The 414,222-nt window shown below is 40.1% G+C and overlaps 2 protein-coding genes across 7 annotated transcripts; one reads left to right on the top strand and one right to left on the bottom strand.

The window, feature by feature from the left end:
* Positions 1-13,998: 13,998 nt before the first annotated feature.
* CD226 (CD226 molecule) lies at positions 13,999-59,731 on the top strand. Of its 4 annotated transcripts, XR_011361868.1 has the most exons (7): positions 13,999-14,055; positions 14,174-14,506; positions 26,603-26,959; positions 37,940-38,033; positions 44,675-44,735; positions 47,084-47,251; positions 59,693-59,731. XR_011361868.1 is itself a non-coding variant. In XM_069960120.1 (6 exons), exons 1-6 carry the CDS (start codon positions 14,013-14,015, stop codon positions 47,162-47,164), a joined length of 969 nt encoding a protein of 322 aa, XP_069816221.1. In that variant the 5' UTR covers positions 13,999-14,012; the 3' UTR covers positions 47,165-49,223. The 4 variants fall into 4 exon arrangements, 3 of the variants coding, with proteins under 3 accessions (XP_069816221.1, XP_069816222.1, XP_069816223.1); XM_069960120.1 differs by lacking the exon at positions 59,693-59,731 and having other exon boundaries at positions 47,084-49,223; XM_069960121.1 differs by lacking the exon at positions 59,693-59,731 and having other exon boundaries at positions 37,915-38,033; positions 47,084-47,169.
* A 6,041-nt stretch (positions 59,732-65,772) lies between these two features.
* On the bottom strand, positions 65,773-375,893 carry DOK6 (docking protein 6). Of its 3 annotated transcripts, XM_069960119.1 has the most exons (8): positions 375,828-375,893; positions 274,280-274,387; positions 251,495-251,609; positions 221,339-221,458; positions 210,933-211,122; positions 180,582-180,720; positions 134,175-134,292; positions 65,773-66,115 (listed from the first exon to the last, which is right to left on the bottom strand). In XM_069960119.1, the coding sequence occupies exons 1-8, from the start codon at positions 375,891-375,893 to the stop codon at positions 65,979-65,981; spliced, it is 993 nt and encodes a 330-aa protein (XP_069816220.1). In that variant the 3' UTR covers positions 65,773-65,978. The 3 variants fall into 3 exon arrangements, 1 of the variants encoding a protein (XP_069816220.1); XR_011361866.1 differs by lacking the exons at positions 134,175-134,292; positions 180,582-180,720; positions 210,933-211,122; ... (2 more) ...; positions 274,280-274,387; positions 375,828-375,893 and adding exons at positions 117,416-117,489; positions 126,851-126,960; positions 127,039-127,241 and having other exon boundaries at positions 66,030-66,115; XR_011361867.1 differs by lacking the exons at positions 134,175-134,292; positions 180,582-180,720; positions 210,933-211,122; ... (2 more) ...; positions 274,280-274,387; positions 375,828-375,893 and adding exons at positions 117,416-117,489; positions 127,039-127,241 and having other exon boundaries at positions 66,030-66,115.
* Positions 375,894-414,222: the final 38,329 nt, after the last annotated feature.

Below are 414,222 nucleotides of genomic sequence, written 5' to 3'. Positions count from 1 at the left end.
TGAGTCCTTATGACCCCTAAATTCTATGACATGACAATACTTTGAATTTTTAAACGAAAGACCAGACTGATAAAGAATAAATGATGCAATTATATTAGTATGCAACATTTCAGCATCACATGTATGTATGTATGTGTACTTTATTTTGTGCAGTATAACAAAAGAAAAAAGCAAAATGAGCTATATTTGCCCATTACTCTGGGCACAACATCACAGTCTACTTTGATCAGTGTTGCAGAAAACGGTGTGCAGTCTTCACCAGACTGATGTCTCAGTCTGAAGAATTAGTGATTTCACCCAGAACTCTTGTACAAAATGATGTATTTGTCTGGTGCAGCCCTGATCCAGAATCCTTGAAAAATGTAGTAAATAACGTACAGTGGTTTAAAAATAAATGTTATTCATTAAAGTAGACACCTTATTACCTGTTGAGTACAAATAATGCATTTTGAAGAAAGAATTTCTTAATCAGGTCATAACAGTACAGGTTCAAAAATTTTACTATTTCTGCATCACATGTTTACAAATTTTTATAGTGCTTGAAAAGCACTATACGGATATTCTTCTTTCGTTTCCGTTTCTTCTTCCAGCCATTTTTCTGCGCGTAATACAGCCCGAACCGCTTTGCGCACAGACTCTGTTCAAACTGTGTTTCGAAGCCCTCGGCGGTGTGAGGTGTGCTATTTTTCATTTCGATCAGATTTGTTGTTTTTAAGAAATTTACTTTTAAACACCCCGAATTTCCCATAGAAAATAATGGCCCATTGGAAATAATGGCCACACTCTAACCGCTAACAGCCAATCAGAGCACAAATGCAAATAGCTGAAATATAGCAGCCAATAGGAACTCTAAGGTCTTGTTAGGCAATGTATCACAATATCCACAGTCACATGTCCACTATTGGCCAATAGAAGATGTAATATATGGAAGGTACCCGTACGTCATATGTCCTCAATAGCACTTCAAAGCGGGGCCGCGCGGCGACCCCGCTTTGAAGCGCCGCGGTCCCGGGTGCCGCGTGTAGCCCGGGACCGCAGCTATTAGCGGGTACGGTCTGATCGCCGTGCCCGCTAATTAGCTAATCGGAGGCAACCGTTCCCTGGTGTCTAGTGGGGGAGATCGCTTCTCCGGGACGATACCGGCCGGGGACTCGTCCAAGATGGCGCCGTCCCCGGCTCGGCACTCGTTTGTATTCGGCTGCAGCAGCCGAAAGCAAACGAGTGCCGATTTCATTGATCTTTGCTGTATATCCCAAAAATCCCAAAGTGCAAAATTGTGCATTTTTGGTCGCATCAAATCCAGAAAAAATAATAAAAAGCGATCAAAAAGTCGCATATGCGCAATCAAGGTACCGATAGAAAGTAAACATTATGGCGCAAAAAATGACACCTGACAGCCCCATAGACCAAAGGATAAAAGTGCTATAAGCCTGGGAATGGAGTGATTTTAAGGAACGTATATTTGTTAACAATGGTTTGAATTTTTTTTACAGGCCATCAGATAAAATATACATGTTATATATCGTTTTAATCGTAACAACTTGGCGTAAATGGCGTAAAAACACAGTCCCCCCAAATAAAAGAAATGCTATTTTTTTTTTTATTTCACCACACTTTGAATTTTTTTCTGGTTTCGCAGTGTACTTAATGCAAAAATTCAGCCTGTCATTGCAAAGTACAATTAGTGACGCAAAAAATAAGGGCTCATGTGGGTTTCTAGGTGGAAAAATGCAAGTGCTATGGCCTTTTAAACACAAGGAGGAAAAACCGAAAACGCAAAAACGAAAATGGGCCCCGTCCTTAAGGGGTTAAAGGGTCCCATGGCGCTCTTAAAAGGGATCCAAGTCTCTCCAAAAGGTATGGGACCCATGTTTCTAGAGCGACCTGGGTCCCTTTAAGAGCTAAATGGGTCTCTTTAAGAGCGACCTGGGTCCCTTTAAGAGCAACCCAGGTCGCTCCTAAAGGCACCAATGTCGCTCTTAAAGTGATGGGAGCCAAGTTGCTCTTAAGGGGATGGGACCCAAGTCCTCTTAAAAGGACTGCACCCAGGATTAAAGTTTCACTTAAAAGGAAGTCACCGTTAAAGGGGCGCTCTTTTCAAGCACTATGTATTTCCCTGGAAATGCAAATCTAGTTTATATTTAGTGCACCATCCTGCTTCCCTATATAATTCTAGTCCTTGAAAAAGCACTATATTGTAATCTGTATTCTTTTTCTTCTTCCGTTTCTTCTTCCAGCTATTCTTCCGTGATTAATACGGTCCTAAACGCTTTGTGCACAGACTCAAACTGCGCTTCAAAGCACTTGGCGGTGACAGGTGTGCTATCTATTTTTTGTTTCGATCGGATTTGTAGTTTTTAAGAAATTTACGTTTTAAAGACCCCAAATTTCCCATAGAAAATAATGGCCCATTGGAAATAATGGCCACACTGTAAAATCTAACAGCCAATAACAGCACATATGCAAATAGCTGAAATATAGCAGCCAATAGAAATTCTAAGGTCTTGTCAGTTAATGCCTCACAACATCCACACAGTCACATGTCCACTATTGGCCAATAGAAGATGGAAGGTCCTTAAAGATTTTGTCTCACTGACATGAGTAAGATTGTCATGGTAACCAAGCAATGATCTTTACCATTATAAGTAGCAGAGTTCAGTCAGTAAATTAGCAGAGCTGAGGGGACGGCGCATTACATACGTTGCTCTTAAAGGGACGATAACCAAGCCGCTCTTAAAAGGGCATTACATAAATTGCTCTTAAAGGGACGGTACCCAAGTCGCTCTTAAAGGGTCAGTACTTAAGCCGGTCTTCAAAGGATGGTGCATTACTCTTTTTTAAAGGGACAGTACTTAAGCTGGTCTTAAAGGGACAGTATATAGGTCACTCAAAGTGTTTTCACCAAAGGCGCTCCTTAAGGGACTGTACCAAAGTTGCTCTTAAAGGGACTGTTCCAAAGTTGCTCTTAAAGGGAGGGTGTCAAGGGTTAAAGTTTTTCTTAAAGGGAAGTCACTCTTAAAGGGGCACTCTTTTCAAGCACTATGTTTTTCCCTGGAAATGCAAATCTAGTTTTACTACTTGCCCAAAATTAAAAGGGCTTTTCTGGCCAAAATACTCTTATTAACTTTCCACAGCCCTGCAGTTCCCGACACATTTTGGTGGCAGCAAAGGGGCTCTTTTCGCCCCTTACTGCGCAGAAGAGACTTGTAAAGAAAACAATATATACATTTATTTTTTATTTTTTTTGTTGTCGTTAACTTTGTTTAATGGTCCCAAATTTTTGGTAATAGGTTTTGATTAAGTTGAGTCCACTTAAAAAAAAAATGTCTGTTTTTAACACTAATAACTTAAACTGCCACAAAATGGTCCACAGCTATTGGTTTCCTTCTGAAGCTTTTACAATGCATTGTTGTTAGAGATAAGCGAATTTACCACAGTAGCAAAGTAAATTGCTTCCTTTTCTGTGCAAACTGCTCATCAGCCTGCTGCTATTTAACTCAGTGCTGCTCTTCCCCAGGTGCCTAGAAAAGCTGCATCCAGTCCTGGAAATCTGGGAAAAGTTCCCCAGGACTGCATCCAGCTTTTCCCAGCACCCGGATCTGATCACCACTAAGTTAAAGAGGAGCAGAGCTTTATTACTGTAAAATTGCTCATCTCTAACTGGAATCCTCAACCAGTCTTTAAATTGGTTTTTCAGTGTTTAAAAAGTTTTTATATATTGCTTAATTCTTGGTAAATATAGGGAACTTCTTATACCAGCTTTCCCCGCTCCCCGTCCGTATTCATCCTCCCTGGTGTCCCCTGCTGACTGCATTTCTGCTACTCCTGAGACGATCTTGTCTCAGGAGTGACATCCTGCTCAGCTAATCACTGGCCGCAGTGCTGTCCTGTCTCAGCCAGCCATTGGCTGAGTGGGCTGTCAAGTTCATCTCTGAAGTTGCAGAGCTGAAGTCAGCAGGGGTCAGCATCGGTGGAGCGCGAAGAGGAAAGCATAGCAAGTTTATTATGTTTACCAACAGGGCTGCAGTATATAAAGAATTTTTATTGCTGGAATTGAAACAGACAGTTCTAAGACCAGTCTTCCACTGCAGGTTATGAATAAGGTGGCATTGGATTTTTGGAATATTCATTTGGTTTTCTGGGCTTTCTTAGCAGGCTTCGTAACTTTAGTCCAATATAAATAACACACACGTAGATATATCCAATGCAATTTTTTTTGTATATGAAAAATTTCCATCTTACATTCAGTAGACATTTTCACCACCTGTGCAAAAAACGCTGTAAATGAGGAAGACAAATTCAAGTCTCTTGAAGAGCTCTTCTGGTCCATTCGGAAAAAACTCTTGATGGAACGTCCGAGTTAACAAGCTGTGCAGCGACGTTTTTAGAGTAACCCCTCTTTTTCAAGCATAGGACTAGCCAGATATCCCTCCGGGAAGGACCCAGCCAAGTGGCAGCTCCTGTTAGGAAACCACCAAATCCACCATATTAAGTGGCCCTATAAGTCAGTGTAATGACAAGGGATAAACCAAGGCTAGGTAACCATCCACAGACAGCTGTTTCGGGGTGTTGCCCCTCATCAGTGTGGAGCAGGATTCTGGCTAGGTGGGAGCAATGCCTAGTAGAGCCATAAGAGAAACAGATTGCTGAACTCAGGGAGAACAGCCAAATGACAACACTGCCGGCTGCTAATGAAAGCGCTCAATGCAGTGAAGTCCTAGGTGCATTGCCCCCTGGGAAACATGAGTATGCAAAAGAGGAGTCCGTGGAGCCTCATTGAAGAGTCTCAAAACACAGGACTAGCCAGATATCCCTCCGGGAAGGACCCAGCCAAGTGGCAGCTCCTGTTAGGAAACCACCAAATCCACCATATTAAGTGGCCCTATAAGTCAGTGTAATGACAAGGGATAAACCAAGGCTAGGTAACCATCCACAGACAGCTGTTTCGGGGTGTTGCCCCTCATCAGTGTGGAGCAGGATTCTGGCTAGGTGGGAGCAATGCCTAGTAGAGCCATAAGAGAAACAGATTGCTGAACTCAGGGAGAACAGCCAAATGACAACACTGCCGGCTGCTAATGAAAGCGCTCAATGCAGTGAAGTCCTAGGTGCATTGCCCCCTGGGAAACATGAGTATGCAAAAGAGGAGTCCGTGGAGCCTCATTGAAGAGTCTCAAAACACAGGACTAGCCAGATATCCCTCCGGGAAGGACCCAGCCAAGTGGCAGGGATATCTGGCTAGTCCTGTGTTTTGAGACTCTTCAATGAGGCTCCACGGACTCCTCTTTTGCATACTCATGTTTCCCAGGGGGCAATGCACCTAGGACTTCACTGCATTGAGCGCTTTCATTAGCAGCCGGCAGTGTTGTCATTTGGCTGTTCTCCCTGAGTTCAGCAATCTGTTTCTTTTTCAAGCATAAACTGTGAAGTACCACCACCACATTAAATACATTGGAAGTCTCGTGAGATCACTTCACCCACTAAAAACAAACATAGATACATAGGAGTTTAGAATCTCTTACAAAACCACACATGATTATTCATTATACTTTAGATTTGGTGATGATGATTATTACCTACAGCTGCAGGTCCCCTGGAGCACCCAATGTTGCTAACATCTTTATGTCTCAGTTTGAACGGTGGTTTGTCTGGGCTCCTAAATTCATTACCCGTGGGGGGTGGAGGAGCCATACCCTGAGCATGCTGGAATTTTTGGAAAAAGTTACCACTGAACTTAAGGCTGGAAACACACATGGCAGTTTTTTGAAACACAGCCACTGCAGTTTTTGTGCCAAAACCAGAAAAAGATTAAAATGGGATGGAAAATATGAAGGGAGGACTTTCTGTTGCATCCTCTTCTGGTTGTGGCACAAAAAAAATGCTGTGTGTTTCCAACTTAAAAAGGCCACTGAAGTGTGAAAAGATGCAAAAACCTGAAACACCATTTTGGTAAGGTATTTCTTATTTCCCTATATCCCTAACATTTTAAGCTAAAAAAAAATGAGTATGGCTCAGAAAAACATGTCTGCTTTCATCCAGACCTTTGTAAGGAAATGACCACTTGCTCCATCTAGTCTGCCCTTATATAATTTCCTTTCTTATTATCTTCAGATATATACCAACAAAACACAACAATCACTGAGCTCAGGGAGATCAGTGAAAAAAATCCAGTGGAGTATTCATTTAAGATTGCACTGATTGCACTGAGGCACCCCTTGGCAACAGGCTTCCTTCTCTGGAGAGAGGGATATCTGGCTATTCCCGTGTTTTAAAACTCGCAACTGAGGCTCCAAGGACCCCTTCTTTGCATATTCAAATTTTGTAGAGGGCAATCAGTGGAGACTCTTAAATAAGTTTGTTGTGTCTTGTTGGTCTATTTTTCATTGCCCCTGGTAGCCAGAATCCTCCTTCACATTGATGAGGGGCAAATACCCTGAAAAAACTGTCTGTAGGTGGATGCCTAGCCTTCGTAACCCTTGTCTTATGTTGTTATACTCGCAACAGAGTTAAACTTTGACTTATAGGGGCCACTCTGGTGTTTCCCTATTTAGGTTCCAATGCTGGCAGTAGAGTGAGGACCTGAGGGGCTACGTATTAGGGTGGTTTGGTGTTCTCCCCACTGGCAACAGGCTTACTTCTCTGGAGAGAGGGATATCTGGCTATTTCTGTGTATTGAGACATTATAGAAGTAAGAAATGAGGGCACTCACCCGTTACTTGACTTCTTTATTCTTTCACAATTCTTTACATGCAGCCATAGTAGTTAGCATGCACTCGCAGGTAAGGACACCAACCCCCTTCACAGACATGTGACAGCTGTTTCGCACATCACCGAAGCGCTTCTACTGAAGATCGCTCCTCACGCAAGTTCCAGGTTAAATACTACCTGGTTTACCTGTGTGACTGGGTGTTACACTGTAATTAAAAACAAGGTTACGAAAACTGTGACGTAAGTAGAGAAACATACTCAAGTCAATACAATCATTAAGGTCGCTCGCTCCCTGCGCTCTTGTGGATAACATCAGTCTTGCTTCTTTTTGTAAAAGGATTCTATTTGTGTTCTGTCCCTATCTGCTGACTACCCGTTCTAATCCAGTACGTTTTAAGCATTGTGTATTACCATTATGTTTCTCATTTACATGCTGGATAAGACGCATTGATCCCTTGCCTGTTCTACAGGAATGTTTATGTTCATAAAACCTGCGATTTATGGGTCGTATGGTCTTGCCTATACTGCCTGGACTCCACAGGAGCACATTATGGCATAGATAACTCCTTTTGCCTTGCAACATATGAAATCGTTAATTTTACATTCTACCCAGGGGCGTAGCTAATGTCTCCTGGGCCCTGGTGCGAGAGGCCAACTTGGCCCCCCCCTCCTTTCACGACCAAGTGATGCTATTGGTGTGTGTGTATATATATATATATATATATATACACAACGAAGTTCCGCAGCAAACCAGTGTCAGGTGAAAAAAGGTGATATTTATTGCATGTGGCAAAAAATAACAGAGAGGATGCAACGTTTCTGCCTTCTCACAAGGCCGTTATCAAGCATAATGAGGAGGGGCTAGTGACTTCATTAAATAGTGGAGTTAATTAGTGACATCATCAGATCATTAAAATGTGTAAACAAATGATTAAGATATAAAAATACATGATCAAAACAGACAATTCATAGTATATGCAAGTCTCCATACTTTGGAGCATGCAGTGTACATTGTGATCTATTGTGCTCCTTAGTGATCGTGGTTTATAATGTCCATGCTCAATAAACATATAGCACTTCATAGTTCATATGTATAGAGGTCACGGGATCCACTCACCACTGTCATAGGGGGCTGTAAGAGGAGACAAATGTAGAAGGTTCGGACCAATGTGCCGGTGGATAATCAGGAAAAAGTTCATGGTGCTGGATGGCGTGGGGAGGAACGGACAGCGCATGCGCGAGGTGCGCGCGTCACTGTGATGAGAGTTAATGTTTACCGTTCCTAAGCAACCGGCTGAGGGAGGAATGAGAAGTGTGCTGGGTCCTAAGAGCTGCCGAAAACACAGGTCTCGCGCTGGTATACGAATCAGAATCGCAAGTCAGATCGCTACAACCCGGCTGTAATTCACATCGCTGCTCCGTACTTCCACAGGACTGTAGAAGATTAGAGCTTACCCAATACGATTATCCTGGTCTGGCTGCTCTCATACAGGTCCCGGTCTGGTAAGTTTTTTATCCTCCATGTTGGCTCTAGTTACGATGTAATAGATAAACAAGGGGTTAATCCACCATCTTGGAACTTGGTCATCGGCTAATGAACCTCTATATAAAATTGCTGTACAATGTTGTTTGTGACGGGTGAGGGTTTCGGTGGCCTCTGGATCTAATTAATCAAACAAGAGAAAAAGAATTAATATATAATTGTCTGTTTTGATCATGTATTTTTATATCTTAATCATTTGTTTACACATTTTAACCCTTTGAGGACCAGGCCCAAAATGACCCAGTGGACCGCGCAAATTTTGATCTTAGTGTTTCCGTTTTTCCCTACTCCCCTTCTAAGAGCTCCAGCACTTTCAGTTTTTTTATCTACAGGCCATGTAAGGAATAGTTGTACTTTGTAATGGCGTCATTCATTTTACCATAACATGTATGATGGAATCCCAAATATATTATTTATGAAGATATAAATTGGTGAAATCGCAAAAAAGAATGCAATATGGTAACATTTGGGGGGTTCCTGTGTCTACGTAATGCACTATATGGTAAAAGCGACATGACACTATTACTCTATAGGTCAGTACGAACACAACCATATGCAGGTTTACACAGATTCTCTAATGTTATATATTTTTTTTAAATGAAATCCTTTTTTTTGGCAATTAATTATAAATAAAATGGGACTATTGTGACGCTTATAACGGTTTTATTTTTTCACCTACGGGGCTGTTTGGGGTGTCATTTTTTCCGCCATGATCTCTAGTTTTTATTAATACCATATTTGTGAAGATCGGACGTTTTGATCACTTTTTATTTTTTTTTTATATATATAATGTAACATAAAATCGGTAATCCGCGCACTTTTTTCCCTCTTTTCGTGTACGCCGTTTACCGTTCGCAATGACGCTTGTTATATTTTAATAGATCGGACAATTACGCACGCTACGGTATATTATATGTTTATCTATTTATTTATTTTTATATGTTTTATTTATATAATGGGAAAGGGGGGTGATTTCAACTTTTATTGGGGGAGGGGTTTTGGGGTAGTGTATTGGTGTTTTTAACTTTTTTTTTTTTACACATTTGAAGTCCCTTTGGGGGACTTTTACATTCACTACTTGGATTTTTACACTGATGAATGCTATGCCATAGGCATAGCATTGATCAGTGTTATCGGCGATCTGCTCATTGAGCCTGCCTGTGCAGGCTCAGTGTAGCAGATCGCCGATCGGACCGCACGGAGGCAGGTGAGAGAGCTCCGGCGGCCCGTTTTACCGATCGGGACCCCCGCAGTCACACTGCGGGGGTCCCGATCGGTAAGTGACAGGGGACTCCCCCTGTCACTTACACTTAAACGCCGCGGTCGCGCCGCGATCGCGGCGTTTAAGGAGTTAATGACACGCGGCAGCGCGATCGCTGCAGCGTGTCATTACCGGTGAGGTCCCGGCTGCTGATTGCAGCCGGCCCCCACCTGCTATGAAGCGCGCTCCGCTCCGGAGCACGCTTCATAGCGTGAGAAACACCCAGGGCGTACAGTTACGCCCTAGGTCGTCTGGGGACAGACTTCCATGGCGTAACTATACGCCCTGGGTCGTCTAAGGGTTAATGATCTGATGATGTCACTAATTAACTCCACTATTTAATGAAGTCACTAGCCCCTCCTCATTATGCTTGATAACGGCCTTGTGAGAAGGCAGAAACGTTGCATCCTCTCTGTTATTTTTTGCCACATGCAATAAATATCACCTTTTTTTCACCTGACACTGGTGTGCTGCGGAACTTCGTTGTGTATCTATTGGGATCCCTAGCCAAGGGACTTACTCTGTACAGCACCCGCTGCTTGGATTCGGAAGTGCGGCCTTTCTCCTGTCTCTCTCTCTCTCTCTCTCTCTCTCTCTCTCTGTCTCTCTCTCTCTCTCTCTCTCTATATATATATATATATATATATATATATATATATATATATATATATACATACATATACACACCAAGACAGATATTACCAATAACACCAGCATATTGGAAGAGAGAGTATTATCACCGTACATATTACCGCCATACTGTTACAGACCAAATCCTGTATACTGAGACCAATATTACCAGTATATAGGAAGGAAACATTACCGCCACACCACAACCACTACCATCACCACCATATTGTTACTGACCAAATCCAGTATACTAAATCACCTTATCCAGTCATATAGAGGTGGCCCCAGCTCTACACAGGTTCTATACACCATATACATTACAGTGCAGTTATATCAGGTGACTCACAGGAGACGTCTTTTCTGATCGGAGTTCTTTCCTTTTCATCTTCTCCATCCGTCCTGGTCCATTATGAGAACTTCTCCGAGCCACAAATCCACAGAATCTGACAGAGAAACATATTAGGCTCCTCACACTGACACCATCCTCATCTCTATACACACTGCACATCTGTATTGGCCCCTTTACACCCTCATTTAGTGGGTAGGTTGACTCTATGTGACACCCTAATAGTATATGCCCCCCTCTGTGTATTTCCTCTCCCCCTATGTTGCCCCCCCCAAATAGATGGCCCCTCTCCCCCATGTTGCCCTCCTTATAGATGGCCCCCTCTCCCCCCACCCTCCCTTATAGATGGCCCCCTCTCCCCCCACCCTCCCTTATAGATGCCTCCTCTCCCCCCACCCTCCCATATAGATGCCCCCCTCTCCCCCACACCCTCCCTTATAGATGGTCCCCTTTCCCCCCTCCCTTATAGATGGTCCCCTTTCCCCCCTCCCTTATAGATGGTCCCCTCCCCCCTCCCTTATAGATGGTCCTCTTTCCCCCCACCCTCATAGATGCCCCCCTCTTTCCCCCCACCCTCATAGATGCTCCCCTCTTTCCCCCCCACCCTCATAGATGCCCCCCTCCTTCCCCCCACCCTCATAGATGCCCCCCTCTTTCCCCCACCCTCATAGATGCCCCCCTCTTCCCCCCCACCCTCAGATGGTCCTCTTTCCCCCCACCCTCATAGATGCCCCCCTCTTTCCCCCACCCTCATAGATGCCCCCCTCTTTTCCCCCACCCTCATAGATGCCCCCCTCTTTTCCCCCACCCTCATAGATGCCCCCCTCTTTTCCCCCAGCCTCATAGATGCCCCCCTCTTTCCCTCCACCCTCATAGATGCCCCCCTTCTTCCCCCCACCCTCATAGGTCACAAGAGTGATTGATCAGGAGGGCCTTGCAGTAGCTACGCCACTAATTCTACCGCTTCCAATGTGACAGCTTTTCCCTGTTGCACATATTTACACCAGTGACAACTGCTGCATTTGTGCATTCCTTTAGGTGTAGCCATACTTAACCAGTTATTATTTTTTTCTCTTGTAAAGCTACCGTGAACTAGGAGGTCTTTATAGTTTGTGCCCCTTTTGAAAGTTACTAGTGGCCTTTCTGTATATATTTGAGAGAGAATTGAGCTCCCCTGCTTAATATCCCCACTGCAGCAATCTTTGGGTACGTTTATTTGCCTTTCTCTCACAGGAATCATTAGAACTATTAATTCTACGTAATCTTAAAAATTGCCCATAGGGTACTGCTGTATTTAGTATGTCTGGGGTGGTAGCTATTGAAATGGAGGAGTGTATTAGAGGCTGTTGGTTTGCCGTAATTGATGGTTGTTAGATTTTCTTGTTCTATTTTGACAAGTGCATCGAGGAACTCAGTTTCTGTTTGACTCAATTTTGGTGTAAATTTCATATTGAAGGTGTTAATATTTAAATATCTAACAAAACCTTACCGTCCCATATGACGAATATATTGTCTACGAAATGATAGTAATGTTTTATCATTTTTATGTAGGGATTTTTTTACATTATACACCATTTCTTTTTCAAAGTATGCTAGGAATACATTTGCAAAGGTGCATGCGACTGGCGTGCCCATGGCCGTTCCGTGTTTTTGCACATACCATACACCATCAAAAGGGAAGGCATTATTTTCTAATATAAACAGGAGGGCACTGCAGACAGAATTAACAAAGTCACTGCTTTTTCCTAGACCTTCTAATAGTGATCTGATCACATCTACAGCTAGTTTCTGTGGAATCTAGGTGTATAAACTTTCCATGTCGATAGTTCCGAACAGTGCCCCCTTCAGCCTATCACTGTCACTGATGGCTTGCAGGAACTCGTTTGTATCTTTTACCAGTGCTGGTACTCCATCTAGTAGTGGTTTTAACAACCATTCAATATATGTAGATAGGGGTTCGGTAAGGGACCCGACTCCCAAAACAAGTGGCATCCCTGGAGGGGAGACCAAAGTTTAGTAAATTTTGGGGATAAAGTACCAGCACATGTCTTTAGGGGACACAGGTAACAGTTTCTCTGCCTTATTTCATGTGATAACACATTTTTCCACATTAAGTCATAACAAGGTCTGCAAACAAACTTATCTTTTCTGTAGGATTACTACTTAATCTGGTATAAGTCTCGCAATCACTTGGCTGTCACATCGCCTCCTGAATATAGTAGGCTTTATACATGGTAACCACGTTCCCCCCTTCTCGTGTTATGACTAGAGATGAGCGAACCCGGTTCGGGTTCGCGTCAATCCGAACCCGAAACTTCGGTATTTGATTAGCTGGGGCTGCTGAACTTGGATAATGCTCTAAAGTTGTCTGGAAAACATGGATACAGCCAATGATTATACCCATGTTTTCCACATAGCCTTAGGGCTTTATCCAACTTCAGCAGCCACCACTAATCAAATGTCAAAAGTTCGGGTTCGGATCGACTCGAGCATGCTCAAGGTTTGCTCATCTCTAGTTATGACACTAAATAAGGCAGAGAAACTGTTACCTGTGTTCCCTAAAGACCCGTGCTGGTACTTGTCTGCTACTTGGTCAGCAGATCGGGACAGAACACAAATAGAATCCTTTTACGTCACAGTTGTCGTAACCTTGTTTTTAATTACAGTGTAACGCCTAGTCACACAGGTAAACCAGGTAGTATTTAACCTGGAACTTGCGTGAGGAGCGACCTTCAGTAGAAGCACGTTGGTGACGTGCGAAACAGCTGTTACCGGTCTGTGGAGGGGGTTGGCGTCCTCACCAGCGAGTGCACGCTAACTACTACTGCTGCATGTAACGAATTGTGAAAGAATAAAGAAGTCAAGTAACGGGTGAGTGCCCTTATTTCTTTCTTCTATGATGTGGATTTGAGTTTCCCTGACGACACTGTCAATATTTGAGTGAGCACCCCAGTACGAAGGACTTAAATCACCCTTATATCAATCCTTCAAAGGGGTCCAGTGAATACAGTCATTAGCAGTGCCGATTTCTGTGACTATTGTAGTTCTACAAAAGTATGAGATATACTGAATGTATGTATATCACCTTTGGTGGCCACTCAAGTAAGAGGAATTCTGCTGCTGTATGCATTACTACAATACACATTGTCAAAAAGGTAAGGGGCTTAGTTATGGGGTCCTATTAGACGTTTTTTTGTAGTAGGACATGCTATCACTTTTTGACTGAAGGGGGTCCATTTGCTAGAGGCTGGGATGTGTATAGTTGTTACAATAAGAAAACCAATAATAATATGGTAAAAATATGTAAATTCTTTACCCATAGGTTTGGTTTCTGCAGTATACAGTTTTCTCAGCAGTAGATCAGTTGTTGAGACCACTTAGCAGCTTCATACTGACACAAGACCTTCGATATCTTCACTTCAGTCTATTCTGGAAGCCACTAAAGGAAATGATGCTGCAGTGTACAAGTCATAAGCTGTCATTATTTTCCTTTTTCTTAGACGTGTAAAGATCCCCGACTTGAGAAGATGAACATTTTAACTGGTCTCTTCTTCCTGCATATGATTAAAAGTAAGATTTTGTTTCTGCAGATATGTTCTGTTAATTCTACATTTCTTTGTTATGATGAACTATGCAGTACAGAAACTTGTAGATGTGTTCACTAAGGTGTGTTTTTTTTTGTTCCTAGCCATTCATCTTAAAGAAATAGCAGATACCTCTTTAACTCTCAGGAGTACAATAACGTTGGACTGCAGCTATTCAGGCAAGGAAACTGCCATGCAGATTCACTGGTCTAAGGTCAATGGATCATCTGAAGAAAAAATATTCACTATGCACCAAAGTTATGGAAAATACATTTCACAAAAGTACATGAGTAGACTGTCATTTGTGGCAGAAAATTCAGCATCAAATGTATCCATAACATTAAAGGAAACATCGGAAGCAGATATTGGGATCTATGTCTGCTACCTGGTTCTGTTTCCCACTGGAACAATGAAAAAAGTTATAGCAGTGCAAGCAGGTAAGATTGTGTTTTTCAGTATTTTCAGAGTAAACCTCAGTATAAAATCAATGGTTTCCTCCTATTTATATATTTTAATATAGTGGTCCCTCTACATAAGAAATTTGTTGGTTCTGGGAGGACCACTGTAAGTTGAAACCTATTGTGTGTTGAGTCCACAACTATGGAAAACTGGTTATTAGTTATGAAGCCCCAAATATTATCCCAAAATTATATCCCAAAATTAAAAAAAAAATTTGTTTAAAGAAATATATAAGCAGGTAAGCAAATGAAAATACAAATAAAGCAAGTTCTTACATACAACATTTTTCACACTAAAAATTACGGACATAATTTTGAGCACCAGTGCATACATTTTAGAGAAAACTGAGTACAGGTGTGACTATGATAAACATGCTCATAATGTAGGACCTGTTTTTGCAAAAAAAAAAAAAAATGCATTTTTGTTTCTTTTGTTCAAACACTAATTTTGACTCAAAATCACAGCCACGTTTTGGTATTATTTTATTGTGTGTGATTAAGCTTTTTTTGTTTCAGGACTCAGTTATATGGCCTTATTAGGGCTCAGTTTTGTGCAGAATTGTAGTAGAGCTTTTATAGAAATACACTGGGTCTCCAATGCTTCTGCTTTTTCCATTTTATATTGACTAGTTTCTATATAATGCCATAGGGATAAGCCAGAAAACAAAAGCGTGCTGTGCATCAGCATGATCCTTATTTTTTCAGGATAAAAACAGACGAAAATGTTAGGAAAAATGTTTTAACTTTTTTTGAGACCTAACCAGGACGAAATTACACACACAAAATTTTACTTACTCTAAATTATTTTTTTTTCCATTGAGTTTACTAGAGCTCAATTATTAAAAAAAAAGATATTTTTGAAATTGTTTTGAGCCTTTAGGTGGTAGTTTTATAGCTTAAAAACTGCCAAAAACACTGTGTGAAAATAGCCATACATGTCCCACATTTAAATTGGAACAGCTACAAGAATAGGCTGTGGCAAAAGTGTGTTGCTGGTGGATTTCAATACTTTTTCTTATATCTGGAGGATGCAAAATAGACTGTCCAAACATACTGCCACAGAAAGTAAAAAATTTAAAATTTAAAAGTCAAACCGTGTTGCAGCAAATAAAATGTTAATTCTGATGCTTGAGACAATAGTGACACAGAGGTTATCTGGGCTTAGAAATTTTTCTATATAATGCTGTCCTGTTGGAAAACATAACTAACATCTTATGCTTACATTTCCGCTGTCCTATCTCAGTCAGTGATAGGTTGAGCGGACTGTCACTCCCAAGACAAGTTTGTCTTAGAATTGGCAGTGGCTGCAGTCAGCAGGGACACCGGAGAGGCCACAGCAGTGCACTGAGGGAGTGCAGGGAGGTAAGTATAAGATTTTTAATGTGTTTTCCAACAGGGCAACATTATATATATATATATATATATATATATATATTCCTACTACAGGAGAACCCCTTTAAAGGGGTTATCCAGCATGAAAAAGGAAAGGTTGCTGTCTTCCTACGATGTGTGTTACTATACAGACTGAGCGGAAATGAACATCTGATTACAGAGAAGTTAGACACAGACCCAGACTTTACAGATTTTAGGTAAGGGATCATTTTTTTTTTATAGCTCAAGTGAATTACAAATATGTTAGGAATCACATAGGCTACCACATAGCAAACGGCTTGGGCAATGAAATTCCACCACGCTCGAACTCTAACTCCACCGACATTGTTAGTGGAGTCTCAGGAGACCCCCATACACTTTGTACTGATGGCTGAATTAGTGGGTTCATTCGACATAAGTATAAAGTGTTTGGGGACCTTTAAGCATGCAGGACGGTACTTGGTGAGATGGAAGCCAGAAAAATTCTGCTCTCCCAACAGACGGAGCCAGATCTGCCAGCCTTACCTATTAGACATGGCTGCTGATATGCCATTAATTCCTCTGATGGTTATGCCCACTAAATTCTTGGTCAATGACATAATGTACAGTATCTACTATAAAGGCAGGGTATGTGGTTGCTATAGGGTTAAGCAGAAGGAGGACGCTGTAAGGAACCATGTATTTTTCATTTGAAATCAGAGCACAAATTATTTCTTTTGTACCTTTATGTTGCTTCATGCAGGATATGCAGCCTCCTATGGGCTATATAAGAGAATGCGGCCCTTTTAAGAGAAAGGAGGTTAAAAGGTTGACAGGTTTGGTTATTATTACCGCAAGTGATAAGAAAGGTTAGTCAGAGGTTCGCAGGTTGCGGCTATCACATTGAAAGAGAGACTATAGAAAGCAAGGTTCTGTTCAAACAAAATTGTCCTGTACATAGCCCATAGTGTGCCCCCTGTCCTGTACATAGCCCATAGTGTGCCCCCTGTCCTGTACATAGCCCATAGAGTGCCCCCTGTCCTGTACATAGCCCATAGCCCATAGTGTGCCTCCCTTGTCTTGCGCATCTTTCATATTGTGGTAAAGTTTCATTAGGGGGGCCCAGGTTGAACTTTTGCACCAGTGTCCATGAGCCTTTAGCTACACCCCTGGGAGGAGGGGGCCATGTGAGCGGCTTCTTCCTGACAGGGGGCAGTGAGGTGATTCTGTCTATGGTGCACACACCACATGGGAGAGGAGGGGGCCATGTGAGCAGCGTCAGTGTGTGGACGGTAGGGGACAATTGTGGACCCCATAGGGAATAGAGACTGTGATAGAGTGATGACACCTCTGTACAGGTCTGCTGAATATTTTGGTTCTTAATAAGAAATAAATGTTATTACTTTCTGTCATCTGGGCTCAATAATCTGGACTATAGCAGTATTGTATATAAAAGTGTAATGGTGCATTTACACAGAACGATTATCGTGCGAATTTGCACGATAACGATCGAATTTGAACGATAATCGTACGTGTAAACACAGTGAACGATCAAGCAACGAGCAAGAAATCGTTCATTTTGATCTTTGAACATGTTCTCAAATCGTCGTAGGTCGTTCGCTAAAAATTCGCAGATTGTTCTGTGTAAACAGTCTTTAATAGTGGCATATCAGCAGGTTCTGCCAAGAGAACCTGCTGATATGCCGCAAGAGCCCTTTACCTGAGAAGTTGATGGCTGTTAGAACCGCTCCTCTGCGCCTCCGCAATCTTCCGAAAATCGCTAATTGCCCTTATGCAAATTAGGGGCTGAAGACCATTTGGGGTGTCATTTGGGTCCAGGAGCATCACTCTGTCCCGCCTAGTCCGCCCCCTCCTGTGCCGCCCCCTCCAGTCCATTTGAGCCTGCATAGCCTCCTCTTGTCCGGCCCAGTCCGCCCCCATCTGTCCCGTGCCCCCGCCCCCTCCCCTCCAGTGTAGCTCACATAGGCAGCATCTCCCCATGCTGCTCAGCCCGCCCCCTCCTGTACCGTATGTCAGCCGTTCAGGAGCCCAGGACAGTAGGGTGCTATCTGCTACATTTTATCATGCATATAGCAGCAGTGTGATCAGTGCTGGGAGCCTGGGTTGAGCTGAATGGTAAAGCTCAGCCTGGCTCCCAGCGCTGATCGCGTTCTTGCTATATGCAAACTGTAGCAGTGAGCAGAATACTTTCCTGGACTCCTGAACGGCATTCAAGAATGTCCCCTGCACTGTCCCACCAGCTCGGCCCGCTCCCTCCCATGCCGCTGAGCTGACAGCCTGCTGGGGCTTGAATGCCGATCAGGAGCCCAGGAAAGTATGCTGCTCACTGCTACATTCTGCATATAGCAAGAACGCGATCGGAGCTGGGAGCCTGGGCTGAGCTTTACCATTCAGCTCAACCCAGGCTCCCAGCCCCGATCACACTGCTGCTGTATGCAAAATGTAGCAGATAGCACCCTACTGTCCCGGGCTCCTGACCGGCTGACATACGGTACAGGAGGGGGTGGGCTGAGCAGCATGGGGAGATGCTGCCTAATGTGAGCTACACTGGAGGGGAGGGGGCGGACTGGGCGGGACGGGAGGAGGCTATGCAGGCTCAAATGGACTGGAGGGGACGGACTGGGCGGGACACAGTGATGCTCCTGGACCCAGGCGACACCGCAAATAGTCTTCAGCCCCTAATTTGCATAGGGGCAATTATCGATTTTCGGAAGATTGCAGAGGAGCAGAGTTCTAACTGCTATCAACTTCTCTTGCGGCATATCAGCAGGTTCTCTCGGCAGAACCTGCTGGTATGCTGCTTTAAGCGATTGCAAAACGATTTTTCCATACGATATATCGTTCCGTCTAAACGCTGATCGTTATGGAAAACACATCGTTCTTGCGAAATCGTTAATCGTCTGATCGGGCCAATTATTGTTACGTGTAAACCCAGCATAAGGAGAAAAGTTCTGCATGTATCCAGACATAATAATATTTCATGTGGAATTTCACAATACCAAATGCACATGACTTAGCAGGGAGATAGATAGATAGAAAGATAAGATAAAATAGATTAGATAAAAATAGATTAGATTAGATAGATAGAATCCCAGCATCTCGGCGGCTCTGTAGGGGTGGGAAATTTCACTACATGCTTCCCCGTCAGCCCCTCTGTGACTCTCCATCTAGTGTGGCTCCTCAGATTGCACAGCTACAACTCCCAGTAAGCTATGGTGACTTTACATGATGGGAGTTGTAGTTATGAAACCAGGAGATCTAAAAGGTGGCTGAACTGCAACTCCCATCTTGTAATGTCACCACAAGATGAGGATGGGGATTTTAGTTATGCAACCAGGAGAGATCAAAGTTGGAAAACTACAATACCCATACATTATTGTCCCTACATCAGGATAATGGGAGTTGAAGTTTTGCAACTTGGATTTCTCCTGGTTGCATAACTAAAAGCCCCGTCCTCATATTGTGGTGACGGTACAAGATGGGAGTTGTAGTTCTTCAACTGTGAGCACTCCAAGTTGAATAACTACTAGACTCATCATCATGTTGTGGTGACAGCACAAGATGGGAGTTGTAGTTGAGCAACTTGGAGCTCTCCTGGTTGCATAACAACAATCTCCATCCTCATCTTGTGGTAATGGTACATGATGGTAGCTGTAGTTATGCAACCAGGAGAACTCCGAGTGGCAGAACTTCAACTGCCATCGTGTAGTGTCATCACAACATGAAGATAGGAGTTGTAGTTGAGGCAACTTGGAGCCCTCCTGGTTTCATACCTACAAGCCCCATCCTCATCTTGTGGTGATGGTATATGGTGGAAGTTGTAGTTCTGCCACCTGAAGCTCTTCTGGTCGCATAACTACTACTCCCATCATGTAATGTCACCAGGTCACACTGGGATTTGTAGCTATGCAACATACACAGGATCCACAACAAATGGAGAGTCACAGAAGGGGTGACAGCGAGGCCAGTAGTGAAATATCCCTCCCCATACTACAGAGTCGCCAAGACGCAACAGGGGAGGGGGGGGGGGGCTGAGGATTCGCAGGGGTGGGGAGGTTGTTGAGGGAGAACGGTAGTGGGGGTGAGCACAACAATTCCTGCATGGTATAACTACAGATATGTATTTACAACATGACCATGATAGCAGCGTTTTTTCTGCTTTTCTGTGAGGATAATCTTTAGGCTACAAACAAACTTGCCGGATCCCGGCCCTATGCTCTCAATGGAAGACAAACACGTTGCGAGTTTGTCAGCAGCCTGCCCAGTTAACCCCCCGGCCGCCGGAGACCCCACTGCAGCTGCCCCACCGCAGCGTACTGATTGGCTGAGGGGGCCGTGAAGATGTCGGGAGCCCCGAAGCAAGCAGGAGGAAGTCGGGGCCGGGATCAGGTGATAAATAGTCTCCGCCGGCCGGGGGGGTTAACGGGGCAGGCTGCGGACAAACTCGAGTTTGTCTGCCATTGAGATTATAGGGCCGGGATCGGCAGCAAGTCTTGCTGTGAATTTGCAGCAAGAAACTTGCTGCGGATCCGGCAAGTGTGTTTGTAGCCTTACACACAAAGTATGTTGCTTAGCAACAGGATTGGCAGTTGGTTATGAGGTAGGGCAGTGAGGAGAAACAGAGGGGACCATAGAGAGGCTAGGGGACTCCTAGAGCACCTTGAAAGCCAGAGGGGAATATAGAGAGTCAGACTGAGCGCATGCCTGGAGATGTTGATGAAACAGGAAGCAGGTAAGTTTTTGATTAAATCAATGTAGGTACATGGGGGCTACAAAGGGGAGTTTAAAAAAAAAAACAACAACAACAACAAGACAATGTAATGACACACCGTGCAGATGTATGAATAAATTAGTTTTTTTCCTTGATCACCGGAGTACTCCTTTAATGTCGCTGGCAGTTGAGTTATGTCACTTACCAGTTCTCATGATTCACATGTCCCCAAATTTTCACCCCTTCTGTATGTGTTTTCCCCGATATGCTTCAGGGAGATCAATAATTAAAAATGTACAGCTGGAGGTCCTTGAACAAAATGAGGCTTCCAAAACCCCGATCCTGGATGCCTAATGCTGACCATCCCACTCTCACTCAGTGACTGTCCCTTGCCAAACAGTATAAGTACCACCCTGAAAATGGTTCCTCCACTTTAAGGCTATGTTCACACTACGTAAAAGTACGGTCGTTGTTGCCGATGGCAACAACGGCCGTACTTTTACCGCGGTGGAACAATGCCTGTTGTTCTATGGGACACCGCAAACCACCGCCCCCGCAAACAACTGACATGTCAGTTTTCTGCGGCTGGAATTCAGTGAATTTCGGCCGCAGAAAGACCTGTCAGTTCACACAGTGAAGTGAGCGGCTCCTCCAATGTGTGCTACGGGAAGCTCTGATGCGGGCGCGCACTGATGCGCCCGCATCAGAGCTCTGCGGCCGGAAGGATCATCCGGCCGGTACTTAACCGGCCGAGATGATCCGGCCAGAGACCGGACGTTCCGTGACCTGGCTGGAGTCACGGAACGGCCGGTCTCATACGTAGTGTGAACATAGCCTAAAGGTAGACTGTCCCCTCTTACCCTCTAACCTCCAATGATGTAGAATGATAGATAATGCGTCAACATTTGCTAATACAAACTACGTCTCAATGCATTTGAAGGTTCCTCAAGAGACTTGTATTTATTAATACGTAGGGATGAAAAAGATTTCAGAGTAACTAAATGGGAAAAAAATAATTTATCGTGTTTTTTTTGTTTAAATTAGCAAATTTACAGGAAAATAAAATACTGAAATAGGTTCTCTAGTTTGTTCTGGACATTTTAATGAATAACATATTGTCTCAGATGAACAGGGCAGGATTGTAGTGTTGTTTTTTATTTGTATTTTAATATCACATTTTAATTTTCTTCTTGTTTTCCATTTTTCCTCTTTAACTGAGATTTCCATAGGAGCCCTAGTTACAGTTATAGGCCATGTTCACACTACGTAAAATAACGGCCGTTGTCTGCGCCGCAAAACTACGGCCATTGTTTTGAGGTTCCCTATAATGACTGCAATGCAATGTAACTATGGCCGTTGAATTCACACTACGTATCAGATAACGGCCGTTGTTTATACGGCCCCGTGAAAAATGAACATGTCAATTATTTCCAGCTGGTAATACTGCAACAACGGCTGTGGATTTCAATGCGGCCGCGAACGTAAAACTTATATCTGCCGAATTAAACTTGATTTTGATGTAAAAAAAAAGGTTCTGAGTGGTTTCTTGGGCTGGGCGCAGTATTTACAGTAAATGACCTGTTTCATCCCATTTATAAACATGCTAGGAATCAAAATTAAACAATGGCCGTAGTTTCACGACTAGCCCGTACGATCGTAATTCTACGGCCGTAGTTTTGGTCGCAAAAGTCCGGCCGGTGAAAACAATGGCCGTTATTTTACGTAATGTGAACATAGCCAGAAACAGTTCCAAGTAGTCATGTTAGTCAGTGAGCTGATCTAAGAGGAAGCATCTCTGCCATGCTGTGGGACACTCAGAATTTATGTGATCACTAGGCCAAATACAGACAACAAAATGGCCACTGCCTAAATTCTCTCATTAAAGTGACTTTGTACCCATAATTGGACCCCCCCAAGCTGCTTGTACCTTCAGATAGCTGCTTTTAATCTAAGATCTGTCCTGGGGTCTGTTGAGCAGGTGATGCAGTTATTGTCCTAAAAAACAACTTTTAAACTTGCAGGCCTGTGCCAAACGGCCGTGGCCTAGATTGTGTATGCATTAGGCTGGCATAACCTCTCTGTCCCTCCTCCCCACCCTCCTCATCATTAGGAATGCTCCAGGCAGATTTTCTACTATTCATCACCTGTGTGAGGACGGCACATGGGCTGGATCGTTAAGGCATCTGTGTAGTTTTCACTGCAGAGGAATAGGAAAAATGGTGAAGAGAGAAGGGAGGAGGGACAGAGAGGGGGTGCAAAGTTAGGGCAAAGATACTGCAAGCCACGATAGTTGGGCACAGGGCTGTAAGTTTAAAAGTTGTTTTTTAGGACAATAACTGCATCATCTGCCGACTGGACCCCAGGACAGGTGTTGGATTAAAAGAAGCTAACCGAAGGTACAAGTGGTTTGGGGGGTCAAATTGTGCGTACAGAGTCGCTTCAAGCACCATCTAGATGGGAAAGGAGAAAAAAAGCAGTAAGGCCCTTCACACATCCATGGCCACTTTTACAGTCAGAAAACACATATCAGGAAGCCTTTAAGGAGACTTGAGGAAACCATTAGTGTTTCCAGGCATTAAATACACTCCCCGGTGTTCTCTTCGTCTCACTGTGCTCCCTGCAGCTGCTGCTAAAGTTTTTACACCAGTTTTTGAAGTGACAAGCCACTCAGCCAATCACTAGCCGCAGCGGTCCTGTCCAGAGGCCGATGTAGAAGTTTCAGTGGCGGCTGCGGGGAAAAGCAAAGTGTACACCGGGGAGTGTAGACAGGTAATGTAATAACTTTTATTATTTTCTTCATACAGTCATCAGCAATCACCCACGCATCGCTATTACACATAGCAGCCGATGATTTTAGGTTAGGACCTAAAGAAATGATCAGCTAATGATCGTTGTCATCGGCTGATAGTTGTCTCTATTATTGGCCTGATTTGGCAGATTAGGGCTCTAAGGGGAAAGATCATAATAATCCTTTTTAGGCTGAGTTCACACATAATATTTTGGTCAGTATTTTACCAAAACCTGAAGCAGAGAAAAAGAAAAACTATAATGGAATTATTTGGTCTTTAGTCTAGTTGCCCACTTCTGGTTTCAGTGAAAATACATAAATTCTGAAGAGTGGTGTTTCACACTCCAGTCTCAAGTAAAATGGGAAGGGGACCCTCCTTTGTATAGCACTATGCTTAGACAGCCCTGCAGTAGCCAACACAAATGAGAAAAAAAACTATGCATTTATATTAATGAAGTTATATTATAAAAGTAATTAAAGCAACGCATTGAAAAAGTCTTTTTTTTTTTCTTTTTCCCACAAAGCCATGGTGATAGTTCTTATATTAGGCTGAGTTCACATTAAGTTTTTGCAGTCCATTTATTGTATTCGTTTTTGAAAAGTTTCTTTCAACATACACAGCAATGTAGTCAACCATGTTTTTGTATACACCTAAAGTGACTCTGTACCCATAATTTGCCCCCCCCCCCCAAACCACTTGTACCTTCAGATAGCTGCTTTTAATACAAGATCTGTCCTGGGGTCCGTTTGACAGGTGATGCAGTTATTGTTCTAAAAAATGTTTAAACTAGCAGCCCTGTGCCCTACGGGAGTGGCCTACACCATTGCTTCTCAATTCCAGTCCTCACCAACAGGTCATGTTTTCAGAATATCCCATACAAAGAACAGCTATGATAATACCTGATGCACTGACTATAATTATATTGCCTGTTAAATATCAGCTGTGTCAGCCCAGCACATGGGCTGGATCGTTAAGACATCTGTGCAAATATTCAGCATGGAGAAAATGTTCCAGTGGCATTTCTAATGATGAAGAGGAGGAAGGACAGAGGGGTGGTGCAAAGTTCACAGATATTTTAAGCCACGCGTGTAAGGCACGGGGCTGTAAGTTTTTTTTAAGACAATAACTGCATCACCTGCCGACCGGACCGCAGGACAGATCTTGGCTTAAAAGCAGCTATCTGAAGGTTTAAGTGGTTTGAGGGAGACAGATTGTGGGTAAACAGTCGCTTTAAAAAACACACATCCATTTTGATCCCTTTTTTTAATATTGCAAGTCAAGGAAAAACGGATCCAAACAGATTGCACCCGTTGTTTCATCTGCTTTTTATTCTTCATAAAACATATAATGACTGCAACAAACGCAGTGTGAACCCTGTCTTATAGGGACTTTTTTTTGTTCATTAATACACACACACACATACACTACACAACTACAAGTACAGTTGCCTTTATGTTTCCTGCATTTGCTCATATATTTTTAAGAAATAGTTTTAGTGTTTAAAAAAAACAACAATAATCTTGAGAACTGAAATATCTGGCATTAGCTCTAAATCATGTCAGGGTAAAAAGCAATACATTTACAGGAACATTTGTTCTTTTTTTTTTTCTTAATGCAAAATACAGTTTAAGATAAAGTAGTTTGAACAGAATAATTGGATCCAGGTCTACAAAGAAATTGAATTTATAAGGAAATTTATCAAGGATGATTTAGGAGGTGTGGTGTAAATTTCATGTGTTCTAGAATTTCAAAAGCAAAAGGGATTGTTTAATTAGAAAAATAAACACATTTCTATGTTAATTTTTCAGAGCTTCCAGTTTTCGCTAAGAAATTGTTTTCAGTGAAAACTTAATAATTCTTTTCATTTATTACTTATTCATCACATGTAATTGCCCAAAATTAATATTGCATTCAGCATTTTACTTGCATGGCATATTTCTACCTAAAGTTGTAAGAGATGAGAAAAAGATCTGATACTTATTGTTAGGTTGGGTTCACACTGCGTTTTTGCAGTCTGTTTAACATATAAGTTTTATGGGGGGGGGGGGGAGTATCAAAAATGGATGCAATTTTGAGCAATCAGTTTTGATCCATTTTCCATTGACTCCCATTTATAAAAAAAATCAAAATGGATTATTTTTTACGTACACAAAACTATAGTTAACCACGTTTTTGTGTACGATTAAAAGTAACAATTTAAAAACCATTATGTTAAAGGGACTGCAAAAACACAGTGTGAACCCAGCCTAACTCAGAAACAGTACCACCTATGTTCATGGGCAATGTGTGGTATTTAGGCGGAATTCACAAATCCGTAGATTTTGTGGACCTATGGATGGTGAATGCCTGCCATTGGCGAGCCGTGGCGATTTAAAGAGTTTCCCTGCTGCCGGCAAGATGTTAATACATGCTAATAACACAGGATCCACCATTATCAATAGGTGATGGTTACAGCTTCCTCATTTACTGCATACTGTCATATATACCTGTTAAAAGAATGCAAATTCCTACATGTTACAGCTCAGACCCAAAAGGTTGTAATACGAGCTTTACTGATACCATTATCCTAGCCACATACCATACACTTCACACCAAGCAATTCATACAACAAATGTCTCACAGGCCAGGGTTTCCTATTAGATTCCATCACACCCAGATGACCAGAGTACCTGATCTAAAGCTATTACAAATAGGAAGACACACAGTATTGTACACTGGTCCCAGGTTATCTATAGCTGTGGTCCACCCATGACTGTCCAGGAGGGCTCATCCTTATACAGAGTCCTCTGCCCTTTCCCACAGAAGACAGTTATCTCTATCGTGTACTTGTTTCCAGTTAGTCTCATTACCCGTTATAGTCAAAATATATAGCTAACAACACATACAATGCATGTAGCAACTTGTAGTTTTTTTATTATAGATTTGAAAATCATCTAAATTCTTAGTATACATATCTAAGCCAATGGCATTACTTCCCTCGCCTGTATAAGAAGCCTATTGCATCAGACTATTTAATTTTCCAGCGATACAGAAATGGCTTGGTGCAGCTATGTACTGGTGTCACCACATATTGTAACCCTGCCTCTGTTGATAATGTTGAAACTGCTGAAAAGTAGACAGAACAATTTTAAGAATGTTTTATAATGTAGATTGTAGATTTTTGTTTTACATTTTATGTATTTTAAATCTGTTAATTCTTCACAGATGATTTTGGTCCTATTGTGCCCTCATCACACCAGAACTTTAAAGAAAACTCTAACATCACATTAAACTTCCTATATACCTCATTAGGAGATGTGAAGAAAGTAATTATACAAAGATTTACAAATGGGAAAATTGATCTAGTTGCGTCTTGTGAACATTCCAGATATGGAAGAAACCATCTGTCTTACGGTTTTGATTTTATTAATCGCAGTTTTGTAAACTGTTCAGACATTCAAAATGTTACAGTAAAAATCCACCAAGCTTCCATTACTGATGAAGGACTCTATCAGTGCCATTTTTGGTCAGATGAAAAGAACCAAACTATTTCCATAAGTGTGCACTCTGGAACGACAAAAGGTAAGGTCATCAGAAATTTCTTCTTTTTCTTTTTTCTTTTAATCTGTTCAGTCCTTATAAGAATACTTAAAGGACAAGTGCCATGAAAAACTTTTTCCCAGTAATTCAAGCACATTACAAAGTTATATAACTCTGTAATATGCTTCAATCACCTATCTGCCTCCCTTCCCTGTCTTTTCCCCCCTCCACCCCCCACCAGGAAGTGTCCTAACTCACACAGACCTAATGACTGTCGTCACCGTCACCAGGCAGCTCCTTCTTGTGAGGATGAGTCATCAGCAGGAGGGCTGGTCTAGGTCTTGTTACAGCAGCCCCCCCTCCCCAGTCCAAGTGATGGCTTGCAGTTGTTCAGCCAATGAGAGCTGAGCAAGCTGAGTCACCTGACAAGGCAGGGGAGGGGGGGCTGCTATAACAGGAGAAGGAGCTGAGAGAAGAGCTTGGTGACGGTGACGACAGTAATTAGGTCTGTGTGAGTCAGGACACTTCCTGGTGGGGGGTGGAGGGGGGAAAAGACAGGGAAGGGAGGCAGATAGGTGATTGAAGTATATTACAGAGTTATATAACTTTGTAATGTGTTTCAATTACTGGGAAAAAGTTTTTCATGGCACTTGTCCTTTAAACGCTTTAGCACACAATTTAGCTTGATATGTACAGCACTTCCAGGGTAAGCACATGGAATTGCTTCCTCAATCAGTCAGAGGCTGAGCGATTTCAAATGGGCAGTCCTACATGGCTGACCCCCAACCCCAGAAGTGCTGCACAGCTGCACAAGAGATTCCTAATAACCGTAATAGTGGGGGAGCAAGGTGGCTAAAGGCCGTATTACACCTGTCAGATCCTTAGATCGTCCTGGTTGCCCATTGAGGTCAGCAGCGCTCTGCTGCCGCTGTTCCTATTGCATGGAGCGAAGGGCAGCAGACCGCTGCTGTTGTTATCATTATTTTTCAACCTGTTGAAAAACCTCTTTGAACAGGCACCATTACACAAAACAATTATCGGCCAAGTATGGCGGATAATAGTTTGGTGTAATAGGGCCTTAAGTATAGCTTATTGTTTTTTTAGCACCTGCCTGGACATATTTATAAAATAAATTAAGACATACCACCACTGCTGCTAATGTCTCTGTCCCACCCGGTGCCGCTCCGCTGCCACTGCTGATGTTTCACGTGTCACCCGGTGCCACCTCTGCTGCTGATGATTTCTTCTTCTCCCTCACTATGAGCCTCGCGTCATGCGGAGGCCGCATGAGGCGGCATACAACACAGTAAGGGAGAAGGAGACATCATCAGCGGCAGAGGTGCACCAGGGGACACGCGAGACATCAGCCATGGTGGAAGCGGCACCAGGTGACACGAGGCACACAGTGAGGGAGAAGGATAAATCTGCAGCAGTAAGCTCCTCTGTTAGGCAGCACCCCCCCAGGTCACTTATAGCGCCCCCTCCAGGTCTCTCATAGCGCCCCCCCCACACACACACACCGGTGTCTTATAGCTCTCCCCATTTTTACTTTAATAGCGCCACCCAGGTCTCTGCTGAAGGTTAGTCTCTGCTCTATGCTTAAAGAACCTCTCCCTGCCCCATCTCTTTTAAAGCACTCCACTGTCTCCCAAACTGTGTGTGACTCTGAGGATAATTGATCACTGTGTGGGCCCCCTTGATCACTGTTTCATGTGCAATGTAATGATGACCAGTAGTAGGCAGGAAAGAAAGCTAAGGGAGCAGATACAAACAGATGAATCAGGGGGAAGCACTGCATGATGGGAAATTGAGTTTCCTGGCTGGCGCCATCTTGGATATAGAGTGCCTTCAGAAAAACTTGTAACCCAAGAATGCCAGCAGCTAGAAAGACAGGAGATGGCTCAAAATACTCAGGGATGCCAAACCAGAGAGTATAGTGGGCACCACCCTATAACTTGAGTGCTAAACCAATGCATATAAGAAACACAGAAGGACTATGAAGAAAAAGCATTTGCACAAAAAGGTAGCACATCAAGAAAAAAAATCTTTATTTAAATAGCCTAACAGTACACAAAATATATACAAAACAGGAGCAGTAAACCTAGGGAGACAAGCCCTAAATGCCACTCAACATTAAAAATACTAAAATGTCATCCTTGGTCCAGCTGGCGTCCCAGCCTGGACTCAACACTAAAGATGAGCGAACTGGGTTTGAGTCGATCCGAACCCGAATGTTCGGTATTTGATTAGCGGGGGCTGCTGAACTTGGATAAAGCTCTAAGGTTGTCTGGAAAACATGGATACAGCCAATGACCATATCCATGATTTCCACATAGCCTTAGCACTTTATCCTAGTTCAGCAGCCGCCGCTAATCTAATGCCGAAAGTTCGCTCATCCGCCGCTAATCTAATGCTCGAGGTTTGCTCAACTCTACTCAGCACCCTACCTTACCCCGGACTCAGTACATGAGTACAATGCAAGAAAAAAAATACCCCAAACTATTACAAAAATAATGGGTAATGCAGTGACTAATAATGAAAATGAAAAGTGTACTGAAAACAATATCACCATGTGCGGTCCAGTAGTTAAAAGGATTGGTCAGGTGGGAGCAGCAAAAACACCCACGTGGTTATATACGAGAGCCCCAATTACAAAGACAACTCCCAGAAACAATCAAAATATAATTACATACCATGTGCAGGGGAACACTGTGTGTTGGACCAAACACCGGCGCTATCTTGTGTATAGGGCACATGCTCCAGAGTCTCAAACACTAGAGACCAAAGATAAGAGTCTACAAGAAGATGGCGCCCGCTATATAAAGGGAATAGATGGGGTGGACAATCGCTGACAACCTGAATTCTGACTCACAAGCCTGCTAGCTATAGGGCAAAGTTCACATTATAGAGTTATGGAGAAGTAGCTTCCGAATGTATCCAAGACATAAGGCACAGAAACATGGTCGCCGTGTATAATAATCATACAGAGCTTGCTATAGAGTTGTTATACAATGGCTGTGACACTGAACTGTACACTGAATTGCATTAGATACAGAATTGCATAGAATGGCATACTAAATAATATATTTTAGGTGGATAAGATCCCTTAGCTCCAAGAAAATGGCGCCCGTTAATTATACTGAAATAGCTATGTAATGTGGTCTTTCTGGACCACCAAAAGATGTTGTCCATACAATCGTATTCATAATACGGTATGAACAAGCTTCTATTCAGCGCATATACCCTCCCGTCTAATTAATACATGTATTAATGTATCATGTATAAATAAGACTCATGTGCTGAGTCCGGGGTCAGGTAGGGTGTTGAGTCCAGACTGGGACACCAGCTGGACCAAGGATGACATTTTAGTGTTTTTAATGTTGAGTGGCATTTAGGGCTTGTGTCCCTAGGTTAACTGCTCCTGTTTAGTATATAGTTTGTGTACTGTAAAGCTATTTAAATAAAGATTTTTTTCTTGATGTGCTACCTTTTTGTGCATATGCTTTTTCTTTATAGTCCTTCAAAATACTCAAGGAGACTTGGAGAATAAGACAAGCTAGGTTTGGGAGCATTTCATTTTTTTAGCTCTTGTGGGGAATACCCCTTTAAGTATTGCGGTTGACCATGACATGTAAGACAGCAAGCACCCATAGGTCCACTGTTGTAGTGTGGTGATTCATGGGAATAACCCACTCACAGAAATGTCCTATCGCAGCACAGTATGGGGGAGATTTATCAAACATGGAGTAAAGTGAAACTGGCTCAGTTGCCCCTAGCAACCAATCAGATTACACCTTTCATTTTCCAAGAGTATGTGAGGAATGAACGGTGGAGTCTGATTGGTTGCTACGTGCAACTGAGCCAGTTTCACTTTACACCATGTTTGATAAATCTCCCCCCTATGTGTTTAAAAACTATTTAGAACACAAATATAAGGCTATGTTTACACATAGTAAAATAATATCAAAATATAGACGTAAAATTGACTTAAAAAAATGTGGTCAAATATGCTCTATTGAAGTCTATAAGAAATTGGCCGTCAATGCAAATGGTTTTATTTTGACAGTCCTAAAATGTTAAACAAAGGGATGCACTCAATGAAAAGTAACAAACTTAAAAAAGGAAACATAAAATTTAAACCGACTATAAAAGTAGTTGAAAAAAATTGCACTTTTTTCTATTAATATGGTCCTAATTTTACAGTTATATAATACTATAAAAAATGGTAGCCCAGATTTATCCAACTGTGTAAAATGGAAACTGACTCTAGACTCTCTATAGCAATCAATCTTCGCTCAGCTTTAAACTAAATTAAACTAAACCAAACAACTAAGAGACATATAGGAAAAATTGAAATTTTATTGGATATTGCTAAAGAGACTATCTAAGGGTAGCATAAAATAGTGACAAAGAAGCGGAACAAAATGATGTATCACTTACATTATTCTGTGCAGCTGATTCTGAGATATCCTCTTTAATAACATGGACAATAAGTATTCCTCTCCATTATGTGCATGAGCCCAGTAGCCCTGGATATTAATGAGAATTAGAAAACTCCACCCACCAGATGCTAATTGGCAGTTACTTATCTATGCTGTGTGTAGATAGTCAATAGTCAATCAGCAGCTGGAGGGCAGGGGAGGTGTGTGGCAAGAATCCTATTCTCCTGCATATTAGGACCCTTAGATAGTCTGATGTAAGTAATACACTAATCTGTTCAGCATTTTTGTCACTCTTTTATACTGCTCTCATTTAAGGCTGCATAAGGGCCCTATTCCACAGGAGCGATAATCGTCCCCATTCGGCCCGATTCAGCCGATTTTCGCTCAGTGGAATAGAGAGAACGATCAGCCGATGAATAGGCCCAGTAAACGAGCGCCGATCTAGCAGCTCGGCGCTCGTTTACATCGTTGCTCGGCCCGTGGAATAGGACCCTAAAGCTAGTGTCAGATTCCCTTTAGGCTTAAAAAAAACAAACTTAAAAGATAATACAATGACAGACTATTGCAAACAACATGTGGAGCCTGTGACAACAGAAAAAAAAGGGTAAACTTGACCCGCAATTGGTTGCTGTGAGTAGTTTACACTAGTTTTAATTTTACACAGTTTATTGCAAACATAATTATGTAACTTATTTAGAAATTTTAATTCAGAGGTAGATGGGAAGTCTTTTTCATTCCATTTTGTACTGATAGATAATATAACACTACTTACCACTTCCCTTAATTACTTTTATTAACTCCTTTAAGTCTACCTGGTTACCCCTTAGACCATGTCCAAAAGATCTTTTTATTCAAAATCCATTATTATAATATACAAGTGGAAGCCTTTTGCTGCTTATTTAAAAAAAAAACAAAAAAACATAGGGATATTCAGTTGCACAGTTCTTAACCAGATCGCTTAATAGAAGTTTTAAGAGTGGGTTAAAAAAGGATAGAAACACGCTTCATCTTAGTCTTTTCCATTTTCCGAGGCACGTTTTGTGCCTGAGTCTTGAGAATATGAATCATCACATTTTATGAATGAACTTTAATAATCTCTGTTTTATAGTATCAGAATTCAAGCCATCTTTTTCCATCGGAACCTATTAAGTAACAAAGTCATCTCTGGCTTTACATAGCTGAATGAAAAATATATATGTTGAAATCTTTAGATCATCCAGAAGAATTATCCATTGTGCCACACTCATGTAACTAATAACACAATAAAATATTTCCCGTCTTGTGAAACCATTTACCGCTTTGTATATTGAATTTCTTTTGCAGTTCTACAGTGATAAATTGGTGGTGTTTTCAGTTTATTTTAGTTTAGCTTTGCGTCACTAGTCTACGTTTTGTCAAAGTCCTGCACATCATATTAATAAATCTACAAGTATACTGCATAAACGGTGCTTATCCTTGATCATGGATAAGCACTTACATATTTTTCCCTTGGTTGCAAATGACAAGCTGGTTGTAGTCCAAGATGGGTCCATGATTTGTGAAAAAAGCCTTGATGTAGATATAGATCTTTTTATGGATATTTTATACATGGGTATATCATTGGTTATAGTATTCAATGAATCTAAGTACGGAATTTTTATATACTGCTATATCCGCTTAGATATCCTTTCATGAGCACAAAATTGGTTTTAAGCGTTGACAAAAAACTACTCCCTGAGATTTCTGTCCAGTAAAGACTGTGCTGGACCGGAAATAGATTTTAGTTGTTTGCTGCCATTTTAGTGATAGAACACCATGTGGCCAAAAGTATGTGGGCTTAGCTCCTGGATAGCCTCATAATGTAAGCCTAGGGGGCCAACCAGGTGGGGAAATGATAGAGACGGGTGTGAACATGTGGTGCGGGGACTTCTATCTACTCGTTTTCCTGGTCGGTTGTGATTTGTATTTTACGTCTATTAAAAAATCTCAACTTTTACAGTATTTATCAGCTGCTATATATGGTAAATTCTTTCCAGTCTCACACAGTACTCTCTGCTGCCACCTCTGTCCATGTCAGGAACTGTCCAGAGCAGTAGCAAATCCCCATAGAAAACCTCTTCTGCTCTCCAGACTGGAAAGAATACCACTTCCTGCAGGACATACAGCAACTAAGTACTAGATGACTTGAGATTATTTTTAATAGAAGTAAATTACAAACCTCTGACACTTGCTGGGCTTAGTTGATTTCAAAGGGAAACTAGATTTGCATTTCCACGGAAATACATAGTACTTGAAAAGAGCGTCCCTTTAACAATGACTTCCCTTTAAGAGAAACTTTAACCCTTGATCCCCTCCCTTTATGAGCGACTTTGATACTGTCCCTTTAGGAGAGCTTTGGTACATTGTAAAGTGCTGCGGAATCTGTTGGCGCTATATAAATAAAAATTATTATTATTTTTATTCCCTTAAGGAGTGACTTTGGTGCAAACCATTTAAGAGTGACCTATATACAGCCAGATAGGCTGGGTAACTTCCGGCCTAATTCGCTCCTTAATACCGATTTAACAATTTATTCTTCCCTTTTAGCTAAAAGATTGGCCTTGATCCTACCACACTTGGTCCACCAAGACAAGGTTGGTTTTTACTAAAGGCAGACTCTCGTCAGATGGCACAAGGAGGTTTGTTAACATTCTGGACTGGATGGACCGCCGTCGAATGCCTTCTTTGTTCCTTTCTTTGGATGCGGAGAAGGCATTCAACCGCGTACATTGGCTATTCCTAGAAGCGGTAATGCAAAAATTTGGAATTGAAGGCCCTGCTCTACAGTCCTTGATGTTGCCATACTTTACTTCCTCGGTGCGAATCTTCACTTCAGGTCATATGTCACCAGCTTTTCATTTAACTTTAAATTGGACAAGACAGGTGGACCACCGTATAGGTCTCTTTGCTGACGATGTGATCATAGCAATAACAAATCCATTACAGTCTTTACCGGCAGTTGTAAACAAACTTCACTTTTCAGTTCGCTCTCTTATTACAAAGTAAACGCCACAAAATCACAAATACTAGATTTGGGTTTCCCACAGCAACTAGTGGAAACGCTAAAGTCACAATTTGCTTTTACCTTGGGCGACTGAAGGCCTCCCTTATATGGGGATTATTTTAACATACCCACCTTCTCACCTATTCGCGCATAATTACCTTCCTTTACTCGCCTCTTTGGAACTTAAGGACTATATGCAACACAAAATTTCCTGGCTAGACAGCATAGCTGCTATGAAATTGATGGTTCTGCCAAAATTTTTATATATGTTTCGAAATATACCTATTTCTGTTCCACTCTCTTATCTGAGATCCTTACAAAGAATATTGCTAAAATACATATGGAGACATAGACACCCTAGAGTAGCAGCTAAATTATTATTTTTACCAATTGCAAAAGGGGGACTAATATTTTCCATTACAATTTTGTCACAATTATGGACGAGATAAGACAGTGGAATACAATGGACTATGAAAAAAATTGGCTGCAGATTGAACAAAAACTCTGTGGAGGCCTCCATCTGTCTACACTATTATGGAAAACTGTTCTAGATTTTCCGATATCCCCTCAGTTTAGCCTAACCATTAAAGCCGCGCTAGGTGACTGGCGCAGACTTATCCATGTATACAAAATTTACCCGTTTTGACTATCAGAAATGACATTAACCCAATCGTCACACTTCCTTCCTGACTTGGACCTTTCTTTTTGGACCAAATGCGGGAAATAAGTCAATAGCAGATATGTGTAAAGATGGTCTACTACTCACGGCTGCTGAGATTGCTAACAAATACGGTATTATTAAAATGGATTTCTTTAATCCCTAGGCACACACTCTAGGCCACACCAATTTGACACAGGGCTGCAAGTTTAAAAGTTGTTTTTTAGGACAATAACTGCATGAACTTCCGAACAGACCCGGGGACAAATCTTAGATTAAAAGCAGCTATCTGACAGTACAAGCTGTTTAAGGGGGTCAGATTGTGGGTACATAGTCACTTTAAATAGCCAGGGATAGCACTTTTGCCTGTGGTGCAGCACAGGAAGGAGTTAATAAAGCAAACCATTGTAAAATCATTGTAAAAAGAGATGTAAATGGAAAACAAATTACAAAATGAACGAAAACCTTATTTCTAGCTGTCTGTATGTCACATGCATTGCTGTATATTCATCTTATTATGTTTTAGTGTATATTTTTTACATTTTCATTTTCTAAAGATTGTAGCTTAACAAATCGAAAAATCTCTTCTCATAGAATCACTTAGCTCGTGATTTATGCTCAGATTTCAACTTTTTCATTTTTTTTTTTCTGAATGTGCTTCATAGATAATACATAAAAAACAGTATAATAAAGTGCAACAAACAATAAAGGGAAGAATGGAGGATATAAAATGTCTTTCACAGTTTGCTAATTTCTTACTGTCACATAATGGTGTTTTTGATTACAGCTTTATTTTCCATTTCTCGTACGGAATTACGAGTTTCTCGTTTATGAGATTTAGTGGAAATAATGACAGATTATTTTCACATACCATATGTATAATATATGTTACTAGTGAGAATTGCTTAATCAGGCTTTGTAAAGAAAGTTAGACCTCTGAGAAAGGTTAGACATTTGAGAAATGCTAGAATTTTGATTAAAAGTAAAACCTACCGTGTCCTATTATTCTGTGAAAAAGTTTATCATTTTATACACATCACATTGTATTGCTTGGGTAGAGCTATAGAGGGTGCAAAGGTGATGGTTGCACCTGGGCCTTGGTGCTGTAAGTGCAGTAGTGGATTATAATAGGGGCGTTTCGGGTGGAAGCCCGGGGCCCTGAGCTCCTGGGGGGCCCATGACCACCCAAAAAGACTTATACTTTCAGTGGTGTACTGTCTCCTGGTTACACTTCCGCCATGATATGCAAAAAATCACAGTTTTTTTTATGGCAATTTTGCACAAATCAGGACATCATGACATTATCTATACTGTACTATGAATGCAAGGCTAGTGTTACCATAGTTACAGTGGGTTGGGGGGGCCCAGGCTTGGTGAACAGCCCGGGGCCTATGGTAAAGTTAATCCGCCCCTGTGTAAGTGTCACTGTGGTTATAACTTTCAAAATCTATATCAACACTAGATGTGAAATAAAGCAAGTTTGCCATATACATACATTCATTATTCTTTGTTGTTATCATGCTGTAAGACAAAGCTGAACTCACCAGAAATCTAGGTCCAGTCTCCACAGGAATTCTGGCCAGTACAGAGTCACAGCTCAATGTGTCCATCAATCACATGACTGCCTTCTCTCTGTGAGAGCTCAGATGGCCTGGGATACACAAGACTTCCTGTTTTCTGTTTCAGAAAACAGGAAGTGCAGGGTTTTCCATGATAACTAAAAAAAAAAATTAATGTAAATTGCAAACTTGCTTTATATCACATCTACTGTTGATTTAGATTTTAAAAGTTATAACGACAGCACTTTAAATAGGCCCTTTATTACAAAGATTATACTAGTATTTTAAATAAAATAATTATGGGCACAAAAGCTACATCTACACAAAGTAAAAAATTAATAAATGTAGATATTTTGTCTTGTCTTATCCATGGACCCATTCCATTGCACTTCAATAATTCAAAGACCCATTACATGAAATGTCTCTTATTTTCATTCTTTTCACATTTTCGATTTAACTTTACATATTGCTTTTCAACATACACTGGCAATTACACAAAATAACATAGGCTTGGTTTGTTTCACTATTAGTAAAGAAATGAATGAATCTTGGTTGCTGATCAGATTGAAATGTTCTTGTATTTACTGGACTGTAAATATTAATAAAAAAAAAAGTGTAGTGAGATTGTATATTTCCGAATAATGATCACTGGTATATAGTCTTTTTTTTTTCCATCAACACTTTAATAATTTTTGACCATAATTATTCTTAGCCCAATAGGCAACTATCAAACGTGAGTTTAAAATATAACTGCTTGTCCACAGAAATCCAACTCCAGGGCTACACTCCTCAGCAGTGTAAACCACATGTAATATGGTGGTGCTCAGCTATCAAAAAGCAGTCTGTGCAACAGTCCAAATATAGTAGAGAAAGTTTGAGCCCCATTCACCACAAAAATTGTCTTTAAAGTATAACTGCACTGATTTTTTGGCATAAGCTAGCTAGCTATTTGTATTGTACACTGCATCAATTCAAGAGGAAATTAAAGGGGTACTCCGGGCCGGGGGGTATTTTTGAGGACCGCCGGGGAGGGGGTGGAAATTGAAGCCGGAGGTCACTTACCCTCCCCCGTTCCAGCGCCTTTAAGTTGCCTGACACTGTGTATGACCATGTGGCTCAGCTACGTTTACTTCAATAGGGTTGGGCAAAACCAAAAGAAAAGAGTACCTTTGTTTCTGGAAAACAAGATAATTGCTTTGCTTCAAATATCAGACAACACCTTTAAAGTCGGAGAGATTACCAATTGCTAAAAAGTCCCCTTTATAAGTTTTGCTACTCATTTCTAGTCTTCACTTTCTTGTTCTACTGTTTTTCAGCATTCTATGTGATTTATTTCTTCAGGTGTCGCTTCATTAGGCACGTTGACTTTGTTATGCGGGGCGTCCTCACTTGTTATTGTTGTACTCTTCACCATAGCAGCTTTGTGTCTTGTAAGGTGAGTGCTACGACTGTTCACTGTCAGCGGAAACTCTTGGAGTATGATATGTAAAATACATTTTGTCTTAGAATAACAAAATAAAAAGAAAGAAGTAAATGATATCATGTTACATAAGTATAGCATTAGTTTATGAAACCTTACATCTTTTAATATTAATTTTAATATTTAGATTTTATTTTAATTAGTGTTTTCAACCTCTAAAGTCTTAACATTGGCCTTATATATGATTATCCTGTTCTTAACGTTTACATATTTCTTAACGGCAAACAATATTTAGATTAGATGCCGAAGTCATATACTATGTTGGTTTTGTGTCAATGTGAAAGATGGCCAAGTTTCTCTATTATGCTTGAAGGAGATTAATTATAGGAAAGAATGAATCTTGGCTAGCAAGCATCAACAAGGAGAGTATAATTACAGTAGTCCCTGAAGGGACCTGGATCGGCTAGTGCTAGCCCAAGACGGTATGCCCAGTCTGATGGCATAATATATGGGGAGACATATGGCCATCTGAAGTGAGTCGCCACCTTTGTTGGCAGCAATTGGCCAGCAAAGTACAATTTCAAGAATCTGGATGATAAGTCCAGGCAAGCAGTCAGCATCAAAGAGAATATGTGTAGCAAGAAGTAATACCAGATGAAGCTGGGTCACAATTGGTCACTGAGTGCAGGGATCCCATGAATTATGTAATACAAGCCCTGTGAGTAAAGCAGGGATGCTCTATGAGTAAGATTCTACTGGAATAGATTAGGGATAGCAAAAATGAATAAGGTATAGGAAAACACTGGACTAAAGCAGGAATGCTACAGAACATGATAAGCTGTATTATTATGTGACTTAGTAGACAGAGTCGTGAAAATGACAAAACAAGTAAGAGGAAAAAATAATCCCATCACAAGGTGTGTAGCATATACACAATATAGTTGTGAAGAAATAGTAAATAAAACTAGTGCGTATTATTCAAGGAGAGAGAGAGTGGGGTTATTCTCAACATGTATTAAATTAAATTTGTCATTTCTATACCCCATCCGATGTTCTGGTTGGTTCATTCTTGGCATTTCTTCTTTTTAAAGGAATATGAAAGGAATATGATACTTCTGCTTAAACATAGTCGCTCTCTTAACCATATACCACTTCATGTCTGCTTGTGTTGCTATAAACCATTTGCACTGTATTGTGTGTTAGGTTGTTATCATTTTAGACTGTTCAATATCCCTTGTGGCAGAATACTCTTCCTTACAAAAACACAAAAAACTGCAACAGCAACAGCTAATGGCAAGACACAGACTCAGTACAGATGTGAAAATTGCAAAAATCAGCCCTTTAGACTGCTAAAAAAAAAATCCATCAAAATAATGAGACTCTTGGTTACCTTGTTCAAACAGTGTGAACCATCCCACCACAATAAGGTGGCCTCATGCCCGGGATGGACCCTGCACTGTACTTTAGCCTCTCCATGGCATATAATAAGCCTATGCTCTGGGCATACAGGATCCAATTAATACTGGCAAAAATAATTACCACCTGGGTGGGATGGGTGGAGTGCACAACCAAGTAGAGACAGCCACTCCCCTATCTGAAACACAGTCCATCCCAGGCATGAGGCCACCTTATCGTGGTGGGATGGTTCACACTGAAAATAGTGTGCCATGAGCCTCATTATTTTTAATGTATTTATTTATAAGGGCCCATTAGGAGCCACAGGTGCAGACTACCTTCTGCTTAACCCCTTATGCACTGCAGTGTCTAAGGGTGCCTTTATAGAGAGAGATTTATCTGATGGATCTTCGAAGCCAAAGCCAGGAACAGACTTTAAACAGAGAATGGTTCATAAAGGAAAGACTGAGATTTCTCCTCTTTTCAAATGCATTACTGGCTTTGGCTTAAGAAATCTGTCAGATATATCTGTCTGTGTAAAGGCACCCGAAGTCACCCAATGTTCTCTTACATGCTACAATACAAAAATGTTTAAAAACAGAAGACAAGGAGGTCTCTGCTTCACTGCACTGATAACCCCTGACCTTGAAGCTTGCAGCCGAAGAAAAGAGGTCAGGGGTTATCAGAACAGTAAAGCAGGGATCTCCTTATCTTCTTTTTTTAACCCTTTTTTTGTGTTGCAGCATTTAAATGAACTTTGGGTCACTTACACACTGCAGTACATAAGGGGTTTCCCTGTGCCCCCCTGTAGCATGGGCCCCACAGCAGCTGCCTGCTCTGTCTCTACTGTAGCTATGCCACTGGCAGTTGGGGGGTCTGCTTTTAGCGATTTTCATATCTGTATTGAGTCCATGTTTTGCCAATAGTGGTGAGCTGTTGCACTTTTGATGTTTTCATTTGTTAACAATTTCAGCCATAGCAATGTGCTTCTGCTTAGTGTGAACAGTATTGTAGAAAAGCTGACCAAATTTGTCAGAATACTCTTCCTTGTCATAAACAGTACTGCAAGGAAGCCTAAAGTTGAGGCAAAATGTCTAGCTCAGCTTACTGGAGGGTCAGTGATTGCAAGCAGTTTTCTATGTTTAAATCAGTGCTTCCCAACCTTTTCCACCTCGGGGCACACCTTGGAAATAAAAATTTCCTCGGGGCACCCCTACTAAATAATGTTCTACAAAATAAGAAAACCGTCATACAGTGACTCACAGGTGACGTCTTCTTTGATCTGAGGAGTCACTATCCCTTTTCCTCTCCATCCGCCATGATGATTTCTTCCAGCTACTTTTCATCTATGTAAAATAGCATCTAAATCATACACAATTTAGGAATATCTTGATTGATAGGACAAAGTTCATCTTGTACCAGAACGATGAGAGGAAAAAATGTGGTGTAGAAAAGTTACTGGTTATGATTTCCACATACTGCCTCATCTGTCGATCACATTGAAATGATCATTATGGATATGTATGTCAGTGGAACTAGTTCCCTTGTTTTTATCGATGATGTGACTGCTGACAAAAACAGCAGGATGAATTGTGCGTTTTTTTTTTATGCTACATTATCTTTTCAACTTCAAGCAAGTGCTTCATAACATGTAGGACAACATTTAACAGTGCAGAGGAACAATAACCCAAAGCATACTGGGAAAGCAGCATAAGTGGAAGGATCTGCTAAAGCCAATTTATTTACCTGATCTTAGTCCAATCGAGGATGCATTTCACTTGCTGGAGCCAAAGCTGAGCTTAAAATGCCTCAAGAACGGGCAGGAACTGAAGATGACTGCAGTAAAAGCCTGACAGATATCACTAGGGAAACAAACTAAGCTTCTGGTAATTTCCCTAAAGTTCCAGACTTCAAGCAGTCATCGACTGCAAAGGATTTGTAATTACGTTCCACAAATGGCAATTAAAATGATTGTGTTAGTTTGTCCAATTACATTAGTGCCAGTCAACTGGAGGGGGGGGGGGGTCATTGTCTAAGAATAGTTGTAATTCCTATAACCTTATATTAAAGGTAACATTTTAACTCTAACTGTGCTGGGAAGCTAAAATGATACCTTAGTACACAGTATATTAAACTATTCTTAGACCTAACAAAGTGTATGCTAATTTGGATAGCTTATATTTACAGTGTGCCTGTCTTTTTATAAGATATTTATAAACCTCCATTTTTTTATTTACATTAACCTTTTGGAGTGGTGAGAGGTGTCTTTATTGCCTTTTGTAGATTTCCTGCTCCATAACCGCTGTTATGAAGACATTGAGCCATCTCCACGGTGCTCAATTAATTTACATTCTCTCTGTTTCAGGGGCAGAACCAGAGCTGGGCTGGTTGCCAGTAATGCTCACATACTTTCTCCCTTACTACTTTCTCCTTTACTACTTTACTCCTTTCTGGTATCGAATTACTTAGTTCTAGAAAAAATGTGCCAGACTTAAAGCGTAACTGTTATGTTTTTTTTTATTGCAGAAATCAGTAGTATAAGCGATTTTAAGAAACTCTGTAATAGGTTTCATCAGCCAAAAAAGCCTCCTCCTGTACTCAAGAAGCAATCTCCCAGCCTCCCCCCTGACTTCTTATCTGTGCATTATCAGGCAAACACGTCTTCATTACAGAGAAGCCAGTGAAGACGGGCTCTGCTCTCTCCATTGTAAGCCTATGAAGGGGGGAGGGGCTGAGGGAGATGAGGGAGGAGGAAGAGGTGACATGAAGGTCAGCTGTTTGTAGACTCTCTGGGCACCTAAAACGCTGGATTCTGGGGTCAGAAAGGTCAGTGCTTATCTATGAACTTACTGAGAAGATTGCAGGGTGTTGTGCTGTGCAGAAATCCTCCGTGCTCAGTCACTCCTAACAGCCCCTCGCCTCTCCATAGCCACATAATGGAGACAGAAATCCTGCTTCATTTGATGTGAGGGGGGAGGCTGGGAGATTGCTTTTTCAGTACAGAAGGAAACTCTTTTAGTACATAAAACCTATTACTGAGTTTCTTAAAATAGCTTGTACTGTTGATATTTATTGTTTTCAGAAAAATGACCCTGAAATGACAGTTACGCTTTAAAGCGACTCTGTACCCACAATCTGCCCCCCCCCCCCAAACTGCTTGTACCTTTGGATAGCTGCTTTTAATCCAAGATCTGTCCTGGGGTCTGTTCGGCAGGTGATGCAGTTATTGTCCTAAAAAACAACTTTTAAACTTGCAGCCCTGTGTCATATTAACGTGGCCTAGAGTGTCTATGCCCTAGGCTTTCATTGCCCCTCAGTCCCTCCTTCCCGCTTCTCCGGGAAGCCAGATTGTGGGTATAGAGCATAGCAGGGCTGCGGTCAGGCAGGGATTAACATTTTCTGGTGTATAAGGCGAACCTCTGACAATCTTCTTAAAAGTCAGGGGTCGTCTTATACGCCCAGTCGCCTTTTACGCCGGAAAATACAGTAATTAGATTTTAATCCATAATGGAGGTGAGACCTCCAGGAGTTCATATCTTGCAAGTGTAAGATAATTCCTATTGAGAAGTGTACACTAACTAGACGTTAGATGTGATTTTCTAATACAGAATAGCAGCTGTGCAAGGTCATAAATAGATATATTTTTTAACTAGTAGTCAAGGAGATAGATAAAGCTTTAATGTGTGGGGAACCACAAACATCTCACAATTTCTCAGCCTTCTAGACCCCTGTGCATGTTACATGGGTGGAAGAAGGTTACTTAACAGTAGTTTTGAATGGAGTTAAGTATGAAGATATATATATTTATATAATAAAAGGAGCTGTTGTCTCAGAATAATACATATTTTTTATTTATTTATAATACAGAGTTCAAGAGCTCAGTTCAGTTGTAACAGTTTCCTTTCGGTCAACTTGATCAGTAAACAGCCTGTCAGTCTCGGTGCCCTTGTCTAGCCCGCTATCAGAGTTTCTTTTCGTCTTTTTTCCAAAATAAACCTCTTGATGCATGTACAAATACTTGCCTGTTCCATAAAATATTTAACAAACCATTAGTCTGAAGAAACAATTATAGAGAATTAGCAGTGGTCATGAAGCATAAGAGACATTGCCTTCAGCAGATATGTGCTATGTGACCTTCAGCATTAAAAATGCAATATAGGAATATTCAGAAACCAAAGAACACTGTCATAGGAACAGAAAACTAGACACAAACAGAATACCTTTCCTAATCTAAGTACCTGCTCCAAGATTCATGTCAAATACATTTTATGGAGGAATTTATTTTGACCATTTAATTCAACTTTTACCTCTTCTATCTAGTTTGGATATGTCATATTACCTAAATATTTTATTACCTTGCTTCTCTCTGTCCTCACACTACCTCAAGTTAGCGGTTTATATATAAAGATGTGGCTTTTAAAAAAAAATAAAGTGGAGGCTCTTTTCTATTCCTATTTAAGTTGATGTGGCATTAAAGTCATGGCGTAAAGCAGGTGGGAAGTGAAGCCAGAAGTTACTTTAATGATGCCACACACCACTTCACGGTCCCTACTCTAAATGATGCAGTGCCGCACAGAGACCACCACCGCCACTGCAACAGTGCCCGAGGAGGGAGCAACCCTGTTATCCAGCAGCCCCAATGCTAGCCCCCTTTACTCCACTACACTACAGACACCATACTGCAGCAATTAGGACCACTGCATGGCACCACAGCAAACAGAAGCAGATTGAATGGCTCACCATGTTCTTTCAGCCAAAAGAGGTACAGTCCCTATATAGGGTGTATTTGGTGTGGTGTCATGTGGCGGCTATTATTGGTGCATTGCCATGTCTGTGGGGTGGTGGGGCCCATGGGGTCTAGGTTTGGCAGCACCTAGGCTACTTGACCACTTAGTCACTTCCTCCTGGGGCACTGTTTTTGTGGTGTTGGTTGCACAGCACTGCGCCACTTTGGTTAAGGGCTCACACGAATCAGGGACTGTAAAGTAATGTGTGGGCTTATACACTTTGATCAAATTGTAGCTAACACCTCATGTTAGAATTTATAGTACTCTTAAGTATTGATATAACACTGGTTGATAAAATGCCTATGCATGTTATGACCCCATTAAGATGCAGGTAAAACAGTAATATAGCAGTAATATTAATATTTTCTTACATTTCTCATACAGTTTTTGTAATCTGTATCTGTAATAGCGTTAGGCAGTATATTGGATGTTCAGTTATATATTTTTTTATATATATAATTTTTTTTAATTTAGGAAGCAGAAAAACAAGAGAATTCAGGAAAAGCAAGTAGACGTTAACGCAACATATTCTCAGGTAAAAGGACTAATGGTCAATAGGATAATCAGTAGGTTATTGTGTGCACAGAAGTAAGGCCTGTTACTACAATATTGTACTGGATTTTTATAACAAAAGGTGTGTGCTTGTTTCCATCCTGAATCCCCAAAACAGTGATTTATTTCTTATTTTAGGATAGTGGAAGAGGAGGACTAATTTATTTATCCTAAGCCTATATACTTATTCCTCAACAAACTCTCGTTATAGCAATTTGGTCAGGATATCTACTGTGTACACGATAAAAGCTTTTTGTTTCCCAACAAATGTTCACAAACTACAGTGATATAACTGTAATATAATTTCATGTATAATTTATTAAATCACAATTATAGTGGTTCAGATGGTAAAGTGATACTGCCCCCCCCCCTTGTTCTTTGTACGGTTCTCCTCACCATCCACAAGTTTAGATGCTCCACATTTGATATATACCTGTATACAACGTCTCTGTGTCTTTTTTCTGCTCTTAAGTCGCTTTATTTTATCAGTGGACAGTGTCATCCAGGCGGGGCTTCCTGACAGTTGGGACCTTTCCCCAGTAGGGAGACAGTAGACAGGGCCCAACTGCAGTGAAGCTCCACCCAGGAGAAACGTTAACCTATGAAATGAAGTGAGAGTAAGTGTGTTTGTGTGTGAAACTATTAGCAGGTTAACCAGCTGATAGCTCCTTATAGCGCACAGGGAGTTGAGAATGAAGGTAAATCTCTTACCTTAATCCTCAGCGTCGTTTCTGTGCAGTTTGCAGCAGCTGTTGTAACTTCACTGATTGTGCAGAAGTCTGCAGTGAAATTAGAGCTATGTTCACACACAGATTTTCATTGCAGTACTGCAGCATGTTCACAAAAATTATGCACTACTGCAATGAATTGATGCAGTAATAAAATCATGCTTAACAGCAGAGGGGACCAGAGCCATTAAGACATAGACTATGTTCCCACACAGTATTTTTGCTCAGTATTTTTCCACCAAAACCATGAGTGGATTAAAAACACAGAAAGGCTATGTTCACACACTGATAAAAATTGAGTGGATGGCCCCCATTTATTGGCAAATAATTATCGTTATTTTAAAACAACACAGCTTGTCTTGAAACAACGGCCATTTTTTGCTGTTAAATGGCGGCCATCCACTCAGTTTCATCAGTGTGTTAACATAGCCTTTCTGCGTTTTTACTCCACTCCTGGTTTTGGTTTAAAAATACTGAGCAAAAATACTGTGTGGGAACATAACCTTAAACAGTATATCCAGCGTAAGATAATATCACATTAGTAACATCAGGCTAGTAACTAAGTTGCCATGGCTACCTTGGAGCCAATGTGGAAGCAATGTGCGGCAGCCTCCTCCCTTTGCCTGATTGCCGTTAGGGACAGCGGGGTGAGGCAGGGAAAGCATGACGTCCAGTAACATCATAATGCAGGAATTCCCTGGGGTTATGCAGGCATACAAAAACATGGTCACTTTTTTCCAAAAACGGGTTGACTCTTATCTGAAGTTTGGGTATGGTTTTGCAACTCAGTTCTATTGAAGTGAATAGAGGTGAATTGCAATGCCACACACAACCTGGGGACAGGGGTGGTGCTGTTTTTGTAAGAAAGTAGCTGTGCTTTTATTATTTCTGCATACCCTTTAATCTAGCTCTGCCTAACTGACATCAAGTAATTAAAGGGACCTGTGGCAAGACTATAAGGCCTAATTGCTTTTGAGTAGACACCATGAGAATATCGAAATGTAGTGCTCTCTGTAGCCACGGACCTCCATCTAGCCTCTACTGACAGGACTACTGATGTGCATCTGTAACCATCCCCATTTGCATGGGCATATATTTATGGATTGCTAACACCTACAGGGTGTGTATGGGGGCACCAAGATTTATGAAGAGATGTGCCCACATATATCCAATGTGCCTGTGTACTGCTGGCATATGAGGCACCGGTCCTGATAAATATCCCCTTTGTCTCTAGGATTATTCTGATATTTCACATTCTTAAAGCATAGTCGTGATCCTACCTGAGCAACTAGAGGGAATGTGCACTATTATTTACATGTACTAGTATGGCAGGAATTGTGGAAAAAACCTGGCTTTTAATGAATGTGGCCAATGTAAGAGATTTCATTTGTACTTGATTTTGAAATAAAGCAAAAATTGAAGGAGTTTTCCAAGAATGCATTTTCATAGAACGATCATCCGACCACATTTTCATTTGGCAGCTTTCTAAGAATTGGTGTACAGACCATGTCTATGGCAGATAGACCAAATTGTTGCATTTAATCTGATTGAATACTATTTCATATACTGTATCTTCTGACATTATTCACTTTGTTTCTTTCAGCCTAATATAAACACAGAGGATATGGAGCACACATATGCCAATTTTGTACCTAATTTATCATTCTCAAGATCATGGACTTAGAAGAGGTGTCTATAAATACATTTATTGGTGTTCTAAGATGTGAGACAGAAAAAGTACCTAACAATAAAATCCCTACTTAATGCACAGGTGACATATATTTATATCTTGGGATTGGGATTGTGATAAAACAGAAAAAGAACCTATACTCACCCATTTAATCCTTTCTGTGTCCAGCGCTTTGTCCCTGGTTGTTTACATGGCTACATTGATGACATGCCTGTATACCCGTCACCACTGCAGTAAATGAGTGACCAAGGTGTTATTCAGCATAATAGCACTATGGCCAGTGATTGGCTGCTGCTGCATTATATAGGCAAGTATCGCCTATATAGCTTAGTCTGGGGGTGGATGGTACACTAGTTAGTAACTCTTATAGATGTTCTAAATCTGTATTTCTCTGCCTCTAGTTGGCTCCTGGATATCTATGAGGCTTACTGACAAGTTGATTAACCATCCCTGGACTTTCTTTCTCTTTTGGGGGTATTTTTGTAATCTGCATTCGAACATCATATATTTCTCTTTAAATATGCTCTATATTTGTCTGATATATCCCATTAGCTAAGAGCCCAACTCTCTGTTTTTTGTCTGTCCTCAGCAGGGTCACTTTTGATATTTTTTATATGTGTATTTGTTGAACCTACTTAAATGCATGTCCTTTAATTGGGATGTCATAATAAAGGTTGCAGTGTATTTGTCCTACATGCTTTTTTTTTCTGTTTTGGAGAGTGAATTTCAACCTTGAGCCTATGTACAGACGCTATGTAGAAAAGAATCCCGACACTCATCAAGTAGATAGTTACTTGTTTAGAGCGTGCATCTGACAACATAACAGTAACATCAGTGACAAAATTATATATACATACCATATACATTATATACAATATGCAATAAACCTAGAAGCATGATGTGGCAACAGAATGGCAGAGCACAGATGGCAAATAAAGGGTAAGGGTAGGACACAGTGGTGGGGGTCAAACCTTGTGGAAAAGACGACCATATCCCCCACAGGATTTTGGGAGTTAGCTCATGTTTTCTGATGTTTATATGATTTACTATTGTTTATTTAGATAAATACTTACTTACTTATGTCTACTTTGGCTTTTTTTGTGTGCATAAATAACAGTTAGTTCACATTCTATTAGCTAAGTTGATAAAGGCCACTGGACCAAAACATGTCCATGCTATCTGCTGGCAATTTGCTGCAGATAAGCAACTATTTACTTGGTGAGTCCTGGGATTCTTTTCTACATATTTCTGGATTCTCCTTCCAGGAGCACCACCGACATGTGGAGTGCCATTTTCCTTCTCTAAGTACAGACACTGACTAGGATGACACTAAAAAAACATAAAAAGATCCAAATGTGAGTGCAGCCGCTTGCACCATAAGGCTATGTTCCCACTACGTACTAACATTGGCTGGTGTTTAATGTCCTGGCCTTTGTTGTCAAACATGAACATTAATTCTGGCTGTGGTTGTACAACAGCCATTGTTTTCACTCATCTGTATGTAGTGGGAACATAGCCTAAGTAAGTAAGTGTGTATTATATTCCTTAGCAGAGTTGGAGCGTGTTGCTAATACTACCCTGGTGGAGTTCAGAGTGTTGAACTGCTCATATAATCGCAGGAGTGTTCGATTGTTTGGACTTTCTAAGCTCCCTAAAGCACAAGTATATAAAAAATATGGGGAAAAACAGACAATTCACTATTCAAAGTCATTATTCAGACAACTAGCATTGCCCCCAACATGATTTTCATGGTGCTGCTTCCTCAGGGGGTGATGGCATATTCTAGTCCAGTGGACTACAATAACATATAAAAAGTAAACTTTTGCATACTTCAATCTAACTTTGGAAACATGCAAAACAAGATTCCGTGGAGTCTCGGTTGCGAGTCTCAAAACAAGGGATAGCCAGATATCTCTAGCCTGTTGCCATGGGGTGCCTCCATGATGGGGAGAGCACCACACCACCCTGATAAATAGCCCCTTAAGTCCCACTCGCTTGCGAGTATTGGAACATAAATAGGGAAATACCAGGGTGGCCCCTTTTTGTCAATGTCTAACTCAAGGTACGAGTATTGCGATCATGACAAGGGCTTGCCAAGGCCAGAATCCTACTCCACACTGACGAGGGGCAAATACCCCGAAACGGCTGTCTGTAGATGGAAGCCTGCCTTGGCAAGCCCTTGTCATGATCGCAATACTCGTACCTTGAGTTAGACATTGACAAAAAGGGACCGAGACACCACGGACTCCTGTTTTGCATATTTACATTTTTGGGGCATCAGTGGAGACTCTTGATTGAGTACTTCATTGGAGTTTTTTTTTCACTGTTCTCCTTGAGTTCAGTGATTACTGTGTTTTGTTGGTTAACTTTGGAAACAGAAACCAAAATAACTGATTAAAAACTCAGTCCAGAGTTACAAAATATGTTGGCATACTATATCAATGTTATTATTTCTAGTTTGCTTCATAGGTTTCTTTTGTATGAGGAGGACATACAAATTGCTTGTCTAGTCCAGGCACCATTTCGGCCCCATTGAAGTTTATTGTTTGTTAATTTTCTGGGGTAAACTCTATAATGACATATTATTTGGAGACTGAATACCTCTAATCTGGTTCTTTAAAGAAATACAATTAACTTGAATTTTGGAGTTATTGTAAAACCCCAAATGTTCCAAGATCCAGACTTATCACCTCAGCTTCCCATGAAATGTGCCACTGAATTCCTGTGTTTAGTCTGTTTATTTGAACCAACAGAAGTCAGAAAATCTGCCTTCAGGAAACTGGACCTGGACCAAAGTTCAGCTTTGTTTTACGGTGTGATAAAATAAAAAAAAGAATGTATATATCAGATTTGCTTTATATCACATCTACTGTTGATTTAAATTGTGAACGTTATAATTACAGTGACACGTTAAGTAAGACTGATGTTACAGGTAATCCAGTCAGATAATTCTCCTCCAAGGTCCCTACTGCACATACTGAGCTCAGTGTTCCCTCTTTTTATAAGTCTATGTATGTATGTTATGTATCCATTTACATTATGTGCTGACATCACACTTTAATACAGTATTTGAACATTTCTCTTTTTACTGAATCTATTATTTAAAACCCCCCAAAGTGTGTGACAATGAATATGTAAGGTGATGATAGGAAACATGAGTCTGAGATCCATAATCATCATATATTTAATCTGTCTGCCGTTTTCAGACACATTAATGGCATTCAGCTCATGAACATTTCTGACTATAAAAGATAGGAATTATAGCTCATAGGTTTCTTTCTTCTATGATGAAGAAGATGGTTCTTAGATTACTGCTTAGCTTTAATGAGTTCTGTGTTGGCATCTGGCATTGAAATGAGACAGAATGTGGAAAATATAAAACTCTCTCATTGCATTATTTGGCAAGTACTGATTGCTCATGCTGTGTTAAAATCAGCTAATCCTTTTGTTCCAGATGTCTTCTTGATTTTGGAAAAATCAGAACAATAAGAAATTACTTTGCATTCGTATCTTGCATGCCTGTGCATACATCTGCATTGGTTAATAAAGTTGTTGACATTTTACTTGAAGTTATTCTGTTTTATTTATTTATTTTGTGTCTTTTTTGCATCCTATTTGTGAATGGCATGTGTTTTTTTTATTATTATATAAGACATATTTGCCACACTAAAACACCAGCATGTCTCTAGGCAGCTGAAGTTTAGTGTCCTTACATTGCCGCTATAAACCTCCATCTAGTCCCATTATCTTTGTAGCTGACATTCGACTAAGAATCCCAGACTCCACAGCCCTGGCTTGTAGCGTTTGCGCAGTGCGCCAATGATGCTGAGGACAGTACAACTTTATTACACATGCTCCACAGTCAGAGGGGGGGATATGTACTAGTTATAGAAAAAAATGACCGAATTGTGATATGAGGAGACCCTACCCCTTTAGATTACAGGCCTCCCAGAATCAGTTGTGGACATTTACCTGAGAGGGCAGAAAGTTATGCTGCTATTTGGGAAAAGAATAAAAGGTGGCTAAAGACTGCATAGCTTGGGGTACTGGGACAGGGGCGTAGCTACAGGCTGATGGGCCCTGGTGCAAAATTTTAGCTTGGGCCCCCCCACCTGCTTCCTTCTTTTATGGAAACAATTGGGGCGCTGCACTGTGCACAATAATCTTTTTCATAAATTACATATGTGATGCTATGGCTCTGGTTCTGACACTTGCTACAGAGACAGATGAGAAGGCAGTTTTGAGCGGCTGGCAACAAGGACAATAGCCTCTTCCTACATGTATCTATTGGTAGAGTAGTTTTTGGGGTTGAGGTTGAGGCACTCTGGCAGGGATATGTGACCTTTTGTTGTTTATAGTGCTCTTACACAATTTTAATATATTTAATACCAGCCACTAACAGAAGAACAGAGCTCTGCCTTGTAAATGTGAAAAACACTCCGATCCTTTAAACAGCTGATCAGCATTGGTGCTGCTATTCAGACCTCCAACTTTCTAATATTGATGGCTTATCCTAAGGGAGCACTATAGAACAGCCTAAACTGTAAATCAAGCCATTGGGTTGGATCTGTTACTTACAGTAGCTCCTGTGCAGAGTCTTTTCTGTCTTTCTGCAGATTCTGATCTCTTTATTTACTCCACTTATTTCCCTCCTCAACCCTCCCCTTTCCATAGACTTGTATTGGCAACTGGAAAAATGATCTCATGCCGAGCTGCAGGTAGGTCTTGAAAACACATTACGGAATTCAGCTGCTTTTCAAAGTGAATGACAGTTTAGGAGTAGGGATAAACATCGGAAAATCTTAGGTCCTATAGAACTCGAACCCTCTTAAATTTTCCGCATTTAATTCCGGATGCCTTCCCGGTCCGTGGGGAAGGTGGAGACAGCCGGGGTACTGGAATTCCAGGATTCAGCCTAGTTAATAAGCTGTATCCCGGAATTCCAGGCGGTACCCGGACTGTCTCCTCCTTCTCCACGGACCGGGAAGGCATCCGGAATCAAAAAGGTTCGAGTTCTATTGAACCTAAGATTTTCCGATGTTCGATCATCTCTATTTAGGAGGGGAAAGAAGATATATCAATGGTTTCCTTACATTTGCTTGTACAAATTTTCTATGCTAAGTTTGTTGAAACATAACTATTCATAGTTATGCAGCTTGTAAATGTCACGTAGCAATTGAAGTCTATTGGCTTACTTATCAGTACTGTTGGAATGTTTTTTTCCAAAATATTATTTTAAATTCTAGTCTTTATTCACATGCCAGTATTTCTTATACGTATGTATTACATTTCAGTGTACACCAGAAAAATAGATAGGATGACATAGCTTTCTCAACTTGCAGGCCATTTATTTGTCTTATTTGTAACTTTTAATTTATTCTACTCTCTGTGGGTTTCAGATGTGCAGGAGAGATTCCATCCCTTACAACCTGCGGATCCCTGCCAATAGCTGCTGATTAATAATGCTATTGTAATGAACTGTTACAGTGATTGCTCAATTGGTGCATTGTCAGATATTCCCATTTTTCCTCAATGCCCACAATGCTGTGCCCACAGGGCTCCTTGTAGGAAATTTAGATAAATGAACTGACACCTGCTCAAAGTGAAGCAACTGTTAACAGAGCCGCTTCCTCCCATCTGCTAATAGCTGACATCCTGACTGCTCGGTAATAGATGACGTCCTGTATATTGCTTGTTACTGTTGGAGTTCTTTTTTTTACTTCATTTTTCTAAGCCACAAAAGCACTCAAGTGAAAGAATAACAAGGTCAGGGTGACATGAAAAATATATAACATGCCAGCATTTCTTATCAGCTGTCAGATGGGACAGCATGTCATTCTGTAAATTGAAGAAAGATCTATGCAAAATGATCGGTAAATACATTTGTTGCAGTCACATAACCAAAAATCTATAAGAACTCATGAAAGCGGCTCAAAAACACAAAACTGTTGAAAACCTATAAAACCTGGCAGCAGAGTAAGTCACCTAATAATTCCGTCACCTAGATACTGTGCTCTGTGCGTTTCTATTTTTTATGGTTTCCTTTCTATGCAGGAACTTTATTGTGCTTAGCTATCTAATAGATCCAGCGCATCAATTCTTCATTTCCAGCCTGTAAACAAAACCTCATGTTACCACAGGCAGTTTCATTCTTAGTGTTTTATTCATACAGGAAATAACCCTTTGTGAATGTTTCTGCCCTATTCTTTGCATTCATCATAAGTTGTAGCAAGAGCTATATCTCCAGGGCGATTGGAAACAAAAGTCCTGCATTGCTCCGTAGTGCACATTATAACCCCATTGTTTGTAAAGCATGGCTCTCTGATGTGAATCTGGGTCTTCAAGACAGATGTCTCTTATAATTCTTATAGATGTTCAGAACTGGTGAGATCAGTGGACAGTGATTGCTCATTGCTTCACAGTAAAGAGTTAAGTGTGAGGCGTAAGGTTGCACAACATTGCACAAAGCCCTATCTTTATGATAAACAGGTCACATTGCATAGCCAAGATGACTTATAGAGACTTGAAGAAAAGTTTGCTTATTTTTTTACCCCACTATAAGATAGGAAAAAATAACTTTTATTGATAATCCATGCAAGGCATGGACACCCATTGAATTGTGTATGTAAAAAGTGCCTTCTACATTTCATAGTGTACCTGTCATGACAGATTTTCTCTCTTACTCCAACTGTTTGGTCCTCCATAGATAATAACATGCAATGAGATCGTAATGTGTGCGACTCACATTGGATCAGGTTGCTTTCATTATGGTCTAATTCCAGGGACTGTACATTTTAAACTTTGGCAACCATAAAAGTATTTTCCAAACAACATGAAAGGTGTCACAGCTGAAAAAAATTAGGACTTAATACACATTGACCAGGATCCAAATCTTACGAACTGATATTCATTCCGAACGTTGCAAAAAAATTTGTTTCAGTACTAAACTGAACTCTTTGCCAAGTTTGAAATTAGTTCATAAAGATAGCAGACACACAATTTATTACACAAAGTCTTCAGCTGCCTCCAGCCTGCTCAGCCAATCACTGACTGAGACTGGACAGCGCTGCGGCCAGTGATTGGCTGAGCGAGCTGTCTTTTTCAAAACAAGAGTGGCAGTCGGCTCGTTTAGCTGTTTTAGTGCTGGTTCAAGTGCTGGTTCAGACAAACTGTACTTAACTTTTGAAAAATTTGCTCATCTCTATTAGTAATGTCTGCGTTTCTATAATTTTCTAGTCAGTTATGAGGTTGTGAGCATGGTTTAGTATGTAGTTTGTTCAACTTTTTCAAATGCTAATGCCTACAAGAATTACCTTTTTCTTTTAAATCAACTGATGTCATAAGGTTATATAGATTTGTAATTTCCAAACAGATAAGCAAAAATAGAAAGAGAGGCACTCACCAGTTAGCGTAAATTATTTGTCTTTATTTAGTGAAGTATTTCACATAACCAACTGCTGGGAGAGGGAGCATGGTCTCAGCGTCCTCCGCGATGCATGTTTGGTGTTATAGTAACACTTTGTCAAGCTGAAGTAAGACACCCTCATGCCGCACTCTCCGTAACTATATACTGCCCCTTACATTTGTAATGTACTTCTATTTTAAAATCTTGGATCTTTCAGTACTTATGAGCTGCTGTATACCCTACAGGAAGTGGTGTATTCTTTCTAGTATGACAAAGGGCTTTCAGTTGCCACCTTTGTCCGTGTCAGGAACTGTCCAGAGCAGGAGAGGTTTTCTATGGGGATTTGTTGCTGCTCTGGACAGTTCCTGTCACGGACAGAGGTGTCAGCGGGGAGCACTGTGTCAGACTAGAAGGAATACACCACTTTCTGCAGGACATACAGCAGCTGATAAGTAAATTTCACAACCTATATAATTTTCTGAAACCAGTTGAATTGAAAAAAAACCTGATGGCTGCCAAAAAAAAAACTGCTATAAAAAGATGTTGTGTGAACATTTCAGTATTAAAAGTTGAACTCCTTTGAGGGAGTGCAAAATAAAAATACATAGTAATTAAATATTTTCAGTAGTTTCCCTACATATTACTTCACCACTTATTTGCCCAATTTTCATGTTTAAAAGGGTAGGCCACTCTATAGTAAAATTTCTTAGTGTACTGTATTAGTAATACACTCACTGCACTTACTGACAGCAGCTCCGTGTACCCCATAGAGCTAAAATCAGACTCCCCTCCTCCAGGCTGGGCTGTCCTGCTCTGTGGTGGGTCTGTCCATAAGATGGCTGACATGGAGGATCATGTGATCAGTGTCCTCCTTATGCATATACATGCTCAGTGGTGGACCCTTGAGGGCGGGGCATGGTCACATGCTCCTCCATGTCGGCCTACTTATGAACAGACTCATCACAGATCAGGGCAGCCCAGCCTGGAGGAGGAGTGCCTGCTTTTAGCTCTATGAGGTACACAGTATATGAGGTATGTCAGTATATACAGTGAGTACACTTACTAATACTGTACACTGAACTATTTTACTATAAAGTGGCCAACCCCTCTAAGTAGTGGTTTGTCACTAAGGATTACAACCTATTGTTCAGATTAAATTTGCTGGTCATACATGCTTAGTAAATGTTTAGGATGTAGGATTGGTGTTTTACTGGTGCATTCTGTATAATGTCCCTGCAGCCTTCCTTTAAGATTTTTGTCCAAATTCCAGAATACCCCTTTAAGTCAAGGAACAGAACATGAATATTGACTTTATATATATCCTTTATATATATCCCTATTACTCCAATCACTACAATGTAAAACTTTTACTGTATTCAAGCACTTTACTGAAGTATGTGACCAAACATATTAGACAATTAGTTTCTTATATGAGGAGATGAAATCAATATAAAATAAAAAGAGCAACAATTCAGACTTTGAGAAATCATTTCTATAACTTGATGTACTGTTCCAATAACCTGCTGACATATGGCAGACAATAAACCATGTAGTGTAGCTGGTGAAAAAAAGCAAATAGCTGTAACGATAACACAAAACTCTGGAGACTCAAAGACAGACAAACAATAAAAAGTGAAAGCAGAAAAGGCCGCAAGAACAGACGGCTGTGGGGCTGGATATAACCCCAGTGTTTGAAGTGTTTGCTATACACAAATAAATGATGTCTTCTGGATTGCATTTGTGTGGATGTGTATAACAAGCAAATAGCTCATTGTTTTCACAATCTATACGTGTGTGTGTGTATATATATATATATATATATATATATATATATATATATATATATATATATCTCAGTGTAATCCACTTTATAGATATTCTTGTGAACACTGTGGATATTCATGGCTCATTTTGTCCTATAGTGATACATTTTAATGGCAACTAAGGGCTCGTAGGCCACATATTTCTAGAGCGGTTGCTGGACTGGGACTTGAATTCAGCCCTGGCATTTATGGCATTTAACAGCACACAGGCCTACTTGCTATTGTGAAAGTGAAATATATTTTTGGATTTCAGGGCTATGCATGATTGGGGTGTAAATCACATTTACAGGATACAAACTGCTCCAGTCATTTCTATGGAAACTGGAGTGATACTGATTGTATTTTCACAGAGAAATTGTTATTAGTACTGACAAGGGAAAAGGACATAATTTTTAGTAGACTCCATGGTCTTTATTACATGCAAAATACACTAATGCCCATGCTCTTACCCCCTTTCACCCCAAACACCTGCTTTCTGTGGCCCAAAAGGGATTTAGAGTACAGTATGTTCTCACTGAGGAATAGATGAGGATCCTTTTCTTGAGTTGACGCAGAATTTGTGCAGAATTCGTGCAAAATTGGCGCGGAATTCAAGTGGAAAGCAGAAGTTCAAAGTCCTCATGTCTTTTCTGAGATTTCTCAAGTGGAATCTGCCCTAAGAACATTCCGCAAGTAAATTCTGCCATGTAAACAACAGAGCGGAAATAAAATTGAACACAATGGGACATTGCTCTGTACATATTTTACAGGCGGAATTTCAAGCGGAATACGTGTAAAATTAAGTGGGGATTCAGCTTAAAATTCCTTGCCTATTCCTCAGTGTGAACATATACTTGCAGGTTGATAAATTCAAAAATTTACTTATTTTTTTCCTGCACCTTGAATGTTTACTCAAGATATTTAATAAAATACATAAACAGTGCCAATGGTCATGTATTAGCAGTTTAGTTAGATGTCTACAACTAGTTTAGTGTCTTTCATTGTTGTGACTAGAGATGAGCGAACCGGGTTCGGGTTTGAGTCCATCCGAACCCGAACGTTCGGCATTTGATTAGCTGGGGCTGGTGAACTTGGATAAAGCTCTAAGGTTGTCTGGAAAACATGGATACAGCCAATGACTATATCCATGTTTTCCACATAGCCTTAGGGCTTTATCCAACTTCAGCAGCCACCGCTAATCAAATGCCGAAAGTTCGGGTTCGGATCGACTCGAGCATGCTCCAGGTTCGCTCATCTTTAGTTGTGAAGTAATTAGCAATCTTTTAATAGCAGTCAATGTAGAAGTCCATGTAATTCAAAGAGACAACTTATTTTTCTCTTGCACTTGTAAAATACTACATTTTCTTACACTTTGTTACATATCTGTATAGTTTATTTGAAAACTTTTCAAGAGAAAACAAATGTTTTCAAGAAAACAAATGAGACTGTTGAAATAAAGAAAATGAAGTAGAATTATTCAAAGCCTTTTATTCCAACATAGTAGGCATTATGGCATACAGACCAGGACATCAAATAAAATAAAGAATAAAGTTTTTCCTTAAAGAGGTGTTTAAATTTTACCTTCATTATAACAGGGTTCTAATATTGCTGGAATAACACCTACTGACGGTAAAGAGCTAACCAATTATAATTATAATGTGGCAAAGAGAATTTTGATAAAGCAAAAAATAAATAAATAAATAAAAAATGGGCGCAGTATTGAATTCATAAGAAGAAATAAGTCCCTTTAGGTCCTCGGCAATTTTTTATGTTTTGCTTATGTTTTCATGATTTTTTCCCCCCTAAGGGTATGTTCACACTGAGTAAAACAGGCAGAGCTTATGCCGTGGAATCTCTCCTGCCTCAGTGTGTCAATTGGAAGCCTTGTGCTCCTCCGCTCTTCGCTCATATAATTGAGATGTCAAGAAAATGTCTCCTTTTTCTAAAGATAGCCACTTTCCCAAGATAGCCACTTATTACCTGTCCACAGTAATTTTCAGCTAGGAAACACAAAAGCTTAAAGGGGTTGTCTGGGATAAATTCATACTTAACCATGCTGATGGGGCTGCGGAGGACATGACAGTGATGTATACTTACCTGTCCCTCTCCCCCTTCACTGCCAGATTCCAGGCTGCATGCTCTGTGCCGCTGTCAGTGTTTTCATAACTGCTGACGTCTCGTTCCCATATCAAATGACTCTATGCTAAGCGGTCATTTTCGGTGGTGGTTGGGGCATGTCCTCAGATGTTTAAAAAAGCTGGCTGGTGCAGAATGGGTGGCCCTGGATCTGTCAGCAGCGGGGGAGCAGGACAGGTAAGTCATTTATATGGCCTTAAATGCATGTAAAGGATTAAGCTAATGTGTTTAACTGCTGTAAACTACTGGTGGATAATTGGTGAGGTTTTATCGGGATAGTCTATGATAAGCAGCCCTCTGGTGACCTTTGTGCTCCTGCCTACATGTATCAGCATTAAGCAGACAGCACACCTACTGTACTGTAAAAGGTAGCAACAAATGTGATAGATCTCATGCACTCTGGATTTCAACCTCCTCCTCTTAAAGTTCCTCTTTTTCAATAAAGGGCACCATGGGAAACAGCAAAAACATATAGAAATACGCTGGGACATTCCAAACCATCCAACCATCGAAAAGCTGTTGCAATATCAGATATCAAGTTGTCGCATTAAGTTATTATTTTATCAACAGGGAATCACAGTTTTTCCTAGATTAAAGTATAGCTGAATGCGAGAAGAAAATGAGAAAATAAGTCATACTCTTGATTTGATCAAGAGACACCATCAGTGTGCATCCAGCTAATGATATCATTGAGGGATACAGAGAAATGAACACTGAAAGTAAAAGAAAATAAACCCAAATAACTTAAAAGATGGAAAGCCCAACAACCATAAGCACAAAACCTAACATGCAAATCTGCAGTACAGGAAACATGGTCCACCGTCTGCCTCTTGAAGTTGTTGTTACACCAATCTAAGTAATATTTAGAGGAAATCAAGAAATTAAACATTTCCTTTTGCCAATATTTTTACATTTTGCTCTTACTTGTGCCGGATACTTGGCGACTTGGATACAGTTATTTTTTTTGTGCACATTCTATTTGTGTCTCTGAAAAATAGGGTATTCATAGGTCACTGTGTTACTAACTTACCAAATCATCAATTTACCTGGACTGATTTAGAGCAGTACTCAGAGATGTAGGGTAGGGGTGATATCAATATTAATATTGTTTGGTTGTGACTTCTTAATACTTAAGTTTACAGTTCATAAAAGATCCATATATTCTTTTTTTTCTTTTAGCTGCACCCTATATCCTGAAAGTAGGCTTTCTAACCTTCAACTGGCATCTTCAATCAACTAGGACCTCATCAATCATATTAGTAAAATAATTATGATCTTTGAATGAAACTTGTTCTCCAGAAAAGGGCTGTTTGTGCTAGTCTCAAATCCGGTCCCTGTCTGTATATTTCTAGGTGGTTCAGTCTCTGGTACATTTTTACTGCGGCAGATCTTACAGGAAATTGAATAGGATTTTTAAAAAGTCCAAGTCAATGTAAGGGCATGCTACATATTAGACTTCAGCATACCGTGCCCCTACCAAAAGATTCAGCTGAACAACTAGTGTATTGGCTTGTGTTTTTTGTTGCATTTTTATTTTGAATTGTTCTAATCGTCAGGATTAATGTGAAACTGGATGGGTTTGTACATGTATTAAAGGGAAATGATGGGTAAAAAATGTATCCGATACTGTACGTCTGCTGAAGTGTATTTATTGTTCTCATCACTTAGCATTACACATTTATATATTGGGGTTATGATAATTTGAATATGAAAAAGTGCTAATGTTCTTAGGATTGTGCATATTTTATATGACAAACTTTTTTTTTAAATGAAGGGGTTGTATTGTATTGTATCGTTTTAGAAGCCAAATCCAGTTTGGATTTCATAGATCGGGATCCCAAGATGTTTGCTCTAGACCAGCGCTTCTCAAACTTTTTCAACTGAAGCCTCACTTAACAGACCAAAGTGATGCCGGGCCCTCACCAGATTCACCAGGGGGATGCTGGGGCCTCACCATCTGTGGTGGAAGTCTATACAAAAATACAAACTATTGCTCAGCCTACCCTTAATTTGTCTCCTAAACACTGTATAATATTAAAATAAGAACAAAATGAGTCAAAATATTCCTAAACCAGATATTGTTGCAGCCAGGGAAAGGACTGTGTAACTTATAGCGGCTTTTGTAAATACTGACTCTCAGCTGCACCTCACCAACAACTAGGAGGCGCTCTATAAACCTCACAATTTAAGAAGCACTGCTTTAGAGCACTCAGTGTACATAGTAAATGCATTGAAGACAGCTCATTGATTTTCTTGTGTTGTTGTGTGTGGTTTTACAATTTAGCTCCATGCAAGAGAACTAAGCTGCAAAACCAGAGCCAAACTAAGTACAGGCAAGGTGCTGTTTCTCCAAGAAAGCAGACAGGTTTTTAAGCCTTGATAACTACTTTGATTATCCCCCGTGAAGGCACTTAAGGGGGACTGAACACTTGTTGCCCTGCTCCCTAACAGGTCAGAGCTAATGCTGGGTTTTCTAGAACCTGTGATCAGCTTATTTCTGGCTAACCCATCTAACAAAAAGTGACTGTAGAAGACGGATAACTACTTAAATAATGACCTGAGCAATGTTTTGTAAACTGAAGACCCATATTACATAGTAAGTAAAGTAAATGATCAGGGCCACTACCTATTGTCAGATTTCAGTGAAATAAATTTAAATTCTCATACTGTTATAATACAGGAGAAACATTTTCAAATAAATCCATGTGTAGAATAAGATGTCATAATGACTACTGGCTTCCTCTCCTAGGTTAACCTTATTTAGGGATCTCTGTATCTTTTGTTCAACAAAGCCATTTGAATATCTTGCTCAGAACATCATTATAATATTTTCATATTATGATAACTGTGTTACTTTTATTGCCAATATTAGGAATTTTAAAGTGGCCTACAATCCAAGGGGATAGAACTGTAAACAAGACTGGGCAGAATTTAGTCACAATCTAATCACTACCTTACTGAGATAACTGTCTTCCATATGGACGCGGACTTGTGATTCGATCAACCGTGTAATTCAAGGAAATTGCATATATATTGCCTGTGCTTAAAGGCAAAATCCAAGCTAAAGTGACATCACAGATATATAGCCAAAAGTATGTAAACACTTTACCATTACACCTACATACTGTATATGTCCACCCATACCTCTCACAATCCAAACTGAATGCCTTATTATGAAATGGTAGCGAAACCCTCACCATACTATGGTGACCACAAATAGACACATGGTCCACGTTTTGTCAAACTGTGTAAAATAAAAGCTGGTGTAAGCTGCCAATAGCAGCCAATCACAGCTCAGCTTTCAGCTCTGGTAAAATGAAAGCTAAGCTGTAATTGGTTGCTATGAACACATTACACCAATTTCTATTTTACACAGTTTGATAAATCTGGGCCAAAAATATATATCTTCCAACAGGGTAATGCAAAAAGTTTTCCTTTTTTAAAGCTGGCCATCTCATGCCACACATCTCAGAATATGTTGAGCCAAGAAGAAAGGTAAGGAGGGACACATCGGTATATAAGATTGAGCATTTATATGATGTTAGGTCGCCTTTTGTTGTTACAACAGCTACCACTTTTCTTGGATGGCTTTCCAAGTGTTTCTGTAGGAATTTCTACTGACCGTGTAGATAAGGTTCGGCAGTGATGTTAGACAACAAAGTCTTGCTATTCCACAGTTGTTTTTTTAGAGTTCAAGTTAGTGCTCTGTGCAGGCAACTAAATTGAACAGACCATGTACTTATGGACCTTGCACGGACACAGCCATGGCGCCACAGAAAAGAGTGTTTCCCAATCTGTTGTCATAAGGTGAGAAGCATACAATTGCCTACAATGTACATTGAATGCTGTGACCTTACTATTACTCTTCACTGAAAAGAAGTAATCCAATCGAAACCCTGAAAAGGCTCATACCATTATACCTTCTCAAGTAGACACAATGTTTGGCATTGCATATGGTGATCTTAGGCTTGTGCGTTGTTGTTTCACCGCCACAGAAATAAATTTCATGGAGCTCCCAAAACTTAGTTATTATGATGATGTCACTTTTATTGACAATCTGGAAGTCTGTAGTGAGTGAAACAGCAGGGGATAACATTTTTTAATGGCCAAGTGCTTTAGCACTCTGTAACCACCCTTCTGTAAATTTGCATGACCTACAACCTTGTGTTTGAAATGATATAACTTCTATGCACTTTCGCTCTACAATGAGAGTACTGTGTACCAACTCTGTACCAACACTCTGAGCCCCCCAAACTGCTTGTACCTTCTGATAGCTTTTAATCCAAGATCTGTCCTTGCCCTAGGATTGCGACACCCCTCCGTCCCTCTTATCTACCCTCCTCATCATTAGAGATGAGCGGATCGTCGGATTTTTGGTCCGACGGAATCGGCGCTCTCATCATCATGCCTTTGATCCCGGCCGCATACTTGCGCTCCCGCGAATATGCGGCCAGGATATTCCAGGGAATTGAACAGAGATTCCCTGGAATATCATGGCCGCATATTCCCATGAGCGCAACTATGTGGCCGGGATCAAAGGCATGATGAGAGAGCGAACTGCTTTCGGACCAAAAGTCCGAGCAGTTCACTCATCTCTACTCATCATTATGAATGCCCCTAGAACAATTTCTCCTTTTCATCACTTGTGTGAACACTGCACATGTGCTGGATTGTTAAGGCACCTGTGCAGTATTCAGACAAGTGGTAAATTGGAAAAATCTTGCCTGGGGGCGTTCCTAGCGATAAGGATTGACGGACGGGCGGTGTAAGCCTAGGGCATAGACACTTTAGGCCATGCCAGTTTGGCACAGGGCTGCAAGTTTAAAAGTTGTTTTGTAGGACAATAACTGCATCACCGGCCAAACGGACCCCAGGACAGATATTGGATTAAAAGCATCTATCTGAAGGTACAAGCAGTTTGGGGAGGCAGATTGTAGGTAAAGAATCGGGATTGGGGTAGCTCTAGCAGGTTAGAAATGTCAGGGCACTTTTCGATGTGCCATGTTTATTATTACTGACTACTTAAGCATGACCTATACTTTTACCAGTGTTTGAGTGTTATGGAGATTAAATGGTTGGGTGCTTGATTTTGTGCACCTGATTGCAATATGTATGGCTGAAACACCTGAACTCCACATGTCTTAGCAATACAGCAAGCCTTAAAAACGTTTCACCTGTAAAGCAAATCGTATCTATTGTGCAACTACAAATCCAAAACTCAAGTAAAAAGAGAAAGTAAAGAGAAAGTGAAAACATATAGACATACAACTAAAGTCTATTTTTGTTCCAAATTGGGCATGATCTAGACATTTTGCCTTCCATTGTTTAAAATTACCATATATAAAAAATAAAACTGTATACATACTAATACCCTGGGTTTCAGTAATAATTAAAGTACTAACACAATTGGCTCTCCTGAAACCATCTTTGATACTGGACAAAAGGAAAAAAGCAGCCTGGATCTGTGATGTCACTGTATCATAACGTAAGTGCTGGATCACTAATTTCATAGTACTCAATTGCTCTGCTTGTCATGGGATCAAGGTAAGGTAAGTATAAATTGTATTATTTTTTAGCTATCATGGGGGGTAAGTGGATTTTTTTTTTCATGGTTGTTCTGGGGGCAGAAATGTAATATTTTTAACAATATCTTTTTTTTTGTCCCAAAACCCCACTAGCACCACTATTCATGCCACCACAAAATAAAAATGCCCACCTTCATCATTGTGTGGTAAGCACAAAGGGGCTCATTAGTACTGTGTTGGATCAGAAAAGAGAAATTATTAATGGCAAATACATATTACTGTCTATGTGGCACAAAAAGGACAATATAACTGAAACTCCATTGTAAGTATTATTTTTACTGGATGAGGAGTTTGTGCAGGTTGGGAATAGGTAGGAAGAGTGCTGAAAAAGTAAGGGACCATATATGTCTGAGCAGTAAAGTCTGAAAATACAAATAGTGGCTGTAAGGGTGGGTTCAGACTATGGAATTCTCGTTGAAAGAATTGAACTGACAATTCTTTCGTCGGAATGCGGAATCAGCCGGCCCATAGAATGGTGTCTATGGAGCTGGTGGAAAGGCACGGGGTCATGAGCGCGTACAGGTGACGGAATTCCACGGAATTTATCCGCGAGAATTTTGTAGTCTGAACCCGCCCTAAGATGTCTTCATGGTGGCCTGGGCCTGGAAGAAAATATGGGAAAAGTAAATTACTGCAGTCAGAGTATTCACCAATTGGGATTCACTGGGTTTAATGGTACCTAAAGAGTCACTGTCATAAAAAAATATCTTTTCACAAGTTATCAGGCATGCCTCACTGCTTAGACCCAATGTGATCAGGAGATTTAGCCAGGGAGAAAGCGTGGCAGCAGTGCAATACACTCCCTGGTTGGCCACTAATTACCTACAACATAGCCTCATAGACGTCAGGATTAGCTGTTTCAAAGAAATGGCCAGGGAGTGGATCGCACTACCGCCACACTCTCTCCCTTTGAAAAATTATTGATCACAGCGGGTCATAGCACTGAGATCAATAGCTTTTGACATGGAGATGACAGGTCAAAAGTATTTTTTCATGACAGTGACCCTTCCGATGTATTCACTTATTTGAACTGTCATTGCGTCACCATGTACCGCAGTGGTAGTGGTCATAGTTTAGTAGAATAATTTTTGAGTGGATAGTGGTATAATTGGCAATATTGGTCTTTGTACAATGTATTTTGCTCAACAACTGTATTGAGGTAATATACAGTATTGTCCTGGTGCAGTGGTATAATTTCATATTCTTAGGTATATTAGTAGTTTTTAGAGTGTAGGGGGAGATATGGCTCAGGTCTTGTGCTTTCTTTTCTGCAGTGTCAGCATTTGTTGGATAATAATAACAGAAATCATCTCATCATTATCAATCCGTGCTTCATGGTCTACAGAAAGTAAACTTTCCTCCTGACTGTTTAAAATAATACAGCCATAGGAAAGAAAAACCAAATACGGAGATAAATAATTTACCTTTTAAAATTCACTATTTAGGCTGGTGTTAGCTTGATCCATGACATGATATTAGATCACTTTTTGGCCATTCACAAGTACATCATAAACTGCACATTATTTTGAGAAGTGAAAATGTTCCGGAATTCTACTCTATGGATCCACCATAGCTAGTTATCTATGGATCCCAATGTTCACGGTCTTGGCCCAAAGTCTGTCTACAAACTGGTATTGACAGGAACAATAAGACCTTTAAGATAAAATAGGGGAATAAATAAATAACCAATAAATAGATAAATTACTGAAAATATACTTCATCTTCTACAGGGATTTTTTTAGTTTTCCAGCTGGAATCCCCGATCTCTGCCTTCATTATAATCCATCCTCCGAGAATGCCCCGGATGCAGATGACTTGATGAACCAACTTTTAAATTCCAGTTCACATTGTCTCTGTAGTCAATAGCCTTCTGAATGTCACTAGAGGATGCACGAGCAGTAGATGGAGTCATAGCCACTAAACACGGACAAGGGCTGCTGGTACTTCTTGCACGGCTCAGAGGAGTAGCTGGAAAACGTCTGTGCACGAGACATCTTTGTTGTACTGAAACGGTTACCTAGAAAGACCAGAGAACAAAACATAATTTATAAGAGTATCTATAGTAGCAATATATTCATATGTTTTCAATTGTCAATTAAAGCGACTCTGTACCCACAATCTGATCCCCCCAAACCACTTGTACCATCAGATAGCTGCTTTTAATCCAAGATCTGCCCTGGGGTCTGCTTGACAGGTGACGCAGTTATTGTCCTAAAACAACTTTTAAACTTGCAGCCCTGTGTTAAATTTGCCTAGAGTGTCTGTGCCCTAGGCCTGCAATACCTAACATGTGCCCTGCTTAGACAAGTGGTGATTAGGAAAAATCCTGCCCCTGGGCATTTCTAATGATGAAGACGGCGGGAAGGAGGAGAGGCGTTGCAGGCTAGGGCACAGACACTCTAGGCCACACTAATTTGACACAGGGCTGCAAGTTTAATTCTTTTTTTTATATGACAATAACTGCATCACTTGCCGAATGGACTCCAGGTCAGATCTTAAATTGATTGAAAGCAGCTATCCGACGGTAGAAGCAATTTTTTTTTTTTTTTGGGGGGGGGGGGGCTTTAATGTTGTTTTGTTGTAAGGACTATTGGAAATGCAATGTAAAAGCTGAGCAATCTCTATTACTTCTCCATTTATTTCCATGTAAACAGATTAACCTAGTGTATAGTATGTTCACAAGGGCAAACAATTCTCTAAACACCCCCTGCCCAACCTGCCTCAAAATAATTTCCTGTTATTTTTATGCATTTATTTTTAAGCTTCCATTGATTTTAATGTGGGCTTCCAAGGAGTACCTCTTGACAAAGTTACACATTTCTATTTTCTGTGTTCTTTTTTTGTAGTACAGTATTTTTGAAAATCGCATTTTGTTTCTGAACATTCCTTATTGAAGCCAATGGGAGATGTAAAATGCACATTCTTTACAAAGTTGTTTTTTTACAGGCTCTTTGGCACCTTGTCTGAAGCTATGCGGGTCATTACAAGAGTGAACATTAGTGGATATTGGCTTTATCTTTCCAGATCATTGCATCATAAAATGTGCATAACATGATCATTTCAATGCAACATATAAGGTACAATACTCATTCAATATCAGCCAAGAGAGATGATTTATTCTAATGCAACGTAATATGTACGCAATGTATTTTATAAGCCATCGGTTACTGACTGCCTCCATTCCTAACTTTAACATATGAAGTATAATACTATAACAGAAAATATTTAGATACAGTTTAAGGGTAGACAGTTCTGGCAGCGCTGTCAAGAAAAGAAATCACTGCCATGCTTTCATAATGTTAATAGTGGAGCCAATAAATTATTCGAGAATCCCACACTGTGCAGACCAGCATCCACAATATATCCAGCAAAACCTATAGGCCATATATTTACACATAGTAGACACTTTTACAGCTGTCTTCTTCATCTGAATAAGGCTTGTGGAGGTTCATGCACAGTACATTTAGATGTGTGGCAATAACTTCCTGTGGCAAAAATTTGTGCAACAACTGTACTGTGTGAATTCCCATAGAGACCATATAGCAACACCCTTTTAGCACAAAGCAATGCAATAAAATAGCCATTCCATTATTTTCCAGCCCAAGCCTTCATTGCTGTCAAAATCCATTTAAGCTTCTCGAATGTCATTTCCTTTTCCTGCGAATTATGTTCAACAGCAGTAAACCTCTACTAGCACCACACATCCGGCTCCTAGCAGTGCAAGAGGATTTATTGCTCCACTAGAAGTTAGTTTAATCAGTCGTCTCTTAAAGAGAACCTGTCAGTAATTTCTTGCTTCTCAGATCACTGGCAGAATCAAATTCCTACAAGCTCTCTAGCTATATTTTATTGTGAAACACTGCAGTTTCAGGGGAAAAAAAATAACATTTCAGACCAGACAGAAATAGTGAGAAAAATCACCAAGGACATGTCCCAGCTTCCTCTTGTCCAGCTTAGCTTGATTGACAGGTCTGTATACACAGGGATAGAGAGGTAAAATACAGCTTGCTATAAGCAGGAAATGCATGTAGCCTTCATGTGGTGCATGCTTCGGACAGTCCTCTGCGATGCTGTTCTCAGCAGATTTGTCGGTTGCCACTTTAAGACTACAGGAAGGGAGGAATCAAAAAGATTTTCAGATTTCCTGTTAGGCCTCAGTGAGCCAGTGAATGTGGCAAGACAGCATAGCTTCGGAGATCTTTGCACTTGTTACATCATCTGATAAAGCTGTGGTCCCAGTGCAATGCAGGCAGCCTATACACTGACAGGGTGGGTTAACACTATGGAAGCTGAGCGGAAAATTTCTGACGGATTCCATAGCTCGTACCCTTTCCTGGCCACGCACCTTTCCATCGGCTCCATAGACACCATTCTATGGGCGGCCCGATTCCGCTATCCGCCGAAAGAATTGAAGTAAATGTCAGCCAAACAATCGTTCAGCTGACAGTTATCTCTTCTGTCCTCCCAAAACCCATGAATGTTTGGCACAGTGGAACGTTCCTGTTTTTTCTATGAGGGAGGAGGGGAAAGCCGCAGCCAGACTGCTCTGGTGGTGGGTTATCTCTCCGAGAACAAGGAGGCCAGGGGATAATTTTGAGCAACAAGTAAACTAGTTCCCTGAGGATAGGTTCACACTTTGTAAGACATCGTCCGTTCTGTGACAGAACGGCCGCTGTCTGTAAAGTTCAACATGGTCAATACTGCAGTACTGGCCGGATGGAATTAATTTCTTTTTGAATTGGAATGTGGACACATTCGGGTGTGCCTGCATTCCAATTAACCATTGCATAGAATGTAAAATGCGCCCAAAGCCACACTTTACATTGTCTGCACTGTCAATTTTGTGCGGCTGCTATTCAATAAATACAGTATAGGTCATACAAAATTGCCATGTCAGTTTTGAGTGCGGCCGCAGAGTGAATACTGGAGTGCGGCTGGACAGAGTGAATACTGTGTGGATTCTATAGAAAACAATGTTCTTTGATTTGTTTACTAAATAGTGGTCATTGTTGCAATCCTGCAACAACGGCCGTTAGTAAAAACATACATTGTTTGAACGTGGCCCTAGGCTATGTTCACACAACGTAATAGACCGGCCGTTCTGTGACCCCTTAAGTACTGGCCGGATGATCTTTCCGGACGAAGGGTTCTGATGCGGGCGCATCAGCGCGTGCCCGCATCAGAACCTCCCATAGCACTCAGTGAAGCGAGCGGCCGGAGCGGCTTGCTTCACTGTGTGAACTGACAGAGTTTCTACGGCCGCAATTCATTGAATTGCGGAAGCAGAAAACTGACTTGTCAGTTATTTGCAGCGCCGCACGGGATCCCGGCCGGAGCGTATACGATGCGTATACGCTCTGGCCGGGATCTCATAGAAGCAGAGGCAGTGTTTCACAACATGAAAAGTACGGCCATTGTTGCTGATGGCAACAATGGCCATACTTTTACGTAGTGTGAAAATAGCCTTAAAGTGTAACTGTCATTTGGAAAAACTTTTGGCATGTCATAGAGACTTGTTAAACGTTTTGATTGGTCCGGATATGAGTGTTCAGACCCGTCCTGATCGTGAGAACAAGGAAAGAATCACGCTGTAGTCAGGTCCACTCCCTGCTCAGTGTCACTGAAAGAATCGGGCTACATGAGCCTACATGAGGGGCTCAACCCATCACGTCACACAAAGCCAGGAGAGGTTTGCGTATAGCTCCATGTTCACTCGGCTCGTTCTTCCAGTCAGTAAGGGTCTGAAAACTCAGACCCAGACCGATCAAAACTCTTGACATGTCTCTGTGACATGTCAAAAGTTTTTCTAAATGACAGCAACAATTTAATGTGAATCTTTTAGCTACTTTTTTTTTTTTTTTTTTTAAATGGAGCTTCAGACACCCTTAGAAAGCTGATAGGGCAGCACCTCTTGTATTGCAGCTCAGCTTTCATTTTACTAGGGGACATAAATATTTATATATTGATATCCCCAAATGTCTTTTTTTTTTTTTTAATAGAAACATGTGACCCAATATTTAAACCTGGCTTAAGTTTCCAGGATTCCAGGATCCGTGTCATGGTACTGTTAAGCATGCAGCATGGCACACCTTCTGGCTTCTCCAACCCCTCCCTGTGCTGATTGATGTACATGCCACATGCCTCGGCTTACAGCACCAAGCATTGCCTCCAATTGGTATGCATGAACTGTACTTATAAGCAGCGGCACACATGTAGTGATGTCCTGAGGCTTTTGCCCAGAGCAGGGATGGCCACTGCCAGTGCACTGCTGTTGATAAGCATGGTAAGCAGGGCTCATCAGGAGGGATGCCATACTGTGGAATTTCAGAGGCTTGGCAAAGCTTGCAGAACACTTGTTATAAAAATTGATGAAGCAATTTATTACATTTACGATGCTTTTTTGACTGCATTTATTGCAAATCCTAGCACCGTACCATGCACTTCAAAGTTTATCAAGATGACATAGGTTAATATTTAAAGCAAAATTAAGGGTTAAATATAAAAATGAATAACCTTGTACCACTCAGACATTGCTTCAGTAACTCTACACAAATCTAATACTTTCAAGATTTTGGAAGTTTGCAAATTGTTTTTATATGGATTTAATAAAAATGGAAATTTCCATTCAGTTAGACACTTTCTGCTTTGTTTCACTGATTTCAAGTACTCTTCAGGACCTTAGGAGCACCTATACAGTATTATTGATTTAGATTACAAGTTCAGTGCGCTCACTGGAGGATGTCATTTATACTGCATAGAATTATAATACCAAGTTAATCTGCACGTAGCACCGAATATTTCTTCATTTTTAAAGCCAGAAAAGGAATAGATTTGTTGCTATTGCCTATTGCTATAATATATTTAGACACATAATACTATGAAGGTATAGTTGTGCTCAAAAGGTTTGTGTTTTTTTCTTTGCATCCTGAATTTTTGTCAATTTGTGTCAACTTATGTGCATGTTATCACGCCAAAACCACCAGGGTATGTGAACATTTGATCAGGGTCATTTGGATGTTTTTGGTTGTCATGATTGACCTGTCATTGGCTACAGCAGAAGAAAGTGAAGGTTCTGGAGTGGCCCTCTCTGTCTCCTGACCTCAATACCATTGAGCCACTCTGCGGAAATCTCAAGCACAGTTCATGCAAGACAGCCCACGAATTTACAGGTACTGGAGGCTTTTTGCTAAAAAGAATGGGAAACTTTACCATCTGAGAAAACGAAGAGCCTCCTCCACAACTACCACAAAAGACTTTAAGGGGGCCAATACCCAGTGTTAAGAACTGGGGTATGTAAACTTTGGATCAGGGTCATTTAAATGTTTTTGGTTGTCATTATGATTTCAAAAGAGAAAACACAGTAGTTTGACAATAAATGGCTTCACCCAATTAGTAACCATGAGTGGAAAAAAGTTTTTGAGTTATCATTCATATTCTCTGAAAAAAAGGACATGAAAACTAAAATTCTGCCAGTTACGTAAACTTTTGAGCACAAATGTAATATTATAGATATATGTTTTCTTAATATATATAAGACTAATAGAAAAAGACGGATGGGGCGCCTTTGGGTGTAGTAAATCTTAGTCAATAAAACAATAGATGCTTGAGGAAGGTGCTCATGTAATTACACCGAAACACTTTGTGTTAATAAAAGTTTTTTATTTTTTTGTTCCCACTGAAGTTCAGTCTCCTTGCTGTGGTTGTAGCTGGCCTTTATATGGTCATATTACCTGTGCCAAGTCTATACAGAAGTGCCTCAATCCCAGATGGTTCTGGTTGGGATCATCTATCCATATCCTTCTTAATATATAAGAACAATGAAGCAAAAATGGTCAAAACCAAATAAAAACAGATCAAGTTTTTGTCAAAGGCTTTTTTGTGCCCTTTAATATGGGGTGATTATCGGTTAAACCGTGTAATTATTACCTCATGTAAAACAGCAGGCTCAGAAACCACTCAGGCTCAGAAAGTTTTCTCATATGATTGTATGTTTTATGTGGCACTAAAAAATCATTTTTGTCAGAATCAAATAGGGGATATATTGCTGACAATAATGAAAGGGAACAGCAATACTTGGGTTGCTCTGAAAATAGGGCTGTCTAAATGGTATTTATCAAGTGCCGATTGACTTGTACTGGGTCATATCAAGGCACTATCTGCTCTCTCTAAATCTAAACACCTAGAGGGAGATTTATAAAAGGGTGTAAAATTTAGACTGGTGTAAACAGCCATCAGCAACCAATCACAGCTCCTCTCTCATTTTAGCAGAGCTGGAAGCTGAGCTGTGATTGGTTGCTGTGGACTGTTTGCACCAGTCTAAATTTTACACCCTTTGATAATTCTCTCCCCAAATATTTGAGACTGGGTTCACACTGGACCAAAAAGGAACACAAAAATGTGGTAGACTGCTATAGTTGTTAGTTACGATCACAATTACGATCGTTTGTACACTCTCTAGTATATGAACAATCATAATAACGAATAAACGATGTCTACAATCACCAGAAGATTTGCGAACAATTAACAATGATTCTATGGTCAACTCAAAAGATGCGATCGAAGACATACAAATACATTTTTGTTAGTCGTTGATCGTTGCCTGCATACACACGGAAAGATTATTGCTAAAATTCAAACATTTTAACGATTTTATGCACAATGATCTTGTTTAATAGGGTCCTAACAGATTACAAGACCATGGTTCTTATTGTTTTATCATACAAGCAAAAGATGTACTGGAATGAATGGAAATGGAAAAAAAATAGATAAAAGTCCACCAGCACAGTTCAAACAGATACAGGCAATTTCCTTCAGCTTAGAACAGTCTGTTCTATGCAGAGCACACTAGCATTTATTTTCATCACAGCAGTACAAATAGACAGTAACCCTGTGATGTAAAAGAAATCATATTCTCTTAGACATAAGTAGTCAAACAGTAGTAATGTTTAGTGTACTTAAAATTAGTATTGCTCCTTCAAAACATGATAGCACTGTATATAGATAGTCTTAGGTAGAGATGCTAGGTTTTCTCTAGCGTTAGGCATTAGCAGAAAACCAATGCACAACTATATGCAAGCACTGGTGCACCACTGCCTTTATAGCCACCCCCCATTATAAAGCAGAGACTTCTTAGAGGTGAACGCGGGGTAACAAATCTTCAGAGATCACCAATCTGCAGCAACAGAACATATCATGGAGAGTAGCATAATTTTTTATAATGGTAAATTTTTCTGCCCCCACAGAGCACCTGTCTGTCACCTAGTGTTCCACCCAAAACAGGCACCCATACAGGCTGGATTATAATGTGGCAAGTTTGGCCCAAGGCACCTAGGGGGCCCTTGACCATCCAAACTGCCGCCATCATCATACACTGTGTCAAGTGGCATTGCAGTCAGCACATCACTCTGGGTCACATTGGAGAATCTGGGCCAGGTTGGGTACATTTAGTCCATCATTTGGTTTTAATTGGAATGTGGGCAAATTTGGGAGTCCCCGCACTCCAATTTACCATAGACCCCAGTGTAAAGTATGGCCAGGAGATATACTTTACACTATGAACACAGCCTATTTTGTACGGCTCCTGTTCACTGAACGGTGGCCGTACAAAATAGACCTGTGAATTATTTTGTGCAGCTGCAGAAAACAACGGCTGATGTGTATACAGGGTGAATACACTACGGCCAATGTTCCATACACTTCAATGTAAAGATCGCTATCAATAAGCAACCTGCAACAACGGCCGCTGTTTATTGCTACAATACAGCGTGTGAACATGGCCTTACATAACTAATCTCTATATTAAATATATGGTGGAAAGAATACAGTATTTTGTAAGAAGGCTTTGTTATGTTAAACTGATATATTTAGGGTAAATTCACACGGGCGGATCCACCGGGAGTCTCACGCACGAAATCCGCAGCTAATCCGCAATACATGCATTAGTAATAATAAGAATAATACGTGTATTGCGGATTAGCTGTGGATTTCGTGCGTGAGACTTCCGGCTGATCCGCCCGTGTGAATTCACCCTTAGGGTATAAACCCACACACCGTATATGCAGCAGATATGCAACAAATACGCAGCAGATTTGTTGGTACAGATTTGATGCTGCGTTCAGTTATTTAGATCTAATCTGCTGCGATTTTGCTGCGAGTTTGCTGCGAGTTTGCTGCGTATCGCAGCAGTAAATACGCTGCATATACGGTGTGTGGGTTTATACCCTAAAGGAGTTTTCTAGGGAGAGGTCATTGATGGTCTGTCTACAGGATATCCACATATATGCACATTAATAGCTGATCGGCAGGGTGGTAACACCTGGTACCCCCAGTGCTGTAAGAAAGCAATGCATGGAAGCTGGATTCCTATATGTACTGTATGTTAGTGGTGTAGCCCAATTTCTTCAGCACAGATTCCATTTACTTTATTGGGAGCTGCACTGCAATAACCCAGCACCATAACTATAATGTACGTAGCCTTAGGGTGCGTTCACACCTACAGGATCTGCAGCAGATCTGCAGCAGATTTGATGATGTGTTCAGTTATTTAAATGAAATCTGCTGCTGAAAATCAGCTGCAGATCCTGTAGGTGTGAACGCACCATTAATAAGAATTTTAAATATACATTACCTTCACTCTGGTTTCCTTTCTCCAATAATCGGTTTCATTTAAAGATCCGAAACAATAATGTGTGAGACATAAGCTACAATGGAAGACATCTACTGTTCTGTCATTGCAAAATAACAAAAAGCTTTACAGATAGTGTTCAAGTATGACCTTCCGACCATCTCAGTATAACACATAGACAGGAAGCAGTTAACAGAAAGCCTGGTACAAATCCCTAGGACTTGGCAGACTCTATTTTCACTTAACAGATTGCTTACTTGCTCTGGATGTTATTTCCCCCCTATCTCTCATCTGCTGTAGTAACATCTATGGGAAATGCAAACAGAACTCTCCAGGTCATCAATGAGATTTTTGTGCCAGCACAGTGGCTTACTGCAGGCAGCTAACAATTCCTCTACAATATACAGCAGATTTATTTCTCTTTTCATCATTTTAACAATTAACTCTGTAATCCTGTTAAACTACCCTTAGTGAGCAATTTCTATGTAGCACGTATAATCCAATTCATTCAGTGGATTTTAGAGAGCTTTAATACCTTACAAATAATATTTCTATCTATCTATCTATCTATCTATCTATCTATCTATCTATCTATCTATCTATCTATCTATCTATCTATCATCAGGCAGCCCAGACACCTCTTCTCTCCGGTATGTCTGATTGTTATGTCCCCCTGGTGCTGTGCTGTGGTATTTGAACACCTAGCACATAGAAAGAGGACAGGTCCCTCCCTCCTCCTCCGGTCCCCTCCCTCCTCCTCCTCCATTCAGGCTGACACCCTTTCAGTGCTGGTGCTCTCCTCAGTCCTGTAGTAATCGGGAGAGCAATGCTGTCTTCCCTCTATGTGCTCCAGTGCCTATTCAGGCTTCAGAGCACATAGAGGGAAGAGTGCTGTGGTACCTCAGCCCCCACTCCCCTTCACAGTGTCTCACACCTTACTGCTATACAGCCCTGTATCTAATACCACTGTGTGGGATACCACCTGCAGGGAATGCTGTATCTAATCCCACTGTGTGTGATACCATCTGCAGGGAGTGCTGTATCTAATCCCACTGTGTGCAATACCATCTGCAGGGGGTGCTGTATCTAATCTCACTGTGTGCAATACCATCTGCAGGGGGTGCTGTATCCAATCCCACTGTGTGCGATACAACTGCAGGGGGTGCTGTATCTAATCCCACTGTGTGTGATACCATGTGCTAAGGCGCTGTATCTAATCCCACAGTCCAGTGTGTGTGATACCATCTGCTAAGGCGCTGTATCTAATCCCACAGTCCAGTGTGTGTGATACCATCTGCTAAGGTGCTGGTCAGCAGCCAGTGGATGGAGGGAGAAGAGGGAGGAGACCACGCCCATTTTAAGGCAGGAGGAGGCCACACCCACTTTCTGTCAGCCAGGAGAAAAATTCATTTATTACTCTGAGCCAAACAACTGGGGATATCTCAGCAAGCGCACTAGATGGGAACACTCTTTTTATCTGAGCAATTTCATTTTTTGGCTGTTTAAGTTAGAGTTACGCTTTAAGATGGGTTGTGGCTGGGACTTCCAGCATGACAATGACCTGAAACACACAGCCAGGGAAACTAAGGAGCGGCTCCATAAAAAACATTTCAAGGTCCTGGAGTGGCCTGGCCAGTCTTGAGACCTAAACACAATACAAAATCTGGAGGGAACTGAAACTCAACGTTGCCCAGTGACAGCCCCGAAACATGAAAGATATGTATGGGGGAGGGGCACAAAATCCCTGCTGAAGTTTGTGTAAACTTATTAAGAACTACAGATTAAATAATGTTTTTCTATTATATCAGATACTTATTTCATGCAATAAAAGAAAATAAAATTTTGGAATTCTCTTTTTATAGATTCTGTTTCTCTTAGTTGAAGCGTACCTCTGATACCAATAACAGAACTCTCCACTCTTTGCAAGTGGGGAAACTTGCAAAATCGTCAGTGTATCAAATACCTATTTTTCCCACTGTATCTTATTTGTGTCTAGTTATACATCAGCACCATCTAACTCTACTAAAAGATAACAGGGAGCATTTCTATAGTTTCCATGCGTTTTTGCCTGAAGCTAACAGACTTGTTTACAATCTTGACTATGTCATCATTTACCAATGCTCTTAATGCTCCCTACTTGACTTTCCAGCCAAAGTCAGCTTATTAGGATTATGTTTGGTAAATGCAAATGGGAAATGAATACAGATGGTTACTATTGGACTATGTGCATCATGCTTACTTGGCTATATTATTAGACCCTGGGATGCTGGACAAGACACAGCTGCTTATTTCAGGCAAAATATCTAAATTCAGTCTAATGTTACTCATCTTAAGTGGTAGATTGTTTGTGAGTGGAAAGCATGGAAAAATACAATTATAAGAAACAACAGGAATTATGGAAAAAGCCTCAACAACTGCCATATATAATAACGGTAAACCAGACTAATGTTTTTTAAATGCTTTCATGACACAGAGTGAAACAAAGGACAGTTATTTGATATTTATGATTCTAGCCGTCCATTTCTAGAGCCTGGCACATATACAATGCAGTAAATATTGATTTGATGATTCACCGGACAGTGTTAAACTGTAATAAAAATTGATAAACACATAGCAGAGTTATTGTAACTTCACCAGTATTCACAGTATATTGGTAAACATGGTCATTACCCACACACAGTCCAAATCCCACGTAATTATAGTCATTGCACAAATGTTGCATCAAAGAGGTGATTACATTTAGTGTGCCTGGCGGGAGTGTGGGGCTGTCCAGAAGAATACCAATGCAACCTGCTGAGATTGGTTGAATGCATTAAAATGAAATCAATTGATAAGAGACTGCACATGCTTTTATCCCGTGTAGAGTCTATTTGGGATATGAAATGCTTCATACCATATTATAACCTTATAGGAGGTCATTTACAAATGTTCGTGGAGAAGATTAACCAAAGCCATTGGGTCTTATAACCCACTAGGTTGAGATGTGTTTGCCGGCTTTGTTTAATCATCATTCTGCTTCTATTTGGTTCCAGATGGCGTCTAAATAACCCACAATTTTGTTTCACCCTATGTGTTCTGTGTCTATCCTGTGTGCATTATCCCTGTGTCTGAACAGCAGGAAGCAGATTAACATGATGTTTTATTAGAAGGATGATCTATGAAGTAGGGTTAGAGTGCAGAGGGAATGTAATGTAGGTACCTGTTAAAGAAGAAGTTTGGCCAAAAGTATTTTTTAATGTGTTATTACTTATGGAAAGTTAGACATTCCTAATACATTAATTATGGGAAATGCAAATATACTGCTATTTACCTTAATTTAGTAGATCATGGAAGCTTCAAATTCTCTCAAAAACCGTCACGTCACAAATCAGGTGTAATTCCTATGGAGTGACCAGCAGGGGGCGCACTATATATAAAAGTCAATGAGAACCATTGACTTCTATATATAGTGCGCCCCCTGCTGGACACTCCATGGATTCAATGGATGTCTATGTAACACATGTCTATGTATGCATACATATACACTGTACTACTCCCCCATCATCTGCTCATAGTATGAGCAGATGATGGGGGAGTAGCACCAGGGCCATCCCAATCACCAAACAACCTCCTCTGCCACATTTACACTATATATACATATACCCATACACAGATGATGTGGGAGTAGTACCAGGGCTATCCCTATCACATGCACCTTCCTCGCCAATGCCCCGTCACGGACGCACTCACATGCCCTGCCGGGGATTGACTGCAAAGCTCACCGCCGCCCCAGCCTCCTGCTAACTTGTTTCCTGATGTCTCCCCCGGCAGCTCGGGTGACATCAGGGAATGAGTCGGCAGGAGGCTGGGGTGAGCTCTGCAGTCAGTCCCCGGCAGAGCATGTTAGTGCGTCAGCAGCGGCATCAGTGAGGAAGGTGCATGTGATGGGGATAGGCCTGGTACTACTCCCCCATCATCTCTTCATACTATAAGCAGATGATGGGAGGAGTAATACAGTGTATATGTGGCGGCGGGGGTTGTTTGGTAATTGGGATGGCCCTGGTACTACTCCCCCATCATTTGCTCATACTATGAGCAGATGATGGGAGTAGTAGTACAGTGTATATGTGTGCATAGATAGACATGTGTTACATAGACATCATAGAGTGTCCAGCACTCTATACATACTATATAGCACACTATTAGTGATGAGCGAATAGTGAAATATTCGAATATTCGTACGAATACTGTATCTCCCGAATATTCGATCCCATTAAAGTCAATGGGAACAAGTATTTGATTATTGTAAAACATCTATTCGACCACTTGGAGGTAAAAAACCGAAGCTGGGGGATTTGAACGCTTATCGAATAACAATAACATATTAAAAAATACTTTTGGCTGAACTTCTCCTTTAAAGTTATGTGGGCAAGTAGGTAGGGGAAGTGCTGAAGTGACTGCCAGTAGTTGCAGAAGAAACTACTGTGTGTATGTGATGAGAAGCGGACCTGAAACAGGCTCTGAGCCCTATAGAGAGATACAGTCATTTAGACCATCACTGTTAAAGTCTGGAAGCATACTGTACACACTGCAGTCAGCGTTCCCCACTGTATATCAGACAAGCATCTCTGACTGTACCATGCCTCAAAGCTTGGCTGTGGTCGTTTAAAACAGCAGAAAGCGACACATTCTTCTCTTCATCTCATGTAATAATAGGAAAGGCAGAGAACATTCTGCTTGAGAGATTGAAGGATACTGTGTAAAATCATTGCTTATTTTGCATAATGCAGATTGTAGGTTCAGAATTCAACACTTTGTTTTTGGTTTAATTCTACCTTGTGTTCCAGCAAAGGCCGCTGGTTATGTAATGCTGTGTAGATGGTTTCTTGCAACTCATTGTTAAAATGAGAGAGTCCACCTCCTTATAGTTCCTGCCCAGAACCTCTCGAGTCACTGGCTACCAACCTTTCGGGAGCCTAATACATCACATATCACATTGGCTGTATGAAGAGTTATTTTTAGTTTGCATTGACTACAATCACTTTATGATTGATTAGAATACTTAAGTAATGTTTTCTTCACCTTTGTGAATTCATGGTATAAAATATGAACCTCTACCTAATCATTAGAGATAAATAATAACAATAGCTAGCAACCCGCAATATCACTGTACCAATATCCAAGGGTTTATGGGGGTAGCCCCCCTTTCCCCATGTGGAAACAGATTAAGGCTATGTTCACACATAGTATTTTGGCCAGCGCTTCTGTCAGTATTTTTGTCAGTATTTGTAGCCAAAATCAGGAGTGGAACCGGCAGAGAAAAACTGGAAAGATATGCACAGTTTCTGTGTTTTCAACCCACTCCTGGTATTGGTTGAAAAAATATTGACCAAAATACTGACAGAAATACTATGTGTGAGTCATATGGTGAGGTACATTTAAAGGGACTGGCTCTTAGAAACAGAAATATCTGTATCCTCTCTATCTTCTATTTACTGTCTTACTGAAGATAGGTTACTTGATGGTGAGCGTATCTGAACACGGAGAAAAGAAGAATGTCATGCTGATGGGAAATGATGATTTAGGCCACTTTCTGCAAAAAGAATTTATCACGAAGTGTCATGTAATTATGCATCTTAATAATCTACTAATATAAGCAAAACCATACATATTCATGTTTTTTTTTGTAATGATTACAGCCAGGTACTGAAACCTGTTCTTTTTCCACTTTGTCTCTATTTTCTGATTGTATTTTTTTGTGTTTATTTTGGTACATTATTATGGGGGCTGCCATCTTGCTCGAGCTGCTTTTTTCAGTATTTAGAGATATTCTTTACAGCTATCCCTACAGGCACAGGAACAATAGATTGGCAGAGTCCTCTAGGCATGCTCTGTGACTTGTGCAGAGGTCAGTGTGCAGGGAGGGGGAGGCTGAGCTCTGTTGTAAATAGTCTGATCTATGTTTTCTATATTCTGATGTCGCCTTTTATTGTAATCGTCTCTGTGATGATAATGATGACAAAGCTGAAAACGACAAGATTATATTATTATTTAATACTATATAAAGTAAAATAGAAAATTAGAAAAAAACACCACAAAAATATGATAACCTCAAAAGTTTATTTAAACAATAGATATTTTTTTTAATGACACATTCTCTTTAAGCAGTGGAATCCTGGTAAGAAATGGTGCTGGCATGTACTCTAATGATGTAACAGTTCTTTATGAATATTTCCACTTCAGTCCCCTTTTGAAGTGATGCATATCAATAGCTTGTATTAATGCAATCTTCAGTTTTGGTTGCTTTGAGCCTCTGTAGTTCTGAAATCACTATAAGCTGTTCAGACTGTGACTACAAAGGATTATGATATTTTCTTTTCAATAACTAAGTAATGTTTTAAGCGTTGGCCCACAGTTCATGGAGATCCTTGCTTTGCCAAACCAATAGTTTACTAATATTTCAAATAATGGAGATTAAGAGTGTCTGATGTCAGCTCTTAAAGCTTTTAGCCTTATGTGCTACTTTAAGAAGGTTGCCTAGTGACACTTCTGGGCTTGCAGCCAAGTATGTGGCCACAATTTATCACCGAGCAGGCGGTTGACAAAGCATGACTGCTTACTTTGAGGTTTGGGGTATAGGATACATTGAATAATTTAAATTTTTTAAACCACATATGAGTCTTATAATGTTTTGTTCCAATATGTGTTGAAAAATAGTGAGTTTAAAATACAAACGTTGATATGTATGATAATCTTTGTAATAACACACAATGGTCCACATTTATTATGTCTCATGTCAGTCTAAGAGTAAAGGTACGCCCACATTCAATCATCAAGGTAATATGCTAAAAACTAGATGAATTCTGCTTTGCTATATATAGTTGAAGTGATTGTGGATCACTGATGCTGTGGTGCTCTTTTCCCTTTTCTTTTTATTACCTTACCTTGTGCCGCTGTACTGCCGAAGGGTCTGTTCATTATTTTATCCTCTGAATCTCAATTGATCCTCTTATATGATTTTAAGTATTACACATCAAACATACTCATTGCAAGACAAGTAAAAAATCTCGGAAAGTTTAAAGAGGTATTTGAAGACTTTTACTTTGTCCAAATAGGGTTTTTTACTTAATTTCCTTTGGGAAGTATGAAAGGAACGTTTATTGCCATGATACAGACGGGGTGAATAAATATAATTTTACTGCTGGATTGAACTAAGCTACTGTACTTTTATGATATTTTGGGCATAAAAAAACCCCAAAACAAACAAGTGAAAATGGCTTTGCACAAAATATATGAATACACTACAGCTTCATGTATGACCAACTATAATATATTGTATAGAGAGAGAGAGAGACCCTACATCCAGCATGAAACCTTAGGGTCCTTTTACACACACATATTATCTGACAGATAGCACCCGCTCCATCCTCCAATCCTGCCAACCATGCATATTCATATACTGTATGCACAGTAGCCTCTTTACCGGGAAGCATCTGATGGGACATTTTCCCTGCCCATGAGCGGTAAAAAGCCAACCATGCATATACAGTATAAATATGCGTTGTGGACGGGAGGCGGGACAAGTAGGTGCACCAGGCCACGCCCCAAATGCTCCTAAGCCCCTAATTAGCAAAGGGGCAATTAGGGAATTGCAAGAAAACATGTAGGAGAAGAAAATAATTATCGATTGAGTTGCAAGGTAAACAGCTTATGGGGCGTATCAGCAGGTTTATTGGGCAGAACCTTCTAATAGTGCCACTTTCAGGGTTGGCCTCTCAATCCAATCAATACCTGAGTGGGCAATTTCTCATGCTTGCCCCAAACTCAAGAAGTGCTTGTTAAGGCTGCTAGGCTAAAGACTAATCATACATGTCCACACTGAACCTGTTTAACTTCAAAGGTGAATATAAAGCAAGATTATCAGCCTGAGTGCTAGACTTTGCTTTAAGTTCCCAGTGCTTAGACTGCCAATAAAACGTGAGCGGATGGGAAGCATAAGTGGCTGGGAAGAGAGCCTTCATCATACTATAACACTGTGTTTCGCACAGCATTATCAGCATTAGTCAATGATAGTGATTAGTGATGAGCGAACATCTTTGTAAACGTTCGTATGTTTGTACGAACATGATGCAAATTGTTCGTGTTTGCTGATGTTCATGTTCGATGTTCGGAATGGTTATAATAATCATTTTGGAACACATTCAAACTTGCAAATGTACGCCACTGCTTATTTTACGCTTTGCGCTTGATAATCTGTACACATGTGCGTAACTCTAGACCAAAATGCACGCAATCTGTACGCAAACTGCGTAGACCAACACATACGCTTCTACTGTATGTTTGTCATTTGTTTGTGAATGTTAGCCAAACACAAACCGATCATGATCATTTTTTTAATGTTCATGTTCGGCATCCGAACAAAACATTGGGATTTTCGCTCATCACTAATGGTGAAACGTGCATTCATTCAGAACAAAGACTTGGGCCCTGTTCTCAATGTGGCATGAAACCCTGTGAGTCAGTTATCTTGCAGATAGTGAATATGTGTTCCAACTTGGAATACCCCTTTAAGCACAATAGATCATGAGCTAATACATATTTTTTGTCTATATTTTTATCTTTATTATATATTTCCCCTGTACAATGTTTTGGTATATTAGGCTTATCACTTATTAGTTTATAACATGTCTGATCTCTTTGGACAATCTTCTGTGGGACCAATTTTCCCTCCATAGCTAGAGATTAAAACATCTAAGCAAAATCATTCCTTGAGGCTACAAAACATCTGGAAACCTGGAGGTTGTGTTCAGTGATATGGCTGGTGTTGAAAAGTTGCTGAATATACACTAAAGGACAGTGACCCAGAGAGATTAGAACAAAAGGAATATAAGACATAACTAAATGAATGAATTTGGTGAATTAAGATTGCGTGCAGACAAGGAATCTGAAGCAAGTATATTATGTGGTGACTGTATAAGGAGTTATTGTTTCCTTTTGTTTATCTATATTTATATTTCTTCATGAATTATCTTTTCATTCCACGTTATGAATGTTCACTTCGTTTTCCTGTCAATTTAAATATATTTCGGAAGCCAAAAATACAATTAATATTCAGGTTTCATTTCACTGCTATCATTACTATGTAATTATGACTGTTCATTTAGTCCTGTAAAAGGGAACATCATTTTTGTTTTATTTGTCTTTGCCAGATTGGCTCATACATTATCTGAAGGTGTTTATTAGTAGCAAGGCAATTATCTTAGGTAATACAATTCTGGTCAAAATCAACACCATGAATATTTTATGACACACCGTATGTGCTAGTTAAGTAAAGAGTAACTATTGTAATGTAGGACACAAATATTCATTTTCTAGATTGTAAGCCCTTGCAGACAGGGTACTCTCTCCTACAGTATATACCAGTCTGCCATTTACTTTATTCATGTAATTTGTTTTCTGGTTTTGTAATTTCTATATGTTATCCCCCTATCACTTTTGTAGTGCTCTGAAATCAAGGGCACAACATAAGAAATAACAATAATAATAATAATAGTTATTATTTATTTTTCTTTAGAGTATATTATTAGTCAGTCTCTTAAAAGGGTTCTCTGCTGTTATACCATGTGTAATCACTATTTAAATGAAAAATTCTACAACGTTCTAATAAGCTTTTTTGGGGGGGGATGATATTTTAAAGATTTTTTCACCTTAAACCAACTTGTCCCTTTTCCACAGGTTGGGGACAAGTAAGAAATTGTGGGGGATCAGACATCCATAACAACCAGGGATCTCCAGATTGGCCCCTGTCTCCTTTGTTTTGAATAAAGCCATGGGCATAGCACATGACCTATGGCTCTATCAATTCTCTATGGAGCTACTGGAACTGTTGTACTCGTCTCTCTCCGGTGGCTCCATTCATTCTCTATGGAGCTGCAGGGGAGAGGCAAGTACAGTACTATTCAAAACAAGGGAGCCAGGCGCCAAGCTGGAGATCGCAGGGGGTTCCAAGGTCAGACCTCCCACAATCTCTTACTTGTCCCCTATCCTGTGGATAAGTTTTTTTAAAGTAGATAACCTTTTTAAGGCATTCTGCCAATTTTCTGGTGTAAAGGTTACATATTTATATTCAAGCCTTGTTGTGTGCAAAACTGTTTTTAATTTTTAAATTTTTATACCTCTCGTTACTTATCACAAAAAGGTGGTTGAGGATTTGCAGACGGGGGCATGATCTTCTATAGTATGGCAGATTTACCCCAATTGGTCCGACTGGAGTAGAGGGGCCAGATGTGAAAAGGTATTTGCAAAACAAGCGTGTGCAAATAGATTTATTTGCACCTGGCCCCTCTGCTCCAGAAAATACAAGGTTCACAGTGTCATAAATGTCCCCTTAAAGTGACACTGTCACCCCCATATATCATTTTTCAATCATCATAGACATTTACAAGCCTCAATTAGCCCTCTGCATACCTTATTTTTTTTTTTTTTTCCTCACGCTGGTTGATGAGAAATGGTTACTTTGATGAGGCGCTTCTAGCGCCACTGGGCGGGGCTTAGTCCCTGAAGCGCCACATAGCCCCGCCCATTACAGCGCCGTTGACCACGCCCCCTTAGGCTCTGGGTTTGAGGCCTCCCTGACGTGCGCGTCCACATCTCCCGCCGTCTTCCGCGTGCGGGATTGTCATGTGGCGCGCAGGCGCAGAAGGTGACCGCCGGGTCACCCACAGCCGGGCTGTGCGTGCGATCGCACAGCCCGCCGATTACACCGGCCGCACCGTCCCTTGTTGCGTGGGACTCTCCGGATGCCTCGCTGCGGCTGTGAAACCCTCCTCACAGCCAGCAGCGAGGCGCAGACATAGAGCGCAGGCGCACTGCGGCGGTCCTTTTCGGCGCATGCGCAGTGCGCGGCGGACGCCGCGGTGCGCCTGCGCTCTATGTCTGCGCCTCGCTGCTGGCTGTGAGGAGGGTTTCACAGCCGCAGCGAGGCATCCGGAGAGTCCCACGCAACAAGGGACGGTGCGGCCGGTGTAATCGGCGGGCTGTGCGATCGCACGCACAGCCCGGCTGTGGGTGACCCGGCGGTCACCTTCTGCGCCTGCGCGCCACATGACAATCCCGCACGCGGAAGACGGCGGGAGATGTGGACGCGCACGTCAGGGAGGCCTCAAACACAGAGCCCAAGGGGGCGTGGTCAACGGCGCTGTAATGGGCGGGGCTATGTGGCGCTTCAGGGACTAAGCCCCGCCCAGTGGCGCTAGAAGCGCCTCATCAAAGTAACCATTTCTCATCAACCAGCGTGAGGAAAAAAAAATAAAAATAAGGTATGCAGAGGGCTAATTGAGGCTTGTAAATGTCTATGATGATTGAAAAATGATATATGGGGGTGACAGTGTCACTTTAAGTATATAAGAAATTTGTAGAACTTTCAATTATAGGAACATAACCTAAAACCGTAATTGAGCGGCTTGTAGAGTACCTATGGGCTATGTTTACACTCTGTCACAATGATGTCCATTTTTACTGCATCACAGTCATTTAACATTAAATAATAGATGTTTATGGCGGCCGTTATTCATATAACTGGCATTGAATAAAAAATTACAGCTATTACTTGCCATTAAATGATGGCTGTCCAATAAAAACAGATGTTATTTTGAAGGTGTGAACATAGCCTTACACTGTATTTTATAGGTTACCTTTTAGAGTGATACAACCTATACTAAAATACTGAAATAAAAGGGGGGGGGGAAAATAAATAAATATATATATATATATATATATATATATATATAAAGAAGAACGTATCAAGTAGTGAAAATCATGATGGAGACTAAAACTTAGTAGAAAGATAATCCTCAGGTGTTATGATGTTTCTGTGGAAATGAAGTTTAGAATTCTCTAGGTTATGCCATTTTATGTTGTTCTCCATAAGACTGCTATGAATGCTGAAAATTCTGAACAATGATATACAGCAGGAGAGGAAAGGTTTACAAGGAGCCTTGAGGAAAACATTTGTGAGTATTTTGAAAAACTAAGAAAATAAATACTTGGTTTTTGATGCATTTAAGGTTTTGTAACACAAATGACAAAAATTTTTTTATGTCAATATGGATATATTACAAGAAGATGAACATGACAAAAATATCAGTTTTGCACAAAAAAAGTTTTTTTTCCCTCCTGTGAGATTGTTGTGCTTTCTGTCCCTACACCATACTACTGATACTACTACCTGTGTACTGACGTCTAGCTGACTGCTGACAACACTTGTCTCCACCATATTACTGATACCTGTGTACTGTCCTTTACTGGTTTCTGGTCATGCTGATTACAGAGAAAAGGAAACTACCAGCCACTTATAGTCCAGAACAGTTTTTGCAATTGTCTCAGCTCTGTAATTCACATCTGAAAATATCCTTGTAAAGAAAAGATAACAGAATGGCCCCTGGTGCATATATCAGCTCTTCAGCCTACACATATTTTGAAGCTGCACTTTATGGTGATTGGCTATAATACATGATTTAGCCTAGGATCAGTATATTGTGAGTGTAGCTCAGGAACAGTACAAGTAATGTAAGGTATTTACAAAGATACTTATTTTTATGTATGTTAAATTTCAGTGACATGAGAAGAAAAAAAAATATTGAATGGGTGAAAATTAAATAAATAGAATATATACGTTGCTGACCAATTAAAGTACATTCACTATGCTACTCTGTACTACCACTTGCCTTTTCAAGTAATAGCCATAATAGCACATAATTATTAGAAATATTCTATTAAGAGGAACAGGTTTATATCGTGTATGTATAAGTAAACTATGAGTCTTTATGAGTCTTTTACATCAACTCTCACTACTACTTCTGGTAATAACTGGTACTGACACTGGATACTAAGGCAAAAACAATTCCACACCTGTGGCCATTGCATTTCACAACAAAACATCAAAAACTGCCACCATATACAAAACCATATATAAAAGGGGAATCCTCCAGTAATTTTCATTTTATTTGTTAGAGTAGGCAATTTTGCAAATGCCTTTCATTAGTTTACTTTTACAGCAGTGCCCTATCCAGTGTCTAGGTTACCAAGCACCTCTTTCCACTCCACCCATGTGAGCAGCGGCTGGGCTGCTGGCATCCACAGAGGCTGGGACCTTGAGAACTTGTGAGTATACGTTTATAGCTTTTGTGTATCCCTCTGGTTGGGACCTTGGGAACTTGTGAGTATACGTTTATAGCTTCTGTGTCTCCCTCTCAGTTCACAGACAGGTGAGGTATCTGATTCAGCTCAGCATTGCAGTGTCCTCCCCCTCCCCACCAAACCAGGTAGTGAGAGCAGAACATGGTCATGCCGAGCTGAATCAGCTAGATGGTAATACTACTTTAACTATTAAATAGCCAAAGGAACAAAAAATTGTCAAAAAACCCAACCATAAATTATTAACCAAAGAGGAATCAAGTCTAGTGAATTCATTTCGAGGATGTGGAGGACAGAGGGGGGGGGGGGGGGAGTTGCATTTTGTCAGCCTTGCTCTGGGTAAATAATTCTAAAAATTTAATTTAATCAATGAACAAAATTAAAACTTACTGTATAAGACCATGTTCACACAGCGTATGTTTTGCATAAATCACGGCCATTGTTGCAATTTGCAACAACCTCCGTGATTTATGCAAAACATACTTTGCATTTAAATAAATGGAATTCAGGCCGGAGTGTATACACATAGGGGGAGATTTATCAAAGGGTGTAAAATTTAGACTGGTGCAAACTGCCCACAGCAACCAATCACAGCTCAGCTTCCAGCTCTGGTGAAAGGAAAGTGGAGCTGTGATTGGTTGCTGTGGGCAGTTTGCACCAGTCTAAATTTTACACCCTTTGATAAATCTCCCCCATAGTATACACCCGCAGCCCAATTCAGTGCCGGCCGGGATGATCTTCTCTGACACTGGCCATTCTGTGACCCGGCCAGGTCACAGAATGGCCAGTGTATTATGCCATGTGAACATGGCCTCAGACTGAAGTTTTATACAGTAAATTAACTTTCAGCCTGTAATTGTAATATTTTAGGATCTGATGTAATAGCTCTTGATGATTGTTATTGTTATTATGATGATTGTGATCATTGCTGATTGTTATTATTCTTGAGTTACCCAATCCTAAAAGACATTTCAGTATTACACTAGATTCACGTAGCACAACAGGGGAGGGGGGTGAGGAAAATGAATTACAATATAAAATTTCACAATCTAAAATCACAAGGTTAAAGTGCAAAAAATAAGCAGAGTAACAACATCATAAATCCAGAAAGGTTAAGAGAAAATGAAATATTAACCAAGAAGTAGAAATTGTAAATTGAATTCCTATAACTACAAATGAATTTTAAGTCCATCACAAAAAGTTACAGTAAATGCTTATGTTTAATGAAATGAGATCTAATAAACCTTTAGTTGCTGTGTAACAGAGATCGATAACATTTGTTAAAACACTTTTGAGACTCTGGCCAAATGTAATGCTCGTTGGGCCACGTTAATGGAAAAGTCGCCAGTTTGTTCATGTGTTACATTTTAATTAAACAAAACAATTACAGTTAATTAAAATCTAAACTTTAAAAAATTAAACAATTTATGAATCCAAATTACTTATGTTTTGGGGTTCAAGCCAAATCTCGATTCTAATTTTACATATTCTTTCCTACCATTGTACAATAAGTGTTAAAGGAACCTAAAAGAAGAGAGGCAGATATTGATCACTAAGCTGTGCAAGATAAAGGTGGGCTGAAAGGGCAAGAGGGGAAATGATAGAGAACAAAGTTGTCAGAAGGAAGAGGGGGTGGTGGTGCAGCCTATCAGGAACATTGGACCAATCACGAGCAGCCTGGTTCTCTAGAGTGGCATCTAAAAGGAGATTAACCCCTTAAAGGGGTTGACTACTTTATAGTAAAATAGTTCAGTATACAATATTAGTAAGTGTACTCACTGCACTTACTGACAGCAGCTCCCTGTGGTCCTCATAGAGCTAAAATAAGACTCCCCTAGACTGTCATCCTGGTCTGTGGTGATTCTGTCCATAAGATAACTGACATAGAGGAATATGTGACCCTGTCCCCCCCAGTGTCCTCCATAGACATATACAGGCTCAGTGGTGGGCACTAGGGGTTGGGGCATGGTCACATGGTGAACAATTTTACTATAAAGTAGCCAACTATTTAATGACAGCCATTTTTTTCCTTTTTGCACTTTCGCTTTTTCCTCCCATAGCACCTTCATTTTTTCATCTCAACACTCAATTGCTACAGGCTTCTTAAAGCAGAGCCCGCAAGGACAGCAGCGAGACACAGGAGTGGCCCTGGGCTGTAAGTATAATGAATGAACTTCCTACAATTGCATCGCGGGAAGCTGATCCCTCCACCACTTATAAACCTGTCAGCAGATAGTTTAGAACCCCACATTTTCTCCATAAACTAGACCTTTGAGTTCCACCCCTCTGTTGGTGATGCTCAGAAGAGGTCAACTCTTATAAGCTTAGTGTATATGATGGGAATGCAATATCATAAAACCTTTCTGGAAGAGTATTGGTTCTACTAATAAACCATATGCCCTGATCTTATACCCCTCACGGTCCTAAAAATTCACACAAGACCCTAATTTCCTTTTCTGGCATAAATCTGATGCTCTACCTTACTCCATGGGGATCCATAATGCCACCCCCATTTAGAGTCTAAAAGAACATAAAGATATATCCTTTACTACAAATCCTAATTTTTTTTTTGTGAAGGCTCCATAAAACATAAATTGGACGAGACGGTTAAACACATATAATTGATGGGTCAAGCTACACATCGGGTTATGTATACAAGAAGATACGAGATACATGAAAGACATATAAATGTAGACTTTTAGACAAGACTGTTTTGCTAAATATTTTTAGATGTATTTAATGAACTTGTATGAAGTTTGAATGAAATGTAAATGGAATATGGAAGGTATATTTCTCATGGTCTTTCTTCCCACAAATATCAGTAATGGTAAAGAAATGCTGTGGATATTGCAGGAAGGAGCTCATTAGCTGCACGTTTTCCTTGAGGTAGCAGGAAAAGAATGGGTTTCCAGAAGCCGACTTGAATCGGATTTACAGTGTCTGACAATGATGGTGTAGACCATGGCTATTAACATCTTGGAAGCAATGTTTGTGTACAGAATGCTGGGATATTTTGGGATGTGAATGAATAAGGCTAATACCATATTAGCTCTAAATAGACAATCTGCTGCCAACACAGTGACATGATGCTGCTGCAGAATAAGCAAATGGAATAGAGACAAACTGATTTAGAGGGAATAATGTGGAGAGTTCACAGCAGATAGAAAATAACTACTTAGAGACATCTATTGCCTGGCCTTTATAGTGACAACAATCATTATAATTTAGTTCATTCAGCAGAAATCTGTTGCCAAGCTGGCAGGATCATTTTATTTACTTAAAGTAAAAGATCTTTTATGAGTCCTGAAAATGGTCCCTGACTTTCCACTTAATTCAAAGAGATTCTAATCCCATCACGTGATGAGACTGCATGAACACGGAACCTCGGTCTACACCGACTGTCCTATACTTTAATTAGCTTCAATAGCTGACAAGTATGTAAATGCATAGATAACAAGATGTCTTCTACAATCTGTGGAACATTTTACTCTTTTCATTGTAAGAAACTTCTAGCTCTAATCCCTAGCAATAAAAAAGTATGGATTTACTGTACCGAGGTGCTAATCTTATTAAAGTGCACTGAGAGTAATATTATTCATATGTTACGGCCATGCCAACTAAATGGCTTTCCTGTTTATGTACTACCGTACATCAGTAAGGTAGGCAGTCAAATTTAATAAATGCTGTCGGCAATTTTTATGAAATTGTTAATATAATATCAGTTACACCAAACATAAAGGAAGGTTTGGGACTGAAGCAAAAGTTTCAAGAACTTATTAGAACTTATGTGAAATCATTAAATCTCCCAATAAAATGCCATTGTTAACTGAGCTAGAAATGTAGTGTGTAAAATATGATGGTAATGTCTTAAGTGCACCTAAGTCAACAGAAGGGGAGCTCACAAAAGCATCTTTGGTACCCTGCCATTGACTTACACTAAAACATAGTGGAGTAATAGAATACCTTCAGGGAAAAGACAGAGAAGGGGTTTACCTTTTTAGGCCACCTAAACAGACTTATACTTTCAGTGGTGTATTGTCTCCTGGCTACAGTTCCTCTATGATTTGCAAAAAACCCTGCTTTTTTACTGCAATTTTGTACAAATCAGGACAAAACTGCATCCAGGAGACAGTTGAGTAGCATTAAAGAACATACTGAAGGACCATAACATGTGACTATGGTGTCACCACAGGTCCTGTACAGTCTGCACTATGGAGGAGGAAGACTAAGGCTATGTTCACACAACATTTTTTTCTAGCTCTGTTTAAAATTACGTCCGTCACTTTGAGTCTAAAATAACGGACGTCATTTAGCTGGCTAGACTTCTCTTATTGCAATAACAGCTGTTGGTACTTTACTCTAGTTTGGGGTTGCTAATTGCCCTTTGGGTGTGGCTTAATAGAAAGGCCATTAAATTTAATAGTAAATGCGGAGAAAGAATGGTGAAGAAAGATCAACTGCGTGTGAACAACTATTAAAAAACGTTTGCTGTTTGCAAAAGACGTCCGAAAATAATGAGCATGAACATTATTTTGACGTTCATGGTAATAATGTCCGTTATTCAATACATTGTGTGCATTGGACGTCATTGCCATTGCAATCAGTTAAATCGCGGCAATAACAGACATTATTTTAAATTGCAAAAGCAGCTGCCTTTTCTCTATTTTTGACATTGTGAGAACATAGCCTAAAGCTACAGGTATGTGGAAAAGGGACAGGGAGAACAATCAGTGCAGAGAGGGGTACAGAGTGACCAGTCTGGTGTAAGGGCAGGGGGATACAGGGTGACCAGTCTGGGCTGGGGGCATGGGGTTACAGGGTGAGGGTAGGGATAGAAGAGGGCAGGGTCCTCGGAGCAGAGAGGGGGGGGGGGTATTTGAGGTAATTTGGGGTCCAGTGTCTGTATTTAGGGGTCTGATTGATGTCTGAAATAATGCTGTGCAATAAATTGGGAGGGAGGAGGTTAGTATATTATTTTATACTTTAACCCCTTAATGACACCTATCTCCAGCCTTGCACCAAAGAATAATATTACACAGGGGCCCAAGCTGGAGCAGGCAGTGGAGACAATGGAGTCTCTGTTAATGTATCATGGCACTACATTAATAAAGTAAATCCACCCGGAACACCGATATCTTTGTTTCCCGTCTAGAAGAAAGCCCAAAATACCATACAAAATATGGATGCAACAGTAAAACAATACTAATGGCATACTGTATACATCTGTATTTTAGATGTATACCCATATGGTTGTGATTTTAGGGTTTGGCCTGGATGGGATGGGGTAGTGCTAGTGACTGACATAACTACAGTCCACAAGATGGCATACAATGCCATGACCTCAAAAAATTTTGCCAATTGTGAATTTTACTGAATCACCTCCTTTAAAAGTATGTATACAGTAGGGAAGGTCTTCATGGTGAGCTAGAAATAGCATCATTAAGGAAAAGTGTATTTAATACCACTACATTGTTAGATGTTTTGTGATTTAAGTGCTGATCCTAGGTTTTCTTCTGATGATTCAAAGTACCACCTGGTATTAATAAATCTCTACTAGCCCTAAAAGGAACCATAACTGTCCTCGGAGTTTCTTTCTGTTAGTTAAACTTTACATTTTTCTTTGGTTTTATACTGAGCAGCTGGACCGGCAATTTCTAAGAGAACCTGACAAAATGATTTATCATTCTTTGATTGGAGACTATATAAAAATTACCATCATGTCTTACTTCTATTAATTATACACATGCTTAATTTTACTGGTTATGTCTATTTTTCTACCTGTATCATACACTGTTGGATTAATCTTTGCACTACTGCGCTGAAGGCTTGTTTCACACCTTGTTAGGCCATGTTCACATGGCGTATAACACTGGCCGTGAAGATCATCCCGGCTGGTACTGCAGTTAAGATCATCCCAGCCAGAACTGCAGTAACAGCCGGATGATCTTCATTCGGGTGCACCAGTGTGCGCCTGCATCCCAATTAACAGTTGCACACAATGGAGGGTGCATTGTGTTAACTGACATGTCTCTGCAACAGCTATTTAATGAATAACGGCCAAAAACTGACATGTCAGTTTTTTGTGCGGCAGGATGGAATCCTGGCTGGAGTGTATACACTCCGGCTGGAATTCCATTAATTCGAATACAACATAGGTTTTGTCACGGGCATTGTTGCAAATTGCAAAACATACGCTGTGTGAACATAAGCATAAGCCTTAAGCAGCATCCTTCTGACGTATATGTCTGTGTATGTCCAATATATACTTATGAAGGATGCCACATAAGCATACATATATTGGCCCATGTTAAAAATAAAAACATATACATAAACATTACTGGATCTAGCTCAATAAAATAGAGCAGTTTGGGCTATTCCACTTAGAAAACCCAGATGGATATTGTGTGAATGGAGGTAAAAATTGTTCTTAGTCATGGGCGTCTATTAGTGATGAACGAATAGTGAAATATTCGAATATTCGATATTCGTATGAATATCTCCCAGATATTCGAACGTTCGATCGAATATTAGATCCCATTAAAGTCTATGGGAACAAGTATTTGATTATTGAAAAACATCTATTCGACCACTTGGAGTTTACATCCAATTCGACCACCAAGTTTACAATGACACCTCAGGAAAAGGGAAGGGGGATTTGAACGCTTATCAAATATTTATCGAATATTCGGCGTACTATTCGATATATTATCGAATACTTTATTATTCGATCCAATATCTATTCAATCGAACAGTATTCGCTGATTACTAGCGTCTATGCATCTGTTTCATGTAGACACTGGGACCTACATTAAACTCCTGCTGAGGGCCAACAATGATTATCCATAGTAATGCATAGTAAATATATATATATATATAAAAAATATTTAGTCTGATTACTCTACAATTAAGGGGGACATGCTTAATATAAGGGTAACAAACATACTGTAGTCTTATTTAAAAAAAATGCATAGCGTACATGTAACAAAAATAGCCTTATAATAAATTGTCTATGCATCAAAACAATGCTATTAATGGCAATAAAGCCATCTGCCAAATGAATACCAGCTTTTTACCAGCTGATACCATTACACTGCTGGCAACATGCCTGTCTGTTAAATAAATGTACGTATGCTGTATACCAGTATTTCTTAGCTCCAGTCCTCAAGTACGCCTAACTGGTCATGTTTTGAGGATTTCCTTAGTATTTCAAATGTGATATAACTATAGTCAGTGCATGAGGTATCACCACAGGTGTCCTTTGTATTGGATAGCCTCAAATCATGGCCTGTTGGAGGTACTTGAGAACAGAAGTTGAGAAACACTGCTCTTTACCTTTGTTACCCCCATGAGCTTCTCCATTCACATGAATAAATCAAATATTTCTTGACATAGAGTAGGAGTTTAAAGCGTAACTATAATTTAAGTAGTCAAAAAATGAAATTCCTCAAATAAAAAGCCCACGTGTTACCCTTTAAAAAGAGCCCTAAACTGATAGTGTGTACGCTCGCTGAGATATCCCCAGTTGTTTGGCTCAGAAGAATAAATACATTTTTCTCCTGGCTGAGACAAAGTGGGCGTGGCCTATCCCTCATCTCCCTGGCTGCGCCCCTCCATTCACTGACCAGCACCTTAGCAGATGTATCACACACAGTGGGATTAGATACAGCCCCAGAAGATAGAATCACACACAGTGGGATTAGATAGAGCCCCAGAAGATGGTATCACACACAGTGGGATTAGATAGAGCCCCAACATACAGTATGACACAGTAAGATCAGATATAGAGCCCCAGCAGGTGGTATCACACACAGTGGGATTAGATACAGTCATCTGCTCTTATAACACTGTAGGATTATGTAAGCCATAGAGGTGGGGGCACCTGCTGCAGACATCTGATAGTGAATGTTATATGGACTATGGAAGGAGTACAGCTGTGTTGTGCTGGGACTTTTAGTCCTCCCCTCAGTGACTCCCTCTCCCTCATGCAGTACGTTGGAGTCATGGCTGGCATGTCCCCCCTGGGTGAAGCACTGAGTACTTGTCCCTCCATCCAGCTCCTTCCCTGCGCTGCTCCTCACACAACACCCGGATATCGGCTCTGGGGAGGGGGGGAGAACGTGCTGCTAAGTGAAGGAAGTGGGGGAGGAGGTTTTGTCTCTGTGTCAAGACTGTTATCTGATGCTGCTGTCAGAGTCCTACAAAGCTGCTACACAGGACGGATTTCAAGGGAGGGGCGTGTCTAGCAGGATTGCACAAATAACACAGTAGCAGACGCGGGGCTCAGAGCATATTCAGCTTCATTTATTTAAAAAAAAAACCTGTTCATTTAAGCTTATTAATGTATATTGCAAAAATCCTTATCATGACCTAAGCTAACTAAAACTAAATGGTCAAAATATTTTATAGTTATGCTTTAAGAAAAAGTATTGGTTGGAATGACATAATACAATACAGTATGATTACTCCTTAAAGAAACTTTGTACCCACAATCTGACCCCCGCCAACCGCTTGCACATTTGGATAGCTGGTTTTAATCCAAGATCTGTCCTGGGGTTCATTCGGCAGATGATGCAGTTACTGTCCTAAAACACAACTTTTAAACTTGCAGCCCTGTGTCCAGTTGGCGTAGCCTAGATTGTCTGTGCATTAGGCTTGCACCACACCTCCGTCCCTCCTCCCCACCCTCTCCATCATTAGAAATGCCCATAGAACAATTTCTCCTATTCATCACCTGTGTGAACACTCCACATGTGCTGGATCGTTTAGGCACCTGTGCAGTGTTCAGACAAGTGATAACTAGGAAAATCCGGCCTGGAGGTGTTCCTAGCGATGTAGAGGCATGGAGGGGTGTCGCAATCCTAGGGTATATACACTCTAGGCCATGCAAATTTAACACAAGACTGCAAGTTTAAAAGTTGTTTTTTAAGACAATAACTGCATCACCTGCCGAACGGACCCCAGGACAGATCTTGTATTAAAAGCAGCTATCTGAAGGTACAAGTGGTTTGGGGGAGTCAGATTGTGGGTACAGAGTTGCTTTAACCTTATGTTTCTTCTTTTTGCTGGTGACTTATTGTCCTTGTCCATTAAGCGATTAATATTTTAATCTGTGCAATAACAGTTGCATTTGAGCTATTATCTACTTGGGTGTGTTACTTGCTGATAATTTACAGATTGCTTTGTCTAAACAGTGTTTCGCAAATTCACCCTAGTGTGTGAGATGGCCTTAAGCAACTGTAAAGCGTTCATAAAAATTATCTTTTCGAACAATTTATCTCTTTGTCAAAATGTTGATAGGTATAAAAGACATTGGGGGCCATTTATTAAGTCCGGCGTTTTTTTCGCCGGACTTAAAAATGCCCCCGCAGCTCCGGCGTTACGGAGATTTATGTAGAGGCGGACTGCCTCTACATAAATACCGTGCGCGCCGGTGCGCACCGCCGAAAAGCTACGCCAGCTGAGGACTGGAGTAGGTTTTCGGCGTATATTTGGGCGGAACGGATGGTAAATCGTGCGGACTCTGAGTCCGCGCCCTCCGTTCCGCCCACTACACGCCCCCTTTCCGCCCCCCTGGCGTACTCGGCGGAAAGTGCCGATTTGCGAATATTTTATTCGCAAATCGGCCATTGGCGTATAAAATAATACGCAAATCGGCACTTTCCGCCGAAAATCATCCGTTCGCAGGATGATACATGTGGCCCATATTGTCCCTTCAAAATTGCTAAACGATCAACAGAGAATTATTGCTCGGTGTAAAAGGACCATAAGAGGAGTTTAGCTAGTTAAGGAATCTTACTTTAATGCATATTAACAAGGCCATGTTCACACAATGTAAAATAGCCACTATTTTAATTTAAATTAACGGCAGTAGTTTTAATTTTTCAATGATTTCCATTGAAGTTTATGGAAACAGAAGCCATTGGTTCACACAACATATAAAATAACAGATGCTGTTCGCAGTGGCCGTCAAATTAATGTCTGTGTCATTATTTTGAGTCCCTTATTGTGTGAACAGCGGCCATTATTGTTGTTCACACACAGTACTTTTTTTTCCACTGGCGATTGGACTTTTTTTAAAAAAAGGCAGGGGCAGGGGTGAACATAAAAAACAATCTTAACTTACCTCTCCCCATGACTTACCCGTTGGGCTTCGGGATCTTTTTTCAGCTTTGTCAAGACCTGGTTAAATGACTACCCGCTCAGCCAATCAGTGACTTGGGCAGGACGCTGCTGCAGAGACTGATTGGCTCAGTGTGCAATCCATTAGCTGGGATGGCATTTCCCCCCTCATTGTGAAATGATGAGAAATTCTTCAGGTACTGGAGCTGGTGTAGTGGCGCGGGCACATGGAGAGCTAAATTAGCATTCTGTATTAAGTTTCCCCCTGCCCTTGCCAGCTACCAAAGAAAAAAAAAAAATTGGCTGGACTTCTCCTTTATAGACACACCCAAAAGGGACATCTTTGACTTTGAGCTAGAATCATGTTCCAACAGCCTTTATTGCAATGAAGGCCGTTGGAACATGCTGAACCATGGCCATAGTTTGATACTGAAAACAACAGCCATTATTTTAAGTATCAAATAAAGCTTGTTAAAAATCGTTGTGTGAACATAGCCTAATGATTATAACTTAACCCCTTATGGAAGCCGAGCCAATTTTCATTTCTGCACTTTCACTTTGTCCTCCTTGTGTTTAACCCCTTAGCGACCCATGACGTAGGTACGTCATGGTGACGCGGGGGGTGTTCAGAGCGGGGTCCCCACCCCACTCTGAAAGGCGCCGCTCCCGGCTGTGATCTGCAGCCGGGGAGCGCCTCTATTAGCTGGCACGGGTCCTGTTGCCGTGTCGGCTAATTAGGCACTTCAATGCAGCTGTCAAACCTGACAGTTGCATTGAAGTGCTTCAGACCTCACATCCCTGGTGTCTAGTGGGACAGATCCGTTCTTCTGCCCATGCCGGGCCTCAGTGTCACGATGACGCTGATCCCGGCTCGGCAATAGATCGCTGTGGCCTGCATCAGGCCAAAGCAATCTATGACCGATCTAATCGATCTTTGCTGTGTATATACACAACATTGATCTCTATGAGAGACCCCCAGGGGGACTTCTGGTTCATGTGAAAAAAAAAGTAAAAAAGTGTTTTTATTAATAAAAAATCCCCTCCCCTAATAAAACTCCAAATCACCCCCCTTTTCCCATTTTACAAATATAAATAAATAAACAAATAAATAAACATGTTTGGTATCGCCGTGCACGTAATCGCCCAAACTATTAAATTATCACATTCCTGATCTCGCACGGTAAACGGCGTCAGCGCAAACAAATTCCAAAGTGCAAAATTGCAAATTTTTTGGTCGCATTAAATACAGAAAAAATGTAATAAAAAGTGATCAAAAAGTCGTATATGCGCAATCAAGGTACCGATAGAAAGAACAAATCATGGCGCAAGAAATGACACCTCACACAGCCCCATAGACCAAAGGATAAAAGCGCTATAAGCCTGGGAATAGGGCAATTTTAAGGAACATATATTTGTTAACAATGGTTTGAATTTTTTAAAAACCATCACATAATATAAAAGTTATACATGTTATATATTGTTGTAATTGTAACAACTTGAGGAACATGCATGAAAAGTCAGTTTTACCATAGGGTGAACGGCATAAATGCAAAACTCCCCAAAATCAAAACAAATTCCTTTTTTTTAAAAAAAGTTGACAGAGCGAATGATTTTTTTCCGGTTTCGCAGCATATTTTATGGAAAAATAATGCCTGTCATTGCAAAGTAAAATTGCTTTTGCAAAAAATAAGCGCTCATATAAGTCTCTAGGTGAAAAAATGCAAGCGCTATGGACTTTTAAACATAAAATGGAAAAAGCAAAAGTGCAAAAACGAAAATTGGCTTTGAACTTAAGGGGTTAAAAGGCTATAGCACTTCATTTTTTTTTCACCTACAGACCCACATGAGCCCTTATTTTTGTGACACCAATTGTACTTTACAATTACAGACTTCATTTTTTTTTTTTTTATAAAATATGCAGCAAAAATGAAAAAAAATTATTTGTGCAGTGAAATAAGGGCATTCTTTTTATTTTGAGGGCTTTGTGTTTATACCATTCACCCTATGGGAAAACTGACATGTTTTCTATGTAAATGGTCGGTATGATTACAGTGAAATGTAACTTGTATAGCGGTTGTAAGAGGTTAAAGAGGATGTACCACCAGGCACCGGAACCGGCCGGAGCTCAAACACTGGAGGTAGGCCGGCCCGCCTCCAGTGGGAGGGAATACCCTCCCTTCTATGACGCGGCTACATTCGTTCTAAGGGAGCCACGTCAAGGAGGAAAGGGAATTCCCTCCCTCAAAAACAGCACCACACCTGTTCCCAGTTTGTGTGTGGTATTAAAGCTCAATTCTAATAAAATAAATGAAGCTGAAGTATAATGCCACACAAAACATGGGGATAGATGTGGTGCTATATATATATATATTATTTTTTTTTTTTGGAGAAAGCAGCTATGTGTTTCTAAACCTGGATAACCCCTTTAAGCCCTTCACGTCAGCCATACGGCTATATTTATATACGGCTATATTCCCAATATACAAATAAAAAAATAAATAAATAAACATATCACATATCATAGCGTGCAGAATTGCCTGATCTATTAAAAGGTTACAAACTTATATTTAGAATTTTTTTATATAAAAACCAATCACCACCAATAACCACCAATATAATGCCAATAAAAACTAGAGATCATAATGCTAAAAATGACACCCCAACTAGCCCTGTAGGTGGAAAAATAAAAGCGCTATGGCTCTTAAAAGATGAGGAGGAACATTGCTTCAATTTGACCTGGACATCCGGGCACCAATGATCTGTGGTCACAAAGGGGTTAATGAAACTCCAAACAGGAAGCTTTTGACAAATTCCAATCTGTCAACAATCTGCGGTTATTTGGTCTGTTATTCATATCATTTGTTACAGTTAATAATAATAATAATAATAATAATAATAATGCACTGCCACCAATGGACTAAAGGTGTTAAAGGCAAGTAAAAAGTATAATATATTCATTGTTACAGTCACATAATGGAAAATTTCTAAATCCCATTTGCTTAAAACAGCCTAGACTAGTTCTAGGGAATCCCACATTCCTAGATTGTGGTTCACAGAATACTGATAGATTGGCATTGATGTGACTGTGGCATCAGAAATAGACCAAAGGGGGATCTCTAGAGATGAGCGAATGTACAGTAAGGATAAAGCGAAGAGCTTCGTCCCTATCTGTATTTCGCTCATTGGGCTGCAGCGCTTTGAAGTGTGCTCCGCTCCGTGCCGCTCCTTCCCAGGTGCTGGAAAAAAGATGGATTCCGTCCTGGAAAACTGAGAGAAGATTCCCAGGACGGGGTCCATCTTTTCCCAGCACCTGGGAAGGAGCGGAGCACGCTTCAAAGCACCACAGCCCGATGAGCGGAATACAGATAGGGACGAAGTGCTTTGCTTCGTCCTTACTGTATATTCGCTCATCTCTAGTGATCTCCATATAGACAAGGTTAGATAGCCAGAGGGTAACCAAGAGAATAGGATTTAGTTATAGGGTTAGATCCATGAGTAGCAAATTTTACACCAGGCAGACAGTATAGTCGATTAGTAATCAATAGAGATAAGGGATTGTCTAGCACACTCAGGTTCGCCCACGCCCGAGCATGAGGCATTAGAATACTGGTGACTGCAGAGGTTAGATGCAGCTCTAAGCCTGCCTGGAAAACCTGGATACAGCCATGGGCCATAGGCTGTATTCATGTTTTCCAGTACTCTCAAGGTCTGCATCCAAGTTCTGCAGTGACCGGTATTGAAATGCTGCATGCTCAGGTTAGGACGGACCTAAACATGATCGAGATATTCTAATCTCTAGTAGTCATGGATCAAAGTCTGTAGATAAACAGCAACATATTAAAAGGAGCTAATGAGGAATGTAATGTTCAAGAGGAAAGTGTTTTATACAAGAAACAGAACACAAGAGCAAGGCAGGGGAGGACACAGACCTCATAAAACCCTTGTGCAAAAAATGTCCCTGACCCCCATCCCCCCCACTTTTCTTTTTACTCTCTGTCCAGCCCAGACCTCCACGATGATTTCTTCCAGCTAAAATTCATCTCTTTGGAACGATAATCTGTCAAATCAGGCTTACACTCCATGTAATAAAGACAACGATCAGCCAATGACAACGAACATTGGTTGATCGTGTCTTTTGGTCCTGACTATAAATCATGTAATAGCGATGTGAGGCTGATGGCTGATGACTGAGCAAAAAAAAGGTAAAGTAAAAACATTCCGGCCCATAGGAGTGTTCAGAAGTGTGAAACAGGCTGTCATCCACACCCTGCCGGCATCTGCCCATGTGTGTCCGCATCTTGTCTCTATGTTTCCGTGCATAAAGAATGGCATTCCAGCTTATGGTTAGTGCAGCTACTTTTTTGTATTTCTGCTTTACATACTCTCCCCAGTGTCTTCCTTGCTTCTGTCCGCTCCCTGCAGCCACCGGAACAACTTCAGAACCAGTCTCTTAAGTGACAGGCTGCTCAGCCAATCACTGGCTGCGACAGGACCGACATATCCAGTGACTGGCTGAGCAGCCTTTCACTTCAGAGACCGACTCTGAAGAACCACCGGCAGTTGGGGACAGCTAGCAAAAGCGAGAAAGACACTGGGAGTGTGGAAAGGTATGAATATACTTTAATAATTTACACTTTTAAAGCAAGGGCCGCACAGACATTGTTACAGCTAATTGCTAATGTGTAAAAGACTCAGTAAACAAGCGCCGAGCTAGCAGATCCATGCTCATACATCACTGAGCTGTATAATATGGCTCTTAGGCTCCACACTTTTCCTTCAACTTCCCTCCCTTTTCGCCACCTATAGGGTCCCATACAGTAGTAATTCTGCTGTTTGGTGTCATGTGCAGCAAAGTGAGCAGGAATGTGGGTGGCCCCTGTATGTAGGATCCCCTATATAGTAACAGCACCCCCTTCTATGACCCCCATATAGTAATAATCCCCTGCTGTGCCCCTCTTATAATAATGGTGTTCCCTTCTGTGGCCCCATAGTAATAATGCTATGCACCCCCACCACCATAGTAATAATGATCCCCTGTTGGGTGCAGCCCCCCACCCCCACCCATAGTAATAATGCCCCCTATTGTTTACAGCCTTCCACTTATAATAATGCCCCCTGCTGTGTACAGCCCCTCCATCCATAGTAATCATGCCCCCTTGTTGTGCTCCAACATAAAAACAAACACATGATACTCACCAGGATATTCCAGGCTGAAGCAGCTGTTCTCCATCTTTTGTCTTCCAGTCTGTGTGCCATAGGGACAGATCCTTCAGCTGGTGTGATGATGTCATAGCATTGCGCTGGCTGGACCAATCACGTTCTGGCTGCTCATAGGCTATGGGCACAAAGTGCCCGCAGCCTGTGACACTTAGTAGAGGAGCAGGACGCTGACAGGTCCTGCAGCTCTATTTTGTTATGACAAATATGTAATATGTAAAAAAGAAAACTCTACTCCATGTCACATTACAATGAAAAATGGGAGAAAATTGCAAACCTGCCAAAAGATACATATTACCAAAATAACTATATAGCTAATGGTTTTCAAAGAAGGAGCTTCACTTCAAGCAAGTACATATTAGAACAGACAGTTCATGTCCACATCTCATGTAACAGCTACATTACAGGGGTAAAGCTAATTTTAATGAATGTTTAACTTTTCCAGCTTTCACTTGTATCTCTCCGGCTCCTCTGTACATATTAGCTTTTCCTGCTTTTCACTGATTGAATTTATTTGTAACACTTATTGAATTTGTTATGCTTTTTTTTAACAGAACATTGTGTTCTGAAACGTGTTTATCTTGTTTTTCTATCTAAGTTGCTAACGGCAACACATTTGCTTTCTGTGCAGGTTGAAGTGCAGTTGTATCTAACTTTTAGCTTTCACAAATTCAGTTTATTTTGCCCAATATGAAAATGTGTTTTCTACATTTCTTTATTTCTCTCTCTATATATGGAAATATCTATATCTATATAATAGATAAATAATATAATAAAAATGGATGTCTGTCTGTCCATACGTCTGTCTGTCCTCTATAGCAGTGCTTCTCAACTCCAGTCCTCAGGCCTCACCGACAGGTCATGTGTTTGAGGATTTCCTTAGTATTTCACAGGTGATATAATTATACTCAGTGCATCAGGTATTATCACAGGTGATCTTTGTATGGGAAATCCTCAAAACATGACCTGTTGGTGAGGCCTGAGGACTGGAATTGAGAAGCACTGCTCTATAGACTTCTGAACACCTGAACCGTTTGACCCCCAATTTGGCATACAGATACTGTACATTGGATTCCACGGAAGGTTACAGCAGAGGTCCCATCCTTGCCAGATGAACTGGAGGAGGATGGGGAAAACCACCCCATAGAATCGGAAATATGACAGTTAGGCCTGTTGGTAGCTCCCAAAAAGAACAGAACCATAGAAATAAATGATAGAATATTCTGGAGATCAGATTTTACCTCACAAAGATGATGTTAGTGTATTACCCCCCCATCCCCCCCATCCCCCCCCACATACTAATGGTAGTTAGGGAATGTATGCTAAAACCTTAGCAACCAATATAAATACTGCTTTCATTTTCAAAGCGAGCTGGAATCTGATTGGTTGCTAGGGGTGGCTGCTTCAAAACAGATCCTGTATACAGCCCCCCCCCCCCATTCACAACTATACACTATGGGCCCCATGTATCATCCTGCGAACGGATGATTTTCGGCGGAAAGTGCCGATTTGCGTATTTTTTTATACGCAAATGGCCGATTTGCGAATAAAACTTTCCGCCGAGTACGCCAGGGGGGCGGAAAGGGGGCGTGTAGTGGGCGGAACGGAGGGCGCGGACTCAGAGTCCGCGCAATTTACCATCCGTTCTGCCCAAATATACGCCGAAAACCTACTCCAGTCCTCAGCTGGCGTAGGTTTCCGGCGGTGCGCACCGGCGCGCACGGGATTTGTGTAGAGGCAGTCCGCCTCTACATAAATCTCCGTAGCGCCGGAGCTGCGGGGGCATTTTTAAGTCCGGCGTAAAAAACGCCGGACTTAATAAATGCCCCCCTATATGTATACAGGACCCCCCCCCCCCCACACACACACACACAACACAACTATAGGTAGAGATATTAAAAAAAAACTCCTAGCCAACTTTATACTACAGGTATACAGGACACCCCAACTATACAGTACAGGTATACAGGACCCCCCCCCCAAATTATACACTACAGATATACACAGAACCCCCCAATTATACACTACAGGACCACCCCCTCCCCAACTATAAACCAACAGCTATATAGTCCCCCAACTATACACTGCAGGTATACAGGACACCCCACAACTATACACTACAGGTATATAGGACCCCCAACTATACACTGCAGGTATACAGGACACTCCTCACACTATACACTACATGTATACAGGACCCCCCAACTATACACTACAAGTATACAGGACCCCCCAACTATACACTACAAGTATAGCTCAGATGAAACAATACCTTTTAAGCAATTACAGTTTCCTGTTAAGCTATCATTTGCAATGACAATAAACAAGGCTCAAGACCAATCACTGCAGGTGATTGCCATAAATCTAGATTCTGCATATTTTTCATATGGAAAATTTTATGCTGCCTGCTCCAGAGTTGGATCAGGTAAAAAGCTTTCTTACTATGCACCTGGGAATTAATAATGATCCACACCTACAGTATACCTGCTGTAGATTTGGTATGTCCAGTGCAGGCTTGGGCGCTTGGCAGGCCGGATTCAACAAGAGGCGTACACCTCTTAGTGAATTCAGCCAGGGGAAAGGATGCGGGGCCTAAGTTAAGACTGGCATACGAGTACACCCTCCCATGGTGTATACACACAAATTATACAGTTGACACATACTTTACACACATAAACAAGACCCTTAAATAGATACATAACCCCTTAAGGACATTTTGGTTTTAATGGACGTTTTTAACCTCCTCACCAAGATCTAAAGTGCTTTTATTTTTCCATCTATAGGGCCATGTGAAGGCTTGTGTTTTTCACAATTAAGTGTACTTTGTAATGATGCCTTTGAATCTACCATAAAATGTATGACTTAATCCAAAATATTATTTAATTTTTATTAGTTTTTTAATGCAATTTTTCTAATATTGAGGGGTTTCCATGTTTAAGTAATGCACTTGCAGTATGTAATTGTCAGGATGGGGAGGCAGTGACAAGACATGACAGTGAGCCCTAATACTGAACCCACCAACGGCCCTAGGCAGCCATGGACAACCACGAAGACATTCCCTGTATTGGGTACGTGCACACAGAACAAGACAAACAAACACAATATAGGATAGTCAAACAAGCAAGGTCAGAATCAAACAGGCAGCGCAGTACAAAATCAGGTAACGATCGGATAGTCAAAATGTTAAGCAAGATGTCAGGTTACAAAGTCTAGCAAGCAGAGGGATAAGGTACGGGGATCGCAGGAATAGACAGGGGGAAGCTGGGATCAGGGTATGAACCTAATTAGCCAGCGCTGGGAGAGTGCCTTAGCTTTCATTTATGCTGAACAAGAGCCTGGTCCGGATCCCCATTGGACCGGCGCTCAGATCTTCCAGGTTCCAGATAGGCAGAGAAACCAGTCAGTCTAAAAACCTACTCAGCTGCATTAATCAAGTCTCCCAGTAATCAGTTTAACCCCCGCATTGCCAGGTAGCAAGCGGGTGTGGCACATAGAGGTAAAAACAGGCCCAGTTCACACCAGGTTACTGCACAATCCTGACAGTAATGCACTATGGTGAAATTGACAAGATATCTTTATTCTATATGCCAGTCGGAATACAATTATAGCCATACTTACATAGCTTTTCTAGTATTTTACTAGTTTTTAAAAGTGAAACTGGTGTTTTTGTTCCTCTTTTCTTTTACACTGTTCACTACTCAGGATCAATATTGTTATATTTTAATAGATTGGACAATTGCACATGCTACAATATTAAATATGTTTATTTATTTTTACATGTAACCATTATATTGTATATACTCTTCCCTGCTATTCCATTGCATAGCATTGATTAGTATTATCAGCGCTTATCTCAAAGAGTCTGCCGGAGGCAGACTTTAGCAAAAGGCCATCAATTGGCCTACACAGAAGTAAGTATTCTCTCTGGCAGTCAGAGAAACTAATCAAGACCCCTGCAGTCACACTGTGGGTGTCCTGATTGGTAAGTGACTGGAGCTGCTATGCCCTTTCCCTCCTGGGCCTTCTATGCCAAGGATGCAGTTTTTACAATCTGACTGCCCCCTTGTGCATAGTTCTGTGTAAGAAATGTGACATGAACCAATTTTGTTTCACCATAAACATAATTAAAACAATATGCTATATCATTTAATGCCAATTGATTTGCTTAAAATGTCATCTAAAGTTTCACTGTCATTAAAATATTTTTTTGCAGAAATCAATAGTACAGGCGAATTTAAGAAACTTTGTAATTGGGTTTCTTAGCCGAAAAATTAATTTTTATTATGAAAAAGCAGTTTGAAGCGCTCACCCTGTCTTCATTGTCCTCCTATGGAGAGATGGAAATGAGTCACCAAAAAAGGACAACAAAGAGTTAATTTAAAGCTAAATCACTGGGCTCTCTCCTCTGATGTCACCACTGATCTATCTGACCTCTGAATAGCACTCTGAATAGCTCCTCCCCCACCGTTGTGTAATCCTTTGTTCTCTGCTCTCTGCTGCCTTCTCCTCTGTCTCTCCTCCCCCCTCCCCTCTCCATAGCACAGACAGGATCCGTCTGATTGAGATTTCCTGATTCTGAGCAGTGGATGACAGAAAGGAGAGGAGGGGGGGGGGACCTGGTAAAAGGCTTTTTAAATGCAGATAATGGCATATTTGCCTAATAAACTCAATTACAAAGTTTCTTAAAATCGCCCAGACTATTGATTTCTGCAAAAAAATGTTACAGGGATTATGTTAGACAGTGTAAAAGTTGTCCTAAAACAAAGCAAGCTAAATTTAACAAGCAAACTAGTAAACATATTTATTCTATATCAGAATGTTAACTTGAACACATTAACAGCATTAACTGTGAACTTTAGAATGATTTTAAAAAATCACAATAAATATTCATAAGCCCCTTGGCATGTAAAAAAAAATCATAAACGGCCACTGGCTGGCTTACTTTTATGAAAAGTCCCAGAATATAGAACAGTCATAAAGCCTAACTGACAGTTATCATCAAATCACTACAATGCAAAATGTGACCAATTTTATTCTGCTGATAAAGTAACAAGATGGGAATAACAGAATATTAAATGGTATTCGGCACATCTCAGTGAGAAGCAGTGATTCTCTCGGTAAGCATAGTCCACCTAGAAGTCCAGTTCTGATACATTTTATATCTTACCATAGGTTCTATTGCTTTTCCGATGTACAAGACACATCATTCACTACTGAAATAAGTAGAACTTGCTTTGTCATGCTTTTTATTACAGTTATAACAAGACCAAAATTCAATTTTGCTAAACTTTTTTTTGGAAAATGTTGGCATAACAGCAAGCAAAGCAAGCAACTAAGATGAGATCTATGTAATTCAATCACCGGGAAGCAAGCCATAATCTTAGTCAGCTTTCTTCGCACTTTCTACAGCCAAATAATTGGTGGGACATTTCATTTCTCCTTATTGAGAATAATTCCCTGTAAGAGACCACTATTTACTAAAGCTCTCTGTTAGCTACAACAGTCATATGGCCTTTGTTTTAAGTACTAAAATCAGTTGTATCATGATGTTCTTTGATCACGCCTTAAAGGGATATTCTCAAGAAATAAATGTTGCTGGACCTAATGTAAAAATAACAAAGTGATACTTACCTACCTACCTTGCTACCCCAAAGCTCCTATTTCACAGATATTCTGTCCCCTCTGCTTACTTCTGAGTCAGGACCTGCCTGCTCTAAGGGCTCTATTACATGGGACAATTATCGTGCGAAAAATCGTTATATTATTTGAATTTAAACTAAACGATAATCATTCTGTGTAATTGCAGGCAACAATTGAAAAATCGTTTGTGTGTCGTTTATCGTTGATTCAGATCTGAACCTAAAATCATCGTTAATTGTTCGCTGTAATTCCGCATTCATACGCTCAAGTTCCGCATTTGTTCACTACTCGTTCAGTGTGATTGCACATTGTTCATTGTTTAGATGGGATCAGATGGAGTAAATGATCATAGTAACAGTCGTAACTAACGACTTTCGTTCTGTGTAATACGGTGAACGATTTCAGGTTAACTATAAACAATCTAGTTTTCAATCGTTTAGCAATAGTATCATTTAAAAGGACCCTAAGTCTTTCACTCAAAGGCAGACAGGAGCAGAGAGCAGCAGGATTTGAAAGTCAATGGGAACTTTCAAACCCTGGAAGTTCCCATTGAACTGTAGGGAAGCAGAATAGGTAAGTATTATTTGTTATTTTTACATTCTTCCCAGCAAAATCTAGAGAAAATTTTACGGAAAGGAAATAACCCCTTAATAGTGGTAAATGCTTAGGCTGGGTTCACACTGCGTTTTTGCAATTTGTTTTTTTTTCATCCGTTTTTTTACAAAAAAATGGATGAAAAAACAGATGCATTTGTGTGCATCCGTTTTGATCCTTTATTCTATTGACTTCCATTGTAAAAAAAATGGATCAAAACAGATCAGTTTTTTTTTTTTTTACGGACACAAAAACGTAGCTGAAACTACTTTTGTGTCCGTAAAAAAAAAAAACGGATCAGTTTTGATCCGTTTTTTTTTTTACAATGGAAGTCAATGGAAAAACGGATCAAAACGGATGCACACAAATGCATCTGTTTTTTTCATCCGTTTTTCATCCGTTTTTTTTTTTTTTAAACAGATGAAAAAAATGGATTGCAAAATTGCTGTGTGAACCCAGCCTTAGACTGTAGCAGCCATGTTCTCTGTCAGCATCATATAATTTTCTGTACTGTATATATTGTGATTTTTTTTTTTTTATTATTTCTTTAAAGGGGTTGTCCAGCCAAAAATAGGCTGCTGAGCTGTCCACAGGATAGCTCATCAATTGCTGATTGACAGGGTGTCCACATCCAGCACCCATGCCACTCAGCTGTTCAGCTCCTACACTAGACAATGAACTGGTCCAGAATCAGCTGAGCTGCAGTTACACATCTCCACCACTAAACAATGAACAGAGATCGACTCTGGTCACTGTCTAACGTAGTGCTGAACTGCTGATCAGCGTAACCTTAGTTAGGTATTGATGACCTATCCTGTGGTAAACCCCTTTAAAGAATTGTGAAAATTGACCCTAAAGGAACACGTTAAGTTGCACTTTTGCAAATCAAGCATGAAGCATGTCTCTTTGCATTTTAGGATTGAAGTAAAAAAAAAAAAGAAAAACAAAAACAAAAGGACCTTTATGTAAGCATCATGAAAAGTTAATGTGGACAAGAACGTTGTAAATAAATAATTCATTGCGAAAAGTCCACTTTTATTAGCACTCGATAAAATGTGTTAACTAGTATCTAAACCATACTGTTATGAATACAGTATGTACATGTATTAGCTAGAAATGTAGGCTGTATACTAAATAGAGTGACTACTTAAATGGTATAAAGGCACTATAAGGACCTGAGAGTGTGGGTGACACCTGCAGACCTGGAGAATGGAGCCTAGACTCACAAGCTTGTTAATATGAATTAAGAGTTGTAAGAAAATATTGCCAATACATATTTTATACATATGCCATGCTTCCAGTGTTTATTATAAAGGTTGACTGGTTTGGACAATCGCTAGCAAAAAACAGGACACTTGTAATATCTATAGTTCATCTCGGCCAGTTTCTTGAGAAAAAAAATCAGCTTAATTACATCCTAAAACAGAAATTGATTGAGGATGTCAAGGTCAGACAACCCAGCTTATAAATATTTGCAGTAAAGTAGTCAAAGAAGAAAAAGTAATTCATGGAATTAGATTTTGATGGTGATAATTAGGCTAGGTTCAACAGCTGTAACCGCAGTCGACTGATTCGCTACATGCCAGACACATAGCTCCATGGACCCCATTGACTTAACTGGGGTCTGTTGGGGTTCTGGTTTGATGTGGATTGGCTTTGACCCAACAAAAATACTGCATACTGCAATTTTTGTCCAGTAATTTGGCCGTACATGTAACTTCAAATATGACAGGTATCATTCAATTTGATTGGATTATTTTTCTTATACAAATCATCATAGTGTATAACTTAAGGTCACAATGTTGTTTGTTATTCTGGTTAACTTTATTAGGAATCTCTATATGGGACATTTTAAAATAAACATCTAACATTATGCCTGAGATAGGACTGCACCTCTCATGTAGAGGTCCAAATAAAATTTTCTAGGAGTAAAAAAATTGGGGGAGATTTATCAAACATGGTGTAAAGGGAAACTGGCTCAGTTGCCCCTAGCAACCAATCAGATTCCACCTTCCATTCCTCACAGACTCTTTGGAAAATGAAAAGTGGAATCTGATTGGTTGCTAGGGGCAACTAAGCCAGTTTCACTTTACTCCATGTTTGATTAATCTCCCCCATTGTTGCTAAAGATAGGTCATCAATATGTCACCCATGGGGGTCTCTGTTATATCTATACAGAGCAGATTTGACTATGGCTGTGCCTGTTACTGTAGCTTAGTCCCATTTTCTTTAGGCTGCTGTTCTTCAGATGATGGGAGTCCCCTATACATCACACATCATTGGCTTAGATATTTACAGTGCAAACTGCATGTGACTTGGAAATAATTTTAGCATCAGTCTCCTAAGCATGTGAGACACATTGGTAAAAGTTCAGGGTTAACCTGATAAAATGTTGTATTTTGAATCATCAATTGTTGGTAGGTACATAAGGACAGCTGACTAAACTGAACGTTTACTTTCCACTTATAAAGAACAGATAAAAATAAATGCCCTTTGCCTTTCATTTAGCATATTTTGTATAGTTTGTATGCTCTGTTGTTATGGTTGCCTCTTCTTGCATTGTTATATTATGTTAATATAATTCTAATCCAGCATACGGTGCATAGAAAGTATCCTTTATTCTCTGTTTATTATGAAATATAACAATGAAAAAAAGAAAACAGATGCAGATCATAGTGTTAGGCTGCAGTTCTGTGACTATACAGATTACATAACAAAGATCCCACTGTCATCATTCATAGGATTATTCCTTATAACAGTAAATTAGGCAATCATTGGCAGCTCAATTATTCATGATGAATGTTGTATCCATTTTTAGGTATCTCGTTTTACTTCCAAGAAGTTGGCTCACCAAGCAAAATCTGCTGTTTTGACACTAATGTTAATGTTTTTCTAGTCAGATTGAGAAATGAGCCTGCACCAAGCCATCTATTGACATCCACATTACTGTGTTACTGCAATCTACTTTGTCGGTTACCTTAAAAACATAATGGCGCCTAGCATTGATACTGTGGATGTGTGAATAGACACTGCAGTGAATAACCAAGGGTATGCCCTTGACTCCAATAATACATACGGCTTTATGTGAGCAGGTAAGGTTCTCTTTGTATATTTAATTGTTCAGAATAAAAGCACATTGAGGCTTCTTTATCCAGTTTATGACCAACTTTATTGTATCTACCACGCTGTAGTCTACAGTTTACTGAGAGTTGATATTGGTGCTAATACTTTTTGCAAGCAGTGTACCATGTGAATTATACTGGGACTGCCTTTATCTTTCCTTTGAACACATTTTTACAATGTCGAGTGCTGTGAATTATTGCTACTCGTTTTGGGATAATGGACACCAGATGCTTTGTAGGTTTATGGGTGGTGAATGTTTAATTTATTTATTTGTTTAACTGCTGTAACCTATAAGCACAAGGTAAGGACAGACAGTTTGGTTCCTCGGATGCATTTACAGAACCTCAAAGTGCCTTCAAGTCCATATTTTGGTTAAATAGAGAGATCCACTATTGTACTCCTGCAGGTTCCTTCACCACACCTGGTGGTCTTTATACATAAAGAATCATACCTTTTAAGCCCTTTGACATATGAAGTACAGGTACGTCATAGAAGTCGGTGACCGCCCGCATTATGATTTACAGGTATGCCATAATGCTCAGGGGCTCTATGAAGTGAGTCCAGGAGCCTCAGACAGACTGTATGAGCACAGCACCATTAAAGGAGAAGTCCAGCGAAAATTTTTATTAAAATATTGTATTGCCCAACAAAAAGTATATAAATTACTAATATACACTTATTACAGGAAATAATTATAAAGTGCTTTTTTCCCTGCACTTACTACTGCATCAAGGCTTCACTACCTGAATAACATGGTGATGTCACGACTCAACTCCCAGAGCTGTGCGGGCTGTGGCTGCTGGAGAGGATTATGGCAGGGGGTTGCTCAGTTTCCCTCCGGTGCCCTGTGTCCCTCAGTGTCCCCCTGCCATCATCCTCTCCAGCAGCCACAGCCCACACAGCTCTGGGAGTCGGGTCGTGACATCACCATGTTATTCACGAAGTGAAGCCTTGCTGCAGTAGTAAGTGCAGGGAAAAAAATCATTTTATGTGCATTTTCCGTAACATGTGTATATTGGTAATTTATACAACTTTTGGGGGGGCAAAACAATACTGTAATAAAAATTTTCACCAGACTTCTCCTTTAACCCTTTGAGGACCAGGCCCAAAATGACCCAGTGGACCGCGCAAATTTTGATCTTAGTGCTTTCGTTTTTCCCTCCTCCCCTTCTAAGAGCTCTAGCACTCTCAGTTTTCTATCTACAGGCCATGTAAGTGCTTGTTTGTTACAGGAATAGTTGTACTGTGTAATGGCGTCATTCATTTTACCATAACATGTATGATGGAATTCCAAATATATTATTTATGAAGATATAAATAGGTGAAATCGTAAATAAGAATGCAATATGGTAACGTTTGGGGGGTTCCTGTGTCTACGTAATGCACTATATGGTAAAAGCGACATGACACTATTATTCTATAGGTCAGTCCGAACACAACCATATACAGGTTACGCAGATTCTCTAATGTTATATATGTATTTTTTTATGAAATCCTTTTTTTTGGCAATTAAATATTAATAAAATGGGCCTATTGTGACGCTTATAACGGTTTTATTTTTTCACCTACGGGGCTGTATGGGGTGTCATTTTTTCCGCCATGATCTCTAGTTTTTATTAATACCATATTTGTGAAGATCGGACGTTTTGATCACTTTTTATTAATTTTTTTAATATATAATGTAACATAAAATCGGTAATCTGCGCACTTTTTCCCCTCTTTTCGTGTACGCCGTTTACAGATCGCAATGACGCTTGTTATATTTTAATAGATCGGACAATTACGCACGCTACGGTATATTATATGTTTATCTATTTATTTATTTTTATATGTTTTATTTATATAATGGGAAAGGGGGGTGATTTAGACTTTTATTGGGGGAGGGGCTTTGGGGTAGTGTAATAGTGTTTTGAATTTTTTTTTTTTACACATTTGAAGTCCCTTTGGGGGACTTTTACATACAATACTTAGATTTCTACACTGATGATTGCTATGCCGTAGGCATAGCATTGATCAGTGTTATCGGCGCTCTGCTCATTGAGCCTGTCTGTGCAGGCTCAGTGTAGCAGATCGCCGATCGGACCGCATGGAGGCAGGTGAGAGACCTCCGGCAGTCCGTTTCAACGATCGGGACCCCCGCAGTCACACTGCGGGGGTCCCGATCGGTAAGTGACAGGGGACTCCCCCTGTCACTTACACTTAAACGCCGCGGTCGCGCCGCGATCGGGCGTTTAAGGGGTTAATGACACGCGGCAGCGCGATCGCTGCAGCGTGTCATTACCGGTGAGGTCCTGGCTGCTGTTTGCAGCCGGCCCCCACCTGCTATGAAGCGGGGCGGAGCGCGCTTCATAGCGGGAAAAACACCCAGGACGTAAGGTTACGTCATGGGTCGTCTGGGGACAGACTTCCATGACGTAACCCTACGTCCAGGGTCGTCTAAGGGTTAATATTGCTCAATGCTATGCAATGTAATAATAATAATAATAATAATAAATCTGGGTAAATTAACTCTAAGGCTATGTTCACACAACGTCAAAAAAAGAGAAAATGCGTCCGCTTTTTCTATTTAAAAAGAAGTCAGTTAATGCCTGCAATTTAACTTACTGCAATGTAATGTATTGAAAGCAATGTAATTACAAACATCCAATGCACAGTGTATAAAATGTCGGATGTTATCTGGATGCCAAAATAGTGATCATATGAATTATTTTCGGACGTTTTTTGCAAGCAGCAGACATTATTTTTTAGTTTTTCAAGCACAGTTTTTCTTTTGTCACTGTCCTCTTACCGTTTTTACTATTAAATTTAATGGACTTTTCAATTTCAAGACACACCTAAAGCCAATTAGTTCTCCTAAACTAAAATAATGTATCAACAGCAGTTATTGCACTGACGGGAAGCCAATCCTTTAAATAACGGACGTCATTTAAAAAATTATAAACGAACAAAAAAAAAAAAAAAAAAAAACTTAATGGTAACATAGCCTAATAAATTTTAACAAAACTACCTGTAAGATACCAATGGTTCCAATGGTTTTAATTGGAAACCTGAATTAAAAGCTAAGGAGAGGTTAGATATTTAAGAATCTAAAACATACTTTAAAATAAACCCACAACTGCTTAACCTCTTAAGGACATAGGACGTACCGGTACGTCCTATGTCCTCATTAGCACTTCAAAACGGGGCCGCGCGGCGGCCCCGCTTTGAAGTGCCGCGATCCCGGGTGCCGCGTGTAGCCCGGGACCGCCGCTATTAGCGGGCACGGTCCGATCGCCGTGCCCGCTAATTAGCTAATCGGAGGCAGCTGTCAAAGTTGACAGCTGCCTCCGATTACCGGAGGCAACGTTTCCCTGGTGTCTAGTGGGGGAGATCGCTCCTCCGGGACCTTGTCCCGGAGGAGCGATCTCCGTTACTGATGCCGGCCGGGGACGCGTCCAAGATGGCGCCGTCCTCGGCTCGGCACTCGTTTGTTTCCGGCTGCAGCAGCCGAAAGCAAACGAGTGCCGATCTCATGGATCTCTGCAGCATATCTATGCTGCAGAGATCTCTATGAGAGATCACAGTGTATATACTAGAAGTCCCCCAGGGGGGCTTCTAGTATATGTGTAAAAAAAAAAAAAAACGTGTTGTTAATAGTAAAAAGCCCCCTCCCCTAATAAAAGTCTGAATCACCCCCCTTTTCCCAGGTTTTAAATAAAAGTAAACAAATAAATAAATAAATAAACATGTTTGGTATCGCCGCGTGCGTAATCGCCCGAACTATTAATTAATCACATTCCTGATCTCGTACGGTAAACGGCGTCAGCGCAAAAAAATCCCAAATTGCAAAATTGCGCATTTTTGGTCGCATCAAATCCAGAAAAAATGTAATAAAAAGCGATCAAAAAGTCGTATATGCGCAATCAAGGTACCGATAGAAAGATCACATCATGGCGCAAAAAATGACACCTCGCACAGCCCCATAGACCAAAGGATAAAAGCGCTATAAGCCTGGGAATGGAGCGATTTTAAGGAATGTATATTGGTTAACAACGGTTTGAATTTTTTACAGGCCATCAGATACAATATAAGTTATACATGTTATATATCGTTTTAATCGTAACGACTTGAGGAACATGCATAACAAGTCAGTTTTACCCCAGGGCGAATGGCGTAAAAACACATTTCCCCCAAATAAAAGAAATGCGTTTTTTTTTTTCAATTTCACCACACTTTGAATTTTTTTCTGGTTTCGCAGTGTACTTTATGCAAAAATTCAGCCTGTAATTGCAAAGTACAATTAGTGACGCAAGAAATAAGGGGTCATGTGGGTTTCTAGGTGGAAAAATGCAAGTGCTATGACCTTTTAAACACAAGGAGGAAAAACCGAAAACGTAAAAACGAAAATGGGCCATGTCCTTAAAGGGTTAAAGAAACAAAAGTTTGGGGTTTTAGAATGACCTTCACAGACTACAGACTTGAGTATGATTGAAAATCTGTAGTTGAGACTCAAACATGCTGTGCATACAAGATGGCCAAAGAATAATTCAGTGTGGGGAAAACACTTGGATAAAATACAGACAGGTAAAATACAAAGACTGTCATCTTTAGATTCTTTTTTCCATTTTGCAGATAATCTTTAGAAATGCCATGCTTTAGATTTCTTTCTCCTTGCAGAACATGTAACTTTATAGGTAGACTAGACTGTACCTATAAAAACATATCAAACATTCATTTTCAAAGGACACCTAATCATGTATGCTTCCATTCAAACAACAATCCCATTGTTTAATGTACATTAAATCAGGACAATTAATTGAATAGTCATCAATTCAGTTCATCAGGTACCTGCATCCCTGGCTTGATGTCATCAGTCCTTGACCAAGAAACCAAGAAATCTGAAGAATCTCCCATCAGACATCCTAATGGCAGCAAATAAAATTGTTTGGTGAATCTCTCAGAAATTGCAGTTGTGCACATATTACTACTTTTACTCAATATGATAGCATAGTTGTACCATCTGGTTCTACACATGAACTTGAGAGAATTTGTGAAAAGTAAAAAAAAAAAAAAAATTCTTATCATATGTAATAGTTGCTTTTGAAGCTTCTTGCATTTTATGGCTGATTATTGCCAATATCAATTATTTATATTTTTGTTATTGTAATAATCAAAGTCTGATATTTTAACAAGTGCCTTTGATAAAGTGGTCAGCTGCAAAACGCGCATCGGAGTTGATGCCAGGACGAAAATGTAATGGGTAAGATACTCTAATGGGTTTACAACTCATGATGCACTTTACTCTGTTGGGCTTATGGCAATTTGTATATTTAAAATAACGATCCTTATCTGTGTTGGTGCAATAATTATTTATGCCAATCTGCAGAGGCAGAGGCAATCTGTGATGTTATACTCAATTTGGATTTTGTACAAAGTTATTGCCCTCGCTCTGAACACAATTTAGATATCATGAATATAATATTATTGTCATTTATCGGAAGTCCCCTATTCTGTTGTGCCCTGGTATACTGTATGGTTGACATCCTTTCCATTATTTGTTTTACTGTATGTATGGTGTAATCTAATATTTTTTATGAATAAAGATAGGTAATTTGTAAGAAAAGTATGCTCATTTTTGTTTTTAGTGTTTTTTTTAATAGTTAGGCTGGGTTCACACTGCGTTTTTGCAATCCGTTTAACGGATCTGTTTTTTTAACGGACAAAAAAAACAGTGTCAGCAACGTTTTTGTGTCCGTCAAAAAAAACGGATCCGTTTTGATCCATTTTTTTTTTTATAATGGAAAAACGGATCAAAACGGATGCACACAACTGCATCCGTTTTTGCAATCCATTTTTCATTAGTTTTTTTTTTTCAAAAAACGGATGATAAAAACGCATTGCAAAAACGCAGTGTGAAACCAGCCTTATAAAACAAAACAATGTAACTTTATTAAAGTAATGTATTTGAAAGTATAAAATAAACAAATCTCCGCAGTACCCCTTCATTTTTAGGATTTGCAGGACTTATGTTGTCCATTATTTTTAACAAGAAAAAAAATGAGGCATGACCTGATGCTGTTATGTTTTTTTTCCCCCATACTGCAACAGGAGAAATACATATCAAACCATCCGGGAGGTAAAGCTAGTATCGTGGAATGCATACACTTACAAAATAGAGAGAGTTGAACCAATTTTAACAAAATAACATATGTAGAATAATGTGTTTGCATCCTAGAAAAGTTAAACCCATTCTTCTACCTTATTTCACTTAGCTTACTAGGATACCATTACATCAATATTTTACTTCTAAGAATGGGTATGTCTTTAATCTCTTGGCATTATAGCCAATTTTTGCTTTTCTGGTATTTGTTTTTCATTCTCACCCTAGAAAATCTCTATTATTTTTTTGTTATCATTGTGTCAGCACAGCTGTATAAGGGTTGTCAGGAAGTATTCTTAATGGCGCAATACACACAAAGTCTGAGGTGTCCCTATTTCTGGTATTTAGAAAAGGATCCTAACTGTCATGAGATAGCTGAGCTCTCGAGACACCCAACAAAATATACGGCCCGATCACTTTAGTAGAAGTTCTAGATCGGTGCTCCTTTACTGAACCTGTTAAATGCCTTTATTATTGTGCAGCAAGGGACATCTGCACAGATATTGTTAGCGATGTCTGTGCAGCCCTTGCTGTATATAGTAAATAATAACTGCGTACAATACCTCTCCAAGCTCCCCAGTGTCTTCCTGGGTTCTCCTTGCTTCCCGCAGCCTTCGGTACAACTTCAGAGCTGCTCTCTGAAGTGACGGGCTGCTCAACTAATCACTGGCCACAACAATCCTGTTCTAGCCAGTGATTTGCTGAGAAGCCCGTCACTTCAGAGAACAGCTCTGAAGTTGTACTGGTGGCTGCAAGGAGCAAGAAGAACCCAGAAAGACACTGGGGGACATAGAGATATAAAGTGCACAGTTTATTATTTCCTTTACCGATTCATCAGCTGTTGGTGATGCATGCACAGTGGCCGATGATTTTAGGTCAGGACCCAAAGACACAAACAGCTGATGATCGTAGTCATTGACTGATTGTTGTGTTTATTACATGGAGAAATGATCTGCCAAATTGCCCTAATTTGCCAGATTATTGATCCACATAATTAAAAAACTTCTTTTACTATAATCTGACAACTAGATCAGGGTTGTATGAGGACATGTTTTCTGGGTAAACTGTAGTTTTTGTACAAAAAAACTGCGATAAACAACTGTATTTAATTTACATTGTTTACATTTGCTTTTAAGTGATAACATTGGGGAGTATTTTGAACTTTAAAATGTGAAAAATACAAACATAATAAATATTTAATTCTTTTTTTTTATTCCACTAGAAAACTTATGTAGTTGTTTGATCACTTATACAATACAGCAATAATATTCTAATTCAGTATATTGTGCTTTTTCCAGTTACAGGCTATGTTTACACAATGTGAACGACCGGCCGTTCCGTGACCCCGTCCGGGTCACGGAACAGCCGGTCTCTGCACAGATCATCCCGCCCGCTACTGCAGTACCGGCCGAATGATCTTTATGGCCGTAGTGTTCGGATGCGGGCACATTGGAGCGCGCCTGCATCAGAAATCCCCACAGAACACAATGAAGCAAGCGGCCGGAGCCGCAGAAAATTGACAAGTCAATTCTTTGTGGCGCCGCACGGGATCCTGGCCGGAGTGTATACGATATATGTGTATATGCTCCAGCCGGGATCCCATAGATGAACTGGCTGTGTTCCCCTCTGCAAAAGTATGCCGTACTTTTATGTAGTGTGAACATAGCCAAACCCTGTACCTAGCAGGTTGTAATAGTTCTTCTAATATGAAAGACCTGTCTGCCATGTCACCAAGGGGTTAATAAGTACAAATTTCTCTAAGTAATGCCCCTTTCTCTCTTTATTTTCAAAACTATTCTGTTACACATAGGGGGACATTAACTAAGAATTCTAATGGGATTGGGCTGTGTAATAAGGCCCTAAGCCTAACAGCGCTATGCAAAGCAGACCCCCCCCTGTACTGTTTATTTTTATATACAGTACCCGGGGGGATGCTTATAGACTTAGGGTAGCCTCACATCTACTGGATCCGCAGCAGATTTCACGCTGCAAGTTTGCAGCGAAATCCACTGCAGATCCTGTAGTGTGAAGCTGAATGGGCCTCATACACACAGCGGATCCGCTGCCTGTATGGGACCTGGCCCCTTTAAACCCGATACCCCCCCCTCGCCTGCCGCCCGCATTCCCGGCCCCTAGCATACATTACCTGCTCAGCGCTGGGGCTGTGTGTGACACCCCCCTTGCTCCTCATCAGCCAATCAGTGCTGCCGTGAGAGTCGGGAGCTTCACACGGCCGTGGCACCAAGCAGGTAATGTATGCTCAGGGCCGGGGCTGGGGCCGGTTGGCAGCGGGGGGCGGGGCATTGGATTGAAAGGGCTGGGTCCCATACAGGCAATTTCACAGCATAAAATCTGTTGTGGATCTGGTAGGTGTGAAGCTACCCTTAAAGTGAATCTGTCAGCTGCAACTCATGTTCCAAACTTGTTGATGCTGTCAGATAGCTTTAGGGTCAAGAAGAATTCCGATACTTTTGATACATCTGTCTGGTTTCCATAACATTGAATATAGGATATGAAAGTGGAATATGAATAAAGGATATAAGGGTGGGCAATGATAAATTCCAGCTTGCAGCAGATCAGGGGCTTGGGAAAACCTTTTTGACACTTTTCACAGGAGGATAAGAGCATTTTTCTATGTTCTGGAGGCTCAGACTGATATAAGAAAGGCACCACATGTCTCCCTGACCTAACAGCTATCTGACAGTGTCAGTAGTTTAGAAGGTGAATTGCAACTGAGAGATTTACCTTATAGAACAAACTCTGTGTGGTCTGAAAGAAAAAAAATGCATGATTGAATACATGATTGAATGGTGGCACATCTTCTAAGCCACTAGTATCAACCAAAAGTTCAGGTTTGACTCACCATAGGGCAAGTAATTGCTAGAAGTGATATTGATTTTTATATCTTAGCCAAACTTACAAGAGTCCTTCATCAGGTTGAGAAATGTGGTAGTCCAAGGCACATAACAGAACAGGACAGCTAGATCACTCCGTAGGTTTGGAGCAGTGGCCCCCGCATCAGGGGGCCCCATGGCCTGCTCCTGCAATACATTGGGCCCCCTGAGCCGTCATCATTTGCAGCACTGGGTGGCCCTGCTGGTCTCCTGGGTTTTGCAAATGTCCCTGCAAGCACTCCTGACCAGAGCTAGCAGTTATGTAGTTATGACTTCACTTGACCGTTTAGTGGTCAGTCGGGGAGGGGGGGGGGCCCAATCAAAAGTTTGCTATGGGGCCCAGCCATTTCTAGTTAAGCCCCTGTTTTGGAGGGTACTAGCATCTGCAGCTATATTGTTCAAGATCTGTCCTTGGGCTGTTTCTGCTATTACAATTCTATCCCATTTCCTTTTTTTTTTAGGATGAACTGCAATGCAAAATACAGTCATTGGATAGACACTTGGAAAAGCAAATTCAGCTCAGTTGTCAAGGGGTTAATTTTTTCCCCCAAAAATTATATAGAGTATTTGTGGAGCTCTGACTCCTTTATCATTATAGTTTTATTTTACTTTGACAATCTGTTTGAATAGACGTAATATCTTAATTTAAATGCATTACATCTTTTTGAGTAAATATTTTAATATTCTACATTTTTAAACATAATAATATAATTGTTCATATACTTCTGTGACAGATCCTTTTATTCTACAGTATCAAACACAAGGGGGGAGGGCATTATTAATAGTATTGTCATAAATTGTACATTAGAAAACATGTTGGGCCTTTTTTCAGCCTGTTTTCTCTCTTGATACTTGCTGCCAGTCTGTACTACTTTTGTTAATAAAGCTGCCAACCTAACTTTTCAGTCTACAAGGAACAGATTAAACTTGCCGGCAGCACTAAACGAATGGAAAGGATTGATTATTAGATTTCAGTTTGCATTATAATACTATTAAAAAGTAATTTCTGCTTTATATGATTTAAATAAAATGTGAAAATAACACATAAATAACCTATATTACTTATTAGGCTTTTCTGGCATGACTAAGTATTAGAAGCCTAATGGCAAGGATAAAGACATAGATATACATTAGAAGAAGACACACAATAGCAAAGGGCATACTAAGGCTATGTTCACACAACGTTTTTTTCTGCTCCGTTTAAAATGATGCCCGTCATTTTGAATCTAAAATAACAAACGCCATTTAGCTGTCTGGCCTCCCCTTAGGGCAATGACGGCTATTGGTACATTATTCTAGTTTGGGGTTACTAATTGGCCTTTGGTTGTGGCTTAATTAAAAAGTCCATTGAATTTAATAGTAAAAACGGAGAAAGAAGAGTGACAAAAGAAAAACTGTGTGTGAACTACTAATAAAAAACATCCACAGTTTGCAAAAAACATCCTAAAATAATGAACATGAACATTATTTTGACGTCCGCGGCAATAACGTCAGTTATTCAATACAATGTGTGTATTGGACGTCCGTCTTTCCATTGACTTTAATGCATTACATTGCAGTCAGTTAAATTGGGGTAAAAACGGACGTTATTTCAAACTGCAAAAGCGGCCACCTTTTCTATTTTCAACATGTGTGAACATACCCTAAGGGTATAAACCCACACACCGTATACGCAGCAGATATGCAACAAATTCGCAGCAGATTTGTTGGTACAGATTTGATGCTGTGTTTAGTTATTTAGATCTAATCTGCTGCGAGTTTGCTGCGTATCGCAGCAGTAAATACGCTGCATATACGGTGTGTGGGTTTATACCCTAACTCTTATTTTATTGGGATTGGCTCTGCCACTCAAAATGAGGGACCTCCTCATCGTTTCTATGACATTTGAATCGATTATCACACATAGTATTTTCATCGGTCATTTTTCAACCAAAACCAGGAGTGGGTTGAAAACACAGATATGTTCACACAACGCTTTTTCTGCTCCATTTAAAATGACGTCTGTAATTTTGAGTTTAAAATAACGGACATCATTTAGCTGTCTGCAATGACGGCTGTTGGTACATTATACTAGTTTGGGGTTACTAATTGGCCTTTGGGCGTGGCTTAACTGAAAAGTCCATTGAATTTAATAGTAAAAACAGAGAAAGAACAGTGACAAAAGAAAAACTGTGTGAACAACTAATAAAAAATGTCCACTGTTTGCAAAAGACGTTCGAAAATAATTGCCATGATCATTATTTTGACGTCCGCGGTGATAACATCTGTTATTTAATACATTGTGTGCATTGGACGTCCGTCTTTCCATTGACTGCAAAGCATTGCATTGCAGTCAGTTAAATCAAAGCAATAACGGACGTTATTTTCAATAGCAAAAATAGCCGCCTATTTTCTATTTGTGACATTGTGTGAACATAGCCAAACAGGGCAAAATCATAATGTCAACAGTCAGTTCCACTCCTGATTTTGGCTTAAATATTACTGATCAAAACACTGACGGAAATACTATGTGTGAACATAGCTTTACAGAGCGACCTTTATGATATGTACTCTATTGTACAAAACAAAATGGCAACACCCTCAAAAGACTAAACACATACAGTATATTTCTAGTAGATATACCCTCTAAATAGCTCTGCTCACTGTGCATTACTATATTACTATGTGTACGACACAAACCTTTTTAGGCTTTGAGTAAAATACAGCTTCTGTTTCCCACTGTTACAGGACTAAAAGGTTCCTCAGAATGTAGAGAGAAAATGAAGGATCTTTAAATTCTTACATTTTTATATGTTTGTACTTTCTGAATATGTTTTTGTGTATCTCTTTGATTATGTATGCATTTTTATAGCGTACTGTATATGCATTTTTTATACATTTGTATGCTACTTTTTATATGTTTGTACTTTCTGAATATGTCATTATGTATCCATTTTTCTTTTATAGTGTACTGTATATGCATTTTCTATACATTTGTATGCTACCTTTTATATGTTGCCACACAACACAATCATATGTCAGGCTGCTGGACCATGATCAATTTTAGGAAAACCCTATTGAAGTATAAATGATACATTTTCTTTCAATTTCATTTGGTCATACTTAAAGGGGTTGGCCACTTTATAGTAAAATAGGTCAGTACAAAGTATTAGTAAGTGTGCTCAATGTATATACTGACAGCAGCTCCCTGTGTACCTCATAGAGCTAATATCAGACTCCCCTTCACCAGGCTGGTATGCCCTGCTCTGTTTTGTTTCAGTCCACAAAATGGCTGACATGGAGGAGCATGTGACCAGGCCCTGTCCACTGTGTTCTCCATAGACATATACAGGCTCAGTGGTGGACACAGGGGGCGGGGCTTGGTCACATGCTCCTTCATGTCAGCAATCTTATGGACCAAAACACCACAGAGCAGGACAGCTTAGCCTGGAGGAGGGGAGCCTGATTTTAGCTCTATGAGGTACACAGGGAGCTGCTGTCAGTAAGAGCAGTGAGTACACCTACTAATACTGTACACTGAGCAATTTCACTATAAAGTGGCCAACCCCTTTAATGTGATGTCTGGAGAGACAATGCAAGTATTAAAAAAATTCTAAATTCAAATTGCAATTGGAAGGAACAAAAGTACATTTTACACTTCATGGTGTTTTCAAAGGGTTTTACTGGGAACTGCTTCTACCTGCTTATGGAGTAGCCTTAGAATACTTTGAACACTTCCAGACATAAAGGTCACTGCATAACAAGTTTTCAATAAATGCATACTTTCCAAGAAGGTGACATATTAAACTGGGTTTTTAGGTGCTCTATGATTATTCATGTCTTGGTGACCCATGGCCATTCTTATGAATTTCTATTATGTCATCCTTCTTATAACACAGATAGATAGTTCAAACAATAAACTATGACCCCGATATATAATGAAGGATGTCATGTAAAATAGAATATATGTGTGCGTGTTTCACAATTTCAACCAAAGGCACATAAAGCGCCTCCATAAGACATTTAGTGAGTTTTACCAGCTTAGTTTATTCTTCTTCTCTTCCTATTCTTGCCATTTTTGTTTGTTTTTAATTTCAAAATTTGTTATTTTTTTTCTATCTCAAGCACAGTATTTTTCTACTTTTCTAAGGAATTATTTTCTAAGAATTCTTCTCGCTTCCTTGTGGGACAAAGAATACTCACATTGTATAGGCAAGCCTGATTGTTACATTCTTACAAAATAGATCTCGATTGTTTTGGCAGGCAACTGTAAGCCTTATGGTGCTGTCTACAGTATACTTATAAACAGAGTGCCGCTATAATTCTCAAAAGTTGGTGTGTTCCAATGCAAATTGTCAGAGGTTTGAAAAGTTTGTAAGAGGAGGTGACTATGGAAATTCTCACTAGTCGAAGCCAATAATTAATTTATTAGTTCATTTAATTACAGTCATTTAAAAAAAAACAAAAAAACTTTTGACATGTCGCACAGTCAAACTTTTGATCAGTTGGGGTGTTAGCGCTGAGATCCCCACCACCCAGATATATCCAGGAGAAGTGCTTAACAGCGTGCTTCATTCCATGACTCAGCACTTTTTTTATTGGTGCCCAAGATAGTTCAAAATGTATGAATTTTATCCCATACATACCTAGACTAGAAATTGATGAACAATATGTCTTAAAGGTTGCTGCTTAACACTTGCAGTACAGTTCACATTATAATCTGCTCTTGCCTGCAGTGTCACACTGTGGTCATATGTCTATACATTCTAACAACACCCAGATACAGAGGTTTCCTGAAGTTGCCCTCCCATTGTGTCTCAAAAACATGGATGGGATCTAAAAGGATTTACCAAGAGTAGCATAAAGTTTAGGTTCAGCTACTGTTCTTTACTTAGAAAATAGGGCAACAAAGGTTAAAAACAGAAACATCAATAATCATAAGTGAGAGCTGTTGCTTCAAATAGCATGAAGGATTCCAGGAAAATAATGGGACAATGTGAGCTGCTTTTCTTTACTGGTAAAATGGATTTCCAAGAAACAAGTAGGAAACATTTATGATTCATCAGAATATGATGATGTTTGTTCCTTTGTTTTGACTATTATTATGTTTAGGATTACTTGCTGCCTTTATTTTTATACTATTGCATAAACTTTAAAATATTGGAGGCAGACGTAAAAGCTTTTCTGTATATAGGAGTTAACTAGAGGTGTTACCCATTAGATTTGGGGTATCCTACAGTAAGCTCTTACCATATGAAATAGGAGGAAGTGGACAGACATATAAGAAGTTGTAACCAATTGTTGACTGAAAGTATCCATCAGTTGCCATTTAGTGAATGAGCAGAATATACCAAGTAAATCTATGGGGAGAAAAAACAAACATGTCTGCACATCCATAAACGTATTATCGATCCTTTACTTCTCAGCACAGTACTTACCAACATCAGGAATAAGTTTACAATTTGATGAAAGTCTATAAGCCCACACACCACTTCATGGTTCCTAATTTTTGTATGGGACCCTAATCAAAAAATGGTCCAGCATCTCCTTTGTATGGTATGGTGCCATGTGATGGCCGTTATTATGGCAGCACATTTTTTGTGGGGTAGTGGGGCCAGGAGGGCTACATCTCTCAGCATTGTGGTTGCTAGGCAACTGGGTCATTCCCTCCACAGACGCTTTTGTTGTGGCAGTGGTGGTCGCCGCAGGACACTGACTAATTTTGGTTTCTTTGTTTTTGCCTTGTCTAGCACTCCTCTGCACCCATTAGGTTTTAACTAGTAAGTGTATAGGGTTAGTATCTCTCTTCCTTCAATCTTTTCGTTGAAAGCACAGGGTGAATTTTTTCATTGGATTTTCCTTTGTGTGGTATGATGGCCATTATTACAGCAGTGCAGTGTCTGTGGGGTGGAGGGGCCCAGACCCTATGTCTGATAGCATTGGGGTTGCTAGTTAACTGGGTCACTTCCTCCTCAGTGTTGTTGTGGCAGTGGTGGTCGCCCCATGGTGCTACGCCATTTTTTATTTGGGACCCAAACGAATCATACACCTATAGGTACGCCTGATGTACGTAAGTATTGTGCCAAGAAGCAGAAGATTAGTGATAAGTCTATAGATGTGCGGCCATCTGTGTTTTTTTATTACCATAGAATCACACAAGTACAATATGTTTATTATCATCTCTATTAATAACTAAACTGTCCACGTTAGAATGGAAAGAAACAACTATTAAAGACAATAGAGGTTGACGTTCCGTAACATCTGCTACTACATATGCAGTAATATAAAGTACCTATAAATATGTAAACATATGTATAACAGCCAGGTATTATCTCCTAGTACACTGGAAATATAATGGTCAAACAAGGTAGTAGAGGTTACTGCTAAGATGCAACAAGAAAATAAGCCATGGATAACAGACAAAGAAAATTCAACAAACACAAGCCAGAAATTACAAATCCCTGAGTGGTCAGAGCAGAGCGAGCTATGGCAGAAGTCCAGGACCCCACCTCAGACCCCTAAACTATTAATAAAGATGATATTGTACATGTAGGGTGTATTTATGGGTAGGGTTATATAGGTGTATTCTGCTTCAGCTGATGAAGGTGTCAGCAATCAGCCAAGGAGCAGGAAATCCCTTTTGTGTGGGTGATAAAATCTATAGCTATCAGCAGCACATGTGTAAATTCATGTGGCCTGGTACAATTAATTGTGCCTTGTAGAGGCACTGCAAACAAGTGTCAATCTCGCTGATCGGTGCTCGATTGCATCCTTGCATGGGCCATGTTAAAGGACCCATCGTTTTTATTAGGTCCTCGGACATAATTGAAGGACATCGCTTCCATTAAAGATCCCTCTCCTAGCCAGAAGAACTGGTATAAAAAAATAAATAAAAAATAGCTCCTACTTGAGGACCTTTTAGATCCACACATAACATCTCATCAAATAATTCAATCTAAGGCAATGTCCACACACAGTAATACAACGGCTGTTCAATTACAGCGCAGTACCGGATGCATTATTACATGTTCCTGCGGCTGATACTGCCATATTGGCTGCAAGAACATTACTGAAAGAATAATAAGAATTGCAGGCACTATTTACCTCCATACAATGTATGGCCGTGAGAATGGCTATATATTGTGTGAACAGACTGTGAACAATGGCATTGTACACAGTCTGCCGGCCGGAAATAATTGACATGTCAATTATTTCCACGGCTGTAAGGGAACAGCGGCTGTTGTTCAATACATTGTGTGCACAGCGGCTACTGTTCCCCATAGGATTCAACACAGTGTAGGTTTTTTTACAAGGATGGCCGTTGTTATAATCGGCAACTATGGCCGTTCTTTTAAAAAAAAAGAATACGCTGTGTGAACATAGTCTAAATCTTACATCAGAGAGAATGACTGCTGACTGTGTTGAATATGAGAGATAAGAAACACATTTTTTAGAAAGTGTACACCTAAAAAGTAGGATTATGGTTATAAGCACAAATAAGGAAGATCGCAGATTCTTGATGAAAAAGAAAAAAGCAAAACAGATAGATTTATGCAAATAATTTTTCCTCTTGTTCTTTTTCTTGGTTTTTGCTGTTTCCATTGTCCATTGTAATCAGTCAACTGTAATCAGAACCTAACATTTGAAAGTATTTTTCGCTAGTTTATTCATTAGATTTTCCATGCAACACAAGTTTTATGCAAAGCTCCTTTATTGTCAGTCAGACATTAGCAGATGTTCTTAAATATGCACATTTCAATGCTGGTTGTTCTGGACAAAACCTTTCTGCTGTGAACAGAAAACTAAAAATGACTGTGCCCGCCCATGTGAAAATTTAGATATGCGTTCAATTGTCCATGGTATTTGTCCTGTTCTTCCTTATAGGAAGTCGCAGAAGGAGAGAGAGAGCGTTATGTTTGTATTTATAACGTTTTGCGATATAAACTGGAATTTAACCAGAGCAATATCTGGATTGAGATTTCATGTTTTACTTGGAATTATTTTATTTTATTTGGTATTTGCTCCATTATTAAATAATGGTTGATAAATAAAGAAATAAAATATAAAACGTAGAGTGGTAATCTAGCCGTAGATGAACCATTTTCCTGATTCTACTAAAAGTATGCCCTATGGCCTCAACGTAACAGCAAAGCAAAATAGGAAGAGAAAACTAATTATAAAGTAGATACTTGTAATTATATTTGTAAAGCACCAGGCTTTTTAACTTCCAGCTAGCTTCTCCGAGGACTGGTTATCAGTGATTAAGAATTTCGAGCATTCCCAGATCATCTCCGTTGGTTTTACTGGCTAACCTTGCAGTCATTATTAATACATTTCGTGATATCACAGAAGCTGTGCTAATATATGGAGATACACAGTAAGCAACCCTGAGGAATGTTCAGCAATTGGAAAAAAGTACAAGGCCATGATCCTATACAGTATTTTTTGATCTGTAAAATAGTTGTTTTATGTTCCAGCGAAACATAGCCTTAGATTTATTTAGCCTACGTACACATTGGTGAGTAAGGCGCTATTTGAAGCCTTAGTCGCAGTCCATTGTTTCAAATGAGAATAATAGTAAGGTGCTTCAGTATATTACATTTCAAAACAATGGGTACCTTGTCTTTTGTGTTATGGAACTGGCAAAAAGTTTTGGCTTCTGTTATAAATAAAAATGAGAATGAAATAAAGAGTCTAAAGAATAACTACAAGAAAAAGCCTCCACATTAGAAAGGAAAACATAACATTTGGAAACATTATACACGTAACTACTTCCAAAGAGTAAAGGAATGGAGAGGGCACTCACCATAAAAATCTTCTTTATTCAGTCCAAAATATAAAATTCATGCAGAGTGTGTAGCAGTCGGCGGGGACGCCATACAATCACAGAAAGGGTGTGACAGCCGTTTCACGCGCGCATGCGCGCATCATCTGATGATGCGCGCATGCGCGCGTGAAACGGCTGTCACACCCTTTCTGTGATTGTATGGCGTCCCCGCCGACTGCTACACACTCTGCATGAATTTTATATTTTGGACTGAATAAAGAAGATTTTTATGGTGAGTGCCCTCTCCATTCCTTTACTCTTTGGAAGTTTGTTCTGTGTCTTGCAATTTCTGAGAGGTGCACCCCTGTTTTTAGGTGCTTATTAGGTGTTGTTCCGTAGCTACCAGCATTATGTGTTTTGCCGATTGCTTGGAGTGAGTAGGTGCCAGCCAGCTGTCTCTATTGCTCTGATTATACACGTAACTGATATTTACAATATATTCTTTTGTTATGGAGAATACTGGGGCATTTTTACATTATAATGCCTACACTGATATATTCAAACAAAAGTATTTCTTTGTAACATAAGATTGTATGGATAACTGTAGGTTTTACATTTATCAGAAATATACACAAAGCAAGAAGAGTCTTTACAATACAATTGTGAGTTAATGTGTGTGTGTACACACTCATATATTAAAATAAGTCAGAAAGGGATCAATTGTGTTGCAAAATCATAGAAGGGACTATGCACTATGCAGCATATGATGAACCTTGTAGAAAACTACCCCCCCCCCCAATCAGGTGCACCTTATGGAATGAAAGGTGGAATCTGATTGGATGCTAGGGGCACATGAGCCAGTTTCACTTTACACTAGTTTGATAAATTTCCCACTATGTTCCCACAACGTCTTTCTCTGGCCATTTTGTGGTCATCTTTTTGGACAGCCATCATTTTGATGCCAAAATACACCTGAGATTTGCACATTACAGCCAAAATGACTTCTGTCCAAAAAGGCAGATGTAAAACAGCCAAAAAAAAGACATTTTGGGAACACAGTCATACATTGGTATGAAAACCTTTTGAAAATATGCAACACATCTGTAACATGCCCTAAATTTCACATTATTTCTACATGAATGGGAATATTGATATTCATTGTACTATAAATAGCAGTGGATTTTCGGTGCAGAAAAAAAAAATCCAATTTTCTGTATAGAAATAAAACAAAATATTGCCACATGCAAAAAAAAAAAAAAAAAAAAAAACTTCAACAGACTGTAACACACATTACAACCACTAGGTGGCCACACAACTCATGACAGAGCATTGCAAATTTACATTTTAATAAGCTAGTAATCTCATGACGCATTTTGGGTTGTGATGAGCAATGTGGAAAGGTAAGAAAGCAAATATCTGTAGGTTAACCTCAACTACTAACTATTGTAAATGATACTGAAAAGCACACCTGTAAAGAGATGTAGGGGCAAGTGTGAAATATTATTGTCTTTCAATTTGTGAATGTTGCCTCAGAATGGTTTTCATAAAATAAGATGGAAATGTTTTCTACTAGGTAAATAAATCAGTCAAAGAAGGGATAATCAGTTATACGGTCATTGTGTAGTGTTGTTTTAATATTCTCAGTAATGACCTGGCCTTAAACAAATGGGGGTATTCCACTCCCAGAAAGAAGGGTATATTTTCACATATAGGGGTCAGAGACCAGAAGTAATCAATCAATTGAACAACTCCTAAATTGGGAAAGAAGCATGTATCAACTTGGTTAATAAAAATGGTTATTTAGACGAGAGAAACCATAAAAGTTTGTCTAACAAAATTTGATGGTACTTCTGAGTGATAGAGGAGTTCAAATAGTAACATGGTAGGGGGCTAGCTGTGCTGCCTGGGTTGCCTGATTATACTGTACATAGACACATTAGAGTCTTCAAGTCCTCCATACTTTTTATGTTGATACTTACTGGCACTATTAACTTTATGGATACCTTCTTGCCAGATACATTTACTAATACATTTTTAAAATCTCCAGGATTGTGCTTCCAATCTGGGATTGGAAGCACAAAACACAAGTATATAAGCTTAGGTAGGCACACTATTATGACTGCGTATGCCAGTACTAATCAAGAATATTTTACTTCCAAGCTGGTTGCAATTTCTCAAAGAGTTATTTTATTACAGCCGCATGCTTTCTTTCAACAGCATTGCAAATAAAGCATCTAAAACACATAATTTGTATATGCATGTAAAAAAAAAAAACTGTGTAAATATCTTTTATGGTAGCTTCACACGTACCGTATCGCTGCGTATTTAACGCTGCGTTTTTATCGCTGCGTGTTTGGTGTGATTTTTACATGCGAGTTTTGATTTTCACATGATTTTTCATGTGAAAATCAAAACTTGCATGTAAAAATTGCACCAAACACTCAGCGATAAAAATTCAGCGATAAATACGCAGCGGTACGGTACGTGTGAAGGCACCCTTAAAGAGAATCTGTCAGCTCAGTTTGACCTAATGAGATGCATGTTCTGTTCTATAGACAGCAGTAACATAGTAACAATGAAATGCTTTTGCCCCTTTGCCTTTTGTCTCCAACCTCTGCTCATAGTTTGTAAGCTCTTGTGAGCACAGCTCTCACTCCGCATGTAATAATAATAATAATAATAATAATGATAATTACATGTATATCTCTTTAATGTCTGATTTTTGTCTATATATGTACGCCCAGACTTGTAAAGTGCTGCGGAATCTGTTGATGTTGGCTATATAAAGAAAAATTATTATTATTATTATTATTATTATTACTACTACAGAATGAGAATAAGAAACACTACTGCCACACTTGCATGTAAAGTGATGACTTATAAAAAGCTCTTTGCCCACACATCAGTGTACTGAGTTCTTTGCCCACAGCAGGCATGTGATCTGAAGACAGGGCTCAGCAGTGTAAGCCAAGCCCTGTATGTCAATTATGCAGAGCATGATGGTAATTGGGAGTCGGGAGACCATTAATGCTGCTGAATATGTTTTGTTTTGCCCCACCTCTTTGACACTTAAGCCACTCAGACAATGGGCTTTGCTTTATCTGCAAGTGTGAGGTGGTACTGATTGTACACCCATCCTATGGTAGGGAATCTACCATTTGGTCAAAATGAGCTGACAGATATGGTTTAAAAAAGGGGTTGCATGTGTGGATTGTCCATAGAAAAAAAACTGCATGTGATGGGCATAAGTTACAGAAGATTGATTATATTATATATTATCTACTATGCTTTCTATAAAGCCAGTAAAAAGTAAGGACAATATATTAAGGACACAAAGGAAAAGGAATTCTATCAGCCAGTTGCTGCGTGGCTTGTAAGAAAGAAAACAGTTACACATTAGTCGCCTGCCATTAAGGGCAAAGGGCCAACAAATAACCGTTAAACGACATTTGTCCACTTTATGGAAATCAGAATATCCCATTTTGAAACATCTAAAGATCTCATCAAGGGGTGCAGAATAAAAGCATGATAGAAACAGATAGGGTTTGATGATAGCAATTTGCATTGTAAAGTTCAAAAAGTCACCTCTAAATTGCCTGAGCGGAATACACAGTGATTTACCATCATTTACTAAAATGATAACAAAAATGCCAATTTTAAGAATCAGAGTTCCCACAGAGGTTTATGACAGCTGATAAATGGAAAAGAAAGGCAGACATGCAACCCAAAGAAAAAGGCAATTTAAACGAGACTTTCTCAGCAGGAAATAAACTAAAAGGCACAAAGTTTGATTGTGAAACCACTTGCCTTGTAAGCTGTAGATTTCACCGACGCTATTTTGTCTGGTGATATGATGCCAGTACGCGCTCCGAGGAAGGGATATGGACTTGGACAATGACATTGGTTCTGTCAAACTAGTCTGTAGCTAAAAAACAACATGCAACAGAAATAATAGGTTATAAAATACATACAGGGCTTTATTGGTTAATAGTTAAAAAAAAAAAAAAAAAAAAACAACAGGCAAAATGATATCAGCACAAGATGTAAGCCACCACATGTCAGCCCAGAACATTTACTGAACAGGCAGGTTAAATAATGGTTCTACACTTCATATTTCCCTGTCTTAGCAGAGGCTGATTTCTCAAACTCCTGGGCACAATCATTACTATTCCATATTTTAAATGCAAATGAATATAATCCCTCATCTCTCTCGAGTCACAAGTCTTTAAGTGACAGAATCCGGAGACATTAAGTCAACTTTGTGTATATGTGAGGAATAGCGGTGTTCTATTTGGAAAAGTGGCTTAAAAGGCTTTAAAGGAGGAATGCATAATTATCTGCTGACACTTCTTATATAGTGCAATGCCAAGACGTTAACAAGATGCAGAGCGAAATAAATAGGAAATAAACAAATTATTTGGAGATATTTAGGGTGAAAGTGACTGCTCGGGTTATTGCAGGTTTATAATATTTTAATATAAAGATGTATTTTGAGATATTTTTGGGCAATGTTTAAAGGATTTTTGCAGCATTGACAGGTCACCTAATTGCAGCAGGGTCTAAGACCACTTTATCCTTTCATCCGCTTTCTAGAAGATTGTACATGTTCTCATCCTCACTAAGGATTTCTTTTCTTGCCTCCTAACCAGGTGCAGTCTAAGAGTTTGCATAATACACTAGTGGTTTAACACTATTCTTTTTAATAGATGGTAGTAAAGGGAGGAGCACTGGTTATACCTTGTAGATAACATTTTAGGAATCAATGGAAAGTTATTATGGCTTTAGAATTCCTTTAAGATTTATTTATGCTTTATTGAAATAGGTACCAGATCTACAGGCCACAAAATATAGAATATGGTCTTATGGTAAATGTACGATCTGTGAAAATTATTTTGTCCACTTGAGCTTTATGGTCTCAGAGGAAAATGTTGTATATTGAACATTTCTCTGTGACGCCTGTATGTCCTGATAGGGCATACAGTAAGGGGTTAAAACAGACCTGTTAGCAGAAAAACAGGGGTGCAATTAAGCATATGACTATTTATAACTTCACATCTGGATTTTGGACAAACATTTTTGTTTTCTTTAATCTACATAGTTCTTTACAGTGCTGAGCTATAAACCTTTATGTTAATATGTAAACGTGGCTCAAAAGTCCAGGGGCTGTTTCTAGCCTGGTAAAAACCCAGGTAAGTCCAGCCCATGTCCTCTCTTCACTGCCTCTGTACCCGCTTGTATCTGCTCGCCCCATTTTATTGACATGTATTGGATAACAAGGAAATAAATGACAGAATAGGGAGCTTTAATATGCTGGACATATCCAGGCTCTTGCCAAGCTGGAGAATCCCCCCCTGGGCTTTTATGCCTCATTTACGTATTAGTAGCAAGGTTTATATCTCACTATAGGAAGGAACTATGGAGATAATAAAGGTATGCAGGCACTCATGATGACTACCTCTATCTACCCATGTTCTAATTTATGTTGTTTTTTCTAACACATCTTCTTTAACCCTTTGAGGACCAGGCCCAAAATGACCCAGTGGACCGCGCAAATTTTGATCTTAGTGTTTCCGTTTTTCCCTCCTCCCCTTCTAAGAGCTCTAGCACTCTCAGTTTTCTATCTACAAGCCATGTAAGTGCTTGTTTTTTACAGGAATAGTTGTACTGTGTAATGGCGTCATTCATTTTACCATAACATGTATGATGGAATTCCAAATATATTATTTATGAAGATATAAATAGGTGAAATCGTAAAAAAGAATGCAATATGGTAATGTTTGGGGGGTTCCTGTGTCTACGTAATGCACTATATGGTAACAGCGACATGACACTATTATTCTATAGGTCAGCCCGAACACAACCATATGCAGGTTACACAGATTCTCTAATGTTATATATATTTTTTTTTATGAAATCCTTTTTTTTGCCAATTAAATATTAATAAAATGGGCTTATTGTGACGCTTATAACGGTTTTATTTTTTCACCTACGGGGCTGTATGGGGTGTCATTTTTTCCGCCATGATCTCTAGTTTTTATTAATACCATATTTGTGAAGATCGGACGTTTTGATCACTTTTTATTGATTTTTTTAAATATATAATGTAACATAAAATCGGTAATCTGCGCATTTTTTCCCCTCTTTTCGTGTACGCAGTTTACCGGTCACAATGACGCTTGTTATATTTTAATAGATCGGACAATTCCGCACGCTACGGTATATTATATGTTTATCTATTTATTCATTTTTATATGTTTTATTTATATAATGGGAAAGGGGGGTGATTTAGACTTTTATTGGGGGAGGGGCTTTGGGGTAGTGTGTTAGTGTTTTGAACTTTTTTTTTTTACACTTTTGAAGTCCCTTTGGGGGACTTGTACATACAATACTTAGATTTCTACACTGATGAATGTTATGCCATAGGCATAGCATTGATCAGTGTTTTCGGCGATCTGCTCATTGAGCCTGCCTGTGCAGGCTCAGTGTAGCAGATCGCCGATCGGACCGCACGGAGGCAGGTGAGAGACCTCCGGCTGTCCGTTTCAACGATCGGGACCCCCGCAGTCACACTGCGGGGGTCCCGATCGGTAAGTGACAGGGGACTCCCCCTGTCACTTACACTTAAACGCCGCAGTCGCGCCGTGATCGCGGCGTTTAAGGGGTTAATGACACGCGGCAGCGCGATCGCTGCAGCGTGTCATTACCGGTGAGGTCCCGGCTGCTGTTTGCAGCCGGCCCCCACCTCCTATGAAGCGCGCTCCGCTCCGGAGCGCGCTTCATAGCGGGAAAAACACCCAGGAGGTAAGGTTACATCATGGGTCGTCTGGGGACAGACTTCCATGACGTAACCCTACGTCCAGGGTCGTCTAAGGGTTAAATATAAACTCTCAAAATAAATGCACTCTGTATAAAATATGTTACTTGCATCTAGACAAGAATGCAACACGCTGCTTTGTGTACAGTAACTGTTTTCATAATTTAGGTGCTAAATACAAAGTAGATTTCCTATTTATTAAATGGATAGACTTCAAGCTGAGAATAAGAGATATGTGCCAGAAACACATTCTGGAAACCTTTTCAGGTGAAAAGAAACCGGAAAAAACGAACATCCTGCCAGCAGGAGTACCATATGTGTAAGAGTCTATTCACACCACAGGCGTACTGGATACTCAGATGTATGAAAAATGTATGCTGCTGTATGCATTCAATATTATTGCATAGTGTCCTATTGACATAGCACCTACTGTACATCCAGTATATTTAGGTAGACCAGTAGAAAAACAAATGCATACATGTTGGAGGCTGTAGAAGTAAACTTTAGGGAAATAAAGAGACAAAAGAGAAGTAAATTGTCTGATTTGCCCACAACAACCAATCAAAGTTCAGCTTTAATTTCTTGATGAACTCTGGGAAATGAAAGCTGGACTTTGGTTGCTATGGACCAATCAGACAATGTTTATTTGTCCCCTCCAAAAAGTACCGGACTTTGTTCCTCCATTGTACCTACAGTAAGCTCAAACCTCTGTGCACCTAACGGGGCAAGAATTACGTGCAGGTGCAAAGAGCTGGATTGTGTTTTATATTTAGCCTTAAACACATGTCCCTTAAAGTTGTCTGTGATTACGGATTGGCTCTCACAGCCAACTTTAGAGCCCACTGCACTCTATTGTTCTATTGAAATGTTCCGTCCACTGTCCCACAATCCGTGCCATGAAAAATTAGGACATGTCCTATTGCAGAGGTGGATTGGGGCATGGACTGCTCAGAAGAAGTGTATGATCTGTGTTTTTCAACTCATTCAATAGATGCCACATCCGTGGATTCCATGAAATAGAGGAATCTTATGTCACCTGCATGGATCCCCACAGCCACATTCCCCCCCCCCCACACACCGGGCAGTGCATCACCACAGAGAGGCCCCCCTTCAACCCGGACCTAGCAGCATGTCACTTGTCTGTGGTGATCTGCTGTCAGGTCTGGGGGGGGGGGGGAAGCATGGGGACTGGTGAAATACATTGGGGTCCTCAACGTGATTGAGAATGCGCTTTAAATTGCTGAACACAAAACTGGAAACAAAGACCCACAAATAAGCAACAACTAAAGGCAGCAGCACCAGAGAACTGTTAAAGCATCTTACAGTAGGAAACATACCATTGGGTGATGAATATGCATCCCATATTTCAGGTAGACATTGACAGAAGACTATTTGCATCCAGGTTTCAAAAATAATCAACAGTAGATCTGATATAAAGCAAGTTTGCAATTTACATTTTTTATAATTATAATAATAATAATAATTATTATTATTATTATTATTATTATTTTGCTATCATGCTGTAAAACAAGACTATACTTACCAGTAATCAAGGTCCAGTCTCCTGAAGGCAGATTTTTCGTCTTGTGCTGGTTGAAAAAAAAGAGACTAAACACAGGAACTCCGTCTAGTACAGAGAGTCACGGCTCAATGTGTCCATCAATCAATCACATGACTCCCTTCTCTCTTTGAGCGCTAAGATGGCCTGGGATACACTGGACTTTCCGTGTTTAGACTCTTTGTCAGAACACAGGAAGTGCTGTATTTTCCATGATAACTAAAAAAAAATAATGAATGTAAATTGCAAACTTGCTTTATATCACATCCACTGTTGATTTAGTTTTTAAAAGTGATAACGACAGTGACACTTTAACTTATTAAAACGTTAGAAAACCTAGTAAACATGCATATTGCTGTGTTCAGACCTATAGAATGAAGAAAAAAATGCCAGTTTTACCGTAAAGTGCATTACCTAAACATTGAACCCCCCAAAATTTGCTGAATCAAATTTTTTTGACCCAAATTCACCCCATAAATGATATTTTGGGGGTTTCGTCATTTAGTTTATGGCAGATAGAAAGATTCCATTACAAAGTACACCTGTTCCTGAAAAAAACAAGCCCTCACATGGCCCTGTAGGTGGATAAATAAAAGTGTAATGGGTCTTAGAAGGTGAGGAGGAAAAAACGAAAACACAAAAGTGACAATTGTCTACACCTATAAATTCTAGATTCTGTTATCAAGAAGATCAATATCCAAACCATAGGTTTCTGGATGATTATTGCTTATAGACTCCAGAATACATCCAGAATCAATAAAGAAATCACATGAGAATTTAGATATGTATGCCCAAAACTTTATTGAAAACATCGCAAGAAAAGGGGGGAAGGAAAGAGTAAATACTCCCTGAGGAAGCGGTATAGCGAAACAACGTTGGAGTGTGAGGTGTGAGGCCTGAGGCTTTAGGGATTCCATCCCTGGGTAACTTTGTTTGCGTGCATGTGCCTACATATGGAGAACATTTAGCTTATACAGCCTGTGGTTTATATACTTTAGCACTTGCACTTTATATACAAATTTTGGTTTACAACCTGGCTGGAATGATTTACTGTATTTATACCTAATATTTGCACTTGCATTTTATTGTTAACATATACCTGTCCTCTTGTATGGTCTCCCACCTCCCAGGTTTTGATTTTAAAAAGTGACAATTGGCGCGGTCCTTAAGGTAATTTCAGGCTCTGTCCTTAAGGGGTTAATAAACTTAATGCAATATGTTTTGTAAATTCCTGTGAATTAAAGCTAAAAGTATAAATTATGAAAACTGTATCAATATCCAAATACATCTGGATTACTTAATCACTATCATTCATAATACGAATTCTTGAGGGGATGCCTATGTTAGTTTGTACATTGCGCTTTCTCTTCGTAAATGTTGCTGCATTTGTATTAATGTTTGTGCTTATAGAAAGGTAAAAAAAAAAAATCTTCAGAGCTGTAAAGAACACATTTACATAAGCAAACACAAGTAATAAAATGGTGGCACTTGCTACACAATGTGTTTCCTGATTTTGGGATTTCATCTTTTATTTGCAGAAAGTTCGTTTTTATGGAAGAGTTTTTACAGTCTTTTATAGAAGGGAATAGAAGCATCTGGCATGCTGCATTAACAGTGCACAATGCGTTCTAAACCCTATATTTGGCCTGAATTCACTCCATTTCTTTTTAGTGAAAAATGTTCCTGTTCATTTAATGCTTTTAGATTTCTAAAACATTTGGGATAGATACTGCCTCACTAAACATATAGACCATCAAGAAGACAAAAGCCAGTGTAATTGGGTCATATTATTACTAAAAAGGCCATGGGTTTACTTTTTATGATGCATGACCCCCCGAAATCTCCTAAAATGAATGTAAGAGACCATTTTATATAATGTACTTTCTTTTACAGCTGCTTGAACAGTTTCAAGTGTTATCTAATTAAGCAACAAAAGCCCTTGAAGGTGTATTCCAGATTTATTTATTCCTTTATCGAATAGGAAATCATACAGATTCCTAATATACATGTATTTAAAATTCTGCTCACAGACCTTTCTTTTAGTAATGCAGTAGACACTGTAGAAATGCTTGTTGCTGTGTAATCTATGGGCTGACTGAATTGGACTAAATATGATGTTAATCATGTGTATGTCACACCCCACCACTGGACAGTTCAAGCCCTTGGCACTACAGCCAGTCTTGGCCTCTGTGACACTGCAGCTGTGTTTTTTTTTTTATTTATTTAGCATTTTTAATGGTGCCACTTAGGCTACATATAATGTATTGGTGGCTTATAGTGTGGTGAAATGGATTTTCTCACCTGCTGATAGATTCCCTTTACCGTTTAGTTGTGCAATATTTTGGGGGCCTATCAATTTTCATATTTCCATTGATGGAGCTATATAAGGGCATGTATTCTGCATGATCAGCTCTTGGTTCCATTGGTGTCGATACATTTTTATCACTTTTAGGCTGGGTTCACACTATGTATATTTCAGGCAGTATTTGGTCCTCATGTCAGGTCCTCATAGCAACCAAAACCAGGAGTGGATTGAAAACACAGAAAGGATCTGTTCACACAATGTTGAAATTGAGTGGATGGCCGCCATATAACAGTAAATAACGGCCATTATTTCAATACCACAGCCGTTGTTTTAAAATAACAGCAAATATTTGCCATTAAATGATGGCCATCCACTCAATTACAACATTATGTGAACAGAGCCTTTCTGTGTTTTCAATCCACTCCTGGTTTTGGTTGATATACAGCCTCACAAATACAGCCTCAAATATACATAGTGTGAACCCAGCCTTAGGGTACAAACCCACTTGACGTTTTTGCTGCGTGAATCAGTCTTAAAAATAAGCAGGCAAAACGCAGGTTGGCTTTATACAATTGTTCTGCGTTAAAATACGCAATCGCGTATTTTTGAAGCGTGAAGCTTGTTGTTAGCAAAGCATCAGTTGTTAACAACCTGTGCGAAAAACGCATGTAGCTTCACGCTTCAAAAATACGCAATTGCGCATTTTAACGCAGAACAATTGTATAAAGCCAACCTGCGTTTTGCCTGCTTATTTTTAAGACTGATTCACGCAGCAAATACGTCAAGTGGGTTTGTACCCTTATTAACATTTTAGTGTTTTTATGTTTTACACAATAATTGTTGCATTACCATATTTAACTACCCATCACTATTTATTTTTCTATCAATAGAGCTGTGTCTACCATTCAGTCCTGTTGCCACAGGTGTATAAAATGTAATCACGTACCAATGCAGTCAAAAGCGCTCACTGACTGGGAATAGGATGCCACCATTGCAACAAACAGGCCATAAAAAATACTTTAAGAATCACAGCAACACTACCATAAGATGGCAGACTACATTCATTTGCACTTGCTGAGACACATCATGTAAGAGTCCTATTAGACAAAGTGAATTTTATTGATTAACAATTAACAATAAACAATTGCAAACAAGATTGTTTATCATTAACCTGAAATTGTTCACCATATTACACAGAACGATAGTCGTTAGTTACGATCGTTATAACAATCCTTACTATGATGTTTTACTCCATCTGATCCCAGCAAAAGAATGAACGATGTGCAATTACATTGAATGATTAGTGAACCAATGCGAAACTACAGCGAACGAATTTGGAATTACAGCAAATGATTAGTGAGCGATTAACAATGATTTTAGGGTCAGATTTAAATCAACGATCAATGGAACATAAAAGATTTTTCGATCATTTCCTGCAATTACACAGGGCGATTATAGTTTAAATTCGGACAATATAAGTCACCAACTTTGTGTTACTGCAGAGTGCCAAATGTCACCTGGCATTAAAAGCAGCACAAAAGACTGTGAGCTGGGAGAGTGTAGTTGCCATTTAAAAAGGTGTTATTGGGGATCGATGCTAAGATTATTTGGGGAGTGGTAGGAATAGAACAGTACTGCTGTTAGTAGGGGATAGTTGTGAATCGGGACAGAACGTATGCCAGTGAAGGATGGATAAAAATGGGGACCAATGGGAACCAAACTAATCCACTCTATTGATACTTGGAGTGGCCACTGTTTGGTGCGGGATCATTGTGTCTGAAAAAACACCACAAATCAGCAAATTTGTAATACTTATCACTGTTTGGCTGTGTTCACACAACGTTTTTTCAGCTCCATTTAAAATGACGTCTGTTAGTTTGAGTCTAAAATAATGGATGTCATTTAGCTGTCTGGCCTCTCCTTAGTACAATGACGGCTGTTGGTACATTATTCTAGTTTGGGGTTACTAATTGGCCTTTGGGTGTGGCTTAATTGAAAAGTCCATTGAATTTAATAGTAAAAACAGAGAAAGAACGGTGACAAAAGAAAAACTGTGCGCTAACAACTAATAGAAAACGTCCGCTGTTTTAAAAGACATCCGAAAGTAAGGCTCATGTTCATTATTTTGTCGTTTGCGGTAAAAACATCCATTATTCAATAATGTGTGCATTGGACGTCCGCCTTCCCATTGATTTTAATGCATTATCATTGCAGTCAGTTAAATTGCGGCAAAAACGGACGTTGTTTTAAATATCAAAATCAGACGCCTTTTCTCTATTTTTGATGTTGTGTGAACATAGCCTATGTGTATTTTTTGTGGACCAACCTACTACTTATCCACAGAAAAAGGGGCAACATTACCAACATTTAAAAACTTGTTACCTTGCATTAGATGGTGAAGATATTTGCTGATGTTAATAGTTGAGTTCACTTCTGTACAGTAAAGGTTACTGTCATTAGTGCAGAATAAATCAATTTTGTGATTTATATGAAAAAAAACCCACAAGGAAATGATAATAAAAACACCAAATGTTTTCAAGCTCAGGAGTTTTATTATTTCTCTTCAGCTGCACTATTACTGTTTGTCTTTGAGAGTTTTTATTTTAATGATTGCTGTCTAGTGTTCCATTCCATAGATCAATAGAATGCAGTTTTCCCTTCAGAGCACAAAGTATCTGCCATGTTGAGAACAAATGTCAACATTCATTTGATATGTCATGTTGTGCTCCGGTAACATGTTCAGTTCCTGTTGGTTTGTGGAAGTCGGACTTGGACAGCAAGCTGTTATAACTATTCGGAATGCAGGCAGTAACACTGCACTAATTAGGTAAATATTTCAGCAATCAAGAAGTTCTCGGAAAACAAAAAACCCAGACTGAAACCAAGCATTAAATTGCTAATTATCTTATAAATTGCAGAGGACTGTTCTAATGTTCTAATTCCTTTTTTTTTTTTTTTAAACAGAATAACATATGGTATGTAAGATAAGTCATCCATAACAAAAACTAAGAATATCCACTAACTTGTCCTTTCATGGGTATTGATACAAAAGAATATCAACTGATATTCATTTAGAGATCTACAAGTTTACCATACTATATAATTTTATTTCAAAGGGCCAATATTGAAATGCGAGATATTGTTAAGTTGACAATAAATCTATGGTTAGTGGTTTGTTATGATAATAAATGGATAGATTTACTACCAGCATTTATTCTGTATGGAAATGTATGTGTCTAAAGGCCCTTTTACAGCTAGGGAGCACCAATCTCTATGATTGATAATTGTTTGTTGTGCCTTCATAAGGTGCGATTAATCATGCAGCTGGACCACATTGATTTCCAGTACCCCATTCCCCTGGGCCGCCAGACCTCTCCTCTGCCCTCACATGGCATCAAATTGAGATACATGTCACTGTGTACACTGCACCTGTATTCCTTTCTCAAACTCAATGTATTGTTATGGAGGTGACACGGTAATGTGAAAAACATGAAAAAAAAAAGTCAGTAACCCTCCTGTGGGCAGTTCCTGTGGGGTGTGATGTCATAAAGGAGGACAGCTGCAGACTAGAAACAGTGCAGGTGCGGGGGCACCGGGACAGGTAAGTATATTTTATTTATTATGTTCTCACCACCGCCTGCCCACTCTTTTTTTTTTTGCCTGCAGGGAGATGTAGCTTGTTGGCAGCAGAGGGCTGGCACAGCGAAAAAGTGTGTAGATGGCCATCGGAGTGGTAATAGCTGGTGATAATGGTGCAATTGCATTATGGGCAGTTGGAGAGTGGACTAAATATGCAATTTCTCCTTTTTTTTAATTGACTACCCCTTTAAGTAGATATTCCCTCAGTAATAAGAGATAATTATTGAAGGTATAAAGCTGCAATGCATCAGTTGGTTTGTTGCTAGGCCAGGTTACATTTATAAAAATGTTATCTTGATAAAACAAATCCTTTAATGAGACAATAACGTGGCACAAAGTGAGACATACTTTACGCTGTTGATAGGGTCATTTATAGTTCTCTTTAAAAAACAGTATCATGATGATATTGGAATGAATGTTTCCCCCATATCTGAAGGAATAACTGGTCCATCTGGGTTTCTATGCACAGTGTATAAATACATTCAGTGAGTGGCAGGTATGAAAACAGCTAGCTATTGTATGTTATGCTGCCCTTGCTGTTTCCAGCATCCTGTCCCTTGCGCCTGTATGTACTGTAGATCTGCTGGCAGCACATTACCTGAAAAGATACATCTCTGCAGCTGCTCCTCCCACTAATGATTGACAGGTTTCCTCCTATACACAGCGTTGGAGAGAACCTGTCAATTGTCAAGAAGCACACTGGACAGCAACAGCAACAACTCTTTTTTGGCCTTATCCTGTAAACTAGCGGGTACAAATTTCTCAGAATCTACACCACATACCGCCTTTAGGGACAGACAGCTATAAATGGTAGGGGTATCAATACATACGGTAGCTGACAGGTTCCCTTTAACCCTTTAAGGACATGGCCCATTTTCGTTTTTACGTTTTCGGTTTTTCCTCCTTGTGTTTAAAAGGTCATAGCACTTGCATTTTTCCACCTAGAAACCCCCATGACCCCTTATTTTTTGCGTCACTAATTGTACTTTGCAATTACAGGCTGAATTTTTGCATAAAGTACACTGCGAAACCAGAAAAAAATTCGAAGTGTGGTGAAATTGAAAAAAAAAAACGCATTTCTTTTATTTGGGGGAAATGTGTTTTTACGCCATTCACCCTGGGGTAAAACTGACTTGTTATGCATGTTCCTCAAGTCGTTACGATTAAAACGATATATAACATGTATAACTTATATTGTATCTGATGGCCTGTAAAAAATTCAAACCGTTGTTAACCAATATACGTTCCTTAAAATCGCTCCATTCCCAGGCTTATAGCGCTTTCATCCTTTGTTCTATGGGGCTGTGCGAGGTGTCATTTTTTGCGCCATGATTTGACCTTTCTATCGGTACCTTGATTGCCCATATACGTCTTTTTGATCGCTTTTTATTACATTTTTTCTGGATTTGATGCGACCAAAAATGCGCAATTTTGCACTTTGGGATTTTTTTGCGCTGACGCCGTTTACCGTACGAGATCAGGAATGTGATTAATTAATAGTTCGGGCGATTACGCACGCGGCGATAGCAAACATGTTTATTTATTTATTTATTTGTTTACTTTTATTTAAAACCTGGGAAAAGGGGGGTGATTCAGACTTTTATTAGGGGAGGGGGCTTTTTACTATAAACAACACTTTTTTTTTTTTTTTTATACATATACTAGAAGCCCCCCTGGGGGACTTCTAGTATATACACTTGGATCTCTCATAGAGATCTCTGCAGCATAGATATGCTGCAGAGATCCATGAGATCGGCACTCGTTTGCTTTCGGCTGCTGCAGCCGGAAGTAAACGAGTGCCGAGCCGAGGACGGCGCCATCTTGGACGCGTCCCCGGCCGGCATCAGTAACGGAGATCGCTCCTCCGGGACAAGGTCCTGGAGGAGCGATCTCCCCCACTAGACACCAGGGAAACGTTGCCTCCGGTAATCGGAGGCAGCTGTCAACTTTGACAGCTGCCTCCGATTAGCTAATTAGCGGGCACGGCGATCCGACCGTGCCCGCTAATAGCGGCGGTCCCGGGCTACACGCGGCACCCGGGATCGCGGCACTTCAAAGCGGGGCCGCCGCGCGGCCCCCGCTTTGAAGTGCAAGTGAGGACATAGGACGTACCGGTACGTCCTATGTCCTTAAGAGGTTAAAATCAAGTAATCCTGAAAACCTAGTATCATAACAGTGCTATATACAAGAAGAGACACTGCTTCTGTAATTCATTCCCAAAAGTCAGATTTTGTAATGCTAAGCGAGTAACATTTAAATGTGAATGTCTACAGTACCATTCTCAAATCTATATTAACTGCATGATGCTGTAGTGTCAATATGGATCCAAATTTTCTCGTACCTTGTTAAGTCTATACAACAAATAAATCAGGTTGTTGTAAGGGCAAAAGGAAGAATACTATGAGGAGCTGTATAAATGTGTCCTTCCATGGCTCCACCTAACATAAAATATGACTAGCTTATTAAACAATAATAAAGTCATATTTTGTGATATCAGGTAATATATATGCTATGTGTGGTGGCTCAGTGGTTGTTATGAAAATTACAGCATGTCTTTTCTAGTATGTCATGTTATTGTATTGAACATGTATCATGAAAAATTATACAGGAAAACAGTACAAGTGAATATAAGAAAGTATGTATTCTGATATAAGATATTATTAGGCAAAAGAGCTATCTTTTTTACTTGCAAAGGTATACATCCCCCCACACACACACACACACTAATTCGCCCGATCGCACGATTAACGATTTCAAAGTAATAATTTTTTTATAACGATCAGCGTTTAGACGGAACAATAGGTACAAAAAAATCGTTTTGCGATCGCTTAAGCCTATCTCGCACATAGGTTAAATCGGTGAACGACTGTTTACATAAAACGATCTGCAAATTTTTTGAGAACGACCAACGACGATTTGAGAACGTGTTCAAAGATCAAAATTAACGATTTCTTGCTCGTCGCTTGATCGTTCCCTGCGTTTACACGTAAGATTATAGTTCGAATTCCTGCAAATTCGCACGATAACCATTCTGTGTAAACACAGCATTATCTGTTTATATAAAAGCTAACTACAGCAGATTGAAGACAGGTTTGTATTGCCAATGAAAGCCTTTGTTGGGGGTATGGACTGAGGGAGGTGAATGAGCAGGGAAAGCTGAGGAACAGCTAATTTGCCTACTAGATTCCTGTGTTAGACTGCTCAGTGCTGGTCTTTGGACTTCTGAAAGTTTGCTACAGTGAGGTAGGATTGCAGAATTCTGTTTTTAGTGTGAATGTATTTTATAAGAGGCCGCACAAAGGCTAGTCTGCATGCACACTGCAGTTGAGCATACGGAAAGGAGATGGGGTTTGCAGGGGCTGTAACCATAGGGACAAAATGCATATACTACTGATAGAGGCCAGATATAGTCCTGGGCCTCAAATATACACACAGGGCAGCATATCCTAAAAAGTCACCTGAAATGACAGTTACATTTTAATTATATTCAAGGAAAGGAAAGGGTGAACACATCCATACCCAATAACGTGGCCAGTTTAGATCAAAATTCTATTCTGACTTTATTGTATTTGTCCTAATTTATGGGAATAAAATATCCATTAACATTTGCAGTCAATTCTATCACTATTTGCTTTTTAAACAGGATGACTAAAGCTACAATAATTGCATTTTTGAAAACCTGAGTCATGGTTATTATTTTAGCCCTCAAGACAAATTATGAAAAGACATGAAACAGTTCACCTGACAGCTGAAAATATCACTGAAGCAGTGCTATATAGTGAATTTGGGTAAAAGGATTTCCAATGCCTTAGAAATGATAAGGAAGCATGACTCATATGGTTAAAATAATAGTTGGTAGAATTTTGTATTTATATTCAAGTGAAAAAAATGCTTTAGGTTCAATGTCTTTAATGCATTGGAAAGCTTGGTTTAATAGCCTCGGAAGCATTAAATCTGATTAAACTGTAATATTTACATGTATATTAATTCAGCGGTTAACATCGGCTCTTACGATTTCATGTTTGTTGACACTTAAAGCTGAAACATTTACTGTATTATAAATTGGCCAATCAATTTTATTATCTGTAATTAATGTGGTGTGTGCTATGACAGCCGAGTCATTGACCCTGGACTTACTAGTTTTTGATGAGTGTCTACTTACTTTGGTGAATTATTACAAGTAATGTACTGAATTTGTAGCTGTAACTCTCATTTCAAACATAAGAACAACGTGGCACTTAGCTTAAACAATAGGTACCAAACTAGGCTCCTAATCTAGTTCATGGCATTTTGATCCAATGGGACCATAGCTAAATAATAATGGATGCATGTGCCTAACCGAAAAACTTTAAGTGGGTAAGAGGCACTAAGGAAACATAAGTCATTGAAGGCTAGAGTATACCATTGGTGACTTATTTTGTACAGGCTCGGCTTTAGGATAAAAGGCACCCTGTGCAGAATCTTCCGTGCCATCACATCAAAGTCTCTGAGTAAGTGCGATATGGGAGCAGAATGAATATTAGGGACTGCGCTCTGCTGCAGGGAGTGCCCTGCTAATAATTTCTGTTGTCTGCATGGCCCCTTTAATGACATAATATTTTGTCCTCTAAGTTTCCCTATCAAGTATCATGTCCTTTAAGTGCCAAACATAGTATATTGTCCAAGGCCATGTTCACATGGCGTAAGACACCAGCCATTCCGTGACCCGGCCAGGTCATGGAATGGCCGGTGTCAGAGTTATATTTGGATGCGTGCGCATCCGTTCGCGCCCACATCCCAATTCACCACTGCACTAAGTGTCTAACTTTCTAACTTGCCAGCTAAGCCTCTTCATACGGCTAACCTTGCTTCAAATCATCTCCCAAATTGTAATTTCTGTTTTATAAGTACTTTTAAATGTTGTGCTTTGCTGTTACCGATGATTTATTTGTGTATGGTGATGGAAGGACGGCAACAGAAAGTCCCCCACACAGCTTCATCTAACCTAAGGCTAGCCCTAGGCATGGTAAGCTTGTGGCTACTATTGAGGAATAACCCAGCTCGACAGAATAGACTCGTCATCAGCATTTCAGTAAGAATTTATAGCAACAGAATCTATGCTGGAAGATGATTACTTGGTAGTAAATATTACTGATGATCCCAGTGAGAAAAAAAAGCATGGCCTGTAGACATGTGAAACATTGCTTATTTATCAGAAGTCTAAATTTAGTATTACTGTATTTTTTTTTGCATCTTCAACATAAATCTGAATAGAGTGAAGTATTGCTTCATCTTATAGACATTGTACATGCCAGCGAGTTTATACACAGAAAATATGTAGTGCACGTATGAGAACTACAAGTGATTTATTGCTGGTTTACTGCCTCAAACAGTGATGGATTGCTACATACAAGTTATTGCATGAACATTCTCAATTTGCACGTATTAAAGTAATAGAACATCTTATTCGTACTAAAAGGATACATAGTTAGGTTAGTCGACATGTAAGGAAGCATGGTGTACAACTCTTATGTTAAAGACTGGCTTTTCGGAAGCAGGCTCAGAGCTAGCTAGGAGTGATTTTACTGCTAAGAGAAGGAGGTGTCTTTAGACTGTGGAAGAAAATCTTGTTGTTGGCTTAAATAGCTGTAAAGGTCCCTATACATTTTAGACAAACCCTTAGAGATTGTGTTGGGAGAGACAAGGGTCAGGCATGTGGGATTTTAACTGCTCAACCCTTTTCTAAACAGCTAATGTACTGCTTCCTCTGTTAGGCTATGTTCACACAACGTAAGTTCGGTGGGAATCACGGCCATTGATACAATGGCCGTGATTCCTACTGAACTTATGTAGTGCTGCCTTGTGAGGGAATCCCAGCCGGAGTGTATACACCTAGTATACACTCCGTCCGAGATCCCTAGAGACCCCGTAAAAAACTGACATGTCAGTTTTCTGCGGCTACTATTCATTAAATAGTGGCTGCAGAAAACCCTGTCAGTGCTCACATTGGGTGCTGTGGGGAGTTCCGATACGGGCACACAGGGATGCACCTGCATCAGAACTTAGCGCGCTAAAGATCATCCACCCGGTATTGCATTACCGGCCAGGATGATCTTTTCAGAGACCGGCTGTTCCATGACCCGGCCGGGTCACGGAACGGCCGGTCTTATACTTAGTGTAAACATAGCCTTATTTTGCGTCTTATCCCTTCTCTTTCCTAGCATACACATAATCACCACTGTGTGCTAGTACTACTGCATAGTGGGAGTGCTTTTTGTGCATCAAAAGGCAAGAGGTGTCATATCACCTAGTACATAACTTGTCAAACTGTTCAGGGTAGGCAACATTCTCTGAACCTGAACACTTGGCATTTGACTCGCAGCAGCAAAAGAAGTTGGATGCCACCCTAGGGCTAACTGTGGCTGTATACATGTTTTCCAGGACTGGAGAACATCACTGGAAGTAGACCTCTGTGACATTATAACTTATCCTAGCAGTTCTGAGATTGTTTTCTCATGACATATTGCACTTTAGGTTAGTGGTAAAATTTGGCTGATATCAATACAAATTTTTGTGTGAAAAATGCCCACATTTCATGAAAAAAATGACAAACTTAGTGATTTTCTGCGGCCACTGTGCGGGTTTAGTTATGTGATAATTTTATTGCCAGCGTCATTACGCACAAGGCAATACTGAATACCTATACTTTATTTATTTATTTTACATTTATTATTGCATTGGGGGCTATGGGGATTTTATGTGTTGTGTACTATTTTTTTTTTCATTTGTGTGTATGTTTTATATTTACTGTTATACCTTATTTTACTGTCCCACCATGGGGACATCACTATTTGATTGGCTAATTACAGGCACATTACATTGTATTGCAGATCTGTGTCTGTAAAATAGGCCAAGCTGACCAGGCTCAGACTTAGTGATGAGCCAGATCAGCCATTGTAGTTATGACACAGGAGGTTTCAGGGAAGCCTCCTGGTGTCATAGCAACCATCAGGGCTTTGTGATAGCTTCTGCACAGCCCCTGCTGGGAAAAGAGGGAAGATTTTCGCTCTATTTTACACTATAGGGTTAACTGCCGCAATCCGCGTTTGGTGTTGGTGCGGCAGAAGCAGCAGGTGCCTATCACTGACAGCCCGCACCCACCGCAGGATGGCACCAGAGCAGCTCCTGCGCCTATTTAATCCCAGGACGTAACTTTACGTCCTTAAGTGGTAACTCACCACAAAAAAGGACATACAGTTATGTCCTTCGTCCTGGAGGGGTTAAAAGATAATTTTATAACATAGATAGTACAATAGAAAATTAGAAAAAATTCTTTACAAATATGTTTTACATAAAAACTTAACTAAAACAATAGGTCAATTTCCAATGACACATAAGTTTTAGAAAAAAAAAATGTTAAAATAGGAGAGAGGCTCTTGTCTTTTGGAAGTTTGCCTTAGTATGAAGTCTTTCTCTATGATAAATAAAAACTATGCGGCACAGGCTCCTACTGAAACTAATGAGTAAGATGAGCCTCATGTTGAGATAATGATAATGAGCCATCCAACACTTATGTGGACTGTAGTACAGCAGTAGTAATTATTATGGAGGAAAACTTTAATGTATATATTGATTTCATAAACAAGAGACGGAATACAGAGTGCCTTTCTATATATTCTCCCGACTTTCCACAAACTTAGTGAAAGTACTGCAGATGCTTCAAACTAAGTAGCTAAACAGACTGGCAGACCCAATGTCTATGTGATTCAGTAATTTTATTTTGCTTTTACGTTACTAAGTAGAACATATTTTATATAATGAAACCAAAACCCACATCTTTTGAGACAGGTTTTGTTTTGTTCCTTGCTGCCAAAAGGCACGAGTTCACTGCTCTGGCTTAATACATGCACAGATGTTTAAAAAGCCTGGCAAAGAAGGAAATGCTGTAATCCTAATGCCAACAAATGCATGCAACTTTCAGCAACATATTGAACATGTTTATCAAGGTTTAAAAGAGAGAAACTAAATGACAAGAGCTGTGTCTGTCATAATTTGGTCAACATAGTTTTGGCCAATGGAAATGAAAATTGTCCTTAAAGGGGTAGTGCGGCGCTAAACATTTATTCACAAAATAACACACACTACAAAGTTATACAACTTTGTAATGTGTGTTATGTATGTGAATGATACTAAAGAGAGTTTAGAGGGATCATGTTTTGCTCTACCTAACCATTTTGTTGCATGCACTATTGGTGTAGAAGGAGGGGCCTGTGTGTATTAGTTGCCATTCTGCTACAGATCTAACAATGGTCAATACCTGTGAGTCCAGCATGAACTTTATTTCTGCCACAAGGTACAAAGAAACCCTCGCTCTTGACAGATATATACCTCATAGAGCATTAAGGGGTAAAATAGGACCTGTTTCAAGATTTTTTTTTAAACCTGTATTGTTTCCACAGAGCATGCCATATATCCCTAAACAGGGGCGGTCTTGGCATTTTGGGGGCCCCAAGCGAAGTTATGTCTGGGCCCCCCCCTCGACACGCGTTCCAAAACAATAGACCGCTGTGTGTTGCCCCCAGTAGTATATACCCCTTGTGCGCTACCGCCAGTAATATATACTCCTTATGTGCTGCCCCCAATAGTATATACCCCTTGTGTCCTGCCCATAGTAGTATGTACCCCTTGTTTGCTTCCCCCAGTAGTATATAGACCCCTGTGTGTTCCCCCAGTTATATATAGCCCCCCCGTGTGCTCCCCCAGAAGTATATAGACCTCCTGTGTGCTGCCCCAGTTGTATATAGACCCCCCTGTGTGCTGCCCCCAGTTGTATATACCCCCTGTGTGCTCCCCCACTAGTATATAGGCCCCCTGTGTGCTCCCTCAGGGGTATTTAGCCCCCCTGTGTGCTCACCCACTTGGATATAGACCTCCTGTGTGCTCCTCCAGTAGTATATAAACCCCCTGTGTGGTTCCCCCAGTAGTATATAGACCCCCTGTGTGCCCCACCAGTATTATATAGACCCCTTGTGTGCTGCCCCAGTAGTATACAGATCCCTGTGTGCTCCCCTAGTTATATATAGACCACCTGTGTGCCTCACAAGTAGTATATAGACCCCCTATATGTTCCCCCAGTAGTATATAGACCCCCTGTGCCCCACCAGTAGTATATAGACCCCTGTGTGTTCCCCCAGTAGTATATAGCCCCCCTGTTTTCTCTCCCACTTGGATATAGACCTCCTGTGTGCTCTCCAAGTTGTATATAGACCCCATTCTGCTGCCCCAAGTAGTGTATAGACCCCCTGTGTGCTGCCCCCAGTAGTATATAGACCCCTCTGTGAAGCCCGAGTAGTCTATAGCCCCCCTGTGTGCTCCCCCTGTTATATAGCCCCCCTGTGTGCGCCCCCCATTTATATAGACCCCCGATGTGCGCTCCCCCAGTTAAACAGACCCCTGTGTGCTCCTCCTCCCATATAGTATATAACACAATAAAACAAACACTTATACTCACCTGGGTCCCGGCGTCTCCTCTTCTCTTCACTCTTGTGGCCGCAGGAAGGGTTTTCCCTGCGATCCCTGCGATCGAAGAGGCCTCACTCCCCTTGTCCTGGCGCCGATGCTCCAGTGATGTCACTGGAGCGCCGGCACCACAAGGACAAAGCTGCCACTTGTGACCGCAGGGAAAACCCTTCCTGCAGCCACAAGAGTGACTGACAGGAAGGAAGCCAATGTCTCCCGCCCTGTCAGTGCTGCTGCATGTAATTATGAGCGCTCATTACGAGTGCTCATAGTTACAGTTCAGATGGCAGCAGCAAGCGGGGCAGTGGCCCTGTCCAGAGGTCTTGAGCACAAGAGCGGGGCATGGAGGGCCCCCTGGATGTTGGGGGCCCCAAGTGATCGCTTGGGGTGCTTGGTGCCAAAGACCACCACTACCCCTATATGCCCCAAATCCCAATTATTAGCATTTATATATTGTATTGTGATATGATATTTCCCATATCACTATGTGCAAAGGAATAGCTTTTCAGTTATTTCAATAGTAATAGACATGCTTAGTATTTAATTCCAGCAAGGATTATCCCTAATCCAATTGGATTGTGTTTAATAAATAATAGGGCACTCATGAATAATCAGCTGGAGAATCATGGATAAATCTTTCCAATTAATTAGCATCATGATTCATGATGAGAAATAATTTCTAACACATTTACAGGATTTTTTTACTTATTTGCATTTACAGAGGAGTTTTTTTTTTTAGAAATGTTTTCTGAAGGTTAAAGCGTACCTGTCATTACAAGTGACGTGTGTGTACATGAGGAGCAGCACTATATCTAGCCACCATGTATCTTGTATATGGATTTTTTTTTCCCCATCTGTAATTTTCAGTTCTCTCAGAGCAGGTGGGTATACCTTTATGTCTATAGTGTCTGCCATACACTGCACACACAGGAGATCCTGCACTTTTGTGTCTCTGTGTACAGTCTAAGCGGGCAATTGCATGTTCCATGCATAAAACATGTTATAATATTACATTATTATGCTGGAAGCTCTAAAAAAGTTGAAATCTTCATGCTACTGTACCAACACATCATAAAGTAGTCTGAAGATTAAACTGTTTCAGAGCTTCTGGCATCATAATGAGTCATCATGCCCAAAGTTCCACATTCTGGTCCATAGTGGATCTTCAGTGCATGGACCAAAATCATAGAACGTGTGAATGACCCCCAAACCGTAGCACCAGTATGGATGGCTTAATAAAGCTCTCTCTGCAGCAAGTGTGTGTTTGACGGCACCCCCCTCTCCCTCCTTAGACTTGCACTGTTTATAATGTGATTCCGGAGCTAGCTACAAGTAGTAACCAATTAACAAAAGTCAAGGTCAAGCTGATTTCTCAGAGTGGGTGACAGATTGTCGGGGAAGGGGTGTGTGTGTGTGCTTGATAATAGTAGAGGAAATAATTTTTGTATGATTTGTTGAAAGGACAGTGCCTGTTTTAGGGGTTTCATTGTATTATTTGTTTTATTACTTTACTTTTCTCGTTAATATAGACTGTTTTTTTAATCCTTTTTATTACAAATATTTGGCATTAGTTTATTTAAAAACAAGAACAGGATTTATTATTTATAGATTAAGTCAGACACATAAATGGTTTATGTCTTTGTAATTGAAAACACTTTAAACCATATTAGCCCTAACCTTATTGTAACATCTGTGCTCGTTCAGGCTTCAAGGCCACTCTCTGTCCGTAAAGAATGCCAGAGCTGTTGACCTTGATTATGTACATTTGTTGTATTTAGTCTTGCACCAGTTCAAACACTGCTCTATTTTACTCTTTGCTGTGTTAATTGGATTCCACCACATCAGTCTGTTTCCCCTGCTGGCTTTGTTCTGGGCTGCAGATGTTTAAGCTAGTGTGATTACGTTTCTTCACTAGTTATATTCCTTTCTTACCAATCTGTGATATGTGGTCTGGATGTCATAGGACCAATCCAATCATGCCCTGGACCGTGACTCTGACATCCCACAGGAATACCACTAGCCCTCTTGTTCAGTGCTTGCAATAAGTCTGTTGTGGATTTGGCTGGCGCTTGCCCAGGTTGTTGGATTGGTTGGTTGTTGGTTGTTTGGATTTTATGACCCTTGCTTATCCATCTCTCTTTACTGATTTTGTACTGTATTTGCCTGCTTGTTTTTTTGACCAGCAAAAATGCACGCGTCCGCCAGCGTCCGCAAGCAGGGCGAGCTGCGGGATCCGTGATGCGAGCTGCGGGACCCTTATTTAGCAACTTCACATTTTATGGATTTTTATGAGATTTAAAACATCCCAGAAATATTTCTTTTTAACCCTCTCTGATTTTATTTAATCTCATACTGCAATCTATAAAAATATATAAACTATTCTTCTCTATGCGTTGCAGGAGATCAGCTTTCTCCCTTCTTTTTAAAAATCTGTGTCTGGCCGTAAGGCAACTGGCTACGGAAGTATTCTTCCCTCACAGCTGTGTATGCGATAGGAGACCAGGATGCACTCATCTGTGATAAAAAAAGGAAGGTATTAGGAAATAAAATTTGTATGGGCATATTTACCCATGTAAAGACATAGCTAAGGGTGTCCATGTCCATTTAGAGGGAAGTTGCTGTTAATGATGACTAAGGATGATGGAAGGGTCCAAGAAGAATTGGAAAGAGTCCCATAGTTACTTGTTATGCTTCTTTTATGTGCATCTACTGCATGTTAGCATTATTTCTCTATTTTGACATCACTATATGCTTTATCCACTAAACTATGACATTTTATTGTGTGCACTGTACACTGTGGCATCACTGTATTATCCCTCTATTGTGACACCACTGTGCCCCCACAGTTTCAATGACATGCCATATATCCTGAAACCAATCTCGAAATCCTGAACCACCAAGTGACTGATTCATTGTAAAACCACATTTAGGTATGTTCACATGGGGCAGATCTGTTTCATGAAAAATCAATTTCATGCATTTCAGTCAAGTTGACTCTGGAGAATATACAGTACATGATGTTTTCAAATCTTCATTAAAACCACAACAATGATAACTCACTGTGTATATAAAGCAAAACAATTTATAAAAATTTAATATAAGTGAATTACAAATATTCATTGGTTGTCACTATCTGTCACCTAAGAAACAAGAGAAAGGCCCCATGCACATGGACATATTACTGCATAAAACCGTAAATACAGCACCCATAAATTTCTTTAGTACCTTTTTATGTCACTATGCAGGTCTTACCCAAATCCCTGCCCCCATGCCCTACACTGTATTTACTGAGAGGTGCTAGTTGAGGCTGCTGTGTGGCAGTCTTAGAAATCTTTACCAGCTCTGGGTGTAGATGTCGTAAATCATGATAAACCAAGCCATGCCCCATTTACTTGTTTTTTTAATTTAAAGAATTTTATTTTCCATAGCACATAAAACAGAGAATATTGCCTGACAAAACATTCAGTTACATAAGAACAAAAAAAAAAAAAAACTTATCACAAATATCCAAATCAGGGCAAAAATCCCAATATTCTCTTATAACTACCCTCCAAACCAAACGACCCCCCCGACCTCCTCTCCCCTCCCCCCCCCTTCTGGACCGAAGAGAAAGAAAAGAAAATTATATCATAAATAATACTTAAATAATTACAGTAATGGGTAAATTAGTGTAAGGTTCCAGGTCAGTCTTCCACAGACCACAAGCTCCACATCTTATCCACCTTTACTCCTTTGGGACAGTGTCTATAATGCACCATTTCATATCTTCTGATTTTATTAACTAAATTCCTTCAATTCCCCATGGTAGGACCCTCCTTAGCTATCCATTTTCTCATAATGAGAACCCGAGCTGCCATCAACAGTTTACTAATCAATACTTTATTCTTGATCTTATCAGCAATATTACCCAAAACAAAAACATCCGTTGAAAAACCCAACTCTACAGCAATCCTCTGCTTGACATCATCCGTGACCTCACGCCAAAACTGAGCAATTATCGGGCACTCCCATAACATATGTAAAAGGTCCGCATCTAGTTCACCACATTTCCCACAGCTTTTCCCTACCTCCCCAGAGGATCTATTCAGAAGTTTAGGAGAATAATACAGACTATATATGATTTTGAGCTGAATCAATCTATGATCTCTATGACTCGATGCAATTAGGACATTCCCATAGATTCGATCCCAGTCATCCTTAGCATGTAAATTAAGAGCCTCTTTCCAGAACCTACTAGCCTTAAATATAGTCTTTTCTGCCGTTAAATGCATTAGTTTTCTATAAATTATAGTAAGTGGTTTCCCTTTCAATTGAAGTGCACTTCCTACATAATCAATTAATATATTAGTTTCTACACAAAACCTATCCTTATCCTGTGTTTTCCACACTGCATCCTTGATCTGCTCATATCGAAATTTAAACCCCTCGTGAAGAGTGTACCTAGTTTCCAGTTCCTCAAAGGGGATCAATTTTCCATCTGTGAATAAGTGCGAAACATGTATTATTCCTATTTTCTCCCAACATCCATAGTCCTGAATTTTAAAGAGTTCCTCAAAAAAACTATTGTGCCATAGAAAAGTGTTACTCAGGCAACCTCTAAAACCCACTATTTTTTTTAATTGTGTCCAAACTTTCCCATACAACTTGTGAATCTCCTCACCCCCTCGTGCAAACATACCAGCATCCAACATAGGGACAATCTCTTGTCCGTTCCCTAAACATTGTTTAGCTTATTGATGGCCCATTTCCGTACCACCCAGGAGCTTAAGTTTAGCTAACTGGGCTGCAAGAAAATAAATCCTAAAATTAGGAAGCGCAACACCCCCTTGCCTACAGGGAGGCAGAAGAAGTGTTGCTTAAGTCGAACTCTCTTCCTCCCCCATATGAGCAGATTAAGGATCCTCTCAAGCTCCCTAAAATATTTATCCTCAATCCAAATAGGAGAAGCCCTTAAAAAGTAAAGAATTTGTGGGAGAACAACTATCTTGACCAGAGCAAATGTATCGGCCATAGACAAGGGAAGGGTTCTCCAGATCCCAACCTTATTCCTTATTTTGTCTATGACAGGCCCTATATTAAGTTTGGCATATTCTTTTATATTACCAGAGATACAGACTCCTAGGTATTCTATACAGTCTTCCCGGCCTTTAACCAGTAATCTGTCACCCAATGACAGTTGGCCCTTCTCCAGGAGCAATAAAGTGGACTTTTGCCAATTTATTCGTAAACCAGAAATAGAGCCAAACGCTTCAATGGACTGAATAATCCCAGGGATAGTATTTTGTGGATCTCTAACAAACATAAGTATGTCATCCGCGTAAGGGAGTAATTTCTCCGCCTCCCCATTTACCCCAAAGCCTCTAAATTCCCCGCTCCCACCAACGATCCGAGCCAGTGGCTCAATAAAAAGGGCAAATAACAGCGGTGAAAGGGGACACCCTTGCCTTGTTCCTCTTTGAAGCATAAAGGGGTCAGAAAGAGTGCCACTAACGTTAATTCTAGCAGATGGATGACTATATAACGTCCTAATCCAGCCAATAAAGTACTCCCCCAAACCAAACCTCTCCAAGGCGGCAAAGAGGAATGTCCACTCGACCCTGTCAAAGGCTTTAGAGGCGTCCAATGACAGGATAGAGCGGACACCCTCCCCACCCTCCGACTGAGCATTGAAAAACGTTCTATCGATATTACTAAATGAGGTTCTTCCCGGGATGAACCCATTTTCAGAAGGACCAACCAAAGAGGAGACACAAACCGTCAATCGCCTCGCCAAACATTTTGCCACCAGTTTAAAGTCGGTATTCAAGAGAGAGATTGGGCGATATGAGTCAATCTGACAGTCCTCTTTCCCCTTCAATACCAAGGTGATAATGGCCTCTGACATGGATTCGGGCAAGGCCCCCTTCTCTAAGGATTCATTAAGGACCGTTAGTAACAGCGGGAGAAGTAACTTCCTATGCCTCCTATACGTTTCATATGGCAGGCCATCAGGGCCAGGCGAGGAGTTCCCTCCAATAGAGTTCAAGGTATCATCTAGTTCTTCAATAGAAATTGGTCTATTCATAAGATTATACTGATCCTCCGATAGTTTGGGTAGATCTATTCCATCTAAACACTCATGTACCTTCTCTCCCTCAATATTAGCGGTGAAACTGTACATATCTCTAAAGAAATTAACAAACTCTGATCTTATCCTATGTTGGTCTGATGTTATTTCCCCGTCTCCCAAGCGAATCTTATCTATCCTCTGATTTACCTGCTGGTTCTTTATTATTTGAGAGAGCATTTTATTGTTCATGCCCGCCTCCATGTACTTCTGTTTCCCCGCAAAAAAGATTCTATGGTGAGCTTTTTCTCTAACCAACTCAGCCAGGTCATCCTGGGCCTTATTCAGTTTAGCGAGATTTTCCCCTGAATCATCCCTAGAGAAAGCAACTGTACATCTATCTATTTCTTCAGTCAGCTGCTTCTCTTGAGCCCGCAAGCTCTTTTTAAGCCAAGCAATCTCGCTCACCATTAGACCCCTATAGTATGCTTTAAATGTGTCCCATACAACCGCAGAGGATGCTGACCCCACATTAACCTGTAAGAAGGAGGAGAGCTGATCATCTATACATTGCGAATCCCCAAGGATCGTATACCAATGGGCATTAATCCTCGGTGATGGCAATCTTACTTGGACTACCCCTAGGTCAAGCTCTAAGAGAATAGGTGTATGATCTGATATTGTATGGGGAAGGTATTTCATTTTGGTTACCGCTTTCAGGCCCATGTCATCAGAGAATATAAGATCAATGCGGGATGCAGTATTATGGGTTGCGTTAAAGCAGGAGAATACCTCCATATTCGGATGTCTACACCTCCAAATATCCCGCCACCCCACTTCATTCACAAATTTGCTCAACTGGGACTCTCCCCCCGACCCCGACGCCCTGGGTCCCCTTCACTTGTTGCCGTGCCCCCTGCTGCCCATCCGGTGATCAGGGAATATGTTGAGAGAAAAGTCAAAGATTTTTGCGCAAATCCCCCTTTCTGCCCGATTAGTATGAAGGTTTATACTATACAGATAAACAACAAGAAGTATTAGGTAGGGCACTCACCATAAAACTTGACGTTATATTACATTTCATAGAATCCATTATGATGCAACGGACGGCAGTGATGCCAGCACCATGTGGTTAATATAACAGCTGTTTCGCGTACGTCAGCATGCTTCTCCAGACCTCAAGATCTGTAGAAGTGTGCTTATGCATGCCAAACAGCTGTCACGTTAACCACATGGTGCTGGCGTCTCTGCCCTCCTTTGTTTCATAATGTATTTTAATGAAATGTAATAAAACATACTTCTTATAGTATAAACTTTCATACTAATCAGGCAGAAGGGGGGATTTGCGCAAAAATCTTTGACTTTTCTCTCAACATATGCCCTGATCACCGGATGGGCAGCAGGGGGCACGGCAACAAGTGTTGTTGTTTACCTGTATACAATTGGAATCTACATAGTTCTCTGGAGTGAGCACTAGAGATGAGCGAACTGGCCGAGGTTCGGGTTCATATGAACCTGAACTCTCGGCTTCTAATTCCCGCTGTCTGTCCGCTCCGTGGAGAGGGTGGATACAACCTTGAGGACCGCCTGGAAAACTGGGATTCAGCCATAGCCATAGGCTGTATCCCAGTTTTCTAGGCGGTACTCAGGCTGCATCCACCCTCTCCACGGAGCGGGCAGACAGCGGGAATCAGAAGCCAAGAGTTCAGGTTCATACAAACCCGAACCTCGGCTGGTTCGCTCATCTCTAGTGAGCACCCTGTTATATGACTAATAGCAATATATCAGCATGATACTGAACAAGACTCTGTATTGATAACAATAGTGGCAATCTCTTGTTCTACTGTCTGGGAGAGTTTATACTATACCATACCATAATACATAGCATTAAAACAGTTCTTTAATAAAGCTAAACTATACATGGCATCTAAAGTTTAGCGCTATATAACTTTCAAATTTGTAATCAAATATAGTATCTTTTCTGAAACTGCAAAAAAGTTATTACACTACTTCTACTCATCATTAAACAATGGCTGGGGGATAGACATGCCAATAACCATAACATATGTTCATTAAACCTCACGATGTTCGCACGTTACCAGCACTGAATTTTGTAACCTTCTTGCTGACCGTTTGTGTGCTTTTATCAGCTATCATGCATGATTTATTACACATGCACACTGATCAGCCATAACATTAAAATCACTGGCAGAGAAAGGGACTAACATAGTTTACTACAATGACAAGTGGTGAAATAGTGGTGAGGCCAAGATTCTCCATAAAGGATGGTCTTGTAGGATGTACCCGGTATGCAGTGGGTAGGAACAACTAGTGTTATGAGAAAGAAAAAAAAAGTGAATCCTAGACAATGTGGTTAGCAACCAAGGCTAGCCGATGCATGTGAGGAGCAAAGGTTAGTCTGTCAGGTCTATCAGGTGATGTTGGATTAAAAGGTGTTGAAACACACCATGCATCACAGCTTACTACATAGATGGGGGCATGTTGGGCATGTGGATGTTACATTGGATGTTCCATCGACACATACCCCCTTTCTAAACGTGTGTGAAGACAAAGTACACCAAGGCGTTGACAAACTTTCCAATGTTCCCCAGATGTCAATCTGATCAAGCATCTGTGGGAGTAATTTATAGCAACCCCAGCTCAGATTACCTGAACTGATCCGCAGTTATTCAGCAGTAAAATTCAGGTACCCATGGATATGAACATGCTGTGACTCTGATGCCCATTCTGATTCAATGGGGGGGGGGGGGGGGGGGGAGGGGTGTGTGTGTGCATGCATTTCTATCATGACATGGTCATTTGAATGGATGGATGAATGACCAATGGTGTGGTCAAATCCATACCTGAACCTACATCTGCAGAATGGAATCGTGTCAGTTGACTTTGTGACAGGTATGCGTTATAGCGTCACTGTCATTAAATTTTTTTTTGCAGAAATCAAAAGGAGGAGAGGACCTGGGGAAAGCCTTTTTAAATGCAGATAATGGCATATTTGCCTAATAAACCCAATTACAAAGTTTCTTAAAATTGCCTGGACTATTGATTTCTGAAAAAAATAAATAAATGTAACGACAGGGACTCTTTAACGACACAGCGCGTATATTTCAGCCCTGTGGTCGCCTTAGGGGCTTCGGAGGGGGGCCGCGTGGCGACCCCGCTCTGACCCGCTGCGGTCCCGGGTGCGGCATGTAGCCCGGGACCACGGCTGTTAGTGGGCATGGTCGGATCACCGTGCCTGCTAATCAAGCAATCAGATGCAGCTGTCAAAGTTGACAGCTGCATCTGATTTCTTGCTGTCCCTCATACCTAGTGGTCTAGTAGGGTGGATCACCCGCCCCTGGGATCCACACATGCTTTGCCTGCTGGGGTCAGCGCCGTAATGGCACTGATTCCAGCTTGGCACTCGGTTGTTTTCGGCTGCAGCAGCCAGAAGCAATCCAGTACTTATCTCATTGACCTATGCTGTATAACTATACAGCATAGATCTCAATGAGAGATCAGTGTGCATATACTAGAAGTCCCCCAGGGGGGCTTCTAGTATATGCGTAAAATAAATAAATAAAGTGTTGTTATTAATAAAAAGCCCCCTCCCCTAATAGAAGTCCCATGGGGAAAAATAAATAAATAAACATGTTTGGTATCGTCACGTGCATATTAGCCCAAATTATTAATTTATTTCATTCCTGATCTCGCACGGTAAACGGCGTAAGCGCAAAAAAATCCCAAAGTGGAAAATTGTGCATTTTTGTTCGCATCAAATCCAGAAAAATTGTAATAAAAAGCGATCAAAAAGTCGCATATGCGCAATCAAGGTACCGATAGAAAGAACACATCATGACACCTAACACAGCCCCATAGACCAAAGGATAAAAGCGCTATAAGCCTGGGAATAGAGAAATTTTAAGGAACATATATTTGAAAGTTATACATGTTACATATTGTTGTAATCTTAACGACTTGAGGAACATATATAACAAGTCAGTTTTACCCCAGGGCGAACCGCGTAAAAACAAATACCCCCCAAATAAACAAAATGCGTTTTGGTTTTTTTTTCACCACACTTTTATTTTTTTCCTGGTTTTGCAGTGTTTTTTATGAAAAAACTTCAGCCTGTCATTGCAAAGTACAATTAGTGGCGCAAAAAATAAGGGCTCATGTGGGGTTCTAGAAGAAAAAATGCAAGTGCTATGGCCTTTTAAGCACAAGGAGGAAAGTGCAAAAATCTAATTGGCTCTGTCTTTAAGGGGTTAAGGATCTGCTTCCACGTACAACAGGACGCCTTGTAATGCTGCAGTTACACTGAACGATTATCATTTGAATTTTCGCAATAACGATCGCATTTGAGCGATAATTGTTTCATGTAAACACAGCAAACGATCAAGCGACGAGCAAGAAATCATTTATTTTGATCTTTTAACATGTTCTCAAATCGTTATTCGTCGGTCGCTAAAAATTTGCAGATCGCTTTGTGTAAACAGTCTTTCAAAGATTCACCCTATGTGTGAGATGGGCTTAAGCGATCTTAAAAATGATCGCAATAAGGATTTTTCTAACGATTTATTCGTCTAAACCAGTGATTTTCAACCAGTGTGCCGCAACACATGGTCAGGTGTGCCGCGGGGAAAGTTCCCCAAACTATGGTGCCCCTGTGAAACTGGAGAAAACAATGGGGGAGAGAAACCTGGGGATGGGGGAGAAACAGGGGAGAGAAGCAGGGGGGGAGAGAAACATGGGTATGGGGGAGAGAAACAGCGGAGAGAAGCAGGGGGGAGAGAGAAGTTTGGTGGAGAGAAGCACAGGAGAGAAGCATGGGGGAGAGAAGCACAGGAGAAGCAGGGGGGAGAAGTATGGTGGAGAGAAGCACAGGGGGTAGAAGCACAGGGGGGGAGAAGAAAACAGGCCCAGGTTTCACACTGAGTATAAATACGTTTAGAATATATATTATTAACTTTATGTATAATATGTACTGTTTTAGTGCCATTTTGGTTGGTGGTGTGCCCTGGGATTTTTTAAGTATAAAAAGTGTGCCGCGGTTAAAAAAAGGTTGAAAATCACTGGTCTAAACGATGATCGTTATAAAAACCAAATTGTTGCTTCAAAATCGGTAAACGATCGCTCCATGTTACCACAGCTTTAGGGCTATGTCTTGATGGGTCAGAGCTGTTTTAGTAGCAGAAGGTGAACTTACACAATAATAGGCAGGTGGTTTCAGGTTTAGGGCTGATCATTGTATATTGTCATGAGACCCAATGTTTCAGGCTATTTTCACACATGATGTTTAATTAGTGTTGATTGATTTTCTTCCCCAGAATTTTGACACTATTTTGCCGTGGTAAAATAGCACTATTATTGCCATGATTTTAGCTGAATTGCAGCATAACTAACTCTATTATACCACAATTGCACAGTTCTCAACAAAATAGCCTAAAAATTGCAGCAAAAATGCATATTTAACAAAAAATAAATGTCATGTGTGAACATTGCATAATGGTGTGTTTACACAGAGAGATTTATCTGACAGATGTTTGAAGCCAAAGCCAGGAGTGGATTTGAAAAGAGGAAAAATCTCAGTCTTTCCTTTATAATCTGTTCTCTGTTTATAGTCTGTCCCTGGCTTTGGCTTAGAAAATCTGTCAGATAAATGTCTCTCTCTAAACACACCATTAGAGTTGTCTCCCCAGTTTCTGGCTAAATGTGGATTTTCACCTGTCAGATCACAAAAAGAATGTGTCTCGGCTTTCACTGACTACATACTATTCTAGAGCTGTAAATAGTGGTTACTGTGATATGAAGCTTGTAATCAATCAAGAGTAAAACCGATGGAAAATACATAAACAGCTCAAACAGATACAAATGTGCATTATTAGTCATGCAAAATGCATCTCAACTCTACACAAATAATATGCATCCATTTACTTAGGCATATGAAGAAGATATGATATGATAAGCAATCTGTGCCATAGTCCATCAAATGCAGACTTATGTAGATATTCATTCCTAGAAGTATTGTTTCTAGAGTGGGATGCCTAAATAATTTAGCACATATTTTTTTTTATTGAATAGTAATCTATAATGCTGTTAGCTGCTAGTTCTGGCTCAGTTAGGGCTGTAATATAGATATAGATGTCTGTCTATACTTGGCCTTAGGCTATGTGCACATACAGTAGCTTTATCATGTGGCCTTCAGCAAGCCCATGTTCCGTTTCCCCTACTAGTCACCGAATGACAGCACTTAAAACATACCATAGGCTAAGTAGCATAGAGTGCCATTCATAAGTATCTCAAATCAGGCCTTTTTCACATTGCATTTGCAGTGTCCATCAGAGGTTTCTATTGGGACAGAAATCTTAACTGTATATCTCTGATAGGTGGCATTCTATAGGGATATAGTGGCATTTTAAACCCATAGACACCCATGCTAAAAGGTACAGTATGCCTTGTAGCATACACAGTTTTATTAAATGCCTCTGTCTCAGTCTCCTCCATACAACAAAATAAGGTATCCCCAACATATAACAGCCTGTGGTGTCCGAAAAGACACAGTTTTTGTATGTCTATTGGGTAAATGGAAACTTATGAGTACATTTGCAGTATATGGCTATGTTCACACTTGATTTAACAGCGTTCGTTACATAACAACAGACGTTGTTAAAATGCCAGCTACTGGGCTGCATTTAGGATGTTCCTGTAGCCGATACCTCTCTATCAACTGCAGGAACGTTCTTTTTTTTACAACTGATTTGCGGGCACCATCGGGTGTGCCCGCAAACCAAATAGCCATTCACTTCAAAGTAAAGTGCAGCCGCCGCCACTCATTACATTGTGTGAACAGCTGTTATTTCCGGACTTGTTCACTAAACAGCATCTGGAAATAATAGGCAGGTACATTATTTTAAGGAACAGGCTTTAAAATTGACTTCAATACAGTGCCACACCTTCAGTAAAGAACGGATGCTGATTCCATTGCAATCGGCATCTGTTCTTTACTGAAAAACAACATAAGCAAGTATAAGCCCCCCGATCTCCAACATGTTGTCTAAATCAGGGATTCTCAGACCTTTTCTACTGGGGCCTTACCAAGCAGACCAAAGTGATGGATGGCCCTCACCTTCTGTGGTGTGTCTCCATGCAAAATAGAATACTATTGCGTAATATAACTTTCATTTGTCTTCTAAACATTAACGTAAGTTCAAAATAAGTCAACAGTGTTGCTAAACCAGAGACTGTTACAGCCAGGAAGAGGACTGTGCAGCCTCTAATTGTTTTTGTTCGAGTGTCACCCCCTACTGTGCCTCCCCAGTAACTAGGGCTCGCCTCACAGATTGGGAGGCACTCGCCTAAATGTCATTGTTTTAAGAAGCTATATTTATCTTGTCAGCATTACTTTTGAAAGAATGAGATTTTGTCAGAGCATGCAGAACTAAATATTCCCTCAATAGAATGGAGGATTTTATGAAAAGGAAAAGTAGCAGATCAGGCAATATCATAAAGCAATGCATTATAAAATCAATCCCTAAATAATAAGAATCAGCCCGGTAATACACAATTAGCAGACATGACATTTCCGTCCACCCAACCTCCTCTCTTTCAGCAAACATAGCTATCAAAATACAATGCCACAAATACAATATAAACTAGAATAATATAATAGAGAACTGCTAACATTAGGGTACATTGAAAAGTACACTCAAATGCAGCCACAAAGCAGTGAAGATAACACATACTGTAGAAAATAATTGTGTTACTTATCTTCATTATTGGCTACATGAAGGATCAGAGAAAGCTATTTCCATCAATGCATTGAAGAGCACTGTAAAAGTGAATCATCATGGACAATAAAAAGCCCAATAAGGTCTTTCTTTTTGCCAACAACAAAATTCTAAAGAAATCTGACAGTGACATTAGCCTTTATATATTACAGCCTCGGGTTGTATGTAAGACTGTGACTTTACATATACTAGTCACTATAAATGAATACAGTCAACAATAATCAACAATGGTGTTCTGCATTCTATTGGTAGAGCATAAGAAAAATAAATGATATCATAACATCTACCAATGCAGAGCAGACGCAATTCCTACATTTTACTGTCCTGGTGAAGTAGTGTTCTTCTATTAGAACTAAATCTATCCTGAGAACATTACTATCCAAATGCTATACAAGTACTTCAAATGAAGGAAGAGTCAAGGTCTACTAATCGCTTCAATGGTAGTGTAAGCGATAACTTGAAGGGGTACTCCGGCAGGGGGGGGGGTGTTTATTTGGCCGGGGAGGAGGTGGCTGAGGGTAGCGATGTCTACTCACCTCCCCGGTTCCAGCGGTGGGTCCTTTATGACGGCACTCCGGTCCCTGCTGCCCGGCCGCTTCCTGGTCTCTGACGCGGGCTTGAGACATGACGTTTAAAGTCCGCTCAGCCAGTCAGTGACGGAGGTGGGATCCCGCCTCCGTCACTGACTGGCTGAGCGGACTTGAAACGTCACGTCTCAAGCCCGCGTCAGAGACCAGGAAGCGGCCGGGCAGCGGGGACCGGAGCACCCCGATACGGGACCCACCGCTGGAACCGGGGAGGTGAGTGGACGTTGCTGCCCTCAGCCACCTCTTCCCTGGCCAGATGGAAAAAAAACCCAAACAACGCCGGAGTACCCCTTTAAAGTGATATTGTCATCAACTTAGCGGAGTTCTTAGCACCAATCTTAACCTTATATTTTCTGGAAATTTCATATCTTACTATATAAAGAATTTTTTGGTGGTCTCTCCACTCGAAAATGCATGTTATAGTTGGTGGACAGTGCCATCTGGGTGGGGCTTTACTGCTGTCCTACATCATCTCCCCACCTACATCAGCGCTGTAGTTCCGCCCTCTCTGTGATGCCATCAGCACATAGGTCCCACCCACTTTTTGCTGTCATAAAAAATGGTGATCTGAAGGAGCATTTCATTAAGTTCACTGCATGTGGGAGGCGGCGGGGCCTTGACCTCCAGGTTGGGCCTTTAGATGAGGTCACAAAGTGGGTGTGGCCCAATGCAGCAATTATGTCATGGACGGACAGGGCGTGCGTAGTTGATGCAGGAGGGGAGATGGGGGCACAACTGCAGAAAAGCCTTGCCCAGATGGCACTATCCACAAGCAATAACAATTCATCGATAATTTATCCACTTCCAACGAGGAGTCGGTGAACATTTCTCCATATTGTCATGCCTATACAGTATAAAGTAGATAAACGGCTGAAATATTTTGCAGTTCTTGACAAAATGTTCTGAAAAGATACATGTTAGAGCCAGTGGTGTAGCTATATATATGGCGATAGGGCCCCTACGCTAGGGGGGCCCGCACGGCCCCCCCTTGCCACTTCCTCCTGTGCTCCCCCAGCCCATCCCTCCCAACTTTGTCTCGCTGCGCCGCTGGCACATACTGTCATCTGATTGGACCTCTTACCTAATCAGATGACAGCAAGTACCCTCCTCCAGACATTTGCGTTGGCGGCCCAAACTGTGTCCTATGGCCGTACCTTTACGGCGTTGAGCTCCAGCTTGTGCTGCAATCCACCTCTCCTCAGCGTTGGGGCCCCTCACCCAGGTCAGATGACATTACTGTACAGCTGGCAAGTAACATCAGAGAGTACAGCAATGTTGTGATCCGGTGGGGGAGGGGCCTCAACCCTGCGGAAACCACTTACACCACTGAGGAGAGGAGAAGTGGACTGCAGGTGACTACTACATTATCTGTACTCAGAGATATCACTGTGTTATCTGTGGTGTTACATAGGACTGCAGGTGTCAACTACTACATTATCTGTACTCAGAGATATCACTGTGTTATCTGTGCTGTTACATAGGACTGCAGGTGACTACTACATTATCTGTACTCTGAGATATCACTGTGTTATCTGTGCTGTTACATAGGACTGCAGGTGACTACTACATTATCTGTACTCAAAGATATCACTGTGTTATCTGTGGTGTTACATAGGACTGCAGGTGACTACTACATTATCTGTACTCAGAGGGATATCACTGTGTTATCTGTGGTGGTACATAGGACTGCAGGTGACTACTACATTATCTGTACTCAGAGGGATATCACTGTGTTATCTGTGCTGTTACATAGGACTGCAGGTGACATCCACTACATTATCTGTACTCAGAGAGATATCGCTGTGTTATCTGTGGTGTTACATAGGACTGCAGGTGACATCCACTACATTATCTGTACTCAGAGAGATATCGCTGTGTTATCTGTGGTGTTACATAGGACTGCAGGTGATTACTACATTATCTGTACTCAGAGAAATATCACTGTGTTATCTGTGGCGTTACATAGGACTGCAGGTGACATCCACTATATTATCTGTAGAGATGTCACTGTGTTATCTGTGGTGTTACATAGGACTGCAGGTGACATCTACATTATCTGTACTCAGAGATATCACTGTGTTATCTGTGGTGTTACATAGGACTGCAGGTGACATATACTACATTATCTGTATTCAGAGATATCACTGTGTTATCTGTGGTGTTACATAGGACTGCAGGTGACATATACTACATTATCTGTACTCAGAAATATCACTGTGTTAGCTGTGGTGTTACACAGGACTGCAGGTGACAGCTACGACATTATCTGTACTCAGAGATATCACTGTTATCCATGGTGTTACATAGGACTGCAGGTGACAGCTACTACATTACCTGTACTCAGAGATATCACTGTGTTATCTGCGGTGTTACATGGGACTGCAGCTGACTACTACATTATCTGTACTCAGAGGGATATCACTGTGTTATCTGTGGTGTTACATAGGACTGCAGGTGACTACTACATTATCTGTACTCAGAGATACCACTGTGTTATCTGTGGTCTTACATAGGACTGCATGTGACTACTACTTTATCTGTACTCAGAGATATCACTGTATTATCTGTGGTGTTACATGGGACTGCAGGTGACACCTACTACATTATCTGTACTCAGAGATATTACTGTGTTATCTGTGGTGTTACATAGGACTGCAGGTGACATCAGGTGACTTTTCCAGGTTGCAGAAGTTCAAACTTCATCGTGCCCAGGTTGCAGAAGTTCAAACTTCATTGTGCCCAGTTTATTATGGGAGTTGTAGTTTTGCAGCATGTGGCTCTTCAGGTTGCAGCACTACAACCCCCATCATATCCAACTGGTAGTTCATGATAAGAGTTGTAGTTTTTCAGCTGGAGAGTCAAAGATTGTAAAACAATGATTAGACAATGACAGTACAGTCCATTAATTAGAGGGGGCAGTAGTGCAGTACATGAGGTGGAGGCAGTGACAGTGCATTAGAACATGGTGGCACATTAGAGTAATTGGATATAACGTTAGATATGACTTTGCCTGATCGGGTGAGATGGGGGGGCTCCAAGCTAAAAGTTTGCACCAGGGCCCATCAGCCTTTAGCTACGCCCCTGGTTAGAGCTACCCGTCAATGTGGTCTGTTGACGTTCCAACCCCAACTTACTACAACCATGGGTACAAAATGATCCTGGATAGGTTTACTGTTGGCTCCAATAGCTGCAACCAACTTGTGTGCTGCAATGTGACCACATTTACTTTATTACTTATTATTTGAAATAAAGGTACTGTGATCTTTGGCTGAACAACCGTGTAGCCCCAGACTTGCTCATCACCCTAAAGAGAATGTGCCACCTAATGTTTCTTTTAATGATTAGAGTCATATACTAAGAATCATTTTTTCATGCAAATTTCCCCCCCACTTTTTGTACATTGTAAAGGGGGCTGTCATAAAAGCATTTAGTGACATGTTTTGCAGCAAGACTCATGGACATAGAAGACATTAGTCAGACTCTGTCCCCTTGATATGAATGTGAAACAGTACTGAGCATACTCATGATCTCAGGATGATTTTATAATATAGTTGGAAAAATGAAAAATTTGAAAAAAAAAAAAAAATAATAATAATAAAAAATAAAAATAAAATCCCCAAACATTGCTAAAGTATAAGTAAAAACATTATTGAAACAATTATTTTCTGATGACACATTCCCTTTAATTGTATTTGCGGAAATTTATTACTCTCGTACTTGTATTTTACCCTTATTTAGTAGTGCCCCTGGTGTACAAATGCACTTGAATGTCTGAACGCAAAAGTGATCCTTCATCTGAGCAGCATGTGGGAGAGATGTGAATTATTTAAGACATCGCAGTGTTCTAGTCACTATCACATAATATCAGCAGCCAAAGGAAGACAAGCTCTTTTTGTGCCCAAAGTGGTGCTTTAAGAATGGGCCTCATGCCCCCAGAAACTGAAACTGTAGTTGTTAGATAGACAGACAGTCATGTAAAGTGTACCTGTCATGATGCACAGCTGTAAGATCTGCAGTGAATCCCAAGCTGCCAGCAGAAGTTTGGGTCTCGATGGTGACAATGCATGAGACCATAATGCAAAGGATCCCCATTAGATCAAAATCGGGGGTCACACACATTATGGCCTCAGACAGTGGCCCCTCAACACAGGTTAGTTGCCTCATGTTCTACTTCTCCTCCCAAATCCAATTATTAGGGAATACGGGTTGGTAAAAAATGTACAAGCACACCTGTTTTTCTGCAGGCATCTATCCTGCTTGTGTCTAAGGGTGTTATTACACAGGCCAATGGGGGCCCGATAATACCTGTAAACGAGCGCCGATCTGCTAGATCGGCACTCGTTTACTGGGCCTATTACATGGCCCGATTATCGTTTAACAAGGGCTGCAGAGACATCGTTACTGATGTTCTTGCACCCCTTGTTTAAACTGTATACATTACCTGTCCAGGTTGCTGGGCTCCTCTTCCTCTGTGCTTCTCCCCGGTCCTCACACGCTTCAGAGCGGCCTGCTGACAGGCCACACAGCCAATCACTGGCCGCGGCGGTCCCGGCCTGTGATTGGCTGAGCGGCCTGCCAGCTGAGATAGGCCGCTCTGAAGCTGCAGGGCGTGGGACCAGGGGAGAAGCACAGAGGAAGAGGAGCCCAGCAACCTGGATAGGTAATGTATTCCTCTTTGCTTATCGTCAGCCACACACCGCTATTACACGTAGCGGTGCATGGTTGACGCCCGACGATTATAGGTCAGAACCTGTATCAATGATCAGCCGATGACAACAATCATCGGCTGATCGTTGTCTTTATTACACAGAACATCAATTGGCCGCATAGGGCCAATTCAGCCGATAATCGTTCCGTGTAATAGTACCCTAAGGGCAAACAAACTATTTTACTTGTATGTGATTGTCATCTTAGTAGTTGAAGTATTTATAGTGATTAAAAAATAGCAATGATGGCAACACAATTACAGTAAAATAAATTGTATGATTGTGGTCATATATCCTCATAGAGATTCTTTCAAATAAGTAAATTAACATCCATTAGGCATGAAATGGCACTGCATACAAAAATCATAAAAGACTTATGGGTAGTCTTGCAGCGTATTTTTCATTCCGTTGCCCTTTAACCCAGAGCTGCCAGAATTATACGTCACCTTGCTGTGCTCCTGCTTGCTTCTTGGTCTCCTGGCTCACTGACATCCCGCTCAGCCAATCAGTGCACTGCCCCACTGTATCCACTGATTGGCTGAGCGGGATGTCAGGAAGGCTGAGAAAGCAAGCAGGAGTGCGGCAAGGTAACATATTAGCCCGGCAACTCTCCGTAAAGTGGGAAGGGGCTTTAACCCTTAGAGGACCGGGCCAATAAAAATTTTTGCGTTTTCGTTTTTTCCCTCCTTGTGCTTAAAAGGCCATAGAACTTGCATTTTTTCACCTAGAAACCCACATGAGCCCTTATTTTTTGTGCCATATATTCCTCAAGTCGTTATTTTTACAACGATATGTAACATGTATAACTTTCATCGTATCTGATGGTCTGTAAAAAATTCAAGCCATTGGTAACAAATATATGTTCCTAAAAATCGCTCCATTCCCATGCCTATAACGCTTTTATCCTTTGGTCTATGGGGCTGTGTCAGGTGTCATTTTTTGCGCCATAATGTGTTCTTTCTATCGGTACCTTGATTGAGCATATGCGACTTCTTGATCGCTTTTTATTAAAATTTTTCTGGATTTGATGCGACCAAAAATGCGCAATTTTGCACTTTGGGATTTTTTTGTGCTTACGCCATTTACCGTGCGAAATCGGGAATGTGATTAATTAATAGTTTGGGCGATTACGCACGCGGCGATACCAAACATGTTTATTTATTTATTTTTATTTATAACATGGGAAAAGGGGGGTGATTCAAACTTTTATTAGGGGAGGGGGCTTACGGGTACGTCCAGGGTCGCCTAGGGGTTAAATATTGGTAGCGGAATGAAAAATCTGCTGCAAGTATGTGAACCCATAGGAAATAACAGTAACGGGAATCATAGCAGATTTTGCTGCAGAACTTGTAGCGTGAAATCCGTTGCGATCCAGTATATGTGAAGATACCCTAAGGCTGGGTTCACACTGGATTTTTATTTCTGTTTAACATACTGTATACTGTATACATAAAAAAATGTATGTAATAATGGAAAAAAATGTATGTAATAATGAATAGTAAAAACGGATGATACCATATGAAACACTACAGAATCTGTTTTCTATTGATATAATTGCATAAATGAACAAAAAAAGGGAATTGAAATTAATCTTTTTTTTTAACATAAAAAAACTGGTTGACCATGTTTTTCTGTACATTAAAATTAAATGCATGAAAACAGTGAATGAGAATGTATATGAATCCAGCCTAACAGACACGAACATATATATATATATATATATATATATATATATATATATACATATATGTCATTCAGTATGAGAGTTGAATGCTATAATTGTGAATGCAAATAATTTTATCTATCTATGGAATATACTGCGATTTTATGTCTACATCACTAAGTCAGAAATGTTGTCAAGAAAATAGCCTACATAAGTAATGGTATCAGCTTTCCTTCTTCTACAATATATCAATTATTTACTTAAAAATTTTGTATCTGTAAAACATTGTAAAAAAGATATATTCTCTCTGACATCTTTCAAGGAAAAAATAAAACTACCATCTCAGGGAAAGTGGGACACATGGGAAGATCTCCACTGTGCCACCTGCAGAGAGTGCTCCTACAAAGGAATAATATAGATTTTGACTTTATATTGACTTTCTTTATACGCAAGTGATAAATGTATTCGGTAATCATGTCTACATGTTTTTGCAGGCATTCAGGTGTAAATCTGAAGTCGTGCAGAAGCCTTTATTACAATTTTGACAGTATGATTTTTAACAATGCTGGAACACAATAATGTATTCTGCAATGTATCCACTACTGTACAAAGAATACTACATTATTTTACTATGGAAAAAAAAATTGTCAGAATATTTCATATACAGTATTTTCCGGTGTATAAGATGACTTTTAAACCCCCAAAAATCTTCTTAGAAGTTGGGGGTCGTCTTATACGCGGAGTATGGTGGGTGCATACGGTAGGGAAACTTAAAAAGGCCTGCATCCCCACCGTATGCAGCGACCACTACAAATAAAACAGTTAACTCACCTACGACCTGTTCTTCTCATGGCGTGTCCGGCGCAGGCAGTGTGATACTGTCTGCGCCAGAGGTCTCCGAAGCGCTCCCATACATCCGAGCGTCTCATTGGAGAGGCTCGAAGACGCTCGGCTGCCAGGAGAGCTTTGGGAGAATGACAGAGGCTCCTGAAGTCCCCGAAGTCTCTGTCATTCTCATGAAGCTCTCCTGGCAGCCAAGTGTGTCCGAGCTTCTCCAATGAGACACTCTGCTTCAAGGACCTCTGGCGCAGATAGCGTACGTCACACTGCCTGCGACGAAAACAGGATGGGAGACATGCAGCTGCCGGGAACGGGTCGCAGGTGAGTTAACTGTTGTTTTTTTTCCTCTTTAACGGCAGTTAACCCCTGTCTGACCACAGCAGGGCTCCAGTTAATAAACCCTGCTGCGGTCAGTCAGGGGTTAACATTTTCCAGCATATAAGGCAAACTTTGACAATCTTCTTGAAAGTCAGGGGTCGTCTTATACGCCTTATATGCCGGAAAATACAGTATTTATATATATTTGTATGCCTGTATTATCATTAGCCTATAGTTTTTGTATTGTAGTGCAGTGGTATACTATCCTATCCCCAATAAATCCTGGGATACCTATTCATCTTGCTTGCCTGTGTTTTGGAAGGTTACAGAGCAGCCCAGTTTTAGCAAAGTAGTCCTGAAAGTGTGAACTTAGACAAAGACATAAAAATGCAACTCTTGGGGGTTGGGGTGGAAAAATGAGAGGGGTCATATCTGTTACGAGGAAGTGAACATTCACTTTGGCAACACCATTAACATCAATTTAATATTACATCATTAATATTATAAAAGTCGGGAAGCATATAAACAGTCTGAACAGTAGGGAAGCAGTTCCTTATGCACTGAGCATCTGTTAAAACAGGCAGTTTGACCTAAAGATGCCTTTACCTTGTAAAACATAGTAACTTTGAATTCACCTTCACTTCTTTTTTCGATACTTGGATTTAGGAAAGTGAATCAGATTAAAACCAAACAACTGCAGCCACACATAGTAAGCAAGAGATCCAGATTACTATGAAAAAGTCCATATAGTTATAGTTCAATCCCATTACGAGGTCGACAGACGTGTCAAAGCAGTCAATAGCAGATGCAACTATGGTATGGACATTACTGCTTTAGCAATCATAGCAGCTGCTATGGGGGTGCAGGATTGTCCGTCATTTTTGTAGAAAATAAGTCATGTAAAGTGGTGGTGGATTTTAACTATCTTGCATATGTATGTCACATCTTTGATGCACAGTAGATCTGATATAAGGAACTACCATTGCTGATCAAGTAAAAGTAAGGATCTTTCGCATTACTTCAGATCAATTTTCCATCAGCACTGTGTATGGTGATAATTTAAATTCTAGTAATACCCTGGCACTAGACATATTCCAACATCCAAAAATCACATAGCAGATTGCATTTCTCTGACCTTCACTATCGTAACAGCATGAGGTAGGGGATGAACTATTACAATTTGTCTTCTGACTGCTAGTTATAGTATCTGAATATAGTTGTTTAGGTACAAGGAGCAGATTAAAGTATACTGTGGCTGTAAGGCTGGCATGGTTTGTAGTTTTTGGTCTAGTTTTTTTTTTTTTTTTTTTACTTTTTTGCACTTAAAACTGTAGTCAGATAGTAGTTAAATGTTTATAATACAATATGAAGGGTGTCCATATGCCATGGCCTAGGTTGCTGGTACTGGTATTGAACCTGCTGGTGGGCTCTAGTGTTACAGTGGATAGGAGTGGTAACACCCACCCCTGGACATGCAGCAATCGGACCTTAAGTAGGACTGATGTAAGGTGAAGAGTGTAGGTGCAGGTGGGGCAACAGAGATGACACTTTAAACAATATTCAGTATCCTGGAATTAATCTTCAATGCAAAACAAAATAACAGTGCTTAAAGTGACACTGACAGGGGCGTAACTACCATAGAGGCAGGGTAGGCGGCTGCTATGGGGCCCATGGGGAAGGGGGGCCCAAGGATGCACAGGGAAAATAAGAGCTGTCCTGTGTCTTTCAGCATAAAGCCTTATGTACTGCAGGGTACAGGTGACCCAGTGTTTACTTACATGCTGCAACTCAAAAAAGGACAAGGAGATCTCTTCTTCACTGCTCTTATACCCCCTGACCTCTTATGCCCAGCTGCTGCAATCAAGTAGGAAAATGTGCAGAGCTCCATCCAGAGGTCAGGGGTTATCAGTGCAGGAGCAGTGAAACAGAGCTCTTGTCTTCCTTTTTAATATATATTTTTTTTGTGTTGCATCATGTTGGAGAACATTGGGTCACTCACACACTGCAATACATGAGGGGTTACGCAGAAGGTAGTCTGCTCCTGCACCTACAGTATGTATTTAACCATAAGGGCTCCTAATGGGCCCTTGCAGTTTAAATACAGTAGACTGACAGAACAAGCAGCCATTGGCTCTCTGCTCTGCAAGTAACTTTTGTAGCTGCAGGCAGGATTCTGCCTCTGGTCACAAGAGATTACATTTTTTGTTGTGCAAAGGGGAGGGGGGCCCCTTACAGTTTTTTGCTAGGCCACGTCCCCTCAGCGGCCATTGGTGTGGGCCAATCTAGTAGGGGTGGGGCCTAGACCTTTAGGGCGGCCCTGCCAATGGCTGTTGAGGGGACAGGGCCTATGCAGTGATGACGTCCCAGAGGGGCGTGGCTAAGTTAGCCTGTGAAGCCCCGCCTAGGTATCCCAATCCTAGATGATAAAAGATCACTTTTTACTGGAAAAAGCATCATGATGTATGATATAAAATGAGGTATGAAAACTGCTAAATTCACATTTTACACTTGTGTAGAGCAGTCATAATGCAAAAAGGGGGTGAAACTGAAAAAAGAGGTGTCAGGGACCGGATAGTACTACACTACAGTACTCTGCCATGATGTTGTGAAGTGTATGTGGTAAGTTGAAGAACTCCTCGTACTCATGTATAGATAAGTCCTAGCTATCTTTTCTGACTGCCTTCTGCCTCTCAGTGTAGGGTTTCCATCCTGACCTTTGTCTCTGGGGGTGGCTAGCTAGTTTCCTTCCTACTCAGCTACTCAGTGAAGCTCAGTATGGAGCAGCTATCTTGCACTGTGCTGTACTAGGGACCAGTCTTTCTTTCCTTTCCTTCTTTAGGGGGTGACTGTCTAAGGAAAGGGATCCACTGTGCAGGCAAGGGGGGTTGCTCCCTTATCTCTGTCTGCCCTCGGGTAAGGTCTAGCAACACATATCTGTGGTAGTATCTAGCCCTGAAAACAGGTGTTCTCTCTTCTCTGTCTGGGCCTGACCTAAAGCCAGGCCCCAACTGACTAACTACAGGAGGAAGTGTAGAAGAGAAAGCGCGTGTAGCTAAACCTTCCTTTCCTGACTGCAGCTGTGCCCTGGGGGAGTGTGACACCTGGTGGTTGGAGTAGGGCACAGCAGTTAACTGCACCTGAACTGTGACACCTGAAAGAGACACTTTTGCCTAGGTGTATAGAAAACAAGAAAAACACATAGTGGGACACTGAACATACAGCATGCTCTGAGCATGGTATTATAGTGTTTTTTTCTCCATAGGTTTCTCAATAGGACTTTACAAATACCTGCAAAATGCCCTTTGCAAAATGACACAAAATACAACTGCCATAGAAAGACAAAGAACTTGTGTGCATGCATTTTAATATACAGAACTAAAATCTGGTGTTACAGGGACCCAAGGCAGTAAGTGTTTATTGATGTGATGTTCATTGAAGTGTTGTGGAAGCAAGTACATAATACCTCATGGCCAGACCAAGAAGTACATAATGTGAGCACATATCTACTAGCATTGTGGTGCACATATCCATTTGGAGTACTTGCTGGCCTTGTTTTAGTAAAAAATTGTACTCCCCATCAAAAAACAATGCTGGAACATCTTATAGCTCTGTATTGTGCCTATCCTCTGTTATTTTTTACTAGAACTGTATGACTAAATAGCCAAGAGGGTGTGGTCAGTAAGTGGGTGTCCATACTCTGTCTGAGATGATCAAATCAGTGTTCATAATCATAACATTACACTGTGCATAGATATACCCTCACCCGGTAACACCCACTTGACTATTGAGTCATAGATTTCTAGTAAGAATAACAGAGGAATTGAATGGCAAATTGTTATTTTATGTGGAATACAATTATTTACTTGAACAGGATTGTCAGGAGAGGCCACTTCAAAAGGGTTTGCCAGTAAAATTGTTTAGTGTGTACTATAAGTAAGTGTATTGACATTACTTACTGACAGCAGCTCCCTGTGTACCTTATAGAGCGCAAATCATGCTCTTCTCCTCCAGGCTGGGCTGCCCTGCTCTGTGGTGAGTCTGGTGGCCAGCATAGAGGAGCATATGACCATGCTCTGCCCTCGTTGTTCAATATTGGTATATACAAGCTCAGTAGTGGACACTGGGGGCAGGGCATGATCACACGCTCCACCATGTCGGCCATCTTATGGACAGGCTCACCACAGAGCAGTATAACACAGCCTGGAGGAGGGGAGTCTGATTTAGCTCTATGAGGTACACAGGGAGCTGCTGTCAGTAACTGCAGTAAGTACACTTACTAATACTGTACACTGAACAATTTTGCCATAAAGTGACCCTTTAACTGTGTATACTTTGAAATGGAGCTCTAATAAATATACTGAGTTGCAAAAAACAAGTTTACCATTAAAAAATGTCAATCGGTTTTTGAAATGCTTATATTAGTTGTAGTCTAATATTCCAATATACTTACTCTTGCTTTTTTCTCCAGTTCTAACATAAGCCTTTCATGTTGCTCTGCTATTGCCAGTGTTGCAGAATGGACTTTCTGATAGATCATCTCTCCTTCTCTTGTTTGAAATGTAAATAGCCCTTCACCCGTGTCACACATTCTATGAATGAAAAAATATCTATGTCAACCCATTGCAATTTAGCAGATCATAGCAAGACGTTTAACATATACAGTACACTAAAATAACCACATAAATCTCTTGTGGTGGATTTGTCACTAAATGTGTGTGCTTTTGTAAATATTCACACACCTCTACACAGCAGCAAACTGACCAGTTTATGTTTACAAAATTGTGCAACCTTAATGATAAATTCCTTAACCCATTCAGGACCTGCTAAAAATGGCCTTGAAAGTACATTTCATTAAAAAACAACTTCTAGCATGTCATCAGGCAAACGTTATTAATTGCAGTAGGTCTCTTGTACAGTATTTAGGGATAAAGCATGGCCACCATGCGATTCACTCCCCTGCTGTATCATCTGATAGGCTAATTCTGACAATGTAAGTATAGGAGGCTACATTGTCAAAATTATCGATCAGCCAGTTAGTAAATGGCTCAACCACAGCGATCTCTTCTTGGCTATATCTCCTGATCACAGTTGTAGTCTGCAGTTCGACCTGCTATAATCAATAACTTTTGACATGTCAGATGGAATTTAACCCTGCAGCATCTATAAGGGTCAACTTTTGGGATCGAAGCATGGTTACTTTCTTAACAATTGTGTCAGATGCCCTGCTATAACTTACAGCTGGGACCCACCGCAGATGGCACGGGCACTGTTTCTGTGCCTGTGTCATACTTAAGTCGTAACTGTACACCCATTTGCAGTAACTCACTGCACAAATTAATGCATAATTACGCTCATATTCGGAACAGGTTTGTCTAAAAAATTAATGATGGAAAAATCAGAAAGAAAACAAAAAGAAGCAGGATTTTCTTCATGTTTGGCTTTTGGGTCAAAAAGTATAGTGATAGCCTTGTCTCCATTGTAAAAAAAAATAGTGAAAGAAGGCTAAACTCCGATCTTTCCCATGCACCTGTTGCCCAATTAAGTGAAGCTTTGGAGATACAATGTAAAAGCCTTCAGGCAAATGTATAACTTTTTAGATTTCAAGGCTATAGCCCCAAAAATAGCCTAAAAACTGTCTATGAACATAGCCTGAAACAGAAAGAGATTAGGATAGAGGAGGATAAAAATTATATTGTTAATGTTTAAACTTTGGCACCCCTTTCTGTAAAATCATCTGATTCAATTCACCAGATAAAATTTTGTTTCTAAATAGCTACAAAACTTAAACTAACATTGAACAAACAACAATTACAAAACCATTGTATTTAGAACTGTGGCAAAGTTTACAGTTTTCTATCTCTCCTGGCATAAAAAAAATTGTAGGGGGAAAAAAGCCTTGAAATTGTTAACTCTAGATCATTTAAAACTAGGCATTTAAAGGATAACTATAATCTTTAGCGGGTGGCAGGATACACTGTAAAAAAACTGCAGCTGTGCTCCCGATGTTATGTATAGGTTCTCAATAAAAAGTACAACTTTTTCTGCAAAAAATAATCATTCATACAACTCTATGTGAAAAACAGTAGAGGGCTTAAAATGCGGCCTAGACTTAGTTCTTAGACCAAAATAACATAAATGCATCTGTCCCCTTCCTTGTATCCATCCCCTCCTTGTATACCCCCCTTCCCTACATCCATCCCCTCCTTGGTTGAACTTGATGGACATGTGTCTTTTTTCAACCTTATAAACTATGTAAGGCTATGTTCACACAACGGTTTTTCAGCTCTGTTTAAATTGACGTCCGTTATTTTGAGTCTAAAATAACGGACGTCATTTAGCAGTCTGGCCTCCCCTTAGTGCAATGACTGGTGTTTACACATTATTTTAGTTTGGAGTTACTAATTGGACTTTGGGTGTGGCTTAATTGAAAAGTCCATTGAATTTAATAGTAAAAACGGAGAAAGAAAAAGTGTGTGAACAACTAATAAAAAACGTCCGCTGTTTGCAAAAGATGTCCGAAAATAATGATCATGTTCATTATTTTGACATCCGCGGTAAAAACGTCCATTATTCAATGCATTGTGTGCATTGGACGTCTGTCTTCCCATTGACTTCAATGCATTGCCATTGCAGTCAGTTAAATCATGGCAAAAACTGACGTTATTTTAAATATCAAAATCGGCCGCCTTTTCTCAATTTTTGACGTTGTGTGAACATAGCCTAACTATGTAAACAAACAAACAAACAACAAACATTATAGGTCTTTGAAGTTTTAAAGGAGAAAAAAACTACAGTTTACAAAATTGTAATTTGACGGGTTGGGGGGGGGGGGGTTAATAACTGTACTGTTCTATGTTCCCTTGATAGAAATCAGGCCATTGCCACTGAAAGCAGCTAATTATTCTAAACAAGTAAGCATATCTGCCATTGACAAGATTGAGATATTTGTGAATTATATTATTTTGTCTGACTGCCTTCAATTTCACAGTATCATTTTGTTTTCCTTTAAAACAAAGTAAATGCCCCCAGGCTAAAACATACAGTGTATCTGCAGTACAGGGGTTTTAATCTATAAACCTACAATTCAGGCTGTGTTCTTACCAGCAATAACTATAGAAGAACATACATTATGTCACACAAATATCTATAGTATATCTTTTACCGTTCATACGTATGTATATTACCCACATATTTAGAGTACTGCTTATATTACGCAAAACTTTAACTATATTGTCCATATTATTACTGTAGTCCATTTTATTCAGAAATACATCTTAGATAAATAATGTACTATTAGCAGTTCATTTATTACCCATACTTCTAGATGTAACTATATGACCTATACATTACCACACATCAATTCTTTTAGCATGTCATTATGAGTTTATTTGTAGCAATTGGAAAAAATAATAGCATACACATTGTACAACATGAGCGACTATATATATATAGTATACACAGTGTATATATATATATATATATATATATATATATATATATATATATATATATACAAAGAAGGGGTTTGTGAAGCTTCAGTTGTGAGTCTCAAAACACAGGGATAGCCAGATATCCTTCTCTCCAGAAAAGGAAGCCTGTTGCTTAGGGGTGACTCCCAGTGGGGAAAACACCAAACCACCCTGATATGTAGCCCCACAGGTCCTCACTCTGTCGCGAGCTTTGGGACAAAAATAGGGAAACAAAATAGTGGCCCCTTTAAAACTAAGTCTAACTCTGTTGCGAGTGTAAAGACATAAGACCAAGGCTAGGCATATATATACATACCCCTTCCCGCATCAGTCAATACGTTTATGTCCTGATGCAGGAGGGGGCGCCCAGAGGGGGGCCGCATGGGAACCCCGCTCTGAACCACCGCAATCCAAGGTGCGCGGTCCCGCCGCACCCGCTAATTATACATTTAAATGCAGCTGTCAAAACTGCCAGCTGCATTTAAATGTATGCTGTGCCCAATTCCCTAGTGTCTAGTGGGGGAATCTCCCTCCTGCGATGCGATCACAGAGGGGAGATCCCTTCTACTGAGCCGGCCGGGGCTGCAGACCAGTGAAATACAGCAATGATCTGACCGATCATTACTGTATTAAGTATACTGCAGTGATCTCTATGGGAGATCACTGCAGTAATACTGAAAGTCCCCCAGGGGTACTAAAAGTTAAAGTATACTGTTGGGGAAAAAGTTTTTTTATTAATAAAAAAAATCCCCTCCCCTAATAAAAGTCTGAATCACTCCCTTTTTCCTATTTTATAATTAAAAATAAATAAGTATACAAAAATATTTAGTATCGCCGCGTGTGTAATCATTCAAACTAATAAGTTATCACAATCCTGATCTCACACCATAAACGGCATAAGCGCACAAACCCGCCAAAGTGCAAAATTGCGCATTTTTTGTCACATCAAATCCAGAAAAATTGTAATAACTTGAAGAACATATATATGTCAGTTTTACTATAGAACAAATGGCGTAAACACGAACCCCCCCCCCCCCCCCCCCCAAAATGAAACCAAATTCCTTTTTTTGTCAATTTCACTGCACAAATAATTATTTCTGGTTTTGCAGCATACTTTATGGAAAAATTAAGTCTTCCATTGTAAAGTAAATTTTGTGGCGCAAAAAATAAGGGCTCATGTGGGTCTGTAGGTAAAAAAAATGCAAGTGCTATGGCCTTTTAAACACGAGAAGAAAAAAGTTAAAAAAAATAAATAAATTAGCCCCGTCCTGAAGGGGTTAATATAGGTAATGATCTCTTATCAATCAATTCATAATGATTTTCCTGCCACTAAGTATTTGTGAATGAGGAAACCGAAATTCTTCACTGCAAGGAACTCAGGAACTTATCACAAAAGATTGTCAATTATTGGGCAAACCAGCACCATGTGCCAAAGGTTTTGGGAGTTTTGGAATTTACCCATTTAATGTTAACAGACTGAAATAAGATATGATTAGAAAATAATATATAGCTGTACAATCCTTTTATATATTTATGGTTAAACATATGCATTTCAATCACTTGTTCACTTCACATTTAATCCCTTAGAGATTAGATTAATACCTATCACATTTAACAGGATATTGGAAGATTTAGACCTAATAATGGGAGAGTATATTCTTAGAATTAAGCCATCCTCACCTTGGAAGCAAATACAGAATTTCTGATTTGTGAGTGAGAAGAAATTGGGTACCTAGAGTGGAAAAATTGGGAACTAAGAGCACACTTACACTGGGGATATGCACTTGCCATGCCTCACCTTCATCATTCCTAGTGTGAAGCTGGGTGGATTCTACCCTGGCCTAATTCATTGGATTCCTGTTAGAATGAATTCTACCAGCACCTTAATGGTTAACTCCTTGCCTTTAAGTACAGACAAAAAAAGTTCATAACATTGCAGGAAGGAGAGAGCAGAGTGTAGTACATCTGCTGCTAGATGTACTACGCTCTGCCTGCTCTCTCCTCCCTCCAATGTTATGAACTTCTGAAGCACAAAAATAAAGGTTTGCAATTGAACACCGGTGAGTGCTACTCTTTCTTTTCTTTATGGTTATTGGATTTTGCTGCTTGGACTTTTTCTCGAGTTGTACACCCCATGTCTATGCAACATAGTGTGAACCAGGCTCTATACACCCACAACCAGCATATGGAGTTAGGAAGCCAGGTGGTGCTAGGTGAACAGACTTTCGGTTGATTGCTATAACGTATACTTAGTGTGGCTATGCTCGCTTTCCTCTCTGTGATTTGCTATCCTGATCTATTGGTAACCTGACTGTGGCTTGTGTCGCTGACTACATGTTTGTCTCCTAATTTGGTCTGTATCTTTGTCCTATGGTTTTTTGCCTTATTGCCAAGAGACTTTGTACTAGTATTTGCCTCTTCTGGTTTGACCCTAGCTTGCTGACCACCAGCCATTGTGTATATTTGTCCTTGTCTTGTATTCTTCTCCAGTTTGTCTTGTATTTGTCTTGTGTCTTGTTCCACTAATTTTAGCTTAGCGGACGGCTCCAAGTTGTCCCGTATCGTCTAAAACACGTTGACGCAAGTAGGGAGGAACAGTAAGCATAGAAAAGCATCAGAGCTGCACCTGTCACCTGTATGTACCATGACCTATCCTAATAGGATATTTGTAGAATCCATTTGGGGGTACTTTAAATGGGCACTGTCATTAACCCCTTCATGACCAAGGTCATTGATGCCTGGATGTCCAGGTCAAATTAAAACAATGCTCCTCCTTGCCTTCTAAGAGTCATAGCGCTTTTATTTTTTCACCTACAGGGCTGGTTGGGGTGTCATTTCTTGTACCATGATCTCTAGTTTTAATGGATATCATATTGGTGTAAGAGAAAATTTTTGATAGTTTTTTATTAATTATTTTCTACTATATAAATTAAAAAAAAATCTGCAATCCTGGTGTGTGTTTGTGTGTGTGTGGGTGGTTTTTTTTCACTTTTATTTACACTGTTCACCATATGGGAACAATATTGTTAAATTTTAATAGATCGGACAATTCTGCACGCTTTGATATGTAATATGATTATTTTTAAAAAAATATTTTTATTTGTATAATGGGAAAGGGGGTAATAAATATTTATTGGGGCATTTTTATTAGTGGTTTTTTTATATGTTTCAAAACTTTTTTTTTTTTTACACATTTTTCATTGCATATATAATTTCCTTAGGGGACTAATATATCCAATGCTCTGATTGCATATACTGATCTATGCTATGCCATAGCATAGCATTCATAAGTTTTATTGGCGATCTGTACATAGATTATTCCTTAGAGCAGACTCCATAAACAGTTGTTATATATATATATATATATATATATATATATATATATATATACATATGTATAAAGCTAGTGGGCACCACTAATAATCATGAAGTGCTGAACCAATGCATATAAGTAGTACATCATCCTCTCAAAAGAAAAAAGCATATGCACAAAAAATGGTAGCACATCACGAAAATCTTTATTATAACACTGATATAGATACAAAAATACCACATAAATATATAAATGTACAGGAGTAGTAAAATGAGGGAGACAACACCGCAAATACTGCTCTACATTAAAAACACTAAAATGTCACCATAAGTCCTGCTGGCATTCCAGTCGGGACTAATCTACCACTCTGACTCTGGACTGTATGTACAATAACAGAAATCCAACATCTCTACCTAGGCAGAGACCCGGTAAAACAAAATATAACCACAAATAATGAAGAATAGAAAAAAATTGGAAAAGATCACCATATGCAGTCCAACAGAATGAGAGTCAGATTGGATAAGAAATCACCCCACGTGTTCCTCCGTCTAGCGGCTTCCTCAGGGAACGGTACAACTGATTGGGACCCCCGCAGCCATGCTGCTGGGGTCTCGATCACTCAGGGATAGGACGTGACTGATCACCAAAAAGGCACAAATATAATGCACTTGGATGGATCCTTTGTGAGTACACACAGTGAATAGAATAAAAGTACAAAACACTCTTATTTTCCTTATGTAAATTCTTTATAACAGTTTGAATCATGAGAGGTGACCCTTATGGTCAACAGGTGAAGTCTAAAGTTTATATATTGGTAATCAACAAGGGGAGGACAATGGAAAGCAGGTTTTTTTTAGTTTGTCATTCATACAATGCTGAGGCTTCTGTTTTGTATGCAAGAACAAAGTTTTGATAGCTGTATAAACTTCAGATCTTCCTTCATGACAGATGCTCTACTTAAATTCCATATTGTAACAATGTTTGCCCATTAAAATTGATACATAGATGTTGTTTTTTTATGACAATGAACTGTCACTTAAAAATCCTTAAACTGCATTTAGGGGTTATCCAGGATTAGAAAAATAAGAATGCTTTCATCCAAAACAGTGCCTAACCTCTCCTAGGGATGTATGTTATATTATAGTTCTGCTCCCTTCATTTCAATGGAACTGAGAAGCAATGCCAGAAGAGAAATAATATATATATATAATACTATAGATAATATAGTTATACCGTTTTAGCCACAGTATGATAATCTGGAGTAATGCAAACCACTATTTAACCCCTTCCCCCAATATGACGTCCAGGGACGTCATGAAAAGCAGCTCCCTAGGTGAGATCGGGCAGCAGGAGGAGGCTGTGTCACACAGCCTCCTCCTGCTGCCACTGCCCGGAGGGGAGCCGCGCTCCCCCCCGGGCAGTTAACCCCATAAACGCCGCGGTCAATGCAACCGCAGCGTCTATGGGGAGATTCAGTGTCCCCCGCCGATCGGGCGGCGGGGGGAGGCTGCAGAACGCTGCCTCCCCCCACCGCCACTCAATGTGTGTCCCCTGGCCCCCTCCCCTCGTCCCCCGATACCGGCGGATCGCCGCTACTACCGTTTTAGCGGCGATCCGCCGGTATCGGGCATTACCGGCGCCGCCGATAGCTTTCATCTCCCCCCACCGTGAATCCACGGTGGGGGGAGATGAAAAATGTCCCCTCAGACCCCAGATCAGCCCCCCGATCACCCTACCCGGGCGGCCATCAGATCCAAGATGGCCGCCCCCATCCCTGCGAACAAACGATGTTTGTTCGCAGGGATTGAAATGAATTAGTGATCAAAGCCCCATGCTCTCCGCCACCGGAGGTAGTGGAGAGCATGGGGCAGTGATCGGGGACCCCCCGTGTGGTCCCGGAGCAGGCGATCGGCGGTATATACTATATACCGCCGATCGCCTGTTCCCAGTGCTGATCAGCACTTTTTATCCCCTGCCACCATAAATCATTGGTGACAGGGGATAAAAAGTGTCACCGTGCCCCCCCCCCCAAGTCGCCCCCCACCCCCCCAGTCACCCCCCGTCCCCCAGTCACCCCCCCTTCCCCACATACGTTACCTGATCCACGGAGCTCCGTCCTCCTCGACGTCCAGGCTGATTCTGAAGTGCGCACGCATGCGCTCCAGAATCAGTTATCTCAGAAAATTTAAAGTGACAGAAACCAGTTTGGTCTCTGTCACTGAACTATGATTACTGTGATAGAAAATATCACAGTAATCATAGTAATACAGTGAAAATTAATGTATAAAGTATAAAAAGTGAAAAACATACAAAAAAATAAAACACACACTTTTTATTATAGTAATAATTGCAGTTTACTCCCAGATTACCCCTAGTGCCCCCAAATTACCCGTAACCACCGCAGGTTGCCCATATCCGCCCCAGATTGCCCATATCCGCCCCAGATTGCACGTTATCACCGCACGTTGCCCATAACCACCGCACGTTGCCCATAACCACCGCACATTGCCCATAACCACCGCACATTGCCACTAACCACCGCACGTTGCCACTAACCACCGCACGTTGCCCATAACCACCGCACGCTGCCCATAACCACCACACGTTGCCACTAACCACCGCACGTTGCCACTAACCACCGCACGTTGCCCATAACCACCGCACGCTGCCCATAACCACCGCACGTTGCCACTAACCACCGCACGTTGCCACTAACCACCGCACGCTGCCCATAACCACCGCACGTTGCCACTAACCACCGCACGTTGCCACTAACCACCGCACGTTGCCCATAACCACCGCACGTTGCCTATAACCACCACACATTGCCTATAACCACCACACATTGCCCATAACCACCGCACGTTGCCCATAACCACCGCACGTTGCCTATAACCACCACACATTGCCTATAACCACCACACATTGCCCATAACCACCGCACGTTGCCCATAACCACCGCACGTTGCCCATAACCACCGCACGTTGCCTGTAACCACCCCAAATTGCCAGTGAGCCCCTCCAGATGGTCCGTAATCAGCCCCGATTGCCCGTAACCCCCCATATTGCACGTAACCACTGCACGTTGCCTCTAACTCACACACGTTGCCAGTGACCCCCTCCAGATTGCCCGTAACCACACCAGATTGCCGTAACCACCCAAAATTACATGTACCCACCCCTGATTACCTATAAGCACTTCAGTTTATCCGTAACCACCCCAGATTGTCTGTAACCACCCCATGTTGCCCGTAACCACCGCAGATTGTCTGTAACCCCCCCATGTTGCCCATAACCACCGCAGATTGTCTGTAACCACCCCAGGTTGCCCCTAATCACATATAATTCCCACCAGATTGCCTCTGACCACTGCACGTTGCCTATAACCACCGCACGTTGCCTATAACCACCACACATTGCCTATAACCACCGCACGTTGCCCATAACCACCGCACGTTGCCCATAACCGCCGCACGTTGCCCATAACCGCCACACGTTGCCTGTAACTACCCCAAATTGCCAGTGACCCCCTCCAGATGGTCCGTAATCAGCCCCGATTGCCCGTAACCCCCCATATTGCACGTAACCACCGCATGTTGCCTCTAACCACTGCACGTTGCCTTTAACTCACACACGTTGCCAGTGACCCCCTCCAGATTGCCGTAACCACCCAAAATTACATGTACCCACCCCTGATTACCTATAAGCACTTCCGTTTATCCGTAACCACCCCAGATTGTCTGTAACCACCCCATGTTGCCCGTAACCACCGCAGATTGTCTGTAACCACCCCATGTTGCCCATAACCACCGCAGATTGTCTGTAACCCCCCCAGGTTGCCCCTAATCACATGTAATTCCCCCCAGATTGCCTCTAACCACCGCACGTTGCCTCTGACCACCGCACGTTGCCTCCGACCACCGCACGTTGCCCCCGACCACCGCACGTTGCCCCCGACCACCACACGTTGCCCCCGACCACCGCACGTTGCCTCCGACCACCGCACGTTGCCCCCGACCAACGTTACAGGTTCCCATCCCAGATTACCTATAAGCACTTCAGTTTATCCGTAACCACCCCACGTTGCCCGTTACCACCCCACGTTGCCCGTAACCACCGCAGGTTGCCCGTAACCACCGCAGGTTGCCCATAACCACCCCAGATTATCCGTATCCACCCCCACATTACCTGTAATCTCATTTTTTTATTGTATTTTAGTAACTGCGCTATTCTAATAACCATTACTAGCTGCGGTTTTGCTCCAGCAAATTGGCGCTCCCTTCCTTTTGAGCCCTGCTGTGTGCCCATACAGTGGTTTATGCCCACATATGGGGCACCCCAAGATGAATTCTTTGAACGGTGTACTTTCCTAAATGGGGTGACTTTTGGGGGGGTTCTCTTCTGCTGACACTACAGGGGCACTACAAACGCACCTGGCGCTCAGAAACTTCTTCGGAAAAATCTGCACTGAAAATGCTAATTGGCGCTCCTTCCCTTCTGAGCCCCGCTGTGTGCCCATACAGTGGTTTATGCCCCCATATGGGGTACCGTTGTACTCAGGAGAACCTGCGTTACAAATTTTGGGGTGCGGATTCTCTCATGTTCCTTGTGAAATTGAGAAATTTTAAACTAAATGAACATATTATTGGAAAAATTCGAGTTTTTCATTTTTACTGTCTAATTTTAAATACTTTGCTCTAATACCTGTGGGGTCAAAAGGGTCACCACACCCCAAGATGACTTCTTTGAGGGGTGTACTTTCCAAAATGGGGTGACTTTTGGGGGGGTTCTCTTCTACGGACACTACAGGGGCGCTGCAAACGCACCTGGCGCTCAGAAACTTCTTCAGCAAAATCTGCACTGAAAATGCTAATTGGCGCTCCTTCCCTTCTGAGCCCCGCTGTGTGCCCATACAGTAATTAATGCCCACATATGGGGTACCGTTGTATTCAGGAGAACCTGCGTTACAATTTTTGGGGTACTTTTTTTCTCTTTTTCCTTGTGAAATTGAGAAATTTCAAACTAAACGAACATATTATTGGAAAAATTCGTGTTTTTCATTTTTACTGTCTAATTTTGAATACTTTCCTCTAATGCACGTGGGGTCAAAATGGTCATCCTACCCCAAGATGAATTCTTTGAGGGGTGTACTTTCGAAAATAGGGTGACTTTTGGGGGGATTCTATTCTGCTGACACTACAGGGGCACTGCAAACGCACCTGGCGCTCAAACTTTTTCAGAAAAATCTGCATTAAAAAAGCTAATTAGCGCTCCTTCCCTTCTGAGCCCGGCTGTGTGCCCATACAGTGGTTTACGCCCACATATGTGGTACCGTTGTACTCAAGAGAACCTGTGTTACAAATTTTGGGGTGCAGATTCTCTCATGTTCCTTTTGGAAAGGAGAAACTTTAATCTAAACATATATATTATTGGAAAATAAAAATTTTCGATTTTTTTAAGGCCTAATTGTGAATACTTTCCTCCAGCCCCTGTAGGGTTAAAATGCTCATTATACCTCTATATTAATTCTTTAAGGTGTCTAGTTTCCAAAATGGGGTCACTTATGGGGGTTTCCAGTATACAAGCCTCCTAAATCAACTTAAAAAAAGAACTGGTCCCTAAAAAAAATCAGTTTTGGAAACTTTCACAAAATGTGATAATTTGCTAATAAATTTCTAAGCCCCATAACAGCCTAAAAAAGTAAAATATGTTTCCCAAATTATGCCAGAATAAAGAGGACATATTGGTAATGTGATTTAGTAACTAATTTATGTGCTATGACTTCCTTTTTTAGAAGCAGAGAATTTCAGAAGTTCATAAAATGCAAAATTTTCTAATTTTTCATAATATTTTGATGTTTTTCACAAAAAACACACAAAGTAATGACCAAATTTTGCCACTAATATAAAGTGCCATATGTGACGAAAAAACTATCTCAGAATCGCTAGCATACGTTTAAGCATCACTGAGCTATAAGCGCATAAAGTGAGACAGGTCAGATTTTGAAAAATGAGCCTGGTCATTAAGGCCAAAACAGGCTGCGGAGGCAAGGGGTTAAACAATGCTTTTGTAAGAAGGTTGCTCTCCAGTACAATGTACCTATTTGTTAATCACAGTTTGAACACTGCTGACAGGCATTACCAATTGCTTGGATATCAGAACAAAGTAAAGGTTCTGGAGTGGCCATCTCAGTCTCCTGATCTCAATATCATTGAGCCACGCTGGGGCAATCTCAAGCGCGCAATTCATGCAAGACAGCCCAGGAATTTACAGGAACTGGAGGCTTTTTGCCAAGAAGAACGGACAGCTTTACCATCTGAGAAAATAAAAAGCCTCATCCACAACTACCACAAAAAGACTTCAAACTATCATTGAAGTTTGAGGGTATTAAGAACTGATATTAAGAACTGGGGTGTGTAAACTTTTCATCAGGGTCATTTGGATGTTTTTGGTTGTCATTTTGATTTAAAATGAAAACAAAACACAGTAGTTTGACAATAAGTGGCTTCACACAACCAATAACCATGCGTGGAAAAAAAAATGTGTGTGATCATTCATATTCTCTGAAATAAAGGACAGGAAAGCAAAACTTCTGCCGGGGTATGTAAACTTTTGAGCACAACTGTGTATTCTGGGGTACTACATATAGGGAACTCATATTAGGGATTCTACATATAGATGGTACCTATATGCTAGGGATTCTACCTACAATAGGGAATTCTATATATTAGGTTTATATATTGTGTCCTTCTTTAAGCAGACAGCTGTGTACTGGGGCCCTGGCTACGGTAGCATCTTTATAACTGGGTCATACTTATAGAGGGAACCAGGATATGGGAATATTGGGAGTCCTAACTACTGAGGATACATATATAATGAGGTTCCTACCTACAGGGGGATACTTATATATTGGAGGTAATAACTACAGAGGATGTCTATATATTGATTATCCTAGCTACTATGAGTTTTTTCTTCTTTTACAATATATTTGAATACTGGATTATGTATGTAATTATGTAATACTAGATTGACAAAGTTGGCCACATGATCTAGAAACTGCCCGGTGACCACATAGTTGGAAATGGTAAAGCTACACATGCAATCTACATATATCCTAAGAATAACAGATGATGTTTTCTTTGTAGTTGTTCACCTTTTCCATCTCTTCCTACAGCATGAGGATAACCAGAGCACATGCTCCATTTATTATGTAGTGGCTATGCTCGGTTACTGGGGCTCAGATCCCATTCAGATCCCATTCACTGCAGTAGTCCGACACTGTCATTATTACACAATGAAAGAAGGCATATGCTTCCAGATTTGTTCGCTGCATACTGTACATTCAGGTTCAGTGACTCTGTTGGCAGCCTTCTGATCAGATATTGATGGCCTATCTTGAGGACAACGTTTAGATCATTTTCTTGCTATATCTGCATTTGTATTTTCACTATGCAAATAGTTACAGTATATATATATATATATATATATATATATATATATATATATATATATTAGGGCAGGCACATTATAGTAGGAATGGAGAGGATGGGAATCACAAGGATTGACAGAGACTGCAGGGAGAATGAAGGAATGAGCAGGGAATTTGCGGACACATAGAGGGGTTACAGCTATGAAGAGATTACCTTCACAGTCCTGTCCCCTGATGCAAGCCCCAGCTGGAAGTGGATCTGCTATGATTTGGAAGGTGAGGGAGACTTCCTGGGTCAAAGTACAGGGCTGTAGACCACCCTGTGCAGACCATGCCCCTCCCCTACTCCCCCTCCCACCCAGTACAGGGAGCTCTTAAACCAAAGCAATGCTCTCAAACCAAGTCACAATTTTGAAGAACTGTGATTTCCTATGAATAATTCTTATATAAAAATGATTAGATAAACTGTACAAAAGAAAAAAGAAACTAGTGGGGGAGAATGATGTTAATTGATCACAGTTCATTTTAAATTCAACAAACATACCAGCAAGTATGTTCCACTGGCTATGCCACAAAAGAAGTGTGCAGCTGTCAGAAGGAATCTTGGTGCTAGCTGTGGAAATTTTTATTCCTTAGTTCAATAACAGGCATTATGCTTCAACAAGGCCCATTAAGTAATTGGCCTCATGGAACACAAAACATATGGATTACCATATGACATACAGCGTCATAAGAAACATGTTTGTGTTGATACAAAAAAAGGAAAAAAAAAGGCATGTACGGAATTCTCTACTAGTGACATTCAAATGACTCATGCATTAGAAGGATGAACCAAAGGAAATAGTTTATTTTTCCACTATATAGGTTAATTGACTGCGACATCTCTCACCACCACCACCAAGCTGGCCTGCAGAAGAATGGCAGACAAATGAAAGATATTTGTCAGATGTACTGCCTGCAGCAAAGGTTGCACTTTCAGCTTCAAATAACCCTGGCATCTGTGTATCTTCTATTGAGAAAATTAATATATCAACCTTGGGTCACATAAAAGGAGAGAATTTTCAAAGAACTGTGCCTTAGTATTTATTCCAAAGTCAGCAATCTTCATGGTTCAATAAACAGCACGGGTAATGCGTTCTCATCCATACAAATGGATTCTAGGTAGAGAAAGCCGTTTACAATGACATGTTTAATTATAGTTTTCCAGAAGAAGAAAAGAAAAAGTAGGAAGGTTTTTTTTCTGATTATTTGTTTGTTATAATGGCCTCTATGCCTCTGCGGAATGTATATACTTTGATATAATGCGCGCATCCTTCAAAGAGCAACATCTGTCAGCGCTCAAAGTTGAAAAGTGTGTAAGGAAATTGACTCCATGACTAGATTGTAAAATAAAAGTCTCAATGGACATAAAATATACACTTTGAATTAATATTAAGGTAGTTGTATCTGTGTCCTGTATCATGGGCCCACTGGGGAATTTACCTACTAAGATCTTTGAATATAATATTGTTTTTGTTAGTATTGTCATTCACTGGAGATCAGCTCCAAACAGAGAGGAATCCTAAACTCAGATCAGATTAACTACAGAAAAGTTAACACCAATGGCAGTGTTGGTCCTGTAGGTAATAAATATAAACAACGTGCATAATTCTGCCACCAGCGGGGTGATATGCAAAAGCTATTGGTATCATTTCATATAGGTCTATTTATTGTTTGGTGAAGAATACTGCTCTCCAGGGTTGTCAGACATCTCTGAATAAGCAAAGTACCATACTGTAGGTTTATCAGAGATTCAATGGGCAGTTCAAATCAAGGACTGACAACTACAGTAGCTCTGTCTGCATACTCACAGATAAAACTGTCAATTACAGAGCATGACCACCCAACAGACTTCTGAAGTTTAAAATGGTACTGAATTGTTTTTGTAAAACTATATATAAATCTGCTCAGCTCCTTCTTTCCTTCTGTACTGCTATATGTTACTCACTGACCAACAGTAAATTTGGAGCCTCGGTTACACACAAAGCTTCTTCAAAGGGAACCTGTGACGCTTGGGACTGGGAAAAAAACGTCAATAACCTGTAATAGAGCTTTTTGTACTTACCATCTTGGTCCAGGTTACAATCTCACTGCCGGTCCTGTGGTAAAGAAATTGTTGATTCTTCTTTTTCTGATCAATATTCAAATAAGCAGAGATGAGTCCATTGTCCATAGACAATTAAAGATAAGTGTGTTGTATTCATAAGGTCCTCGCAACAATGTAGTCCATCTACACCTCTTAGATCTTCATTGACAGTCTTCAGGTCCTCTGCGAATCTTCTGCTCAGGTCTTCTTCTGTGCATACACAGTACACACATGAGCGCAACTCCAGAAGTAAACTGTACATGCACTAGTACCCAATCCAACACCAAAAGAGCATTAAGAAAAACACCAATCAAGCCAAAGGGGGAAGAGGAAAAAGCAGGACTATGGAGTAGTCTGCACTCATTTGGAGCACAGAAAAGAATCAGCAATTTCTCTGTGAGAAGACCACTGCTTGAGAAAGGCTGCTATTGTTGAGCCGAAACGTCGCACTCTGGTGATAATTAAACACTCCTTGATTTGAAGTGCTGTCTGTTGCTGCATTCTCAAGACCAACATCTAGAGCGTCACTGGGACCAGGATGGTAAGTATGTAATAATAATATTTATTTGTATATGTAAGTAAGTGTGTAAGATTTTATCACAGGGTATAGGACTTTTTGGCCTGGTCCCCAGTGTGACAACTTCCTTTCACAGTTTCAAAATATTTTGCAGACTTTACATTTCAGCAAAAATATCATGTTTCAACCATCATAAAGTTAGTGGGGCTCATAATCATTGCACTCAGTGGATCCGAGTTTTATCATAAAATTTTTTTATAATAATTTTTTTTATAGTGTAAAAAATTGTTAAATAATTGTTTCATTTCTATTACTTGTATGTGGTCCTTTTGGGCCCATAGTGCTGACTTTTCTCCACAGAACATTACTGACAAAATTAAAAAGGTGAGTATTAAAACTCCTCCCTAAAATATTTTACTGTATTTATTCTACTAACATTAAACTGCCAGTAAAACCCTGTTAGGCTATGCGCCATTTTGTGGCTCCTGAAAAAAAAAAAAAGAAGGGTTGCTTTTGAGCTATAAACTACAGTCCCATAAAGAGGGTTAACAAATGGTTAGGGGACTTTTTAAAAAAAATATATATATATATTTCTTTATTTTTATCAAAAAATATTATATAAAAGAAAGAAGAACGTATTTATCAATTGCAAACACCAAATAAGAAAAAGAGGAAAGGGTAGAGAAGATCAAACCCAAATCGCTGATACTACATTGTCATCCTCCAATTATTAATCTCTTCTCCATAGGTACTACCATCACATTATAGTATTCTGTCTTTACAATAATCACTGCATCATTCTTCCCAATGGCCATCGTCTGACCCACCCCTCTCCACCAATTAGTAGGATATAGAGTACCTTATATCTAACTTTCTACACTATATCTAGAAACTATCCCCTTTTCCCTATTTTTAGCTCTATCTACTAAAAAAAGAAGCATACTGTAGGCATTGAATCATACCGGCGTAGACCATACTCTAAATATTTCCCCTTAGGCCGACAAGGGGGGAGCTGCAGACTCCAAACCAACAGTCACCTTTATTCATTCACCAACATTCACTCTATTTTCATAATTTAACTATGGTCTATTTAACTTAGAAGTAGACTTAACCTGGTCCAGTTTTCAACCCGCGCCCTCCACCACCCATTAACAGGGTGTGGCAAAGTTGTTAGAGGTTCAGGGAGTCTTCCCCTTAAGGCCCTATTCCACCAACAGATCTGCTGAAAGATTATCTGCCAAAGATTTGAAGCCAAACCCAGGAACAGACTATAACAGAGATCAGGTCATAAAGGGAAGACTGGATTTCTCCTCTTTTAAATCCACTCCTTGGTTTGGCTTCAAATCTTTGGCAGATAATCTGTTGTCAGATCTGTTGGTGGAATAGGGCCTTTAGTTTTAACTTTAATTTACACTATCAGAGTTGAGCCCCATGTATGGATCACTATATTAGGGACCCATCATAGTAAGCATATATCTTACTTACTATGTTATTGTAATCACCATCTCTTCACTCGTGATATTTGTCGGTTCAATGCAGACCTCCACAGCCGCCCCCCCCCCCCCCCGGCCTATGCCACCTTCTATTCCAATTTCTATTTCACACCCATGTGTTCTCCCCCAATCTATACTCATTAAGCAGAGAGCATGGATGGTCAAACTTTGGCCATGGGTTAGGGGACTTAATGGGGCTCTCTCTCCTATTGAGGGGGTACAAAAATATGAGGGAGGAGGAAGATGGTCAAAGTAAATGGATAATGGTTATTTTGATCAATAATTCTATACCTATCTCCCATTATTTTATTCTAAATGATTGCATCTATGTAAGAATTGTAAAATGATGGACATTCCCTACATCATGATACTGTTACATGACCCTCAGGAAGTCAGTGTCATGTCCTTTTTAACTAGTTTTTATCTAGAGATTTTAGTATTTCGAAAATCCACTGAAATTCAAATGACATTTAACTAACGTGTTGTGTTGTATGAAAACAGATGTGTCATATAATACAATTATGGTAAAGTATGCTCATTTAATTGTATTATCGTCACATATCCAAGATGAACATCCAGTGAAGATGTAATGAAATATAGTGAATCATAGGATATAAGTTATGACAGGAAACAATTAGCCTGCCTACCAATCAATAAGAAAGCGAAACAAACCTGCCATGTGTCATTGAAAAGTAAAATATGATCAAAATAGGCGCTTTCATTTCGTGCACACATTTTAAAGCAAGAACACTTATCCTCTAATTCATGTCTCCAGTTTTGCCATGTAATCACATAGAGCTGCATACAGAGCTGGTGCAATAGCCGGGATTTTGAGTAATGACACGGAAGCATGTACTCATTGGCTCATTTACATTTCATTATCCATATCCCTGACTTCAGTGGAAGCAGTGGCCTAAATTACCCAAGGCTCAATGATTAGCCGAGCAGTTCTGTGATAGGCCATCACTTCTCAGAAATTATGGTCTGTATAGAACTCATCACTTGGTGCTAGACTTTAATACAAAGATAATGCTCTAATGTTTACAAATCCATGACTTAACCTGCATCTTCAATGACGATGAGGAAAGACTTTAACTTAGCATTGAAGTTTGAATTGTTAATGGTGCTTAATGCAATTAGGAAAACCTTAGAAAGGAATCGCATGATATTGTTCATAGAGACTAATACTCCAAATCACTATAATATTGTAGAGACAAGTAATTGCATAAACGTTGGCATTGAAAATGTAAAGAGGTCACCTTAGGAACAACTAAAATAAAGGGGGAGGGGAGATCAGAATTTTTATTAATGCAGACATACAAGGGAAGAGAACACTTTTTTTTTCCATTTAGTAGAGAAGGACAGCATTGCTGTTGGACTAGTATGCTAACATTGACATTTATACCCCTTTAATGGCCTTCAAAATCTTAAAGGAGTTTTCTCATCTCACTTAACATAGTTAAACTTGAAGGGCTTCTCAAGTTAAATATTTTTGCAAATAAGTTCATTTAGCAAACTTACCTCCTTCTCCTGAACCTATGGTATGAATTGGCTTCACCCACTACTCTCCCCATTTTTTGTTGCATTGTCTAAATCTATGGTATGAATTGGCTTCTTCTTATCAATTGATTTGTCTAAATCTGTGTTATTATATCTGTCTCCACTCTTCTCTCTATTGACTTTTATTGGCCACAGTAAACCCAATTTTCTTGTTTACAATCCATCTGTTCCATCTGTTACCCCTGCCCTCTCTCATCTCATTAAAACCCCTTAACGACATAGGGCGTATATTTACGCCCTGATGCCGTTAGGGACGTTTAGAGCGGGGCCGCGCGGCGACCCGCGGCGGTCCCGGGTGCAGCTTGTAGCCCGGGACCACAGGTATTAGCGGGCACGGTCCGATCGCTGTGCCCGCTAATACAGTAATCAGATGCAGCTGTCAAAGTTGACAGCTGCATCCGATTACCGGACGCAGCATCATCCCTGGTGTCTAGTGGGGAGATCGCTACTCCGGGATGTTATCCTGGAGGAGCGATCTTCGTAACTGAAGCTGGCCGGGGACTGCTCCAAGATGGCGCCGTCCCCTGCTCGGCACTCGTTTACTTCCGGCTGCAGCAGCCGCAAGTAAATGAGTGCCTATCTCATGGATCTCTGCAGCATATCTATGCTGCAGAGATCTCTATGAGAGATCAATGCACTTATACTAGAAGTCCCCCAGGGGGGCTTCTAGTATAAGTGTAAAAGTAAAAAAAAAGTATTGTTATTAGTAAAAAGACCCCTCCCCTAATAAAAGTCAGAATCACCCCCCTTTTCCAAGGTTATTAATAAAAGTAAATAAATAAATATGTTTGCTATCGCCGCGTGCGTAATCGCCTGAACTATTAATTAATCACATAATCACATTCCTGATCTCGCACGATAAACGGCGTCGGCGCAAAAAAATCCCAAAGTGCGAAATTGTGCATTTTTGGTCGCATCAAATCCAGAAAAATTGTAATAAAAATCGATCAAAAAGTCGTATATGCGCAATCAAGGTACCGATAGATAGAACACATCATGGAGCAAAAAATGACACCTCACACAGCCCCATAGACCAAAGGATTAAAGCGCTATAAGCCTGGGAATGGAGCGATTTTAAGTGACGTATATTTGTTGACAATGGTTTGAATTTTTTACAGGCCATCAGATACAATATAAGTTATACATGTTATATATCGTTTTAATTGTAACGACTTGAGGAGCATATATAACAAGTCAGTTTTACCCCAGGGCGAATGGCGTAAAAACACATTTCCCCCAAATAAACAAAATGCGTTTTTTTTTTTTCAATTTCACCACACATTGAATTTTTTTCTGGTTTTGCAGTGTACTTTATGCAAAAATTCAGCCTGTCATTGCAAAGTACAATTAGTGACGCAAAAAATAAGGGCTCATGCGGGTTTTTTATAGGTGTAAAAATGCAAGTGCTATGGCCTTTTAAGCACAAGGAGGAAAAAACGAAAATGCAAAAATCGAAATTGGCTCTGTCCTTAAGGGGTTAAAACCAGAATTAAAACTTAATGTTTATTTTAGCTATCTCTGTTCCTACCCCTCCAGCGTCCAAATCAAGCAATAATCTTTTTATTTACCCAACCCTTTTACCAACAGATCTGACTCCTTCTGCTATCCTCTTTCCATACGGTAAAACCCTCCTTCCAAAATGCCTCCAACATCCCACGTCCTCTTCTATCTCTGTCATAATATTCACATTACACAAGTAGCTAGCTCCTAAGGGGCCCAGTGACATATTAAAACATGGCTGATACCTACTGCGAAATTATTAATATCATTATTACTGACAGTTTCCCCTGCTGCACTGCCTATGGTGGGCTGAATTTTCTCACTCCCCTCGTTCTGACAACAACAGGAAGGCAACTTTGGTCTGTTGCTATCAGACAACTGCTCCCTTACCCCAACTTCTACTCTTCCTACCCTCATCCTCTCCTTCTTTGAACTGCACTCCATCTGCATTTACTCCCTCTTTAACCTCCACCTAACATCTACTGACCACCAGGCTCTGCAATCACCTTCTTAAATCAATTCACCACTGGGCTATTGCACTTTCCCTCTACTGACATTCCCATGATTCTCAAGGGTAACTTGACACATCTTCATTGACACATCCCAAACAGCCACCTCAAAAATCTTATTACTAACCTCCTCCTTTGGTCTCACACAGTGGTCCTTCATAGCCACTCACAAAAAGGGTCATATACTGGACCTTATTTTTTTCAGCCTCCTATATCTGACCTCGCTATCCCATCTCTCCATATCTCTGACCAAAACCTTCTAACATTCTCTTCTCTCTTTTCTTCATCTGCTCTCCCACTCTAGAACCTTAAATACCTTAACATTTAAATACTCCGACTCCCTCCTGTTCCATATCTTATATTAAAGGAGACCTGTAACCCCCCTGTGCCGGGGTGACAGGCACCCGACCCCCAGCTAGATCCCCTTATACGTACCTCATCCCGCCGAGTCCCGCTCCTGTTGCCGGTCCCGGGACGGAGATATCCCGGTCAGAAGCCGGCGCGCTGTGGGGAGAGGTCCGGCGCCCATAGAGAGTGAATGGAGCCATGCGCACGCTGCAGAGATGAGTCCGGCTCCATTCATTCTCTATGGACGCCGGACCTATCTCCAGAGCGCACGCCGGCTTCTGACTGGGATATCTCCGTCCCGGGACCAGCTCCGGCAGCGGGACTCGGCGGGATGAGGTACGTATATGGTGATCTAACTGGGGGTCGGAAGCTTGTTTAACCCGGCACGGGGGGGTGATAGGTCCTCTTTAATGACACAGACGCAGCCGCAACTTTATACAACTCCACAGTTATTTCAGATATTTCAGTTATATCATCCCTTGCACACCCCTTGCCCTTGGTGCTTGTCTGAGTAACGAGCACCATTGAGTACCCTAATACTTGAACTCGGACGAGCATGTTTGCTCATCTCTAATAACCTTACATTTATCCACATTAAACTTAATTTTCCATTTCACTGCCTAAGCCTCCAGCTTCTCCAAATCCCTCTGTAATATGATATTATCCTCCTCTGTGGTGATAACTTTACCCAGTTTCGTATCATCTGCAAAAATGTATATTCTACTCTGTACCCCTCTACAAGATCATTAATGAAAATATTAAAAAGAAGTGGACCGAACACTGACCCCTGTGGTACCCCACTAGTAACTTAAACCCAATCTGAGTATGTTCCATCAATAACCACCCTCTGTTTTCTATCACTCAACCAGTAACTTACCCATTTGCATATGTTTTCCCCTAGTCCCAGCATCCTCATTTTGTAGACCAACCTTTAATGCGGCACAGTATCAAATGCCTTTGAAAAGTCCAGATACACAACATCCACAGCCTTCCCCCGGTCCAGTCTATGACTTACCTCTTCAGAAGCTGATCAGATTAGTCTGACAGGACCGATCCCTAACTAAATCCATAACTACTGAAACTGTAATTACAGATTTTCATCTTTTGTAAGTAAACAAGAAGGTCCACATTCAGTAAGGAGAGATCTTGAAAAACATAAATTCATACATAAATGTAAGAAATTTTCATATCAATCGATTATTCCAAAAAGTTCTTTATTAACAGTATCACTATTGCTGTGATCACTATGCTTACAACTAGTGATGAGCAAACATGTTCGTAAATGTTTGTATGTTCGAAGGAACATGACGCTAATTGTTTGTGTTTGCCGATCGCAAACAATTTGTTCGATGTTCGGAATGGTTAAAACGATCATTTTTTTAACATATTCGAACTTGCGAATGTGTGCCACTTCCTGATTTACGCTTTATAATCTGATAATCTGTACGCATGTGTGTAACTCTTGACCGAAACATACGCAATCTGTACGATAACGAAAGCATTCATAAATGTTCGACAAACACAAACTGATCACGATCATTTTTTTTTCATGTTCGTGTTTGGGATCCATCAACATGTAATTTTTTTTTATTTTTTTTATTTTTCTAGAATTAACATTTGGTAAAACCATAGTTTCCCTATTATGAGTTGTGATCCTGGTGTTTGTCAGTACTGCTGCCTCACATTGGTTTCTGAATAATAAAATATCGAGAAGAACATGTCTGGGTTGTTAAATAGAAATGCTTAGAAATCTGTATATTCTGCTGCTGTTGATATTAAAGCTGCTCCGGGGTACACCCTGCTTCTTCTATTTGATGGAAAGCTAATACAGACAACACATCTCTGTCCCTCCCTGCAGTAATCTGGAGCTTGAACACTGCTGGGGATGTTCATGTTGCTGTGCAATCACAGCCTGCAGCCTCTCTTGTCTCTTCTCTAGGGCCCTAGACCTGCATCTGTGGCTTGCCAGCAATCTGCTAACAGTGTAGAATGGTGTACATATATATTTTAAATGGAATGTGACATCAAAAAATGGCATACTGTTTAAATCATTTTTTTTCATATTTTTCCACCTCTAGGTGTAAAACAAAGCTGAGACTTCCTGTACTGTCTTTGGTGATAAGAGGAGGCTGCTGTATAGTGGTCAGTAGAGAATTACAGTAACAGTTGACACCAATAGATACATACCACAAGTATAAGACAATAGCCGTTCAATGCAGTGAAATCCTAGGTGCATTGCTCCCTGGGAAACATGAATATGCATAAGAAGAGCCCGTGGAGCCTCATTTAAGATTCTCGAAAAAAACAGGACTAGCCAGATATCCCTCCGGGAAGGATATCTGGCTAGTCCTGTGTTTCGAGACTCTTAAATGAGGCTCCACGGGCTCTTCTTTTGCATGTCTATGTCCATGGGACTTGATGTAAAGCATATTACTAAATGCTGTTAAAAACAGATCAGGCAAGAAGGCAGCAAAAAGAACATGCTTTAGTATCTGGTTCTATTTAGTAAAAGAATCTCCAGGCAATACATTCCCTTTAAGCATGTACTAAAAGGAGCTCTCCATTTTTTGTAGGTGGTCAGTACCAGGGTCCTGTGCCCACACCGGTCTATTCTCCACAAGGGGACACCCAGTCTTTTACCAGAAGCATTTTTTGCTTCTTTGCTAAGACTAGAAGTTACTGCTGTGTCTCATTGAAAAACACACAGAGCAGTGACTTCTTTCTGAAAGTGTATCTGTAGGCTGCAGTTCAGGTTCTAAACTGCTGTTTGAAAACTGTTAAAGGGAAACTCCACATAAGGAAAAATTGTTTTCTATTAAAAGTACATAAAGAGTGCCTTCACACGTAACGACTCGCAGCGGAAATCTTGCTGCGAGTTTTGCAGCGAGACCCACTACGAGCCGTGGTCCTGACTGGTATGACTCAACTTCAAAGATAAAACATGCTTGTTCATAATACGTGCATGGAAATGGAATAAAAAAAAATTTAATTCAAAAATTTCTTTTTTATTCCAATATGTGTGATGTTACAGGTAGAGAATACAGCGTGCTGTGTGGTGCTACAGATAGAGAATGCAGCGTGCTGTGTGGTGTTACAGGTAGAGAATACAGTGTGCTGTGTGGTGTTACAGGTAGAGAATACAGCGTGCTGTGTGGTGTTACAGGTAGAGAATACAGCGTGCTGTGTGGTGTTACAGGTAGAGAATACAGCGTGCTTTGTGGTGTTACAGGTAGAGAATACAGCGTGCTATGTGGTGTTACAGGTAGAGAATACAGCGTGCTGTGTGGTGTTACAGGTAGAGAATACAGCGTGCTGTGTGGTGTTACAGGTAGAGAATACAGCGTGCTGTGTGGTGTTACAGGTAGAGAATACAGCGTGCTGTGTGGTGTTACAGGTAGAGAATACAGCGTGCTGTGTGGTGTTACAGGTAGAGAATACAGCGTGCTGTGTGGTGTTACAGGTAGAGAATACAGCGTGCTGTGTGGTGTTACAGGTAGAGAATACAACGTGCTGTGTGGTGTTACAGGTAGAGAATACAGCGTGCTGTGTGGTGTTACAGGTAGAGAATACAGCGTGCTGTGCGGGTGGGACACCAATGAAATCATAAATTACTGCAAATAATTCAGTAACACAATGAAACAACAATGTGTGAACACAGTCTAGATGTTTTCCAACAGATTTGGCCCCACCCAAATGGGCAGGGTGGAGGACTGTGATGAACAGCTGAGGAAAAGCAATGCATTCTGGAACCAGTACTGCATTCTGGAAATTGCTCAACCAGGAAGTACAGAAACAAAATACAGAACAACCCCCCCCAACAACAAATAGATTTTTGGTAGTATCAAAACTCGGATAGATAGGTAAGTAATGCTATATGCTTCTGCAGAAGTTTTATTTTTTTACATCTACCTAGAGTTCCCATTTAAGTCAAAGAGACACATTCTCCCATGCAAAGAGTCCCAAGTTCCTGAAGTACTGTGGACTGTAATAACTTCTTGCTCCCACTCCCATCTCTAGCCTTGTTTGTGGCTCGGCTTCTAGCTGACTGTAAATCAAGCAAAGTTAGGGATGGGGGGGGGGGGGGGGGAGCGCGAGGAGGTCATACAGTGCACAGAACTTTGGGAGCTTTGGAAAACCTCTTTGACACTGTTCACAGATGAGTAGAAGTATTTTTCTATGTTATGGAAGCACAGATGGATATGTGAAAGGTGCCATGTGTCTTCTTGACCTAACAGCTAACAGTAATATAACTGAGTGACTCTAATATAACTGAGTGGCTGTAGACAGTGACTTTTTCTATCAAGATGGTGAACAGAAGCTGAAAACTGTGGAGCAGAATAGAACACTGTCATTATGCTGGGGGGGGGTATGATTTCATATGTCTGCTGAAGTGTTACTGTCACAAAACCTTTTGACACATCACACAGTTATGCAGAGAAGTCAGATACCTAGTGGTCAAGAAATTAGAGCTATCTTTCTGGGGTAGGGAGTCATTTGGGTAAATGTAGTGATTTACAAATATGTTAGGGATCACATCAGCTAAAGGGAAGTTGTTTGAACAACAGTGACCACTACAGCTAATTGTATATGTTTTAATACGAATGATATATGCGATGTTCATTTAATAGGAGAACACCCATACAGTGGGAGGCCCTCAAATGTGTTCTCCGGGGCGTTTTTATTCAGCAGGGGGCACGGCTCAAGAGGGATAGAGGCGCTAAACTTAAATCCTTGTGCGAACAATTGAGCGTTGTGGTTAAGTCACATAGAGCATCTTCCACCCCCGATCTCTGGGCCCAGATTTCCTCTCTTAGGGAGCGGATTAAAGATCTAATCTCTCTGTCTGCAGACCGGAGGAGGGAGAGGTTTCGCAGCTACTTGTACGGACAGGCCAACAAATGCGGTAGAGCTCTAGCCAGATATCTCCATCCGCATTCTTCTTCCACATATATCCCGTCTCTGCGCCTCCCGGGGGGTGACTTGATTCACAATCCACGGGCCATTGCAAATGCTTTTGGGGCCTTTTATAAGGACCTGTACAACATACGGGGTGCTTACTCTGACATGCCAGGCCCCGCTCTGGAGGCCAGAATCCGGGACTATGTTTACGAGACGGCTCTGCCTATACTTGACTCCGAGGCTACGGAGCTGCTGAACTCCCCCTTCTCCGTTGCGGAAATTGAAGTGGCTATTTCCGCCCTTAGGAATGGCAAAAGTCCTGGGCCAGACGGGTTCACTGCCCCATTTTTTAAGACCTTCAAATCTGTGCTGGCGCCTTTGATACTCAAGGCCTTTAATAGTGTCTCGCCCTCATGTCCCTTCCCCCGTCAGTCCCTAGAGGCCCATGTGGTGGTTCTGCCAAAGCCGAATAAGGACCCCTTGGTGTGTGGTAGTTATCGCCCCATCTCGCTGCTCAATTGCGATATTAAGCTCTACTCTAAACTCTTGGCCAATCGTTTGGGGACTGTGATCCCTAATGTGATTCATTTAGATCAGGTGGGATTCGTCTCTGGCCGTGAAGCCCGAGATAACACCTTGCGTACAATCACTTTGATGGCTCACGCCCAGAGGACGAAAACCCCTTTCTGTCTTCTCTCTGTCGACGCTGAGAAGGCCTTCGACAGGGTGCATTGGCGGTTCCTTTGTTCTTCCTTGGCTCAGATAGGTGCTGGTCAGTCTTTTATAGACCGGGTAATGGCCCTGTATACGAACCCCAGTGCGAGAGTCCGAGCCAATGGCGTCCTGTCGGAGGCTTTCTGCATTCGGAACGGCACGCGGCAGGGTTGCCCCCTGTCTCCTCTTCTATATGTTCTCACCATGGAACATCTCGCGATCGCATTAAGGCGTAACCCTAATGTAACTGGGCTGATTGTCGGGCGGGACCACCACAAACTGGCCTTATATGCAGATGATTTGCTGCTCTATGTGACTTCGCCGCAGGTGTCCCTTCCTACCATTCTCTTTGAATTTGACCGGTTTGGTAGATTAAGTAACTTTCAGGCAAATCTCTCCAAGACTGAGGCGCTTAATGTATCTCTCTCTCCCAGTGCCTTGGAGGGCCTTCGCCATGGCTTTGCTTTTAAGTGGAGGGAGGAACACATTACGTACCTTGGTGTTCATATTCCCGCTCAGCTCCATCTACTTTTCCCTCTCAACTATGCCCCATTGCAATCTAAAATACTGTCCCTGCTGTCAGCTTACCACACAAAATATTTGTCGTGGTTTGGTCGGATGGCTGTGCTCAAAATGGATATACTCCCGAGGTTCTTGTACCTCTTTCAGACTGTGCCAATTCATGTGTCCGCTTCCTTTTTTAAAGTGCTTCAACGTGCTTTTACGCGCTTTGTGTGGTCGGCATCGCGTCCGAGGTTAGGGCGCGACACACTATCTAAACCAAAACATTTGGGAGGCGCGGGTGTCCCGGACCTTCAGTTGTATCATGAGGCAGCTATTCTCATGCGTTTACTGGACTGGGCGCATGCCGACCGGACAAAGCTGTTGGTGATATTAGAGAGGTCACTTGCTCCTCTCAATGTTCTTATGGCTCCATGGATTTCTCCTGGTGACAGGGGAGATCTGACATCCTGGCCATTCCTGGTCCCGCACGTTCTCTGTATCTGGGATAAGTGGGTGGTTAGACATGGCATTTCCTCTCAACCTGGCTTGATGTCTCCTCTGTTTGGGAACCCTGGGTTCCAGCCTGGAATGTCGAGGCGTACTTTTTTAGTGTGGGATAGCTCCATGGGAGTGCGTTTGGCTCAGGTGTTTCCTCGGGGGGCTTTGCCTACTGTGGAGTCACTTAGATCCGCACATCCTGACGTGCTGCTTTCCTGGCTGGAATACAGTCAACTCCAATCCTTCTTTCAGGCTCTCATGTCCAGAGCGGCTCTCTCCAGGTCTCTCACTGATTTCGATAATTGGTTTCTCTCTGTTGAGTCGGGGCCACGGACTTTATCCAGATTATATCAGCTCCTCCTAACACTCAGTAATGCGGGACGGGCCCGTTTCTTTAGTAAATGGGAAACCGACTGCTCTATGACCTTTTCGGAGGAACAGGTCCACAAGATCTGTACTCTTACTCATGGACTCTCCATGGCCTCGCACGCAAAGGAGAAGAATTATAAAATCCTGTCAAGGTGGTATAGGTGTCCTACTGATATCCAGCGTATGTACCCATCCGCTTCTGGCGCCTGTTGGAGGTGTGGGTCCTCGGATGGGGGGATTCTGCATATATGGTGGGCATGTCCCGTGATCAGATCCTTTTGGGATAGAGTGTTCCTGGTGTATGAGGCTTACTCGGGGAAGCGTATCGCCAATACACCTCAGAGTGCCTTGTTGAGTCTCCTCCCGGGCTCTATCTCCTCGATTAAGAGGGGCGTTTTGAGGCACTTCTTGACGGCTGCCCGCCTGGTCGTTCCCAGGCACTGGAAGACCCCGGAGTGTCCCTCCATGACGGAGTGGCTGACGGAGCTTAACGCGATTTGTAGATGCGAAGAACTTATTGCTGAGGATCAGGATCGCACCACGGCTTATTCTAAGGTGTGGAGGGCATGGATCTTGTTTAAAGATTCCCCCGATTTTCCACAACTGATTTGTTGAGCTCCCTGGGCCACTTTGTCATTTGCGACGGGGCTCGGAGGCGGTCTCCGGTCTCCTACGACCTATGTCTCCCTGACCTCAGATGGAGAAGTTCAGTTGATGTTTGTGCTTGTATTTGTTTTCTTTTTCTTGTCTTGTCTTTGTGGTGTCCCTTCATTGTGTGTCCACACTTGTGGGTGCGCGACTGCTGAGCTTGAATCGTTAGTGTCTTCCTTGTGATTCTTCCCCCTATGTCGTCGTGTCTGTTCCCACATTCCAACTCAGGTGGTAGTTTTTCCTACTGCACTGCTAGATAGAGGTTGGTGCATATAGCTAGAATCCTAGAGACATGGGGCTGGTTGTTGGTCTATGTTATGATACATTATTGGATTGCGGATTATGCTTTCACTTGTTATGAGTGCACAGTATTTTGTATTTGTTTCTTTATCCTGTTTCTTCAAATAACCTTCAATAAAATCAGATTCAACATTAATAGGAGAACACAAATAAAGATCCCAATAACGCTAGAGGTGCTATTATTTGAATGTCTATAATGCTTGGAATGACAGCCTGACAAGTCCAGATGTGACTTAGCCTAACTTAATTGATAAAGAAAACAAGTCCAGCAACCTAATCTGTATTGCTGTGAGGCAGAAGAATTAGAAAGCTGCTTCTAAACAAAGGATCTTTTTTTCATTTAACTTAATAGCTCGAGTATTCATCAATAATATGTCCAAGTTAAAAAAAAAACAAACAAAAAAACAAACAAACAAACCATTTGTCTAGCCAAAACTTTTAATAAAGTTTACTTTGCCTCTTTTCCCCATGTAGTAGAAAAACAGTCAAATTTAAAGTTTCATTACTTAGAACTGCCATTGGGTTAGAGAAGATAATATAAACTAATGAGAAGACGACACACAGTGACAAATTCCCACTGAAGTCAACAACAAATTTGCTTACCTCCCTGATTCAAAGGTAAACCATGTGGAGTCTCTTCCATATCTTCTTAAAGAGCTTAGAGGCCACATAACCAACTTCACTTTTGCATTGTGAATATCCCACAGGTAGATGTTTTCATGTGTGATCTGCATTGTGCATTCTCCATAGATGTCTAAATTTGGTGTTGGCATAAGATACACATTGAACCTCTCTAAATAAATGTAGAGAAAAGAAAGGAAAAAGTCAATAAAACTTTGATGAAAATTCCATTTCAATATATGATATAAGAGAATTGGAATAGGTTATCAATACAGATGTGAAGTCATGGACAATATGCTATAGTTCAAGTGTGCTGTCTCTGATGTCTTTTCTGTGACTATATTTATTTATTTATTAATATTATTATTTAAATCAACTAAAGTAATGGTAGTGAACAATGCCAAATGAGACCTGATATTGCTTAGTATTAGGGTTCCGGCCTATCCTATCTGGAAGCCATGTGCTTTCTTTGTGTAGTGGTAGTGACAGTTCACTGCAGCTCAGCTCCCCCTGATATGGAAGCCGAGCTGCAGTAACCTATGCCACAACTATACAATGAACATTGCACAACTTCAAGCCCTCTTCATTGTGTCAAAGCTGCAGTTCACCTGAACAGCTGATCGACAGGGTGCAATATTTCAGACATTGCACAATGGAAACCCCCTTTAGGAGGACTTATGGTGTTACTTTCTGGACTAGTGTACTGTTCAGCTAGTATCACAGTCTTTATACAGTATGTGTAGCTTTCAGTGGCTTCCTCTATACATTTTTATTTAGTAGAAGTTTAAAACAAACAGATAATAGAGAGATGATTTTGTAAACCTATGTTTGCATATTAGAATACATATTTACATATACATTAGTTCTTTACACATATGTACTAGCAAGCTTATCCCTTTATGAGCAATAATACTGAACTAAATTTAAAGAGAAACAGCACAGAAATTAAATCCCATTTGTGCTGCTATAATAGCTTGTGATGGTAAAGCATGCTGCATGATGGTGATGGCATCACTCACAGAGGTGGCTCAGGAAGAAATGCATATAAGTAGGAAATTTATCAAACATGGTGTAAAGTGAAACTGGCTCAGTTGCCCCTAGCAACTAATCAGATTCCACTTTTCATTCCTCACAGACTCTTATAAAAGGTGGAATCTGATTGGTTGCTAGGGGCAACTGAGCCAGTTTCACTTTACACCATATTTGATAAATTCCCCATAGAGTCTGTTATCAGTGCTCATTTTAGTAAGGCTTTAGTTTCAAGAAGCACTAATGCTTGTCAGTTACAGGGACATACACACTAAGTACTATATGGGCGGTGGTCCTCATTTGGAACTTAATTATACAGTAAGCTGCCAGTTCTAGTGGGCTCTGTCTCTGCTTTCTGATTTGCTCCAGTAGCTCATAATACAGTCTGTCACCTTTTGCCACCAGAGCTTCCTATACATAGACTCTTGATTCTTACAATTAGATCTTCTGATATAAACAAACAATGAACCTTCAGGGTGTTCTTTACTTTCCTTACCGCTTTAATCAGCCAATGGCTGCACTTCTTTCGCATTTTTTTTTCTATTACAAAGGGAGATGTGCAGCTGACTGCAGATTATTTTTGGACAGGTCAGAAGTCGAGGGGACATTTGCTCATTCATTTGCTAAACGCTGACCCTACTTTATAGGTAAATAACTGTCTGATTTAGCAGATAATCAGATCATGTAACAGAACCTTTACTGTAGAGTTTACCTCCGCTGCACTACCCATCACACTCTTCTGCTGTAGAGCCTTTTTGATCAGGCACTTACACAGTAGTGCCTCTAAAATCCAGGGCTCATACAATAAACTTCTAAAGCACAGAGCAGTCATCCAAGCAGTTTGTAGCTATTTTTCTTGGTCTCTCATGGCCCACTAATACTTCTGCTTGCTGTCATCTCAGCTTGGCATTCTCTCAGGCGATACTTCTCTTAGGCTTCCTAGCGCAGCACAGCTTCTACTGTCAAATACTAGTGTTACACACATTATTCAGGCAGCTTTGCCTATTTTATGCAAATATCAGGACTTGCCCGCAAACACTTGTGCACAAATAAGCATGATGAACAGCATTAGGGTACAGAAGGCCAGACCTACTTTGTGCAATGAAGCTTAAAGGTATTGTCACATCTGCTGAGAATTCAACTCAGCACTGCTCACTTCCTGGTTTTGCGTGGGGGTGTGGGGGGAGAACTTACAAATGTTTCTAGGGGGGAACCAAGTGTCAGGAACCAGGCTGCATGCTTTGCATCTGGCACTGCCGGAACGCGTGGCTGGCCCCCTGACAGTGCCGACGGTGTCCCGTGATTGGCCCGGCCGGTCCCTAGCTGAAGGCCGGGTTTCTAGAGGTGCGGCAGCATCTTGGGTTTCCGCTGTGGCCGGGGCTGACCAGCCCCCAGCTGAGCAGCACAGCCGTCCTGAGTTTGATAAGAGTAACTGCGGGCCGACACCACCAATAAGATTTTATGTGTGTCCTGGGGCTAGAGTCTCAGCCCCAATCACGCCAGGCGCTGGGACTTCAGGCCCAATAAGTATCCTCCCACACCTGTCTTTCCTGCATGTGATAGAGCCTAGTTTACTAGTGGGTCTCGACCAAGCGTTCCTTGCATTTGTCTATTTGGTCTTCTGATTTCTGGCTTTTTGGACTTTGACTATTCTCTTGGATCACATTTTGTACTGCACCGCTCTCTTGTTGCTGATTTGGACCTCTGACCCTGTTATATTGTGTTGTGTTTATCTTATCTTTTTTTTTCACTTATATAGAATTAGGGACCCTCAACCAGTTGTCCACTGCCGTTAGGGCTGTTGAGGCAATTAGGCATAGACAGTGGGGCTACACCTGAAGATGTGTGTAAGCAAAAAGCTGACAACACTACATGGACACCAAGAGGCCAAATTTCAAAAGAACAAAATCTTTTGTATTCCCTATCACTTAACCAAAGTTTAGCTGATGGTAATCCCCCTTTTAACTGCACAGAAATCACAGCAAAGTTTTGCAACTTATAAATGAAAGTAACTTCATATTTCATGTGCATATATTTAATATACAATGATAATCAGGTAACATCAAACAATTATACATATATTTTATTGTCTAATTTCTGTGAAATACAAAATGATTGTTTTAGTCTATATTCCATATGACTCATCTTTATGTAGAGTTATAATACTGTACACCCAATTGTAGCAGATGAATAATATTTCTTAACTTTAATGGTTAATTATGTCTCAAAAGCTATAATTTAATGATAATGAAACAGACACCAAAGGAAATGGCTTTTAGGAATTATAAGTGTGATCAATAGAGGCCCATGAAAAATGTGACTGTTAAATGGCTTTAGGCTTGTCAGTGGTTATATCATTCATTCAGCTGACAATTCTGTTCCAAGTGCAGCAAAACCTACAAACACTATTATATTAAATATTTAACAAGTTTCTATGTTATTGTGCAGTGCAGTGGGGTCTGAATCACAAATAATAAAAAAAATCCCAAAAAACGTATATGGAAAAACACCATGTCAAAAATAAAGAATTTACTTTAGTATAGTATACTGTAGAATAATGTTAAGGGTACAAACCCACTTGACGTATTTGCTGCGTGAATCAGTCTTAAAAATAAGCAGGCAAAACGCAGGTTGGCTTTATACAATTGTTCTGCGTTAAAATACTCAATTGCGTATTTTTGAAGTGTGAAGCTACATGCGTTTTTCGCACAGGTTGTTAACAACTGATGCTATGCTAACAACAAGCTTCACGCTTCAAAAATACGCAATTGCGTATTTTAACGCAGAACAATTGTATAAAGCCAACCTGCGTTTTGCCTGCTTATTTTTAAGACTGATTCACGCAGCAAATACGTCAAGTGGGTTTGTACCCTAAATGTGTATTTTGTTTAGTATTTTTTAATGGAATTGAAAACTTAATCTTTTTGTTCTATCCACGTGAGGGGAAGGGGTTTCCTCCCACTGGGGGCAGGCCGGCCCGCCACCAGTCAATAGAAAGCTGCCGTACACGGGAACCGGGCCGCGGTTCAAAAAAAGGACTGCAGCAGCGGCTTCCTCGCTCTGCCACCATTCTATACATGGGTAATACTTAAAGCAAATGTACCTAATGGTACATTCACTTTAATCATATCATATAATATATGTTTATGTTTTTCAATATTTAAAATATAAATCCATTTACTTGTTCAAAGTAACAAGCAAAAATCCTATGATTTCAAAACTGGTGAGACTAAATGAGAACCTAACTATCAACAAATTTAAAATGTATGCCGTTATGCTTGTTTGTTGTCCATAAGAGGATTATTTTACACTGCGTTTAGCTGTTTTCAGAGGAACCTTGTACTGTATAACAGATATATACCATAGAACACAGGGGCTGACTGGCAAATTTTCTCCTAAAGGGCAAGTACACAGCACTGGCTGAGTAGCGGCCAGTCATTAGGGTAGGTTTACATGTACCTAATCTGGTCTGGATATGATGCCGCAGATTTTAGGTATTAAGATTGATGAAACCAGCAGCATCCAATTTGCAGCATGAAATGAAAATGTACCAGGTATGGAGCGGCAGATGAAGTAAAACAGGTGAAGCCAAAAGTACCTGTCCACCTGCTTCTTATGGGCCCCCTGCCTCAATGGCATGCAGGTAAAGCTTCAAAGGATTCAATTGGGCTTAGCATTGCAGTGAACAATGTCTTCTTTATTTAGTCATGCATAAAGTCAGCCAACTCAAACAGATGCCAATAGCTTTTCAGGTATGAAACAACTAATGACTAAGGGTACCCTTCTGTACCTGAAACACGTTGGCGTCTGTTTGAGTTGGCCTTGATGTATCCTCTGCTGATTTTATGGATGACTAAATAAAGAAGACATTGTTCACAGCAACATTGTGCCCAATTGCAGCTCAGTTCAACTGAAGTGAATGAAGCGACTTCAACCACAAGCAATCTATGGACATGGAAAGTACTGTTTTTTTTTTGGAAGAAACAACTATTTTCTTTTGAATCCTGAATAATTCCTTTAACCTGTCTATTCCTGTCTACCATATAAAGTTTGAATAAGTAAAAAAGGTTTATGTAATAAAAAAAAATGGCCCCTGGTTTTAATTCTATGTTGGGATGAAACATGTATATGCAAACCCAGGTGCCTAACTGAGCTGGTAAATATCGATCTATCCATTTCAAAATCTATCTATCTATCTTTCTATCTACCCCCTTTTCTCCTATCTATCTATCTATCTATCTATCTATCTATACACAATAGCAGCACTTGGATATAGGAAAATGTTAATGAGGGCCAGCGGCCTCATGTGTGCTTTATCGTCCTCAATAATGCTGTGGCACTCCACAGTGTCAAACAAACTGTGCGTTAACTAACCCATAGAAAGCAGCGGCTTTTCAGTCTGTATGTAATGTTACACTGAATGTAAATTGGTCACTGTTAATTGATACATGGTGTAGACTGAAAAGTCAATGCTTTCTATGGGTTAATAAATGCACTGTTTGAAGTCGTGGAATGCTTCAGTATTTTTGAGGATTTCCTATTTATCTAATACGGTATATCATAGTCATAGTTATGAAATAACACCAGTATACAAGAAGCAAATATTATCAACAAACCACTATACTGTTACTGACCAAACTTAGTACACTATGCATAGTAGTAATGTTCATTTGTGCCCCCATAATGTATTTGGCCTCCTCTGTCACCCCTAATATAGTAGTTAGGTCCCCTCTGTGTCCCTATATGTTATAAGGCCTCCTCTGTGTACCCCATATAGAAGTTAGGTCCCATCTGTATCTCCATATGTTATTAGGCCTCCTTTGTGCACCCCAAAAAGTATAGACCATTAGGCCCTCCATTATGCCTTCATATAGTGTTAGGCCACCTCTATTCCCCCATATTTACAGTATAAATTTCCTCTGTGGCTTAATATATCATAGTAGTTAAAGGAGAAGTCCAGCGAAAATTTTTATTTAAGTATTGTATTGCCCTTCAAAAGTTATACAAATCACCAATATAGACTTATTACGGGAAATGCACATAAAATGCTTTTTTCCCTGCACTTACTACTGAATCAAAGCTTCACTTCCTGGATAAAATGGTGATGTCACGACCCGACTCCCAGAGCTGTGCGGGCTGTGGCTGCTGGAGAGGATGATGGCAGAGGGATGCTCAGTGTCCCTCCAGTGCCCTGTGTCCCTCAGTGTCCCCCTGCCACCATCCTCTCCAGCAGCCACAGCCTGCACAGCTCTAGGAGTCGGGTCCTTACATCACCATTTTATCCAGGAAGTGAAGCCTTGATGCAGTAGTAAGTGCAGGGAATAAAAGCACTTTATAATGAATTCCCATAATAAGTGTATATTGGTAATTTGTATAACTTTTTTTTTTTTTTTTGGAGGGGGGGGCAATACAATACTTTAATAAATTTTCGCCAAACTTATTCTTTAAAGTAGGTCTTCTCATTAACCCCAAATAGTGTTAGGTCTCCTCTGTGCGTCCCATATAGTGTAGACCTCTACTGTATAGCCCAATGTATACCCTTGCCAAACACCACAAAATGTGGTGTGTAAAAGACACTAACATATATGTCACCTTATTTTTCATGTTTAATTTGCTAATAGAATGGACAGTTAAAAACGTATCCATTTTCAGCTGGATCCTTCTAAATATGTATACACTATTGCGAACAGAATAACTGATTTTTTTCAGAATGTCCAAAAACCTGGTGGAAAAAGAGCCTTTTTTTCAAAGAGTAACAATGAAGTCTAATAGAACAGGCTCCTTTGACTTCTATGGGAAAATTAATGCAACTGTATTTTCACTAGAGGTTAGAGAACTTGCAAGCCTGGTTTATTTATGAGGGAAATAGTCATTAAATAGCTTATTCTTCTTGGCTGAAATACAATGAGAAAAAGAGGGGAAAGGCAAGATGAAAAACCTCATAATGCTTCAAATATATGCTATATGTCTGGAGCAGAATAAATATAATTTCTTATTAGTTGCCTTATGGGCATGAAGTGCAATAACAATCTAACCTGGCAAATTTACCTGTAATAAAACCTTTAAATTACCAATATTCAAATATTGTGTGATCCATTGTAATTTCAATTCTGATAACACTAATTTATTGTGGGATACTGTTTAGGCAAACGGCTGTATCCACCCTCTCCACGGAGCGGGCAGACAGCGGGAATCAGAAGGTGAGAGTTCAGGTTCATATGAACCTGAACCTTGGCCGGTTTGCTCATCTCTAGTGGGCACCATTTAAAAGGTACCTATCATTTAAACAAACTTCTGACGTGTCATAGCAACATGTCAGAGGTTTGTATTGGTTGGGATTTGGGTGCTGAGACCCCAGCCGATCGTTAGAATGAATGATGCAGACGCACGCATTAGCACTCTGCCTCTTGATCTCCACTAAAGTAGCAGTCACTGTAGCAATCACTGTTCCAGAAGTTTCTTAGGGCTCCATTACAATTCCATAGACTGCTAATTTAGCAGTGAGAAGGAGATGAAAAGGCGGAGTGTGCATTGCTGCGCGTGTCTGCTCCTTCATTCTATTGATCGGCGGGGGTCTTAGCCCCTGGATCCCGACCTATACAAACCTCTTACATGTCGCTATGAAGTTTATTCATGTCAGAAGTTTGTTTAAATGATAGGCACCCTTTAAAGGGGTATTCCATTGAAACTTTTAATATGCTGCTTCTCCTAGGGGCTATTCACACTGAGAAAAATTGGCAGAATTCCGCAGCTGAGCTCTTCGCCGCAGAATCCCGCCTGCCTCAGTGACAAACAGTGTGTTTATGGGAGGGTTCTTGTGCCTCCACTCTCCGCTCAAAGAATTGAAGTGTCAATTCTTTGAGCAGAGAGCGTCAGAAGCGGAGGCGCACAACCCCTCCCACAGATAGTCTGTTTTGCCTGGAAAGCCCCTTTAAATGACTTACTGTGCTGTATAGCAATCTGTCATAAAAAAAAGTTTGGACTGACACAGTTCAGCTCCCCATGCTAGCTCCAGCTAACTTTGTATAACTTATCAGTCCATTTTGCCTGAAAAACCTCTTTAAGTGGGCTACACTATTGTTTCAGTTACCAAGGATACAGTGGTTGGAACATAAATATACATATTGTGGTCATGAAAGGGTTACATTTACTATTTTATTAAAAGAATAGGAGTCTTGAAAGAAAATGACAACATATTTCATTGTACATTGAAAGGTATTACAGTGCCGCCATATTCACTCAAGTGCACAACACAATTAAAGGTAAATAAAACAGACTGCTGGGAAAAATACAGCATTTGCAAAATATAAGCCAGACCTAAGCCAAGGTAAACATTTAAGACACTGCCATGCTTACACAAGTACCACTGCACCTTCAATCATTGGTGATGATGCTGGTAGGCAGCCCCCACTACCTAATATTGATTGCTTATCTGGCGCATAGGCTTTCACTTGTTACATATACATGCAAACAATAGTAAAACTTCATCTAGTTATTAAATTCCAAAATAATTTTGGTATAAAGTTCTTAGTAATCGTTTTTATTAGACATATATTTTTAAGGCAAGTTGAATGTAATGGTATATGTAACCATTAGCCTGGTAGTAAGATCCTTATATTAGGAATAGCTAGTGTTGGACAAAGTAATAATTCCTCTTACAGTATATCCGTAGAACCAAGGCACTGCATAGCCATATTGTAGAGATTAATTGGTGTGACACTAGAAGGTAAAACAAAAGTACATGGCCTGTATTTTATAATCTAGGATGATTTATTGCTTTGGGTCACAAAAGTACAAGCGGAAATTATTGAACTACTTTTAGTTCCCAAAAGTCATTGTACAGCAATGATGGATTTAGCCCATGACCATTTATTCACTGGGCACCTTGAGTTCACACATGTCTAAAAGTAGAATCTGGAGGCAGGCTTTTAATATCATAGGAAAACAAATATTTTTCTGCTTTATTAAAAAGAATCAGTGTTACGATATTATCTGTGCAGAAGAAAAATGTTTATATAAACTTTAAACAAATAATAGTTGAATAGTGGAGAATTTTTTATTACTATCACCTGAGATGTGCATGCTAATCTCATTGGCATGTAAATGGTGGAGAAGGGGGTGGGTGGGATTCTCTATGGCAGTAGGTATTGTAAAAATAGTAAACAAGCTATACTCAACTATCTTGGTCCCTTGCAGGGTCACTGATAGAAGTGAGACACCACTGTATGACTGATTTGCTAAGTGGGCCACGTTGTTGACTAGAGGTGGACCAGCTTGCTTATTACTTTTAATCCATTTAGCTTCTACTATTTTTCTGGTGATAAGTAGATACAGTAGGTACTAGAATAACAATGTGCTCAATGATAACAGTGAACCAGATCAATGTCATAGGCAAGGTTTAGAGGTGGGCATATCACAACAGAAACCTGTGCCACCATATATAAATCTAGTAGGTATAGACCCTTTGCCTCCATAAACGCAGACTACAGCGTCCTACGAATAACAGTTTGCATGATTGCATGTTTGTGAGTTAGGTAATTCATTCTTTAGCTTAGCTCAGAATTGCTGGTGGGCGGACTGTTGAAGAAACTCAGGATATTTGAACATACAAGTGCTCTGTAGTTATCCAGCATCACCTCTACAAACTGCACATCGATCGGAGTCTTACAGCTAGCTACCTATGCTTTGGTGTAATCAATAGTTATTAGATCAGAAAACCCCTTTAATTTACTTATAATTAGTTTAATTAAAATATGGACATCATTTTGCTTATGGCAAATTGACCACACTTTGCAGAGTAGGGAATTAAACTTAAAGGGAAACTGTTAGCAGGAAAACCATCTACCTTGCGGATAGCTCCCTATTGTGCATGGGGCACTGAGGATGTTGATAGGTTTCTTACTTTCATCCTCAGCACAGTTTCTGTGAAATTAGGAGTTTAATTCATACACAAATAAGTCTATGTAACTATATGTAACAAATAAGTCGTTTTGGTGCAAAGGGGCAGAACAGTGCACTGATCTGCCCTGGCTGTTCCGTCCCTTTTAATGAGTATGAGCAGACTGGGCCAGCCAGGGCAGATGGGTGCACTGGAGGTGGTAGATTCCCTTTAAGTTTTTTGAGCATACTCTTTTCTGGTAGATGTGCAAAGTTGGCTGCTTGATCTCCACCTCCCATTTAAATGCTAATATGTGGGAATTTGGAGGAGACAGATCCTTCACGATCAATGTGAATTTTTAAATTTCTTGATAGTACTTAGACTTAAATGAACTTAAACTAAAATGAAGGTTCTTCCAAGGTTTTACAGAATTTCAAGCATGTCACATTGATATATTGTGTTGTAAAAATCCGCTACTCACCATTTTGTTCCCTTTGCACCCCAGCAGCCAGAAGATCTGGTTCACCGAGGCTTATATCATTAAGTCTTGTTCCTAAGCACTCCATACATAAAGATTTGCACCATTCCTCTGCTTCCAGCTCTGGAAAAAAATATATATCAAAATATGGGCAGAAATATAACACATAAATGTTTACAAATGGCATTGTTTTCAAGGCTCAGCATACTTCTTCTAGAATATTCCTGGCATGCACAGATTTTTACAGGAACCACGGGTGAATAAAATTTACTATTGTGCACATCACCACTGGCTGTATATGAACAGTTGTATTTGATTAAGCTGCAAAGGTTGATGTTAAAATTGTAATGCAAAAAGTAAGATAATAACAAGAAACAGTACAATAACATACAGAAAGCATTTCAATGTGATGACAAGATATTTTTGGGTTTCATAATTTCATGCTAGAATTTTTTTCTATCTCTGTTGATATACTTGACTGTTAATTGGATTGTAGCCACATTTTCTTGGCAGTTTTAATGAGAAAAAAAAAAGAGGCTATAACACGCAAAGTAAATAATTTGGAGATTATGGTATGATTATGATATGAAATATGAGAAATCTGAGTCAGTTATAAAAAGTAGGAGATCGCAGGGGTTCCAACCCCTAAACCCCCCAACGATCTCCTACTTGAACTTTTCCCCTATCCACAGGATAGGAGAAAAGTAGGAGATCGCAGGGGTTCCAACCCCTGAACCCCATGGCGATCTCCGTATTGGACCCCACCAGCTCTGTTATGAATAAAGCTCCTGTACTTTTATGAATAAAGCGCTGTACTCGTCTCTTTTCGTCACTCTATAGGAATGAATAGTGCCGCAGGTCGGACAGGGTCCGATACTGAGATCGCCATGTTAGGAGCTACGAGTACACATACTAGACCTACACTAAGTATAATTTCAATGCACAACATTTTAAAAAAAAATTATAAAACAATAAATGTAAATGTGTGAATGTGAAATAACAAACACATTGCCATGTGCAAGAAAGGACTAAGTTTGCATAAAGAAATATAACTAATCACTATAACCAAAGGACACAAAATAATAACGCAATTGTTCTACTTCAATATGTTAAATATTTAAATAAAAGAAATTGATACATTTGTAACTCTTCACGTTTTAAGCATTATTTATATATAAATATATATATATATATATATATATATATATATACTGCAATATATATATATATATATTTTTTTTTTTTTTTTAAATCATATACAGACCACATGTGTAATACTTTTGAAAGAGCCCTTTTATTTTGCTATAAGGGTAGCTTCACACGTATTGACTCGCAGCGTTAATAACGCTGCGAGTCGGCTAGGTCCTGGCAGTTTACTGTCACTACATACACACAGCGGTCTGAACAACCGCTGCATGTATGTAATTCTGCCGGCCGCTTAACCCCTTCAGCTGCCGCCTGGCTCCCGCTCCACTCCCGCTCTGTATACATTACCTGTCCTCGCTGCACGGGGTCCCGGCGTACTGCTCTCCCACCCGGCCAATCAGTGGCTGCGACGAGGCAACACACTGATTGGCCGGGCGGGAGAGCAGTATGCCGGGAACCCGTGCAGCGAGGACAGGTAATATATACAGAGCGGGAGCCAGGCGCCAGCTGAAGGGGTTATGCGGCCGGCAGAATTACATACACGCAGCGGTCGTTCAGACTGCTGTGTGTATGTAGTGAAAGTGATCTGCCATTACCTAGCCGACTCGCAGCGTTAATAACGTCGGTACGTGTGAAGCTACCCTAAAACGTATTGTAAAAAAGAAAAAAAAAGGGAGCTGAAAAACTGTAAAAACTGCAGTTCTGCAAATTTTAGGGATTTAATTTCACATCATTCACTCTGCAAAAAAACTGATGTGTTATCATTATTCTGAAGGTTAGTATGATTACATTGATACACAATAAATGTTTTCTTATGTTTGACATTAAACAATTCATCAGGTATTAACATTTTTCTCCTTTCACTTCAATATAACAGAGTGTAAAAAAAACAGAACACACACATAGAATATTTATAGATTGTAAGCCCTCGCAGGCAGGGTCCTCTTCCTCTATGTACCAGTCTGCCATTTGCCTTCATGTAATGTGTTTTTGATCTTGTATTGTTTTTGTTTGTTACCCCTTATCTCTTGTATAGCCCTCTGGTCTTAAGGGAGCTCTATAAATAAATAAATAAATAAATAAATAAATAATAATAATAATAATAATAATAATAATAATAATAATAAAATATTCAGAGAGAGAAAAGGGAGAGGAATGGGCCAGGGAAAAAAAGAAGGAGAGACAGGGAAAAAAGGGAGAGGAAGGAAAGAACAAATAGAATCAGGGAGAGGCATGGTTATAGAAGGTTTATTAGGCATAAGGGAAAAATAGAGGAAAGTGTGAGGAAAGGAGCAGTGGAATCTGTGTAGCTGGGAAATTGCTGAAGTCACTGTGTGTCTCATTACACGGTGTCCACCACTGTCCACCTATCAGGTTACATCCTCAGTCCTTCAAAAAAACGTGTCTGGCAGCATAATACTTGTACATAATACATAATACTGCTGGTTTAATTTAACCCTCTGAATCATCTCTCAGGTTTTGTATTCATTCCTTTACTAAAACTGTGTCTGGCAGCACAATACCAATAATAATAATAATAATAATAATAAAAATAATAATTTTTAATTATATAATGCCAACAGATTCCTCAGCACTTTACTGGAGGTACATACATAGACATTAATCAGACATTACAGCAATATACATATAGTTATCCATATATGAGGAGGGAGGGCCCTGCTCGCATGCACGAGCTTACGGACTTTTAGGAGGGGTTTGAGACAAAATGGCATAGGGGCAAAAGGCTTCATTGTTACTATGGTCAAGCCTTCTTTATAAATAAGACAGCCCAGCTAAGTGTGGTTGAACCAATCACCAACTAATGCCTGCGTGCTGCAGGTTCTAAGTGCCTAATTGCCTGGTGTTTATATAAGTGTCTGTGTGTGTGGGGGGGGGGGGGGGGAATCAAATGAGGGAACCTGAAAATCCTGCTTTAAAATATGTGTTTTATGGCATGTTTGAAGCTTTGGGTATTAGAGGTAAGTCTGATAGTTTTAAGTAATGCATTCCATAGAATTGGCGCAACTCAGGTAAAATCCTGTAGACGTAATCCTGGGAGGTGTGGATTAAAGTAGATGTTAGGCATAGGTCATTAGCGTACTTCCAGTTTAATTTAGTCCTTTGAATCATCTGTAGTGTTACATCTTTATTGGCAGCATAATAACTGTGATTGTACATTAGTGATCCATCATTGCTGGTTTAATGGTTTAATTTAATATTGCAAATCCACCAATGATCCACCAATGTCCTACTGCTTCCACCATCAACTGGCTGTTCTAGGCCCTACTGAGTCAATGAGATTGATGCCATTGCTACTGCTTTCACTTTCACCTTTCTGTCCTAGGTTCTGTGGGGTCACCATGTGGCTAATATGTTCAAACCTCTCATGGGGCAAGTAAGGGCTATATAAATCCTATGCCTTTCTGTCTTTGGACCAGTGAGGTTACTGAGACCGCTTTTACTACTTCTTACTGCCTCCCGCAGTAATTTTCTGAAAGGGGTTGTTCACATAAACCATTTTTTTTTTGTACAGTTTTTGATTTTCTTTTTAGCACATTTTTTAATGCCTAGAACAAGCAGAAATGCTCTGAACAAGTCACATGTCGGTTCATTTTAAGCGTAGCTTTAAAAGTTTTAGTGTTGGGGCTTTCTTCCAATGAAATAAATAGGACAGAAAAACAGACAAAAAACACACATTTTTCACTGCAATAGAGTTTCTTCAGGCGAAATACTTTTTATACAGTACATGAATTGATCTTAGTTTTCTGCATTTACTCCAAAACAGACTATAACATGCCAATCTATGAGTCTGGGCTTTTTTTTCTGTGTTTGGCCCCAATGCCTGGTGGGAGTTCATATTAACTTTAATTTAAATCTTACAGGCAAATGAGGCTTCAAGGTTTGGGAGCCTACCTAAAGCTCTGCTGCAACAATATATTATGTTTTATAGTCACTTTTACTTTTAATGTTATAATGTTGGCTACAGTTAAAAGTAAATTAGTGTTTAGTTTTTTTAATGACTGACAAATTAAAAGACAAATACAATGGAGTTCTATGTATAAAGCAGCACTAACAGTAAGGATTTTGATAGGAGTCTGGTTAGCGATACATTATTATACAGTCACACCTAACATTATATATAAATAATATACAGTAAATCTGCCAATTTTATGCTGTCACTAGTAACGTAATATTCTAGAGAATATTTAATGTGAAGGTGAAACAGAAAACTTCTCTTCTACAGGATAGACCTATATACATTTGTAATGGTTGGTAAAGTCTGGGCTTGAATTACAAGCTAATGGTCTTTTTATGGAAAGCGGTGTCTCATTTATCACCGATTTGACAGGCTAGGATGGGTAAGCCAATGAGTTGGTAAGTACACTATTCATTCATCTTAAATCATTAAAGGAATATGTTGAAAAATCTGACACCATGTCTTTGGTCAGTATACAGGGCAACAAGATTGTAGCATCTTCTTTCATATTACAGTAGGTTATAATCATTGTGTTTGCATTATTTATAGTAACATGACAAATATTCCTTGGCAGAATTGTCAGGAAATAATTAACTCACGTTAATTCACCTTTTGTGGACCCTCTCATGCAGGGTTTTGCAATGACAGAGACAATTGACTACTATTCTCCTCTTTGATATGAGCGCAAAGTGCAATGTATTCTTAATGCAATAAATTTCTTATGGGTCTTTCGGATCACAGATGGTGACAGTTTTCCAGTATATGGAAGTTTGAGGTGAAATAATAGTTTTGGGCAATTTCAAGGAGTCTCACTGCTGTGCCCTGTCTGACTTAGCCTCCATATTCTTTTATGAAGCAAGGGTCAGAATATATCATTGAAGTTAATAACAAAATGTTCATTTGTGGTATGTGTGAGAATTACCAATGAAAATAATAGTCTACTCATTAGGAAAGCTATACAATGTGACCTGTATTCCCATAAAAGAATATATATTTAATATATAACTGTTTTGTTTTTCATGATAAATAAAATTCTACTTTTACAACTGAAATTTAAAACATCAATTGTCACCACTTTTCAGTCATGGTTAAAGGGGTACTTTGGCATTTAAAAAAAAAATCCTTCCCCAGTCCCCGGCAAGGGCCAATGCAGATCCCATTTCATCTACTTCTAGTGCCCCTATCTTCTGTCTTTTGAGGTCAAAGGTCAAAGCAGGCAAAAGACAGGAGCATCGAATGACCAGAAGCAGACAAGACATGAGTTTCAGGGTAAACTGGTGTGGCCTAGTGCATGTGTTCCCTAGGCTTGCTGCACTTCTCTCCCCGCCTCCCTTCACTTTCAAAACGTCCCTGGTCTGGAAGGAAGCGGGGAGAAAGACACTGCGGGCCTCGGGCAGCATCGGGCCTATTTCTAGTATTACATATAAGACTTTTTTGTACAACCAAAATAAAATTTTAACAAATTAACCTCAATAAATGCCGTCCTTGAGAGACATCCAAACTATGATGTGTTTTGGAAAATCAAATTAAGGTTACAGAAAAATAGCATAAGGCTTTGTTCACACTTCAGTTGTGGTTTTCATTTACTACTAAAGCCACAATGCTCTGTTGGATCTGTCATGCAACAGACACCAGCAGTGCCCATTGGGCTATACTGATTTATAATGGAATTATTTGGGTTTTGTCCAGATGTTCACCATTTTGACACAAAAGTGTCATATACAGTTCATGTGAAAAGTGAATCATATACAGTTGCAGTTTTCCTGTCAACAATTATGAAAATGGAGTAGTGCCTTTGTGCCAATACCTTTTAAAAAATGTATACATTTGCTGATAGAACCCCCTCATTTAATTCTTTCACCCTCAAGACCTTAAAAAAAATTTTTTATATGAAAGTTCAAAACCCTGATAAGTCCAAAACCCTGATAAGCCTACAGCTTTCAAAATGTGATTGATCTGTTAATGATACTAAATTACTCTTCCCTAGCATTGATTGTAAGCCAGAAAAACTTCACACAACGAAGCATAAAATACACAAACCCAAATTAAACATTTCACTAAATTAATGGACTGGTTCTGATTTGGCTTTGAGAATACAAGGCCCTCAGGTACAGGTTTGTGACAGCTTCTTTAATTGAAAGACTTGTTTGTGACTAGGAAGCATAACATTCTGTTCAATATTTTAACAAAATAAAATTAATCTGTTCTTGTAAACAGATGTATTTCGAGACTGGAGCCATTTCCATTTTAATATAAAGCCAGAGCTGTCTAATGTGATTAATTACATCATTTACAGATGCAAATACCGTATGAACACCACTAAGTACCTACAGCACAAAAACTTTGTTTTCCTAGTCTAAACTGCAAGGAGTTTTCAGATTATAAACATGTACCAAACTTCTATCTCTGATTTTTTCTATTCCAGTGCATATAGGCATAGTATAATCTGATTTCATAAATGGAGAGCAGTTAGCATACTGGTAATGGGTGGGTTTTGGGCATATTTATAAATCATACATTCAGAGGATTTTACAATACCTGTCTGTACTGTGAACTTGAATACATGTTTATGCCAACCAGAATAAAAAATAAAGGGGAAATACTTTTCTTGAAGAGAATCTATTACTAAGTTCAACTTGAGGACAGCAGAATGACTATGATCTGGAATCTAGAGTTAGATTAGCTACATCTTTTATAAAGCAGATCTGTTTTCAGCAGTTATCCATTGCCCACTAAGGCTTCCTCCACACATTAGTCTTTCTTTTCTGATTTCAGAAACCATCCATAATGCATTCATTTTACATTCATTTCTCAGCTCACAAAATGGAAAAGAGCAGACATGTCAAACTCTGGCTTGTGGGCCAGATTTCTTTAGGCCCTTCCAGGAAAACAGTAAAAACATCACAGCAAGCCCACCAATGTTTTCTATTGGCCCGTTGCTGTGCAAATAATTAAGCTATTGCCCAGCTGCCCAGACCGTCACCTGTGTCCAGTGGCCTAGCTACAGTGGTCAGCCCGCACCTCCCCCACATTCCACACCTCCTCCCCCCTGCCGCTGACCTCCTTTTTAACTCACTCAGATTTCCCCAATATGGCCCAGCAGGGAGAGTGCTGCAGCATTTAACACAGAAGATACACCCCCAACCCAGCGCATCAGCCACTACCCCAGCCCTACTGATACTACTACTCCCAGCCCTACTGCTGCTGCTGCTACTACTACTACTACTACTACCCCAGCCCTGATGAGAAGGAAAAACCTCAATGAATTGTACATGATTTTTCAATAAATATCAAGGTTGGCCCATCATGACTTAATTTTTTACATTTGGCCCCGTGTATTTGAATATGACAATCCTGGATAAGAGTAGTAAATGGTCATTGGAAGGAGCCTGGCAATTGCATCACCTTTAAAGGGGTTATCCTGTATTAAATATAAATATATATACACTACCATTCAAAAGTTTGGGGTCACCCAAACAATTTTGTGTTTTCCATGAAAAGTCACACTTATTCACCACTATACGTTGTGAAATGAATAGAAAATAGAGTCAAGACATTGACAAGGTTAGAAATAATGATTTGTGTTTCAAATAACATTGTTTTTACATCAAACTTTGCTTTTGTCAAAGAATCCTCCTTTTGCAGCAATTACAGCATTGCACACCTTTGGCATTCTAGCTATTAATCTGTTGAGGTAAGCTGGAGAAATTGCACCCCACGCTTCTAGAAGCAGCTCCCACAAGTTGGATTGGTTGGATGGGCACTTCTGGCGTACCATACAGTCAAGCTGCTCCCACAACAGCTCAATGGGGTTCAGATCTGGTGACTGCGCTGGCCACTCCATTACCTATGATAGAATACCAGCTGCTTGCTTCTGCTGTAAATAGTTCTTGCACAATTTGAAGGTGTGTTTAGGGTCATTGTCCTGTTGTAGGATGAAATTGGCTCCAATCAAGCGCTGTCCACTGGGTATGGCATGGCGTTGGCCAGTCTCAGATATGGCTTTTTCTTTGCCACTCTGCCCTGAAGCCCAAAATCCCGCAGCCGCCTCTTCACTGTAGATGTTGACCCTGGTGTTTTGCGGGTACTATTTAATGAAGATGCCAGTTGGGGACCTGGGAGGCGTCTGTTTCTCAAATTAGAGACTCTAATGTGCTTATCTTCTTGCTTAGTTGTGCAACGCGGCATTTACCACATTAGCAATGTATAACAAGTATTTGTTTAAAGTTAGGACTAGTTTAAAGTTATCTTCATTGAAAAGTACAGTGCTTTTCCTTCAAAAATAAGCACATTTCAATGTGACCCCAAACTTTTGAACGGTAGTGTATATTTAGATAAAAATACGACCCCAAAACTTTCTAATAGTGTTATCACAAAATGTGTATTCTTTTCAGCTTCCAGGCTCCTCCCCCTCATCATAAACAATGTGTCATCAATGGATCTTGTCTTTGAGCTCTAGTTCCACAACCCCCCCCCATGATGTCACTATCTCTCTAACCAGCCCCTCTAACCAGGCCTACATTACCATCTCCATGTCATATACACAGATACATATATAAATTCGGAAATGTTCGTATGTTCCTACGAACATGGCGATATATGTTCGCGTTCACTGATCACAAACAATTTGTCCGATGATCGGAATGGTTAGAATGATCTTGCGAACGTACGCCACTGCGTAATCTCTGGTGTGTACCTGATAATCTGTACGCATGTGCGAAGAGAGAAACATACCCTTCTACTACACATTTGTCATTTATTCTTAAATGTTTGGCGAACATGAACCGATTACGATAATTTTTTATTGTTCGGGATCCGAACCGAACATTGGGATGTTCGCTCATCACTAGATATAAGCTGTTTTAAACTCCTGTCTTATCTGTACATAAAATATGAACCACCTTAGATGTCTTGTATGACTCTGCAGGAAAAGCACTTTATGCAAATAAAAATCAAAGAATAAAAAAACCCATGGTAATTTAGTACAATGTACAATGAAAAGAATTAAGTAATCTCATAGTATTGTCCCATAATGGGACAAAGAAGGATGTAAATTAGACAGCAGCTCCGCTCTGAGGCCGATTCGTAGATTTTTGCCATGATTTATGTCAGCAGGGATGATAAATCTGCCCCCCAATATTTTTTCAATCTATGTAGCCCAAAAATTATACAAAAAAAGAAAGCCCTTATGTATGTTGTCTCTCAGAACAGAACACAGGGGCCCAGTTTAAATCTCAATGAAACAAAAAAGGTATCTGAATTGCCCATAGAATTTATCAACCAATCACAGCTTGGCTTTCATTTCTCAAATTACTCTAAGCTGTAATTGTTTGCTATGTGTAAATCAGACACAATTTTTGATATATCTGGGCATGTACAGTGATGCAAAATAATGGCCAAGACCAATTTATACTACCAGCAGCTTTTCACCCATAACTACACATCATCATGTGAACTCCTAAAGATGCAGTGGAGATGAATTTTTCTAGCCTTGTGTTTCCAAAGATGGGTGAAAGGGGTGAAAGGTAGCTCGAGCATTCTGTTTCCTGTCGCTCACTTCCAGTAATTCTACAAATCAGGGAGCAGGTGTACAATATATCCCTCAAATAATGTTCAACACCTGAAACAATCATTGTCTGTGCACAAAAACACATGGTATATACTTCGTAAGGTCTTAAAATCATGTTGGTGTGAAAAGCTGCTAATTTCTCACAAAACATCTACAGATATGATGACTTTGGAGATATGTTAAAGGGGTACTTTCATCTCCTCACATTTAGATTGACACTGCCGCATACCGTTCTCACTTCCTGGTTTGGTGTGGGTGAGTGGAGGGGGGACATGAGGGGAGCAAGAACAGGACATAGCCGTTCTGTCTCCCTTTGGCATTACACATCCCTCCAGGGACAATACAAGCTCTGGAGACATGTGGGATGTCAGAAGAAGATATAGAATAAATAACAACATACTCACCAGGTCCCAGCCACCCAAATGGTTCCATGGTCCTGCCTCTGCTCCCAGAGCAGAGAGCAGAGGTCGGGAACATGTTACATATGGTATATGTTTAACTAATTTAGCACAAAACAAATGCTTTTTTTTTACAATTCTTTTTTTATGTTGTCCTATTTCAAGACTCCTAGAAAGTACCAGTGAAAATGATAACATTATACATTTTTACAACTTTTTTGGGGACATTTATCAAGACTTGCTTACAAACACACCAGTCTTATATAAAGCTCTGTCCGCTTTTCCTTGGCCTGATTTATTAAAGTAAAGAATTTACTCAGTAGTCGGCCAGCCCTCCGCCTGGCACAGGCATTGCAGACCAGATCTACATCTGTTTGGGAGCAGGTGTAGATTTGTATCATGATTTATGCCTTTGAACAGGCCTAAATTATGATAAATCTGGGTAGAGAGGAGGCCATGCCTACTCTCTGCCTTACCGCCCTCCGGCCTTTAGGCGGGTGGGGGTTGAGGCCAGCATACGCCAGGGAGAAGCCAACAACCTGTGCCTTCTCCCTAGCGTACACTAGGGGCGCATTCCTGATAAATATCCCCCAATAAGGATGCTTTTTAAGTATTTGGGTATCTGTACACATTTTTATAAAACACTGCATTTTTTTAAGGTTTTGGGGGCATTTTAAAATATTTTTGTAGTCATTTTGTGTGGCAGCTCTTCATTCAGTTTTTATAATCAAATCAAGATTTGAATTTAAAATTTAATCCAAAAGTATACTACTTTTACCAATTTAAAATGTCACAAATTTAACAAATGTCATTCAACATTACATACATTTACTGCAATACACACTCCCCAAAATGGCAATAAAGAAATTTAACCAGACACAAACTTGATATATGTGGGGCTGAGATCATAACATTTACCTCTAATGGCCAGGATAAATTCAATAGCATGAACTCTGTTTTGACTGACAGATTTCTAGCACTTTCAATAAATCCTTTTTAGTAGCCTTCTATAGAATTCTGGCAAGGAGAGTACAGCTGAAGGAAAGTCTGTGGTTAATAATTCATTACCTAACAATTAATTTGCATGAGCAATATTTAAAAGGAAATAAATAAGAATAAATGGTGTTTGACTGATTCAGTAGAACAAAGCTTATTTCCTGCTTGTCATATTACAATGACTGAGGATCATTTTAGATTTTTGTATTATTAATATTTAGTGGAAAATCAATCTAAACTCATACATCACTAAATGCATAATTGTATTTTTCCTGTGTGGACAACAACAGAGTATAAATTTAATTTCTGCAGTGCGATCTCTTCTTATAAATTCAGTTTTAAGTAATACTTCATAATACAAATTAAACACAACAGCACAGCAGTGACTCGCTATCATTTTACATAATTAAAAACATTTATCTTGCTATTCCTTTAATTATACATTTGTCTCTGCTGGAGTATAGCAACGGACTGTCTACTGTACACTAGAATATGTTTCCATAGTGGTGTCTGGAAACATATTAAGAAGGATTCATTAAAAGGACATATTATCAAGCAGCTAAAGTAATACCCAATTCAGCAATTTTTTAATGACCAGAGAAATTTATCATTCAGTTTTGATTTAATGAACTGAATTTTGCTTTTACTGCTCTGTAGATTTCCTTTTTCTATGCTGCTGCATCCATAAAAATACATCTTATTGCCTAAACTATTGGACACAATTTAAGCATGTGTAAATATATCTGTACACATTTCTTCCTTACAAGCTTCAGTTTACTCGTCCTGTACTCATAAAGTGAATGGGGCTACATTTTAATTATTTATGTTGGTTGGATAATGCTAACATAATTGCAATGATGAACAGAAATGGTCAGCATCGGGGCGGAGCCTAGCCGCGCATGGAGCAGGTCATGGATCCCTGAGCTCCCGGCCAGCTAACTCTCCACACGCTACCCACAAGCTATAAACAGACGAACATGGGCAAAACAGACGCAGATAACTACCGGCAAAACGCGGTGACTCCGAAGAAAAAAAAAAAAAAAACACCAGATATGGATAAATTCTTTGGTAAAAAGGCATTATCTGGAGCAGCGGCTCTAGCCAAGATGGCGCCCGCGGGGAAGCACTGCGCTGTAACCGCCACTGAGTCCGACAATGACAGTGTTGCAGATTCCTGTGAAGCAGGTGAGGACTCTAAGCCTATCTCCCGGTCCCTCCTAAAGCATCTGGTGGCCCCAATAATGAAGGAACTGGCCGACATTAAAACAGACTTGCAGCATGTGGGCCATAGAGTGGAGGCCTTAGAGACTACGCAGACAGTAATACTAAACCACAGCGCGGCGGTATCCCATGCCCTGCAGATGCACAGTGCACATATTAACAACGCAATGCTAGCTATAGAAGACCAAGAAAATCGAAGCAGACGGAAAAATGTGCGTATTAGAGGGATACCTGAAAGCTACGCAGCTGAATCCCTGCTAAAGGTCACACGTGCAATATTTGGAGAGCTAGTTGGGTCGGATAGAGCTGAGACTTTGCATATTGAAAGAGTACACAGAGCGCTCAGAGCAAAACCGACACCGGGAGAACCACTAAGAGATATCATATGTGGCTTGCTATATTATCCAGATGCTGCAGATATCCTACAAGCTGCCCGGCAGAAAGATATGCTGGAGTACGAGGGGGTGACGTACCAAATGTATCAGGATATAGCACCCAGTACATTGGCAAAGTGTCATAGTGTTCTGCCAAAAAAACTCATTTTCGCCAGCAGCACACACCGCAACTTGGTAGAGGTACTTATACTTCTTGGTTTCATAGTTCCCACCCCTCCAAGGCAGTGTGTGGTGAGCATTGGCCTCGCTAAACACATCACTTTTCAAAAACTGGCTGAGCTCAGCGATCCGAATGGCCGTTATATCTTCCTAAAAATACGAATAGCTGGTGAAGTGGTAACACTAGCGAATCTATACGCCCCTAATTCTCACCAAATAGATTGGTTGTGTGAGACGCTAGACGCTCTTTCTCCCTTTAAAGAGGGGATATGCATAGTTGGAGGGGATTGGAATGTGGCTCTGGATCCAATCCTGGACTCATCTAAGCCGACCCACTCAATTTCATATAAAGCACTGGCTAGGTTGAAGAGGAAACTGTCAGATCTCTTGTTAGTGGATGCATGGAGACTTCTGCACCCAACCACCAGAGATTACTCTTTCTTCTCCAATCCGTATGCCACCTACCATAGAATAGACTATCTGATGGTCTCTAAACAACATTTGGATTTAATTTATGATACAAGCATAGGCACTATCTCAGTGTCAGACCATGCCCCGACTTCCCTTGCGCTGCTGATAAAATCTCTGCCCAGGGGAGACTGGACGTGGGAATTGAATACCACTCTGCTAGGCAGGCCCTCATATGTCGCACAAATGGAGAACAGACTACAACAATACTTTGCTGCGAACTCCACACCTGATGTGCCTACCCCAATCGTTTGGGAAGCACATAAAGCGGTCGTCAGGGGAGAGTTCATAGCATTGGGTACAGCTCATAAAAAACAGACATGCAAAAAAGTAGATGAGCTTTATACTGCTATCTCCAAAATAGAGAAAGTGCACAAAATGACATCAGCTACGCAATTACAACAGCAACTATCTGATCTACGCTCCCAGCTAGCTACCCTGCTCAATGAGAGATCCGCCAGAGCTTATACTTACTCTAGGTTTAAAAATTACTTACATGGGGACAAAGGATCTAAGATTATGACCTCTTTGGTCAAGACACAGGCGGCAAAATCCCACATTAGCGCAATTAAGACAACATCAGGTGTGGTCCTCAAATCCACTGAGGACATTGCGCAAGAATTCAGCAAATTTTACCATAACTTGTATAACCTTAGAGGCACTGACAACACTTCCTTAAATACAGACACACACATGGCTGCGATTGACTCCTTTCTGGCGGGAGTGAACCTGCCACAGGTCAGCGACCGGCAGGCCCAGGATTTAGTTGCACCTATCACAGAAAAGGAAGCCAGTGACATTCTCTCCTCCATCCCCACGGTAAGGCCCCTGGGCCAGATGGCCTCCCGATACTTTATTATAAGAAATTTAAGGAGACCCTCTTGCCCCATTTCACAGCCCTATGTAATTCCATCTTTGCTGGCCAGCACCTTCCTCACCAATGACTGGAAGCATACATTACGGTGCTGCCAAAAGAGGGTAAACCCACTGATCTTTGCGGCAGCTACCGGCCGATATCTCTGCTTAATGCAGATATTAAGTGGTGGGCGAAGTTGCTGGCACACCGAATAGGTGTTCTGCTAACCTCCCTTATTGGGCCAGAACAAGTGGGATTTGTCCCCATGAGAGAAGGGAAACACAACACAGCGAGAGTCATCAATGCAATCTGCTATGCTAGAGCCACAGGCACACCACTAGTCCTTCTCGGCACAGATGCCGAGAAGGCATTTGATCGCGTAAACTGGGCCTTCATGTCAAAGACCCTGAGTAAATTTCAATTCCCCCCTGCCTTCATATCAGCCATTCTTTCTCTATATGCTAGTCCACACGCTCGAATAAGGGTCAATGGAACCTTATCGCCTACATTTCATATTAGCAACGGAACCAGGCAGGGTTGCCCCCTATCACCCTCCCTTTTCGTTCTCACCCTTGAAACCCTTATCCAGAGTATACGACAGGATAACCGGCTGACTGGCATTAAGATTGGAGGGTTTGCACACAAAACAGCAGCCTTCGCAGATGATCTGCTCCTTTTCATAACAAACCCCTCTAAGACTATGCCCCAGCTGATTACCCTGTTCGACTCTTTCAGCGAAGTGTCAGACTTTAAAATTAATTTCACAAAATCCGAGGTTCTCAACATTAATACCCCTACCCACATTGTTAATAAATTGCGCACTTCTCTCCCCTTCACCTGGGCCACCTCATCTATACGCTACTTAGGCATACAAGTGACCCCTGACCCCACTCTTCTATATACAACAAATTACGCAACCTTCTTAGCCAAAACCAAAACGGGCTTACAAAAACTTAATATCCCCTTCATGTCCTGGATGGGTAGAAAAAATTATCTTAAAACATATATCCTACCCCAGTTCCTATACTTGTTTCAAGCCCTCCCTATGCAGATACCAACCCTCTTCTTCTCACAGACGCGCAGACTTTTTTCCCAGTTTATATGGGCCAACAAACCCCCTAGACTAGCACACCGCCACCTCATACTTAAGAAATCTAACGGTGGTTTTGGGTTGCCAGACCTACGTCTATACCACACTGCTTCCTTATTAAGTAGATGGTGCTGGCTCGTTACCCCTGCTACTGAAAAGTGCCCACCATGGCTGCACATGGAACTGTCCCTAATCTCGAACCCTGACATGGTGTGCCTATGGTCCAACCACATTACTATGAGCCCGCATATCTCCAAATATCCGGTGATAAAAGCATCTATCCTAGCTGCCCACACTATATATAAATCTTCAGCTTCGTTTCGCCCTCCATCTCCACAAATGCCCCTGACACTAATACCAGCATACCTACTAGGGAAAAGAATAACCCCCCCACCACTATGGGAAAGGCTACCTAGACGGAATATTGCATCATACATGCCTCAGCAGGTCATAGACTTGAGGGACCTACTTCTGATATCTACCCGCAACCAACCACGATATATAGTAGCTCTGGCTGATCTCTCTACACTAAGTAAAAAGTTCGCAAAGTCTCATTTGCCCTCACGCCCAGCAAACTGGTTGGACAAACTACTCACCTCTCCAACACCCGCTAAAAAGTTGCTGTCCAAAATTTACTCGGCTTTGACCGAGCCTCCCCCTAACTATAAACTTGCTTATATATTGGCGTGGGAAAAAGAGTTAAACAAGGTCTTCACACCGCAGGATATTACCACTCTCACTAATAATTCATATGGGTTTTCCTGCTGTGTGAAGACCCAAGAGAGTTCATACAAGCTGCTTACCAGATGGTATAAAACCCCCTTGTTCCTGTTTACGGCGGGACTCACACCGTCAGACACATGTTGGCGTTGCTGTCAGTCAACAGGCACTTATTTACACTTATGGTGGGACTGTACCATTATCAAACCCTTCTGGTCCACGGTTAATACAATTATGGAAAGGGTGTTGGGGAAAACGCTAGACCTCACTAACACACTAATCCTGCTTTGGCTCCCTAGTAGAACTTTCCACCCGAAAAAACACGATCTTGCTACCCACCTTCTCACTGCAGCTAAACTATTAATCCCACTGTATTGGCGATCTCTCACAGCGCCACCAATACCAGAATGGGAGACCAAATGCGACCAGTTAGCTAGATTGGAGGAATTAGTGAGTTGGGAGAGAGGTACACACGAACAATACCTGAAAATTTGGCAACCTTGGCTGAAATATAGGAACCTCATCTCATAGGCCATATTACATACCCATATGGCTAAACCCAAGGGAACCAACTGGCCTCATCCCCACACTAACGGAATGCCTAAAACCCTACAATATACATACTCTGCACCCAAATTGACCCGGTATCAATATTGCCCAGACACTATTACATGTGATGTATATTCAGTTATGGATGACTTAGTTACATAGTCATTGGTTTAAGCATTGTTTATCCCCCCCCCCTATAACATATTAATGTGTAGAGACAGGGAGATACATGGTACAGCTAAAAGTATATACATCTCCAGGCACTAGATAAATAGGTAGGGCTGACCCTTGGTTAGCTGGTGTCCTGTAGGAGACCTCTACAAACACGAAATGCTTAGTTTTCAATGGAACTTTGCAATCCATCTAAAATGTATATCTAAGTACATATTCAAGTATTTTGTATAGTTTTTATTTTTGTATTTTATGTTCAGTTTTTATACAGAACTATTCATCTCAACTACAGGAAATCATTGTGCAGTCTAATCCTAAAATGATACTCCTTTTCTTCTGTTCTCTGCTCCTTGCTTTCCCTAATGTAAATTATCTATCTCCATTGTGCATTTAAGGATCATTTCTCCCCCTTCTCATTATGATCTAATGATAGCTGCCACTCCCCCACCCTCTAAATGGTCTCCTTTTCTCTTCTTCATGCAGAATGATCTGTCTCTTGTAGTATATTGTCTTATTCTTTTCCTCAGCTATGCTTTCCCTCCTCCAGATCTAATATCTTCCTAGGCATCATCTTTGCCTGTTCCCCTAAGTATCACTCCCCCAAAGGTATAATAATTCAGCCCACTGTGGATGTTGTTGGGAGAGATTCTTAGTCACTGAATATAAAATGTTCTCCTTAAAGCAGACAACTCTGATTTATCGGCTGTGATTATTTTGACAAATCTTAAAAATGGAAGCCCCAAGTGTTTTGGAAAGGTATATGTCTGTTCATTATGCAATGACTGAAAGTATATTTACATAAAACAAGAAATCTAATTTAATTGTGTAAGGGTTAGTTCAGGAATCAAACTGCAGAAATACAGTACTTTCTCTATCAACCAGGGAGTTTATTGTTCCATTAGGCCAATTTCACATAAGTGTAGTAAGGTCACGTATTTGTGAATGTATTACAGTCACAAGTCCCAGCACAACTGGAGGTCTAATGACCCAAACTAACTCCTCAAAGAAATGCAGTTGCATTGTTTCAGTGAAATTGTCCTTAAAGAAAGAAATAATAGCATAGGGAAGTATAGGCAAGCACTGGCCATAGGGGATGATTATATAGATATATAGATTATTTATTAAATGAAAAAAGACCTACCATATTTTCCATTTTTTTGACCCCCGAAAAATCTTCTCAGAAATTGGGAGTCGTCTAATACACCAGGTATGGTCACCCCATACGGTGGTGGTGGTGGACTCAAAAATGGCCACATCCCCACCATATGGGGCAACCACTGTAAAAAACAAACAGTTAACTCACCTGGCCTCCCGGCCTCCACGCGTCTTCTATCCCATGTGTGACGTACACTGACTGTTCCAGGGATCCCCGAAGCTCTCCAGAGCAGGCGAGCGGCTCACTGGAGAAGCTCGGAGACACTCGGCTGGCGGGAGAGTTTCAGAAGAATGACAGAGGCTTCGGGTACTTCCGGAGCCTCCCAAAGCCTCTGTCATTCTTTCAAAGCTCTCCTGGCAGCCGAGTGTCTCCGAAGAGTCCCTCTGCGCTCCTCCTATCTCTTTCCCGGCGCAGTCAGTGTACGTCACTGCCTGCGCCGGGAAAGAGATAGGAGGAGTGCAAAGGCCGGGAACGGCCCCAGATGAGTTAACTGTTTGTTTTTTCATTTAGCTACAGTAACCCCCTGCCTGACCGTAGCAGGGCTGCGATCAGGCATGGGTTAACATTTTCCGGCATATAAGGCGAACCCCTGACAATATTCTTGAGGCTGCGTTCACACTACGTATATTTCAGTTAGTATATTTCATTCAGTATTGCAACCAAAACCAGGAGTGGATTAAAAACACAGAAAGGATCTGTTCACACAATGTTGAAATTGAGTGGATGGCCGCTATATAACAGTAAACAACTTCCATTATTTCAATATAACAGCCGTTGTTCTAAAATAACAGCAAATATTTGCCATTAAATGGCGGCCATCCACTCAATTTCAACATTGTGTGAACAGAGCCTTTCTGTGTTTTTAATCCACTCCTGGTTTTGGTTGCAATACTTATTGAAATATACTGACTGAAATATACATATATTGACTGAAATATACGTAGTGTGAACGCAGCCTAAAAGTCAGGGGTCGTCTTATACGCCCAGTTGCCTTATACGCCAGAAAATACAGTAGTTGTGTTACAGCAACTATAGAGTTACAAGAGATTAAAAACAATTAGATGTATTTCCTATATTTACATAATTAAATAAGGTACATCCCATGGTATAAAATAGTACCAAACTAAATCTCATTAAAGGGAATCTGTCAGCTGCAATTTATATTCCAAACTGCTGACACTGTTAGATAACAGTTAGATCAAAGAGACACATAGTACCTTTCATATATCTGAGTGATCAGTAGTCCCTGATATGGTTAGCTGTGTGGGAATGAGGTGAAACAAGTATCATTTGTTTTTGTTTTGTTTAGGTTTTTTTTATGTTTTTTTTTTATTTTGACTTGCACAGCACAATATAAAAACTTAATTTTGTTGGAATACCCCTAACAAATCATCATTATTTTGTGCTGCCTATTATAACCTGAACAATGGTAAAAGTATGCTTAGTAGATTTGATTTACAAAGAGGAATGCTATTGCTTATCTCACTACAGACGATAGTTGTGATTTCATTACACTATGACATTCAATGACTTACATGTAACATTTATCTATTTGGAGTCATTTTCCTCTCCAAAACTTGCAATTTTATTTCGCCAACCATGTCTCACTAGACTCTGCTGCTTAGGTGTTTTTCTTCTTCAGTAGTACAGATCCTGTGTACTTACACATAGCTTACAAAATGGTGCCAGCCTAATGTGCCCTGACTATAATGGTTCCATACACTGTGCCCTCTTAACGTTAAACCACCACACTCTTCTCCTGTATAAAAAAAGCTGTTCATGGTCCTACTGCTTTTCAGTTCAGAGAATATGCTATTGTTTCAGCAACCAGTTTAGGACAATTGGCTGAAGGCTACCCCTGCCATAAATCCTTTTTTTTTTTCCTTCACCCAACTTTCAGCATACCATATATCTTTTGAAAAAATATGTTGGTTCAAATTGTTAGTTAACTTATTGCCATATATTTAATAGCAAGATCATATTCACACTTGTGTTACTTAATAGTGGCAGCTTTCTCCGCTGGTGGTGCCTGCTGTTTTTTTTTTTGGGGGGGGGGGGGGGCTTGGGTTTTGTCCTGTGACATTGGGGTTGTCCCTTTTCTGAACAGTTGGCACTCCTCTATGTAAGACCCATGTGCCCCCAATTAGCAGTAAGCACCTGTGCACACATGGTAAGTACCTCCTATCCTTTCCATTCTACCTGCAGGAGCAATGCTGAGTAGCAAGATCATATTCACACTTGTGTTACTTGGTGGCAGCTTTCTTCGTCGGTGGTGCCTGCTGGGTTTTAGGGGGGGCCCTTGGGTTTGGTCCTGTGATATTTTGGTTACAGCGCCATTCTATGGCCCCCCTTCCCTGCTTGTGCATGCTTTGCGGGGTTAGCGGTCGCTGACCGACACAGTGTGGAGTTAGTGTGAACCAGGAGACCTGCACGTGGTACATGGGGCAATATGGTTTGATCAAATTATATACCAACATCCTGGCCTTGGTTTTAAAATGTAGCCGAGAGGCATTAGTGTCAGCCATAGGTGTAATGTGCAACAGCTCCTTTCTCTCCATGTCGTATATATTTAATATTTTTTTTTCCGTTTTTGAATTGCATGCTCAGAATTTATTTCAAGTTTAAGCATTTCCACATATTTATCAAACACCTCAGTTTCAAATTAGACTCCAAAGAGATCCTAATAAATAAATAAATATATACATATATATATTTTTTTTAATTATTATAATTTTTTTTCCCCATCAATACTTTATTGTATTACTAATCATTTTTTCTACAAATCCCAAATGGCTTAATGGTACTTCTTTAAAAAAAACAAACTAAGGCCCTAATGATTATGTCTTTTTATACTTTCAATAGACTCAGCTAACTATAGAGGACTCAGTCTTCACAGAAGACATTTTCTATAATATATTGTGCCCCAATACTATTATAAAAATAAGACTCAAAGCCTTACATGTGGTCTGTACATTTTGTGCTGTGTACTATTACAAACAGAACATTTACCTTATTAATCTCTATGGTTAACCTCTAAGAAACAAACAAGTTCTTCACTTTAGCTTTTTTCTATGACGTGGGGGGGAAAAAAACCCTGTTCATTGTCACCTTTCAAACTATAAACTTATTAGACATGATCATTGAATAATATAAATCAATTAATAAATCAATGAGCATTTCCACGTCTAGAAACTTAAATGGATGGGGCTGTGTTCACACTACATTCAAAAAGAGAAAAAATGCCGGCCTTTTCTATTTAGGGTAGCTTCACACACAGATCCGCAGCAGATTTGATCTTACTAACTCAACACAGCATCATATCTGCACCATCAAATCTGCTGTGGATCTGCTGCAGATCCGGTGTGTGTGAAGGTACCCTTAAAAAGACTTCCATTTTTGCTGCGATTCAATTGACTTCAAAGCAATGCATTGAAGTCAATGAAATGATGGACATCCAATGCACACAATGTATAAAATGAAGGACGCTCTTTGCACTGATGCCAAAATAATGATCATGACCAATTTTTTTGGACATATTTTGCAAACAATGAACATTACTTTATAGTTGGTCAATTTTTTTTTACCATCATTTTACAGTTTTTACTATAAAATTCAATGGACTTTTCAATGAAAGACACACCCAAAGGCCAATTAGTCAACCTAAACTAGAATAATGTACCAACAGCCGCCATGGCACTGACAGGCGTCCAAATAGGGAAATGATGGACTTTATTTTTAAAATGGAGAAGAGAAAATGTTGTGTGAACATAGCCTAATTGTGGGAGTGCATCTTTAAAGTATATGTAGAGGGATTGAAAAAAGTATATGAAGAGGGATTGACTGTATACTGTATACATACTGTATATGATCTGTATTGCATCCATAGATAATTTAATTTGCTGTCTAGAAAGCAGCTTATTAATGTTTACTGCACAGAAATAAAGATGCAATACTTTTGGAAAATTAGTCATATAGTGGTATAAATAAACAAGACAACATCTTTTTTGCCCATTTCCTGTGTGCCTTTTTGGATGGCAATCACTTTTGGGCCAAAATACATCCGTGTTATGCGAATTACTAAAAATACAACTGTAAGAAGGTGGAAAAAACAGTTGTGTGGACATAGCCTGAATCTGTATTCTGGATGTATAACAATGCACTCATGTGAAACAAGCCTTAGGCCGGACTTACACTAGGATAATACAGATGCATTTTTTTCTGCTATAATTTGGCCTCAAGTCCTGGTCTGACCACAGGTGTAATGGAATAAGCTGACAGCTTAAGTTTGTATAAGCTCCTCAATATCGCCAAATGGAGTTTGGATAGAGGGGAGTAACTAGCAAATCGGTAGGGGACAAACACTTGCCCCCCCCCCCCTCTTACAGATCATGAGGAAAAAGGACTAATGTCCTCCTTAGGAATGGAGTGGCAATACACAAGGTTTTTTAAACATTACAAATGCACTTTGCTGAGGACTTTGTGGAACCAATTAGCCACCAATCTGCTAGTCCTTCACTGTCCTATGAATGGGGAATACCTTTCTTTTATTCTTTTTTTTTTTTTTCATTATAAAAAATCAATCATCTTTAATTGAACATAAAAATACAAATACATAAAAAAATAGGGATAGAGAATTAAGACCCCTTGAAGGTGAAAGGAGAATAAATGACTTGGTAACACTACATATACAATACAAATAGGCACTGGTTCACAGACTATATAAATTAATATGAAGATACATTAAGATATATTATGTTTAGTATAACAATAGTAATGCACTAACTCTAATATATAAAAAATATTAGAGAACAAAACATGATAAACAAATACAGCAAATAAAAGGCTCTAGTTACCTCCTCCATCCCACCCGCCCAAAGCAGGATCAGGGGAGCGAGGTGGAAGAGGCAACCAGGGCCCTCTGCTTTTTCATTCATCATATTTTGTACCTCATGCTTTTTTTTTTTCAAAAAAACTTTATTATCATCTATTACTTTTCTTTTATTATGAGCCATGGATCTGTGTCATTCAGACATTCTCTTAATGTAAACAATATATAGTAACGTTCATGGACTGAAGCTTTTAAAATGTTCCAACCTGTAAGAACTTGGTACATTTTTCACTATAGTTTTTCATTATACAATACATTTTATTTACATAAGAAAGAAAAAATCTTCACTATTACAGACTAAAAAAACCTTTAAAAAAATTCAAAAACTATTGTTTCTTGCTATGTGCAATTCAGAACTATCATAACAGTAATGCAAGCTATTGATATGATAGTAAAACTGAAAACTACTAACCGAAAACATTTTTTTAAACCAATTTTAGTTTTTGAATGTGCACAGGATCTGAACATCTATAAGAATTTTGCTGCAGATGATGTACAAGGCAGCAATCACTGATAATGTACGCAACAATAAACATTACAGATTCCAATTACGCCTTGAAAATCTTGTCTGTTCAACTAGATACTTTGGTCCATATCTCATGTGAAAGCTGTTTATGCCCTTTATGCCATTATAAACACTTATATAAGTTAAAACAAATGTTTTGGAGGCACCTTGGCTAATATTCAGATTATTTGCATTAGATACAATTAGTTTACATAGATTGCTGATGAGTTATGTTACATCATAGTTTTTGTAATATTACCATGACACATTTGCAATGTATTCGGCGGACCACCCCCCCCCCCCCCCCCCCCCAAACACACCCACACACACATTGGCAGGTTGGCGCTCGCTTGCTCCTCACTTGGCTTGGGCCTTAAGTATGGCCAAGTGTTCATGTGCTCACTATGGAGGGTGGTAAACTGCAACCAGACAGGTCTGGCACATTCATCTGAGATCAAAAGGGTTAGGCAGGGAAAATCTATCACGTACAATCATTATCTCCACCTAGAGATTATGCTTTCTTGGGAACCCCCTTTACACACTCCTGAGTAAGTGTAGACCTGTAGCTCAATGCCTGCTCCAGCCGCAGAGCCATCGCCATTTACTAACAGACATGAATCTCTTAGTAAAAAAGACTGAGAAACTGGGGGCCGGGCCTTATTTAAGACTGGCGTATTTATATGCCACCCTTGATTAACCCCTTAGTGACCGCCATGCTGCCTTTTCACGGCCGCCACTAATGGGCTTTATTCCGATGCGTACACCTTTTAACAGCGTATACATCGGAACGAACTGCCACCCGGCGGCGGCAGCAGTGTGGGGGATCAGCGGTCAGTGTGACAGCTGACCCCCTCCTGTTACAGTTCTCCGGACAGTTTAACCCGTTAAATGCCGCTGTCAAAGCATGACAGCAGCATCTAACGGGTTCCGGTGTGTACCGGACGGCACCGCAGGTCCACTTACATGATGCGCCGTCCGTTCCCCCCGACGTCTCCATGGTAACTCCGGGGGCCTAATGAAGGCCCCTGGGCTTACCATGGATAAGCCATACTGCTGACAGGGGTGGCTGTGCTACTGCCTGTCAGCAGGATGGTCCCATCATACAATACACTGTACTGCAGAAGCAGTGCAGTGTATTGTATTACTGATGAAAGTGTTACACTAGTGTACAGTAATGTACACTAGTGTAAAAAAGTAAAAAAAAAGTGCACCAAACACATTGGGGCAATGATCAGGGACTAGCCGATGTGGTCCTGGTAAAAGTGATCAGCGGTATATACTATATACCACTGATCACTTGTTCCAAATGCTGCCGGCACTTTTTGTCCCCTGTCACCAAAAATCATTGGTAACAGGATAAAAAGTCAAGTGCCCCGGATTACCTGTAACCACCTCGCATTACCTGTAACCACCCCAGATTACCTGTAACCACCCCGCATTACCTGTAACCACCCCAGATTAGCTGTAACCACCCCACATTACCTGTAACCACCCCACATTACCTGTAACCACTCCGCATTACCTGTAACCACCCCAGATTACCTGTAACCACTCCCCATTACCTGTAACCACCCCAGATTACCTGTAACCACTCCGCATTTCCTGTAACCACCCCACATTACCTGTAACCACCCCACATTACCTGTAACCACTCCGCATTACCTGTAACCACTCCGCATTACCTGTAACCACCCCACATTACCTGTAACCACCCCAGATTTTTCATAACCACTCCAGTTTACCTGTAACCGCTCAGATTACCCGTAACCACCCCAGATAGCCAGTAAACACCCCCAGATTGCCTGTAACCACCCCAGATTGCCACAGGCTACCCATAACCACTACAGATTGCCTGTAACCACCCCAGATTGCCCGTAACCACCCCAGATTGCCCATACCCACCCCAGATTGCCTGTGAACCCCCCCCAGATTGCCCGTCACCAACTCAGATAGCCAGTAAATACCCCCAGATTGTCTGTTGCCACCCCATATAGGCAGTAAACACCCCCAGATTGTCCGTTACCACCCCATATAGCCAGTAAACACCTCCAGATTGTCCGTTACCACCCCAGATAGCCAGTAAACACCCCCAGATAGGCAGTAAACACCCCCAGATTGCCCGTAACCACCCCAGATTGCCCATAACCAACCCAGATTGCCCGTAACCAACCCAGATAGCCAGTAAACACCCCCAGATTGCCCATAAACACCCCAGATTGCCACAGACTGCTCGTACCACCCCAAATTGCCTGTAACCCCCCGAGATAGCAAGTAAACACTCCCAGGTTGCCCGTCACCACCCCAGATTCCCTGTTATCTCATTTAAAAAAAAAGTTTTTAGCAACTGCGCTATTCTAATAACCGATACTAGCTGCGGTTTTGCACCAGCAAAATGACGCTCCTTCCCTTCTGAGCCCTGCTGCGTGCCCATACAGTGGTTTATGCCCACATATGAGGTACCGTTCTACTCAGGAGAACCTGCTTTACAAGTTTTGCAGTGCATTTTCTCTCCTGTTTCTTGTGAAATTGAGAAATTTCAAACTAAACAAACATATTATTAAAAAAATTCTTTTTTTTCATTTTTACGTTTTAATTTTGAATCCTTTCCTCTAATACCTGTGGGGTCAAAATGCTCACTGCACCCCAAGATGACTTCTTTGAGGGGTGCCCTTTCCAAAATGGGGTGACTTTCGGGGGGTTTCTCTTCTGCGGACACTACAGGGGCGCTGCAAACGCACCCGGCGCTCAGAAACTTCTTCAGAAAAATCTGCACTGCAAATGCTAAGTGGTTTATGCCCACATATGGGGTACTGTTGTACTCAGGAGAACCTGCGTTACAGATTTTGGGGTGCTCTTTCTCTCCCTTTCCTTGTGAAGTTGATAAATTTCAAACTAAACAAACATTATTGGAAAAATTTTTCATTTTTACTGTCTAATTTTGAATACTTTCCTCTAGTACCTGTAAGGTCAAAATGCTCACTGCACCCCAAGACGTATTCTTTTAGGGGTTAACGTTCCAAAATGGGCTGACTTATGGGGGGTTTCACTCTGCTGGCACTACAGGGGCACTGCAAACGCACCTGGCGCCTGAAAACTTGTACAGCAAATCTGCACTGAAAATGCTAATTGGCGCTCCTTCCCTTCTGAGCCCCACTTTGTGCCCATACAGTGGTTTACACCCCCATATTGGCTACTATTGTACTCAGGAGGACCTGCGTTACAAATTTTGGGGTACTTTTTCTCTCCTGTTGCTTGTGAAAATGAGATACTTTAATATGAATGAACATATTATTTGAAAATTTTTATTTTCCATTTTTTTCCGGCCTAGTTGTGAATACTTTCCTACAGCCCCTGTAGGGTTAAAATGCTCACTATACCACTAGATTAATTCCTTAGGGTGTGTAGTTTCCAAAATGGGGTCATTTATGGGGGTTTCAAGCATACAAGCCTCCTAAACACACTTAAAAAAAGAACTGGTCCCTAAAAAAATTAGTTTTGGAAATTTCATGAAAAATTGATAATTTGCTGATACATTTCTAAGCCCCGTAACACCCAAGAAAAGTAAAATATGTTTACGAAATTATTCCAGAATAAAGAGGACATATTGGTAATGTGACCTAATAACTAATTTATGTGATACGCCTTTTTTTTTAGAAGCAGAGAATTTCAAAGTTTGCAAAGTGCAAATTTTTAAAATTTTTCATGATATTTTTGTGTTTTTCACAAAAAACACAAAATATAGTTACCAAATTTTGCCACTAATATAAAGTACCATATGTTACAAAAAAACAATCTCAGAATCGGTAGCATATGTTAAAGCATCACTGAGCTATAAGCGCATAAATTGAGACAGGTCAGATTTTGAAAAATGAGCCTGGTCATTAAGGCTCAAATAGGCTTGGTCCCTAAGGGGTTAATGTCCGCCTATAAATAAATAGTATGTTGTACACCATTAAGAGTTTAACAAAGAACTGAGTGCAAAGAAAAAATGAAATTTTGTCTCTGCTTTATTGCTTTAAGAACACAACCCTGGTGAATATATGAAAGAAAAAAGTAAAGCTTTTAGGGCACTTTCACACAATATTGTTTGTTCACACAATGCCTTTTGGTCTTTTTTACAGTAATTTTTTTTATTTTAGCATCATTTTGAGACAATTATATGTTATACTGTATATGGGACATTTTATATTATATTAATAACTCATTAGCTCATAGCTATTTTATAAATCCATAATTCTTGTAGACTGTCCTCCGAAACACAAACGTGAATTACAGAAGCCCTATGCAAATCTTTGCAATACAGATGACATAATAATACAATCTAGATGATTTACATATAACTTTGATGCATTCGTATTTCAAAAATACACACTTTTTACTGACATGTTAATAGCCCTATAGATAACAATTATTTACAAATGCATTACTGATTAAATTAGCTTGTGTGAAAGTCACCTTACTAGAATTGCTTAGTAATTAAGTACACTGGAAAATATTGCAAAAGACCAACATACAGCACACACAGGGGGCATCCATTAAAGGTACTATATATCAATAGGATAGGGGATAATAAGCTAATTGGTGGAGGTCTGACAGCTAGAATGCCCAACTGATCATGAGAATGGAGGAAAAGTGTCCACTGAAGTAATGGGGAAAAGCATGAATATGCAGCCAGTGCTTTATTGATATGCAGTGTGCCACCACCAAAGGGCAAATATCATCAAAATTTTACTAATCAACTAGATATTAATACACACACAACAGCAACTAAACAAATTCCTCGTTCATCATGGTAGTGCAAAAGCAATGGTCCATCTTGGAGAACTAACCCCAGTTCTACAGATGTAGGTTGCTGAATTCCCCAAGTCCCTCTGTCTTTTCATATAATCCCAGTAAGATTTGATGATGTTGAGATCATGGCTTTCAAAAGTCACATTGATGTCTTTTTTTTTTTTTTTTAGATACGTTCACATAAACTACAAAACTACAACACCAATTACATTCAACTATAGAAAAAATCAGGGTCATTCCTTTGCTATGACTAATTCTTCTCTTCCTTTTTTATTACTTTTGAAAAACAACTACAGTGGTGTCTTGGATTACGAGCATAATTCGTTCAGGGACCGTGCTTGTAATCCAAATTCACTCTTAAACCAAAGCAAATTTTCCCATAAGAAATCAATGAAAAGAAAATAATTGGTTTCACACCCCAAAAATAATGATCTTTTATTCTGAATAACAAGTAAAACAAATGAAACATTTAGAAACAGCTGAATATGTCATATAAGTTACTGTATAGTATAGCATAACAATAACCCGTCTAAAGACATCGGGATCAAGCTGCGCTACTCTCTCCAAGATGGTGCTGCTCGGAGTGAAAGACAGAGCCTGGCAGAATCCACACACTTGAAAAGTAAAAATTTAGCTGGTGGAACAGACACATACAACCATGTGCAGTTCACAGCCACTCCGGCGCAACTCACCCTCCGGAGTCAAGGCAGATAAACAGAGGATACAAGAATCTTCATATGTATCTGAATGCCATGGGTTCTAGGTCAGCAGACAATCGGAGTATTGTCTGCTGACATAGAACCCACGGCATTCAGATACATATGAGGATTCTTGTATCTTCTGTTTCTCAATCAAAGTTTCTCTTAACGACGCAGGACGAGTATACTCATCCTGTGGCCATTTAGGGTAAACAGAGAGGGCTCCCAGGGCGAGCCCTCTCTGCAGCGTGCAATCCAAGGTTACTATGTCCAGCCGGTATTAGCCGTTACGGTCGATCAGCTCTCCCGGCTAATTAACTATTTAAATGCAGCTGTCAAAGCTGACACCTGCACTTAAATAGCCTGTGTGTAGCCCTAGCCCTGGTGTCTGGTGTGAGCTTCTTCCCCCCGCGATGCGATCGTGGAGGGGAGATCCCTACTTCTGAGCCGGCCGGGGCTTAGCGTCGGAATGACGCTGATCCTGGCTCGGCAATCAGTTTATCTGGTCTGCTGCAGACCAGAGTAATAGAGCACTGATCAAATAGATCAGTGCTCTATTATATATATATACAACATTGATCTCAATGGGAGATCAGTGCTGTGCATATAGAAGTCCCCCAGGGGGGCACCAATTAATGTATGTGAAAAAAAATAAATTTTTTTTTATTAATAAAAAATACTCTTTTCTAAAAAAAGTTTAAATCACCCCCCTTTTCCCATTTTATAAATAAAAATAAATAAATTAACATATTCGGTATCGCTGCATGCGTAATCGCCCGAACTATTAAATTATCACATTCCTGATCTTGCACTGTAAACGACGAAAACATGCAAGCGCAGTGGCCTTTTAATTACAAGGAGGAAAAAACGAAAGCAAAAAAATGAAAACTGGCTCCCTCCTTAAAGGGTTAAACCAAGGTACCACTGTAATTATAATTTGGGGGGGGGGGGTGTAGATTTATTGATGTTTTCACTAGAAAACCACTGCAAAAAAGTTCACGCTTTTTGCATAACACACTGCAAACACTGGAAAAGTCACACACTTTTGCTCATCTCTTATTATTATCCTTTTATTAAAACCACATGAAGTTCCTATTAAGAATCACTACAATATTTTGGTCCAAATGCCTTAACTCAGTAAATGGGAGAATTCATGTACATTGCAACATTTATACATTCGTCCTACTGTATGATCTCTCAGTCAATCCAAGAAGCACAGGTTGCTATAACTTAAGATACTGTACACCAAACATTAACATTTTATATTTTATTAGAAATCCTATTGTAAAAATGTCAAAATATTGAATGGTTCCACAATGTAGATAAAATAATTGATCATGTTTTATAGTACTATAATAAAACAAGCTAAGGTTCCTTGTACACCAAATATAGTAGTAATTGCTTACCTGACTCACAGGCAAATGTCTTTGAAGTCTCATCATGGAAGATAATTGCTACCGCATGTTTCTTGGTCTCTCGAGGCAGCCGTGTTATAGTTTTGATGTTGTGCAGTTCTGTTACCTTGAACAAGAAAGACATATTTGTTTTCTGTATAAACTCTTATGCGCTAATGAATTTTGATAAATACAATAATAATGTAGCTTATTAGATTTGTTTCTTACATTGTTGCATACTAAATTTATGGCTAATTATTTTAATTTCATATCAGATTGCACCTAATTACACCTTTACTTTATTCACCACGTTATTATACATAATAGGTATTGGGTTTCTAAATACAACCCTGTGTACACTGTGCTTTCAGTATGAAACATAAAATGAATTTAGAAAATAGTGTTTTCTGCATGTTGGTTGCTAGTAAAGCTCAGTGGTCCCAGTCCCCTGACTGCATGAACCCTTATCCAGGGAGTCCTAGCATAACTGCTGTTCCACAGGCAGGGATGTATCATTACAAGACAGCTCTGGTGGCATTTGATGTATGCACAGTGGATATATGAAGGCAAGGCCAGTATTCTGCTCTTTTTAGGCTCCTTTTTAATGTCTCCCCCTAATAATTGTTCATTCACTCTGAAAAGAGGCTTTATTTTGTCTTGTCATTGTAGGGTGGAGTGTCAGTTCACTAAGGGTTCAGTTACATGCTGCTCATATAAGTCTGAAGAAAGTAGAAATGTAAGGGAGGGATGGTAGGGGGGGATAGTTTAAGATGGTACCCCAGTATTTGATTAACAGCTTAGACTGCTTAGGTGTGCTTTATAATGTACTCAATGCTGCTGCTTTCCAGCATTATTGCTATTACATAAACGTTTCACATGTCTCAAAGACATGTCAAGGTTTAGATTGGTTGGGTTCTCAGTACTGAAAATCCCCATCAATCCTTAACTATACGAGAGTGATGCATGAACTTGTGCAAGAACCTCCCAGATGGACACTAAATCTATCTGCACTTACAGGTTCCATTATACATGTAATCAGTTGGATCAGGTGGCCCACTCATTGGGAAGTGAAGTGCTCTGCCACATGCCTCACTCAGCTATTAGGATTGGGACCCTGGCAAATTAAAACTTTTGGCATGTATCTGCAACATGTCAAAAGTTTATGAAAATGACAGTAATGTGAACTTTACTGTCCAGGATGGGGACTTCGAGGGGTAATTATATGGGGCCCGGGACGGGGGGTCGGGCGGGCTTTTCCCCGTCAACTGGGGTGACAGGTTCCCTTTAACATGCGATACTTCACACATATTACATAGGACTTCTTACTTAAAGGTGTTTTCGGGTTAGGAAAAAGTTAACCCTATTTAATTGCCACCCATTTGATTTGAATCCTCACTGCCTGGTCTGATTTCAATTCCTCTGTCCTCCCCCTCGCTTCTGAGACAGAGGACATATGATCTCCGTTCTCTTCTGTGGGTCAGGCAAGCAGTGGTTTTGCTGCCTACCACTGACCCATACCTACCAGTGGTTACAGTGCAAGCAGAAGCTGAATGTGTCAGTGGTGGGTGGGTACCAGGCAATTGGCTCTGAGGCGCAATGCATGTTGGGATATGTAGTTTCAAGGTCAGATGCCATGATTAAACACTGGGATTATTTGTAAAACTTTGAATTCGAGGCTAGGAGCTATGCAGAAAAGCAGCAGAGGTGTCAAACGATTAGTGGGGATAAGTAAGTGCACCTATATGCTTTGTGTGCATTTTATTTTTCATGGGATCACCACAATAACCCTTCAAATCACTGTTATTTTTTAGCCTGACTAACGAACAGTTAAAGCCACACCCCATTTTTATTATATAATATGCTAATGTACATCTGTGTCTTGTTTAATACGTGTCACAAATTTTGAAGAACGGCTTATAAATATACCAACCAACTGCACAGAATTTCATTACCTTAAATCACTTTAGTACAATACTCTAGGTACAATATACCAGCTATCAGAAACAAAATGAATTGCCATCTGGATCTTTGCATGTGAGCAAATTTCACCTCAAATCTGTTAACTGAATAATATTTATTAATACAAACTACATTTATAATTTCATAAATGCAGATTTTCATGTTTTGCTATTTTGCATTGAGAAATGTCAAACATCCAAGTCCTATAATTATTGCAGATTAGGAAACACATTCAGGGTTTACACAAAGTGAGTTTTGCAGAGAAATCCTCTTTGGTACTCAGTACCCATATAGTCTACGGCCTTCCTTTCTCAAAGCAGATTTTCATTTTGCTGCGAGAATGTTGGTACAGACATGTTTAACTATTTAGCTGCTGTGCTGGTAAAAATAAACAGTCAATGCATACCTGCCTGCATTCCCCAGGTGTATTTCTATTTGTCTCTGTCTCTCCGCCCACTGACTGTCTGATAAGCCAATCAGTGTACTGTCCTGCTTCAGCCAGTGATTGGCTGAGTGGGCTGATTGGCTTATCAGGCTGTTAGTAAGCGGAGATGCAGAGACTCGATCAGAAGCACACATTGGGAATGCAGGCGGGTATGCAGGGAGACAGAATCTTTGTCAACTAAATAACATATCAATTGTTTTTGCAATCCACCACCACCTTTTCTCCATCTCCTTTACATCTGCACCAGTCCACCTACTAATGTGTTAGGAACTCCAAATTCTTATTAAATCAATGCACAAACACAGAAATATATATCAAATGACAGTGTCACCACATCATCCTGTTGTGAAAATTGGAAATTATTAATTATGTACAGTTAATTACCATCCTGTAACGCTGAACTAGTCCCAGTATCATTTAAAAATACTTTGAGACTTATATAAAGGCATATCCTTATTTTTATTTTACCTATTAGAAAAATTATCAAACATTTTAACCATAAGAGAGGTTGAATTGAAAAGCTAATATGTTCTGGGTTCACTTTTTGAATAATTTTGATTAGGGGCACCACATCTTTCTGTGTGCTCTAGCGCACATTCTCTAGTCATTGGGACCAGGACTTGTCATTAGAGATGAGCAAACTCAACTTTAAAAACCAAGATTTATTCCGAACTTGCAGAAAACTCAATTTAGTAACAATATGAAACAATTTGTGCAACAAATTTGGAAAGATGCTGGCCACACCTTTAAAACACACAAAAAATAGATTTTTCACCTGTCTGTGCTCTCGTTGTCAACTTCCGAGTCTCCAGTGTCTTCAGACGCCTTTAGCCTATTCAGTCAATTACTGACTGTCACTCTTGTCTCAAGAGTGTCAGCCCGCTCAGCCAATTACCATGGCATTCTCCCATCTCGGTCAGCCAGTGATTGGTTGAGGGGGCTGTTACTCTCCCACTCAGCCAATCACTGACTGAATGAGATGGGACAGCACCACAGCCAGTGATTTGCTGAATGAGCCGTCACTCTCGAGACAAAAGTGACAATCTGATCAGCCAATCACTGACCACGGTGCTGTCCCATCTCAGTCAGTAATTAGCTGAACGGGATTTTGATGGCTGCATGGGACACTGAACATCCAAGAAGAAGGACATGGACAGGTAAGTATAGATGAGCAAAGTTTTTGAACCACACTAAAATAGCTAATCATGTTCAATAGTTAAACTGTTTTAGTTTGGTTTGTTTGAAATTTGGTTCGGACAATCTAAAACTTTATTTTAAAGTTCTCTCATCTCTATTTGGCATGGTATAATCTTTAAATATTAGAAATAGTGACTAATTAATTCTTTAAAACAAAGTAATTTGTGATGTCAACCCAGTGCTTTGACTATTTAATGAACGTTGCCTGGAATAGGCATGCAACATTAAATGTAGAATTTACTTTCCCCTTTTTACTTTGTGAATGTAGTGGAGAAAAAAAACAACCCCCTTTTAGGGTTATTTTTACTCTTTTTGCAATAACTCTGTCTCCAGCTTTCGTACCTTTCACTATTTTGATACATAATTCATTTTTTTTCTTTATGGCTTTTAAGTGCTTCTCCTCTGCTTTCCTGTTTTAATGCTTTCTGTTATTTATGTCCCGTGTTACATTTTTATTTATCCACATTGGGTATTCTCCTCTGTGTGACTCTTTTATTCCAATATACTGTACTAGGTACCTTTTACAATGAATATTTAATATGCATTAAAAGATATTCATTTCATACCTTTATTCCTATTTATATACATTGTCATGGTCAATGAGGTTAAGGGCATCTTTAAGCTGATTGAATTTCACATTTTTGAAATTCAGCATTTTTTGCTTCGTTGACCAGACAGTCTATTGAAATATAATATATTTCCTCTGGTATGGTCACCATTTCCAAGGCAATCACCTTTGTTATTCTGATAGGTCTATTGGTAAATTTAAGTTCAAAAGTGCCCATTGGTTGGATCCTGCACCGGATGAAAAAGATGCAAAATTAACAAAACTGATTTCTTTATTAATAAAAAAATGTTAACATTATGAGAGCCACTGGATTTATACAGGTGGTGGTGGTGGGGATCCAAGAAACATCACATGGAGAGGAAGCCTCAGGTGAGGATAGACACAGCCCAATGTTTTATATGCTAATGGTTTTTATTACAACATGGATCATGACTACAAGCATCTGTGTAATGATCTATAGAGTCGACTGGATTTGATCAAAGTATGATTGATGACACAGGTAAGCTACCATGTTTACCTGCTGTTTACATGTTTCACTGTATATGAACAAGGCGCTTAAAGGGGTACTCCGGCAGAAGAAAAAGCTTTCAAATAAACTGGTGTCAAAATGATCTAGAGGTTTGTAATTTACTTCTATTAAAAAAGCTCATGTTTTCCAGTACTTATCAGCTGTTATATGTCCTGCAGGAAGTGCTGTATCCTTTCCAGTCTGACACAGTGCTCTCTGCTGCCACCCCTGTCTGTGGCAGAAACTGCTTGGAGCAGTAGTAAATCCCCATAGAAAACCTATCCTGCTCTGGGCAGTTCTTGGCTTGGACAGAGGTGGCAGAAGAGACGGGAAAGAATACTTCACTGCATGCTTGACAGGTAAAGCTAAAATCAAACCCTTTTATTTTATCACTCAGAACTTTGTTAACTCTTACACCATGGTCTGTAGCTATTTATTTCTTTTATTACACTTATGTTTTAGGTTCTACTAGCGCAACATTTGCCATTCAGCTGGTTTTAAAACAAGAGAGAAGCGATGACCACAGGAGTCAAGATCTGTGACCATCACCTTAATAAGTAAAATGAGGTGTGCCTGTGATGGAATAAAGCAAATACTGGAGTAGAACAACTAATGGGGAAAAAATTGGTAAAGTCTCTTAATTTTTTCCAGAGCTAGTAAAAACTAAGTTTATTTTATGCATTTCCCTCATAAAATAGAATAAAAAAGGTAATATAATTACCCAATTAAGTTTTTAAATGCAGAAGGGCAAAAAAAATGTACTGGTGTTTAACAAATTAAGAAAGTGTCTATTTCGACTTTCACGACACAATAATAGTTTTTATTTTTTATCTATTGTAGCAGAAAGAGACTTGTATTTTTAATGACACTATTTTAGGGTACATTTAAGCTATTTATACAATTATTGAGATTATATGATTTATCTTTAACCCCTTCCCCCAATATGACGTCCAGGGACGTCATGAAAAGCAGTGCCAGAACGCATCATGACGTCATGCCTCCCCCCTCTGTCCCTAGTTGAGATCGAGCAGCAGGAGGAGGCTGTGTCACACAGCCTCCCCCTGCTGCCACTGCCCAGAGAGGAGACCGCAGCATCTATGGGGACATATGCTACCCCTGCCGATCGGGTGCCCGGGAAGAGGCTGCGGCACTTGCTGCTGCGCTCCCCCCAGGCTCCCCTTCTCTGCTGTCGAGCCCCCCCGTGCAGTTGCCCCCTCCCCATGCTCCCCCACGTGGCCGCCCCCTAGCCATGTTTCCCCATCCATAGCTGGCCCCTCCTGCCGATCGGGTGCCTGGGGGGAGGCTGCGGCACATGCTGCTGCGCTCCCCCAGGCTCCCCTTCTCTGCTGTCGAGCCATGCCCCCTCCCCCCCGTGCGGCCGCCCCCTCCCCGTGCTCCCCCGGCTCCCTCTGCACTCTCTCCCCCGGAGCCGCGCAAGCAATCGCACAACTCCGAGAGGGTATCCATAGCAACCCTGACGCTTTCCAGTGGGTATGGGCTGCTATGATTTCTAATGGTCAGGCCCCTGCACTGAGGCAGGGACCTGGTCATTTGAATGATCTGTCAGTGTAATACTGACAGATCATTCAATATATAATGCATTACAGCACTGATCATGTGCTGTAATGCATTATAGATGTGAAAAAGTAAAAGTAAAAAAAAAACACTAAACACACACATACATACATACATACATACATAATTAAAGAAATAATTAATTACAATAAATAAATTAAATAAATACATAATAATTAATTAATTTATATATATATATATATATATATATATATATATATATATATTTTAAATAAATATACACATTCCCCATCCCCCCTTTATAAATGATCCCCTATAAATAAGATACACATATTTGGTATCGCTGCGTCCGTAATGACCCCGTCTATTAACCCGTTACATTAATTATTTAACTCGATTAACGATATAAAAAAATAAATAAAAAACTAACAAAAATGACAATTTATTGTTAATCCCGCCCCCTAAAAAATTAAGGAAAAACCTATCAAAAAGTCACATGTACCCAAAAGGTGAAAACGTCAGCTTATGCCGCAAAAAAAAAAAATCCCTCACATAAGTCCATTGGTGAAAAAATTTAAATATTACCACTCTTACAATATGCAAGACACAAACAGTATTTATAGTATAAATGCAATAAACTATAACTAAAGCTATATAACATGGATATCACTGTAATCGTACCGTCCTGATGAATAATAATAACATGTCATATGTGACGTATAGTTAACGGTGTACAAAAAAATGATGAAAAACAGCTGCTAAATTGTGTTTTTTATTCATACCACCTCATAAAAAATTAATTAAAAAATGATCAGGATATCACATGTCCCCCAGAATGGTACCGATGGAAATGTCGACTCGTCTTACACAAATATTTTTGCACCACAAGGCCTCTGTGACATGGTATAATGGCTAAAAAAATGGCTTAAATAAGAAAAGACCCCAAAATTCCCCAGGTCTCTGTCATGTCTGCGTCCTGTGGTTGAGTCAGGTGACGCACTGCGGCCACATATGGGGGATTTCTAGAAACATTGGAATAAGGGGAATAAATAGTGAGTGGTATTTCTCAGTATTTGCTGTGTAAGAGGAAAAAAATGGATTAAAATGGAATATCTGCCAAAAAAATTAAAATGTAAAATTTTCCCTCCAACTTGCTTGAATTTCTGCGAAACACCTAAAGGGTTAATACACTTATGAAATGTTACTTTGAATACTTTGAGGGGTGCAGTTTTTATAGTAGAGAGATTTATGGGGGTAACTAACAAACAGGCCCCACAAATCCACTTCAGGACTGAACTGGTCACTAATGAAATCAGAATTTGAAATTTTCCTGAAAATTAGAAAAATCGCTGCAAAATTTCGAAGCCCTCTAACATCGTAACAAGTAAAAGGACGTTCACCAAATGACGTCACCATAAAGCAGACATGTTGTAGATGTTGCAGTAATAATTAGTTCATGTGGCATGACTATCTTTCTTAGGAAAAGAGAGTTTTGAATATACAGAAACATACATTTTTGCGCAAATGTTGTGTTTTTTACAAAAAACTACTGAGTGTATCAACCAAAGTATACCACTAAAATAAAGAGGAATATGTTACGAAAAAACAATGTAAGAATAACCGCAATAGTTAAAAGCATTGCAGAGTTAAAACTACATAAAGAGAGACAGGTCAGATTTGAAAAATAGGCCCTGGGCATTAAGGCCAAAACAGGCTGCAGAGGCAAGGGTTTAACACTGTTGCTTTTTAGCAATGGGGTCATATAGTACAAATTTGTCAAAAGTTATTTCTCACATGCTTTAAACATATACTGGTGACTTAACTGACTTGTTAGAAATTGGCTTTCATTTGTTTGATTTAGGGAAATTAAAATGCTTAAACTCCATCGTGGCCAGAGAATATTGTGAGTGATTATTATATATTGCATGTGAATTTTGTACACTTTTATCTTTATATAAGCATTTGAATTAAACAACATAATAAAAATACATTTCTATAAAATGTGTGTACTGTAAATTAGGACAAGCATATTTTGGTAAATTTAGATGAAAGGTCAAGGTGAGGGGATACATTTCATACTTATCTGTTTCATATTTACAAGTGCTCCACAGTAGATAGGCTATGAAAGTTTAATTTTCTTTTAGTGTTTTAGAGTAAGCATCTGTCCTTTTCCAATACCTATATATACTTTATTACATTTTTGGAATGAATATTAAGGTGCCTTACATTTATAGTCAGATGTAGAATTACAGAATCTTAACATTTCCTACATTACAAAAATGTTACAGTATGATGTGTACTTTATGCCAGAAAACAGCAAAATGTCAACATTGTAAATCATTTTTCTTACTGTGTAGCTTCTGAAACTTTCTATAATTGAAAACTTAAAAAAAAAAGTCTGTATTGTAAGTCTACCAGTGTTTTAGACTTGATCCAGTCAAGGTTTTGTCTTACAATTAATTATCCAAAGTACTGGCCCAGACACTGCTGTGTGAAACCAGACTTAGGCTCTGTTCACACACAGTACAGTATGTTTGCTCAGTATTTTGCAACCAAAACCAGGAGGGGATTGAAAACACAGAAAGGATATGTTCACTCACTGTTGAAATATAGTGGATGGCCATCATTTAACAGCCGTTATTTCAAAACAACGCCTGTTGTTTTAAAATAACAGTAATTATTTGTCCTTAAATTGCGGCCATCCACTAAATTTCAGCAGTGTGTGAACATAGCCTTTCTGTGTTCAATCCACTCCTGAATCCAATCCAATACTGAGCATAAATACTCTGTGGAAACATAGCCCCAAACTAAATTTACACATATGCATATTTAGGTAGCAAATTTACAAATGCTTTAAATTTGCAAAATTGCTTTCTTTTGAAGTTTGGCTCCTTTTTCTTCCTTTACTGTTGTCAGCTCTGAGAGCAGTGGCCAGGCTTCAACGCACTTGAGTGACTGGGATGGTTAGGATCAATAATTACAGTTTCAATTCCTCTCTCTCACTGAGTTTACACAAATCTCCAGGTATTGGATTGTCTCTGGAGATGTGGGGCCAGTCCCTAGCGGTCCCCGCTCCGGCTGAGAACCCCCTAAGCAAGCCGGGTGCTCCCGGGGCAGCACACTGATTGAGGCGTGCCGAGAACCCCCGAAGCAAGCCTAGTTTTGGGTTACTAAATGGACTTTGGGTGTGGCTTAATTGAAAAGTCTCTTGAATTTAATAATAAAAACTGAGAAAGAACGGTGACAAAAGAAAAACTGTGTGTGAACAACTAATTAAAAACTGTTTGCAAAAGACATCCAAAAATAATGATCATGTTCATTTGAAAACGTCCGTTATTCAATACATTGTGTCTATTGGACATCTGGCTTTTCACTGACTTCAATGCATTGCCATTGCAGTCAGTTAAATCGCGACAATAACAGGTGTTTTTTTGAATAGCAAAATCAGCCCCTTTTCTCTATTTTTGACATTGTATGAACATAGCCTAATTCAGATTTTGGCTATGTTCACGCAATGTTAAAATATTGAAAAATCGTCAGATTTTCATATTTAATAAAACGTCAATTTTTGCCGAGATTTAACTGACAGCAATAGCAATACATTGAAGTCAATGGTAAGACAGACATCCAATGCACATAACGTATTGAATATCGGACGTTTTTGCAGTGGGCATCAAAATAATGAACATGATCATTATTTTCGGACGTCTTTTGCAAACAGCGGACTTTTTTTTATTAGTAGTTTACACACAGTTTTTCTTTTGTCACCGTTCTTTCCCCGTTTTTACTATTAAATTCAATGGACTTTTTAATTAAGCCACACCCAAAGGGCAATTAGTGAGCCAAACTAGAATAATGTACAAACACCAGGGGAGGCAAGGCTGCTAAATGACGTTCGTTATTTTTGACTCAAATTAATGGACGTCATTTTAAACGTCATTTTAAAATATAATTACAAATCAATAGTTATTATACTGTATATATATATAAATATTTTGTAATAATAATGATAATAAAAGGAAGAAGCACATTCTCTATATATCATGTTAAATTAAAGAGCGGTCTTAAAAAAAGTATACATATATATTTTTCTTTTTTCTAATAGACCATATTTAACAAGAAGAATGAATTAATTATAGTGACAAATTATTTTTTCTTATACCGTAAAATAACATCCAGTGGGACCTATGTTTGTGGTGTTACAAGATAATCATCTCTCTCCAATTAATCATTTTATGATGTATCTATTAAAAACATATAAGGCGCATGAAACTCGTGTTTACATGTCATGTGAAAATTTCAGCTCATCTCATTAAAAAAATTTTTTTTATCTATATAATATGTATTATTTATACCAGACTCACGGTGAAATCTTCCAACTGGTATCCATGATTTGCCAGGCTTTAGGTAGAATGACTTTAATTTGATGTTTTACAATGTATAAACCAGGTCAAGGAGTGTTTTTATTATTTAATCACACTAGAAAGTTATGTCAAAAGAACTTGATTTATTTCTATCTTATGAAGCGGCCACATGAGGAATAAATTCTTACAGTGACTCAAGGGTCACATACATTTTAAAGTATTATGAACAATTTAGTAACAATTTGTTCTCATTGATCCCACAAGACTGACACAATGGCAGATCAGTATGAATCATTATTGAGATTTTAGACTAATCTCATTATATTAACAGTAAAAAAAAGTCTAATAAAAAAAAAAAATTATAAAGAGAAGCGCTGTGTAGGCACCTAACCAAGGTTATCATTTTAAAATATTTTCTTAAATAATTGGTTGTTTTTCTGTTAAATATTTTAATAAAAATTTTAACTAGAGACTTTAATCTTGTATTTATGTATTCCCCGTACCCCCCCCTCCTGTCCCCATTTGCTCTCAATACAAGCTGAGATACCGAAGATAGATAGCTCCTGCATGTCATGGTTCTGAAACAAAAACACTGTGATTTCTCTGGTTATCCAGAACATCACATGTATTCTTCAGATCCTGTGTAGGGATGAGCAAACTTTTGAAAAGTTTGGTTCGGTTCGATCCGGCGAACTTTCGTAAAGTTCGGATTCGTACGAACCTAAAACGAACCTTGCTATAACAGCTGAATAATTGCAGCTACAATAGTGGGAGTCTGATAGGGTATATTTTTGTTTAGCTGCAGTTGCTATTAGGCTATGTTTACACTACATATATGTATGGCCGTAGTGCTAGCCGCAAATATTCGGCCGTAGTTTTGAGGTTGATGCGTACGCTGGAAAGTATGAGATATACGGCTGCACAGTGCACACTACGTATGAGCCTACGGCCCGATCGTAAACCGAGCCGTAATAAAATGAACAAGACCATTGTTTGCGGCCGGGACTGTGCAAATTCACGGCCGTGGATTGACAGGCGGTCCGTACGGAGTACTTAAAAAATATCCGGCAATAATGCTGAATGCCGATGCCTCTAATAGTTAATATATTAAATTAATAAAACACATTTTCTTTGTAATAAAGTTCCTTTCGTTGTTCAATAATTTAATTCTAACAAATCCATCATTGTGCAATTAAATATACTGTTAAAATAAATATATATATAAATAAATGTATATTTATATATATATTTATTTTTTGACAGTATATTTAATTGCACAATGATGGATTCGTTTAAATTAAATTATTGAACAACGAAACTGATTTTATTACAACAAAAAATTGTTTTATTAATTAAATATTAATTAGTACAGGAAGCTCCAGTAAGCCGTTAAATCATATTCCCGGTAAATAGAGCATTCTGTACTAACCAACACTTTACTTTAATTAAAACATCAAATGTTTTTTCTAATTATGTTATCACAATAGCATTATTAGAAGAAACATTTTGAATTATATGTGCGCTCAGCTGATTGGCTGATCGGCTGAGCGCACATATAAAGAGCCGGTCCGCAGTACAGTGACTTCATTGTGCTGCGGACCAGCGAAGAGGACACATCGGGACATCAGTTGGTGAGTATAAAGCTCTCCCCAACCCCTCCCCAGCACTGCACCCATCCCAGCAAGGAAGGGGGGTCACTTAACCCCTTCCTTGCTGGGATGGGTGCAGTCTAACATCAGTCTGGCCCCCAAGGGGTTAAGGGGGATGCAATACATCCACCCTTAACCCCTTGGGGGCCAGATTGTAAGCAGCGATCTGTAAAGATGCTGCATACTGTAAGGTGCACAACACCGCTCACAATGATGGGTGTTGTGCTCCTGTTTGTGTGTTTTTTGTGTGTTTCTCCCTTTTTGTTTTTCAGATATCGGTATCAATAATTTAATTTAAACGAATCCATCATTGTGCAATTAAATATATTGTCAAAAAATAAATATATATATAAATATACATTTATTTATATATATATATATATATATATATATATATATATATATATATATATATATTTATTTATTTTAACAGTATATTTAAATGCACAATGATGGATTTGTTAGAATTAAATTATTGAACAACGAAAGGGACTTTATTACAACGAAAATGTGTTTTATTAATTAAATATATTAACCATGAGAGGCATCGGCATTACTGCAGAGGATCGCAAACTCCGGTAATAGCGATTCATGTAAACTGTTTCCCTGCTTTCCCAGATGCATCCAGAGGTGTTTGCATCACTTTCTAAAGAATTTATTTGTTATTTTTAGTTAAACCAGATATCCAAGTAAATGACCGTATGTTTTCAGCCGCATGTCTATTTTTTCCCACGCAGTGTGAACATAGCCTTAAAATGAAAAAAGTGAAAAAAATCAGGTGTAAGTGATTATACGGGACATAGGACACAAAGTTCCTTAGACCCAGTAGGGTGGAAAACAAACATTTGACAGTGGAACCAGCAGCAGTAATAGTACTGTATTGGACCCAGTGTTGTTAAGAACAGACAATTGACGGAGGAGGAGGAGGCAGTAGCACTTGATTGCACCCAGCCCAGTATGGTTGAAAAGAGACTATTGGAGGAGGCGGCACCACTTGATTGCACCCAGCCCAGTATGATTGAAAACTGAATATTTGAGAAGGAGGAGGCAGTACCTGATTGCACCCAGGCCAGTATGGTTGAGAACAGACAATTCACGGAGGAGGATGTTCAGCCTGGGAGTGGTGGCCTGGGAATCCTCGCTGATGATATTTTTCAGTGCACTCTACAGAACACGGACAAGTGGCATGATGTTGTTGATCCCATAGTCATGCCTGCTCACAAACAGAGCCGCCTCCTCAAAAGGGATCAACAATTGGCAGGACATGTTCGAAGAAACCTGTGCACTATTAGGCTTATCACATGTGCCATACAAGGGGTATGGCTCAGCCCTCCCTGCTGCACTGCAGAGACAATGTTCCTCCCTTTGTGGGGTACAACACTTGCCACCGTTAGTTGACCTGGGGTCAGCCATTCATATTTTTCCATCTCCTCCCTGATGGTCTGGAGGAGCTCCTGCCCACTGTGGCTCCGTTCACCCAGGCTCACCAAATGGAGGACAGCCTGGCAATGCCAGGCCTGACATTATTGGTAAGACCCTGGGGCAGGTTGGACTGCAGTCAAAGCGGTGGATGGTTGCAAGCTGGTGGAGGCAGAAATTTTGCAGAACCGGCCCCCTAAAGCACCGGGCAGGTGACAAGAATGGGCTAACTTTCTGGTGGTTTTCTGGGGGAATGTTGACCTGACATCAGCACTGGGGTGCATGGTCTTGGACACCAAGAATCCCAATGAGTTGCCAACATTTTTCTTCAAAAAAATGCAGTGATGGGCCTTTTTTTTTCTGGGACAGTGATGGGACTTTTTTTTTGGACTGTTTTTTTTTTAAACTTTTTTTGTTGCGGCTAAACAGGGTTTTCCTTTTTTTTTCAACCTTTATTGTAAAGATATGAACTAAGATTTTCCCTTAATAAATTCGATAAGCTTGAACACTGACGTTGCTTTCATGTGTCTTGGTTGATACTCAAAGACAGCTGTCACATTACATTTTTGATTAGGCAGCACCCAGGCCTCACCCTAACAGGGTTTTTTTCTTTAAAATATGTGAGAAAATAAAGAAAGCCCCCAATGAATAGACAGGCAGAACCTTTTTTTTTAATACTGTCTATTGCCCTCTCTAACATCATTGACAGTTTGAAGTCTTTTGTGGTAGTTGTGGATGATGCTCTTTATTTTCTCTGATGGTAAAGCTGCCCATTCTACTTGGCAAAAAGTCTCCAGTACCTGTAAATTCCTGGGCTGTCTTGCATGAACTGTGTGCTTGAGATCTCCCCAGAGTGACTCAATGATATTGAAATCAGGAGACTTAGATGTCCACTCCAGAACTTTCAATTTGTTCTGCTGCAGCTAATGACAGGTCAACTTGGCCTTGTGTTTTGGATCATTATCACGTTGATAAGCTGATGAGTGCACATTTGCCTCCAGTATTTGCTGATAATATGCTGCATTCATCTTTCCTTCAACTTTTACCAAGTTTCCTTTGCCTTTGTAGCTCACACATCCCCAAAACATCATCGATCCACCCCTGTGCTTTACAGTAGAAATGGTGTTTCTTTCATCATAGGCCTTGTTGACACCTCTCCAAATGTAACGTTTATGGTTGTGGCCAAAAGTGTGATTTTGGTCTCATCTCTCCAAATCACCTTGATCCAGTAGTTTTGAGGCTTGTCTTATGCTGTTTGGCATATTGTAGATGCTTTGTGGCATTTGCACCGTAATGGCTTTCTTCTGGCGACTCAACCATGCAGCACATTTTTCTTCAAGTGTCTCCTTATTGTGCATCTTAAAACAGCCACACCACTAGTTTTCAGTGTCCTGGATTTCAGCTCATGTTATTTGTGGGTTTTTGTTTGCATCCCAAAAATTTTCCTGCCAGTTGTGGCTGGAATTTTTGTTGGTCTATCTGACTGTGGTTTAGTTTGTACAGAGCCCCCGATTCTTTATTTGTTAATCACAGTTTGAACACTGATGACTGGCATTATCAATTCCTTCGGTATCTTTTTGTGTCCCTTTCCTGTTTTACACATTTCCACTACCTTTTTCCATAGATTCGTTTCCCCATGACTCACAATCCAGAAATATCAGTGGCTGGATAAAAGATGCAAGAGTCTGTCTGGAACCCAGAAACTCACTCAGCTTTTATGCGCACATGGATTATAAGCAACACGGTAACAGAAGGGGAAATTACCTTTAGTAGCCATTCAAACTCATTTATGTCAACTTCTGTGCATAATTATACAACACCAAAAGAAATATGCCATATAAGCACAATAGCACACCAAAGAAAATGTATATCAATAAATAAAAGTACTTTATTTTAGCAGGTACAATATTACATGTAAATAGTCTCAAAGCTAAAAAGACTTAAAAATACCAACATATAGGTACCCTTTATGGTACCAGCCACAATGACACACCCATACAAATTTATTATACACCCTGTTGAAAAAAGTGCAAGTATAATATCCCTACAGCCAGATGCAAAAGGTAAACTCTAAACCATATGAATCAATATAAAAATAAGTACCAGTGTTAGAATATAAAGTGTAACACAAGAAAGAGTCTGTGCTGCAAAATAATCAGAAATAAGCAAAATGTCACCAGAAATAATAAGAGAACAGGGTGAAGATGAGGTGTCAATAACAAGAGCTCTTGTTCTTGACACTCCATCTTCAGCCTGTTCTCTTATTATATTTGCACTTCATCAACAGGGTGTATGATACATTTGTATGGGGGTGTCATTGTGGGAAGTACCATACTGGGTACATCTATGTTGGTATTTTTAAAGGAGAAGTCCGTCCAAAAGTATTTTTTAATATGGTGTTACTTATGGAAAGTTAGACAAATTTCTAATGTACATTAATAATGGGAAATGCACATATAGTGCTATTTCCCTTAATTTATTAGATCATGGAGTGTTAGAATTCTCTCAGAAACCGTGACGTCACGACGAAGGGTTTAATTCCTATGGAGTGTCCAGCGGGGGGTGCACTATATATAGAAGTCAATGGTACGCATTGACTTCTATATATAGTGCGCCCCCTGCTGGACACTCCATAGGAATTAAACCCTTCGTTGTGACATCACAGTTTCTGAGAGAATTCTAACACTCCATGATCTAATAAATTAAGGGAAATAGCACTATATGTGCATTTCCCATAATTAATGTACAATAGAAATTTGTCTAATTTTCCATAAGTAATAACATATTAAAAAATACTTTTTCCCGGACTTCTCCTTTAAGTGTTTTTAGCTTTGTGACTATTTACATGTAATATTATACCTGCTGCATAAAGTACTTTTTCTTATTTATTGATAAGAAAAAAATCCTTAGTGTGCTATTGTGTTTATCTGGCATATTTCTTTTGGTTTTTTTATAATTGTGTATTTATTGATGTGCTAACAATTAAGCACCTAGGGGGAGATTTATCAAACATGGTGTAAAGTGACAATGGCTCAGTTGCCTCTAGCAACCAATCAGATTCCACCTTTCATTTTCCAAAGAGTCTGTAAGGAATGAAAAGTGGAATCTGATTGGTTGCTAGGGGCAAATGAGCCAGTTTCACTTTACACCATGTTTGATAAATCTTCCCCCTAGTCTTAAAATTGGGCTGTGCATGTTTCGTAAGCTTATCTAGTTTTGTGAACAGTATGTTATAAGGCCAAAATGACCAGGGTATGTCAACTTTTCATCAGGGTCATTTGGATGTTTTTGATTGTCATTATGATGCACAAAGAGAAAACACAGTAGTTTGACAATAAATGCTTCCCCCAATAATAATGCATCCCCCAACCACTAACCATGAGTGGAAAAAAAGTTTTGATGTTATCATTGATATTCTCTAAAAAAAAAAAAAAGGACAAGGAAGCAAAAATTCTACTGGGGTAAACTTTTCAGCACAACTATATCAACACCAGGGTATTAATTCGTCAAAGTGAAAGACGTAAACCATGCATGCCTTTCTAGGGGTTTTTAAGCTGTCTCCAGCTTAAATGAACAGGGAAGGGGGATACTCCTGATGGGATTAGGGGAGTGACCCTCCCACCCTCGCTTTGGTCACTCCCAAAAATACTCACGCTAATGGTGCATTCACCTATCACTACAGAGCTGCTGTGTAAAACCATCATCGGATCTTTATGCCACTCAGTACTATGTAGACTTTGGTAAATACAGAGTGTTGAACTAGGTAATACTGTACAGAACTTTGTATTATCCGCCCCATAGTACTGAAAGGTGGCTAAAAACAGCTGTGCATCTGCTGTGGGTTTTAGGCAGCAGAAACCACCAAGCAACCGGTAACCTGCCTTTCTGCAATAGATAGCTGCTGGTAGTAGCTTTAGAAGTTTCTTATATCACGTTTAGAAGACATCTTCCTCTGTAATATATATTCCATCAAGAACTCTTCCAATAGCTTTAAACCACTCAAATTACCACAAGAGCCATTAAAACCTCACACATAAAGTACCCTATAAGGAACAATTGTGCGAGCTCTAAGTACCCTTGTAATATCTTTAAAAACGAAATAATGCACAGCCAAAACCCAGTGACTTAGTATAATGCACACCCAACGCACAGTGACTTGGTATAATGTACACCCTGCACCCAGTGAATTGGAATACTGGACACTTGTTTCACGGTTCCCACGGACAACCACCCACAATGTACCCTCCTATGCTCTCCTCTCTGGTCCCTATCTCTCTCCATTTCTCTAACTGCTCTGCTCTAAATCCCTGCTGCAATCCTGTTCTCAGCACACACAGCCGACTGCCCATCTTCAGGAAGTAGCTCACCCTATATAGAGGGGGAGGGGGAGGTATTGACAACACAGTGGGGCTTGCAGGTGATTGGACAGAAACAAGGGATTATGGATAATCCCTTGCTCCCGCCAAGTAACAAGACTGTAAGATAACATGTGTGGCCGCCATCAAGGCTGCTGTGTTTAGCATATTTTGAAATAATTTGTGCATAATTTGCTTTGCAAAACAGAGTGAATTGAAAGCGCGATCCACAGCGAATCTTGATTTGCCAGATTTGGTATTTACCGATCAGTAAACTCATGTTAACATGTCATTAACACCAATGTTTCTGAATGTTTTAAAGCCAAGTCACCCCATGTGATGAGATGTTCTAGCCAAGTATCCACGTGGATGCAGTTAGTTATAAACATTTACTAAACATTTATTGATCACACTGATATCATAGGCTCTGTGTATAAAGAAAAAGGTTTCTTACAGGGTGTGCCCAGACCGCAGTTTTTCCATAGTCTGTAATGTAGCACATTATTAGGCTATGTTCACACATCGTAAAGAGACCGGCCGTTCCATTCCGGCCGTTCCAGATCATCCCGGCCAGTATTTAAGTACTGTCTGGATGATCTTTACGGCCACAGTGTTCTGATGTGGACGCATCAGCACATGCCCGCATCAGAACTCCCCGGAGCCGCTCGCTTTATTGTGTGAACTGACAGGTCTTTCTGCAGCCACAATTCACTGAATTGCGGCCACTGAAAACTGACATGTCAGTTATTTGCAGGTCTGCATGGGATCCCGACCAGAGCATATACAATGTGTATACGCTCCGGCCAGGATCCCATAGCAGATAAGGCAATGTTCCACTCCGCATAAAGTACAGCCGTTGTTACGTAGTGTGAACATAACCTTAGACCCAAAATATTGCTGTGCTTTATGACTATTTTAATGTTCTACGCTATCTTCTCACTTCAGGAACAGATCTTTATTAGCAGTTGTTTATATAACAAGATGTCCGACTTTGCCCGATATGTTCCTGGAGTGGGAACATAGCCTAAGGCTGTGTTCCAAAGCATCTTTTTTAGATTTAATAAAAACTGTTATCAATAAAATCCATGATCATTATTAACAGCGGTTGTTATAATTAAAAAAAAAAAACTGCAGGCATATTATCCTTATTTTACTGTGTGAACCTAGACAAAGGCTTATCCCTCAACACACTATACATTAAACATACAAGTCATTTTTTCCCTGTAGTCACCTCCCAAGCAGTATAACTTTTTTATTTTTCCATCGTCATAGCCATTTGAAGGGTTATTTTTTGCAGGAAAAGTTGTATTTTTATTGCTAACAGCTGGATTAACAAAATATTGCAAACCTAGTGTTTTTAAGCTTTTTTTAAGCATGTTAAACTGACCATAGATTACAAGATTACAAGCAGTTAACCAATGGCCATTTAAACCTTCGGCTTACACACTACATGCAACACTTGGGAATAAACAGAGTAGGCATCTACAAAATGTGCTTTAGATCCTGAGTTACTATTTGATTTCTATTGTAGTAAAATACAGTAAGTAGACTAAATAACTGTTTATGAAATATGCAGCATTTGTTCATCCAGACTTAATAGTTCTAGTATAGAGTAAAATCTGAATATTTTTACTTAATCCCCAATGGCTCGGCATGTGCCTGTATTGTGAAGCTGATATTTTGGCTGTAGACATCAGGTTTCAAACCGGCAATAGATTGACAACCGATTAGTCACCCATTAGTCATGAAACTTCTAAGTGATACCACTAAATACATTTCAAACTATAAATATAAACAGATGCAGCAGACTTCAACAATAACAAAACAGAACATCTCTTGGTTCTTTTCCGTGGTTGTTTTGTATTTTTTAAGGTCTTAACCATTTCCTTTTTTTTAGTTTGGTCAACCAAAGTCAGTGCATTAAGTTCAATTTGTTCACACAATATCTTTTACATTTGAAAAGACGTCCGTCATTTTGAGTCTAAAATAACAGACGTTATTTAGCTGCAGATAACATTATTCTATTTTGGGGTTACTAATTGGCCTTTGGGGGGGGGGGGTTCATTGTCTCTATTGAATCTAATAGTAAAAACGGAGAAAGTACGGTGACAAAAGAAAAACTGTGTGTAAACAACTAATAAAAAACGTCCAAAAATAGGTAAAAAAAAGTTCGTTATTCAATACATTGTGTGCATTGGACGTCCGTCTTTCCATTGACTTCAATGCATTGCCATTGCAGTCAGTAATTTCGCGGCAAAAACAGACGTTATTTTAAATATCAAAATCGGCCGCCTTTTCTCTATTTTTGATGTTGTGTGAACATTGCCTATTCCTATCTTTACCCTTTATGACATAACAAGAAGACTTTTATTATTGGTCAAAAAATTAACAGCCTTACCGGACAACAAATTAACAGCCTCACATCATATCAAATTATATCATACCAACCTAGCATGTCAATCTTTCAAACTTCACATGTTCATGCTAAAAATGATGGCCGTCCAAGAAAAATCACTGTAAACATAGCCATAGGTTATAGGAATAATACTTAAAGGGATACTCTAGAGAGAAAATCAATGTCCCCACTACAGGATTTTATCAGAAAAAGGTGGCCGTCTTTTATTAATGATGGGCGCAAATAATGAATATGATCATTATTTGCGGCCATCATTATCAATAGATAGCCACCTTTTCTTGCTATATGATGGCTTGTTCCCATAAATGGAACATAGCATCAAGGTTTTATTTATTTATTTTTATTAATACTTTCCCTCAATAAAGTTATATTACTTTGTATTGCTTTGTATTAAAATAAAAAGTGCACAATTCTCTTTATGTATCAACTTTCATAGATAGCAGTAGGAGTGACACAGGCCCCGCTGCTGCCACCAATGTTTGTGTCGGGAACTGCAGGACTGTCTAAGCCTTGCAGTTCCCAGACCCCTGCTCTAATCATACATTATGTATATATAATATACATAATATATACATATATAGATTCATTTTATAAAGTTTTATCACAAAACAAGCAATGTATTAAAAAAAAATCCTTTACTCTTCAGAGTAAACTTTAAATTTTAACATTTTGGCATACTTTATTTAGTAGTTTGCAGTTATCATTTGACTCTGATGGTCATGGTTTATGGTTTTGGTTTTATCTGCCCTCTTCAAGTAGGGAAAAAAGTTTATCACTATGTCACTGGAGTTGGGTACTTGGGAGCAAGGGTGCTTAATCATTCTTTAATCTGCTGGCACAACCACTCTATTAAAGCCTCATTAAGGCTTTGTTTACACAATGTTAAAAAAAAAGAGAAAAGAAGTCCGAATTTCTGTTTAAAAAGACGTCCGTTATTACCGGGATTTACCTGAATGCAATGTGATGCATTGAAGTCAATGGAATGACAGATGTCCAATTCCCAAAGTGTATAAAATAATCAATATTGTCTGTGCAGACATCAAAATAATGATCATGTCAATTATTTTCGGACGTCTTTTTCAAACAGCGGACATTATTTTTTGTTGTTCACACAGTCTTTCTTTTTTCACCGTCCTTTCACCGTTTTTATTATTAAAGTCAATGGCTTTAAAATTAAAGACTCACCCAAAGGCTATGTCCACACAGCGTAAAAAAAAATAGAGAAAAAGCGGACTCTTTTGCAATTTAAAATAACGTCCGTTTTTTGCCATGATTTACCTCACTGCAATGCAATGCATTGAAGTCAATGAAAAGACGGAGGTCCAATGCACACAATGTATTAAATAATGGACGTTATCAGAGCGGAAGTCAAAATAATGATCATGACAATTATACTAGGATGTCTTTTGCAAACAGCGGACGTTTTTTATTAGTTGTTCACACAGGTTTTTTTTCACCGTTCTTTCTTCGCTTTTACTATTAAATTCCATGTATTTTTCAATTAAGACGCATCCAAAGGCCAATTAGTACCTCAAACTAGAATAATGTACAAACAGCTGTCATTGCACTAAGGAAAGGCTATACAGGTAAATGACGTCCGTTATTTTAGACTCAAAATAACAGATGTCATTTTAAGCTGAGCTAAAAAAACATTGTGTAAACATAGCCAAAGGCCAATTTTTCCACCTAAACTAGAATAATGTACCAACAACCGTCATTGCACTGATGGGCGTCAAAACAGCAAAATGACAAACATCATTTTAAAAAAGGTTGTGGGAACATAGCCACACTGTTATGGAAAAATACTCCTCATTAAAGAATAAGAAGACGGTGAAAAAAAAATTCATAACCAAATTTTAGTACAAACTAAAATAAATATAAAAATATTTATAACAAAGTAAATGCATTTTTGGTACTATTGTTATTCAGATCTAAAGTATAGTTTTTCATATCATTTCAACCCTTTAAAGGGAACCTTTCACCTGGGATGCGGGTGCAGAGCCGGACGACCCCCCGCTGCTGAAACCAGTCCAGGGACAGAGATATTGACGCCCAAAGCTGAGCGTGCGCTGTATGCTATCAGCAGAGATGAGTCCAATGCCCATAGAGAATAAATAGAGCCGTCATTCTCTATGGGCATCGGACTCATCTCTGCAGCGCACGCGCATCCCTTCCGATGGAGATATCTACATCCCGGGACCGGTTCCAGGACCGGGACTTGCAGGAAAGGGTAAGTATCCGGGGCTGCAGCGGGGGAAGGGCGGGCGGGCTCTGCATCCGCGTCCTGGGTGACAGGTTTCCTTCAATATGTATTCAGATTAAACTATGCAACTGTTAAAAAAAAACAAAAAACACCAACCTTTATTTTAATTGAAACTTACTTTATGAAATGTCCTAAAGTAGGCTGCTTTTTCATCTGGGAATTTTTCTAGCCTTCTCGGTCCTTTACTTGAAGCTTTCTTAAAAACTAACCAGCAGCGTCTATAAATCTAAGAATAAAAGTATAAATCAATAAATTCTGACTAAACATTGATAAAAATATAATAGTATAGAAAAACATAAAGACCCTTTAACAGCACAACAAAAATATTACTTATAAAGTACTATGTGTGTTTCATTGAGATACTTTTGGGTTGCAGGAACTTTTTATTAATGTATTGGCTCTTGTTTCACTCACTTCGCCTTTGTGACCCTCCTACAGAACGTTAACATTCCTCTACAGTGTTGTTTTAAGCACAGTCATTACTAGAGATGCCTGGACCGTCGGACTTATGGTCCGACAGCATCTGCACTTGATCGTGATGCCTGTGATCCCGGGTGCATAGTTGCGATCCCAGAAATATGCGGCCAGGATATTCCAGGGAATTCCAGATCGATTCCCTGGAATATCCGGGCCGCATATTCCCAGGATCGCAACTATGCACCCGGGATTACAGGCATCACAATCGGGCGAACTGCTTTCGGACCAAAAGTCTGAAAGGTTCACTCATCTCTAGTCATTACCACTGAATTTTATCATTATTTTCTTTTCAACTGATCAGATCTGATCAGATCCATGCTGTATTTTTAGCAAAATGGAAAGTGGTTTAGGAACCATACATACTATAGTAAAAATAACTTAAGTATCTGTCGTTATAACTTTCAAATTCTAAACCAAAAGTAGATGTGATATAAAGCAAATTTGTAATTTACATTCATTATTATTATTATTATTATTATTATTATTATTATTATTTTGTCATGATGAAAACATGGCACCTCCAAGACTCAGAAAACAGGAAGTCCTGTGTATCTCATGCCATCTGAGCGCCCACAGAGAAGGCAGTCATGTCATTGATGGACACATTGAGCTGTGACTCTCTGTACTGGCTGGAATTCCTGTATTTAGTCTGCTTTTTATTTTTCTTCGAACCCACACAAGTCTAAAATTCTGCCTTCAGGAGACTGGAACTTGATTGGTAAGTTCAGCTTTGATAACAACAACAAAAAAAAATGCCAAACTTGCTTTATTTCACATCTGGCCAAACGGGTACTCTGGCCAAATTGTTTAATAGTTCATGGGCAACATGTAAAAAAGCAATATAGATGTGCAATATACTGCAATATTAGCTGTCCCTTACCCCGACTGAATATTTTATAGCCCAAACTGGTCCCTGTCCCTTCCCACACATCAGCGGCAGGTGCCATTTGGGGCATTAACTTTGTTGCCATTTGGAGCAGAAAGCTAAGGCCATCAATAAACACACTCTAATCTGTGCTGGAGTACAGGAGCCTGTTAGGGAGGGCAGTACTGCTGGACTAAGCATGGAGGCTCAGGAGTATAGGAGTTGTAGGCATTAGCAGCGCTCACCCAGTTGCTAATGCAGGAAGTGGACAAGACACAAAGGCTCTGCCAAGGAGAGGACCATGGGATATAGGAGGCTAAAAGAGTTGAAACATGAAAAGACTTTTAATACACTGGTGAGTGAAACCCTATATCAGTGCTTCTCAAAGGTGGGCTTGTGAGGTGGGCCTCACCAGTGAGGCGCCCCCTAGTTGTTGATAAGGCCCGCTGAGGAGCCAGTTTTCACAAAGTAACTATAGATCTGCACAGTCCTTTTTCTTCTTGCAAAAATCAGCATTTTAGCCACATTATTAACTTATTTTGTAGTTGCTTTATTAGTATTTAGAGCTTGGGACATGGGTGAAAGGTATCCTAGCATTATTTTCAGCTTTTAAATGGACTTTTACCACTGATAGTGAGTAGAGATGATCGCACAGGGCCGAAGGTCAGGTAAGTACAAACCTGAACCTTCGGCATTTGACTCCCGCGGCTTTCCCGGTCCGTGGGGAAGGTGAAGACAGCTTGAGTACCACCTAGAAAACAGGCATACAGCCTAGGTATTAGGCTGTATCCCTGTTTTTCAGGCAGTACATGGCTGTTTCAACCTTCCCCATGGAACGGGAAGGCAGCGGGAGTCAAATGCCGAAGGTTCAGGTTCCTACGAACCTGAATTTCGGCGTATTTCGATCATCTCTAATAGTGAGGCAAAAGCATCCTCTTGGTCGGTCTGGTGAGGCCTAGGCATTGCCTTGGTCTGTTGGGTGCGGATCCAGTAGAAAAAGTTTGAGAAGCACTGCCCTATATTGTTCTAAGTAGGGATGGTCCGAACCGAGTTCGGTTCGGGCTCGTACGAACCCGAACCCTCGGTAATGATTCCCGCTGTCTTCCCGCTCCGCGGAGGGGGCGGATCCAGCAGGAGGACCGCCTGGAAAACTGGGATACAGCCACAGCCATAGGCTGTATCCCAGTTTTCCAGGCGTTTCTCCCGCTGTATCCGCCCGCTCCACTGAGCGAGCAGACAGCGAGAATCTGCTGCCGAGCGTTCGGGTTCATACGAACCCGAATCTCGGCAGGTTCAGACCATCCCTAGTTCTAAGTTTTATATATATATATATATATATATATATATATATACTGTAACTTTTTTTTGCTTACCCTGGCTAGATAACGCCTGTAAGTTGCACCTTAGAAGAATATTATCAATGTTTGTTCAAACTGTACTATACTGTAAGTTATAAATGCTACTAACATAAATGATCTCAACATGTTATAATTGTAAATATCATTTTTTTCATTATTTTTATTATTTCTTTTGAACAATGTTGTTTAGACATAGAACAACTGAGCAAATCCCATAGTAAAAAAAATATCTTTATAAGGTTTCTGCATTCCTTAAAGTCGGAAATCTTGTGGACAAGAAACAAATGGAGTCCACATCTTAAAAATTTCCATCCACCATTATGCACTGGAAGGACAAACAGATGGGTTTAAACACTAATTGAGTTTATTTTTTCTTCCCACATGTCCACAGCAACTAAGCTCAGTGGGTCCTTTTTGTTTTAAATAAGATCAAATTGCTAAGTCACTGGGTTAGAAAAAACTTTAAGTTTTTCTAAATTTAAAAGTGTTAGGCCATGTTCACACAATGTATCTTTGCAACAACAGCCGTGATTTATCCAGAAGTTACGTTCTATGTGCATGAATGGAACCCCGTCTGGAGCGTATACACATAGACTGACAGGTTGGTTCACACAATGAAGGGCCGCTCGCTCCATTGTGTGCAGCGGCAATTTGGGATGCGGGCGCACACAAATGCGCCCGCATCCGATTTCAACAGAAATGAAGATCACTGCAGTAATGGCTGGGATGATCTTCTCTGACACTTGTCGTTCTGTGAACTATTAATACGTAAAACTATAAATACATAAATAAAACTATAAATACATAAAATTATAAATACAACTATAAATACATAAATAAATTTATAAAAAACATAAAATTATAAAAACAACTATAAATACATAAATAAAACTATATATACATAAAACTATAAATACAACTATAAATACATAAAAAAACTATATATATATATATATATATATATATATATATATATATACATAAAACTACAAACAGATAAATAAAATTATATACATACATTATAAATACATAAAACTATAAATAAAACCACAAAACCATAAAATTATAAATACAACTATTAATACATAAATATAACTCTAAATATATAAAACTATAAATGTACTATAAATACTTAAATAAAATTAAAAATACATAAAAGCACGAGCAATTTAAACTTAATTTTTTTTATAATTGTAAGCATCAGAAGACAAATGCAAATGGATATTGTAAATTCAGGCAAAAGATAAAAATTTCAGTACCTTGAAGGGCAACAAGGATGTATTGGTAGAAATGTTTGGTAGAGATTGGTAGAGATATTGGTAGAACATTTTATTATGGTTTTCTCTAGCTTTTGTGTAATGAACAATTTTCCAAAATAATTTCTGTGTTAAATACTTTTTAGATTTTAGGGTTTCTGCATGCAGTTATTCCATAGAAATTTCAGTGAGTACTTAAAATGGATAAAGATCTGTTCTTGCCATGTAATGGCTACACGTATTTAAGCTTTTTTAGACTTGTTAGGACATAAGCACATGGGCATAATGTGTGTCCTTGTCTGGTGCTATGCCATGGCTTCTCAGAACCAAGGGCAATACGGGGAAGTCCAGCCCGGAAGCTCCTACTAACTTCAAGTCCCATGTCACTTCTTTTTGTGCGTGCTTCCCTAAATGCCATTGAAGTCAATGAGAGCAGGGATTTTGACAGTCACACTTTGCATTGTGGTTTTTGATGGTTTCCACATCAAAAACCACATGGTAAGCTATGTGGATACACCATAAAAGAACCACAGCTCTGACAGCTGTAGTGTAAGACTCAAAACCTAAGCAACTGTCTATCCATCATAAAGACACAGTGGTCATTTAACTACAGTGGTTACAAAACTGAACATTAAATAACACATGATTGAATCAAAAAATGAAAAAATGATGGTAGAATTTTAAAAATAAGTATTTCAAAGACTGACAGTCAAGAAGGGTCAGGCATGGGAGGGGGAAAGAGGAAGTATTACAGCTAACTGAAGATCAGGAGCTTAGGAAAGCTTCTTCGACTCTGCACTGAAGAAAAAATTATTTTTCTATGTTCTGAGCGCACAGCAGGATATATGAAAGGTACATTGTGTCTCCTTGACCTAACAGCTAACAGTATCAGCAGAGTGGGACATGAATTGTAGCTGACAGATTTTCTTTATAAGTCAAATTAAAGTTATGAAGATAGTGTAAAATTGCCGTCTTGGCCGCTTTTTGGCTTTCCAACCACTTTCTGCACCCATAAATAGGCCAGAAGGGGTAGATAAGTCCTTGATCAACAAATACATACTGTATGTCCCCGAAGTGGGACCGGCATCTAGGGGATTTTTAGGGCATTGTCCATGGATATGCCAGTAATATCCCAGATGGTGATGCCCCTTTATGTACATACATCACTTTAACACATCATGCAAAATAACTAATGTTTTGTTAGGATACATATAAGGATGGATATTTTTTTCTCATTTTAGTTGTCAAGTAAAGTTGTAAAATAGATTTTAGAAATTCCAGGTGTGAATTAGCAAACACTTATAGAAATTGCAAAGTTTTGATACAGAAATTCCTTATTATTTACATCACAATAAAATCGCTTACATCCTATTCAAACTTCTACACAATGAATGGCAGATAAAGCATCACAGCTGCAAAACAGAACAAAAAACTATTTCTTCTTTTACCAAAGGACACAGAATATAAAAACATAATGCCAACCAGGTGCTATGTTCTACATCTTACAGTTTTTACATTTTGTTTTATGAAGGTTATTACAACACACAATGTCTCACTACAAATGCACAAAGTAGGGGATAAGCAGCTTATGGATCCCAGAACCTTCAAGCTTACATAAATATGGTACAAAACAAATATTACCATGCAGTAGATTCACCCAGTTATCACATTCTTTTATTTAAATTAAGAAAAGCATATAGAAAAGAACTAATAAGTTTTTTTAAACATTTGAAAAATTAAAGGACAACTCCCACATTTTTTTTTCTTAACACACATTACAAAGTTGTTATATAACTTTGTAATGTGTGTTAGTCACCTGTCTGGAGCCGTTCCGCCTCTTTCTCTCCCCCCCCCCCCCCTCGGAAGTTAAAAAAAAAACATAGTTATGGATTTACTGCCATTTTGTGATAATGTCGTCACAAGCGGGGGTGGGCCTGGTCTTCCTCTGCTTCCCCGTCTTCCTTTACAATAAATGGGAGTGAAAAGACTGCCGATGGCTGGAATGCATCACGTGGCTTCCAGCTTTCTCAATTAAAAGGCGGTTCGGCAGATTTTTTACTCTCATTCATGCCGTGGGACCGCGGAAGTGAGGAAGAAGATGAAGATGCGGATGGGTGAATTTTTGAATGGCGATCGACTTAGGAGGCATGGTGAGTATAGGGTCTGTGTCTGTTAGTGTTTTTTTTTTTTTTTTTTTTTTTGCTGACGCCAGAGTTGTCCTTTTAAATGAAAATGAATTATTTCAAAACTAGACAATCTTTACAAACAATTCTCAGGTTTTATTAGACCCTTTACTACAAATATGATTACTGATAATGTATACAACTGAATAACATATGTACTGTAATAAAAGAAACATACAGATAGCAAACCTTTATACCTCCAAGGATACATAACATACCATAGGAATAACCATTCCATTAGTTACTGCAAAGGATGAATTTAGTTTTAATTTTACAAAGATATTTTCTTACTTTTAAGATTCTCTCTCTGTAAGTGGCTGAAGTCATAGGTTTATTTAGTGTCCATTAACGCTGCAGTTAAAGATGAACGAAGCAGATGAACAGATCTGGCAAAGTAGATCCCGCTGTAAATTTGCTTCATTATGCAGAGCAAATTCACACAGATTTATTAAGAATTCGCAAAAAACATGGCGCCACACATGTTAGCTGTTTGGAGCATTACTTGGAGAAAAGAATTAATTATAATCCTTAGTGTCAGTCCAATCAGCTGCAGGCTCCTCTGTGATGTCAGCACTTCCCCCTCACCCTCTGTATAAGGTGGTTCATTAATGGAGATGGCCAGTCTGCTGAGAGCAGGATCGCAGCAGGCAGAGCAGGGCAGGGAGAGACTAACAGAGCAATATAGGGGCATAGAGGAGGGAAGGGCTGATTGTGAATAGATTGTGGGTGATTTTTTTGTTGTCGCTGTCAATCAAATATCTAGTTTACCAAGTTACAGGAATTCACTGGGACCAGTGAAGAAACAGTCCATATTATTCACTCACTGGGCACTGGGTACTGTAAACTACTGTAAACTGTGATTCCAATTTACCGGGATCATTGAATTGAGCGTGCGCATTACATAATCAGTCGTCGCGCTCCACTCTTACTGTTTTCTAAAAATTAATTTTCATTAGTGAACTGAGTGTGTGCCTCACATAATAATTGGTCGCACTCCACTTACTTTGTTCTAAAAATTTGTGAATGTCATTTTACGCTGCTAATTTACCAATATCCACTGCTGTCCTGGGAGAAAATAGATGTAACACCACTGTTCCACCGATGTCCACTGCTGTCCTGGGAGAAATTGGATGATTGACTAGCTGATTGACATTTTTTCAAAATTGTGATTTTACAATTTTTAGCACTTGTACAAAAACATGCATTAACAAAGTAGTTTTTCTGTAATAGTCCCAGTTACTATTGTTTGGGTATTTTATTTAAATTTGTTAAGATTCAATTTGTGAATATTAACGAATTTGACCCCAAATCACAAACCTTGCAAAACAAATTTTTGGCTGCTCCGTTCATCTTTAGTTGCAGTCATTAAAGCTCATATTTCTTTCCTCCACAGATTCCTCCCTTTTCTCCATGAACATTCAACGGAAGCCGGCCACAACTCACGATTGCTCCCTCTACCATTTTTGTGCTCTCTCTGTCAAGTGCTATGCACAATGTCAAGGCATTTAACATATACATCAGTAAGATAACGGGCCACGTATTTCCTGTCTTTGTCGTTCATGCAGGTGCTATACACTGGACGAGTTGCACATGCACGCTGAGTGTCCCAACTGAAGGTTCAGTCCCTCAGTGCTCCTATGGTGTATGGCGAATGTGCAAATGTAAAAAAGAGGAAGTTTGCGGCCCATAATCTTACCGATGCATACACAATCTGTTTGGGCAGCGTGCACTGCCCTTGATAGTGGTGGTCAAGATGGTGCAAGTAGCAAAGATGGCACAAGCGCGAGTGGAGGCCAGCCTCCACTGAATATCCATAGAGAAGAGGGAGGAAGACATAATGGTGAGGCATGCCAGAGTGCGGCACAAGCGCTCCTTTTTGACTCTTGATTACAGTGCAAGAAAGGAAATTGTCCAGCATCGCCTCCACTAACCCCTAAGGAAAAAGTAACTTGCTAACTAGGGAGCTGCAACGTAATGCACATTGTAAGCACGTCAAATCGGGACGGGTGCTGACAGATTCCCTTTAAATAGCCTCAGAATTTTCTGAAAATTCTGTCATGGCTTTAGATTAGACATGAGCGAAGCGGGTTCTGGTTCGAGTCGATCTGAACCCGAACGATCAGTATTTGATTAGCGGGGGCTGCTGAACTTGGATAAAGCTCTAAGGTTGTCTGGAAAACATGGATACAGCCAATGACTATATCCATGTTTTCCACATAGCCTTAGGGCTTTATCCAAGTTCAGCAGCCACTGCTAATCAAATGCCGAAAGTTCAGGTTCGGATCGACTCGAGCATGCTCGAGGTTCGCTCATCTCTACTTTAGATTTTTCTTATGCTTATTGTCATTTGACACTGGTGTACATGTGCCAGGATTTTTCTTGCTTCTTTGCTTGACTTAATGGAAAATCAACCAGAACATTAGAAAGAGAATTGTAGACCTCCAAGGCTGGTATATACTTGGAAGGAATTTCTAAATGGTGTGAACAATACAAATCAATCCAGGAATGAAAAGCAAATGATCCAGTGAAGAGGCTGGAGAAACAGGTAAAACAAGAATTTATGTCAACAGTAAAATATGTCCTCTATTAAGATGGCACCAAAAACCATAGAGATGGGAAAAAGCCACTGCTCAAAAACTTCAATAAAAATGACAGGTTACAGTTTGGGGCTGGGTTCACACTACGTATATTTCGGTCAGTATTGTGGTCCTCATATTGCAACCAAAACCAGGAGTGGATTAAAAACACAGAAAGGATCTGTTCACACAATGTTGAAATTGAGTGGATGGCCGCCATATAACAGTAAATAACTGCCATTATTTCAATATAACAGCGGTTGTTTTAAAATAACAGCAAATATTTGCCATTAAATGGAGGCCATCCACTCAATTTCAACTTTGTGTGAACAGAGCCTTTCTGTCTTTTCAATCCACACCTGGTTTTGGTTGCAATATGAGGACTACAATACTGACTGAAATATACGTATTGTGAACCCAGCCTGGAAGTGCACATGTAGTCAAAGTTCTTACTTTTTAAAGAAATTGGCCATTATGACTTTAATAACATATGAAGGAAAAAGGCTAAGGCTTGCAAGCCAAAAAACACAATCCAAACCAAGAAGCCTGAAGCTTGAAGGGGTTCTTTCCAGCAAGATGGACTGGTGCATCTTGCACAACATTGATGGCAATATGAGGAAGTAGTGTAGATACTAAAGTCAACTCAAGACATCAGACAGGAAGTTAAAACTTGTAAAGAAGCATCCACCACAAAGCTGTGTAGAAAATTAATGAGCGGAACCAAAAAGCACTGAGTTTCCCCGCTGTTGTCATGATATTGATACATCATACCAGGCGGGGAACGAATCCATTACATTCCTTCCCTGTCCGTAATATTTGCAAATTTACGATCGTGTGAATGCCCCCTTACTGTGAGATGTTTTACAAAGGCTCCCCTAAATATTTGAAACAAATGATTCAATTTTAAGGCAATTCTAAATCTAATCGCGTGTATGTAAATATCTGAGCCACAGGGCATGTGATGCTAGAAATAAAAGCTGAAATAAATCAATGACTCTTCTAACTGACCTAATAGAGGAAATGCGTACTAGGTTTAAATGTCAGTAGTTGAGTTGTAATGATTTACTATCACGGAAATCCTATGTTTAAGCATCCTCCTCCTGCCAACAGCGCTACAACCACATGTTTATTATGTATTTGCTTATTAATGTCATTTCAATGAAAGTGTTAATCCACAATGAAACAATAATTATACTTTAGTTTGTAATACTAGCGTTTTTTTTTCTGCAATTCAGCCCTGCTAGCATGGGGTTGTGACACAACACTGCATACTTGTATTGTGCTTCCCCCAAGCATATGAATAATTATGCAAATTACATAAAAGTATGTACTGTAGCTATTTGAACATAATAATTCAGAACTGTTCAGTTAGCATGCTAGAACAACATCTTTACAAGCAGCCCAGAGTAATAACATATTTTTATTGCTTCATGTCAACAATGACCTCCTGAAATGATTACAATTACCATTTAGAATGAGAGGAAAGAGACCTAGTTCAGAAACCTTTACAGGCATATTAGCCAAGCTATAAATCAAGCTTACATATCACAAAAAGTAGGAGTTAAAATAAGTCAAGAGTTCAATCGGCCAATGATACTCCTGTAAATATCACACATAATGGCCTCGCCGCGTACCTCATTATAACCTTTTTTTTTTTTAGGATGCTGCGACAGAATTACTGATGCAGAGTGTTTTCCCAGTATATTTACTGCCGCTTTAAAGCTTCATTATGAAAAGCTTTTAAAAATGTTGGGCTGCCTTTTTTCACTTTTAGTTGTTTAAAGACTATTCAGACTTTTATATTCTTTTTATTATTCTTTTTATTGTTCCAAAGCAGGAAACTATTGTGAATTGTCTTTTTTTGGGGAAAAAAAAGATCCTCTGATGAAACTGTGAAATCTGTTAGCGCTATACAAATAAATATTATTATTCTTATATTTTTATTATTATTATTATTATTATTATTAGAATAGGGATCCACATGGGAGTTTATATTCTCACAAGGTTCCAGAGCTACCCTACCTCTCCACTTATGCCTTTGGGCGTCACTGCCATGAATTACTTGTTGCCTGTCTTACTGATATATCTTATCTTTTCCTGGGCAGCAGCAAAATGATAAGACATTTTCATTGAAAATCTAGAGTTGCTTCATTTTGCATTCACAAAACAAATGAACAATACAGAAATCAGTGCATATGTGTCCATATCCTTAAAGGTATAAATTCACAAAACATTTGAAATGTTATGTTGTAAAAGTTTTGTTGGTTGAGGGTATTAGTATTCAGTGTTTCTCCTTGCACTTCCTCTAATCCTCACTTTATAGAGTTCTATTGTCAGTGTAACCTGATCTCAGTGAAGCTAAAAACTTATATTTTCTGTGCTTAACATAGACGTCTATTAGAGATAAGCAGACATGTCAAGGGGACAAGGGAATAGGGCCTATTAAATGGAGAATGAAGCAATATTCTCTAATAAGATATGTTACAAAGTTTCTAATGAATTTTTGATTTGTTTAAAGTTGTTTGGCAACTGCACCTTAGGAACTTTAGATTAAGTAGTTTAAAAAAAAAAAAAAAAATTATTGTATAATTTTTCATGCCAGTAGCCAGTAGTGGCTGGGAGTCCTATATGAATTCATATATCACTACCCAATTTTTGTGGTGGGTCTGTTTAACTCCCCATTTTTCTTTTTGTTTAATAAAAAAAAAATCTTCTATTAAGCTAATGTATGGTTGCAGAATGCAAACAGATCCTGCTGTGTATTATTCTCTTCCTTCTGTCTCTTTTGTACTATATGTGGGTTAGGTTTTCATAGGCGCTGTACAGATAAAACTCAGATATGTTTTACATTACATTTTTTACAAGTGGGTTGATTTTTTTTTTATTCTAGATGCATCAAGTGTCATAGAGGTTTTGCTCATCTCTAATAAACAATAATTTATCACATAGACAATGCAAATAGTATACCTAATAGAGGTGAACATAGTGTTGCTGTGGCTAATTGGTGGTGGTATGGCTATTTTCTGTACATAAATATTTTTGTGACCAGAACATCATGTACACTGCTACACTGTACAGAGGGATGTAGTGTCTGAAGAAAAGCTGAAAGTCTGTTACTATGCTCTTTATATTATTCATTATTCTTCTTGTCCTTGGCTGTTGTAGACTCCCACAAGCATCTGCTCGCCCCTTCTCTTGTCATACTACAAGGCTAAATGATATGCAATCTGACAGGAGGACTCTGTTCTATGTAACTACAAACAATGTGGCTTTACTGATTTTCTTTCAAGTTTATAATTACAGCTTATTTTTTTATAATAACAACATTTTACTTTAAAGGATCAGTCTTTCCAGGCAATCTTCCTCATCTAACTTTAAAGTTACAAAACAATGGTCCGCAGCACACCAGCATAGGTGAAAAAAAGTATTTATTGCAAAAAAGTGCAAGTTACAAGGAAGCAACGTTTCGATTTCCTCTCAAAACCGTTCTCAAGCTCCTTTAAAGTTAGTCACCGTGTGTAGTCACCGCTCTCTGCCTTGGAGGCGGTGCTCTGCAATGATGTCATTCCAGCCAGTCATGAATGAGTCACTTAACCACTTCTTTGCTGGGCCTGCTGCACTGGAGGCAGCCACATTGTGTTTGTAAACTGTAGGTGTTTCCAACACTTCTCAGCTCCTGGGGGTGGGCAGGTGTCGATTTGAGGTGTAAGTACTTAGTGCCTATTGCAGCATGGACTCCAAATAAAGGCTTGCCCCCCAGTGAACAGAAACGCCTAATTAACATATTATTACAACTAAAGATTACAGGAAAAGGCTTTGTTCACACAACATTTTTTTAGCTCAGTTTAAAATGACGTCCGTTATTTTGAGTGTAAAATAACAGAAGTTTTTAGAAGCCTGGCATCCCCTTGCACATTATTTTAAGCCATTTGGTTGTGGCTTAATTGAAAAATTCATTGAATTTAATAGTAAAAACGGAGAAAGAACGGTGACAAAATAAGAACTGTGTGTGAACAACTAATAAAAAACGTCCGAAAATAATGTTCATTATTTTGACGTCCGCGGCAAAAACATCTGTTTTCCAATGCATAGTGTGCATAGGACGTCCGTCTTCCCATTGACTTCAATGCAATTGCATTGAAGTCAGTTAAATTGCTGCAAAAATGGACATTTTTGACGTTGTGTGAACATAGCCAAACAGCATTAGGGATGGAGATAAGAAGCTCCTGCTATGGGAATGAAACAGCATATTAGATTTTTCTTAGTTTTAGTCTACTTAGATTCCCTTTAACACTTGAGACTATGTTTACTTAGTTACATACTTTCCGGAATCGCACTGCTTCTTTTCCATGACCTGATTAAAATAACTACTGAAGCTCTGAAAATAGGGTAATCTGGATATGAAAAAGCAATGACAGATTTGTTCACACTTTCCATGAATTTTATCTAATTCAAGGACTAATTTATCTCAGTACAAATTTGATACACTATTTGCAGGCGGAATCACTGAAATATATAAAATAGACTTCTCTCTAAAAAAAAAAGAAGTGTTTCCGTTCCATTCTGTTTGCTGGTTCATTCGGGGAGAATTTACTAATACTGTCTACAGCTAGGGCCACACTGCTTTTTCGCTGTCTGTTTAACATATCCTTTAAATGGAAAAAATAGATGCAAAAACAGATGGTAAAAAACAGATGCAGTTGTCTGCCATCCATCAAGATCTGTTTTGCATTAACTTACATTCTAAAAAAAGGATTGAAACTGATCCATTTTAATGTTTTAATTTTTAAGTGCCCACAAAAACGTGGTTGACCATGTTTTTCTATAAGTTAAAGCTAAACATTTAAAAATTGATCATTTAAACTAAAAGCAAAAATGTAGTGTGAACCTAGCCTAATTCTTAGACTAGGCAGTCTAAGGCTATGTTCACACAACGTCAAAAATAGAGAAAAGGCAGCCAATTTTGAAATTTAAAAAAGTCTGATTTTGCCGCGATTAAACTGACTGCAATCGCAATGCATTAAAGTCAATGGGAAGACGTCCAATTCACACAATGCATTGAATAGCGGTCATTTTTACCGCGGACGTCAAAATAATTGAATTTAATAGTAAAAACAGAGAAAGAACGGTGACAAGAGAAAAACTGTGTGTGAACAACTAATAAAAAACGTCCAATGTTTTCAAAAGACGTCCAAAAATAATGATCATGTATATGTTCAAACTGACGTTTTGTTTTTTTTAAATATAAAAATCATGCGCCTTTTCTCAACTTTTGACATTGTGTTAACATAGCCTTTCTCTATTTTTGACGTTGTGTGAACATAGCGTTAAGGTGTTTGTCCTTTATTCAAAGATGAAAGCTAGTATATATCTTGGGGGGGTTCTACTATTGCTCATGTTGGTATTTCATTGGCTGAAATACAAAAAGAGTAACTTGCATAGCACTAGTGTTTACGTATGTTAAGGAATGTAAACATCTCTATAGGCAAGATTTATCAAACACTGTGTAAAGTGAAACTGGCTCAGTTGCCCCTAGCAACCAATTATCTTCCACCTTTCATTTTTTAAAGAGTCTGTAGGAATGAAAAGTGGAAGCTGATTGGTTGCTAGGGGCCAACTGAGCCAGTTTCACTTTACACCGTGTTTGATAAATCTCCCCCTATGTGTTTAGAAAGTCAGTGCCATATTGTAATGGATTTACTAAGTATACTAAATATGACTTCCTTGACACAAGTGTCCGGCAGACACAGTATTTGTTATAATCTATGTTTTCCAAATACAGCTAACACAACTTAGAATCCTTTTTAATTTCCAACAGGACAGCTCTTCGATAATAATATAGAAAGCACAGAAATGGGAGTAAAATCAAGTCTTAGTTTAGAACCTGCTTCAAGTTGAGTTTTGGTTTGCCAAGTGGGCATTGGGCTGTGTTCATCTCTTATTTCTATTCTATCATAGCCTCCTTGTAGGGTGGTCACCTGCCCTACTTCTACCTTTATCACCCTACCCTTCCACACATTATCCATCTAGAATATGGTGCCCATAACCTGCAATGGGCCCATATTGCACATTTGCATGTCTCTAATATCATCAGCAAGCAAATCCTTTTTTTTCTCAAGGATTCATAGGAAATTTTATGATGAAAATGTTTCAACAAATAATGTATAACAGAGAGGCAATGCAATTCCTTTGGTTTTCCAATCTAATCTTCCTTTTCTGATGCATTAATAAAAAAAAAAATTGAATTGATACCAGTGAAATACTACAAAACCAATTACAACTTTTTCAGTAAAAACATCTCCGCATGCGACAAAGAAATATAATACAATTTCCACATCTATATCACATCATAAATTGCAAGCCCCTAAGATTAAAACTTCTAATCAATATAATAAACAAGAATACAGAGAAAATGGGAAAAAGTCTAGAATCCAAAGTGCCTCTATTTTGCTGCTTAAATTAATTGACATGCAGAGATTTTGTACATTCCCATTGTAATTGTAATAGTGTTCTCCGGCAGAATGATAAATGGGCAGTTACACTAGGCTTATTGAATAAATGCATTAGACCAAGAAATAAAATGTGATTCATGGCTCATTTTTACAGTAATATGATCACATGCATCTATTTGGCGGATTTTAATTGTAACAGTTAATTTCTTTGCTGGATGTGTATTAACCTTATAAAGTTATAACTTATATTCAAAAGGCAACATGTTTAGCTTTTCGTTACATAGGCTAAGTGTTACTGCAGACTTTTCGGCAAGAAATATGCTGTACAACAAACATAGCAGGTTCCACAGCATTGAACTGGTGTAATGAGCTGAAGGCATGGCTCAGCAGTGAAGGAATATTCTACCGCCGTAATGTCTTCCGTTACTAGCTCAGAGGAAAACACATTAGAACTTGATTACAAAACTTTACAACAGATGTATTACAGAAAGCTGCAAAATAGCAAGATTCTTGAAGAATAGACTCACCTTTAAACCTTCTAAAAATGACTACCACAACAGGAAACCATCTATTGAAATTGAAAAATAGGGCTTGGCATCTGATATTACTTTTGCATTTACATGAAGTAAACAGCGGAGAAGCACTAGCTGCTTGCTTGATCAACCACTGGTGAAAACAATGTTATGAGCTTTCTCAATCACGATGCATTCAAGCACAGTAAAAGAGGTTTCTAAAAAGAAAAATATAATAATAATAAATAAGGGCGACAGTCACTAAACATACAAAGAGCTTCCCTTCTGTACTCTCTCAAAACTCATACAGACAGCTGTTTATCACTGGTCACTGAAGGTTGGCATCAGATAGGATCTGTTCACATTACTTTTTCCTGTTGAAATATCCATTTGATAATTTTTATTCTCATATGGATTTGTTAACTGAACCATAGGTTCAATGGGAAGTCTGTAAGAAATAAAGTGGCCCTTTGGCTATGTTCACACAATGTTTTTTCAGCTTAGTTTAAAATGATGTCTGTTATTTTGAGTCTAAAATAATGGACATCTTTTAGCAGTCTTGCCTCCCCTTAGTTGAATGTCGGCTGTTGGTACATTATACTAGTTTGTGTTACTTATTGCCCTTTGGGTGTGGTTTAATTGAAAAGTCCATTGAATTTAATAGTAAAAACGGAGAAAGAACGGTGACAAAAGAAAAACTGTGTGAACAATTAATAAAAAAGTCTGCTATTTGCAAAAGACATCCGAAAATAATGTTCATTATTTTGACGTCTGCGGTAAAAACATCCGTTATTCAATACATTGTGTGTCTTGGACGTCCGTTTTTCCACTGACTTTAATGCATTGCCATTGCAGTCAGTTAAATCGATTGCGTGGAAAGATCAGACATTGGTAGACCTAAAATGTATAGCGTAACCTGTAAAAAAAGGCAAAACAAAAACTCTGTCTGATACTATGTTCACACATCTATATCATAAAAATTAAAGTCTGTCTGTCTGTCTGTCCTTCTGTCTGTCTGTCCCACATAGACTTCCAAACGCCTGAACCGTTTGACCCCAAATTTGGCACACAGATACATTGGGTGCCCGGGAAGGTTTTAGCGAAGGTCCCGTCCCCGCCAGATGTACAGGAGAGGAGGGGGAGGGGGAAGAGCGGCGCCCCATAGAGATGAATTGGAAAATCTCCACACTGCACACACATAATTAGCTGCAGCTGCCCAAAGAAAACGTCAGTTGGGAGCCTTAGCAACCAATAGGATTACTACTTTCATTTTCACAGGGAGTTGTGGTTGCTAGGGAAGCTGCCTCACAACATACACAGTAATAACTGGTAGACCCCCTACTCCATCTATACAGTATATGTATACAGGACCCCCTACTCCATCTATACAGTATATGTATACAGGACCCCCTACTCCATCTATACAGTACAGGTATATACAGGGCACTACATGTATACAGGGCCCCCTACTCCATCTATACAGTACATGTATACAGGGCCCCCTACTCCATCTATACAGTACATGTATACAGGACCCCCTACTCCATCTATACAGTACATGTATACAGGTCCCCCTACTCCATCTATACAGTACATGTATACAGGACCCCCTACTCCTTCTATACAGTACATGTATATACAGGACCTCCTACTCCATCTATGCAGTACATGTATACAGGACCCCCTACTCTATCTATACAGTACATGTATACAGGACCCCCTACTCCATCTATACAGTACATGTATTGAGGACCCCTACTCCATCTATACAGTACATGTATACAGGACCCCCTACTCCATCTATACAGTACATGTATACAGGTCCCCCTACTCCATCTATACAGTACATGTATACAGGACCCCCTACTCCATCTATACAGTACATTTATACAGGACCTCCTACTCCATCTATACAGGTATACAGGGCAGTATTACCAGCTGCTGCTGCCCTAAGCACTAAACCTGAAGGTGCCCCATCCTCACTCACCAATTAGCATCAGGACTGGTAGGTAATAGCTCCACACGTCACATTCAACACCGCCACACCAGACCTGACCAAAACCACCACACCATACCTGACCAATACCGCCATACTGTAACTGGATAACACCACCACACCAGACCTGACCAATACCACCACACTGTGACTGGATAACACCACCATACCAGACCTGACCAATACCGCCATACTGTGACTGGATAACACTGCCACACCAGACCTGACCAATACTGCCATACTGTGACTGGATAACACTGTCATAGCAGACCTGACCAATACCGCCATACTGTGACTGGATAACACCGCCACACCAGACCTGACCAATACCACCATACTGTGACTGGATAACACTGCCACACCAGACCTGACCAATACCGCCATGCTGTGACTGGATAACACTGTCATACCATACCAAATTAGACCGCCACACCAGACCTGACCAATACCGCCCCATTGTGATTGAATAACACTGCCATACCAGACCTGACCAATACCGCCATACTGTGAATGGATAACACCGCCATACCAGACCTGACCAATACCGCCATACTGTGAATGGATAACACCGCCAAACCAGACCAGACCAATACCGCCAAACTGTGAATGGATAACACCGCCATACCAGACCTGACCAATACCACCAAACTGTGACTGGATAACTCTGCCATACCAGACCTGACCAATACGGCCACACTGTGACTGGATAACACTGCCACAGCACCTCCACCAACTCAATACTACAGGTATACAGAACCCCAAACTATACACTATAGGTATACAGGACCCCCGAACTATATACTTCAGGTATACAAGACCTCCACCAACTTTATACTACAGGTTACAGCACCTCCACCAACTCTATACTACAGGTATACAGGACCCTCTATACACACTGACACTTTATATCCGGGCAGCGCCGGGTACATTTTCTAGTTTTTAATAATTATTATTTTGGATGGCTGTGATTTTGGTGCCAAAAATTACAGATATTATTTATCTAAAACATCCACATTTTAGCACCAAAATGGCCATAAAAAAAAAAACCAAAGACCATTCAATGGCCAAAAAGGACGTTGTGCAACGAAAGCCCCAAACTGATATAATATATCCATTTGAAAAAAAAAAAAAAAAAAAAAAAGATATTAACCCCTACTCGCAAATGGGTCTCACTGAATGTCTATTTTAGCAGTCTGTTTTGGTAAATAGGCATAGAGTTAAGCCCATTGGATGGCACCCAATAGTTATTCCAAGGGAGGAGGCTCCCTCTGTTTTCTATCGGCAGTCCATGGAGCAATTGCAGGACAATGCATGCCAATAGTAGTCATGGCAACCAGAGGCCTCATAACAGCCTCAAATATGCAGTCTTTGCTTCAGAAGAGAGCCTGGTTGGGATACCAAGGATATTACCACAAAAAGTGAAACAAGTCAGATTTAAAAAAAAAATGTAACATTTAAAAAACTGTCCCCATCCTGAAGGGTTTAAAAACCTTTAAAAACCTCCCTGTACAAAATTTAAGTTAAATTGTAAACGTGGAATTGGAAAAAAAGAAATAAACAAAAATATATTTTTTTACTTTTATTTTGTAACTTCACCAGTGTGCATGACACCCCTGCAGTGGTGGATAGTTCTGGGGGGGGGGGGGGGGGGATTCCTTTTCTTGTCTCCATTCCTAAGAGTAGTGATACCTAATTCAATAATGTAATTGCTTTTACACATGAAGGCTATGTTCACACTGCGTAATCTTACGGTCGTATTTACGACTGCAAGAATACAAACGGAAGTTTGAGGTTCACTGATATGAATGTAATGCAATGGAACTACGGCCGGGAAGTGCACACTACGTACAAACTTACGGTCAGATTTTATACAGCCCCGTGAAAAATGAACAAGACCATTATTTGCGGCCGGAAATGCTGCACCTACGGCCGTGAGTTTCAATGCGGACGTGAACGTACATCTGATATCTGCCAAAGTAAACTTGATTTTGATATAAAATATATTCTGAGTGATTTCTCAGGCTGGGCGCTATATTTAAAGTAAACGACCTGTGTCAGCCCGCTTGAAATCATGCTAGAAAGCCACATTAAACAACAGCCGTATGTTCACAGCTAGCACTTACGGTCGGAAGTGCAATCGGACATACGACCGTATGTGCGAACGCAAATCCACGGCCGTGAAAAATTACGACCATAAGTTTACGCATTGTGAACATAGCCGAATAATAGATGGCAAAATATAATGTCACAGATAGGTTCAAGTAATGTAATACTTCTAGCATCCCACTATAGATTTATAGAGTATTTGTAGATTTTGCACTTTTTTATGAATTTATATTGACTGACCGGTATAACCTCTTTCCTTATCTCCTATCAAACCTATTATGTATTACTGTCTCCAATTATTTTTATTATTCACAGCAATATTGTAGGTGTTAAATAGTACTTACAAACCGTTAAATTAATATTTATTAAACCAGGAAGAAAATTTTAGAAATGAGATCTAGACAAGCAGAATTTTCACAAGATCAGACAGGTCCAGCGCCAAAATTACAATAGCCCATTTGCCACATTAGCCATGGAAGACAGACTCAGGCTATGTTCACACTTGGTTAAACAGCGTTAAACTGTTAAACTGCCAGTCGCCGGGCTGTATTCAGCACGTTTTTGCAGCCGATATCTCTGGTCGTCTGTCATTCTATTGACTTCAATGCATTGCATTGAAGTCAGTTTAATCGTGGCAATAACGTAGCAAATATAAGTTTGCATCGGATAATCTGTTTGCATATGGGTAGACTGAAATGTATACTTCTACTATACGTTCCTTATTTGTTTGTGAATGTTCGGCGAACACAATCTTTTTTTTTTATTATTGTTCGTGTTCGGGATCCAACCCGAAAATCTGGATGTTCGCTCATCACTATACCTGATTATATCTGGTTCTAACGCTATGAAAAGTGATAATACTGCAAGAATCATGATTAACTCTGTAATTTTCAGAACCCATTATCTATCTATCTATCTATCTATCTCATACTTATGTTATTGTACTGTAAATGTTAGTCACAGCAACCAATCAGATTCCACCTTTCATTTTCCAAAGAGTCTGTGAGTTATGAATAGTGGAATATGATTGGATGCTAGGGGCAACTAAGTCAGTTTCACTTTACACCATGTTTGATAAATCTCCCCCATAATGTATATTTTTCTGTAATTTGGCACAATTTCTCACTTTGACATTAAAGAAGAATCTGTTTAAATTCTAAAGTCTGTTCCTTTAAACAATGAATGTGATGCAAGTTAGTAAGTATAGGAATATCTATATTTTATTGTTCTATGATATGCCATATTGCAGAGCGCTTAGGTGAACAGTGTGCGGAGTAAAGACTTTGTTAATCTGAATTGTGAAATGAAGCATCCTGTGATAGGAAGAGACACATTTTCCAGAAACTATTACGTTTACATCTTAAGGCCATGTTGACACAATGTAAGTTTTAAACTAATCGTGATTAATTCAAAACTCACGCGCAGTGCGGTTACAGGAAATCCCGGCCGGAGTGTATACACATAGTATACAGAATCACCAGTGTTTTATGCAGTGGGAGCTCAGCCCAATGATGAAGAAACTAAAAAGTAGCCCGAAAGGTAAAAGTATGAGTCTGGATAAGAGTATTTTAAATATTTTGAGGCTGCACATGTAAAAAATCTTTTTAGAAATCCCCCAAAGGCTATTTTCCACAATGTTTTTTTTCTTGTCCATTTATAATTTTTAAAATGACATCTGTTATTTTGAGTTCAAAATGACGTCCTTTATTTGTCGGTACATTATTTTAGCATGGGTGGACTAATTGGCCTTTGGCTGTGTTGATTAAGAAGTCCATTGAATTAAATAGTAAAGGCAATGAAAGGATGGGGGGGGGGAACTGTGTGTGAACAACTACAAAATAACATCCGCTGTTTGCAAAAGGCATCCAAAAATAATTGTCATGATCATTATTTGACATCCATTTCAAAAGACGTCCATCATTCAATACACCGTTATTCCCTAGACTTCAATGCAATTCATTCAATTAAAATGTTGTAATAACGGAGGTTTCATATTAAAAAAAAAAGATTATTATGGGCTGCGAGAACAGTTAAAGTTAACAAAACACTTTCTATCAATTATAAGGGAAGAAAAATGCAATATGTTACAGTATATGGAACTATATAGTCTTTTCTATAGAAAGGTTTAGCATTTGTTTTACTAGCATTATAAAAACTTCCCCTTGCACCTTCTCTAGGATCTATTCCTGTTGTGGATATATAAAAAAAAAGTTCACATGCAGGATCATTTTATGGCTCTGTAAAAACTATAAATCAGTACAAAAAAAATGAACCATTGTTTCTAGCAGAGATTGTGACCATAATATGGTGCTGTAAGGACCCATAGGGAACCTGTGTATCTCTATGAACGTTGCGTACATGGATCTGTCAAGTACACAATAGATTAGTCAGGTGATATAACATAGAAGCAGAAATGCGCGTACCTCTTCCTAGTACCAGCCAAGTGCCTGCAAAACTACCACAGTAGTCCTTCCAGAACCGCAAAACTTTGCTCCATACTGGCTCACTGTCTGGCTTAAATGAATGGAAGGCAAAATGCACGGCGCCTCGCACGCTCGGTGCCGCCGTCCACTTCCGGTTACGGCGCGCATCAATGACGTGCAATCCCACAAGGCTGCTCGGCAGGTCACACTTGCGAACGCGATGACATCAGGGGCGGTGTCCCGCATCCACTGCGCATGCTCCGGCCTAGAGCGGCTACACGTCATACTACTGCGCTGAGATCACCTGACATGCCGAGTCACTGGCAGCGCCCCGGACGTATCTCCGACATATCATACAGGAAAAAACTTGTATGTAGCCAGCAAACATATAATATATATATACAGTATAATGTTAATAAAAATAAATACTTAAACCCTCTCCCTCTACACGACCATGCAGAAGGAGAGGCACTTGGGAGGAAAAAAGGAAAGAAAACGTCTGCAGTCTCCCCTTCCTTCCTCCTCAACCTGTCCCACAGAAGGATAGAAAAAAACACAATGAGGCTGAGGCTCCGAGGGCTCTTATAGGCAGACTCATCAAAGTCCTTAATTGCTTGTTACCATCTGCCCTATCATTGCAGGAAGATAGAATCTTCCCCATTATGTGCTGCTGCTTAGGACGTAAGGGAAAGCATTTTACACTTATAGGCTATGTTCGTGGCCTTATTATCAAATAATAGCTGACGTTATTTAGCATAAAAAGAAATTGTTGGAACATAGCAATTTTACACACATTTTCACACACAATAAAATGACAGCCTTTTTTTATTAAATAACTGTCATTTAATGGCAAATAACAGCCGTTGTTTGTAAAATGACAGCCGTTATTTGTAAAATGAAAGCCGTTATTGGCCATTTAATGGTGCAGAGTGAACATAGCTTCACACTGTTGTATGAAGCTTTAGCCTTTGATGGCAAAACCTATTGCTACTCCCAAAAATCAGTTTATTCATAGCCATACACATTGCTGTAACTTATTACCTAAGGCTATGTTCACACAACGTTTTTTCATCTCCTTTTAAAATGACGTCCGTCATTTTGAGTCTAAAATAACAGACGTTATTTAGCAGCCTGACCTCCCCTTAGTGCACTGACGGGTGTTTGTACATTATTCTAGTTTGAAGTTACTAATTGAACTTTGGGTGTGGCTTAATTGAAAAGTCCATTGAATTTAATAGTAAAAACGGAGACAGAACGGTGACGAAAGGAAAACTGTGTGTGAACTACAAATAAAAAACATCCGCTGTCTGCAAAAGACTTCTAAAAATAATGATCATTTTCATTATTTTGATGCAAAAAGTCAGTTATTCAATACGCTGTGTGCATTGGACGTCCGTCTTCCCATTGACTTGCATTGCATTGCAGTCAGTAAAATCTCGGCAAAAACGGACCTTATTTTAAATATGAAAATCGCCCGCCTTTTTAATATTTTTGATGTTGTGTGAACATAGCCTAACAGTGTTATTTAAGGCCTGTTAGACTTATACACAATTTTTTTACAAAGTTTTTCAAACTAACATAAACTAACTTTTGAAAAGTTCACTCATGTCTACTTAAGATTAAGGTGGCACTGGACTGCAACGGACGCAGCCAAACTTTTATGATGGATAGTCATAACTTCCTTGGAAATCTAATATAAGGAAGCTTCCTACCTTCTGTAAAATTCAAGGACCTCTTAAATTACTTCTGCCAGTCTCTAACACAGAGCAAAAAGAAAACTTTTTTTATTTCATTACTTAGATTCTACCTTTTTTAAACTATAGAGGGAATTTAAGGAAATAATACCTATTAATTATGACAATAAAAATATTACTAACAAAAATCTTCAACACAGGCTATAAATAAAATGCAAATATAGTATATATTAATACTTAACTGTTTAAATAATAATGAATTTATTTTTATAGAACACATAAAAAATATTTGTAAAGAAAAATCCTCAAATTATTATTTTTTTTTAAACAAAAAGTCACCATTTAATCATCTGTTCCTGGATACAACTGATTACGTAAAGGTCATGATTGACATTTCAGATTACCTGCACATTAGGAAAGAGGTAGCATTACTAAACCATGTTTCATTCATTTCTCTTCAATGGGAACTCATGCAGAGAATTGACTGCCAAAGAAGCTGTATATTTGAAGGTCAGTGGGATGTAATGTCAATGCTGATTTGAGAAACAAGTGAAGCCATCATTTGCAGAATGTCATGACCAAGTGACAAGTGGATATGTCAAAATGAAATAATAGATAAGGCAAAGAAAAAGATAAAGATAGGATTTCAAGAAGACGCTATAGGTATTTTCACTATTTTATATTTTGGCCTAAACTTAAACTATCTCCTACACAGACCATTTCTATTTTACTCTCAATGTTAAAAAGCTATTAAAATGTAAGAATATTTTCAATACGCTCCGGAGAAGACTTTGCCCGAAGCTGTCATGCTTCTAGAATATGTCATTAGTAACATCTGTCAATCTTGCCCAGTGGTATTTATGGATATATGCACCGATTATTTTGGTAACAAGAGCCATACCCTGTTTGTTTATTTAAAAAAAGATGGATGAAAAAAACAAAAACTTCATAATAGATATCTCAAAAATATCATTTGTATAGTATGTTAGCGTAAGTAACTTTCTATTATACCCGACAAACAATGTACAAAACCAGTTGTATAGCAAGCCAATTTATGATATCAATTATCACTATATAAATGGAAAGCAATAGGAAATGAGTAAATAAAAAAAGAGAGTGTGGTGGAGAGGTAACTGAGAAAATCAATGCAGAAAAATCAATAAGAGTAGAAGCTATAGATTAAAGGCAAGTTGGTGCGATACTATGTCATTATCACTTATGTTAACACCTGTGCAAAATGTTCCTCATGGCTTCACCTCTACTGTGTTCCGTGCCATTTACTATTATATATGCTGTGCTAGAGGTTGGGATGTTATTCTTTCTACTGGTAACAAAAAGAAAAAAAATAAAGCTTAAAAAAAACAGATTTTTTTTTCTACTACAAAAGGACATTTATAGCACAGTAAAGAAAAAAAAAGAAATATTCTAATACATCAATGCAACAACAAGAAGATATATTTCTGTCTTTGCATTGGATTGGAATTCTGAAAAGCCTCGATCTATACATTGTTTTTATATTTATGACATTAAACATCAAAAGTATTAAAGTACTGAAGAGAACTTATCATTGTGACGTTCAGTTATAGCATTGTGATACTACCGCTCTAGAGTGTAAATGCTCGGGAGATGTTACCTCTATTTTATAGTTAATAGCCATTGGCAAAAGTCATTTAAAGGGATCAATCCCCTACACAAAATCCATTAGAAGTCTATTCTAATCTTCTTAACAGAAAAATGCTCCAGTGGAGGATTGTTGAAGTGTTCCTTTCTTTGTTATAATCACTATCCTGTGCTGATTACATTATTCAATTTAACCCGTTCCCAACATGGGGAAGTACTATTTTCCACTTATGCCTTTTTTTCGTTCTTTTCCTCTCTGTACTGTATGCATAGAAAAAAAAAGCGCTGCGGAATCTGTTGGCGCTATACAAATAAATGTATTATTATTATTATTATTCACCCTTCCTAAACCCGCGATAATGCACAATACGGGTGTGTTCACACTACGTTTAAAAAACAGAAAAGACGCCCGCTTTTTCTACTTAAAAAGACGTCCATTATTGTGTCAATTTAATTTAATTTAAGTCAAAGGAATGACAGATGGCCAATGCACATAGTGTGTTAAATAATGGACGTTGTCTGCATGGATGGGAAAATAATGATCATGACATTTATTTTCAGACGTTATTTTTTTTAGTTGTTCACACAGTTTTTCTTTTTTCACCATCCTTTTACTATTTTTACTATTAAATTCAATAGACTTTTTAATTAAAGACACACCCAAAGGTCAATCAGTCCACCTCAACTAGAATAATGTACCAACAGCTGTCACTGCACTGACGGGCGCCCAAACAGCAAAATGAGAAACGCCTTTTTTTTTTCTTTTGGAGAGGAAAAAACGTAGTGTGAACATATAAGTGCCTAAATGTGTATAGATACCATTATAAGGCTACGTTAATACAATGTCACAATGGTAGCCATTTTTATTGGATGGCCATCATTTAGTCACCATTAACAGCTATTATTTTATAACAACACCCGTTATTATATAAATACTGACTGTCGTTATAAAATAAAGGCTGTTATTTGTTGCTAAGTGCCGACCGACCAATAAAAAACAGTTCTGATTTTAATGGTGTGTGAGGATAGCATAACAAGGATCATGGCATCTATATAGTTAAATGCACAGCAATGGACAGATTTCCAATGTTGGTCATTAACCCCTTCACATCTGCAATACGTCTATACAGTATATGTTTCAACTGACGATGCCCTGGCAACTGCAACGTCTATAAATGTTATAGGTGTATAGGGGTTTTCATTTGTGCGCCACTGCTTTAGTGTGAGCTGTACCAAACACATTGACATCATAATTATAAATCTACAGTGTAGATAGATAGATAGATAGATACATTATAATATGTAATAAACTAATTATTTTGCATGGATGCTATACATGTATGTAACACTCAAGAAATAGTCAAGTATTAGCTCCATCACAAAAACTTTTTTAAGTTTCTCAAAATGACTAGTTGACACGATAAAATGGTTGCCTTGTTAAATTAGAAATTAAACTTTAATTAAATATCTGGTGCATATACATGGATTAATATGATGTTACAGCATATGGTAAAAAAATAAGATACTGCTAGAGTGGGGGGGGATTAAAACTTATACTTTCCTTTTCTTCTCTATCTGATCCCCCAATCTTCTTTCTTCCTTCTTCTAGTTTGGGATTACTAATTGACCTTTGAGTGTGTCTTAATTGAAAAGTTCATTGAATTTAATAGTTAAAAATGGAGAAAGAACCATGACAAAAGAAAAACTGTGTGTGAACTACTAATAAAAAAACGTCCGCTGTTTGCAAAAGACGTTAGAAAATAATGATCATGTTCATTATTTTGACGTCCACAGCAAAATTGTCCGTTATTCAATACACTGTGCATTGGAGGTCTGTCTTTCCATTGACTTCAATGCACTGCCATCGCAGTCAGGTAAATTGCGGAAAAAAAATGACTTTTTTAAAATCGTCCGCCTATTCAATATTTTTGACGTTGTGTTAACATAGCCATACACTGAAACACCCTTTTTAAGGTTTCCTTTACAGTAAACCTATGTTCACACAGTAAAATAGGTATATAACACTGCTGTATTTTAAATCTAACAATGTGCTATGTTAAAGAATATAGAAAAACAGCCTTCTGTTAACTTATTGTATAAAAATGGTTTTCTTTTACAATGTTCGACTGACTGCCATTTTTCCATGTGTCATTTGTCACATTGTTACATTATAAATATAGCCATGTTTTATAGCATTTTACTGTTGTGTTTTTCTTAATTTTTCTGTGTGTGAACATAGCCTTTATGAACATGCCTTATTTTACCATGTACTTTTACAGATACTTGACATGTTATATCACTTTTTCTCTAGCTTTATTTCCTTCACATCTGTTTCTCTCATCTGTTTGTAATCATGAACACAAACTTACAACAATTATATCATATGGTGCTATGGAGAAATAATGAGGCCAAAGAAAGACCTCAAAGAAAGGGAATGATCTCTACATTCATGTGACTGAGGGTACTTACAGCAGAAATATATATTTTTTTACATTTAAAAAAAAACATGAAAATGTATTTAAGTTCATTCAGCTAAACCTTTATCAGTTTTAAGGTTTACTATTATTAGGCTACATGACATTTTTTTCTTTCCGTCTCTTATTTTTTAAAATTTTGAGTTCCAGATTACGTCAGACATTTCCCATTTAGGCTATGTTCACACAACATCAAAAATAGAGAAAAGGCGTCCGATTTAGAAATTTTAAAATAATGTCTATTATTGACGCAATTTAACTGTCTGCTATGGAAATGTATTAAAGTCAATGGAAAGACGGACGTCCAATGTGCACAATCTATTGAATAACGGACATTTTTACCAAAGACGTAAAAATAATTAACATGATTATTTTTTTTGCCCGCCTTTTGCAAACGGCGGACTTTTTTTTATTAGTTGTTCACACACAGTTTTTCTTTTGTCACCACTCTTTCTACATTTTAACTATTAAATTCAAAGGACTTTTCAATTCAATTCCAAAGGCCAATTAGTAATCCCAAACTGGAATAATGTACCAACAGCCATCATTGCACTAAGGAGAGGCCAGACAGCTAAATGACGTCCGTTATTTTAGACTCAAAATAACGGACTGCATTTTAAACAGAGCTGAAAAAACGTTGTGTAAACATAGTCTTATATACCAATAGTGTTGTTGGTATATTATTGTAGTTCAGGGTATTTTGGGTGTGGTTCTTTTTTGACAGTCTATTAAATTTCTTTTAAATCAACAGGTTTCAGAAAGTTATATAAATTTGTAATTTACTTTTATTTAAAAATCTCAAATGTTCCCATGGTTATCAGCGGCTGTATAAAATGCAGGAAATGTGTTCTTTTAAGTCTGACACAGTACTCTCTGCTGCCACCTTCCTGATACTAAATATGTTCTGTAAATGATATCCGTATACATAGCATTTACATTAAGCTTAGTAAGCCTATGGGGTCTCACCAAACAGTACCTTCAATGTTGTTAATAGCCAGGTCTTCCACCAGAAGTTTTTAATCTGATAGAAGATGAGACGTGAAGAATAGTTGTTACTCAGGTCAAACATTGTAGGAGAGGTTCCAGCACTGTATGGCTGCCTTGGCAGCAATACTGTCCATCTGTTGGCTGCATTACCTGCAGTCAAATGTATACGTCTGGCAGGAGACACGACCATGAAACAATAATTATATAATGTTCATGCAGCTATATATTATTTATTACATTATATAGCTTTTTAGATAATTGAATACAGTTTGATATAGAAAATAGTAAAATATATTCATGGCTGCTCCTGGAAATGATAACAGTTACCAACCACGGAGTAAAAGTAAAAAAAAAAAAAAGACAGTAGAGGGAGAACATTTAACTTAGAGAACAGAAAATTAGTGCACACCTCTTTTATAATCCATTAGGATACCTTGGGAAGACACTGGAGCTGTAAATGACTTACAATAAGGTCTTCAAACCAGAACTACTGCAATAAGTTTCTAAAAGATGCTGCTAAGTGCACAATGCTAAATATCTTGGAGTCTCACCAGGAATAAACTGCAGTATATTGCCTGACAAGACTTTGTAAAGAATTACACACTTTAAAGGAAACCAATGTCCCTATCCCCTGCTTCCCTGCAAAGTAAAATTATTAAACAGCCCACTGCCCAGATGACTACTTGAGGTTAACCTACGGAGCGCCAATTTGTAAAAGTAAGTTTACAAGTTTTTCTTTGCAGTGACGCAGGGGATAGGGACATGTATAGGAAGTGTGCTGGGTGATGTATCAGCACATTTCCCTAGCTTAATAGGCATTTCTAACGTGATTGGTTCCCTTTAAGGCTATGTTGCCTTTTTACTGCAATTTTTTCAATGTAATTTGCCTAACATGCCTATATTTTGGTGGCAAAATGACGGCTGCCCAAAAAGGCAGCTGTAAAACAGCCAAAAAAAGATGTAGTGGGAACAAAGTCGAAGGCTATTTTCACACTGTAAAATAAAGGTAAAATACGGCCGTAATTTTAATGTTAAAAAATCTTAAATATAATAATGCACAACATTGAAGTCAATGGGAAAATGGCCAACAGTGCACACACTGTACAGAATAAGGCTATGTTCACACAACGTTTTTTCAGCTCCGTTTAAAATGGTGTCTGTCATTTTGAGTCTAAAATAACAGACTTGATTTAGCTGTCTGGCCTCCCCTTAGGGTCCATTTACACAGAAAGATCATCTGACAGATTATCTGCCAAAGATTTGAAGCCAAAGCGCAGAACGAACCGTAAACAGAGATCAGGTCATAAAGGAAATCCTGATATTTCTCCTCTTTTCAAATCCATTCTTGGCTTTGGCTTCAAATCTTTGGCAGATAATCTGTCAGATAATCTTTCTGTGTAAATGGACCCTAAGTGCAGTGACTAGTTTGTCCATTATTCTGGTTTGGGATTACTAATTGTTCCTTGAGTGTGTCTTAATGGAAAAGTCCATTGAATTTAATAGTAAAAATGTAGATAGAACGGTGGAAAAAGTATTTACTGCGTGTGAACAACTAATAAAAAACATCTGTTGTTTGCAAAAGACGTCCGAAAATAATGATCATGTTCATTATTTTGCCGTCTGCGGTAAAAACGTCTGTTATTCAATGCATTGTGTGCATTGGACGTCCGTCTTCCCATTGACTTCAATGCATTGCCATTGAAGTCAGTTAAATCGCGGCAAAAACGGACGTTATTTTAAATATCAATATCGGCTGCCTTTTCTCTATTTTTTACATCGTGTGAACATAGCCACATTGTCCAAATATTGAACATGCTCATTATTTATTACCTGCTTTCGCAAAATGCTGCCTTTTTTTAATGTGTTCACATATTGTTTTATTTTTTACTGAAAATGACTGTCGCATGCAGCTTTTTTTGTTTTTTACTGTGTGTGGACATAGCCTTTTACTGTCATCTTAATTTTGACATATTATGCAGCCATGTCAAAAGTTTTGATCATGGTGGTCTCAAATAGAGTCCGTCTGCAATGAGTTGGAGTAAACACTGGGAATGAAGCCTGCTGCTGTGCGCTTCTTACTGCTATAACTGGAGATCTGTGGAGGTCTCAACACTGACTGATCAAAACTTTTGACATGCCTGTGTGACATACGAAAAACTTTTTTAAACAACAGTAAGACTTTAAATATTAACAAAATACTTTGTTTTAACAACTATGTAGTTCTTTATTTACTTTTTATTAACAACTAATTTCATAAATTATTTTCCTGGCTGTTACGCGGCTGCTTTTTTGCATAAGCACTAGTGATGAGAGAGCATGCTCATCCGAGCTTGGTATTCGATCGAGTATTAGGGTACTCGATGGTACTCCTTACTCGGAAGAGCTTCTCGCGATACTCGAGAAAATGGCATCATCCTTTTCCTGTAAGTTTGGGCACAATTTCTCAGCCAATCAACATGCAGGAGACTCTTCGAGACATCCTGCGATCACGTGGGACCCATACATGTCGATAGCAGCGATGGTTGGCCACATCAGATGATCAGATGGCATATAAAAATCTGAGCCTGTGGCGCTCACCTCACATGCATGCTGGAAGAGAATAGGGACAGAGCTGCTGCTTGTCAGGGAGAGCGTTAGGGAGGGAATTAGCGTTCCTGTAGGCAGGGATACTAGAGAAAGAACCAAACAGCCCTTGTAAGGGCTTAAAATCTTTATTTTTTTGAAGGACTCCAGACTGCTGGCTGGGACTTGCAGTGCAGCTACCACAATTTTAGCTGCACACTGAGGTGATCGACTGCTGGAAGAAAGGTGACAGCAGGTGGTGCATACAGACCCCAAAGAAGTCCTCAGTACTATATTTTTTTGGGCTGGTGCTGCTCCTGTTGTACATTGTATTGCTGTGATTTGTAGTACAGCTGCATAGAACCCCACTGCTCATTGTCCTGTGTAACAGACGGCATACACCATATACCACCACTTACACACAGATTATATGACAACCTCCAAAAACTAGTGTGACCAGTATATTTTCTCATCTGCAGCCAGTCATCAGGGTTGCTTTATTTTTTCTTAGTGCAGCCATAGCCAAGCTCACTGCTGATTGTCCTGTGTAAGAGGGTGGCATACACCATATAGCAGCACTTACACACAGACACACTGAGTAATATATTTTCTTGACTTGTTTTGATCTGTAGTGCAGCTATCTCAGTCTTGACTGTGCAGTGTCCATAAAATGGTGAACCCCAGGGGTAAGGGTCAAGGACAAGGGCGTGGGCATGGGGTTCCAAGTGATGCAGTGAGTAGAGGCCAAGGTTCTGGCTAGGGTGACACAGCACAAGTTATGGAGGGAGCAGTGGCACACCACAGACATTCACTCCCTAGCTTCCTCTTACAAATTGTGGGGTCTCAGGGTACACCACTATTGAAACCGTAGCAGTGTGAAAGGGTGATCACATGGATAGCAGATAATGTGTCCAGTAACTGATCCCCCACCCAGTCTTCCACACATTTTGGGTGGTTCATATGCTACCTCTGTTTTAATGGTTCCCTGTGTTCTCACTGCCATGCTGTGTCAGGCTAAATTTTGGGGTGGTTCATATGCTACCTCTGTTTTAATGGTTCAATTTGGTCTCACTGCCATGCTGTTGCCTAGAATTGGCATAATGGCGCGATTAGGCAGCCTCAGAGGCATCCATGCATGCTGCCCCTGCTGTTTCCTGTCCATTTCCGGGGTGTTTCCATCATTTTCTGAGGTTGACAAGTTTTCACACAACCTTCCCTGTGCCGAGCATGGGTCCCCTAAAAAATGCTCGAGTCTCCCTTTGACTTCAATGGGGTTCGTTACTCGAAACAAGCACCTGAGTATCGGGAAATATTCTTCTTGAGTAACGAGCACCCGAGCATTTTAGTACTCGCTCATCACTAATAAGCACCATTTTGGTTCCCAAACACGACCACGTCTTGGTGCCAAAATTATGCAAAAGAGCAGCTGAAAAACAGCCAAAAAAAAAGACATTGTTGGAACATAGGGGGACATTTATTAACCCCTTAAGGTCCAAGCCAATTTTCGTTTTTGCGCTTTTGCTTTTTCCATTTTATGTTTAAAAGTCCATAGCGCTTGCATTTTTTCACCTAGAGACTTATATGAGCGCTTATTTTTTGCGACACCAATTGTACTTTGTAATGACAGGCATTACTTTTCCATAAAATATGCTGCGAAACCGGAAAAAAATCATTTGCGCTGTCAAATTGAAAATAAAAAGAAATTGTTTTGATTTCGGGGAGTTTTGCATTTACGCCGTTCGCTCTATGGTAAAACTGACTTGTTATGCATGCTCCTCAAGTTGTTACGATTACAATGATATGTAACATGTATAACTTTTATATTATGTGATGGCCTGTAAAAAATTCAAACCATTGTTAACAAATATATGTTCCTTAAAATCGCTCCATTCCCAGGCTTATAGCGCTTTTATCCTTTGGTCTATGGGGCTGTGTCAGGTGTCATTTTTTGCGCCATGATGCGTTCTTTCTATCGGTACCTTGATTGTGCAAATATGACTTTTTGATCGCTTTTTATTACATTTTTTCTAGATTTGATGCGACCAAAAATGCGCAATTTTGCACTTTGGAATTTTTTTGCGCTGACGTCGTTTACCGTGCGAGATCAGGAATGTGATTATTTAATAGTTCGGGCGATTACATGTGCGGCGATACCAAATATGTTTATTTATTTGTTTATTTATTAATTTAAATTTATAAAATGGGAAAAGGGGAGTGATTTGGACTTTTATTAGGGGAGGGGATTTTTTATTAATTAAAACACATTTTTACTTTTATTTTTACATAAACTAGAAGCCCCCCTGGGGGACTTGTATATAGACAGCACTGATCTCTCATAGAGATCAATGCTGTGTATATACACAGCAAGGATCATTGTAATTGGTAATAGATTGCTATGGCCTGCTGCAGGCCATAGCAATCTATTGCCGAGCCGGGATCAGCGTCATTCCGACACTGAGACCCGGGCTGGCCAGAAGAACGGATCTCCCCCCCGCGATCGCATAGTGGGGGGGAGATCCGTGCCACTAGACACCAGGGACGTGCAGTACAAAGCACTTCAATGCAGCTGTCAGGTTTGACAGCTGCATTGAAGTGCTTAATTAGCCGGCGCGGCAACGGGACCCGCGCCGGCTAATAGAGGCACTGCCCGGCTCCCGGCGGGACCCTCCTCTGAACACCCCAGCGGCACCATGACGTACCAGGTATGTCATGGGACGCTAAGGGGTTAAGGAGTTTAATGTGTGCAACTCTTCTAATAAGGATTGGTGTGTATTTTGTTCTAATAGCTTGTGACAGATTCATTAAAATGTAGCACTGCCATAGTAAATGCATCTAAATAAAGAGTTGCAAAAAAAAAGTCGCAAAAATTGTGCAATTATATTCACCTGGTATTGACCAGACTTGCGACTGTTTGAGCGACTTTTTAAAAAGTCGCAAATGATAAATTAGGTGCTAATCCCAGATTATGGAAACTTTTGGGTGAATATTTAAAATAGGCAGATTAAAACAAAAGTCGCATCTAAAAAATATTCACCTGTCGAATACTGGTTTATAAATAGAACTTAGATGAAAAATGGTCGAAAATCCAATTTTTCATCGAAAATTAGCAGCATTAACCCTTGATAAATTTCCCCCATAGTCTCAAAGCTATAGCAATGCTTTTTTTGCTTTCTATCAATTTTTCTGATGAATTTTCTTGTGCATATGGTCATTTATGATAATGATTTATTTGATAACATGAGGATAATCAAATAGCAACATTTTTCATTATAGAATGTCATCTGATGATTACATTTTCCCAGGATGATCTACATAGAAAATAAAGAAAATAGCCGTTGAAATTATGTGACATTTTAACTGCTTTCTGGGAGTGCATACTCAAATCAAATAAACGTTACCTTGGAAAAATAATGAATCATAATTTTTACATATTAAAATATCATTGTTGTATTTAATACTCTTTTGTTTGTTTTTTTCTTTTACTCTTAAAAATTTTTCACCTAACAGTTGCAAATTTTTAAATTCAATATTCTATTGCTCAAAATCTAATTTGCACCTATAGCTCATCTAGACTTTATATTTAGAAATGTCCCTATATTATCTTTAGTTCTCTTTTAGTTTAATCTGTTATGGAATTTTAACACTATGATCCAATCCTAAAAGTTAACCCTTTAGATGCTTTGTGAGTGCAATTCAAGCATTTAACACTGTGACAGATGCTCCCTCTTTTGCTCATTGACACCTCAGAATGCTATCACATAGTGCCAATAGTAGTCATGTCAAGCAGAGGTCTCACAGCAGATTCTGGTTTCCTGGCTATAGAATCTGTATTGCAGTGTATTATACCTGCAATAAAGAGATTGCACAGTTAGGCTAGGTTCACACTACGTAAGTTTACGGCCGTAGCGCGCTCCATGAATAAGTGGCCGGAGATTTACGTAGTTTGCGTACAATGGAAAGTATACGATCTACGGCTTCACAGTTCACACTATGTAAGAACTTACGCCCGGATCATATGCGGCGCCGTAAAAAATTAACCAGACCATTGTTTCGGGACGGAAATGCTGTAACTTACGCCCGTAGCGTAACATGCGGTCCCGTATGGAGTGGTGATTTCTTCTTTTTTACACTTTGATTTGCCGATCCAAAAGATTCTGTGGGGTGATCCGGAGCGGTATCTTTAGTATGCTGCACCGTCTTAATTGTTTGGATTGATACACTTTTTTGATCACATATAATAAATTCACATTTTGTATTGCCATCTACAAGTACTGTGGATTATCCTTTGCATAGATAGATAGATTTAAACAGAGCTAAGTTACAAATCTATATAACTTCCTGTCATTAGTTAATTTGAAAATATTTTTTTTACTCTAGAGTTCTCCTAAAAAGGCCAAAACAGGCTTGGTCTTTAAGGAATTAGTTAACATCAGTATGATGGATGGATTCACGATGGATGCCTAGCTTCATTTGAGCTATTTAGCTCAATGCCCCTAATTCTATTTTTCTTATACCTTTACCCCTTCCTAGTTTTCCCTTTCCCCTTCCCAGAATACTTTTTGTTGCCTTTTTTTTCCCTCCACAATTTCTTGGCTTTTATTTTGTATATTAGTAAATATTCAAGAAAACTTAACTAAAAATCTAGATACAAAAAATAAAAAGATCACCAGACCACAATTTGTTACTTTTTGTCTGACCTTGCCCTCACCACTTATCTGGACTGAAAAAAAAAAGAAGAAGAACAATGACATTAATATGTGTCTTCATTTTTATCATTATGTTATTAAAATTCCATAGGTCTAAGCAGCCATACTACCATCAGTAAGGGAAGGAGTTATTATGTTAACCTGAACATGTCCTTGTAGAGGTTCCCATGATATTTCTTTATCTTATATGAACAGTAAGCACTGAGAGAGCATTTTGTTCTCTGCAAATGAGCAGCACTTTGAGAGTTGCAGATTTCCCAGCTAAATCTAAATGATCAAATATTTGAACAGCTTATTACAGCTGGCTTAGCTTTAGGAATCCCTTGCAATAACAGCTATATATGTCATACATTTCTAAAGCTGTATTATAGATGGGTGGACCAGATTCTCCAGAATCATTATTGTTCAGTGTCTCCATGATCTGGTTAAGGGAGCATTGTCCAGAATGGAAGACCCCGCTCAATGAGATGCATTTGCTCAGATAGGTCACATGAAATATGGTGGCTACATAAAATCAGAATAACTGATATAATTTTTTTCAAGAACTACATGTGTCTTCCAGGTCCTATACAGGGTTTTTGTTGGCACTTCTAAATACTATTGTTGTTTATTGTCACTAGGAGAGTCATAGCATGACAAGAACCAGTAAGAACCACTTAGTGTAGCTCAACATCAACTTTCATAACTGAAAGTGACTTGTGGTCTTCAAGATACAGTATTGAACACCTCTGTTCTACGAGTTCAATGGTGCTGCATTCTTACTATTTGCAATTCTTTGTCACTAAGTGATCAATTTCAAGCTGCTAGCTTCTATTGACATATTATTCATGAGTCATAGCATCTAAGCCTGGAAGATGCACATGTGTTTTTGCCATTGAAATGAATAGTAGACCAATCTCTACCAGCATCATTACCATAAACTAAAGTAAAGTTACAAATACAACTGTTCTCTCCGCAGTGTTATAAACCATACAGATGTTTTAGGTCCAGGAGTAAAAGACTATTTATTTGATAAGTATAGTGAATTTATTAGAACGAACTACAGTATGTGCAAGGAGATTCAAACACCAATAGACGTAAAGCAGATAAAACTTTGTTAGTCATGTAAGCTCACATACAACATCTACACTTTTGCCATATAATACCTGCTATTAAATAACATAGTGATAATATAAAAATATATATATTCATGTATATATTATAATTAGAGCTATGTGTTTACTTACATTTTCTAGTGGTCATTATATGTTTTACCAAATACACAGTATTTTTTCTCAGTATTTTTCCCAACCAAAAAGTGCATTGAAATCACAGAAAGACGATGGTGGAAATTTGTCAAGGGCTTTGCTAGGTGAATAATTGGATTTTTCACCAATTTTTGGTCTATTCTATTTATTTATTAGTTCTATTTATGAACTAGTATTCAGCCGGCGAATATTTTTTAGATGCAACTTTTTTGTAATCTGCCTGTCTTGAGTATTCACCCAAAAGTTCACATAATCTGGGATTAGCATCTGATTTCTCACTTGCGACTTTTCAAAAAGTTGCACAAACAGGTGCAGGCCTATGTCTGGTCAATACCAGGTTAATATGGATGTGCAATTTTTGCTTTATTGCGACTTTTTTGTGACTTTTTACTTAGATACATTCACTATGGCAGTTCTACATTTCAATAAATCATTCACAAGATATTGGAACAAAATACACACCAATTCTCATTAGAAGAGTCCCACACATTAGACTCCTTAATAAATGTCCCCCAAAGTTCACACACTGTTAAAATTCTGTGGATAGCTGCCATTTAACAGCAAATACCGGCCATTATTTAAAAACAATGGCCATTGTTTTATACTAATGGAAATGATTTGCCATTAAATGACGGCCATACACTCAATTTCAACAATGTTTGAACATAGGCTTCTCAATACACTCCTTGTTTTGGTTGGAAAATACTGAGCAAAAATACTGTGTGTGAACATAGCCTAAAACTGTACCCACAATCTAACCCCCGAAACCACTTGTACCTTCGGATAGCTACTTTTAATCCAAGATCTGTCCTGGGGTCCGTTCGGCAGGTGATGCAGTTATTGCCCTAAAAAACAACTTTTAAACTTGTGCCCACGTGCCCAATGGGCGTGGCTTAGAATATCTGTGCCATAACTTTGCACCACCCCTCCATCCCTTCTCCCCACCCTCTTCATAATTAGGAATGCCACTGGAACATTTTCTCCATGCTTAACATTGCACAGGTGCCTTAACGATAGGACAATAACTGCATCACCTGGCAAACAGACCCCAGGACAGATCTTGGATTAAAAGCAGCTATCCAAAGGTACAAGTTTGTTTTTTTTTGGGGGGGGGAGTCAGATTGTGGGTACAGCTTTAAGTATCCAGTACAGTTCTTAAATTCCAAACATGATAATTATTTCTTTTACTGACCTTAAGCTGCATGTAGTATGTAATACTGTTAATACTTGCTATATATTCCAGCAAAAATATATATATATATTTTGTCCTCTGTATGTCCTGCAGGAAATGATGTATTCTTTTCAGTCTGACAAAGTGCTCTCTGCTGACATCTCTGTCCGAGACAGGAACTGTCCAGAGCAGGAAAGTTTTTGTATGAGGATTTGCTACTGCTCTGGACAGTTCCTGTCTCAGACAGAGATGTCAGCAGAGAGCACTATGCCAGACTGAAAAGAATACACCACATTCTGCAGGACATACAGCAGCTAATAAGTACGGGAAGACTGGAGATTTCTAAATAGAAGTAAATTACAAATCTACATAACTTTCAAAAACCATTAGATTTGAAAGAAAAAAAATTACCGGGGTACCGCTTTAATGATAGGACTAATTCATTTTGAATATCTTTTCTATTATAACTGGTGTCTGGTTTCATGGACATGCGACACATGAGATATTTTTTGCTGCAGGTTTTGCAAAGGATAAAACCAGGGAAAAGTCCTTGGAAAATAAAAAAAAGGCACATGACGCACTAGATTTTCACTCAGTTATCTTTGCTATATGTAAGGGGCATTTGAAAACCCCACTTATGTGTATATTGTATTGATAATTTGCAAACTCCAAAAAATGTAATTGCCTTAATTTACTATGCTGCAGGCGAATTTTGGTTCCAACTGCACCAGAATTGTGGCACATGGCAATTGCTCCATATCTATCTTACATACTGTACAAAAAGAATAGTCAAAAGGGCACGGCTTTGTCCGACAAAAAATGAGAAGTCATGTGACAAATATGTGACAAAAAAACATAGAATAGGCTACAAATGTGCTAGATTTCTCACGAGTCGCTGTGATAAATGTAGTGCATTTACAGATTGTCTAGTCTACATTTATGTAGTACTGTACACAATCTGAGTAAATCTGGGCCAATGTCTATTGAATGGGGATCTATTGCTATTGTTCCTTTGAATATTACTATGACCTGGCAAACAATCATTGACTATTTTATTTATATTTATATTTATTTATTTTATTTATTTATATTTATTTATTTATTATATCATATTTATGCTACATTTATGTTCTTATTATTTCCTGTTTCTTACTATTAAATTATATAAGTTAGTTGTATTTTTATTTTATGAATTTTTTTAATTAATTTTTTAGCTTCTTATTCTTAATAAAAAAATGTACAGAATTGGAGGCAGAAAAACATCATTATCAGAATGGCACCTCAAACGGTAACCAATCTTACCTCCTACTTGATTGACTTGATGCTTCTGCAGGCTCCTGAAATAGAGAAAATGGAGTATGATAAGAACCATAGGGCACTTAGAATTAGACTATAGTTAGTGATTGCCCTATTTCAATTACTGATAAGGTTCTAAATGGAATTCAGTGGAAATGTCTGCTTTGCACTTTAGCAGGAATTAAAGAAGGATCACAACAAAAGCAAAATGACCATTTGGTCATTGCATTGATTTGCTTTTATTGATTGGATACGACAAGGAGGGTCATATCAGGTGCAAACAGAGGATTTGCCTTTGTTGTGAGTCTTTTGGTTCCATACAGTTATTTTGCTAAGAAAACTTAAATACTGGCGCTTAAATTATATATTTATAACTGATTAACAGTCAATGGTAGCTTCTAAGACCCTGTAATTTTATAGCACAGAGTATCGAAAGGTTCGTGACATTTTAGTAATTGACTTACATTTACAGAACTGGTATTATACCAGGCAATGAGTGTACGGTATAATTAATGTGTAGTTTTAGGACCAAAACTATCACTAAGTATAACCTACAGTAAAATCCTTTAAGAGATATATGACCTTGATTTCAGAGAAGATCACTATTCTAATATGGCTTATTCCGATTGCATCCTTTTGCTTCTGTATACTATATATTATGGTGCTTCACATATCACTCAAAACTATTGATTTGTGCAGTACAGCTCTTCGACTGGGTATTTTTCATTACTTGACATAACATAATTTCTAACATCTCCAATACGTTTAAATTATCTGGTAGCAAATGCATAACTGGCCTCTGGGTGAGAATTTATTATATAGTTATCTCTATTGACAACATCTGGTTACAGCTGGAAAAGATTTTAGCTAGTGACTATTTAGTTAAATATTATAGCTTTGCACATGAAGGGATTGTCACATTTCAGTTTTTCTATTTTATCCTTTATGTTCCCAGGAAGTATAGTTATACACCTTGTAATAAACATGTTTTTCCTTATTTGTTCCTTCTCTTTTTCTGTATTTCCTCCCTGAATTATTTTTTTTTATGTGGCCTTCTAGATTGCAGTTGTCTTAGGTCTGCCCAGGCTTGCTGTGCATAAGTCACATGATCCCAGGGGGCTTAGTTGATGCTTGACTTGTCCGACAAGCCCCCCTCTGATGACATATACACCATATCGTTTTGTGCTCTCATGACTGAGCTGAACTTGTCCTTCATGTAAATATAAAGTACACACATTATCAGGAGGTTTGTTAGACAAGATCAAAAAGAACCAAACCCATTTTGATCATGTGACTTGATGTGTTGTCTCAGGGCGCACAGGAAGCTGGGAAATTTCTGAGACAACGGTATCCGGAAAGCCACATATAAAGGATAATAAAGAAAAAAAAAGGAGAAGTAAAAGATGTTTATGACAAAGGTTTGTGACCTTATAGCAGGAGAACATAAAAAAAGGTAAAAAAAATAAAATAAAAAAAAACCTAGACAGTTCCTTTAAAAACATTGTTATTTAGTGTGGCAAGTAGAGAGTTATCTGTTCAAGAAACAATCATGGCCTGCAGAATGGTTACAAAGAGTGTCCCAGATTTACTGAAACTAGTTAAAAGACTGCAAACTTAGATGGGGAGATTAAGCAGTCTAAGGGTAGCTTGTCACGGCCGCGGCGGCGTCCCGTGCTCCGGGCCGCCGCCGCGACCTCCCTCTGAGCCATGCAGCAGCCGGTGTCCTTAGGCAGGGACCCGGCGCTGCTGTTTCTTCAGCCCCGGCGGGCGCCTCACCTCTCCACGCTCCCGTCCGTCGCTGTGCCGGCCGGCGCGCGCGTCCCCGCCTCCTAGGGCGCGCGCGCGCCGGCTGTCCCAGGTTTAAAGGGGCAGTGCGCTCCTAATTGGTCCATGCACACAATCACTCCCTATAAGTTCCAGCCCTGCCCCACTACAGGTGTTGGAGCCTCTACATGCTTCCCATAGCGTTTGGCCCAGCTCCCTGTTGTTCCTGATTCCTAGTCCTTGTTCCTGATTCCTAGTCCTTGTTCCTGATTCCTGTCCGATACCTGGCCCCCAGTCCCAGTTCCTGGTCCCTGCTCTCCTGTGTTCAGCCAGTTGCCTGCGGTTACGCATATTAACCTCTGCCAGCACCATCTTACGTCTGCTGCTCCTGCTACACCTCGTCTGCCGTCACTAGCAACCAAGCCAGGGGTAGCGACCTGGGGGTCGCCTGCCGCAGCAAGTCCATCCCGCCTTGCGGCGGGCTCTGGTGAAAACCAGCGGCCCCTTAGACTCCGCTCCCTGGTGAGGTTAGTGCCATCGCTGGTGACGGTCCAGTGGATCCACTACTCCAGGTGTAACAGTAGGCTCCAACCATGGATCCCGGCGAGGTGCCTGATATCCGCGAAGTGGCCCGAGTGGTCGCCCTACAGGCTCAACAGATCCAGCAACAGTCACAGCTGATCCAACAACTGACTGCAGCCGTACAGCAGCATACCACAGCTCAGCAGTCATCACCTCCTGCAGCCTCTGCTAAACTACGTCTGGCTCTCCCAAGCAAATATGGAGGTGACCCCAAGTTGTGCAGAGGATTCCTGACCCAATGCACTATGCATATCGAACTTCTAAGCAGTCAGTTTGCCACCGAGCGCTCTAAAGTGGCTTTCATTATCAGCCTATTGGAAGGTAGAGCTCTGGCCTGGGCCACACCACTATGGGACCGTGATGATCCTGTTGCTGCCAATCTCCGTATCTTCCTGGCCGAGTTCCGCTCTGTCTTTGAGGAACCTGCCCGTGCGTCTTCGGCTGAGACTGCTCTCCTCAATCTCTCCCAGGGGACTTCCTCCGTTGGTGATTACGCCATCCAGTTCCGCACCCTGGCTGCAGAACTAGACTGGAATGAGGCCGCTCTAATTGCCACCTTTAAAAAGGGCTTGTCCAGTCAGGTGAAGGATGTGCTCGCTGCCCGAGATTTGCCTACCTCCTTGAATGAACTCATTCTACTGGCTACCAGAGTCTACACCAGGTTTTCCGAGAGAGAGGAGGAGGTCCGGCAAGAACGGCGTTTGAGTCTGCCCCGTCGCCATCCCCGGCTGGCTCCGGTGTTCCAGAATCCCGTTGCTCCTATGCCCCAGTCGTCTCCCGAAGTTCCTATGCAGGTGGAACGAGCCCGTCTGACGTCTGCTGAGAGGGCCCGTCGACTGGAGCAGAATCTCTGCCTCTATTGCGGTGGCACTGATCACTACCGGCAGAGATGTCCCCAACGTCCTCAGCGTCCGGGAAACGCTCGCACCTAGGTCCGGTGGGAGAGGCCTCCCTAGGTGTGAATGCCACCTCTCCAAGGTTGTTAATGCCAGTCTCCATCCAGACACCCTCAGGGCAAGTTCTCCAGACCACTGCCCTCATCGACTCTGGCGCTGCTGGCAGTTTCATTTCTGCTTCGTTGGTCCAAAGATGGCGGCTACCCGTGATCCAACTAGCCCAACCCCGGTCAATCTCTTCGGTCACGGGCGAGATTCTTAACGAAGCTGTGCACTGCCAGACTGCACCCCTAGTCCTCCAGGTGGGCGCTTTACATCAGGAGAGGATCTCCTTCTACGTCTTGCGCCATTCCTCTTCCAACATCCTACTGGGCCTTCCTTGGCTGCAATTACATACCCCTAAGCTGGACTGGAGAACTGGGGAGGTTCTCAGCTGGGGCCAGGACTGTCCTAATAGGTGTCTGAGGTCCCCTCAACCCAAGTGCTCTTCGAGGTCACCTGCTTCCGCCAAGCCTCTGTCTGGATTACCGGAGGATTATCAAGACTTCGTTGATGTCTTCTCGGCTAAGGAGGCGGACTCTCTACCACCTCATCGGCCCTATGATTGCCCTATAGACCTTCTTCCAGGAACTTCTCCTCCCCGTGGTCGAGTATACCCTCTCTCTGTGCCCGAGACTGAAGCCATGTCCTCCTACATCCGGGAGAACTTACAGAAGGGCTTCATCCGTAAATCCACGTCTCCTGCTGGCGCTGGATTTTTCTTTGTACAGAAGAAGGACGGTTCCCTCCGCCCATGCATAGACTACCGGGGCTTAAATAAGGTGACTGTCAAGAACCGCTATCCTCTTCCGCTAATCCCCGAGCTATTCGACCGTCTTCGTGGAGCTAGAGTTTTCTCCAAGCTGGATCTCAGGGGAGCGTATAACTTGATCCGTATTCGTGAAGGAGACGAATGGAAGACCGCTTTCAACACCAGAGATGGGCACTACGAATATCTGGTCATGCCATTCGGCCTATGCAATGCCCCAGCGGTCTTCCAGGAATTCGTGAACGATATCTTCCGAGATCTCCTCTATGTCTGCGTCATTGTCTATCTTGACGACATCCTGGTCTTCTCCCACGACCAGCAGACCCACGTGTCCCATGTGCGGCAGGTTCTCCGAAGACTACGGGCCAACCGTTTGTATGCCAAACTGGAGAAGTGCGTTTTCCATCAGCGCAGCCTGCCGTTTCTTGGATACATTGTCTCCGACCAGGGCCTACAGATGGATCCTGCCAAGCTCTCAGCTGTTCTCCAGTGGCCTCGTCCTGAGGGACTTAGAGCTATCCAACGATTCCTTGGATTTGCCAACTACTATCGGCAATTCATCCCTCACTTCTCTACCCTGGTTGCACCCATGGTGGCTCTCACAAAGAAGAAGGCGGATCCCAGACGCTGGCCTCCAGAGGCCGAACTAGCCTTCAATAGCCTAAAGTCTGCCTTTGCCTCCGCTCCTGCTCTAGTTCGCCCGGATATCTCCAAGCCGTTTTCTCTTGAAGTTGATGCTTCTTCTGTGGGCGCAGGAGCCGTCCTCTCGCAAAGGGACACATCAGGCAAGACCAGAACCTGCGGGTTCTTTTCCAAGACTTTTTCCCCTGCCGAGAGGAACTATACTATAGGAGATCGTGAACTCCTGGCTATTAAGTTGGCACTGGAGGAGTGGCGTCATCTCCTAGAGGGGGCTAAACATCCCGTTAACATCTACACGGATCACAAGAACCTCCTCTATCTCCAATCGGCTCAACGCCTCAATCCCCGGCAGGCCAGGTGGTCCCTCTTCTTCTCTCGGTTCAACTTCACCATTAATTTCCGTCCAGCCGAGAGGAATATCAAGGCCGATGCGTTATCCCGGGCATCCGATGTCATGGGGCAAGAGGAATCTCCTCGTCACATAATACCTCCTGATCGCCTAGTACCAGTTGCCACTTCTACTCTGCAGAGGTTACCTCCCGGTAAGACGTATGTGCGCCCCGCACTCCGTAAACGCATCCTGAAATGGGGTCACTCCTCTATGGTGGCCGGGCATCCGGGAGTTCTAAAGACCGGGCAACTTATCTCCCGCCACTACTGGTGGCCTAGCCTACTCCAAGATGTCAAGGACTTTGTGGCGTCCTGTACCGTCTGTGCCAGAAACAAATCCTCCCATCAAAGACCGGCCGGCCTACTTCAGCCCTTGCCAGTTCCAGACCGCCCCTGGTGCCATATAGGCATGGACTTTGTCACAGACTTACCTCCATCTGCGGGTAACACGGTCATCTGGGTTGTTACTGACCGTTTCTCCAAGATGTCCCACTTCGTGGCTCTTCCTGGATTACCATCAGCTCCTCGCCTGGCTCAGCTGTTCTTTCAGCACATCTTCCGCCTCCACGGCCTTCCTCTTCATATAGTGTCTGACAGAGGCTCACAATTTGTCTCCAGATTCTGGCGTGCTCTCTGCTCTCAACTCCAAGTGAAGCTGGACTTCTCATCGGCCTACCATCCCCAGACCAATGGGCAAGTGGAGAGGGTCAATCAGGTTCTTGGCAGTTATCTTCGACATTTCGTCTCCGCTCGCCAGGACAACTGGTCCAGTCTGCTTCCATGGGCAGAGTTCTCCTACAACCATCTGGACTCGAGTTCTACAGGCAAGTCACCCTTCTTTGTGGTCTATGGACGTCACCCTCGTCCTCCTCTGCCTCTCTCTCCATCTTCTGAGGTCCCAGCCGTGGAGGAGTTGTTATCTGACCTGCAGTCAATCTGGGAACAGGCTCGACAATCTCTACGCAAGGCATCTGACCGCATGAAGGATCAGGCGGATAAGAGAAGAAGACCCGCCATGAATTTTCTCCCTGGTGACAAAGTCTGGCTCTCGGCCAAATATGTCCGACTCAAGATTCCCAGCTACAAGTTGGGTCCTCGATTCCTCGGTCCTTTCTCGGTGCTAAAGCGCCTCAACCCTGTCACCTACAAACTCCGCCTACCCCCCACGATGCGGATTCCGAATGCCTTCCACGTCTCCCTCTTAAAGCCAGTGGTCCTCAACCGGTTCTCCGATAAGTCTTCCTTCTCTGCCCCACAAGCCGTCTCTGACGACGTCTACATTGTCAAAGACATTCTGGCCATGAAAACTGTCAGAGGGAGACGGTTCTTCCTGGTGGACTGGAAGGGATTTGGTCCTGAGGAGAGGTCCTGGGAACCCGAGGCTAACATCCTGGACCAAGATCTCATCAAAAGGTTCCTACAGGCTAGAAAGAGGGGGAGGCCAAAGGGGGGGGGTACTGTCACGGCCGCGGCGGCGTCCCGTGCTCCGGGCCGCCGCCGCGACCTCCCTCTGAGCCATGCAGCAGCCGGTGTCCTTAGGCAGGGACCCGGCGCTGCTGTTTCTTCAGCCCCGGCGGGCGCCTCACCTCTCCACGCTCCCGTCCGTCGCTGTGCCGGCCGGCGCGCGCGTCCCCGCCTCCTCGGGCGCGCGCGCGCCGGCTGTCCCAGGTTTAAAGGGGCAGTGCGCTCCTAATTGGTCCATGCACACAATCACTCCCTATAAGTTCCAGCCCTGCCCCACTACAGGTGTTGGAGCCTCTACATGCTTCCCATAGCGTTTGGCCCAGCTCCCTGTTGTTCCTGATTCCTAGTCCTTGTTCCTGATTCCTAGTCCTTGTTCCTGATTCCTGTCCGATACCTGGCCCCCAGTCCCAGTTCCTGGTCCCTGCTCTCCTGTGTTCAGCCAGTTGCCTGCGGTTACGCATATTAACCTCTGCCAGCACCATCTTACGTCTGCTGCTCCTGCTACACCTCGTCTGCCGTCACTAGCAACCAAGCCAGGGGTAGCGACCTGGGGGTCGCCTGCCGCAGCAAGTCCATCCCGCCTTGCGGCGGGCTCTGGTGAAAACCAGCGGCCCCTTAGACTCCGCTCCCTGGTGAGGTTAGTGCCATCGCTGGTGACGGTCCAGTGGATCCACTACTCCAGGTGTAACATAGCTTCACACATTCCGGACTGCAGATTTGCAGCAAAATCCACTGCGAATCCTGGTACTGTCACTTCAATAGGGTTAAATACCCACAGCGGGATTTTCATTACGCTGCAAGTATGTAACCCAACCCCTTTTAACCCCCTCCGCCCGCAGCATACATACGTTTTTGATAATGACAACCATCATGTGTTTTTTCACATTAAAAAGACATTGTAGGAACATAGCCTAGGACTGTCCATCTAAGTTTGCACTTCTATTCTATGTCTATGTTTTTTGGCTTCAATTTGCATTTGTAGCACTGGCATTAAACATGAGGCCATGCCCCTTTTCCGTCTATGCCATCTGTCTTTCCCACTTTCTTTGTTAAAATATAATTTCTGTTACTTTTTGTGTACTGTGGTTAAAGGGGTTGTCCAGCGAAAATCTTTTTCTTTCAAATCAACTCGTGTCAGAAAATTATATAGATTTGTAATTTACTTCTATTTAAAAAGCAGAAGAGGTTTTCTATGGGGATTCTCATAGAAAACCTCTTCTACTCTGGGAAGTTCTTGTCTTGGCCAGAGATGTCAGCAGAGAGCATTGTGTCAGGCTGAAAATAAAACATTTCCTGCAGGATATAGTAACTTATAGGTATGGGAAGACTTGAAATGTTTAAATAGAAGTAAATTACAGATCTATATAACTTTCTGATATCAGTTGATTTGAAAGAAAAACAAATTCGCTGGACAACCCCTTGAATGCATGTGTCTTAATTGCTGTTGCACATGCTTCTAAGTTACTGATAGTTTCCCTTTAAATGTATATTTTATGTTTGCAGAAAGGTTAAGCAAGCATTAATGTAAAAAAAAAAACCCACAAAAGTATCACAAAGTGTTTTATATTAAGTGTTGGGTGCATTTTACAGTTCTTCACACTTACAAGCGTTATAACTATTGACTAGTTTCCAGTCTGCTGAAGAAGACGTTAATCCTATTTACAGACTTCTTATAGCACATAGACATCGCAGATGCATTTACTGTAGTTTTACACAGTTACAGAAACAGAGTTTACAGAGGTCAAGACCAGCAGTATATAATCACTTCTGACCCCTTGATCATTCTGTACACGGAGCTGAGCACTGTAAACAGTGACCAGATTGTGATATTACAGGATCTTCTTTTTAACAATAGTCATATAAACAGCAACTCAGGTTAGTTCCCAGTTTGAAAAATTTTCTATAATCAGTAATTGCACATTAAGGCTACAGTATGCAAATATCGGCTTTTGTTGAAAAACAATGGCTGATATCAACCCTTTAAGGACACATGACATACCTGGTATGTCATGTGTCCACTAGGCAGATTCAGAGAGGGGTAGCACTGTGACCCTGCTCTGAATCCTACCACTCCCAGCTGCTATAAGCATCCAGGGACTGCGGACATAAGCAGGCATGGGCCAATCGCTGGGCCCGCTAATTAAGACAGGTAAAGGCAGCTGTCAAACATGACAGCTGCATTTAAATGCCTTCCAAAGCCCATCTATGGTGGTCTAGTGAATGGATCGCTTTATTGCCCCAGTGAATGGGTAATCCCTTCATTTTAACTAGCCGGGCCTCACCTTCGCAATGACACTAATACCGACTAGGCAATCCACAGCTTTAGGCTGCAGCAGCCCAGAGCAATACAGCACTGATCTCATGGATGAGTGCTGTATATGCATACTGCATTGATCTCTATAGGAGAGCAGTGCAGTTGTATTAGAAGTCCCCCAGGAGGACACCCCCTAATAAAAGTTTGAATCACCTCCCTTTTCCCATTTTTAAATAAAAGTAAATGAAAAATTAAACATATTTGGTATCACCATGTGCATATTCGCATATTGGACTATTAAATTATCCACATTACTTATCAGGAAACAGCATTAGCACAAAAAAATGCCAAAGGGCAAAATTGGTAGCATCAAATCCAGAAAAATTTTACTAAAAAGTGATAAAAAAGTTGCATATATGCAAGCAAGAAACCGATAGAAAGTACAGATTATGGTGCAAAATATTACACCTCACGTAGCCCCATAGACCAATAAATAAAAGCTCTATAAGGATCAGAATAGAGCAATTTTAAGGAACATTTAGGATTTTTTAAAGGTTTTAATTTTTTAAAAGCTGTCAAACAAAATAAAAGTTATACAAGTTTCTTATAATTGTAATCTTACTGACTTGAGGAACGGGCAGCATAGTGGCATATTTTTTTCTGGTTTCACATCATATTTTATGGAAAAAGTAAGTCTCTCATTGCAAAGAACAATTTGTGGTCTAAAAATTAAGGGCTTATGTGGGTCTGTAAGTGAAAAAATGCAAGCACTATGGCCTTTTAAACACGAGAAGGAAAAAATGAAAGCGCAAGAGCTAAAAGTGGCTCTTCCTTAAGGGGTTAATGATCACATTTGCTCTTATTTTTACATTGTGGGAACATAGCCTCACAGTTATCTACTTTTTAAAACCATGGACAGACACTCGGTGGTTAAAAAAAAGTCCTAATATCTGAACAATGCCTCTCCCCAGCAGGTAGTAGGACTGTTGTAAAGGAATGTATCAACTGAAAGCCACACGCCAGACTGGCATATGTTTTGTAAATGTACAATTGACAAAGTTTGTAAAACATTTGGAATCACCTGATATGATTCCCAATAAAATGTTGTCTATTATCTAATGTAGAATTATAGACAAACATAACCTATTTGAATACAAACACAACCTAATAATATAAACAGCTGTATTAGTCGTGTCTTGTATTGAGCACATCAATTAAACTTCCACAGTGTAGGAAGAAAAATAAAGTGAACCATAGAATTTCCTAACCTGAAGATTTCCTAACCTGGCAGCAATCACCTCCAAGAAATCTTACCTGCAGATGAAAATAAGACTGTACAAAACTGAGACGGAAATGTGTTTCATTTAATCAATACTTCTAAGATGCCTATTATAGACAGCATTTCTATAGGGTTAAGTTGAAAACACTGGCTTGTTGACTCCAGTACACAAATTGTCTTCTCTTTCTACCATTCTTTAGTGGATTTACGTGTGTTTTGTGTCAAAATGTTCAAAATCACCCAATGGCCCAGTTTTATTATGATCCTGTCTACTTGTAAGTAGGATTTGCTTAAGTTTGGCATCCATTAATTGGTAGTGTACTTTCATGGCACGTGGGCTATGGTAATGTTGGCCATTCTAAATCCTGTTTATGTAATTGTGGTATAAACGTGGTATATTTGTCCGTATGATGTCCGTCATTTCATTGTTTGGCAGCCTGTCAGTGCAATGACGGCTGTTGGTAAATTATTCTCGTTGAGGTGGACTGATTGGCCTTTGGGCAATAATATAAAAAGCAGCTGTGTGTGTGTTTGTGTGTATGTGCTATGGCTGCAGCAGGCTATGTGTGTGTGTGTGTGTGTGTGTGTGTGCTATGGCTGCAGCAAGCTGTGTGTGTGCTATGGCTACAGCAGGCTGTGTGTGTGCTATGGCTGCAGCAGGTTGTGTGTGTGCTATGGCTGCAGCAGGATTTGTGTGTGCTATGGCTGCAGCAGGCTGTGTGTGTGCTATGGTGTGCCCCCACACCCACAGTGACCCTCTATATCACTGTGCGTGACCCCCTCTATATCAAAGGGATCTGGCATTGTTAGCAGTATTTCTGTGTGAATGGTGAATATTTAGTTAGAAACATAGAAGACTGTCAGCAGGAAAAGACCACCTGCTCCATCTAGTCTAGTTGTGAGTAGTTCAGGACATGGAGGCTGGAGACTGGCTGCATCCACTGCACACACAGGAGAAGCTGCTTTATATCTTTCCTCATTCCCTCAGAAATTGCCCAGGATCATATAGGACATTAGGAAGAAGCTGCTGAGCCAGTGTGATAAATAACTCCCCTGGTATATGACCGGCCATTTATGAAGGAGCAGGAGTCGGACCGAAAAAAAATTCAGAGGTGGAGTTGGAGGTGGAGTCTGAGCTGCAGCTTACCGACTCCACAGCCCTGGTGGCCACATGCCCTCTTTTGGAATTTTAACATATTGAAAAGCCAGTCTAATACATACAGTGATGTATGGGCTATGGTCATGGGCAGTATGGTAAGTATGACCAAGAAGTAAAGCACAGAGCAATGCTGGCAGAGAGTTTTACATCCACAAAAAAACTGAATTGAAAAGAAAGAGGGGCACTGAACTAAAGGTGAAAACTGGAAAAATAATATAATAACAGTATAAAATTATTTAATAATGAAATCAGTGAAGGTAAACAGAGGGTAGTTATCGATAAAATTATAGAATATACTCAGTACAGTTGTAAGTGGGGCACCACATGGCTCATGTCTAATCAATATGTTAATTTATGACCCTGTAATAGGAAATTAAGTAGAATTTCCCGATGAAAGTACAGCGATTACAGCCTCAGTATTTTGGTGAATCTTCCGCCCTGTCTAAGGTCTAGAGGGCTCTGGATTGGATTTTAATTACAAATATCTCAGTACTCTGCTCCATTTAGCTTTTTTTAAACCTTAACTAGCTTCGCTGTCTCGATCCCTAAAAAGCACCCCGAGAGCATGATGCTACCACCAACATGCTTCATTGTATGGATGGTATTGGGCAGGTGATGAGAAGTGCCTGGTTTCCGCCAGACATTGCTTTTTTGCAAACTCTAGACTGGCTTTCATGTGTTTTTCACATAATGAGTAGAGATGAGTGAACCTCGAGCATGCTCGAGTCCATCCGGACCTGATCATTCGGCATTTGATTAGTGGTGACGGCTGAAGTTGGATAAAGCTCTAACGTTTTCTGGGAAACATGGATACAGCCAATGACTATATCCATGTTTTCTACATAGCCTTAGGGCTTTATCCAACTTTAGCAGCCATCGCTAATCAAATGCCAAACGATCGGGTTCGGATGGATTCGAGCATGCTCCAGGTTCGCTCATCTCTAATAATGAGGCTTCTTTCTGGATACTCTGCCATAAAGTGTACATTGGTGGAGTGTTGCAGTGAAGGTTAGGTTTTCAATCTGCACACAGGATCTTTGGAGCACAAACAGAATGACAATTGGCTTCCTGGTCACTTCTCTTACCAAGCTCCTTCTTTCTCATTTACTTAGTTTGGTGGGGTAGCCAGTTCTAGGAAGAGTCCTAGTTGTTTCAAACTTCTTCTACTGAAAGACTGTAGAGAACACTGTGTTCTTGGGAACATTCAGTGCAGTTGAATTTTTTATGTACCTTTTTCCAGATTTGCAACACCACACAACGCTGTCCCTGAGTTTTACATGCAACTCTGTCCACCTCATGGCTTGGTTTTTGCACTTAGATGCATTATCAGCTGTAGGACCTTATAATGACATGGTGTATCTTTTCAAATTAGCCAATTGAATTCAGCACATACCTGGACTGTAATCAAGGTAAAAAAACATTTCAAAGATTATTAATAGAAATGGGATGCCCACAAAGCTAAATTTCAAGTCATAGCAAAAGGTCTGAATATCTGTATATTCACTTTGACTTTATGAGGTATTGAGTGCAGAATGATGGGAGGAAACTAGATTTTTTTCAATGTAAGCACAAACCTGCAATATGACAAAATGTAATAAAAGTAAAAGAGTCTAGAAATTTTCTAAATTAACTTAGAAATATAAACTATGATGTTTTTCACTGAAACAAAATATTTGCTTAAAATGATGCAATGCACGAAGAAGAAATAAAATGTGACAGGTCCCCTTTTAAGTAGAAGATATTCTACTTTTAGTGACCCTGTCAGGCCTCTCCACTCTATAATGTTTTTTCTATTTAATATTTTATAGTTCTGTCTTGTAAGTTTAAGATGAACAATTAAAAAAGTTTCCCATTGCTTCTGACATAATGTAGTAGTACTGTATAACATTTATTTGAAGGAGCAGAAACCATTCCAACAATTTCACAGCTCACTACATTTCCCATGGATTGACATATAATGTAGAAAAACTCATTGTTTGCCATGTACATATCACGTTTTAATAAATAATGAAAGTACTACTATACTGTTTATGCAGTTCAAGTGACTTACAATATGAAATAGAGTGGTTGGAGCTCATTAGAGCATTCTCCCCACTGTAGTTGCTTAGTAACTGGGTCTGAACTTGGTGTCCAAAACACAGATTCAAGAACATAACATTTCAAAATTATCCACTTTCTTCGTAAGTCAAGAAATGTGAAATGTATTGAAGATATGTCATCGTGTCACACAATAGACCATTATTGTGGAAAAAACAACACAATTGAAGATCTGTAATGTTACTTATATGCATGGCAAATAACGAAACAAATCTATGCAGAGCCAGGAAACTGCCCAATAATTTTTTGTGGTTGATAGTGATGAGCAAACATTTCAATGTTCGGTTCGCATCCCGAACATTAAAAAATATGATTGTAATCAGTCCGGTTCGTGTCCGAACATTCGCTAACAAATATTGAATTTAGAGTATAAATATACGATTCGGTCTCCGCACATGCGTACAGATGATCAGGTGCTAAGCATAAATTACGCATTTGCGTACGCATTTCTTTTACACTTATTTGCGTACAGATTGCATACATTTCAGTCTAAAGTTACGCACATGGGTACAGATCATCAAGTGCAAAGCATAAATTACACAGTGGCGAATGTTCGCAAGTTCGGACATGTTCGAAAATTATCGTTAAAACCATTCTCATCATCGAACAAATTGTTCATGATCGGCGAACACAAACAATTAGCATCATGTTTGTACGAACATGTGAACATTTAGAAACATGTTAGCTCATTTCTAGTTGTTAATACATGGAGACCATTTTGGTCATCCACAGCAATATCCTTTTACTGACAGCAATTCTCTACACATCTTGTCAACTCCTAACATACAGTCTATGAAACAAGTATAAAATAAAAGTGCAGGTCTCAATCAGGCACTAATATCTGTCTTGGATAATTGGTAGGTAAGGAGAAGCTTAGACTACATCACCTGTGAGTCACTAAATGTCATTGTGTAAAGTGGTGTAATATAACTATATGTTTGAAACAACAACAAGTTGCAATTTTACATGGTACAAATAAGTATAACTGATTAAACTGATTTTGTTTTTAAAGGAGAAGTCCAGCGAAATTTTTTATTAAAGTATTGTGTTGCCCCCTAAAAGTTATACTAATTAGTAATATAGACTTATTGCGGGAAATACATATAAAGTGCTTTTTCCCTGCACTTACTACTGCATCAAAGCTTCACTTCCTGGATAAAATGGTGGCCATGACCCGACTCCCTGAGCTGTGCGGGCTGTGGCTGCTGGACAGGATGATGTCAGGGGGACACTGAGGGACACAGGGCACTGGAGGGACACTGAGCATCCCTCTGTTATTATCCTCTCCAGCAGCCACAGCCCGCACAGCTCTGGGAGTTGGGTCATGGCATCACCATTTTATCCACCATTTATGCGAAGCCTTGATGCAGTAGTAAGTGCAGGGAAAAAAGCACTTTATATACATTTCCCGTAATAAGTGTATATTGGTGACTTGTATAACTTTTGGGGGGGCAATACAATTTTTTTATACAAATTTCGAGTGCAGAGCTTAGTTGTGTTACTGAATTTACTGAATGACTGGGACTGGTACTGTTGGAATCTTGACACAGTCCTTGGTTCTTAAAGTACGACTGAGACTGCTTTTGTTCTTGCCTAAACACTGTCCTGTGTTTCCTCTGCCTTACCCGTCTTTTCCTGCTGAGTTATTTCTGGTCACTTTTCCGGTAACTTTTGCTTTGGTGATTTCTGTGAATGGCAGGTCTCCCTAACAGTCAGGTGTTATCACGTGTCTGTAGTTGGAAATCATGGGGGGTGGTCCAATCACATTCTGGACCAGACCTCTAAACTCAAATAAGAAGTCTTCAGGGAATTAACGCCTCACTATCTATTGAGGCTAGTTTTCTAGCATGCTCAGCTCTCCTGCTATTATCACCTGTGTTTCCCTTGGGTTTTCTGACCCCAGCTCTTTGTATTGGACTTTCCTGTTATCTGGCTTCCCTGAACCATTTGGTCTTTGTAACCTAACTATTCTGTTTGACTCTGGCTTGGTACCTTTGCTGACCTCTAGCGGTGACCTCGGCTTTCTGACCCTCCATTAAAGTGTGTGCCTGTCTTGTCTGTTTTTTGTGTACCACAATAAAGAGAACACATGTACAGACAAAATACATACATTACCTAATGACAAATGAACATTTCAAAGACAAGCAATGATGGCCCTGTTCATAACAGCTTACAACCTATGAAAAAATACGGGTGACACAAAAGGTACAAAGTGCACTAATAGGACACCTTTTATGTGTAGGGGGAACTATAGGGGCTCTAAAGAACACTTTCTGTATGGGTGCAGTGTAGGGTAACATATTATGTGTGTGTGCGCGTAAGTGTAAGGGCAAAAACTCTGTTTGTGGAAACGAGGAGGAAAATTACTATGTGTGAGGGCACTAAAAGGTACTACAAGGTAAGGGGGCACTAAGGTGCAAATTGTTTATAGAGCACAAAAGAAGCACTTTTTTGTGAGAGGGCACTAAGGAGCACTGTATGTAGGGACACTAAGGAAGCACTTTGTGAGGGCACTACACAAGAAGTTTATGTATTGGGCACTAAGACAATATGGGCATTAAGGGGGGCATTTGTGTGTTGGCCACTAAGGAGCCTAGTTATGAGCAGTAGTAGTGTGTGCTAACACAAAAGGGGACATTATTAATTTCTGGGGGCATTAACGGGACACTGTTACTGACTTAAAACACAAAAAGGGCATCTTTGCTGTGTTAAAGGCCAGTGATCAGCTGTAGAACCAGAAAAAAAAATTGTTCGTTGGCTGATCACATCTATTGTGAAACCAATCATTGCTAGTTGACTGCACATCTTCCTGTTTAAACGGGAAAGTGCAGCCGACTCTGATGAAATTAAAGGGCTGCATGAACAATTCAGCAATTATTCACTTACTATTGACTTATTGAATTATTCACTTATCATGGATGGCTATGAACAATTTTAAGGCTTGAATGCATATGTAGAGTGTACTGAGGGCTGAGCAGTCGATGGCTGCACATCCACCTGGTACAGTATGGTCGTCTCAGACGTGAAGCACCTGGCAAGATAACAAATTATATTCTATCTCTGTATTTATTGGTCCTGGGCACTTTTCTATGTGTATATGTGTTGACTCGTTTCCTTCCTTCTCATCCCTCCCTGGAAAAGTACATAGTAAAATGTGGATTGCAAGGTGAGGTGAACAATTCTCCAAGTCATCCATCATCGTGTCTAACCCAGGCCAGTAATTTATATATTATGACATGTTCCATTGCAGGTTGTGTACGCATACAGAGTTCACAGTGGATAAAGTTGTTCTCATATAATGGTGCCTTGTTTTTGTATTTGTAATTTGGCACATACTGCTGTTCTGTTACATTCAGCAATCCATGTTATGTAGATTTGTACTAACTTTGATGATACATCAATTCTGGTTACAAACAATGTCCTTGTGGTGGCTCTCCAGTTACTGTCTTAAGTGTGCATATTTGTACTTTATGGCTCTTAATAAAAATGATACTTTGGGATACTTTGACATCTGATTAATTATTTATTCTTAGGCTAATTGTCAGGACAGGGGAGGCAGGGACAGGACACGACAATGAGCCCTAAAGCTGTGCCCACCCCCTTTCCCTACCTACTTGCCTCAAATGGCTCTAGGTAGACCTGGACAACCACGAAGGCAGTCCCTGCTCTGGTGTAAGTGAAACACAGAACGAGACAGACAAACACAAAGAATAGTCAGTAAGCCAAAGTCAAAAGCAAACGAACAATGCAGTACAAAATCGGATAGTTAAAGGTCAGGCGGAAGGTCAGATAACAGCTCGAGCAAGCAGACGAATTAGGAGCAGGGATCGCAGGAATAGATAGGGGGAGCTGGGATCAGGTTGTGAACCTTAAGAGCCAACGCTGTGAGACTGGCTCAGCTTTTCTTTTATAAGGATCAAGAGCCCGGTCCGGATCCCAATTGGACCGGTGCTCTGATCCTAAAGGTTGCAGACAGGCAGAGGAACAATTTAGTAAAATAACTTGCTCAGCTGTAGTAATCAAGTCTTGCAGAGCTCTGAGTAACTCCTGCATTGCCAGAAGTTTATAAGCAAGCGGGTGTTACACAAAAGCAAAAACTACGCCCAGTTTACACCAGGCTACTGCACATTCCTGACACTAATAGTGCAATTTAAGACGTAGGAACATTTTTTGCCGCTCATTATAATTGTCTGCTGTTTTCATTGACTTCAGTGCCAATCCTTTCAACGGCCATTGTTTAAATAAAAAACAATGGCCTTTCTTTTCATAAAAAGAACATTGTGCAAACATAGCCTAAAGATGACATAAAATAGGGATAGAAGAAATCTGAAAGTGGCCAATGCAGTTTCACAGCACTACAAAAGCCGTTTTACCTTTTACCTTTCTTAAATTTACAGCATATCATTAGCCATACACCATTATAGAACAGACCGGGCTAAAATTCAATCAATTATAGACCTCCATTTCTTTAGCATACATTAATGGATATCAGCTGGGCCAGATGCTTTATTATCTTTATTTTTACCAAGCCTTGCTTGACAATCACAATATAAAATGAAATTGCAAATGAAAAAGTAACTTCTGAAAGCGATAATTCATTGATTATCATCCCTAGACTCACATAAAAAAAAAAAACATCAATATTTTATTATTAAGGCACATCATACATTTCATATCATATATGTCATACATGTGACAGAGAGTGCTTGGTAAAACCAGAGTGACTACTCCAAAGTATATTAACTATTAACGTCCCCATTTCTTCTTGAGAACGGGAAGTACAAATTGGCTGTAAGCTGCTGATTAAGTGCAGTCCATTCCTAATGGTATTCCAGATATAAATTGCTCTAAGGCAGGTAATACTACCTTTGGATATTCAGTGTTACTGTGTGCTTCCATAAAGTCAATAGCTCAGTAATGCGTTACGTACAGGGTTAGCAGAATTAAACTTTGCAAACTCAGGGGGCTCTTGAGGGCGTTCTGCTGCTCCAAATGATATTTAAAAAATTGGACGACGGACTTTAAATAACACATTTTAGTACAAAAAGTTGCCGATAGGTGTCGCTGCAGCCGTAAAAGTATTTAATTTGAATAAATTGAGGCTATTGGCAGACTTTCAGAGATGCACAGGTGATAAGTCCTCATTTCCCAACAGTGTTTTGTCAGCATTCACCCAATCCCACCTCATATGATTTCTGGTCATGGGGTTTATTGAAGGAGAAGCTCTACCATGACAAACCTGTATCCGTGGCAGATCTCAAGGACACCATTTTTGCCTGATTTGAAGCAGCAAAATGCTCTCTATAGTGTTGGAAATTTCGTTTGGTTAACTCTGTATTTGAACCACCTGAGTGGAGCATTTCTACAGCTTATAAAATTATATTTCCTTTTAACACACAGAAAGGTGTCTCATATCCAGTTCACAAAATTAAACCCCTTCCCACAAAAGGACGTGCTGGCAGATGCAAATGGACATGCCGGTATGATGGAAGGAGTGCCTGTGCCATGCGTAGTGGGTCCCAGGTGTCCATCCTAGGCAAGCATCATATTGAACCCTGAGGCAGGGTCTGATCTGCTATGCCAGACTCTAACAATAACAGGCATAATACACTGCAGTGCAGATCCGTATCTCAGTGTATTTTATGTGTGATCAGAAGATCCCCTAGTAAGACAGTAAAATAAAATGTTAATGTTAAAAAAGCATAAAAATAAAAAAAAAATCACATAACCACTAATGCAAATAGTTAATGTAGAAAATGATCTCAATCGCTTGGATAAAGCATCCCATCCTATTACCGCAGACAGGGCAGATTTAAAAATTGTGCTCTGGTCCATAAGGCCAAAATTAGTCTGGTTCTGAGGGGGTTAAACAGGGGCACTAAACCAGGAGCTCAGCAGTGAATTAACCGATTTATACACTCATTTATCAAACTTCATCTGTGCATTTTCCTTTCTTATTGGATCTATACATTGATCAGCTATAAGACTGAAAGCAGCTGCCTAATGGTATGTAAAGTCCTTCACAACCCCCCCCCCCCCCCCCCCAATCAGCTAAAAGTGTCCTGCGGCATCTGTAACCAGGATGTTTGCAGCAGATCCATTTACTACTGGGAGTAGCAAGGTAGGAGTCTTCATGGTTGGACTTTTTGGTTTCTTTACCACATCCCTGAATAAACCCCTTGAACACTGTTGTGTTCTTTAAACCGTTCCTAAAGAATCTATTCAGCATGGCAGAGTACATTTTTCTGCAGGCCTGTCAAATGTTTTAGTTGGCAATGTTCTGTGAACCCAACTTCCCAGCAGCTGCAGAAGTTGGGGGATGCAGCCAAGCCTCCTGGGAGATCATGCCCTGCCCCTTGTCTGCATCATCAGCCTGATCTCAGCAACACACTGATCTGACCAACACACACAATGTGAGACAGAGGCATGGAATATTTGTCTCCTAAGGTGGGAGACCAGAGGGAGAAGGAGACAATGTGGATTGGCACAGAGGCCATCTTTCTTCACTTGCAGGATTTCAAACAGCTACCAGTGTGGCAGAACGTACAGATACGGTAATACATTATATAGACATCTATATAACTTTTAATGTACTTTTAATAGAAAAAAAGTTCTCCTTATGTGGAGTTCCCCTTTAATGGATATTATTTAATGTTTATTTCTGCACAGGTACAATTGTCTAATAATGAAGATGTCACAGATGGAGAAATCTATAATGTTTACAAATCGTAGGAGAGTGTCTTTCAGTGTTGCCATTTGTTTAACTCTGATCTAAAATTTGTTTGAGCTCTCAAGAGATCTGTCATTTAAGGGGATGAAAAGCTTTTATTCTGGATTTGCTATTCTTAGCTTCAAGGTTTATACAATCCCTCATCAAGAAGATTAAGCAAAAAGTACCTAAACTGAAAATGCATATTTGGGAAAAGTCGAAAAGTTTACACATTGTTGAGCTTAATGAAAATAGAGAAATTGAATATTACTATTTCAAAACAATATACAGCATCTATTTAGACTCAAGGGTTTACCTTATTAGAGCACCAATTTCTTGTACCAATATAAAGTGACTTTATTATATATTGTATAGCTACCAAAAAAGAATAATTTTAGTAGCTAAACTCTCATGCAAAACTTGCATGTTTAGTATTATATTTAGGCTATGTTCCCACATGTTTTTTCTTGTCCGTTTATAATTTTATGATATTCATCATTTTGCTGTTTGGCCGCCAGTCAGTGCAAGATGGCTATTGGTACAATATTCTATTACCCCCTACAAAAAAAATCCCCCAAGAAATATTAATGTCCACAATGATGAATTGAAAAGTTCATAAATTTTATTTCAGACAAAATCAGTCCCCCCATAAAAAAACATATACACTAAAGACATTTAAAATCATGTAAATCGGGAGTCAGGAACATCTAATCACAATGAGGTAGTTTATCAATGAGAACAAAAAATAATAAACAAAAATTAAACAAGCTAAGGGCACTGGGGCACTCCAGCTAAGGGCACTCCACACTCCAACGCGTTTCGCTACCGCTTTGTCCTGGACAAAGCGGTAGCGAAACGCGTTGGAGTGTGGAGAAGTGGAGTCAGGACGCATGGCCACCGGGTCGGTACAGGGTGACATGTGGGGAGAGTCGGGAGGTATTTGGGTCTGATTGGGGTCTTTATTTTAGACTTCAGTACCTGAGCTGAGCAGTAAGGGACAGGTGCAATTCTACCTACATGTTTTGTAGGCCGAATGGTTTTGGTGCAATATAGAGGGGATATTATCCATGTGCAATAGATTGGTTGTGCAATATAGCTTTCTCTTGTTCCCTTGTTTTGGACTGGATGAATTCTGCCAGTACTATATTATATACACTGTTCTGTATTACTAATTTATATTGATACCTCTCGATCCCCAGTGCCCTTAGCTTGTTTAATTTTTGTTTATTATTTTTTGTTCTCATTGATAAACTACCTCATTGTGATTAGATGTTCCTGACTCCCGATTTACATGATTTTAAATGTCTTTAGTGTATATGTTTTTTTATGGGGGGACTGGTTTTGTCTGAAATAAAATTTATGAACTTTTCAATTCATCATTGTGGACATTAATATTTCTTGGGGGATTTTTTTTGTAGGGGGTATATGTATTTGGTAAAAATCTCGTATTGGAATACGATTGGGAGGTTGATGTTCTTATGTAGGTTTAACTTATTGGTACATTATTCTAGTTTATGCTGCGTTTACACGGAACGATTATTGTGCGAATTCGCACGATAATGATCGAATTTGAACGATAATTGTACGTGTAAACACAGCGAATGATCGTTCAACAACTTCTCAAATCATCGTTGATTGTTCGCAAAAAATTCTCAGATCGTTCCGTGTAAACAGTCGTTCCTTGATTTAACCAGTGTGACATAGGCTTTAAGCGATCGCAAAACGATCGCAAAACGAATTTCCGTACGATATATCGTACCGTCTAAACGCTAATCGTTATGAAAAAAAAATGTTACTCCGACATTGTTAATTGTACGATCGGGCGAATTATCGTTCCGTGTAAACCTAGCATTAGATGGACTAATAGGCATTTGGGTGTGTCTTTAATTGAAAGGTCCATTGAATTTAATTGTAAAGATGGTGAAAGGACGGTGAAAAAAGAAAAACTGTGTGTGAACAACTAAGAATTAACATCAGTTGTTGTAAAAGTAGTCTAAAAATAGTCATGATCATTATTTTGACGTCCAAGCAGACACTGTCCATCATTTAACCCCTTAGGGACCAAGCCTATTTGGACCTTAATGACCAGGCTAATTTTTTAAAATCTGACCTGTCTCATTTTATGCGCTTATAGCTCAGTGATGCTTTAACATATAAAAATATCATGAAAAATTTGAAAAATTTGCGCTTTACAAACTTTTAAATTCTCTACTTCTAAAAAAAGAAAGTCGTATGACAAAAATTAGTTACTAGGTCACATTACCAATATGTCCTCTTTATTCTGGCTTCATTTCGTAAAAATATTTTATTTTTTTAGGGTGTTACGGGGCTTAGAAATGTATCAGCAAATTATCACATTTTCATGAAATTTCCAGAACTGATTTTTTTAGGGACCAGTTTTTTTTTAAGTTGATTTAGGAGGCTTGTATACTTGAAACCCCCATAAGTGACCCCATTTTGGAAACTAGACACCTTAAAGAATTAATATAGGGGTATTATGAGCATTTTAACCCAACAGGGGCTGGAGGAAAGTATTCACAATTAGGTCGGAAAAAAATGGAAAATAGAAATTTTCAAATAATATGTTTGTTCAGATTAAAGTATCTCATTTTCACAAGCAACAGGAGAGAAAAAGCACCCCAAAACTTGTAACGAAGGTTCTCCTGAGTACAATGGTACCCCTTATGTAGGTGTAAACCACTGTATGGGCACACAGCGGGGCTCAGAAGCGAAGGTGTTCAGGCGCCAGGTGCGTTTGCAGCGCCCCTGTAGTGCCAGCGAAGTGAACCCCCTCAAAAGTCACCCCATTTTGGAAAGTACACCCCTCAAAGAATATATCTTAGTGAGCGGTGAGCATTTTGACCCCACAGGTATTAGAGGAAAGTATTCAAAATTAGACAGTAAAAATGAAAAAACTAGAATTTTTCCAATAATATGTATGTTTAGTTTGAAATTTCTCAATTTCACAAGAAACAGGAGAGAAAATGCACCCCAAAATCTGTAACCAGGTTCTCCCGAGTAGAAAGGTACCCCATATGTGGGCATAAACCACTGTATGGGCACACAGTGGGGCTCAGAAGGAAGGGAGCGCCAATTAGCATTTTCAGTGCAGATTTTGCTGTAGAAGTTTCTGAGCACCAGATGCGTTTGCAGCGCCCCTGTAGTGCCAGCGGAGGGAAACCCCCCCAAAAGTCACCCTAATTTGGAAAGTTTACTCCTCAAAGAATACATCTTGGTGTGCAGTGAGCATTTTGACCCCACAGGTATTAGAGGAAAGTATTCAAAATTAGACAATAAAAATGAAAAACTAGAATTTTTCCAATAATATTTTTGTTTAGTTAGAAATTTCTCAATTTCACAAGGAACAGGAGAGAAAAGGCACCCCAAAATCTGTAACACAGGTTCTCTCCAGTAGAACAGTACCCCAAATGTGGGCATAAAACACTGTATGGGTACACAGGAGGGCTCAGAAGGGAAGGAGCGCCAATTAGCATTTTCAGTGCAGATTTTGCTGTAGAAGTTTCTGAGCGCCAGGTGCGTTTGCAGTGTCTCTGTAGTGTCCACAGAAGAGAAACCCCCCCATAAGTCACCCAACTTTGGAAAGTGCGCCCCTCAAAGAAGTCATCATGGTGTGCGATGAGCATTTTGACCCCACAGTTATTTGAGGAAAGTATTCAAAATTTGACAGTTAAAATGAAAAACTAGAATTTTTCTAATAATATGTTTGTTTAGTTTGAAATTTCTCAACTTTACAAGGAATGGGAGAGAAAATGCACCCCAAAATCTGTAACGCAGGTTCTCCTTAGTACAACGGTACCCCATATGTGGGCATTAACCACTGTATGGGCACACAGCAGGGCTCAGAAGGAAAGGAGTGTCATTTTGCTGGAGCAAAACCGCAGCTAGTATCGGTTATTAGAATAGCGCAGTTACTAAAAAAAAATTTTTTAAATGAGATTACAGGTAATCTGGGGTGGTGACAGGCAACCTGGGAGCGTTTACTTGCCATCTGGGGTGGTGACGGGCAATCTGGGGTGTTTATGGGCAATCTGGGGTGGCATGGGTAGTCTGTGGCAATCTAGGGTGTTTATGGGCAATCTGGGGGTGTTTACTGTGTTTTCATCATTAGAGTTTATTCACATGCAGTTATAATTACTCATTACCGCATCACTCACTATCGCATTGCTTGTGTCTCCACATCACAGTAACTACCGGTGACTCATCCAGTTACATAAGTATCATTATACTAGGTTAGTTTGTCACGTAGTATTTATTTCCATCTACCATGCTCAGTATAGCTTCATAAGTAATTTGCCATCCATGAAATCATGGTTTTTCATTATTAATATTTGGCCATATCATCTACATGAAATGTGTGCATATTACGTCACTTTATATTGACATAATTCAGTAGTTTCCCTATAAGCCTAAATAAATAGCACATCGCAAGCATTTGGCTGGCATTATGGTGCACTATATGAAATTTATCATGCTTTTGGGATCCTGTTGTACTTACATATACCTATACAGATTTATCATGCTTTATATCTATATTTATAATTATTATTCTTATAGATTTATTAAGTTTTGTATTTATCTTTATAATTACACAAATGTATATGGTATTGTGTCAAACAGATGAATTATGTAAGCTCTCTTTGCCTCCATAGTATTTTATGTATATTTCATTCTGAATAAAGATGTTACCGCAGTAATAGTATTGTTTGTTTTAAGAGTTAACTTGTGCAACTGTCTATGTTACACCTGTAGTGGTGATGATTTAAGGAAGTAGCTCACAAGAGAAACTTGGGTGATCAAGAGCGCGCATGCGCTTGAAACGCATCCTGTGGGGTCACTGCACTTAGGTGCTGCTTGTATATTTGCCATTGGAAAAATAAAAGAATCTCTCTGCTTCAAGTGCTGGATTACCGACTTCTTTTTCTGAACTGCAGTATCACGCATTTGCCAGATGCGAATCCGGGGCACCAGAGAGTTCTTGGTCGGTGAGCTGACAATTACACTTTTTTTGTTTACTGGCTATCTGGGGTGGTTATGGGCAATCTTGGGGTGTTTACTGGCTATCTGGGGGTGTTTACTGGCTATCTGGGGTGGTAATGGACAATCTGGGGGTGTTTACTGGCTATCTGGGGTGGTAATGGACAATCTGGGGGTGTTTACTGGCTATCTGGGGGGTTACTGGCTGTCTGGGGAGGTAACGGACAATCTGGGGGTGTTTACTGGCTATCTGGGGTGGTGATGGGCAATCTGGGGGGGTCACAGGCAAACTGGGGAGGTGATGGGCAATCTGGGGCAGGAAAGACAGGCAATATGGGGTGGTTACGGGCAATCTGAGTTGGTTACGGGCAATGTGGGGTGGTTAAGGGCAATCTGGGGCAATCTGTAGTGGTTATGGGCAGCCTGTGGCAATCTGGGGTGGTTACAGGCAATCTGGGGGTGTTTACTAGCTATCTGGGGTGTTTACGGGTAATCTGAGCGGTTACAGGTAAACTGGAGTGGTTATGAATAATCGGGTGGTTACAGGTAATCCGGGGCACTTGACTTTTTATCCCATCACCAATGATTTATGGTGACGGGGATAAAAATTGCCGGCAGCATTTGGAACAAGTGATCAGTGGTATATAGTATATACCGCTGATCATTTGTACCAGGACCACATCGGCTAGTCGCCGATCATTGCCCCATGCTCTCCGCCACCTCTGGTGGTGGTAAGAATGAGAGTTTGATCTTTTTTTTAAGGCTACAAACACACTTGCTGTATCCACAGCGAGACTCGTGCCCTGTGTACTCGATGGCAGAAAAACATGCAGCAGGAATGTACATCCCTGCTGCGAGTTTGCTGGCTGCCCGCCCGCCACCGGAGGCTATACATCACCTGATCACGGCTTCCTCTGGCTTGCTTCACAGCCCGCTCAGCCAATCAGTGCGCTGCGGCAGGGCAGCATACTGATTGGCCGAACGGGACGTGTCGGGAATCAGCGAAGGAAGCCCGAGTCGGGATCAGGTGATGTATAGTCTCCAGCGGCCGGGGGGTTAACGGGGCGGGCTGCGGACAAACTCGCTGGGGATACGGCAAGTGTTTTTATACCCTAAGGAATTAATCACTGTGAACACAAAGGTTATTCGGGGGGGGGGGGGGGCAGGGGGGAGCATGTATTCATCTCCTCTCACTATGGATTCACGGTGAAAGGAGATGAAAGCGTTCAGCTGTGCTGGCAATGCCCATTAACGGTGCCCGCCATTATACTGGTAATAACGGCGATCGTCGGTGCGGGGACCAGCTCACACTCTGCCCCAACCAAGGGCATTACTGGCGCCGCTGCACTATTCTGCGCCATCGCCATAAAGAGCTGATGGCAGCAGAATAGAGCCCATTAGTAATCGCCGTAAAAATCCATATCGGCGGTCACTAATAGCATAATACATGTATTCTCTGGGTCACTACGGTTACGGCGATACCACATTTGTGTAGGTTTTTTTTAACTATTACCACTTTGGCGCAATAGAAACTATCCTCCTAGCAAAACCCCACAAAAACTGTCGTTACATTGCAAGATCCATAGTGTTCTTATCTTTTGCGTGACAGAGCTGGTTTTGGGCTTATTTTTTGCAGGAAGATCTGTAGTTTCTATTGATACCAAGTTTTATATGTATATGACTTTTTGATCTCTTTTATGACGTATTTTCTAAAGTGGATTGATAAAATACAGCTATGCACAAGCCAAAAAGACAGAAATGGCTGCACATCATTTTTCATTGTGGCTAGCACTCGTGCTTTGTAAGACCCATGTGATCCAAATTAGCAGGAAGCACCTGTGTACATAGATCCTCCCGATCTACTAGTATTCTTCCATTCTACCTGCAGAGGAATGGAAAGAGAGTTAAGAGCTTGTTCACACTTGTGTTGCTTGGCGTCCACTTTTTCCTTTAGGGTCTGGTCCTGTGACAATGGGGTTGCTGGGCCATTCCGTGGCCCCCCTTTTCTGCTTGCGCACGTTTTGCTGCGATTGTGGTCGCTGAACGGCACAGTGATGTTTTTTGGTTAGGGACTCATGTGTATTAGAAGACCTGCACGTGGTACATGAGGCAATATGGTTTGGCCAAATTATATACTAACTTCTGATGTTGGTTTTAAATGTAGTTGAATAAGCTTTCGTGTCAGCCATGGGTGCGATGTGCAGCCATTTCTGTCTTTTTGGCTTGTGCATAAAATACAGCTATTCTGGTACTGGGTTTTTTTTATTTTATTTTTACAGCGTGTGTCGTGCGACATAATTATTGATATTGTTTTATAGATTGGGTCGTTACGGACGTAAGGATACCAAATATGTATAGGATTTGTGTTTTTGATCACTTTTATGTAATGTTTTATAGTGAAGGGGAATATAATGCATTTTTATTATAGGGGAGGGGTCTGGGGGGGATTGTGATTGGTGCACTTTTTTTACTTTTACACTAGTGTACATTACTGTAACACTCTGATCACTTATACAATACACTGTACTGCTTCTGCAGTACAGTGTATTGTATTATGTGACCATCCTGCTGACAGACAATAGCCACAGCCACCCCTGTCAGCAGGATGGCATATGCATGGTGAGGCCCCCCCATATCACCATGACAACATCGGGGGACCGGACTTCGCCGCGGGACATCGCAATCGCGTGAGTATACCCGCGGCGCCGTCCGAGACCCACCGGGACCCGTTAGATGCCGCTGTCATACTTTGACAGCGGCATTTAACGGGTTAAACTGCCCGGAGCAGAGAATGCTCTGACCGCTGATCCCCCGCACTTCTGCCGCCACCGGGCGGTAATTTATTCTGATGCGTCCGTCGTTAAAAGGCGTACGCATTGGAATAAAGCCCATTAGTGGCCGCGATTAAAATACGTGCGGCGGTCACTAAGGGGTTAATACACTGTGGGCATTGGACATCCGTCATTCCATTCACTTCAAAGCATTTCAATGAGGTCAATTAAAATACTGTAATAACGGATATCATTTTAACTTTGTGTGAATATAACCATATTCCGCAAATCAAAACGATTCCAATGATACCCAATTTATATAACTTTAGTTTTATTTCAGCAACTTTGCACATTGGCTGGTTTGCGAACTTACGCCGTTTGCCATGCCAGACCAGGAATGTGATATCATAATAGTTCAGGTGAATACGGACACAGCAATATAAAATATGTTCATTATTTTTTTGTTTAGATTTTTTATTTAAAAATTAGGAAAAGGAGGTTATTTACATTTTTATTAGGGGATGGATTTTTTTTTTACACATTTGTATAGTCCCCCTAAAGTGGGTGCAGAGGCTGCAGAGATCACATTCTTAGCATGTCTCCAGTGTCCACTTTACCCAGGGAGTCCCCTTTACCCAGGGAATCCCTGTGACGACAATAATGATTCCTGTAATGCACTTGGGAACACAATACTGAATACAAGTTAACTATTCAGTGTTTTTTGTTTTTTTTTTAGACGGAACTAATTATTTCAGTTTCCTGGCGTGGCACAGGATCATGCTGTGAATATGATTATTTCAGTTCCCTGGCGTGGCACGGGATCATGCTATGAATATAACAGTCCAATCCTGCTCATGCATTACATGTAGAAGCATGCCAGCACATAAAATTACTAGGCATGGGGACTTATTAGTAGTGTTGAGCGAGCACTACAATGCTTAAGTGCTTGTTACTCAACTCATGCATTTTTCAATGCTCGAGTCCTTGACTCAATTTAACCAGGTGCCCGCTGCTCGGCAGAGTGGAAGGTGCTTGGTTAATTTATTACATTTTTTCGTTCAAATTTTTATATATTTTGTCCCTTGAAAGGACACATTAGAACTCTGGTGGTATGCCTGCTGACTTGTACTGTGCAGAAACCTATTTAATTTTTTTGTTCTAATTTTGTTATATTTCGTTTAAACTCTTCAAGGGACCAAATATACAAAACTTTGAATGAAAAAATGCAATAGGTTTCTGCAAAACACATTACAATTTGGCAAGCATTCCGTTGGTGTTTAAATGTGTCTTGCAGAAACATCTAACTTGCACAGAATCTTGTAAAACCTAAGATGCTGTGCAGCTGCTATAGTAATAAACAATAAGGCAGCCATAGGCTAAGCTCACACTATGATTGATGGCTATCGGCAGAGATGGACACAAAATCCTTGCATTTAAACTTAGCCATACACCTGTCCGCGCTCCTCCTGATGTCCTTTAAAGCTTTGGTCCCTCACTCAATGATAGCACACTGAGCCAATCACTGCCCTGTCCTGCCACAGCCAGTGATTGGCTGAGCAGGCTGTCAGTAAGTGGAGGGCTGGACCCAACAGGCACTAGGAGAAGTGCGGACAGGTAAGTATGGCTGCTTTATTGTTTCTACTGTATTGAATCTTAAATTCAGTTTCGGAGCTCCCGGCATCATAATCAATGATGATACCAAGATCTTCTAAACTGTTTAAATAATTGCGCTACTGTACTGACATGCTGTGTCAGTACAGTAGTGTGAATATTTAAAAAGCACCCTAAGGTACTCATGTAACACTATTAGATTTTTAGTTTATGTGAACGGGCAAAAGGGGATTGAGCTTTTAAGCTTAGTTTTGCTAGATATTATTCTACTCTACTGGGAAATTTGTGATATTAATAGAATTAAGGATTGATATGTTGATGTCTATAGAAATATTTGTTGTGAAATTTCACAATCGTCATATAGAGTTCTAAAATTCCCAATGGTATTGTATTTACTGCAGAGATTATGAGACAATATCTGTCCTATCTTCTTAGTTGGCTCATTCACGTATTGGTCAAAATTGACACTGAGCTATAAATGTCACATAAGTTGTTTACTCCATTGACACCTTATGCACATCTAAGCTACTTATCACTTACCTCTCAGGTTATTAATCCCTTCAGCCATGGTCTGTTAGCTTGCATGCCGTGTATTTTTCTGTTATACTGGGTTTTCCTTATTCTTCATACAAATTTTCTTTCACAATCAGTGTAGCCACAGGAGGGGGAATTTTATAGAATATACAGTTGGGCCGATGAGCTTTAAGTTATGTATCTGAGGAATTAGTCCATTAAACCCTATAGCTTTTCCTATGTAAACTGATTGTTACACTTACCCCATTTGCAGATACCAAATATTTATTTTAATCTCTATTAGGTATAAAGAAGCAGAAAACAGTTAAAAACCTTCTTGCACTGAGTCATCCTGGTAATGGCACTTGGTTCTCATAAGATTAGAGTAAATTATTTTGCGGTCCATAATTTCAGATGAAATAGATGAAATAGTATTTTATATAGAAAATACCTTTTCCCTTTTAGTTATTGCAACTGTGCTATTTACTTACTACTTAACTTTATATGCAAAAAAAAAAATTATATATATATATATATATATATATATATATATATATATATGAACATTTTATACTCAATTTAATATGATCACATTTAGTCCAGAAAATGTAGCAATTGCAAACAAAGTGTTTATTTTACTTTGTGTACAAAATATATAGTGGCGAGATTTTCTGCAGGCAGAATCTTTTATTACTGTGACATAATGTAATTATTGCTGGCTTGATAGGATTGGTGGAAACAAGTGAACCATTTTTATAGGAATTCATATCAACCAGGAAGCATGATAATCTAGTTTAGCTAGATCATATTTGTTTTTGCTACATTTAACTGAGCTGAAAGTGCAGAAGCTTTGCTGAAGGCATAGAATGCATGCTAGAAAGCCATTATTTTATCTTAGAAGAATTACATTAGCAAATATTAAATGGTCAATCTCAGTTTCAAACTAATAGAAAAAAAAAGATTTTAACAATATTTATTTCTGACGATTGGCTCTTCCATTACAGATATACACAAAATCAATAATGAAACCTGATAAACATGATACTTTGGTTTGTATAATCACAACTAACTTTAAATACTCCTCTATAACTTGTTATTACAAAAATAGGTTACTTAGATAGTAATAGTAGTAGTATTAGCTTCTGAAATGATTCAACTGTTCACATTTTACCTATATTAGAACTGTGCTATCACTAAGGCATACAAAACATACAGTAGTTTGGCATCAGTTTGTATAACATTATATATTTATATATTTTTTCTTCTTTTTTGCTAAAAAATATATTTAGGGTATAATATGTATTCTCACCAGTCTGTAGCAACCCAGCCCCATGGACAGCATGATGCTATTCACTGTGACAAGATTACTATTTTTTAGCAATTTTAGTTGATTTGAAAGAAAACCTGTAGCCAACCCAAAAAAGAGACTTTGTTTTCAATGTATTGTTTGTGGTACCCTGATTACATACTGTACCTTTTACATGGGGTATTTGTTTGTTTATGTACTGTACTTACCCATTTCTGAGATATGTGGGTTTAATATTTCTCCTAATTCAGTGAATAGATGGACATAAACCTAATTGTACTAAAGGCAGTCAATATAAGGTGATGGTGTCATTATACAGTTGGGGTGGGGTTTGTATTAGGCATATATGCCCCTTAATGTAAATCATGCATCCCCCCACATTGTATAATCACACCCATCACCTGATATTTAGAAACATAGAAACATAGAAGATTGACAGCAGAAGAAGACCACTGGGTCCATTTAGTCTGCCCTTTAAGTATTTCTATTATTATTATGTTATGATAGATATATGTTTATCCCAGGCATGTTTAAGTTCTGTTATTGTAGATTTACCAACCACATCTGCTGCAAGTTTTCGTCCAAACATCTACAAGACTTTCAGTAAAGTAATATTTTCTCATGTTGCTCACTGTATTCTTGAGTTCCCTCCTGAACCTTTTTTAGTCCTTTAACAAATATAAAGGTTTCAATCATGTCATCACTTTCTATTCTTTCCTCCAGACTATACAGATTCAAATCCTTAAGTCTTTCCTGATATGGTTTATGCCTGATATGTTTATGGACCCGTTCAATTTTATCAATGTCCTTTTTTAGGTGAGGTCTTCAGAACTGGACACAGTATTCCAGATGTGGCCTTACCAGAGCTCTATACAGCGGGATCACAATCTCCCTCTTCCTACTGGTTATACCTCTAGCTATACACCCCAGCATACGATTTGCTTTCCTACAGCCTGGTTGCACTGGTGATTCATTTTAAGGCATTTCAAGTCAGAAATCTCTACCCTTAAATTCTACTCCTCTGCCAACACAGAACTGCCAATATGATACTCGGACAGAGGAATCCCCCTTCCCAAGGGCATTATTTTACATTTAGAAACATTGAACTGCAGTTTCCATTGTTTGGACTACTTATCTAGCAAAGCTAAATCATTTTCCATATTACTGACACCTCCAGGAATATCAACCCTTATTGCACACTTTTGTGTCGTCAGCAAACAGACAAACTTTACCTACCAAACTTTCTCCTATGTCACTTACAAACATATTAAAAAGAATAGGACCCAGAACAGACCCTTTCCATTATTTTTTCTACTACAGATATTAGGCTAACTGGCTTGTAGTTACTGGGCTCTTCTCTTCTACCCTTCTTGTGGATGAGTTTAACATTGGCCGTTCTCCAATCATCAGGAGCATCTACTGTTAAGAGGGATTGGTTATACAGATCTGTCAGGGGGGCAGCAATCACAGATCAAAACTCTTTTGGAACCCTTTGGTGGACACCATCTCTAGTGAACCATAGTGGCTTCTTCTTCCTTTTACTTTTGCTAATTTCTCATAATGTACTCTAATTGCCTATAATATGACATTTTTAATACTGCCCACTCCCATTAGTAACATTTAAGTTCACACCCATCTGACTATTAGCTAAATTGTCAGAAAACTATAAACCCACACATGTCATACCTCATATAAAGTTGCATTACTTTATTCTTTAGTGAATGGGCTTTAGTTACAACACAATGGAATATTTCATTAAAGACACATACATAAATAGGTAATGCAACACTATACAAAAATGTCATATATTATGGAAGATTTGACCATTAGAAGCAATATTAGCATTGTTCTATATATCACTTCATACAGCTATCCAGGCTGCAATTTTTAGGAGACCAATATAGCAACTGTTAAATGCATTACAATTAAAAGGCTGTATACAATGAGCATTAATAATGTGTGTAGGGTCCCACTTGATGCAGCTGTAAATGGTTTAATTAAGTACTGTGGTGATAAAAAGCAACACAATTTTAGTTTCCATTTAGTATATGTAATGACTCAGTAACAAGTGCCTTGTAGATGAACTGAACATTTCAGCATGACTCACACTCTACAGGAAATCAATGTACCACTTCTAACAGATGCTATAAAGCAATTGAAGAGACTTGATAAGGCTAAAGCTCCAAACCATGGAATATTTGCATATAAATATTGTAAAACTTGGCAATTTTTATAACATTTCATTTTCATTTATGAACTACCTTGTATTAAAATAGTGCCCTAATCCAGTCATTTAACTTGCATTATAATTGATTACAGATCAGCTATAGGCAAATTTGTGGAGTCAATGACAAAGAAATATCAGTACACATTGTTAAATGTCGCTGAAAAATTAAAAGGAATAATCCTCTGCTTAAAATTTCATGCTAGAGAAAACTAATCTCTGTTTTCACAAGGGAGTTGTTTCATCATAGACAACCCTCTTAGAGATTTAATTGCCACTCAAGGCACCCCTGAAAGCTAAGGCTCTCCATTCCAGGTAAATTTAATTTATCCCCTATCCACAAGCATAGGGATAGAGATTGTGGGGGTCTGTCCTCCTTTACCTCTGAAAATCTCTGCATCAGGCCCTGGGTTACTTTGTTATGAATACAGCCATGGGTACAGCACATGACCCACATCACTTAATTTCTATGGAGCCGCCGAAAAGAGCCGAGTAAGCCAGAAAGTGCTTAATCGTCTCTTTCTGCCATCTCCATAGGAATGAGTAGAGCTGTGGATCACGTGCCATACCTGTTGCTGTATGCATAAAAACATCATTAAAAACTGCAGTTTAAAGGGGTAGTGCGGCGCTAAACATTTATTCACAAAATAACACATATTACACAGTTATACAACTTTGTAATGTGTGTTATGTATGTGAATGGCCCCCTTTCCCGTGTTCCCCTCCACCCGGAAGGGTAGTGCATTATACTTACCGCATTCGTGTCGACCCCCAGCCGCCATCTTGTGACAATGATGTCATCTTCAGGGGGGACCGCTCGTATCCTTTAGGCTGTCTGCTCCACGCAGAAGGAGGATTTCGCCCAGGGACCTGCTGTATCCATGTTTTCCAGGTGGTCCCTGTGAGTATATAGCAGGAGCAGCCATGGAGCGGCCAGCCTAAGGGATATAAGTGCAGATCAGTTTTGCTTCGTATGAAGCAAAACAAATCTGGTTTGATCTTCTCTAGTCCATTTTCACACATCCTGATGCTATGTAAACAAGCACTAATCTCATAGTGCTAGTTTATAGAGCCTTTACATGGCCTTAGTGTGTGGATCATTTTTAGTCTGTTATTTTAAAACACCCTCTGAGCACCCATGTCTCAATTATTACTACTACTAATATTTATTTATATAGTGCCAATAAGTTCTATGGCACTTTACAGTTCAAAGGGTGGGTACATAAGTACATAGATAGAAATCACAGAATAAATGAAACTCAAGTAATTGAATACATTAATTATTCAAACAAATAGTAGTTAAAATGGGTATATCTCTGCACCAGATCCTGATGAGAAGCCCTATCTGGCCATGTGACTATTTTACCACTGTTTAGCTGCTGACTAGAGATGAGCGAACCTCGAGCATGCTCGAGTCGATCCGAACCCGAAATTTCGGCATTTGATTTATGGTGGCTGCTGAAGTTGGATAAAGCCCTAAGGCTTCGTGGAAAACATGGATATAGTCATTGGTTGTATCCATGTTTTCCAGACAACCTTAGAGCTTTATCCAAGTTCAGCAGCCCCCGCTAATCAAATGCCAAACGTTCAAATTCGGATCGACTCGAACCCGAACCCGGTTTCCTCATCTCTATTGCTGACACATTTAGCTTTTTATAGTTAATGGATCCCCCCTCCTTTGTGTACAGTGTATGAGAGCCATCATAGAGTTTAAGCTGCACCAACTGGTTTATGGAAGACTTAATATTAGGGGAAAAGCCATAAAGCTATATATATATATATATATATATATATATAGACAGTAATAGTTCCTGTCCTCAAGTACGCACAGTATGACTTCAACATGTTAGGTGTTTACTTTGACACAAAACAAATCTAAAGAAGACTGCAAAACATCCAAAGGATCTTTCATATTTCCATAGCCCTGTAGACCTAAGTATATGTAAAATCTAAGTATATGTTGTTTCCTCCACACCTCACCATATGAGAACTGCACTATAAGTGATATGTAGCCTGCCTTCCTTTTTGAAAATGAAAAGAGCATTGTGTGACAAAAGCTTTATGGTGCCTAATTTCCTTTAAATAGAGGCCTGTGCACAGTAATTATTTCTGATTCCACACTCTTTGGCGTTTTTTATGATGTAATTAACAATCTCTTCTCTATATTGATGCTTCTTGGGTTGAGAATTTTTTTCTTAATTAGTCCCGGTAATATTTATTTTATCTTACTAAGAGACTTACAGTTAATCATTTTACACTCTGGTGGAATGTAACATCTAGAAGGAGAAAGTATCTTGTCATACGCATTAGCTTAATTGAAAATGATAACAAGGGATCTACTCAATTACATTTACATGGACTCACTACATCTAGGATGCATTTTTCCCATCTTAGTATATAGCCTCGTTGAAACACCATATGTAAATGACAGCTCTACTGTAAAACAGGTAGTAACAAATGTTTACATACTGTAATAACTTCCCCTGTAGCTATTAAATTCCCATTTGCTGAGTTTTTTAACCATTGCGAAAGAACATTACTGTTATGGCTATAGTGTCTAGTGTTCTCTTTGACAGCCTAGCTGCCTTTGGCAAAGTAATATAATTCTTTACTTTATGTGACTATTGTATTTGAAAGCATTCTCTAGTTTTGGGCAAGTACCATAAATGATTCAACAAGTCAATGTAATGACTTATGTATTGTGTTTTTAAGGGTTCCCATTTTCATTGTAAAGTGGGTGCGTAAAGTGCTAAAGGAATGAAAAAAGGACACCAGGGGAGACATGAGGGGAAGAATGCATAGTACTAGCTGATACTTTCTCCAGGCTTTTGTTAATATGAATATTTATTAAGCCACTTTTTCTGCTATCGCCAGCACTACATTAGTGTTGAACTGGTGTAATGTAGTTTATATTGACATTTAAGTTATCAAATTTCCCTGTATATTTGTATCGGTATATTTGTCAGATTTCTCAGTATAACATACTACATGGCTAGGGCTGTGGCCAGCTTCTGTCTATCTCCACTTCTACTTGGAAAGCATGGATCTAGGTTGGACCAAAAGTAAATTTAAAGGGAAACTAACAGCAGGTTATCAAAAGATTATATTAGTCTTAGCTAAAGAGAAAAATGCTCCTCGAGATGTCTAACTTTTAAAGTTGCACGTTTATATCCAAATATACAATTGAATTAGAAAAACATGGTCGTTTCTTCTAGAAACAGCACCACCCTTATCTCCAGTTCAGGTGTGGTTTGCAGTTAGATTAAAAAAAGAAAGTGGCCATGTTATCCTTATCCTGGACAACTCCTTTAAAGGAATTTTCACATACTGCTGTAATGGCTCAGTTATGCTGCAGTCTCCTGGCAATTTGGGTCACAGTGTAAGCACATGTAACCACAAGTCAACACAACCAATCTGTAAAGGGTCATTTGACATGTCAAGGGTTTTTATTGTCTGCAGCCTGAGTGTTCAGACCCTGACCAATCATTGAAATGAGTCAGGGAATTAAATACTAAGAACATCCATCTGGCTCCATGCTAAGAGAGAGAAACCTAATGTATGTCTATAGGACCACCTCAGTTGAGGGCACAGAGGAGGGCAGGTGAGGAGGCAAGTGCTCAGCTGCATACTTCTTTTTGCATTTTTATGAAGATTAACACTCACAAACATTTCAAAAGTTTGTTTAAAGTAACCGGTACACTTTATGGCTGGGTTCACACTACGTACATTTCATTCAGTATTGTGGTCCTCATATTGCAACCAAAACCAGGAGTGGATTGAAAACAAAGAAAGGTTCTGTCCACACAATGTTGAAATTGAGTGGATGGCCGCCATATAACAGTAAATAACTGCCATTATTTCAATATAACAGCCGTTGTTTTAAAATAACAGCAAATATTTGCAATTATATGGCGGCCATCCACTCAATTTCAACATTGTGTGAACAGATCCTTTCTGTGTTTTCAATCCACTTCTGGTTTTGGTTGCAATATTAGGACCACAATACTGACTGAAATATACATAGTGTGAACCCAGCCTATAGAAAGACAGAGCCACAGGAAGCTTTAGTATAACAAAGAAAACTTAGCTTTCTTCATCCAAGTAGTTTATTGAACTTAGTGGTTGGTTAAAAACAACCAATAGCTATAGTACACTAGCTGGCACGCTAATATGTACATTACTAGAAGTTGTTAGAGCACAGCCTTTGAAACACCACAGAGAACGCAAGGTTAAAGGGGAACTCCAGGGATTCCATAAAAAGTAAAATCCACAAAAAACATATATATTGATCCCCCACCGATCTTTCTCTCTATTTATCTACATAGAAAGATTAGAAAGAGTGAGAGAGAACACACCAGGAACTTCTTTCCCCTATACTACTCCGGAGAGGCCATTTTTTTCTTGTCCTTGGCGCGGTGATCACTGTGTGATGTCAGTGGTGGGCAGGGTTACAGATGAGGTGTTACAGCCTGCCTGGCAACAGAAGAGAAAGAGATCATGTGACCTCTGTCTCAGAAGGGAGGGGAGGACAGAGGAGTGGAGACAGAGTAAACCAGAAAGTTAAGATTATCCGTAGTTTTAGGATGTGAGTCAGGATGTGCTGCAGACAAACAGAGCAATTTATGTGATAGAAACATATTACACACAAGCTTAGGTTATGGGTGGGGATTGAACTGGGTTGAATCTTTATCAACCAGAGTTTTCTTTTAATCATACCTCACATAGACTGTTGTGATGTTAATTCACACAGTTACCTTACCAAGCCAATATACAAAGATTATCTTCCCACACAGGCCCACTGCAGGACAACCAATTACTGTACTGCATTGCCATGCAGGTAATGACAGTTGTCTCCCTGCCAAGCCCTGTGTCACTCAACCTGACACCTTTACAAATCCTAGCATGCTCCTCTTAGATCTACTGTAACATGTCCTCCATTCTGACAAAACGTTTAGCCCTACCACTTCAATAATGCATAACACAAGCTATCCTCATACATATCCATAACCTACCTTGTCCTCACTTTAAAACCGAGTTTTCCAGACCAGCTGAAAGTCTCCCAGGTAACACTAAAAATGCCTAGCTGAATTCTTGTATGGGTATTAGACAACTCATCATTCAATACGTACAGAGGTGAAAAGTCTAGACCTGCACAAGTTTAAACTCCCTATGTACCTTATACTTTTGTTTGTCAGTATGAGATTATAGGGCTCTCCCGATCGACCACTGACAGGCAATGTTGGTGGACATAAGGGTCGGGCATGATGGAAAATCGCTGTTTAACCCTGTTGTTCTGGGAGAGAAAAATGGCAGCCAGAGCGTAACCTTCCCCTCACCATAGAGAAAACAGGAACGCTTGGTGAAGCCAAACATTCCTGTGTATGGGGAGGATGTGGGCCAGACACGAGAGATAACTGATGAACGAACAATCACCTGTCAGTTATTGAATGTGTATTGTCACCTTTACTGCAATCTCCCAGTAAACAACTACTCCAGTCTTTCGGCCTCTACCACCTTGGAACAAGTAAACGACTTACGGCAGCTAACTCGATGACTCTCAAATGATATACAGACTCTAAATTTTATTCTACCAGCCACTTCTAGGTCTCCTGTCTCTAGGCCTATATATAGCTAATGCAATTGGGCAATGTTATGACAACAGCAACCACTGCTCACAACAGGACGTACACACATTACCAATAAGGAACAGGAAAGATAAAATTGTTCTTTTGAAATAACAAGTCTTTATTTTTATCTTTTGGAGGAAAGGGTAATATTTATACACCCTTTCTTTTCCTCTCCTTCATGAATAATCATTGCTGCCCGGCTTTCTGCACGCTCAGCTATCAGCCAGTATCTGCAAACAGAGGACTGATCTGCAATCAGATATACAGTAGTTGAATCACCTTGTCTGTGTTGGAGTTGTGGGCTAGAGGTAACCTGCCTAGAGACCACCAGCAGCTATTTCTTAGGTTCAATTCTCCGGATGGAAATGAAATATACTTATTTATTCATTTTTTCTTCTCATTATTGCATCATTTTTAAGGCCATGTTCACATGGCCTATAACACCGGCCATTCTGTGACCTGGACGGGTCACAGAACGGAAGGTGTTACTGAAGATCATCCACTGCAGTACCGGAAAGTATGCGATCACTAGTATGAAAATCATTTAATAACACATTCATATATCTTTTTAACTGCAGTAACTGCCTAAAGAGGACTGATCTGCAATCAGACACACAAGCTGACAGCTGAGCCAGCAGGAGGCCAGGTAGCAGTGAAGAAGAGGGAGGAAGAGTGAGGAGTGCACAAGCACAGGCACAAACACTGAGGAACAACTCCTCATTGACTCTTCATGACAGTAAGAGACCCCAGATTGTGCATAATCCACTGCACAGGCAAATTACTAAAAGAAACCAAGCTCACAATGGAACTGCCAGCTACAGCACACTGTCAGCACCTTAGGTAGGAACCGGGTGCTTACAGATTCCCTTTTTTATGTGAATTGAAATCTCCTAACAGTATATTAGACTTAACATGGTCAATACTTTGCTACTGCCAGACAGTCTGGCAGTAGCTTTTATCCCCTCTTCCTATTGGAAATAACATATATACTTATCTAAAAATAATACATACTATATAATATGATTATAAAATAGCACACTTTTGTGTTATACAAATTATAATGGTCATTTAGGTTTACCAGAACATGAGCTGATAACAAAAGCCTTTTGATTTATAAAGTTTAAATCTCATGTAGCTCTGTATTTCCCATACAGTGTAACATGTTTAATGCAATGATTAGGAGATATATTTTAGTATCATTACTTGGATATGTAAACACACTGTATAGCTTGATACTAATCTTCCATACCCAAGTTATTATTTCTTAAAATTACAGTAGATATGAGTTAATACACAGTAAACAAGGTTTTACTTTGCGCGTTCTTTTCACCTTGCATAGTTGTGGCAAGTTCGTTGCGTAGTTTAAAAGACTGAGGCAAGACACTGGTGCTGTAATAATCCTCCAGGGATAATGTGTTCACCAGCCAAACGTTGCCTCATTATACTTATAATCACACTGGACTAATGCACAGGAAAATTCTAGCTTGAAACGAGGCCATTATCTTGAAAATCCCCACAGACAAGATCTTTACTAAGTACATCACTTTAAGAATTATAACCTTAAACTGGGTGGCCCTATTTGCATATCCTTATAATTAACACCATAATGGCATTACTTGTGAATGGCAATATATTAGGAAAACTACCATTAGATACTGAAAAAATGAAGAATTCTGAATATGTTTAAGATTATCTGAGGTATATAATCTACATAATTCTGGTCTTCTCCAGCTATTATTTTGTATTAATAGAGGTCATAGTATTTATTTAGAATAAATACCAACCAATGTGCTCTATAAAACATCATGTAAATACAGTGAAAATAACAGTTACTATTGGGAATGAATTTCACGCACATAAAGTAATAAAACGTAAATGTCCTTGTGGGTATTCATTTTCTTAGTCTGCACAGTGTTTCAGAACTTCTTCACTTACTCTTACAGGGGATGTTTCAACTATAGGGAGCCCTTATAGAGACTGGAACAGTGGTTAGTTACTTAGCCATCAATGAAGTGAGCGAGTGGCTACAGAGATTCTTCCTTGTTGTTTTACTCTGTGCTATGCCTATAGTTACAGTATGGTCTTGAGGTTTCTGCACCTATATAGAATAGTGCACAAGAGGTTGTGGTACTTCCAATCTTAGGGTGCATTCACATTGAGGAATCCATGTGGAGAAGACGTGTCAATTCTTTGGGTGGACAGCTGAATCCGCCTGACCATAGAATGGAGTCTATGGGACGGGCGGAGATGTGAGCGGGAGCGTGCGGCGGAATCGGCAGGAACTTTGCGCGGATTCCTCAATGTGAACGCACCCTAATGAAGGAAAATCAGATAGAAATATTATGTACACTCGGAGATTGGAATGGAAACTCTTATCCATAAATGTCTTATACACAGGGAAATTGTTGGTCGAACAAGCGCTCTCACAATTTCCACTTCACCTAGCTGCATTGTTAGGCATTGCCTGAAAGAAGAAGAGTTACATTTTTTAAGTGCTTTTTCTGCAATGCAAGCACATCAAACACCTAACATCACCTAACATGACCTTAGCTATTTCCAAGGTTTTCTATACTCACTTCTTACACACTACAGTGTATTGTCTTATTCTTTCTTTATGTATGTATGTATATATGTATGTATGTATGGAGCATACATGGTGAATCATGAGTGCACACAGGGTGACTGGCATTTAAAGTCTGACTATTCATTTTCATAATACTGGTGCTTTGATTGAATATCCTATGGCCTTATGCAACCTTACTTGCATCAATTCTACTTTGTTATTACAATGCTACAGTACACTAAAATCTACCCTAAAAAGACAATGTTATCAGAAGACTTTGTTCACACTGATGTTTTTCTATATTTTTTTTATGGAATATAGAGAAATGTTTACTAAAAAGGGGTACTCAAGAGGAAAATAAAATACAAAATTTTGTAATTACCTCTGCTTAACCCATTGATGACTCATGCTGTAAAGGCACATCATGGGGGTGCCAGAGGAATTCAGAGAGAGGTCACGCCATGACCTATTGTTGTAATCATACTGACTTGAGTAACATACTGTAGATAACATGTCAGTTTTACCATAGGGTAGATAGTGTAAACACAAACCCTCCCCCCCCCCCTAATTGTTTTTTTTTTATTTACCACGCAAATATTTTTTTTTCCAGTCATGCAGCATATTTTATGGAAAAATTAAGTCTGTTGCAAAGTACAATAAGTATTGCAAAAAAATAAGAGATCATATGAGTCTGCAGGTAAAAAAAAAATTCAAGCATTATAGCCTTTTAAACACAAGGAGGAAAAAAAAAAATTGGCCTGGTCATCAAAGGGCTAATTATTTAAGCCTTCCATCACCTGCTATATGTCCCTTTGGAAGTTGTGTAGTTCTTTCTAGTCTGACACCATGCTCTCTGCTGCCACCTCTGTCTGTGTCAGGAACTGTCCAGAGCAGAAATAATTGTTCTCTCCTGCTCTCTGGAGAGAGGTGGCAGTAGGAAGCATTGTGTCCAACTTAACCGAATTCCAGAACTCCTGCCAGGGCGTTCAGCAGCTAAGTACTTATAGAACTAAAGCGGAGATTTATTAAACATGGTGCCAAGTAAAACTGGCTCAGTTGCCCCTAGCAACCAATCAGATTCAACCTTTCATTCCTCACAGATTCTTTGGAAAATTAAAGGTGGAATCTGATTGGTTGCTAGGGGCAACTGAGCGAGTTTCATTTTATACTATGTTTGACAAATCTCCCTCTAAGTTTTTTTTAAACATAGGATATTTATATATAATTTCTGAAAATTCATGGAATCTTTTCCTTTAGTTGGGTCAGGAGATCTCATGGTGATTTACCACCAAGATGATCGATGACAGCTAACAGCTCAGCCTTAGAAGTTACATCAGAGTTTCTCAGGGTACAAACACACACACCGTATACGCAGCAGATACGCAGCAAATACGGAGCAGATCTGCAGCAGATTTGATGGTGCAGATTTGATGCTGTGTTCAGTTATTTAGATCTAATCTGCTGCGTATTTGTTGCGTACTTGCTGCATACTTGCTGTGTATTTGCTGCGTATCGCATATGGTGTGTGTGTTTATACCCTAAAATAGAAAATTTTAAGGTACTCCTCTCCACCCATGGTACATAATCCCTGACACCCAAACACAGCTAACCGAACCTAAGTAGTACATTTCACTCCTTTACTACACCCCAAAATAAATACAGACCTCATTCCAAATCCAGTGTATTCAGAGTCAAACACGAAATTCACACAGAACCCAAAGAAAATACAGTCACAGTAACAAATACAGACCCCAGAATAGAGAAGAGTGCTGTGCAATGTCCCACATTCAGAGTAGTCTTCTTTGTGTCCTAAGTTGGTAGAACTGATTGAAGCCTTATATCACACGCTTGTGCTCTACACCTGGTGACTTCTTAGATGTTTCTGTACCTTGGCTTGCTTAAAGGGGCTGTCCAGAGAGCAGAATACAGCTAAAGCCTTCTGCTCGCTGGCGATTAAACTTTTTTCTCCACCTCCTATTTGACATGTGTGGAGGGGCAGGCCTAAATCACAATCTTCGCTTGCTGGTGTGTAGCTGCATGGTGACTACCTAATATCGGACATACTGTGCAGCTATTTGGCCTCACCTATTTGTCATTGTTATTTCGCCTGATGATCGCCTATGGCTGTATCCATGTATTCTGCATTCCAGGACTCCCTAGGGCAGCATCCATCCTCTCCAGCCACTGGGAGTAAAATGCAGAGCGTTCGTGTTTTGCCAAACGCAAACATTAGACAAGTTTGCTCAACACTTCTTATAAAACAATGATGGTATATCAAAAACATCAGCTTATTAATATCTAGAAAATGCTAATAAACTCTTAGGAGCTTTACAAGAATATAATCACCATATCCTCAAAATGTCTTAGACCTTCTCATATAACAAAGTGAACAGTTTTAGAAACCTTAGACAATTTCGATTTTTTTTCCGCCTCAAAGAAACTCAAGCAATATCCATGGCTTCTGAATTCTAAACAGGCATCTTCTTTGATAGATGTGTTTCTGGCAATAATAAGAAGAAGCTTGAGTATCCATTACTCTTTAATAAGGAAACAAGTAACAGGCACCTAACAATTGAATTTGCAGCTAGATTCAAATATCACAATGTTACCAGAGGAAAAAATCCCATTGCACTAGATTTATTGCAGAAATAGGCAGGTTTGCATTCTTTGTCACTGACAAATTGTAAGGGGAAGTTAATATACCACATGTCAAATATTAGCTAATTCATTTAGATTAAACTTGATTAAACTAAATAGCAGAGCCAGGAGCAATGTCCATTTACAGAGCTTTATTTTCCCTAGAAGCAAAAATATCATCACAAATCAACATCTAATGGAACAAGCACAATATTTTTTTAACTAAAATTTCATCTAAATCTGAAAAAATTAAACTAGGTTTGTATGAAATTAGAGGTTCCTGATGAATCAATAGACTTCTGTGGGTGCTGTGTAATGTCTTTGTACATATACGAAACTTTACCACTGTGTGCCCAGGTGACTTAAAGCATATCTTTGCATACAGGCAAAGATCTACTAAAAAGTTAAATAGAAAAATGTAATTTCCACAGAATTGCCCAAAAACACGTTTACTACAGATGTTTATTAACCCCTTCGCATCAGTAACGTGTATATATACGTTCCTACTGCACATGCAGTAGGAATGTGTATATACGTTCCTGAAACTGACGGGGTTATTGATGTGAGCGGGATAGCTACAGGGATAGTGATCATGCTCTCATCTGTCTCCGGGGCCGCAGGTAATGAGTCAGCTGCGATCCCGCAGCCGACTCTGATTAACCCTTTTACGCCGCGATCTACAACGCATAGCATAGATCAGTATATGTAATCTAATGATTGCATATTTTACAGTGTTAAAAGTTTAAAAAAAAAAGTGTAGTAAAAAGTTTTTAAAAGTATAAAAAAAAACCTCATAAACCCCCTCCCAATAAAAGTTTAAAAGACCCCCTTGCCCATTATAAAAATATAAATGTAAATAAATAAATAAACATATTACATATCGTAGCGTGCGGAACTGTCTGATCTATAACATTATTGTTCCCACACGGTGAATTGCGTAAACGGAAACCAAAAAAATGCACCAGGATTGCTGATTTTATTAAATTATATATCACAAAAATCTTTTATAAAGAGCAATAAAAAAATTTCTGCTACACCAATATGATATTAATAAAAACTAGAGATCATGGCGCAAAAAATTACACCCCAACCAGCCCTGTAGGTAGAAAAATAAAGCGCTATGGCAGGAGGAACATTGCATTAATTTGACCCGGACAAGGCTCTGTCTTGAAGGGGTTAAAATCTTTGCTAAGGGCCTATTCACACATCAGTATATTTTTCACTCCACAAATTTTAATCCACTATTTTTCATTAGCAATCCGGAAATTTCCATCCATATTGAATCCATATTGCATCTGTATTTTTTACTGATCAGCAAAAAATGAAAAAGTGTGGTTAATAATAAACTAGTCACTATTTCAGTCTGCGCTAGGACCTGTCCTTTTTTTTTTTTTTTTTTTTGCATTTTTATTTTCTGTCCGCAATTGCGGATCCGCAGAATTACGGACGTGTATTTAGGGACGTACTTTCTTTTCTGCAGTCTGCATCTTTTCTAATATAGTTCAGACTGCACTGTTAGCTCAATGTTTAACCCTTCTCTACTTTCCCGAACAATCCTCTATGCTAATGTATGACTATATCAAAGTTTACATCAGGAAATAATACAATGCAATAACAGTGAACATGCATGTCCATAGTCTATACAACTCGTGTGACCAGGCCAGCAGTAATTGACATTATAATTTCAGCCAAGGACCAGTGGGGCAAGCAATGCAGGAGTGCGGGGATTAGATTTATAATTTACTTTTTATTAAGCCCAGAAAACCCCTTTAAGTCAAATATAGAGCAAGACAAAATGAAAAATAAAATTACAAAGCATGTCTAATACTTATAACAGCATGAAACCCTTGAAAATAATGAATAATGATTGCAATTATTACATACAAAATAATAACTGTTCATCATTTCTCTTTATCTCAGTAACTCATTCTTCTTGATTATTACCACTGCCGGGTAGCAGAACATGCACAAATACTTGTGTCAAGGTCACAACAGAGTTAATATTTACCAAAAAAGTTGACTTGAATAACAATTTTCCAGAGAATAAATTGCATATTTTGCACGTGATATAATAGGGTACAAGAAAACTGATTCTAACATTTTTACATTTTAACATCCCTAGCTAGATTATCTATTCCACTTAATTTGCCTTATTATAATAAAAAAAACAAAAAAAACAAACAAGCTTAAAGTGTACCTGTCACAATGGGCCGCTTCCGGATCAGCAACAAGATCCTCTGTTAATCAGGAAGTTCGAGTCTTTGTGGATATGGGGATGCAATGAGACCCCCAATGGATCCAATGGTCACATTATGGTCATATTGTGTCTCCATATGCATGAAAACTTGATCTTTCAGATTAAGGCTATGTTCACACTATGTTAGAGACCGGCTGTTCCGAGACCGGCCGCAGAGCTCTGATGCGGGCGCATTAGCGCGCGCCCGCATCAGAGCTTCCCATAGCCGACAGTGAAGCAAGCAGCGGGAGCCGCTTGCTTCATTGTGTTAACTGACAGGGCTTTCTGCGGCCGGAATTCCCGGCGCCACATGGGATCCCGGCCTGAGCGTGTACGATGCGTGTACGCTCCGGCCGGGATCCCATTGCAAATAAAGCTATGTTCAACTCCTCAAAACTACGGCCGTAGTTCTGCGGCGAGAACTACGGCCATAGTTTTACGTAGTGTGAACATAGCCGAACAGAGGATCTCGCCACTGATCTGGACAATGCCCATTGTAACAAGTACACTTAAAGAAGTGAATTTTGCGCTCTTATTGGTTGCTAGGGGTCAGTAAAAAATGAAATTAACAAATTAAGACATTCTATAAACCAATAGGCACAAACAATTAACTGAAATGAGACGTCCATCACCCTATTAGCTTGGGGTAAAGAGTACCATAAAGGCATATATCCATGCAATATGTAACTGCTCAATATAGCAGACTATAACCATCAATCATGTTAATTTTTCACATTGCGGCATAGAGACATTTAGCTAAGGGATCAGCTCAGACAGCATAAAAATTTAAACTACCAATATAAAAAAACTTGAGTATTGTGAAAACAAAAGTTGAATTGATGGGACTGTGTAGCATACTTACATTTAGAGATGAGCGAATCTACAGTAGGAACATAGCGAAGCACTTCGTTCCGATCTGCATTCTGCTGATCAAGCTGTGGGCTTTGTAGTCTGCTCCGCTCCATGCCACTCCTATTCTGGTTCTGGAAAAAGAGGGATCCAGTCCTAGAAAACTGAGAGACGTTTCCCTGGACTGGATCCATCTTTTCCCAGCACCCGGGGAGGAGCAGCAGGGAGTGAAGCATACTTGAAAGCCCGCAGCCCAAACATCAGAATGCATATAGGAATAAAGAGCTTTGTTTAGTTTCTACTGTAGATCTGCTCATCTTTACTTACATTGTAGTTTACTTCTATATATACTAAATCAAATAAAAGCCATTCCAAAGAGGGTGACTATGACACTTAGTACAAGACAAGATGCTATTTTCACTGGACTATAGGGAAAAGACAGAGAGACAACTGAGTAGAGGAACTTGAGACCTCCTAGGAGCTATGTGAAATTAGAGCAATACCCACTGCCCAACTGATATAGGAACAGCATGGAGGAGAACCTATGGGGTTGATGTTTTCTGTTACTGAGATAGTGGGCCCCAACCCTGGGAAGGAATACAGATTTTCCAGAAACAAAACAAAGTGGGTTCACTTATGAAATTCATAAACAATTGACTAATTTTTTTATTAAGGCAGATAAGTAGTACCTTTAGTCCATATGGGTTTTATCATTAAGTATAGACACGATTGCCTAGTTTTTGGACGATAAATTCTAGGTTTATCAGAGTATACTTGCTTCCTGAAATAATCAAAGTTAATGAAGGTACAGTATGTCCCCAGGTTAATAGTGAAGTCCATATTATGTATATCTCTAGCCCCTCTAAAATGTAACAATGCCACTCCCTTTTATTTTGTGACCAGCATCTAACCTGTAACTAGCAGTAGATCCCTACAGCTATCTGTGTTTTATTGGTATTACAGCATGCAGGCATCACGTTTTAGCGAATAATACAGACACATTAGTTGCTTCTTATATAATATAATACCTCTGAAATGCACAGGGCATTCACCTACTCTAACCTTTCAATAAGGCGTCAATAGTTTGAGAATGTTCCTTTTGGGTTGCCTAGCAACACCACAGCTCAAACTTGGCGCATGATGCGATATTAAACCTACAAAATGCCAATATAACTAAATAAGCAAGTTGGCACAGATATATTCCTCCATATATGTTGTGTGTACACTACAAATTCTATTAATCGGTTTCCTAGTAACAATGTGGCTCCCTAAATAGTCTACATCCCTTCCAAGCAACAGTGCCTCTGGGCATTAGGATGTATCATTGTGTTTGTGCACACAGAGCAAGCAGGCCTAGAGAATGATGTAACACTGCACTTACAGAGTATACTCCATGAGTAATGGCATATGCACCTAGCCGTAATGTGAATGCACTTGTTGGCTGTGAGCAGTATCTATAACAACATTCCTAATAAACAAAGGCTAGGTATTGATGAGTGGACTATCTGGAGAGGTATTTTGACATGAAAAGATTTTTACATATATAAGCCTGTATTAGGAAATATTGTAAAAGCTTAAAAGCTGTTGAACTAACTCCCCCCTACCCAATGTCATCTATTCCTTATATTCCACAGTAGGGCTATGTGCAGAATGCGTATGAGACTGGCCATTCCGTGACCCGGCCGAGTCACGTGATTTTGACGGAACTTGTGATTTTGACGGAACTTACGTAGTGTGAACATAGCCTAGTGTGAACATTGACTGCCAAGATATGGTTACAATTGAAACCGCAACCTAAGTCACAAACTGATCCAAAGACCAAATTATGAAAAAGGAAGACCTTCGCTTAATGAATAGAATCTACTATCTATTCAATAGATACTAAAGATGAGCAAATTTACAATAAAAACAAAGTGAAACAGGACTGCATCCAGCTTTTCCAGGCACCCAGAGCAGGGCGGAGTTCAGAAGCAGCAGCCTGAAAATCAACGGGCAAGTGTAATAAAGCGATTTGCTTCATTGCTACTGTAAATTCGCTCATCTCTTATAAATACTTCTTTATCAGTTTGCCACATAATAATAATATTAATAATAATAATAATATTTATTTGTATAGCGTCTACAGATTCTGCAGTGCCACATCTTTTCATAGTATGCCATGTAAAAAAGATGTTCTATATTTTAAGTCCAATACATATGATATTTACATAAAAAAGAAGTATGTTAAATGTTCATAACCATAAAAATATGCTGATATGCTAAACCGATTATGAAAACTTGTAAAAAAATAAAGCAGAAGAAATTAGTATTTGAAATTAAAGGAGCTACCACAAAGCATATCATATCTATTCCAAAATAGCTTTGAAAAATATGTATTTATATAGTTCAACCTTGTTTAAAATTAATTCCCCTGCAGTGCCGCCACAGGGGTTATAAAGCATTGCAATGTGCCCTTTGAAATCAGTGGTCTATTTGATACATAGTCCTCCACATTGTAAGTGAGCATCTCTATGCAGAATCTGCTTTTCTATTAACTCCTTAATAAAGCATCAAAAATAAGTTTTCAAAACTAGACTACCACTTAAAACAATCATTTCATTTATTTTTTTTGTTCAAGAAATGTCCAATATTCCGTTCAGTGCGCTTTCTCTCCTCCAGGAAATGAAATATCAAATGATGAGAAAACAAATACTAAATCATTATGTATAGTACATTAGCTTGCCAAGTCTTTTACCAACTAAATCTCTTCACAATAGCAGAGAAATGCCAATAAATCAAACAGTTTTTTAAAAACTAATTTTTACAATACGCGTGTGATGGAAATTCTGCTTATCTAATCTCATCTAATTCTTTTTATCTAGAATTTTAAATTTAAAAGGCAACAATGGCAAAAAAACGAACAAAAAAAACTTGTTTTAAAGGGGTTATCTAGCAAAAATCTTTTTCTTTCAAATTAACTGGTGTCAGAAAGTTATATAGATTGGTAATTTACTTCTATTTAAAAAATCTCACGTCTTCCCATACTTATTAGCTGCTGTGTGTCCTGCAGGAAGTGTTGTTTTATTTACATTCAGACACAGTACTCTCTGCTGACATCTCTGGCCGAGACAGGAACTGTCCAGAGTAGGAGAGGCTTTCTATTCGAATCCCCATAGAAAACCTCTCATGCTCAGGACAGTTCCTGTCTTGGTCAGGGATGGCAGCAGAGAGTACTGTTTCTGAATGTAAACAAAAAACAACATTTCATGTAGAGCATATAGCAGCTGATAAGTATGGGAAGACTTGAGATTTTTAAATAGAATAAAATTACAAATCTATATAACTTTCTGACACCAGTTGATTTGAAAGAAAAAGATTTTCGCTGGACAACCCCTTTAAACTGTTGCATTTTGCTGTATAAGAGTGTGTTCACATGAACAGGATCCGCAGCAGATCTGCAGTGTTCAGTTATTTAGATCTAATCTGCTGTGGATCTGCTGCGGATTCGCACCATCAAATCCGCTGTGATAAGGTACGTGTGAAGCTATCCTAAGTTAGGAGTTGGAGATCCTTTTAGCTTAGGTCATTGCTATAGCACAGTAGCTTTTATTGTTAAAGTGCACCTTTCATGACGACCTGCTACTGGATGAGGCAAAATTTCCTCACCTAACCTAAATGGTTAGTAATATGTATGCCAAACCAATTTCCTAAATGCAAGTGTCATAGGAAATCAACCAACTCTATACTTTCCTATCTAATACTCCTTCTGGCCTGTTCTGTGTGTTTTCAGTCACCACTGCAGTTCCTCTACTGTCCTCCATGATATGTATGCCCACTCTCTTGGTTAAAAGAAGTCTGTGTTATTCTCTTGATTCCTCTATCCTGGTTAACCAACACCTATTTAAAGCTGCTTCATCCCATTCCTTCTTGCCTGTGCCTTGTTAGTTCCTGAGCAAAGGTGTTCTCCAGACTACATTTATCTGCACAATGCTGGGAGGGAACATAAAATAAAAATGATACGTAATTGCCCTGGTGCCCACGCAGCACCACCAACTCCCAGCCAGCCTTAAGTATCCTGTATTTCCCTGGTTCTACAGTACTTCTTTATTATATTCCTATACCGTCTGCTCTCCCTGTTTTTTTTTTTTACCTGGAGTTCTCCTTTAATGACCCGGCCTGATGACTACACCTTTCCTGCCCATCACCTTGGTAAATAGCACTGACAATGTCTGGTCCCCAGGATCTGCCACTACCGACAACAGGACAACACTTTTGGAGCGACCTGACAACAGAAATCCAGCTATTGCATTGTAGATTGTGATAGGGGCACTTGGGCTCTATTAGATAGCCCAGTGTTAGGAGCAAGCGATTGCTGACCTGTCATGTCAGTGCTTACTTGCTTGTTCCCCTCGCACTGTTGGTGCTATTACACGCACCAACAGCGATCGGGGAGGATCGGGGGGCTGCGGGGAGCTGCAGAGGGGCTGACTGGGCAATCTTTAGATCGTCCAGGTAGCCCATAAAAGATAGCAGCAGTATGCTGTCTCCGCGCCTATTACACAAAGCAACGGCCAGCAAACTGTAGCTATCATTGTCAGAATTTTGTATATTAAATTAATTAATTAATTAATTTGTATAATTAAAAACAATGTATGAAGTGTAAAAAAAAAGGGCAAGTGCTGCATAAAACATGTATTTCTTTAATTAATGTGTTAAAAAATCATTGAATTCTTATTCCTAGGGATATGTATTCAGTCACTCGCCCGGATAAGAAGATAATATAATAATTGATACTAAATCTATCTGCATGCATACTGTATGTTTGTCAGTAAGCCACTCGCCACCATCGGCCGCATGGAAAGAGTAGCGGTATATGTTAGTATTCAATCTATCGAATATTATCGAATAGTTCGCCAAATATTCGATAAATATTCGATAAGCGTTCAAATCCCCCAGCTTCCGGTTGTTACCTCCAAGTGGTCAAATAGACATTTTTCAATAATCAAATACTTGTTTCCATTGACTTTAATGGGATCGAATATTCAGGAGATATTCGTACGAATATCGAATATTTGAATATTTCACTATTCACTCATCACTAATCATTACATCAGTGAGACCTGTGCAGAGTCATCTATGAAACATTGGAAGCCATCTTAGTCAAGGGAAAAGCCACACTTCATAGTCTGCCATTTTAAAGGGCCATACACCCAATTGTTAAGGTCACTTTAGCATCCACATAACTAGTATATATAACTGTACTATTTATAACAAATTTGTTATTCATAAAAACAAAAATATATCAGTACTTACTTACTGGTTGACCTTAAAGGGGAACTATTAGCAGGTTTGATGAATCGATGGAGCTGACAGGCCTGCTTGGTGCTATGGGGGCAGAGCAGTGATTCTAATGGTATTCCGGACAGAGGATTACACCTTCCTTCACAGCACCCCAAGCGCAATAGCGGGCTATCACCATGTTAGAGTTATCTAACCTTCTGATAGTTCCCCTTTAAAGCAATCTTATAAGTTAACATAAGTTCATATAAGTTAACTTATATAAAACTACAATAAACAGGCAAGAATATACTCTTACATGATATATGCAAACATAATGATGATAATGTTAACTTCGATTAGGGACAGAGAACCTTTGGCCTTCTAGCTCTTGCAAAGTGTTTAAAATTTTAAATAATTCTGCAATCTTGCAGTTTTCTTTCTGACTACTAGACCTTATAATATGCTGAAACTTGTTCTACACAGGTAACCTCCAGTAGTCTCATCCCTTACCACAGAAAGGAGTACAGTGAAAGATGATACCAGTATATTGATAAAATACCAATCACAATAGGTGAAGCGCAAGGCTCTGCCTCACCCCTCCTGCTCTGAAAGGACCTCTGCACAGGTTACACAGCATGTTTAATAGACAGTCGCATTCTTGTGAATACGGTCTGCTCCAGACTATTGTATCTATGTTCATAGAGCATCTCTTTAAGTGCTGTTCAATGTCTAAGGTAAGATGGCTGCCCCATCATATAAAAAGTCATAAAAAATAATAATTAATCTGAAATATAAACTGATTAGAAAAAATAACATGTTTCAGTATCGGCTCTTACTGGTTAAAAAAAGGTTTAGTGATACATTAACTTTAGGCACATGGAATAGAAGGCTGCCTAGTTATATGGTCTAAACCAGTAGTCTTCAACCAACAGATCTTGAGCTGTTGTAATTCTACAACCACCTTAATGCCTGGACAGCCAAACTCTACAGTTTGGGGGACATGAATGTAAACCAATATTAAAAACCATTCTGTAAACAAGAAGTGGTAATAACATGTGCGTGAAAAAATAGATAAGAGTTGATCATATAAAATTGATCTACTTAAAGGGGTTATCCAATTAGGTAATATGTATGTTAATTATCTATTCAGTCTCCACCAGTTCTGAGCATATTCAGTCTCCACCAGTTCTGAGCATACTGCTTTCTGCTGAAGACACAAAAACATGTGTGTCAGCTTTTCTCTCTGTATCCCCCTCCTTCCCCTTCCCTTCTAAGATGGCTCGTAAACAAGTTCCTGTAAGGTTTTATCTGCAACTTTGTAGCTTCTTGGTAATGACAGGAGGGTTAATCTGAGGTCAAGTTGCTGATGAACTCACTGTTAATTAATTCTCCTGGCATTACAAAGTGGCAGACAGGAGAGAAGTACAGATCTTAGACGCAGGGAACAGCTCAGACAAAATTTTTCGGACCAGAAAGCAGCATGCTCAGAACTGAGGGAAAGAGACAGAAAAAGTAATGACATGTATAAAATAAATTGTTAGTCTCCAGGACGGACCTTTGATGCATGGCAATTTGCATCTACTACTGTTATAAAATATAGGGAGATATAACAAGAAGTAAATACTAAATTACTTGTGAAGTGCCTACATTAGGTTCTAGCACCACAGCTAGGAATTACAGGTTAAACACTAGCTGAACTATAACTCAAGATCAGCAGCTCAGTAGTTAACAGGGAAATTAAACTGTGACTTCCAAAAGTGGATTTATTATCTAGATAGCACATCAAAAAGTGATGTCAACATGTAAATAAGAAGAAAATATTTGTAGACGTCTCATTGCAGCAGGAGAAGGCATCTTTAATTTTACAGCCATAAATACATGATGTACACTGAAGAGAGAATGTTTAATGTGGTTTAATATTCACCATATATCACTTTTGGAGTTAAGTGATGCATATGTTTATTTTTAAATGTATCTCTGTGTACTGCCTAGTACAGCATGGATGTAATATATTCATGCATTTATTCTGATTGGGAATGGACTAGTGGGGCTTGTTAAGTCAAATGCTGGGAATGAACAACCTTGAGTATTTCTCTAAATAAACCTAGAAATCGGCTTAATGCAATATTATTATTGCAATATTATTGCCATTTTTGCCTGTTTCCATATGATGCTATTTAGAGATTCTATATCTATAATGTCAACCAAACCCTACATTAGAATTTTAAATAAGATACTGCACTAAAAGCTGCTCGGGGATGATGGCATCATCCAGATAAATGTATCGAAATGAAGGTGAAAGATGGAGTTAAATACAGACACACAGTGATATAGATTGCATTGTCAGTATTTATGTCTATATTAATGTTCATATTGTGCCTGTATTGTGGTCATATTGATTTTTTTTTAGCTCTTTGTTGTCACAGTTCTGTTTTTCCATCTGTATTTCAGCTATATTTTCTTGTTTTTGCCAGCTGTAGACATAGATCAAATGTGAGTGTAAATATGGAAACATATTCTCTTTAGAGAATTGCTATTATACAAACTTCTCAATTTATATAGGGTACTGATGCAACATTACAACAATATGGCTGCATATATAGCCGCACTAGATTAGATCTAAAAGACATTCAAAGTAGAGAACTGAAATGGACATGAACAATTTGCATGTTTATTACATAAGGCATAGAGACTTAGAATAAGAAAGACTGAATTAGAAAAAACACAATGACACCAATGGCCACCATTACGCAAGTTCATGTTAGTGCTGAGTTCACAATTCTAAATTTAACTAGAGGTGGACGGACGCCTTGACCTTTTGCTGCAGTGATTAGCGACCAGAGGTTTAAAAGCTTCTAGAGGATCAGAAATTAATCTGTTACAAACGCAGCTGCAGGAGGTGGTCCAACATTAGACTTTCATAATGCATATTTGTCACAAATGGTGTTGTTACTTATTGTTCCTTCTCTTGTGCCCTTCTCTCTCTCTCTTTGTAGCTATCTAAAAGTGTGACCCAGCAAGGCTCCTAGCTGAATCCTGTGTTCTTAAGATCTGTTACCACACCCTTCAGCTAGTGATGTTAAAGAGGTACTCCAACACAAGGTAAAATAATAAAGATGCTGCAGAATTATACATCATTGCTTATCTCACTACTACAGTACTGTAACTACTAAAAATCAATTTATTGTCTTTGGAGAGAGAAAGGAGCCAGGGAGCTCTTCTATTTTCCATTTACTTTCAGTGGTAAAGCACGCAATAGCATGCTAAAGCTAGTACGTTCAGGGATTATACCAGGGGGGACATTTAGAAAAACTGGCGTACGAGTAGGCCAGTCTTAAAGCCCTGTCCCCTTTCCCTGGCCAGATTTACAAAGAGGTGTGCGCCTCTAAGTAAAGTTGGCCGACCCTGCACCTACATACACTTGGGAGCAGGATAGAATACCGGAACACCCCTTTAACTCCTACTGTGCCATTGTCTTGCAGCCTGCCATTGGATGGTTCTGTGTGGTCATCTGTGGCTGCCACATACTGTAACTCTGCTTCATTTCTGCTCCGGTGTATATGCGGATACTGTTTGTATGACCTCTACTCTGTTCCTGGATTCTGCCTTCATCTAGTACCTGTTAATCTGCAACAGGATCCTCCCATCTACTCCTGACTATGCTACAGTCTATGTCTTTTATGTACCTTGAATATGCAACAGAAGAGCCCGTGGAGCCTCATTGAAGAGTCTCAAAACACAGGACTATCCAGATATCCCTCCGGAAAGGACCCAGCCAGTGGGCAGATCCTGTTAGGAAACCACCAAAAGTGACCCTATAAGTCAATGTAATGACAAGGGATAAACCAAGGCTAGGTAACCATCCACATACAGCTGTTTCGGGGTGTTGCCCCTCATCAGTATGGAGAAGGATTCTGGCTAGGTGGGAGCAATGCATAGTAGAGCCATAAGAGAAACAGATTGCTGAACTCAGGGAGACCAGCCAAACAACAACACTGCCGGCTGCTAGTGAAAGCGCTTAATGCAGTGGAGTCCTAGGTGCATTGCCCCCTGGGAAACATGAATATGCAAAAGAAGAGCCCGTGGAGCCTCATTGAAGAGTCTCAAAACACAGGACTAGCCAGATATCCCTCCGGTAAGGACCCAGCCCAGCAACAACCCGAAACAACTGTATGTGGATGGTTACCTAGCCTTGGTTTATCCTTTGTCATTACATTGACTTATAGGACCACTTAATATGGTGGTTTTGGTGGTTTCATAACAGGAGCTGCCCTTTGGCTGGGTCCTTCCCGGAGGGATATCTGGCTTGTCCTGTGTTTTGAGACTCTTCAATGAGGCTCCACAGGCTCTTCTTTTGCATATTCATGTTTCCCAGGGGGCAATGCACCTAGGACCAAGCATTGAGCGCTTTCACTAGCAGCTGGCAGTGTTGTTGTTTGGCTGGTCTCACTGAGTTCAGCAATCTGTTTCTTTTATGTACCTTGTCTTGGCGTGTGGTACTTCTCTACTTACTAGCTCTGAATCCTGGCTGTATCTGACAACACTTTCGTCCTGTAGTCTTTTTTCGGTCCTGTCATCTTGGCCATGTCTTGTTGTTATCACAGTGTCTGGCTGCCAACCGGTTTGCCTGGGGATACTATGCAACAAGGTCCATGCCTCCTTTTCAGAGCTAAGGGTGAAGAGAAGGGTTCCCTTTGATTACTTTCCTCAATTAAGCCAGTGCCAAACCAGTTACAGCCTAGAGATCCAATACTGTACCTCAGTCTCAAGAGGTTACTTACCCCCTTATTTCTCTGGAAAATCACACTACTATAGATGGCATGTGGGTGGTGAACAGTTTACTGGTTAACTGGTTTCCAGGGGGCCATATGAGCAGAAATATAAACATAAAGTACTAAAAAGATGCTAACGCAAGGTTAAGCCTTGATCTACCTTTCATGGAGAGTGCACATAATCTGGAGGATATAGAAAGCCTCAGCTTGCATGCACACCCAAGACATGCTCCTCCATTTCTGTGCATGGCACATGGTTAGCCCCTTCCTCCCTTCCTGTGCTCCATATTGCTACCTCTGTTACTAGATATGGATTTCTCCTAACAACTGACAGTGAACAGCATATTGCAAAGAAGGGAGACATCTAGTACTTATAGTTTTTTTTCTGGGTAAAGAGGAACATTTTTGGTAAATTAAGTGATGTACAAATTTTTTAGTTCAAAATAAAGTAAGTTCTTCAACAGTAAATGCAAGGCTGAACAATGGTTGCAACTCTTGCTACTTGGCAGTACATCCATGAAATGGAAACTTAACAGAAAAAATGCATGGAAAAAATTAAACCATAGCAAGTCTTCCTTTTATCTCGTAATTTATGTTGTCTGTTGTCTCTATAATATTGCAATTAAAACTGAGATATACACAAATAATACACCATGTGTCCCAAGAGATCTTCCCTGTCACCCTCTCTTCCCCCTCCTCACAAACCTGTATGTGGCTGACAACTGACTGCAGGAGCTCTACCCCACTGCTCTGTGTTCCTAGATGGAAATAGGTTACACTTGGAGCCATATGTTATAGATAACTTTGTGCAATTCAAAAACATTCTTGAAAATCTTGGTTTATAGTCTTAAGATGTTAAGATATGGGCCAATAAGATCAATGCAATCATTTAAAATCCTCATCACAGCACGTAAGAGTTCAATGTTTAATTCACTAGGTTATCTTTAGTGCTAATTGTAAAGTTATGGTAATTGTAATGGTAATTCCAGTGTTAGTACATCAATTGACCTCTAGCTATAGAAACAGCTAATACAAACAATTAAGATGTTAAGATATGAGCCCAAAGGCTTAAACAGTGCATACAGTATTAATATATACCAGTGAGCACTGTAAGGCTGTCTCCAAGGACTCTATGTAGGGGGAATGTAGTATTACATGGTGGCCATTCAGTTGATTGGATATCCATATAAATATGGTTCAAGTTCGCCAAGAAGAGAGACGCTTTTGGTCAGTGGCTTTGTTCACTGGCTCATAAAAGGGTGTCCCCAGAAGAGACATCTATGGTCATTAATGTCCTGATAAAATAGGCATTTTAGGATATAAAATGGTAGGTAAATTAATTTGATTTAAAAAAAATAATAATTCTAATAGTCAACATGCATGTTGGACTCTTTTTTTATGTCTGTTTTTTTTTCACTTTAAATAGTACATAGGTGAATGGGCAATGCCAAATAATTTGCAAAGGACAACACAACTGAAAAAGGTTGCGCCGAATGCATCATCGGGCGTACACATTAGGCAGTGTGCTAAACCCATTTTTATGGTAACCTGGGTAATCTTTTCTATTAAGGAAGATATAAAGAGAAAAGGCTTCCTCCATGTAACAATAAAGCCTGTGAGTCACTGATTGTCACAGCAGATGAAATAATGCTCTTCTTTCTGTCATCAGCTCATCCTTGAGTGTACTCTACAGTTGATTTTACAGCACTGAATCCAGTAATGTAGTTTCAATCTAACATGTTACAATAGGTCAGTATATCTCCAGCTTCCGTTGCTCACAGGCACATAGTAAGAAAAAAGCACATCCGTCTCAATGGAGGAATATCTGTCTGGGGCTAATTAAAAGCCTTCAGCTCCTAGGACTTTTTATTGCCCCGTTGACATTTAAAATGTCATTAGCCACCTCCATTCCTTGGTATGACATGGCATCAATTCTTCCGCTTAGATTAGCTTGTCTTAAAAATTAATCTCTTGAATAATAAAAATTAAAGACACATCACATTAAGTTGGCATTATTTGTACTAGTTATGGAAAAATTGCTCTGCTAATGTTTGACTGTGTGAGCCTTGGGATGCTTGAGTGCATTCTGCTTGTTTGTCATAGTCGGCAGAACTTCTTTCTGCAGTTGACCTTCTTATTCTGGAAATATTTTGAAAAATCAATAGCAACACATTGACAAAATGCAGTCAGGTACTTCGCATATTGGAGGAATAGTTTCCTGTGTCAATATTGACAAGTCCTATTCTTATATACAAAATCTAAAAAAAAAAAAAAGAAACTAATCCATAGTGCACCAAAAGTTGAGTACCATTGCAGACCTAATACGCAATTTTTAGAGCCTTCATTGGTTAGTTATTTTAGCCTGAACCATGCTTCTACCTGTTAAAAGAATTCCTCAGACTCACACATTAACAACTTTGCTTATTTTGTTCTCTGATTACCATTACTTAGACATATAATTTTTCATTGAAGAGACGGGTGATTACATACAGGATGTTATGACAAGCACGCCATGATAAATCTCTGAAAGTGGAAGTCTTTTCAGCCTCTACTTAGTATTAAATGCATGTTGTGTACATTTTCCATCATTATGTAATGTATTAAAAAACAGAGCTAATTTTTCCTTACAAGTCAGACACAATAACAGAACGACATGCTGCAGAGATGTAAAATGCCTAAAGAACCTTTAAAAGTTGGAGGCAGGTTACCTATAAAGTTCAAACAGTGAATATTTTTACTGTTATACAGTATAGTCAAACAAAGCAAGAAGACAAAGATGGACCATATAATTACATTATCTGTCCACATGTATAAAAGAGACATTGGTCATGTTCATAGAATTGAGAGCAATGATCATAAACACCCTAAAGCTGGTTGTAGCTGACACATCCTATAAACTACCTGAAAGCCCACAGTCATATTTAAACCTTCATATTCACATAAAGATCTCATTCTATACACGTGACAGCGATAAGGGATTATAGTATTTACGTTAAACGTGCATTCTAGTATCAATCTCTTACAGGTTAGAGTATAAATGTGTAAGTCATAAGCAGCTAAGACGATACACAAGATCCAAATAACCGCAAACAAACATAGAGGCAATTTATGCAGTATGACAAGTCCCCATGTCACTGCTAAAATCATTCATTTTAGTGATAAGAGATCCGGTTAAGACCCAAGCTACTTGAGGAATTTTCATTTTCTGAGTGACTCTGGCTTATCTGACACAGTTTGGGGGAAGCGGTTCATTATTTGACAGGAGTTCTCCAGATAACACAGGTGCTAGACTATGCCTCCAGCCTGCTGTTGCCTGTCTGTTGGCATCATACAGTCCAACTCTGATGTTTAATCATTCAGCCATGTGCCCAAGATAAGATAACCATCGCAGCATTAGTGTCTACCTTTTCAGTTCAGCAAAACATGTTCATCCCTCATCCATTGTTTATGTGCTCGCTTAAAGTCAATGACTATAATAGAAACAGACAGGCTGAACGCAATTCTTGTTCATTACAGTTTCAGAATAAACCAACATATTGCTAAATAGGAAAACAAATATAGCTGTTTCCGGGCATGACCACATATATATATATATATATATATATATATATATATATATATATGTCACTTTTTAGGCACAGTTATATATAAAGTGGAGATGGGGAGTAATGGAAAAGGTAACATTTATTTCAATGATATTAATCTTTAGTTTAATATACGATTCATTTACGATTTGCCAGCCTTTATACTTTTTACCATACTAATCCACTCTTTTTCATCAGTTAATCCCCAGAATGCAATACAACAAAAAACAGGCTGTATAGAACTCCCATGTGGGTCCATTCCTCAGACTATGGATAATCCACTCAGGAGCTGATGTCCCCAGCAACACAGTGCAAAGCTTAGAAGTGTCTGGCAAGGTTATTCCCCTTGAATCCCAACCAGATCATTAGTCTGTTGTCTTTGACATTAAGGTGCAATCTGAGACCTAAGGACAGCGTTTCAGTGATCTGTGCATAGCAAGTGAAGCCAGATATACATTCACAAGAGCTGATCATCTTCTCTTCTGCCCCCTTGAATATCAGAGCAATTGCTGTATAAATGCAGATGATCTCAATACTGCTGTACACAAATCATCCACTCCTTCCCATTCCTCCCCATGGAATATACAGTGTACATAGGAGTAGCTAAAGATAGTACAGTAGCTGCCTGTCACAGAAAAATGTACAGCACAATCTAGTAAAAACAAGCAAGAAAAAAAGAAGCAAGAAAGCACATAGTGTGGAATTGTGACTTACCCCAAGCTTTTTGCTTCTGATTTTTACATAGCCTTGCTTTACAATATCATTGAAGTTGGATGCCATAGTGAATAGTATGCTTCCTCTAAGTACCCTGGTTTGCTCAGTCTCTTTTGCTGTATTACAGATTGTCTCATACACCCTCCCCAAGCTTCTGCAAGTGTTTGACAAGGCGGCAACAACAGCTGTAGCAATAGATGACAGGATGGCTGTGTTAAAGAGTCCAGCCTTAGACTAGCTGAGCTGTCTCAGTGTCTATGATTCCAACAGCATCACTAGCTGACTGGCTGAGCTGTCTCTGTGTCTATGAGCCCAACAGCAGGAGCTCACTGCAAAAGCAGCCACTCAGTGTCAGCGCTCAGCCCCCTCCTTCTCCCTAAGCATGCTTTACTGAATATCTAAATTGCAAAAAACAAGGCGATGTAAAATAGGTGATTATCTAGAAAAGGCAAGAAAAGCCTATTGTGAGGAAAGCAAGGCATGTTTCCTAATTGAACTCAAATAAGATATTTTCATACAAACTTCCATTCTATTTATTTTTTTTTTTTTTTGCTTTCATTGTTCCAGAGATGGCAATTTCTGCAAGTCAAAAATCATTTGTAATATGAAATAATGTACCATATTATCAAGTAACCCATATTACGCTGAAAGCTTTCAGTTATTTATAATGCTGTTCATAATATTTTTCTCTTCAAAGAAGAAAGCAGCAGAAAAAGAATTATATATATATACATATATATATATATATTTAAATTATTTTTGAAGTGCAGTGAATTGGAAGGGTTATTAGTAGAGATGAGTGAATTCGATCGAGTAGGTATTCGATCAAATATTGCGTTATTCGAAAGATTCAAATTCAATCGAGTAGTTAGGCGAATACACGGGAAACATTCGAAAGCCCTCCCATCGCAGTTGACACGCTTTTTTTAATCCAATGACCATGCAATGAGGCCGTGAGGAACCCTGGGAATACCCACGCAGCGCAAAAACGGCATCTACCCTCATTGGATGGCTGAACCACATGACCTCGAATCTTAAATACTTGGCTCCCGCCTCTCGACCGCAGATAAGCTTTCAACCTAGCCAGGGAAAGATCTTGCAGGAGGGAGAGATAGGTTTTAGTAGCGTTTTGGTTAGGCAAGCTTACTACAGAACCCAAATGTCCTTTTCAGGGCTAAGATCAAGCGAAAAAGTCATCTCTGAATCAAAAGCACTTCTCAGTGCTAAGAAATAGATGTTATAACAGCAGCAGCATCAACATCAGCAGGTTTATTCATTCCAGAACCCTGTGTGTACAAGTGACCTATAGTGTCCCTGTTTAACACCACTAAGGGTCGGTTATACATATTGTTCCAGTAGCCCACTAAGGGCACCTGATATATACTGTTTAAGTGGCCTAGTAAAGGGCACGTCATACATATTGTTCCAGTAGCCCAGAAAAAGGCACGTCATACATACTGTTCCAGTAACGTTCGTACAGCATTACGCGCTATATGTGCGAATAACATGACGCTCTGCGGACGCACATTGGAATCATGTATGTAACACTGTGCAAGAAATACGAAACGAAATGTGTGAACTTTGCCATACTGTAAATGTTCGTAAAGCGTTCGCAAATATTTTACCTCCGCAACTGCAGAGAGTGGCATTATACTGCGATTTTGGGGTGTTGGGTGCACCCAGGCATGCTTCCCCTAATGTCCCAGTGTCATTCCGGAGGTGTTTGCATCGTTTAGGGAGGTTTCATGGGGGACTTCGTGATCTCCAAGTGGTCGAATTTTGATTTCCAAGTGCCGAGAATTTTTTCTCCATAGACTATAATGGGATCGAATACTCGTTCGAATAGTCGAATTTCGGTGCCTATTCAATTCGAATTCTCGAAAGTCCAATATTTCACTACTCGCTCATGTCTAGTTATTAGTCAAATGTTTTGATAAATTTGTATCTCAGATCATTGTTGTTCATTACTCCTCTAGGCCCATCCATAATATCATAAAAAATGTGGCTTATGTTATTACAGACCTGTTCTTGACTCCTGTGTCTCAACCCAGGCTTATTTATTAACACCAGTACATTTGAGTAGTAGCAGTGCATTTTAAAATATTTAAAGTGATTCTGTACCCAAAATCCGCCTCCCCAGGCCGCTTATACCGTCACATTGCTGCTTTTAAACTAAGATCTATCCTGGGGCCCGTTTCGATGGTAATACAGTTATTGTACTAAAAAATAACTTTCAAACTTGTAGCCTTGTGTCAAATAGGCGTGGCCTGTAGTTGCTGTGCATTAGGCTTGCACTGCCCCTCTGTCTCTCCTCCCCGCCCTCTTCACCATTAGGAATGCACCTGTGCAGGATTTCTCCTATTCATCACCTTTCTGAACACTGCACATGTGGTGGATCATTAGGGCACATGTGCAGTGTTCAGACGGGTGATGAATAGGAGAAATGCTGCTCAGTCAGTGTACCTAATCCTTGCCCATTAGTTTATCTGATTGTCACTGCTGTAAGTGTACCCGATTGTCACTCCTGTTACTGTGCGTAATCATTGCTGCTGTTACTGCACCCAATTGTCGCCGCTGTTACTGTATGTGAAATTTGAACCATTTACTTAACTTCTAAGCTCTAAAGCGTTTAAAAAAATAAAAGGACTGTTGTCAAATAATGCCGACATACAGCAGACTTATTGTAAATGTGAATTATTATCTCATTTGTGTTGTATGACTGTCTTTGTTACACACAGAGAATTATTTCAATGCACATTTTAAAAAAAATTATGACATTTTACAGTTTTTCACAAAGAAAGGGTTAATGTATCAACTAAACTTTACTACTAATAGGAAGTACATTTTGTCACAAGAAAACTAGTTTAGAATCCTTTTGATACGTTTATGTGTCGCAAAGCTATTCCTACTGTACATAAAATTAGAGGGGTCAAATTATATAAAATACAGCCTGGTCCTTAATGCCAAAAGTGGCTGCAGAGGCAAGAAGTTATTTAAAAGACACTTAAACATAGCAAGTTTACAAAACTTGCCAATACATCACATATTACATGTAGGCTACATTAGAACCTTCTACCTGTATGAAAACCCATATCATCTGCACAAATTGCTTGCTGTTCTTTGACGCAAATGCACTCAGATCGCTTTGGTCATTTAAATCGAGTGGTCCTAGTGCTGCCGTGTGCATTATTAGTTCAGCTTCTCACTGCAATAGCACTTTGTCACTATCCCCTCTAGTTCATACATTGTTTTAAGGGTCTTTCTGATCAGTCACAAATACAAATAATGGCATAGACTATACATTTTATTTTGCATAGACTATAAGTTTTCAGCAAGTTAAATAAATAAATAAAATAAATAATTTTTACATATTCTGTTTTCTCCCAGTACCACCAAGTTCATACACAGCAATTGCATTGGTCACATCTATAATCACCCATGGGTCTATTTTAATGCAACCAATTGTCATGCAATGAATTCTTCACTCTTAACAAGAGCATCGTGCAAATTCTTGCTTTTTCCTAAAGAATATAATGGGTTTACGAACTGCCACATGACTGATTAATGGATATTCTTCTATTAAGTACCAGTGGCGATTGATGCCAGCACAGATCATATTACTCAGTGACCAAAGGAAATAAAACAAAACGTTTATTCTTCCTAACCCTCTTTTTGCCAAATATTAATCTATTATGATCCTGCTTAGTTGCTCTCAATAGTGCTTGATCTAGAGCTTTTTCTCGGATGACCCATCTCCTATAATCTACCATGTAATTCCCTAGCCTGCAACTGAAATGAATTATCATTGTTATTCATCCAATGCAATCTGATGAATTGTCCATAGGTACTGTATGCTTGATAGGAGGTGGATGAAAGCTACAGTATCATACCTTAACAAAGAGTTAGTGAAAAACTGACTAGGAAAAAAAATATTCCTGTCATTCCTGTTCAAACATGATCTTAATGTGTCAAACTCTCCTGCAATGCCAGACCAAGCGGAAGAAAATATTGTTGATAAAGTGAGAATACATCTGCAAAAATTGTAATAAAGGATTATTTATGTTATAAATGGGTGTCTGTTCAAAATCTGCAAAATTGGTGCTACTGGCATCTTCATAACCAGGACAGTTCTATCCCAGCACCTATCAAATTGAAATGCATTATTCACAAAAATTAACCACAATGAATTGCAAAAAAATAAATAAAAAATCAATCATTTTAGCATGATTACCTATATCTACTTATTGACCTTACTTCTAACAGCCTCCTGCATTATGCTGGTGTACAGGCTCTCAAAGTAAATTATAATCAAGGAAAACTCAGGTTACCACCCAAATTCCTCCAAGTTACTTTAGAAATCCTTGGTATCATGCAAGTATGGCAATACTTTTCTTATTCATTTATTTATCTATTTATTTAAGACAGGCCGTAAGATCCAATCCATGTCATGTGTCAAGAGCTCAGTTAATGAACAACTGCCAGCCAAAATAGGATGACCAGTCTAGGGAATTACATGGTAGATAATTATAGATCAGGTTTCTGATAAAAGCTCGTCTAGATCAAGCACCATTAAAAGCAGCCAAGCAGGATCATAACATATTGCCATATTTGGGGAAAAAAATGGGATAGGAAGAAGGAACATTTAGGTTTTTTTACGGTTAGAGTTGCATGCTGCACTTGTTAAGGGAACTTTTTGTAAAGAATATGTCGCATACAGGGCTGGCCTAAAGTATTGGCACCCCTGCAATTCTGTCAGATAATATGATAAAATTATTGCATTTACAAATGCTTAGGTATTAATCTCTTCATTTAATTTGTCTTCAATGGAAAACCACAAAAAGAATTGTCAAAAAGCCAAATTGAATATAATTCTACACCAAACATAAAAAAGGGGGTGGACAAAAGTATTGGCACCCTTAGAAAAATCATGTGATACTTCTCTAATTTGTGTAATTAACAGTAGGGATGGTCCAAATTGAGTTCAGTTCGGGTTCGTACGAACCCGAACTCTCGGTAATAATTCCCGATGTCTGCCCGCTCTGTGCAGCGGGCGGATCCAGCGGTTGGACCGCCTGGAAAACTGGGATACAGCCATAGCCATACATGGAGCGGGCAGACAGCGGGAATCTGATGCTGAGCGTTCGGGTTCATACGAACCCGAACCTCAGAGGGTTCGGACCATACCTAATTAACAGAACCTGCTACTTACCTGTGGCACATAACAGGTGGTGGCAATAACTAAATCACACTTGAAGCCAGTTGAAATGGATTAAAGTTGACTCAACCTCTGTCCTGTGTTCTTGTGTGTACCACATTGAGCATGGAGAAAAGAAAGAAGACCAAAGAACTGTCTGAGAACTTGACAAGCCAAATTTTAAAGGAAGCATGATCAATCTCAAGCCTAGAAGTCCATCTGCAAAGACCTGAATGTTCCTGTGTCTACCGTGCGCAGTGTCATCAAGAAGTTAAAAGCCCATGGTACTGTGGCTAACCCCCCTAGATGTGGACAGAAAAGAAAAATTGACAAGAGATTTCAACGAAAGATTGTGCGGATGGTGGCTAAAGAACCTCGACTAACATCCAACAAGTTCTAGCTGCCCTGCAGTCCGAGGGTACAGCAGTGTCAACCCGTACTATCTGTCACGGTCTGAATGAAAAGGGACTCTATTGAAGAATACCCAGGTACACCCCACTACTGACCCAGAGACATAAAAAAGCCAGGCTGGAATTTGCCAAAACTTACCTGAGAAAGCCAAAAACTTTTTGGAAGAATGTTCTTGATCAGATGAGACAAAGGTACAGCTTTTTGGGAAAAGGCATCAATATAGAGTTTACAGGAAAAAAATAAGGCCTTCTAGGAAAAGAACACTGTCCCTACAGTCAAACATGGCGGAGGTTCCCAGATGTTTTGGGGTTGCTTTTCTGCCTCTGGCACTGAACTGCTTGACTGTGTGCATGGGATTATGAAGTCTGAAGACTACCAACAAATTTTGCAGCATAATGTAGGGCCCAGTGTGAGAAAGCTGGGTCTCCCTAAGAGGTCATGGGTCTTCCAGCAGGACAATGACCAAAAACAGAAGTCAAAAAGCACTAGAAAAGAGAAAAAAGGTTTGAGAGAAAGCACTGGAGACTTCTAAAGTGGCCAGCAATGAGTCCAGACCTGAATCCCATAGAACACCTGTGGAGAGATATCAAAATGGCAGTTTGGAGAAGGCACCCTTCAAATCTCAGGGACATGGAGTAATTTGCCAAAAAAGAATGGTCTAAAATTCCAGCAAAGCATTGTAAGAAACTCATTGATGGTTACCGGAAGCGGTTGTTCGCAGTTATTTTGTCGAAAGGTTGTGCTACCAAGTATTAGGCTGAGGGTGCCAATACTTTTTTCCTGCCAATTTTTGGAATTTTGTGTTTTGATCAATGATTTGACTTTTTTTTCATTGTCTTTTGTGTTTTTTCATTGCAAGCAAAATAACTGAAGATAGTATTACCAAAGCATTTGTGATTGCAATCATTTTCTGGAAGAAATTAAGTATTATCTGACATAATTGCCAATACTTTTGGCCAGCACAGTAACAATTAGTTACATTAAAAAAGGCCCTTGAATAATTTTAGATGTGGCCTTTGCAATCTTCGTCTGCAATTGCAATGTGTTACCCCAGTGGGAGGACACAGACAACATATAAATGTAGGCCAAATTGGTTCCTAACACTTGCTGGGCCAAATTCTCTGCAACTAGTCAAGCAAGTATAGAGTCAAAACTGAAAGAAATGTAACAGTCCAATGAGATTGAAACCTCTTGAAATGAATATGAGGAGTTTCTCTCATCTTTACTTCCCAGTCCTCCTTTTCCACCTGCTGCTGCTTGAGTGGTTCTTCTCAGCTGTTGCCGCCTGCTGTGAGATGTATGAGACAATATGATTAACCCTTAGGGAGAACATCCTGTGAGATAGCTCTTGTATAAATGAAGCGTTTTCAGTAGCAGCTTAAAACAGTGTGTACTAAAATTGACTACAGAGAGTACTTGTAGCCAGGATCCACTAATTAACCACAGAATTCTGTATACCAGTAGCAAATACCCACAGGAATGATTTTAAAAAAAATGTAATGGGAATAAAAATAGGTCATTTGAAAATGTCTTGCTTGACATCTAGCTTTGATACTGTTTGCATCAATTGACCAAAATAAACTAAGGTGATGTGTTTTCTTTAAATGGTCACTGTCCTTTTGAACAACGTCCCTCCATTTGATAGCCTTTGAGATTTCTAACATATTTCTATATACTTCATTTACAAAAAAAAAACTCCATTTCCCAGGAAAAAAGCTCTAAAGTCTTAGTCACAAGGTGTCCCAATTACCTGAAATCTGTGGTCCACTGCCAGGTGCTAGGCTTACCCTATATCTAGTACAATGATGGAATAGAGGATGTGGGGGTGGGGCTTAGAGTATAATCTGTGAGCCTACCTGCCTCCTCCAGAGGATCCACGTTGTCCCTGAAAGGTAAATCACATTTTCCTTTCAAATCTCTGACAACCCATAACATTATGGGTAGATGTTGCTTGTGTTCCTAGTAGTGTATGTACAATACTTTACTGCCTCCTGAATGTAATCTTCTCTCCTACCTCCCTTTAGCTTGTCATCATCATAATCATCAATAGTGCCAGCAGTTCATTGCTTTAGGTAACTCTATCCCTGATGTGTTGTTTCTCTTTCTATCACTTCTGATCACATTGGGGGACATTTATCAAACTGGTGTAAAGTAGTATTGTCTTTGTTGCCCCTAGCAACCAATCAGATTCTACTTTTCATTCCTCACAGATTCTTTGAAAAATGAAAGGTGGAATCTGATTGGTTGCTAGGGGCAATTAAGACAATTCTACTTTACACCATTTTGAGAAATCTCCCCCATAGTGCCTTGCAAAGCCAGTATATTGGTAACCCACTTCTACCTCCATATGCTATCTTTGATAGTGTACTTTAAAGGGATATTCCAACTTTAAACTAACTCTTCCCCTGGCCACAGGATAGAGCACGAGTAAGAGGTGGTGGGTGGTCTGACCTCTGTAACCCCGGGCAATCTCCATATCAGCCCCCAGCTCCTTTCTTTTGAATAGAGCTGTGGGTATGGCACGTGATCTACAGCTCTATTCATTGTTTATGGAGCCACTAGAAAGAGCTGAGTGGTGTACTTGGTTCTTTCTGGTGGCTCCATAGAGAATGAATAGAGCTCTATTGAAAACAATGAAGGGGGGGGGGGGATCGCAGGAGGGTACAGAGGTTGGATCCCCTGCAATCTCTTACTTGTTCCCCATCCTGTGGATAGGGTACAGGTTAGTTTTAAGTTGGAATACCCTGTTCAGCCTGTTCAGACCTATGCCCTATTATCATGCCATGACACAGCTTGGATGAGGAAGTGCTGTCCTATGTTGTGAGTAGCCAAACAACTAAAGGAAAGAAAGTATCTCTGTATGTGAAATTTTGAAACAACAGGTCTACGTTAATAAGAAAAATGCTCTAATCACAATGAGTTTTCATTAAATAGTATGTGAACCAACTGCAATTTCATGAGACAAGTATCTACTAATTTAGCTCTGCTACATATGTATATCTGCGTTTAAAGGTTTTTATTTGGCTTTGGCTAAAGCCCCAAATCAATGATTGAATTCAATCTGGCATGTGATTTCAGCTCTTCTTCATTATTCATGTTTTTAGACTGTTCTTCAACATTCTTTATCACTAAAATATAACTGAGAAAAATCATGTATTTGAAAAGTAAAATATGTGCAAATACAGACTGAAATGTGAATATGTTTGTGACCATTTATAGTTACACAAACAACAACCTGAAATCGTGTGGCTCTGATATATATATATATATATATATATATATATATATATATATATATATATATGATTACAGTAAAGACCAGCAATTGTAAGCTTTAATTTTACTTTATGGAAATGTTACTGAAGAATTTGTCTGCCAAGTTATACTTGGAAAATATTGGAATACATATAAATGGGGTTTAGGTGACCTATCAACCTTTTCTCTCCTCTCTAAGGATATTTTCATCCATAATCATCAAGTCCTGCGACCAAGTTTGCCAGATGTGCACTTTTTAAAATGAATATCCTCAGTAAGATCCTGCACTTGCTTCAGGCTGTTATGATTTAAATCCTACTTAGTTTACTGTAGTGTATACTTTTTAAAAGATTGTTCGGCCTACCGTTGTCTTTAACGGGTGTGTCCAGACCTAGAAGATGTTTTATAATTATAATTAGCACAGGGTGATATAAAAGGGTTTTTTTTTTTTTTTTTTTAAGTCACACTCACATGTTCCATTACCCCAACATTCTAGTGCTACCAATCCTTGCCACTCAGGGCTGTGTCCTGGTTCCTGTGACATCTCAACCCTATAAGAGCTGTGACTGAAGAAAGAGAAAAATAAGAAAGGTGCATTGAAATATTTGTTTAGGCATCTTCTATACAGTTGGATGTTTTTTCTTAAAAGAAAATGGTGGTTTTAACCTAAAGGTATTTTCTGACTCTCTTATTGGTTATAAACTTCCTATGGAACTTTGGTTAACTGGTCAATTTACTAGTATTATAAGTTCCATACTATTTTAGCGATGTAGAAACTAGTTGAACGACCTCCAGAGCAGTCTTTTTCTTCTTCATCTATCACATGGATTATGCCCTGCTAGCCCAACTACAACCCTGTTTAGCCCTCCCAAAGGCCCCAGTTTATGTGTGCACTCCAGAAGATTCCGTCACTCATATCTAGTGATGAGCGAGTACTAAAATGCTAATACTACTAATGTCTCCCGATACTCGAGTGCTTGTTTCGAGTAACGAACCCCATTGAAGTCAATGGGAAATTCGAGCATTTTTGCGGGGGACCCAAGTTCGGTAGGGGGAAGGTCGTGTGAAAACCTGTCAACCTCAGAAAATGATGGAAACACCACGGAAATAGACAGGAAACAGCAGGGGCAGAATGTATGCATGCCTCTGAGGCTGCCTAATGGCACCATTATGCCTAATTCTGTGCAACAGCCTGGTTAAAACAGAGGTAGGCATATGGACCACCCAAAAACTCAGCCTGACAAAGCATGGCAGTGAGAACACAGGGAACCATTAAAACAGAGGTAGCATATCATGAACCAGAAAAAAATTCAGTCTGACAAAGCATGGCGGTGAGGACAGAGTGAACAAGGTAGAAGCGGTAGCCAGTCAGCCTTTCAAAAATTATACCAGACCTAGCATGGCAGTGAGCACACAGAGAACCATTAAAAGTGAGTGAGGAAGCAAGTGAACCTCCCCAAAATTAGGCCAGACACTGCATGGCATTGAGCACACAAAGAACGCCCGGGAGCAGCAGTAGCCAACATGGAGGCCAGGCAGGAGCAACAGTAACCAACATGGAGGCAAGGTAGGAGCACCAGTAGTCAACATGGAGGCCAGGCAGGATCAGCAGTAGCCAACATTGAGGCAAGGGCAGGCACAGCAATAGTCAACATGGATGCCAGTGAAGGCCCAGCAGTAGTCAACATGGATGCCAGTTAAGACTCAGCAGTAGCCAACATGGAGGCAAGGGTAGGCACACCAGTAGTCAACATGGATGCCAGTTAAGGCCCAGCAGTAGTCAACATGGATGCCAGTTAAGGCCCAGCAGTAGCCAACATGGAGGCAAGGGAAGGCACACCAGTAGTCAACATGGATGCCAGTAAAGGCCCAGCAGTAGCCAAGATGGAGGCAAGGGCAGCATGGTGGCTCAGTGGTTAGCACTGTAGCCTTGCAGCGCTGGAGTCCTGGGTTCAAATACGACCAAGGACAACATCTGCAAAGAGTTTGTATGTTCTCTCCGTGTTTGCGTGGGTTTTCTCCGGGTACTCCGGTTTCCTCCCACACCCAAAAACATACAGATAGGTGAAGCACTGCAGAATCTGTGTGCACTATACAAATAAAAAAAAATCAAGAAAACACAAGGGCAGGCACACCAGTAGTCAACATGGATGCCAGTAAAGGCCCAGCAGTAGTCAACATGGATGCAAATTAAAGCCCAGCAGTAGCCAATATGGAGGCAAGGACAGGCACACCTGTAGTCAACATGGATGCCAGTAAAGGCCCAGCAGTAGTCAATATGGATGCCATTGAAGGCCCAGCAGTAGTCAACATGGATGCCAGTAAAGGCAGAGCAGTAGTCAACATGGATGCCAGTTAAGGCCCAGCAGTAGTCAACATGGATGCCAGTTAAGGCCCAGCAGTAGCCAACATGGAGGCAAGGGCAGGCAGACTAGTTGTCAACATGGATGACAGTAAAGGCCCAGCAGGCACACCAGTAGCAAACATGGAGGCTTGATTTTCAATTTGACTTTGACTGTAGCAGTTGGAGTAACATTCCCTGCACCTTATGGTGGGGAAAAGCAGAAGTCAACAAGATGTAAAGTAGGATAATATGTTTAAGGAAGAACTGTAATTTGTGAGGTACTTTCAGGGCGCTTTTAGTATACTAATAGGTTAGGGGAAAAGCAGAAGTCAACAAGATGTAAAGTAGGATAATATGTTTAAGGAAGAACTGTAATTTGTGAGGTACTTTCAGGGCGCTTTTAGTATTTTTAATATATGGATGATATATATATGGATGGTGAGTGAGTGGGTGGCAGCATGTCTTGCTCCTTATTGAGGTGGGGGCAGGGGGGTGGGTGGAGGGGGGGTTTCAGAGGCAGACGTGGAATTATGATGTTTCTTAGGAGATAAAAGTTGGCCACAAGGAGGTCTTTTTCCGTTGGTTAATGGTTTGTTGATCAAAATTAGGATACAACAGAAGCCTTATGGGTGAAATAGGGTGCGAGTTGTACCTGACCTTTGAGAGCGGTTATGGTCCATTATAAATGGATGGTGATTGCTCTTGGAGTGGAAGAAACTGGTGCTCATGGGCACTGGAGGACAGCATCTTGTTCACCTGGTATGAATGAAAATGGCCCCGTTACCAGCAAGGGGTGTCCGGCAGAGGGCATGTCTTGCGGGAGAGGGACCCGGATTGGAAATTGATGGATAAAAGTTATTTTAAGAACGGCTGTCTGGAAAGTGTATGAATAGCAAAACTTAAGGAGTAATATTGTGGCTCTGTTTTGAGTCCGTCGTGTCCGGTCCTGCCCGTCCCCCTGTTTTTATCTTGGTGGGGGTGAGACAGTGCTGCTACCTGAGAGACTGAGTAAAATATTTGTAATGAAGTAAGTAGTAGGACAATTAGAGATATTATTATAAAAGGGCGGAGGATAAGGGGTATTTAAGATTTAGTTAGATTAATAAGGCACCCTGCAGGAGTAACCACACAAAGAAATTATAAAGGTATGTAAAAAAGTGTTGACTCTTGACTTGCGATTGAATTTTAGATATATAATATAGAAAGATAGGGTTAAATACTTAGTTTTTTTTGGATGTTGGTTGTTTCTTATTCTTGTTTTTTTTTTCTTTACCAATATGTTGGAAGATCAAATTACGAATTACTCTTCTTCTTTTTATGGTCTTTGTTAATACTGTTATTTGGAAATAATAAAATAAAAAAAACAAAACAAAAAAAAAACATTCCCTGCATCTCTCCCCCCACCGCTGTTTTGATTTTCCATTTGACTTTGACTGTATTGATGTGGCATTGGCATCCTGGTTTTAATTCCTTGAGGATCTGGCAATTGTCTCATGCAAAGGGATCATCACTTGAGGTCCTGTCGTACTAAATTATGTGCTGCCCAACAACTAGAATTGTTATTTGTTTCTCTAGTTTGAGCAGGGTCTGACTTTTTTTTTCCTTTTTCCTCTTTTGTTTTGTTATCATTTTATGCCAGCAGACAGACACAGGTCTGTATACAGACACATACTTAAGAACAGAATACTGACAGAGTATACCACTCGGTTTAAAAATTGTAAGAAATTCTTAAAAGAGTGAGAGAGACAAACACAGAATAATGCTGGGTTTACACGGAACGATTACCGTTCGAATTTGCACGATAACGATCAAATTCAAACGATTATCGTACGTGTAAACGCAGCGAACGATCGAACGACGAGCGAGAAATCGTTCATTTTGATCTTTTCTCTTGTTCTTAAATCGTCGTTGTTTGCAAAAAATTTGCCAATCGTTCCGCGTAAACAGTCGTCCGGCCACCTGCCGCTCACAGCCTGGCCCCCCGCTCGCAGCCCGACCCCCGCTCATCAACAGCCCGGCCCCCCTCTGCAGCCCCCTGCACCGGCTAGATCGCCACCCCCGCCGCCCCGATTCCCACCCCCGCCGCTGCATTGATCGCCACCCCCGCCGTCCCGATCACCACCCCCGCCGCCGCTCTGATTGCCACCCCCGCCGCTGCCGCCGCTCCGATCGCCCCCGCCACCCCGGCCACGAGCATACATTACATGCTCCGCGTAGCAGGTCTTCGAAATCCCCGGATCTTCTCTTCAGTGCATTGATTGGTTGAAGAGGTGAGCCGGGAATTTCAAACGGCTCCTCTTCAGCCAATCAGTGCTCCTCTTCAGCATTGATTGGCTGAAGAGGAGCCTTTTGAAAATCCCGACTCCTCTCTTCAGCCAATCAATGCACGGCTGCACTGATTGGCTGAAGAGGAGCCGTTTGAAATTCCCGACTCCCCTCTTCAGCCAATCAATGCACCGCAGCACTGATTGGCTGAAGAAGAGCCGTTCAAAATTCCCGGCTTCTCTCTTCAGCCGGGGATTTCGAAGACCTGCTACGCGGAGCGGGTAACGTATGCTCGTGGCCGGGGCGGCGGGGGCGATCGGAGCGGCAGCGGCGGGGGTGGGGTGATTGGAGCGGCGGCGGGGGGGCTATCGGAGCGGTGGCGGGGGCGGCGATCGGAGCGGCGGCAGGGGTGGCGATCGGAGCGGCGGGGGTGGCGATTGGGGCGGCGCAGGGGGCTGCGGTTGACTGTGGGGCCGGCTGCGGGTGAGCGGGGGGCCGGGCTGCGGGCGCGCGATCGCAAAACGATCGCAAAACGATTTTTCCGCACGATATATCGTACTGTCTAAACGCTGATCGTTATGAAAAAAATCGTTACTCCGACATCGTTAATCGTTCGATCGGGGCAATTATCGTTTCGTGTAAACCCAGCATTAGACAGCAAAGTTTGCATTGTTCATTGTAGCACTATTTGTTATTAAAAGAAACACATGTTTGTGCATTTTTAAAGATCCTTCTAATATTTCATTTGGAAAGATGGGCAAGGTCAGCTTCCTTCATTTTATTTCCCCTGTTTTTGAAAGGCAATTTTCTGCCATGTTCTGCCCCTTCACAGCCAGAGGAGTATGTATCTCCTTACAGTGCAAGGATCTGCAGGCCCCTGTGGCAGGGAATGGGCAGAAAAAAACAATAATCCACTCTTAAGGAGAAAGATATTGCCGCAATCTTTGGACAATTTTCAGAGTTGTGTATCACTGAGCTTCATCTTTCCAGAATGAGCAAAACACTGTGCAGTTCTGTTACGATTTTGTAATAAATTTGTAATAAATGTGCTCAGACTCAGGGAAGGGTCCAGAAAAGAGTTTCTGGGAGCATGGTGGTGGTGGTGGTGGTGGATCTGCATCCCTTCTTTCCCTGGAGGAGCCAGGCTGTGAGGAAGGAGGAAGAGCTGATGGAGCAAGGGTTCCACTCCCTTGGGTAGCGTAGGTGGACTGCGTGGAAGACTGGGTGGTGGATAAGTTACTGGACACATTATCCCCTATCCACGTGATCACCTGTTCACACTGCTGCGGTTTCAATATCGGTCTACCATGAGACCCCGTGAGTCTGTGGGATACAATCCAGTAGTGGCTGTACCTATACACACTCTGTGAAACCACCTTTACTCTGTGCAAGCAGTTGTGAACTCAGATAGACCTTGCGTATGAAATACAGAAATCAGGAAAAATACTTCAGGTCCCACTAGTTTTGGGGGTCTGTGGGATACAATCCAGTAGTGGCTGCACCTATACACACTGTGATACCTCCTTACAATGAGCAGTGAAGTTCTATGCAGGTGTACTACAAATCCCAGCAATACAATGTAATACCCACTAGTTTTGGGGGGCTGTGCAATGCAATCTGGTAGTGGCTGGACCTATACACACTCTTTGATACCCCCTTCCAATTAGCAGTGAAGTTCTATGGGGGTGTACTACAAATCACAGCAATACAATGTAGTACCTACTAGTTTTGGGGGGGTGTGCGATCAGGGCCGGCGTCAGCACCCGGCATACTCGGGCAAGTGCCGGGGCCCACAGTGCCAGGGCCCACAGGTGGTGCTGTGCTGTGAGCGCACACATCATTACCTGAGGCTGTGGGGGGAGGGGGGATGAGCCAGGCGCGGGGATGAGGAGGGCGCTGGTGAGATACTGAAAGCATATGTGACAGGTGACAGGGGAGATGAGACAGGTGACAGGACTGCTGCCTGACAGATGCAGAGGTGAGTGTATGCTGTGACTGGGTATAGATGCATATGTGTGTAAGTCTTTATGCTAGTGGTGTGTGTGTGTGTGTGTGTGTGTGTGTGTATGTGTGTCTGTCTGTCTGTCTGCCTGTGTGTGCTGGGAGTAGGAAGGTTTTAGGGTCATCTCTGGATTATCTGCTACAGTGGATCTATTGCAGATTTCCCCCTTTACTTTCCATGGGGGAGTCACAATATGCAATAAATCCACTGTGTTATATTACAATTTTTTCTGTAAGGCTACAAACCCACTTGGCGGGTCTGCAGCGAGTCCCCTCGCTGCAGATCCCGGCCCTATACTTTTAATGGCAGACAAACACACAGCAGGGATGTACATCCCTGCTGCGAGTTTGTCTGCAGCCCACCCCATTAACCCCCAGAGCCGCCGGAGCTGATACTTCAACTGATCCCGGCTCCGGCGGTTCCCGATTTCTTCAGCAAGCGGGAGCGGGGACCAGGTGAAGTATATGCTCCAGCCAGCCGCCCGCCCGCAGCCCCTTTAACACCTCCCGCAGCCCCGGCCGCCCGATCGCCCCCCCTCGCAGTACCGATCGCACGCCCCCCCAATGCCCCCCCCCCGCAGCACCGATCGCACGCCCCCCCAATCGCCCCCCCCCCCCGCAGCACCGATCGCTCGCACGCCCCCCAATCGCCCCCCCCCCGGACGCCCGATCGCACCCCCCCCCCCCGATGGGGGCTGCAGGGGGGCGATCGGTGCTGCAGGGGGGCGATCGAGCGTCCGGGGCTGCAGGGGGGCGATTGGGGGGGGCGTGCGATCGGTGCTGGCGGGGGGGGGGCGATCGGGCGGCCGGGGCTGCGGGCGGCTGGCTGGAGCATATACTTCACCTGGTCCCCGCTCCGGCTTGCTGAAGACATCAGAGCCGGGATCAGGTGATGTATCAGCTCCGGTGGGGTTAATGGGGTGGGCTGCAGACAAACTTGCAGCAGGGATGTACATCCCTGCTGCGTGTTTGTCTGCCATTAAAAGTATAGGGCCGGGATCTGCAGTGAGTCTCGCTGCAAATACGCAGCAAGGGGACTCACTGCAGACCCGCCAAGTCGGTTTGTAGCCTTAAAATGTTTTGCAGGACTTTGTAGGGTATCAACTTCTGCACCTGCATATCTATCTCTCCATTTAAGGTCCATTTACACAGAAAGATTATCTGACAGATTATCTGCCAAAGATTTGAAGCCAAAGCCAGGAACGGATTTGAAAAGAGAAGAAATCTCAGGCTTTCCTTTATGACCTGATCTCTGTTTATAGTCCGTTCCTGGCTTTGGCTTCAAATCTTTGGCAGATAATCTGTCAGATAATCTTTCTGTGTAAATGGACCCTAATGGTGCGTTTACACAGAAAGATTTATCTGACAGATTTTGGAAGCCAAAGCCAGGAACAGACTGTAAACAGGGAACAGGTCATAAAGGAAAGATTGAGTTTTCTCCTCTTTCCAAAGCCATTCCTGGCTTTGGCTTTCAAAATCTGTCAAATAAATCTCTCTGTGTAAACGCACCATTAGTGTAGGTGATCAGCAGTGTATTATAATAAGTATATAATACACTGCTGTATACCTACACAGAATGGAGATATTATCCTCCTGTATGAGTGTGTATATATCTCTCCATTCTATGTAGGTATACAGCAGTGTATTATATACTTATTATCCTCCTGTATGAGTGTGTATATACTGTATCTCTCCATTCTGTGTAGGTATATAGCAGTGTATTATATACTTATTATCCTCCTGTATGTGTGTGTAAATCTCTCCATTCTGTGTAGGTATACACCAGTGTATTATATACTTATTATCCTCCTGTATGAGTGTGTATATATCTCTCAATTCTGTGTAGGTATACAGCAGTGTATTATATACTTATTATCCTCCTGTGTGAGTGTGTATATATCTCTCAATTATGTGTAGGTATACAGCAGTGTATTATATACTTATTATCCTCCTGTGTGAGTGTGTATATAATACACTGCTGATCACCTACACAGAATGGAGATATATATACACACTCATACAGGAGGATAATATGTATGTAATACACTGCTGTATACCTACACAGAATGGAGAGATATATACACACTCATACAGGAGGGGATAATAAGTGTATAATACACTGCTGTATACCTACACAGAATGGAGATATATATACACACTCATACAGGAGGATAATACGTATGTAATACACTGCTGTATACCTACACAGAATGGAGAGATACAGTATATACACACTCATACCGGAGGATAATAAGTATATAATACACTGCTGTATACCTACACAGAATGGAGAGATATATACACACTCATCCAGGAGGAGGATAATAAGTATATAATACACTGCTGTATAATACACAGAATGGAGAGATATATACACACTCATACAGGAGGATAATAAGTATATAATACACTGCTGTATACCTACACAGAATGGAGAGAGATATACACACTCATACAGGGGGATAATAAGTATATAATACACTGCTGTATACCTACACAGAATGGGGAGATATATACACACTCATACAGGAGGATAATAAGTATGTAATACACTGCTGTATACCTACACAGAATGGAGAGATATATACACACTCATACAGGGGGATAATAAGTATATAATACACTGCTGTATACCTACACAGAATGGGGAGATATATACACACTCATACAGGAGGATAATACATATGTAATACACTGCTGTATACCTACACAGAATGGAGAGATAGAGACCCTCATGTGATGCCACATGATTTGCTATACAAAGGGGCCTGCTGAGGCTCTGTCGCCCAAGGGCCCTCCAAAACCTGGAGCCGGCCCTGTGTGCGATACTATCTGGTAGTGGCTGGACCTACACACACTGTGATACCCCCTTCCAATGAGCAGTGAAGTTCTATGCAGGTATACTACAAATCCCAGCAATACAATGTAATATCCACTAGTTTTGGGGGGCTGTGCGATACAATCTGGTAGTGGCTGGACCTATACACACTCTGACACCCCATTCCAATGAGCTGTGATGTTCTATGCAGGTGTACTACAAATCCCAGCAATACAATGTAGTACAGCAGCACCACCAACCCCAAAATCAAAAAAAAGTACACTGAGCACTTCTTAGGGGTCTGTATGCAACACCTAATGTCCCCTTTCTGCCAGAAGCCGATCAGCACTGTGTGCTGCTGAAATTGTGGTAGCAGCACTGCAAGTCCCAGCCAGCAGTCTGTAGTAATACTATTAAAAAACTATTTGAAGCCATTAAAAGGGCTGTTTATTTGTATTGCTAGTATTCCCTGCCTACTGGAACGCTAAATCCTACACTGACACTCTCCCTGACCAGCAGCAGCTCTGTCCCTAATCTCTCACAGTATACTGTATGTCTGAAGCGAGCACTACCAGATGCACTTTTTATATGGCAGGGTCATCTGATCTGGCCAACCAATCACTGCTATCGACATGTATGGGTCCCACATGATCGCAGGATGTACCAAAGAGTCTCCTGCATGTTTATTGGCTGAGAAATTGTGCCCAAACTTACAGGAAACTGATGATGAGATTTTCTCCAGTATTGCGAGATGTTCGTCCGAGTAACGAGTACCATCGAGTACCCTAATACTCGATCAAGTACCAAGCTCGGACGAGCATGTTCTCTCATCTCTACTCATATCCCCTCATAGCGGCGCACATCTCTGCCTGTCCCATGGCCAGGCTGATTCCGGCATCCGCTGAAAGAATTGACATGTCGATTCTTTTAGAAGACGGCTGAATTCCCCCGCCCATAGAATGGTCTCTATGAGATGGGCAGAGATGCGCACCGCCATGAGGGAGTATGAACGATGGAATCCGCCGGAACTTACCAGCCCGGATTCCATATTGTGTGAACCCACTCTAAAATTGAAGAGTAAATTATTTTTTTTTTTAAAGGAATATAGGCAGAAAGGTTAAAATAAGTAAAATGCTTTTATACAAGAGAAGATATCTGCAATAAAAAAAAAAAAACTTTCATAGTCTGTGCATTCCCAGACCCTAGCTACAACTGTTTGAGGGTACATTCATACTACAATTGTGCCTTCTGAGTCACAGATACAGTCACAGCCAAAGTTGGGTTACAAAGTATTAGTGCATGGACCTCATTTCATTTTACAGCCCAAATGCAATCAGGCAGTGACTATGTTCAGTTAATTGCCCACATGCATATGAGTTTTTACTCAAACTAAAGCAAATCACACTTCATTCAGAATAAATGCTTGAAGGAAATTAACCATAGTTATTACTTAGTAGACTTAAATAGGTTTCATGCTAGACCACGGACAGATTTGAAATTGTATCGACAAATCCATGATGGAGGCACGGCATTCGGAGGGAAATGTAATGAGAACCATGCCTAACTTCCCATATAACAGCCCTTGCACTCTAACCTGCTGATACTTCCCTATAGTGCACCGGGCACCGAGAATGAAGGTAATTTTCTAACAGGGCATTTTCGAGATAATAGTAGTTCATTTCATATGCTAACAAGGTGTTTTGGTGCACTGGGCAGGGCTGCTGCCCTCAGACCATCGATCTGCCATGGCTGACCAACCCCTTCTAATGAATATTCATCTAGCACTCTGCTGGTGGATGTGTGCACTGAGGGCGGCAACACCTCATGAGCATATGAAAATAAATAATTATATCCCCAAAGGTAAGAAAATTACCTTCATCCTCAGTACCCTGTGTGCTATATGAACATATCAGCAGGTTAGATCCCTTTAAAAAAAAAAACAACACATATCCTACATGTTCTAAAGTGAAGTATGCAGATTTTAAGGTTCACCACATATTTTTAATACTGTACAATTTAGCTGCTTTTTTTTTTAACACATTTCATTCTCTAGAAACGTGTTTCTTTTTATTAATAATAAATAAATCATTATCGTAAAAAGTATAGTCAGTTTACTGATTTTTAGCTGTTTTTTTTTTAGCTTTAAGAATGACTTTGGTACCGTCCCTTTAAGAGCGAGTTTTGTACCATCCTTTTACAGGGACTTTGGTACCCTCTATTTAGGAGTGACTCGTTAAGAGCAACTTTGGTGCCGCCCATTAAGAAGCAACTTTGATGCCAGCCCTTTAAAAGCGGATTTGGTACTGTCCCATTAAGAGTGACTTTGGTATCGTTCATTTAAGAGCGACTTTGGTACAGTCCCTTTAAAAGCGACTTTGCTTAAATCCCTTTAAGAGTGACTTTGGTGCCGTTCCTTTAAATGCAAATTTGTTACAGACCCCTTGACAGTGACATCCACGGCGGCCTTATAATGGTATCTGCATATGTGCTGTGATTGGCTAGTTAAGGCTGTGCTATGTGCTGTTTGAATTTCTTAACATACCACGATTCATTTCTATGGGGAATATTTTGTCTTTATGTGTAAATTTTTAAAAAAGACAAATCCGATCAAAACCAAAAATACTTGATACACCTGTCACCACTAAGGGCTTCAAAACATAGTTTAACCCTTAGAGGACCGGGCCAATTAAAATTTTTGCGTTTTCGTTTTTTCCTCCTTGTGCTTAAAAGGCCATAGCACTTGCATTTTTTCACCTCAAAACCCACATAAGCCCTTATTTTTTTTGCCAGCGCTCGTTTGCTCCTCTAGACAGCCCGTGGAATAGGGCCATTACTTTTATATTATGTGATGGCTTGTTAACAAATAAATGTTCCTTAAAATCGCTCCATTCCCAGGCTTATAGCGCTTTTATCCTTTGGTCTTTGGGGCTGTGTGAGGTGTAATTTTTTGCGTCATGATATGCTCTTTCTGTCGGTACCTTGATTGCGCATATGCGACTTTTTGATCGCTCTTTATTACAATTTTTCTGGATTTGATGTGACCAAAAATGCCCAATTTTGCACTTTGGGATTTTTTGCGCTTACCCCGTTTACCGTGCGAGATCAGGAATGTGATAAATTAATCATTTGGGTGATTACGCACGCGGAGATAACAAACATGTTTATTTATTTTTATTTAGAACATGAGAAAAAGGGGGTGATTTAAACTTTTATTACGGGAGGGTTTTTTTTTTATTAACAACACTTTTTTTTTTTTTTTTTTTTTTTTTACACTTATACTAGAAGCCCCCCTGGGGGACTTCTAGTATAAGCACATTGATCTCACATTGAGATCTATGCTGTATAGTTATACAACATAGATCCATGATATAGGCACTGGATTGCTTCTGGCTGCTACAGCCGGAAGCAATCGAGTGCCGAGCTGGGATCAGTGCCATTACGGCACAGACACCCGGCCGGTACAGACATGTGGGTCGCTCCTCCGGGACAACGTCCCAGGGGGGGCAATCCAACCCACTAGACATCAGGAATCGGCAACTAGTAATCAAATGCAGCTACATGCGGCACCTGGAACCACGGCGGTTCAGAGCGCAGCCGCCGCGCTGCCCCGCTCTGAACACCCGTAGGGCGCCCAGGGTCGTCTAGGGGTTAAACAGTGTCTGTGTGCAAAGCGGGCTGTGTTAATTGCAGAAAAAGAAAAAGAAGAACTAGATGTGCATTTCCAGGACAAAATACATAGTGCTGTAAAAGAATGCTCCTTTAACAATTCATTTTCTTTAAGAGAAATTTTAACCCTTAATTCCTTTAAGAGTGACTTTGGTACCTTCCCTTCAGGAGCAACTGTGGTGCTGTCCTTTTAAGAGCGACTTTGGTACCTTCCCTTTAAGAGTTACTTTGGTGCTGTCCTTTTAAGTGCAAATTTGGTATCGACCCCTTAACAGTAACATCTATGACTTATGTACTGTCCCTTTGAGAGTGACTTTGGTACTGTCCTTTTAGGAGCGACTTTGGTGCCCTACATTTAAAAGCAACTTTGGTGCCGTCTATTTAAGAGCAAATTTAGTGCTGCCCATGCTCAGTTGCACAAATTTAGTGCCGCCCATGCTAAGTTGTGAACAAGGTGGAAGAGACTCCGAAATGCGTAAATTAACTGCATGTATTGTTCCTGTTATGTGAAGATTTTCCAATAAAGAAGAATACTTTTATTTCATCTGCAATCTGGTGCTGGACTTTCTTCTCTACAAAATAAATAAATATATTTTGAAAGTTATAGCGACAAGGACACTTTAAAAGTAGGTTCGGAGGGGCTGCCTGGGCTGACATGTTTCCTTTAAAAACACAAATCCGATTGAAACGCAGTTTGAACAGGGTCTTTGTGCAAAGCTGGGCTGGGCTGTATTAATTGAAGAAAATTAACTGGAAGAAGAAAAGGCATTACAAGATAGTTTTTTTTTTCAAGCTCTATAATAACCTTTACCCATATGGCGCCAACAAGTGCTGCAGCAATTTACAATTTAAGGGGCGTATAAGCAAACAATCAGACATTACAGAATTACAAACTAATTGTTGAAACAGCACTCCACAAGGTGAATGTGTTAGCTATATTTTACCTTCCAAACTGCTGCTGTTATTAGGTCAGGGAGAAACATAGTACTTTTCATATATACTTCTGTGCTTCTATAACACAGAAAAAAACTTTTATTCTCCAAGAGGTGTTCCCAAGCCCCTAATAAGCTGAGGGCTGTGAAGCTGCATTGCTCCCTACCAGATCCTTGCTTGATTGACAGTTAGTTGGAAGACGAGCCCAGCCTCCAAATCTCACACCTATGCAAGGATATGGAAGATAGGGAATATGAGGAGTTGTTACAGTCCTTAGCACTTCAGATGCTTAGAGAATAAAAGCCATTTGATTTGTTATGGAAGAACCGATGGATATATATATATATATATATATATATATATATATATATATATATATATATATAAAACCATGTGTCACCTTGCCCTATCTAACAGAATCCGTTGTTTGGAATGTGAATTACAGTTAACAGATTCACTTTATTACTACTTTTGCTTCCAAGTGTTTAGAACCTGTTATATTTATGACATAAATTTTCAGTAAACATAGACATATTTCATGGTGATAAATCCTGTGATTTAAAGAGATGCAAATACTTTTCTTGATTTGTATAAATGTTTAATTTATATCAAATGCTTATTTTGTTTACAAAACAGACCATCAAAGCTAAGCAAACATTTTGTGAAGAGTTTGGTCTCGCCAGTGAAGTGTGTGATTAAACATTCAATATATTCTGGGCTAAGATATGCTTAATATTCAATATCTAATGACTTCTTGTATTCATCATCTGTTTATTGGCTGGACATTTATAATATGTTTGTATTTAGATTATTAAACATACTGTATCGAATATAGTTTAACCCCTTAGCGTCCCATGACGTACCTGGTACATCATGGCGCCGCTTGGGAAGGGGTTTAGAGACGGGTTGCGCCGTGACCCGGTCTGAATGGCTCTTAGCTGGCATGGTCTGTTAGCTGCCCCAGCAAATTAAGCATTTAAATGCAGCTGTCAAAACTGACAGCTGCATTTAAAATGGCACTATAAGCAGGTTCTGCCCAATGAACCTGCTGATATGCCCGAGAAGCTCTTTACCTTATAACTACAGGGTTATTAATGATTCTTCTGTTCTCCTCTGCATTCTGTACATATTTGTTAATTGCATTCGTTAATCGCATCCTCTCCGATAGGGGATGCATAGTAGGCAGCATAAGAGGGGGCGGGCCGGGTGGGCCAAGCTGGTGATCCAGGCTGTTGGGCGATGGCACAAATGCTACTAAGCCTCTGATTAGCATAGGGGCAATTAGCGAATATATACAGAATGCAAAGGAGAAAATAAGAATCATTAACAGCCCTGCAGTTACAAGGTAAAGAGCTTCTGGGGCATATCAGCAGGTTCATTGAGCAGAACCTGCTAATAGTGCCGCTTTAAATACTGTTTTAAACCCCGCGATTTAGCAACGTGATTGTGGAGGGGCAATTTGTGCTTCTGTCTGGGCAGGGCTCAAGCATCGCAATGACGTTAATCCTGGCTCAATGCTCCATTTCTATGGGCTCCAGCAACCCATAGGAATGGAGCACTGATCTCATGGATCAATAGAGTACATATGTGTAAGGCAGGTATAGCTAGCCCGCACTGCTACCAAAACAATCACCTTGTAGATGAGGTAGTAGAGCATGGGATGTATCCTAGGCGGAGACAACGGGGTGCTTGGACAAACAGGTAGGTGTGGTATAATGTACAGAAGAAATTCCAGCAGTCACCAGTAAGCGTCTTCCAAACTTTATTTCATAGAATGTATAGCAGGGAGGGGATGGTGGATCAGTGTAAGTGCAGGCGCATCCAGGTGCAAAAAAATTTTTAAAAAAATCTTTGATTAAAAAGCCCCTACCATAATAAAAGTTCAAATCACCCCCTATTCCCATTTTCTAAATAAAAATAAATAAATAAACATATTTGCTACATCCTAGTGCAGAATCGCCCAAACTATTAAATTATCGCATTTCTAATTTCGCACGGTAAACGGCTTAAGCGGAAAAAAAAATGCCAAAGTGTAAAATTGACAATTTTTGGACACCTCAACTCTAGAAAACTTGTAATAAAATGTGACCAAAAAGTCGCATATACGCAAGCCAATAGAAAGAACAAATCATTAAGCAAAAAAAAGATGCCTCTTATAGCCCCATAAAAAAAAATAATAAAAGCATTATAAGGATCAGAATAAAGCAATTTTAAACATATTTATCTAATTTTTTAAAGGTTTTAATTTAAAAGTTATACAAGCTGCATATCACTGTAATCATACTGACATGAAGAACATAGATAACATGATTTACCACAGGGTGAATGACGTAAACAGAAACAAATTCCTACCCCCCCCCCCCCCCCCCCTTCAATTTTACTGTGCAAATCATTTTCTCACAGTTTTGGTATATATTTTATGGGAGATTTAAGTCTGCCATTTCAAAGTACAATTAGTGTCACAAAAAATAAGGGCTCATGTGGGTCTGTAGGTGAAAAAATGTAAGCGCTATGGCCTTTTAAACATTCAAAGGAAAAAGCAAAAGTGCAAAAACAAAAAATGTATTTGTCCTTAAGGGGTTAAACTTGTAATTCCTTTTAAAACATTTTACACATAAAAATTATGTTTTATGATAAAATAATATTTGGCAGACTGTGTAACGTCATTGCTTTAGTATGGACAGACAGAACTATCATGAACACAGAAAAAATTGTAAATGACTAATGGTTACAGTCTTTTATCTGTGGGGTACCTTCAAAATGGCCGCTGTCCAAAGATGGGTCACTTAAGATGGGTCAATAGGTGCAAATTTCTCTCTAAAATACAACAAATGTACCTTATATGCAATATAATAGCAGCATAGGTGAATATTCAAGTAAGGTGCAATAGAGCCAAATATCCCAATACATAGAAACATAACTTAAAAAGTAGGATAGGCTTCTGCCCAATGAAAAACACTCTTTAAAGTGAATGTATCACTGGTACATTGCTGATTTTTACATGTATATTCCGGGACTGCCACAAGGATTCTGGTGCCGCAGTCCTTCTTTTGAACCACGGCCCGGTTCCCACGAATGGCGTCAGTCTATTACCGAGCATCGGCGAGTGGTGAAGCACTGGAGGTGGGCCTTCCCCCTCTGTGACGCAGCTCCATTAGAATCAATGGAGCCGTGTCACAGAGGGAAGGGCGATTGCCACACTAAGGGGCGAGCAGGCTTTACCCCCGTCCGGTGCTCAGTAATAGACCTGGCACCGTACGTGAAAACCTGCCACATACACTAAGCTTGATTGCTTTAAACACGTTAAAAGGTTGCACCACATAAACTCGAACTTTCTTGGTCCGAAAAACTGGCACATTTCCTAGAGGTTACAGGTTTCCAATATGGCACAACTGAAAAGCTTTGGCCAGTTGGGCCTACCTAACGTTAGGGCACAACTGGCCAAAGCGTGAATACAAGAATGGCTTTACCTACTAAGAAAGACGCTAATGCAGGGACATAATATAAGCTTAACTTTTGGACCCTGAGATATTTGGACATTCTCTAACTCCTGATGGCACACACAGTTGGAAGCCCATAGATGTAGAAGTGGCAACCAATATGGTGGAATGTACCCCCTTTGTTTCAGAGGAAATGACTGGCATTAAAGGAGGGAGATGGTATCTGCCGATTTGGGGACTGACCCTAAAGCAGAAGGTAAGATGGTGTCTGCCAACTTGGCCGCTGCCACTAAAACAGAAGGTGAGATGGTGTCTGCTGACTTGGGAACTGCCTCTAAAGCAAAAGGTGAAATAGTGTTTACTGACTTGAAGACTGCCCCTAAAAGCAGAAGGTGAGACGGTGTCTCCTCATTTGGCGACTGCCACTAAAACAGAAGGTGAGATGGTGTCTGCAGACCTTGGGACTCCCTGGGAAGTAGAAGGGACTGATGAGGTGGATTCACATGCTGTAGGAATGGAAGATTAGCTAGTAGAGATGTAAATTGATGCCAAACTGAAGGTCAAACTAAAGTTGTTGGGTTAGCTGACTTTTGACTAAAGTCTATATAGACATTAACTATATAGACACACATATAGGTGGTTATTATTATTATTATTATTATTATTATTATTATTATCATCATCATAAAAAGGGGAACTATCAAGAGGTTAGACAACTCTTGCCCCAGGGACGCTGAGTATAAAGATATGTCCCTTACCTTTGTCCTTGGCAGTATTCCTGTGCACTGACCCTCCCCCACCCCCATACCTTCATTCTCAGTTCCCTGTGCACAATAGGGAGCTATCAGCAGGTTAGATTTGTCTAATCTTCTGAATCTTCTGATCGTTTCCCTTTAAAGAAATTCCCTTATCCATTTTTTTGTGGCTTAGCTTTTTATAAATACAATTTACAAAAGACATTTTGAAGCAATCTAGTCTAAAGTATGAAGCTTTCTTTCTTTCATCTGGTTTATTGGTTTATTTATTTACTTATACATCAGAATGTTTTTTTTTCTGGAAACAAATATTTTAAGATTAATATAATTTCAAGTATGCCCTGCAAGCCCAGAAATATTTGGCATTGCACTGAGAACATAAATGAATAAATATAAGTATAGGCGCAAAAAACACATGTCAAATAAAACAATTGAAATTGGAGACATTTATAAAGCTAAAACAGAAAATTGCACAAAAAAATGCCAGTTACAGTATGATTTACTGCTATGGTTTACTTTGCTGTCCATTTATAAGTTTAGGCTATGTTCACACAATGTATATTTTCGTAAAATGTCAAACAACTGACATGTCAGTTTTCTGCGGCCGCTATTTAGTGAATAGCGGACATAGAAAACCAGGTCAGTGCACACTGTGAAGCAAGCGGTTTCGGCATCCGTGCGCGCCCGCATCAGAACCATGCGGGCGAAAAGATCATCTGGCCGGTACTACAGTACCGGCCGAGATGATCTTTTCAGAGACTAGCCGTTCCGTGAGCCGGCCAGGTCACAGAACGGCTGGTCTAATACAGTGTGTGCACATAGCCTCAATGTATAGCTAAACTGACCCTATCATAGTCAATAATTAACTCCTGGCCATTAACCCCTTCATGACCGATGTCATTGATGTCCGGATGTCCAGGTCAAATTAATGCAATGTTCATCCCTACCTTCTAAGAGCCATAGCGCTTTTATTTTTCCTCCTACAGGGCTGGTTGGGGTGTCATTTTTTGCGCCATAAGCTCTAGTTTTTATTAATTTCTTATTGTTCTGAAAGAAAAATTTTAATCGTTTTTCATTAATTTTCTACACCGTTCATTGTGCAGGATCAAAAATATTATATTTTAATAGATCGGACAATTCCCCACGCTACAATATGTAATATTTTTATTTATTTATTTTACATATTTTTATTTTTATATTGGGCAAGGAGGTATTTTAAACTTTTATTAGGGGGGGTTATATAAGTTTTTTTTTTAATACTTTTAAAACCTTTTTATTACAATTTTTTTTACACTTTAATTTCACTATAAAACATGCAATCATTAGATTGCATATACTGATCTATGCTATACCATAGCATAGCATAGATCAGTGTTATCAGCAATCTGTGCATAGAGCTATACACAGAAAGCTGATCCAACAGGACGGAGGAAAGTGGCTTACCCCTGCCTGTTGGTATGAGTGATCGAGATCCCCGCAGAATGGCTGTGGAGGTCCCAGTCAGTGACAGGTGCTTAACCTGTCATTGACTTCCTTAAACGCTGCAATTGCTAGAAAGCGTGATGTTTAAGGGGCTAATGACAGGCAGCGGTGGAATTGCAGGCTCTGGAACTAAGGGCGCTTTTTAAATAAATAAATAATAATAATAATAATTGCAGGTGCCTGTCATTATATCCGGCCCCCGGACAAATTGATGTGTGCGGGACCGTTCACACTGCAGTGGTCCCTTACACATCTAAAGCCCATTACTGTCAGGAACGTTTATATACACAGTCCTGCTGCACGATGCATCTGCAGTAGGAACCTATATAAATGTATTGTGGATGTAAAGGGGTTAAGGTTAATAGAGCCCATGTCTTTACATGTATGTATACTTTGACAATACATTTTCACAGTTTTCCGATGTATATGTGTCAAGGAGGGCAGAATGCGAACCCTGCAAGTAGTTGTATAACTAATAAATACTAAAGAGTGCTGAATTTTGCCAGTCAAGTGGACTTTTCTATACAATTACATTTTCTCTGTGATCCATAATTTTAGCACAGTTCACCAATTTAGAGATTTTATTCTATTATTAGGTTTTTGATTTGCTGAAATAGTGCTTAGTCACAATGACCTCCAGAACCTAAATATATCATATTATGACAGGCACATATTATATCTGTAATTACAATAATCTGTGCTCTGAAATATCATTTTTGCACTGACGTCTTAAAGAAGTTTTTTGGTCGAAAATTAACAATGATAACTACAACTACAATAAGGTTTGCTGCAAAAATACTCAGAAACCCTACCTATGCTAATGCAAGATGTAGATTTTAATTTAATACTAAATTAACACTATAATATATTTATAGGGAAGCATCTAACCTGCTTATATATTCCTATAGCGCTCAGGGAGCCATGCATGAGGTTAATTTTCTTCTGTTGATCTTCAGCGTCATTTGCGGAATGTTAATAGTTCTATATGTTCTATATGCTAATGAGGCGTTTTGGTCCCCTGGGGTCCGGACTACCGCCCTACAGTGTCCTGCAGTGACGTCACTTTTGCACTCATCACTGAATATTTACTTAAAGGGGTGGGGAGGTCAGGGTGCATCAGTGAATTGGTAGCCCAGAAACTAGTGCACCAAAATGCCTTATTAGCATATGAATTTAACTTACAATACCCTTAATACGGCACTGAGGATCAAGGTAAGCAAATTATCTTCATTTTCAGCGTCCCATGTGTTATAGGGTCAGATCAGCAGGTTAAATGCTTCTAACCTGCTGATAGTTTCCCTTTAAACAAATAAAAAAATACCATGTGGAAAGAGAAGGCCAGGTACCTGAATAAATAATGTAATTGCAATTAATGGGTCACTTAACAATCATAGCAATACGTAATGTGAAACAATATTCCATAAAGTGAACAAGTATATGTGTAGTTGATTATATATAATAAAATACAGTACTTGTGCACAAATGTGACACAAATAGTGATGAGTGAGTATTAAAATGCTTGGGTGCTCGTTACTCGAGACGAGTATTTCCCGACACTTGGGTGCTCGTTTTGACTAACGAACCCCATTGAAGTCAATGGGAAACTTGAGAATTTTTGCAGGGGACCCAAGTTCGGCAGAGGAAAGGTCCTGTGAAAACCTGTCAACCACAGAAAATGATGGAAACACCACAGAAATGGACAGGAAACAGCAGTAATACAGGGATGGGCATTACCGGGGTTAGCGATCCTCTGCAATAATGCTGATCCCTGTATTGGTTAATATATTTAATTAATAAAACAAAGTTTCGTTCTGAAAAGTTATTTTCGTTGTTCAATAGTTTAATTAAAACGAATCCATAAACATACTGTTAAAATAAATAAATATATATATAAATAAATGTATATATATATATATATTTTATTATTTACAGTATATTTAATTGCAAAAGTATGGATTCGTTTTAATTAAACTACTAAACAACGAAAAAAACTTTTTTAGAACGAAAATTTGTTTTATTAATTAATTATAAATTATAAATTATTACAGGAAGCTCTATTAAAGCCGGTTCATATTGCCGGTAATATAGTTCACTGTAATAATGAATACTTTACTTCACATGAGCATTATTAGAAGAAATATTTTGATTCATATGTGCGCTCAGCTGATTGGCTAGGCGCACGTATAAAGAGCGGGTCTGTGGCACAGTGACTTCATTGTGCCACGGACCGGCGAATAGACAACATCGGACATCGGAGGGTGAGTATAAAGCTCTCCCCACCCCCTCCCCTGCACTGCACCCATCCCAACAAGGAAGGGGGGTCACTTAACCCCTTCCTTGCTGGTATGGGTGCAGTCTGACATCAGTCTGGCCCCAAAGGGGTTAAGGGGGATGCAATGCATCCTCATTTAACCCCTTGGGTGCCAGACTGTAAGCAGCGATCTGTAAAGATGCTGCATACTGTAAGGTGCACAACACCGCTCACAATGATGGGTGTTGTGCTCCTGTTTGTGTTTTTTTGTGTGTTTCTCCCTTTTTGTTTTTCAGATATCGGTATCCTGTGGATTACGTCAGATTCGCTGGACTACATCAATGACCAGCGGTTGTTTGGATTTTTAAAAAAATAAAATGGTCAATGGGTGTGGGGGTGTTTTTACTTTACTTTATTTTTTCACTTGTGTCTTGTCTTTATTTCTTTACTTTATAGACTTAGTAGTGGAAGCAGTCTAATAGACGGAATCCATTACTAAGTCGGGGCTTAATGTTAGCCGGTATAAAATGGCTAACACTAACCCCCCCATTAATACCCCAGTACCCAATGCCACCAGGGGTACTGGGAAGAGCCGGGTGCCAGTGGTCCTGGAGCGTCAAAATTGGGGCTTCTGGACTAGGCGGCAGCAGGCTGGCAATATTTAGGCTGAGGAGGGCCTAAATCAATGGCCCTTCCCACCCTGGTGTTACCAGGCTGCTGTTGCTTGGTTTTTAACCTGGCTGGTTATGAAAATAGGAGGGACTCTATGCGTTTTTTTTTAAATATTTATTTATTAACAAAAAAAATGAGTAGGGTTCCCCCTATTTTCATAACCAGCCAGGTTAAAAACCAAGCAACAGCAGCCTAGTAACACCAGGGTGGGAAGGGCCATTGGTTTAGGCCCTCCCCAGCCTAAATATTACCAGCCTTCTGCCGCGTAGTCCAGGAGCACCAATTTTGACGCTCCGGGACCACTGGCACCTGGCTCTTCCCAGTACCCCTGGTGGCATTGGGTACTGGGGTATTATTGGGGGGTTAGTGTTAGCCATTTTATACCAGCTAACATTAGGCCCCGACTTAGTAACGGATTCCGTCTATTAGACGGCTTCCACTACTAAGTCTATATAGTAAAGAAATAAAGACAAGACACAAGTGAAAAAAAAATTTCTTCAAATAAAAACATCCCCACACCCCTCATTGACTGTTTTATTTTAAAAAAAAATCCAAACAACCGCTGGTCATAGATGTAGTCCAGCGAATCTGACGTAATCCACAGGATACCGATATCTGAAAAACAAAAAGGGAGAAACACACAAACAGGAGCACAACACCCATCATTGTGAGCGGTGTTGTGCACCTTACAGCATGCAGCATCTTTACAAATCGCTGCTTAAAGTCTTGCCCCCAAGGGGTTAAGGGAGGATGTATTGCATCCCCCTTAACCCCATGGGGGCCAGACTGTTGTCAGACTGCACCCATACCAGCAAGGAAGGGGTTAAGTGATCCCCCTCTCTTGTTGGGATGGGTGCAGTGCAGTGGAGGGGGTGGGGAGAGCTTTATACACACCCTTCCAATGTCTGATATTGTCTCTTCGCCGGTCCGTGGCACAATGAAGTCACTGTGTCGGGGACCCGCTCTTTATATGTGGGCTCAGCCAATCAGCTGAGCGCACATATGAATCAAAATGTTTCTTCTAATAATGCTATTGTGATAGCATAATTAGAAGAAACATTTGATGTTTTTATTAAAGTAAAGTATTAATTACTACAGTGAGCTCTAGAAATAATTGGCAAAACTATGTAAAGTGCTACGGAATCTGTGTGCGCTATACGAATAAAAGCATTATTATTATTATTATTATTATTATTAATGCATTATTATTATCGACAATATGAATCGGCTTTAATAGAGCCTCCTGTAATAGTTAATATAATTAATTAATAAAACACATTTTCGTTCTAAAAAAAAGTTATTTTCGTTGTTTAATAGTTTAATTAAAACGAATCCATACTTTTGCAATTAAATATACTGTAAATAAATAAATATAAATATATAAATACACATTTATTTATATATATATATATATATATATATATATATATATATATATATAAAATTTATTTATTTATTTTAACAGTATATAAGTATGGATTAGTTTTAATTAACCCCTTCAAGACCAAGCCTATTTGCACCTAAAAGACCAGGCTCATTTTTCAAAATCTGACCTGTCTCACTTTATGCTCTTATAGCTCAGTGATGCTTTAACGTATGCTAGCGATTCTGAGATTGTTTTTTCGTCACATATGGCACTTTATATAAGTGGCAAAATTTGGTCACTACTTTGTGTGGTTTTTGTGAAAAACATCAAAATATCATGAAAAATTGAAAAAATTAGCATTTTATGAACTTTGAAATTCTCTGCTTCTAAAAAAAGAAAGTCGTATCACATAAATTAGTTACTAAGTCACATTATTGATATGTCCTCTTTATTCTGGCTTAATTTCATAGGAAGGGAGCGCCAATTAGCTTTTCCATTGCAGATTTTGCTGAAGAAGTTTCCGAGCGCCAGGTGCATTTGCAGAGCCCCTGTAGTGTCAGCAGAGAGGAAAACCCCCATAAGTCACCCCATTTTGGAAAGTACACCCTTCAAAGAATTCATTTTGGGGTAGGATGAGCATTTTGACCCCACAGGTGTTAAAGGAAAATATTCAAAAGTAGACAGTAAAAATGAAAACTAGAATTTTTTCAATAATATGTTCGTTTAGTTTGAAATTTCTCCATTTCACGAGGAACAAGAGAAAAAAAATACCCCAAAATTTGTAACGCAGGTTCTCCTGAGTAAAAAGGTACCTCATATGTGGGCATAAACCACTGCATGGGCACACAGCAAGGCTCAGAAGGAAAGGAGCGCCAATTAGCTTTTTCAATGCAGATTTTGCTGAAGAAGTTTCTGAGCGCCAGGTGTGTTTGCAGTGCCCCTGTAGTGCCAGCGGAGTAAAATCTCGCCATAAGTCAACCTATTTTGGAAAGTGCACCCCTCAAAGAATTTATCTTGGGGTGTGGTGAGCATTTTGACCCCACAGGTATTAGAGGAAAGTATTCAAAAGTAGACAGTAAAAATGAAAAACTCAAATTTTTCCAATAATATGTTCCTTTAATTTAAAATTTCTCAATTTCACGAGGAACAAGAGAAAAAAGTACCCCAAAATTTGTAAAACAGGTTCTCCTGAGTAAAATGGTACCTCATATGTCAGTATAAACCACTGCATGGGCACACAGCGGGGCTCAGAAGGAAAGGAGCGCCAATTAGCTTTTTCAATGCAGATTTTGCTGAAGAAGTTTCTGAGCGCCAGGTGCGTTTGCAGTGCCCCTGTAGTGCCAGCGGAGTAAAATCTCCCCATAAGTCACCCTATTTTGGAAAGTGCACCCCTCAAAGAATTCATCGTGGTGTGTGGTGAGCATTTTTACCCCACAGGTATTAGAGGAAAGTATTCAAAAGTAGACAGTAAAAATAAAAAACTCGAATTTTTCCAATAATATGTTCCTTTAGTTAGAAATATCTCAATTTCACGAGGAACAGAAGAGAAAATTCACCCCAAAATCTGTAATGCAGGTTCTCCTGAGTAGAACAGTACCGCAAATGGGGGCATAAACCATTGTATGGGCACACAGCCGGGCTCAGAAGGGAAGGAGCGCCAATTAGCATTTTCCGTGCAGATTTTTCTGAAGAAGTTTCTGAGCACCAGGTGCGTTTGCCGAGCCCCTGTAATGTCTACAGAATAGAACCCCCCCAAAAGTCACCCCATTTCGGAAAGTACACCCCTCAAAGAATTCATCTTGGGGTAGGATGAGCATTTTGGCCCCACAGGTATTAGAGGAAAGTATTCAAAATTGACCAGTAAAAATGAAAAACTTGAATTTTTCCAATAATATGTTGGTTTAGTTTGAAATTTCTAAATTTCACAAGGAACAGGAGAAAAAATGTACCCCAAAATCTGTAATGCAGGTTCTCCTGAGTACAACGGTAACCCATATGTGGGCATAAACCACTGTATGGGCACACAGCAGGGCTCAGAAGGGAAGGAGCGCAAATTTGCTGGAGCAAAACCGCAGCTAGTAATAGTTATTAGAATAGCGCATTTACTAAAATAAAATAAAAAAAATTAGATTACAGGTAATGTGGGGTGGTTACGGACAGTCTGGGGTGGTTCCAGGTAATCTGGAGGTGGTTCCGGGTAATCTGGGGTGGTTACGGGTATTCTGGGGTGGTTACGGGTAATCTGGGGTGGATACGGTCAACATGGGGTGTTCACGGGCAACCTGCTGTGGTTACGGCAACCTGGGGTGGTTAGAGGCAACCTGGGGTGGTTACGGGCAACGTGGGGTGGATACGGACAACCTGCTGTGGTTACAGACAATCTGGGTGGTTACAGGTAACCTGCTGTGGTTAGAGGCAACGTAGGGTGGTTACGGACAATCTGGGGTGGTTACAGACATTTTGGGGTGGTTACAGGCAACCTGCTGTGGTTACGGCAACCTGGGGTGGTTACAGGCAACCAGGGGTGGTTAGAAGCAACCTGGGGTGGTTACGGGCAACGTGGGGTGAATACAGACAACCTGCTGTGGTTACAGACAATCTAGGGTGGTTACAGGCAACCTGCTGTGGTTACAGGCAACCTGGGGTGGTTACAGACAATCTGGGGTGGTTACGGACAATCTGGGGTGGTTACAGACAATCTGGCGTGGTTACAGACAATCTGGGGTGGTTACAGGCAACCTGCTGTGGTTACGGATAAACTGAAGTGCTAATAGGTAATCTGAGGTGGGTACCTGTAATCTGACGTGGTTACGGGCAATCTGGAGGGGGTCACTGGCAATTTGGGGTGGTTAGAGGCAAGGTGCAGTGGTCAGAGGCAAGGTGCGGTGATTAGAGGCAGGGTGTGGTGGTCAGAGGCAAGGTGCGGTGGTCAGAGGCAAGGTGCGGTGGTCAGAGGTGACGTGCGGTGGTCAGACGCAACCTGCGGTGGTTGCATGCAATCTGGGGGGTTACATGTAATCTGGCATGATTACGGGAAACCTGGGGTGGTTATGCGCAACCTGCGGTGGTTACGGCAAACCTGGAGGGGTTGCAGACAATCTAGAATTGTTACGAATAGACTGAAGTGCTTATAGGTAATCTGGGGTGGGTACATGTAATTTGGGGTGTTTACAGGCAATCTGGGGTGATTACGGACAATCTGGAGGGGGTCACTGGCAACGTGCGGTGGTTACGGGCAACGTGCGGTGGTTACAGGCAACGTGGGGTGGTTACTGGTAATCTCGGGGGTTACGTGCAATCTGACGTCATTACGGACAACCTGGGGTGGTTACGGGCAATGTGCGGTGGTTACGAGCAACCTGCGGTGGTTACAGGTAATCTGGGGGGGTTAGGGGTAATTTGGGAGTAAACTGCAATTAATACTATAATAAAAAAGTGTGTGTTTTATTTTTTTGTATGTTTGTCACTTTTTGTACTTTATACATTCATTTTCATTATATTACTATGATTACTGTGATATTTTCACAGTAATCATAGTTTATTGACAGAGACCAAATTGGTCTCTGTCACTTTAAATTTTCAGAGCTGGCTGGTTGTGGAGCGTATGCGCACTTCATAACCAGCCAGGACGTTGAGGAGGAAGGAGCTCCAGGATCAGGTGAGTATATGGGGTAGGGGAGGGTGACTGGGGGACGGGGGTGACTGGGGGGTGGGGGGCGACTTGGGGGGTGGGGGCACATCACTTTTTATCCTCTGTCGCCAATCATTCATGGTGACAGGGGATAAAAAGTGTCAGGGAGCACATGGCACAAGCCATCAGTGGTATATAGTATATACCGCTGATCGCTTGTACCGGGCCCTTACAGGGGAGTCCCCGATCACTGCCCCATGCTTTCCGCTACTTCCGGTGGTGGAGAGCATGGGGCTTTCATAAATTTTTACTTTAGATCACTGTGAACAGACATTAGTCTGTTCACAGTGATGGCGGCGGCCATCTTGGATCTGATGGCCGCCGCGGGGAGGGGGGGGTTAGTGATCGGGGCACTAGGGGGGCTGATCTGGGGTCTGATTTTACTTATTTCATCTCCCCCCACCGTGGGGGGAGATGAAATACAGCGGCGGCACCGGCCCATTAGTGACCGCCGTTTCAGCGGTCACTAAGGGGTTAATCCTAAGGGGTTAATCCTACCCCACACTGACGAGGGGCAAATACCCCGAAACGGCTGTCTGTGGGTGGAGGCCTGCCTTTGTAAGCCCTTGTCATGATCGCAATACTCGCACCTTGAGTTAGACATTGACAAAAGGGGCCACCCTGTTGTTTCCCTGTCTATGTTCCAATACTCGCAACCGAGTGGGACTTAAGGGGTTATTTATCAGGGTGGTGTGGTGCTCTCCCCATCATGGAGGCACCCCGTTGGCAACAGGCTAGAGATATCTGGCTATCCCGTGTTTTGAGACTCGCAACCGAGGCTCCACGGACTCTTGTTTTGCATATTTAAATTTTTGGGGGCATCAGTGGAGACTCTTGATTGAGTACTTCATTGGAATTTTTTTTCGCTGTTCTCCTTGAGTTCAGTGATTACTGTGTTTTGTTGGTTAATGGGGGTTAGCTGCGGGATCGCAGCTGATTCTCATTACCTCCGGTGCTGTACACAGATGAGAGCGGGATCGCTATCCCTGCAGCGATCCCGCTCTCATCAGAAAGCCCCGTCAAAGCAGGAACATATACTGTATATTCATTCCTACTGCATGGGGCATGTGCAATAGGAACGTATATATACAGATTGCTGACGTGAAGGGGTTAAACAACGAAAATATCTTTTTTTAGAACGAAACTCTGTTTTATTAATTAAATATATTAACCAATACAGAGATCGCTAACTCCGGTAATGCCGTTCCCTGTATTACTGATTCCCTGCTTTCCCAGGGAGCTGAAACTTTATTAAAACAGCTAAACAAACTATTGTTTAGCTGTTTTATTGAACTCGAACCCGAATCTTTGCAAGATTAACAAAGATCGTCCGAGTAACAAGTACCATCGAGTACCTTAATGCTCGAACGAGTACCAAGCTCGGACGAGCATGCTCGCTCATCACTAGACATAAAAGTCAGTACTGCAGCTGTGCCATAATAACCCAGCACAATCACCACAATGTACAGAGCCATGGTTGTTGGCTCCCGTACATTGTTTATTTTTGTTGCTACAGCAGGGCCAAATCTGTGGACAGGCTATTACAGTCATGGCCAAAAGTTTTGAGAATGATACAAATATTAATTTTTACAAAGTCTACTGCTTCAGTTTTTAAAATGGCAATTTGCATATACTCCAGAATGTTATAAAGAGTGATCATCTTAACAGCAATTACTTGCAAAGTCAATATTTGCCTAGAAAATGAACTTTATCCCCCAAAACACATTTCAACATCATTGCAGCCCTGCCTTAAAAGGACCAGCTAACATTGTTTCAGTGATTGCTCCATTAACACAGGTGTGGGTATTGATGAGGACAGGGCTGGAGATCAATCTGTCATGATTAAGTAAG

Source organism: Dendropsophus ebraccatus, chromosome 2 (assembly GCF_027789765.1).
Source record: "Dendropsophus ebraccatus isolate aDenEbr1 chromosome 2, aDenEbr1.pat, whole genome shotgun sequence".
NCBI lineage: Eukaryota > Metazoa > Chordata > Amphibia > Anura > Hylidae > Dendropsophus > Dendropsophus ebraccatus.
This window is presented reverse-complemented; position numbering and strand designations above follow the sequence as displayed.

Coding starts and splice junctions, on each gene's coding strand:
- DOK6 (XM_069960119.1), bottom strand. CDS start 375,893: ATGGCATCCAACTTCAATGATATTGTAAAGCAAGGCTATGTAAAAATC. Junction 251,610..274,279: donor ACTTTAGGACATTTCATAAA/GTAAGTTTCAAT, acceptor TTCTTGTTCAAG/GTAACAGAACTGCACAACAT. Junction 221,459..251,494: donor GACATTTGCCTGTGAGTCAG/GTAAGCAATTAC, acceptor ATTTTTTTCCAG/AGCTGGAAGCAGAGGAATGG.
- CD226 (XM_069960120.1), top strand. CDS start 14,013: ATGAACATTTTAACTGGTCTCTTCTTCCTGCATATGATTAAAA. Junction 14,507..26,602: donor AGTTATAGCAGTGCAAGCAG/GTAAGATTGTGT, acceptor AATTCTTCACAG/ATGATTTTGGTCCTATTGTG. Junction 38,034..44,674: donor GCAGCTTTGTGTCTTGTAAG/GTGAGTGCTACG, acceptor TTTTTAATTTAG/GAAGCAGAAAAACAAGAGAA.